The sequence below is a fragment of the Pogoniulus pusillus genome, chromosome 28 (genome assembly GCF_015220805.1).
Source record: "Pogoniulus pusillus isolate bPogPus1 chromosome 28, bPogPus1.pri, whole genome shotgun sequence".
Classification (NCBI taxonomy): Eukaryota; Metazoa; Chordata; class Aves; order Piciformes; family Lybiidae; genus Pogoniulus; species Pogoniulus pusillus.
Genome location: NC_087291.1, coordinates 6,553,599 through 7,025,080, shown reverse-complemented (window position 1 = coordinate 7,025,080; position 471,482 = coordinate 6,553,599). Strand labels below are relative to the sequence as shown.

The window sequence follows — 471,482 nt, the reverse complement described above, 5'->3', positions numbered from 1 at the left end:
AAATACGGGGCTGCCCCGGGAAGGCGCCCGGCGCGGCGCGCAGCGCACCCCGTGCTCCCTGCACGGCAAGGCGCGGAGCGGCAAGCGGAGCGGGGCAGCAGCGTCGGGGCGAGGGGCTGGGGAAGGGGCAGCTGCGGCCGCGAGGACTCTTCTCTCCGCCACCGCATCTGCTCCGGAGGCGGGAGCGCCAGTTCCTGCTGCGCCGCTGCCGGGCGCGGGGATCCCGCTGCCCCTCGACCCCGGCCCCGCAGTGTCCCGGAGAGAGGGCGTGAGCGACCCCCGCGTCCCGCAGAGGGTCGGGCAGGGCAGGGAGGCGGGGGACCGGGGCGTATGGTCACCGAGCCGCGGGGCAGCCGAGCTCCCCGCCCGCTCCTCGGGGAGTTTGCGAAGTCTCTGCGCGCCTCTTCCCGTGATGGGATGAGATGGGATGTCTGGCTCGGGGAGCAGGCAGCACCCCGCTGCCCCGAGCGGGGCGAACAGCTGCCGGCGGAGGGGCTGCACGGTTCCTCGCCGCTGCCTGCCCCAGCAACAGCCGGCACTGACAGCTCTGCGCGCTGTTCCGCAGTCCCTTCTCCCCGCCTTCCCTAAAACTTCTGGATAAGTTTCGCGGCGTCGCCTGGGTTCCGAGCCGGGACTCGCCGGCGGTGGCCACAGAACTGGTGGCGGGGCGCTGCGGGATCGCCTTTCCCCCGTCAGACACCCCGGGTGCCGGGCTGCACCCGGCCCTTACGTCACGCTGCGGGTCGGTGCGGGGCTGATGCTCCGTCTCTGATGCCGTCGGGTCCAGGGACTGGGGGAGGAGCGCTGACAGGGTCCCCTCTCTGCAGCTCCGCTCTCCTTTTTCAACCCCGCTGCTTCGCTCCGCGCGCCCTTCCCAGCTCCGTATCCCCCCTTCTGCTACTGTCCTCTTTTACAGGGGTCTCTCTCTCCCCAGCGAAGTTTACAGGACGATAAGAGCTTCGGGAGTGTAAAGGGAATACTTGCTAAGCTCTGCCTCCTCTATTATTTATGTCCAGGCATGGTGAGTGATCCTTCATCTCCAGGGCTTAATATTCGCTTTACAATTGGAAGAGAGAGGTTGTTCAAAGATGGGGGTAGGAATAAAGGAAAATGAAATGTTTGTTCTTTTGTGGTTTTTTAAAATCCAGAATGATATTAGGAGCATCTTAAGCAGCAAGATTAGAAGATTTCTATGTATTGCCAGTAAGAAACAGTGCCTAGCTAGATGAAGTTAAAGCTTGAGCAGAAGCATTATAATTACCGTGAAGCATCTTGCCTGGACTTTCCTTGAGACCACGCAGTTTTCAGAGAGATAGTCACTCGCTGGCTTGCACCAGACTTTCCTTGTCTGGCCATTTGGACAAGCAGCAGTGCGTCAAGCAACAGTGGTGGAGGAAAACTTTCTTGTAAGACACTGTCATGCAGAAATGATCCAGAAACCAGACTGAAAGATAATTGAGAGGTGGAAGGTGAGAGCAGAATGCAAAGATGTAGCATAACTTGTGGGGATTGTGCTGAAGGAGGTACACTTTCATTAGGGTATGGTATATTTTCAGTGAAAAAGTGTGCAGTGTTGAAAGTTCTCGCTTGGTATTTTGTACCTTTCATGTGGTGAATGAGGTTGTCGGTATCCAAAAACGGAAATTCTTTATAAAAAATGGCTAAAATCCTTATTTATGACTCCTTAATCCTAAAGGGAGCTGTACAGGTCGCAAAGCACTAGGGAAAAGTGTGATTAATGATCAGTGATTAGTGATAAGTGATTAGCGGTTTTATTCAAACTGTTACCTCTGACCAGAAGCACACATCAGAGGATTAACAGGCTCTTTAGATAAACGCTCATTAGTGGAAGGGGGAAAGCAAAGATAATAGGCGTGCACGCAGGGACAACTTTCTAGGAAAATCATTCCTGTCTCTGGCATAATAAGCTCTATTAGCAGAAAGGTTCTTTAATATAAAAGTTGCTTTTATCTTGTAAATCAAAGATAGATGCAGAAGTTCGCTGTGCTATTATAGCCTAAATTTTCCCATATCCACTAGATGTGGATTATCTCAGTGGTGATATTTTATTTGAAAAAAAACAAACCAACCCTCACAATTGAATCTTTAAGAACTTGAACGTTCGCAAGTGCTAAAGCCCTGCATCCTGAGACATCTGCTCCCCAAGGCAGAGCCGAGCCTGCTGGCAGCTGAACTAGATGGCGCAGTCCTGTGCTTTGCAAGTTCTGGGTTATGAACTTAGCAAGTAGCAGCTTGCTAGGTGTTCTTCAGCGCTTAGAACAAAGTTGATTCTGTGCTGGGTTGGAGGCTAAGACAGTGCTACGAGTTTGTAGTCACATTTTCCATGTCAGTTAATCTAGTGAGGCTACTGGAAAAACGTAGTCTCATTTACTGAAAGAAACACGGAGAAAAAGGACGAGAGAGGGGCAAACGGCTACAACCTGGGACGTGACTCTTGATTGAACTGTTTTATACTGCTTTAGTGTCTTTAATTATTGAAGCCTAGAAGTGCTTGGGAGTTTTTCCCCAGCTGTCACTGGTAAAGCAAGGTGTTTTCTTTATAACAAAAAGTCACTAAAAAGAAAGAGCAGTTACTGAGGTTGTTGAACAAACAACTTGGACTGAACTGTACTCTACAGATAATGGTAAGGAGTCTCTTTTTATGATAACTAAACAGGGATTTCTCATTAGTGTTTATCATGCATAGGTTGCGAAGAACTGGTGTCTGCTGCTGCCCATAGACTTGGGGATGTTTCTGTTGTCCTGTTGGTTTACATGGGGTTTATGTTTGTTTGCATCTGTGGAGATCATAGAAGTTTCAAAACGTTACAAGAGACACTTGTGTGAAACAGGAAATAGAAAGAATGAATTTATAGCATGAAAAGAAAGTGCTGTAGTCTCTTGTTACATATTTAATTGGAGATTATTGGGCTAATCAGAAAGCTTTGTAATAGCATACAAAAAGGGCAGTAAGTTCTGTCTACCACTCTTGAATACTGAATGGCAATAGCAATATTGCAAAAACTCTACACATTTAGAACAAGCAGAACTCTTTCCCCCTCACCAAAATACCAATTTATAGTTCATCTTCAATTTGCTGCACTCTACCTCTGCTAATTTAACCCAGGGAATGTAAAAGGGAAGCAAGCCATGGATATAGATTAAAAGTTAGAAGCGAGATTGTACATTGTATTCATATTGCCATTTAGCAGAACAGCTTTCACAGATAAAGAAAGAGTAAAAGGTGCTTTCTTAATGTGATGCTCACTTCCTCACTCTGAGAATCTAAAATGTGCTGCAATCTCTTACGTTTATCCTGTGCACTGCAGAGGAGCCTTTTGTAAAATATAGTTTCAGTCAGAGCTGGAGTTCATTCAAGGGTTGATAAGAGAGAGGCAATCTTACAGTACCTTTAGAAGGCAACTTTTAGTACTAAGCCTTTCAGCTTTGTGTGGGCAGAGTCTCCGTGAGCTCAATAAGCCTTGCAGAATGATTTGAAACTTGGTTATTAACTTCTCTGCTCTTCCCCCCCTTTAAAAACCTGTCTCCACATCCCTAATCAAGGCACGAGCATCTTAAATATTAGAAGAGTTCTTGCAAGGTTGTTGTTGCTTTTAAAACAATTTGTGTAGTCAAAGACTTTCCCTCTCATCTTTGTCATCCTGTGTTTCTAATTTCTTCTGCTAGTTAACTTTCTGTATTTTCTACAAACCTGTTGCTTTGAGGCCTTATACCTTTGTTTATGCATTATTAGCTGTCTTTCTAGCTTGATTTTAATTCCAGTGACCATCTTTCATGTAAACCTTTTATTATGAGAAGATTGTTCCTGGACAAAATATTGCAATAAAAGAAGAGCAAAACAGTTTTTACTTAAAATATTTATTTCATAAAAAAAACCCTAATAATAATAGAATCATAGAATGGTTTAGGATGGAAGGGACCTCCAGGATCATCCAGCTCCAACCCCCTGCCATAGGCAGGGACACCCCCCACTAGAGCAGGATAATTAAGGACCATATGATCTAGTAGCCAAATAACTCAGTAATTTTTCTTAAGGCTTGCAAATACTGATTTTTCTTGTAACTCTTTACAAGCAAACTCAGTAGATGGAGTTGCTGGAAACGCAGATACATATATATAAAGCAACAGGTCTTTCATTTCTGCTTCATAGATCCAGGTGATCGTTTCTGTTTTCAATTGCGCTTGGTTATGTTGTGCTAACCAAATTAATTAGGTAGAGAAATATAATTAAGATAGCTTATTTGGCTTACTGTTTTGTGTATAAACTGGCATTGCAACAAACGTATAAGGGTCCTAGTGGAAATACTGAAAATGCTTTGAGATTCTGTCAGTTGTTAAGTACTAATGCCAGGGCCAAGCAGACAGCTTGGTAGGTTGTTGCCAATCTCCAATATCTCAAAATAATTTCTGTTGATTTGTCCTCTCCCTCTCTCCATGCTTCATGCTATCTAACACCTAAAAAAACCATCAGCCTGATTTATAAATAACTAATATATTCTGCTCTGGAAGTTATAATGCTCTGGGGTTCATGAGGCCCTGGCCCTAAAAAAGTACTTCTAGGGCTTTTGCATTTTTCTACCTTGAGCATTTGCTTAATCACAGATATAAAGCAACAGTATGGAATAAGAAATTCTTCTCATCAAAACCTATCTTACTATGGTAATTTGCAGTTCTTGATGTGTAGCATTTTCTGGTACAAACAAAGCGGTGGTCCCAGTGTCTTACCATACTGTGTTTGGACATTAGCCACATTACAGCAGGTAATACAGAACTTAGCTTTTGTAGACTTAACATGTAAAACCAAAGTGCTGCTATAAACCCACTTTTGTTGTTGTTATACATATAATCAAAGACATTATTTAAACTGTCTCAGGTTTAACAAGCACAACATAAAATAATCATTTTGATGATGAGATGAAATGACTTGTGAAAGGAGATAAGCTGTTGTGATATCCAAGGGGCTGTTCTGTTGGTTAGTGCACTGATCATTTGCCCCTTTTACGGCTCAGGCTGAAGGGGCAAGCCTGGCACTTTAAATTAATAGTATGTCTACTATTTTTCACTAAGGTGTTATTTCACTCTGTAATTAAAAACACTGAGAGTCAGCAATTTTTCTGCTGGCCGTCACTTGGGAAATGCAGCTGTTATTTGCCCTTAGAGACTTTAGAAAGGGTTGCTTGCACTGGTTTGTAGGTTTCTACATGTGATATCGAATGCTATTTCATAAACACAAAGAGATTTTACAAGGATTTTGCTGAAGGCTGTAGGATTTTCAAAGTAAAACATTGAAAGCTTATGACAATTTCCTTAGCTTAAACTATGTTTTGCTTTTGGTTCTTGTTTCCACCTTCTATTTTTTTTTTTTTTTTTTTTTGGAGAATTTGTTCAAGCAGTCAGTCTTGCACACAGCTTCAGAATAATTGTCTTGAAACACTCTTACCAGCAGTATCAGCCTAGGTGTGCAGTTCCAATTGTCTCATCCTCTGAGACACTTCATGGTACTGTTGTGACACTCAGCCACGTAAGGTGCTCTGAAGGCGTGAAGTCCAGTGTGGGCAGAACTCCACTCAGCAGGTGATTAAAAAGGGCAACATCTTTAGGAGAAGCCAGGAGGACTGAGATCTGAATTGAACTGAGGAGAATTACTACAGATCCTCGATCATCGTTGCCAGCCTCAGCATCTGACTGCTTTTCTTTGAATGTTTTAATTACTCTTACTAGGGTACCAAGACCTCTGTTAACTCAGGAGCTGGTCATGGTTCGATCTTGCCCTCAGCTTTCTACATCCTGTAAACTCTAAAAATAATTTCTATTGCCTTTTTGTCCTTTGTGGTATTTCCTCAAATAGCTTTCTCTGCTCTCATCTAAGTTTCTTTCTTTCTTGAGGACCTTGTCTTTGGGTGTCACCATGCAGTGAACATTTCAGTGCAATTGAAATGCTTAGTCTCAGTCTTAGCATATTTTGTGTGTTTTTCTGTCCAGGGATGTACTGGTCATCCTTGAACACACTGGCTAAATGCAATACAGAGAAATGTATTTAATTAGGCTGATGTTTTTCTCATTTAGAACAAGAAGCTGCCTTTTTACTTATTTACTTTGTGGGTTTGTGCCTTCGGTTGCTCTTTTATTGCATGTAAGGCAGCCGTTGTTCAGAGCCGTTTTTTTTCTGAGCTCTTTGCAAGTACTCAGAAATTAATTTGGCTCATGTGGGAAATTAACCCGGACCAGTGCTTCCTAGATTTAATATCTGGGGTTCTCTTTCTCCTGGCCAAATGTAAGTAATGCTGGTTAATGTGTGATGCTCAACACAGGGGGCTCTGTAGCACAATAAACGGAATCTGAGATTGGGTTTAGTATGTGGTGTAGGGAGCAGCCACAATAGTAAGCAGTAAACTGAGATGTTACCATATTATTCCCTCTTTGTTTTTTTTTTTTTTCCTTTATAGTGCTTTAAATCTTTCAGTTCTGGAGTGCTGAGTTGGTATGGTAATTGTAGTGAAGCATTCTAAGTAAGCAACGAAGTGCTTCAAGATATGGATGATATTAGTAGGTCACTTGTTTGTGCAAGCCATTGCCATTAATTCAGTCCCATGTGAATTAGTTTATTGTTGTTCCCAGTCCAAACATGTTTCTCACTTAACTTTCTTTAAGAACTTAAATTCAACAGCAACAGTCAGTTGCTAGGTGAGGAGCTTTCAATTGTGAGTAGTAACTCATACCTCTGTGATTTTAGCCAATTGGTTAAATCTGGGCCTGCTTTTGGTTCTGGCCAGGTCAATGAATGAGTTTGTTACTAAATATTTTTAAGATCCCAGCAGGAACTCCAAAGGTGACCCAAGTGTGTGATGGCAAAGAGCCTGGAATTGTGCTTGTCCAGAAATGAGCACTGTCTGCATTAGTAATTTGGACGTGCCAATACCTCGCTTATAGGAAACTTCTTTTCTTGGAATGGCAGTGAAATACAACCTGAAGAAACTAAAAGTTGAGCAATGGAGTAGGAAAAAGATAATCAGCTGCTTCAGGAATATCTTTTCCTACCTACTGTTTATTACTGAGTGAATGTTTTAGGAACAAGAAATGTAATTGTTAAGGGTTTATGAAACTTTCAGCCACCACAACAACTTGGGGTTTTTTTGTGACAAAAGAGAATAAAAAGGCAAGCTCCTTTTGCTGGTGATGAGGAGAGGAGGGGATCATTTCAGCATTTCCAAATTTTCACTTTTTTTCTTAGTGCCGAAGAGATCAGGATCAACACTCTTAAAGACTTTTGTCACTTCATAGAAAGTGCATAAAAAGAGGGAAGAGATTCTGTAGTTACAAACAAATTAAGAATTTTTCCTTCTTTTCTCACTTCCATATCCTGAAGTGTTTATGTGTAGCCCTTCAAAGTTATCTTACACCTCTTATTTAATAAGGTCCATATAAGTTTCTTTTACTGGCTGTGCATGGAAAAGTATTTTAAAAAGACAGTAGGGAAAACATGAATGATGTAAAACCTAAACCACTTTCTACAATTCCTCTACCGCTCTTTCATTCTTGAGTGCTAATAAAGCAGCAGACAGACCCAGGCATGAAAATAGGTTAAATTTGAGTAATTGCTGATTTATTACAAAAAGTGAGAGAAATCAGTAATTAGCCTATTTTGATGTGAATTTCTAAAAGACCAGTTTCTCTAAATAACTTGCTCTGGATGTAGAAAGGATCAAAAGAGCCATGGGCTTTATGACTGGGTAAGGAGAATTACATTCTTGTGGGTTTAAAAATTTCCACTAATTCTCCACTCAACCCAATACAAATCTGGAGCAACTCTATTGAAATCCGTGGAGTTAGTGACTGCAATAATGCTCATTGAGAAGAAAATTAGATTCACAGGGTCTATTCTGAACGCAGCCTATCAGTTGTATGCTGTGCAAATCCCATTATTAAAGTAATAGCCTGACATGTCATGGTAAGGACGGCTGTTTCCCCAAGATGAACATGTTTGTAGCTCTCCTCATCTTGTGACTACTTTTTAAGGGGGCAGAGGGATATTGAGAATAGTTATTTTGTGCTCAATTAATATTCCTTCCGTGCACTCTCCTTCCTCTCACGCGCTTTATGTGTGGGTGCGCAGTCTGCACTCTCCATCATCTATCTGTCTGTGTCTCTTTGGCTGTGACAGTCACAGCTCTGGCCTCAGGCTTGCACAGCGCAGACGAAAAGCCCACCAAGATTTTCAGCCGAACACAGGGGGATGGATTTCTGCTTCTACCTATGATGTAGTTTTTCAATCCTAACGATGCTGTTTTGAATTGGGAATAACACTTTCGGCTTCAGTTATGGTTTAGTTGTGGAGTTTTGCAGGTTGTTGGTTTTTTAAAGAGAATTTTGGGGTAAAAAAAGAAAGAAAGGAAAAAAAAGAAAGAGATGAAATGGGAAGGCAGTGTAGCTGTGCACTTTTAATAACCTGAAGTAATTGTTTGCAGCACTGGAAAGCGAGGCCCAGGCTAGTCAAACATCTTGCACAGCTCCCAGGCTCACCTGTGAGTGATAGCAGACAAAGCTTCTTAGAAATTGGGAAAAATCTCATGACTGCCTGAGCTGCTTTGATTATCTTAAAGAGCAATCAGCAGGAAACTTGGAATAATAAAAGAAAGCATTGTAAAGAGTGATAAACAGTGTACAACCTCCACCTCCCCCAGCCCTAATCGTGTACATTTGCCTCCAGCTTACTTCATTTAACCCAGGATATGTGGGGTCAGCTTCATAACTTTTGAAGTGGGTATAAATCCATTGTCTTAACCTGCAATGATGTGGAGTGAGGGTATGGTTGTTTATTAATGGCACCCAATGGGAACTTCTGCATATAATCTTTTGTGGGAGGATGTAATGATGGTTTAGGCCTTATAACCTCTCTGGCATGGATAAGTTCTCCAGACCCTTAACAATCCAGAGCTTAATTAGTGAAAAAAAAAAAAAAAAAAAAAGAAACAAACCCACAACTATTATTTCACTGCCAAACACTTTTAAAAAGCACTATTTATGTAGGCCCTATATAAGCACACATTGTTTTATGTTCCTTCTGCTGGCTTTGCATTTGACTAAACCATTATTCTCGCAGCGCTGCTGTGCTGAGATCATCAGTGATGATAGTGTGAAAACAAACAAGTTTTAGCATGAGAAGTCACTGTATGATTTGACAGGGAGGTTGTCAGCATCAAAACATTCACTCCAATTTCATCTCTTGTCAAAGCAAAATAAAAATCAGGTGGCTAGTGGGAAGAAGAAATTTTTAGGAGGAGAGGAAGGGAACTGCATCTGGTTCTGCAAGGTGCTGTGCCAGCTAAAAGGAAGCCCCATCTCAATCCCCATTGAAGTCAATGGGCATTGAGGGCACTCGGGAACTACTGACATTGTCTCCTTTTTCTCCAAGGTTTAGTAAAACTGCTGAGATGAAACTTAACTCCTCATTAATTCAAACTCCTAGCAAGTTCTTGGGAGAAAAGCTGTCTTTGTTAGAGATGGAGATACCCTCCATCTTTTCAATAGAGAGCAAAAAAAAAGTACGTGCTCTAATCCTGTAGCCTTCAAGAAGTCCTTCAACATGAAGAGTAACAATAAGAGCTGATATTTTGCACATACCTTAATGGTACAAAACCCTGCTTTGGAGAAAAGCATTTCTGGCCTTTATTACATTACACAAAATAAGGAGACAGCTTAGTAGGTTATTCTGTTGAAAGTGATCTTTAATCTTATCAAGAATGATTTTGTATTCCCCTGTGCTAAAGAAATTAAGAAGCTTTGGGATTAACGAATGCAGCTCTGTGTAGTCAGATAAGTGCTGTGAAAAATAAGCTATCAAATGATGTGCATGCCCCCCACCTTTTTTTCCTGTTGTTTTTCAGTGAAAAGTTACAATGGGCTGTTTTTAACATAAACAGTTAAAGTCAATGAATCCCAGATGAGTCAATCAGCTTAATAATACCCTAAAATTTAAGGCTCCCAGATAGTTTATTTTACTGCCTTACTGTAGCCTTGCACTTGAACCTCTTACTGGGTTATCTAAAGTGAGTGGAGCTTGCAGGATACACAAGGAAACACTTTGAGAAACGTTGCTCCCTCTGTAGCAGTTAGGATGCTATGTCTTGCATTTTCTCTTTTGTGGTATCTGATTCTATACAGTTTTTTCTTGCCAAAAAGCTAGTATTCCAAAATATTAAGACAGCCTATTTCTAGCCTGTCAGTCTTCCAGTTTTCATTTCAGAGGTTTTTTTAAGTCAGTGTGCTGCTAGCCAAATGCTGATCACAGGATATTAGGGGTTGGAAGGGACCCAAGGAGATCATCGAGTCCAACCCCCCTGCATTGTGCAGGGACACCCTACCCTAGATCAGGCTGGCAAGAGCCTCATCCAGCCTGGCCTTAAACACCTCCAGCCATGGGGCCTCAACCACCTCCCTGGGCAACCCATTCCAGCCTCTCACCACTCTCATGGCGAAGAACTTCCTCCTCATGTCCAGTCTGAATCTCTCCACCTCCAGCTTTGCTCCACTCCCTCTAGTCCTGTCACTGATATCCTAAAATTTTCAGCAAACTGAAAAATTTTAAGGGTAGAATAAGCTTAGAAGAAATATTTTGAGCATTGTAATTAATGCTAAATGAATTTGTAATGAGGCAAATAAGAGACATGATGATGACTGCCTTATCAAGCTAGTGATGGAAATGGATTTGGATTTAGAAAACCCTTGCATTTGCTGTGCTGGTTTCAGATAGCTTAATTGTACTGAGGATGCCTTGCAGCAAAATGTTGCTTTGGCATGCTGTGTATGATCAGCTCCTTCTTAATATCTCTTCTTTTGAGGAAGGGGAAGATGTGGCACTGGGAGTACTCCTGAGCCTTGCAGCAAAATGTTGCTTTGGCATGCTGTGTACAATCAGCTCCTTGTTAATATCTCTTTTGAGGAAGGGGAAGATGTGGCACTGGGAGTACTCCTGAGCCTTGTGGCCATGTTGCATGGCATGGGAGCACACACTGCACAGTGGGTGCAAATGTGGCACGGGAAACCATTTGATGCCTTTCCACACTTAATGAAATTGCCAACTACCATGGTTCAGGTGCCTCTGGAAAGTCCAAGAGAGACATCATGCAAATCTCTTAGTTGGCTCCAGTGCTTATATAAGATACTGGCCAGGGAAATGGACATGTCTCCATTTACAGAGGTGGTAGTGCTGTGTACCAGCTGAAATGGGTGGGTACCATGTGTCAAATTTCAGTCATTTTTAGCAGACCTTTATGAGCAAAACCAAGGCTGCAGTCAGGCAACTGATTTATATGAACCAGACACTTGAGTATATAGTCAGTGATACACAGCAATAAACTGTAGCTTATTGCTGGGGAAGAAAAATGTAAAAGCAAGTGCTCAGTGCCATGGAAATAACACATCTTTGATAAAGGCTGGTTATGAAGGAGTTAAATAAAAATGCAAATAGCATAAATAGCATTACATTTTTAGCAGTTTCTACACATATTCAGTGCCCTCCTAATAGCCATCTTCAAAGTAGATGCTAAAAAAGCATAATCCTTTCAGTACCCGAGTTAAAATGTCGGTTATTTTTCCATCCAACAACCAAGTCTGCCTAAAGCCCTCCATACTCAACTGTGGTGCATGTGAGATGGCCTGTGAAGTAGCAAGGTCCTAGCAGAGCCACTTGTCTCTTGCCAAAGCCCATATTTAGCACAGAGGGGATTTCCTTGCCTGTTGTGCAGAGAAGACAGTTGGGCCACAGGGTTTCTCTTCAGCCCCATCCAGTCCTGAGTTAAATCAAGTAGCAGTTGCTAGAGGTAAGGTGGACATCCTGTGAAAGAGCAGCTTTGGAGGGGGAGGGTTGGTGTTTGTTAGTCCCGAGCAGACAGGCTGGTAGCTTTCTTGGAGGAAAAAAAAAAGTATTAACTGAAAACTTTGACACAAAGAAAGTAGCTGAAAACTACAGAGCCCTGAAAGTGTTTGCAGTTACCTATCAAATTTTGTGACTAGTTTCTGCCAAAGTGGCAGGGGAGGAAAATGTGTGACAAAGTCAAAATACTCAATTGCAACAATTCTTCAAAATGAGATTCATCTCCTTTGAGAACTGACTTGCATCAAGGAAGACCCAAGATACTACATGCTTCAAAGATCAGGTTTTATTTTGGTGCTGAATAAAGTCTTTTGGGTTAATGCAAACATTTTTATGTTTATCTGTCTGTGTTTGTCTGCTTTTGGTATAAGGGAGCTTGAGACCCTGTGTTTTCCTTATCTGCACAATATAAAGCTGTGCATGTAAGACAAGGGCAAGCTCCTGGGAAGCTGAGTTGGCTAAGAACTTCAAATGGATGGGTAGAGGCCTTTTGCTGGCCAGATCTCTTGAATATTTCCTAAGACTTGGTCTGACCTGGTTGGATCAGAGAAGAGAACTGCTTTTCCTAGAGAGCAGGGCAAAATTGGCTTAATCAGCTGATGGGAACAGTAAAAATTGGCTGAAGGTGAAACCAAGTCTTTGTACAGCAACTTCACTGAGAACTGATTTAGTAGAGGCTGTCAGAAATACCTTGGATTTTCCCTTCCTCCCCCCCCAGTTTAATCATTGTATGATTGTTAAATTCAGAAAGTGGAGTAATGAAGGAATAGTCTTGAAGGAATGAAGGAATTGGTTATGCTACTGGCTTAGGATTTTAGGGTCCTTTGTATTTATTTCTTTAGGGGAAGTGTGGAGGTCTTAAACGGAGATGACTTATTGGCAATTATCTGGTGAAAAGTTCTGCTTAAAGGTTAGGTTCATTTGAATATTTGACGATGAATTAAAAAGGAGCTGAAGGAACAATAAATGTTTTATAGGTACACATTTTTTTGTTTGCCTTTGAGCAAAGAATTTTCTCAATTTTTGTCGTGAGACATACTGGATTTGTGGGAGGAAGAATTTCTTGCTTATTCTAGTTAAGTGTGTAATTGCATTTCTTGCACCTTTTACTAAATCATGTGGAGTATTTAAGCTCCATGTGATGGCTCTCTAACTTGTCTTTTCAAGTGTGCTTTTTTGGTGGCTTGATGGTATGTGGAACATTTCCTTCCTGTACTGCAGCATTTCTAACCAAAATCTGAGTGTGTTTGAAACCTTAGCTTATTCACACTTCCTAATCATAATCCCTTTGGTTTTCTTGTCAGCACCTTTTTGTGGTATTTCTCTGGACACCTCTATCTAATATCTCCAGAGGTTATTCTACAGAGTAGCCTTTGACAAGATCTATTACTTACTACTTACTGGTTTTAACAAGGTGAAAAGAGGTCAGGCTCTTTAAAAAGCAGACATTATTAGAAGACTGCTGTAGAGTCTCTTGGTGGTTTGTCCATCTCTTCTGGCAGCACCCCCTCGGAATCCATGCAGAGGCCTCCTCTACAGTGCAAAGAAAATTACATTTGTGACTGAATAGGATCACATGTAGGTAACATATGCCCTTGGGAATGTGATTACTACACGTGTTACAAAGCTCCAGGTTGTTTCTTTGTGCACGTTGTAGCCTTCTGATAAACCCACTGGAATCTGTGAGATTTTTGCTGTCATCTCCAAGAGTAACAGGATGTCAAGCTTAGTTTTTTACTGTGAGCTATTTAACTGACTTTCATCTTTTGTCATGGTGTTAGGTTATAGGCTGGACTTGATGATCTCAGAGGTCTTTTCCAGCCTCAGTAATTCTGTGATGACCAATGCTAAGGACTTCTGTTGCTGCAAGAATCGAACTGGTAATTTAGTTACCTCTCCTGTCACAGTTCAAGATCTTCTAAGTGAAAGTTCGTGGTGTGTGATGGTTTGGGTGTTACCTGCCCCCCACCCCCCTATCCCCCTCCTCCCTTAAGAAAATCACCCAGATTAGACTCAGTAGCTGGAAATTAAAGAATGAAGCTTTATATTTACAGCTTAGCACAATATACAAGCAGATATTTACAGTATATACAGCTACAGACAGAAACATACAAGTTAAAAAGTAATACAGAAACACAACAGCCCTCCCAGAAACCTGAGTCCCCAGGAAGGGCTCCCAACTACCCTTCCACTTCCTTTCCACCCCTCTACCTTATCCCAGACTTTGCCTTCAAGGTGAGTTTGGAGGTGGCTGAGGGGTTAGGAAGCAGACATGAGGTTAGAGAGAGAAGGGAGGCAGCCAGAGCCAGAGAGCAACTCTGTTATCTATATTTATGTTCTTATTTTTATACATCTCAGCAAGCCTATGAGTGCAGTAGCCATCACCATTGTTTCCTTTTCACAGCCTGTAATCTAATTCCTGTCACTAAAATATCCCAGTTAGGCTCAAACTAGCACATGGTGTGTGTTTCTTTAACCAAAATTGAGATCCAAAAGCTACTTCTTTCCCATTAAAAAAAAAACCAAACCACACCAACAGAACAAACTACCCAACAGCTTGCAAAGTCTCGCTTTGTGAAGAGACTTAACTATAAGATCCTTTTTGGTTGACATACAAAACTCTTGAAATGAGACAAAATATGTTTTCTCCCAAATAAGCTGAGAAATTTTACAGGAGAGTTTAGACAGATCCCAGAGATATCTAAAATGTAATTAAAAAAAAAAGAAAAGAAAAGAGGGCTAATCAATTTATCTGCATGCATCCTCTAAAAATGAAAGACGGGTTTTTTTCTCCTAGGGAGCTTTGAAATCTTAGTCTGGGTTTTGTCAATGAGGGAAGATGATTTTATTCTTTCAGTCTGGTTCTATTGGTTATTTACCACAGCATGTTCCTTTGTGATTTCTATGCGTGGGGAACCTACAACAACTTCTGGCATACTTTCAGATTCAAATAGATATAGTACAGGGTAAAAAAAATAATTAAATATATATACATACACACACACACACACACACACACATATATATATATATTTGAAGCTTAATAAGAAATCAAGAGGAATTTGCCTCTTATCCCACAATGCTGAACACCAGACTAACTTGTTGCTTACACAGCTTTCCCTTTCTGTCCAGAGGCTTATCAATTAACCACATGCAGCCAGTGATTGAAGTGCTGTGTCTTGGGATAGAATTTAAATTTCATTTACCTAATGGGAACCAATTGCCACATGACTACCACAGACATATGGCATGGGCAGCTGGGGCTGAGCCCTTCACAGAACTTAGGCATGATAGCTGTCTTGAGAATATCTGAAGTTAGAGAGGGAAGACAGTGTAAATATGAAATGTCTATTACCTTTTTTTTTTTTGCTTCAAACAAACAAAAGAAGTAATGGTTCCCTCCCCCAGTATGGTCACACAGAGGTTAAAATATATACTGCTAAGGCAAAACAACTTTCTGCAAGATGAAAAAGATGTTTCCTTGGTGTATTATGAATCCTGACGTTCTGCCTGTTTCTCATGTCAACAACTTCCCAAAGAGTCATTCACTAAGAATTTACTTCCAGGAGTGTCATGGCAATTCTTTTTGCCAAACTCTTTATTTTTCAGCATGTAGACAAGTGCTCTTTTGATTTTACTTCTGTTAATCTGTATCTCATTGATTCATACTCTTTGTAGCTGGGCATTTAGTCATTTACCAGACGCGCTGGCCTTCAGCTTAAGTGTTAAAATAGCCAGATGTATCCTGTGGGTCAGGTGAGGGCTCTATCCTTGATCAGATGAGCAAGCAGAATATTTCTTTAGACTAAACCATGGAGCATCAGACCAAGAAGTTGTAAGGTGACTGGATGCATCAGCATATCAGAGCAGGAGAGGGATAAACAAATCCTTACTAATAGAGAGGTAGAAATCCTGGGATCCAGTTTTCTGATCCATTTTTTTTGAGTAAGAAACATGAATACTATCTAGTAGGTACTTCAGAAGCAGGAGGTGGGGTAGAGCCAGGGTCAGGTTAGCCAACAGTGGAGTGAAATCTGCTTCTTTCTCAAAGCCTCCATGTTTTGTGGAGGCTCTGATAAAAGCCATGAAGTCAGCCTCTGCATGTGGAATCTGTTGCTGCTAGAAACTCGACCTTTTACAGTAAGCCTAAATCTTAATAGAAGTTTAACACAGCAATCCTAGTGTTAGGATTTGTGTGCTTGAAATTCCAGCCACCAAAGTAAGGTGCTACCAGATTAGAAAGGAATTACTATCCTGTCTCTACGCTGTCCTGACTATGATATAACTCGCAGTTGATGAATAACACGTGCTTCAAGTTCTGTCAGAAAAAGTTTGTCTGTGTGCTTTGTTTGGCTGTTTGATTTCTTTTTAACCCCAAACCAGACACAAATCCCCTACTGCTCATCAGTGCAAAACCTTGCACTGATTTAAAGGGGAATTCCACATACAATTTGAAAAAGAGGAAAAAAAATGCAGAGCCTGTAGTGTGGGAGAAAAGAGGGTGAAGAGGGTGATGCTATTTCTTCCTCTCTCTACACATCTGTGTGGTGGGCAAACAATCACTCCAAACTCCTGCCTGGTGGTTCCCTTAACGAAGTTCTATATGGAACCCAACTTTGTGTCCAGTCCCCAGGCTGGTGCCCGGAAACTCTCTCCACTGAACTACCAAACCCCTTATTAAGTGTAGAACTTTGAAGGTGTAAACAGAGAGTACTTGGAGTGGAAGGTAAAGGTCAAAGAAGTTCAGAGGAGTTACCTACCGAAAAAAAGGCAAAGGTGCTATGGATCTTTGTGGGTGTGGTGACTGAGAGGATGAATCCCTTCAACAGTTAACTTCTGTTTGTCCATAGCCTGAGTGGAAGAATTCATTTTCATTTTAGAATTTCTGTAAGGTCACCTGTGTGACAGTCAGCTTTATGCAGGTGAAATCACAGCTACAAATCTCACAGCTCAGTGCCTCCCCTCCACATGTACCTATGATGAAACCAAAAACTAGCAGCTTTCTGTCTAAAATCTTTGCTTTTGTTTGATGTTTTGCTTCAGCCTTGGAAACAAGAGGTCTGCATGGCCTATCTGGGAACTTGCTTGTTGCTTGTTTTTCAAAGTGGCTGTTGACCATATGCGCTGTTTGAATCAGCTGGAGTAGAAACCTGGGACCTGCTGGGAGCTGAGGCTCTTTTTGGGCTGTGTTAGCTCCTGCAGCTTATTTGACTCCGGCTGAAGAGGACGCATCCATTCTCTCATCACTGGTACCTGCTGGAGAGGGGGAAGGCAAATCCCTTGCCCTGCCTGTTCCTGTAACATTCTTGGTAAATGATCTGCCTGGGCTCCTGGCTTGAGCGCAGGCTGTGGCACGTATGTCAGGGAATTCCCCTGAATCTAGGGTCATCAAAATTATGTCCAAACATGGTGTGTTACAGCGTTTGTAAAAGGAAACACCAGTTTACCGGAGCAGAAAGGGTGCTAGCAGCTTTCTGGAGATACTCAGCGGTGGCAGCAGTTGTGGTAGGTAGATGAATATTCCTTCTCTGCGAGCTGAGTCCAGTTTGGAAGATTGAGTTTTCCTTTGCAGCAGGCCACGCTCATGGTTCTATGCTCCTAGAGCTGTGTCTCCTGGTGGCCTCCTGTGCTCTGTCTCTTAAGGCTGCTGGAGAAAAAAAAAAAATCAGAGCAAATAGCCCTAGGTGAATTGGAAGAGAGGTGAAAAGTGCGGAAATGTGATATTTCCCAACCGGTGATGTTCTCAGCCCCTCCCACATCTGCAGGATAAAGCTCATTTGCCCTAAGATAAGCTAGGTTGTCTTATCATGAAAAGAATACTCAAACCTGACGGTTGGCTTTGATTTCAAAGCAAAGGGAAAACGCAAGTTCAGATCAATCAGCAAGTCAGTGAAGGTGTTTTGTGTCAAAAGACAAATTATTTTTTCTGGCTGTAAACATTGTTACACTATTTACACCACAACACTGTTGTTTATATTTGCCTATTAGAACAAATTTACTTTCAAGATGATTAAATGCTTTATTTTATTTATCTTTTTTAACGTTCTGGTTGTGTAGTGGTTGTGATTGCTTATGAATAAATTATTGAGGTTAGGTGTTTCTCCTGTGCCAGCTGGATAAGACCAAAAAGTAAATCTTGGAGTAGATTGGTATGGAATTAGATCAGATTACTGCTGCTGCTGCTGCTGTTGTGCAGGGACTGTGCTCGAAGACGCTTGTCCTTTCTGTGTTTCCAAAGGCTTGGAAAAATACTCTCATGAGAAACTAAACATAGTGGGTAATGAAAGCTAAAATTGTTTATACTAATCACATCAATTGGAAAATTATCTCACTCAGCAACTCTTCTACCAGCAAATTAAGACAGCAAGCGAGTCTGGTGGCATTAGCGACTGGGTTTACTTTCTCTTAACTTCTGGCAGGCTCTGGCGCTGTTTCCTGTCTCAAACCAATATGAGTCCATCTTCTTAGCCTCTGCGTGAGGGTTTAGGTGATTTGTGTAAAACTCTATGTGTTATAATTTGTTTCAGGCTAGCTGATGGTTCTGGGTTTCTTGTACTCGTTGTCAAGGCGTTTTTTGGGTGCCCGTCTGCCTGCACTTCACATTGATAAATGCAGGGTTTGGTTTACCTGGTATAGGGTTCTTTATAGAGGAAAGTTTGAAAACCTAGAGGAACTCCTTGTTCTGTTCTAAATGGTCAGAAGGAAGAAAATGAGCGCACTTGGAAGCAAAGGACTGTGCATGGCCGTGGCGAGTGTGCCTTGCCCAGGCCTCAGCGCTGCCTGCCTGCTTGCCTCCCCCGGGCGCAGGTGCTCGGGTACGGGTGGCGTGGCGCGGCTCTGCCTTAACTGCGGGCTACACGGCCCAAGAGCCGCCGGGCCGGACCGAGCCGAACCTGGCCGTGCCTCTCTGCCCGCACTCGCCAGCAGAGGCTGCTGGCAGCCCGCGACTGGCGGCGGGGCGGGCCCCGGTTGAGGCTGCTGCGGCTCCACCCGCCCGTCCCGTCCCGGGCAGCGGTTCTGCCAGCGGCGGCGCAGCTGGAGCGAGGCTTCGCTCGCCGTCGGGGACCGAGAGCCTGTGAGGTGGCTGGACTCGGCCACGGGGTCTGCGGCAGGCTGAACGCCCGCGCCGAGGTGGATCAGCACCGCTCGGAGGTGAATGCGACCTGCTCCCGTAAAAAACCCACCACAGACGTGTGTCTTGCAGCGAGAGCTGTGCAGTTCGCTCTCGCAACCCGGGCCATTTTTCTCCTGTGTATTTTTTACACCCATTCCGTATATACTTTTAGCAGCAATGTTTGGTCTAAAGCAAAATCTGTCGCCCGTCGGCTTGCTCCATCTCTGCAAGCGCGCAAGAGTACCTGGAGGAGCCCAAAGCCGGAGGGATGTAAACTCTGTGAAGAGCAGGGCGGCTATGCAGAGAACCCAGTGTTAGCAAGATCCAGGTTGAAAGGCGGTGAATGAATGTGTTTCTGCCACGGGACGTTAAGAACATTGCACACAGTAACAGGGATCCCAATATTTTTGTGATCATTTCCTACTCTTTAAAAACGCAGAGCATCGTAGGTGATGGGGATTGCTCTGACTAGACACACAAGAGCCCTGCTTTTTTCCCCAGGAGTGCGTGGAGTTTAATCAGCAAGATTTAGATCTCATGCGTGTTCTCTTACCGTGGTAGTAAATCATTCCTAAATCTTAACGGAGGAGCTCCACTAATTCTGCTGACTATCTGTGTAAGGCTTGACATCCAGCAGCATTGATTTATTTAACTACAGGTCTTGTGCCTTCTGAGAACATAACCGTTTGCCTAAACTGTGTTTACTCTGTGGAAGAAGGCTGCGTTTTGCCGGTGAAATGTAGTAAATTGATAGCCTGATTCGCTCTTTAAGTGACACCTGTTTAGGGATAATTTGTTAATTGCTGCTTTGAGTCTGATTCTTGTGTTCTTCAAATGAATAGGTTTAGTTAATATCACATACTAATCTACTGAATAGCTACTCACGCTAATGCAATAATAATGACGCATAATTACCTGCTGCAGTTACTTCAGTCTGCTTGCAGGGTTCAGCTCTGGAAAAGGAGGGAGAAATAAGTGGGATAGAGAGGAGTTCACGTTCTTCACGTGTGTAAAGTTGCATTATTAATTCACATCAAGAGACTGTAGTTTGTAAATTGGTGTTGGAAGCCTTTCTCTGAAGGAGCTCTGGTGAGGTACAGTCCTGGCTTCCTGCAAAGAGGGCTCACTAGGGTCAGCCCGCAACTGCAGTGTTAGTGTTTGCATAATTGCTGCTCTGAAGCGTGGAACATCTATGTTTTAGTCTTAATTAGTTTCCTAACAGCTGGCCTGTGCTGAAAATGATTGAAAAGTTTTCCTAGTGAGACAAGGGAAGTTTAACTTTTGTAGTAAAGTCATTCTGTATATTTTATTCCTATGGCAAACTTGAACATAAAATATATGTCTGACATTCTAGCAGTCTGCGTGGATGATGTGTGTATGTGCTCCTGGCAATGCTGTTTTTGTGGGAATCTGTTGATTCTGAATCCAGGACTTCAAAGCACGTGACTGAAAATTGAAGGCATTGTGTTGTGTGCATGCCATGCTCACTGTGGTCAGCTGGAGCCGCTCAGCTGCTGAAAGGTGTTTGTTTCAGACTGATGTACTTCTGCTGTAGAACAGATTTCTGTCCATTGAAGACTTTATGCAGTTGTGCTGTGTGCTTCTGTTGGTGAATATTTGCATAATTTTCATATCCTCTACTACCAAATACAGCAGTAACAGGCACTGCATAGTGCTTCCTCCCACTGTGGGATCCTTCAGTTAACAAGTAAGAAGGTTTATATCCTCTCCAACAAAAAAAAATGTAATTAGTCACTTTATGATAGGAAATATATTTGTTTTCCTACACAGATATCTATACCAACAAGTACAATGTGTGATCATGTACATCAAGTGCAGTACACACAGGAGAGTAACGATTGCTGTGTTTGTCATTGATTGCCAGGCTGCTAGTGGGTCTGTGATGGTAACATTTGCCTGCAACAAGGACAACTGTGAAAGGAAACCTTTTGCTTTATAGCTCTCCTAATCTATACAAAACATACAACTGGGAAACAGAAAAGAGTCTCCTGCTGTGGAGGGACAGTGGCCACTACAGAGCATGTGGGTATTTCCTGTACAGTACTATGGGTATTAACATGAGTGCATGCTGTGTTGCTAAAAGAAGCGACTTTTAATGAGAAAAGTATTTAGAGGAGCATGGCAGCTTTGGTTAACAGTAAATCCCAGGTGCATGTAAACTGTATGCATGAGTGGTAGTCATTTGTGTGATCTCACAAATAGGTTTGGTGGTTTGTTTTTTGTTTATCTGGAGGAGGCTGGGTTGTTGCTCATTTGTAACTGATGACCACCAGGTGCCCATTCACGGCTTGGGAATGAGCTGCTGGGATTGCTGTAGTCTGTCTTGCACAGCAGATCCTTCTCAATTGCCATACTTTAGTTATTTGTTTGTTTAGTCTATTGGGCATCACTAACAGAAGCCTGTGGGTGGCTGCCTTTGTTCCTGGGCTTCCATGTACATGTCTTTAGTCTGGCTGCTCGTCATGCTTTTAGTACCTTTTGAGCTGGCATCTTATGGCTGCCCTTTTGTGTTTCACTGTCTGGGCTTTCACTTCCAGGCTCCCAGCCACCCCCACTCCCTGCGCATTGCTGGATATTAACTGAGTACAAGCATCACATTGCTGATGCATAGCAAATCTGGAACGATGGTCAAACAGTCTACCCTCTTGTGTCTGGGTGTTTCTTGGAGGTTTTAAATTTCTTAGGATTTAGCATTGAGTCCCCATGTCCAAAGCAGGAAGTCATATTGCTTTTCCATTTCAGCTTACTGATTTTCAGCCTCCTGCTCCACTTATGCTTAGGAATAACTGAAACCAGTTCTTACAGTCCTGAAGTGTCTCTTCTTTAACATCTACAGTGACAGCAACACTAAGACATGAGTCTCTCCTTGTGTCTGGTCCAGTTTAGAGTATACAAGTCTGTTGCTCTTGGTGCTTGTATCTGGTAGCCAGTAGATGTGGTGATGTGTCAGACTTACTTTTATCACCACTAAAATGCCTTGGATGTATCTTTGTGTTACTGCCTCAGATGGTGCTGATGGGTTTTGATCTCCTTGTTATGACTTTTTTTCCTCAGCATTTTTGAATTGGTGTAAGTCTCAGGGTTCTGTGGTCTAGTCTATAATGGTTTCTGCAGGAATAATGCTTTTTTGTAGGGGTGCTGGGTTCAGCAGGTCTCCTAAAGCATGAAAAACTCTGCCCTTCAACTTGTTTTTGCTTTGCTCTGCTTTGTTTTCTGGGTGTTCTTGTCTTTGAAACTTAACCTATGTGTTCAGCCAGAGCACTGCGTGACCCACAGTGACTGTTCATCCAAAGGGTATTGGATGAAGGAGCTGTGGTGTTGTATTGCATTCAAATCAGTGTCTTGCTCTGCCTCATTGCCCAGTGGTGGGTGGTACTCCTGTGAGTCATCTACTATAAATGCCGAATGATAGCATCTTTTGCTTCATGATGTTCCTATTGGCAGTGTCATGCACCACCAGCACTTGATCACATTTCTCCCATCTAATATTGCTGCCCATCACAACTGCAGTGATCGTGTTCAGCTGGCTCCACAGCCCAGCTGGAATCCAGCTAGTTTGATTCAGTGACACAGTTGCAGATATAGCTGTTAGTTTTTTGTACAGTATTTGCACACAGACAGTATTTACTTAAGTTACATTCCATATTCTCCTCTTATAGGGAATTTTTCTGTCCTCAATCACTGCCTGTACAACTATGTGAACTGCTCACCCTTCTCCTCAGGATTACTGTGGCATTAGTCTATAAAGCAGTTCTGTTTCCCACAGTTGTCCATAGTTTGCGTAGTTTTCTTTTTTTTTTTCCTTTCAGCCTTTTCTGATGCTTTCCAGACCCTGTGCACAGGATCAGGGTGCCAGCAATCTCACTTAGTCTGCCCTTTTAATTCTTCTAACGTGTTTTTGTGTACCTAATCTTCACTAGAATTTATACTTTTGATCCTTTCTCTGTGTAATTCAGCAGCCTGTGTTGCTTGCAGATGTTTACCTCGGGTTAATTTTTTTTTCCCCTACTGATCATTCTGCAAATGCTCTTGCCCTAAAAATATGTTTTTTTGTTTTGATTTTTTTTCTCTCTGGGCTTGAAGTGGATGACTGTGTTCTTAGTATTCTAATGCAAAGGGACACAGTCTCAAGTTGTGCCAGCATAGGTATAGGCTGGATGTTAGGAGGAAGTTCTTCACAGAGCGAGTGATTTCCCATTGGAATGGGCTGCCCAGGGAGGTGGTGGAGGAACTGTCCCTGGAGGTCTTCAAGAAAAGACTGGATGAGGCACTTGGTGCCATGGTCTAGTTGACTGGCTAGGGCTGGGTGCTAGGTTGGACTGGATGAGGTTGGACGTCCCTTCCAACCTGGTTGATTCTATGATTCTCAGTATTGCATAACACCAGCTTGATTATTTTTTTCTTTCTACAGTATAATTTTATTTGAGGTCACAAATTTCACTAAACACAATTTGTATTTTTTCCCCAGTAATTCCAGCCTTTTAAACATGATCTTTTCATTCAGTTTTTGGTCTATTTCTTCCATATACTCTTCACTGTTAGGCTGGGGGAGCAACTGGACAATGCAGGCTTAAGGTTTTTAAACTTCTGTATGAATTGAAGTCCTGCTCCTATGACTGTGCAATGATTTTTGCCTGAAAATCTGACTTTGTTGGTCATCTGAATCCCTTCAGTTGCCAGCGTTTCCTATTTCTAACAGCTACTTGTTGTTAGCTTTCTTCCTTGCAACTATCCCACTAAGCTGATTGCTGCCATGTTTTTAGTATGTCAGGCACTGGTTATTAATACTAGAGGATGTTGTTTCTAAAGTGGGATGTTTGAAAACTAAAAAACAGCCTTCTACTTTTGTCAGTGCAAAATGCTACGTAACACCTCTAACTTTCTGAGCTTGTGGGCACTTTTAGTAAGGTTGGTGGAAATTAACTGCTCTTCATATCATAGAATCAACCAGGTTGGAAGAGACCTCCAAGATCATCCAGTCCAACCTAGCACCCAGCCCTAGCCAGTCAACTAGACCATGGCACTAAGTGCCTCACCCAGGCTCTTGTTGAACACCTCCAGGGACAGTGCCTCCACCACCTCCCTGGCCTACAGGTGCATAGGGGGTTCCTATATACTGGGTGTACCTCACGCAGGAATGCCGTGGTGATTTAGCAGAGGGCCAGGTCTACATGAGCCATGCTGAACCACGCTGATGCAGACATGGCTGTAGCAGAGCTATTCAGTTGTCTTTGGACTGTGCTTCCTGATGCTCTGAGTCCTACAGGGCTACATTCAGTACAGTGCAGACTAGTCTGTGCTGGTCTCATGATAAAAGCTCAAGCAGGAGAGCTGTGTTTGAACCACCAGTCTGACCTCAGAGCCCTGCCAGAGCCTCACAGGCTCCATGTAACACCAGGTACAGTGGCTCTCTGTCTGTAGCATAGTTAATCCAATGAATCTGGTTAAACCACGCATGGATAATTGAGAGTTAAGAGTGTCTGTGTGTCTGAAACTTAACCATGCTATTGAATGCTTTGATGAATTGGGGCACTCACGATTACCTAAAGTGCAAACCAGTGGGGAACTGGAACCAAGATTCCTGGGACTTCAGTGAGGATGTGAAGAAAAAAAAGCAACTAACCAGCTTTGAAGCTGATTTAGAGAAGCAGGTGTGCTAATCCTGCAACCTCCTGTACTCATGAAGTTAGCTTGGGAAGGTCAAAAATACTAATGCTATTTGTGTATTTTCTGCAAACTTTACCCTTCTTAAAGTTTTAGCTTTGGAGCCTGTCTCCTGTTTATCTATTTGTAACACAACACTTCATGGCCCATCATCTCTTGTTTTCATTTGTTCTGATACTGATCCCCCTCTACTCTGCTCTGGTGAGACCCCACCTGGAGTACTGCATCCAGTTCTGGAGCCTCTGTTACAAGGAGGATGTGGAGATGCTGGAGCATGTCCAGAGAAGGGCCATGAGGATGCTCAGAGGGCTGCAGCAGCTCTGCTGTGAGGACAGACTGAAAGAGTTGGGGCTGTTCAGTTTGCAGAAGAGGAGGCTCTGAGGTGACCTTCTTGTGGCCTTCCACTATCTGAAGGGGGCCCACAAAAGAGCTGGACAGGGACTTCTTAGGCTATCAGGTGATAGCCTGACATGACTGGGGGGATGGAGTGAAACTGGAAATGGGTAGGTTCAGGCTGGATGTGAGGAGGAAGTTGTTGAGCATGAGAGTGGTGAGAGGCTGGAATGGGTTGCCCAGGGATGTGGCTGAGACCCCATCCCTGGAGGTGTTTAAGGCCAGGCTGGATGAGGCTGTGGCCTGCCTGCTCTAGGGTAGGGTGTCCCTGTCTGTGGCAAGGGGGTTGGAACTGGATGATCCTTGTGGTCCCTTCCAACCCCGACTGATTCTATGATCCCCTCTCTTCATTGCAGTGACTTTGCTCATGTGCATTGTCAGTAGAACAGAGAAAAATACCACCTCTGTACCTTCTGATTTAGGCTAAGCTCATTTCAACTGAAAATTATTATTGTTACTATAGTTATAATTATTATTCTTTTATTATTTTACTGTAGATCTCCTAAAAGTTCTTAACTTCTCCAGATTATTTCTGAGCTTGCAGTTGTACTGCATTTGCCAGGTCTTGAGACACACTCCACATTTAGAGCCAATAACGTTGCTGTTGGTCAGAACTTGGTTGGAAAGGGTGTTTTTTCCATATTGGCCTATTCTCTGTCATGGCATTGAACACTTGGAAGGTTTTTGACCCCTTTTCTAATCATCATTTTAAACCCATTCATGCTGAAGGAGAAAAAGTATTTGCCTAAAACCAAGCAAATGCAATGTATTTTTAAGAAGTCACGATGCTGATTTTCCTTGAGGGACCTTCTCTTCATATTGTTTTGCAGCTTAATTAGAGGGAAAAAAAGTAATCTTGATTCAAAAGCTGTCACACTGGCTGTACAGAGGTTGGGACTTTGCTTCTAGTGAATTTATCCTGTTTGTTGTTTATTTGGTGATGTTGTGCAGCAGAAGGCAATCAGTGCTTTTGTAAACTAAAGGCAAATGCAGCAAATACAACTATTCCTTTGTGCTGGAGAGCTATATTTCCGGGGAGAAACCAGACCAGGAGTGGCTTTCAAACTTCTAAATCTGTTTTATGTGGTGTATAAGAGATTGCTGTCATCACCCAGATGCAGGAAATACCAGTGCTGGGCTTAAGGGGGACAAAGTAAACTCGACAATGGACTGAAAAGAAAAATAAACAATCCACCAGCCATTTTTATAGCTTGTTTTGTTCTCTTGCTCTAGCAGTAACATTCACTTTCATTTACCAGAGTTCTGTGAAATATCTGTATCAAGCCTTAAACTTGCTTGACCTTAGTTTAGGTTCAAGGTTCAATATATTCCATGTGCATGGATGATTTTACAAATCCACAAAAGCTCTGACTCTATGCAAACCTTTTTCCCTGTCCCAGATTTGGCCTCCTCCTTGCTAAATAAATCCAAGGACAACTTTCTCTCTCTGTCTTTTTTTTTCCTCTGAAGATTGCTGCAGGGGTGCCCTTGGGGCTTTCAGGGTGTTACATGGCTTAGGAATAAAGGAGAAAAGTTGCCTTAGAGGATGAAGTCAACCTACCATAACAACTGCCCCGGATGGAGTCTTTTATAACTTGAAGAATTGAATTTAAAGGCTTCGTTTTGCTGGAACTTCTGAGACAAATGGTTCAGCATTTATATACTTCTTAAATCTGAACTTCTTATCTCATTTGTAAATTCAAGACAGATCTCTAAATGCCTCTGAGCAAGTCTCGGAGCTGAACAATTTCTCTCCCCCAGCTGCCTGGTTATATCTCTTCCCAGGGCTCCTGTGGGCTACTTTTGTACAGGGTACAAAATGAGGGTCTTAAAATAAACCTACTGGAAGGCTGGCAGCAGAAATTAAGTGTTAGAAATTTGCTACAGGTTCCCAACAAAAGTTACACTGATAACACTATAATTTAAACATATTTAGAAGTGCCTTCTGTATGCAGTGGCACAGAAGCTCAATTGATATATAAAGTGATAACTTTTACAGCTGTATGCAGGTGGATTTTGAGGGAAGAAGGCTGAGAAAATGCAGTCTGTTTTCAGTGGCTTAGTCTCTATGCTGCTCCATGCCCCCATAGCATGAGGTACTGAACCCTGCTTGGGCTTTTGTATCATGGTTGTTTTCCACCTACACATGGAAACTTATTCTATGTGACCAGACAGGTCACTGTGTGCAGGATGAAGCACTCCTTTTTTTACTGGGATGGTGTGGGATATTTCCTCTTGCTAATTTCAGCTGTCCCAGGGCAAGAGGTGACAAATAGAGGTGCAGATATTTGATCTAGCCTTTCGCTCGGGTGGCAACAAAGTGTCATCTGATTGCAAAATAAGGGATGCATCTTGGACACTTTGTTAACCTATCACTTTGTCCCTATTTTCTGCTTTAAGAATATGAATAGCAGCAGTGCCATGCATGTTTTTTACGGTGTGCTGCCAGCCATACATTTAAAGGCATTGTACAGACAGGCAGCCAGCATTATCCTAGTTGAGACAGCCATGGTAACTTCAGGTGTGGAGGGCTGGGGTTTTCTGACATGTAGGTATCTGTGTGGTGTCTAAGCTAAACCTCCAGGCTTCTTTTGGAGTCCTCAGAGAGAAACTGACAGTTGTAGCTTATGATTCCTGTCTTACCAATACAGGTGTCTACATCAAATGGACAGGGTTTGTGTGCCTATTCCTCTCTGCTGATTATGGAGGAAGTCTGGAAGGATTGACTGAGATTCTTAAAGTCTGATGATGTGTGTGTCATACAAAACAGAAGCCTCTCAGATTGGTATGGGTGGGCAGATTTCTGTCTGGAGAGGGCACATTGACATCAGCAGAGTTTTGTGTGTAGATTAAATAGCCTCACCAAGACAAATGGCTGATTAGCTCAAGAGCAAAGTTGTGCTGGTATTACTTTCACAGTATCACAGTATCACCAAGGTTGGAAGAGACCTCACAGACCACCAAGTCCAACCCTTTACCACAGAGCTCAAGGCCAGACCATGGCACCAAGTGCCACGTCCAATCCTGCCTTGAACAGCTCCAGGGACGGCGACTCCACCACCTCCCCGGGCAGCCCATTCCAGTGTCCAATGACTCTCTCAGTGAAGAACTTTCTCCTCACCTCCAGCCTAAATTTCCCCTGGCATAGCTTGAGGCTGTGTCCTCTTGTTCTGGTGCTAGCCACCTGAGAGAAGAGAGCAACCTCCTCCTGGCCACAACCTCCCCTCAGGTAGTTGTAGACAGCAATAAGGTCACAATGTGATCTCTGCCAGCTCTGCATCGTTCCAGGTAGACAGGCACGTTTCCTCAGAATGTGTTTTATATGGCATATCAAGTCGTGCCAGGGGAGGTCTAGGCTGGATGTTAAGAGGAAGTTGTTGGCAGAGAGGGTGATTGGCATTGGAATGGGCTGCCCAGGGAGGTGGTGGAGTCGCTGTCCCTGGAGGTGTTCAAGAAAAGCCTGGATGGGGCACTTAGTGCCATGGTCTAGTTGATTGGATAGGGCTGGGTGATAGGTTGGACTGGATGATCTTGGAGGTCTCTTCCAACCTGGTTGATTCTATGATTCTATGATCAGAGTTATACTATTAGTCTAGGCATATTGTTTTGGGCTGCAGACTTGGAAGTTAGTTTGTGATTTTGCATACCTATAGGCACATTGTCAAATTGAAGGCTCCTGAGGGCAGGAGTTTTGCTGAAGAACCCCATAAGGCACTGGAATTTGTTGTTATCCCTGAGTGAAAAATGCTTCCTTGTATGCTGGCAGGAAACAATCTCCTTCAGTAGCGATTTTGCTGTCATGAGATGGAAGCCTTATTTATCAACACACCTCTGTGAAACTACAGATCCCTCTCTTTCATCTCCTCACAATCAGTTCAATTTTTGCCTTGAAGTAAACAAATTTTTAAATCAACTAAGGTTTATGGATGCTGTGATAAAGCACTTCAGGCTGTAACTTACACTTGTTTCTGAGGCTTCACTTTTATTGCTTTAAAAAGTTCTCATATGATCTTGTTTTAGAATTGGGTACTTCAAAGGTTGTTCAATTTGTGTTCCTTCAAGGCTGCTGTGCAGTGCAGCCCTACAATATTTTCCCCAGCTTCTGTTCTCATTTATTTATTTTATTTCACCCTGCTCCTTTTATCCTTGTTAACTGGAAAAGACCAAAGGGAGTTTCACACACCAAAGGGAGTAGTCTTCTAATATTCTAGCCGTGCCTCTTTAAAAGGTACCAACGATGTTGGTGTAGTACCAAAGTGCCTCAGAGAAGGACCTTTTATTTACTTATTTATTTATTTAAATAGCATACCAACAAAAAAATCATTCTGGTTTTTTTTTTTTTTCACTGTCCTGGTAAAAATCTCAGTCATCTTCTGTGCTTGCAAGGAAGGGACAAAGGAATTATCATAGAATCAGCCAGGTTGGAAGAGACCTCCAAGATCATCCAGTCCAACCTGTCACCCAGCCCTAGCCAGTCAACCAGACCATGGCACTAAGTGCCTCATTGAGTCTTTGCTTGAACATCTCCAGGGATCGTGACTCCACCACCTCCCTGGGCAGCCCATTCCAATGCCAATCACTCTCTCTGACAACAACTTCCTCCTAACATCCAGCCTAGACCTCCCCTAGCACAACTTGAGACTGTGTCCCCTCTTTCTGTTGCTGGAGAAGATCCCAGCCCCACCTGGCTACAACCTCCCTTCAGGTAGTTGTAGACAGCAATGAGGTCACCCCTGAACCTCCTCTTCTGCAAGCTGCACGCCCCCAGCTCCCTCAGCCTCCTCACAGGGCTGTGCTCAGGCCCCTCACCAGCTTTGTTGCCCTTCTCTGGACACATTCCTGTATCTCAACATCTCTCTCGGAATTGAGGAGCCCAGAACTGGACACAGGACACAAGATTATGTCTTATGTCTTCATATGCTTGCTAGGCCATCAAAACAACTCCTCTATGAAATCCTCTTTTACAGTGTGGCAATTGTATGTTCAGATAGCTTTCTAGTTCTGGAAAAGTCTATTTTAACTTCTCATGCAAAGAATTTGTTATTCACAACTCCCTACACTCGAGTTCAAAAGGAGATAAATTATATTAATTAAAATTTCAGAAAGTCAGATCAGTCTGTGCAGTCCAGTCCCAAAATAATGATCTTGTAGTTAAGCAGTGTCTTGTAATTAAAATATATATTTATTTCCTGTCTTTCCCACCATGGTCTAGTTGATTGGTTAGGGCTGGGTGATAGGTTGGACTGGATGATCTTGGAGGTCTCTTCCAACCTGGTTGATTCTATGATTCTATGATTCTAACTTGGGATAGATGTGCAAGCTAGGATTTTTCAGATGAAATTGCAGATATCATAGAATGTTTTGAGCTGAAAGAGACCTTCAGAGGTCATGTAGTCTGACCCCCCTGCTGTGAGCAGGAACATCTTCAACTAGACCAGGTTGGTCAGAGCCCCATCTAGCCTAACTGTTTCCAGCGTTGAAGCATCTATGACCTCTCTGGACAACCTATTTCAGTGTTTCACCACCCTTACTGTAAATAATTTCTTCCTCATATCTAGTCATAATCTACCTTCTGTAGTTTAAAATCATCCCCCCTTGTCCAGTTGCAACAAGCCTTGCTAAAAGGATTGTTCCTATTCTTCTTATGAGTGTCCTACTGAATGGAGGATACTCCATAGAATGAGCAATCCTACTGAAGGATTGCTGATCTCCCCAGAGCCTTGTCTTCTCCAGGCTGAAACATGCCAACTCTCTCAGCCTTTCTTCACATGAGAAGTATTCCAACTCTGGTCACTTTGGTGGCCCTTCTCTGGACCCTCTCTAACTTGTCTATCTGTCCTGTGCTGAGAAAGATACTTCATATATTAGATACTTAAATTTCCTTTCAGCTAAGTATAATTTAGGGCATCATACTTAAGACATGCATTTAGGGTATATCTTATGAGGAGAGGCTGAGGGACTTGGGACTTTTTAGTCTGGAGAAGAGAAGACTTAGAGGGGATTTGATATTTGTTTATAAGTATCTGAAGCCTGCCAGGATGGGGGGGACAGGCTCTGCTCACTGCTCCCTGGGATAGGACAAGGAGCAATGGGTGTAAATTGCAGCACAAGAGGTTCTGCCTCAACACAACGGGCAACTTTACTATCAGGGTCACAGAGCACTGGAATAGGCTTCCCAGAGAAGTTGTGGGGTCTCCTTCTCTGAAGACATTCAAGGCCTGTCTGGATGTGTTTCTGTGTGATCTGTGTTAGATAGCATTGTCCTGCTCTGGCAAGGGGGTTGGACTTGATGATCTCCTTGGGTCCTTCCAACCCCTAACATCCTGTGATCATAAAGCACTGATAACCCCCTCCCCCCTTCCCAGTTTTTAAATGTTTGTTGCTTAGCCCTACAGGCACAGTATTATGTCTTCATATCAGGGGGAATATTGAGAGAAGAAGGAACAAAATACTGTGTATGTGTCTGACCTTTCTGTATTTGCTTACTTTCAAAGATAAATATTCCCTGCAGGGATATGATTTGCAGAGGGTGTGTGCAGCATGAGTTGAAAACGAAGCCCTTTAACATATTTCTGATTGGACACCTCAAAACTGGAGGCGCTCAGTATCGCTACTTGCTCTTGGAAAGCTCAGCCAAGATTTTTTCCTTTCTCCCAGAAGAGCTAGGGCCAGGATGGCTGAGCCTTGAAAGCTGTGTATTTACACAAGCACAAGTTACAAAGCTGTGGTTTTCAGAGATGTTTGAATTTCACCGCTTTACACTTGCAGCATGTTTTAAGTTGCTGCGAGTTGTTCACAGATTGTGAATGTATAGCCTGTGGAGAATTACTCCTTGCTTTTCCCCTCCTTCTTTTGAGGAAAAGTAATAATTTTTACATGTGTGTTTTGGTTTTTAATATTCTTGTTTGTAGTTATGGATTGGTCATTGCCAGAAATCTGTGGCTAGTCGCTGCCTGGGAACTGTTTCATTTTGACGTGCTTCCTTCCTTAACAGAGGCAGTAATCTATCAGCCAGAAAGGCTGGTTTGTAAAATGTGATACAGTAATATTCTGAGAACAGTTCTAGAGACCTTTGTGCTGCTGAGCAGCACTTGCAGACCTTTAGCAGGTTCACCTACAGCAGGTTGCACAGGACTGCATCCAGGTGGGTTCTGATGCAGGCTGGGGTCGGAGTGGCTGGAGAGCAGCCAGACAGAGAGGGATCTGGGGGTGCTGATTGATACCCTCCTGAACATGAGCCAGCAGTGTGCCCAGGTGGCCAAGAGAGCCAGTGGCATCCTGGCCTGCATCAGGAATGGTGTGGTCAGCAGGAGCAGGGAGGTCATTCTGCCCCTGTACTCTGCACTGGTTAGACCACACCTTGAGTACTGTGTTCAGTTCTGGGCCCCCCAGTTTAGGAGGGACATTGAGATGCTTGAGCATGTCCAGAGAAGGGCAACGAGGCTGGGGAGAGGCCTTGAGCACAGCCCTATGAGGAGAGGCTGAGGGAGCTGGGATTGGTTAGCCTGGAGAAGAGGAGGCTCAGGGGTGACCTTATTGCTGTCTACAACTACCTGAGGGGTGGTTGTGGCCAGGAGGAGGTTGCTCTCTTCTCTCAGGTGGCCAGCACCAGAACAAGAGGACACAGCCTCAAGCTGTGCTAGGGGAAATTTAGGCTGGAGGTGAGGAGAAAGTTCTTCACTGAGAGAGTCATTGGACACTGGAATGGGCTGCCCGGGGAGGTGGTGGAGTCGCCGTCCCTGGGGCTGTTCAAGGCAGGATTGGACGTGGCACTTGGTGCCATGGTCTGGCCTTGAGCTCTGTGGTAAAGGGTTGGACTTGATGATCTGTGAGGTCTCTTCCAACCTTGGTGGTACTGTGATACTGTGAATCTTTTCCAAGAAGAGGGCTCCACAACTTCTCTGGTCAGCCTGTTTCAGTGCTCTGGCACTCTCAAAGTAAATAATTTCCCCCTCATGTTCAGATGGAACTCTCTGTGTTCCAGTTCATGCCAATCACCCCTTGTTCTATTGCTGGGCTGCATCGAAAAGTCTGGCTCCATCCTCTTGACAACTGTCCTTTAAATACTTATAAGCACTGATAAGATCCCCTCTCAGTCTTTTCTTGAAGGCTAAACAGCACTGTGTCTCAGTCTTTCCTTGTAAGAGAGATTCTCCATCTCCCTAATCGTCTCCATAGTCCTCCAGTGCAGTAAAATAAAACTTAAATAATTGGAGTTAGGGTTGCTAAACTTTCTCCAGTAGTTCACAGAGTCATAGAATGGTTTAGGTTGGAAGTGACCTCAAAAATCATCCAGTTCCACCCCCCCCCACCTTAGGCAGGGACACCTCCCACTAGAATAGGTCACTCAAGGCCTCATCCAGCCTGGCCTTGAACACCTCCAGGGAGGGAGCAGCCACAACCTCCCTGGGCAGCCTGTTCCAGTGTTTCACCACCCTCACTGTAAGGATCCTAACATCCAGTTTGAATCTCCCCTCTGTCAGTTTAAACCCATTACTCCTCATCCTGTCATTACAGGACCTTGTAAATAGTTCCTTCCTAGCCCTCCTGTAGCCCCCCTTCAGATACTGGAAGGTCACTCCAAGGTCTACTCAAAGCCTTCTTTTCTCCAGGCTGAAGAGCCCCAAATTTCATAGCCTGTCCTCATAGCAGAGCTGCTGCAGCCCTCTGAGCATCTTTGTGGCCTCCTCTGGACTCACTCCAACAGTTCCATGTCCTTCTTGTGTTGGGGGCTCCAGAACTGCACACAGAACTCCGGGTGGGGTCTGATGAGAGCTCAGTAAAGGGGGAGAATCCTCTCCCTTGCCCTGCTTCCTTATCTCTCAAACTGCTGAGCACAGAACTGGTGTCAGTATTCCAGATGTGGCCTCACTAGGGCAGCACTGAGGGAGAAGATAGCCCTACACTTGTCTTAGGTTCTTCTACCCAGCTCTCCAGCCTGTCCAAGTGTCTCTTGGATGCATCAAATTTATTTGCAAGGGGCTGGAGAGTGCCTCTGTCCCTCAGGAGTATCTCAAGGGCACTCCTGCTTTCACATGGGTTGTTCAGAAGACAAGGATCACCACTTCTGTGCTCAGAACTGGCATACACTTATACAAAAGTCCTTGAAGACCTGTGTTGGATTCTCATCAAAGCTGGCCTCTCTCTTGGGTTTAGTCCTTTCATGATTGGAAAGGTTGACCCGAGGGTTACGGACACGTTTGGGGCAGAGGGCAGCACCAGAGCCAAGCTGCAGGGACTGTGGGAAGGTAGGAAGAGCAGCACAGAACTGTTTGCGTCTTTTTGTTTTGTTTTGGCTGCCTGCCAAGCAGTTTCCTAGCTGTTCTGTGCAGCTGAACTGCTGGGGCAGACAGTCCTCTCTGTCTTTGCTCTGGTGCTAGCTGGAAGGAGTCCTTTGGTGTTGCAGAGGACATTGTGCTGCTGGCTTCCCTAATCGGGGGAGAGGAGGGGGTTTTAGTGCTGACCCTGCCTGCCCCCAGGGGTTGCTGAACTCTCCTGGCTTTTCTGGCTCCAGGCCCTTAGGTTCCTGATTTCAGAGACCTGAGGTGGGCTCTGCTGGCAACAGGACGATGATACCTATGTTGTGGATGATACCTATGTTGTGGATGATACCTATGTTGTGGATGATACCTATATTGTGGATGATACCTATATTGAATGAGTCCTGTGATTACAGAAGCCACTCTGTAGGTACTCCAGGAGACTGAGACTAAAATACCTGCACAAACACCCACTGCCTCCTCCCCACTCTTTCCTGCCCCAAAGACTTTCATTGGCTTTTGAACCCTTAGCTTTAACTAGTTCAATAAGATGAAAGCCTTCAGTTTGGCAAAGTATCTCCAGAAGGAGCTGGTTGTAGTGTGTAAGTTGGCCACCAAACTACAGAAACCGTTGGTTTAGTATGTGCAGCATCTCTGAAAGTATCTTTTTCCCTGAGTCACTAGTTAGTTCAAACAACTCCCTGCTCACTGCTTTCCTTGTGTACTGCCCCTTTAAATTCCAGCTGTGCTGTGCTATATTCAGTGCGAACAAAAAGGGTAATTTGGAAACAGTTTTTTAACCTGGTTCCAAAACTCAGAACCCCTTATTTTAATAAAGATAATAGGACAACCCTATCTTTTTGATTCCTAAAACCTTGACACGGATAAGACTAAATCCAAATGAAATTCACGTGGAATCGGTTGTTAAGCGGCAGTTAGCAAAACTTGCTGTATGATGATGAGAAACTAAGTGTCTGAGGATGAGCTGTAACTATTGGAGATTTACAGTAGCTTTAAATACACAAAGTCTAAAGTTCTGCAAGTCAGCCTCTCCTTGGTTTGTCAAGACTGAAAAGAACAGTTTTCAGTCTTTAATGTCTAGGACTTTCTAATGCAGAGTACTGAGCGGACATGTGGGCTGACAATGTTCTCAGCAGAGATTTGTTACCCCAGAGGATCGTATCTGATGTTAAGAACAGCAAAGGCTGAAGGTTTGATTCAGGGTTTTTTTTGGGGGGGTTATTTTGAAGAAAAAGAAGTTGCTGATTTAAAAAAAAAAAATCTTTAAAAACTGTAATTAAAAATTGGTGAAAGTTAATAATTAATGGCTTATAGCAGTGTTATTAATGGCCTCATTTTTCTATGTAATGGAAGTCTTAAGCTGTCTTGTATGTTAACTACAAAGGGGAAAAAAAAGGGAAAAATGAGATTTGCCCTCATTTAAATTTAATTTAAATATACAGAATTGCAGAGTTTTATCCATAAAATGTATAAAGTTGTTTTGCAGAGCTGTGGTTTAGAGATTATTTTATATAATAAACCAGAAGGAGATTTTGGGCTGGCACAGTTTTCAAAGCTTGTGTTAAAGCCCCTAACTGCTTCTGGTATGAAAGTCAGCTAAGTAGCCTTATGTTGTTGTTTCCCCCAGGATATCTTTTATGGGTTTTTTTTTTGGGTTTTTTAATTTATTTATTTTCCTTCCTTCCCTTTGGAAATCCAAGTGTTTATTTGCATGTAAGGTAGGTGAATTCTTTTATCTATCTGTGTATTGTAAACCAAAACAATTAGCATGCTGCAATGACAGTACACTTGAAAAACAAAACCAATGAAAAAAACAAAGCCTTCAGAACCTTCTGTCAATATTATTCCTGGAGGGGCAACTCTTAATTAAACTGTATGCTAACTACAGCAACAGGCAAAGTTGTTTAGTGTTTAATAATAACTTTTGGGGGGGTGGGGAGGAACAGTGAAAAACCTAAGTGTTGCAGAGAGCTTTGCATGCTATTAACCCAAGGATAGAAATGAGGTCAGCCTTTGAAAGGATGGACAACACACTTATCTGCCAACATTGGAAAGTCCCAAAAGATTAGCTTATTTGCCAGATGTTACTGGGAGTTCATCACTGACACCCTCTGCTTCATGGCCTTCATCTCTCACCACAGTTGCAGTTGGCTTTTCTGCCCTTTGCAGGCTTCCTGGAGATTATCTCCAATGCATAACACTTGACATTTTTTCCTTGAAGTAGTTGTTGTGTTCTGGATTGTATTTTTCTCTCTGTTTGTTTCACAGCAATAGGCATGGTGAACCAGCTTTACTTGTGAAGATGATCTGAAGACATTTTGTTTTTCTTTCCTACACCCACGGCAATGCTCTTGGCATAGGAACCACTGACTTGAAGCATAGCAACTTCTACAGCTCTGAGAATGGGGCTGTTTGTGTAGGGCTTTGTAGAAGACTGTACCCACCTCATTTAGTGGTATTCACTTTTGGGGGATGAGTGAAAATTGGGTAGGCTGTCTAATGGGTTAAGCATCTTCTTTTTTATCCCTTTACCTGGAAAATAACTAGGTACCATTTAAAGCAGACTGTTCTTATGCTATTAGCAGCTTAGTAGGGCGTTCAGTGTTTCACTGTAGTGCTGTTAAGTGTGCGACCTGTTGAAAATTAGTAGTGAGAGAGAGCAAGTGCTATCAGGTCCATGTTAATAATGACTGAAAGAGTCTGGAATGACATTCTCTGCATGTGTCTTCTCCTTTTAAATTGTTCAGGAGTTTGGTAGTAAATATTGATTTTTGGCTAATGGTGGTTTTGACTTCTTTGTGTGCATTCTGTGCCCTAAGGGACTGTGCCCCAAACAGGGAGAAGCCAAGAGTCGCTCATAAAGAACAGAGCAAATGTTTTCTTCTTTAAAATATTTTTCTCTTTAAAATGCTCTTAGTGATTGCCTCTTGAAGCAAGACTCCTGTCACTTGTGTAGTTGCAGTTGTTTTACAGCTCCTTCATTTCCCTTTGTGCAGAACTATTTGTGAGATGGACAGTGGTTTAAGTAAGGGCAGATACTTTACCATGTACATATATCTGATCAAAGAAGGCTAAGTGGTGGAGCCTGTGAGCTAAGTAGTGGAAGGTCCTTTTGTAGCAGATGGTTTAAAGCATCTGTTTGACTTCTGCTTTAACACAGAATTCCTTCCCTTCCTTTCCCTCTTCTCTCCTTCTTTCCCTGCCTCCCAAGACCCCCAAGTCTAACCTCTTATCCTTTTAACAAAAGCACTTAAGTTGAATGTCTGATGACACAGAGCCAGGACAATGTTCCTTCCCGTTGAGATAAACATGACATTTTCTTACTGTTAACTACCCATAGACACTTGATGCTCTCCTTAACATTTGGCATGTTGAGTCCATAGACTCCCTGGTTTTACTTCAGTAGATCTGGGTTAGCTGTTGAATTTCCAGCAATGAACAGCTAGCAGAAAAACTGCGTGTAGGGCAAAAGGAGAAATGATACAGGTGGTGTTTCTGTCTGCTGGTGTGTGATGTGTTCATTGCTGAATAGTGCCTGGTCCTTGCATTGCTCGACTTTGCGGTTGTATTGCAGCTCCTGTTGGCGCTGCATGTTCTGTCGAACAAACCGCTGTGCTTTCAGCAAGGTTACAGTCTGGTCTCTCCTGTCCTTTCAGACTTGTAACCAGGGAGAACAGGTATTAGGGCTGTTCTGCAAATGCCATCAGTGAGGGACAGTTGCAGAGCTACAAGCCTGGGCTGCTTCCCGGTCAGGCTGGCTGCGTTTGGCCAATTGCAGAGTGCAAAATAACCACATTATTCCTTAAAGTGTTTTTCCAGAGATGAAGTAATAGCCATCTTTCCCTATAAAGATCTAATTTCTCATATAGAATACTTCTTTGCTGAGATAAATTTAATGAACTGTTTTCAAAAGTGCAGGTTGGGTTTTGTGTGTTTGTTTGTTTTTTTTTTTTTTTCCCTTTTTAATTAAATTTCTACCTCATTTCTCCTGTTTGTTTAATTATTTCTTAATTTCTTTTTCTTTTCCTTTGTCTTCTGCTGCCTGTGCTCTATAACCTTGTGGTTTTTTTCTATAAAACAGAACATCCTTTTGCTCCATACCAAGTAAATCCTTGATGGATTTCTTGTACTGAAATGGAGAGCCCAACAGGTGTAGAGTACTCGTTTAGATTGGTGCATTTCCACTGGGCTTGAGATACAGCTCATTCAGTGCAGAGAACCAATTGTGTCCTCTGCCAAGTAGTCTTGCCTTGCATGGATGGCATACAGTGTTGGGCTCTCATGCTGCTGTTACATGGCAAGGCAGTAGATCATCTGCATTCCATTTTGAGGATTTCTGTCAGAGGTATGCTTTTGCTCCCTTCCTCTTCCTCAGCCCAGTCCTCAGTGGTTTGCAGTCCTCACTCACACTTTCTCTTTTCCATTTCCACCAGTGGCTCCGCATCCCCAGCCCCTCTGGGGGTCTTATTTCCCCCTCTCCTTAATCCCAGAGTTTTACAAACATCATTCTTGTTCCCTTTTGAATTTTTTTACCTTTGCCCTCTTTTTTTTTCCAGTTATCCTCAGTTCTGCTCTTTCTCTCTTCAGAAATCAGTTCATAGAATCATAGAATCAACCAGGTTGGAAGAGATCTCCAAGATCATCCAGTCCAACCTACCCCCCAGCCCTATCCAGTCAACCAGACCATGGCACTAAGTGCCTCATCCAGTCTTCTCTTGAAGACCTCCAGGGAGGGTGCCTCCACCACCTCCCTGGGCAGCCCATTCCAATGAGAAATCACTCTCTCTGTGAAGAACTTCCTCCTTGCAAAGGAAGTGCAGGAGGCAGCTATTTGGTTTTGCTCTGTAACAGAAAGTGTTTTTATTCTTAGTGGTCAAATCCTGAGTGGGGGACCTAAAAACTCTTCTCCCTCAGCTGATTTGGAGGTGTATGAATATACCTGGAAAAATAAGATAAAACTTTAGAACTGCTGAGGAGCCTTCCCAGCACTGAGGTTTTTTTTCAGACAGGCAGTAAGCAACCCCAGTGGCTGTTTAAAAAGAACTGACGTGTCTGGCAGCATGAAACAAGCATCCTTTTGGTACTCAATTCACAAATGACTTAAGCATGCTAGTGGCCAAAGACTTCACAAGTGGCATGGGGCTAACTACTATTGAGGCACCCTCCTGTGCCAAACAGAGGGTGCTTGCTGCCGGCGGCATTGCTGCCAGCCACGAGGAAAGGGCCGAAGGCTGCTTGCTGTTGAAGCAATTCACACATCAACCACTTTTTGAGAGCACTCGGCTCTGCCTAAAGATTTACGGGGCTCTCCTTTTAATACAAATGAATAAGGGCCTAAGCTGAGTGTTTTTCCACATATACATGTCATAAATGCAATCACAAAAGCTTCACCAGAGTACCAGTGAGGTCTTGAGCCCCAGCTCCAATGTGCATCATATTAAAATCCTTCTTGGGGACTCCAGACGCAAATTGCTTTCCAGCATCCAGAACCATTTGGAAATGCTTTAATCCTGAACCGAGGGGGTTTCTAATGGAAACGCTGACAGACCCTTCCTTGTAGCAGCCGGAGCAGGCAGGGCGTGATAATGAGCCCTGTATGTGTGCCTGTGGAAAGCGTGATCCCGGTGTCAGAGAGCAGCGCTTCCACCGAGGAGCACATGCTGACAAAACCCACCCTGCGCCGCCTCGGCGCAGCCGCATCTGAAATTGCCTTGGCTCATGCAAAGACCTATCAGGGAAAAAAAACCAGAGGCATCATCTCGGCACGTACTGCACTTCCAAACCCCACGAGTCTGAGTAGCAGTTGTAATAAGGCTGTAATTATCTATAAATAGTGCTGTACTGAGTAGCCACGACTAGCGGTTACCATGCTGCATACGCTGATGGGCTTCTTTAGTATTCTCAAGTGCATCAGAGCCATGTCTCCTTTCACTTCTGTGGCCAGTAGGTCAAGGGAGGTTATTCTGCCCCTGTACTCAGCACTGGTCAGGCCACACCTTAAGTACTGTGTCCAGTTCTGGGCCCCTCAATTCAAGAAGGATGTTGAGGTGCTGGAACATGTCCAGAGAAGGGCAACGAAGCTGGTGAGGGGCCTGGAGCACAAATCCTATGAGGAGAGGTTGAGGGAGCTGGGCCTGTTTAGCCTGGAGAAGAGGAGGCTCAGGGGTGATCTTATTACTGTCTACAACTACCTGAAGGGACATTGTAGCCAGGTGGGGGGTGGCCTCTTCTCCCAGGTAACCAGCAATAGAACAAGGGGACACAGTCTCAAGTTGTGCCAGGGTAGGTCTAGGCTGGATGTTAGGAAGAAGTTCTTCACAGAGAGAGTGATTGGCATTGGAATGGGCTGCCCAGGGAGGTGGTGGAGTCACCGTCCCTGGGGGTCTTCAAGAAAAGCCTGGATGAGGCACTTAGTGCCATGGTCTGGTTGATTGGCTAGGGCTGGGTGATAGGTTGGACTGGATGATCTTGGAGGTCTCTTCCAACCTGGTTGATTCTATAATTCTATCTCATCTATGTTGTGGCCATGACCCTAAAAATTAGGGGATTCTCCATTTATTGCTCACGTCTCAGCATACTGCTGCTAAAGCGAGGGACGGTGTAATTTGTACTTGTATTTGGAAATCTCGGTGACCTTGGTCACACCAGGCTGAAGAAACCTGTCTTGCAAGCATGTGCCCAGGTGATTAATTTAAACAAACAGGTTGCTTATAGGACTGTAATTACTCAACAGTGCCAATGGCAGGATGGGTGCACTGACCTGTATTAGACACATTGTAGCATACACCTCCCCATCGGTTCTTTTTCACTGTTAATCAGAGGACTGAAACCCTTGCAACATTTAGACAGCTTGAGGTTGAAGGCTGAAATGTCACTTTTAAAAGAGGGTTAAAAAGGTCACGCAGCTGCAAATAATAATAGCCCAATGAAAATCAGATTCTTGCTGCAGCCCACCTCAAGAATAACATTGAAACAGGAAACAAGCCTGCTTGATGTTTTTACCAGTAGGGCTGTAATATTAGTGCTGAGTTTAAAAAAGGGGCGAGAGACGCAGAAAGGAGTTTGCTTTCGTGGTGTTAGTCCTCAGAACTGTTTTCCTGATTCTGAAAAGATGATCGTGGGGCTCACAGAGCCTGAGGACATGAGTTGCTTCCCTCTGGAGGCTGCTAAGAGGGGACATAGTTTGCTGCTGCATTCTAAGGGTGATTTTGTTTGCTTTGCTTGGTTTTTATTTCTTTGTGCCGTTCTTGCATTCCTCACTGCGGGCTTCGGTTTTATTAATTATGATAGAAATGTTTAGGAATACTTCATGCAGCAATCAAGAAACAGAACGAAAGCTTGGCTTGCTGCAGAAACAGCTTGTTTCTTTTCCATCTGGCATAGCTTGGAGTAGCCTTGCTGTGTTTCTCCTGCATTTTTGTTTGTTTATTTTGCTAATTAGAATGCCCTAACTTCTCCTAAGCCGAGTGAATATTTCAGTGCCACAGTGTGGCAGATTTCCTCACTTACACATTCTGCCAATAATGCTCTTTACGTGGTCGCAATAGGGCAATAAATGCTGACAGATGTTGTTAACATGTCTATTAAAGTCCAGCTCCCTTTTCTGCTGCATAATGCACTCGTGCCTATTGTTAATAATATCAGAGCTAATGCTGACATATCAATATTAGTGCTCGCTTATATTTATAATCCTTGTTTGTTTCCTCAAAGAGGTCACAAAGTTGCACTAAATTAAGCTGTTGATGGCAGAAGTAAATAATTCAGGTCTGAGCCATTTTCTGACTTTTCTGTCGTCATAGATTTGCCTGATATTCTTCATGAATGTTAATTGTGGCCGTCAGAGGTAGTACTATGAGAGGTGCAGGAGTGTAACTTAAATTTTTAGCATCCCAAAGGTTAATAAGAACCTTAGTTTAGACATAAAGGTGGCTGTGATTCATTTTTATTAGGTGAAGTCGAAATGTTGCCATTGGTTGCGTTATTTCCCTCATGAATGCTGAACCACCTGCACAGACTCTGGAAAAAGGAGACCTGCGTGGTGTGGCCCAGCAATGCACATGAGCTGTGTGGAGTGAACTGTGTACCAGAGGCTGTGTACAAGTGTCTGTCCCCTGAACTGAAGGATGGGAGATGTGTGTCTGCATCTGCAAGGATGCTGTGGAGACCGTGACGTGCGCAAACAGAATACCTCTTTTGCTGAGAGCTCCCATCCTTCTGCAGAGCTGGAGTGAGATCCTGTGTTGCATGTGCATCCACAGCTCTTGAGATGTTCAGTGAGAACAGGGGGTGCAGGAGGCTCACACAGCCCACATTTTCAGCTGTGTGATGGTTTGGGTGTTACCTGCCCCCCACCCCACTTTAGAAATCGCCCAGACTAGACTCAGCCATCTCTGGGAATATAAATGAAGCTATTTATTTACAGCTAGCACAATCTACAAGCAGATATATACAACATATATACAGTTATAGACAGAAATACACAAGGTAAAAGATAATACAGAAACACAACTCCCCTCCCAGAAACCTGAGTCGCCAGGAGGGGCTCTCAACCACCCCTCACCTTCCCCCTGCCCCTATCAACCTTACCCCAGTCCCAAGGAAGAATGGAGGTTCAGCCAAGAGGTTAAGCAGCAAAGGTGAATGGAAGGTGAGGTTAGGGAGATGCAACTCAGTCAGTGCCCAGCCAGAGAGTGAGACAAAAATGGCAAGAGTGTTATCTAATGTTTTCCTTTATTCTTCAGCAAGACTCTGAGGGGAGTAGACATCACCACTGTTTTCCTTTCACAGCCTATGATCTAGTTCTTCTCACCAAAACATTCTAGCTAGCTTCAAACTAGCACAAGCTGCTTGCTTCTGGTCAACGTTAAAGCATAAAGGCTGAATTACCTCTTCTCCCAGGTAACCAGCAATAGAACAAGGGGACACAGTCTCAAGTTGTGCCAGGGTAGGTATAGGCTGGATGTTAGGAAGAAGTTCTTCACAGAGAGAGTGATTTCCCATTGGAATGGGCTGCCCAGGGAGGTGGTGGAGGCACCATCCCTGGGGGTCTTCAAGAAAAGGCTGGAAGAGGCACTTAGTGCCATGGTCTAGTTGATTGGTTAGGGCTGGGTGATAGGTTGGACTGGATGATCTTGGAGGTCTCTTCCAACCTGGTTGATTCTATGATTCTATGATTCTACTGCCATAAAACAGCCAAGTACAAGACACCCTTTCAAAAATAGGTAGCAGGCAACTTCTTTCACTCATTTACTGTAAGAGAGTTAACAGTGCCACAGTCTCAACTGAAGTGATAGCATCACATGTGAATACAAATTCTGCATGGTGCCGTTTGTCTTGAGGGCATTGTACTATCCAGTAACACTGTGTATGGGTCAGGTTATGCTAGGCAGTATCCTGGAGGACACATATGATCAGCTGTTTTGCATGATTACTATTCTTGTTTTAAGTTGATACCAGCAAATAGTCTGCAGAGGGTGATTCTCATAGGAACCATTCTACATCTGTGGTAGATGACTAGACAGTAAATCTGACACCGTTTGCAAGTATTGAGAACAAAACCCAAGTGCATGTTTTCCTCCAGTCACTCCCTGTGTTCAGGGTTCTGGTCCTCATCGACGATGTCGTCTTGGTGCTTAGTCTGTGTTTACCCCTCTAGTAACCTTGAGTATCATTTAATTGTCTCAGAGCACGTGCTGATGGATTTAAGGACTAAAGATCAGACTCAAGGCGGGGTGGGCAGTTTCAGGCTTGAAATGCTTAGTAAGAAAACAAACTCCAAATAATTCCTGGTAATGTTTTGAAATTCACTTGGACACTTGGGACCAGAATTGTTACTATCTTGTTTTCTTTAACTGAGTCCCATCTATTGTTCTCCTCTTTAAAATGCAGTTGTTGCCCTCCCCTGAGGAGGGGAGAAAGGGGTAACAGAAACCTTTGGCAGTGCTTCAGTTGCAGGAGTAATTGAGCTATCAGATGAAGCCTTTCATTATCCACATGTAGGTGTTTTTTAAAATATTTATTCTTGTGAAAAAGTCTTTAGGAAAGACAACATCCTGGGGTCACATCCCATAAACAAAGGAGGATTTAAAAAGGAGACTTAGCTGGAGGTTTTGGTTTTGTTGTTGTTTTTTTTTGCAGGGGTGTATTTAGTCAGTTATTTCTCTGATGCTTGCTTCTTTCAGACAGGGGAGTGTAATTCAGAGCATTTTTATTGCTTCACCTCTGAAGAGCACAGTCTGGAACTGAAATAACTGAAATTAGAAGTAATTTAACACCTTTAGTTATTTTAGTATAAGCCTTTATGTGAACATACTCTTTAATTTCTGAGTATGAGTATCCTATTTCAGTTGAACTTAGCTGTAAGTTAAATCAAAACAGGATATGAATAATCTTAAAGGGATACATTAGGTACAATTTTAGCTATTGTAGTTCTAGCCTTGTGAAGATAGATGGGTTAGTCCTGTGTCAGGATCGTTCTTGATGCTTGGTAAGACCCTGGCTTGAATACTGTGTTCAGTTTTGGGCTCCCCAGTTGAAGAGGGACAGGCATCTGCTGGAGAGGGTCCAGCGGAGGGCTACGAGGATGATTAGGAGACAGGAGGGCATGGCTGATGAGGAGAGGCTAAGAGACTTGGAACTTTTTAGTCTGGAGAAGAGAAGACTTAGAGGGGATTTGATAAATGTTTATAAGTATCTGAGGGCTGCCAGGGGTGGGGGGACAGGCTCTGCTCACTTACTCTCTGGGATAGGACAAGGAGCAATGGGTCTAAATTGCAGCAAGAGGTTCTGCCTCGATGCAAGGAGGAACTACTTTATTGTAAGGATCACAGAGCACTGGTACAGGCTCCCCAGAGAGGCTGTGGAGCCTCCTTCTCTGGAGCCTTTCAAGGCCTGTCTGGATGTGTTCCTGTGTGATCTGTGTTAGATAGCATTGTCCTGCTCTGGCAGGGGGGTTGGACTCGATCTCCTTGGGTCTCTTCCAACTCATAACATCCTGTGATCTTGTGATCACTTGTCTCAGCCCAAGCATTGGTAGAGACATCTACATCAAGAATATCAGCTGGTGCTAATTATTACCTTTACGAGGTAGCATCCTTGTATTAAAGGGCAAATAAAAACAGAAATTCTTAATTTCTGGATGCTACTTCTGGGTTCCAGAGAAGCCAGGTAAAGGCTTCTCTGTCCTATTGAATTTATTTCCCTGTCACAAGTAGGAGAATATCCTGTCAGACTAATGCTGTCCACCAGAATGGACTTAAAAACAAAAAGTTATTATTGTGGGTTGTTGTTTTTTTTTGGGAGGACCTAGGGCACTGAAAATATTTCCTGTAAGTGCAGGTCTAGCTGGTGTTCAGATTAGCAGTGTATTTATTGTTTGCAAGGGATGGTAGTAACTACTCTGAAAGTAAAGCTTTTCTCACAACAAATACATGTGGCAAAGATATTCCTGGTAATAGGAAGCAGTGAATGGTTGTTTTAAAAATGGCATTGCAGTGGAGTAATTTCACAGCTTGTCCTTCTGCAGGGTTTTCTACTGTGGAAATCAGATTTTGCTTTTCCACCAGGATATCTCTTTGCTCTGTGAAACAAAAAATACACAAGTACAGCTTAGGTATTTGTCTAAGCAGGGTTGTGGTGAGGCTGAAGTTTAAGAGGTTTGAGGCATAAAGTAAGCAGAAGTCATATGTTATACTTTAAGATGGGTCAGCTGCTATATTCTGTATGGTGGTGGTGGTTGTACCAATGGGATGCAAACATTGAAAGAAAAGACTTACTTTAGAACACAGAAAGATACAAAACAATTAGTTTTGTTGATACTGGCCAGTTGACACTGCCATAATATAAACCCAAATTCAGCAGCATTACTGCTTTCTGAGGGCCAATGTTTCCTCCTTTGTTTTTATTCAAGACCCAGGAGCTCTCCCCCAGGCTTCAGTTCAAGGTTGCAGGACTAGAAGTGCCATGGGGAAGGTGCTGTTTTAGCCAACACTTCATCTCTTAAGCTCTCGAGGATCTAGTTGACCATTTGGGGGTGGAGGATGTACAATTATCATGCACGTGTAGAGAGCATGTGTGTAACCTATGTAAGGTACTGAATATGGTATGGATAAAGACTTCCAGAAAGTGAGCTCTTTCTCAGAAGTGACCCAGATGTCTGGTTTTGATGTTGTTCAGCAGGAACTGAAGAAGGAAAGGCAAACCCCTTTAATTTGAGATGTTTCTGAGCAGACACAATCTTATCTAATAACAAGGCTGAACATAGGCTTTTTCTGAGGCAGATTTCTGCTGTGGAAGCTTAATGGTTTGGGTTTTGGTTTTTTGTTTGTTTTTCTTTCTTCAAAGTAAATATGTTCTCAGGAAGGAGCATTAAAGAACTTAGACTGTAGGGAGCCTGCTGAATATTAGCAAATTTAGTACTTTGAGGATGAAAATTTTGTTCTGTTCTGGTTTTGGAGTTAAACCAAAAGCACAAACTGTGATGATTGTATGTTGCATGTACGTATGAAGTTTAGAATGTTTATATTCATAGGCTCCTTTCTTTCCCCCCTCCCCCTTTTAACATGTAGATTTATGAGGAATCAAAGATGAACTTGGAGCAGGAGAGGCCTTTTGTCTGCAGTGCCCCAGGCTGCTCACAGGTGAGTGGAGTCAGCAGTGATATTAATTGAGTCCTCAGCACTAGCTCTGGCTTGCATAATGCCTCCCTATACATTAACACATCTAATAATGATGTCTGTTGGTTGCTTTTTTTTCCCCTTCATGTCCTCCTCCATCAATTCCCTCTTTAACCCACAAGATATTATTACAAATTATTTTAAGCAAATGCAACATCCAGTCAAAAATGAGTTGGTAAAATTGTTCCTCAAGCTGCCTCTGTGCCTTTACCCATCCCAAGCCTAACGTTTTGGGTTAGGTATTGCAAATTCCTTTAGTGGATCTTAATAGGCAGTTGCCTTTAGAGGACACTCTAGGCAGGATACATTTGTCTGTCTTCTGCTCAGATATGTAATGGAATATAACACATTTTCTATTTGGTGTGATAACCCTCATGGTTTGTTTCTTTTTGACAATTTTTATATACAGTGATATCTTCTTATTAAAAGCAGTATCTTTGGAGGCTGGATGAGGCAGTGCCATGGTTTGGTTAATTAGAAGGGTTAGGTGATAGGTTGGACTCGATGATCTTAGAGGTCTTTTCCAACCTGGTTAATTCTGTGATTCTGTGACACCATCCTACCAAATATATTCTATGGAAAGTGCAGCCCATAGATAAATTCTGCCCCAGGATGTACATTCGAATTTCCTGTTGCCTGATCATCTGCCTATAACCTGACTTGTAACATAGAAGTTTAATGATTTTTTGAACATGAAGTGACAAGGATTTTGTCTCCTGAAATTTTGAATTTGGATTTGTGGTTTTTCAATGACTTTGCAGTGGTGAGGGGATTTCCAAGTGTGATATTTCCAACCCTAATTCAGTTTAGGGATGTGAATTTGTGAGTAAAATCTTCAGGCAGGGGCATCTTTTGGGCTTTTGCCACAAGTTTCCTGTATGCATCTGTTTACAGTGATTTAGCTTACTCATTTCCTTCTCTCTTAGTGAGGGTAATATTTCCCTTCTCTAACTGTACATTGGAAGTTTTCAGCTGGCCAACATTTTTAACAACCCTTTAGGTTCTGGTGGATCTATAGGTGACTGTTGCCAGAGTGTAGTTGTTGACTTTGCCAAGAGCTGGAATAAAGAAAAGGAGAACTAACAACTGGCCAAGCAGTTTTGCTGGTTCACTAAGTGGGAGCCTCTCTACATGTGTCAGAATATGTTTTTTGGAATGCCCCTCTGAGGATTTGTCACTTCAGATCTCCACATGCAGAGTTAAACTGCAGAATAAAAGTATGAGTTCTGCAGTCAAGTTTTAGTTACCTTTTTATTGAATCTTTAGCTTCCACTCAAATCATGGGCTTGAATCCTTTCATGTCAGCTACTAATTAATTTTGTGTGTGGAGAAGAAACTGATCCAAATGTGCTCATTTAGGTGTTCAGAAGAGCAGGTGTGGTTGCATGCTGTTGCAATTGGAAGTTTCAAAACATGACCTCTGTTTATAGTAAGTGAGGACAGAAGTGCAGAGCACTGTTGTCCAGCACAGCTGTCTGGGCACTGGCTTCTCAATCAGCTAGTGTGAATGTGCACTGAGGGCTGAGGGAGTTGGCCTTCTTCACAAGGAATAAACTAGACTTCCAGAAAAGACAGAGGACTCTGTGCTGGAAGAATAGATTCTCCTCAGTTGTTCCATGCCCTCTTTAAACTGGGTGACTTTACCATGAAGACACTGTGGTGTCCATGAAGGAAAATCCATTTCCAAGAGAACAAAACTTGAGGATTTTTCCCCTCACAATTTTATTGAGTAAGGTCTTCCACATATTCCTTTTGTTCTTAACGTGAATTTCTACTGCTGCATTTCTTCCAGATGAGTAAGCAATGAACCAGAATTTCACAGTGAGGAAAAAAGGTCTTTGGGATTTTTATTTATTTATTCCCTCCCCTCCTCCCCTCAGAGAATTAATTCCTATTATTTATGCTGCTTTGTCTATGAGCTTGGAGAGATTGGCAGAAGGTGTAACATACTGCAGCTGTTTATCCTATAGCCACAAGCAAAGTCACTTAGCCAAGAATATACTGTGTGGAAAAGCATCAAATCACTTTAGTCTGTCACTAACCAGTTTTTTACAGTCTTACAGTCTCCTTTGTACCTGTTGCTTCAAAAAGCTCCATTTATTTATTTATTTAGGTGTATATTTTTCCCTTTCAAGCCCTGGTGATACAGCTTTTGGCCTTTGCTAGTCCTGAAATAACCCTGCTAAAACTATCACAGGGGTTTGTCACTAATGTCTGTGTGTGCTCCTTCTAGTGAAGGAAACTTAACAAGTCTGCTCTTAGAGTGTAAGTGTGCAAGCACTTGAACTTCATTCACACTTGTCTCTTCCTCATCTCCTTCAAAAGAGGTTGTTTTTTGCAGAAGTCTGTTATCAGACTGAAAAGCAGAAAGCACACTGATTAGTTCTTTGCAAAGCACATCTCTTCACCTCTGCTTGGCAAAGGAAAACAATTTCATTTATTACCTCAAAGGGTCATAAATGGTGGTTATACTCTGAGTACCATTGCACCACCGCTTTAAAGCAAGGCACAGTTTGCAAACTAAAGGTGCATTTTTGCCTGAATACTTTCGTGTGGGTAAAGGCTGGTTTATTTGATTATTTTTATTGCTGTACAGCAATAGGGGTTACAGAAACACACAAAAGCAGAGAAACCCAGTAAAAGGATTTCAGATGTGCTGCATTTGCATTTGCCACGGGCTAAGAGCATACACAACAGCAGTTAATTGCAGATCCTCAGGCACGCGGTGACTTGTGAGGAAGCTTTAGTAGCTGAGACCCTTAGAATCCAAAACTTGGTCTGCAACTTTTTCAAGCAAGCTCATGACACCTTGCAGTTTGCAGCCCCAGAGCACACTGCAGCAAATATGTTTCTGGGTACAGCTATGTGTCGCTCAGACTCCCTTGCATTTTCAAATGTGCTATTTCCTGTGCCACTTGGACACTTTTCTAGCTGGATACATTTCTTTCTCTCTCTCGTTTTTGAAATTCTGTCCAGTGCCAAAAGTTTATTAGAGAATTAAATTTTTTTTTCTCTCTTCCTCTCCCTCTCTCTCTCTTTGCCTGACAGCGTTTTCCTACAGAAGATCACCTGATGATTCACAGGCACAAACATGAAATGACTTTGAAGTTTCCTTCAATAAAAACAGATAATATGTTATCAGGTAAGAAGATACAATTTCAAGAGTCAAGATAACTATTCAGATGATGTTGAAAGCATGACTCGTAATGGAAAGCTACTTGCAAAGTACCTCCAAGACTGGTTTTAATCAGCCCCAACTCCAATTAATTAACAAGTAGAGGTGAAATAAGCTCGAATGCATATCTTTGGACAAAAAGGCAGTTGCCATTCTTATCCCTTCCCACAGGTTTGGCATGAGAGGGAGAGAAATTGTTGAACCTTGGCCATGCTGGCAGTTCTATTGCTGACTCCCACGTCAACATGCCAGTGAAATATAGGCACTTCAATGCATGTCACCTGGGAGCCCAGCAGCGAGCATGCTGATGAAGTGCATTTGTACTGTTCCTACAAGACTCACTATTTAAGTTTGACAGGCTCACTTCAGCAGCTGTAACAGGCCACATTGTAGGAACCACTTTTGGTTGCTCAGGACATGCCCACTGTAAATATCCATAGCCAGAAAAACAAGTGGCTGGGTGATATCTAGTACTCCTTTTTGCTCCTAGAAGTAGCCATCTCTGTCTGAGCTTCTTCTGTCATACACAGAGGTTGTTGTTATGTGCTATTACATCTTTTAGTTTCTTAACTACTTTTTTTTTCTTACCTAGTTTTTTCATACTCCTATCTGAGTAACCACACATTAGTGGCTTGCTGGCATTCAGTGAGTGCTGAGTAAGGTCAAGCTAGCTGTAATCTTACCACTTCTATCCTCTTTCCTGTTGTATATTCCTTGGACTATAGTAATGGATTGTTTAGAATAATATCAATAGGATTTTTCAAAGTAATTGTAGAACAAAGCCTTATGATACAAATGTGTGTATGTTAACCAGTGTTATTTATCTTTTTAAATGGGCTTCTTCAAGGTAAATTGTGCCATTTTAAGTGTAAATATGTCATGATTAAAGAATCTTCAGCAGGCTGTGAATGAATTGTTTCCACTTATATGAAAATCGTAGTTGGGTAGTAGTTGCTTGCAAGTATTGGATTTATGCTCTTCTTGGGTTTGTTTTTTATTTTGCTTTGGTTTGTTTTTGATGATGTTGTTTTTGTTGGGATCAGTGAGAAATCAGAGAGATCTTGTCCCAGATAGAACTTAGTTTCTTCTGACATTTGAAAGCACTTACACTGCTTGAGAGAGTCCATCGCAGAGCCACAAAGATGATTAAGGGAATGGAACATCTGTCTTACGAGGAGAGCCTGAGGGAGCTGGGGCTCTGCTGCTTGGAGAAGAGGAGACTGAGAGGTGACCTCAGCAATGTTTATAAACATGTGCAGGGTGAGTGCCAGGAGACTGGAGCCAGGCTCTGCTCGGTGATGCCTGATGGCAGGATGAGGGGCAATGGGTGGAAGCTGAGGCATAGGAAGTTTCATTTAAACATGAGGAGGAATATTTTCCCTGTGAAAGTGACAGAGCACTGGAACAGGCTGCCCAGGGGAGCTGTGGAGTCTCCCTCTCTGGAGATATTTGAAACCCACCTGGATGTGTTCCTAGGTGATCCTGCTCTGGCAGGGGGGGTTGGACTGAACGGTCTTTTGAGGTCCCTTCCAGCCCCTGACATTCCATGATTCTATGAAAGTGCCATAGGGGACTAGGTTTAAACTCAGCAGATTGGACATAGCACGTTGAAGAATGGAACTTGCAAAGTGCCTGCATGCCAGCTATGCCCACAGAATCCTGTACTTGCAAGCATGGGTGAGAAAATGCTGCTCTTGCACTTGGCCATGTCCTCTGGCAGTGAAACTGCTTGAAGACATCTGTGCTGTGGGCACATTCACTCAGTGAAAATGCTGGCTTTTGTTACAGCTTTGTTTGGCAAGTATTTTGCTCGAGGGCAGTTTCTAAGGAGTATATCCTGTGGTCAGGAGTCTCCTGAGTAGAGTAGCTTGGTTTATGTTTAGTATCTTCTATCATGAAGCTGTCCTCTCCTTCCAATGAGTTGCCTTCCCAGACCAAAAGCTTTGTCTGGCTTCCACTGCTATTACCAATAGTGAGGCCCCTACTTAGCCCATAAAGTATACAGAAATTTGTACTTTGGTGGCCAGAAAAGCCTCAAGATTTCTTCTGAGGGATGTATGTTGTGCTTTGTGCAGAATGATCCACTGTAGTAAAGAAAGAGAAAAAGCTGCAGGTGTTCTCACAGGCCACAGCAAACGTGTCTGATTGTAGGAGCCTCACAACCTGGTGCTGCTGTGTATTGATTTTTCTTTTTGTGTTCATTTGGTGGATTTGTTTGGCATTTTGCAGTCTTTAGTTCCAAAGCATCGTAGATCATCCACTCTCTGCAGTGAGACATTGAAAAATAGTTGTTTCATTACCCACCAAAACCCTGGGGAAATCTAAATACCTTAAAGTTTAAAATGTTTTATTCTTAGATTTCATAATGAAAAATTAATGATATATGGGGGGAAGAGACAGACTTTTCTCTTAGACATTTGTCTTCGTGTCTTCCTTCTCATTTTTTGCATTTTTTTGCTTATTTGACTTTTTTTTTTTTTTTTTAGATTAAAAAAGAGAAAGGGTTTCTGTCATCATTAGGTTCAAAGAATTGCAGCAGCAGTTGCTCTGTAATAAGCCAGGTGCAGTAATAGTGTGTGCTGGGATTTTTTCCCCCCTCTTTTTATTAAGCTGCATAGAAGTCAGGCTTTCTCCTTTTTTCCAGTATGTTCTATGCTAACTATCTTCTAATGTGTCACATTTGATCTGTTGATTGGCCATGCAAAGTGATGGGCTCTGTGCTTTCAGGCAGCCACAAGAGGTTTCTGCTGTTTCCAGAGGTATCTAATTCTCCCCATTCAGCGGTCAGTAGGGGTTGGTCTCTTCTCCTGGGCAACCAGCAAGAGAACAAGGGGACACAGTCTCAAATTGTGCCCGAAGAGGTCTAGGCTGGATGTTAGGAGGAAGTTCTTGCCAGAGAGAGTGATTGGCATTGGAATGGGCTGCCCAGGGAGGTGGTGGAGTCACCATCCCTGGTGGTGTTCAAAAAGACTGGACGAGGCACTTAGTGCCATGGTCTAGTTGATTGGCCAGGGCTGGGTGCTAGGTTGGCCTGGATATTCTTGGAGGTCTCTTCCAACCTGGTTGATTCTATGATTCTATTTAACACACACACACACACTAACCATTTCTCCTATAAACTGTTATTTGAGGTAGGCACTAAAACCGAGAGGCTATTGGTCGGGTACCAATCCAACATCTTAGAAATGAAGCAAAATACAACTTGGGAAGTTGGAAATTGTTTCTTGTATGAAATCTGTGTTGAGGTCTGAAATGCCAATTTGTAAGGGAGAGGCAAAGTTATGTTCTATGCTGTTATGTAGGTGGGGGTCAGTGTTTACTAAATAAGGTTCCATGACCTGATTTCCATGACCAGGTATGTCTAGCTAAGAGCTTTCTTGTTGTCAACTAGCTCCACTTTATTTTCTGCCTTTTTAAAAAGAAAAATATTTGTTTTGTGCTGCCTGAAGAACAAGTTTTATTAAGTCCAATGACTTTTGAACTAATTCAGACACTCCAGGTGCATACATACTGTAAATAGCTTTTTGTTCTCTGACTGAAGTCCACTAGAGCCGTTTTAATGAAATGCAACTGATGGTTTTGTTGGATAATTTAACAGTGCAATCTTTTTCCCTTGTCCTTTAAAATGAGACATTGATGGTTTCCATTTCCATCTTTCCTAGCAAAAAAAGAGCTGTCTGAGTTAACACAGAATATCTTGTGTAAGTTTTGCATGGTAGTCATCATTGCAGGAGGCTTTGTACTTAGGTTGACTGAAATAGATGTAATCTCTTGGCTGTTGTGCTAACCGAACACTGTGTTGCTTTGAAATCCTGTAGTTTGTTGTGTGTCAAAGCTTTTTTGCTTTAACACTGAAATATTCATGTCCTTGGGACTGATTATTCCCTTCAGGTAAGTACTAGAAGCTGTGTGGAACTGAACTTTGGGAGCTGCATGCACCAAAGTTGCTGTAGTATCAGATTCTGGTGTCTAACTCTTGTTGGAAGTGGGAGGAGTACTTCAAAAGTACTCGTGGTAGATGCAGGAGAGACCAGGATTGCCTATATAGATTTCTGTCTTGATTTCTTCCTGGATTTCTAAAATCCAGTCCTCTAGATTTTTAGTGGTAAAGCCCATTGTTGAGATGGAAATAGTATTTCTCTAGATGCAAAAGTGTATGTGCTGATGCATTGCTTCCCCCAGGTAATGCTTGTGTCAGTGAGACAACTTCCATCATCCTTGGTAGCTTGTTTTTTTTTCTCCTAGTGGTTTACAGAGTGAGGTTTATCTAGGAATGAATTTTGTGGAGTGCAGAATGATTGGATATAAGGACAAATAATCTTGTTGGATTTCTTGTTTGTTTCTGTGTCCTGTGCTTTACCAAATAATGAAATAAGAAGAGTTCTGATCTAGTTAAAGATGTCCCTGCTTACTGCCGAGTGGTTGAACTGGATGACCTTTAAAGGTCCCTTCCAACCCAGTGCATTCTATGATTCAGTCTATGATTCTAAAATGCAACTGTTCAGGTCCTGAGTGTCCAGAGGAGATTATAGGTCTGTTTTCCCTGGTGTGGGCACCCAAGCAGGACGTCCAACTGGTGCTTTTAAACAATGCATCTTTCAGCAGCAAAATTCTTGGAGCCCTCTTCCATGAGCCCCTGCATAAGGGCAGTTCTACCAGGTGTGACACGGTGCACCAATTCTTCCTCTGCATTCCATCAGCTGCTTGAGGTAGCATACCCATGAGCTTCTTGGTGCCTGTGGGAAGTAACTTGCCTAATCAATGATGAAACCTTTAATTTCTCAGCACATTTATTTTTCCATGTGGCTGCTTGATGGGCAGCCCTTCAAATTTCAGTGCTAGCCCCATTACTCTGTTATCATTGTGTGAAAGTATAGCATGGGTGAGTATATAACTTCAACAGAGCCCACAGCTGAATAAGCCAAATGTCTGTTATTACTACACATCAGACTAAACATTTTTTTATTCTCCTGAAAGAAGATGAAGAATTAAGTTACATGCTTTGGAGCTCTGCTGTTAGATATCTCCTATTGAATCTTAATAGTTTAGTTTTCCTTTTTTTTAGGTGAAAGCTTATTTCATGTAGCTGTCCTTTGGTTCTCCACTTTTTTTAATTAACTCCTATCATGTTTTAAAGCTTTTGTTTGTGCTTTGAAGGATGAAAATCCAGGTTCACATGTGATTGTACAAAATACATTTGAATACACCCTCTGCATAGCAACCTAATGTGACATTTCCTGAGCTGTTGTTTTCAAAGCATTATATAGAGACTGAATGTCCTTTGTCAGTCTGTTATTTCAGTAATTAAAATAAAAAGTTAACAAATAAAAAATAAGAACATAATGAATGTATAATGGGATCTCTATTACTGAAGACTTCCAATTTCCCATTGCCTTGTAGCATATACTTTTCAATTAGTCTGGAGAATCAGGCATCACCTCAAACCCAAAGGAAAGGTGTGAGACACTGGAATAGGTTGCACATGGAGGTTGTGGCTGCTCTCTCCCTGGAGGTGTTCAAGGCCAGGCTGGATGAGGCCTTGAGCAACCTGTTCTAATGGGAAGTGTCCCTGCCTATGGTAGGGGGTTGGAACAGGATGATCCTTGAGGTCCCTTCCAACCTAAACTAGTCTATGATTCTGAAATAGTAAGCAGCAAAAATGTGTTCAGTATGTTAGGTTTTGGTCTGAATCTGATTGCTGAGTGCTTCTGAAGGGGCATTGTAGCCAGGTGGGGGGTGGCCTCTTCTCCCAGGCAACCAGCAATAGAACAAGGGGACACAGTCTCAAGTTGTGCCAGGGTAGGTATAGGCTGGATATTAGGAAGAAGTTCTTCACAGAGAGAGTGATTGGCATTGGAATGGGCTGCCCAGGGAGGTGGTGGAGGCACCGTCCCTGGGGGTCTTCAAGAAAAGACTGGATGAGGCACTTAGTGCCATGGTCTGGTTGATTGGCTAGGGCTGGGTGCTAGGTTGGACTGGATGATCTTGGAGGTCTCTTCCAACCTGGTTGATTCTATGATTCTATGATTCCTCTGAGATACCTCGGGTAGAGTTGGAATCTGCACAAGTGAGACCATTTGGCCTTGGTTTGGGGCTTTTATGTTGTCCAATTCCATTTTTGATGTTTATTTGAAATTAATGTTTCTCATGTCCTTTCTGGCCATGACTGTGTCATTAGAGAGGTTGATTAGTCACCTGAGTAATAGGCCCAGTGAAATATCTATTACTTGGATTGAAGCTTGTCAGGTTCTTTGTCCAGCCTGGTGGTGAAGGCAAGGAAGAATTAACTTCCTAAGCAGTTGCCAGATTCACTTGTTAAGCAACAGCTGGCTAGAGGTAGGTGCCTCAAAGTGTAGTAAAATATTTCCAGTAGTAGTTTGGGGTGAAGATATTTTTACATGCTGAACAATGGACCTGGTTTGAGATGGCTGGTGGGTGTAGTAGCCAGATACATAGGGTTAACCCAGACAGACCTCTGCCCAGGCTGCCTGGTTGAAAATGCAGCTTGGGCCATTAAAGCCCTGGGCTGCGTGGCTGACAGCATGCATGCTGACAGCTTCCTACAGTAACGCGTGTCCTCAGCAGGAATGCTGAGAGTGGTAATAGCTCTGTCTGAGTTTTGGTCCAGATGGGTCTGGCACATCCACTTGCTGAAGTACAACAAATCAGAGCCCTGTTCTCAGCCTGCAATAGTTGTGGGTGCTGGTGATAGCAACACAAAGTTTGTTTGTACCAACAGGGAACAGTGAGGTCAGGCACAAGCTGTTGGAACTATTAATGCATTTTTAAGTGCTGAGAATTAGGAATATTTTGTTAGTTCTGGGAGACCTGAATGTGTAACTTATGTTAGGGTCTCCGTTATGATACTGTTCCCAATTAAAACACAAAGGCTTGCCTAATCTAGATAAAAGAATTACTGTGGTATTGAGAGGAATATCTTCTACTGGTTGGCCCACCTCCCGAGGGACAACTGGTCTTTTGCAGAGGCAAAATAGTTGGTTGCCTCTGGAGTAAAGAAGCCACTGAACTTGGTAGCCATAAAGTCCTGAAACCAGTGAGTGCAGTACATGTGCAATGTAACTGCTATACTGTGTACAGCCTCTTTGTTTTGCAGTCTGGATCTTTATCGGTTCTGCTCTCGTACAAACACAGAGGCTTTGTGGACTTCTGGTTTCTGTGAATGTTGAGGGATGAAGCCTTAAAACATAGAAAGGCAGCTCTTGTTTCACATCTGGCTGAGCTGGCTTCCAGAAGGTCTGTGGATGAAGTTTAGGCTGGGTCGTTGGGTGTTGTTCCCTCCCTGATGGGGAGGAGATGGAGGCTGGCTGTATGTCTTAACAAAATCTTGCTGTGGATTCTTGCCAGTGTGATTTCTGGATCATAAAAACTACAGTAACCATATGGGTGGGGGGACAGAGGGCATCGTTTAAGATGACTGTGTCAATATGCAGGTGCTATAAATAATGTAATTATCCATTCTGATGCTTTTAGACAATGAAGTAGTTAATTTGAAAGATCAGCTGTAGGCAGCAGTATCTCAGACTGCTTGTACAGAAAATACATTCAGCATCTGCAGAGAAGCTGATGAGGCATTTGAAGTTATGTTCTTGTTTTGGATTGCTCATTTTCTCCACTAAAATGGATTTACTTTACTGAGATAACTTATTTTTTCTGATCTAACATTCATGGACTAAGTGCTGTACAGGTTAGAAACTTAAGTTGCATGCACCTGATCACTGCCTTGTTGCCTCTGACAATGTCACCTGTTGTAGTAATGCCTGATATCTGGATCAGCTGTGTGCCTTAATGGAAACTAACATGACCCTATCTGTGTTAGTGTATTCTCTTCTGTCCTGACCTCCAGAATTTGGTCTCAAGCAACTCTTAAAAAAGAAAATAAAATTACTGAATAGCTTTTTAGGCTCTCAGGGAGTGACAGGACTGGGGGGAATGGAGTGAAGCTGGAGATGGGTAGGTTCAGAGTGGACATGAGGAGGAAGTTGTTCATCATGAGAGTGGTGAGAGGCTGGAATGGGTTGCCCAGGGAGGTGGTTGAGGCCCCATGCCTGGAGGTGTTTAAGGCCAGGCTGGCTGAGGCTGTGGGAAGGCTGCTCTAGAGTAGGGTGTCCCTGCACATGGCAGGAGGTTTGGAACTAGATGATCCTTGTGGTCCCTTCCAACCCTGACTGATTCTATGATTCTATGTTGTGCACTTGAAGGAATATTTAATCCATTTTGGAAATAGAATCTGTTTCTGCTGCTTTTAAATGTGCTTAATTTCCAATACAAACTCCTGTCCAAGGGCCAAAGACAACCCTGGTGTAAATCTACTGAGCTCAGTGAGGTTACCCTAGAGATTAGTTTGGCACTACTTATTTAGGATATGGACTTGTGAAGTGCTGGGTGTCCTCAGCTTCCATCAACATCAGCACCTCATTGACTCAATTCCATGTGCTGAGTTCCTGCAAGATTCTTGGAAAGTCTTGTTTCTGACTCTGGTAGTACAGGAGTTAGCTGTGAAAACTAACAGATAAATATGTGTGCGTTCCCAAACGCTTGAGCTGTGTTTCCTTTAAGCTTACAAGCAGAGTGCTCAAGCCAAAGGAAATAGAGCAGAATTTTCATATTAAGGACTTGCTTTTTATATTTTATCAGTATGTTCCAGCAGAAACATAAATGCAAGCAAGTATTTTTGCCCTTTGATTACTTGAGGTCAAACCTGTAGGACCACACCTGGTACAGCTGAAAATTGGCTTCAGGTGGCTTTCTAAGGGAGAAGGTTCATTCTTGGTTCATCCTTCCCTTTAGTTTCCAAGTCCAGACTTGTTCCTTTTGTATGCATTGCCTTTTGTGCTGATTTTTTGTTTCTGGGTTGCTCTGTATTTCTGAGCTGCTCATGTGTCTGGTAGCTGTTCCCTGTAATGGGGGAATATCAGAACTTGACCCAGATTAGGTAGGTGCAAGAAACCAAATTTTTCTTCCAGAACTTGTTGAAGTGGGAAGATTTTTTTTTCCCCCTGAGGTCAGAATTGGCCCAGTGTGGGCAACTGGAATTAGTTTTACAGAGTTTTCATTCTTACAAGAATGAATTTCAAACAATAGGGTAGTTGTCAATGACTATGCAGAAGATTGTTTTTGAAGAGGGTGAGTTTAGTCTTCCCATAAAATCAGGTGCAAAGCAGCTTGAGCTGGAGTGGGGTTTTGGGAAGAGGAAACTAGCATGCAAGAGAGGAGTTTTAGGTTGTTTAAAAAAGGTGTGTAAAGCTGGGGTGGAATAGTTAAAAACTCTCAGAATGGATAGAGATGCCTCAGAGCTGAGCTTTGAAGAGTCCTTGGTTCCCAGGTCTGGGCTTGATTTTTCACTTCCTGAAGAAAGACCAGCCAAGGTTGTTACTGAAACTACAGTCCACAGCACAATTCAGCTCATCCATCTTGCAGGCTTTTGAAAAGGTGGCTGAAAACCTTGTACCTCCTTGAGTCCCTTCCACCTGTGGCATTAAAGAGAATCCTGTCCTTCCTTAAATTATTTCTGAGTGGGCAAAAGATTCCTAGAGATGGAGGCATGCATTAAAAATCTTTTGAATCCAAGTCTCATCACTTACTTGTATTGTCAACACTTGTAAGTGTGAATCACAGAAGGCCAGGGGCTGAAAGTGACCTCAAAAGCTCATCTAGTCCAACCCCCTTGCACAGCAGGATCACCTGTACCAGATCACACAGGAACACATCCAGGCAGGTCTTGAATATCTCCAGAGAGGGAGATTCCACAGCCTCCCTGGGCAGCCTGTTCCTGTGTTCCGTCACCTTCACAGGGAAAAAAAGTCTTCACGTCTACATGGAACTTCCTCTGCCCCAGCTTCCACCCATGGCCCCTTGTCCTGTCATCGGGCATCACCCAGCAGAGCCTGGCTCCAGCCTCCTGGCACTCACCCTGCACATGTTTATAACCATTGATGAGGTCACCTCTCAGTCTCCTTCTCTCCAAGCTAAAGAGATCCACCTCCCTCAGGCTCTCCTTGTAAGGAACATGTTCCATTCCTTTGGTCATTTTTGTAGCTCTGTCCTGGACTCTATCAAGCAGTTCCCTGAGGTCCTTCTTGAACTGAGAGGCCCAGAACTGGGCACAATATTCCAGATGCACCCTCAGCAGAGCAGAGCAGAGGGGGAGTAGAACCTCTCTGGACCTGTTAACCACAGCCCTTCTAATACACCCCAGAATGGCACTGGCCGCCTTGAGCACGTTGCTCATGTGTATGAGATACACAAGGATGCTTCTTTGTGGTTAAAGTTTAACATTTCATGGCTCTTCTAATCGTCCTTTTATTGCTCCTTCAAACTGTGTTTGAAGCAGAAGTGTGGCTAACTTCATGTACTTTGCAAAGTGTGTGTGTGTTGGTTTTCAAGGCATTAACCAATGCATATCTGCAGCAGCTACCTGCGTGCTGTGGTGTAAATGTGTGTTGGTTTTCAAGGCATTAACCAATGCATATCTGCAGCAGTTACCTGCGTGCTGTGGTGTAAATGTGTGTTGGTTTTCAAGGCATTAACCAATGCATATCTGCAGCAGTTACCTGCGTGCTGTGGTGTAAATGTGTGTTGGTTTTCAAGGCATTAACCAATGCATACCTGCAGCAGTTACCTGCGTGCTGTGGTGTAAATGTGTGTTGGTTTTCAAGGCATTAACCAATGCATATCTGCAGCAGTTACCTGCGTGCTGTGGTGTAAATGTGTGTTGGTTTTCAAGGCGTTAACCAATGCATATCTGCAGCAGTTACCTGCGTGCTGTGGTGTAAATGTGTGTTGGTTTTCAAGGCGTTAACCAATGCACATCTGCAGCAGTTACCTGTGTGCTGTGGTGTAAATGTGTGTTGGTTTTCAAGGCATTAACCAATGCATATCTGCAGCAGCTACCTGCGTGCTGTGGTGTAAGTGTGTGTTGGTTTTCAAGGCATTAACCAATGCACATCTGCAGCAGTTACCCTGCATGCTGTGGTGTAAATGTGTGTTGGTTTTCAAGGCATTAACCAATGCACATCTGCAGCAGCTACCTGCGTGCTGTGGTGTAAATGTGTGTTGGTTTTCAAGGCATTAACCAATGCATATCTGCAGCAGCTACCTGCGTGCTGTGGTGTAAGTGTGTGTGGGTTTTGCACGCAGCTGTTGTTGGAGCTAATTGGCCATTATTAGAACCATTTGCACCTGTGAGGGACAGGCACTTGCGCCGGGTGCCCTGTGCCACCTGGCCTGCTGTCTTTCTGGTTGGACGCTGCCTGCTGCCTGCTGTCAGAGGCCACTGGCCAGCACTGCCTGCCCTCAGTGCCTGGTGCAGGCAGGTCCGGTCTGGTTTGCTTTTCACAGCGGTGTGGCAGGGGTGGCAAGGCATGGAGAGGTTTGGTGGAAGCTCTCTTTTCCTGCAGGGCTGTTTTTCTCCCTCTGCTGTTACTGTTAAATACCAACGGTGATCTCTTGTGGTGTTCTCAGACCAGACTCCCACCCCGACCCGCTTTCTGAAGAACTGTGAGGAGGTTGGCCTCTTCAACGACATCGACTGCTCCCTGGAGCACGAGTTCAGGAAGGCACAAGAAGAAGAGAACAACAAAAGGGTGAGTGTCAGCATCCTGAACCCCTCCTCCCTCTTTGGGCGCTGTGAGTAAGCAGGTAGCAGCTGATTTTGCAAGGCCAGATGCAGGGTTCTACGCTTTGGCCACAACAACCCCAAGCAGCGCCACAGGCTGGGGACAGAGTGGCTGAGAGCTGCCAGGAAGAAAGGGACCTGGGGGTGCTGGATGCTAGGATGAAGTTGTTGGCATTGTGTCATTTGCTTTGCCTGTTGGTGATGGCTATCCATCTCAAAATTCATGCATGTGAGGCATGTGCTGCTGGGGCTCATCAGATCTGGAGTTAGCAGCATTTAAGGATCTTGAGGTCTGCAAAGTAAAGGCCCAGGAGGGATTTCTTGGAAAAAAAGAGGTAAAGCTGATGGATGAGGTGCAAAATGGGAGACAAGGCGTGTGGAAAGAATACAGAGAGGGAGTCTAGGAGTGGTTTGGTTTTGGCATACAAGGAAGGGAGCCTAAGGATGGCTTATTTGTGTCTCATAAGGAATAGGAGTGGTTTGGTTTTGGCATACAAGGAAGGGAGCCTAAGGATGGCTTATTTGTGTCTCATAAGGAAGGAGATTGGAGCTGACGCAGAGGAGAAGGACATGGTATGCTGAGCAAGGAAAGTGTCCCCAAGTGTGAGAGTCCCAAGTTTCAGCCAAGGATTGGGAAAATAGCCCAAACTGACTCTCATGGCTTGGTGTGCAGGACAAATGCTAGGAAACCACCATGTAATGAGATAAATGTGTTTAATTTATCTTGTTAATGCTTCATTGCTTACATGCTGCAGAGGGGAGACTTAGCCAAGATCGAGGAGAACATTTCTACATGTTCTTAATTCTCAGTGAATTAGAGGGTTCCTAAGTGTTTTTTTCTGTGTAGTGTTTATTTTGCAGGAGATGAGGAGAAATCTACTGATGTGGACTTCGGTGCAGTTAGCCATAGACTGCAGTGCTTAATGTTGCAGAAGTCTGTTTCAGCTTACAAGGGTAGTTGCACAATCTGATTAAAACTTAGACAAGAGCATCAAGTTACCTGATAATTCCAGTTGTTTAATGACCTCTGGAAGTTTTGTTCTACCTCCTGCCAACCCTCACAGCAGGCATTGGAGATCTCCAGGGCAAGTGATGGGCAGGGGAGAAGGGAATCATTTTTAAAAAGCCAAAACAAAAACAAAGCCTAAACCAAACCACAAAACATCCCCCCAGACAACAGTAACAACGAAACCCAAACGAAAAAAAACAGTCAAGCATCAAGAAAGAAAGAAAGAGTGAGTCAGACTAGCTAGCTAACCTGTAACGTTTTGTCCTGTGTTTCCAATTAGTCTGCTGTATGCTTATTCTTACATTATGGCCTGACTGTCAAACAGGAATCTGAACCCCCAGCAGGGCTTTATGCAAAGGCAAGAGGCAAAGGCCACAGCAGAAAGGGACTCCTCTGGCTGCAGCTATCACTAACAAAATGCTTCTAACAGCCTGTCAGTGAAATCTAGTGTTCTTCTAATAGACCTGCTAACACTTGGAGACAAAGCCTAGCTACATGGAAGTTGTAATTGTGTCTCAGAGAAGTCTTCCAAAAATATTTTTGTCTGTGTTAATTTTTCTGGACTCTGAAAGAAATAGTTTTGCTTGTTTTAGTATATCACTATGGTGCAGCACACAGCTTGACGCTGAAATCTTGTAAGAGAAATCACTTTGGGGTTGTTTATTTTTTTCCTTCCTTGAGAGTCATAATTTGAAAACTTAAAGAATAAAGTCTGGTCTCCCCCTCCCCCTCCCCCTCCCCCTCCCCCTCCCCCTCCCCCTCCCCCTCCCCCTCCCCCTCCCCCTCCCCCTCCCCAATTGGCAGCTCTGCCCCAGACATGATTTGCAACCCAAAACACTGTTGCTGGTCATGCTGGGAGATCTAATGACCATCTTAGCCTACTAGCTGCAGGTTTTAGGTTTGCATTGCTCAGAGCATTAAGTATCCAAGCATCTCTAATAGGTTATACTTGCAAACACATGGAATAGTGTGGCTAGTAGGATGAGGAAGGTTATTCTTCCCCTGTGTCCAGTTCTGGGCCTCTCAATTCAAGAGAGATGTTGAGGTGATTGAATGTGTCCAGAGAAGGGTGACAAAGCTGGTGAAAGGCTTGGAACACAAACCCTGTGAGGAGAGGCTGAGGGTGTCTATCCTGGAGAAGAGGAGGCTTGGGGGACCTCACTGCTGTCTACAACTACCTGGAGGGAGGCTGTAGCAACCAGCAACAGAACAAGGGGACACAGTCTCAAGTTGTGCCAGGGCAGGTTCAGGCTGGGTGTTAGGAGGAAGTTGTTGGCAGAGAGAGTGATTGGCATTGGAATGGGCTGCCCAGGGAGGTGGTGGAGTTGTCATTCCTGGAGGTGTTGAAGAAAAGCCTGGCTGAGGCACTTAGTGCCATGGTCTACTTGATTGTCTAGGGCTGGGTGCTAGGTTGGCCTGGATGATGTTGGAGGTCTTTTCCAACATGATTTTATGAAAACAAGAAACCAAGCAAACATATACAGGGCATTTGGTGGTTGAACAGGCGCAGCGTACAGAATGATTGAAAGGTCTGAGTATTTGGTTTAGTTGGGCTGCTGTTACAGTCCATTGCATATATGAAAGGCATAAATCTGCTTTGTGCCTCATATATTCTCCTTCTACTTTGTATACCAGAGTAGATTTCTATCAGCATAAGAAGGTAGATAAAATGAACTTGTGTAATTTATACCGTCCTCCATTTCCTGCTGAACTCAGTGACTCTCTGATCTCTAGAAGATCTAGAAGGTAATGGCTTTAAAATAGGGTAAATGTAGAGTAGATCTAAGGAAGATTTTCTTTACTGTGAGGGTGGTGAGGCAACTGCCAGAGAAGTTGTGGATGCTTCATCTCTGGAAGTGTTCAAGGCCAGGTTGGATTGGGCTTTTGAGCAACTTGGTCTAGTGAGAAAGAGTTTGGAACTAGATGATATGTAAGGTCCCTTCCAAGCCAGCTCAGTCTGTGATTCTGTGAAGAGAATTTTTGCAAATGTTTCTGAATGTCATAGCTAAGCTGCAGCCTATGAGTGTGTGTGGGTTAATCTAATTCAAGGCAAAATGGAAATGATAGAATGTGTCTTTTGAACAGGTGTTTGGTGGAAAGTACCACTGAATTTCCATACTTTGTTTACATTCTATGCAATGTGTACCAGCCCCACAGACCTTCCCCTCTGTCTTCTGAAAAGCATGCAGGCAGTATGCTTGATTTAAATGTTTTGGGTTTGTTTTTTTTCCTGAATAGGAGAAGTTGCTGTGTTGGTATGCTATCAGAAAAAAAAAATGCTTATCGTGTCTTTATCTGATTCATCATTCCATTAAAGCAGAAAGTTCACTGCTACACTTAATGATTGGCAATACAGTGTAGTAAATGGGACCCTTAGACAGGAAAGCATGGTATTCATACATGAAACCAAAAATAATCTGTGTGTCCATAAAGCATGTTGTGCAAGTGTTCAGGTTTTAGAAGGCTGTATTGTAGAATCATATAATCATAGAATCAACCAGGTTGGAAGAGACCTTCAAGATCATCCAGTCCAACCAACTAGACCATGGCACTAAGTGCCTCATCCAGGCTTTGCTTGAACACCTCCAGAGACGGTGACTCCAACTCCTCCCTGGGCAGCTCATTCCAATGGCAGACCACTCTTTGTGAAGAACTTCCTCATTGTAGTAATGATGGGCTAGATAGTAATGTGTGCAATGCACTTTGGTGAAAGAGAGCATGGTTGAAGGGTTCATTATGGTAGTTGGCTGGGATGGGGGATGACAAATTAAGTGCTGCCCATTTATGAAAAACAGCTACCCTCTCAAGGAGTGCTGTCTACAACTACCTGAGGGGTGGTTGTGGCCAGGAGGAGGTTGCTCTCTTCTCTCAGGTGGCCAGCACCAGAACAAGAGGACACAGCCTCAGGCTGTGCCAGGGGAGATTTAGGCTGGAGGTGAGGAGAAAGTTCTTCCCTGAGAGAGTCATTGGACACTGGAATGGGCTGCCCGGGGAGGTGGTGGAGTCGCCGTCCCTGGGGCTGCTCAAGGCAGGATTGGACGTGGCACTTGGTGCCATGGTCTGGCCTTGAGCCCTGTGGTAAAGGGTTGGACTTGATGATCTGTGAGGTCTCTTCCAACCCTGATAATACTGTGATACTGTGAGTGCACTCACCTGACTCTCTCCTTCTCACTTGATTAATTTTCAGCATAGAGCCTTGTTTGAAAGATACTTTTTTTTTTTTGGGGGGGGGGGAGGGGATAAATTTTCTAGTAATGCAGGACAGGAATGCTGCAGATTAGTTTCTTTTTAAGCATGATCTTGCGGGAGGAGCTGTCAGTGCTGCAGTGCACTGGCATAGAACAGCAGGACTTCTGAGTGCGTGCCCTGCCTTTACAGCAATCACATTAGTTCCAGTTTTTCCTTACAGATACTCAGACATCCCAGTGGGGCCACTGAGGAGAATAGTGTGCTGGTAGACATTTCAGAGCCAGGTTCTGTGAAACAACTGAATTTCACTTGTGGAGTAATGCAAACTACCAATATGCCTGTTCCTGGAGCACTTTTGGCTGTCTGACAGTCTGTGAAGTAGAAGAAAGCAAAGGTCTACTTATACATGGTTGCTATTTTGATTTTACTTTTGTTGTTCCTTTTTAATTATGCAACATAAATACACATATGTATGTTCTCCTTGCATTTGTTTAAAAATTATGTAAGAATATCTGCATTTTTTCAAATCAAAGGTTCTTCTGACTTCTCATTCTGCCACTGAGATTATTTATAGGCTGGATGTTAGGAGGAAGTTCTTCACAGAGAGAGTGATGGGCATTGGAATGGGCTGTCCAGGGAGGTGGTGGAGTTGCTGTCCCTGGTGGTGTTAGAAAAAAGACAGGATGAGGCACTTAGTGCCATGGTCTGGTTGATTGGCTAGGGCTGGGTGCTAGGTTGGAGTGGATGATCTTGGAGTTCTCTTCCAATCTGGTTGATTCTATGATTATGTGATCTTGTATGTTGAGTATGTTATAGCAGACATAAAATAAGTCTAGGTATGATTTATGTTAATAAATTGCTAGAAGGTCAGGATACTATTGTTGTAGATATGTAATAACTCCAAGCTGTTACTTTATCAGTCAGTTAATCTGTTGTTGTGATGATAGGGCAAAACTCTGAAATTCGGGGCCCAACACATCATTGTACATTCAGAGATTTTGGTATAATAGTTCCTCCATAACATCTTCACAGGATATCATGACTTTTGGGTGATGCATTGAAGTATTGTAAAAGTAATAAGATCAGGGGTGATCTTATTACTGTCTACAACTACCTGAAGGGACGTTGTAGCCAGGTGGGGGGTGGCCTTTTCTCCCAGGTAACCAGCAATAGAACAAGGGGACACAGTCTCAAGTTGTGCCAGGGTAGGTATAGGCTGGATATTAGGAAGAAGTTCTTCACAGAGAGAGTGATTTCCCATTGGAATGGGCTGCCCAGGGAGGTGGTGGAGGCACCGTCCCTGAGGGTCTTCAAGAAAAGCCTGGATGAGGCACTTAGTGCCATGGTCTAGTTGATTGGATAGGGCTGGGTGCTAGGTTGGACTGGATGATCTTGGAGGTCTCTTCCAACCTGGTTGATTCTATGATTCTATACCTTATAACTCTGTATCAGAGTTTTCCTAATGGATTATTCTGAGTTTTCATATGCATTTGTTGCATCACATTGCTCTGCTTTATGGGCTCATTGCTGGTTTATAAAAATCCCCTTAACAGTTAACTTTTGCCTCATTCCTGTGAAGAAGGGAAATGCTTTCTCTTTTTCTTTTCTAAGGAAAAACAGTTTTCAGATGATGTTGTTTTCGAAACTCCTTCATAGTGACACATCAAGCAGGAATCACAGACTTGGAGGGAGAACTGCAGGGGAGCTAGGTCCTCTCCACTCTTCTGCCAAGCAAGTGGTTTTCTGTCTCCTTTGGTTCCTAAATATCTTTATCAGTGTGGCCTCAAAAGATTGATAGGCACCTTCAAAGCCATTTTGGTGCCTTGCCTTTGCAGGAGGGAATCAGTGAGCTACCATAAAGGATCTGAGCCCAAGTGATGTGCTGAAAATTGCACAGGAAGTCTGTGGCAGTGCCTTGAATTGATTCCATATCTCCTCAGTCTCAGCATAGGGCATCCCACAAACCATGTGTGTTAAAGATTTATCAGCTGTTGCATAGTGTTGCTAAAGACAGGAAGAATGCTCTCCTCCTCTTTCCAGATGGGTAGACTTGCTGCTTTTCTGAACTTGAGAAGCTTTCATGGTAGACATGTGGTGGTATGTCGTATTTTTTATGGCCATTCTGCAGCTGGCACTGTAGTCCCATGACTTTGTGAGTCCTCTTTCGATCATGTATCTATGCTTAGGCTCATGTTCCAGGCATGTAGTTGCTACACTGAAGGCAAAAAGGACACTTTCTGCATGGTGGTGCAGAAAAGCTGTCAAGACAACACAGAGTTCATATTGTGAGCTTGCAGAAAAAATGAGAGGAATGGGCTTTAACTTAGGCTCTTTGGTTGTAGTACAGTATGTTTTTCTGGCAGGCAGGTATGTCTTACCTTTTTTGTGAGGCAGTGGACTATTTGATTAAATTTGTGGGTTTAGATCCCTGTCCTCTGGGAAGACCTGTGTGTTTTTCCAGCAGTAAGTGCCTGTGTCATGCAAAAAAACCCCAACCCAGTTCTTAAGGGTGTACATTTATGATTGAGCTAAACCTCCCTAACCATAATCCTTCTACGTTCTTCTGAATTCCAGTTGATGAATCATCCTGCACAGCTCGGTCAGGACAGTCCACTTTCCTTCTGCTTCTTATTGTCTCTGTCCTAAAGAAGTTGAGTCACTCTCTTGTAATGTTTGGGTTTTTGTTGTGTTTTGTATATTTTGGCTACCCCTAAAATAGGAGGCCTGCCTGATTTTTTTTCCCTAACACTTCTTTCACAGCAGAATGACATAGTTATGCATTTTGCCTCTGTCTTCCTGTGAATGTTTTTAATGGCACAGCTTTCTTGTTACCAGTTCAGACTTCAGCAGCATGGACTGGATGGCACATGATAAAGGGATAAACCTTCCCTGTAGTGGCATTTTTACAAGTCTATCTCTTAGGTAAAGCCCCTAAATCTTGGCAATCTCTTTAGAGCATTCACTCTGCTATTAAACATGATCTCTTTGCTCCCTAGAGTTAACTGCAGTCTATATGGTTGGGTAGGTAACAAGATATTGCTGAGCTATTTCAGAGCAAGGTGCACTTTTACTTTATTTATGAAGATAGACATGCTGGTCGAGGGCTTAATCACAGCTGATAAATCATTTTAAGGAAACCTATTAGAACCATATGCCGATTCTTTGTATTAATGTGCTGTGTCTGTTTCTAGTCTAATAAGGCAGCGACTCTTCCCCTTCTCCCTTCCCCCTGCCTGCTTGTGAACTATTTATCTGTTTAAGTGATATCGCTTGCCCTGGGGGCATTTCCCTCTCTACGAGGCATTGTTAGTGGAGCAAGGTGAACAGAGGAGTGAGATTCTTGCTCTCCAGCATGAAGCTGCAGGTCTTCGGTCACCTTCGCTGAGATGAAATTACAGAGCACAGGTCTGAAAGCTGAGATGAGAAAACCTATCGGTTAAAAACTGGAGAACCATGGCACAGCCTTCATGGCAGCATAAGGTTGTCATTTTGGCCCAGGTGGTTACAATCCCAGGGCCCAAGAGCCGCAAGGGGGTGGGTGTGCTGACATTTCAGTTACCTCACCTTTCCCTCACTAGGAGAGGGCTGCTGCAGGAACAGGTTCCACGGCCATCTAATGAGATCCACATTGGTGAAGTTGCTCCATGCCAAGTCCTATTTATCATTAATTGGTGGGTTCACTTGCAGATCTTTCCTATTATTTGCTGATTATACCCCTGCACATTTGATTATCTTGCCAAAATTCAAATGCTAATAATTTCTTGATTTAGTATTTATAACTTTGTCTACTGGCTCAATGGATGTAGTTAGAAAACTTCAAAACAGCAACAGCTCTTGTGCTGACTGGATTTCTTTCACATTTTGCACATGGCAGTCATCTATTTATAAACCTCCATAGAGACTCCTAAACCTTAACAGTTGGGTTCCTCCCACCACTCCAGCCGTTTTTTTTCTCCCTTGCTCCCCCAAGGCAAGTTGTTTTTTTGGCATAAAGACAATGATGGTGATTGTTATGTGGAGAAAATGTCCACAAGCTCTGAACTGTGGGTAAGGGGTTTTTAATTTGTACCTCAGGCAAAATAAATTGGAAATTAAAGACATTCAGAAGAGTAAGGGTGTTTTCACCATAAGGTAGGAAATCCTGGTCTGAGTTGCTGGTGTTCTTTAGTCTTACAAAATGTGAAACTGAAAGAATGAAAACTCCCTTTACATCAGTTGTAGCATCACCTGTTTCCAGTACTACATGAAATTACTGTATTTCTAAAAGCCCCCAAATTGACTGTTAAAGAGGAAGAACTTCAGAGTAACAACAGCAATAGTGGAGAAAAAGAACTGAGTACACATGGCATGGCAGTTCACCAAAGGTACAGTTGGATGTATGGCCTCATACATGTCTGGCATCGTTCCACTGACTTAGGAATTTACATTTTTCAGCCTATTGCAACTAGGCAAAGATCTGAAGGGAGAAAAGTCTTTGCTCAGAGACCAGAATGAAATAGTGTGGTCATAAAGTGATGTGAAGTATCTGAGTACTCATTGATGTCCTGATAACATGTGAAAATAGGACCTTCTAAAAATCATACTTGGGAGCAAAAAAAAACCCAAGCACCAAAAAAAAAAAAGAGGTACATTTTAATTGTTTCCTTATTCCATTTTCTCTCTCACATGCTTCTCTACAGAAGTGACCAAGCCCACCCTTATTAAATAAATATCAACTTGCTTTCTTCCCTGAAATGTGAGTAAACCGTGTGTGGCTCAGACACTGAGAAGGGAACAGACATCAGCTTGCCATGTGAATGTACATGTCAAAGTGCAGCTCTGCCAGCCAGTCTGGGGCTGGGCGGGGAGAGACACAGGGAGAATGAACTCAGTGTTACAAACTGTCTCTTTTGAATTTCTACAACCTATTAGTCACAGCAAGCTGCCCTTATTGATTTTGGTAAGAGAGGTCACTTTTAATCCTCTAAAGTGGAGAGAGCAGCATGCACTCTCCATAGCATGACATTAAAATTGACACAGCTCTGCATCAGTTCTACAAAAATGCCTTAAACCTGTATGGATTATTGCCTTGCCTTTCAGTGGGTACAAGCTGCTAAGCACAGCGTGCTAACCTAAATAAGGTGTAAAAGCTTTAAAACGCTTGAGAAGGAAAGCACGGCCAAAAGAAGGTACAAAATATGTGAGCGTGCTAAAACAGCTGCCCCTGCAGAAACAGAGCATTAGTCTTAACAAACTTTGTTTTCTCCTCTTCTCAAAAATTAAAAAGTCAACACAGTGGACCTGAGATTATCATATAAAATAAGAAACAAAAGCTGACCTTCCTCTATGATTATGAGGAAAGCTTTATTCTGGCTCATGGCCCTTGCTAGCTTTGTTTATGTTCTTTAGAGAACTAAACCTTTGAATACAATTAGAGTAGTCCGACTTGAATCTTAAGTGTGCCTCAAAATAAACAGCAGAGGTGAACTCTCAGCAGTTTTCTTTTCATCTTTGTTATCCTTGCCCTGACCCATTTTTCCTGCCTAACGATCGTTTGTGGCATACTATTATTAAGAGAAATCTTCTTGATGGAAAAAATGTGCTTAACAGGGATAGGAAAATTGTTGTGAGCCTGGAGAAGCATTTTTCTTTGGGGTTTCAGAAAGTGACTACTGCCTTTTTGGATTTTTTTATGCTAGTTTTCATTTGAAAATCTTTGGAGGTTGTTGTTGAGTTTTTGTAGTGTAGTTTTTTGTTTGTTTGAGGTTTCTTTGTTTGTTTGCTTGTTTTCTTCAGTAAAAATGTACAGTGTGATCTTTAGGCAAAGGCACTGACTTGTCCTGTTCTCCTTTTTCATTAGATGTAGCTGACTGAAGTATTTCTCATTAAAGGTTAGAAATACCCTTTTTAAATAGACATCTGCAAAAGGATCTGCAGTAAAAAAAACATCAAGGTACAGTGTTAAACTCTAGGCTGGGTAGCCTTTTAAGTGTACTGCATGTGATGATAGAGATGCTTGGCTTCTATGCCACAGCACCTTTCAGTGAGCTAAAAGCACACTACTGTTGTTAGCTGCATAGGTTTCTGAGCTCCTTCTCAATGGAGATGAAACTATGTGTGAGTCTGTGTGAGCAGTGTGGCTTTCTCTTCTGATTAAGAGATATTTGCTCTGCCTTCCCTTTGCCCCTTACTTGAGCTGAGGAGTGGCATTTTCTTCCTATTTGTGGGCTTATCAAGGCACAGGGAAATTTGAAGTAGGCTCAGAAAGGGAACTAATTTTTGGCTCCATCAGTGTCACTAAGAAATGGCACCATGGTAAAAGCAGCCCCATCTGCAGATGGGCTGGAACTCTATCTGGCAGCGTATTTTTGCCTCAGACCTACCTTTTCTTTTCCTATCAAGAGAGAAAGAAAAATACATTGCTAGTACCTTTTCCTTTTATGTTGGAAGAATCCTCACTGATGTTCCAAGTCTGGAACATAGAGAAGAGATAAAGAAGGAAGACAGGAAAGTATGGGTTGATGAAGAGGAGAAAGGAAGTAAAGGAAGAAAAGTAGCTTTCATTTTTACTTATATAAAGGAGTTAAAATATTCCTGTGATGTACTTATTGATAGGATTGGAAGAGCAGAGATAGAGAAATGTGAAAAGTATAACTTCTCCACACACCTCCAACCCAAGGAAACTGACTATGATCTCATACAAGAGAAGACACAAAGATGCTCAGGCCATGTTTGATATTAGTTTTCCCCTGAAAACGAGGAAGGGAGGGGCAGCCTGCATGCTGTTGTTTCTGCTTTCAGTAGTCTTCATAAAATACTCTTTCTCTCATCACACTCCTGTTTTATTTCAGAGATCTGTGTGTTTGCCCCTTGGGATGCATACAGCTATGTAAGGCCTGTTTCTCTGATGACAAAGTTACTGTGTTCCTCTCCCATGTATGCTGTTCATAAAATACTCTCTCATCACACTCCTGTTTTATTTCAGAGATCTGTGTGTTTGCCCCTTGGGATGTATACAGCTATGTAAGGCCTGTTTCTCTGATGACAAAATTACCATGTTCCTCTGCCATGTATGCTGGGGTTTTTTTTTGTTCCAATACAATAAACTCAAGCAAGTATAAATGCCAACATCTATGTTTCAGGAAAACCAGGAAAGCTATTAAGTGCATTACACCTCTGCACATAAGTTATTGTTTGGCTGGAATCTTTTCCAGGTACAGTTCTCTTGTCCCAATTTCTTTTCTTTGCTTCATCCATCTCAGCCAGTTAAATGTGCATAAAACTGATTTTCTGAACTGGAGCCAAAGTCTGTGTATTTCAATAGCTCTTAAACATGTGGTTAACTTCAAGCATCTGTGGAGGGGTTTGCTGACTAGAGATAGTTTGCTGAATCAGTACTTCCCAATCCTAAGATATTAAATTGCAAACAACCCTCTGTTTTAATGTATTATAGCCACTGCCTCCCATGGACTATAGGTAACTATTTTCAGTTGAGCCCTTCAAGTGAAGAAATTGTAGCTGGTTGAGTGAAAAGAACCTTTCTGATACATTGCTGTGACCACTATTTTACTTTTTATTTTTATTAGGAGAAAGTAAAATAAACTTAATTATGATACATGAAAGGGAATAATGATTGAAAATTCATGTTGTAATTAAAACCTTATTTTTCTGGAGGGATAAAAGATACCTGCTCCTTAAAGAGAAGGTAATTTCTTAACAGCTTTTTGTTTCTTTCTGTGAGATTTCTGTATTTTCTAACAAAATGTGGTGCTAAGATGGTAGTATGTGTATACCATTATTGACAAAACAAACAGGAGACACTTATCCAGTCTTTTAGATACATAGATTTGCTTGATTTCTTGAGAAACCACTTCTGAAGAATGATTTTGTGTGTATATATATATATATATAAGTAAAAAATCCCAACAAACAACTCACAATGAAACACCCCCCGAAAAAACAACCAAAACCCACCAAAAAAAGAGGAAAAAAGCCACACTGAAAATCTAGTTGCCTTCCTCATTTGCTTGCTTCCTTCCATGCGCAGGGATAAATGATGTAGGGCTGCATTCCCTGTGTCGTTTTGGTTTTCTCCCTTGTGGGTCACAGGTAAGGTGAGGTGGAAAGTAGATTCTACAGGAAAAAAAAAAAAGCATCTGTCAGAAGATGCAGGCAAAGGGAAAGAGTCTGGAGGAAATGTGCCTTTCAGAGTACTTGTTAATATGCTATTAGTGATGGAATGCCCAAATTGCCTTCTTGATGAAGTCAAGGAAGGAAAAAAAAACCCCATATTTTACTGTTGTAATTGATACACTTAATACAGTGTTTTAAAACACAGTGCTCTTGCCCTGTTTTTATGTGAAATGGTAAGACTTAAAAACATAATTGAGCTTTCCTCTTTTCTTACTACTTTTCCAAATTCATTTCCTCACATTCCATTTTCAAACCAGCTAATCTGTATCCCCTTCTTCTTGAATAGCATTATCCTGACAACAGAGCAGTGAAAAGAGCTGAGACTACAGGACTTCTAACAATGCCAGAGGGCCCCAGGAATAGGAATGCCCTGAAAAAAATGTGCTCCCATCCAGCTGCCCTTCATATTGTTGTCTCTCTATCCAATTTACCAGAGAATTTCCCACTGGCTCTTGGCTCATTCCCAAATGAGAATGTAATCTTTTAAAGATTACACTGCATAATGGAGGGACAAGGAGCTCTTTATTAACTGGAATGGGGAGTCACTTGCTATTAGGCAAGGGAGAGGGACAAGTTGTAGTAGTGTTTTGTGAACTCTGCTTTCTGCCCCTTCTTGTCTCCTTAGTGTTAGGACAGCAGGTTGGGAGTGGGAAGCCACTGCAGCTGCAGTGTAGCAAAGCAAATAATTGAATGTAGGTTATGATTATGGCAATTACTTTGATAGCATGAGGGATTATACCATAACTGTTGTATTGCCAACAAGATTAAAATGTTAACCTAATACCACAACGTGTATTCCAAGAAAATAAAAGATATGCTTGCTCCAGAGTTGATGCTTTCAAAGACTTTTAATACAGTGTGAAAGAGCTGAGCAGCTAAGGAACATAATGTGTTGTCTGTACAGATATTGTATGGATCAGTTCCCTGTCACTTTGGCTTCCATGAACTATGCCAGCTAGACACCCTTGCCCCTTTTAGGATGTAAAGCAGTGTGGTCCTCTGGTAGTTTTAAATGCTCATTCTTTGTCCTGTCAAGTAGATAGTTTCTGCCAGTAATGGTTAATAAAGAAGTAAGCTGAAGTTATACTTGCAACGGGGAAATTAAACCAACTTCACAAAGGGACCAGATTTACTCATGTAAACCCACAGCACTGATTGGATGGCTTTAGCTTCAAAACACTTTCATACTGTGCTCTCCTTTTGCTAAATCTTTTGAAAAGGTTGCTTAACATACAGGATATATGTATGAAAATGAGGTAATCTTAGGTCACTATTAGTGTAGGTGAGCTCTGTTGAAGCCGTTAGGAATCTGCAGCATGGGGGTTTGGTTTGGTTTTGTTTTCCTCGCATGGTTTGTGAAGTCATAGATGAGACTTTGTCATATAGATAGTACAGATATAGTCTTACACAGATTGGTAGGAGTATAAGACAAGTTAATCATGCAGGAAGAGCAGTTTCTGTTTGTTCATCAGCTGAAAAATGAAGCAAATTAAACTTTGGAGGTTTCAGAAATGTATCATGTGTTGATCATCACCAACAAATTAACTGGCTTCATGGAAGTGCCAATGTTCTGGTTCTGAGGAGAAATGGAGGTGAAACATATAATTCCATAGATTATTTTTATTTATGTTTTATATGCTATGTGCTGTGTGATATCTTAAACAGTTATTTTGTCTTTGTTATATGTACTTCTAACTCTGCTCAAACTGGTCTCAAACTCTTCTCCAGCTGTGTGCAGCAGTGTGGCCTGGAGAGCTGCCTGGCAGAAAGGGATGTGGGGATTCTAATTGACAAGCAACTGAACATGAGCAAGCAATGTGCCCAGGTGGCAAAGAAAGTCAATGGCATCCTGGCTTGTATTAGTAATGCTGTGGCCAGCAGGAGTAGAGAGGTGATTGTCTCCTTGTACTTGGCTCTAGTGAGGCCACACCTTGAGTGTTGTGTTCAGTTTTGGGTATCTCAGTACAAGAGAGATGTGGAGGTGCTGGAGTGAGTGCAGAAGAGGACAGCGAAGCTGGAGAAGGGCCTGGAGAATAAATCTCATGAGGAGTGACTGAGGGAGGTGGGGCTGCTTAGTCTGTAAAAGAGAAGGCTGAGAGGAGCCCTCATTGCTGTCTACAGATACCTGAAAGGAGGTCGTGGAGAGACTGGTGCTGGTCTCTTCTCACAGGTAGTGATAGAACAAGAGGGAATGGCCTCAAGCTGCCACTGGGTAGGTTTAGACTGGACATTAGGGAAAATTGCTTCACAGAAAGAGTGGTCAGGCATTGGAATGGGCTTGGCAGGGAAGTGGTGGAGTCACCACCCCTCGATGCTTTTAAAGGTCGTTTGGATGTAGTGCTTGAGGATATGCTTAAGAGGTGAACCTTGTAGAGTAGTGTTATCAGTTGGACTTGGTAATCCTGAGAGTCTTTTCCAAGCTGAATGTTTGTGTGATTCTGTGGTATGTCCTGTGAAAATACCTGTTACCACACCAAGTCCCAAGGAAGAATGGAGGTTTGGCCGGGGGTTAGGAAGTAAAGTGGATTAATCAGAGAGACAGCAGAGAGGCTAGAGACAGAGAAAAAATGCATCTCTGAGCTCCCCAGCAGAAGAAGCAGTGCCTTATCTATGTTTGGATTCTTGTTGTTATACCTCTCAGCAAGCCTATGAGTGAAGCAGACATCATCATGTTTCCCTCTCACAGCCTACGACCTAATCCTTCTCACCAAAACATCCTAGCTAGCTTCAAACTAACACAACCACCTCAATGTATTGGTACATTCAGAAGAGCTTGCAGAAGCATTTGGTGGTTTCTCAATGATGTTGGTACCAGAGTATAAACTGGGTTTTTTCTTTCTTTTCCACAAACATCCCAGAGGAATTACTTTTAGAGCCAATGGGAAATTTCTTTAAGACCTCCTCATAAACAATTTTTGGGGGTGTTTTTTGTGCTTTCCTGATAGCTTATAAGTTCTCTAACTGCCTTTTTAACCATTCAAAAACTTGTTGCATTTCTGTGTCAGCTGATCTGGAAATTAGTTTCAGAAGCATAGCTGGAACTCTGTTTACCAAAATGTTTAGCTTTGTGTTTAGCCTTGCCCTAGACTGAACACATCTGAGTTAAAGTAGCCCAGCAAATTACCTTCTGTCTCCTATGACATGCAGCTGGCCATGCAAATACTCTTAGCTTGCCCTAAATGTTATGGAAAGAGAGAAACATGTAAAGGTCATTACCATGGTTTACTAGATGGACAGTAGTTTATTATAAACCGCTGTGACCCAGTTGGTTTTGGTGATCTGTTTATCATTTGTCAACTGAAAGATGGTAAGGAAGCTTCTGATCTTTCCAGCAGTGAGAGCCACATCTCATGGATTTATTTTTTTCATGATACAATATAGACTGTAAAGTGCCTGCATGAAGCTTGCTGTGTGTAGAAGACCAATGCCTTGATCTCATCTTTAAGCAATACCGTAGTGCATAGAACTCCTAAATTGAGCCTTGGTTTTACACTGAATTTTCTTTTCAGCTGGATGATTTTTTGTTGCTTTAAAGCAATAGGTATTTTTGTTATGCATGAGGAAAATGTATTGCAGTTCCTCTCAGTGATTTTGTTGCTTGATATAGTGCCATGGCACTAGTGTCTAGCAAGCAGATACGTTCCTGTGGTGTTTTCAAAAGCATACGAGAAACCATATGTTTTCATAGGAAACCAGCTGTTAGCAAGCATATGCTTTCTTACATAGAGTGACAGTTATTAAAAGGGCAAGGTAGGACCACAGCTTGTCTTTTAAGTTGAATAAAGCTGGCAATAACTTGCTTTGAATGTGCAGTGGCACTGCATGTGGATATTGCCATGTAGAGCTGTAACTGGAATGAGGGAAAGAGATTAACGTCCGTAGTCCACAGCTTGGAAGAGACAATATAAATCTCTGTCTTGCTTTGAGCTGTGAATGCCTCTGTAGGAGTTATAGTAACAGACAAATTAGCATAATGTAATTGCCTGGCAAGGTCAGCCCCTCTCCAGGAGCATTAGCAGTGTTTACTGTAAGAAAAGACAGACCAAATATTGTAGAGTAGTAGTTGTCTGTCCTTTTTGAAGGAAGAATAATCATTTTGGACTCCCTGCATCACAGACTCTTTACCATATCTTATTAAAATTCAGAATATCATGTTTCTGCCTAAAAGCAAATAGTCCAAAAGAACAACAAATAATACTCTCTGCTATCATACAAATATTTGTTCTTTTTTGCTTTGAACCTCCTAGACTTTACTTTTTTTTTTCCACCCCTGAATAGCTTTTCTCTGAATGCAGAATTTCTGTAGGCATCCCTGCCAATACCTAGTAAATCTTACTGAAAGGATTAAAATTTCTGGTCTTCTTGCATGGGACACAATTAGCAAATCCAGATAAACTTATCAGCACTCTTATCTGGGTCTTTTGAAGGTGTGAAGGTTCTGGGCCAGCTCTAGAAATCCGGACACCCTGGATTCAGCTTTGCAAACCCTTTCACGAGTGCGTGTCAGAAGTACGAGATGGTCCTTCACGTTTTGCAGAAGACCTTACACTGAGTCAGAAACAGCATTGGCTTTTTAGCCTTTGATCTCAGATCTGACAATTTGTGCCAAGTATTTGAAATGAGATCAGGCACTCAGTTTTGAGATGTTTGGGAAATGGCTTTCAGAACATCACGTGGGGCTTGCAGTGCCTTTTCTTATTTACTAAGCAGCAAGAATGATGAAGGTTATGCTGTTTAACAACTGTCTTCAGCTTAAGTCTCTAAAATACTATCTTTGACCAGGAGTTGCCACTGTAATTTTCCTAGAGAACAGGCAGACAGGCTAAAACATGCACAGAATCACATCAGAGCACTATCTTACAGGAAAACCTATTTCCTTGTGCTTAGACTGTGATCCAATAAACTTCCAAAGCACAGTCCTTTCCCTGGTTTTCTGATGCTCATTTAAAATCAGATGGCAATTCATGAGCTGCACATCAGCTGTACTTTGAATCTAGTCTAGTAGTCATTTCCAAGCTAGCTGTAAGTTAGGTATGTTTAAAATGAGCAGTGATGTTAGTTTGTTCAAGCATAGCATATGTCTCTTTGATGCTGCTACCCTGTTAGCTGGCTGGTTTTGAGAAGGGGATCACAGTGCTGCTCATGCCAGGCTGATATTTCCAACCCTCTTTTCTGTCCCTCAGCTTTCAGGTATCAAGTTGGTTTGGTTGTAAACATTCCACTTTTCTAGGCAAAAACTACTGTGTGGAGTAGAGCACTCAGAATAATAATTCTCTGTACGCAGCTAGCTTGCTCCTGAAGGATGTCTGCCTGCCCCATTTAATTCATGGCTCAGCTAAGCCTCCTTTACTTGCCACTGCCTGATGTTTTGCATCCTTATATGAAATTGTCTGGCTCACACCATTAAAAGAGGACCAATTGTTTATTACTTTGGAAATGAGCAGTATGGCTACCCAGGTGGAGTGAGACTTCACCAAGGCATTTCAGAAGTGAGTGATACTCTAAAGGAACAGTATGTAATTTCCCCAGGATGGCTCCACACCACATTTAATTAGCGTGACTGGAAGCGTGTACATCTGGATGATGTCTGGTAGCATTATCAAATAGAGTGTAGCTTGTTTGTTGTTCTCTCCATTTACTCCTGTCAGAAAAGAAGCTGAACCAAAAGTGTCTTTTTACAATTGAGAATTCACCCCCTCCACCCTCAACACCATATAGGCTCAATAAGTTTTTCAGCCTGACTCTCCTAAATTGCCTTGGGACAGTTTTAGTGCCCAAATTTGGATGTGCTGTTAGGAGTGCTTTAACTGGATCCGGTTTGTTGCAGAAAATGAGCTCTCCTTCCCCAAAAAACAGATCCTGCAAAGCTGTCTTGACATGAGCATGCAGTCATTCTTTGTGTTCACTAATTCATTCCCATGTCTTTCCCTGCTGTCCTGTTTCTAGTCACCAAAAACTTGTTCTTTATATCCTTCTAATAGTATTCATCATATAACTCTTTTCTGTATTGGTTATCTTGGCTGTCATTTCTCGGAGGTTGAAATTCAAATGCATTCTACTTTAAACTCCTGTGAAGCTGTTCTCTCAGCAAAAAAAGAACTACTCTGTCATTGCTAGATGTCTTCCTAGATGTACTGTGTTGTCTCTAACAGCTGTGTACTCTGTAGTTGTTGGAGAAATTAGTCCTGTTTTAGATATAAGGCAGAAGACTGTGAATCAATTTACTGCACAACTCTGAGGAAATCTCTAGCAGAGTGAGGTTAAGGACAGCTATGGTGTACCTGACCTGCAGAGCACTTCTGGAGTCAATGGAGTGGCTTCTGATCTCTTCTACTGACCCAGTCCTGGGAAGCCATGTGTCCCAACTCCACACCAACTTGCTTACTTGCTTTATTACCTACTAGCAGTAGCTGTTCTTTCCGTTGTGCTTTAAAACCAAAGTTGCATGCCTTCCTCAGTGGATGATCAACTCTGTTTTTTTGCAGGACTGCTACTGGTTTCTCTTTCTTCTGAGCATGTCTGTCCTCTCTGTCTCGTTATTTTCCACTCCCCTCTCCTGTCTGTTTCTGCAGAAGGTATCTGATGAAAACAAGGGAGAGGGAGATGGGTAAAGGCAGGACATTTCTCCTTAACTAGAGTGTAGAATGTCAGAAACAGCTTTGAGGATTCAGAAGATACTTCCTTGTAATATCTATTTGTCTGCAGTTGTTGCTGTACTCACTGGAAGTGAACTTTTGTTAGCTAGAAGAGCATTCAACTCTCTTGCTTTCTACCTAGACAGTCTGATTGCCATCCTAAACACTACTGTTTTGAACTCTTAGGGCTGCAAAGATTATTGATTCAGTCTGAATGCCTCCAACTGATTCACTTAATTCTCTAAGTTCTTTCAGTCCAAGATCTAGGTTGAACTAGCTCTCCTCTCCAAAAGCATCAACCTAAAATTGACTGAAATGATTGTGGATGTTGCAAAATTGCATGCTTGCCTTTGTGATTACTTCACAGGAGATCTGATGAATCTGTTTAATCCCATCTTGATGCTTCTTTGTTCTTTGCATGATTTTTCACTGTTTAAAACTATTTTCTTACCAATTCACTTGTCAACCCACTCCACTGGTTAGACCTATGATCCCTTGTATGTAGCAAATGGTCTGTCTGGGTGCTTTTGGAGGCCACTATTGGCCGGGATTCCTGGATCTTTCCCAGCATTTTGTTTTAGTTTCCATGTAGTACTAGGCAGCCTGGCTCAACATTGCTGCTGCAGCGGGTTGGGGTTGAAAGAATATTTAGGAGACGTATTTTATTACCAGGGTAGCAGCATTTCCACTTGACTTCTTAGCAGAAAAGTTAAGCCTGCTGGTTTTCTGCTTGAAACTACCTGAATGGAATTTTACTGGCTGTTTTGTTGCCACCATCCTTGCTCTCCTTTACCAACTGCTCTCTCTAAAAAACGTTCTGGTCATTGAATGCAGTCAGGCAGCCATTGCCGTAACTCATGCACGATGCCAACAACTTATGCCAGCGAAAGCAATGATGAGAATTTCAAAGAAGCTTTAAATAAAATATAACAAATTTAAATGCCAAAGTGCTGTCTCTGCAAATTTTCTATTAACAGATTATAAATGGTTTGCATAATGTTGAAAAGCCCAGTGCCTTCAGTTAGTGGTATCAAAGGCTTGTTTAAAGCATTTCCTGGAGGACTGCCGCCCTCCCCCGCCCCCTCCCCAGCTTTCTCTTTTGCAATGGATAAAAACAAAACTCCTTACAATAAAGAAAGGAAAGCCAGGTTTTCAACTACCCTCTGACTGGCCTCCAGATCTGGCAGCTGCTTTTGGGTGTCTAATTGCTTGTCCTGCAGAAGTTGACATGCACCTACTTTGAGAAGGCTCTTTGACTACACACTTTGTATGTGCATTCTGTCCAATTTACAGAAATTAAATGTTAGTGCTGGAAAAAAAAATCAGAGTAGAGCTTGTAGCACTGGCTTGGGTTGGTTGGTTTTTGTTAAACATTTGTTTAAAGATTCCTGATTTTTCTGGATTCATAGCTAAGTATTAGGTGCAGAGAAACAGGGTAAAATAGTGGGTAAGACACTGGACCTGGAAAAAAAAGACTCCTTCCATTGAGATCCTGATCATTGGCTACACAAATGCCTCACTCTCTCTCTTTCTTCCATCCTCTTTCCTTGCTTTGTCTCTGGACTCTTTAGGCTTGTGGGCAAGCATAGCCCACCAGTGTGTCTATACAGGTCTTAGCACAATAAGGCCTTGATTTCAACTGAAGTCTCTAGGAATTACACCTAGTAAGTATGCTGACAGCTCTTCTTTCTTCAAGGTTATTACTAGCTCTTCTCCATTTGAAATTCATGGCAAGCTCCCTCATTTACACAAATCTAATGGGACCATAATTGGGTCCCCAAGATAACATTACAGATATAAGCCAGCTTTTCCTTAGAGTTTATGGAGAATGTATTTTCTTATAAACATGCTTTTTATAAAGGGGTTGTTGTTTTGTGTTTATTGGTGTTCCTTCTGCTCTAGAGAATACATTGGAGGAAAAACTAGCTCCAGCATGGCATCTAATGTTTCATTAGCAGGCATAACCTTGTTTATTTGCTTTTTAAAATTGTATTTAGAAAAGGAAATCAGTTTGCACCATTGACATACTGCCAGGTTCCTGTTTATAAATGTCACAATAGGCATCTTGGAAGAAATTAAATAGTCAGTTTATGGCTTTTGCATAAAGTGTGACAGAACTGAGTGGAGCCAGGCAGCCAGTTGTGCTCCCCCTATTTTGCAGCCTCCCAATTAACAGGATGTAGTGTGGAGTTAGCAGTGCAAAACCCCGAGTGACCCCAACTGTGCTATGCACACTTAGTGTTACTGACGCTTATTTGAACAGAAGAAGCTCTTTGTGCTGTGTTGCTCAAATGGCTTTCTTGGGCAAGTTATTGTGTATGAAACAAGCAACCCTGAGGAAAATGGAAGATATCTGTAGGAAACTTCAAGACGAGCATGCAATCTGATGTCATCTTTTCCCATAGAGAAGCTATTTCCTTTCAGACTCTGGTGAGACCAGTCTTCCAAAATGTCTTTCTACTTTCAAATATGTTCATTGCATTTCCTTTATATCACTTTTTTTCCCTTTCCCCCTAGTAAACGGTGGGTGCATCTGGTATGCACCATAAATGAAAGACTGTGTACGTAAAGAAAGCCTCATATGTCAAAAGCATAGCCTGGACAGACATGCTGAAAAGGGCATGAAGAGGGTACTGGGGGGAGAGGGGAGGGAATAGTGGAAGACAAGGGTTATCTTTCAGTATTCATTTCTTCTGGTAATTAGAGGGCACCACTGAATGTCTGTAATTAGATCATGTCACAAAAATTAAGATAAAATACCAAAAATGCTAGCTCTCCTGCATTTTGTTCCTAATATCAGAGGAGTCAAAGCATTTGCTTAAACCAGCAGCCAAAGTGGAGGACAGGCAGGAGGTTGTAACTTGCTTTTGGATGAAGTTCATTTGTGTTTTCCTGAGAAGGTGTGAGGAAGAGACCGGAGGAGGTGACGGTGCACTCCACGTACCCAAAGGGCAGAGGCCAAGTGGAAGCACATAAGAGGTTGGCCCAAAGTACAAGGTGTACTGCAGAGGTTTTGTGCAGGACTGTCACGCTTCAGGCAGCAGCCTTAAGAAGGGCTGAAATGGGCCCTTAGAACTTCGACTTGTGGCGGTGACTGCTTGTGCTGGTTCTACAACATAGAAGTGAGGGGAAGTAGCATACAAAAAAACCTCTGTGTTGAGATAAGAGTTTACTGAGTATGTGAGATAATGATAATACAATACACAATTACCTTAGCCTGTCTGCAGAGAAAGCACAGCAAAAAGCAGCAGCAAGCAGAAGCATGTGAGCTAAAAACCTAAGTCAGAGAGTTACTCCCACACCCCTCCCTGTCTGCTGCCATCTCAGCAGAAGAGAGCCAACACCCAAAAACCCCAGAACCCAAAAGCAGCAACCAGAACAGAAAACCTCTCATATTAGAATCTGAACTTCAAGCCCCATAATACTTTGCTCCAGCCAGCACTTTAATTTTGAAGCTGGCAGGAGGCAGGATGGTTTTGAATGACAGCAGCAAATATTCAACCCATGACACTGCTGCAGCCTTGAGATGGCTTATACCTGGCTTAGCACTTCATACGTCTGTCCTGTGTGTTGTGCCATGCTTCTTAGTTGGCTTCAACTTAGCAGACTCATCACTCAGTGCATCTCAGGAAGTCTTTCTGGCAGCAGAGTAAATAGTAGCTATCAAAAGAAAACAGGATCAAAAGGATTGAGTGTGTTTGTTGTTGTTTGCATCTGTTCAGGAGCAGCCAGCATGTCGATGTTTGAGAATAATTTATCCTAACACACAAAAAAAGGAAGTTTCCCTGGGTGTTCTCTGGGGGGTATTAGAAGGGCTGTGGCTAGCAGGTCAAGAGAGGTTCTCCTGCCCCTCTACTCTGCCCTGGTGAGGCCACATCTGGAGTACTGTGTCCAGTTCTGGGCCCCTCAGTTCAAGAGGGACATAGAACTGCTTGAGACAGTCCAGAGCCACAAAGATGATTAAGGGAATGGAACATCTCTTTTACAAGTAGAGCCTGAGGGAGCTGGGGCTCTGCTGTGTGGGGGAGACTGAGAGATGACCTCATCAATGCTTATAAATATGTGCAGGGTTAGTGCCAAGGTGACAGAGCCAGGCTCTGCTCGGTGATGTCCAGTGACAGGACAAGGGGCAATGGGGGGAAGCTGAGGCATAGGAAGTTTCATCTAAACATGAGGAGGAATTTTTTCACTGTGAAGGTGACAGAACACTGGAAGAGGCTGCCCAGGGGACCTGTGGAGTCTTCCTCTCTGGAGATACTCAAAACCCACCTGGGTGTGTTCCTGTGTGATTTGGTCTAGGTGATCTTGCTCTGGCAGGGGCATTGGACTGGATGAGCTTTTGAGGTCCCTTCCAGCCTTTGACATTCTGTGATTTTAGCCTGGAAAAGAGGAGGCTCAGGGAGGACCTCATTGCTGTCTACAACGACCTGAAGGGAGGTTGTAGCCTGCTGGGGGTTGGTCTCTTCTCCCAGGCAGCCAGCAATAGAACAAGGGGACACAGTCTCAAGTTGTGCCAGTGGAGGTCTAGATTGGATGTTAGGAGGAAGTTGTTGGCAGAGAGAGTGATTGGTATTGGAATGGGCTGCCCAGGGAGGTGGTGGAGTCACCATCCCTGAAGGTGTTCAAGCAAAGACTGGATGGGGCACTTAGTGCCATGGTCTGGTTGACTGGCTAGGGCTGGGTGCTAGGTTGGACTGGATGATCTTGGAGGTCTCTTCCAACCTGGTTGATTCTGTGTTCCAGCAGAAATATTTAGGATAAAATTTTGCAGAGCTCCTGCCTGCCCCAGTACACAGGTCTGAGCTATTAATTAACAGTAATTGTCCACTGAGGTTCCAGAATCCTGAAGACATTTTGAAAGAAAGGACATGGGCTAATGAAATCCTTAGAAACATTTAGAAACTTTTTTCTTTTAATGTTGGGCAATTCTAGTCACTGTGCTCTGAAGCAGTATTTGGGCAGCATTTAACTCTGGTCTGTGAACTGCTGGTGGTCGAAAAGCTGTGCTAAGTCATCTGCAGCTGATCTGTGGAACCATCTTGCCTGAATTACACAATTTGTGATAAGAGCACAGAGAGCTCTCAGAGAAATTCAGAGGGTTGACAGAGGTCTGTGATCCAAAAAATTGGAAACCAGTGGCCGAGACTGATAAGTAGAGACTCAAAGCTCTATGGTTTTTCTGTGAGAGCAGTGTTTCCCTTCTTCTCCCATCTGCCTATCATTACCTGTCATTACATTTCTGAGTAAGGAGTTTAATTTTTCTTTACATTTTTACCCCTAGGAAAATTGATAACGTTTGAGCAGTCATGCCTAGGGTTCAAGAAGTCAGACATGTTCTGCTCCTCGTGTACAACACGCTTCGTTATTGTGAGGATAGCTATGCCCAGTTCAGGAGTGGAAATTAGATGGGGTTTGGGGGCAAGGAAGAGTCCTTCTGCATTCTGGGATTATTGTGCCTGCTGGTTTTTTAATGTGCCATTTTAATGACTTATCTTTTAAGTGAGCATTTGATTTTCTTTGAACTGTTTTAAGAAATAGATCCCTCGTCATTGATTCTGTATTTTTATGTGTCAGCTTCATTCAGAGACTTCAAACCTTCATTTTAGCAGTCTGCAAGAAAATCTTGGTGCTTTCCTGCAGCTCTTTTCCATGTCCATTTTCCTGCTGCAGTTCTTTTTCTCAATCCAGCTGTACAGACATTACAATTTTAAAAAAGAGAAGGTATTGCATTTCAGTCTCCAGCAGTTTATGCTCTTCCATCTCTTCCACAATGTACCTTTCCCCCTTTCCCCCTTTCCCCCTTTCCCCCTTTCCCCCTTTCCCCCTTTCCCCCTTTCCCCCTTTCCCCCTTTCCCCCTTTCCCCCTTTCCCCCTTTCCCCCTTTCCCCCTTTCCCCCTTTCCCCCTTTCCCCCTTTCCCCCTTTCCCCCTTTCCCCCTTTCCCCCTTTCCCCCTTTCCCCCTTTCCCCCTTTCCCCCTTTCCCCCTTTCCCCCCTTTCCCCCTTTCCCCCTTTCCCCCTTTCCCCCTTTCCCCCTTTCCCCCTTTCCCCCTTTCCCCCTTTCCCCCTTTCCCCCTTTCCCCCTTTCCCCCTTTCCCCCCTTTCCCCCTTTCCCCCTTTCCCCCATTGTTTTTCTCATATTTTCCATGACAAATACCTTCTGACTTCAGAATTTGTTTACATGAAATTGATAGTAGGTGACAGCTCTGTTGATCTCAGTGCTCACTCAGAACAATCCTGAATGAGTCTTCAGTTTGCATACAAGTGGCATTAGCAATTTTCATTAAACATCACAATTAAAAGAGAATAGCAGGAAAATAAAAGCTCACTTTGGTTCAGAAACTAGTTCTCTTACAGTTTGAAACCACAAACAAACTCTGTTTGAAAATCAGCATATTGCAATGGCTCATAAAGCATGGATCCATCTTCTTCCTTGGCCTTCAGCAGATGGAGGTGTGTGATACAGGTGGTGCCATGGCACACAGATGGTATTTCTCTGCAGAAGCAGGGTTTAGTGGAAACGGTGACTGCCTGGAGTCATGGGGTGTATTTTGCCTGTGACTGTGGAGCTGTTTTCTCTGCTGTGCTTGCCAACAGGGTGTGTGTTCTTGTGATGTGTAATCCTCTCCACCAGAACATGGAAGCATGACTTCAAGAAGTTTTTAGCCTTTAGAAAAAAAGAAGTGTGTTGCCTGTCCAAAGTTAAATGATTGCATGTGGGAGAAAAATGATCAAATGTTTTCTTCAAAGTCTGAAGCTAAAATGGGGAATACAGAATAACTGAGGAGAAGTCTGATGATGATCTATTCCCCTTCCTGTTGCAGCTGGAAAGGTTGAGAATGAGCACGTTGATTTAAAAGCAGTTTGTGGATATGGCTTGCTGGGGTTTGTTTTATTTATTTGAATGTTAAATACTGCTGGAGAGTACAGCATGAAGAATGGGTAAGGAGCTCATATATAAACTACAAGAGCTCTTCAGTGTTATAATCTTAATTTCTGCTTCAGTGGAGTGGCTGGGAGCTTTGGTGAAAGCTCATTTCATCCTACAGGAAACAAATTTCTCTTAATTGATTGGATCTTGAATAAGATCCAGTAAATGAATCTTAAGGGCATGGGATGACTTTCGTGTCACTACAGCTCCTGGCATGCTGGCGGCCTGTTCCCTGTATGAACATAAAATACAGATCAATAAAATGGATAATAATAATACTATGATAATCTCTCCTTTAATGCTGAAAGGCAATTGTGAAGATGCCTGAGAAAACTCTGAGTGTGTGTCATACTTTCTTAGGGTTTGGACAGTTCTTGGGATTTTTAAAAGCAGAGGGAGAACTCTGTCTCTGTCATCACTCCTGTTGACTTCTCTGAGTGGAATTGCTGGGAGCTCTCTTAGTGTCAGTTAATCTTAACCATTGGCTTAAGTGTTGGAGAATAAAAGGGGGAATCAAAATGAGATGTTCTCTGTGGAACCCTCATGGAAGAACACGCTGAACTCCTTAGAAGTAGAGCTGGAAACAGGAACAGAATGGCTGGAGGGCAGCCAGGAAGAAAGGGACCGGGGGGGGGGGGGGGGGGGGGGGGGGGGGGGGGGGATACTGGTAGATAGTTGCTGGACATGAGCCAGCAGGTCTAGGCTGGATGTTAGGAGGAAGTTGTTGGCAGAGAGAGTGATTGGCATTGGAATGGGCTGCCCAGGGAGGTGGTGGAGTTGCTGTCCTGGAGGTGTTGAAGAAAAGCCCAGATGAGGCGCTTAGTGCCATGATCTACTTGATTAGACAGGACCAGGTGATAGGTTGGACTGGATGATCTTGGAGGTCTCTTCCAACCTGATTGATTCTATGGTTCTGTGATTCCATTCTATGATCTCAGTTTTTACCAACATTGATGAATTTGTCCTCTTTCTATAAGGGCTCAAAGTGAAATCTGCAGTGAGCCTATTAATATCCTGTCCAGAATTGGGCGCAGAGCTCAATACAGCAAGGCCATTTTGGGAGTTCTAAAGACCATCTGCATCACACATGTGACGAACCTAGACTTGCTGCTCTGATGATGAAGAGTCATTCAGCCTGTGGCTCGACCAGACAGGCTTAGTGTTGGGTCTATTATCCATCACCTTCCTTTTGTCTTTCAGTGTGTAGGCATTGTCATTTAAGTATGAAAGTGCTCGAACTTCTCTGTAAATTCACAAGCATCTCACTGATGTAAATTATTCTGAGATTGCCAAATCCTTTTCTTATGAATGTGAGAGTCATGCTGAGTTTGATGTTTCGTTGAGAAATCTTAGGCTTTCTCTTGGCAGTGTAGTATTAAGGTACAGCTCCTGGCCAACAGTTCTGCTTGCATTGCTGAGAACGTATCTTCATATTTGGATGCATTGACAGGTTTTTATTCTGGGTTTGCTTTCCATGCATCACATTTAGCCTATTTCTCAAAAGATACAATTTATTGGAAATAAACTTTGAATTTGTCCTTTGAAAAGGTGTTTACAAGTTCATCCTTGTAGGATAACAATTACAATGTCTTAGAGAATGGTTTTGGTTGGAAAGGGTCTTAAAAGTCATCTAGTTCCAACAGCCCTGCCATGGGCAAGGACACCTCTCCAGTAGACTTAGCTGCTCAAGGCCTCATTCAGTCTGGCCTCAAAAACTTCAGGGATGGGGCATCTACAACTTCTTTGGGCAAGCTGTGTGGAAAGAAGATTTTTTCATACCCATTACAGTTCATACCCAAGAGAAGTCCAGAATTGTAACAAAAAAGGGAAATAGGAGGAGAACAAAAAGGACATCCTGAATATAGGAGCCACAGGAATCTGAGATTAAATCTGTAAGTTCTGCCCCACCATGCTGCAACAAGATCCAGTCAAAATCTGTTCACTCACTGGGCTACCAGCTAAGGCCTTTAATGTGGATTCTGTAATTATTGGCTTCTTTTCTGCAGTGGTCAGGAAGGTGCTTTACATGAGTGTCAGTGATAGAGGGTGCTTGTAAAGGGGGTTTCTTTCCCCCTTTTCCGCAGAGCACCAAGAGGTGGCAATGGAAGGTTTCTTTTCATCTCACCACTAATGATGCACACATTGATGCCTGATAGGAAAAGTAATGCTCTCAAGATTTCTGTATTTATCATATGTATACATAGTGGGTTCCCTCTGGCTTGAGGGTTTTCTTTGGTTTTGAGCATGGGCCAAGTCAAACCCTGCAGTTTTGTGTGTAGTGTGTAGGGCAGACATAACAGGGGCGAAGTTTTATTCCATGGTTCCTTCTTTAGTAGTATCCTGATCTCTCGTGGCATGTTTGCTCTGTGGATTTGAGGTATTTGTGAACTATTTGTTAAAATAACTTTTTAAGGGCTCCAAGTTACCTGAAGCAAAGGTTATATATGTGCAAATACAGTGCTGCTATTCTAGGCCTTTGGGGTATTAGTGCTGTGCAGAATATATGGAGGCTAATAGAAATGACTGTTTTGTGATGTACCATGCACTGTTTGTTACTTTGGGACTATAAAACTTGATTTGCTTGTCAGTCTAAGCAGACCTAGTACACAGTAAACAACCCCTGTAGTAAATCAAGGTGCTGTGCACTCACCACAAAAGCAATTTTAAAACAAAATATAGATTGTGTTCAGTTAGGAGAATATGTGCTAACTATCCCTGTTGTAAATCATGAGTCAGAATCACAGAGGAGTGATTAGTCAGCTTGTGAGGGTTTTTCCATTTCTATTACCCTGTAAAAGTAAATAATTATTTTTCATTTCTTTATTGTCATTGGTTTCCACAAAGATCTATTGAGTCGGGATTTACAAGAAGCCAGTAACTCTTCCTGTTGTTGGTAGGAGAGCCCTGCAGAGGGACCTGGACAGGCAGGATGGGTGGGCAGAGGCCAGTGGGATGAGATTTAACAAGGCCAAGTGCAGGGTTCTGTACTTTGGCCACAACAACCCAAAGCAGCGCTACAGGCTGGGGACTGAGTGGCTGAGAGCAGCCAGGAGGAAAGGAACCTGGGGGTACTGATAGATAGTAAGCTGAAGATGAGCCAGCAGTGTGCCCAGGTGGCCAAGAGAGCCAATGGCATCCTGGCCTGCATCAGGAAGTGTGGCCAGTAGGACAAGGGAGGTTATTCTGCCCCTGTACTCAACACTGGTCAGGCCACACCTTGAGTACTGTCTCCAGTTCTGGGCCCCTCAATTCAAGAAAGATGTTGAGGTGCTGGAACATGTCCAGAGAAGGGCAACAAAGCTGGTGAGGGGCCTGGAGCACAAATCCTATGAGGAGAGGTTGAGGGAGCTGGGCCTGTTTAGCCTGGAGAAGAGGAGGCTCAGGGGTGATCTTATTGCTGTCTACAACTAACTGAAGGGACATTGTAGCCAGGTGGGGGGTGGCCTCTTCTCCCAGGCAACCAGCAACAGAACAAGGGGACACAGTCTCAAGTTGTGCCAGGGTAGGTATAGGCTGGATGTTAGGAAGAAGTTCTTCACAGAGAGAGTGATTGGCATTGGAATGGGCTGCCCAGGGAGGTGGTGGAGGCACCATCCCTGGAGGTCTTCAAGAAAAGCCTGGATGAGGCACTTAGTGCCATGGTCTGGTTGATTGTCTAGGGCTGGGTGCTAGGTTGGACTGGATGATCTTGGAGGTCTCTTCCAACCTGGTTGATTCTATGATTCTACTCTCAGATTGCTAATTGTATTCCTGTAGAACAGGAACTCAAGATAAGCCATTTCTTTCTCTTGCCTTGCCCTCCACCATTGCCCCTTTCGCTTGTTTTCACAGAATATCTCCATGCATAACACAGTCGGAGGAGCAATGGCAGGACCTGGTTCTCACCAACTGACAAATACAAGGATGCCAAACCACGACACCAGCGTTGTGATTCAACAAGCCATGCCATCTCCACAGTCCAGTTCAGTCATTACACAAGCACCTTCCACAAATCGACAGATTGGGTGAGTCTATTGCCACTTTCTCCTTTCTCCAGTTCTCTGGCTCCAGCAGCTGCATGTAGGACCAGATGTTCCACATCTGATTCCACCTGATCTTCTCCTTGTGGTTCTTGAGGTTATGGAGTTTATACTCAGTTCTGTCAGCTTGTGGCAATGACCCTTGTAACATGCGTTGCAGGCTGAGAGGCAGGGACCAGGTTACTACATTTACTCCAGGCACAAGATTCAATTCAAAAGGAGCAGAGTGCTGTACTCACAGGGAAATCTTGCTGTTTTCTATCCAGTTTTCTATTTTTATCTGCTTCCATTCAAAGTTCGTGCTGTTTCTGCCACTGCTCTGAAGCTGATCCTTTCACTTCCTTCAACAGGAATTCTGGGTGCTCAGTGGGATTGGGCTGTTTCCTATATAGGAAATGTAGGAATGCTAGAAGACAAAATATAAAAAGACCATTGAGATAAATGAATTTTGGCACAGAGACCTCTGTGAACAGTTGCTCAATTCGTGATGATGGATCCATAGTTATTCCCATAACTTGACAGTGTGGATGCTTATTGTATTGGTTTGAATGCCAATTGTGTGCTCACGTTTGGAGAAGCGTGTGAATGGAAACATCCATGGTTTGTACACCCGGTTACTTGCAGCACACACGAGACCCTCAGTAGTCACAATGACCTTTTTCAGTTTTACAGGAGCTGCCTAGATGGTTTCAGGGTACAGTTTTTCACCACACAACTCTTTGAGGTTTCATAAATGGAAATAAACGGATAAGAAAATATGTCAGTGGGCTAAGAAAGAAGCAGCAGAGTGGATTCGTTATCTGTCATTTGTAGTTTGGTCACATGCATTTAATGATAAGTGCAAAAAGAGTCTTTATCTCCAGTCATTGTCTAAAGAATTGATGAGCAACTTGCAGTCTCTTCAGAGTGAAACCAAAATGGTAAATCCTGGCCCTGAAAACTCAAAATCTAGTTAGTCTTGGGTTTTCTTTTAAGGTTCTTGGTGTGTGGGGAAGGATGTAGATCACAAGCTCTCTATCTCCCAATGCTGTAGTGGCAGGGATGGCCTGTGGATTCAATGACCCCAGGAGGGTTGGTTATCCAGCCACACACAGGACACATGTTCCATCTGCTGCTCTGGTTTATTGCTTTTAGCAAAGCTCCTCTACTTTCATTTTTTATTGCTACTTCAAGATTTAATTCTTAATATAGAAATCTGACACTATGGTCAAGTAAATGTGTTTGATAGATGTGCCTTTGTGGATGTTATGTGTTGCCAAAACACAACATTTGAGATTTCATGTGCAATGCCATTCACCTGTGAATCCAAGAAGGTTGTTGTCTCATTCTGTTGGAAAACAGGGAAGAGGTAAAAAACAGGAGGGAAAACAGAGAAAACAGGAGAGAATGAAGAGTTTCTTTTTCAGTTTTAGAAAGAAAAACAGCTAATGCTGGTACTTAGGTTAAGAATGATTAAGCTCCTGTTCAAATTCTGACTTAACAGGTCTAATGGTGGTTATGATCCTAATTAAAACCAAAATAAACCTAAACAGCTTTTAATACTCAGTGGTGAGGTGTTTTATACGGGACTGTACTTGGCTTCCAAACAATTGTTTCTATATAGTGAGAATAAAACTGCCTGTGGTTTTTGCAAGACTCCATCAGTCAAGTTTTAGGTTTGCTTTGGTTCAAGACCACAGTGATTACAATCTCCAGTGTTGGAGAGGCTGAGGACAAAAAGGCATATTTCCTAGTTTGTGGTGAGCATCTCCTTTGGGAAGCTTTGTCATGATATATCTTAATTCTTCTCTGTGACTGAATCACACAAATGTTTCCTAACTCTCGGTCTAAAGCTGCTCTATTGGGAGGCAATTGTCAGCATTTTAGTCTCTGTGTGAATTGGTGTGTGAATGAGACTTATGGTGTGACCTCTAGCATATTCAGTTCCCCATTATTCCCTCTTCCTAGGAGGTTTTGTTTTTTGTCCATGGTGTGTCCTAGGAGATAATTGCTGCATTTTCAACTTCATCTACTTGCCAAAACGTTGAGCATCCTCGTTGTTAGTCTTCTTTTTCTTCTGTCTTTTCCCCATGGTGCCTATTTTATTTACTCAAAGAACATATTTTATTGCTTCCATTTATATTTATCTTATCCTCCTAAACGTGCTAAGAATTATATCCAAAGCTCATTCATGAGCAATACAGACTGGACAGTGATTTTTGATATTAGGCAACTGAAGCAAAATACAGAGGGATTCAGAAAATATTTGAGTTCAGCAAACTTTGATTTTAGTTTGGCCTTACAGAGTTGAGATGGTTCAGCTTTTTAACAAGCACAAATTCTGAGGTGCTCAAATCAGTGGTTTTGGGTTGGATTCCCCATTTTTAAAAGAAGGCATCTGAAGCTGCCCCAAGGGATAGATGAATCCTTATTTGAAGAATTGTGCCAGGAAATATTCCTTTTAATGAGCAATAAAACCAGCAGAAAGCAACTGGGTAAAAGTCTCACTGAGTTCTGTAAGAGCAGGATCAAGCCCTAAAGGTTATACAGAACCATCTTGTAGCAATATTCTGATTTTTATCACAACCACAAATATTTTAGTGTCAGAATATGGCCAAGCCACCTGCAAATGTTTGTGATGGCCTTACTCCAATGAAAACATGGAGCAGCAATGAAAGTCTTCATTTAGACCCTGCTTGTAGGCTGTGCTCTGGTAACAGAGAATGGGACCCACCTGTGCCCGCACACAGCTTGCTCCGTGATGAGGAGTGGGTGAGTTCACAGCATCTGGCATTCCCGAGGGATGTAATTTTTCCCTACTTTCTTCTCTCATTCTCTTTTTCCTACCTCTCCCTCCCTCCACACCTCTTTTTTTCCTGTCTCTTACTCTTGCTCTGGGGGCTTGCATAGAAAGATGAGATACTGACAGAGAGCATGGGAAGACATGACAGAGTGAGCACTGTGGGACAAGTCTTATTGGCACAGTATATATACACATATTGTTTCAGGTATTAAGCATCAGCTACTACTGAATAGGCATCCAGCCAGATTAATCAGAAAAAAGGAAGAGCATGAAGTTTAGTACCCTTGAAAACAAGACAGAGTGCAGACCTGCTTTCCTCCCACCTTCTATCTTGGTCGAGAACAAACAGCAACATTATCATTACAGCAAACTAGCAGGTTGGTATAAAGGTCCCAGATAGTATTTATGTGGTGAGGCAGTCTCTAACCTTGCCATCCCTCCTCCTTCCTCACCAAGGCTTTAGCATGTGGGAGGAATGCTGTAACTAGTAACTACTTGTGCTGATGAAAAATCACTTGAGGAACACTTAGCAGTGAAGGGTGTCTTTGGTTGATTAATAGCACATCGCTTCTAGATAAGATACTTGGAGGAAAAGCAGTAAAGCATATGATATAAGACATACATTTGTCAAAGGTATAGAAAGGCAGATAAGCTGAATCAGCTTAAGATATGGGAATCTGAACTAGGCTGTACAATAACAGAGTTTGTCTTCTTTTAAAGAACAGCTTGGTGTTTTCAGTGACAGTATTCAGCAATGTGTGTGAAAATTATGGTCAGACAAATCAGTGACAACACAGTGCACTGGCTGCATTATCTGGGTATGATTTTTGCTGGGTAAATAGGTCTTTTTCAGACCAGCAAATACTGTAGGTAGCCACTGCCTGACAGCTCAGTGTTCCAGGAGAAAGGAGCCTGCTGCTGTTTTTCAATCTAGCAGCAGACATAACTAGTAATTATTTGAGCTTGGAACTCACTGGTGCGACTCTGCAGCTGAAAGACTACCCAAGATGATGGAAGGTGGTCAGGTCCAGCAAGTTGATGATGGAAGGTGGTCAGGTCCAGCAAGTTGTTGATGTTGGTTACCATGTTAACGTTGTCCTAAGTGGAGAAGGAGACGCGAGTCCAGTTTTGGTGAGCTCGGGCTCTGAAGTGGCCATAGAACACTAACCATGTGATGTAAATTACCTGTTTTCAAAGTGGTGTAGAGCATTTTAATCAAGATAAGATGGTCTTCTGGCACAGCATCAGAAGGGAAAAATTACAACCACATTTGGTGAAACGCAAGCAGGTAGGAAAAGGCAACAAAGGGCTTTGGAGGATGCCTCTGGTGCCTTTATGTGTCGAAGGATCATGGTATAGGGGGAGGACAGCCTTCCAGCACTCATTTTAACACCTATGTGTTTCCTTCCTGTTCCTCCTTCTTCACTCTCACAATGCCACACATTGCTCTCTGTTTCCAGTTTATCATCTTTTCACAGGGTTGAATGGTTTCCAAACAGAGTGGCATGGGAAAAGGAATGGTCATGAAAACTGCATGTAATGGGCCTAGCAGAGGATCAGTGACACAATGAAGAGTCAAACTCATTATGACTGGCCTGGGGATTTGAAAAATGAAAAAAACTCACCTGCAGTCTTAATCTGAAGGGCCTGAGATGGTAGGAGAGGACTCTGTAGCAAGCACAAGAGTTTTACTACAGCACCAAGCTGTCTGGGACTGCAGGTGCTGGGTGAGTTCTGAGGGTATCCTGCTAGCATCCTTTATAGCTTGAGGCAATAGAAAAGATTCCTGTAAGAGATATTACAGGGCAGCTAGTTCTGAAAGTGACTTGGAATAAGCTGGTAACTCAGACAAGTCTTTGTACATGGTAGAGGAAGTCTTTCTTTAAGCTCCTAGTGAGTTGGAGGATTGTGTGGTGTCAAAGAGGCCATGAAATGATGTGCTTCTATTAAATTCAAAGATCAGTTCCCTTTCCAGGAAACCTGAGATATAAGCCTGCTCCAACTTGTGTATTTGAACTGAATCACCACAGCATGTTGTGAGATGAGAAGAAATATGCACTGAGAGATGAAGTATCAAATGACCCCTCAGGTATTTGATTGGGTCCATTCCATATCCCTGCTTGTGCAGAATATAAGAACAGCTACATCACTGGAAGAGGAGGAAAAAGAAAAGGTGGAAAGAGAGCATCTGGCAGTGCCATTCTGTCCAAGAGTTTGGCTTTTTTTCCTGTTTTTATACCCAAAGTTGGGCTTATTCTATGATTAATACTCCTGCTTCTTTCTATTCTGTTTATGCTGAGATGGTTTTTGTAGTCCCTTCTAATACACTGGCTTTGGCCAGCCTTAAAATGTAATCCCATCAAGCCACATGTGCACAGCAGCCACAAGTCTGTGGGAAGCTCAGGTGAATTAGTACAAGTGAGCCATTCACAGAAACAAGTTGTCTCATGGCTTACAGCGAGTAGACTGGGTGATGTGGCATCTGCTTGATGGATCCTCTCAAGCTATTTCATCCCTTCTAGACTGGCTGAAGCACTTAGTGCCATGGTCTAGTTGACTGGCTAGGGCTGGGGGATAGGTTGGACTGGATGATCTTGGAGGTCTCTTCCAACCTGGTTGATTCTATTCTATTCTATGTTTATCACTGAGTGATAGTTGCTGCCTAGGTCCATGCACTGATCTGCAAACCAAACCTTGTCACTCTGTGATATTTGGAAACTCTGTATGCTTCCCAGCCTCCCCTGTTGTCTGCAGTGGCATGTTCAGGAGCTGCTGACTCAATCTCTCCTGACACTGCTGAGTCAGGAAGAAAAAGAGCAAACAGCACCCGCCTGTGTGTCAGACACAGCACAAAGGGCTGATTGTTCTCAACAGATCTCCTCTTTCCCCAACCACACACTCCCGTGCCTTCCCAAAAAATCTGTCTTGCTGTAAGGCCTAGAGAAGGGTTGGAAAGTACTGACATATATCAAGATGACTTTCAGGGGACTGAAAGGAGGATCATTAGCCAGGTAATAAATAGCCTGTCAACCAGGAATGGAGGGAGTTCAGTGCTTTTCTTATCTGACTTGAAGTCAGCTGTTGTCCTGAAAGTTATGTGCTTGATATACATGTTGGTTAAATTTATTAATTAAAACAGTGTTTTCTACTTGACAAACCCCCCAAGCTTGTTAGACATGTTGCTTGTTCACAGCAGAAGCACCCAAAAGTAAGTATTGGGGATGTGGTGTGACTCGCTGGCCACTGACTCTTGTTAGAATTGGCAGAGGAAGCTCTTGTGCTCTCTCTCTCTCCCCCTCCCCTCTTCTGATGGCTGTTTTAGATAGTCAGTGAAACCACACTTGAGCCAATTCTTATTTGGATGGTTTCTAGGAAATAGTCATGACATTTCCATTCTGGAAAGCTTGTTCTGCCTGAGAACCATAGAAAAAGGAGATCAGAATTAGCATACTACACCCATAACTGTACCTGAACAGAACTATCAAGCTTTCACAGGCATAGGCTGGCTTTCATATCAGAGTAGGTCATAAATAGGACTTAAACATGATATACAGAACTTGGAGAATACAGTGTTGATTGCTTTATTTTAGTGGTTGGTATCTCTTATGTACCCCCCCATGTACACATAAAATAGGCAATATATATAAATCTTCTTTAAAGGTGTCATCCAAATTTATAGTCAGTGCTTCTGATTTATAGAACTCTTTGAACTAAAACAGATGTAATATAATTTTTGGATGAGAGAGGATATCAGGGGTTCAGTGGGTTTGATGATCAAGCTGTCCTAGACGTGAAATGATCATGAGAGCTCAGAACAGCCAAATGGCATAGCTCTGCTCTTCATCACAGGTTTGCACTTAACATGCCCTGATGTAGGATTCCAGTATGTGTTTTATCCAAGTGTCAGCCTGTTTGACAGGTAACTAAGCCACAGTAAAACACTAACTCAAACAATATAGACTTTGTTTGGTGTAAGGCTTGAAAAAATACTTATTTTCTTTTTTCTTTAAGAGAGTAATGTACAGGTTGCAGAGAAATGACAAGCTTTGTGATGCTGCCTCACACCATATTAGACCAGAGGAGGACTTAAAGAGGTGCTAGGGTTGGCCCAATGACTATAATGAATGAGTAAAAAGTGAAGAATTTTGTGCAAAGGACTGTGATAAAAATATAGCTGCTTAGTGAATAGTTATGTTTACATCAGTCTCAAGAAGGGAGTTGGTGTGGATGTACTGAACAGAAACCACCTTGATTTTACAAGTCTGTCTTGTCAAGGTATTTTTAAATGCTTTCAAAGGGATATAAACCCGTGCTAAGTTAGTGAAGTGTTTAGGATGGATTGTTTTTTAAGCTTGTACCTGGCTGAAAAGCAATCACAATAGTTCAGACAAAAAATGTCTGGAGAAAAATACAGAAATTATAGACTATATGTAGAGTGGATTGATCCAATTTTACCACCTGTAAAAGTAGACCTTCCTATTAATGGATGAGTTGAGATTTAGAAATCAATGGTATACGACATACATAAGCTTGGACTTCTGGCCAAGCCAAATAGAGGCTTGAAAAAGGGATCCAGAACAAAATGCAATTTAAATCAAACACATAGTGAAATCTAAGATGACAACATCATTAAGTTTTGACTTCTTTTGAACAAATTAAATCATGCTGGATTTCGAGGAAAAAATATAACTGAAATAATTCTGGCACTTTGGAGACCTTCTAGCAAAATTCTGTGTAGTAAATAATTACTTTAAATTCTCTCAGCAATGCTTAGTAAAAAGATTGCTGAAGTAAAAAAGAAAGTGCTGTCTAGAGAGGTAGACTGAGAAGCGTTCAGGTTGATGAGTGCAGGAAGAGTGTTCCTTGGTAGAAAGAATGAACTATAGAGTGTGTTTTAGAAACATTTACTGTTATGAGCATCTGTATTCTGCCAACAGAGACCTTTATTCTGAGCTCATATAAATGAAGTGGAATTTTGCCAGTGAAAGAAGGGGTTATGTTACTTCAGTTGTAGGATCCAGGTCCTAATTGGTTTATGAAATGAAGGGGGCAATCTTTGAGCAATTACCAGCTTCCTCTGATGCAAGTGAAGTGAATCACAGCTGTTCTGATAGGGTCCATAAAAACCTGGCAAGTAATAAAATTATTTCAGTGGACAATTCTCCAAATGAGTGGAATCCAAATCCCTGTCTCATTTGACAGATTTTAGAGAACTGTATATGCTTCCTAGGGAATTCTGATTTATATTATGTTACTTTTATCTCATTCTTTAACCATAGCATCCAGGCTGACCAGTGCTGTAAATGTAAGGCCTCAAAGTAACATTCTTACTCTTTTCTTTCCCCTAAAAATTGAAATACAAAGTCTACTTGTCAAACATTAATATAAGAAAAAAAAAGTCATGCCTGTTTTTTGTTTTGTACCTTTTCTTCCTTATGCCTTTATACTTTTCTGTCTATTCCTCACCTCCTGTCTCTTCCTTCCCCCCCCTTTTTTTTTCTTTTTAAGATAAAAAAAAAAAAATGTATGGTTAGTGTCAAATTCTCCCAGACATAAATTCTTCTACTGCTTCTAGTCCTATGATTCCTTTAATGAAAACAGGAATTTTTAGCCTTCTGCATTTTCTTCAAGCAACTTGACATTTTCTAGACCTGGTTAAAAGTCAGATATGTTAATTTTGATGTCTTAGCAGAGCAGTTATTCTGAACCATTTGTTCAGGTCTTGGTAGTCTACATCTAATAGTCCCTAAAGAGCAGCCAAACAGAGAGGGATCTGGGGGTGCTGATTGATACCTGCTTGAACATGGGCCAGCAGTGTGCCCAGGTGGCCAAGAGAGCCAGTAGCTGTCTGTAATTTCCCAGGCAAAGACAGGATGACCTCACCTCTGGAAGTAAGATGACTTTAAAAAGAAGGCAATTAGGGAACATAATGAAAATTTCTTAATGAGTAATGAACTGAGTTTACAGGCTGGTTAAATATCAGCTGATTAGTCTTGAAGCTCACACTGTGTAAGCGTCCACTTTAACACCTATATCAGGACTACATAACCGTGGAGCTTCTCCCTTGTATTGCTCTACATATGGTGAGTGTTGCTTGTCGTGTCTTATGTTGCTACCTCTGGTTTCTAGCAGGAGTCCAAGCTGCTGCAGTTTAGCTGCAAGGTGCTGTCTGGAGGTGCACTTTAGAAGGAAATTTGTTATCTGGCTTCCTTTCCTGACAGGTGGTTTCTTATACCACACGTCCCTGGCTTGTAACATGCAATAGGGATGTTGCAGGTATTGCATAGGAAGCTGCTTGAGAGGTGCAGAGATCTGACTGATGATTCTCTCATGGTGCATCTAGGCAGAGCTACATCCAGGCTTCCCTGAAGTATTCTCGTGCTCTCTGCAAGTGTCTTTGCGCTACTTCTTTTGCTGCAGTCTGTTCCAGGCCCACAGAGGAAAGGGACCTATAGTGTCTCTGAGTTTGCTGACCTGTGGGGAAATAAAACAGGAAGCAGAATAATATTTCTACTGTGAAGCAGCAAAGAAGGCTTGAAGAAAGCAGTCAGTGAGTTCCCTTTTAGCCATACTAAGTGGATGTGGAGAGAAATGTGGATTCTGAGCCCTGCAACAGGGAAGAAAATCCATACTTGCTTCCAGATTTTCCCTTGGCCTCTATGTAGCTCCATTGTTCCAATAAGAGATTTGTGACTTGGAGGATTTATTCAGAATCTATATAAAACATAATAGGCAAAGTTCACTCCAGAAGCCATCAAGTGCAACTATATTTTTCTGTGGGGAAGCTGGGGTCCCTTCCAGTCTGCTCTTTTCCTGTACACAGGAGAAGTGCCTCCTAGTAGCATGGAGCTTTGTGTTGCACGTTAATGCAACATCAAGGGTTGTGGGGCCCTAACTCCTATAAAGAGAATACTGGAAACAATATTGGGCCTGAACAGAACTCATAAATGGGGAGGGAAGCAAAAACTCTTATATAAAAGAAAACAGGGACTGAGAACAAAAGTTAAAAAAAAAAGGCACTTGAGACCTCAATGGGAAAATCAATTTTTATTTTGGAGGAAATATCCCTGGAAATGTTCAATTATTCTGACAAGCAAGTTGGGAAGATACAAGATGTGTCCTTGAAGACATTGTAAATGGCTCTAAGACAAAAAAAAGCTATTCCATGTTAACAATAAAACCCCACCAGTGAGGTACACATTTCCTTCTTACTCCTTCTGCTTGCTCATTATATGAACAGGAAAATAGAGATACCCCTGCCATGTTTACAGGCCCTGCCTTGTTATTTGTGTGATGGACAGAGAGCTAAAAGCTGTATTGCCAACACTGCTGATTGGAAAAACCTGGAACTAATCAAGAGACCTCATTTGTTAGTGCTCATATGTTCACTGTGGAAATTACTCGGGAGAACAGTTCTACCGGTGCAGAACAGTGCTCTGTAGCAGAACTGCAGAGGAATGACAGAGGCTTTTGGGGAATAGGATGAAGAATGTCAATGTTAAAAAAAACCAACAACCAACCCCAAAAAAACTACATTTGCTTTGAAAGCTTTTTTTTTTTTTTTAATATTATTTAAAAAAAATAAATATTTTCCACTGGGGGAAAGAGAAGGGTGACAAAGCTGGTGAAAGGTCTGGAACACAAACTCTATGAGGAGAGGCTGAGGGAGCTGGGGGTGTTTAGCCTGGAGAAGAGGAAGCTCAGGGGGAACCTCATTGCTGTCTACAACTACCTGAAAGGAGGTTGTAGCTTGCTGGGAGTTGGTCTCTTCTCCTAGGCAGCCATCAACAGAACAAGGGGACACAGTCTCAAGCTGTGCCAGGGCAGGTTCAGGCTGGATGTTAGGAGGAAGTTGTTGGCAGAGAGAGTGATTGGCATTGGAATGGGCTGCCCAGGGAGGTGGTGGAGTTGCCATCCCTGGAGGTGCTCAAGAAAAGCCTGGATGAGGCACTTAGTGCCATGGTCTAGTTGACTGGCTAGGGCTGGGTGCTAGGTTGTACTAGATGATCTTAGAGGTCTCTTCCAACCTGGTTGATTCTATGATTCTATGACTCATAAAGTTTTTACTTGTTATTGTTTACTTACTTTCTGGTTTAGTTTGCTTACTGGTTTACTTACTTTCTTTAGTCAAGAATTTCAGTGGAAGTTTCAGCTGAGTTATTGTCAATATTGGGTTATGTTGTTTTATTACTGGGTCTGCAGAGTATTCCTTTCTGTGGTGTTGCCTTCGCAAACTCTGCACTGTGAAACTTTGTCACAACTGAGAACACAAGCTGCCCAGGCTAAGGGGCTCTTTGCAGGTAAACATGCTGCTCCCTTTCTCCTGACCTGTCTGCTTAATTCCAGCTCTTCTCCCACCGGCTGACACGGTTCTTTCTTTCCAAGTCGAGTCACAAGACAGGAGATGGGTTGCCTTGGTGGTTGCTGAGATACAATGTGCTTTCTTGGATGGTTAGTGGCAGTACTGTTGTTTCACTCCAGTAAGGTGTATGGCACAACCTGGTGTAACAGAGAAGAGACCTGATGAGTAAAGGATGAGTAATTGTCATTAAGGGCACAGAGTGCATTGTCTAAAGGGAAAAAAAAAAGAGACAATCAGTTGAAGGTCAGACTGTGAAGAATTCAGGCTTTGCTGTGATTAGTGTTTGCAGTCACTTCTGTATCATGCAGTGTGTGTTGGATGTGTTTGCTGTTTTGACATTTGCTGTGACAGTGTGACACATGTGCACGTGTTCTTGCTGGGTTTTTAGAATATGTGATCACTTATGGCTGCACCTAGATGCTCTCCTCCCCTCCAGTTCTCTGCTTTTGCTGTTTCAAGGAAACGTGATCTTTCACTACAACTTGTGACATTTGCACTCCCAGTGCAGTGGTGGCTCCAGGGTTCAAACTTACAGCCTAAAAAAAGAACTAGGCTAAAGGGCTGTTACTGTCAAGAATAAAGCCATGTACTGTAACTGAGAGTAATCAGTTTGGATCATATTCACAGATTCTTTGTATTAGCTTTATCAAGTCAGGCCATCAGAGAGCAGATAGACAGGTAAGACCGAAAGACCTCTGAACCCAATTAAAGTTGTACCACAAAGAAATCAAGTTCATGTGGTTTACATTTCAGAAAGTTACATTTGGTGGGCTGTACTTACTTTTATTCTGTAACCTAATGCAGACCATGTGAACATTTGAAACGCTTTTAACAGTTAAACCAGCTCAAATAACACAGAACCAGAGCAGCAATAAAGAATGAATTAAGACTGATTGCAACTACAGCCATTTATTTTTTTCCTCTTAAAGGAATATAAATGAGTTGTATATTAGAAAGAACTACCACATATATAGTAATTTCATCTTCAGCTTTTAGTGTGACAGTAGCCATTCTCTTATCTTTTAAAATGAATGTTTGGTTTGAAAAGCAGTTCTAAACCCACCGATTTTATTTGCAGTGTTTCAGGGTGAGTTTGGATATTCCCATTGATACACATAGTTTGGGAACTGGTCATACAGCTCTGAAATAAACCCGAGGAGCTGACATTTAAAATACTTGGCACAACAAGAGCATGAGTCTGTCAGGATAAGAAAGTAGGTGTTTTGTTTGCAGTCCCTTTTCATTCACAAAAAACTCCTTGCCCGCTGGCATTGGGTAAGCTTTATGTCTGGAGCAGGTAGATGTTCAGCTGGCGCAGGCTGGTATGTGTACAGTTTCTCTATTTGCTGAACAAAGAGCCTGAATGAAAGTCTTGAGGCTCCAGAAAACCTGGCTGGAGGTGGACAGTGCCAAATGTGCCTGTCCTGCTTCTGACTTGAGGAAAGTGATGCAGTTTACATCCGAACAGAACAAAATGACTGTGTTGCTTAGCACCAGGATCATTCAGTTGGATCAAATTTACCCAATTTTGCTTTGCAACAAAGATTTTTCCAGGACTCTGGGAGGTCTTCCTGGCACTGGGGAAGGAGATTAGGCCCACATCTTTTGCCATTGTTATAGTCTCTCCTGAAGGAAGAACTTCCTATGGCCCCAACTCGTTCCTAGTATCTCCAAGACACTGAAATGCAAGCCTCGTGCCATTCTGCTGTTTGGCACAGAGCCACCTGCCTATCAGCAACTGAGTCCTGCTTCCTGGCTCCAGAGCACGGCTGCTATCCTGAGTGGATATAGCTGCTTTCCCTCAACAGCTGTCCTGATGTGTGTATAACAGCCTTCCCCACTGCTCCTTGTGTAGAGCTGACTGCTCTGTTAGCTTTATCCCCAGCTTCCCCATGTGGTGCCTTTTGGGGCTGATGTGGCAGAGATGATGTTCAGGCATGGGTCTTAATTTTGGCGTGCTTGAAACCTAAGCCTGTGTATCACCAAGGCATTTTTGTGACTGTGTGTCTTCCTATAAAGGTAATTTCCTTTACCTTTTCAAAATTAAGATGAAACAAGAGCAAATAAACATTAAGATTTGTTTTGAAGGAGTTCATCATACTCAAGTGTAGGAACACTTTAATTTTCTCTTTTTTTTCCTTCCATTAAAATAAATATGTGAGTGTCCTGCTGAATTAGACATTCACTAATCCTTCAAACACTGATTTTTGTTTTGAAGAAGTATTATGCATCTTTTTTATCATTCCAGTTAATCAATTCTATTATAGTTGCTCCTAAAGGCTCTAAACCAGACTTCATTCTTTGCAAAATACCTCAGAGTTCTATGTCAAGAGAAGAGCAAGCCTACAATCCTCTCCCTTGTCCTCAATCTCTCTGTTTCATTTTTGCTTCTGTGAGTGTAGAAGGTATCCATTCATGCATCATCTTCTGTGTGTGTGTATTTTCCTTGCTTTCCCTAGACTGGTCAATGAAAACTTAGTGGCAGACAGACTCTCAGGAAGTTTTCCATCCTAGTTTCTTTCAGTAATGAAAGCTATGAATCACTGCCAGTGTGCATACTGCCTGTAAAGCAAAAGTACAATGAAAGCCTTGCACTTCCCTAACCCTTCTCCTTCCATGGAGTGACTCAGATATACAGCAGATAGAAGTGACACTATGGCAGCAAATGTTAGAGGCAGGTCCATGCAGACTATCAAAGTGCTTTAGAGAGGAAGGGAATGAAGTTTCCCTGTGCACCCGAATGATCTCTTTTTCCTTCCCCCTACTGGAAAGAAACTTCCATTATGGTCTTCAATGGGCAGTCTTCAATGGCTCCACAGAGCAGCTGGGAAGGTGATGAGAGAAAAGTGCTGCTTGTGTTCTTACACCAACAGAACAAGTGGGAGCTTCTCATAAAGGTGTGAGAATATCAAGCTAAAGGTATAGGAAAGGAAATCCATTGTGCCATAGCCTGCAAAGTCCCAGTTTCTATGAAGAGGGACACAAACTCTACAAGCACTAGATGATCAGCAACCCTTCAAAGTAAAAAGCTTTCTGAAATATCTTACACCTGGTGCAATTTCTAGGCGCTTAGAACAGATTGCTCCAAGGACACTTCATGTCTTCTGGGTTTTCTAAACAAGCTATTAACACCAGATGAAGAATAACACTCTCCAAACAATTAAAGCAGCCTGGGGCCTAACCATTAAAAAAAATTCATTATTTCCAAAAAAGCCCTATTGGCAGAACTGCTGCAGCAACCTTTCAAAGCTGCACCCACATCTGACGACAACAACAATAAAAGGCTGTGCTATTTTTCTTGCCTCATAAAGTTGTCATCTCAGCATAGCTAAACATCTTAGTTGCCACCCAGCCTGTAAACATCCTTATGTGGGGAAGGTTATCAAATAGGTCAGTGAGAAGCAGCTCTCACATTATCTAGAGTGTTATCTAGAGCCCTCAGATTTCCTGGAGCCCTTTCAATCTGGTTTAAGACATGGTTATGTTACAAAGGCACAGCTATTTCTTGGCGATTGCTAGTCTCCCTGATTTATTAGCTTCTGCTAATGGATAAAGACTAAGTGCTCAATCTAATCTGACCTTTCAGACATGCTGGCTGTCAGAGTGCCTTTGCTGGTCACCTCCTCTATTTTACTGGTGTCCCTCTAGGAAAATGTAGTGATCTAAGAAAGAGAGTACATTCCCTTTGGGTTACCACTTTAATTGTGTGCCCTTCGTGACGTCTAGTATGAAATGTGGAATATCAGGTCGTTGTTTCTGGGAACAGGACCAAGCACTCCACTGTCCTAATCCCCTTTTAGCAGGCACCCTTTCAAATATGTCACCAATCACAGAGGTAAGAGTCTGTACAGCATTAAACCAGTTTGAGAATCTTCTTCAGCAGCTATTTGTCATGCCAGCTTCCAGCCTGCTGGCTGCCAGTAACTTCGTCCCCTGCTTTCTTCCAGGCTTAAGGAACAGGGAGACTGCAATGCCTGCATTTTTAGATGTTCTGTAATCAAGTTTTGCTGACGTTAAAACTGAGATTACATAAAATACGGATGCCCTGAATTATTAAAAATGAAGTGACAAGGGACACTGTCCCTAAAGATCAGCTTTCCCCGTTTAAAAGCAGTGTATGCCCAGATTCTGAGTGCCCTTAAAGACTTCTCTCCACAGCCAATCCCCTGCACCTCATCAGCAAACAACAGAAGAATCAGGTAGCAGAATCCTGTCCGGTTCACATCAGTTTAACCCTTTGTTGCCACTATATTCTTTTCAACACTCATCCTGTCTAAAACAGATGCTGGAACTGCTGGTGTTAGAGAGTTAATCTTGTTAATAATGTCTGTGTTTATTGTCAGAGGGATTTGGCTGTACTCTTCTCTCTAGGTCAGTAGGTCAAGGGGTTCAAGTTCCCCACCGAGGCTTGGAGCAAACCTCAGAGCTGACTGTGCACATAGGCCTGGGAGAGGGAGAGTTTTTTTGTACCATGGAATATAGATGTGGTTGACTTCTCATATTTACCTGTTTCTGAGTGCTTCATAGTAGATCATCGAATGATGGAATGTTGCTGTTGAGCACCTTGCTTTGTTAAGTACAATTTTTATTTAAAGCTGGGAGAAAGGAAAATGCAAAACAAAAAAGAAAGAAACTCAAGGAATTAAAGAGAGAGGTTCAAGTGAATATGTTACGTGACAGCTTTGTTTGAACTCTCTGAACTCATAACCTCTGTAGTAAACTGAATGTGTTTGCTACAGAAGACAAATGTTGGCAGCTGCACTTCACTCTTTCAAACAACAGAAATATGTGACTTTATATACCCCCTACCAAACACCAGCTCTGGAGAAGAGGAGACTGAGAGGCTAACTCACCACACTGCCACCCAGTAGAGAGGTGTCCTATTCCCTTTCATCCCTTTGGAGGGGTGATGGGGGGATAGAATTTTAAGTATCAGGAAGCAGAGCCTGTGCACTTGAGATATAGAGGGCTGACACACTGATTTCAGGCTAGTAGTAAGTAGATTTATGATGGAGTTTAAAATTAAGAGTCCAAACCCAATTTCATAGGATGGAGTCATGTCTGAATTCTAAAAAGGGGAAAGAAATGGAAGGGGAAAAAGCTGAAAAAGATGTTTTCTTTGGTCTTTCCCTGGACAGCCTCAAGCTACGCCAGGGGAAATTGAGGCTGGAGGTGAGGAGAAAGTTCTTCACTGAGAGAGTCATTGGACACTGGAATGGGCTGCCCGGGGAGGTGGTGGAGTCGCTGTCCCTGGAGCTGTTCAAGGCAAGATTGGACGTGGCACTTGGTGCCATGGTCTAGCCTTGAGCTCTGTGGTAAAGGGTTGGACTTGATGATCTGTGAGGTCTCTTCCAACCTTGGTGATACTGTGATACTGATACTGCCACTTGGTCTTCGCTAAGTAGAAACTTCAGGCGTTCGTCTCAGCCTTTTACCCATCACTCCTCTGCACTGGAATAAAGCAGCAGAGGGGATAAGAATGGAAAAGTGCTCATGCTTGAATATTTCCAAATGTTCCACAGCCATATGCATTTATCAGTTCTCACCCTCCACCCTATCACCACTCCCTTCACATAAAATCAGAGACTGAGCCCAAGCGTCCAGGCAAGAAGGAAGCTTGCCTCTGCCTTCCTAGAAAACTCTGTCCCAGCACAGTGTTTATAATGCACCAGCACTCGGCTAGGACAGCTTGCCAAAAGACAACGTCAGAAAGATGCTGAAAGAAATGCAGTTCAAAGACTTCCTGGAGAGTCAGGTCATTCAGTGGGGGAAGCAGGCAATAGTCCTTTCTGGGCTCATGGGTATAGGGAGCTTCAGCTAGATTGAAATGAAGGATTAGCAAAACTATTCTCCCACTCTACCCCCTGCCTCTGATACGAAAACAGCAGTTACTTTCCACTCCACTGTGTGCAAAACAAGGCTGAAATATGACAGTTAAATTATTCCCAAGGATGCATCTGCTGGAAAGGAAGGCAGGAGCCAGATTCTTGCTTGTGCTTGTTCTTTGCCACGATTTTGGATTTTGGATCATTGCAAGAAGGAGGAGAATACCCTAGTTTCTGGTGCTGCTGGTGCAACGAGCACTGCTATCAATCATTTAGGTTCTCTTTCTTGTTATATTTGGATATGTAAAATTGCCAATAACAAAATCAGCCAAAGTCATCCCACAGAAAAAAAACCCAAACAATAAAATTGAATGTGGTCCATTGTCTATTTCTGTAGAGTACAGAAACAGTAAATCAGCATGAGTGTATGAGAAGAACTTGTGTTTGGATGGAGCTGTGGCACAGTGGATGCAGAGCTTATATGTGCTGCAGTTCTGCAGGACCACCTTGCTGTTGGCTCCTGGTTGTGTCACCTGGAAGTTTAAATGCTCTCTGCCTGAATTCAGCCTCACTGCTGCTGTTCTGTCTGCTTTAGGTGGACACTGCCAAGAGCCATTTGTTTACATGTCAATACAAGCATGAAGCAGAGTTTAGAGACTTTCACTTATCATTATTTTCAGAGAGAAAATAACTGCTACAGACTCCTTTCCAAGACTCCTTTCAGAGTAAATCAGTTGCTGTTCCTTGTATTACCAACAAAGGCACAATACTGTAATAGTCATTACATTTTCATATGCAAATCCTCAAGAAAAAGACAAAATTGAGAAGGGAAGGGCTCTAGAAAGACACCAGAGCTGAGTGCCCAAACCAAGGTACTCCTTGTCACAGCATTTCCCATCTTCAAATTTGGAATTTATTTAGTGAAGCCCCAGCTTGCACATTTCTGCACCAGCTGGAGCTGCTTATCTCGCATTTCCAAGACATCTAAAACCCTTACAATGGGAGGATAAACTTGAAAACATGATATAACAAATTGCCTAAGAAGCACAAAAGAATATATTTGCTTGGTTTTAATCTTTCTGTCTCTAATCAAGAATAAGATACAAACAGCAATAAAATTGATAATAAAGTAGGTGTGCCTTTTGTTTGACATCTGGATATTCACCCCGAGGGGATATGTTGAGACGTGCTTTCAAGTCATGCTTTCAAGGTTTTCTCTGTGTCTGTGAGGGCTAGCAAAGTAAGTTTTCTTTTTCAAATGGAGCACTAAACTCTTCCAGAGCCAGTACTTGAAGAAAAGAGAGACACAGCGAGTCTCACAGTAATGATGCTAACATTCGAGCTGAAGAGAGAATAATGGGAGGCCAGAAAGGGTCTTTTATCATCTTGACAGTACCCAGTTACCTGTTTTCTCAAGCTCTCTCTCACTACTGTGGTTACTTTCTAGTTCTGTTTACGTAGCTTTTCACATCTTTTTTGCAAGTGGCAGAACCAAATGAACTGTTGTAGATAAGAAGTAGAGAAATAGAAATTGAACAGCTGGACCTAACTGAGATTTCACTTTGCCAACTCTGCAGTTTTGGTGTGGACCTTCCAGTGAAGTTTCCAGATTCACATTCTCAGTGGTGGCAGTCATCTCCACTAAGCGAGCTGTGGCTGGCTGAAGGGCTGCTGCCTGGATGTCTCTTTTCACCAGCTGCTGCTTACATACGCTTGTGTTATGAATGCTGGTGTCTCTTAACTCTTGATACTTCTTATAAGTGCAGGATGTATATATATTTTCTTTCTATTAAGCAGTGGCAAATTGCAGCTGTGGGGAGGGGCAAGTGTAAATTATGTTAAGGGCTTTGGCACATTCTTGGAAACCTATCTGCTGTCCTCATCAGCATGGAAGGTATATTGCATTGAAACTGGGGTGCTTGCCTTTTTTTGTTGCTGTTGCCTAACCCCAGGGGCTGACAGAATGGAAAAGATGGTGACCCTGCCTTAATATGTGCTCTTTCAGAGGAGTTGCCAGAAAGAAAAAAAGCTGCTAAAGAATCCTTGCCCTGGTGAAGGGATGGCTGGAGGGCTGCAGTTGAGCACAGCCTGTCCCTTTGGGCAGGGAGGGAGGCAGTCTGGCTAATACTCTGGCACTGTCAGGCTGCTGAGGGACATGTGTCCAGCCTCCCTTGGCTGGAGGGCAACTGACTTGGAAGAGTCATCAAGCCTTTGGGAATGGGTGGGAGGGAAGGAGGAAGGAAGGAAAAGCCTGCTAGCAAACACATGGTAAAAGGCTTCCACCTCTTGGATTTGGGAAAGTCTTCAAAAGTGAAGCCACATGTGTGTGGTGTTCATGTAGCAATGCACTAGAAAAAGTCCAACAAAATCGGCTGAGACATAAATTAATACTTCTTTTAATGAACATATGTGTTAAAAGCCATATGGAGAGCTTGGAGGATAACTAATATAGAGCTAATAAATATCACAGTGTTCTATTGCAGAGATGATTTGGAAGTCAACTTCTTCAGCTGATTCTTAGTCCTAGTGAAGCCATGGGCAAAACTCCTGTTGGTTTTTGTGTAGCTAAGACTTCTCTGCTTTGTGGAGTGAGTTGCCATAATTATACTCACCAGGACTATCCATTTTTGTGACAGCTGAGCACTGGCATCTGCATTTTAAAAGGAGGCACACCTAAAAAGAACATTTTGTGATGAATAAATTAATTTTTCCTTGTCAGTTTGCTTTTGTAGAATTACCAGGTTTTATTTTTACCTTTCCCAAACCATCTTCTTTCTGATTTTTTTCTTCAGAATTGCTCTGTGACAAACAACAGAGAACAGGACACAGGATTTGCTGGCCTGTGTCACTGGTCAAGAAAATTGTTTATCACTTCTGACATAGCAGCATAGATATTTTCTGATACTTCTTCAGCTTGTCCTCGACAGATCTCCATGGACCCTGCCTGCTTTATTTCCTCATCCATATCTGGCCTTCCTCTATAGCTGCAATCAGGATGTGAAATTCTTCCAACTGCATTTAATCTTCCTTCCTCCCTCCTTTCTTTCCTCCCTTCCCTTTCCTTCCCCTTCCCTTTCCTTCTCCTTCCTTTTCCTTCCTTCCTTCCCTCCTTCCCTTCTTCCCTCCTTCCTCCCTCCCTTCCTCCTTTCCTCCCTCCCTTCCTCCTTTCCTCCCTCCCTTCCCCTCCCTCCCCCTCCCTCCCTTTCCCTCCCTCCCCCTCCCTCCCTTCCCCTCCCTCCCTTCCCCTTCCTCCCTTCCCCTTCCTCCCATCCCCCTCCTCCCATCCCCTTCCTCCCATCCCCTTCCTCCCTTCCCTCTCCCTCCCTTCCCTCTCCCTCCCTTCCCTCTCCCTCCCTTCCCTCTCCCTCCCTTCCCTCTCCCTCCCTTTCCTCTCCCTCTGTCTCCTCTCCCTTCCCCTCCTCTTCTTCCTTTTTTCTTCCTTTGTTTTTTCCCCCTTGGTTTTATTTTATCAATTTAGCAAGAAATAGATGAGAACTAAACCTTGCTCTCCTGAGCAGAATGAAATTAAATTACTGCTTTAAATTTTGGAAACCAGAAGATGAATTCTAGAAAATAAATGAAATAATGTTTTTGATAGATGCTGACAGGTTTTGTAACGAGATGAAAAATATCTTTTAAAGAACTAAAGTTCCTCTAAAGAATTACTTTTGAATTGAGATTGAGTTTGCCACAGCTGACTTCTTCCTCTCAAATCATATTTCACACCTGCTCCTTCCTCAAAGCCCAGGTTAAGGCCTGGAATGTCCAGTGCATACTGCAGCATCAGAGCATCAGCCTGAAGCCAGTATAGCACTTCATTCTCCCCTGTTCATCACCACTGCCCATTAAACATGATTTCTCTAACCTTAACAATGTCCTACTCCTTTGCCTTGAAATCCCTAATTGGATTTGTTCTTTCTGGTTTATGTCTTGCTTGTCAAAAGCTTGGTGAAGAGCTCAAAATAATTTTATCATGGGCTGAAACTTCTCAGAAGAAAGGGAGTGAGTGTGAAATGGTGCAAGATTTAAGTCAAAACTGTTTTTGAGGTGGTAGCAAATTTGCTTCACAGGAGCTTTTTCTCTGCTGACTTCCCCAGAGCCAGGTCCTTGTCCAGGTCAGGTGCAGCTGAAATTGGCTGTTTTCAGTTTCAGTACAACCCATCAGGACACTCTAAATACTTTGGGATGTGCAGGATTCACACATTCTGCTGACTTCACAGTGCTACTTACCTGATTGCAGTGAAACCCAAGCTGAAATAACTTACTGCCTCAGGGCTGTCATCTGCTGTTTTGCAAGAACTTAGCAAACTTACTTGTCAGGAGTCTCACTGCCTGAGGTCTTTTGAAGCATTGGATTGAAGGTAATTGTTGAGATGTTCGACTAAGCTTGAAACAAGGTTTTTAATGTAACTGGAAATTAATATATTGTATTCCTAAGCCACTTCTGAAAATGAATTTACTTATGTCTACTGAGTATTTACCTAGTTTGATGTTCATATTGTCACATTTACTTCCACACGAACAAACTTAATGCTGTTAAAGTCACTGCAGCTAGAGAACAGAATTTAAACCGGGCAGTTACTTAACTACAGTCCTTAGCAGGGTATCTGCAAAGGTGAAGAGAGAAAAGTTTGCCTCCTGTTGCAAGGGAACTCACTTTGCCATGGCAGTGGGGTTGGTACCTAAGCATCCATGATGACAGCCAGCTGCTGCAGAGCACGTTGCCTTGTTCTGGCAGTGCTTTCCTCCCTCTCTGCTGTCCTTGCTTTTGTGATAGCTAAGGCAGGCTGTCACTCTGCAGCATACCTTACCTCACTCTATCAGTGCCAGCCCCACAATCCTCTCTGACCTTTTCCAGTCCCAGTGTTTCTAAGCTGACAGCAGCTTAGGTCTAGCTTGTGCCAAGCTGAATTTTTCATTCTGTGGTGATGGACAAAACATGATGTAGCTCAGTCTCTCACTGTGCTCCTGTGATTTGCAGTGAATGACACTGAGCCTACCAGAGGTCTGAGGGTGTTGAATTGATTCATAAACAGAGGGAACAGTTATTAATAAAAGTTAAATCCTTTCTTTCCTGCATTTCTGACATCTTTTTTTCCCCTTTTCTATTCTTTTCTTCTCTGCTGAAAGCCAAATACTAATAAAGAATTAAAGCTGCAGGTTTCCTCACCATCGCTTTGGTCAGATTAAAATCCAGAACTTGAATTTAATTATGGTTCTTGGTTGTCATAGAAGATATTTCTTTTTATAGGATCTGCTGAGTTTCTTTAAATGGAACTTGACTTTCGTTTACTTGTCCTGCCCAACTGTGGACTGTCAGCAGTGGTTTAATCTCCTGCAAGGAGCTATTACTGTTGCACCCTACCCTACATATCAGCCCCAGCCTGCTGCTGAGGAGATAAAACTGGTGGGGGTAGGACAGGGGTGCCAGGCTGGGTGCTGGTGGATGGTGGCTGCAGGCAGAGGGGCAGAGCAGGAGGACGCCAGTGCCAGTTGCAGAAGAGCTCCGTCATACAGCAGGAATCTCTGCCTTGGGTGACGGACAACGCTGATTAGAAAAAGGCTAAATGTCAGCGTTGTTCTGAACTGGGAATTGGATATTTTCCAAGAGCATTTTAGACACGAGACTTTGGAGACTTTCTCCTCCCAAGCTGGTCTCCCTTCTCCTCCTCCTCCCCTTTCCCCCGCTAACCGCTGTAACTCATTCTGCCAAGCACTGAGTGCTGTCCCTTCAGACCTTCAGATAAATCCTCCACAACAATTTTAAAAGCTGCCGTAGTGTCTCTTTCTGTCTGTCTGTCTTTCTGTCTTGCCTTCCTCCTCACTAATTTATACGATGGCGAGGGGAAGGTGAGCATGCACTGAAGGTGGGGGTGGTGCGGAGCAGAGAGGTGAAAGCTGCGTTTTGGCTCATAGAATCATAGAATCATAGAATCAACCAGGTTGGAAGAGACCTCCAAGATCATCCAGTCCAACCTAGCACCCAGCCCTAACCAATACATGTGGCTTTCCATTTCTGCAGGGGTTGTTAGCACTCTGCTTAGTGAGCACAAGTTGATCACTAGCAGCGTTGCTTTGCCAAAATGCTCGGAGAGGAGACCTGTAGTTTTGCTCCCCTTCTCCAATTCATTTTAAAACATATTATTACCATTAAAAAAAAAAAAAAAAGAAAGATTTAAAGAAAAATTTATTGCTTGCAAAGAGGGATTCAAATCCCCAGGGCAGAATAAATAAAATAAAAACATGAGAAGTGCATTTGTAGTCCTCCTGAAAATAAGAGTGCAGTCTTAAAAAGGTTTCCTTAAAATGAAAAATGGATGACTGAGTCTCAAGCTACTACTAATCTGAAAGTTAGTGCTTTTGATAGTGATGGCTGTGCTGCTAACTCTTTGTTAGCAAAGGGCATTTAGTTGCAGGATAAAAGGGCTTTACAGAACATTTGCTCCCCTGTGGTTTAGAAATTAGCCTGTATGTGGAATAAGTTAGCAAAGAGGGGGTGTATTTTCCACTCCCTTATGCATGTGTGTGTGGTGGTGTGCTTTTGCATGTGTGTATGCACGCACTAATAGCTTTGTGGTGATGACGGAGATGATCAAGATGATAGAGAATGGAAATAGTGTGTGATTTTTCTGGAGTCAGCCTTTTAGGACTCCCTTTAAATAGGAAAGGCAATGATTTCTGGAAAGCAGGTTTTCCAGCAGGCTGCAGTTAAGATCCTCAGATGGTATTTACTGCATAAATGCATGTTCCTGTGATGTGTTTGAATCTGGAAATATTTTTTCCCTCAAGGGAGAAAGCACCTTGTGTTTTCCTTGTTTATTCAGTGTTACGTCTCATAAATTGTGGATCTGGCCTTCTTTACATTTATGTTAGTGGAAGTGAGTTGATCAGTCTAGTGAGATCCACTCTATCTAGCTCTGATGCCCACTGTGAGATTCGTCTAACAGTATCACAGAATCACCAAGGTTGGAAGAGACCTCACAGATCAAGTCCAACCCTTTACCACAGAGCTCAAGGCCAGACCATGGCACCAAGTGCCACGTCCAATCCTGCCTTGAACAGCTCCAGGGACGGCGACTCCACCACCTCCCTGGGCAGCCCATTCCAGTGTCCAATGACTCTCTCAGTGAAGAACTTTCTCCTCACTTCAAGCCTAAATTTCCCCTGGTGTAGCTTGAGGCTGTGTCCTCTTGTTCTGGTGCTGGCCACCTGAGAGAAGAGAGCAACCTCCTCCTGGCTACAACCACCCTTCAGGTAGTTGTAGACAGCAGCAATTCTTGTAACAGCCTTTCTTCAAAGTCAGGGGCTGCAGCTGTTCCTCAGGCCATCGGCAGCAGTGTGAGTCCCAGCAGCAGCAAACCTGTAAAAGTCTTTCTCCTACGTTAAGTTGCTATTTTCAGCCTGTATCTTACTTTATAACCTGAGGACTATATCCTCCATTCTCCTCTGGTCTGCAGGCAACAGGAGCAGAGACACAGAGGTAGGATTAAGTGAGATGTTTTTTCTCTAAGTCTTCAAGAGAAGCCATGCACACTGGTGAGGGTGAGAGGTGGGAGGACTACACAGGCAGGATTTTCAGGTCAGCTGCCAGATCTGTGTTTTAAGAGTTTCTGGCAATAGGAAAACTAAATGATCAAACTGATGAGGGTCTTGCCTGTATTCTGGAAAATGGCACTATTTTCTTCTGATTTTGCTCTACTGAAAGGAGTATCATTTTCTGCTATTTCATGAGAGAAGATCTAGGAAAAATCCCATTTTCCTGTATTGGTTATTGGTCTGTCCTCTCTGCAGATAAAGTCCACCTCTGTGCCACTGTAGACTTACCTCAGTCAGTTGGTTACACATCGTTGAACCAATGAATGGCTTGTGCCCTGGGGCACTTTCTGGTTGCTGTTAATAATAACCCTTTAAGCAAAAGATATATTTTTAAAATGGAAAGTGCTGATAGCAATTAAGCAAACCTCTTATTTGGAACTGCAGTGGCATAAAGCCTTGGGAACAAGAGAAGGAGATCACTTATAGAGACTGTACATACAGTATCAGGCTGGGACCACTTACTAATTTCATTCATTTCATCTCAGAAATAATGCTGGGCATCTCTGGCAGAGTGACAGCACAAGCCTTGATCGTTGAAACCCTTCCCAGCACTGCAGCCACAAGAACACCCCAAGTATTTCAAGTTAGCTACGTAGGTCCTATTCTTAACTTTTCATCTCATCAGATACTTTTCTTATTAGAACTTGAGAGCCTTCCCTCTAAGGTAATGATGATGTATGTTAAACCTCCATGATCAAGTCGTAGCTTGTGCATTTCTAATGTGTTATGACTGTGATCTGTGCAATAGCTGTGCTCTAGCCTTGCTGGGCCATGTGACATAATGGCATCTTTAATTTCCTCCTTCCAGTCCCATCATCTGTTTGCATGTAGGAAATTACTCTGTTTTTCATGTTAATTGATAGCACGACCTGTTTCAGCAATTCACCCTCTCAAAGGTATGTCTGAGATCTCCAAATGACTCACTGACATAAATGCAGATGAGCTAAAGCCGCTTGTGTTACAGAAGGGCTGAAAGCCAAAGCAGACTATCTTGATATCTGAGATAGCCTTTTAGCCTGTAGGACTGTGAGCCCGTGGCCTGCTTTGTTAATGACCACATCGAAGTCTAGTGGCAAGTGGTAGGTTGCATGAGGCAGCCTGCAGAAATAGACATGTTAAATTCATGGCCTCTAGCTCACTTGATCAATTGCAAGCTGGTAGACATTTATCTAAAATTTATACCACATGAATGTCTGAGGTAATAGGTGAATACTGTAAAGGGTTTATTTAAAAGAATATTTGACCAGTAGGGTCTTTGGAGATCAAATATTTCATTTTCAAGGGTGTCCTGAGTATTCGAAGAGGAGGAGAGAGAAGTAAAGAGGGATTTGGATAATGAAAAATACCACAGAAAGCAAGATTTTCCAAGGAAAACACCAGGAAGCTTGGTATGAGCATTTAATGTATGCTGGAGTTTTTAAAAGGAAACATTAATGGTGAAACATGCCCTCAAAGGACAAGCCAGCAATAAATTTTGTGTCACAAAATTACCTGTCAGTGAGATTATGTTTAAATAACGTAGAATTGTTCCTGCTTCTTGAGGGGTTGGGAGAAACTTCAGGGGAGAGTGTTCAAAGTATTCAGAATTATGTGCACAAATCCCATTAACAATAATAGGATTTGTGTGTTCAGCCCTGCTCAAATGGCATTGAAAAATGTAGCTGCTGGTTGTTCTTCCCCAAAGCATAGATATAGCAAGGGAGCACTGAAACCCAAGATATTTTCTCTCCATTTTTCCTTTTATTACCTTCCAGAGACAGAGTATCACACTAGCAGCCTGTGTGCGCTACATCATGATTAAAGTCTACAGGCCATCCTCCTTTTCCCTTTGTCAGGAGTCGTGTGGGAAACAACAGCAACAACAAAAACTGCCCCCAAGCAGCTCTGGCGTGTCAGTGTTCCCATTCTCTGTGGCAGAAAAATTCAGCAGGGCAGTGAGTGTCTGGAATGAGTAGACTCCAGTAAAAGTGTTTTGCTGGGGTGCTGTTTTGTTTTGTTTTTTTCTTAGTGCCCCTGATGATAAAAACCTTGAGGTCTCTGTTTTGCTGTATTACAGTTCCTGTAAATGGGAGAATGGGATAGGGCAGAGGCCTCCAAAGGTGGAAGGCAGAGGAAGAAATGGAAAAATATACAATTAAGACTTAAATATGACTGAACATGTTGCCATGGGATTTGATCTTATCCTATTTACAAGAGAAAACTTATGACTCATGGGTGCTAAATGATTGAGGCATTACTCATTTATGGAGTTAAAAAAAAAAAAAAGAGAAGGATACCTTTTATGGGATTTTTATAAATAATGATTACTTCCTCATATTTGTGAATACTGAGCAAAGACATGATGCAGCCATAAAGCTCTCTTCATGCTCAGCTTTTGAGAAGTACTTAGTCTTAACTAACTGTTTCTCCTTCAGAATTCCACCCTCCGTGGTGTTCTACTCATTGTCCATGCTGAGTTGTAACCCTTATTTCACAGACTTGTGGAGTGAAAGCAGGATTAGATTTTGTCCCATCCAGGTAAATGGCACCTGAAGACTCTGTAGTGCAGTTCAGGATGGACATTTAAAAGCTTTTTATTTTAAACTGTTCTTTTCTAAGCCTGGGAAGCCTCTGCAAGATGCCAGCACTGCTGGTTGTCAGTGATCTGTTGTGGTCTGGATGCTACTTCTGATGTACTTTCCCTTAGTGAATACCTCTCAGTTGTGCCTGAGGAGATTAAAAGATGCTTTCCTGGCCATGCACGCTTTCATAACACTCTTGACTTGCCCGTGGCTATCACTTTGTGGCTATCTGGTCCAGCTGTAGTGCCCTTTTCTTCTGATGGTCACTTTTAGGTGCTTTCTTATACCAGCACTGCCTTCACTCAGAGGATTATGAAAGGGTAAACAGTATAACCCGGGTTTTAACTTTGTATTTTTGCCCTAGGAGGCATCCATGCTTTTATCATGGTGTATATAAAAGTGTTAACTTTTTGTGCTGCTAATCTTAATGTATGGGTTGGAAGAACTGCATGTAAGCATTAACAGGAAAGAAGTACCTACATATAAGATTAGAAGCTGATTTGGTGAAAGAAAAATCCATTTAAAAGCCTGGATAAATGTATACAGTCTCAGAAAAAACAAATCTTTTAAAGAGTTTTGTTGTGTGACAGCTGGGCAGACACACTAGGAAGAGGAACATTTAATTTTAGAATTGGGTGCACAGCCTGTGCAGTAACATTCCTCCTTGGGTGGGTAGTAATTTTATGATAACCTACAACTGGCTTCCAACTGAGTTCAAGATCGAGAGCGTTCAGGATTCTGGAGGTCAAGCCAGATGATAAACTCTTCATTTGAAGTGATGCATGTTTTTGTGGGGGAGCATGTGTGAAGAGGAGAGGATGCGGGAACAGGGAATGCTACATTCAAAGCATGGGTCACAGTCTGCCTGTGATATCTTTCCAGTTGTGTCTGCATAGCCATTTTCTTCACATCCATGAAAGTATCTCTCTGAATATCAGACAGACATTCTACAAAGGATTCACAGAATCACAGAATTAATCAGGTTGGAAAAGATGTTCCAGATCATCGAGTCCAATCCATCCCCTAACACCTTCTAATTAACGAAACCATGGCAATAAGTGACTCATCCAATCTCTTTTTAAACACCTCCAGAGATGGTGACTCCACTACCTCTGAGGGCAGCCCCTTCCAATGGCAAATCAAACTTTCTGTGAAGAATTCCCATGTGAATTCTTAAAGCAGCTGGCCATAGCATGGTGATATCTTTCCAAGGCTTAACTTCATCATCTGGAGAGAAGAACAGTTGGAGGAGATGTATAAAATCACCCTATTTCCCACTGCCCACCTTGCTGTACAGAGATGCACAGGGTGTATTTTTAAAGTAAACTGACATCAAATGACAGATACTGCCTCTCTTGTTAATTCAGTTTCTGTGCCAAGCTGTGGAAGTGTTTGTGGCTTTTAATATATACTGGGCAATAAAACTTAGTACTTGACTTGGTATGATTCTAGCTGGCCTATGACACCCTAGGTGCTACAGTAACAAACACACATTGTAATAGTTCCTCCAAATCCTCCAACCAGACCAGAAGAACTACATGGTACCATTGACAGTGCAGGTGTCCAATCTGAAAATGAGAATTGGACATTTCTGTTTTCCCCTCTTTGCTGATACAAATGATATACCTATCTCATTTAATTGCAAGCTGTAGAGATTTCTTTGGAGTAAATGGAAATTGCTACTTATGGGAAACAGTGTGCAAAATATCATAGAGTCAGAGAATCAGCCAGGTTGGATGAGACCTCCAAGATCATCCAGTCCAATCTACCACCCAGCCCTGTCCAATGAGAGGATGCTTGCAGCCTGTTTTAAATAGAATCTGTACAAAACATTCATACAGACTTTGTTGTGATTTTACTCTCAGAAGTCTGTCAACATCACGTCCTCTTCCATGGAATGTACCTATTACCAGCTCTGAGGGTTTTGCTGTGCTAGGTCAGCAAATGGCCACTGCTCCACTAGAGCTTGTCACACTTTATCACTTTGTGATGGTTTGGGTGTTAGCCACCCCCACGCACTCTGCAAATCACCCAGACTAGACTCAGACAGCTCTGGAAATTTGAATGAAGCTTATATTTACAGCTTATCTCAATACACAAGCAGATATTTACAGTATATACAGTTATAGACAGAAACAGACAAGGTAAAAGGTAATACAGAAACACAGCAGCCCTCCCAGAAACCTGAGTCCCCGGGAGGGGCTCTCAACCACCCTTCCACCTTCTCCCACCCCTCTCAACCTTACCTCAGTCCCAAGGAAGAATGGAGGTTTGGCCAGGAGGTTAGGAAACAAAGTGGATTAATCAGAGGGATGGCAGAGAGGCTAGAGAGAGGGAAAAAAAATGCAGCTCAGAGCTCCCTAGCAGAAGTGCCTTATCTGTGTTTGGATTCTTGTTCTTATACCTCTCAGCAAGCCTATGAGTGAAGTAGACATCACCCTTTCACAGCCTGTAATCTAGTTCTTCTCACCAAAACATTCTAGCTAGCTTCAAACTAGCACACACTTGCAGCACTTACAAGGTGTGCTGTCCTTATACATGTCGATACAGCTGATAGTTCCTTTTTAGAGGTGTCATCCTGTTCTGTGACCAGGGCAGGTCTGACCCATTTATCCTATGTACACCAGAGTGGTGCACATTGCCTCTCTGAACACAGGAGTCTCAGGGAGTTGCAGACTCTGGGTTAGCAGTTAGGTGACAGGAGCTTGTGGGTTGATTTTTAGGAAGCAATATGGGAATCAGTTGCAATGTGGGAGCTGAGGGAGCCCAGGCTTTGCATGGAGGCGCTTCATATTGTGTGAGCTGTTGGATGTCCACATTAATATGACTTAGAGACAACATTCAAAATCCATTTGATCTCAAGGAGAACCTTTTTTGTTGTTGTCAGAACATCCCTACATCCATGTTATCTGTAGATCAGAGGTTCCTTAGTAATTAGTTTTAAGATTCTTTTATTTGCACTACCCAGTTGTTGCTCAGAGAGCCTTGTTATAAGTAAAAGAAGCATTAAAATTTCACACATGCTTTAACTTGAGGATAAGGAGAGAGTTCTAGGCAGACACATTGTTCCTCTGAGTCAATAGTAGGCTGAAGATGAGCCAGCAGTGTGCCCAGGTGGCCAAGAGAGCCAATGGCATCCTGGCCTGCATCAGGAAGTGTGGCCAGCAGGACAAGGGAGGTTATTCTGCCCCTGTTCTCAGCACTGGTCAGACCACACCTTGAGTGCTGTGTCCAGTTCTGGGCCCCTCAATTCAAGAGAGATGTTGAGGTGCTGGAAGGTGTCCAGAGAAGGGCAAGAAGGCTGGCGAGGGGCTTGGAGCACAGCCCTGTGAGGAGAGGCTGAGGGAGCTGGGGGTGTGCAGCCTGGAGAAGAGGAGTCTCAGGGGTGACCTCATTGCTGTCTACAACTACCTGAAAGGAGCTTGTAGCTTGCTGGCGGTTGGTCTCTTCTCCTTGGCAGCCATCAACAGAGCAGGGGGACACAGTCTCAAGCTGTGCCAGGGCAGGTTCAGGCTGGATGTTAGGAGGAAGCTGTTGCCAGAGAGAGTGATTTCCCATTGGAATGGGCTGCCCAGGGAGGTGGTGGAGGCACCGTCCCTGGGGGTCTTCAAGAAAAGCCTGGATGAGGCACTTAGTGCCATGGTCTAGTTGACTGGATAGGGCTGGGTGCTAGGTTGGACTGGATGAGGTTGGAGGTCTCTTCCAACCTGGTTGATTCTATGATTCTAAATCCTTCAGCTTTGATATCATACAAGGGAACCAGCCAAACTGCTGGACTTATCTGTCGTGTATTGGGTGTCAGATATTAACAAAATCTTAATGCCAGCTACCAGACCCGTGTCTCTTATCTACTTTCAACAAGTTAGATCAAGAAAGCTGGTTGGGGTTTTTGGTGTGGGTTTTTCTGTTGGTGTTACTGTTTTTTTTTTTAATCAGTCACTCCTGTGCAAGTGAACGAATGTTAATTGCATTCTGGATGGCTGTTCAACGTCACAGCTGTAACAACACAAATTTTTCTTTTCAACATCATACTTCAAGAGTTAAATTAAAAATTCTCTTGCAAAAATAAGTCTGTAATAAATAGAGCATGCACCAATAAATGTACCAAGGAAGGGCAAACTGCACCTGATATAACAGAAGTATTTCTCACAAAACTTCTGGTCAAAGAAGTGTAGCATTTAATTGTGATTAGTGACTACTCCCCAGAATTTCAATATTCAGCTGTGGGATGAAATTTCTAATCTATTTCTGTACCATTTACACCATTTTGGGCTTAATAAAAGGTGTATGTGTTGCGGAGGGCAGTAATAATTCGTGGCCGAGAAGAAAATTTATCAAAAATAGATATTTTTTATTTTTACAAAACCCGCCCCCACAACTATATATACAAAGATTAATTTCGTTTGATAAACAGGTTAAGTTGCATGAGAATTCTACGAGGATACCATTAATAATCTGACTATATATATTTGGAAGTCAATTTTTGGAAAAGGCTTTAGCTATTAATTAATAGCGGTTTCTTACTAAATTAAGCTAAGCCAAATAACTCACTCAGGCTGGCTCGTGCAGTCGGTCTTCCTCCTCCAGCGGCTACAGGAGTCGTTAAGAGTCGTTAAGGGTCGTTAGGCAGACAAAGGTGTGCCTAACACCAAGGCAAGTCCTTTGGTCTCTCTGCAGTGCAGGCACAGGAGAGTGAGCGAACTCGTCCAGGCACAGGCAAAATCCAAAGCGGGAACCCCAAAGGCGGGAAGACCCCCTATATTTATAGCCTTCGCTAGACAAAGGGCAGAGTTACCACACTTTAGGCGCGAAAGCGCACGGCCAATCCCAGCCTGGCTCCAGCGCGGGAACTCACGGGGCAGTCGCCGCCCCCTTCACGGCTGCAGGGCAGGCGAGGGGGGGGGAAACCAGGCGGCTTTTCCCCTTCCCCCCCGAAGTCCGGGCAGGAGAGGAATTTAGGGGTACAGGACTCCAGGACATCCCACCCCGGTGGTAATGAGCATCTTTGTCTAGAACTTGAGTGAGAGGTGATCCCCCTTCAATTTAGGAACCTATTAATATATATATATGGCTTAGCCTTTTCCAACATTAACAATACATTAATCGCCCCAACAATATTTAACAATACTTAACAAGGCTTAACAATAGCCCAAACAGTATTAAATAAAGCTACACAGTCAATTTGAAGATTGCTCTGTTCCTGGTAGAGCAACCAAGTTCATGGCAGAGCCTTAGATGCTCTGAGTCCATGGCTGGAGGTCACAGTCCGTGGGTCCGGATGCCATCATCCACTGGCCACCCCGGTGATATGACTCCGTCTCTCGTGTAGCTGGTTCTCCTTTTCCCAGGTGCTGGTCAGGTGGTCAGGAACTGGTCCTCTGCCTCGACCTTAACCTGTAAGGAGACAAAATCTGCCTCGGCCTATAAAGGCCAGGCTTGACAATTAATAATTGGGGACGATCCACCGTGCACTGATCCGGTGGCCTTTTGTACTTGGGCAGGTGGTCAGTGACCACGTGGCTCACCTAGACAGCAGGTCTTTATTCTGGGGGCTTCTGTAGCTCTCCCCGTGACTGCTGACCATTAAAAGCTGCCGAGCCACTATTACGGTAATTCAGTGTTTTGTCTCCCGTGTGGGAGACGAGAAAGGGTTAACCTTTCTGTCTGGGGACGAGCTGCAGTTCCCAGCGGGGGGGCTGCCGCTTCTGGGCGAGCCGCTCTGGGAGCCACCGCTGGGTGTGCCGCTGCTGCTGGCCCTAGGCTTCTGGCGGCTGCCTCTGGATTTTGCAGCCGATTGCTGAAGGCACCGCACTAGATCCTTCAGTTGCCAGTCTGCCAGCTGCCTTAAAACAGTTTTTGGTACCCCTAAAGTCAGGGCTTGTCTATACCAGCTGTTCTTTTCTCTGGGTCTCCAGTCACTCTGTTGGTCTCTGCCCCTTCCCCTCGGGGAGAAGCCTGCAAGACCCGTCCCCCTGGGGGGGCAGTCCTGCACTGGCCGGACCTGCCTGCGCAGAGTCCTGGGATTTTCTGGGGGAGAAGCACGAGACTGTCTCTCCCCAGCCCCTTTTCCTTCAGGAGACCCAAACCCAAACTGCAGCCCGTGGGCATTCAAGTCAGTTAACAGTTCAGCCCAAGTCATTACGTGCTCTTTAGCACCATCGTTCTCTGCATTTTCTCCAAGCACACGTTCAATTTTCTCAACGTTCTTCATTACTTGGATTTGCAGAGTTGCTGGCAAACCCTTCATAATAGGGTGCAGTCTCTCCGGGTCCACAGGGGCATAAAACGGGCAATCGTAATGTCCCTTATCATAGATAGCCTGGACACAGGCAAGTCTGCGGAGAGCAGTGATGAGCTCAGAGGAGCTGGTGACCTTTAGTTCCGTCGGCTCCCCCCGGTAGGCTGGACGGACACTGCTTGCCCAGTAGGCTATCCGAGCGGTGAGGCTGTGTGTCCCCTCGGGTTCACGTGTCAGGAACACATCGTCCCCCCAGTCTCCAGCAGCTTCCTGCGAGTCTAGAAGGACCCGGTCCCCACCGGCTCGGGACACTCGATACACATAGTCAGCGACTGAGTCCCCAGGATCTCTCGCATATTTGACTTGTAAGTCACTGAGCTGTGCATCTGTAAACTGTTTTTTGATCACGGTGGTCCCTGCACCGCCTTTTCTGCCCTTCACGGACTCAGTCCTGATCACAGGCAACACGTGCTTGTGCACCGCGGCGCCCTCCTCACCGGAGCTCTCTTCTCCGCTAGCTACGGGAGAGTCCGGTCGGGACCTGCGCTTTCTGCGTGGCTTTGAGGCTTTCTGCCGCGCAGAGGCATGTGCAGAGGAATTCTCTGCGTCTCTGGCAGAGTCTTTTGTGCCTGGTTTCGGGGAACTTCTCTCCCCCGAAGAGCCCCTCGGGGCATTCTCTGCCTTTCTCCCCGATTCCCGCGAATCACTCCATTCAAATTCAGACACGGAGACCGAAGAGGTAGTGTCTGCAGGCGTTACAAGCCTTTCTTTCATCCGGGCAGTCAGTGCCGCGGTCAGGCTCTTTGTCTGCGCCAGCATGCTTTCCCAGATACTTTGGCATTTAGCTTTTTCGGCTAATAAATCCTTTTCCAAGGCCTGAATTCTTTTTTCATAATTTTCAAATTCGGCCAGAGTCTGGGTCACGACTGACCCCAGAACAACAGAGAAATGCTCCGTTGGAGACTCAGAAATCACAGGGTCTGAGCGCTCAGCTAATTTCTCCAGGATTTTCTCCGGATTTTTACAATTTTTCTGAGCCCAAATTAAATCAAGCCCTGTGATTAGGCATCCCTTTTCTTGTAGAAATTCTATGATTGAACTACCCTGCATACACTGCGCCATAATGTTGCGGAGGGCAGTAATAATTCGTGGCCGAGAAGAAAATTTATCAAAAATAGATATTTTTTATTTTTACAAAACCCGCCCCCACAACTATATATACAAAGATTAATTTCGTTTGATAAACAGGTTAAGTTGCATGAGAATTCTACGAGGATACCATTAATAATCTGACTATATATATTTGGAAGTCAGTTTTTGGAAAAGGCTTTAGCTATTAATTAATAGCGGTTTCTTACTAAATTAAGCTAAGCCAAATAACTCACTCAGGCTGGCTCGTGCAGTCGGTCTTCCTCCTCCAGCGGCTACAGGAGTCGTTAAGAGTCGTTAAGGGTCGTTAGGCAGACAAAGGTGTGCCTAACACCAAGGCAAGTCCTTTGGTCTCTCTGCAGTGCAGGCACAGGAGAGTGAGCGAACTCGTCCAGGCACAGGCAAAATCCAAAGCGGGAACCCCAAAGGCGGGAAGACCCCCTATATTTATAGCCTTCGCTAGACAAAGGGCAGAGTTACCACACTTTAGGCGCGAAAGCGCACGGCCAATCCCAGCCTGGCTCCAGCGCGGGAACTCACGGGGCAGTCGCCGCCCCCTTCACGGCTGCAGGGCAGGCGAGGGGGGGGGAAACCAGGCGGCTTTTCCCCTTCCCCCCCGAAGTCCGGGCAGGAGAGGAATTTAGGGGTACAGGACTCCAGGACAGTATGTATGAAAAGGTGCTGATGCTGGAGCAGGCGCAGAGAAGGGCGATGAGGCTGGGGAGAGGTCTGGCAAACATGACCTATGTGGGGTGGCTGAGGGAGCTGGGGGTGTTTAGTCTGGAAAAGAGGAGGCTGAGAGGGGACCTTATTGCCCTCTGCAACTACCTAAAAGGAGGTTGTAGTGAGGCTGGAGCTGGTCTCTTCTCCCAAATTACTGATGGTAGGACAAGAGGAAATGTGCTCAAGTTGTGTCGGGGGAGGTTTAGGTTGGATGTTGGGAGGAAGTGGTCAGGCATTGGCACAGGCTGCCCAGGGAGGTGGTGTAGTCACCATCCTTGGAGGTGTTTAAAAAGCATTTGAGGCTATGGTCTAGCGATGGAGGCTGCTGGGATGAAGGCTGGACTGGATGCTCCTGGTGGTCCTTTCCAACCATAGCTATTCGTAGAGATTAGACGTTGTACTGGGGGATTTGGTTTAGTGAAGGACTTGTCAGTGTGAAACTAATGATTGGACTCAGTGAGCTTGAAAGGCTTTTCCAATCTAAGAAATTCTGTGATTCTGTGAAAATCTGGCCTACACAACATTGATTTTGTTGTTTTGAGAATATTTTTAAAAGTTAATTTATCATTATACTTAATTTTACTTTAATAGTTTATTATTTTTAGTTTTATTTCTATAATCAATGTTTATATTTATTATTATATTTTATTCATTATTATATGTATTTATATTTATTCTATTTTTCAGGTTGCTACAGTTTTCAGGTCATTGTCTGTAGAAGTTAGAAGTTTTAGTAATTATTAGTATAAATTTGGTAGACACCTGTTGCTTTAATTCACAATGAAGCACTGAATGCTTCCTGTTGTATAATATATGCTTCATTTATGCTTACGTCAGTACAGAAAGATGCTGAATTACCCTGCAAAATCTTGGCAGCATTCAAACTATATTAAGCCAAAATCCTCTTGGCCTCTCTGGCAGAGGTGATTCTTCTGCAAACCTCTTTAGCATTATAAATACTTAACATTTGGTAACATCACTCTCTGATTGAGAACTGCACTTGAGACAAACCTATCTGACCTTGCATCAAGTTGGTGTTTTAAGCCAGCTTTTGTTTTCTCTCTCTCTTTTGGTCCCTTCTTGTGGTTTTTCAAACACTTTTATACCTATCTTCAATTACAGACAATAATGCTCCAGTTTCTAGTGTGAAAAACACTCTGGATGTGAACTTGCAGGCTCTATAAATGTACAGCTGGATATGTTGTGTGAAGTTCCCAATACTTATTGAGAAATGATGTTTTTCTCAATTATACATTAAGTTATATTATTTTGAAGATAACTCTTGTCCATAGCCTACTGCAAACAAACTACAGGTACTTACAAAGTCTTGTAATGATGGGACGAGGAGTAATGGGTTTGAACTGGCCTAGGGTGGATTTAAACTAGATGTTAGGAAGAAGTTCTTTACAGTGAGGGTGGTGAGACACTGGAACAGGTTACTCAGGGAGGTGGTGGAGGCACTGTCCCTGGGGGTCTTCAAGCAAAGCCTGGATGAGGCACTTAGTGCCATGGTCTGGTTGACTGGCTAGGGCTGGGGGACAGGTTGGACTGGATGATCTTGGAGGTCTCTTCCAACCTGGTTGATTCTATGATTCTATGATTCTATGGCTCATACATGCACTTCTATGCTTGTTAGGTCACAACTCCTGCCAGAGTACCACTTCTGTTTATTGCTGTGTCTTCAGCTCTAACTAAATGTACAGAACTTTAGATGTAGTAGTTATTCTTGTTTATCATTATTGTTATTTTGTTTCCTCCACTGCTGAATTTTAATCACAGAAGAGCCAGACATTGTTCAAGGGTGATTTTTCCTCCCCCCCCCCATTACTTCAAGATTTCCCTGTCCTTCCTCCTTCTCCTCCATGTCCCTAAATTACCACAGTGAGAAAACTTGTCTCTTTTGTCTGCAGATAGCCTTTAGTTTGGGATAAGGTTTACTTCATAGCCTAAAAATGGCTCTTACTCCTTGATCTGACTCACTGTGCTACAGTACAGTCACATATAGATCAATCTATTTTTAGAATCCAAATGAAACAGATTGTATGGGGAGCATTTGTTTCTGATCAAGAGATGGCTCCAAAGTGAAATATGCTGCTGGAAGGAATATCCTTTCAACTTGACCCTTAATATAAAGATCCTCTGATAGCTGTTTCATGCCTTTTGAATGTCACTTGCACCCTTCTGCAAACTGTTTATGATCAGCTTAAGGATTAAAACTGTCAAATGTAGACAGTCCCATGTTCTGTGAGGCATGTGAATTTTGTTTGCTGCTTTTTTTTCCCCCCTAAATAAAGGTCATTTCTGTGGGTGTGGAAGGCTTTGCTCCTATCTACTCTTTGATTTTTCTTTTTCTAAGAAGTGAGATAGGTGTGTGGGGGGAAACAATTTGAAGCAAACCCCACATTTTCATAGAGTCATCACTCAGCCTTTAGGAGTTTTGAAGATTTTTTTTTGTTTATTTCCCCATTCAAAATTGGATGTCTTGGGAGCACCATAGTGCACTCTGTACTTAGTCCTACCTGGTGGAAGTGCTTAATTAAGGCTTTCTCTGCACATTCCCTGACATTTCTTAGTTTTCAGATGGACAGAGAGTTTGGTGCACTTCCCTTAATGTTCTAATTTTTTCCCCCTTATTTTTTGTTGGTGGGTTTGTTTTGTTTTTTCATTTTTTCACAATGAGAAGATGTTAGCCTGGATGATAAAGGAACAGGATGCTGGATGCTGTCACTGCCATAGAGGAGGGAATCGCTGGACCTACCTTCTGCAGACCTCTAATCATAGAATCAACCAGGTTGGAAGAGACCTCCAAGACCATCCAGTCCAACCTATCCCCCAGCCCTACCCAGTCAACCAGACCTTGGCACTAAGTGCCTCATCCAGGCTTTGCTTGAACACCTCCAGGGACGGTGCCTCCACCACCTCTCCGGGCAGCCCATTCCAATGCCAATCACTCTCTCTGGGAAGAACTTCCTCCTAACATCCAGCCTATACCTACCGTGGCACAACTTGAGACTGTGTCCCCTTGTTCTATTGCTGGTTGCCTGGGAGAAGAGGCCACCCCCTACTTGGCTGCAATGTCCCTTCAGGTAGTTGTAGACAGCAGTGAGTTCAGCCAAGCTGCATCTGGATATTGATATGTGCTTGGATATTTCTGTCTGCTGCATCCCGTGCAGAGAATGAAGCAAACATGCTGTGCAGTAGATACACTAGGAAGACAAAAAAGCATGTATGCATGTAGTTAAGAAAACCCCCTAACCATGAATACAGCCCTGTGATGCTTACTCCTTTTTAGCTCAGGCTGTTGTGCTGTTGAAGGGTGCACAGAATCACAGAAACATGCAGGTTGGAAAAGCCCCTCAGGATCACCAAGTCCAACCTGTAACCCTGCTCTACAGGATTCACCTTAAACCATATCCCTAAGCACCACATCCAAAGGACCCTTAAACACATCCAGAGTTGGTGACTCAACCATCTCCCTGGGCAGCTCATTCCAGTCCCTGACCACTCTCTCTATGAAATACTTTTTCCTAATATCTAAGCCTCCTCAGTCTTAGCTTGAGGTCATTTCCCCTTGTTCTGTCTCCAACTACCTGTGAGAAGGGACCAGCACCAGCTTCAGTAGTATTGTTCTTCTGGAAGGGCACCTGCTCATTGCAGGTTGAAGTTAACATTATCCCAGGCTGTGTTACTTACAAGAGTTACTGCTAGAAGTGAAATGTAAGGTTTACTTCTTGTACCCTGGTGGCATATCTACTTATTATTCTTCATATGATAGGAGGGTAACAGCAAAATGATCTATTTTTACCTCTTCTTGTTGAAACTATTGTTTCAGCCTTGACCTGTTAACACTTTTTTAATGCCAGGGAGACACTCAAGGATCAACAGCCTGAGTTTGCTGTAACTGGTAATGATTTTTTTAAAGCACACAAAACCAAAGCAGATTATCTGTTTTTCTTTTTTGAAGATGGAAAGAGGAAGAGTAGAAGAAAACAAACCCAGCTATGCCTTTTCCTCATGAACAAAACAGCAGAGACACCTTTATCTGATAAACATGACTTGTGAAAGCAATTGTTTGCTTCAGAAAAGAAAGGGAACAAAACACCTACAAAAAAGTTTGCTTATAGATTTTGTTTTAACCATGTGAGAGGGAGCATGTGTGGCTTTGCATTCTTGATAGGTTGGACTTGAAGATCTTCGAGGTCTTTTCCAACCTGGTTAATTCTGTGATTCTGTGTGATTGTATAGTAGCCTCCTGCAGTCACTCTAGCTCTTACAGAAACTATTCACTTCTACTTGTTCTAGTATGAAGTACCTGAATGCTTGGACTGAGGACTATGCTGGGGTCTGCCGCATGCTGACAAGCAGTCAGTAAGGTTAGAATGAAGCACTTGGACATCACAGATAACTGAGGAGGAATTTTGGCTGAGTTTGGATTGTCCTTAGGCTATCCCTGTAGCTTACTCCCTATGCTCTTTTCAGCTAATTGGAAGAGATCATGATCTCCTCATGCTTTTAGTCTCTTTGTGTATCCCCACAAGAGAATCTATTTAATGCCTATGTGACAAATCATTTAAAGAGGCTACCTGCTGTCCAACTGTTACTGATCCAAGCTGAATTTGAACTGGCAGGGGAGCCAGAGAGGAGCTGTTTATCTCTTTACCAGTTTTGAATGCTTCACTTTAAAAGTGTAGGTAGTGATACATTTGGATCCCAAATCTATGTTTATGGACTTGACTTCCAAAGGAGGTGAACACCTGCAGTTTTCATGGAGTTGTGCTGAAACTGGCAATGATGCCACTGCAGATCAGGCGTTCTGGAATTACTGAAAATTCAAATGTATTCTCCATGGGCAACTGCATCCAGGGATCCTTCTTGATCATCATTGCCATCAGGCCTACCACAACCACCTCCTTTCATCCACACAATCCCCTAACAAGCAATTAATCTTCCCCTTCAGGTGATTAAATGTTCTTTGATGAAGTAGTTGCCACTAGAGCAGTGTGACCACCTTCCTTCCTGCCCACGTGTCAGTAAGGTCATCTGTCACATACTATGCTTATTGTTGAGTTACAAGGAAAATCAAGTTCAAGGAAGTCAGAGCTATAAGCTAGCAACTGTAGTATATTTAACTCTAAATAAGGGAATGAGAAATAACTGATCAAGAGAAAGCTCTTTGAAGTTTAAAACAAGTTAGCAAAGTTGCCTGTATTTTGGATGGTAGGCAGCCAGAGATGGGAATGGAGGAGTGGGAAGGGTAGGAAGCTTGTGAAGCTTTCTAAAGAACTTTTTGTTGTGTTTTTCAATGGTCAGCATTCAGTTACCACCCATGCAGTAGTGCTTCAAGCATATGGCATCTATCCTTATCTTTTTCAGTCGACCCTTTGATAATATTTGTGATCTTTTTCTGTCTCTGATGTATTCCTTGAGTATAGCTAATAAGCTTTGGGTCTTGCTTAGAAAAAAGGTCCTTTAACATCTGTGCTGCACTTTGGCCACAACAACCCCATGCAGAGATACAGGCTGGGGTCGGAGTGGCTGGAGAGCAGCCAAACAGAGAGGGATCTGGGGGTGCTGATTGATACCTGCCTGAACATGAGCCAGCAGTGTGCCCAGGTGGCCAAGAGAGCCAGTGGCATCCTGGCCTGCATCAGCAATAGTGTGGTCAGCAGGAGCAGGGAGGTCATTCTGCCCCTGTACTCTGCACTGGTTACACCACACCTTGAGTCCTGTGTTCAGTTCTGGGCCCCCCAGTTTAGGAGGGACATTGAGATGCTTGAGCGTGTCCAGAGAAGGGCAACGAGGCTGGGGAGAGGCCTTGAGCACAGCCCTACGAGGAGAGGCTGAGGGAGCTGGGATTGGTTAGCCTGGAGAAGAGGAGGCTCAGGGGTGACCTTATTGCTGTCTACAACTACCTGAGGGGTGGTTGTGGCCAGGAGGAGGTTGCTCTCTTCTCTCAGGTGGCCAGCACCAGAACAAGAGGACACAGCCTCAGGCTGTGCCAGGGGAAATTTAGGCTGGAGGTGAGGAGAAAGTTCTTCCCTGAGAGAGTCATTGGACACTGGAATGGGCTGCCCGGGGAGGTGGTGGAGTCGCCGTCCCTGGAGCTGTTCAAGGCAGGATTGGACGTGGCACTTGGTGCCATGGTCTAGCCTTGAGCTCTGTGGTGAAGGATTGGACCTGATGATCTATGAGGTCTCTTCCAACCCTGATGATACTGTGTGATACTGTGTGATCTTCAAACTGTGAGTGGCTTTTGAGGTGGTGGTAGTGGTTGAGTCTTGTTACTCTGACTGTGATCTAAAGCCTGTTGAAGTGAATGGGACTCTTTCAACTTCAATAGACTTCAGATCTGTATCTCCCTCTGTAAGTGTTGCTAAGTCTAAAACATTGACTATTTAGAAGAAGACAGCAGCACTGCTTAAATTCCCTGGCTCTGGAGTTCCTTTTTGTTTTCTTCAGGTCAAAACTAGCCTTAAAATTCTATCTCTGCAATGTTTATTCCCACAAAAGGAGATGAAAGCCTTTGTTCTTCTAGAAGTCCCTAGATGACTAGATTGAGCAAACAGAACAGTAATGTTCTCACTGTTTTCCATCACCTACTAAAGTGCAGAACCTTCTCCCTCCCTCAGCGTTTCCATTTCCTCCACTTCCTGTCCTTGCAGATTGGGTAACAAATGCTGAATATTTCCTGAAGTTGACTAATGACAGGACATGGATGTCTGCAGCTGAGCAGCCTGGCGAGGGCTGTGTTGGGTCTCTGACTGAAAGGAGGTGCTACAGCTGTGTTTGTGGAGGCCCCCTGGTATAATTCTGTCATTTGAGTACCTTTAGGGTATTGTGTCAGCCTAACCTAAGCACTCTGAGGCAAGCATACTTCAAATGATGTTTAATTTATTGCAAATTGCCTTAACAAAAGTACTGTCACAGGCCAAAGTGAGATACAACACTGTGGTTGTATGTCCTTATTCACATGTTCTGGTCAGCAAAGACCATTAATTATTGGGAGGATACATTATTTGAAATGGCTGTATTGGGTTTGCTGCACAGGAGTGGCTTCTGTGAGAAGCTGCTAGAACCTTCCCTGTTGTCCCATGGAGCAAATGCCAACTGGCTCCAAGATGGACCTGTCATGGGCCCTTCAGTGATGGTGGTAGCAGCTCTGTGATAACATATTTAAGGGGAACAAAGCCCTGTGCAGCATCAGTTGCAGACAGAGAAAGGAGTAAGAATGTGTGAGGGGGACAGCTCTGCAAATCTGAAGGTCAGTGAAGAAGGAGGCGGAGGAGGTGCTCCAGGTGCCTGAGCAGATCTCCACCTGCAGCACATGGTGACCCTGTGGGACACCTGTTCTGGAGCAGGGTCCTGGCAGGACCTGTGGTCTCACGGTGAAGCTTATATTGGAGCAGGTTTGCTGGCTGGACTTGTGACTCTGTGGACAGAGAGCCACACCGCAGCCTGTTCCTGGGGGACTGCATGGCTTGGAATGGAACCACACTGGAACAGTTCATGAGTAACAGTTACTTTTAGAATGGACTCACAGTGGAGAAGTTCATGGAGTGTCTCCTGTGGGAAGGACCTCACACTGGAGCAGGGGAAGATTATGAGGAGACCTTCTGCTGAGGTGAAAGGAGTGACAGAAACAATGAGTGATGAACTGACCACAGCCCCCATACACTGCCCTCCTTTGACACTGATGGGGTTGAGGTAGAGAAAACTGGTCATGAAGGTGACCCCAGGAAAAGGGGAGGGGTGGGGAAAAGGTGTTTTAAGATTTGATTTTTATGCTCTGATTTCACTGTTAATGAATCAAATTATTTTTTCCCCAGGTTGAGTCTGCTCTGCCTGTAAGGGTAACGTCAAGTGATCAGTTCTTATCTCAACCCATAAGCCTTCAGTACATTCTCTTTCTCCTATCCAGTTGAGGAGGAGAATGATGCAGAATCTTTTTTTGGGGGGGGGGGGTTGGTGTGGGTGCAATCTGGCATTTAGTCAGGGTCAACCCACCACAATGGCCTTTAAAATTAAAAAGAAAACAAGATAAGTTCTTCCACAGGTGGAAATAAGTTTGAGTTTGATTTACACAAAGATTATGGACACACACACACATCCAAATCAGTGATGTTTAGAACTGAATTTCTTGGCCTTCTAGGTTTTTTTTTTTTACATTGAGATTATAATTGGGAAAGGAATTTAATGATTTTTTTTTTTTTATAGCTTAGGCTTTTCCCTCTCTCTCCTCTTGACTGGAGGATTTCTTTCTCATTATGTCATTAAAATGTCAATTATTCCATTTCTTTTCTTCACTGAGATGTGTAGATCTATGTTTCTGAATGTATCAGATTATAACAATGTTCTGTGACAGAAAAAAAACCCCAGTCAAATAGCCATGTATCCCTTGCCCTGATTAGTAGTGGTATTGATGTGAGCAGAGAGAGTCTGGTAGCAAAGAAAACCAGACATACAGATGTTTCCTTAGCTAACATGTGATGGCTATTGATTCCAGCATCCTAAAGTGCTACCATATATGCTGGCTTTGGAGTTAGAAGCACCTCTTCAAAGCTGGACAAATATTAGCAGCCAGAACAGTGGGTGACAGAAAAAAACTAAGCTTCTCCACAAGGAAGGTGGGGAGATGGGATAGAAATGAGTTGTGTAGTGATACGAGGGTTAACAAGGAATCACTCCCACGTGGCTGCAATGCTCATGGATTGTTGATCTAGAATCAGATTGTCCCTTGTGTGTGAAGCTAAGGGATGTAATCCACAACTAAATACCTGCTGGGAGATACACCTGTGAAAAAATACTATAACAAATGGGCCCAATTCCTGGCATACTGCAAAAATCTGATTCTTTAACACATATGCATACTTCAGTGGCATTGGCTTATTTATTTTTTACTTTAATAGGGTTTTAACCTTGTTTGGTAAAAGAAAATAGAAGACCTATTTGTTTTTTTTACATAAGCAATGAGAGATTGAAGTTCTCTAAATTTGGCACACAGATAGGCCATTGGAATGGGCTGCCCAGGGAGGTGGTGGAGTCGCCATCCCTGGAGGTGTTCAAGAAAAGCCTGGCTGAGGCACTTAGTGCCATGGGCTGGTTGATTGGACAGGACTGGGTGCTAGGTTGGACTGGATGATCTTGGAGATCTCTTCCAACCTGGTTGATTCTATGATTCTATGACCCTTTTGACTACTGCTCAAGCATATTTTACTTGCTGCAATAGAATCACAAAATGTCAGGAGCTGGAAGGGACCTCAAAAGCTCATCCAGTCCAACCCCTCTGCCAGAGCAGGATCTCCTATACCAAATCACACAGGAATGTGTCCTGGTGGATTCTGAATATTGTCAGAGAGGAATAGTCAACAACTCCCCTGGGCATCCTGCTTCAGTGTTCTGTTACCCTCACAGTGAAAAATTTCCCCTATGTTTAAATGAAACTTTGTATGCCTCAGCTTCCACCCATTGCCCCTTGTCCTGTCATCGGGCATCACTGAGCAGAGCCTGGCTCCAGCCTCCTGGTGCTCACCCTGCACATATTTATGAACATCAGCCATCATCTTTCAATCTTTGATTTCAAATATGTTTTGTATGTTGAGTATTGCACACCCAAGGAAAAATGAGAAATTCAGTAAAAAAAAAGCTATACCCCATAAAATCCACAATCCCTGAGTTCCTTTTCTCCATCTCTTCCATGACTGTTAGTATGATTTTTCTTTGCTGTGTTCTGATTCTCTGGTGTGGAGACTTTCAATTGAAAATTAACAGATGCTATTCCACACAATCTGACTGCTCCTGAGGGGAGCTTGTTCCAGCCAGACGTTTTACAACATCTGTTTGAAGCTGACTCGTGTTCCTTCTGTTCCATCTCAAATTGGAAGCCCCGATGAGAAGAGATGAGAAGGTGCATGTACCGAGGTAGGGCTTTGATCCACGATGCCACACACTGACTGACATTTCCACTTACACTGAAACATGCTGCTTCTCAGATATGTGGTAATAAACAGGACTGTTCAGCTGGTTAACAGAGATGCTGTTGAGACAGCAGGGAGGGGGTGGAAATCACCTTTGTTAGTAGTAAAGTCTTTGTTTTACATCTAAAACTCAGAAACATGTTGTAGAGCCTGTTGAATCTTGTATTTCATTCACCTACAGCATGAGATTATTGAGATGCTCCTACTCTTTCCCTGTTTGCATTACTGAAACCCCTAAGCAGAACTTCAGGATTTTTCCCTCTATCCAATTCTTTCACTTCAAATTTGTGCTACTGGTGTGCAAATAACTAATTTTTATTCATACAAAGCTTTCTGCTCACATTAAAACTTTTGTCATCCAACAGTTCTGTCTTTCTGTCCCTATTTAAAATCTCTTGCCTTTGAAATGATGCCATTGAATGCTGTCTCTTTAAAAAAATAGGGAAACAAAGATATGGTTTCTTTTGTAGAGGAGGAGGATATTGCAAAATTGTTTTCACAATTGTTCAGTACCTCTAAAAATACAACACCACAGAAACAGAAATTCTTACATGTCAGTGACATAGTGGCAGATCTGAAGCTATCTTGCAGGTTTCTCTACTAATACTGGTGCACAGAGGTCTCTAGAGCTCTCTTTTTAACCATATTATATTTTGAATGCTGTTCTGAGAGAATGAAGGCACTTTCTGCAGCATTTGAAAAGCTTTGAGAAGAAGTAGCTTGTTTTCCTTTGTTTCAGAACTGCATATTTTGTGATTTTAGTGCTGAAAGTCTTAATTTACACTGGGCATTTTAAGTAAAAGAGTTGAAAATACATAAAGGCTCACATACTTTCCAAATCAACAGGAATTGTGCTTCAGATTCCCCCAGCCCAGTGATCCTCTCATCTCTCCTTCTGTTCTGGCTCCTCAGGGTTTCAGAACCTGTTGAATCTCTAATCCTCCGAGATAGGAGAGTGCTGTTTTGTCAGAGCCCAGGACTCAATTAAGTGTCAGAATCAGCTCAAACATCTTTCTAAAACACTTTCAAAGGCAAACAACCAGAAGTTTTTTCCTTCCTTGCTGAACTTGAAATATTTCTTTGGGGTAAAATTTGGGCTTTTCAGTAAACAGAAAGGAAACACTACTTTGATGTGTTCTAGTCCTTCTATTTTTCTAAGAGCAGTTATCTTCTTGACATTATCTGCTTCATTGTGGTGTGTTAATCTCTGCTGGAAACAGAGATTAATCAAGGAAAGAGCAATCCAGACATTCCCTTAAGAATCACACTCAGCTTCTAGCTGAAAGCTTTATATTGCCTCTCAAAGGGTTTGAATTCATCCTCTAGGCTTCCCAGTTGCTTATATAGCTATATGACATTGTTATGTAACAGTGATTGACTATCTATCTATCTGAAGATCATCACTTGGTATCACTATGATGGGCACTGAGAGTCCTGTGAACTCTTTCTTTCTTTGTCCACAAACACATAAGATGAGCAGTGCCAAATCAGTGACCCAGGCAGGGAAGCTTGCTCTCAGATGTGAGAATGTGGTACAAGAGTTTCTAATATTTTAGGCATTTGCTTTTCATTTCTTGGGAAAGAGTCTGAAATTGGCTTTTGAAAGCTCCAAATACCTTAGTGGAAGTATCTGACAGACTAAGGCCCAGGTCAGTTTCCCTTCTTCTTATCATAGAATAATAGAATCGTAGAATCAACCAGGTTGGAAGAGACCTCCAAGATCATCCAGTCCAACCTATCCATCCAGTCCAACTTATCCAAGCAAGATCATCCAGTCCAGCCCTTTCCAATCAGCTAGACCATGGCACTAAATGCCTCATCCAGTCTTTTCCTGAACAGCTCCACCACCTTTAAGAGAATTACTACATCATGGCAGAGGGAAAATGTGGTATTCTCTTCCTCCTTGAGATTCAGCCTCCAGATTCACATCTCCTTCCCCTTCTAGGTGGTAGACTCCAAGAAAGATTGAAGGATTGTACAGTCTGGTCACATCACTTGGGATTCATAGTGGTAGGTCTAGCATCAGTGACGTGGTTGAATGACTTCAATAAAAAAGTACAGTGGAATAGTATCTTCCACAAACCTATTTGTACCATATGTTATGCCCCCAAATGCTGCTTTAGTACAACCCCCAACCTTAGGGCCTTCTGTTTGTTATTAGTAGCATTTGCTTTCAGTTCCTCACCAATTTTGTGGGGGGTTGGGGGGCAGAGAACACAGAATATCTGAAAACAATAACTCTTGTTCATTGACATAAACCGGCTGTCAGTTCCTTGTGGGACCCAGGCTGATAAAAAACAGGGGAAAACTATTTTATTTGCAATGTAAGGAATTTTAGCCTGTGGAGATTTTTAGTTCAACAGCAGTAAAGGTAGGGACAGCAACCAGTGAGGCTGTTAAAGGTCACATTCTCTCCCACCCTCTCTTTTTCCCAGTCCCTTGAGTCATAATTAAAACTCCAGAAAGTGAGAAGCTGTTACTAATTCTAACATGCAGTTTGGCACAACAGAATAATGCATCTACTGACTTGTGGGTTTTTATTTAATTTCATTTTTTATGGGTCAAGCTGAAATTTTACTTTACTGTTGGGTTGACAATGGCCTTTTTCTGAATCTGAAACTTTGATTTGAAAGTTTCCCAGGTATAACATTTATGGAAACAAACACCTTGTTCAGAAGCCTGACAATAATTATCTCCTAATGGAACAATTAAGCACTTTAATCAGACATGACTTTAATGCTCTCAAGTTGAAAATGCTGGATATGATCTCTTGTGCTTTGTACTCTATCCTGAGAGATTAGCTAGACATGGAGATGAACTAATTACCCTTTGCATATTTTTGAGAGCTGTCCAGATTAGAAGGAGCAGTTACATAATAATGATGTTTACATACCATCTTTCCCAGGGGTGAAACACTATATGGGGTTACTTGGAAAGACCCCTACTCAGACAAAATTTAGTGAACTTGGTACATACAAACTGAGAAGGAGTTTAGGATTTTGTTGTACTGCTCTCAGCCATTTCCTTAATGCTCTGAAAGAGTTTTTTGAGTCATTTGTAAGAGAGACTCTGTCAACACAGCACCCCTTTGAATACCTGTTGAGGAGGTTTATTTACAAGTCTTTATGTCCAGTCATGTCTTCACTACTCACAGGTCTTAGGAAGCCATTCCTCAGCAGGTGATTATTTTTCTAAGACAAACTGAGGTGGAAGTCTCAGCCCTGAGACTCTAGAGTATGAGTTTATACTTCCCACATACAAGTGCTAGCAAGGCAATTTAAACTGGTCAGAGAGATCCTTGGAAAATCTCTCAGTGAAGGAGAAAGAATTATTGGCACCTGTAGGATGGCTAGTGCCATTTCTTTAAGTACATAGCCCCTGTTGAACTCCTGGCAACCTCTGACCTTGCAGTCTGCTGTGATTTCAGCCCATGGTAATACCAACTGGTAGATGTAAAAAAAGTCTCCCTTCTGCTGCAGATACAATTCAGTGTTGAGTAGCCATTGCTGTTGTTTTTAACCCACTACCTTTCTTGTCCAGGGACTAAACTGCATTTGGTCTTAGAAAGCATGGATAGCCTTGGACTTCAGTTCATCTGAGGGCATACTGTTTACGATGGATCCCATTTTTTCTTGCACATTGAAACCACAAAGTTTAGCTCATCCATTCTCTGTTCCCTGGGTTGATGTTACTGTGCAAGAAATGGCTTACTGTGAGGCAAGTTTTCTTGGGCTTGGAATCATAGAATAATTTAGGTTGGAAGACACCTCAAGGATCATCCAGTTCCAACCCCCTGCCATAGGCAGGGACACCTCCCACTAGAACAGGTTGCTCAAGGCCTCATCCAAGCTGTCCTTGAACACCTCGAGGGAGGGAGCAGCCACAGCCTCCCTGGGCATCCTGTTCCAGTGTCTCACCACCCTCACTGCAAAGAACTTCTTCCTAACATCTAGTTAGAATGTCCTCTCTTCCAGTTTAAACCCATCAGTTTTCATCCCAACATTAAAAGACCATGTAAATATTTCCTCCTTAGCCTTCCTGTAGGCCTTCTTCAGATACTGGAATGCTACTTCAAGGTCTTCTCAAAGCCTTCTCCTCTCCAGGCTGAAGAACCCCAAGTCTTGTAGCCTGTCCTCACAGCAGAGCTGCTGCAGCCCTCTGAGCATCTTCGTAGCCCTCCTCTGGACTCACTCCAACAGTTCCATGTCCTTCTTGTGTTGGGGGCTCCAGAACTGCACACAGGACTCCAGGCGGGGTCTGAGGAGAGCAGAGTAAAAGGGCAGCATCCCCTCCCTTGCCCTGCTGCCCACACTGCTCTTGCTGCAGCCCAGCACACAGTTGCTGTCTGGGCTGCACTCACACTGCCAACTCCTTGTCTGTGCAAGAGCTCAGAAGTGCAGATCTGTTGAAATGCACCTATGGTCCTTGAACACTACCTCTTCAGCTGCCTTCCTTACTGTATTTCTTGATGCTGCTGTGTGAGCAGCAGAAGTGTGAGTTGTGGAGCACACTTGCCATGTTCTCTTCAAAGGGTGGCTCATGAGGGCTAAGTTTTCTCCATAAACTGCAAGTAACCAAAGTCTATTACGTCAACACTGCTTGTGTGGAACATGTTGCAAATAGTGAAATCAAAGAGCACTTCCTCTCCAGTTGTCTAGGTAACATACCAATGTGTATTTATAGCCAGATGGAGTGAAGTAGAACTGAAGTTGCAAGACTGATCCTCAGGGATCAGTCCTGAGACCGTCTTGTTCAACATCTTTGTTGGTGCCGTGGGCAGAGGCAGTGAGTGCAGCCTCAGCAAGTTTGCTGTCAACACTAAGCTGTGTGGTGCAGCAGACAGGCTGGAGGGAAGAGATCCATCCAGAGGGACCTGGACAGGCTGCAGAGGGGGGCACAAGCCAACCTCATGAGACTCAACAAGACCAAGTGCAAGGTCCTGCAGCTGGGTTGAGGTAATCCCAAGCACAACTCCAGGCTGGGCAGTGAGTGGCTGGAGAGCAGCCATGGGGAGAGGAACTTGGGGGTGCTGCTGGACGAGAAGCTCAACATGAGCCAGCAGTGTGCACTTGCAGCCCAGAAAGCCAAGCAGAGCCTGGGCTGCAGCAGGAGAAGTGTGGCCAGCAGGTGGAGGGAGGTGATTCTTCTCCTCTACTCTGCTCTGCTGAGACCCCACCTGGAGTACTGCATCCAGTTCTGGAGCCCCCATTACAAAAGGGATGTGGACATGTTGGAGTGTGTCCAGAGAAGGGCCGCAAGGATGCTCAGAGGGCTGCAGCAGCTCTCCTATGAGGACAGACTGAAAGAGTTGAGGCTGTTGAGTCTGCAGAAGAGGAGGCTCCCAGGGCACCTTCTTGTGGCCTTCCAGGATCTGCAGGGGACCTACAAAAAAGCTGGGGAGGGACTTTTCAGGCTCTCAGGGAGTGACAGGACTGGGGGGAATGGAGCAAAGTTGGAGGTGAGGAGATTCAAACTGGACATGAGGAGGAAGTTGTTGAGCATGAGAGTGGTGAGAGGCTGGAATGGGTTGCCCAGGGAGGTGGTTGAGGCCCCATGGCTAGAGGTGTTTAAGGCCAGGCTGGATGAGCCTGCGGCCAGCCTGATCTAGGGTAGGGTGTCCCTGGGCATGGCAGGGAGTTTGGAACTAGATGATCCTTGTGGTCCCTTCCAACCCTGACTGATTCTATGATTCTATGACTATATATATGATTTTTATTAGCTTTGTTACCCAAACTGAAAAAAAGAAAATAGAATTACTTGAGAAAGTTGCCTGTGCTTTTACTTCTTGGAGTATTGATTTCTCATACTAATTTTCTTTACTTCTTGGAGTGCTGATTTCTCATGCTAATTTTCTATAAATATCCATTCATCTATGTTTAATAAAAGCAAAGCTCATACCAGGATGCCAACTTCCAGATGCAGTTTTGCTCTCTTGGTGACTGTTTATTTTGATTTTCAAATGAAGTGAGCTTTGCTATCACAGAATATTTTAAATTTAAACAAAAAAGTCTCATCTTGTGTATTGACACAGTGCACTTGTTTCTAAAACCTCATAAGAAGCCAAAGAAGTATCTTTGCTGAATAAATGGATTCTTTACTTTTAATGTATTTCTAGCTTCTGCTACTGCTCCTAGTTTGATCTTTGGCTTCTTGATTATTGAATCCTGAGGGTAGGGTCAGAGAGCCAGATGTTCTCTGTCTTGCTTTAGGTCAGGAGCTGGGAATACTTCTTTCATGTCTTCGTGGTTTGTGATCTGTAGACACCACTATGAGTAATAATAAACACACTGATGTGTGTCTAGTGGAACTCCTCTGAAGCCAGTGGGCTTGTGTTAGTATAAGATAAAATTTACATTGATTGTTTGGTTTAGAGGCATCCTACACATTTGTATATCTTTAATTAACAATTAGTATCTGGGTGGTATTGACAGCTGTGGTGGAGCTACAATCCTATGGTGCAGCTGCATGATTTTTTTTGTCTTTGAGTCAGAGATGACACAGGATGCACTAATAGAGGGTTATTAGTGCATCCCTAATATTGCTGAACACCTTCTTATTCTTTAACACAACATTCTTAGACATGGCAGCCTGTAGTACCATTTACAGTAGTGCATCCCAGCACTTTGTCTACAGGCCATGATGGGAGATGTTGCTTGGAGTGACATTTCAGCACCTTTCTTGCCCATACAGCAAAGCTTCATCATTGCCAGCTGACACTTTCTTTTCATACTGGAATTTACTAGTAATAACTCAGTCTGTTTGCACATCTCAGCTTCTATTTTTAAGCACCACTAATCCTCAGCTAAGGGCCAGCCTCCATCTGGCCTTACAAGGGTGTGTAGTGGCAAGGGAGATGTAAGGAGCCTTCCTAGACCTTGTGCAGTCTTCCTGAGAGCCAGGCACAAGCACTGCCTTAAATGTGGGGCCAGACAAGGTGCTTTTGCATTGTATCTCACTCGAACACAGAGCTGGCACCAGCTGGAGGAGCTATGCCTCAGCATGTCCCACATGCACCAGAGCGTGAATGCTCCCTCTATGAAGGGCACTTCTCAAGTGGCAGCATTAATCTGGTGCTCAGTTGTACCACAAGCATTGTCTGAAGCATGCAGCTGGACTTTGAGGTGGTTGGGAAAGTATTTTTCAAACTGTGAAGTTCCTCACTTTGTGTGCTCAGGTTAGGAGTTGTCAGTTCACTCAAGGAACTGCAGTCTACACAGCCCTCGCCTTGCATTTGTTGTGTATTTCCCTAAGCAACAGGAAGGTAGAGATAATGGAGTGGAAGTCATGGTGCAAGCTGAGCAAGCAGCCTGCATGCTGCTGAAATGGGTAAGGAAACCGTGTTCTGCTTGTCAGAGAGAGACTGCTTCTGCTGGCAAACTCTGTCAGGAAGGACTCAGGGCACCAAGATGGGGGTACTTAAAGAATTGTTCATTTGAGGAGACCCTACTCGTGTTTTGCTTTTCTGTGATTTTGCAATCCATCTCCTCCATGGACTCAGTGAGGACATGGAATGAGACTTTCTTGTCACAGACTACTCTGGTTGCCCAGCTGCTGTTGCAACCAAATAGACTGTGGAAAGGAGAGGGCTGATCTTACAGTCTTTTGAAATAGCTGTCTTACCAAGCAAGGCAGGAACAAGCCTGCTCTCTGGCTGCTCCTGGGAATGTTGAAGACCCCATAGGAAGTTATGTTACATTTTCCAAAGAAATAAAGGTTAGTATGTGCTATCATTTCCTAGTGAAGGCTCTTGCTTATTAAGTAGTTGGCAGAAATCTAAGCTTGAGGTGGGCATAATTTTTTGTGTGCTTTCCCAGTTACAGGAGCTGAGAACGACTTGGTCTTTTGGAGTTTTTATTCACCTGTTTACTGTTGGTATGTTAGGTGTTGAAATCTGTTGCCCATTACACCTGAAGCAGTCTATCTAGGTCCAGAGCAGCGTTGCTTTAGCAGGGCAAGGCCTTTGGCTAACAGCAGTTAGAAGAAGGATGGTGGTTTGGAGGACATACGTAGATATCTAATCAGTAGTGCTACCAAAGGATGTCAGCCAAGCCAGTAATACAGGAGGCATAGTGCCTATCACACTTACTCTGCTTAAGAGACTCAGACATTTGTTGGACCCCTAGGTTATAAGTGTCTCTCCATTAACATTATTCTTTAGTGCCAAAGTGAAACATACTCAATTAGCAGCTTCTTTTAAGTCAAGATCTGCAATGAAATGAATTTTCTCTTCTCTTTCTATCTTGTGCCTGGATCCCTGACATCTGTTACGGCCAGCTGGGGAAGTCTGCCACAATGCAAACTCATCTGCCATGTGTTGTGTGCACAGCCTAGGAAAGAGAGACAGGACATCCTGTGCAAGCTAAAAAAGTTTATTTTTCAATAAATATCTTTACATAAGTACCAAGCAAATATCTAGAAAGACTCCAGATTTTCCATTACTCACTTTTACAGATATTTAGTGGGATGCTTGATTCTGTGATTCTATGGTAAAGCTTGTGGTACTGGTTGAGCACTTGTATTGGTATTGTTTTGCCTTATTCACTAACTTCAGTTATGACAGTTCTTTGAATCATGTTATTAAACTTGTATGAAGTTGTCCAAGTTTGGACTGACTGAAACATGCTCATTACTATCAGCATCAAATCACATTGCAGTGAGCAGCACACAGAGTTCTGAAAGCCACAAGTACTTTTTCATTGCTTGGAACAGAAATGAGAAAACAAAATAATTGGCACTCTGTGTATGAAGAAGTTGTTAACAAATTTTTATTGTTTGTTATTTTAATTTATTGTTAAAGAAACAAAATATACTATACTCTTTGTTTTGCATGGAATTACATCGCCAGTAAAAGTCTGTGAAAGAACAAACACGTTTTGCATTAGGGCCACAGCATTTTATGTATTCTTAATTTCACTTCTGAGAGTACTTCTACTGAACTCAGGGAACAGTAGGAAAACCTGTAAAAATAGTCTTTCTGCAGTTGAAAAGGGAAAAAAAAGAAAAGGAAAGAAGAAAGAAAAGTAGCCTGCTAACTGTTTTCTGCATTTTGTTTCTATGGTCAAGATTATTCATTCATAGAATGCTGGACTTTGGTTTTATTTTGTTGGGTTTTTTCCCCCTCCATTCGTTTAGTAATGTATTTCTGCAACTGCTCTAAACTAGGAAATAAAGAGCAGAATTCTTTGTTTGCTTTTGACTTTGCCAAAACCAAGGAAAAAGATGAGCTATACCTACAGATGTGGAATATGTCAAACTAAAATAGGAAAAAGGCCAGCTCTTTAAATGGCCAAATGAAATAAGACAAAGCCAGACTGGGGCTGGGATTCTATAAACCAAAGCATTATAAAATAAAGGCATGCAAGCATTTAACTTTATTCTTTGTATGGTTGATCTTGATTCTTATGTCAGCTGTTACTGACAGGTCTGCTTATCTATGAAAGACATCTCCATGTGGCTTAATTGCCCATTTATCAGTTGTCTTTTTGATCTTCTCTTAGAATTCTGTTGATGCTTACCTGAAAGCATTTCTTCTTCTAAAGCATTTCTTCTTCTCAGCTGGAAAGTCCAGTTGGAAAGTGACTGCAATCTTTTAGTTCACAACGGTTATACTCAAATATTGGGTTCCTTCTTCGGAGCAGAGTTTTCCTATATCTGTTTTCTCCAGTCACTGTAGATGTTGCTATTCAGGTAATCACAGCTGTGGAGTTACTGAGTGAAAGGATATTTTCTTTTAATCCAGAAGAGAATAAGCATCTGAGTTTTTCACTTAGCTGATGTCTTTACACATCCCTTTTCTATTACTGTGCTTTAGTCCGTTATTCCCATTAATATAATTCATCATAAGAAAACAGATTCTTCCTTGTCCTGCTCCTCTTACAGTCACATGCATTTATAAGGCTTTGAGCCCTCGTGTCTCTTCACATTATTTATGACCTGAAGAAGACATGCTTATTTAGAAAGTTATGCAACTTAGGCAGCAAGTGCTGTTCAGTATCCAAAAAACAGCCTGTGGAAAGCAAAGCATATTTATTTAAGAAATGACCTCTTTAATTTTACTAAATGCCTGAAAATTTCTCACTGGTGAGTCAAAAACATTTGCAACTGCATCCTGAAGAGATGTATGTGAAAATGCACGAGTGATTTACATATGTGGTTACCTGAGCCTGCTTACTGGGCTTTAGCTGTGCTTGCATTGAAATGGGGAGTTAGTGAGGCTGTTGGTATTAGTGCAGTAGGTGGAGGTTTGATCCCATCAATTACACATGTGATATTAATACACTTCTGACAAAGACGTATTTCAGAGTGAATTATGGAATGATTCCTGCCTAGGTTTTAGTCTTTGCTTTTATTGTATGCTAGACTTGTTCCTTTTGCACTCTGGCACAGCTGTGTAGCTGGCCCTGCTACTTTGCCTGATCCCTTTTTCGAATGCACAGATGAAAGTTGATGTTCAACTCTCAGAGCACAAGGCTGAAATGAAGGATGGTTCTCCTTTTTCCTGCCCTGGGTGTGGGTCATCTTAAGCTTAGCTTAAAAGAAAAGGAAACTTGCAGGAAAGTAGTCTACCACTCTCATATTCAAGCACTGTAGAGCAGTTGGAGGTTTCATGTGTAAATTTTAGCTGTCCACTCCATCTTATATGCAAAACTTACTCTGTTCCCCACCCTCACCTTCAGTCCTTTCAAATATTTAGTATTATATAGAGTAAGCTTTGTGTGACTACTCTGTGACACAACAGATAAGTAGGCCAGTCAACATCAACAGTTTAAATTCTGGGATTAAGGTGGGAATTGTACCTAATCTATCTACAGAAAGATTCTGTGAGGAGTAGCTGCCTGAGCTGGTACTTAATATTGAGAATAAAGTGCTAATAGGTAGTCTCATGAAAAATGATGGTGGAAAAACAAAACTACCACTCTCACTGATGTGGACTTCAAATGTAATCTTGCAGAGTCCTGCCAAACAGCTCGTAACACCAATACAAGGATTTGACTTGTAGTCAGTTGACATTCATCCAGTTTTGACTCAGAGGGTAGAGTGCTACTGAATGAATTGTTAACACTGAGCAGCTGGGTTCTCCTAGGAGGCCACTAAGCCAAAAAATGTGATCTTGTGCAGCAATGCAATGAAACATGATGAAATCATAATTTCATATGCTGTGATTTCCTTGAGGGTGATAACTGTTAGGATATAGTTGGCCATCAGATCTGGGCTAATTAACCAGACTTCCTAGACTACGAGTTGTGATGACTGCAAGATTTACTTTTCTACTGTTTGCAGCTGCTTTCTAACTATGAATGTCAACTGCGGGCAAGGTACATCCCTTTTGTGGTTCATGTTACTTCCCACAGCCTGGCTGGGCTACTGTCATCTCTGCAGGTTATGCCACATGAAGGCTGGTCAAGGAGTCCATACTAACCTCTCTGCTATCATGACTGTGTGGCTTACAGAGCCTCACCTATATAGCATCAAACTGTCTTGACATACTCTGCAAGCTACAATCAGTACCATAGAGACTTGAAGCCTATCATGAGAACTACTTGGATCAAGCACAATCCCAAAAGAATTCCATCCTGGCATCAGTGTAACTTTTTATCTTGAAATATTTCTTTAAGATCAAGTTCTTTGCCATATGTAAGCTATTTCTTTACTGTCATTTTATGACATGGCTTTTCAGTGCACATGAAGCTCATGTTTGTGTAATGACATCTATCCAGTATCTTTTTTATAAGGATTACCCATTATGGCAGTGCAACCTGTTTGGAAGCTTAAGCTTTTTTCCATGCTCTGCAGGATGAATGACAAGCATGGGGGATGAGCTGAACACTGATCTTCAAATACAGCAATTTCCTAAAACATAGCCTCAGTATCACAGTATCACCAAGGTTGGAAGAGACCTCATAGATCATCAAGTCCAACTCTTTACCACAGAGCTCAAGGCCAGACCATGGCACCAAGTGCCACGTCCAATCCTGCCTTGAACAGCTCCAGGGACGGCGACTCCACCACCTCCCCGGGCAGCCCATTCCAGTGTCCAATGACTCTCAGTGAAGAACTTTCTCCTCACCTCCAGCCTACATTTCCCCTGGCACAGCTTGAGGCTGTGTCCTCTTGTTCTGGTGCTGGCCACCTGAGAGAAGAGAGAAACCTCCTCCTGGCCACAACCACCCCTCAGGTAGCTGTAGACAGCAATAAGGTCTCCCCTGAGCCTCCTCTTCTCCAGGCTAACCAATCCCAGCTCCCTCAGCCTCTCCTCGTAGGGCTGTGCTCAAGGCCTCTCCCCAGCCTCGTCGCCCTTCTCTGGACACGCTCAAGCATCTCAATGTCTTTCCTAAACTGGGGGGCCCAGAACTGAACACAGTACTCAAGGTGTGGTCTAACCAGTGCAGAGTACAGGGGCAGAATGACCTCCCTGCTCCTGCTGACCACACCATTCCTGATACAGTGTGTACCCCCTACTATTTTACCCTTCGCATCTGCACTTCTGGTTTGGACTCTGTGTCTCTGGTTATAGTGATGTTGGGATAGTTTGTTGTCATTTTTACTCAAATGATTCATTTTGCAAAATTCTAGCTGGCTAGTTTCCTGTGCAATACAGTGAAACCAATCAGCTGTCTTAAACCAGCTGGTTGGATGCATGCTGGCATTGCTGTTCATGCAGTCCCATGCTCATTCACTGAAGTATTCTGGGAGATGTTTTTATTACATTATTATGTTTGTAAATCTCTTTGCACACACTGAACATTGGTTGAGCATAACGATCAACTGCTAGTTGTAATTTCTGGGTCGTTTACTGAGTAGGTATAACAGCCTGGCCTATGACTCTTTCATGCTCTTAAATCAGCTGCTGCTGACATCGTTCACTCTGCACCTATCACCTGGTTAATGAATAGGCCACAAAGTAAGGTAGCTGGATAGGACTGTGTCATGTACAGCTTGAGTGCTGCTGGTAGTTACTGCTAATGAATTAATAGAACACGATGCCAGTCTTCTGTCTCACTGTCATCTCTGTAGGCAGTTGTCCAATTGCCTGATTCCCTGTACTGACATATATTGATTATGTTATGTATGAGGAGTCCAAAAGCAAACCCAGTCTCAAAGACTGCGTTAGAACATTTTGCAGCCGTGGATAAGAGTGTCTGCCAAGTTCTGTGCTTAATGCCTTGGGAAATACTTCTGCAATGTGCCCTTCTGCCATGCCTGGCCCCTGACTGCTTTATGCTCTGCACCTAGTGCCTCTGCATGCCTGTGTATCTTTTCATGTAGCGTTTCTTGTTTGCCCACTCTGTATCTTCTTTGTAAAAGCTTGTTCAGAGGTCGCAGCTGCGCTGGAGGGCTGTGGCATGCACCAAAGAGAGCACGTCTGCACTCATTCACACAGAAATGGAGAAGACCGTATCAGATAGACAGCTAGATGAGGTCTGCCCCACTGGCCCACAAGCAGCTCTTAGTGCTCCCAGGAGGACTCAGGCTGGGTTTCTCAGGCTCCAAGCTGATTAGAACAAGAGGTAATGTTAAGGCCATATCAAGTCTCAATTCTGAGGTTAGGGGAAGAAGCTGACAGCTGTCTTGCAACTGGAGCTAAAAGGGGCACAGACAGCAGCCACAAGTATGGGAAAATCAACTTTAGGGAGAGATAGTAAAGAATAAATTAAATTATACTATGCCTATGTTTTTCTTCAGGGTATGCACATATTCACTAAACAGTCATTACATTTCTGAGTAGATTCAGAAGGTCAAAATGAGGCATCATGGTGCTGGGCTGTCCCTTAAAACAAGGCAACTGCAGTATGGACATTTTAGTGAAGAACCCCAACGTCCTGAACACCACGAGCCCCTAGTGCTGTAGGAGGTGCTTGATACAGACAGCCCAAAGGTCCCAAAGACTCTGTGACATAAGCAGTGCCTGACACAAACCAGACAGAACTCACTGGGAATAGCTGGGTTCCATGCCTACATGTGGCAAGGTTTCTGTACTTTATAGCTATGATTGGGATCGCCATAGAGCCTTCTGAATGTAGTCTGTCACTGGGCATCATGTAGAGGTATGACTTTTTTCTCAGGGGTATGGATGAAAACAGACAGGGAGTGATGGGGAGTGGAAAGAAGGTACTGGATTGGGGGTCTACAGACATGCTTGTAGGGAAAGCAGGCTTGGATATTGGTGCTTTCAGCTTATCATGGAAACAGAGCTAACTGGCACTGTAGAAACACAGGCACCAAAAAAATCCAGGCCCTATCTCTTCAGTTTGCAAACTTCATATCTGAGATTTGTTGAGGTCTTTTTGCCTTAAAAATGGAAATCAAAGAAACTCAGGTTTGAAAATTTACTAGGACATTGCCATTTCTTCCCTAAAGCCTTTCATCTGAAATGCCATTGTTAGAATCCAGAGTGCCTGACAGCAGTTACCAAGGCTCTGGGCAGAATTCTGAAGCAGGCACCGAGGCCTGTTGAAAAACATAGGAATGAGATTTTCTGCTCAGTTTAGTTCAGGTTAAATCCAGTAAGGTGAGAATGTTTCTGAACATGAGCCAGCAGTGTGCCCAGGTGGCCAAGAGAGCCAGTGGCATCCTGGCCTGCATCAGGAATGGTGTGGTCAGCAGGAGCAGGGAGGTCATTCTGCCCCTGTACTCTGCACTGGTTAGACCACACCTTGAGTACTGTGTTCAGTTCTGGGCCCCCCAGTTTAGGAGGGACATTGAGATGCTTGAGAGTGTCCAGAGAAGGGCGACGAGGCTGGGGAGAGGCCTTGAGCACAGCCCTACGAGGAGAGGCTGAGGGAGCTGGGATTGGTTAGCCTGGAGAAGAGGAGGCTCAGGGGTGACCTTATTGCTGTCTACAACTACCTGAGGGGTGGTTGTGGCCAGGAGGAGGTTGCTGTCTTCTCTCAGGTGGCCAGCACCAGAACAAGAGGACACAGCCTCAAGCTGTGCCAGGGGAAATTTAGGCTGGAGGTGAGGAGAAAGTTCTTCACTGAGAGAGTCACTGGACACTGGAATGGGCTGCCCGGGGAGGTGGTGGAGTTGCCATCCCTGGAGCTGTTCAAGGCAGGATTGGATGTGGCACTTGGTGCCATGGTCTAGCCTTGAGCTCTGTGGTAAAGGATTGGACTTGAGCTGTGAGGTCTCTTCCAACCTTGGTGATACTGTGATACTGGGTGACACTGTGAATGTATCAAGTTCAGAGGACTTCTAGAAAGCATTTTGGTTCTGCAAAGCTAGGATGTAAAGCTACTAAATCCTGGTGTTGTGCAGTGATTGTGTGGCTTTGGTGGTGGTGTGCAGTGATTGTGTGGTTTTGGTGGTGGTGTGCAGTGATTGTGTGGCTTCAGTGGGATTGTGCAGTGATTGTGTGGCTGCAGTGTTGTTGTGCAGTGATTGTGTGGCTGCGGTGGTGTTGTGCAGTGATTGTGTGGCTTTGGTGGTGGTGTGCAGTGATTGTGTGGCTTCGGTGGTGGTGTGCAGTGATTGTGTGACTGCGGTGGTGTTGTGCAGTGATTGTGTGGCTTTGGTGGTGGTGTGCAGTGATTGTGTGGCTTTGGTGGTGGTGTGCAGTGATTGTGTGGCTTCGGTGGTGGTGTGCAGTGATTGTGTGGCTGTGGTGGTGTTGTGCAGTGATTGTGTGGCTTCGGTGGTGTTGTGCAGTGATTGTGTGGCTGCGGTGGTGTTGTGCAGTGATTGTGTGGCTGCGGTGGTGGTGTGCAGTGATTGTGTGGCTGCGGTGGTGGTGTGCAGTGATTGTGTGGCTGCGGTGGTGTTGTGCAGTGATTGTGTGGCTGCGGTGGTGGTGTGCAGTGATTGTGTGGCTGCGGTGGTGGTGTGCAGTGATTGTGTGGCTGCGGTGGTGTTGTGCAGTGATTGTGTGGCTGCGGTGGTGGTGTGCAGTGATTGTGTGGCTTCGGTGGTATTGTGCAGTGATTGTGTGGCTGCGGTGGTGTTGTGCAGTGATTGTGTGGCTTTGGTGGTGTTGTGCAGTTTGTGATTAAACGTAGACTGAATCAGTCTGCTCTGAACTCATTCCCCGTACAGTCCAGGTTTAACTGCCAGAAGATTAAGCAACATGTTGCAGAGCATATCATCATTACCTTGAGTCTTGAGTCCAGTTTTGGGCTCCTCAATTCAAGAGAGATGTTGAAATGCTGGAAATGTGCCCAGAGAAGGGTGACAAAGCTGGTGAGAGGCCTGAAACACAGCCCTGTGAGGAGAGGCTGAGAGAGCTGGGGGTATTTAGCTTGGAGAAGAGAAGGCTCAGGGGTGAACTCATTGCTGTGTACAATTACCTGAAGGGAGGCTGTAGCCAGGTGGGGTTGGGCTCTTCTGCCAGGCAACCAGCAAGAGAATGAGGCGACACAGTCTCAAGTTGTGCCAGGAGAGGTCTAGGCTGGATGTTAGGAGGAAGTTGTTGGCAGAGAAAGTGATTGGCATTGGAATGGGCTGCCCAGGGAGGTGGCGGAGTTGCTGTCCAGGGAGGTCTTCAAGAAAGGACTGGATGAGGCACTTAGTGCCATGGTCTAGTTGACTGGCTAGGGCTGGGTGCTAGTTTGGACTGGATGATCTTGGAGGTCTCTTCCAACCTGGTTGATTCTATAATTCTGTTCTGTGATTCTATGATCTCCTTAATTATCTCACCTGGTATTTTTGCTGACTACATAATGGAAAAGATGAAGAATATTGACTGCCTCTTTCCACTAACCTCTTGCTTCTTGGCTACTTATTCTTTACAAAATGAAGTGCTTTGATCTGTTGAAAATGAGCACAACAACTTGAGTATCTTTCATAGCAGGCAGATCAGTGGTTGTGCTGCCAGGTTACAGGAACTTAGAAAGGTCCATAAAACACTTCTTTCTCCATTCTGTGGTTCACTAAATCACAGTGAACTTGAGAACCATTGCACCAGCAATTAAGCAAGCTTCAAGTCAGCTCTTTTCAAAAAGAAATGTTTGGGTTTAAAGAAAAATCCATAATCAAACCATTGCATCTCAATATTAGTCACTAGTGGAATGGTTTGTGGATATTAAGAAAAAAGACAATTATTTTGGATGATTTGAGTACAGATTTCTACTTCTACTTATTAACATTCTTCAGGTTCTTCAGGTTGAGCTTTGCATGCTTAATTTAAGATCCCTTTAACACTGGAATATGAGTAATTTGGTGCTGCAAACCCTTTCACAGGACCACTGTTAGCATCACTAATACTCCCAAGCAGCATACACAACAGATAATAGGTATTCAAGTAATAACTATTAGAACATTTAAGAGGAGTTATGCCAGAGAGTAGTGTGGTTTCTTGAGTTTGATCTGAGCTGTGGTATCAGCCAGGCTATTTCAGCAGAGTGATGTAACCATGGAGTCAATTTCTATGAAAAAAAAATCTTTTTGTCAGAAATAAAATAAAGCCAAAAATGTCAGTGGGAAATACCTGACTTCTTGGTGGACAACCAACAGTACTGCAGTGTCAGTTTTCTGCTGGCCTGGGGAAATACATCAGGGTGTTATGGTGGAAAGCAATTTTTTTTTCTATGAAAATGAGAAACTGTAAAAGTTCTAGCTTTTCAAAGGTTCCTCTCACTCTCAAAATTTAGTAGATTGTTTTTTATCATCCTTTATCCACACTGTTACTAATGTTGATTTGTGTTCTTCAGAGATGAGAGATAGACTCCACAGTGTCTAGTGGACAATGTGGGTGAAATGCTTTTTTTTCCCTAGCTTCCTATCTTCTCTGATAATGTATTATCTTTCCTGATACTGTGCCCTGAAAGCACAACAAATGTTTTTGCCTAGTCTATGCATGTATGAGGCTGATTGATGTGGCTGGGATTTCTCGCAGAAGCAGATGTGAGCAATGGGAAACACTGCTGATGAGAACTGTTCCCCGCAGGGATGCGATGTACATATTATGGGGATAAAGGAGTGGCTAAGCTACTTCCTTATAAGGCAAAATATACCCTCAAGTGATTTTCACAAGCTGTCATCCTGAAAGGAGTTATGCCTCATTTAGGAAATGGATCTTTAAAAGCAAGTAACACAGTGGAAAGTATACAGCTTGGACTTTCCAGAGTATTAAAGAAGCTGAAACAGGGCTAGGGACTGAATGTTGCTTTGAAGAGCCTGGGAGTTTTTGTCATCGGTGGAACTTTTCTGGAGGCTGAAATAAATCTTTTTTTCCTATGAAAATGTGGTGTTACAAATGTGGTGTTCTTGAGTTAGCAAATCTTTGAGAATAAGGAAGACCTTTCTCTTTTCCAAGTGGCACACTGACATGGTGTATGTTTGGGAGAAAGTAATTACAGTCAGTCACGTCATGCTCTGGGTGTAACTTTACTGCACAGTGCCATGGGAAAGGGTGGTACCTATTTCTTGAAAACCCAGCCAGTATAAGAACATTTGAGTTTTAAAAGAAGTGTGTTTTAACTGTGACATCATACACTGAAGTGAGGGAGCACAGCCATTTGCCAGTATATAACTGGCCTTGTACAGCTGTGTTGGCCATTCCATAGAATCATAGAACCGCTTAGGTGGGAAAAGACCTTTCAGAACATCGAGGCCAACTGTTCACCTAGCCCTGCCAAGTCCACCACTAAACCATGTCACTAAGCACCACATCTACATGTCTTTTAAATACCTCCAGGACTGGTGACTCAACTACTTCCCTGGGCAGGCTGCTCCAGTGCTTAGACTTCATACATGTGCAAGCAATTTGGGCGTGCTCCCTGTTTGCTTCTGCAGAAGGAACAGGCAGTGGCGTTCCCAAAGTGCATGTTCTGGTATTCTTTCTGATTGTTTTGAGCATTTTTCCTCCCCCCCACTAGAAGCTATTCTGCAGGACAAATCACACACATGTTCAGAGGGAGGAAATTAGTTCAAGAGCTCATAAATAACAGAATATTACTGAAGTGAGTTTGAGTTTAAAATGATAATCAAGAATTGCACCTTTCTGGTTATTTTGTTTAGATAAATAAGAAACTAATTGATTGCGGTTTCTGATCACATTTTATCCAGACCAGACTCTATTTTCCTCTCTACCATAGCAGCACAGCTCATATTTTTCTGCTGTTATTTTTTAATTGCTACTCATTTTAGGTTATGAGCTTTCCAAAGCACACTGTAAGATAAGCCATTGATATAAAAACTGAAGCAAGAATTCCACGTGCCTGAACGTGCATATAAAATACATTGACAAAAAGGAAAGTTATGACCAAAATGATAGTTGCCCCTGAAACAACAGGCAAACCAGCCAGCTGTGAAGGAAACTAACATGATGTACTAAAGCAGAAACACAATATAATGGGGAAATGCATTTCTTTGTTCAGATCCGTTTCCTATTAACACTTATAATGTTATGCTTGTGCATGCCATCCCCTGAGGACCACTTGGTCAGCCTTAAATGAATAACAGTGGAATATGTAAAAACTGCTAGATGTGTAAAACTTCTGTGCACCCTTAGTCTGTTGTGTGTATGTGTTCCTTTTAAAGGAAATCTGAGCTATTTATTGCATGGAAGTTTGAGTTAAAATGCTGTTGTGTTGCCAGGGGCCAACTACTAACAGTGATTTTAAAAGGTGAGAGCAGAGTAAGATTAGGGCAATTTGAGCATGATACTTAAGGTCTCTCTGTTAGTGAAAGAGAAAACTTTTCAGTGTTGAAGAAGGAGAAACAGGCTTTGTAATAGCACCTGGCTGAGCTAGTAGCAGTGAGAGGGTCTTCTGCAAGGGGCTGCAGATTTGATGCCCTGTTGAAATAATCTGCTGCCTTGCTCTGTAGGGAACTGAAGCAGATGCTAGTCAGGTTCCTAGGGAAGGTTGCTGTGAAGCACTCTTCCCTGCTGATTCGAAGCTGAGGTAGAAGATTTAAAATAACAGTCCATATGTCAGATCTTATAGCCTTTGCCTAATTTGGGGATAGTTGTTGAAGCCAGAGGAGCAAACGTTTCTGGTTTACAAAAATGTGTTCAGTTGAGGGCATGTGTGCATGCACACAAAAAGAAGATCCTGTGGATAAATGTAGGAAGAGCTGTTCTATTGCCTCTAGTTGCAGAACTTCCCCCAGGTATAAAGAGATTATCATTTCAGGTATTTAAGCATCTAGCATATGTGAGAAAAAAGTCAGATAAAGTCTCATTTTGCTGTTCACTCTTATCCTAACAAGGGAAAGAGATATGAGAGGAAGGGAGGTATTAAAAAGAAAACAACAACCTCTTTTAAGTGTTAGAAAATTGGAATCTCAGAGTCTGTAAGGCCAAAAGAAGTGCATTTAGTGTCTCAGCTTGCTTACTACCATATTTATGTCCACCAATTCAGTATGGCTGTAATTAAGCAGTACTACTCCCCTAAAACTCTCTTAGCACAAGACATTCTCTCAGTGTCTTCCCGTGCAATACTTCTGAGCACTTATCATGTCCATTTCTCCACCCTGAGGTCTGACTAGTTGAGACTGATGAAGTCTGAACACAGACTTTGAGGGATTTCTAATGGGATAATCAGGAGGTGGCTCTTGAGCTTCAGAACATAAGTCATTTTCAAGCTTCAGTGTTTGTTTGAAATCCTAAAGGACACCTTAGGATTCCTAGAGGATTAGTGAACAAGGCCTCCCAAAACAGCACTAATGCTCTTTTTTGGACAAAACTGACAGCACAGCTGAGAACTTGTCAGGTAAGGGAGATAAATACAATGGAAGAGCAAGTAGAGAGAGAGAGGAGAGAACTTGTGTGATAACATATTCTTCCTGGATGTCATAGACCATGTGCAAATAATGAGCACACTGAAAGAAAGGCAGAACCTGGTTAAGTATTGTGTCAGGAGAGCCTGTGATCTCAGGCTATTAAATACTACAGTGCTCTTTCAGAGCATCATAATTCAAAAGGAAGGTGACAGTGTGGTAACTGTGAGCTGCTGCCTAGCATTAGTCTAGCAGAGAGGGGGAAGCGAGATCAGAGCAGGCTTTGGTATGAAAGGAGGTTATCTCATTTTCATAAGGAAGATCTCTCAAATACCTGCTTTGACCTCTTGTGTCAGAGCATGAATTTCAATGAAGGGATAAATGGTGACATCTCACCCCTTAGCCAGTTTTTGAGGATTGGGTTGTGTTATATTAAATCTTGGTTGGAAATCTCTGGTTAATACATTTAGAGGAACAGCTCTCAGGAACATATACCTCCCTCCCTTCCTCCTTAAAACAGTAATGAATCCAAATTGCTAATAAAACATAAGAGCTCAAAGATGTTGTACGCAGACCGTGTTTCTGGGCTGGGTATTATTTTAATGTCAGTTTTCCCACAGCTGTTAAAATGTTACAGTCATTAAGGTATCAAAACTGTCTAGCCAAGAAGAGGAGAGACTTTTCTTTCTTCAGGCTCTTGAATTGTTTGAATATTTGGTTTAGAAGGGCTCCATTCTTTGTTTCTTTCTGTGGAGAACCTAAAGCTTGTAATCGGTCTGTACCGTAAATCTCAGTTAAGAGCCATTCATTGAAGAATAAACTTTGCCTTCTCCTGTGAGGCTGTTTTTCTAACAAATCTGATTATATGCCTGCAAACTAACAAAGGCAATTATCAGATCCATGTCATCCTATCTACGTTTTGAAACTGTTTTCCCGTGTCATAGGAAAAATGCACGTTAAGGATTATTTGGAATTTAAACTACTGGCATTCAGGGTGGTTTTTTTTCCTGCTTTGACACAGGCTTCCAAACAAAACCTGAGAGGTCTGAATTTGAAAAGGAATTGTCGAAGAAATCAGGAATGTTTTAAAATACATACATTTACTGCAGGAAATGAGGGCCTTTTCTCATAAGCATGGGGAGCAAGGATGGTTTCTCCTCTGCAGCCCCCAGACCCCTGTACTCAGCATCCTGACCCAAAAGCATGGGGTTTTTCCCAGGGCCTCATGCCAGTACTGCTCAGGCTGTGTTAAACCTTTCTTATATTTATATGCTTCCTCTTCTCATTGCTCCAGTGGTTTATCCATCCACATGGCCTTCCCTAAAAAACAACTTGGCAAAATTTTTTTCCCCCAGATCACCTGAGTTACTGAGTAGCTTTGTACTGCTTTGCCTGTGTTCAAAAGAGAAACCAAATCAAAACAGGGAAAGAAAGGGAAATTTCAAAGGTGTTTAAGCTGGACATCAGCAATATATTCTCCAGGTCTGTGTTCATCCTTAGCTTTTTTCAAGAGGCCTCATCAGCTAAAAGGGTCACCAGTTAATACCAGCACCATAACTTATGGTCCAGTGGGGAGACCCACACTGCCCTGAACTCAGCAGCTAAATAGGTACCTGAGTGATGAGAAAGCCTTCAGGAAAAGTTGGTGTGCTTGTTGAGGTTGTACTTATGCTTCAAGGAAAGTCTTTCTTTTTCTCCTTCCCCCTGTTTCCCCCTATTTCTTCTTTTAATAAAAAATGATCTGACACTTCCCCAAGCTTTAGTGCATTCTTAGTCATTCATGGCATTGCTTATTGAGTCAGATGTGAAACTCAGCTCTTCTCTGTGACTTTTCACAGAATCACAGAGTCATGGAATCAGTCAGGGTTGGAAGGGACCACAAGGATCATCTAGTTCCAAACCCCCTGCCATAAGCAGGGGAACCCTACCCTAGATCAGGCTGGCCACAGCTCATCCAGCCTGGCCTTAAACACCTCCAGCAATGGGGCCTCAACCACCTCCCTGGGCAACCCATTCCAGCCTCTCACCACTCTCATGCTCAACAACTTCCTCCTCATGTCCAGTTTGAATCTCCCCATCTCCAGCTTTGCTCCATTCCCCCCAGTCCTGTCACTCCCTGAAAGCCTGCAAAGTCCCTCCCCAGCTTTTTTGTAGGCCCCCTTCAGATCTTGGAAGGCCACAATAAGGTCACCTGGGAGCCTCCTCTTCTGCAGACTCAACAGCCCCAACTCTTTCAGTCTGTCCTCATAGCAGAGCTGCTGCAGCCCTCTGAGCATCCTTGTGGCCCTTCTCTGGACACACTCCAGCATCTCTACATCCCTCTTGTAATGGGGGCTCCAGAACTGGATGCAGTACTCCAAGTGGGGTCTCAGCAGAGCAGAGGAGAGAAGAATAATCTCCCTTGACCTGCTGGCCACACTTCTCCTGCTGCAGCCCAGGCTCTGCTTGGCTTTCTGGGCTGCAAGTGCACACTGCTGGCTCCTGCTGAACTTCTCATCCACCAGATTTTTCAATGAAAGAATTGAGGAAAGCTGTGGTTATGGCTCTGTAAAAGAAGAGCAGGATCACAAGATTGGTTTTGCACAAACATTTTAAGAACATGTAGTTTTTGCTGTTGATCTCCTGAAATCATGCACAGGTTTTTCAGGCTATCAAATGAGACGTGGGTTGTTGTTTGGGGTTTTTTCTGTTGGTTTTGAGTTTGGGTTGTTTTTTTTTTTTTGAAGGGTGATTATTATAATTTTAAACTTAATATAAATAGTAAGAAAACTGTAATACCAAAGCTGTAAATATTTTGATTTCATAAAAATTATGGAACCATTGAGCTGTATGGCTGGAGGGGACTTCTAGTGCTCGTCGATTCTTTTTCCCACAGTAAGGATTAAGTAACATCTACATCATTTCTGACAGAAACCTCTCTAATGTGTTTTTGACAGCCTCCAAAAATGTTTCTTTTAGTCTCACCTGAGCCCTCCTTGATGCAAAAAGAAGTCTTTTAGTTTTGGTTTACCCAATCTAGATAAAGATAAGATTTCTTCTTTCTGTTTCCATCAATCTCTTGTGCATTTGAAAATGTATTATGTTCACCCTCTGACTTGTCTTCTGCATCCCAGTCTATCCTTAGTGTTCTTCTAGACATCATAGTGTTTCTCTAGCTGTCCAAAGAATTGTCTCTAGCTGACCCACCTTTAGCTAGGAACAGTACCAAAAAGTGGCTGTGGTATTTCAGATGATACAAAGAAAAGGATTCCTGCACCTTTGTTTGCAAGTGTGGGTAGGAAGTAAAAAGTTATCTTGATGTTGGTGAGGGTCAAAAAATCCATCATCACTTATAGTTGCTTCCCATTTGGAACAAAATGTTTGCAGCTTGAAAAAGCTAGAAATAAATGCCTTCAACTTCTCCAAACTAAAGGAGCTCTGCAGAGAAAGGACTTCTCAGCAGCAGCAAGTCCTTTGGTTTTAATTGCAGAATCCATGGCATCAAGTGTGACAGCTGAGGGGGCCTGTCTGAGATCCTATTTGGTTAGTCCTGTTACACCTACCAAAGTTTTCCTTGGAGTGGTTGGTTCAGTGCTGTCTCCAGGGGAAGTATGCCACCTACTGAATCACCAGCTCTGCTTCCTGAAGCACCCTGGGATTTCCTTGGATGGCTCCCAAATGTATTTGGCCAAGACCAACCCTGTTTAGCTTATGAGAGCAGACCAGATCACAGCCTGAGGCTGTTATGGCTGCTAGCCATATTACTCATTGGGGATGTTTAGTCATGTATCTGTATGGAGGGAGACCATATTGCATTAAATGTGTGAGTTAGTTCTATGTATATTGTCTGTAAGCTCCTTTCTGTCCCTTTCTGAGTAGAAACAGTTGCATATATATAAGATGCTAAGATTGAATCGAGTGTATATAACATGTATGGGTACTTGCAGGTTATTTTTATAACAAGTTATAGCTATATGGTTGAAAAGGTAATAAAACAGACTGAGAAGGCAGCCTCTTAAGTTCTGCTGGTTTAGTAATGAATTATTCTGACTTTGCTGTTGAAAGTCTGCCTTTGATACTTAAATATTTGTAAAGCTTCACCAATGTGGCTGTTTAAATCTTACAGTAGTGACTGCTAGGATCAGTGCTATCCAGCTAATGTTAACTGGAACACAATTCCACTTGAATGCAGTGAGTCCTTTTTTGTAGATGGCTTTGCACAACACACCTTATATTCTCACTGTGGGTAGGACAGCCCACTCCAGTAGGTAGCTTGCAGTAGTATTGCATAAGTCTCCCAATACTAAGAAGGAATCATAGAATCAACCAGGTTGGAATAGGCCTCCAAGATCATCCAGTACAGCCTAGCACCCAGCCCTAGCCTGTCAATTAGACCATGGCACTAAATGCCCCATCCAGCCTTTTTTTTTAACACCTCCAGGGACAGTGACTCCACCACCTCCCTGGGCAGCCCATTCCAATGCCAGTCACTCTCTCTGCCAACAACTAACATCCAGCCTAGACCTCCCCTAGCACAACTTGAGACTGTGTCCCCTTGTTCTGTTGCTGGTTGCCTGTGAGAAGAGACCAATCCCACCTGGCTACAGCCTCCCTTCAGGTAGTTGTAGACAGCAATGAGGTCTGCCCTGAGCCTCCTCTTCTGCAGGCTGCACACCCCCAGCTCCCTCAGCCTCTCCTCACAGGGCTGTGCTCCAGGCCCCTCACCAGCCTTCTTGCCCTTTTCTGGACATGTTCCAGCACCTCAACATCTCTCTTGAAATGAGGAGCCCAGAACTGGACTCAGGACTTAAGGTGTGGCCTGAGCAGTGCTGAGCACAGGGGCAGAATAACCTCCCTTGTCCTACTGGCCACACTGTTCCTGATACAGGCCAGGATGCCTGTATCAACCTGAAGAGACTTTTTGCTGCTATAAAGTATTTGCTTCCTCTCTTGTGATTTTTGTTGGGGATAGGATCCAGGTAAAACATATATTGGGAGCTGGGTACCCTCACTATAGGCTGCACTAGTACAGCTGATCTGGTTTCATAAGTAAGGAATGAACTCCCAATCCCCTGACATACTTTATAACTGTGCAAATTAGTACACCTGACTTTGACATTTTTATTTTCTAGTGTGTGCCTGGGATCTTGTTCTATATGAATGGTCTCTGATCCTGGCATTGACACCACTTATGACTTCCCTGTCTTAAGTCTTTGCTTCATTGTACCTCTGCTGTGAGTGTATGTAACAGGAATTGAAAATAAAAAAGCATTAAAGAGCTGCTGGCACCTTGTGGTAACTGTTTGAAAAACATTTTTAGCAACAGTTTACGCTGTAAAATATGTGAATGCTCAATTAGCTCAGTCATTAAGAGTATTCTGATGGGGGAAAAAGGATCTTTATTATTATTTTATACTGTCTATATAATTTCTCTGACTCTGTGGTCCATTTTCTGTCTTCTGCCAACAATGTTACCTGGCATATACCAAACCCATGTTATTTAAAGCTGTTTGCAAAGGCCTGCCTGTTTCCAAATGAGATAATTTTGTTTGCAAGACTATTGAGTGGGAGGCAAAACTATCAAGCAAGAGCAGATTTATATGCAGCAAAGAAAGCTTAGCTCAATGGAAATAATGTTTAGGCAGAGGAGGTAATTCAGGTGGTTGCTTGTGCTGATTTTGCTGCTTTTATCCCAGTGCAAGTATGTAATACAGAATCACAGAGTTTCTTAGATCACAGAAGACCTTAAAGATTGTGCTAGTTTGAAGCTAGCTAGAATGTTTTGGTGAGAAGAATTAGATCACAGGCTGTGAAAGGGAAACAGTGGTGATGTCTACTTCACTCATAGGCTTGCTGAGATGTATAAGAACAAGAGTAAGAACATAGATAAGGCAGTTCAAGCACAGCCTGAGCTCTGAGCTGCATTTCTCTCTAACCTCACCCTCCGTCTCTCTGATTAATGCACCTGCTTCCTACCCCCCCTGGCCGAACCTCTATTCTCCCTTGGGGCACAAGGCAATGTCTGGGGTAAGGTAGAGGGGTGAGAGGAGGTGGAAGGGTGGTTGGGAGCCCCTCCTGGGGACTCAGGTATCTGGGAGAGCTGTTGTGTTTCTGTATTACCTTTTAACTTGTCTCTTTCTGTCTATAGCTGTATATACTGTAAATATCTGTTTGTATATTCTGCTAAGATGTGAATATAAGCTTCATTCAAATTTCCAGCTCAGCTGAGTCTAGTCTGGGTGATTTCCAAAGTGTAGGGGGCTGGGAACACACAAACCACTACAAATACCATTGAGTCCAATCATTAGTTTCACACTGACAAGTCCTTGACTAAACCAAATCCCTCAGCACAACATCTCATCACTATGAATCGCTATGGTTGGAAAGGACCACCAGGAGCATCCAGTCCTACCTTCATCCCAGTATATGATGAAGGACATGGATTGGGTGGGATTTGCAAAAAAGAACAGTGGTTTGGTGAGTTGGGAGGTTTTCCTTAGGAAAAAAGAGAATAAGACTTCAAGAGGCTGATATTTTTATTGGAGGGGAAGAGATGGGGTGGAAGAGAGCAGAAGGACAAGGGAGGTCACAGATGTAGCCTGAAGTAGGCTGAGTAAGTGAGAACAGGAAGAATAAAATTGGTATCATAGGCTAGGAGAGCCAACAGATTAGCTCAAATATATGTGTGAAGAAGACAAAACAGAAAGCTCTTATGTGAAAACAGTTCTTGTGAACAAGCTTTGCTGAGCTCCAGACGGTATATCAGCCTGTCTCTCATCTGTGATTCTTTCTAAATTCACTTGCACCCTGCACTTCACAGACCTCTTTCATAGTCCCAATAATATCTTTTATGGAAGCCAGGTTACCCTAAATGAAAAATAAGACTTGTTTTCCTTAGGTGCATGATTTAAAGCTTAGCAAGAAAACTTGTGGAAAACATAACTGGCCTAAGCAAAACAAAACTTGCAAGGGCTTCACCAAGTAAAATCTAATTTTTATCAATGCACTTTGAAACTTTTTTTGTTGTTTTGTTTTTCTGTAGTGGTCTGTTTTCATGGCAAAGGTCAACTCTCAGTTCCCAGGGTTTCTGACTGCATGACACTTTTCCCTGTCCTTATAAAAGACAGACAAAGTGCTTTAGGGAAATATTTTTTCAAATATTCATTATTTGGCAAAGAGCAGGCCTGCAGGATTTCAGCCTAAAAAGGGAAAGGTTTGGAAAATTTTAAAAGTATCTAAAAAAGGGAGATAGAATGAAAATGAAGATGCCACTGTAAATGTAAGTTCTAATGGCATCCACCCTGCAGTACTCCTTTAAGTCAGCTTTACCTTTTTATATAGTCACGTTTGTAATATATTGTGGTGGTTTGGCTATTATCCCACCCCCCCCACACATTTAGAAATGCCCCAGCTAACTCAGACAGGCTCTGGGAATATAAATGAAGCTATTTATTTACAGCAGCACAATATACAAGCAGATATGTACAGTATATACAGTTATATACAGAAATATGCAAGCTAAAAGTAATACAGAAACACAACTCCCCTCCCAGAAACCTGAGTCCCCAGGAGGGGCTCTCAACCACCCCTGCACCTCCCCCTACCCCTCTCAACCTTACCCCAATCCTGAGAAAGAATAGAGGTGCAGCCAAGAGGTTAAGGAGCAAGGTTAGTGGCAGTGAGGTTAAGGAGATGTGGCTCAGTCTGAAGGCAAAAGCAGAGTGAAGACAAAATGGAGAATATTATCTAATGTTTACTTCTTGTTCCCATACTTCTCAGTGGGACTGTGAGAGAAGAGACACAACCATGTTTTCCTTTCATAGCCAATTATCTACTTTCTCTCACCAAAACATTCTAGCCTGCTTCAAACTAGCACATATATCCATATTGCTTTCTATGTCATAGTATCATTTATCTAGATGTTTGTGAGATGCATTCCCCTACATATGCATATTGTGAGCACAGCAGCAAGACAGGTGAAGTCACATCAGTCACATGCTAGAGTTAATTCTAGTTTTGCTTTGCTTACATGATTGGCTCCCGTTTGACTGTATCTCCTTACGAGTAGTTACAAATATTTAACACATTTTTATCTAAGCACTCTGAAAATTGCAACCAACTAAGGAATCAGATGCAGGTGAATACAGATTTCATGATTTAATCTCCAAACTATAGTGCAACAAAGCTAGTTGAGAGGCCTGGAACACAGACCCTATGAGGAGAGGATGAGGGAGTTGGGGGTGTGCAGCCTGGAGAAGAGGAGGCTCAGGGCTGACCTCATTGCTGTCTACAATTACCTGAAGGGACATTGTAGCCAGGTGGGGTTGGTCTCTTCTGCCAGGCAGCCAGCAACAGAACAAGGGGACACAGTCTCAAGTTGTGCCAGGGGAGGTCTAGGCTGGATGTTATGAGGAAGTTGTTGGCAGAGTGATTGGCATTGGAATGGGCTGCCCAGGGAGGTGGTGGAGTCACCATCCCTGGAGGTGTTGAAGAAAAGCCTGGATGAGGCACTTAGTGCCATGGTCTGGTTGACTGGATAGGGCTGGGTGCTAGGTTGGGCTGGATGATCTTGGAGGCCTCTTCCAACCTGGTTGATTCTGTGATTGTATGAAACAAGAGTTGTATGAGCTGTTCTGGGTAAGAGTTAGATGGTGACCATGATGGCCACCCATCCTTATCTCTTTTTAGGCTGGAAGTACTGAACAGCCAGCATGGACAACCAAAGCAACATTAAAATGCATCAAAGTGAAAACTTACTAACCGACCAATCAACATAACATGCAAGATAATAAAGCAACTATAGTTTGTGCTCTCAACCTTGCCACATTTGAGGCTGGTGGCAGGCCACCAAGAATAGCAAATAAAACAGACAAGGCCCCCTGATCTGAGAAAGCCGTGCTGCAGTCCCTGGCGAGCTTTGCCCTACAAACCTAAAGCAAGAGCATCCCACTCTGTCTTAACAGACAGTGTGGAATTTCAGCACGAGCCTGTTGTGAGGAGAGATTAAGCTAAACTCACATTTGGTGTGACTTGAGATTAAATGAAAGGAGTCAGTTGTTATTTAGTAAAAACAGTTTCCTAGGTTACCTTGGAGTAATTTTTACTGTGTTAGTATGATGTAATTGGCTGGTTTAACATGTACAGCTAGTAAAACATGTGCCTATCCTTTTTTTTTAAAAGAATATGCCTAATCACTTTCATTTTGCTCTCACTTAGCTCAGTATTAATAGTTTGTTTGGCTGAGCATTTACAAACAGGCTTAGGAGCGTAATGGTCTTGATGTTTACATCTGATGGCCTCAAACTTAGAGAGTTTTGTCAGACTCTTAGATGTTTCCTCCCACACATGCTGGCCACTAGATAAATCATGTGTATAAGTTTATAGTGGAGTTGGTGCTGGATGTTAAGCAACACCCAGAAGTGAAGTTCTTGAAATAATTTCCTCTGAAAGCAGCAGCAGGCAGATTTGCAATTCTAGATCACGACATCAATCAAATAAACAAACCATCCATTTTGTACTGTGTCATTCCTGAAATCCCTTTTAGGAATACTGAGAATTCCATATAATGATACTGCCTGAAAGCAAGCATAACTGGAGTAGAACAGCACACTGTGACACAGTGGGGTTCTCAGGTCTGCAGGGCACCAATGCAAAATTCCTCTGCTAAAAGTGCTGAGAGTCAGCAGACATCGGAAATGTTGCTTAAATAGTTTAGTACTATTAACATCATTTATCTCAAATGTAATTAAAACATCTTTTTCTCTTCAAAAGTTTCCAAAAGTTTGGTTATCTCACTCTGTTAGCTAAAAGAAATTTCAGGCAGGGCTGGGAATGAAGTGTTAAATAAGGGTAAACTTTCTCCTGCACTCTTATTCGTGCTGGCAAATTCCTACTCAGCATAAGCTGCTGACAGCTGCGGACTACAGCCAATGCAGGGGAATCTGTGCTAGGAAATAAGGCAGGTAGATTTCACACAGCATGCCAAAAAAAGGGGTTTGCTGAAGAGGAAAGAACAAGGTAGGCTTGAAAAGTGTTGTACTGGAGGAGGCTGCTTGATTTGCTATACACTGTTCAGTACAGCCTTCATTTTCTTTGGCATTTTCATTAATGATGGTAATGCTTAAGTTTGGAGATACTGGCAAAACAGAGAAGGACCTGGTTATCATATAAAAACCCCCAAAAACCAACAAAATGCCCCCACTAAGACCTAAAAAACACTGGATGAGCTTTGAGTACTGAAGTAATGGCAATGGAATGAAATTCAATATTAAAAAATGCAAGGCTATGCCTGGGGGGACTAATAAAAACTTCTAGAAGAAAAAGCTAGGATCTCATAATCCAGAAATGGCTACGTAGGAGGAGGACTCATGGATAGTGCTAAGTGGTCATGGAGGGGCAGCAAGCTTCTCACTGAATCACAGAATGTTTGGGCCTGGAAGAGACCTCAAAAGATCATCTAGACCGAACCCCTGCCAGAGCAGGATCACCTATACTAGACCACACTGGAATGCATCCAGGCAGGTCTTAATTTCTTAGGTAATGACACATCAGGAAGATGATTTTCTAGGAGAATTAGGAAGTATTAGACCTGACTGATCTGCAGCTAACTTAATACTGATGAAGACATGCTAGGGAAGGTGGAGGAAGGCTGATTACCAAATACCTTGAAACTGGAAGTAACTTCAGGAGGAATGACTGAGCTGATTAAGTGGTACACAGAAGGAGCTGGCATATTCAAAACAAAGGGCTAAAAAAAAAAACAAAAGATTTTTGCAGCAAGAATCTGGACAGATATGAAAGAGGTGAAATTGCGTTGGTAGAAGCCAGAGAAAACGATGTTGCAACCATTGACGTGCAGGGTGGTGAGACATATGTTCCAGTTATGAAGCAATTACAAGAATATATAAGCCCTGAAGTGGTTTCAAGATGAATTCAGATTGGCATCTCCCATGCAGAATAATTAATGTGCAAAAGCTTGAAAATGAGGGATGAAGACAGTAGAAAATGTCTAAATCCTAAGAAATTAAAATCCCACCACTTGTGAGGAAGGAAAGAAGAAAGATTTTGGGGAGACAAGAGAGAAAAAGTAAAGGCTCAGATTTTGGAATACTAAGAACTGAAGGGAGATATCTCAGTTAAATGGGGAACTTGATCTAAGCACTGCTTCTTCTGTATCAAAACTACTCAGCCACATTCACAGAACTCTCCACCTTCTGTTAGAGGGAATCTTGTGATGTAAGTAAGTTTTGTAGGCTCTCAGATGAGTTAGTCATCATTGTTTTAATCTGTTTATCCTGTTTCCATAATATTGTTTTTGCATTTAAACAATTAAGAAGTCTAGGTTTTGTTTTTTTTTTTTTGGGGGGGGGGGGAAGTTTGAGTTCTGCTTAATTTTTCAACAGAAAATGAATCTTCTGTCCCTATGAGAAAAGTCCCTGTGGATGCCATTGTCCTTTTCCAATACAGAGGTTAGAGAAGTGCCTCACTGGCATGCTCTGCAGTTACTAAGGACAAGCACAATGTTTGCTTTTGCACAGTGGTAAGAATAGGCCAGCATTAGGGCATCCAAGCAGGCTACTGCTCCATTGGTAAACATAGTAGGCTTAGTTTGTATGAAGTATGTACTTACCCACAGTGTGTTTCAGTGTGCATGCATGTTTTGTAGCTGTATTTTATTTATTCTGGAATTTATTTGGGCTTTTCATGCAAGAGTAGAGAAGATGTATGTGTTGATTCATAGAAACTGGTGTTAAAAGTCAAGCAGCATCCTGCAGCACAGACAGTGGAAGTGAAGTTAGAAATCATTTCTCTTTCATTTATCATTATGGTGAAACTGGTACTCAAAGTGATGTCAGTGAAATCATAGAATCATATCATAGAATTATCAGGGCTGGAGGGGAACTCCAGGATCATCTAGTTCCAACTCCCCTACCATAGGCAGGGACACCTCACACTAGATCAGATTGCTCAGAGCCCCATCCAGCCTGACCTTAAACACCTCTAGGGATGGGGCATCTACTACCTCCCTGGGTATGTTCCAAGGTCTCACCACCCACATGGTGAAGAATTTCTTCCTAACTTCCAGTCTGAATCTACCCACTTCTAGTTTTGCACCATTCTTGCCAGTCCTGTTAATACCTGACATCCTAAAAAGTCCTTCCCCAGCTTTCCTGTAGGCCACCTTCAGAAACTGGAAGGCCAGAATAAGGTCTCCTCAGAACCTTCTCTTCTCCAGACTGAACAACCCCAACTCTCTCAGTGTGTCTTCATAGGAGAGGAGCTCCAGTCCCAGCATGCCCATACCTTTCTTGTAATAGGGGCTCCAGATTTGTTGAAAGGATTTGTACAAGTGTCTTTGAGAAAGCTGTTTGTATTTAATATGTTTAGAGACAGAAGAAAAGCATTGGATGACTAAACATACTATGTAAATCCTAAGTGGGTACAGATGGACCTCATTTGATTTCAGAAATGATCTCTCAGATAATGAATCTGTGACTGGAGAAGGTACTATGAAGGAAGCAGAAGCAGGATTTGATGTTTACCTCCTATTATTAGAAAAAAGAAAAGGGAAAAGACAATAGTTTTACCCTTTTAAAATCAAAGATCTGATTATGTAGTAACTTTATGTTATCAACCATAGATTTTTAATTCTTATGACTCACTTGTTAGTGCTGGAAACCTCACATTACATCATGTTTCAGTGGAAATCACTGCAGAGAATAGCAGGCTGGCCCTTGGTTGTGGATGCATCTCAGACTGTGCTTCAGGCTTCTTTGGGTTTTGAGAAACATTGACTCATAGAATCATAGAATCAAGCAGGTTGGAAGAGACCTCCAGGATCATTCAGTCCAACCTAGCACCCAGCCCTATCCAATCATTTAGACCGTGGCATTAAATGCCTCATTCAGGCTTTTCTTGAACACCTCCAGGGACGGTGCCTCCACCACCTCCCTGGGCAGGAGTTTAGATGTCAGGATGCTGGGTTTAAATGACATTGAGATCTTTGAGCCAAGGTAAAAATGGTACCACTTGGATCATGAGTTTTCATTATCCTGATAGTGACTGAATGAAGTACACAGTGCCTGAGGAGGAGCCAAGATTGGCAGAATTACTTAGCTACCAGTAATTCATGGAACTTCAAAGCTTAGTTAGTTTGTCCAGTGAACATTTCCTAATGGTCAGCTATAGCTGAGCATTATCATGGAAAAAATACTGTACTGTCAGCTGGATTATTAGCAAGAGAGGATGTACTTGTAAAAGCAGGTTATCTTGTGTGTGTTTTTATCAGATAGCACTCTAAGTCTGTGCTGCTGTAATCAGGGTGATCTGAGTCCTAACACCCTCCTTTTTCAATTGGATCTGATTTCCAGGTCTTTGTCTGGGTTGCTGGTTTGGGTTTTTTTCAAAGAAGTTTCATTAGAATATTCAGTATTGTTATCATGTTGAAAAATAAAGATGAAGGCTAATAAAAATTCATGAGGAAGACATTTCAGGGGAAGACTAAATCTGTGCCACTACTCAGTGCTTACTATACTGTGCTTCACAGCACATATTTAATTACAGCATATGAGTTTGCTCTTTTGAGCTAGATTTTGCAAGTTCAGCTTACTTTTCTGTCTGTTAGAAGCACAAAGGGGAATGACCACCAAACCCAGATCTTTTTCCCTGTTATAAATATTTGAGATGTGGCTATATGTGACACAAGTTTAAACTGGGTCTGAGATAATACCTATAGAGTTTCACATTGAAGACTGAGATATTTGAGATCTCAAGTGAAAATATTTAGGGTACCTGGATGTCAAAACTTCTTCAAACAACTCTAAAAATAGCAAGAGCTTCACTTTTCAACCAGCATGTTCTAATTACCCATTAGAGTAATTAGAATCACACTGGAGGAAGAGAACCTCCTGTTCATTATGCATGAATGTTAAAGATTACACAGCATTTTAAAAGTAACTGTGACTGTTTACTTCTGTCCTTAGTCACCATCTCCCCTCTGCACTCCTGTACTGTTTGCTGGCTGGATGCTGTCTGCCATGGGAAGGCCAATTGCATTGCCTGACTTTTTATGACTGGCCTGCTTTGGGTTCTTTTCAGAAGAAAAAAAAAATCCTCTAAAATGTAAAGCACTGTTTATTATTTTGTGTAAATTGCTACATTATTTGTCTTGGGTATTTGTGGTTTGCAGCTGTAAAAAAATAGCTGGCTACTTGCACTGGATGACTCAGTGATATGTAATTGGAGAGCTCTTCACTTCCAGGTCGGCCACTCAGCACTGGCCCTCGGCTATTGGGCGAGTATATAATAAGTAGATAGTTCCATTTCCTAGGGGTTGAGTGTCCTGAGCATGATCCCAAGTATCATTAAGATGCTTAGTACTGTCACTAGGGAAAGGTTTCTTCTCTTGAGATAATTCTTGCAGATTAGGGTTAAGAAATGTTGTGGGGAGGTCTCTTAGCCATCATGCCTGTTGCACAGCTGTGTGGATTTTCACAGAACACCTGTCTCCAAGGGCTGTTGGACCCAAACTCCTGCTAGTACTTCTCCCTTAATATTTTCATTAATGTGTTTTGAATTTAGCAGCATGTTAGTGCATCTGAGTGAGAAAGGAAGATTGTTGGTCCAGAATTAATTTATACTTAGTCCAGTCTAGTTTTTTACAGCGCTTATGCACAAGAAATCTGAGGTAGTTCTCACAGAGGATATTTACAGGTATTCTATTTCATAAGAATTTGGAGTGTTCATAGAGAAGCCTCTTCTACCTCTGAGACGGCTCAATGCTGTCAATACTTTGATCTGAGTCTCCTTCAAGGAGGACTTTTCCCAAAGCATCTGAATAATTTGGGACCATGCATCCTGTTATCTTATGAGCCGTTAAAAAAATCCACTCTTAACCCTTCCTTACTTTTGTTCTGCTGAAATTGGTAGACCTACATATTCTTATGTCCTTGCTATGACAGCTAGTCAGCTCAGACCCTGCAGTCTCCCTGTGCACACGCTGATGCAGACAGCCCCACTGTCCACTAGGAAAACAAGGGACACCCAAGTTGAATCGAACACTGAATAACACCACATGGGTTTGCAGTGGTCTGTAACTGAAAAGGTTCACTGGAAGCAATTTGCAAAGAAATCCTTAAGAAACCACCTGGATGGTTATTTTAAATTAAAAGAGGAAGAGATGCCACTTAAAAAAAATAATTTTTAATACTAGGTTTAAGGTTCCATACATATGATAGTCATTAAAGCTTATTTAACCCTGAAATTATCTGGCCTCTTTTAATTCCACAGGGACTGTAAGGCTCTTGGGTTAGAGATGAAAAATAATGTCAGAATGAAAATGAGACTTTCCTGAGTGTAGGACCATTATTACAGAATATTTTCTTAATCAAGCCTCTTTAAGAGCCAAGTAGTAGAGAAAAAAAACCAATCAGGCTATACTGCTTCCATCCACAGGGTCTTCACTGATGCTTTGGGCCACTGATTGAAACAGGCACAAGTCAGTCCCAAAGGCTGTATGTGATACACTCACCTAAAATGCACGTAGAACTGATGATTTGTCCATCCACCATCACAACTGTGGTACACCCAGTTCCTTGTTACAATATGCTTTTCAGATAATCCCAGTGCGCTCTGACATTTGGGCTCTCGAAAGTCAGAGCTTTCTCCTTGTTCAGACTGGAAATTTTCAGCAGAAGTAGTGATTTTTGTCAAGTTTCTGTTACACCAAACATCTGTGATGTGCCCCACCACCCTTTCCCCAAGGATGAAACATGCTGCAGGGAGGGTGTTGCAAGCATTCCTGAAGTAGACAGCCAAGCTGGAGTCATAAGTGTGCTGGCCAGGGAGCTACTTTGAAGAAGGCTCCCATTAGAATTAAAACATCCCACAACCCTCATCACAACAGCCCTATTCTTGAGCGTGGCTGAACATGGAAATTCAAGGATGGGGGTGGAGTGGAGGGAGAAAGAAAAGACAGACAAGTAAACAGATAAAGAGGGAGCTCTTGCATGCAAGTGGAATTTCCTTTGAGCACAGGACATTCTTTATCATTAACTGGTCTGTCACAGGAAGGAAAATGGGAAAACAGTGTTTCCTGTTAGGGGGAAGAAAAAAATCAATAGGCCTTGGAAATACCTGCCTGGAAAGAATCTTTTGTATTCCCACCAGCAAGTACAAATGAGTTTTTTAACTCCTTTGGAGCATGAGCTCTGTTTTAATGCAGTTCTTGAAACCAGACTTCAGCTAAACATGTCATTTAAAAATAGTTGGCAGTTCAGACTGCTTGGATCTTTCTTGTTCATTTCAGAAAATGCTCTGGCTCCTGGAAATACTTTCTCTAAGACAAGACAAGGCAGTTTTCAAGGCAGTTTAATTCTGAATGTATATCTATGAAGGTTATAATAATGAAAAGGGCCATTTGCCATGCAAACACAGTCACTTGTGTGATATGTCGATTAAGATGCTCACAGATGGGCAGTGGGTCTGCTCTTGCTTCTGGTAAACAAGTTTTTCTTTTGGAAAGAGCACAGTTGCCAGACAAGCATTTGAAGCCTCAGGAGGACAATGGACTACCCTGCAACTCCTGCATCATCTTTTTAGTTGCAGTTTGCTCTGCATACAGCAGGATGGTGGAATTGTGGGTCTTTCAGAAGAGTGAGAAGAGGCTGGTCCACTGACAAAGTCTGCAGGAGTGAATACATCTGCACAAGCAACCCTAGGATAACCTAGGTTCCTCAGGGTAATCATTTTCCTTTGGTGGCATCTTCCTTCTTGTAAAGGTGGCCCTGGGGAATTTAAGTTTGTGCCTTGGCTGTAGCCACATTCTCCATCAGCTGAAAGTTGTTCCCAGCTGAGTCTATGACAAAATTTATAGCAGTGCCAGTAGCATAACTGGGTCATGAGAAGCTGTGTCATCCAGCAGTGTACATATAAGAGGACAAAATAAAAAAGGGAGGGAGGGAAGATGACCTCTTAGACATGCATGGAAAAAGGGTTGGAAGTCATATTTTTTAAAATGGAGAGGGAGAAGTAGACTGAGCTTTAAAATTAAACTATCAGCAAGGCTGGATTAAAAGAAAGCTTTAGGAATTATCTAACTTTAATTTTATTACATTACAGAAGACAAAAAATCAATAGCTAGTAATTCAGACATAAATGAGTTATACAGGCCATTGACACAATGGACCAAACTTTATAACAACCACATCTGATGCTGTCAAGCCACAGGCTTCTGTGGCGCCAGTAATAATTATGGCTGATCACCTCTAATTCAGAGCTGCCTTGCTTGATAAAGGTGTCACTCTGAGTGGCTGCAGCATCAATATCAATTGAGGATGTCATCCAGCAGGTCAGCCTGCTGTGGAGAACTGTGGGGTTTTAATTGAATAGGATAAACTCTTGATTTTCTCCTCTCGTTCTGTCTGCAAAACTCAAACATACCTTAAACAAAAATAGTTTGAATTCATGGCTGGAACTACTCGAGTTCAAGACTAAACCATGACTGAGGCTAACAGTGTTGGTCCATAGGAGTATGTTCTAAAGTTAATTTATAACCCTAACAGTTTTCTCGGGAAGAGACTTTGCTACTTTACAGTAATCTCTGTTGCATCACTGTGATGATGAATGAATGAATCTGCCACCCCAAAAAATCTGCTTGGTAAAATGCTGCCAGGTGATAGAAAATTGCTTTTCCATAACCTTGCATCATTATAAGGAAGAAAACACATTGGCTTTGATGTTTTCCTATTGTTTTCTGAATTTGGGGGGATAGGAGTGTCTGCTGACTGCTGGAAAACTGAATTTCACTCTGAGGCATGAGGTGAAGTGACTTTGTAAAATAGTTCTTGATCTATAGGGGTTAACTATAGAGAAAGGGTTAACTTCTGAACAACTCTCCAGTGTTTCAGGTGCCATTAATGCTTACATTTCTGCAGTTTGATGTTGGACTGTTAGTCTTTGAATTGCTGAGGCATGCTACGTGTGCTTAAACATATTCATGTATTAGTGTTGTTGTTTAGGCTTTGCGTTCTATTGTGGAACAGCTGTTTTTTCACTGTCTTGACTACCATCGGTAGTAAGCACTGAACAGTAAAAAGACCCTCTGTGGAGGAGGACACAGGAGGTATTTCAGCTACTTTAGCATTTAACATCAGGAGGACTTAGAAGCTGCAGTATGTTGCAGCAGAGCTCTTCATACCATCCTAGCTCATGGTTGTGCACATGAGAAATCATTACAGATTCCACTTAGAAGCATTCTTTACCCTTAGGAAAATCACTGAGACCTGGGAGATGAACACCAGAAGGGCATTAGCATCACCGAAGCGAGTTAGGTCATGAGCTCTAGAGCTTGAGGTTTTTCTGGCACTTCTCAAGTAGCGGAGAAAGTCCTTCGCACCTGTCGGTTTGCAAGCACACCACCGAAGAGCCCCGCAGGTATCTTTCAAGAGCGCGGCACTCGGTCGCAGCCCTGCGAGGCTGAGGCGGAGAAACGCCAGTCTGACACACAGCCTGTAGAAGCAGCGCTGCTCATCCCCCCCAGACCCGCACAAACGCGCTGCGACTGCGTCGCCACCCCCCCGCTTCCCTGCTTGGCCCGAGCTGCGTCGCCTCTGCTCCCAGGGCTGGGTGTCCCTGCAGCCCTGGCCGTGCGGGCAGCGGCGCGGAGCGATGGTGCGCAGTGCCTCCTGCTCGGCTGCCGCCAGCCTGGTCAGCCCCGGCCCTGGGCTTCCCTGGGATCCGGCAGGCAGCTGCGCAGGCCTTCAGAGGCGGCTCTGTTTCTTTCTCTGTTTACTCGTTTCCAATGGCAATTGCACCACCGAGTCTCAGGACGTCTGGAACTTGGCCTGGGGCTGTTTTGGTTACATTGAAGTTTTTGCTTCAGCTCTGCCAGATTTAAATGGTGACTTCACCAGCACTGAGCTAAAAAGGCGAAAAGGGGAGGAGGGAGGTAGTGTAGCGAGCGGGAGCTAGCGAAGGGAGAGGGCCAGAGCATTACATCATCATTTGGACGGGAATCAAATGGGAAGGATATGACTCACTCGGGCTAGTTAAGCTTTGGCTCAAGTTCTACGTACACTCATTCCAGGGCTCTCATGTTCTGCACCTCAGCAGGGAATTCAGGCTCAGTGATGTCCATGAGGTTTGTTTTAATTTTCTTTTCCTTTTCTGATTTCTATATACTTTTCCCCCCTCCTTGCCTTCCTCCTCCTCTCTTCCTCCCCTCCCTAGTCCCCCTTTCCCACTCTTTCCCACTTCGACAGAGTTTGTTTTCTGGTGTGTGTAACTTCAGCTCTTAGCAGCAGAAGCTGGTTGTTTTTCTCGACCAAACCAAACCCAAACAAGGAGCGCAGCAAACTTGAGAGAAGTTTCGTGGTTTGTTGTGTTGGGTTTTTTTTTCGGTCCCATCATTGTGTCGCTCCTAATCGGAGGAGACAGGGAGAGAGTTAAACTGCAGGAACCAATCGCTTGGACGGTGATGTAATGCTGGAACTGCAGGGTTGTTAAGTAATGTGAGAGGAAGGGGGTCAGGGTTGCAGAGCATTTACCTGCTGTCAAGGGGCTTTAAGTTTATTATCAATTGCAATGACTGTAACTGGCTTCAGACTGCACCCTCTAATTATTCACAGACTCCTCTTTTTTATCTTTTATTATTAAAAGTAAAACTGTATTATGTTGTTTTTTTTTTTTTTTTTTTTTTTTTTAATGTGATATTATCACAGCTGCAAATTATTTTCCACCAGGGCTTTTTGATATTTTGAAATGGCTTCAAACTAGGTGTCTGATTCACAAAAAGCCCGGAGAGAGCGAAAAGAAAAGGGAAAGGCAAAAGCAAAAAGGGGTGGTTCTTCGAGTGTAGCTGACGAGTTTGAAACTGCATGGAGAGAGCGTTTCAGCCTCTGCCTACAAGAGTGAGTAAAAGCTCCTGCTGCTGGAAATCTGATGTGGAAAATAAAGCCTCTAAGGAAGTCAGTTCACAGAGCTCATCCCTCAGTGTTTCATCTCTGACACTTGTCAGTAGTGTTCCGATCCTTGGCACGCTCCAGGCTTGTTGCTTGTTTGATGAGCTGCTTTAGCTGTTGTGAGACCACTGAGATCCCGATCCTGCATGGCAGATTCCTGTCCTGTCATAGGTCTGCTCTCCAAAACTGCCTGGGATTTGAAGCATCTGCTTCTGTGGCTTTCCTGTGTGGGACAGAGCACTGTGATTATCTTATTAAGTCTGGCGGTCTCTCTACAGACCCTTTAGTCTTTTTTTTCTGGGTAGCTAACAGCCTCTAGGTGTGTGTGGGAGGGAGAAAAGGTACCTGCTCCCCAAGTTCACTAAGAGTACATTACCCTTAGGGTGGGCCACACAGAGTTTAATAGTGAGTAAGCCCCTGGTTGGGCATCGCTTGGGTTTAGATGTAGGATTTCTGTGAGATACCAGGTGTGTGCTGGTGACCTCAGAATACCCGTTCTGCTCAGAGGAGCTCTGCATCAGGTTTCTGTGTCAAGGACTGTCTGCTTCTGAGATACGGCTCTCAGAAGTGCCCTCTTCAGGGAATTTCTCTCTTGGAAGGAAGTACTGCATTGGTGTCCATTGGATCAGCAGTGGACCACAGATTCACTTGGCTAACTAAAGATAACTTTAAACACACTCTTGAGGATTCAGTTATTTATTTATTTATTTATTTATTTTTAACAACCTGTATTGGAGCCCAGCTGAGCTAAATGCCAAATAGAACACTATTTTGTGGTGATGGCAAAACCTTCTCAGCAGGTCCTGCATTCCTTTCTTTCAGGCAGCCCTCTGCAAAGCCATCTTGTGTTCTGAACTTTACTCAAAGTTCTTCCTAAATGACCTGATTTCTGAGTTTCTCAGTCAACTGTTTAAGCACAAACAATTGCTGATATGCCAAACTTTGAGAGCCTAATGTAAGGCTGCACCCAGCTCTGGCCCCCAAGTTGCGGTGCAGATATACCATATGGATTAGATTGCACAGTGCTCTGGTGAGGATGTGTGGGTTGTGGAAGGAGCAGTACTGCTGCAGGAGTTCTCGTAGGATTTCTGACTCATATTTTCTCCTAGAAAGGTTGGGAAGTGCAGCTCCACAGACCATCAGAGTAAAGCAGAGTAGATTCTTCCCTTTGCTCTCTTCAGATGCTGGGGTGGACTTATCTTCACTCTTTCCCTTCCTGCTTTTTCTGGCTGCAGACTTTATGCAGGAAAAGTCTGTCAGTGTTGTCTTAGGATAGTGTCTAGCCATGTTGGCAAGATGCTGGAGAGAAGATAACAGACTGTCATGTTCCATCGTTGCTTACACAGGCATGCATCCTCTATGAAAATGTGGCCTGGAAGTCTTTGGGCATCGAGTTGCATTCTATGGGGGATCAGAGTCTCATTTGTCTGGTACTAGCTATTAACATTTCACCTTTCTGGTGAAGGGCAGCAAGGGAGAACATCTTGGTGCTTTAGTCAGTGTGGACTGACTGATAAACCTGCTTTGTGCTCGTGACTTTCACAAAGAAACTTTGTCTTCATCACCCTGTTGATTTGTGCGTGGTGAAGTTAGGTAGGGGATGTAAAGATGCAAATACTTCCTTTCCAGAAGTTAAAATTTACTTCTGCTACTTAACTGATTTCAGCACAGCATCACAGAAAAGAAATGTTAAAGGCTCTTTTAAAAAATGGCATTTATCAATTCCATATGCATATGCACATTCACATTTGCATATGTGTGTGTGTGTATATTGCCTACTGAAGCAACAAAGCATATTTAATTAATGAGGTATAACTGTCCTTACAAAAGCTGGGCAACTCTGATTGTGCTTGACAGGTGCTTTTGCACCTTCATCTTGATGCACATTTATCTTGGAGCTGCCTTTTGGATTCCTCCAGTGCTAACTGCTCATATTGCACTACCTTGGAGTCAGCGTGCAGGTATGCTTGAGGATTTCCAGCTCCATTGCCAGAGGTCAGCAGCTTTGATAGTCAGCCTCAACGTGTCTGAAGCCAGCCCTTCTGGCAGGAGGATTTTCTTATTGCAGGATGATATCTTTAGGGACCTAATTTTTAAACAGCAGCCAAGAGAAATGTTAACAGCACTCTGAAAATGAGCATCAGAAGACATATTCAGAAGCACATGTAACCTGTCAAACAAACCAGAGGCCAAACACACCAGAGCTGGGAAGTGATGTTTGCACTGGAGAGCCAACTGTGCTCAGTTGTCCTGTGAAGAAAGGCAATCTGCTCAGAGCAGAGCCTGTCTGGAAGAGTCCCAGCATATTTTCCCCACCAAGATCCCAAATAACATTTCCTCCTGCATCGTTGAATGTGTGCATTGGCAGGAATCTGCTCTATACACTGTCTGATTTTAAGCCATAATTTGGTGTTCTTTAGCTGGTCTCTGCATGCACAGAAGAATTGGCTCTGCAGTTGCAGTACAAAAGCAACAGGTAAAAATCAGAGAGCTTATTTTTATTTCACTGAATGTGATCCCTCTGCTTCTGTATTCCTCAGTTTTTGTAGCCCTACAGTGAGACTATGTGCCTTAAATGTGTTTAGAAGACTTGGCTGATACTTGGGAAGGCCAGTGAAACTTTCAGAGTTGGTGTGGTCAGTGCTGAGGCCATAGCAGGCCAGAGGCAGAGGTGGTGGCAGGGCTGGCCTCACCTTACATTAAGGATACGGGAATCATGACCACCAAGTTGTCTCCTACAGCTGGGTGAGGGTGCTGGGGCAGGAACGGGCCTCCTCCACACTTCCCTGTCTCTCTGCTCACCTTCCCACCCTTCTTTTGTTCCTCCTGCACATGCCTGGGCCACGTTCAGCCCAAACTGTTGAGATCAGCTTTGCTGAAAATTACCCTTCAGATCAAGATGTGAGTTAGGTTCCTCCAGTGTGAAGAGAATGTTGAGTCTTTCTCTGCAGCTATAGATAAACCAGATATGAATGTAATTACATCTCATTCCTATCTGACTCTCTTATTTGCCATAATCTCTTTTAATCCCTTTGGTGCTCATCGCAATAATGTTAATCTTAATGAACTCATTTGGTATTAATGCGGATGTGATTTGTAATTTCAGAGCAGGCTTGCCATTCTTGTTTAGGATTCATTAATATCCACTTAACTGTGTTTATGTTCTCCTTCTCCTACAAATGGACGTCTTCCACCTAACTGATGTGTCAATAACCCTAGTGGAACTATCTTTCCACACTCATGTTTGTATTTCCTTTCTATTCCTCTCCTGCCTTACATGATTCCAGAGAGAAGACCTGGTGGAAACACTGCGTTTATCTGCTAATGACTTTTGTAACCTCATTGCTTACTCATTTCTTCCACTTTCAACATGAGAATTGAAGGAACCCTGATCCTCTTGCTTCTCATTCATGTGGCATTCCTCCTCAGATTGCGTCAGAGATAATACCTTACTAGAGCCCTTGTTACATTGTCTCAGAGGGTGAACGAGTAGGAGACACAACCCCTACTCTTGGCAAAGGAACAAATTATTAGTTGCTTACTACCATACTCTCTCTGAGCTCTTTGTTTATGGGTGGGGTGCCTTGCCCAAACAGTTTCCAGCGTGACCAGCCAATTCCAGGGAGGGCTGCGTTTTAACGTTGAACCTGATCCAAGGCTTATTGCAGTGAATGAACGTGCTGCCTTGATGGGCTCTGGATAAAATCCATGAAACTATCCTCTTTTCATTCCTTTAAGTACCCACTTACTTTTCAACATCTCTAGCTTTGGGATGTGCCTTCCTGAAAAACTCCCTTGTTCAGCCAGAGTGATCCCAGAGACTGGTGAACCTTGGTTCTCTATTAATGGGTGATTTCCTCTCTGTGTGGGTGCTCCTGTTTGTTTTTAAACGTGGCAGGGACTTTCTGTGTTGTGGTGCTTTTTGTTTTCCTTCTCCTCTTCCTCCAGACACGTTTTTAAGGCCTTGGTTATCAAATGGAATGCATTCTTTTTCAGTCCTACTGACACATATTTTACTTTTTAGGGCTTTTGGATCCTTACAGAGCCAGGAAAGTATCATTTACATAGAAGAGCAGTGTTTGTTCCATCCCCACTTCCACTCTTTATTTTATAGCCTGAGATTTCTTTGTCACATCGGCTTCCTACGTTAGAATGAGAAACTGTGCCAAAACCATCTAGCTTTTAATTTACTGAAATATCTCTGCACATTCTAATAAAGCTGGGCTTTTTCCTGGGAAAAACTGCTAGTTGAGAGTGGAAATTGTCATCTCTCAGGTCACTATAAACTGCATTTGTGTGGTGGTCTGTTTTGTAACATAACATCTTTCGTTCAAGAGCATCACCTAATGTTTTGCAAATTGCAACCATTGGTCAAACATATTAAAGCTCTTTATTAGTGTGAATACAAAGATGTATTCATACAAATAAGAAGATGGAGGGGTTTGCTGCAGGTAAAACATTTCTGTTGCACCACGACCATAAAGAACATGGGCAGTGTGGTTTAAATCGGTGGTGTTTCTGGAGACCAGTAATCTGAGCCCGTTAGCAGCAGCAAAGTAACAGCAATAAAGGTTTGTTCAGTTTTCTCTAAATGTCAGCGAGGTATCACAAGCCCTGTCAAAAATAATACCAGTAGAATATTTCACCACACTGGAAAAGGCCACTAGCACCAGTAATTTTATATGTCAGTTTTAACATGAGCTACTTTTTTCCAAACTGAAGCTTAAAAGCCAGAGCAGAAAAAACTAGACCAGATCCTCCCTTAACCTCATCTTAAAGGCACTCAGTATCTTGTAAAAAAAAAAGTTCCAGTGCTGTGTCTTTTGTCATTTGATTTCCAGTTCAAAGTGAAGTTTCACTGCAACTGAGTATGTGAGCTGTATTCCACTTGGCACTTTCAGTCACAGGACTGCTGAAATTCTCATTGCTTTAAATGTGTTTTAGTTTTCTGCTGTGCTTTGAAAAGTGAGTTTGTTTTGTAAATTCATATTGAAATAAGATGGGCTGAAAAAGCAAAATAAACACTAAAGTTAGGTGTTGACAAATACCTCCTGTGGCCATCCATATTATACAGGACACAGTGCAGAATAGTGCAAAGATCTATCTGCATGTCTATGTCTATATGGAGTGTCTCCCTCTCACACACACACACACACCCACCCCAGTATATTTGAGGCTGCAAAGAAAATTTAGCTTCAGTTATTCCAAAGCAATCCTAGCAGGAAGAGTTAATCATGGGAATAAGATTCCAAGTTGTGTGACTTAGGGCAGTGGTGTACCTGTGTATGTTTGAATGACAGTTTCTTTCCTTTTGAAATTGAAACTGTATGAGCACCCTTCAGCTCTGTCTCTCATTTCAGTTTTGTTCATAAGGAGAAAGCAAATCTTGGGCAAAAATTGAAGTGACAGTTAAAGAGGGACATAGCTGTGCATCAGTAAGTGTTTTGTTTGGCTTTCAACTGCTAAACTTGTGCAGTGTGGAACTTTTTCCATTCAAAGCAAACCCTACCGTTACTGCAAGTCAGTAGATAGTGGAATATGTTGAGTGAACAAACAGTATGTAGCTAATTCTCTTTTAATTAACTAATTTAGCCAGTTTTATTTAGTTTGAACTATGTTGACAAGACTTAGAATTATCACAGTATCATCAAGGTTGGAAGAGACCTCATAGGTCATCATGTCCAACCCTTTACCACAGAGCTCAAGGCCAGACCATGGCACCAAGTGCCACGTCCAATCCTGCCTTGAACAGCTCCAGGGACGGCGACTCCACCACCTCCCCGGGCAGCCCATTCCAGTGTCCAATCAATACAGCAGGAAAGAGCCACAGTATACTTCAAGAAAAGTACAAACCTTTACCAGCAGTGTTAATAAAAATGTAGTGAGAAAACAAATCAATATTACGTGGAAAAAAACCAAACCAACACAAAACCAAACACAAGCATAAAATTAGCTGGAAAAATTTGGATTTATGAAGATCTGTTTAGAAAAATGAAATGTGGCTGTCTGAAAAATTGCCAGTGAAGTTCAATAATTGTGAACTTTTGATAAAGAATGATTGTTTCAAGGGAAACTGGGAATGGTTTCAAGAGAAAAATGCTTTCCCTTCCAGACTGGTAATTATTTTTTCCTGAAAAATATTAATTGCTGTTAATAAAAGTTCTTCAAAAAGGGTTAAGAGTTTCTAACTTGCTGTATACTGAAAGGTGATTCAGGTTTGTGAATTCTCTATTCTGTTTGATGGACAATGTCCCTTCTCAATGTTTTTGTTAGTTCTGTTTTTGTGGAATAGTGACCAGAAAGTGTGAAGAGTAACAAATGCTAGAGCAGGCAACAATACTCTGACAGCCATATGTGTTATGTTCCAGAGTTTTAAACTTCAGTCTTAACTTGTTCTAGGCACCAAGTAAGATAGCACAGCCAGCAGCAACTCAATCTAATGTCCCCTATCCCTTCCTCCCCTCCCCCTTAAAAGATAGCTCCTTATCTGAGGGAGGCTTGTTCTGAAGGAGCAATGCTCCACTAAGAGAACTTTCTGGAGTGTAAATCAGAGTGAACTGGCTGGAGGAAAGGTGTGAGCCTGCTGCTTCCCTGTGCAGAACTGAGCACAGAAGCGCACTGGATTTCAGCAGCACATCTGCATTGGCATGTGTCTTTTGTGCACAGTAATTATCAAATAGGACAAACTTTAGATATAATAATTAACTGATTGGCTCAGAGTCAGATATTTGGGTTCGCCCACACAATCCCCAGAGGACTTAGAAAGATCTTCTCTGTTGTGGGGAGAATTAAAAAAAAAATAAGCCTCTGCATCCAGCCAAAGTCTTAGGCAGTTTAGAGTGAAATTTGTTTGGACTCTTGAGTGACTTCAAGCAAATGGAAAACCCAAACCTGTGTGCCTGTTCCTGGGGGAGGCTGCAAAGATACAGCACTGCAGCAAAGGAAGATGAGTGAGTTGCAGATGCAGAGGACAGATGCCATTTTCCCTAGTATGAAGGGAGAGAGTGTGAGGAGAAGCAGAGGGCAGGGGAACTTGGTTTATTTAGCCTGGGAAGAGACAGCTAATGGGGATCTAATTGCAGCCTTTAGATACTTATAGGGTAGTACAGAGGAGAGAGTCTGTCCCACCTTGGAGAGTGAAGACAAAAGACAGCAGTCACAAGTTTCAGCAAGAGAAATTCCCGTGGGATTTAAAGAAAGAAAGGCTCCCACAGGAAGCACATGGCAAGACACAGCACCAGGCTGCAGAGAGGTGCTGCAGTCTCTGTTGCTGGAGATTTTCACACTGTCTAAAACCGGCAGCCCCCAGCAGCCTGCTCTGATAATGCGTTTAGCCCAGCTTGGAGCAGCAGGTTAGACAAGGTGACTTCAGAGGTGGGTTACCCGGTTCTGTGCTGGGCAGTGGTGGCAGCACTGTCCTGGTGAGTAACAGAGTGGGGAGGCAGGAAGAATTTGGATGAGGAAAAAGCAATACAAAAAGTAAAGGGCAAGATAAGAAAGTAGTGTCACTGTGAGTATATCCTGTGCCTGCTTGTGTCTGTCTTGTTTGGGGAAATAAAGAACCTGTGCACCTTGTGTAAGAAGAGGTGGACTGAACCACAGGCTCACAGGAAGGTAGGAGCTGGAAGGGACCCAAGATCATTGAGTCCAACCCCCTTGCCAGAGCAGGACAACACTATCTAACAGAGATCACAGAGGAACACATCACACAGCATCACAGGATGTTAGGGGCTGGAAGGGACTCAAAGAGATCATCGAGTCCACCCCCCTCACCAGAGCAGGACCACACAATCTATCTTAGGCCACAGAGGAGCACATCCAGACAGGCCTTGAAAGGCTCCAGAGAAGGAGACTCCACAACCTCTCTGGGGAGCCTGTTCCAGTGCTCTGGGACCCTCACAGTAAAGTTCCCCCTTGTGTTGAGGCAGAAGCTCTTGTGCTGCAACTTACACCCATTGCTCCTTGTCCTATCCCAGGGAGCAAGTGAGCAGAGCCTGTCCCCCTCCTCCTGGCAGCCCTCAGATACTTATAAACATTTATCAAATCCCCCTAAGTCTTCTCTTCTCCAGACTAAGCAGCCCCAGGTCCCTCAGCCTCTCCTCATCAGCCATGCCCTCCAGTCCCCTAATCATCCTCTTGGCCCTCTGATGGACCCTCTCCAGCAGATCCCTGTCCCTCTTCAACTGGGGAGCCCAAAACTGAACACAGTATTCAAGATGAGGTCTCAGCAGGGCAGAGTAGAGGGGGAGGAGAACCTCCCTTGATCTGCTGGACACACTCCTCCTAATACACCCCAGGATCCCATTGGCCTTCTTGGCCACAAGGGCACAAGGGCAATTGCTGCTTACTGAGGAGAGGAAGCACTTAACTTCCTAACTTTCACACTGTAAATGCTAGTCACCTATGTTTTAGGAGATGCCTGATAAACAGGCAATGACAAAATAGGGTTCTTGACTTTTGGCTAAAAAAGCAAGTCAAAATGAAGCCTGATAGCTTTTCAGTTTATAGACAGTTAAGTCTCATTGCCTGCTCTTCTAGGCCTCTGTATTCTCTGCTTTTAGTTAAGAATTGCAAGATAATTCTCAAATGCTATGAGAAAATCAATTTCTGAGGTATTTCCAAACCAGGGTGGTTTTTGTTGTTGTTGTTAGTTTTGTGTTTGGGCTTTATTTTCCTGTTCTTATTAGAAAAAAAGAGGGGATTAAACTGTAACAAGCAAAACTTGATGGTAATTGTTATCATGGTTTTCAAAATCAGGAGACAAGCTTTGTCCATCGCTGTGCGAGGAATCCATTTGCTAACATCCCTGTAAGATGTGAGGGATCCATTTGCTAACATCCCTGTAAGCTCAAAATTATGTTTTACAGGAACTTAGCTAGCAAAAGCTGCTCCTACTATACAAGGGACATAATGGCACATTAATGCCTTTTTGCTATAAACTCCCTCTATACCTTATCCTGTGTTCGTATTTATCCATTAACTAATGACCATCCAATATGTTGTCACTAGTATCACATGTAAAATTGTGCCTTGCCCTTCTGCACACTCAGTTATTTTCTTATTGCAAAATGAATAATTTATTGTGGAGTGTAAAGACTGAGCAACAATCACTGAACACGAGTTTTTACAGACAAAAGCCTGTGCAGTGGTGCTGACTCAGTCTTATATTCATCTTGAGCTAAAAGGCTTAGGGAAGGATATTGTTCATATTTATGAAGTTTCACAAAGTGCAGTCCTAGAGCACACAGCTTGGCTCTCGCTGCACTGCTGGCACATCTTTGTTGCAATGCATTCCTCTTGTTTGCATGCTCTTTTCTTGTAATGAAGACGAGGTTTGTCCTTTCAAAGTGCTGTGCCTGACACTTTGGTAAATGTCAAAGATGGTTTTATACTGCTGTCAGACCAGGAGCACATCACCAAATCTAGACGAGTGATAAAAACTTCTTGGCTGGAAGAGCTAATCCCTTTAGGATATACAAGTTTCCCTTTGCCTTGACAACAGCATTCCTACCTGGTTAATCTATTAGTGAATCTAAACAGTCTTTAAGGAAGGTAGTTCTGAAAATACCAGTGTTAGTTCTGTTTTGCATTAAAACATCGATGCTGACGTTCAGGTTTCTAACTCTCTGTTAAACATCAGATTGGAAAAATCTAGGAGAGAAGATATAAAAGAGAGGAATAGGTAGGAATAGGCTGGATATTAGGAAGAAGTTCTTCACAGAGAGAGTGATTTCCCATTGGAATGGGCTGCCTAGGGAGGTGGTGGAGGCACCGTCCCTGGGGGTCTTCAAGAAAAGACTGGATGAGGCACTTAGTGCCATGGTCTGGTTGATTGGTTAGGACTGGGTGATAGGTTGGACTGGATGATCTTGGAGGTCTCTTCCAACCTGGTTGATTCTATGATTCTATGATTCTATTAGATTATTTGTTTTAAAAGCACAGGGAATGAAGAGAAACTGACAAATCTAAGGTTTCTTTTGTGTTACTGATCTGCTTGTGGCTGGTGAGCTACCACTACTCTGTGAAGACCAAATTGGTTGACTTAGTGACTGAAATGAAAAATAACAACTCAATATGACTTAATTTCTTCATTATTTTGTGCAACTGAAAAAGAGCCCATATATTTTCAGGTTTACAGGAACTGGTCAAAATGATTGAGGTGAATTTTCAAACTAATATAGCACTTTAAAATATTTATTCTTCCAAATATCTACTCTCCAGTTTTAAGATGGGTTAAATATTAGTGCATGTACCAATCTTGATACTTTTTAAATTTAACTATGAAGAAAAATTCCGGGTCTACCTTTTGAGCTTGGCTGCAATTTTCTGCATCAGTCACTATGCAAGTAACTTTCACTGTAATGGAAAGAGTATATTTAATTTGCCTGTAGTCTGTAGGTAGCTGAAGTTTCTATCCTCATAAAGCTCAAGAGTTTGAGCTGGTATCAAGAGCCTCTATAAAACACTTTTTGTCAAATCTATGACAAGCATGGCACCATTCATGCTATGAAAAGTAAGGTGGTAGGTGCAGGAAAGGCTTTTGGAGCTTGATTTTTTTCCAGGGTATCTTTGTCCTCACTCAGCATTGGCTGCAGGGCCAGCAGTGCACTGTACATCTCTGCCGTCAGTCGGTAGAACTAGCTGCAAGTTGCAGTGGCTGAAGAAATCTTGCAAGGTTTGTAGAACTGGAGTGTATTAAAGGAGGGCATGTAAATTCATGTAGCTAGATTCTTGCAGAATTGGAGACTAGGTGTCCATAGGAGATGATTGAAAAAACTTGTTTTCTTGCCAGTGACAGGTTAAAAACTAATTCTTAAGTTGCCTGTAATACAATTTCCCATCTTGAAAGGCTTCTGGGAGAGAGCTTCTTTTTGCTTCGTCAGGAACCTTGGTCTAAAGAGTTAAATCTTCTGTTTGGTGCCTGTATTCCCTGGAGTTTCAGTGGCTTATTGTTTTGTCTGTTTTGATGATTTGAAATAGCAAAGGGAGCTGGAAGGGTTTTCATTTTCCTGTATTCCTGAGGACTGGTGATGAGCGGGTGTGACTGGGTGCCCAAAGAGATAATTGCATTTGAAAATCATGTTTCTGTAGTTACTCAATTACTTTTTCTTCTGTTTTGTTCAGGGACACGAGTCAGAAGTTAATGGGGAAGCTCATAGCACTCCATTTTAAAGTTGTATTCTTTAAGTCTTAAAATGAAGGTCCGTTGGGTCAGACAACAACGCATTAAACTGCTGCATTCAGGTTGTCTGTTTTTTAAGGAAATGTTCCTCTGAAAAGAACACAAATGAGAAATACTCAATCCTTCCAACCTAAGCCATTCTATATGATTCTGTGGTTAAAAGGAAGTCTGTCAAATTTGCAAGGGATTTAGTGTTTGGTGAGTAGCAAGGTTCTGGTTGTGATACACTTTCAGGCGGTATTATTTTTATCCAGTAACGTGGAGTTCTATTTCAGTTGTTTCTCTTTGTAGTGATCCTTGATATATTGCATAAAAAAAAAAAAAAGAAAGAAGAGAGATTTTTGAGCAGCTGAACCATATGTTTATATCATAGCTCCTAATGTCAAAATTTTAATTGATTTCCCCATATTTGGGGTTAGGAGGGGGCTGTATCATGTTCCACAACGTCATAACAACAAAAATATTTAAAATATGTTTCAAATAAAGTGAGAGGGGAGAAGAAAAAATGCTTAACTTAGAAAAGATGTGGGATTCATTAACAAAGGAAAATACTGGCCACGGACCAACGGCAGGCCAAATGTTTTGCCAGCAGTTTGCAGTTTGCAGTCATCATTGCATGTCACTCTGCCTCCTGCACCAGCTTCTCCGACCATATATGCCTTTCTTTTAAAGAGAAACTTGTCTGGTTTGAGTTGAATAAATTAATTTTAGTTTACTTAGTCTAAAAACAAAAATATAGGAGGCCCAATTTTATTTCATTATGCCCGTGGGTAAAGCAGTCCAAGGTAATTACAACCGCAGCGCTGGTTGCGCTATCTTAATTAAAGAGAGTTTTTTTGCACATAGCTTTTTGCACAACATAATAAAATACTTTGTGGTCTGGCTAGCTTCAGTGTCACAAGGGTGTACTCACTTGAGAAATTGTCCAGCTTTTCCAAAAGCTGAGGCCCTCCCATGCAAAAGGAAGTGTGGAGCTGCTCAGCAGAGCACAGGTAGTTTACAGCCCTTCCTCTTTAGTGTAAGTGCACCATCGTAAATCACGCCGCAAACAACGTTGCGTACACTCTTGTACATTAAGTGGCACCTTGTCAGCAGCAATGAATATGGGCTTCAGTAAGTTTCTGAGCAATAACATGCTTTAGAAACGTGCAACACTGATTACACACCTGTGACCAAACCTCTTATTTTTTCAAACTTTCCTAGTAATGTTTCGGGTTGTTCGGGGTTGTTTCGTCTCCTTTGCAAATAAATATGATTTATTGCTTTGCAGATTATTTTAAAGGAAAGGCATCAAAGACATTTAAATAATGCACATGGGATAATGATTAAAAAACCCCTCAACTCAAATCCCAACAAGCGTGGCTAAGATGGCCTGTTACTAGTAAAGTCAAAGGAGGCATGTTTGATAGTTGAATAAATCAAGCAGCGTTGTAAAAACACTGTCTGAGGGATGATTAAGGGTAAGTGATTTTCATTACTGTATTAAGTTCTCCTTTCTGTTGTGGTGCTTTTTATATCACATCAAGCTTAGCTATTTACTTATGCTGCTTTAAAAAGCCCCACTGCCTCAATTACTTAAGTCATGACTTGGGCGCATTGATTCAGAAAGACAGCCTCATAAGCTAGCTTTCCTCAATGCTCAGGGGTCTGAGACAGGTCCTTTCTCTGAGTGCTCTCTCTCATGCCGTTGGTAAAACTGATTGAATTCAGGTTTGAAATTACCAGCGAACTGGATCCCTGGGTGACAGTAAAACTTCACTTCTTAGAGCCTTGTACTTGAGCCAGGTTATATTTGTGCTACCTTGCTCATTTGCAAGGGCAAGGTTTCATGAATGTTTCTGAACCTTGCAAGAAGAGTCTTAAAGTTGAAATAAGGAACACCCAAAGGGCCCCAGATGCTTTGCTTAGTGACCAGCAGTGGATGTTGTTTCTTTCTGCTGGGAACGTGGATTCTCTTGTGGAGAGGCAAGCAAGTGTAGCTTGAGCTGCTTAAACAGCTCACAGTTTCACCTGAGCTTGCGTTTATGAGGGAGAAAATGCCAACAGGCTGTGCATTGTACCCTAAGCCAAGACTCCAACCAAGGGGAGGGCAGCTCTGGGCTGCATTTGGGCTGCTCTGAAGCACTGCTAGCAGTGGCTGCCTGCGGGATGTGGGGAGCTGGAACATGTGGTGTTTGACAAAGCTGAAGTCTCTTCCAGCCTCCCTAGGCATGGCCTAGGTCCTTGGCAGTGCTAGCTGCATAGAGCTGGAAGTGTGATTATAGACATCTGGGCTTCTAGAGGTCTTCATGCCTAGAAATAGTCATGTCTAAATGGGGAGACTTAGCCTAGAGGAGAGCCAGAAAGACTTTCACCCCCTACACTTAATTTCAAAACACGAAAATACTGATTTACTTCCCACTCTGTGTGGTGATACTGAAACAACATTCAAATATGCTTCTAGGATGCAGCTGCCAAAAAAACATTTCACAATGAACACAGAGGGGCATCCCTGTGGCAGCCTCAGCTGAGGTGCTAATGATTTCATAACCTGCTCTTTTATTATGCAAACTATAAAACCTGCTGAGACTGTTCAGCACGGGGGTGGTTGCTACCAGCACAGGATCCAGGGCACAATGGTAGATCAATGATGGGTTTGCATGTGGAACAGATCTGCAGAGTGTGTTTTACATACATGGCTTTGAAACTACAAGAAAACAGCCACTTTCTATTTCCATTTACATTAGAGACGTCTCATGAATATCTGAAATAGACATTTATTGTGACCATAACCCTACCACAAATTAAAATCAGATCCTAAGTCCCCTGTGAAAAAGAAGCTCATTTTAATGCATGGAGATGTCAGAAATGATACTAAATGACACTTAAGCTTTAATCCCCAAACACCATACTTATCGATGGCTTAGGGTTAAATCTGCAGTGTGGAAATAAGACCAGGAGCTAAACAAGGTTTGCAGAGGTGTGGGATGTCCCAGTAGATGTGTAGCCACAAACTAAAGAATAAACAGCTGGTTGTATGTGTCTGCCAAATGCAAAGTGTCTTGCATATATATTTACCTTTGTTACTTCTAGGCCTGGCCAGATTTCTATGAGGTGTAATGTTTTTTATTCAGATGGCATGTTGCTGTACGGAAAGAGATACAGGCAGATTTCCATGCTGCTCCAAAAGCATCTGAATCATTATTCCTAAACACTCTGTTTCTCCTCAAGCTTTATCAAAATAGAGAGACCAGGGGGGGAAAATCCCCAAAACATGCTGAACTGTAGACAGACTTAGCCACAATTCTTCACATTCATCAGATTTGCCTTTCCTATTAAAGAAAAAGAAACAGAACGACAACAGAAAAAGCAGAGCAGAGTGAGTAAGCCATGGCTTCCGACCCCTGGAAATCAGCCATACTCACTGCTGTGCAAATTCCTGCTGCTCTGTGAGCTGAGATCATACTGTTGGAGATGGCAAGTGTATAGAGCACAGATCTGTATCATTCTTCCATTGCTAAATATTAACAGTAAAAAATAAACGCAGGTGATGCAACAGACTTTGACCGAGCCTATTTATGTGACTGTTGAGATACTTTAACCAGATCAGTCCAATGTCTGGCTGCCTGTGGGCCAAATCAAATAGATGGGACTGTAAACTGAGTGGTGCAGCCACCTCCTTGTTTAGGCAAAGTTAAACATTTTTTTCATCTTCACCTGCGTTGTGGCAGGGTGTCTCAGGGTATGTGCATGACAAACATTTGGCTTGTTTTATAGGAGACATCTAGAAAAGGGCACATAGAATCATAGAATCATAGAATCAGCCAGGTTGGAAGAGACCTCCAAGATCATCCAGTCCAACCTAGCACCCAGCCCTAGCCAGTCAACCAGACCATGGCACTAAGTGCCTCATCCAGGCTTTTCTTGAAGACCTCCAGGGACGGTGCCTCCACCACCTCCCTGGGCAGCCCATTCCAATGCCAATCACTCTCTCTGTGAAGAACTTCTTCCTAACATCCAGCCTATACCTACCCTGGCACAACTTGAGACTGTGTCCCCTTGTTCTATTGCTGGTTGCCTGGCAGAAGAGGCCAACCCCCACCTGGCTACAATGCCCCTTCAGGTAGCTGTAGACAGTAATAAGATCACCCCTGAGCCTCCTCTTCTCCAGGCTAAACAGGCCCAGCTCCCTCAACCTCTCCTCATAGGATTTGTGCTCCAGGCCCCTCACCAGCTTTGTTGCCCTTCTCTGGACATGTTCCAGCACCTCAACATCTTTCTTGAATTGAGGGGCCCAGAACATCTTCTTTCCATTCTCCCTCTTCTGCCTCTTCCCTTTCCTAAGCTGGCAGTCTTTTTCCTCCATCCTACCGACAGCTCCAAGCAAACATTTTGAAACAAAAAAAAAAAAAAAAGAAAAAGAAAGAAAACCACAAACCCAACTAATGTTTCTTGAACGCCAGCTTGCTCTGACTTTGTCAGGCCAGCAGCAGAAACAAATCACATTGTCACAGGCCTTCCACTGACAACTTCAGGGTACCTGTTCCCACAGTTTCAATCTGGAAATTGTTAATGCAAATGCTGCAGTTGATTCATAGAATCATAGACTCAACCAGGTTGGAAGAGACCTCCAAGATCATCCAGGCCAACCTAGCTCCCAGCCCAATCCTGTCAACATGACCATGGCACTAAGTGCCTCATCCAGTCTTTTCTTGAACACCTCCAGGGATGGTGCCTCCACCACCTCCCTGGGCAGCCCATTCCAATGCCAATCACTCTCTCTGCTAACAACTTCCTCCCCACATCCAGCCTAGACCTCCCCCAGCACAACTTGAGACTGTGTCCCCTTGTTCTGTTGCTGCTTGCCCGGCAGAAGAGACCAATCCCATCTGGCTACAGCCTCCCTCCAGGTAGTTGTAGACAGCAATGAGGTCTGCCCTGAGCCTCCTTTTTTTTCAGATTGCACACCCCCAGCTCCCTCAGCCTCTCTTCATATGATTTGTGTTCCAGGCCCCTCACCAGCTTTGTTGCCCTTCTCGGGACATGTTCCAGTATCTCAAACTCTCTCTTGAATTGAGGATCCCAGAACTGAACACAGGATTCCAGATGTGGCCTGACCAGTGCTGAGTACAGGGGAAGAATAACCTCCCTTGTCCTGCTGGCCACTCTGTTCCTGATGCAGGCCAGGATGCCATTGGCTGTCTTGGCCACCTGTGCACACTGCTGGCTCATCTTCAGCTACTATCTACCAGTACCCCCAATTCCAATGGCTACAGTGGTACTTCTCTGTAAAGTGGTACTTTGGAATTCTGTTTTGCAACATGGGGCAGGCAGTACAAGTTGAAATGACACTTGTGTTCCTGGAAGGGCTGTTTTCAGCCCTACATGTCTACAGGAGACTCAGGTCATGTTTAGACGAGTGGCATTGCTTCATCTGCGCAAGTGCAGCTAGAGAAGTTCTTCTAGCCTGGTCAACCTGGGTTTCTTAAACTAAGTGGTGCAAAGATGATTCCTCATTGCTGAATTGTAATACTGAAACTGTGAGATGCAAACTTGAAGTTGTCCAGTACCTTCAGAGTTTCAAAATTCACCCAATTCAGCTTTTGACTCTGCTGATCATAGTGCTGCTGTGTGATTTCCCTGCAAACCAAAGTTATTTGTGGAGCATGGATGAACTGCCTCTGTACTCTGCACTGGTTGGACCACACCTTGAGTACTGTGTTCAGTTCTGGGCCCCCCAGTTTAGGAGGGACATTGAGATGCTTGAGCGTGTCCAGAGAAGGGCAACGAGGCTGGGGAGAGGCCTTGAGCACAGCCCTACGAGGAGAGGCTGAGGGAGCTGGGATTGGTTAGCCTGGAGAAGAGGAGGCTCAGGGGAGACCTTATTGCTGTCTACAACTACCTGAGGGGTGGTTGTGGCCAGGAGGAGGTTGCTCTCTTCTCTCAGGTGGCCAGCACCAGAACAAGAGGACACAGCCTCAGGCTGTGCCAGGGGAGATTTAGGCTGGAGGTGAGGAGAAAGTTCTTCACTGAGAGAGTCATTGGACACTGGAATGGGCTGCCCGGGGAGGTGGTGGAGTCGCCGTCCCTGGAGCTGTTCAAGGCAGGATTGGACGTGGCACTTGGTGCCATGGTCTGGCCTTGAGCTCTGTGGTAAAGGGTTGGACTTGATGATCTATGAGGTCTCTTCCAACCTTGGTGATACTGTGATACTGTAACTAAATACTCAACAGTGTATTAGTTTATACTGCAGACTCTTTCAAGGTGACAGGGTGACCTTCAGCTTTTGCATGACTGCCTACTGACCAGTAAACTCTTTACTCTAAAACCAGTGCAGTGGATGCTGCCATAATCTTCCAGACAGAGTTCTAGTTTGAGATAAGGTTCCTTCCTTTAAGACAAAGTGTCTCTCAAGACAAAAATTGCATTTTTAAAGCCCACATAGCTGTGAAGCAGTAAGCCAGAAGCACTGGTACAAATGGGAAGGTAAATATGTAAAAATAAGCTTGCTTTTTGTCTTAATGTGCTGTAGCATATCATTAACATGCATGAGTCAGCATTCTGGGGCTTACTTTAGGGCCATGAAGATGCTCAGAGGGCTGCAGCAGCTCTGCTGTGAGGACAGGCTACGAGAGTTGGGGCTCTACAGCCTGGAGAAGAGAAGGCTTCAAGGAGACCTTATAGTGGCCTTCCAGTATCTGAAGGGAGCCTACAGGAAGGCTGGGGAGAGACTATTGACAAGGTCTTGTAATGACAGGATGAGGAGTAACAGGTTTAAACTGGCAAAGGGGAGTTTGTGATCACATTTTGTGATTCTGTGATCCACAGTTTCCCTGGAGGTGTTCAAGGCCAGGTTGGATGAAGCCTTGAGCAACCTGTTCTAGTTAGAGGTATCCTTGACTATGGCGGGAGGTTGGAGTTGGATGATCCTTGAGGTCCCTTCCAACCTAAACCATTCTATGATTGCATGAAAATATGGTCATAGGTGGTGTACATTTTTATGGGTCTGAATCTGTTCCAAATGACTGTATTAGCAGCACTCCTGTGAACGTCAATGGCAAAAGCTTCACATCCAAAAGAACATTTGCCACAGCAGAATAAACCCTCTCCTTACCTTTCTCAGCTGTACAGGCTGCACAAGGCAAATGCGATGATGCAAAGAGTAGTGGAAAGTTGGATTTGCAGATGAGCAGATTGGCTTCAGGGACAGTATCAAGAGGAGCAGCAAGGCTAGAATTTGGCCAGTGCTTTCAGGAGAAAAGCTGTGCATATTATAGTGATCCTCCCTGCTTCACTTCTTAAAGTCAGTCACCACCAGGGGTCAGGAGAAATTCCTCTGTAGTAGTCCACAGATGCCAAGGTGTAAAGTGGAGATTTTTGTTTGCTTTTGAAGCATAAGACATAGATCACTGTCAAAGCTTGTTTTACAGCCAGATGTAATGCATGTTATTTACTGTGTGTTTATGGAGTGTGTGTGCACATGTGTGCATGAATGAGATTCCCAGTTGGTTTAAATCCATTGTCTTTGGCAGAGCTGCGTGCTGTGCACCATTGGGAATTATCTCTATTGCTGTTGATATGTTCATGCTTTTCTTATTGTTTTCTCCAGCTATTGTGTTAACTGGGTTACAGCCTGTGAGGTCTCTAGTTTTCAGGTTTATGTTTCCTCAGTGATATTTTGCTCATAAACAAACATGCTTTGGAAGTCACCAGGTAGACTAATGTGCAAAGCTTTTCAGAAGAACAGTTTTGGAAATGCTTCTGACTATAGAAGCATAGAATAATTTTGGTGGGAAGAGACCTTTAGTATCATCAAGTCCAACTGTTAACCTAGCACTGACAAGACACCACTAAATGATGTCACTAGGCACCACAGTTCCACTTCTTTTACATATCTCCAGGGTCAGAGAACTGTAGAGTCATAGAATCAACCAGGTTGGAAGAGAGCTCCAAAATCATCCAGTCCAACCTAGCACCCAGCCCTGGCCAATCACTCCACCACTTCCCTGGGCAGCCTATCCCAGTACTTGACAACACTTTTGGTGAAGAAAATTTTTCTTCTAGCCAGTGGAAACCTCACCTGGCAAAACTAGAGGTTGTTTTCTCTTGTCCTATCTCTTATCACTCGGAAGAAGAGACCAACCAGCACTTCACTGCATCTACTTTTCAGATAGTTGTAGAGAGTGATAAGGTCTCCCTTTGGCCTCCTTTTCTCTATGCTAGGCAACCTTGGTTTCCTCAGCTGCCTCTCATAAGACTTGTGCTCTAGACCCTTCACTAGCTTCATTGCTCTTAGGATGTACTCCAGCACCTCAGTGTTGCTCACGTGATGAGGGACTCAAAAATGAGCATATTATTAAAGGTGTGGCCTCACCAGGGCTGAGTACAGAGGCAGGATCACTTCTTTAGTCCTGCTGGCCACACTGCTCCTGATGCAGGCCAGGATGCTGTTGGCCTTCTTAGCCACCTGAGCACACTGCTGGCTTATGTTCAGCTGGCTGCCAGCCAACACTCCCAGATCCTTTTCTGCTAGGCAGCTTTCCAGCCACCTTCCCCCAGGCATTGCACAGGGTTTCTGTGACTCAGGCTCAGGACCCAGCACTTGACCTTGCTGAATCTCATACAGCTGGCCATGGCCCACCAATACAGCCTGTCCAGATCACTTTGCAGAGCCTTCCTAACTTTGAGCAAATCAGGACTTCTGCCTAGCTTGCCACTGCCTGCAGACTTGCTGAGGATGTACCCTTGCCTGCATCACTGATAGATATTAAGCAGAACAGGCCCCAGCCCCGAGCCCTGGGAACACCACTTGTGACTGGCTGCCAACTGGACTTAACTCCAGTCACCACAGCTCTTTGGTCCCAGCCAGCCAGTCAGCTTTTTGATCCTGCAAAGCATCCACCCATCCAAGCCAGGAGCAAACAGCTTCTCCAGGGGAATGCTGTGGGAAACAGTGTCAAAAGCTTCACTCAATTCCACGTAAACAGCATCACAGCCTTTCCCTCATCTACTGAGTCTGGAGCCTTCCAAGGCCTGTCTGGATGTGTTCCTCTGTGATCTGTGTTAGATAGCATTGTCCTGCTCTGGCAGGGCGGTTGGACTCGATGATCTCCTTGGGTCCTTTCCAACTCCTAATATCCTGTGAGCCTGTGAGTGAGTTGCCTTGTAGTAAGGTGAGATAAGGTTAGTCAAGTAGGACCTGCCTTGCCTAAGCTCATGCTGGCTAGGCCTGATTGCATGATCGTCCATGTATGTGCTGCATGATGCCACTCAAGATGGTCTGCTTCATAACCTTCCCTAGCACTGAGGTCAGACTGACAGGCCTGCAGTCCCCCAGATCTTCCTCCTAGCCCTTCTTGCAGATGGGTGTCACATTTGCTATCTGGGACCTCCTCAGTTGGCCAGGACTGCTGAAAAATGATGGAGAGCAACTTAGTGAGCACTTTCACCAGCTCCCTCAGTTCATAGAATCATAGAATCATAGAATCAGCCAGGCTGGAAGAGACCTCCAAGATCATCCAGTCCAACCTATCCCCCAGCCCTATCCAATCAACCAGACCATGGCACTAAGTGCCTCATCCAGGCATTTCTTGAAGACCCCCAGGGATGGTGCCTCCACCACCTCCCTGGGCAGCCCATTCCAATGGGAAATCACTCTCTCTGTGAAGAACTTCCTCCTAATATCCAGCCTATACTTTCCCTGGCACAACTTGAGACTGTCCCCCAAGGTGCCTTTCATCCAGCCCCCATAGACTTCTCTCATTCCATAGAACGATTCAAAAGAGAAAACAAATTCCTGGTGGAAAAAAAACTAGAGATATTTGCCTTTCCATGCTTCATCTGATTTCCACTTGCCTCTATTTTAAACATTTTGTGATACCCTTTCTGCTTTAAAATAGAGAGTCTAAAAAAAATGTGGTTGGTATCTGCAGTTTCTGACCGCTCAGACTCGCTGCTTTTGATTGTAAGTATTGGTTTGTATGCATACTTCTTAAACTAAGATATAAGATTTACATGTTATCTGGAATTTGATCTATAACTTGAAAGGCTACTGTAGCCAGAGTAAGAATGAAATTAACCCTGAAACTGTTGAAAATTCAACTCGGAGCACCCAAAGTGGTAATGACCACAAGAGTAGTTTTGTCGATATTTATAAATCAATGCAAACCAGAAACTGAGTGTTTTAATCTACTACAGTTTCAGTGTAACTGATACCCTCAAGTTCAGAGATTTAAGCTTTCTGAAGTGCAATGTTATTGCAGGGCATGCATCCAATTTTTAAAACATTACATAGATTGGAGACAGATGAGCATTTCAGCATTATTTTAGGCCTATTTTGATTGAATGCCTGAGATGCATTTTTCAGTGGAAATTAATTGCATTGATGTGAAAACAAATGAACTCCAACCTCAAAATTAGCTGCAGGTTCATGCTCAAACCAGTACTTAAAAGGGAGGGAATGGGCACAAATAGTGGCTGGAAATGACAATGACAATATACACTTTCTTGCAAGAATAAAATAAGCTTTTTCCAATGCCTGCTTTTTTTTTTCAGCTGTCTCTTAGTGTTCATGCATGCATAGGGAGAGAAATTTTCCCATCTATGTGTGGCTGCACATGAGTGGACAATGGAGAAGAGGAGGCTCAGGGGTGACCTTATTGCTGTCTACAACTACCTGAGGGGTGGTTGTGGCCAGGGGGAGGTTGCTCTCTTCTCTCAGGTGGCCAGCACCAGAACAAGAGGACACAGCCTCAAGCTGTGCCAGGGGAAATTTAGGCTGGAGGTGAGGAGAAAGTTCTTCCCTGAGAGAGTCACTGGACACTGGAATGGGCTGCCCGGGGAGGTGGTGGAGTCGCCGTCCCTGGAGCTGTTCAAGGCAGGATTGGACGTGGCACTTGGTGCCATGGTCTGGCCTTGAGCTCTGTGGTAAAGGGTTGGACTTGATGATCTGTGAGGTCTCTTCCAACCTTGATGATACTGTGATACTGTGATGGCTTTTAGCTGCGATCACATCTTCCCTTTCTATGCTGCTGGAAACCTGTGCTGGCCTGTGTCAGCATCGAACTGTTGATATGATTTCCAGCAGTCCCTACCTGTACTGGTTTTGACACTGCCATGGGGCAGTTCTGGAGCACTGGGAGTTTCCATCACTCAGGACAATAGTTCTGGGGAGCTTTGTTAGCAAATAGCAGCTAAATTGATTTCCACCCTTCAGTGAAATCTGCCGTAGCTATGTGAAAAATGCTGTAAATGAGTTTGGGATCCCTGTTTGCTTGACTGATGCTCTCAGTCAGTTGTAACTCCCCTGGAGATGTAGGCAGAGGAGGCAACATGAGCTCTTTAAGTAATGAGAGCAGACAAGGCTGGCTCAGAGCTGAAGCTGAAGTACAGCTGCGGCAGTTCTCCGTGACTGTTCTTTCTGCCTTGAGATGCACCTTTTCCTTGTGCTTCTCATGATCTGTGCTAATACAGCTCTCAGTTGAGATTTTTAGCATGTTTAAGAGATGAAGCATATGCAAAGGTTCCTCCCAGGAAATGACATGCATGCATTTGTGATCTTTATGAGAATTTGAAAGGGAACAGTGAAGTGGGGTGAGAGTGGAAAGAGAGTCACTAAAGATAGAGCTTCTTGGCAGCTCTAAGGCATTTTTACATCTCAAGGTGACTTGCTAAGAAGATAACTGAGATTTCCTCCTCCAGTGTGTATTCCTCTCCCTCCTCCCCTGTTGCCACTCACTGAGACTGCCAGCAGCTTTGGGACACTGAGCACATTTGTGGTCGGCCATGCACAAGTGCTAACTTTTCTCTGGTCTGTAAAGAGCTGTTGGCCATCAGCATGTGCTGATGGCAGAAGTGCTGTGGAAGTGATGAGCATTCAAAGCATAGAGTATCTCTAAGATGATTTTGTTGAAGGATGGTATTTAGAGTTGGATTTTGATCTGCTGCTGATGCCACATCATCTGAGACTTTTCCAACCTTTGAATTTTCTATTTGACTTTTTTGCTCTTTTGTTTAAGAAATCATGTTTGTGTTTTCTTATATAATGCCTTTTGTAAATACTTCTATGATATGCATTGCTTTTCCAGTGTTGTTGAGGGTAGCATTTAACCACAGTAAGTAAATCATGACATGTGTATATACCTGCTTGTTTTCCTCACTAGTGACTGTGGGCAAATTCTGCTTTCCAGAGTGCACACAGGACGTTGTGCCTTGTCAGTGCTAGACAGACTGAATCTGCCAGTGGCAGATGCTGGAGTGTTTTTTCTCCCACTAGGACTTCTTTCATTAGTCAGTCTTTTTTTTCTAGCAAAATTGAGACCAAATCAATGTTCCAGGTCTATCCATAGTATTATTGGCTACATGTACTATGAGTTGTATTGCCACCTCAAGACCCAGCAATATTTGGAGCTACTCTCTTTAGCATTGTACAAGCTCTAGACAGAAGAAAATTAATAACAAGCTGATAGGTAAAGTATTACTCACTTTCATGGATATGGATCTTAGGAAATATAAACAGTCAGATTAATCCCTTTAAAAAGATGCTGGAAGTGCCTTTTGAGGTGCACTGTGTCTTTCTTTTGACTACCCACAGCCATTTCTGTGGAACCCTAAGTTAGATGCCATGAAAAGAAACCAGCCTCAGATTTAAGGCCTGTCATAGAATCACAGTATCACAGAAACATGCAGGTTGGAAAAGCCCCTCAGGATCACCAAGTCCAACCTATAACCCTACTCTACAAGATTCGCCTTAAACCATCCTTAAACACATCCAGGCTGAGTGACTCAACCGCCTCCCTGGGCAGCTAATTCCAGTCCCTGACCACTCTCTCCATGAAAAACTTTTTCCTAATGTCCAATCTAAGCCTACTCAGCCTCATCTTGAGGCCATTCCCCCTTGTTCTGTCTCCAGTTACCTGTGAGCAGAGACCAGCAGCAGCCTCTCCACAATGTCCCTTCATGTAGGTATAGACAGCAATGAGGTCTCCCCTCAGCCTCCTCTTCCTCAAACTAACCATCCCCAGCTTCCTCAGTCACTCCTCATAAGATTTATTCTCTAGGCACTTCCCCAGCTTTATTGCCCTCCTCTGGACCTGCTCCAGCACCTCCACGTCTCTTTTGTATTGTAGGGCCCAAAACTGAACACAGTACTCAAGGTGTGGCCTCACCAAAGCCGAGTACAAGAGGACAATCACCTCCCTACTGCTGCTGGCCACAGCATTTTTAATACACTGTCACTCAAGTAGTAATCTGATGTTATAATTCAGGACCCTTTTTGCAGCCCCTTTTGGCATAGCAACGTTGCCACTGTAGCTTTTTAGAGATTGTATGTGGGGGTGCATGAGGAGACAGGGAGGCAGAAAAAGTCAAGTGATGTTAAACCATCCAGGGCATCACAGTATCACAGTATCATCAGGGTTGGAAGAGACCTCACAGATCATCAAGTCCAACCCTTCACCACAGAGCTCAAGGCCAGACCATGGCACCAAGTGCCACGTCCAGTCCTGCCTTGAACAGCTCCAGGGACGGCGACTCCACCACCTCCCCAGGCAGCCCATTCCAGTGTCCAATGACTCTCTCAGGGAAGAACTTTCTCCTCACCTCCAGCCTAAATCTCCCCTGGCACAGCTTGAGGCTGTGTCCTCTTGTTCTGGTGCTGGCCACCTGAGAGAAGAGAGCAACCTCCTCCTGGCCACAACCACCCCCCAGGTAATTGCAGACAGCAATAAGGTCTCCCCTGAGCCTCCTCTTCTCCAGGCTAACCAATCCCAGCTCCCTCAGCCTCTCCTCGTAGGGCTGTGCTCAAGGCCTCTCCCCAGCCTTGTCGCCCTTCTCTGGACACGCTCAAGCATCTCAATGTCCCTCCTAAACTGGGGGGCCCAGAACTGAACACAGTACTCAAGGTGTGGTCTAACCAGTGCAGAGTATAAGGTCTCCATATCAGCCCTGTCTGCCTGCAGGCATACGGAAAGCTCAGCAAGTACATCTCTCTTAAACACCCAGGCAGGCAAATGTCTCTGAAACACAGGGGCATGAAACTGCTGCCACAGCATCCATCATCCTGCAAAGGACAGTGAAAACATGTGCTGTCATCTTTGACATTTTAATTGAAAAGAAAGCTTACCCAGATTTCAACCCTGAGCAGTGTGTTTATACAAGTGTATACAGAGAAGCAATCTGTCAGTTCAGAGCCGGCTCATTGCTATAGGAGTTGGTTTAGTGACTGAACAATCCAACATTAGCTCACACACCTTGCCTTGTTCCATGCCTCAATAATTTTTAGTAGAAATACTTTGCCTAGAGGCATGCAGTTATTAAAAAAGAGGCTCAGCTTGCTTAAAGTCTGGAATTATTAGCTCATGGTAACAAGCCTGTACTGGAGAAACTGTTGGTTCTTTGTTTTCATGACTTTGCTCTAATTCACCATCTTATTTTCAGAGACAAACTTCTGCTTTGTTTGGGAAGTTAAAAAAAAAAAGGAACAAAAAGAAAAAAAAAAAGGGGGGGGGGGGGAATAAGTTACTTCAAAGATTTTTCCCTCCACACACTTTTATTATAAAGCAGAGTTGGCAAAGATCTTTTATCTTAGTGTTCCTATTCAGTTGCACTGGTCCAAACACGAAGGGTTAATAGAGAATTTGGAGAAATATATTTTACCATACCCTCAGTATAGAGATCTCTTGCTAGTGAGTACTCATGGAGAGCTCTCCAAATAGTCTCTCAGTTCTTTGAAGTGTAAAAGGAGCTTTTTCTCCTCCCTTCATGCAACCTCCTATTCTTTTCAGAGGCAAAGTTTTAAAAGAAAAACATTAAATATAGTCATTTGATCAAATGAAGGCTCCAGCACCTCTGAGTAGCACATACCTGGCAGAAGCCTTACCTGGTGCTTACCTGGTCCAGATGCTGGTGTTGGGTTCTTTCCATCTGCTTAACCTGCTTTTTCTTCAGTGAGCCTTGCATTTTCTTGAATTTGCTTGCTAGTCTGGAGTCTTAAGTGCAACCCTGTGAAAGAATGGACATGTTGGGAAGTTTTTGTCTGAGCTTTCCTGCTGTTGTTATTCCTGGTTTTCAGTCAGCCGCCACTTGGTATGTTTGTGTATTATTGCTACCTTTTTTCTTCAATGAAAACTTTACCTTTATTCATATACCCTTGTTAATGGTGATGCAGCATCATTTGTTTTCCTAAGGAATTAAGCTCAGTCCTGTCTGAATTGGGAGGCTATGACAAGAATGTAATCAGTTTGGCATCATTGCTTGCTTTTATGATTGAATCATATTTATGCTGCCTTTTTTCTGGTTGTTTTTATCCCACATTTTAGTTTTGTTTTTATATGAGCTAATTCTTTGTAATCCCTTGAACCTGCTTTTTTGCAGTGTTTCCTTGTTTTGCTTTAACTATGCCATTATCCTCATGTATCATTTGTGAGTTCCAGCTGTGTGCATAATACTGTGCAGAACATAAACTTTTCTGAAGAGGTTAAAGTCTAAGAAACCATTCTGGCTTCTCTTATTTTTCTTGTAATGGGTCAGGCAATAAGACCCAGTCAAATATTTAGAGGGAAGGAAAGATTGAAACCAGCAGTTTCTAAGACCTATAAGAGCCAAAAGGCAAATGTTAATGGGTTCTGTGAGGCTTCCAAGGACCTGCTGGTCCTTATGCTTGTGCTGAATTTGCAGAGGTTCCTTAAACACGTGTTCAGGAAATATGGGTGGCATTAGCACAACTGGAGTTTCTAAAGGCAAGATGTATCACTGACTAAATCTTTAAATCATGTTTGGCCCACTAAATACATTACAGCAGTGGAGCTGCTGATCTGTGGGGCTTTTCTCTTACAAGCTCATTTGAAAAGTACAGAATTCTTAACACATTTTGGAGACATTTTTCAAGAGGTTTCTAGTGTTTTACTGTACATATATCCATCCCCTGTCCTTTTTGTTGTTAATTCTTTCCCTTCAGTCCCTGTGAATTAAAATGAGCAAGAATGTATTTCTGATGGAGTTGCTTTGTTCCCAGTGAAAAGATTCTCACATGACATTAAGGGAGATGTGAATTGAGAAGTAACATCTCTTCGCTTGTCTTTGACTTCATTCCATTTCCTATCCATGTGCTACTTCTTGCTTTTGTGCTGCTTGTTGCTGAATCCCTTCTACCTCTGTGTCAATGTATAGCTTATCTTAATTGTGCCAGCTCTCCTCAGACACTTACATGGGCTTTCCCTTCACTCCTGAATCAAGCTTCTTGTCTTTGAGATTTTTTTTGCAGCTTAGCCTTATCTTATCTGAGCCCTCTGGTTTCTCTTTACAGTGTCAAGCATCACTTTCACTTTGCTAGCGTCTATACCATCAGCTAGTTTCTCTTTCCCAGGTCGAGATCTCTTTTTGTCCGGCACTGAAAATACCTTAATGTACCACATCTATTAAAAAAAATATGTGCACTCTGTTTTAAAATCTCTGCAGAAATCATACCTTTGTCTAATCCAATTTAGGAGCCACAGTTATCCCTCTCTAGAGTACTGTGTCACAATCTTAGCTACTCCCTTCCTCTTGCAGACTTCCTCGGTCCTTTCTGAGCATACAAGTTAAATGAAAAACATGCAAACAAAAAAGCAACCAGAGGAGTGCCACCAAACTGTCTCCATTTCTTGTAGTGTATTTGTTTGCTTGTGTGTTCTGTCTTCTTTTCATCTGTGTCTCTAGATTGTAAACACACTGTGTAAGAATTGTCTCTTATCTGTGTTTGTACAGTGCCAGGCTCAATGGGGTCCCGGTCCTGACTGGGACCTTTGGGCACCACCACAGTGTAAATGTCTGCTACTGATAATTATAATCTACCCACATCATGCAGATGTCTGAATTGTCTGAGAAATACAAACAGGGATCTTTACTAGCTTGGCAGAGAGCCATGAATTTTGGGTGCCAGTTTTCTTTGCCCCTGAATATATTATTTGGTTCTCTGCAAAACCTGGCGACACAAACCTCCTGCTCCTTGGAGAGCTTGGCTCTGTGGTGATGCTGTGATTAAAACATCATTAAACATGGGATACAGCAGGTCAGGTGAGGTCTCTGCAACTATGTGAGGTATTCTAAGTACTTGTCTGATGCTTTGTTGTTGCCTTCCTTTGTGTTTGTTTTTTCTTTCCTCCTCTGATTGACAAATGAATAAATTGAAACTAGGCAGGAACTGCCCTACTTTTAGAGGGGAGGAAACATCTCAGTAAATGGGCTGTAAATGAGGAAAGCTATAGTTGGATTGATAGGCTTAAATAGCGGCACCCTTGGTCAAGCAACAGCACCGGCAGACCAGCGAGAGGTGATGCAGCCTCTCCAGTCAGCAGGCTTTTCTCAGGTTAAATCATCCTCTCCACATCTTTGCCCTCTGACTGAATTTTTCAAATATTGGAGGCCAAACCCAACAGTTGGGTCAGATGCTCTGGCCTCAGTAGCTGCTTTGGAAGCAGTTTGCAGCTGGTCTGCAGAACCACATGCTCCAGTGGAATTACTTATTAGCAATGAAGAGTTTAGTTGCAACAATACCTGCTTGGCCATTTAGACATTCAGAGGGTAAAGCATAGCCAGTTGTACTCATTCTCAGCATGGTAGGCTACTTGGATGCTTCAGCCTGAAAACCACATGCATGTACTGACATACTTGAAAGGTTCCAGGCTGCTGGTATGCAGTGGTTGCTTCTCATTACATTGATCTTAATGGTGTCATTGCTATTTCATTCACTTGTGTCTTAATATTGCTTCAGCCCATCATCCCTCATTTTATCCTTGGTCTGTAAGATTTTTGGGGCATGAACTCAGCACTGGTCAGACCACACCTTGAGTACTGTGCCCAGTTCTGGGCCACTCAATTCAAGAAGGATGTTGAGGTGCTGGAACATGTCCAGAGAAGGGCAACAAAGCTGGTGAGGGGCCTGGAGCACAAATCCTATGAGGAGAGATTGAGGGAGCTGGGCCTGTTTAGCCTGGAGAAGAGGAGGCTCAGGGCTGATCTTATTACTGTCTACAACTACCTGAAGGGGCATTGTAGCCAGGTGGGGAGTGGCCTCTTCTCCCAGGCAACCAGCAATAGAACAAGGGGACACAGTCTCAAGTTGTGTCAGGGTAGGTATAGGCTGGATATTAGGAAGAAGTTCTTCACAGAGAGAGTGATTTCCCATTGGAATGGGCTGCCCAGGGAGGTGGTGGAGGCACCGTCCCTGGAGGTGTTCAAGGAAAGACTGGATGAGGCACTCAGTGCCATGGTCTGGTTGATTGGATAGGGCTGGGTGATAGGTTGGACTGGCTGATCTTGGAGGTCTCTTCCAACCTGGTTGATTCTATGATAACTATGATAAGACCTACTGACCTGGAGTGCTTTACCATGACAGAAAGCATACTACAGTGGTACTTTAAATAGCATCAGTCCTTCTGCACGTAGCTCTGAATGGTCTAGGTCAGCATGAACTTCATCTCATGAGACCTCAGCAACAAATTGTTGTCTGCATAATCTGTCCTTGAAGACTACAAGTTAAGGAAAACCTAATCGTCTAGTAGAGGAATGTAGCATTTAGTCATCAGACAACCTAGAAAACCGGGTCAGTTAGGTGTTGCATCATAGCAGACAGAATATGGTATTAATCAAGAAGGCACAGAGCGAAGTATGTTTCACAGACATTTGATTACATCCGTGGAGTTATCGTTAATCACTGGGTGCAGTCATGTGATGGAACATGATGGAGTCACCGGGGCTGAGCAGGGTACCGCCCAGCTGTGCAAATGTTAGCAGGGATGAGTCACGGTGTTAGCACCACCAGCCGTGCTGAGGGAGGGCAGCCAGCCTGGTCACTCGCAGCAGCTTGGCTAACACGTGGTGTTTTACTGAGCCACTGTGATGCTATCCGTCCAGGCCACGTACTCCCGGAGGGGTGGTATACAAATGCTAGCTGAGACCTCGTTATGGCCAGCAGCAGGCTCCTGCTGGAGCACAATGAAGATTCATAGAATCATAGAATCATAGAATCAACCAGGTTGGAAGAGACCTCCAAGATCATCCAGTCCAACCTAGCACCCAGCCCTAACCAATCAACTAGACCATGGCACTAAGTGCCTCAGCCAGGCTTTGCTTGAAGACCCCCAGGGACGGTGCCTCCACCACCTCCCTGGGCAGCCCATTCCAATGCCAATCACTCTCTCTGTGAAGAACTTCTTCCTAACATCCAGCCTATACCTACCCTGGCACAACTTGAGACTGTGTCCCCTTGTTCTATTGCTGGTTGCCTGGGAGAAGAGGCCACCCCCCACCTGGCTACAATGCCCCTTCAGGTAGTTGTAGACAGTAATAAGATCACCCCTGAGCCTCCTCTTCTCCAGGCTAAACAGGCCCAGCTCCCTCAGCCTCTACTCATAGGATTTGTGCTCCAGGCCCCTCACCAGCTTTGTTGCCCTTCTCTGGACATGTTCCAGCACCTCTTACATTTGGGGAAAACACTGCAGATAAAACATTTGCTAGTTCTCTGCCTTATTTGTCCTTTATTAGTGGGGTGTTTGCCCAGCAAGCCTAGACAGTTAGCAACACAGGTGCCAAGGAAGTAAAATCCCACCGTCAGCAGTGTTACCTGACAGGCTGCAAGCAGAAGAGTGACAAAGCTGGTGAGAGGCTTGGAACACAAGGCTGTGAGGAGAGGCTGAGGGAGCTGGGGGTGTGCAGCCTGCAGAAGAGGAGGTTCAGGGGAGACCTCCTTGCTGTCTACAACTACCTGAAGGGAGGCTGTAGCCAGGTGGGGTTGGTCTCTTCTGCCAGGCAACCAGCAACAGAACAAGGGGACACAGTCTCAAGTTGTGCCAAAGGAGGTCTAGGCTGGATGTGGGGAGGAAGTTGTTGCCAGAGAGAGTGATTGGCATTGGAATGGGCTGCCCAGGGAGGTGGTGGAGTTGCCATCCCTGGAGGTGTTGAAGCAAAGCCTGGATGGGGCTAGTTGATTGTCTAGGGCCAGGTGCTAGGTTGGCCTGGATAATCTTGGAGGTCTCTTCCAACCTGGTTGATTCTACGAATCCTCAGCACTTACAAAGAGAGAAGTGGAGTCAATGTGTCCAACATTAAAAACAACATTTATAAACTCTCAGTGACTTTCTTTGCTGCAGGATAGAAAGCAACAACAAAAGAGATCGTGTTATCCTTGGAAGGAGATGAAATATCTTAGACAAATAGAGTATCTCAGCCTGTATAGTTCTGTGCCACACACAATCCCTGAACTCTGTGCAAATAAGTGTGCATGAGGACACGGCAATTGGTGACCTGTATTCAGTGTGGAAGCAGTAGAAGTGTCCGTGGGTACTGCTCAATGTCAGCTTCCCCGATGGGAAGAGAAACCTGCTGTACTTTATGTAGCACTTCTGTTGGTGGCAGGAGCAGTGCAGACTTCTCAACACGGAAGGTGAACTTTGAAGCACAAGATTTCTCTGACTGCTCTGCTCCTCTTTGCAAAAACATAGTTGGGGACAGACTAACAGGAGAGTAACAAGGAAGAAAAACTGAAGTACTGAGGATTATTTTCCCTTTGGCTAAGTGTAACGCATATGCAGCCCCTCAAAACAACCCTGCATTAAAGGTGAAACTGGGGACAGCAAGGAAGCTTCCTTGCCATTTTAATACATACCAGTAATTCCCTTTTGCCCAAGTCCCATATTCCCAAACTCATTAAAGCAATTTTCAAAACTTTTTTGGCTCTGGAACACATAAGTTAAACTCAAACCTTGCAGTCTTTTGAGGATTGCTTGCACAAATTGCATAGGTCAGGCCAAAATAAGTTTCTGTCAAGTAGCCTAACACCTAAGCTTATTATGAAACTGGTGAGTTGTTCAAAGGGTCTGCATGTGGGACAGTCTTAGAATGAGTAAAGAGCAGGGGAGGCTCTTGTCCTGATACTTGTTTTGGTTTGTTCCCACTGAAAAACTCAAGTGGTATTTTTATTGAGTGCATGGCTCCTGTTAGCTAGTGCAGATCCCAAAGGATTTCTGCAAGCCAGTGCTTCCTGAGCCCTTCAGAGCTGCAGCAGGTGGGTAGATGCACACCTCAGTCTCATCTGAGGACAGACATGAGAGTGCACCAGCCCTTTCTCCTTCCTGGCTCTCTCCTCCCTGCCCGCTCTACTAGAAGGAAACCTAGGGTGCACCTCTGGCAGAGATTGAGGCACACTGTTCTGCTTCTTAGCTATCCCCAATGTGGGGATAGCTCAGTCCTTCCAGCTGGTCTTTGTTGTAAGAACTTTAAAGTATGAGATAGACAAGATCCATTTTATCTGCTTGTCTGCTGCTCTGCAGGGCTGAAGTTGCAATGAGCATGGGCCAGTAGGATTCTGCGTGGCTCACTCACAGCTTCTGGCAAACAACCTGATCGTTCTCTTCCTCACATTCAGCCTGGTATCTCCTCCAATTTTTTTTCCTTTTCAAAGGATCACTGAATCTGATTTTTGTGCCATTTTGATCCTGTCCTAATGATTGTCCTGTCCACACTCTCGATTGTCCTGGTTGTCCTGCCCACGCTCTTCTTGTGTGAATGAGAGTTACTACACGGAGCAGCTATGTTTTAAGTGGAGAGTAAGATAGGTCAGGGACTGTGCAATAAAAGTATGCTTTCTGTTCTCATTTTCCCTGCACCACATCTACTGCATTTACACCACCTCCACAGCTCCCCAGCCTTATCTTTGCACTGAGATGACCATAGGGTCTTCTCTTGCAGAAGCTGATTCATGCTCCCTCACAGCACTTCTTGCACCCTCTCAGAGGGTTACACCACATATTTGGGAGACACTGCCCTGAGTTTTTCTAGAGGAGTATGAAGATGTGAAGTACATCATATGATTCCATCAGCAGATAACAAGACAAGCATAGGAAGAGCTTCTTGCCTGTATCTGAGATATATTTATTGTTGGTTTGGGGTGTTGGGTTTTATGATTTTTCCTTTCAAGTAACTACTGTATGTGTCTAGGAGGATTTTAAAAACAACCTACAAAATACAGCCTTTTCCTCTCCATGGAGAACAGAGACAAAAGGATAGGTTCAGTCATGTGCAGCTGCTAAAGGGAAGCTGAGGGCAGAGGGATGAGAGAACAGGGGTGTCGAGGTACAAGGGATTGGGCAGGACAAGGACTTTGAGATGACATTTATTGGGACAGAAACGTTTCTGGGGGGGAGAGACTTGAAAAGTGAAGTGTTAAAGGACTGAGAGTCCAAGGATAGGAAACAGTGAGGAGTTTTAGGGAAGGGAATTATGTGGTTTGAGCTGTCAATGCAAGAGTATGAGACTTGTAGGTCAGATATAGGCACCTCTGCTTTGAGAGCCTGGATGTGGTGTCATCCATGTGGGATGTTTGTGAACATCATTGTTCACAACCTTTGTCTTGTTTGCTTTTTGTTAGTTAGATTGAAATGAAAGCTACAATGAAAGGAGAGATGTCTGCATTCCTAGTTGCCAGTATTGCGTTGGGGGATCAAGATGTAGAGCCTCATCATTTGCTGTGGCACAGTTTGGAACAAGTGGGAGAAATTACTATCTTCCCCCTCAGACAGCTCTGAGGTTATGATTCTGCTTCCCTAACCAGCCCAGCCCAGATTTGAGGCTTTGTGGATTTGTCACTGAATCAAAGGATACTTCTGCCAAGTCATCTTCAAGTGCCTTTCCATGCTCTCCCCTGCAGTCTCTTCAAGCTCCTGGACTATAATTCCTTCGCTCTGGTTCTTCTCATAACTTTAGGGGCATCTATTCTGCCATGTAAGCCATGAACTATCATCCAGAGCATCCTGTCTGTGAGAATCCAGTGTATTACCTTCTATTAGCATTGCTTGTTAAGGCCCTGGATATAAAAACTTAGATTGTTGCTTTTAGAAAAGACTATTTGTGTTTCCTCAAACTTGAAGCAATTTGTGCCTTCTTCAAAACTGAGGTGGGGGGGGGGGGGGAAGAGAATTAATTTAGCTAACTCCCAAGACCACATTCTTAAAGATTCTTTTCAAAGAGAAGTCTTAGCTTAGTTTAATCCACTAATTTCATGATTATTCTTCTTTGTGAGTGGACCTGCTTTCTCACATGCACTCTGTTCCCTGTGCTGCACTTAAGAGAAATCCTTTTAAGTCTTTTGAACTCCCTTTGCCAAAGTAACTCGCTCTGCTATTTCATAGTCCATACTTTTTGCCTTTACAGCTACTTAATCTGAGTCCAGTGTGGCTAATTTTCTTTCCTTTTTGCTGTTTTCTGTGCCCTGGTGACATGTTAGCTGATTAAATCAGGAATTTCACCTTGGAATTGTGGTCCTTTCCAACCATAGTGATTCATAGTGATTAGATGTTGTGCTGAGGGATTTGGTTTAGTCAAGGACTTGTCAGTGTGAAACTAATGATTGGACTCAATGATCCTGAAGGGCTTTTCCAATCTAAGAAATCCTGTGATTCTGGAATAAGTGCTTGGTAGGGTTTCACAGGAGAGAATATCAAGAGTGAGATGAACTACTCAGAGCAGTTTATTTACAGGTGATAAAATTACAAAATTAAGAGTGTTAAATTTTCTGTCATAGTCTTCTGTACTATCATCCAGATACTTTTGTTCCCAAGAGCCACATTGATAGCAACACACTTACATGGCATGCCAGGAGACATTCCTGCTTTGTTTGTAGAGATCTTTTGGTAGCCACTGTAAGATGCAGAGGTGCACAGACTGAGACTGGTCGTGGTGCTTGCATTTACATCCTGACAGATGAGCCACACTGTTGCTTTAACTGATAAATGCTAAGGGCAAGGCAAGGTCTTGAAAACTGCCTCTGCTCCTGATTTCTGCAGGAGAGGACAAATGCTGGATTGGCCTAGCTGTGCCTGCTTGTTTAGCAAAGGCTGGCATGGTAAGGCTTGTTTTGGTCTCCACAGCCCATGACAGCTTTCTCTCCTTTTCTCCTAGGCCTGTCCCAGGTTCTCTATCTTCACTACTGCACCTACACAACCGACAAAGACAGCCTATGCCCGCCTCTATGCCTGGCACCCTGCCCAACCCTACCATGCCTGGATCTTCTGCTGTACTCATGCCTGTAAGTTTTTTTGGGGTTTGGTGTGGTGTTTTTTTTTCAGGGGAAGGAGCTTGTCTTCTTTTTTTGATTCAGCCTATGTGAAGTGAAAGTCTGTTGGCTTGTCTAAAACGTCAAAGTGTAATGAGTTAAGGAAGCTGAACTTTTTTCACTGCTTCTTCTTGCACAAGAGTACTTCTGGTACAGTTAATGGCATGCTAATTAGTGTGAGTGATTAGAAATGGTTTACATGAGATTTCTGGTTCTCACACTTGGTCATGGAGATGAGATCAGTATATCTTGATGAAACAAAAAAGATTTTTCTGAAGTCAGACAAAACTGGAGATGTATGTAAGTTGTGCCAGTGAACTCTAAGTAGTCCTCTTGTTTGTGGGAGATAACCAGCTAACAAGAAAGCAATGTGACTTACCTTAACCTGCCTGGTGACTTGCATTTAGTTAGAATTTGTTCATGATTACTGTTCATCTGCCACTTATTTCTGCAGAGAATGAGAATATTTCCCATCTTCTGGGAGACAATGTGTACTTTGCAATTGTAGCTTCAAATTCTTAAGTGATTTTAACAAACCTTTCAGTATAAGACACTTGGGAAGCTTAGGGATGGAGTTGAGTAAGGATGGCATAGGGGAGACAGAGCTGAGAAAAGAGAAATTTCTGCTTCATTTCACAAGGTTCAGTTTGGAAGACAATCTGAGATCGGTTGACCACTGGAAGGAGGAAAGCACTGCTATTGTGGCTTTGCTGGATGGGGCAAGGGGGCCATTCCACAGGGCTGCAAAGATTCAAGTTTGCCTGCTATTTGAGCAGTCACTAATAAGTTATTCATTAGTAAGTTGTCAGTAAAGGTCTCCTGAAGTATTGACTAGAAAGTTCAACCAAAAAAACCCCACCAGACATGCTACTGTGGGCATATTTCTTTGGGCATGATTCTTAAGGAACCTGAAATGGAAAAAACATCCTGATTCACTGTAAGCTCAGGGGCTTCAGATGGCTGCCAGGGACCCCTTTGGGCAGCTCTGCTTGCAGACAAGCAGATGTGCTTTTGCTGAGAGCTCTGGAGATCTGAGCGTGGAGGCGAGACCAACCCTGTCAGCGCTGGCTGCCCCAGCTGCGTCTCCCATACTACAGCCCTCCCTGAAAGGGCTGCACAACAGATGCCACTGGGAACTCCTCCTGCCCCACAGAGAGTGGAAAGGGCCTTGGTAGAGGCAGCTTCTTCTGACCAGCAGGCAGTCCTCTCCCCTGGGCCCAGCAAGCTGTTCTTGATGGGTTCCTGAATAGTGGGAGTCAATACCTCACCACAGGGCTCAAAAAATAGCTCCCCTGCTTGGAAGAGCTCAGGAGGATCCAAGAGCTTCTTTCTTGTATGAGTCAAAGATTCAGGCAAAACCAAAGCAAGATACTCTGCTCTGCTTGAAAGAAGCACCTTACCCTACTTACCACCCTTGCCAGTCACTAGTGGTATAACAGGGCTTGTCTCATTTTAGGGAGTGCACTCCGGGAAGTTGTTTTATCCAGGCCTTGCTGCCATGAGGTTCTGTTTGCAAATGTTATCCTTCCCTCTCAGAGCAGTGAGTTGAGCTTGCAGAAGCGGCTTTGAGTAGCCAGGAGTAGTTCTGCTTTTTTTTCTCTCTTGCTATCTCAGCAGTACATGAAAGCTTTCCTTACAAACCATGGAAAACTCTCCTTGTTTGAGCAGTCTGAGAGAAGGCAAAAGAGCCAACTCATTTTCCCTCATACTCTAGATTGTAGATTTGTATTTATGTTTTTAACAAGCTAAGCAGGGCTACACTGACAGGGGAAGCCACAACTTTATACAGTGATGCTTTTAAAACCACTTAGCTCCGAGTGTTGTTATACTGAAAGGGAGAAAATCATGATGAAAAAGCACAAGCCTGGGTGGCTGCTACATTTGTTTAGTACAGGACCCTTTTCTTTGTGATGGGCTGTGGATTTTCAGGGCCGATGCTGATGAAGCACACACACACACACACATGCAATTCACTACACAGATTGTTATGTTTCCAGTCATGACTTGAAGAAATAAAGCTGAGTCCATTTAAATAGAAACCAAGCATAAACTGCAAATGTCTCTAGCTGTTTCCAAACACTTTTTTTTCTTTCTCTTTGAAAAGATGGAGCGACAAATGTCAATGAACTCCAACATCATGGGGATGCAGGGGCCGAACCTCAGTAATCCGTGTGCTTCACCTCAAGTCCCCCCAATGCATTCAGAAGCCAAAATGGTAAAAAAAAAAAAGAGAGAAAATAAAAATATTTGCTTTTCTTATATTGCTCTTGCACACTGGTTACCCAGACAGTGGGGGATGTAGCCAGACACTGCTTACTTCATTCTTAGTCATATGTTATGCTCTTTTTTAATACGCTGCGGTAAATTGCCTTTGTGTCTATGAACTTTCAAGATGTTCCTAGTCCTAACTGAACTCTTGGTGATAGGAAATTGAAGTGAAGTGTGGTCTGTACTGTGTTAAATAGGATTTTGGTGCAGATTAGTGGAATTGAAGTAAATGGTCTGTCTGGTTCTCTGATAGGGTTTGTGCTCCACAACTTGGCTTGAAGCAAATAGTTAATAAGGAGTGAAATATCAAGTGTCTGATGTGGAGGAAGTCTGTGTAGGGTTGGTTTTTTTCCAGATAGGTGCATGGTGTTTCAGGATAATGGCAGCAGCAAGAAAGCAAACTGAGCAATGTGTATAAACCTGGGCTATTTTATTTTGCTAGAGTGGAAGAAAGGTGTTGCTGTCAAAAAGTCAGAGTTCAGACAAAAGTAATTTAGTTATATGAGCCAAATGTCATAGTGCTTTTTGAAGTTGTTGTATGCATTACAAGATCAAGGCTTCTCATGCATATATGCTGGTGTAAGATGAATGTAGATAAACTAAACTACAGATGGGCATTGGTACATTTCCCCCAGCTTTACATGCGGTCTCATGGAGGTATTCAGCACTAATATCCCTGGAACCAAGTTCAGCAATGCAGAAGGAGTTAGGCTTTTTCAGTTTCAGAGCTGCCATTTGCTGACTAGTGGAAATAGGAGGACAGAAGCTTGCAGTTTAGCTCCGAGGGGTTTTATCCTCTGAAGATGCTTCATCATAGTGGAAACTAGGAGTAACTTCACTGAACTTCTTTCGGTGGCATTTCGCCAAGGTGAAATTGTCATGAGTGAGAGAATGAAATCAAGCAGACAAAGATTAAGCAACCACATGTTTTTATATATTTCTACTTTGCATGACTGGTACAGCGTTAAAGTTGTTGTCATCTATCCTGAGGCAAAGAAAAATATCTTCTTGTCTGTAGGTACGGTGCATGCAAGAGCCTGGGTTAAGAGCAGCAATATAGTCAAGCTTATTCTATCTCTGCTTTCTTCGATTTGATAGGTCATGCCTTCTCCTCACTGTCGGTCTGGGTTAGGCTGTTAACCCAACCTCTGTTAACACCCCGTCTAAAACCACACTCTGTAAACATGCAGCCAGTTGGCCAGAAGAAGAGGGATAGCCAAAAACCCTGGCTCCCCCAGCCAAGGAAAACCTGTGGTCAAGAGTTCTCTCTCTGCTGTACCACACAGTGACGGTGACATGCCAAATGGCAACAGCGTCTGCAGCAGACCTTGTTAAAAACTTTTTGGACTAGGCAAGTGTTTTTTAAACACAAGCATAGCTGAGCCAAGCTAAATACTCCTTGGCTGAATAAATCTGAAACTGGCATCTACTTTAGGGACTAAAGGTTCTGTAGTTTACTCTCCCCCCACACTGCCTGACTTCTTTTTTTTTTTTAACTGGAAATGTGGAGCTACTTAAGAACAAGATTAAATTATTGGTGCTTGTGGTGATAATTGTGTGCATTAATAGCTGAAACTGTACATTAATACAAATTACAAATGGCATTCAATAGCTCCAAGTGCAGGGTGCTGCACTTTGGCCACAACAACTCCATGCAGAGATACAGGCTGGGGTTGGAGTGGCTGGAGAGCAGCCAGACAGAGAGGGATCTGGGGGTGCTGATTGATACCCGCCTGAACATGAGCCAGCAGTGTGCCCAGGTGGCCAAGAGAGCCAGTGGCATCCTGGCCTGCATCAGCAATGGTGTGGTCAGCAGGAGCAGGGAGGTCATTCTGCCCCTGTACTCTGCACTGGTTAGACCACACCTTGAGTACTGTGTTCAGTTCTGGGCCCCCCAGTTTAGGAGGGACATTGAGATGCTTGAGTGTGTCTAGAGAAGGGCGACGAGGCTGGGGAGAGGCCTTGAGCACAGCCCTACGAGGAGAGGCTGAGGGAGCTGGGATTGGTTAGCCTGGAGAAGAGGAGGCTCAGGGGAGACCTTATTGCTGTCTACAACTACCTGAGGGGTGGTTGTGGCCAGGAGGAGGTTGCTCTCTTCTCTCAGGTGGCCAGCACCAGAACGAGAGGACACAGCCTCAGGCTATGCCAGGGGAAATTTAGGCTGGAGGTGAGGAGAAAGTTCTTCACTGAGAGAGTCATTGGACACTGGAATGGGCTGCCCGGGGAGGTGGTGGAGTCGCCGTCCCTGGAGCTGTTCAAGGCAGGATTGGACGTGGCACTTGGTGCCATGGTCTGGCCTTGAGCTCTGTGGTAAAGGGTTGGACTTAATGATCTGTGAGGTCTCTTCCAACCCTGATGATACTGTGATACTGTGATACTTCTTTGTAAAGTTTTGTCCCTCAACCTAATGTATTAAGGCACAGTTTTTCCAGACAGAAATTGCTATCAATTCCCAAACATAGTACAGGGAACAAGCAGTGTCTTTGCTTCTCAGGGGCTTTCTGCCACTCTTCCAGAGACGGAAAAAATATCTATATGCATTCACTTTGAAGAGTAAGAGATATAATTCAGATCTTCAAGAACGTTCTTCTTTTCAGACGCAGGGCATTTTTTGTGCTCTGTGTTCTAGTTTTATACTTCATTTCTCTATGAGCACACATCTAATGTAAAACCCTCTTTGCTTAGCCACTGCTTTGAGGAATACAAATCTATTACCAATGCTCTGCCTGAACATGAAGTGGAAAAAAAAATGTAGGAAACATTCAGAGCAAAATTATTTCTAACAGGTAAATTAATGAATTTTAAATCTCAATCAGTTGCATTACAGGCATGACTGGCCTTATTATTTATTGTTTCACTTTGCTTTGTGCTCCAAACCTGAGACTTTGCATACTCTGACAACTTCTTTTTAAGAAGACAAAAGTGAGAGTGCTTAGTACCTTACAGGATAGCATGCTGCAGTAGGAAGGTGTTTCAGATTTCCCCAGTCCCTGCTAATGGTGTTACTGCTGGTGCACTCAGTATGGTTTATGTTCTCTTTGTCTGGTCTCAGTAGGTAGGTCACAGAAGAATGTAGGTGTTGAAGTCTAGGCAGATTCATCTATGCTACTTGCAGCTGTAGTATCTGAACAAGTTTGGAGGACCACTGGCCAGATGGTCAGCCAACCAAATTTGTGGCAGATGGATCAGCATTTTCTTTGGGCCTACAAAAGACAATGTGTCCCCTAGATGTGAAACCCAGAAGCGAGACCAACTCCTTTGGCCTCATGAAAGTATGTACCTGAACAACGCAAGCATGCTTTGGTATGCAGGAGTCATAACACTATTTGGTGATGTGTGACAGCTTGTTCTTTAAAACAACTATGAACAAGTAGTATCAGTGTGGATGCTGTGATGTCAGTTTTTTTAGAGAAAGCAGGTTGATGGCAAAGGGTTCACACTCTTGGTTGGGTCATAGAATCATAGAATCAACCAAGCTGGAAGAGACCTCCAAGATAGTCAGTTTGGGAAATGGAAGCTGAGCATGTGATAAATGCACACAGTGTCTGATAGACAAGCACATCTAAAAACACAGGTAGAATATGTGTTGCCTTAATATTATGTTTCTATAATGAGCAATGTATTTATCTAGAAATATTTTTATCAGCTTCTATTACCTGACAGTCAGGTCACACTCTGCCACCCAAGATGCTCATTTCATCATTTGATTTTTTTTCAGGAGAATGCTCCTTCAAATACCAAAGTATTGTAAATGACATCCAAGGACTGTTTGAATTTGTCACAATGATCTGTTTCCCTCACAGCATCCCTCAATTAGGTTATCACCTAATGCTTTAAAACCAGCATAGTAAATGAATGAGAGAACTTCTAAATCAATGCTGCATTCTTCGTAGATTCAGAGCTGAGTGGATAAAACCTTTATGCAGCCCACCAAAAGCACACATTGATTTTGTCTTACAACATATTGCATTGGGAAGTGGATGAAGCATATAGCTCTAAGTGTAGATGGTACAAGTGTGCAGAACAGCACATGTAGCATATTAACATGTGGTTCAGTAGGCTGGCAATATCATGAACTTGCAGTTGTTGACTATCTCTTTGCCTTAATATGCTACTTACATACGATCTGATTTTGCATGTTCAGAGTATTCAAGGACTTATGACATAGAAGTACAACACTATGTGGATTACCAGAGTGTAAGATAAATTGTGTGAACCCAAATGCTGGAAGGCTGAGTGACAGCAGATCCTTTCAGTGGAGCTGATGCGTCTCTGTCTGATTTTTTGGGCATTGGTCTTTACCTATAGGGATTTATGACCTCTAAAAGGAGGTACAAAATTGGGCTGGCAATGAAAATATCTGAACTTAGAGATTGCAATTTTACTTGTAGCTTTTTTTCTTTTACCCTCTCCTTCTACCTCTTGCTGGATATGTAGCTTTATAACTACTTGGGCACAAGCCAACCTCATGAAGATCAACAAGACCAAGTGCAAAGTCTTGCATCTGGGTTGAAGCAATCCCAAGCACAAATCCAGGCTGGGCTGTGAGTTGCTGGAGTGCAGCCCTGAGGAGAGGGACTTGGGGGTGCTGCTGGAGGAGAAGCTCAACATGAGCCAGCAGTGTGCACTTGCAGCCCAGAGGGCCAACCAGAGTGAATAAATTGCTCAGGGAGGTGTTTGAGGCCCCATCCCTGGAGGTGTTTAAGGCCAGGGTGGATGAGGCAGTGGCCAGCCTGATCCAGGGTAGGGTGTTCCTGCCCATGGCAGGGAGTTTGGAACTACATGATCCTTGTGGTCCCTTCCAACCCTGACTGATTCTACGATTCTGTAACACTTAAATAAAATGTAGTATGTGTGACTTGGCCATGGCTGCCTTCTGGCAGAATCCATATAGTTCTTTAAAAAGAAAACAGATTATTTTCATATCAGAAGTACGTAGGATTGTGGACTAGTTTTATTTTGCCTTGTACTCATTACCAGGTTGAACAATAATAATGAGAAAGTTAATTTGAAAGTGTCTATCAGATGCAAGAGGGAGAAAATAACCAGAAAAGTAATAAACCAGTAATGAGGATGTTTCTAATTATAATGGTAAAATATCCATATTAACTGAACCTCATAATTTACCTAAGAATGCTGTGCAGCTTTGGCTGAGGAGAAGAGGTGAAAGAAAATGCAGGTAGTCAGTTGTCATCAGCACCAGTTTTTATTTGACTTAATGAGGGCCAAGGGTCCAGATGCTACTGGCGACTGTGAGGATCCAAGCATCGCTCAGCTCTGCATCCCAGTGGAAAGGCAGAACTGGCCATGGGGGTGCAGGTGCATTTTGTGTGGCTGTCAGACAGGCACTGCTTGCTTTCCCCAGAAACAAAGCCTATCAGCCAAGCAGGAGAGATGGAAGGCTTTCCTCAGGTGCAGACTTAGGTTTAGTTTGGATGGGGTCTTCTGCTGCTGCTTCTTGTTTCACAAATATGGCAATTTCTGTGCCTGAGACGTGTGATGGTGCAGCTGTTGCAAAGAGAGAAAGGACTCAAGCTGTTCAGATCCAGACTTCAGACCCAGTTTGATGCTTGGCTCCACCAGCCCTCAGATGCAGAAATAATAGCATTGCCCTAACAGCAGTGGCATTCTGGTGACCTTGGGAAGGACATCTGGATGAGTACCATCTCTGGGGCCCAGGTCTGTAAGGCTTCCATACTTGTTTCAAGCAGGAGACTGGCATAGTCAGTCCAGGCAGGATCAGAGCCACTCAAGCTCTGTGTTTAGCTATTTAACATTTAGATAATTTGATAAATATAATAGATGGTTTGAAGTCTGTGTTTTCCTGTTATCAAATCACTGAACAGAATTAGTTCTGTTCTGACTAAAACCAGGACACATATCAAGGTGACTGGGGAAGGAGTCACTTTAGTGAAGCTGCACACATTGCTTCAGAGCCAGCAGGCTTTTTCTTCACACGGGTTCTAAACAACTTGAGCAGAAAGAAAGAAATATGCCACGTCTCTGCAGAGCTTTCAACAGCAATTGCTCATCTCGTCCTTCACAATAAAGTAGTGAAAGCAGCGTTTAAAAGAAAACGAAAGTGCAAAGTGAAGCCTTCCAACAGAGAAAAGACCAAAAAAAAGGAGTTGTGAGATTTTTTTTCTGTATTGGTAACTAAGAAATGTTTCCAAGGAAAAGGACTGCTAAAGAGTTAAAACACATGGTGCTTCTGCAACCACGGACAGAACGCACTGTTCTGAAATTGTATCTCCTGTTGTCTTTGTGCTTATGTTTTAAAGACCCCAACCTTTCAGTGTGCTCCTGATCTGTGCTTTAAAATCCTCCCCAGGCAGCAGCTTTGCCTGCAGACAGCATGCCTTGGCGTGGGTTAAGCTGTTGTCATGATGGGTGAAGCTTTGTTTTTGTTTGTGGAAACAGGACCTGGTACCCATCGTACCTAAATGCTGGAGTGTGAACTAGACTGGGTAGGGACTGGTCCTGCCTAAGCTGTGGCTGGCTGGGTAGCTGCACTGGGGAAGCAGCCCTATTCACTTACTCATAGCTGCTGCAAGGACGTGTTGAATATTTGATCCCGCTCCTCCCGAGTGCATACAGACTGCGCTGCAGACACAAGTTGTGTCAATTCCTTGCATTTTTCACTCTTGGTGTCACTTTATCCTGTGGTGATCTTATCACCACTATTTCCCTAGAAGAACTTGGACTTTGTGTTATTTTGCTTGCCTTGGTTCAGCTCTGCGTTAAAATGACCTCTCTTTCTCCTCCACCCACCGGCCCTCACCCTTTCTTGTTCCCTCTGTTTCTCCACCACCCTCTCTCTCCTCAGAGGATTTACCATCTCTAGATTTGTTTCTCTTTCTCCTTTTCTCTCCAGTGTCCACCCTGATTTTGTAACCATAGCAATAATTGAAATACAATCCTAACATTTGCTTGCTGTAGCTATCTAGGCCGACACGTGAACTTCTGGCTTGTGTGTGTTGCAACGTTTTGAAACCGAAATGAGATGCATCTGCACACATGGAGGTGACTTGTTTGCTGCTGAGCCCTCTCTTCCAGAAAGAAACGGTTTTGTTCGTGCCATGCTGTGTGTGTGTCACTTCGAGCTGCTGCAAGTAAAAGCAAGTCCTTGTGGCAACAGCCAGGGAAAAGGGAAACTATGAAAACAAACCCGAGGTTGCGTTACAGGGAAGTTCTGCTTTGCATAGATAGGGTTCAGTCTTTTCCTTGGAATATGTGCAGCTTTCACTTTCCAAGACGTTTGCAGAAGCCATGGATAATGGCAGTTGTTTTGCACTTCACGCCGCTGCACATGAAGCCTTGGGATGTATGAAAGTGTCTCATGACAGGTGACAGGGCTTTAGGGCAGAGGGGATGGTGTTACACACTTTACCCAGCTCCATATTTTAACCACCAAGGACACAAGAGCTGGAAGCAGAAGTCTTACAGCAGTAAATCTCTTCTTTATGGACAGGCTTAAAAAGCAGCGTCTTCCAAAACCTGTGCAGTGGCTAATGAAGCAGTTTATTAATTATGATAGAGTTCCTGTGAGATAAATAATTGCAGGCTGTTGAACTGTGAGAAAAGTGAAGTGACTCACTAGAGGCCACACAGTTTGTCAGTGGAAAAGCTGAAACAAGCACAGAAGAATTTCTGGTTGCCACTTCCAGAAAGCACAAATTCTGTCTGAGTAGAATTTATGTCTATGGGTTTTTTTAAAGTTTATATTCATTCTTAATTCTTATTTTACCAACACGATTCTTGAAAGAGAGTGGATTTTTAGGACTAGTGAAAGAATGGATAAACCTCCTGAATAATAACAGAGGGTGCAGGCTCCAATTCAGGCTTCAAATCCAAACGAAGGTGACGGTTTGTGTTTGGATTTAGTGCCCCTGAAATTCACTGAACTTTACTGATGAGAATGACAAAAATGAACTGATCTTCTGAGACTTCTGTCAGCCGAGATGATGGAAGCCTTGTGACATCAGCTTCCCTGGCACTGTGGCTTTCACTGAAATCTCAGGAGAGCACTTACTTTCACACAATGTCAACCGTATCCAAACTAGGGCTAACAAGTACCCCTGTAGAGCTCCCTCTAAGATCACAGGCATACTTGAAATACTGCTGCAAGCTGTGTTCACTCTGAGGAAATGCTCGCAGCATTTCTTGTTTCTTCTGTCAGATATAGCCAGTGACACTTTTTAGCTGTGGGAGAGTTAAATACTGTCTTCCAGATGTTCATTAGTGCAATTTCTTTTATTTATGGTCAGGGAATTATCAAGGAGGCAATTTAAAAACTGGGACAGGCTGGATCTCCCACTCTGGAAACACTCAGGCAGCAAACTTTGCTCTGCTTGTGGTTTTTGTTAGCAAATTGCTGGCCAATAATGTTTATCTGAGATTTCAGAGCACAAAACATTATGAACAGTCTTCCCAAGCGTGCTCTCTAGGCAGACTGCATGGGATGCAAAGTAGCTGGTTACGTCCTCTGTGCTTTGTGTCCTCCCTTTACTAGTATTATTGCCCACCAGACCTGACTCCCCAGGGCACATGAGCAGTCTTTGCTTGCTCACGTGTGGAGGACTGATTGCAATTTCTCTGGAAATGTAGGCACTCTGAGTTACTCTGCTTTAGATAGTTTACCACACCTAAAGTGACTTACATTAGAGAAGCGACAGAATAATACTTAATATAACTGTAGTAAGTTCCCATTAGTATTAGACGTAGAGAGAGTGTGGACTTGGAACAGCTAAAGATGAACTTTAAATATTGGACTAAAATACTGTCAGGCTTTTAGGAATATAATTTAATTTGTGCAAATCCTCCCTCTTCTAGTCATGGATGTGCTGTTTCTTCTTCCTTTTTTTTATATATACTGAATATATACTGAATTTTATATATATATATATATATATGTATATATATATGCTCTGAAACCAACTCGTTACCATATTGCAAACGTTCCTAAAATCTTATTTCAAGATAGCATCACGTTTTTTATTTAGCAACAGTAGTAATGTCAAACTGCTTTGGTTTAGGATTGTTACCTTCATTATATTACATTTTCATTCACAAAAGCTTGGTGTTGCAAAAATAAAATAAAACCAAGAGAAAAGAAAGCTTTTGTAAAATAGAAAAATAGCAGCCAGGATTCCTGGAACTTTGTCTTCCAGTTTACTGGAAATGATTTAAAGCAAAATAGCCTCCTTCTCCCTCACTCTCACTCTCCTCCTCCCCTTCATGCTCACCTTCCCTCTTCCCCTTCCCTTCCCTCTCCCCCTTCCCTCCCTTCCCTCTCCCCCTTCCCTTCCCCCTCCCTCTCCCCCTCACCCTCTCCCTCCTCCTCTCCCTCTCCCTCTCTCTGTCTCTCTCCCCTTCTCTCTCCCTGTCTCTCTCCCCCTCCCTCTCCCTCTCCATCTCCGTCTTCCACCTACCCCCCTCTCTCCCCTCCCTCCCCCTCTTCTTCCCCGTCTCCCTCCCCCTCCCTTTCCCCGTCCCTCTCCTCTCCCTCCTCCCCCTCCTGCTCTCCCTCCCCCTCCCTTTCTCCCTTCTTTCCCCCTTCCTTCCTTTCTCCTTTCTTTCCCCCTCCCTTTCTCCTTTCTTTCCCCCTTCCTTCCTTTCTCCTTTCTTTCCCCCTTCCTTCCTTTCTCCTTTCTTTCCCCCTCCCTTTCTCCTTTCTTTCCCCCTCCCTTTCCCCTTCCTTTCACCCTCCCTTTCCCTCTCCATTCCCCCCTCATCTCCCTCTCCCCTCCCTCCCATCTCCCTCTCCCTCTATCTCTACCTCTACCGCTCTCTCTCCTCCAGTTTTCCAAAGTAAGTATTCAAAACCCAATCAAGACTCATGAGCAGCTTAAAATAGAATTTCACACTCCTATGGCTTGAAAGAAACAGAGGCAACATTTCCAATCTAGTCTGCTCTATATCTGGGTAAAGTCATTGACTTCAAAGGAATTGTATGGGTTCTACATCAAGTGAGGACTTAATTTATACTTCTGAATCTCAGACTTTTCCTTTAAGCAAACTCTGGCCCTTTCCCAGTTTGATACAGCCAGATAAGCATTTTGTTGGCTTTGCTTTTTGGTTTAAATGTTATGCTTTTATTTAGAATGCAGTACACATTTGCCTCTTCTTATACATATATATATATATATATCTTATATGAGATTTTCTGACTTGATATTTCAGCCCTGCCTTCTACAGGCGTTCCTTACATAACATTTCAAGTTAAATTATTTTCCCTAAGACCCAAAATAATATGAATTGATTCATCACACCAAGCAATCACCAGGAATGTTTTGATTCTCCTGTATCAGTCAGTGACAGGTAGTGGTACCTGTCCCTAATGATTCGTAATGAAAAATTGCCTGCTGTTCCTTTGAAACTGATGGAAAATTCATGATGTTATATTTAGACTACATTGTTCTGGAATGTTTAAATTAGACTGAAAGCCACCTCTCTGCTGTGATGGTTTGGGTGTTCCCCGCCCCCCCACACACTTTGGAAATCACCCAGACTAGACTCAGCCAGCTCTGGAAATTGAATGAAGCTTATATTTACAGCTCAGCACAATATACAAGCAGATAGTTACAGTAGATACAGTAACAGACAGAAATATACAAAGTAAAAGGCAATACAGAAACACAACAGCCCTCCCAGAAACCTGAGTCCCCAGGAGTGGCTCCCAAACACCCCTTCACCTTCCCCCTACCCCTCTCAACCTTACCCCAGTGCCAAGGAAGAATGGAGGTTCGGCCAGGGGGTTAGGAAGCAAAGTGGATTAATCAGAGAAACAGAGGTTAGAGAGAGAGATGCAGCTCAGAGCTCCCCAGCAGGAGTAGTGCCTTATCTATGTTTTGATTATTCTTCTTGTATCTCTCAGTAAGCCTCTGAGTGAAGTAGACATCACCCTTGTTTCCCTTTCACAGCCTGTAATCTAGTTCTTCTCACCAAAACGTTCTAGCCAGCTTCAAACTAGCACATCTGCAAGCATAGAATACATTTTTAGTTTCCCATCTGGAAACACATATAAAGTCCAGGGCTGTTTTCAAGTCACAAGAAATATTGTTATGTTTTTATGATGGTATTTCAGTTCACACCCCTACTAATACGAAAAGTTTACTAGTGGCATATCCTCAATACTGCCCTCCAATGCCAAGGTTACACATGAAGTGCAAGGGGACCTTGCAAATGTTTAAACTGTTATTAAAGCCCAAAGCCCAAAATAGACTTTACTAGACCTGTACAAATTATTTTAAATTATGTAAATATTTTTAATATGTCTGGCTTCTGACAGAACACCACTATACACCAAAGTATGACATTTGCCTTACTCTGCCAACTTTTTGCCCTTTTTTTTCCTTTCCCTTCCCCAAATACCTAGCATCATTACTGGATCTGACTAAAGTCTGCTTTATGTGCTGCTGGTGGTTCAGGAGAAATAGATGTAAAGACTGTGATCCCTGACTGTTAACAGAGGCTCTTTAGCATGAGTTTAAGCATGAACTTTATTTTATATAGCAGCCAGGAGATAGCCAGGATGAGGGTGGGGAAAGAGCTGAGCTCCTCTCCATCTGATGGACATGTGCAGCTGCTCTGAAGCTGGTGTTGGTGCGCAGCGTGTGTGTGTCTGTGTCAGAGCGAAAACTATGCATGTGGGGTTTTGTAACAGATATTGCTCTAACTTCATCTTCTAGGAATCCTCTTAAATTAAAAAATGCTGCCAAAACATTAATATCTGGATGTGTACAAAAGCTGGACTCTCGGAGTACTCCACTTAAACAAGAGGCAGTGGTAGGCAATAGTAACAGCTAACAACCTGAAGAGTTCCAGCTTCCTTGGTCAGATGTCTGCAAGTGCACTTTTATGCATGTGGGCTTTTTGTTCTGTTTTGCTGTGATTCTGGTGGGCTTCTTTCCTCCTTTATTCCTTGCACTTTTACTGTGCAAGAAATAATCTTACCTATGCCTATTTGGCTAACTTTGTCCACCTATTTATTTGAGCGTTGCTTTGTCTTTTGTTAAGAAACCACTTCTGAAATACTTTAGAATGTTGAAAAACACTGAAAAAATGCTATCCAAAAATCCACTTCCTTCCATTGAGGTTGACTACCATTAGCACAAAGGACTGAAAATTTGTTCTGCTCTATCAATTTGCAGAGACATGTCAGTCTTATAAATTACATTAGTGGTGGATTAGTTTGATTGGTAACTTGATCCAAGAAATGTTTGGGTTAGTTGCATAAAGAGATCCCAGAGTTGATCTAGGGCTGATGGAAAAACTGGTACCTAACTGGATAACTACTGAGAATTAAAATAGGAATTAATTGCTCTTTGGGATTGCCCAAGGATACCCAAATCCTTCATTTCAGAAAACATGGTAGCTTGATCCCATTTAAAGCATTCTAGAAAGTAAACTTTCGCTTTCTACTACACTTCAAATCCAAGATGTGCTTCTGCTAGGACTTAGTAAAACTGGTATATATGACACTAGTTTAATACTGCCCACAAAAACTTAAATGCCAGAGCTGTGACTTGTAGTACCCATCCACCAGGTGCTTTCCTCCTAGAGGAGGAGCTGTGCTAACTCTAGGGCTCCTGACCACCATGACCTGGGCAATGACCAAGTTGGATGAAGTAGCTCTAAAATTCCTCACTTTGCTGTTTCCCATCTCTGGCTTGTCCCCTCCACAGAGAAAACAGCAGATGATGAATATGCATTTCTTTGGAGCATCTAAGATCTCTCTGCAGAGATTTTTAAGGCCCTGAGCAGAAGTGAAGCTCTTTTGAGTTACATATGTGAAGGGAATAATAAGCAACTAGGATTAAGAGCTGGATATCTTTAACCAGAGCTGCTGTAGATCGTGCTGAGGACTATGTTTTCTAGAGTGACTTTCTTCCAGAAACACACTGCTAGCCTCCTGCCTGTTACAGGACAGGAGAAATAGTGCTGTGCACATGGCTGGGAAATGGCATCTGCCTGAAGCTGTGGGCTTCCTGCAGTTTGGTCTCTGTCCCTTGTTCCCCGGTGAGATGTTCTATCGCAAGTGACGGACTGAGATCCGTGCACAAATAATGGTCACAGCACCTATGCTAGGAGCTGTCCTGCAGGAGCCTGGGCAGAAAGCAATGAAAGGAGCCCACCAGGCTCCATCCAGGCCCCAGCTGCTTCCAGTGTCAATAGCATTATGCCGTGTCCTGTGAGGAGAAGTCTGCAGTCCTGGTGCTCAGAAGGTAGCAGCTTGTGTACTGTCTCTGTGAGGCATAAAGCAGGACCCTTTCCTCCCCAGCCCAGTGTTTGTAGAATCATAGAATCATAGAATCATAGAATCAACCAGGTTGGAAGAGACCTCCAGGATCATCCAGTCCAACCTATCACCCATCCCTAATCAATCAACTAGACCATGGCACTAAGTAAAATACTAGGAGAGCCCAGTTCTCTCCAGAAGACATCTCTAAGTGTTGGCAGAGTTTAGGCATGTTGCTTTCTGTGGAAGCAGATGCAGGAAAGACAGCAGTGCATCTGTGTGTCTGTGACTGCTCTGCTTCTTTGAAGGAGAAAACCACCCAAGACACACCCCCAGATCCCTCACTTCTGTTTACCCATTACTAACATTACACCCAGTAGGTAATGCTAGCATGGTGTCAGTGAACACTATACCTGCCCACTTGAATCTCTATGTAGCATTTGATGTATCTCACATAGTAAATTATGTACTTGAAGGAGCACTAACAATAGCTGAGATTTTTGAGGCAAGAGGAGTCACATTACCAGAAGCATCAAAAAGGCTGATTAAAATTAAATCGTAGCAGACAGCAGTTGTGTTACAAAAGAAGGCTCAATTACAGCCAAGTCACTTTCTTTGCTAACCTCTGACTTATTTATTTCTCCTGTATGCTGCAGTCTGCATACTCCTTCTGGTTGTAATGAGCATTAATTGATTAGCTGAATCTATGAAGAGCTTGAGCACTCGTAAGTACTATCCCAGTGGGTACACAACTAAATAGTTTATGAGGTAATTAGTATTTTAATGCCTTTTCTAATGAGCCTTTTCAGTAATGAAATCTCATGAGAACATTATTGGTTCATATGTATTTCTTCAGACACAACAGAAGGTAAGCTAATGCTATTAAGAGATTTTAAAGCTGGTTTATAAAATGGGTTTTAGTAACTCATTTTTGAAGACTTGCCTTGGTTCATTTTTGTTTAAAAAAAGGCAGCTTATTTTTTCTCCCTCATTGCTCTGCCTCTTGCACTCCTCTCTCCTGACAGAATTCTTACACTATACTGCAATTTCAAGTAATTGGGCTAATTTCTGAGCCTGCTACCTGATCTCCTAAGCTCAGCTGTAAGTAAATAATACCATAGTGTCTGAGAGTGTTGTTTCAGATGTGTTCTCATCCTGGGGAAAAGGAAAAGAACAACAACTCAGTGCCTGGCTGCACAGTGCCTTGGATTTATGACTCTGTCAAGTTTGAGAGAATGACCAACCTCTGCAAAGAGTTTCAATGTCAAATTGAGCTCCATTCTGGTGGCATGAGAGTAGTACAGAGCTTGCAACTGTACTTCCTCCTGCAGATTCATTAGATGTACCCTGTTCTACCTAGGTTTAATACATAGTGGGAAGGACAAGTCCTGTGCCTTGCCCTTTATTTCTCTCAGCTTTAAATGACTTTGCTGCAAAGCGTTTTTCAGTGTGTGAATGGTTTGTTTTATTGTTGGCCTTGGGGATGGAACCTGGGGGTTGTTTAGTCTGGAGAAGAGGAGGCTGATAGGGGACCTTATTGCCCTCTACAACTACCTAAAAGGAGGTTGTAGTAAGGTTGGAGCTGATCTCTCCTCCTGAATTACTAATGATAGGACAAGAGGAAATGGCCTCAAGTTGTGGCAGAGGAAGTTTAGATTGGATGTTGGGAGGAAGTTCTTTACTGAGTGCCTGGTCAGGCACTGGAACAGGCTGCCCAGGGAGGTGGTGGAGTTGCCATCCCTGAAGGTGTTTAAAAGGAGAGTGGATGTGGTGCTTGAGGCTATGGTCTAGTGATAAGGATGCTGGGATGAAGGTTGGACTGGATGATGCTGGTGCTCCTTTCCAACCACAGTGATTTATAGTGATTAGATGTTGTGCTGAGGGATTTGGTTTAGTCAAGGACTTGTCAGTGTGAAACTAATGATTGGACTCGATGAGCTTGAAGGGCTTTTCCAATCTAAGAAATACTGTGGTCATACTTTTGTTTTGCTCTTTGTGTGTTGCAAGTTAGCAGCATCTTTTATGTTCTCATCTCTTAGGGCTCACTTCTTCCAGCTGGGAAACGTAGGCTTGCCCTGGGTGGGACTTTGACAGCAATTTAAGAGCAGATAGCAATGCTGTGAAACAGCCTGGGCCAAAGACCAAAGCATGTATGTTTTGGAAACCTCTTTTGTAAATTGGTTTTCCGTAGCCTAGGTGATGTATGGCTCAAAGGACTTTGGAAACTTCGTTTAAGGTAGGGATGTACAAATCCTATTTAACAGTAGAAGCTGTAGCAGTAAAACTGTAAGACTTTCCCCTATACAGATCTCATTCTGTAATGTAAAATGTAATGAGTCTAATTCATCCTTGAGGTGTCTTTAATGGTGTCTGAACAACTTTGAAAAGGATGGATATAGCCTAGGGCTACCCCCACCATGAAGCCTGACTGTCTTCCACTGGTATTTCTGTCCTCTGAGCTTTAGTGAGACTTGGCACCATGATGTATTAATATCCCAGTACTTTTGATGACTGTAAGTTATTAGTAGTATGTGTGTTGTTTTCTTCAAATTAATATGACTGTAAAAAGCCACATTTTCAGCTGAGGTAACTGTACAAGCCCCCTCCAGAACATACGTAAGTGGTGTCCTTTGACTTCACGTGTTTGACCTTGCTTTCAATACCATGCACTAGCAGCACTTAGGAGATGAAGAACCCCCAAGGCTGACCGCTGCTTGCCACATTGCCTGCATTTTGCAACCACACCCTTTTGCAACGTGACACCCAACAGCAGAGGAGAAGCCAGTGCCTCCTGTGTCTGCTCCTAACGGCACCCTCAGAACCTTGGGTTTCCAGTGCTCACTTACATGGCACAGAGGGGCCCCCTTGTTAAGGAGGCACAGTCAGACACAGTCCTACGACGGACAGCCTAATTTGTTCCCTTGCTTGAGGTGTGATAGCTTCTTTCACCCATGCTCGTGGTCTGTTTGAAATGCAAAATAAATCAGCTCTGCCTGCCTTGCCCTCAGCAGCAAAGCAGCTAGCCTGCATGTTTCGAGCCCCTCTGCATGGTCAGCAACCCAACAGGCTGCACCCACGCCAGCGCCTGGAGAAGAAAGTTCAAGAGAGAAGGTGCACATCAGGTTACCAGCTGAAGAGTAGAGGAAAAATATTCTCAGAGAAATATTTTGGTTTCCATTCTGGAAACTTCGTAGAGGGTGTTTCTGCTCTATATTCAGAGGCTTCCTTAGAGGCAGAATGATCCCTGAGCTGTCCGAGAGTCGCAGCCTCAAATGGTCTGTCTTTGATGGCCTTTGGACTTTGCTAAAGCCATCTCTGAAAACTAATTAAGCACAACCAGAATTAAATCGGGGTGATGGGCAGACTTGTTGCCAAGTAGTGCTTTTGTTGGTTTTGATAATATTTCTCTTAAACTTGAAAGGGGATGGAGTTGTTTTGCTTACTTTTTTGGAGACTCTGTTTGTGCTTCCTGAGTCATCACCTGTCTTTGCCAAGACCTTTTTAACATTTAACAAAAGGTATATTATTGAGGCACTGTGGCATGCACAAAGCCTTTCTATGAACTTCACTGGATGTGTGGTCCTCCCAGATTCATTTTGCTCTCCGTCACTACTCCTGAGTGAGCCCATGCACCAAACTCTGCTCTGGCAGTGTGTAAATGCTGAGCAGGCTTTGACACCTCATTCTCTTAAAGGTTTAACTTTCTCGACTTCTGATGCATTTAAAACACTCCTCATACCTTTCATTCTACAATAATGTGTGTGCATACACATATATATACATATACACACATATATATACACACACATACATTGATACATACATGTATCTGTACATATAGCCTCCTGATACAGGCTGGGGTAGGAGAGGCTGGAGAGCAGCCAAACAGAGAGGGATCTGGGGGTGCTGATTGATTCCTGCCTGAACATGAGCCAGCAGTGTGCCCAGGTGGCCAAGAGAGCCAGTGGCATCCTGGCCTGCATCAGGCATGGTGTGGTCAGCAGGAGCAGGGAGGTCATTCTGCCCCTGGACTCTGCACTGGTTAGACCACACCTTGAGTCCTGTGTTCAGTTCTGGGCCCCCCAGTTTAGGAGGGACATTGAGATGCTTGAGCGTGTCCAGAGAAGGGCGACGAGGCTGGGGAGAGGCCTTGAGCACAGCCCTACGAGGAGAGGCTGAGGGAGCTGGGATTGGTTAGCCTGGAGAAGAGGAGGCTCAGGGGTGACCTTATTGCTGTCTACAACTACCTGAGGGGTGGTTGTGGCCAGGAGGAGGTTGCTCTCTTCTCTCAGGTGGCCAGCACCAGAACAAGAGGACACAGCCTCAGGCTGTGCCAGGGGAGATTTAGGCTTGAGGTGAGGAGAAAGTTCTTCACTGAGAGAGTCATTGGACACTGGAATGGGCTGCCTGGGGAGGTGGTGGAGTCGCCATCCCTGGAGCTGTTCAAGGCAGGATTGGACGTGGCACTTGGTGCCATGGTCTGGCCTTGAGCTCTGTGGTAAAGGGTTGGACTTGATGATCTGTGAGGTCTCTTCCAACCTTGGTGATACTGTGATACTGTGATACTTGGTGATTGCTAACAGAACAGTGGAGAAGTAGACACTGAAGAAATGTCTTGCTTCTATTAGAAAAAAAATGGAAAGAGCAAGAAGCACTTAAAAGATAAGTTTGGCACTTTCTATTTCTTTCTCCTCATTGTGAGTACCATGAGATCATGATTTATGCCTTTGGTGAAGTTTGGAGGGCAGAAATCACTTGTATGTTCAATTGGCAGTGCCCAGGGGAACCAGCAGCACTGGGTCTAGAAGGACCTGTGATGTCATCTCATGTGGCCACAAGGGATGCAGCTATTATTTCTGTAGGCTTTATTATTGGATCACACTAAGGTGTGTGGGCTTTTTTAGCCTCCCAAAGACATTAATGCTGCCCTGAGCGATGGAAAGGTTCCCCATCATTAGAGGAGGCTGTTTAGAATGGAAGGAGCCTTAATGTGCAGATACAAGGGGCTGGTGGGGGTGTGCATGCAGTGGGATAATCAGAAATGACTCCAGTCTTTATAGATAAACTTCTAGTGATGCAATCTGAGTTCAAATGCATAGGAGCCTGTAAATGAAGCTTACTTGAAATAAAGCTACTGTGAAACAGAGAAACATAGACAGTAGAGAAATAGGATATTTTGACATTTATCCATGGCTTTCCTGGGGTGTCTTGGACTGTATAAACTCGCTGCTATTGTCTTAGTGAAACCCTAGATTCCCTGTGGCCATAATTGTGACTGGAATTTAACTTCACTTGCTTTGAAGAAAGAGGATAAAAAGTAAATTTATTGCCCTAGTTTAACTCCTGTCAGTTCCATGCACAAAGGAATTATGAACAAACACATAATTTAAGAGATCATGGTCAGACTCAGAATTTCCTGACAATTTCCTTCCAAATTGTCTTCATTTTGAGAATATATATATATTTTCTGTTTGGAAGGAAAAATGGAGCCCAATGCCTTCTTCAGTCCTTTTGTTTCAGTTAAAGATGCTGGTGAAGATGTGTTGAGTAGACTGTCTGGTGTCACTGATGAGCTCTGCAAGAGATATGCTATCTCTGGTTTGCTTTTAAGCATGGCATGGATATTTTAAGCATTATAGTCTCATGATATCTTATTTTTTTTTTCAATCTACTAAACTTTAATTCAGAATAATTGTGTGTAGTATTTGCAGTTACATTTAGATAATGTTTATTATATTCAAATATTGTGCCTGGCTGATGGATGGCAGATACAGAGTGAAATTGAAGTGCAGAGGACCCAGACAATAAACATCCTAGCTCACAGTTAGACTTCTTCAAAGTGTGATTCCAGCAAGTAATAACCAGATATTCAAGTAGTTTGGGGAATCAAGCCTTAAATTGCTTGATTGAATGACTTTTCCCTGTCAGCATGAGCTTCAGTGACAAAAGGTAAATTTACAATATGAAACAAATATTTAGGATTAAATGTATGACATAGATTAAACCACCTGAAAGAGCCAGAAACAAACTGTTAGCTAACAACACAAAGCACAAACTAGAAACATAGGAAAGTTCAGAATGGTTTACTCCAGGGTTGTGTATTTCAAAGAAGACAGAGCAAAATATATTAATCACAGAATCAACCAGGTTGGAAGAGACCTCCAAGATCATCCAGTCCAACCTAGCACCCAGCCCTAGACAATCAACCAGACCATGGCACTAAGTGCCTCATCCAGGCTTTTCTTGAACACCTCCAGGGACGGTGACTCCACCACCTCCCTGGGCAGCCCATTCCAATGCCAATCACTCTCTCTGCCAACAACTTCCTTCTAACATCCAGCCTAGACTTGCCCTGGCACAACTTGAGACTGTGTCCCCTCTTTCTGTTGCTGGTTGCCTGGCAGAAGAAACCAACCCCACCTGGCTACAACCTCCCTTCAGGTAGTTGTAGACAGCAATGAGGTCTGCCCTGAGCCTCCTCTTCTGCAGGCTGCACACCCCCAGCTCCCTCAGCCTCTCCTCACAGGGTTTGTGTTCCACGCCCTTCACCAGCTTTGTTGCCCTTCTCTGGACAAGTTCCAGCACCTCAACATCTCTCTTGAATTGAGGAGCCCAGAACTGGACACAGCACTCAAGGTGTGGCCTGACCAGTGCTGAGTACAGGGGCAGAATAACCTCCCTTGTCCTACTGGCCACACTGCTCCTGATCCAGTACTGAGGAATATGCCTAAACTTCCCCAGTTCCATACTGTTTTCTGGGACTAAGCTACTACCTCATATTAGGCATTACTGTCATTACTAAGTGGAAACATTTACTTTCCCACTCAGCAGTCACATTCCACTCAAAAATCTTTTCCAGTGCATTTTTAGGGATGAGCAACAGCTAGTGGCATATAATTTAACATGGGCTGACTATCCTGCTTTATCTGTAAATAATGAAGAATCCAGGGATGTCTTCCATGAATTTCAGTCCTTTAATTCACTAACAGTGTTACTCCTGAGCAAAGCAAAAAAAAAAGAGTTCTGGATTCATAAATGAAGCTGAAACCGTGAGGTTTGCAGTATGAGGGCCACCCTGAGTACAATGTCCACATTAATCTTTGCTCCTTGCACAGAAGGCTGGAGCTGTCTGCCAGAGCTAATGAATGGATTCTGACTCTGCCACGTTAGGCTATTACCAAGTACAAAGGCTGGTCACAAATTATAGTTCGTCTGATGGTTTCAGATATAGGCATTAGAAAAACATTTGCTTAACAGCAATAATTAGTCAGCAGTAGAGGCAAGTTTTACAGATTGCTTTGGAGCACTGAGGCAAATGTAGCTTTCTACGAGAAGATGCCTGTTGCCTGTCTAGTAATTCATAAAAAGGAAAAATCAGATGCTTTAATTACATCTCTTCTAAAGATGAGACCAAACCACAGTGTGTCCACAAAACCCAAATAACCACAGTCCTTACTGCAGACATTGTAGTGTTTTAGGAGCGCTGCTTTTCCTCAGTTAAACAACAACAACAGGAAAATCTTACTGGAGAGTTGTTCCTGGCTTGGATTAGAATCATGCTTGCATACAAACAGAGTGCCTCACTGAGTGGATTCTTTTTAGCTTAAACCTTAACAGTTAAATCAGAAGAAAACTCAGAACTGGCGCAGAGGAGCTCAGCAAATCACCAGGCAGCCTGGGCTGCTGAGATGCTTTCGTTCTTTAGCTATGAACTCATACCTTGGGCTTTTGTATTCTCAGGGAGAAGAATCCATAGTTCAGAGAACCACTAGAAACAGGATGGTTAAATGAAGCCCAACAGTAAGCAATTCGTGCTAGTGAGGCATGTCATTGAGACTTGGCACAAGCGCTAGCTCTGAGTTTGTGCTGTGGAATGGTTTTAAGTGCTTGTCATCCCGTAGATACCGCTGCAAATGTTCTGTACTGTCTCTCCTTTCCTGCGCTGTCTGGGAGAGTGAGTACCAGAATAAGTCTATGTGTTTTCATTTGTTTGACTGAGTTTTCTGTGCTTTGGTTTCAGTAGCGTGGCTATCAGATGAATGAGGTTGTATCAATGCCAGGAGAGATGCAAACCAGCCCATTACTTCATTGTGTGGTTGATTTGCTTGTTTGTTTTAAACGTTTGCATGTACTAGTGAATGCAGGGGGATGATAGCATCTAATAATTGTAGTGCTGGCAGGAGCGATGCAAGCTCACCCACGCAGCTTGCCAAGGTACCTCTAGTCTGGCTTGCAACAGCTTCTTTTTTTTTGCCTATCAGTTGTCCTGCTGCCGTAGCACGGAACCAGAGAGCAGTGCTCACAATTGGCATATGCAGTCAGACCATGAAATTAATTTTTCTTTTAGATAGGATCAATTTTTGACTGCTACGTTGGCATCTCTTGTACTTAACAGGGGCTTTCTGCTGTGAAAGTCCTTGCTTCCCTCTTGCACTGATGCAAGTAAAGGGCTATTACTCCCCTTCTCTAGCTGATCATTCTGCAAAAGGTTTTGAGAGGGATCTGCCAAGACAGAAAGTATGAGTAGGTTAACAAATGCTGCTAATCCCTGCATTGCAGAGAGATGGACTCGATGGCTTTATATTTTCAGGCTGTGTCAATAGTACGGAGAGCTAGGAGAGCCTTCTGAAATCTGGTCACAGTTTCAGTGTCTATGGCTTGCATCAGTAACTGTGGTTTTACAGTTTCAAGGATTAATTAAACGTATCGTGATGAGGGCTTCCTCTGATGCCTGCATCCTTTTGGCATGGATGCAGGCATGGTAAGGACTCAGTCAGACAGCATTGTCACTGTGGCTTCTGTGATCTGAAGCAACAGAGGGTGGTTTGTTATTAAACAGTTTGGTTTTAACAGAATGTCATTGCCAATGCTAATTAAAAATACCTGTAATTACTGAACTATCTCAGTTAAAATAGCCTTGTTTTTCTGTTGACTGAGTTACTAAGGGTACCTGATACATCAATATGTGTAGAAGTGTTCAATGAGATTGCCAGATTTTTTGAAAGATAAATAGTTTTACATGCTTCAGAAGTAGGCTCCAACTGGCTAAGGAATTGGCCAAAGACTTGAAACGTGACATCATTCTTGGCAAGTGATAAAGATATATTTTTGTTCACAGACACTATATAAAAAGTGCACTATGCTGCTTCTAAGCAAAAAATCTGGGTCTAAGAATAATGAAAAGTCTTTTAGTCAAGAATCATTTTTAAAAGAAATGCAATTTGCTGACCAGTCCTGGGTGTGAGTCTGCTTGATATTTAAATGCATATTACACATATGATATATATGAAAGCTTTTAAAGCAATACTACTATTTAGCAGATACGTATAATCATTGCGTATTTATTCTTCCATCAAATCCAGGTTTGTGTAACAGACATACTGCAATTGTCTTCTTAAGCCCAATCACATCAACTTTCAGCAATTATGACTGATTAAAACCATGTGTATTCAGGTTGAGATAGATACACTTACTATGAGATTGTTAAACCTGCAGAAAATATGTTTTTAATAATCCATTAGTTTTTAATTAGCATGCAATAACTGTCTTATTAAATCTAAATTAAAACCTTATTTGAGGCATGTAATTGAAAGTGCCACTGGGTAAAATTTAATCTGTCAGGGATGGATTTACATGGAATAACAATGCCAATTTTTTTTCCTCTCCTGCAGTTTTCAGGGTCTTCCCAAACATTCCCTTAATCATCACAGTGCAATCTTGCAACAATCAGTTTTCTGCAAGTGCAGCATTTGAAATCCTTTCTGGGTCAGAGTTGTCATCTTTTGAGAGTTCATCTCAAATTGAAAGACGATTCTCTGGGTGGAAGATGAGGAATTCTTAAACCTTTACCAGATGCCAAAATGTGTGTAGGGACCCAGTGAACGTTTCCCGCTAGCCAGCGAAGGAGAACTGCTTTACAACACACGCCACATGGTTAGGTGTCCCCCTGCGCCTCAGCATATGCTGACAAACATGAAAGGAAGAGGGGTTTTTGTGACTCTCTCTTTATAATAGCCCAGTTACTATCACACGTTGCTGTGTATGAGCAGTCACACAGCACAGCTGGTAGGAGCAGCTTCGAATAAAATGGGACTTCTTACAGACTTTGGCACACTTTTCACTGCTCCAAATTAGGAGTGATCCAGAATCCACCCCTAAAGTGAATTCCACTGATGGTGGATTTGCTTCAGCCGAGGCAGTCTGTGTGAATTATCACAACAAATTGCTTGTAAAATTCTAAACATTGTTGTTTTGAGACTAATAGCTACACAGATCCCTTGTAAAGATGTGTTCAATTAACTGGCTAGCAAATCTGTAGCAGAAATCTCCTTTCAAATCTGCTTTGCAAAGTCCCAGTCTTCTGGTCTGTTTTCTCATCATAGCTCTACCCCTCCTTGACAGTAAGTGTGAAAACTGCACATGCAAGAAACAGGAGATGAAAGAGCTGTAATTTAGCAGGTGCTTCACAGGTGACACTTCCCCAAGAATATTTTATATTGGTGTTACCCATTTGTCAGCCTGAAACAGCTTTGGGTGCCAGTCTCCACAGACATCAAGGTCCCATTTGGGAGCTATCCATTGTCTTGGTCGTACATTGTTGCTATCTCGACACACACAATGTTCTCGTGAACCTGAGGTGGTTCAGCAGATTGGGATTTGGCTGCAAAGGATGAGATACATTCCAGATGTTGATGGGACTGTCTAGGGATGCAAGACTGTGGTTAGGAAGGGAGTAGAAGATTACCATGGTTGGAGAGCAGGGAGGAGCGGCAAAATATTTTGCTGATTCCCTAGCCAGTGTTGGCCAGCAACGCCTGAAGTGTTGACAGACCTCGGTTCATGAGTTGTGGTGGACAGTTCTGTCCCTTTCTGAACTGCTCACAGGACAGAAATTCAGATCACTCCTCTGTTGTGCCTTTTTTTTTTTTAACAAGCTGGAGAGGGTGAAGGTAAAAGACCATAAAAGATGAATGTAAGCTGAGGAAACTTTAAAAAAGGGAAGGAAGAAACTTGAAAGCAATCTCAGCTATGGGCAGAAATGTGACCTTGGAAGGTGCATGGGAATTTGCAGAGATGTGCAGCACAGCACAGGAAGGCATCAGGGATCACTTGAAGAGGGCCAAAGAAAATCATGTATCAGTGACAGGAACAACCCCTAGGACTACACCAGTCAAATTAAATGGTTCCTTCTACTTGTAATATGTTTATGATTAGGCCACACATGAATAGCTGTCAGAGTGAATGCACTATGTGTATAAATTGTGATGTGTTTATTTGAACTTGAGACTCTTAAGTGTTACTGGACACCCATGCAAAACTGGAATGCTCTTTCTCTGGAGCAGTGAAAAGGGTTGCAATTTATGTAATTAATGTCACTATTTTTGCTGCAATTTGCTCCCACCAGCTGTGTTGTGTGGTTGTTTATACAAAGCAGCATGGGATAGAAACTCTTTTATTATAAAGAGATTCAGCAGAACCCACTGGCAGCAGAATTCAGTAAGACTACCTAGGCTCCATAGTAGTAACCACCCAAGTGCATGAGATACAGTCAACTCAAACTACTCCATCCCATGGATTTGTTGACATGGCAGGTAGGTAACTGTGGCTGAGAACTGTCAAGCAGAAGAAACAGGGTGCAAACTTATTTAATTGCTCATCTTCTTCATCTGAAACTGATGGAATGTCAGCTCTAGCTATGGAAACTATAAGGGGTTTATTTACATAGGCCAGTTTGAGACACCTGTCTAAATCAGGAGCCAAAAGTTGTAACTGAGTTAATAGAGCACTTGGGTTAAAGGCTAACTGCAGCCTAACATTATGTTCTCTGGATGGCTCTCCAGTGGCACCTCGGGACAGGGGACAGTCAAGGCTCTGCAGTCAGTGGTATAAGAAAGAGCTCATCTGAGCTTCTGAAAGTTCAGTGCTGGAATATTCAATGTTCATTGCTATGCTTGTGCACAGTTAAAAGCTCTGCATGTCACAGAGAGAGGCACAGTAACTGCTTAATGAAACAGCATATGTACTACTCACAGCTTCATCAAGGAATAGATCTAATGCCAATGGTGGAGCTGTGCTTACTCCAGCAAGACCAGTTTACACTTGCTGGGAGTCAGACTCAAGGTTGGTGCTTATCAGGTTTTCTGTCTGCTCTTAGTGTGTGTTTGCACAGAGTTCCCTTTCCCTTTCTTGCTAATATTTATCAGCAGAAGAAGCTGCTGTGAGATCACTGAGGACAGAGATATTAACATGGTTACCAGAGAAGTTGTTACATGTGGTTCATTATATTGTGATTCAGTGCTGGGCTGTAAAATCAGGATTGCTGAAAAAGAAGTCTCTTACAGATTGCAAAAAGTAGAAGTATTTGGCTTTCGTTTATAATCAAACAGGCTAAATATTCATGTTTATGGGCCTAAATGAAACTTTTGTATGCGGTCTTCCACCCCATCTGCATGAATAGTAGCATTGTAACAGGATGAGGTCACTGCAGAAGGGAAAGTGAGGTAAGAACACAGCTGAATCTACAGCCTCTCTGCTACATGGTGCACCAGCTTATGCTTAAAGGAATACAGCGCTTTTGCCTGAGCCAGTGGCTGCGGGCACTGCCTGCTGCGCTGAATGCCTCTTGCAGGGCTCTAGATGTGTTCCTGGCTCTCATCTATGGTCTGATGCACAGTACACAGTTTCCTCTGCATTTACAAACTGCTCTTCAGAGACCTCTTTACACATCTAATATAAGTGAAAATCCATATGGTTTATTTTACAGCCTTCATTTGAAAAAACCTAAACAGTTATCAGGCCTCATTCTGCTCTGACTTGGGCGGCGTAAATCCCGAGCAGTCCCTTTGTGATGCTGCCTGATGGCCAGGATTTATGCCAGCATTCAGGGAGAGCAGCGTTTGGCCCATCAAAGGGCTTGTGTCCCCTCATTCTTTTGGAAAGGAATGACTCAACTTTATGGAGACCGATGGCTTCCTACTGGCATCGCCTCTGCGCCCAGAGGGAATGATTATGGAGGTGCAGTCTGGCATAGCCTGGTGCACGCCTCTGAGAGCTGGGCAGTGGTAGGGGACGTAAGGAGTGTGAGAGTTGCTAAATCCGTATGGCAGTTCATATATTACCTATTCCTTCTATTAACTTGAAAGGCCATAGAAACAGGTTGCCAAGGGTACACTGGCAAACTGCCTCTCCTCACCCACCATCATAATTAGAGCTCTGAGAACTTGGAAAATCCTGCCTAGTGAGCAAGCCATTCTCGCCCTTTTTCCACAAGGCTCTCCAAGCTCACAAACCTGGGTAGCCCTGAAGCAGCTGCTGCTTCAAACAAGACTGTCCATCCCAGCCTCACCACCCAGCGTGGGAGCCAAAGGGGCTCTGTTTTCATCCCATGCCACCTCTTGCTGCTTTGGCTTCCCAATGGCTCCGTGAATTCCCAAGCCATTGATCTGAAATAGAAATACTCTCCTGCTCACGATTGCCTCTGCCACGTTGTGCGGTACTGAACCCACTGCTCTTCTCCACCCAGATGTATCAAAGGAGCCTGTTTCCATCACCCCTATCAAACTCTTCCTCTTAGGCAGCTGCTGATAACCTCGAGGTCAGATCAATGCATTGTCTGATGTTTCTGGAAGCAAGACACTCAGTGGTGTGTCTCTGCTGCTGAAAGCTTCTGATCCAGCAAATATCAGGCTTTATTCGCCCATTTTGCCTTTTTTTTTCCCTCGAAGAGTGTTCCCCCCCCCCCCCCCCACCCCCACCTCATAGGAATTGATTTGAACCCTAAGTTTTTTTAAAGTAAAGTGGTAGAAGTTTTAGAAAGACTTTGTGGCTTAGTCAGTACCCTTATCTTTGCCCAGCACAGTAAAACTAGGTAGGATATGGTGAGACAGAGAAATTTTGAGAGCTTTTTCCCAGAGAAAATGAATTTTTTTGGGTTACTTTTTCCATCCTAGATTGCCAGGCAGGACAGTGCATTTGTGTCCTCTCTGTAGCAAAAGGAACACAGGCCCTTTTTTCCCTGCTTCACTCACTCTTCAGACACCAAAATAATGCCTGTTTTACCTGTCCCCATAATAGACTTCTTACTGATAAGTATTGGAGCAAATGGAAAGCTGAGACCTGTCACCAGCCTGCCCTGGTCTGGCCATGCTAACATCTGTGCTTCTCCTCAGGCTCTCTGCCCCAGCCAAAGGTTGTGACTGTGGCAGATGAGGAGAGAGGGAGGAATTTCTGTGAGTCTGTGTGATAGAACAACAGTGGGATGAGAAACAACATAGAAACAGGAGAATAAATCAATCTGAAACTAGGAAAGAAAAACAAGCATGCCTGTATCCAGACCCTGCAAAAGGAAAAGGATGTCTGTAGAGATGTGGGCGAAGAACAAGTATCCGGGTAGTGCCTCAAATAGCCACATTCAGCCTCTGGAAGCTGGATGTGCAGCACAAGCTGCTTTTATTGGGAGAGCACAGTAAGTGTGACACAAAAGACTGAATGCTTGTGCTTCTTCCCAGTTCTGTCCTTTGGTGTAACTTGCATCTGACTCTGTTCTAGGAACGGAGAGGTTATGGGGCAGAAGCAAGAGAAAACTTGCAAGGCTGCCAGAAGGAGTGGGTGCTTTGCTTCCCCTCCTTCTCCTTCCTCCTCCTCTTGCCCTTGGCCACCTGTCAGTATCCTCTACCCTCCCCCATCGTCTGCCAAAACCTCTCTTTGTCTTAATGTGCATTTTAATGCCTGATGTTTTTATGCTTTAATTATGTTTTCTGGTGGATGTTACTTCTTCCCCAAATGTCTGTGTCCTGGTTTTGTCTGACTTCAGAAAGACTGGAAGTCAGAAAGTAGAGGGGGAGGGAATTCAGGCTCCTGCAGCACAAGCATAAATGAACCTTATGCTTCCAGGTCAGTAGTTCAAAGCCAGCCCACAGTTGTTGAGCTGTAAAGTGCTAGCTGCTTTGGAGCCCTCATGTAAAGCATTAGTTGGTGGTCTCATCTGGGTTTGGAGCAGACAGGTGTCCAAATCGCTGCCGGCCCTAATTGCCATCTTCGCTGGCAGCTTTAGAAGCAAGACCAAAGCCTGCGTGGGCACCAAGCCCATGATACTCTAGTGTGGGTGGTCTGCCTAAGTTGGCATTAAAGCAAGCTGGCAAGATAACCAGGGAGGACTCAGGCTGCTGTTGTCTGTGTTGTACCCACTCTGTAAATAAACAAGGATATTGAGCTTTGAGTGCTGTTTCTGCAGCTTTGATTACACTTCACACATATCCCACCCCCCTTCCCCCGAGGTAATTAAACTTTAAGGTAATTAATGGTTTAGGAATATAAAACTAAATTTACAATGAGGCAGTTTAGGTTCAGGGAGAGACCCCTTTCTGAGGGGCTGGTGGAGATGGATGAGCTGATGTTAATGGGAACAGCCTCTGTCCAGGGCAATTTTTGTCTTCCAGACAGTCCCAGACAAGCTACCTGCCTGTCCTCAGTGTGCTAGGACAGGTTCAGTGAACGTACTTTAGAGCAGGATTACGTCTTGGTCCGTGATGTTCCTGCACCATCTCTCTGTCTCTGCCAGCATGATGTCATCTTCCAAAAAATGAAATCTCTGATGGATTTTTACTTGCATCTCTAGAAACCTCATGGAATTTTATTTGAAATATGTGTACCTACATCTGCTGGCCTCCCCCTCTTCATTTGCTTTTGTATTTATGCAGACCTCTCAAGTCGCTGGGAATCAAGAACATGAGGCTGCATTCTGCTGTCTGTGACAAGAGCAGGCATGAGAGTGCAGAGTTGTGTGATGGCATGCTCCAAACACACTGGTCTGCTAGGCTGCTGCTGCTGCTGCTGAGGAGTAGTCTTTTAGTGGTGCCTGGTTGCTGCATAGCCTTTTTGTTCCTCTCCTGCTCCAACATCCTGCATGCCCAGCAGGTCAGGTAGCTGCCGCAGGTGAAATTTCAGTGTGCGAGGAATGCAGCAGGGCCCAGATTAAATTGACTGAGATCCTGGTGCCCCCAGGCAGTGGAGCAAGAGATGAGACTAAAAGATCTGAAACACATGGGAACAGGAGAGTCCCTGTGCTTGCAGAACAGAGTTGATTCCTGTGGCCCTGGTGCTCATGTCTCCGTTGCCTCGCCCACCTCCAGGCAATCATAATGAGTTGTACATGAATCCCAGCGAACTCCTTGTCCCCAGCTCATCTTGGGAGTGCTTGGAGAACTCTCACTTTGTTCTGCTCATATGTTTTGCAGCTTTGGCAGCTGCGGGTTAGGGTTCTCCCAGAGATATGGTTGATCAGCCTACAGTTCAGGAAGACTCATGTGCAAGCATTACAGAAATGGGGAGCACTTGGAAACCTTGTGCCTGATACATAGAATCATAGAATCAACCAGGTTGGAAAAGACCTCCAACCATCCAGTCCAACCTATCACCCAGCTCTGTCCAACTAACTAGACCAGTTAATATCTTCAGTTGCTCTTGCACATCACACTTGACTTTACATTCCTAAGGCAAATGTGAATTGCCACTGCTGACCTGACTTCAGCATGTCTTTGTACACTTACTCTGGGTAACATTTCTGCCCCATAATCTGTCAAACACTAAAAGCAAAATGTTCCCCACCTTTGTGTAGCTGTTAATACAAATTCTGCCTGTGCCTCACTGGGGATGACTGCTGCTGGTGGATTATTTAACTCTTCCAGTGGTGCTGTTATTGCAGGATACTGTAAAATTTGCTTTTTGCCTTAGTCCAGGTTATTGTTGCTAATTGTACATTTTCATATACAAGTGCCAAGTGCCTGCTTTAAGAAAATAAAAACATAATCCCCGACCATATGCTAAATTCCAAGCTGTGTAGTAAAGATTGATTACATGTGTTTATGTGTCATTTAAAAATGGTTTGTTCAGGAAGTGTATGGCCTCTTAAAGGCAACTTAAAAAACCTTCAATTTTACATAAGTTTATTTATATTAGCCAAAAGAGCCTGGAGTACTAAGCAAAACTCCCATGATATATAGGGTTCAGCCTGAGAATTCTCAGAGCCTTTTCATATATTTTTTTATTCTATCAATATGCTCTTTCACAGCTACTAATTAGTTTTGTTAGTTGACTTACAGAAAAAAAGTGTGTATAAAATGAGGAGTAAGTAATTCCATAGCTCTAATAGGATTAAGGACAAGCACGAAGTCTGGAGGCGATTGTAAAAGCACTGGTTGAACGAAAAAGTGATTCTCATTTGAATTAGTGTGATTAATTACAGAGCTCTTCCTTGCCACAGTCTGCTGAAATTGAAACAGTCAACAATGGCCTAAAAAAGTGTATGTTTCTATTATATGTTAAAAAATATGCAGTAGACTCTGTGCACACACCCATATGGTGTGGTCAGCAGGAGCAGGGAGGTCATTCTGCCCCTGTACTCTGCACTGGTTAGACCACACCTTGAGTACTGTGTTCAGTTCTGGGCCCCCCAGTTTAGGAGGGACATTGAGATGCTTGAGCGTGTCCAGAGAAGGGCGACGAGGCTGGGGAGAGGCCTTGAGCACAGCCCTACGAGGAGAGGCTGAGGGAGCTGGGATTGGTTAGCCTGGAGAAGAGGAGGCTCAGGGGAGACCTTATTGCTGTCTACAACTACCTGAGTGGAGGTTGTGGCCAGGAGGAGGTTGCTCTCTTCTCTCTGGTGGCCAGCACCAGAACAAGAGGACACAGCCTCAAGCTGTGCCAGGGGAAATTTAGGCTGGAGGTGGGGAGAAAGTTCTTCCCTGAGAGAGTCATTGGACACTGGAATGGGCTGCCCGGGGAGGTGGTGGAGTCGCCGTCCCTGGAGCTGTTCAAGGCAGGATTGGACGTGGCACTTGGTGCCATGGTCTGGCCTTGAGCTCTGTGGTAAAGGGTTGGACTTGATGATCCGTGAGGTCTCTTCCAACCCTGATGATACTGTGATAAAAGAAAGCCATAAATAAAAAGAAACAGGCTAAATGTCAATTCTGCTTTTAGCTGATTCTTTTTCACTTAAAAACCAGTTTCATTTAATGGCATAGGAAAGCAAATGTGACTGCAAAACGGTGTTGCTTGCTCCTGTCAGGCAGAGAGATACAGAGATACCACAGCAGCTTTCACACTAGGTGCCTAATTGGTTTACATGCTGTATGCACTCATGCAGCTTGAGCTGTTTTGCCTGGAAAGGGGAAAGTGGAATCTCCCTCTTTGTTTCTCTTGCATCCTAACTGTCGTATCTGTTAGCTAAACATGTTGGCTCTATAAACGTTGCACTGCTTGCTGTTGCTGAAGGTGGACTTGAAGGAGTGCTTGCTGGTGCGTTCAGAGGATGGCAGCAGGTGTCATCGCTCTGCCTGTGCATGTGCAGCCCCGAAGTGTGAATTGTGCTGCTCTCAAATACCTCACATCCTTGCAGTGTTCCTGACGTGCCCAGGTTATGCCATGGGTGTTTACCATGTGGGAAAAGAAGGAAACCCTGCCAATCCACATCACTAAGGCAAGTTTGTCAAATGACATCAGCAGCAGAGGAGAATTTAGTTCGCAACCACATGCAAATAGGTCCCAGACTGTTGGTTATGCCATGATGTCAGCTGTGATTCCTCATCCCTTGCTTGATTGGCTTCAATGCGCAAATGCCAGATATGTTCCCCCTCCCTTTTCCTCCCCTCCCACGCAGAACTTCTGGGTTTGTTTTGATTTTATTTGTGGAGAATGTGTTTTGAACAACAAACATACCTCCCCAGAAGTTTATTACATGGGTGATTTCCTAGGCAAGCTTCCCTAGTCTGTGTTAATCATTTTGCATTATGGTGAGCCATTAATTACTAAACCAGTTCACGTTTTCCCAAGGGATCCAACTAACTAGGGCTAATAGTTCCAAAGGTCTTTGTCATGAATTGGCAGTAACTTTGTTAATAAAACCTACTCTATCGTTTTAGCCATGTGAAACATTAAAGCATGTTAGCCTGCAGGTATACTGAGAAACAGCAGCAAATCAGGTCATGTTCTGCAGGCTAACATCAGGTTGAATTTTATGGCAAGTGTGTCTGCTGAAAGTGGCACGGGCCTCCAGGCTGGGTAATTTGGGGTGTTGGGATGTGGATCTTGTCATTGCCAGGTCTAGAGGCTGAAGTCAGCTGAGCTGTGAAAGAATCATAGAATCATAGAATAGAATCATAGAATGGTTTAGGTTGGAAGGGACCTCAAGGATCATCCAGCTCCAGCCCTCCACCATAGGCAGGGACACCTCCCACTAGAGCAGGTTGCTCAAGGTCTCATCCAACCTGGCCTTGAACACACAACCTCCCTGGGCAACCTGTGTCAGTGTCTCACCACCCTCACTGTAAAGAACTTCCTCCTAACATCTAGTCTAAATCTCCCCTCTGCCAGTTTAAACCCATTACTCCTTGTCCTGTTATTACAAGACCTCAATAGTCCCTCCCCAGCCTTCCTGTAGTCCCCTTCAGATACTGGAAGGCCACTGTAAGGTCTCCTCAAAGCCTTCTCTTCTCCAGACTGAAGAGCCTCAACTCTCATAGCCTGTCCTCATAGCAGAGCTGCTCCAGCCTGCTGATCATCTTCGTGGCCTTCTTCTGGACTCACTCCAAAAGGTGTGCCTTTTGTTGCCTAGCTTTAGCTGTCTTGTCCAGCCTAGCTTTAGCTGCCTTATTCAGCTTGGAATAAACTCCTCCTGTAAGCTGCAGTTACTTCCAGGGGGTAATTCATCCCCAAAACACACGAGGCAGAATAATCTAGATACGTAATTGAGACTACCAACCCTAATTTTAGCTTAATTCTGACCTCTAATGAGCTGTAGATCTTACCCCCTAACTGGTGCTCACTGCTGTTTAAAAAAACATTTCAGTCCAGATACCTTTTTACTGGAATCATTCCCAGAGGCATGAGGAGGCCATTGGCATCCTCTGAGTGTAGTCTGCATCCCTCTGCCTGCATTTGTGTGGGTGTCTGCCCACAGAGGACACAGGACACAGAGGCCACTGCATTAGTTGCTCTTTTGGTGAAGAGATTGAGAACAGGATTTAGGAGTTCTTAATGACTTGGACTTAGACTGAGTCGTGTTTTTATCAGTGGAAAGCTTAGACAAGGTGGGAAACAAGAAGCTTATGCAGCTATTACCAGCAGTTGAATTTGATTTTCAGCCAGAGGTCTCTGGGTCTCTTAACTTCACACAGTTCTGTATACATTAGATCAAACCCTTCCCTTATAAGGCATTCTGTAAATAGTATTTCCAACACAAAGGAGCTTAAGTCTGCTTGCAAAGCTACTGAATAAATACACAGCACCAGCACAGAAATCAAATTACAGAGGCTAATGTCTTTCTAACAGTGCTTAGTTCAAGAGACAGAGGTATTACAAGCGAGAGATTCCCCCAAACCACACAGATGCAATTAATTAATATCTACATTGCCAAAAAAAGGAAAGTATTTTGACAACAATTATTTGGAACAATTGTGAGTTATTCTTTCTTACAGCCCCAAAAGGCAAAAGTGGGAATGTAACAACAATACATTGCCCTTTTCCCCCCTCTTTTTTCCCTTTCTGATCAAGTCATGGAGCTCATGTATTGAGTGACTGGGACAAAAGCCAAAATCCTTCACTTTACAAGTGACTTTAAACTGTGCATGAGGGGTGGGTTTTCTCTTTTGTTTCATGGAAACATCTCTGTTGTTGGCAAAAGGTTTAAGTTAGGAAAGTTGGTCTATAATGCTGTGTTGCCAAGGATTCAAGACCAGGCCTAGATGGTCCATAAAATGATTTCCTCTTAAGCAAGAATTCTGCCTTATTGAAAACAGAGACTGTGGTCATCTCTTGCCTTTCCCTGATTGCTAACTCTCCCTTCGGGGGATGCACAGATGGTGGGAGGTTTGGCGGCCCCGTGTCTATCCATTCCCTTCACCGGAGCTCCAGGACCTCTCTGAGGTTAGTGCTGGGTACTAATTTAGGGGAAATGGTGGGGCAGAGAGGGATATTCCTGACCCTGGCATCCTGTGGGTGTTCTGGGGGATCCTTAGGGAGGTCTCGAAGCAGCAGGCGTCTCCTGTATCTGCTGTCATGTGTTCATGATGGGGACTGTGCCAAGGGCAGTGTGCTTTTGGGGAGGGAGCTGCTAAAAGAGCTGACACAGAACAAATCTGTCGCAGCCCTTCCCTTCAAGTCTACTCAGGCGTGAGCGTTCATACCTAAGGCCTCCCCCGGGGGTAGAGATTTGAGGGAGAATAAAAGGAGGGAGGCAAAAATCTTCAAGTGATGGGGCGTCAACCAAGCAGGACTTGGCCTCCAGCGCCACTTGGCAGGTCCTTGAAACCATATTCTGAGAGCCGCCTGCAAGCCCTGGCTGGAGCATCGCTTACTGCTCACCGCCTGACAGACAGTAGTGCCCTGACTCACAGCCAGCTCACCCACCAGCAGCCAGCACCCACCTCACTGCCTGCGTGCAGACCCATGGAGGTGCAGCTTTATGAAATCAGGGTAAAGCTGCTTGGGTTGAACTCTCCCCCACTGGGGCAGTTGGTGCAGCACAACCCAAGTACCTAGTGGGGGGCTGCACCCTCTGCTCTCCTTTGCAATCCCCAATTGCCCTTGGAACTGGGAGAAGAGTCCCAGTATCTGTCCACATACCCAGCCTGCCTTTCTTTGCAAATGGGGAAGTAATTGCCAGAGCTGAATCAACCCCTGCAGATTATTGGTTTCACTAATTCAGCCTAAACAATCTGTGTGATTAAATGAAGAGGGCTTTGTTTATGTAAGAGCCAGAATGGCAAAGGGGGAGTTTGGATGTCTCTTTTGCAGATTTTGTGTGGTATAGATACAGATAGCCAGAGGCTAATCCAGGAGAATGCAATTAACCCAGGGAAGGAATTCAATTTAGTAATTACTCTTGTGTCTGTTTCAAAACTACCTGGAAGAGCTTGTTGGGCACTTTAATTGAAAGGAACTTTCTCATGGGTATTTATCCTGATCTTGACAGATGGACTCAGTGACACATGGCTGAGGCTGCTGAGTGCATCTGTGAGACAGCTGTGTCTTGGGTTTGAACTTCTCAGGTATATGGAAGTTGATTACAGCCCAACTTGAATACTTGGAGACAAATTTGGACTCGCTTTGGTTTTACATGCTTGCAGTCTTGCTGCAATTCTTCTGAGTGTTTTCTGCTGTACATAAAATTTAGATCATATTTGTGATATGAACTGAAATGAAAATCCATTGCTTGATTTATTTTCAGCAAGAGGAGGGGAGGGGCTGATATATATATATTGGACTCACTACAGACTGAAACCCAGTGGTGTTGTTCCTCTCTAATTTACACAAAAGAAATACAAACCCCACATCTGTTTCCCTCTGTTTATATAAAAAAAGACATTTCCCTTATCATTTGTCAACTTCAGGAGAAATTCTGGTGCTTGAAAAAAGCAGACAAAATGAATCAGGCTGCACAACAATCCAGAAGGGTTGTAGAAGCTTGTGTGCTTGTGGACACGGGCTATTTGTAAATGAGGAAAGTAGTTGGCAGGTCCTCCTCCTTCATCCTCTCTCTGCTGTAGAGCTGGGCACAGCTTCTGGCTTGCTGCATTTCAAGTGCAGATGTCCCAGGCATGAAAGAATTGTCAAAAATTAGGCAGGATTAATTAGTCTCTGAAAATGCTTTCTCTTGTTTTGGCTGTGAAGGATGCTTAGGTGACAGGGTTAGAGCAATGTTCTTGTTGTGGAAGGGAACTAAGATAAATCTTGTTTTATGGGACCGTTGCTAATAAAACAGGCCAAAAGTGGTACATGTTACATCTGTGCAGTCTGACTCTTTAACATGCAAGATTTCCATGGAGGACATGATTCCTGCTGGAGTCTGCTTTAGGAGTATGGTGTGATTCCACACTCGTTTTTACTGCAGTTTTTATCTGTCTCTGAGTTTCAAAGGGAGTGAATCTTGTACATTTATGTTCGCTTTTGTGCATGTCTTTGTGTTTGTGTGTGTAGGTGTATGCAGGAAAACATACATCCTTAAGAGTCACTGTCACTGTTATGAGTCATAGCAATATTTCTATGACTTCTCAGCACCTCAGAAAGGACAACTGGTAAATACATATTTAGAGTAATTTGTTTCATGTGTTATTTCACTTAGTCTGTTCCTGTGAAGGTTGGAAGCAAAACTGGAGCTGATGTCAGTGGAAACGAAGTCAAGTTTAATATGTGGAGTTCAGACCCAGATTTCACTTCCTGCTAACATGAAAGGAAGTTCAAAGCAGTAGATGATAAAGTCTTCACCTACTGTATTACTTGCTATTTTCCCCCATGCTTTTGTTGTTTACTAATAAACTATTTCATACTTTGCCTAGAGTAACTGGAGGCTGGAGGTCCATAATGCTTCTGCTACTCATAGAATCATAGAATCATAGAATCATAGAATCAGTCAGGGTTGGAAGGGACCACAAGGATCATTTAGTTCCACCCCCACTGCTGTTCTCAGGGACACCCTACCCTAGAGCAGGCTGCACACAGCCTCATCCAGCCTGGCCTTAAACACCTCCAGGTGCTTACTGAGCAACCCATTCCAGCCTCTCACCACTCTCATGCTGAACAACTTCCTTCTCATGTCCAGTCTGAATCTCCCCACCTCCAGCTTTGCTCCATTCCCCCTAATCCTGTCACTCCCTGATATCCTAAAAAGTCCCTCCCCAGCTCTTTTGCAGGCTCCCTTCAGATACTGAAAGGTCACATTTCAGTGCTACATTTCAGTTGTCACCTAGGAATTAATAACTATACTTAGGATAATGAGATTTAGTGGGGTCATGTACACTCACTGAGTGTTCTATAAATCACCATTATCACATGTGCCTTCTACCTTTTCTAGAATAGATAAATATTTTATAGGGTCTTTTACTATTCATATTCTATTTATAAACTTCAGCATCTAGTATTCTTTTAGACAGTGGCAACAGCATGAGATAATGTCCAATTTGGCCTATCCTAGTATTACTTATTGAAGTGCTGTTTTGGGGTTCAGTCAAAAAGAGCTGAAAGCACAGGCTGCCTTTCAGTGCTCTGTTGTTTTCAGATGGTGAAAGGACTCTTGCTGTACTACAAGCACTAGAGGCAGTTATAAGAGACAGAATTGCCAAAACTATGTTTTGAAAGTATCACAGTATCACCAAGGTTGGAAGAGACCTCACAGATCATCAAGTCCAACCCTTTACCACAGAGCTCAAGGCTAGACCATGGCACCAAGTGCCACGTCCAATCCTGCCTTGAACAGCCCTCACCTCCACTCTGACTCTCCCCACCTCCAGCTTTGCTCCATTTCCCCCAGTCCTGTCATTCCCTGATAGCCTAAAAAGTCCCTCCCCAGATTTTTTGTAGCCCCCTTCAGATACCACAAGGAGGTCACCTGGGAGCCTCCTCTGCTCCAGACTGCACAGCCCCAACTCTCTCACTCTGTGCTCACAGCAGAGCTGCTGCTGCCCTCTCAGCATCCTCGGGGCCCTGCTCTGGACACACTCCAGCATCTCCACATCCCTCTTGTCATAGTGGCTCCAGCACTGGATGCAGGACTCCAGGTGGGGTCTCAGCAGAGCACAGCAGAGGAGGAGAATGTCTTTGCTAAATATCCATTGTAATGCACTTGAATATGTTCTTCCTTCCAGATTTGGTTTGGGTTTTTTTTTTTCACTTCAAATGTAAATGGTAAAAATCTTTTATTTTCCTACATAAATGAATTCAGAAAGTCCCTTTGAAGCTCTTTACCATCTCTTTTATAACTGTTCCTAGTAATGCAAGTGGGTAAATGAACTGATTCTTACACCAGTTCTATTTTATACATTTGCTCTTCTTGGCCTAAGATTTAATTTCTAACTGAGCTTGTTTAATTGCCATTTGCCCAGACATTGTGGCACATGCAGCATTGTGGAGCATTAATTTTGATGGGGGTGATGTAGATTCAGACAGGCAAACACATTTGCTAGCAGATGAGATGAAAAACTCCTTCTCCAGACAGGTGCTGCATTCATCCCTGATTTGAGCAAAAAATCACTGCCTGCATGTTTCCAACCCTAGACTAAAGGAGTTCCTTTTCCTTAGGAAGACCAGACTGTGTCAGAGTCAGTGGGAGCAGCTTATGTGCAAAGTATTGTACAGAACATCTGAGCATAGCGCCTAGGTCTGAACTTGTGTCCTGGTCCTGTTCATAGAATCATAGAATCATAGAATCAACCAGGTTGGAAGAGACCTCCAAGATCATCCAGTCCAACCTAGCACCCAGCCCTAGCCAATCAACTAGACCACGCCCTTGCGCTCTCCTTACCCTACCCCATCCACCCTTGAACTGCAAAACCCAGCTTAGACTTCCAGCACAAGCATCACCCTTAACTCTGTGTTTGGTTTTGTTGGTGGTCAGCTGTGGTTTGAGCCAGGTTCTTGCTCTTACTTTGCCCTCTGGTTTCCAATAAGGAATAAAGAGAATCAGGTGAAAAGGTCAAAGGAGGTGATTCTACCTCTTTGTTCTTGGGAGAACCCACCTGGAGTACTGGAGCCCCCAGCAGAAGAAAAATATGAACCTGGTCATGCAAGTCCAGAGGAGGGCCAGGAATATGATCAGTGGGCAAGAGTGCCTCCCCCATGAGGACAAGCAGAGAGCAGGGAGACCTTATATCAACCTTCCACTGCTTAGAGGAAGCCCATAGGAAAGATGAGGTGGAATTCTTTATTAGAGACTGATAGGGTGAGGGAAATGGTTTTAAACTGAGAGAGGACAGATGTAGATTAGATATTAGGAAGAAACAGGTTGTCCATAGAAGCTGTGGATGCCCACTCCATGGAAGTGTTCAGGGCCAAGTTGGATGGGTCTTTGTGGAAGGGGCCCCTGCACATGGCAAGGGTGTTGGCACTAAATGATCTTGATGGTCCCTTCCAACGCAAACCATACTGTGAAAAGACATGCACTGACAGACATTCAAGGGATCTAAAACTGCTGCTTGCACTGTGCTTTTGACAATAGTCCTATTAAATGTGAATCATCCTGTGTGCTATTCTTGTTACTCATTCACCTTACATAACAAGCTTGGTCCAGGAACTGCTGAAGTCTTCCTATTGTCTTTACTGGGAGTGGGATAAGGTGCTCAGTGCTGCATTAGCTGTACCTTTGCATGGCCAGTTGTAAAGCCCTTGTTCCACAAAGGCTGGGCAAAAGTACTGAAAACTCACCCCAGTATCAACTAGGTCCTTCTCACCTTCTTCAGCTTGACTCTTCTGACCAATGTAGGTAGATTAATATTAGTAATAACAAAGAAATGTGTCCTTATGGAGATTGAATTGTTTGACTGAAAGAGTTGGGGCTGTTCAGTCTGGAGAAGAGGAGGCTCCCAGGTGACCTTCTTGTGGCCTTCCAGTATCTGAAGGGGGCTTACAAAAAAGCTGGGAAAGGACTTTACAGGGTATCAGGGAGTGACAGAACTAGGGGGAAATGGAGCAAAGCTGGAGGTGGGTAGGTTCAGACTGACCATGAGGAGGAAGTTGTTGAGCATGAGAGTGGTGAGAGCCTGGAATGGGTTGCTCAGGGAGGTGGTTGAGGCTCCATCCCTGGAGGTATCATATCATAGTATCATCAGGGTTGGAAGAGACCTCACAGATCATCGAGTCCAACCCTTTACCACAGAGCTCAAGGCTAGACCACGGCACCAAGTGCCACGGTTGTTCAGCGTCAGGCTGGATGAGACTGTGGCCAGCCTGTTCTAGGGTGGAGTGTCCCTGCCCATGGCAGAGGGGTTGGAACTAGATGATCCTTGTGGTCCCTTCCAACCCTGACTGATTCTATGATTCTATAAGTATTATAAAGTGCAAAAATCCTCTAATGGCATTCAGCAGGGAAATGGATACTTTTGGTCTTTGTCATGTCCTACTTTGACTTCTGTAGGCAAAACTCAAAAAGGCTTTGGGTGAACTCTCTCAGATGAGACTTTGAAAACACAGTAGTGAAATAAGTCTGTGTAAATCATCCATTTGTAAGTATTCAAAAGCAATTGTTGTTAGGTTGTAATGGTGTGAGTCTCTACACAATAAAGACAGCACATCCAAGAACTAAACCATATAAATGAAAATTGATGGATGCCTCAGCAAAATCCTCTGAGACATCTCTGCATGCAATATCCTTCCCTGAATAAGTATCTTTCTTTTATACAAAATTGGGCCAACAAATTGTGCCCATTAAATGCTAAATTTACTAGCTGGTGTTTGCTGAATCTGGCCCTTATTAAATGTCCAGACACGCTTGTTGTAGTTTATTTTGTAGGATGTCTGGGTAGAACATTAAATACAACAAGGAAAAATAAACTTTAAAGTAAAATGGTTCAACCCTTGCCCTACTGGGATTTTTTTTCCTTGATTGGATGGAAGCAGAAACAGGTCACTGTTTCCAAATGAATTAGGCCAAATTTAAATATTGGATCAAAACATTTTCTGGAGGGTAAATGTTACAAAGAAATGCTCTGATTTTTGTTGTTGGTGGTGTTGGTTCTGGTACCTATGGAGTAATGGGATTGACATGTTAGCTCTCATTTTATTCTTAGTTGCCACAAAAGGGAAGAGTTTGCTCTAACCAACAGCATTTGTCAGATTTTTTAAATGAACTTGGAGTATTGCTCAGTGAAAGTTCTGATTCTGCAATTTTTTGTGTGCTGTGGTCAATGTTTCTACCCCTGCTACAAGTATATTTAAAAGGTCAAGTGAAAATTGTTGCTTCACTGGTCAGGCCACACCTTGAGTGCTGTGTCCAGTTCTGGGCTCCTCAATTCAAGAGAGATGTTGAGGTGCTGGAAGGTGTCCAGAGAAGGGTGACAAAGCTGGTGAGGGGCCTGGAACACAAACGCTATGAGGAGAGGCTGAGGGAGCTGGGGGTGTGCAGCCTGCAGAAGAGGAGGCTCAGGGCAGAGCTCATTGCTGTCTGCAACTACCTGAAGGGAGGCTGCAGCCAGGTGGGGTTGGTCTCTTCTGCCAGGCAACCACCAACAGAACAAGGGGACACAGTGTGAAGTTGTGCCAGGGGAGGTCTAGGCTGGATGTTAGGAGGAAGTTGTTGTTAGAGAGAGTGATTGGCATTGGAATGGGCTGCCCAGGGAGGTGGTGGAGTCACCGTCCCTGGAGGTGTTCAAGCAAAGCCTGGATGAGGCACTTAGTGCCATGGTCTAGTTGACTGGCTAGGGCTGGGTGCTAGGTTGGCCTGGATGATCTTGGAGGTCTCTTCCAACCTGGTTGATTCTATGATACTCAAAGACAATATTGCATACAAGAGTGTGCTAGCCCATGTCAGGCTGAAAAAAACCCTCCCTGTTTCTCTAAATTTTTTTTCTGTTTTTCTCATGGTCTGATGTCCTCAGCAAAATGTTAATTTATCATCAGTCAGCAGTGTTAGCAAGGAGCTTCTTTATTTCTTAAGCAGTCTAGCAGAAATTTCCACATTAATTTTAATTACACACAGCTTTTTAACAATCTGAGATCACTGAAAGTCAGTATTTTCTCCTGTTACTACACAACAACAGTGATATTATCACTGTAATTCCCAAGCTTAGCATTCCTCTGTGTTAGACTGAAAGGGATCGAGCTGGTTTAGGTGCCTTGGCTTATAACATAGGTCGTTTATTGACGGGAGGTGTGTAGTACAAGAGGCCTGGAACACAGACCCTATGAAGAAAGGCTGAGGGAGCTGGGGGTGTGCAGCCTGCAGAAGAGGAAGCTCAAGAGTGACTTCATTGCTGTCTACAGCTACCTGTAGGGAGGTTGTAGCCAGGTGGGGGTTGGTCTCTTCTGCCAGGCAACCAGCAACAGAACAAGGGGAGAGTCTGAAGTTGTGCCAGAGAAGGTCTAGGCTGGATGTTAGGAGGAAGTTTTTTGCAGAGAGAGTGATTGGCATTGGAATGGGCTGCCCAGGGAGGTGGTGGAGTTGCCGTCCCTGGAGGTGTTCAAGCAAAGCCTGGGTGAGGCACTTAGTGCTATGGTCTAGTTGACTGGGTCGGGCAGGGAGGTAGGTTGGGCTGGATGATCTTGGAGATCTCTTCCAACCTGGTTGATTCTGTGATTCTATGTAGTCCATCTTTTGGAGAACTGCTCAGGAATACAGAGTTACTCTAAACTTCTTACGTACTGTTATGTTCAGCAAGCTGTGATGTTTTCAATAACAAGGCTGTAGTACATTGTGTGCTAAGATCTTCCATATCCCAAAGCAAAAGCTGTCAGAGCAGTTGCAGAAAGGGGTTGTCTGCTCTGTCACCCCCTCTCTTTCCCAGTTTGGATCCTGATCCTCAGGGCATGTTTGGTTTTGGTTGTTTTGAAGTGGCAGGTTTTGTTAGCTTACTGCTCGATCCAGTCCTAATAAACATCAGCTGTCAGCCACCATCTTGCCAGGCTGTTCCCATCTTTCCTTAGCTGGTTTATGGTATTTTTTTAATGCTTTGCTTACAGTTGCAAACACTTTCACATGGCGTTGAGCAAACTGGGTGAAATGTGGCTATTTCATGGTTTTGATCAGACAAAACCAAAAAGACTCCTTCCCATCAAGAACTGGGCATCTCAGTCGTGCTTTGCTGAAAATGAAATGTTTCCTGCTTTGATGGCAGTGTGAATGTATGTGGTGATAACAGTGCTGGAACTTTCTGTACATGTGTCCCCTGTGCACCACCAGGGCCTAAGTAGCTTCCTCACTTGGTGGGCAGTGTGACTCCCTTCATAAAGATCAAATCTGTTGCTGTCTCAGCTCAGGAGTTGCTGGAGAAGGCAGAGTGGCTATGCAAGTGCACAGTAATGTAATTGTTATGTATCAATATTGTCATAGTGTCTGAAGAGCCAAATATATTGTTAGGAGGACCTGTGGGTGGATGCTGAAGTAATAGGAAATTGCAGTGCTTGTGGGTGGCAGAGAACAGAAACCCAGAGGTGCAAATCCCACAGAATGGACGTTCTTAGTGGCAGGAGGAGCAAGGAACACAAGCTTCTACTAAAGCATCCCCTGAATGTTCTCTGGTGCAGTTGCTCCTATTTTTGAACTGCAAGGGCATCTCACTGTTGCAATCAAACTCTGTAGATAATGCTGCATTTCACTGTTGTTTAGCTGTTGGGCAAGGATGGCAGTGGTGGCAGTGGTGTGATAGATAAGATTCGCAACACTTACTGCTAACTACATGTTGTTTGATGACATTGTAATTTTCCTGCTCTAATTACACACATGTTAATTAGACATTAATGTGAATTGGGCACTGACTCCCAGCTAGAGCTCAGCCTGTAGGTACTGACCTCTCAGCTGCAAAGGAAGATGTGGATGTGTTTGCACGCATTTCAAGGACCACCTCTGATGTTTTGTAGAGCACCAGTTGGGTAACACTGCTCCAGGATATACCAGGTCTCTCTCCCTGTGGGCATCTGACATTGAATCTTTACATAAAATAAAATCTTCATTACTCAGAAGGTGCAATGTTGAATTTTACATGTGCTCAAATGACTGCACAAGATGCAGAGAGAGTTAGATGTGTTGTATTTAATGCTGAAGCCTTCAGCGAGCTTGAATGATTTTTTACCCTAAAAGTCTTTGAGGTGAAATGCTGTAGCTTCTTAGAGAGAGAATCATAGAATCAGTCAGGGTTGGAAGGGACCACAAGGATCATCTAGTTCTAACCACCCTGCCATGGGTAGGGATACCCTACCCTACATCAGGCTGGCCAGAGCCTCATCCAGCCTGGCCTTAAACACCTCCAGGGATGGGGCCTGCCTGGGCAACCCATTCCAGCCTCTCACCACTCTCAATGCTGAAGAGCTTCCTCCTCACATCCAGTCTGAATCAAATCCACTCAATATCTTAAAAGAGGGACATGTATTTTGGACTTGCAGGTGTCATTGTAAGGAGGGGAAATACAAATCAGGTTAGATTTTTCACCCTGAGATTTCTTTTCATGTGACTGTTCCAGGTAAATTCTTAGGGTCACTCAGTGATTATAAGTGACCCAGGCTCCACTTTGAAAGAAGAAGGGGAAAAAAAAGGCTTTCCACCACATAATTCCTGCCCCCTTACCCACTGTGCAAGGCTGGGTGACTGCTTTTTTGCTGAAAGAGAAAGCAGTGTGCCAGCTGGATATCTTCCTGCGGTAGCTCGGTTTTCCTTGGAGGTTTCCCATCTCTATACTAACTAGACTTGACTATGCTTGGCTTCTGAGCTTTTGCAAACACCCTTGCCAAGGTGGGATGACTGTAGGCAAAATGAGCGTAGCAGGGAGACAGAGGCAAATAAGCAGGAGTGATCAAAGTCTTGAGATTTGCTGGCAGACTCACCTCCTTCCTACGCTCTGCAGCCAGTGGGTCCAGTGCTTTCCCCTTCTCCTACGTATGAATCAACACATCCAAGCAAGCGGTGCCAAAGCAGGGGGTGGGTAGAAGACAGTCTTAGCACTGTACAACAGCTGTTGTTTTGCCAATATATTCAGTAGGAAATTCAGAACAAAACTTGCCTTTTGGACCATGAATCTCATTAAAGTTCACAAATGACATTGGAAAGAACTGAAAAGGTTTGCTGTTTTGGTGCTTTTCTTCTTTTTTTTAAGTGCTGTTACAATGGAAGACACTATGTAGATGTTATAAAAGGCAGCCTTTAAGGTTTAGTGAAGCTGTCTGCCACCAGTCCTAGGGAGACACTGGAGGTGATCAAAAAAGTGAATTTGCCATCAAAAGTGCTTCCTGTTGAAGTGACAGATTGGCAGAGATGCTGAACCCAGTTGCCTTTACTTTGTTTCTCCAGGCTTTTACAGGAAGGTAATGGTGGGAACTGATAGTTGATAGGGTAGATTTGCTGCAGTCATAGAAGTTCTTTATTCTTGTTCTCTGCTCTTCAATTCAGCTACACGTACACATATTTTTAAGGCTTTTATTCTGTGTCAAAGACCTTTAAAAACAAAATTAACCCCAAACATATAAGGAAGCCCTTAGCTGGCACTGGATGTAACATTATAGTGCCAGCTGCCAATTTGCTGGGCGGTTAGTGTTTAATTTACAGTTTCACATATGTGAGTGGGTGGGTCACAGCTTTTTGGTCCCTTATTTTCCTTATTTTGTAACTGTAGTTAATCATTTCACTGGCTGCAATCACTATGTCCAATTGCAGAGTCCTACCCTTGATGGGTGGCATGTTTGTAACTCTTCTAGTGCTGAGCTCCTCCGCAGTGGTGAATCCTCACCTTCTCCCCCTTGCTCCTATAATGTCTTTTCCTTGCTAGGCTGGAGGAGGAGGAGAACCTGTGCCAACTCTTTGAGCTCTCACTCAGCTGCTGCCTTCACAACAACTATAAACGTTACCAAGCGCCCCCGTTGTTTTCATACTCCATCAGTATACTCTATACTCACTTGGAAGTGAACCTTATGGAAATTTTGGGCTTGTGAAGAACCTCGCAGATATTTCCACTTGAACTGCCATGGCAGCAATAACACACTGTGCTTGCAGCCTGCTGTCCACCTAGTGACCTCGAATTGCTTTGCAGCGGCTGCAGAGTGAGATGCTGAGGTGGCTGCAATCCTGCTCAGGGCTGTGTGAGGGACAGAACAGGGGTGCAGAGGAGGGGTTTAGAAGCAGGAAGGTCAGAGAGGGTACAGTGAATAAGGTGCACACACAGGTGCGTGCACAAACCTACCACCTTGAGTTCAGCCTGAAAAGGCATAAGAAAGAAGATAGAGACAGCTCTCAGACACCTATGTAGCAATTCACCTCTGTAATCCTCTGTGCATAATCACTGACAACACAAATCCCCCATTCTCCTTCACTGCCCTAAATGCTGCAATCTCACTTTGCAATCCGATGCTGTGTCTCACTGCCCTTCCAATGCTAACTCAAGCCCCACCACAGCGCCATGCAAGGTGACCTGCCCAATGGGTGTAAAGTCTGTATCACACCATTGCTGCATTTCTGGGGTGTTTGCTGGCACGTCGGGCTGAGCTTGGGAGTGCATGGAGCACCTGTATTTGGGAACCAAGGAAGTGGGGTTTAGTGGGAACGGTACCCACAGAGGCAGTTTGCCACACCTCTTGCATACAGTCTGTACAATCCAGAGTGCAGTGTACACTGACATAGTTTTTTGGTGAAATAAGCACAATCCTTCTTGAGCCCTGTGGAATACGTAAAGCCTATTACCCAGATTGCTCATGTTATCTAGTTCATTCCTGTTTTTTTGGTCCAGGATACTGCTTTAGTGCAGTATTTTGAGGAAGTTGAAATAGAGGAAGATAAAAGGTGCTCTGTGGTTTCTTTTTAATTGGAGACTGGAGGCAAAGTGCCTGCAGATAATTTCTCAAAGAAAAGTCATTGTCTTCTCCCACTCTTGTCATTAATCTCTAAAATTATTGCACAATTTCTGTTTAATGTGTTAAGATTTCTTAATATGTTAAGACAATGTGGAAAGACAAATTTGAACAGGAGAGAGCATGTTTCTTTGAATGCATAATTTTAAAGTCTTTGTCTGAAGTCTTCATTCATCTTGCCAGGCTTTTTGCAGTTAAGAACTTAATCAAACTCAGTACAATTAAGAATACATATTTTTCTTTTAAGGACAATCCTTCAAAAGAAATGGAAACTACTACAAATACTGAGAGTGATGGCCATTCCAGTTTTGCTGAAAAGTAGATTCCTTGTGTTGCAGCTGTGCTAACTAGTGCTGAAATGAGAGTTTTCCAACATATGGCTTGTGTGATACTCTCAGTTCCTCATTATTTCACGTGTTATAAAGGGCTGGATAGACTCACAGCAGTGAATATCCATGTGTTGCAGTGTGATGTGCTTACATGTAATACTGTGCCTACAGGTACTGTAGTGCATTTATGTTTTGCTGTATTTCATGATAGCCATCATACTGTTTCCACAAACAAACATTTGAGTACCCTTGGCCCACCTTTCTGATTCTGTAATTTAGTGTTGTATTGCATGAGTGAAGCTTTTGTTCATCAAGCAGAGTCAATAAGCCCAAGTTTGAAGCATGATGTGAGGCCGTGGAGTACAAGTTTTTTTGCTTGATTTGACAGATGAAGCTTAAAAGGAAGAAGAGAAATTAAACTGATGTATAAAAACCTACCAATCCATCACTTTAATTTGGATCACTCTTTGATTCCCAGGTACTTCTGTTGTATTTATCCCTGCACCAGATTATTTCCATTGGAAGACTGATGTGTGTAATGAGGTTTCCTTCTTTACTAGTGAAGGATTTGTCCAGCACTTTCTGTGCTTGGCGTGTTACGGTCACCAAGCAGAAATGCTGATAGTGATTGCTGGCCATTTTTGGACCCTTGTGTTGGTGTGGAATGAACTCACATGAGTAGTCTCAATGCTGGACTCTCAAATTCCCAGTATGCAGTCACTGACAACCTACTGCTGGATGGAGTTGCCATCCCTGGGGTTGTTCAAGCAAAGCCTGGCTGAGGCACGTAGTGCCATGGTCTAGTTGACAGGCTAGGGCTGGGTGCTAGGTTGGACTGGATGATGTTGGAGGTCTCTTCCAACCTGGTTGATTCTATGATTCTATTATTTTCCATTCCAGTTCTGGTGTCATAGCTCAAGCAGTCTTCTGTTTTTTGTCAGCATATCACTTTGAAGTTTAGTAAGCCTGTGCAGGTATCGCTGTTGGTGATCTGGTGTTGAGAACTGCAGCAGAAATCCTGGCTATTTGAACATGACCATGGCATTATTTGCAGCAAAGCAGTTACTCTGGATTTCCTTTCCCCCAAGAGCACTCTGTCATTCCCCAGATTGTTCTATATCCAGCTCAGAAGGACATATTCGTAAGACTTGTTATTCTGACTCACTGAGTCGAACAGTATTACACAACTATTTTTCTGTCAGTCATGGGATAATACTGCCAAAACCGATCTCTATCTTTTCCTGTGCATTTTCTGGGTTTGATGGATATTTGACTAATCAGCAAGGTAGGAAGTATTGAATGGGTATCAAAACACAGCCCCTGCTGTGGCAAAGGGTTACTCAAGCAACACTCTATAATTTAGATGCTCGGTAATCAACTCAGAGCATTGCGACAGTTTGAGTTGTTTTTGTTAATAGAGATGAAATTATGGGTGTAACTAGCTGGCACTCTTCAAAGAGACTTTTGCAAGCTGTTTACTCAGCTGTCCCAGGGCAACAACTGCATATGTGAAGTGAATTCTTCCAGTATCTCTGCTGTGATATATTTAATTCATCCTATTTTGCTGCAGCGTGAGAGAAGCAAATGGTGAAGAAAGTAGGATTCATGTCAGATGCAGATAGTCTGCGACGTTAGCCGCAGAGTTTGACACCATGGGTGAAAATGTTGTTAGTTTAAAGTATGCTCTTACTCATTTTCCAGTCATTTAAACCTCCAGAATAAAAAAAAAAAAAAAAAGAGGAAAAGACCAAAGAAAAATAAATCACAGTATGGCTGGTATATGGATAAAGATGATTTTCCTTTTTAAATCAACATGGTTAATAATAATAGCTCTGAAGCAGCCAGTGAGGCTTGTCTCATTTAAAGCAGAATAAGCCTAGTTTAATTGGATATAATTAGGTCCACCCAAACATGTACCAGTTGACAAAACACTTTTAAAAGTGTTTGTGGGCAAATCCTCTCAGGTGCATGTTGCTCTCCATAACATTACTTCTTCATCAAGACAGAGTGACTTTTAGGCAAAAAAAGACATGTGATTTTCAGTCAGGAGAGGAAAAGGGTTAAAATGGCCTCTTGGAATAAAGAGCTTTCAGGAGTGGTGAAATTATATTGAACCTTCCTCTTAAAAAACAAAGATGCTAAATGTGTGAAGTTGTCTTTGAATCTTACTAAAATATTTCTCAGTCCTGTTATCACAGGAAAGAGATGATAAAAAGGACAGGAAAGAAGTAAGGGAAATATTAAGCAACTTGCAGGCAGTTTTAGCTGCCACTAAATCCTGTTACATTTCCCCCTTCCCCTCAAACTTAACGTGAAATAAAATAGCAATGCATTTCTTTAAGCAACTGAACAGAAAAAGGAGATGGGAAACAACATTAGGGTCTGATTCAGAGCTGTGCAGGGCAAAACTGTCTGTGATACCTAAATACAGAGTAAACATGAAGCCCTGCTTGCTGTCCTGTGAAGCTCTTCTCTAAAATTCCATATGACTTGATGGATGTTGTGATCTGAGCTGTTTCTGGGGCAGAGAGGGAAGAAAGGAGAGGGAGAAGGTGAGGCAGTTGTAAGGAGTGAGCCCAATCGATCACTGCTATCAGCTGCACAGAAAATTAACTACTTTACAATTCACTGGTGTATATAATATGTCATATTCCTCAGCTCTGGAATAAAGAGGTGTAGCACCGAAGCAGTTAGGGCCGAGAGTCGCTTACTGTCTTTGGCTCATGATCAAGTTAATTTGAGCATGTGGAGCTGTTTCTGAATTTTTTAAAAAGCTATTTCAGAAAAGTTTTAGTGGGCTGCTTTCAACATTGTTTTTTAGAAGTTGGTAATGTCTAGACTGATTTCTTACATTGCAAAACACACCGAGTGTCCTTGCCGCTGAAAACGGTCATTGTGATTCATAGCTCCTGCACACCCCCCTAAGGAACTGGAGCGCTTGAGCTATAGATTTTCACTGTCTTAAAGGTGATAAAATGTATTAACCTAAACAAAAATGTCTCTGGTAGGCTTCTGAGAACTCAAACACAACCAGATGTGGTGCTAGCCAGCACCTCTGGCATGGGCTCAGATGGATGGGTCCAGGTTCTCAGCTGACATAGATCAGCGTGGCTCCCCCATAGCTGCTGGTCCAGTCACCATCCAGCTGGCAGGAGAGAGAAGAGGAGGGAGCTGCCTGCCTGCCTGCCTGCCATGCTTCATCATCTGCAGCACTGGATCTAGAGAACAAACCCAAACAAACAGCAAAAGATAGGGGCTCCTTCCTTAGCTTTGCTTTTCTTTGTGAACAATTTTTGGACTGCTTTTTGATTACTGGACAGTTATTTATAAGCCAGAGAGATGAGAGGCAAACAAAATGGAAACAAAATATTAAATAGGCAGCCACTCAAATTCAGAATCACTTTGCCCTGCCAGACTTGCTTCAGACTTTCTTTTTGAAGATGTGTAGCTTGGTTTACTGGCCAGTGAAGGAGTGAGTTAATTAGCCACTGAGAAAGCACAAGTGGTCATTTAGAAGAGAGAAACCGGCAGTAAAAGGGAGGAGTTGCAAGGGAGGTATTTTCTGTCACCAAAAGGAAGCACCTTATCAAGTTAGTCTTTGTAAGAGCTTTGGGACGGCACAAACACAGAGCTAAGAAGGAAAAAAAGAGAGGAGAGGAATTCTTGAACTGTAGAGCAAAGTACATACCAACATACACCCCTGTAGTCCCATCTGTATCCCTGCACATGTGGTCTACTTATCTGAGTAATTTGTTCAGGTCTGTAGCACATTGTATGAGAAGCATTGTACATTCACTGGCTAGATGAACTCCATCATTAGAGTGTTGTTTGCATGACATTAACTGCCTAAAGGAACCACGCAGTTAAACTCTCTCTCGATATGTATAAAGTATATGTCTGCTTTTCCTGTTGCCCATTTATTGATGTAAATTGAGTTACTGCCTCTGTTAATGCACAAGGAGGTAGACCCTTATTGCATCGTGGGGATTCACACCAGCACCAGCAGGAAAGAGTTAGAAGGAGAAGGACTGTTCCCTATTTGTAAGCAACTCGGCTCTTGCGTTATGCTTCTGGCTCTGCCACTAGGGGTTTCTGTAGCACTGGTGCAATCTCAGAGTTTCAGTTCACAGTATCACACAGTATCATCAGGGTTGGAAGAGACCTCACAGATCATCAAGTCCAACCCTTTACCACAGAGCTCAAGGCTAGACCATGGCACCAAGTGCCATGTCCAACCTTGCCTTGAAGTACCCCAGGGATGGCGACTCCACCACCTCCCCGGGCAGCCCATTCCAGTGTCCAAGTTCACTGATGCGTAGACTGAATCTCCCAATACATTTAGTGACGGTGGTTTCATCTGCAAAGCAGAGCGAGGTGCAGCAGCATAGATGCATGTAAAGGGGCCAGGCAACATCCCCAGCTGGGTGCAATGTTTACAAAATGCTTTGGGGTTCCTGGGAAGCGTGAAGGCTTGTTCTCCGCAGCGGATTGTGTCACTGACTCCCAGATCAGAATTCACCAACCAAATGCTCCAGATAGACAAGATTTTAAGTAGCATGAAATTGGCCTGCTCTAGAGGAAAGCTGATAAACCTTCCAGCAGACCCAGGCTCTGCAGCTGCTGGCAGGTTCCCTTCTGCTTGCTCTTGTCTGAAGATTACTGCTGCCACCTTCCTCACCTAAGTCATGTCTTTGCTAGGTGGGTCTCCATATTTTTTCTTCACTGGCAGCCTGATACTTGAGTGAACAATGTGATTACACTTGAATTTTTTGAAAAGTCCAGGCTGCTGCTGAACTAAATAAAATCAATGCAGGCCCATAATTATATAGGACAGCTTTGTATTTACATGGAATAGTTTGATTTTGCATCATAGTGCCATGCATTCCAGCCTTTCTGCAGCGTGACAGTAAATGCTTGTTTCTCCTCTCTTTCTTCTGCTGACAGTGCAATACCTGTAAACTTACAGCTTCTTCTTTGGGGCAGTGGCTTATATTTATGATGCAGGCAGTAAAACATATTGAAACTGTCATGGTTGCAATATTTATAGATACTGAATGCATATTAAATTAGAAGCAAAGGAGAAGAAGAATTACATTTGTTTTGCAACGCTGTACCGTTAAGGGCAGAACCGTTCCTGCCAAAGCATCTGCAAATGGTTTAGCTTGTAGCTGAGAATCAGAGCAACACTGCTAAACAAGGGTGAATGCTATAGCACAGCCCAAGTGTCACCCATTGAACGAAGAACCCCACAGAGAATCTGGCTGGGGTAATTAATGAGTCCATTTGGAAAAGTCAGTGCCCTTCAATTAGCCTAAATGTAGCAAAGCAGATGGGATCCCATCCTCCAGGGAGAAAACTGAGAAAGATCCTAAGAAATACTGCATTGGATTGATTTATCTGGGTAATTATAAGTCTCATTTGCACAAAACTGTTCAATATGGCTGCAGCAAGAAAATTAAGAATTTATAAAATGTGAATATGTGGCCTAAACTATTGGTGGTAGTGGAATCATCTGTCAAGCATTGGTTCAGAAGATGAAACTAATCATCAGCCAGGAGAGGCTGAAAGGCAAACTTGGCCCTGGAGCTGAGAGGTTGAGGAGGTGTATTTCTAGCAAACCTTTTGTTAAAAGCTCCAGTGAGCTCATCTGCAGTGGAAACATTTCCTGCCATCCTAATTTGATACCATGTCCTGCTGTGAAACATCCTGAGAGTTTTCAGAAAGTGGAAAGATTGCCTCCAAAGAAACAAAGGAAAAAAACATTTAAGTGCACATTTCCTTTAGACATCTGGTGGTGGAGCCATACAACGAGAAGAGTAACGAGAGGGTAGCATTTGAGAGCATGTGCACCCTAAGCCCTATCCCAAGGGGTCCCCTCCATCCTTGTGGTCAGGCTCTTTTTTAAGTCAGACCATCACAGGACTAATTTCACAGTATCACAGTATCATCAGGGTTGGAAGAGACCTCACAGATCATCAAGTCCAACCCATTTGTGTGAATGGAAAGTTGCACAGTGTCTTCTAAGGGCTAAACTGGAAGGCAGTACCACTATACTGTAAGTGTGTTTAGGTGTGATAGAAAAGGAAGCTGGATGGTTTATAGAAGCAGCGATAGCAAAACAAACCATTCTAAACAGAATTGGCATCACATAGAAATTATAGGCTGCAGTTTCTAGGGCTAAGGGGGCTTTTGACTATAGGGACATTGTTCTCCATCATGATAGATTTTTTTCACATACTTTGTGCTGTTTGAAACAGCTCTGCTCAGCTTCAAACAGTATTTTGCATTGGGGGAATTGGGAGCATCAGGAGTTCAGAAGTCTTAAGACTCTTTAGTGAATGGGAAAGAAACCTGCTAGTCCTAGATAGGCAGGATCATAAAATCATAGAATCAGCCAGGGTGGAAGAGACCTCCAAGATCATCCAGTCCAACCTAGCACCCAGCCCTGTCCGATCAACCAGACCATGGCACTAAGTGCCCCATCCAGGCTTTGCTTCAACACCTCCAGGGACGGCGACTCCACCACCTCCCTGGGCAGCCCATTCCAATGCCAGTCACTCTTTCTGAAGAATGGCAACCCCATAGAGCACAGAAATGGGCCATGGATGGAGGAGGGCAGACTGAAAAAGAGTCAGAGGAAGGTTGTGTCAGTACTGGCACTGGCCAAAACTAAAATGGTACCCTGCCTGCATTTAGAGAAGAGGGAGACCTTGTTGTAGTCTCACTGCCTGCTATCCCAGCCTTCTGAAAGGCTTTCGGGCCTCAGGTCATTCCTCTGGCAAAGACCAGCCCTTTTTTCCCCTCTTGTCTTCTTCCTCCCTCTGAAATGTACCCTTCTCACAGATGGCAAATGTTGGCAGGTATCTGGGCAGCACTGTCCTTGCCCTCTCCTACAGTCTCCATCTCCCAGTGCTGTATTGCTGTGTTGATTTGAACACTATCCCAAGTGAACTTGAAATTCAAAGTGTGCTTGTCCACTGTAATGATTTTTCAAAGACAGATGTGGGCAAAATGTCAGACACAGCAAATGTGTGTAGGGCACTGAATGGGTGTTAGCAAAGCCTCATGGCTCCAGTTGTAAGCCTGCCTTGCTCATTGATTGAAGTGTATCACTTATGCTGTTAGACTTTGCTGGGTTTTTGGTTTGATTTGGAGTTGGCTGCTTTGTTTTCAACCTTAGGTGGGCTCAGATAATGTGCTGATGAGTACACTGGCCAGAGCAGCTGGGATGGGGTGTTTCCGTTCCTGGTTGTCCTCTCAGCCCAATATCAGGTGGTCTGTCTGATGCTGGCACAGTTTGGCCTGTGGCTGCACCTTCTCACACTCTCTGCTGATAAATAAGTAGGCTAATTGAATTAATAATCAGATAGCTCTTTTCCCTGCCAGCTGGAGCACCATCAAAATGTGTGATAAATTATCTGTCAGTGCTTTAACCACAAGGAAAAAATGAAGAAAGTAGCTGCCTCAACCTTTCCTCTCTTACTTTTCTCCCCATTCTCCCCTTTTTCTGTCCAGCAAAGCTCCCAGTTTGGTTTGCCTCCATCCTACTCACCCATTGTCTTTTCCTCCTTTGGCAGATCTCCAAGGAGAAGTAGCTGTGAGGGAGTAACTCATTTGGCCAGGACTCTAATGGGTTATTAAGGCTGTAGCTGGTGGTGGATGCTGATGTTCCTGTGGCTGGCTGGGAAAGAGAGACAGAGACAGGGGGAGAAGAGGGTGTGTGTTTGGGGCACAACTACCTGTGCCTCACCTGGCAGTGCAGAGTTGTCTCTTAATTGTCCTTAATTGTGAACTCTTGTGGCCGAGACAGAAGCTGCACACAAGAGGCTGTGAGGGGTTCAGCGAAACAGGAGACACTTTCATGTCTTCCTCATTGACACAGACAGTGGAATCAAGTGCACCTTCAGCAACTTTGCAGGCAGCACCAAGTAGTGGGGTTGACATGCCTGAGGGATGGGATGCCATCCAGAGGGACCTAGACAAGGGTGAGAAGTGAGCCTTCGTGAACCTCATGAGGTGCAACAAGGCCAAGTGCAAGGTCCTGCACATGGTTCAGGGCAACTCACCGTGTATCAATAGAGGCTGGGGGATGAAGGGATTTGAGAGCAGCCCTGTGAAGGACTTGGAGGCACTGGTAAATGGAAAGCAGGGCATCGCTGGCAGTGTGTGCTCACATCCCAGAATCTTAGAATCATAGAATCAACCAGGTTTGAAGAGACCTCCAAGATCATCCAGTCCAACCTATCACCCTGCCCTATCCAATCAACTAGACCATGGCACTAAGTGCCTCATCCAGGCTTTTCTTGAAGACCCCCAGGGACGGTGCCTCCACCACCTCCCTGGGCAGCCCATTCCAATGGGAAATCACTCTCTCTGTGAAGAACTTCTTCCTAACATCCAGCCTATACCTACCCTGGCACAACTTGAGACTGTGTCCCCTTGTTCTATTGCTGGTTGCCTGGGAGAAGAGAAAACCAGTTCTTTCCTGTGCTGCATAAAAACCAGTGTGGCCAGCAGGTCAAGAGGGCAAATTCTGTCCCTCTATTCTACTCTGATACGACCCCACCTGGAGTAGTGTCCAGCTCTGGAGTCCTCAGCACAGTGAAAACATGCACTTGAAGCAGGCCCAGAGGAGGGCCACAAAAATGCTCAGGAGGCTGGAACACCTCACACGTGAGGACAGTCTAGGAGAGTAGTGGCTGTTCAGCCTGGAGAAGAGAAGGCTCTGGAGACATCTTATTGGGACCTTGCAGTACCTAAAGGGGGACTGTGAGAAAGATAGGGACAATCTTTGTAGCAGGGCCTGTTGTGACAGGATGAAGGGCTAATGGTTTTGAACTAAAAGAGGGAAGATTTAAACTACATATACAGAAATAGATTTTTTTTTTACAATGAGGCTGGTGGAGAACTGGAACAGGCTGCCCAGAGAGGTGATAGACACCTCATCTCTAGAAACCATTCCGGCTCAGGTTGGGTGGGGCTCTGAGCAGCCTGATCTAATTCAAGATACCCCTGCTTATTGCAGGGAGATTAGACTAAGATGGCATTTGAAGATCCCTTGCAATTCAAACTGTTCTGTGATTGTAAGAGACAAGGCATCACAAAAAACATGCACTGGCTTGCTGCTGTGCCAGCCAAAAGGGGGAACTTCATCCTAACCCTTCGTTCTCAGTGCCACAGAGGTGGGTAGTGCACAAGCCTTTTGTTTCAGAAGAGAGGAAAATGATGAGAGAGAAGAGCTCAGTGATTTCCATGGTACCATCAGAAACAGGAAAATGCTGGTTCATTTCAATAACACATATCTATATAGAGTTCCTCAACAGCCTGAGTAGCAGGAGACAAGGAAGATTTTGCTGTTTCACACTTTAGGTAGGAGGTAAATAGCTGAAGTTTCTATGGTAGCACCTTGATTTTTGTGTGCCTTTGCTGGGCTGGTATCCCACTCCACAGCTCCTTTATAAGCCTCCCAGTGAGCAAGCTGGAAAAACTTCTCAGTCCTCCTCTTGCTAGGGAGGTGTGGTGGAGTCACTGAGGAGTCTAGATGGGAATGAGATCACAACATTATGATCTTGTTCAGAACATGACTTTTTTTTTCTGGTGCATGTGTCAAGTGAATCAGACAATGGTGGTGTCATGAAGATGGATAATGCTGTTGGCAGGGCTGGGAGAGGAGACAGGGAGATGTGTTAAACACCAAAACAAGAGAGTACTTAGGCATTTCCTCCACACTGAGTAGAAGAACCAAAGAAATCTAAACCCCAGTGTAGGCAGGGCAGATGCTGGGGCAGCTGGATCCCTGATGTGCTTCTCAGAAGACTTGTCCATGCTGTGAAGGACAGTGAGTGTGGATGGGTAACAGGTGTGCAGGAATTGACTGCTCCTGTGATCCTGGTAGCTGCTTCTGGTGTGTGACAAAGTGTCTGAGTCTAGCATCGCCCTGTCCCCATGGCAGATGCTCACCTAACACATGACCTGTTTTGCCTCTATCAGGATGCAGGATGCTGTGGGACACCCTACCTGCCACTCCACAGGCAGGGCACCTCTGCCAGGAATGTGCTCTTAAGTGGTTATTTCTGCCCTCTTTCCCTTGGGTAGGAAGGACAGTGAAGAGTCCACAACCAGATGTGGCAGGATACTCTGTACCTGTTACTACTTGGTCCCAGAAAGGAAGTCCTGCTTGTGTGGCATCTGCTGCAACTGTGAATCTAGCCAGGCCCCTGACCCATGAAATCTGTTCTGTATCCTGTAGTATGTGCCATAGGAAAGCCAGATCCAGCTGTCCAGAAGTGACAGGGTGAGTCAGTGACTTACCAAGCAGACAGCATCCTTCCCTTCCCTGGGGAAGGCTGCTTTTTTGGTTTGCTGGGACATGTTGCCCTGAAAAGCAGCATTGCCAAAGAGCCAGCACACGATGTGCCAGTGAGTGAGCAGCTGGCATGTTGCGTTTTACTAAGTCACTGCTTGTCCTCTGAGCCATGGGAAGTGTCTGGGCATGCATTCCCTGCCCCTTCAAACACAAACTAAAGTCTGTTGGTGTAAATCACTAATTCCAGTATGAAATAGTTGGAGGGTTGATCCTTCTTATCTCTTGTTTCACACTGTAGCTGTCGTGGATTTAAAAACCCTCATGGCACTGATAGAGTAGTAGGCTGGTATCTGGTAGAGGGTTGAGATGTTGCTGTTCCTGGAGCCTCAAGTGGCTTTGAAATTCAATGCATCTGACCCAAGATACTGCTGTTTAAAAGCAGCTGATACATGCGAGGTGGTGAAAAACACGGCGGCAACTTGAGCCGTGCACAAACGGAGGGGGTGGCATTGCAGGTGGAGAGCATAGGGGCACGCTGGAGGGCAGCAGCCTGAGGGATGAAGTCAGGAGGAGAATATAAGTCAGGGGGAAAGGTGGGAGGGCATATGACACATTGCATAGAGGTGTAAAAGGGCAGTCCCTATCAACACTATTACGTTGAATGCTGAATATTCATGATAGCCATGCAGAAAACTCACAGCATAGATGACACTGATTTGGTAACAGTGAAAGCTGACACTAAATGAACCTGTTCACACACTTCACACTTTGTGGCTACCTACTACATGCCATGCATGGATTTAAAAAGTCACTAGCATTAGGTTTTCATAGGTGGATAATTGAGAGCTGTCTGATAGAGGCAAAATGTTATTTTCACTTTCTGCATCACCTGCTGGAATTTGTTGTGTTCGGGTTTGGTTGTGGTTTTGGGTTTTTTTTAAGTGAAACAACCCATAGGAACATTCTGGTTTCAGATCTCCTTGCACTGTACTTTAAAATCTATGGACACTTTAAAAACGTTTTCAGGAATCAATTACCTTTAGAAACAAAGGGAAAAATAACTTCACGTGAAACTACGCGGTCATGAGCAACGTCTAATGACCTGCATTGAATTCCCCAGTCAGGCCAATGGGCTAAGGAACATCAATACTCTTTCACAAAGAGCTCTGGGATCCCTAATGGCTGTAAGCGGTCAGGGCTTTGGTTTTACCTTTCACAGTCTGCTTGGTATCATCCTGAAACGGAATCGACAGAGCAGATCGTATCCACTGTGCAGTCAGCGTGCCTCTGTGTCTGTGTGCGTGTGTGCACATGTATGCGTGTGTGCATGTGTATGTGCATGTGTGCATGTGTGTGTGCATGTGTGTGCATGTGTATGTGCATGTGTGCATGTGTATGTGCATGTGTGCATGTGTGTGTGCATGTGTATGTGCATGTGTGCATGTGTGTGTGCATGTGTGTGCATGTGTACGTGCATGTGTGCATACATGTGTGTGCGTGCATGTGTGCACGTGTGTGTGTGCATGTGTGTGTGTGCATGTGTATGTGCACGTGTGCATACATGTATGTGTGTGTGTGTGCGCGCACGTGTGCATGTGTGTATGTATGCATGTGTGTGTCTTCAGGTATGTATCTGTATGTGTGTGCATGTATGCATGTGTGTGTCTTCAGGCATGCATGTGTGTGCACATGTGTGTGCATGTATGTGTGCACGCATGTGCGTGTGTGTTTGTATGTGTGTGTACGTGTGTGCATGTATGTGTGTGTTTGTATGCACGTGTGTGCATGCATGTGTGTGTGTATGTGTGCGCATGTGTGTGCCTGCATGTCTGTGCGTGTGTGCGCATGCATGTGTGTGCATATGTGTGCACATGTGTGTGCATGTGTTCATGTATGTGTACACGTGTGTGCCTGTATGTGTGTGCATGTGTGTTCATGTGTGTGAATGTATGCAGGTGTGTGTGTGTATGTGTGTGGGCATGTGTGTTCATATGTGTGCATGTATGTGTGTGCATGTGTGTTCATGTGTGTGAATGTATGCAGGTGTGTGTATGTGTGTGGGCATGTGTGTTCATGTGTGTGCATGTATGCATGCATGCCCATGTGTGTGTGTTCATGCATCTGCACACGCATACATGTGCGAGCCCTTCAGCACTGCAAGACATCTGGGATGGAATCAAAGCACTTTGTAATGCACAAGTGCCCCACTTCTGGCTTGCTATTGGCCAGGAAAAACGAGTACTCAAAAATCACATCAGTGAAGGAAAAAAACCGCCAAACATCCAAGTTTTGGATACTTGGATGGCATTTTCCTTTGAATATGAATGACTTAATCATAATCAGCCTTAGTGAGAGGGTGGTGATGAGAGTTCAGAAATCTGACAGAGAAAGACTGAACCTGCCTTTCTCATATCCGTATGCTCATGAGAGGGAAAAGAAGAGCAAGCAACTTGCATCCTTGGCTTTAAACTGAACTCACTCCTTAAGGCATCTCGAGGATCCAGAGCAGTGTTCTGCAGAGAGAGATCTTTGTGGTGCTAATCTCATCTGATCTCTGAGTACAGATAAAAATATCCAACATCAGAGTGTTCCTTCCAGTGTTAGAGTGCTCTGGCTGATTTCTCTAAATCAGTTCCCACTTCTCTCATGTAATACATTCATAAACGTTCATTGTATGCTCAGGTAAGACATACATATATGTCTTGCTTGCATATACATACATATATATATAGCAATGCAAGCACTGTACCAGCCCTTCCCACTTACATTGTACTCAGAGATGGGAACATGATTTTGGAGACCCAGTTACAGAGTTTGCTTGTGGGAGTGAGGAAGAGCTGAGCTCTAGTCGCTTTGCCAGAGGCTATGCCAAAGTGTTTGATGCCCAATGTGATAAAAGACTCCATGGTGTTTTGCTTGGGAACCAGCTGTAATACAGGCATTAGAGAATGGGCAGTACAGACTCACTGGATACTGGAATGGGCTGCCCGGGGAGGTGGTGGAGTCGCCGTCCCTGGAGCTGTTCAAGGCAGGGTTGGACGTGGCACTTGGTGCCATGGTCTGGCCTTGAGCTCTGTGGTAAAGGGTTGGACTTGATGATCTATGAGGTCTCTTCCAACCTTGGTGATACTGTGATACTGTGACTCAAGTGCTCTCCAACCATGTTTTCTCATTTCCTTGCAGGGTGCTGTTACCCCTCTAAGTGATTTTATTGCCACCTCCCTTTTCTGTGTTTTCCAAACTAGCATGTATAAGAATATCCCACGTAGCATCTAAGATGGTAACCGAGCAAAAGACTGTCTGTTTGGAGAGTCAGGGCAGAGATTAGGTATGTGCCTGTCTACAGATAGCAGGCACAGGCAATTAATCCCCAACGTGTCAGGCATTTTGCTGTCAGAAACCTGCCTCTCCAGGGGTAGGTAGCAGCTCAGTAGCAGCTTTCCTTTTGGACTTTGGCACACCAGAGGGGAAATCAGGCAGAAGTTGGTTGTATTTTTTGGATCCCTCCATTGGTATTGTATGTTGAAATTAAATGACACCATTTGCCAGTAATAAATCACTCTGCTGTCTGTTGTGTGATTACATAATTAAATATCCCTTGTCATGGATACACAATGCAGGGATTGACTTGGACTTGGTGGGAATTAGGGGTTTGGTTTTTTGAACTTTACATTTCCTGACTCCTGTGCAAATCAAATCCAGTTGTTTCACACTGCATCGACACATGATTCATGCACGACAGAGTACAGAGCGAGAAGCACAAAGTGTGCTTTCACCGTGTCTTCTGTCTTATCATTTGGTTGCTCACTGAAAATGTGTGTAGCATAGGAATGGAGGGTTTGTCTGGGTCTAATCCTTAAAGAGGTCGTGCATTACAGAAGGATAATGATGCTTATCTCCTCCGCAAGGTGCTTTAGGATGAACGGCAGGAAATTGCTGTGTGCAGATGGGGTGTACACTTCCTTGTGTTTTCTGCTCTCCCTGGAACCTTGGCCATACTCAACACAATGTCGTCACCAGAAGATGGCAGTTCTGGTAGAGCGTCCTTGAGCCGTCCTGCCTGTGACCTGCATTTGATTACTTAAAACTGGCAGTTGTCCGGAGAGGTGTCACTGGGACTGATGTCACCAGGCAGCGTGGCTGCCTGAAGCTCCTCTGTGCCCCGGGTTCAGAGGCACTGGAGCAGCTCTTGCAGCTGACCCGTCCTTGAGCAGCATGGTGTCTATTAGTTTTATTGCCACTTTCATTGTTTGCAGTTGATTCTCACTGTTTTCTGCTGAAGTTTAATTCAGTTTGCATTTGGAAGGACAAGGGAGCAAATTTGTTGCTTTTACTAGAGCTAAGCTGCACTGAAGGCTGGATGATGATCCATTGTTTGTGTTGTTACAGAATCCAACTAAGTAGGGAAGAAAGCACAAAGGAAGGGAAAAGTATAATTCAGATTTGCCAAGCAGCCTGAGAATAATTAAAAGATTAGCAGTTTGGCACTCTTTATTGGCAAGCTGTGAATTAAATGCATCCCCCTTTTCTCTTTACATTAGTGTAACCTGTCACTTCAATTCTGGATCTCATGTCCTTCCCACACCTCTAACTCCTCCTTCAGTCAATATGCAGGACTGTATTTTACTGCACAAGAAAAGCATTTAATGTGACATCAGAGACTTTCCAATTACCAGTCTCTGAAATGTGCTCATAAGTATCTGCAGTTCACTTATTGGGTGGAGATGAATTGCCTGCAATTTGCTTTTATGAATCTGAGTGGAACATTTGCAAAGTGGTTTCTGTTATTTACACTGTGAAATGCTTGTAAGCAGCCAGCTATAAAAAAAAATAGAGTAGGGTTTATGCTTAAGTTCTCTCACTGCAGTCATAATTGGAGGAAAGAACAACATTCAGTGGAATGCTCTGAAATATTTTGTGTCAGGTTCTGTTTGTGCCACTGGTTGAAGTCCACGCATTCATCTCGGGTACAATACTTAGAGGAGCACGAGTGAGAAAGAAAACTTGACCATGGCTGATGAGAAAACAGTATTAGTGCCACTGAAGTCAGTGTCGTGCTTGCCATGAAATTTGACTAACCAAGGTTTTTACTCTGAGGATGCTACCTAATGGCTGATGTGGGGGGATGCTTGATGTCTGTTTTTTCTTATTCCCACCCCTCTTTGGTCTCCTGCAGGGAACTCATTACACCCTTGCATAACAGGGACAAGATTCACAGTCACTAGTGCAAGAAAATGTCTTTGAATCATAGAACCACAGAATGTCAGGGGCTGGAAGGGACCTCGAAAGATCATCTGGTACAGGCCCCTGCCAGAGCAGGATCACCTAGAGCAGAACATATTCCATCTGCCTACCAGGGTCCGATATAATCTCCTGATAAGAACATACAAGACATTAGACTGATATTAGAGCTGATCTTGCCTCTTCTCTAATCTAGTGGGATTTGGGCATGTAGACCAGAGGAGGAAGAGATTTTTTTCTGAGTGCAGCAATGCATACCTCTTCAGGCCTATTCAAAACCAGCACTCTCTGCCTGGCCCAGCCTAAAATTCAGCTGGCTGATATAACAGCCTATTGTTTGGTGCAAGTGCACACCACTGGGGCAATAACAGCTGTAAAACTGGAGGAGACTTTTGTCATTTCTCCACTGAGGAATTCATGGGAGAAAATGGTAGTTTATTGTCATATACAGATGATGGCATATAGTAAAATATGCTTTAAATATTTAGATACACATGAAAAACCCTAAATTATTTGAGGTTTTCAGTTGTGGAAAAAGCAGCATCCAAATGTACAGTTTTAGTTTGATTTTTTTTTTTTCCCTTTTACTGCTAAGAAACTGACAAAAATAGTATCTATTTTTCACTAGCAATTTTAGAATCATACAATCAGTCAGGGTTGGAAGGGACCACAAGGATCATCTAGTTCCAAGCCCCCTGCCATGCCCAGGGACACTCTACCCTAGAGCAGGCTGCACACAGCCTCATCCAGCCTGCCCTTAAACACCTCCAGCCATGGGGCCTCAACCACCTCCCTGGGCAACCCATTCCAGCCTCTCACCACTCTCATGCTCAATAACTTCCTCCTCACATCCAGTCTGAATCTCCCCACCTCCAGCTTTGCTCCATTCCCCCCAGTCCTGGCACTTCCTGAGAGTCTGAAAAGTCCCTCCCCAGCATTTTTGTAGGCCCCCTTCAGATCCTGGAATGCCACAAAAAGGTCACCTGGGAGCCTCCTCTGCTCCAGCCTGCGCAGCCCCAACTCTTTCAGTCTGTCCTCACAGCAGAGCTGCTGCAGTCCTCTGAGCATCCTCGTGGCCCTGCTCTGGACACACTCCAGCATCTCCACATCCCTCTTGTCATAGTGGCTCCAGAACTGGATGTAGTACTCCAGGTGGGGTCTCACCAGAGCAGAGTAGAAGGGGAGAATCACCTCCCTGCACCTGCTGGCCACACTTCTCCTGCTGCAGCCCAGGCTCTGGTTTGCTTTCTGGGCTGCAAGTGCACACTGCTGGCTCATGATGAGCTTCTCATGCAGCAGCACCCCCAAGTCCCTCTCCCCAGGGCTGCTCTCCAGCCACTCACTGCCCAGCCTGTATTTGTGCTTGGGATTGCCTTGACCTAGATGCAGGACCTTGCACTTGGTCTTGTTGAACCTCATGAGCTTGGCTTGTGCCCACCTCTCCAGCCTGTCCAAGCCCCTCTGAATGGCATCCCTTTGTCCAGGTCTCTCTGGATGGCATCTCCATTTCGGAGAAAGGAAGGTGGGGCAAAACCCAAGGCAACCTTTAAATACATGTTATGATAGAGAAGTTAGAGATCAGCAAGATCCTGAACTGCAGAAGTGTTAGGGAAGTTGATACTACTTTTCTTTCATGATTTCAAATGTTTGTAGCTCATTTTTGGCAGACTTTTGCCCAGAGATGTTCAAAGAATAAATTAGGCTCTGTGTCGATGAAAGGAAACATCAAGCAATGCAGTTCATCATGATGTCAGTCTCCGTGTGGAGGAAGCACTGTGAGAATTATCTGCTTTCAGAAGGAGCCCTGAACTCCAGCTATAATGATGGCTTCTTTGAGACTTTCAGTGAGGTGGCTTCATAGTAAATGTGTCAGTTAGAGGCACTGCTGTGAGCAACAGTACAAGGAACACAACACTCCTACCCACAGAGCACTAATTGTCACCTTTTCTGTTTCCTCCTAGCATCAAAGATGAGAGTTTATGTGCTTCTGGTGTCCTGGAGGATCAAAAGGGACTTTTTATTCCCTCGATCAGAGGCAAAGCAGGCTGTTCTCTGTGACAGATTGCTGCTGTTTCTGTGCCACTGTCAGCCAGCAATGCACATGGCATGACTGAGTGGGATTCGAGTTGGTCACTATGTTTCTTTGATGCAATAGTATAAACAAGAAGTAAGGGCCCAAAGGCAGGTAGGCTGAGCACCTGCATTTCCTCTTGCTATGAGGGGTGGTGCAGGTTTGTTTTGAACTGTGCTATAAAAGAGAGAGATGGAGAATTTGCCCTAAAAACCACTGCCAGGTCAGCTAGCAGAGATTTCAGGTTTTGGTGAGAGCAGGTCTGAGTCCTCTGTTTCAGCCCCAATTTGTGAGCTGCCAGGGTCCCACAGGCTTTGGGGAAGTCAGTCACACAGCTGCTGAAAAAGCGGGTGGCCACAGGATTGAGTCCTGCCTTATCATTTCATTCTAGAGAGGATTTGCTAATGTGGGCAGTCCAGTAAGATCAGGTTTGATGCCATCTCATTTTGCTTGAGACTAAGCTAAAGCAGCTGTTTGCAATTAGCACACATAAAAAGAACAAAAACAAAAGAGGCAGCCTGCCCTTCCAGCTCTACACATGCTGGAAGCAGAGAGTTCACCAGGTTCTGGTGACTTTCCCTCCCTGTGCTCTAACTAAAACATCCAGAGCAATTGATCTTGCTGCAGACCAAGTGAAAAAAAAAATGTTTGTCATTCCCCAAATGGTTCTGATGGGCAGCAGTGACTGCCTAGTGGAAGATGAACATTGCTTTGGGCGTGTGTGCAGACAGGGCTCTCACTGCTGCGGAGCTGATCTAAGCACGAATTTAAGGGGAGGTGAGGGCCAGGCGATGGCTGTTGGTGCACTGGGACAGGATGAGGTAGAGAGCTGGTCTCGCACCAGGACTGGGATCCAGGGCAGCTGACCCACCCTCCCATTGGGAACAGTCAGCAAGGAGCTTCTAAAATACACAGACCAAATGGCAATGACCCCTGTTGACTGAAACCAGCTGCATGTCAGACCTCTCACTGTCTGTCTTGATTTGCTATCTCAAATAAATGGATGTGGTAGAAGGGGCTACAGAAAGAAAACAAAGTAATTTATACTCCTTGAAGTCACATAACACTAATAAGCCAGAGTTTTTACAGCTGAAAATCAAAAATGGCTTTGTGTAGATGAAGGGTTTCCCTCTTTTTTGTTTTTGGCTTTGAAAATCTGTAGTTCAGAATAAGAGGTGCTGCAGGGCAGTTTCACAGGATTGACAAATGCAGCATTGGAAGGCTTTGTTAGATATTTATCACATAAAAGCTGCTGGCTACTGAGGGCTTGGCTATTTTGTGTTGTGATTCAGCATACAAAGTTAGGACAGCTTCTGTTGGTGCTTTGGCTTAGATCTGCGTGGTGGCTCAGCCCCATGAAAAAAAGCTCTTAGCAAGTTTTGAAGGAGAATAATAGGCAGCAGGGCTTGACCTATTTATGTGTTGTTACCCATAGTTTCTCCTAATGCACTCCTGGCTGACACCAGTTATTCTGAAGAGCTTCTTACACTAACTAGGCTAGCACTTAAATTCAGAAATGGTAAGGGCTACTCAACTGCTCCATTTTATACCTGGGATGGGCCACTGCTGTTGATACTCTGTTTTGACTTTAGGGATCATGAAGGAGATATTTAACCTGACTGCCATAGTTCCCTCAATCACTCTTTGAGAATATTCAGGTTGTGATAGATGGTGCAGTGTGGTCATGGTTTGGCAGGCTTTCACAGAATCACACAGCCAGGCTGGAAGAGACCTCTAGGATCATCGAGTCCAACCTATCACCTAATCCATGGCACTAAAACATAGGATCATAGAATCAACCAGGTTGGAAGAGACCTCCAAGATCATCCAGTCCAACCTAGCACCCATCCCTAGCCAGTCAACCAGACCATGGCACTAAGTGCCTCATCCAGGCTTTTTTTCAACACCTCTAGGGACAGTGACTCCACTACCTCCCTGGGCAGCCCATTCCAATGCCAATCACTCTCTCTGACAACAACTTCCTCCTAACATCCAGCCTAGACCTCCCCCAGCACAACTTGAGACTGTGTCCCCTTGTTCTCTTGCTGGTTGCCTGGGAGACCAACCCCACCTGGCTACAGCCTCCATTCAGGTAGTTGTAGACAGCAATGAGGTCTGCCTTGAGCCTTCTCCAGGCTGCACACCCCCAGCTCCCTCAGTCTCTCCTCACAGGGCTGTGCTCCAGGCCCCTCACCAGCTTTGTTGCCCTTCTCTGGACATGTTCCAGTATCTCAACATCTCTCTTGAATTGAGGGGCTCAGAACTGGACACAGCACTCAAGGTGTGGCCTGGCCAGGGTTGAGTATAGGGGCAGAATAACCTCCCTTGTCCTACTGGCCACACTGCTCCTGATCCAGTACCCCTGATCCAGTTCCTGACACAATCAGTACCCCATGCAGAGCAGTGGCTTTGCTGAAGCCTCATCCCAGCAGGGGTGATGCATGCTCATCCACACATTTTCCACTAGCACATGTTTGAGGACAGCCATTAAACAGCACGTCTCTACACTCGGTCTCTTGAAGTATGCAATATGCAATTTCTTATCCTAATTTCACCAGACTACTGGTCGTATAAGAAAACATAAATGTTTCCCTGAAAGGCTTGTGCCAGCTACCAGGAATGCCCAGACACTGGAGAGTTAGCAGCGCTTTCACAACACAGTCAGTGCTAGAATACTTTGTACAAGCTTCCCCCCAGTGTTTTATTTCTGTGAATTTTACATGGCAGTGTTTTAACAATTCCACACCACAGCTGTTTCTTAAGGAGACTTCTTAAAAGTCATCAGTCTCGGCCTCCTTCACATCAGCTGAGGCATTGATGTGTTTTGCAAATGCAGCTTTTCTTATTGTCTTTAATATTTCTGTAATCCAATTGATAATGCCCTGAGCCACCAAATTGGGATTAATGGATCTATTAGAGTATCTCAGTGAATGACCTTCATGAAGTTTGCAAAAACATATGGGATGCAAAAGGTTGAAGGTGATACTTTAAATTGAACCTCTTACTTTTTGCCTTCTGTAACATTTTTTTCCCTCTCTTTTTTTTTCTCCCTCAGAATTTGTTTCTTCCTCACTCCTACATGGAAAAATGCAGTAGGGTAGAAGCTTTGAACATAGGATCATTTATCTGTGGTCTTGCAGCAGAGCTGCACAGACAGATGTTATTTCAAGATAAAGTAGACTGAAACTCCCATCTATAGGTTCTGAGTGTCCAGACAGTCACTCTCTTTGCTTTAAAGACAAAACCAAAGTGTCATTCAGTCTGGTCACTGCTTTTTCAGTGGCAGATTTTAGCCTTGTTTGCTTGTGACTGTCACCTGTGACCCAGGGAAAGGTGGACCTCTGTTCCTTCTGTCACTGCTGTTCCTTGACACCTGTAGGTGGTGTCTCTTACCAGAGAGCTGTCTGGCATCCATCATGTCTGCTGCCTGGGTGGTGTATTATGAGCTAGTTGATGTGTTATTCACAGCATGCTAGTCTGGCATCAAGTGACATCGTGGCAGTTTAGCCTTGAGAAGAGGAGGCTCAGGGCAAACCTCACTGCTGGCTACAACTACCTGAATGGAGGCAGTAGCCAGGTGGGGGTTGGTCTCTTCTGCCAGGCAACCAGCAACAGAACAAGGGGACACAGTCTCAAGTCATGCAATCAGGGGAGGTGTAGGCTGGATGTTAGGAGGAAGTTGTTGCCAGAGAGAATGACTGGCATTGGTATGGGCTGCCCAGGGAGGTGGCGGAGTCACCATCTCTGGTGGTGTTCAAGAAAAGCCTGGCTGAGGCACTTAGTGCCATGGTCTAGTTGATTGTCTAGGGCTGTGTGCTAGGTTGGACTGGATGATGTTGGAGGTCTCTTCCAGCCTGGTTGATTCTATGATTCTGTGTTCTTCCTTCCATTTCTATCTTACCAATTTTTGCTAGCTATTTGCATTTAGTGATAGTAAATGAAGCTCACACTGACTTCTTCCAAAATGTAAAGAGAGAAGAGGTCTCAGGTGGATGCCTCTAAAGAGTCTTCTGTGATGAGCAAGATGCAGGACTATGGATGCAAATAAGGGCTTAAAGGTGCCCTTCTAGCTGACATCTAGGCCCTGCTCTTTGTGATTTCAGCAGTCCACAGGTAGAATGACACTCACTCTGGAATATATTTGAGCCTGAAGAACAACCTTGATGCAATGTATTTATCAATTAGTCTTTTCTATGATATCTGTATTAAAAACAAGAGGACTTTGCTTCACTGTTATTTTAATCAGTTTTTCCTTTTTCAAAGTTGCAACAATACAAGTTCAGTGAAGCCAATGCTACTGAGCTGGCCAAGGAGAAAAGAATGAGAGCCAGTTATTTTTCCTCAGCAGCACAGTAGGAAATGTGTAACTGTTAAATTTCAGTTTGAATGTTTATATCTTTATGTATTTATAGTGGAAAACTAGATTAAATCCCAGGAATACATTCCCTCTCAAGCTGAAATAAGATGCCTTCTATCAAAGGAACAGGAAGAAAAAAGCAAAATTCAACTCAAAACGCAGGACAAAGCACTAGTTCTGCAACAGCAGAAATCTGATTCTGGTTGCTCAGTTTGTCTTGTGTGAGTGTTGAATTTTCTGCCTTGTTCTGTTGCAGAGACTGAAGGCAGCACTGACTCACCATCCTGCCGCCATGTCCAACGGGAATATGAACACCATGGGACACATGATGGAAATGATGAGCTCGCGACAGGACCAGATGCCACACCACCATATGCACTCACATCCTCATCAGCACCAGACACTGCCACCTCATCACTCATACCCACATCAGCACCAGCACCCGGCACACCATCCTCATCCTCAGCCTCATCACCAGCAGAATCATCCCCACCACCACTCTCATTCGCACCTGCACACACACCCGGCACATCACCAGACCTCGCCGCACCCCCCGCTGCACTCAGGCGGACAAGCACAGGTAGACCTTCACACAATGCTGCATAGCTGAATTCTGCTGTTACGTGGAGTTAAAGCCCTTTGTCGTTTCTTCTCCATGCATGTCTTGTTAGATACGAGCCCCTCAGGCTACTCGTAATTGTCTGCTGCTGGTGGCGGGGAAGTGCAAGCTTTTTTCTGAACATGGAGTGATGCAAGAACTCGCTTTGCTGCTTAGTGTGCTAGACATTGGTAATATTGGACTTTATGAGGAGCTCCAAGGTTTTTAAGTTCTCTGAGCTCTGTAGCTTGGCACACATGCTTTTGTGGATGATGTTTATTATGGGGATTGGCACATTATATATTTTGCTTCATGTCCTCAAACCTGAACTTCTCAGGCCGACATTTAAAGAGCTGTTATGTGTTCTACTGGTGGAAATGCACAGCAGTTTTAGTGAAGTAAAAGGGCACTGGTGTGTGTGTGTCTGTGTGTCCAAGACATAACAGGGGTAGTCCTAAGGAAAGACAGATGGTTTACAAGAGAAGAAGAAAGGATCCAGCCCTCACCTGCAAAAGCATGAAAGGAAGTCAAGATTAGCTGAGAGTTCAGGAAATAGTTGGTAGATGCTGTGCAGGAGAAAAAGTTTAAGCCATTCCAAGTATAGAGATTTAAACCAGGAAAGCAATTTGGAATTGGATTCAGATGATGAGAACTCAGTGCAGGTCTCCACTGAATGAGATGGAGGTCTCAAGTTCTGGACCAGATGTATTGGCCTCAGCAGTTTGGATAATTCTATCTGAATTGAATGTTTCTTGTACTAATGAACTAGTGGGCATGGACTTCAGCAGAATCATTTTCAAAAGGAATTCTCTTCATGTCTTAAGGTAACAGTCTTCTGTATCAGGACCACAACAGAAAACAAAACTCTGGGGACAGTGACTGCAATATGTCAGGTCTGGGGAGCAAATTTAGGAAGGATAAGCAGGCAGTGTCTAGAATAAGAACAAAGAGAAGTACCAGCCATAAGAAGTTCAATCTGTAAAGTATTGTGTTGCCTGCAAATACCTTTCAGACAAGCTCTTAAAAAACATTAAAGAAAATGAGAGAATTTGGCTGACATCCCAGTGTCCCACAACATTAACTATTTACTAACATCTAGCTTTATTATTGCAGAGGCTGCAAGCACATGGGATTTCCCTAAAGCATTTGCTAATGTAAAATGAATTGTCAGCTTTAGAGAAACAGTCTAAATAAGAAAGCAGCAGACTCCCCAGTGAGAAGATGTCCAGAGCTTCCCTAAGTTTAGTTCAGTTTTAACCTCATGAATTCAATTATTTTCCCATGTGTTAATGAGTTATTTTTCATTGGAGTTGTTTAAAAACGCCCATAAAGAGACGTTATTTCATAACAGAGGAGCCAAAAGAAACCTCATGTCTGTTTTGGAGATCCATGAGATAGTAAGGATAAAGTTATGCTTATCAGACTGAGGACTCTATCCATAGCTGAGGTGAAGGAAGTCACTTAACCTTTCTGGGGCTTTTAAAACAAAGGTAATAGTACTGACACCTCAGTGAGGGGCTGGGAAGGAGTCAGATAGCACGGTATGGGGCACTACTGCAGAACATCCCTGTTGCCTTTTCTAACAGGTGAGGAGAAAGCAACCACCAGAGAAAACAAACCTCCCAGGTTTAAGTATGAGATCAATAAGCCAGTGGCTCTCCTCCAGACTCACTTGGGCAGGTCATGTCTTTCTTACACTCCTTGCAGTTAGGACAGCCTAGACTTCTGGTGCTTTGCATTCCCTGTTAGCTAGGCATGCCAAAAGACCTGTGAGAGGGCAAGAGGAGATACAGATTAGGTGGGCTGAGTGGCAGCCACAAAGTTGTTGGATTCACCCTGTGTCCCAGCACCACACAGTCTCAGGAGCTGAGCTTGTGCTGTTAGATGAGCTTTGCTATGCACAGCATGTCACCAGAGGCAACAGGCCCCATCAGGGATCAGGGAAGTCTTCACCAGGACCATACCATAGGTGTAAGCATCATAAAGAGGATGGGAATAGAGAGTGATGGAGTAGGAATTCTGGGGTCAGTGACTTTCTGGGCTGCAGAGCACTTGCTGTATGTCTATCCACATGGTTGCAAGGCAATGGTGATTTCTGAACAGATGCTCTAGTGGGGAGAAAAGAAGGATTTGCTGAGTAATAGCCATGTGGTTATTAGTTTTTAAGCTCATCCATCGTGCCCATGATAATGGTCTCTTTTAGGAGTCAGATTGTTCCAGCAGACATTAATTTTATGGTGCATTTTACTGATTATTAACCTCCTTATGCTTCTGAGCCAGAGTCTTCCATTGCAAAGCACCTGACAAATGACAGCGTGGTCCACACTGCTGTAAAGTGTGTGATCCCATGCTGAGGTGGTTGTTATTCTACACCACACCCTTCGGTAATGGCACAATTCATTTCATGCTTTTCACCTGCCATTCTGACATGCAGAAACCCAATGAGATACACCTTCATAGAACAAGTGAATGGGCATTAGTTTTGTGATAAGTTGCAAGGAGCACAGAGAAATATTAGACCAAGCTTGAAAGTAGAAGTCACCTTCTGGTAGGTATCTTCCTGAGAAAGAGAGGTATTTTATCAAGTTGTAGCTATGTTGCCTCAACTACTATAAAAATGATAGTATTATTTTTGTGTGGGTGCTAGGAAGGTTTCTTCCTTTCAGACTTGACAGAGTGCTAGTTTAGGCAGAGTAGAGGTTTGTATGTTTTTAAATTCTTAGTGTCCTTTGTTTTCATTATTAGCATCCTCTAAAAATATACTAACCTTAATTTTAACATATGTTTATTTTCATTCTTATGTCCCTAGGCAGGGCAACAAAATCCTGCTAGAGAATGTTGCCGGGACAGTTACTAAGACATAGCCTAACAGGTTTCAGGGCTCAGAGCTATCTAGTAAGCCTCAGTTAATTATCCTCTGACATTATTAGTGTTGTAATGGCAACCTTTGTAATTAATATCTGCCAGAGATGGAGAGAAGATTTTGCTGTTCCAAAAATGGGCTCTGGCTGCACAAAGACTCAGGAGAAAATGACCATAAGAGAGGAGAGAAAAAGGAATTGTATCAGTTATCTTTTTCCACCTGTGTAGCAGATCCCACTGAGAAAGCTAAGAAACAAGAGGTTTTAAAACTGAGTGAAAAAGGAGAGAAATGGGCTAAGGAAAGCTTTTGGTGTCCAGAAACATAAATAGCAGCTCTGGAAAGGTGTTACGTGTGAGAAGATAGAAGGCCTTTAATGACATTAAAAGGGATATCTGAGGCCTCTGCACTCAGATATATTGATGAAGAAGTAGCGTGCCCAGCCATGGTGGATGGGGAGCAGAATGCATTCCTCAGCAGTGATCTCCTGGCAGCAGCAGGAGGATGCTGTCAGGGACAAGGACCACAGCTGGTGGCCCTGTGTGGTGGCCAGTGGTTCTGTATGGTGCTAGCCAATGATGCTATGTGATGCTGGCCAGTAGTTCCATGTGGTGCTGGCCAGTGGTCCTACGTAGTGCTGGCCAGTAGTTCTGTGTGGTGCTGGCCAGTGGTGCTATGTAGTGCTGGCCAGTGGTGCTATGTAGTGCTGGCCAGTAGTTCTGTGTGGTGCTGGCCAGTGGTGCTATGTAGTGCTGGCCAGTAGTTCTATGTGGTGCTGGCCAGTGGTGCTATGTAGTGCTGGCCAGTAGTTCTGTGTGGTGTTGGCCAGTGGTGCTATGTAGTGCTGGCCAGTAGTTCTGTGTGGTGCTGGCCAGTGGTGCTATGTAGTGCTGGCCAGTGGTGCTATGTAGTGCTGGCCAGTAGTTCTGTGTGGTGCTGGCCAGTGGTGCTATGTAGTGCTGGCCAGTAGTTCTATGTGGTGCTGGCCAGTGGTGCTATGTAGTGCTGGCCAGTAGTTCTGTGTGGTGTTGGCCAGTGGTGCTATGTAGTGCTGGCCAGTAGTTCTGTGTGGTGCTGGCCAGTGGTGCTATGTAGTGCTGGCCAGTGGTGCTATGTAGTGCTGGCCAGTAGTTCTGTGTGGTGCTGGCCAGTGGTGCTATGTAGTGCTGGCCAGTAGTTCTATGTGGTGCTGGCCAGTGGTGCTATGTAGTGCTGGCCAGTAGTTCTGTGTGGTGTTGGCCAGTGGTGCTATGTAGTGCTGGCCAGTAGTTCTGTGTGGTGCTGGCCAGTGGTCGTATGTAGTGCTGGCCAGTAGTTCTGTGTGGTGCTGGCAGCCGCAGGTCTGGGACTCCAACACCTGGAATGGACAGAGGGTTGGAGATTTTGCCAGCAAACATGGAGTTCACACAAAGTGGAATCACAAGGATCAGTCAGAAGGTGGGGGGTAGCTTATTTTGCACAAGGTTATTGTTTTATAAGCATCTTGCTGCTCCTGTGAGAGACATTCCCTGACTGCACAACCTGAAGCTGGGAGTAAATTCAGCTTTATGCAAAATCTTTATCAGATGCACAGAATAATTGCACACAAAATTGCCACTTTAATTGACCCAAGTCAGCTAGGGGAGGGAACAAACTCTTCTTCACAGTTTGTGGTGAGATTCTAGACAGAAAAGCGACCTTGCAAGACGATAGTATCGTTTTAATTGAGACAGACAGAGGTGTTAGGCAAACACATGTTAATTGCCACAATTGAAATTCAGGGCTCAGTCTGACAAAACGCTGAGTACGTCCACTCCCTGGAGTCAAAAGGAAGCACCTCGGAGGTTTGGGTCTTTGCCAGAACAAGAGGGTTAATTATGAGTCAACAATTCAGGTTTCCAGACTGTTCCAGCCTGTGCCACGGCTGCGGCAGCAATGTGAGCAGCAGCAGCAGCTCCAGCTGGGCAAAGGGACCCATGGGGTGGGGTATTAAGTCCCAAACACAGTCTAGAGCCCTGCGGCCTGGATACCACAGTGAGGTGGTAAAGCAGTCCAAAAGTTGGTTATTCCCAGACAGTTGGATTTTCCCATCCTGAAGGAGATATGGGCACGTATTTCATCTGCCCAGGAGCTGGAGCACAGACTATGTGGGGCTCCCCACTACCATGTTCCTTTTCTGTAACAGCATGGGCCAGTGACTGTTAGAAGCAGGATCATTACTAGAAAATACACAAATACCTCTTTTTCTGTAGTTTCATGGCATGGGGGCTGAACACTTTGTGCCTGTAATGTTAAAGAAAGAACTGCAGCATCCACAGGGGGAGAATGAAAACATCTGGTAAGAGGAATATCCCTTATCCATGCATTGCAGGGATACCAGAATGCAAGGCTGAGTTCAGGTACCTAAATCCTTTCTTCTGCCCTTAGCTAAGGGGCACAACGGTCTTCCCAGCTCCACTCAAGTGCAAAGAGCACTCCCATTCCTGTCTCCAGAGGTGGTAAAGGCCAAGACAGAGATGAGGGAGCCTGTGATATAGGAATGTCCTCAAATTTTGGAGGCAATTTGGAAAAAAAAAAAAAAGAGAGTGTCAGAGACAGAAATAAGTCCACTACTGTCCTCTGCTCTGATTAACCTAGTTTCTGAGAGAAACCTGACATTTCAGCTTTGAAATAGATGGTGGCAGATAAAGCACCTAAGTGAATATTTTTAATAGCCACCTGCAAGGGGAAAAATATTTTCCCTACTAATATCCAGAGGCTTGTTTCACAAGTCTCCCCTTTGACCACAGTAAGGAATTGCCAGCAGCTAAGTTCAGTGGCAGCTAGTGTGGCCTTTCAGCTAGAGCCTGTTGCAGACGTCTCCCCGCAGCACGATGAGCATGTGAGCTTTCAGCATCCCCCCCTGTAAGGCTCCCTCCTCATCACCCCTGCCAAACCTCTCCTTCCCCACCAGGTTTCGCCGGCAGCAGCGCAGCAGATGCAGCCCACGCAGACGATACAGCCGCCACAGCCAACTGGAGGTCGCCGGCGGAGAGTGGTGGATGAAGACCCGGATGAGAGGAGGCGGAAGTTTCTGGAAAGGAACCGAGCGGCTGCCACGCGCTGCAGACAGAAGAGGAAGGTCTGGGTGATGTCACTGGAAAAGAAAGCAGAAGAGCTCACCCAGACAAACATGCAGCTTCAGGTGCGAGCCACTGTCTGCGCCCCCGAGGACACAGAGAGGCTTTGTGCTCGGAGGGGCTGGCGGTGCCTGCAGGCCTTTGCCTCCTTCGGGGCTGCCCCCGCACAGCCAACTCCAAGCAGGCGCACAGGCATAATCAAAGTTGATTAATCAAGATGTGTGTGCTTCAATTAAAGGAATAATTACATTTTAGTGGGAGAAGCCAGGAAGAAGCTGTCTTGGGGTTTAGAAACCTATGCTAGATGGAGTTGTATTTATTTTCTTTTCTTGTCACTGCTTTTGGTGGGGATTTGTTTTTTGGACGTGCCATTAACTTGGCTGTAAAAGACCTACTTCTTCAGAGCAGGGCACGTAACCAAATCCTTACTGAAAGCCAGTGAGATAGGAGCATAAATAGATTGGTCTACCAGCAAGGAAAGTCAAGCAGAGGGATGAAAAGATCCCAAATAAGATAATAAAAGCTTTTCTTACACAGTATGGTGGGCACAGTACTTTCTCCCCAGGCAGAGGTGTTCCTGTGTGCTGCCATGAGCAGAAAGACCATGTGCATAATGACACTGGCCTAAAACACAGGCCCTCAAAACACAGAGGTGGGAGCAGCAACCAGGCACTGGATGTAGCAGAACTATAAGTGACATAGTGTAAGTAACTGCAGCCCTGCCACGGTGTCCCAGCGCACAGCAGGGTCTGGCCCACCCTGTCCTGATGCAGAGAGCCAGAGCATTTCCTGAGTACATTAAAGTACTGCCTCAAATATCTCTGGTGCTGTGAAGTTAGTTCTTCTGTCAGTTTATGTCACCAAATCTGGAAGCCAAATTGCCTTCAAAAGAAGTTAGAATGTCATGGAAAAATATTAACATAAACCCATCAAACGAGCACTCAGTGCCATTTTTGCTAAGTTCTTCCAAAGTTGTGGAGTGGTTTCTGTGTTCCTGGGTTTAAACTTTGTAGAAGACCCTGGTTTAAGCACTGTGAGCAAACCAAACTCTCTCTTTCTTTTCCAGAATGAAGTTTCCATGCTGAAAAATGAGGTAGCACAGCTGAAACAGTTATTGTTAACACATAAAGACTGTCCGATAACAGCTATGCAGAAAGAATCGCAAGGATATCTAAGTAAGTAGCTGGTATGTTTGCAGTGTCTCCACACTCCTCACAGGAAAGCAAAGTTTCCAATTCCTCCCTCCAGAACCCCTTGTCGGTCACATTACCACTTGAACCTGTCTTCTTAAACATCATCTGAGCCATCCAGTCTCCTGCCCTTATTTTCTGAGCCCTGCTCAAAGGCAAGCAAAAGCCCTGGTTTGCGTGCCACACAGCAGCGCTAGACTTCCCCACCCCTCCCTTCTGCAAGGAGATGCACACGGATGGACACTCGCTCCCCTGTGGAGGATCCCGCTTGAACTCAGAGCTCCAAACCTGCAAGAGTCCTCCTGGGCGCAGCGCTGCCAGCACCTTAAAATAACTCTTGAAAGGGAAGTTAAAAAGAAAACATTACAGTCCCCTCCAGCGAAAATGGTACTGTGCTCTGACAGTGGCGCAGACCAGGCGTGGCACAGGTTTCCAAGGTTTGTTAACTCTTTCTTAACTCTTTTCTTTTTTCTTTTTTTTCCCCTTTTTCTAAAATTCTCTTGTAATAGAGACTCTGAATAGATTCCACCTCGTGGATGCATTTTACAAGTGTGGTAATTTAGGGTCAGATTGGCTGCAGAACAGCTAGAAGAGCCTCGGGGTTAACATTTGCTAGATTGCAGCATTCTCTTAAAATAGAGCCCATTTCTGTCTCCTCTGCATCACTATGCATCTGGCTCTTCAGCAGCACTCAATGAAAAAAACACATAATTGCATTACATGCCTATCAACTGTTGCTTGAATTAGATTTTCTGTGCTGCAGTGCACTGCACTCTATTTTTGATTCATGCTGGAGCAAATAAAGCATTTTAGCATCTCAACTGATTTTACAGACCTTAAGATGTCGGACATTGCTTTTATAATCTTTAAGGTCTTGGACTTTTTTCAAGGTTCCAACTCCTGAGGTCAGGTTGATATCTGAAAAGCTGGCTTAAAAAAATAAAATAAGGAAACCAGAAAAACGAACAGAAGAAAGAGAGCATTGGATAGCTGTGCATTTGGAAATCCTGGGACTTATGCAGGCCTCAGGTTGTTAACATTGTTGCTGTAGTAGTACATCCTTTTTCCAGGAGTGTCACTCGGCCTGGGCTTGTTACTCTGATGGAGAAATGAATGTGTTGTCTCTGTGCCCTCACTTCCTTCTCAGGTCCCGAGAGCAGCCCTCCTGCAAGCCCGGTCCCAGCTTGCTCCCAGCAGCAAGTCATCCAGCACAACACCATCACAACCTCCTCCTCCGTTAGCGACGTCGTGGGAAGCTCCACTCTCACCCAGCTCGCCAGCCACAGAACAGACATCAACCCCATCCTTTAAAAGTGGTTGATCAGAAACTGCTAGGGGAGTGTGGTAGCATATCAAAGCACCCTCTGTGCTAAGGACTTTTGCAACCGTAACTCAAGCCTGGAAGATTCCTCAGTTCTTGAAAGACTCTGGCTTTCATTTTTATAGTTATTAAAATGTCTTTTATACTTAGTTACATAAAGGGAGTTATGCAATTAATATGCTATCAGCTTGAGAAATGCTTTGGTGCTTTCTCCAGTTTTTTTGGTACCAGTTACTTGTTTATAAACCTAACTGTTTCTGTACATAGTCATGTTTCCTTCCCACCAATCTAGCCTGAAGCCTCAGAAATATGGAGTTGTGTTAAACTGCAGCTTGTTAACCAACGTGAGGCATGAAAAGTATTAAACAGAGTAATACATAGGTAGCTAGGAGTAATTAGGCTATAAATATAGAAAGAGGGCATCTGCTGACAGCATAATAAAAAATGAGTTAGCATTGTGCTATCAGCAGACTCCATCTTGCATGCAGAGCCTCTTTCAAAGCGGTTATATAGGATATGGCTATCAGGACAAAATCAAGCCCAAATAACGTGCTCTTTTGTCTAGCTCTCCCCCTTCTTCTCTCTCCCCTGCCCTGGCCTTTTTCTCCTCCAGTTATTCTTACACCTTCCTTTTCCCTTTCCAAACCCTTTTCATCCCCAAGCTTTTTTTTTTTCTTTCCTGCTCTTTTTTGCCCCCCTCCCCCCACCCCCCATTCTAAGGCTTTCTTGCTTCCCTCTCATTTTCTCAAAGAATGGTGATGAACAAGCAAAAACTTCAAGCCCACCTAAAAACTGTCAGCACGGCTGCTGCTTTCACTAACTCTTCACCCGCAGCTGGGCTGCAAGGAGCGTTTGGCTTTTAAAAACCAGAAATACTCCTGATTTAGTGTTTTTAATAAACAGCAAAAGGCAAAAGCAGTGCAGCCCCAGGTGAAGCAGGATCGAGAGGCAGCTGTGTTGATGCTAGCAGTCCTGTAAGCTTTGGTGGCACGGTACAGGCATAGCAAGCAACACCTGAGAATCACAGGAGTTCCTTTGCACTGCTAGTCATTAACATAGCAAAATCCATCTAGCATGTAATGATTCGGAAAAGTTCTGTTCCCTAACGCGGCTGCACTGCTCTAGCAATGAAAGCTAACAGTCTCAGGTTTCACGGGCTATAAATGAGAAATAAATCAGGATAACAGTTCTGACCAGTTGGAAAAATGCAATTATTAATTCCCGTGGAAAGATCTGGTCTCTGCAGCCATTCCTTTAAGGGTCCACGACCGATCCCAAGCTGGTAGAAAGCAGTGTAGCTTCACCGGCTTAATGGCACTTAATGCCCACTTAGCACAGATAAGGAATTGTCTCGTTAGGATGCGGCAGAGTTTTCAGAAGGGAGGCAGCCGGTAGAAAGCCCTGCAAGAATGGCAAATCCCACTGCACTAGCTACAGCATTCAGCCCTCTAAAGAGGGTCTGCAAAAGAGCCTTTCGCCACAATTAAGGGTTTTGTTTGAACTCTGGGCCTGCCCCATGGCTGATTTGCAACCCAAGGTGGTACCACTGATTGATAAGAAAATCAGATGGAGATGATGCCACTTCCTTACACTGTCTTGCTGTTTACTGGGACCCGATTTTTCACTCACATCTGTTTGTAGCAAAACCTCCTGCCGCTTACCTGGGGAGCAGGCTCTGAGCCGGTGATAAATGTTGAAGCGTTTTGAACTGTATCTTTAATAACAGAAGCTAATTGACGTTTTTCTCAGCAAACCCCCTGCCTTTGAACACGCTTTGTTCTGAAGCAAAATTCTCCTCCTCAAAGACTGTCTTTAGAGGAACGACGAGTTTTAAAAGGGTGGCTCCTCTGTGCGGCAAGGAGAGTGAACCAGCTGAAGCGTGAGGTGCTGCACAGAGCAGGGCTCGCCTGGAAGGGAAAGCAAAATTCTCAGAATCATTCATTGCCAAATTAGTTCTTATCTTGGTAATTTTTAATCAGCATTCTTTTCTTTAACAGCTTGCTTTCCACTTATGCAAATACATTCAAAAGAAGAAGATTTTTTCATGTACAGTGCAAATCTTGACTTGATTCTATAGTCTAAGAACCAAAAAAACCTTACGAGAACTACAAATGTAAAGGATTTTCTATTCTATTTTAGACAGACATATACTTTAAAAGTGTTTAAATACTGAAGCTATCATTTTTTTTTAACCTCCAGTTGTAATAGCTCAATGGTTTTACTTCATCACAGCTCCCAAGGGAACTTTTTTCAAAGCAAAATGTTCCATCTGAGTACCCACCATGAAAAAAAAACAACAACAACCCAAATAAGCACTTCCCCTGTCTCTGAATTTCATCATTCACCATGAAAAAGAAAATGCCATTGCAGGGCTAATTTCCCTCTCTATGGGTAGCACTTGAATACATTAAAAACTTAAAATCAAAGTTGTTGGTAATATTAGAATACCCAGTTGAGCTACACTGCACTAGAATTACGGTTTAGCTTCATTTCATTCAGTCTCCTCAATTAAAATATTTAGCTGTTAAACTGAAAGCGTCTACATGAAAAAGAAAAAAAAGAAGAAAAAGAAAAAAAAGAAAGAAAAAAAATATAAAAACCTTGCCTAAGTTTTGTTAAATTCAGCAACTTGACAGTTTGACTGATGTGTATTATATATAGCTCAATTATTCCTTTTTTTAATGCTAACTAGGCAAGCCAACCACACGTTGGCCTAAATGTGTAATTACAATGAAATGTCTCCTCTCTATACTATTGGCCTTTAGGTATAATCCTTGCTAGTGATGTGGAAATAAGTAAGGGATGAAAAGCTATTTGCTCTTGCTTCTTGTAACTCTGTCGCAGGTTCACAGGCCGAGACAACACGCAGCATATTTATAGCAGCTTTATCATCGGTAAAAGGACCAACTGTACCAGGCACCTTATATTATTCATCAGATTTGCTTCCACATTAAAAATACTCTTATTTTCCAAGGGAGCGATCCTGCAGCCTTTCCCTAAACTGCTGGTCCAGCCTGGCACTGAAGGCTGCCTGAGCAAGGGCTGCAGGAGAGATTCCTGCCCCTCTGTCTTTGGGATGTCCCTATGCCGTGTGGTTGGTGGCAGCAGCCTCTTCCCAAGCACGTCACTCTAAATGCACTTCCTGGGCTCTTTCTGTCAAAGAGAAATCCCACTTGTCCACAAGCTGCAACTGGAGCCTCCTCTGCTCTCCTACTGCCCCACCAACCCAGCCGGTGACTGGGCCTGCTGAGCTCTCTACCCTGCCCCATCACCAGTGGACGATTCAGCCTTCTTCTCTTGCCCAATCTCCTGGGCGCTGGTAGGGCAGCAGGCCTTGGCCGGTGCGACGCTCAGGAGGAGATATTTCTGCGGACAGCATCTCTTGCCACATGACCTTGGAAGCATGTTGGAAATCTCAGCCACGGACAACTGCAATACTTTGATCAAAAAGAAATGATGCTGTGATCCAGTTCCTTCACCCCTGGCCCCTCCTTCCCCAAGTCAATTTATGCAAGCCATATTCATAACGCTGCCTGTGGGAGACAAGTAGTCTGTGTGCTATCATGGTGTGTTTTATAAGGATGATGGGGATGATGATGATTTATGGAGGATTTCGTGCAGCTGGAGAGTTAATTCCTGCTTCGAAGCTCAATGTCTGCTGCCCACCTTCTGAATAGTGGAAAGTCAATGGTTCAGTGCCTCAGTGCGTGTGAATTAGTGTTAACTAACAAGCCAGCTATAACTGTCGTTAAATGCCCAACTTTTGAGGATTCATATTTTTTTAAGCAACAATATTTAGTGTTGAAAAGTAGCCTTTTAGTTTAGGCAAAAATGTGCTTTTTAGCAGCTAATACCTTTTTTAAAAACAAACAAACAAACAAAAAAAAAGCATATAGAATGAATTTATGAAAATTCACGAGGACCAAAGCAATTTTAAACAGGAATCTATTAATTTAGTATTCACATAGAATTTTATAAAGTATTTATTAATAAATGTTATTTTAACACATTCCATTTGAACAGTGTTCTTGTACAGAATCTGTTTGTTTGTTTTGGTTTTTTTTTTAAGTTACCATATTAGTTTTGCAATAAACTACTCTAGGTGTGTGTTGCATCTTAATCCTTCAGGGTCTCAAGCAGAAGTCACCCATCTAAGATGGAAGAACTTGCTGAGGTCAGTTGTACAGAAGTTCCTAGAATTAAGTGTTTTCCTTAAAGCAGCATCTGCTTCTTTTTTTTTTCTCCCCCAATTATTTTTTATTGTAACAGCAAAGCAGATTATGAACCTTCAGTTCTTTGTATCAGAAAATGTGCTTTCTTGTCTTTGAAAGCATGAGTCAACACATAACTGGAAAGCCTCTTTAACCCCCCCCCCTTTTTTTTAAAGGCTGATTTTGTACATCACCATGGAAGATCTAACCCAATTTTGTTTCTTTTCTAATATCACATAGTGAGTTGCACTATACTGCCTTACCATTGCCTCTTCTGTCCTCTTCCTAAGCAGTGTTCCTTAGATTTAGGCCATTGAAACTCCATTATACATCAGAGAAAATTACTGGAGAGGGAAGAAGAGAAAAAGATTGATCTGTAGACATAAAAACTAAACTGTGCCTATAAAAGAAAACCAGTTACAACTAATTAGTATCTTATTTCTACATTTCAATTATTTATATTATTTTTAAATTGCACTTTAGCTCTCTCTTTCTTGCTCTCCCTTGTTGAATCATTTATAAATACTCTTGTAAAACATTTGCACCAAGTACATTTATATGCTTTCACTGGTGGTATATCTACAACTTGTCTCTCACACCTGCCCGAACAAAGAGGCTGAAAACAGCCAGTCTGCAGTGTGACTTAGACTTTACACCCTCGTCATGACAGCATATAAATGTTGTGTTATGCAAAGTGTGTGAGGCAGCGTCTAAGCTACGTTTCTAATCTCTCATCCCAAGAACCAAAGTGTCCTGTATATCCTACGGTCAGGAGACTGGCTCTGTTGTGCATTGTTGTGCACTTTGACTGTTGTCCAACTCACGGTAGCTGCGAAGCTGCAGTGATAACAGTGGCCATATTATGTATTAGAGTTCTGAATCAATTAAATATCTTGTTGCCTTATAACTTGACTAGGGACAGCACCTTTGAAGAAAAAAAAAGGAAAAAGAGACTAAAAACTTCTAAGGACAAATATAAGCAATAAAATCTCAAGTGATTTGAACAGAAGGGAAAAAAAAGGTTCAATTTTTCATCATCTTACTGCAAAGACAAAAGAGACTGTTTACAGCTGTAACCTCTTTCTTTCTCAGTTTTATCAGTGGCTTTACACTTAAGAGCTATAATGCTTACCGTTATTGGTTTCTAGAGCTTTCAGAATGACTTTATAGCAAATATTAAGCTGCATGAGGCCAAAAATGTCAGTGTTTGCACACACTCACATAACGAGATTGATGTTTTAAGTCAAAATCTCATCCTTTCCCAGGCTCTCCTAGGACTGGAAACAATAATTGCAACTTGTTATATTTAGACCGATGCGTAATACCTGGGATCCAGGATCTCCATTTTGACATGTATGCAACTTAAACGTTAGTTGAGTTTCACCTGGTTCCCCAAGTTCATGGTAAGAGCATGCAGTCTGATGCCATGAGACTCTTAGAACTGAATCTCCCTCTTGAATTAAAATCTGTGCAACAGCCTTCGCAATGAAGGCTGAAAGCTCCTTCTGGCTTTGCAGAAACCGCATCAGTGTCCGGAAGTGGTGGGGTGGGGAAGGCTGTTAGGGCATTTCAAGGGAAATATTTTCCTTGCTGGGATTTAGGAAATTCCAGAGAAAATCTTTCCCCACCCCTCAGAGCTGAGGTTGCAGAGAGATCCCTGTCGAAGACACCCTTGCTTCCACAAGATAAACTATTTTGCATGCAATGTGTATTTGCTCTTCTGAATAACTGCCACTGAGAGTTTTGCCAAGGACTTTATCACTGGGACCCAAGTGTTTCCCAGCCCATGGCCACGAGCTCCGTACCTGTCTCAGTAACGGCTCTGTTCAAACACTGGGTAGAACTCATCGGTGACCATTGCATCTCTGGACTATTGCCATTGTCCTGGTTTTAAGGAACTTTTAGCACTGCTTGGAGTAAGCCTAAACTATCGAAGTTTATATATAAATATATAGAGATATGTTATATTAAAAAAAAAAAAGAAAAAAAAAGGTGCTGTCACAGTAAGTTTTGGGCTTGAGGTTGTTTGTATTGTATGCAAAGGTTTTGTGTTTGTTTGTCTTCTTCTGTAAAGCAACCACCTTCCATACTGGAGGGAGATAATTTTGTTGTGGTTTTGTTTTGGGTTTTGGTTTTTTTTTTGTTAGGGTGGGTTTTTTGTTGTTGTTGGTTTTTTTTGGGGGGGAGTTGGGGTTTTTTTTTGGTACATAAGTGTAAATACTTGCTGCAGCATTTAATATGTTTAATTTTATGTTAAGCTTTTTGTTGCATTGTGAACCCATTATTGTTACAAATGGACAATAAGTTCATTGAGACTGTTCAACTAGGTCAGATTTTTACATCTCTTTCTAGCTAGAAGAGACAGGAATTTTGTGCATTTGTACAAATGTTAATAATATCACTGCAATTCCAATATAATAAAGCACTCAAATACAAATAGTTCCAGTAGTTTGGCTCTGTCTATAACCTGGATATTTTATGGTGTGGACAATGCCCTCAAGTAAACCAAGCTACTGTTCAGTGATTTGTATTCTGAGCCGCAAGCCTGCATCTCCCCTGCTGTCAGAGGAAAATGGTACTGGGCATCCTCCGCCTGGTGGTAAGAGCAAGGGGCTGTGCAGACCTCAGAGCCCACCGTTGCCCTCTAGCAGTCAAAGTGACTCCGCAAGAACAAGTTCTCTGAAGCTCTTCCAAGCAGGGAGGCTGCAAAGCCTCAAACAATAAGACTTAGGTAGTGGAGCCTGACGTGAGGCCTCCGCATAAGGATGAGACAAGCTGTTATTTAACTTCTCCTTGCAGCTGGAGTGTGCTTATATCAAAATACACTCTACGCTTGTTATCCCGCCAACCTCGCCTCTTGCCAAAAGCTGCCTGGAAATGGATTTCCTGCTGGGCTAATTAGCTCTAATTGTGATGCCCCTGTTATCTCGCCAACTTCATTTCTCACTATAAATTGGTCCAATGCAGATCTTGGCACAATAATGTGTAAACTATAATTTAAAGTTAGTCAGAATGGACCCGGACCCACCTTACCAGTGGGAAAGCCAGCTTTAGATTACTACAACTTGGTGACCTTGCCAGCAATCCTGGAGCAATGGCCAGACCTGGTGGGGTCCAAGACATGAGAGATGCAATTATGGCTACAAGGAGCAGCCCACCCACAAGCACTCGGTCCCAGTGTCTCGCTGCAGGAGATCACTTCCCATGCAACATGCTCATGCTGCTCCCTTGGAGGCACTGGCACAGGCACAGCTTCTGCTGCTTTGCCCCTGGTTTTCAAATCTAGCCAAGAATAGTCCCCCTTCTAAAACAGGTAGGAAAAAGGCAGAGCCCTACTCCTGTTCCCATTCCCCCTTTGCAATAGAAAATGGGGTAGTGGGCACATAGGGCTTCTTCTTTAAGCGGGTATGGTAGATGTTTTCCCCCAGTATCAAAGCATGGCATTAGCTGGAACTCTTTTTGAGGACATACATTCTGCATCACCTTTAAACAAGGTGTCCCATGCCACAGCTTATTTATACAGCAGAGCTCTTGGTCTAAGACCAAATACTGAAAGAGGAACGTCTATCTTTAAAAACAGATGCCTGTCATGAAGGCCTCTCACAGGACTATTTCATTGTCCACACCATTATATTTACACCTGACAGTATGAGCTAAGCAAGATGTATTCAGGCTGAGGTAACACTCCCCTTTACAGCTGATTCATGGTTTCCCAAACCTGATCAAAATATCTGTTGCTCTTCCAAGCAGTCCACTGTTACTATTGCTCTCTCTGGGCTGCTCTGCACATAACAGAGTTAATAGTAGAGAAAAATGACCCAGAGTGATTGCGCACTCCTGCCCCTCTCTTTTGCAGGGATGCAGAAGCAACTAGACTGAGCTGAGGATGCTCTCCATCAGCAGGAGGGTTGCCCCACCTTATATCAATCAGAGCAGTGGTGCGGAGAGACTCTTTCCCCCTGATACACCAGCCCCTTGTGCCTTCGTTGGGCCAGCTTTGCCTCTCGACCTGACCCCAGCTTAAGCCCTAACACCAGATGCAGCCTGAGGGATAGTAAACTAGCACAGAGGGCAGTGCAGCACAGGACGGTAGGGATGGTAAGCTAGCACAGAGGGCAGTGCAGCACAGGACGGTAGGGATGGTAAGCTAGCACAGAGGGCAGTGCAGCACAGGACGGTAGGGATGGTAAGCTAGCACAGAGGGCAGTGTAGCACAGGACGGTAAGGATGGTAAGCTAGCACAGAGGGCAGTGTAGCACAGGACGGTAGGGATGGTAAGCTAGCACAGAGGGCAGTGTAGCACAGGACGGTAGGGATGGTAAGCTAGCACAGAGGGCAGTGCAGCACAGGACGGTAGGGATGGTAAGCTAGCACAGAGGGCAGTGTAACACAGGACGGTAGGGATGGTAAGCTAGCACAGAGGGCAGTGTAGCACAGGACGGTAAGGATGGTAAGCTAGCACAGAGGGCAGTGTAGCACAGGACGGTAGGGATGGTAAGCTAGCACAGAGGGCAGTGTGCACCCAAGCGCATTGCCAGAAAGTAGGGAGCATAACAGATCAGGCACAACCATCTGGAGAAAGGAGACATCTCCTGAAAAAGGGACTGTGGGTCTATAGGAGGAGGTAAAACACAAAGGAGTTCAGACATAAAGGGAGGCAAAAGGTGAGAAACTGGAAGCAATCTTGTGCTAAAGAAACTTCTCTGTGGGGAGATGGAGAACCAGGGAGATGTAAGTGCTTTCTCTTTTTTTAATTTTAGGGTGAGTTTTAAAAAGTACTGAGGGAACACTGAACATGCAAAGAAGCAAAGCAATCTGATATCACACTGACTCTTGGGATAAAAGAGCCCAAATGAGTCTGACACCTTCCTGGGTAATCTCCTAGCATGCAGCACTTGGACACAGCCTCAGAAATGGTGAGGTTGTTTTTCCTCCCTCCAAAAGCAACCCTTGCTACCTTTAGTTATAGCAAAGACCTCTCGACTCTCCCTACCCATCCTGGAGCCAGCACTGCCTGGATGAAAGCAAGCATGGGTCGGTAACTACTGGCTGCTGAGGCCCCATTCTGGGAGACTCCAGCTCTGGGACTATCCCCAAAATTACCCTCTTTCACCCACTTTCCTTACAGAAGGGTTTTAATCACAGTCACAGATTTGGCCAACAAGGAATAACCACAGAATTAAACTCACAACTTCCTGAGAAACAGCTTCAAGGGAGTAAAAAAATTAATCAGGTATGAATGGGAAAGGAAGGATTAAATTTAAACCAGGCTTGCCACCACCCTTCAGATCAGAGCTAGTAAGGATTTGGGGCTATTTCCTCAATTCTTTGGTCTGCTTTGTTATTGCAACTGCCCTAACTTCTTTCTGCCTCGCATCTGCCCTGCTGCGACAGGGACCTTTGTTTTAGCTGCTTTAAGCAGGGAATTAGTGCTTGCTATTTTCTTAAAACTCTCTTTCTGCAGCACTCGAGTACCGTTTTTCCTCCAGCCTGCCCTATTCTCCAGTGCAACACAATGCCATGGTATGAGAATGACCCTGCAGAGCTGATAAAATATTTAAGACTCGTGTTCTGATTGTGTTAGGTAAGCAAATACCATGAGAGCCTGATCATTAGTGAACCAGATCAGCCCATTCCCCCAGGACTTGCCTGCAGAGCAAGAGCAGCCTGAACAAGGAGCAACAGGGCAGCTGCTTTTCCCAAAACAGAGAGGAGCTTGAAGGTGTATTTTCCAGGGACCTGAGGAATTTGCAAGATGTGTTTCCAACTCTGAAAGCAAAGGATACAGATTAATATTTAAGCATAGAGATATATAGGTAGACATAGATTACACTAGATATGTATAAATTATATAAGTAGATATACAGATGCAGAGGGTCTAAATGTGTGCATGTGTGTGCCTCTGTGTATACAGCAGGTCAGCAGGTGTTTTCACAGGACATTGCATTCAGCTGACAGCAAGTCAAGTTAAAAGAAAGAAAAATACTTGACATAACTGGCCAGTTCATGTAGGAAATAGAGTCAAGAAAAAATAAATAAAGGCAGAAACAGATTAGTTTAAATCTGGGGCCCTCTGGATTATAATGGATCACACAGAAAGGCAGGAGGTTTTGTACCGAAGGACTTTATATCCTCCTCACACTTTCTCTTTTGTTTCACTAATCATTTTCATTCTCTGCTATAGAACGTCTGAGCAATTCCAGCTTAGTAAAAGTTTTTCTTTGCCTCAAGAAGCTGAGCTGCAAAGACAACACATAGCTGTGGATGGGAAAAAGGAACCGTCCGCAGCAGGAGGCAACCATGGACTCCAGATACACATGATTGTGTTTTGTATCACAACACTGGCTCTTGTTTTGGTTTGGGTTTTCTGTTGTTGGCACTTTGCTGTAGCTATTCCCTGCACTTTGATCTAGAAGTTAAACTGCCAAAACTGAAGTTTAAGCCAGGTGGTTTTCACCAGCTGAACAGGGAGGGTGAGGAACAGGTAGGTGTTCTTGTGTCCCGCTGCAATGGCAGCTTGCCTTTAGAGGAGATTTTTAAATGAGGCAGTTAGGGTGGGTGCAGTCTACCGACTGACGACCCTTTGACTGACAACTCCTTTGCACCTAATTCCCATGATCCTAAAATCATCACCTAAAATAGCTGAAGGACTTAGGAGCCTGCCATGAAGATGTTCCTGCTACCTCTTTGTGCTAGTACCTTATGGGATGAGGTGGAGGGCGTGCAGGGACACCCAGAGCAATACAATGTGGTAGTACTCTGGCCCACATTGGGAAACGAGGTTTGCACTGTACTGGCCTGCTTGGCTCTGGCACTACAGGTGACTCCTGCCACCACATTGCCAGAGCTGAGTGAAACCAAGGTCTCATCATTCACCTGACTGTACCCAAGGCCAATCTGACTGACTAAACCCAGGGGAATACACATCAAAAAGGTGCCTACTACGTTGCCAGTAAAGTAAAATGCTGTGCCACAGGAGAATGGACAGAGAGCAAGCAGAGCGCAGGGAAGGCAGTGGAGTGGAGACGGCCAAGATGTTGTGAGTTGCTGCACGGTGAAACCGTCCCCCTACAATGTTCCCAGGGCACCATACACAAACTCAAGTGAGGTAGAGTCCATAGTTTGTGCCATTGCTGGCAGTGGTGCTGTCCTGTTGCCCCTGTGAGCTTTACCCACGTGACAGTACTTCTGGCTCTGACCCCTCAAAATGGCTTCACACAGAGCTCTTCCTTTCCAAAGCCCACAAAACCAAAGGTAGTTTTAAAACATGACCTCCTCTCTGGCTTGCAAGAGTCAGCAACTCTCATTCTCTAGATAGAGGGAAACCCAAGCTGCTGATTAAAACAATTCTCTTGGTTTTGCCTTTCACATTTGCTTTCCAGAAGAGAACTCTCATTTTTAATTGCTTAGGATGAACTCCAGGTGTATCTTCCTGAGTGCAATCTCCTCTGCCATATTATGCTCCATGCCACCCCAAGAGAATTGTAGAAACACCTGTTTGCTTTCACAAAAGTCCTTTCTCCTCTCACAAAACCATTCCCTTCTTTACGAGCCCCAGCTAAGAGCAGGGCAGGCATGAGTCTGAGCCCTGCTGAGGGACAGTGCCACAGGAGGAAGCACACCACCTAATGAGATGCTGGCACTCACACCTCTTTTTTGGGACGCGATGAAAAAGGTCCACTTTTCTCAGTCAGAAAGTAAGCCTTCTCAGCTTGCCAAAGCCATGGAAGACATCAAAAGCAAAGCAGTCCCTTTTCCAGGAAAGCTCTGCTTCTTACATGGTATGAGAACTGTAGGAGCTCATTGGTGCTGCAGAGCAGAGCTCCATCAGCCACTGCCGGGCTAATCAGAGCCAGCAGCTGGGAGGGGAAGCCAAGGACAGCTTTTAAACACTTGCAGTAGAGAGTGGAATGAAAAATATTAATTTTAAATGGGTCAACGCTGGCCTTGGAACTAGGCAGGCAAACATCCAAGCCTGTCAGAAGGGAGTAATGAGGGCTTTTAAATTAGATGTGATCACCTGGCTGCGGCTGTACAGTGTTTGCTGTGTATCCCCGTACCCTGGGGAGAACCCAGACATACAAGGTTACAAGTGCACTGTCCATGTATGGGCTCTTTCATCAGAGAGTTTCAAGTGCTTCTCCGGCTTTAATTTAGTGCCTTAATTACCCATGGATTTAGGTAAATAGAATTCTCTTTTTTTATGTTTTTCCCAGCAGCATGCAGAGAGGAATAGACTGACAGAGAAACCGGCCTGAGCACACACCCCACTTTCCTACCCACCTCTTCCTGCTCTTCCCAGCAGCCTGTACATCAGGCAGGAGATTTTGGGCAGGTGAAGCTTTACCTACTGAAGGCATATCCATGCAGTCCTCACTAGAAATTGTAATCCTTGCCCTCAAGGAGAAATGAGCTGTTTTGCTTTCCATTTGTCTTCTTCAAAGCTCTGGCCAAGCACATCCTCATTAGGAGGCCATTAAAACACTGATGTTCTTCACATTATGATTTCCTCTTGGATCAGACAGGAAGGGTTTTATGTGCTGTAAAAAGATTCTCTGGTTCTGACATCTCTTTTTTCTGTTTGCCCAGACCAAAAGTTCATGAACAACAGGAATGGGAAACCGTATCGGCATTCAAATAAAATGCCACAATAATCCACGGAGACGAGGGGAAAGCCCTGCAGTCTCATTAGCCAAACTTGCACATGGTTCTAATCAAATGAGTAGGAGGGAGACATTCCCTTGGCCACGGATACCACCAATTTTTTCCTCAGGTTCCAATTCTGTAACTCTTATTCATCCGAAGATAAACGGGCTTTTCAGGCAGGGAAAGAGGGCTTTGGGACCGGGCTCTAAGGCTTTTCATGCATTCAGTTGTCACTTGCCTTTTACATTCAAATTCTGATGGGTCAGACTTCCTAGACGGTGTCTTTCAACACCTAATAACTCACCCAGCAAGCTCCAGTGCTAATACAGATGTCTTCTTATCAAGCTTGAAACAGGGGAGGAGGGGCGTTGGGATTATTTTAAAGACACTTTTTGGTGCTTTCTCCCTCAAAGTTTATACAGAGTCCTTCACAAAGATTATTTATGTGGCATTTCTTTCCCATTACAGAGAGGGAAAAGTTGAAAACATCACCTGTTTTAGCAGGAGATTTCTGGGGTGAGTGCAGAAACATTCTGAGGACTTTGGTCATTGCCATTTGCTAATGGAAACTTTAGTAACCAAAGTGGGTTATTTTAAAACCACAATAAATTTTATATTTGTTACTGCTGGATTCCCATTAAATACATTAATTACAGGAACGTTTAATGAAGCAAATGAAAAAAAAAAACATTATGTATAGAGCACTGTGAAAAACAAGGTATTCAGCAGCGTGTGTTCTTATATACTCTTAATAAAAGGCCTTACCTTAAGGTAAAACCCCAATAAAATATGCCATAATGTCCTATGGGACCCACCATTGATTTACAATGCACTACTCCTTGAGCAGTAAGCAACTTTGGCACAATACACAGCAAGTTCTTATATATTTATATACAAGATCTTGTTTTCTTCTAACGAGGTTTCACTGAATTTCCCCAGAGCATTTTCATTTTCTAAGAAGTCCTTTGTTTTGCTCTGCTATATTAGTTGTAATAAAGGCAACAATCCCCTTCCTGACTGACACTTGTGATATTAACATTACTAATACTCTGAGAGTCAACACCACAATACCTTATGCAGAAATACTACTCTATACACTCCACCAGACCAAATGCAGAGTTCTGCCTAATAGCTGGCATTTTACAAAGCCATAGCACACTGGGCGAGGCCTAGAAATACATGGTGGAATTGTTGTAAAGTCCCAGCTTCTAATGCCTCTGAGGAGCAATAAATGAGTAACTTTTAAAACGAGCCCATACACCTTCTTTTCCCACAAATCTAAATGATGGATGTGTGAAACCCCACGCCAGCAGGTTCAAGCCGAGAGAGTTAACTCAGGAACAACGCGGCGAACGCGGGTCAAACCCTTGAAGAAACGAAGGAGGATTCCCCGAAATGCACTTGTCAGTCCTTTGCATGTCATCAAAGGCTGTTTTTTCAAGCACGATGTAATGTCTCATGATATAATGGAACAGCTCTCAGTGTTCCCTATTAGTCACACTGATTATTATGGTTGGCACAAGGGCCTCGCTGTTTTTGCTCCTCAGAGGTGTGCTTGCTCTCCAGTGCCCACTCATTCCACTATAAAACCCCTTGTTTAAAAAGGGTCCACTTTTGCTTCAGCTGCACCTGTAATAACGGCAGGGGAACACGCAAGACCCTCATCCTTCAAATGCCCACACAGAGGCAGAGCGACTGTCCCCCTGAAGTCCACCTGCGGCAGTTCTCCCCTCCCCCCTCCCGCCCCATGCACACGCACAGTACTCTGCCCTCCAAGCAGAACAATTTTAAGATATTTTTAAGAAAGAAAGGAGAAAAAATGTAAAGAAAGGCTCTTTGCTTGCCTTGGTCACCTAGGAAAGGTCTGTGGGGTCACAGCAGAGCGGGACGACGCTTCTCTGCCTTTCACGCTTCCTCACCCTTACCCAAGGCCCTTGGCCGCTCACTCCCAAACCGCCAGCGCACGTTACTAGGCCCTCCTCGTCTGCTCCCTCACCTGCCGCCAGCTCCAGCCGCAGTGGACACTCCACTCCCCGCACTCACCCAGGCCAAGGAGGCAGGTGGCCTGGGACAAACCCGGAGAGGCCCCAGGTTTTGCAGGGTCTCCGCGTTTGCTCGGTGTAGGCAGCCCAGGCGCTGCCGCACAAGCCGAGCCGCAGGCCACAGCGTGGCCGCCACACACGCGGCACCTCCGACGGCACGGCCGGCGCTGCAGTGCCCGCGGCCGCTGACGGGGCCAAACCGGCGCTAAGGAACAGCCGAGGCCGGCCGCGGGGCGTACAGCTGAGCACAAGGGGTCGCGGCGGTGGCGCGGCTCGGCTCGGCCCAAGGCGCCCCGTCTCAGCTTGGCCCGGCTCGGCTCGGCTCCTCACAGCTGGGTATGCGCAGCTCGCCTCTGCGCCGCTCGTTGCCGGTCCGGCGGCGCCCCCCTGTGGCACGCCCGGGAAGCTCAGGCCGCCGCCGTTTGGCCCCAGGTAGCCCGGCGGCGGGGCCGGCGCAGGGCCCGGGGAGCGGCTCGGCCGGCTCGGCAATTGAGGACCAGCACGGGTTGGTAGCAGGTGCCATCGTTAGCCTTGGGTACGGGTCGCGATCAAAAGCGGTGGTGCTGGTTTTCCCAGCTGCCGTAAGAGAGGTGGCTACGGAACAAACTGCCCGGTGGAAATTCGCTCAGGAAACGCCAGCAAAGACAAAATCACCACCAAAATGGAGTTGTTCGGAATTGTTTCCTGCCCACACCAGCCAAGGGCATGTCTGCACAAATGCTAGGTCTCACACGGGGGGAGAGGCCAGTGTGATCCTTTCTCTTGCAGGAGCAGGGCACAGTGGTAATGACTCTGCTGGCAGCCCCACGGTACACCAGGTTACTGCTGCCCCGATCCACCCACTGCTGCTCTGTCACCTTGAGGAGGGCACTGAAAAGCACCATGGCTTCAACAGGCTGGCATCTCACTCTTCCTGCAGTGCTGCTTGACCTGAAGGGGAGAGCGCAGTTGTTCTCTTGCCTTTCCTGTTTTGGAGCTGACAGTTATCCCTGTTCTCTCCCTTACCTTAACGCACACCTGAGATTGCCATCTACTTGTGGTTTTCAGCATGATACCAACTATGAAGATGCAGTTGTAGGAATTAAAATGAAGAATTCCAGAATAAGAATGAAAACAACAAGGGAACTGAAAGAGCTGCTGCCATAAGTGATATCCTTACTCTTTATATATCCATTATATATATATATATATATATATATATATATATATATATATATATACACACAGACATGCATGTATATATACACACACATGTACCTGTGCACTGTGCTATTTCTGTTATTGATTTCAACTATTGCAGCAATGACAAACTGAATGTTTGACAAGAAATGCTCAGCTGGAGCAAAGTTCCAGAGCTTATACAGAGCACACACAGCCATGTGCTGTGAATGATGCTGCTCTCTTTTCTGTACAGCAAGAGCAGTCTTCAGGTTTCTGAAGCTTTTCCTTTCAAAATGCTAGTCCTGAAAGAAATTAAATGAGTGGAACGGAGATCTGTCTAGAGGAAAGAGCACAACCTGCAGAGAGACCTTGTGTGTTTGGCATTAATGGCAGGGATTTGGTATCAGGGTGGAAGGAGGCCATGAAGAGTCAAGTGCCAATCTCTGAAACACAGGAAAATACCCCATTACCTGCTAAAACTTCTGCTCATCTGAGGACAACATGGTACTCTGGTTCAGATGTGTTTAAGAAGGCAAATAGTAGCCTTCAGGGACAAGTAAAGCTCTTGGAGATACTGTGGAGGGAGTGGATGGAGTGAGAGGGCTCTTAGATGGAGGAACTCTCTGCCACAGAGAGGGATGTCTCTGAAGGGCCCACACTGGGACAGGCACAAGGCTGAGTGACTACAGCCAGGAGTCACTCAAGTAAGAAGGGATATCAGCAAAAATCATGCAGAAGCCTGAAGGAAGCAATATTCCCAACATGGCAGATAGAAACCAGTTGCCTCGGGAAATGGGTTGGGTCAGATCCAGCGTAAATTGTGTGGGAAATGAGAGAATCTGTGATAAGGCAGAGCTAGGAGAGGTGTCTGACCAAAGCTAAACATTGGGAAGGGGGAAGAAAGCCACATACTTTACTAGTTAGTGCTTTGTTTTTCTGAGTACTCTAATCAGTAATCAGAAATTGATGTTAATTGGCAATAAATAATGGAGTGAAAATTCCATGACTTGAGACTTTTTTGCCTGTGACACCCTGAGCATATTATGCTGGCTGACATGAATAAGGAGGCCATGACCCCTTATTCACACCATAAATCCACCCTAGTACAATATGCTCTATGCTCACCATCTTGTAAGAAGTTACTCACACATCTCCCATGATATAATTCATCTTTGGACCTCTATCTTATGGGAATCTGGCAAATTATCATTTAGGCTACTGACTTACCCTCGACGCTCTCTCTAGGCATATCAAGGATAAGAAGGTCATTTGGAACAGGCAGCATGGTTTTACCAAAGGGAAGTCATGTTTAACCAAGTTGATAGCCTTTTGTGAGGGCATAACTAGGTGGATAGATGATGGTAGAGCAGTGGACGTGGTTTATCTTGATCTCAGGAAAGCATTTGGCACCATCTCCCACGGCATCCTTGCAGCGAAATTGAGGGAATATGGTCTGGATGATCAGGTAGTGAGGTGGATGTGAACTGGTTGAAAGGAAGGAGTGAGAGAGTTGTGGTCAGTGGGGCAGCCTAGTTGGAGGCCTATATCTAGTAGACTCCCTCAAGGGTCAGTACTGGACCAGTACTGTTCTATGTATTCATCAACAACCTGGGTGAGAGAATAGAGTGCACTGTCAGCAAGTTTGCTGGTGACACACAACTGGGTGGAGTGGCTGATGCACCAAAGTCTTGTGCTGCCATTCAGCAAGACCTGGACAGGCTGTAGAGTTGGATGGGGAGAAATTTAATGAAATACAACAAGGACAAGTGTAGAGTCTTGCACCTGGGAAAGAACAACCCCATGGATCAGTATAGGTTGAGGGCTGATCTGTTGGAGAGCAGCTCCTGGGGAAAGGACCTGGGAGTCCTGGTGGACAACAGGATGACCATGAGGTAGCAATATGCCCTTGTGGCCAAGAAGGCCAATGGCATCCTGGAATGTTCATAGGTCAAGGGAGGTTCTCCTGCCCCTCTACTCTGCCCTGATGAGGCAGCATCTGAAATATTGTGTCTAGGTCTGGGACCCTGACTTCAAGAAAAACAGGGAACTACTTGAGAGAGTCCAGTGCAGAGCCACAAAGATGATGAAGGGAGTGGGACACCTCCACTGTGAGGAAAGGCTGGATGAGCTGGGTCTCTTTTGCCTGGGGGAGACTGAGGGGTGGCCTCATTAATGTTTATGAATATGTGAAGGGCAACTATCAGGAGGATGGAGCCAGGCATCCAATGATAGGACAAAGGGCAACAGGTGCAAGCTGGAGCACAGGAGGTTCCAGATAAACATAAGGAAAAGCTTTTTTCACTGGGAAGGTGGCAGAACACTGGAACAGGCTGCCCAGAGAGATTGTGGAGTCTCCTTCTCTGCAGATGTTGAAAACTTGCCTGGATGTGTTCCTGATCTTTCAAGGCACCTCTAACATGCTGTGAGTCTACGATTCTGTGTGACACTTTGGGCATCAATGGGAAGAGCAGGAACTGAGAAGAAATCCAAATCTTTTGGTCACATGGAGCTCCTCAAAAGAAGCCAGAAACTTTTGTGTACGAATATTTAGAAGTTTTCAGGCCATGTCCAAAGTTTTCAACCCAAAGAAGTGCTAATCTATTTTAGATAAAACCTCTAAAACAAAGGATTTAGAAAGTAAGAGAAATCTTAACTATCTGAATGAAATTTTGAGTTGCACACCTCTTACAGTTTCAAAGTAGTAAGTAAATAGGAGATTAAAATATGGTTATTGTTCACCAGTAAATTGTTTTTCCCCCACTTCGCTCTGTGTTCCAGCAACTGTGATTTATTGAAGGGATCTTTAACAACTCAGCACAGCTATCCTGCTTAATGCTGGTGTTTAGAATGAAAGTCTGAAGCAGACAACTCAAACAAACAAAGCAGCCCTTTGAATCATCCTATCTAAAGTGGGCTTTGCTGGAAGCTGCTTCTAAAAAATAGTCATTAGGTTAAAACCAAGGCTGAAACCTTCTTTCTTCATCCTGATACTCCATCACAATACAAAAGCTACCTGTGTAATTGCTGATTTTTATGCCTGTGCTAACTTTTAGTACTGTGGGACTCTTTGTGCTAGTGAGATAAGCACAAGCATGAGTGTTTGCAGAAAGGGAGCTTATCCCCAGCCTGTGTTAGCAGGACTCAAGGTACTCAAGTGGACACACACAGCTTTCTCCCAGGAGCCACAGGGTGAATAGTCTCCAAGTTTCAGATCTCCTTTTCCACTTTAAAGTTAGAACTTCAAAAGTCTGCAGTAAGAACCTTCAGGGATTAATGTAATTCGTTCTTTCCTGTCCAGGTTTTACATTGTGGGGTTATTACACTGCTCACCACAACTGCAAGCTCTTGGCCAGAGACAACTGTTTCAGTTTATTTTAACAGGGTGTTTACCTTATTAAAGTAATAACAAAGAAGGATGATTGCATTAATTACTACATCAATCTAGCTGCCACAGCACTTCTCCACCAACTCTCAAATCAATTAGTTGCATCTGTTAGTAGAGTGATTGAAGGGGTTTTTAATTATTATTCCTCTTTTTTCTTCTTCTTTTTTTTTTTTAAGTCCATTTTGCCATTAATAGTGGCTCTGTGTCTCTTCAAGTGAAAGCTATTGTTCTTCACTGAGAGGATGGGAAGATTTAGATGGCCTCCTAATATGTGGTAAGAGGTTCAAGGCTTGATTCATGGCTACTCAGAACCTTCTAAAGTGATACATACCCAGCAAATTGATTTTAAAATGCTGCTATTTTCATCTAAGTTTAAATACACCTTCCTCTGGTGTAACTGGTTGCAGGGGTGCCAAAAAAGCAGGAAGCCTTTGGGATTACCATGTCTCTGTGAATGAATAGAATTACTGGTGTCACACTAATGTAAATCCAGTACTGAGAACATGGCCATAGTTACAGTACTTGTTTTTATGTTAGATCTGGCTTCCTAAGGAAAAAAAAATATGTGCTGCATGCAGGGGAGCAAGTGTACATCTTTATCTGCCTTTCAAGAAGTGAGATGGGCAGCAGTGGCAAAGCTCCAACCAGATTCACAAAGGAAAGGGCTGGATAAAGGAAGAGAGAGTGCTCGCCTCATTATCAAGGGAGAGGTGAGGACAGTCCTTGCCATCCTCATATAAGGCACAAAGACATGGTTCCATCGCTCCTGAGCAGTGTGGGCTGAGCATGTATTCTGGTGGGTTTGGTGGGGCCCACTCTCCTTCTTCACACACAGGCCATTGCAGATGAGCACCCAGGGTGTTCCTTTAGCCCTGAGACTCCAAAGGGACATGTGCCATCGGGATTTTTTAGGAGAAGAGTTCCTTTGTCATCAGAGAGTGAGGGAATGCCTCTTTATGGGAAGCTGCCTGCAACAAGCACAGCGCAGCCTCCTGTGTGTCTGAAGGGGAGCCCCTCAGCATCCTTAGCAGTACTCTCCTGCTGCCAGTCACAGCTATAAGGTACAATGATGACAATGGAGCTGGCTGCTGCTTCTCAGCTCTAATTTTATCTAAACTAGATCATGAGCAGTTTAAAAAAAAAAAAAAGTCTTGGGGATGCTTTAAGCTAAACCAGCTGTTTATCAAGAGCTCACAAAGGGGAGGGAACAGCAGTACTGTTCCTGTCATCTCCTGTCTTCAGCGTTCTGTCTGCCACCAGCTGCAGAAGCCACTGGGGCTAAAGATTTCCCAACAATGGAATAAATTGCACAGTGGGAAGATCCATCTCGTTCTGGTCCCATTGTTTTAACAGTACAAAATGTCTCAGTGCAGCAGAGAATCTGGCTCTTCACATCTCTCCCAGCTTCTAATAGGTTTCAGCAAGAAAATGTGTTGCTTATCCCATTTCACTGAGAAGACATAGTCACAGTAAGAAACATTTAAACAGATTTTTCTGGGAGAAAAATGGTTGCACATTAGATATGTCAACTTGGGTTGCTTGAGATGGGAATAGGGGAAGAGGCCTCTGCCTGTGCCATGGGGGAGATCTTCACAGGAAAATGGTCAAGGTGGAGGACATCACATTTCCACGTAACAGCTTCAGTTGTCACCACTGCAGTCAGTTAGCAGAACTAGGAATTTCTCAGGTACCTCTGGGTCAAATTCTGCTAGACGATGCTCCATTTGGCTTCTGTTTCCTTCAGCTAGACCTCATGTATGCATCTAAGAGTAGATTTGGCCCCAGAAGAGGAATTGGCACTTCTGTTATAAGCAGAAGCATTTGGTACACCTCATGTGGGATTTCATTGCTGGGCGGGAAAGTCTGGGGCGATCAACAGGGTTCCTTTGTTGCCCAGTGATTTAAGGTGTGTTGATTTGCATGACTTCATCTTTCATCCTCCAACACTCATGAGGCTTTACTGAATTAACTGAAAGAAAGAGAGGCAGCAGAGGAGTGGGAGAATGGGACCATCTCACAGGAATCGTTTCTGTGTGCTGGTACTTGGAACATGAAGAGAATTCCTGTGCTCAGCAAGAAAAAGAGCCCACCCACCATCGCTGCACCCTGGTGCTTACGGTGTTACGCCATGCAAGGAGGAGAGGGGATGTTTGTATTCAAAAGAGTGTTTCAAAGCCAAGTGTGGTAAAGAAAATACCTAGCGAGATAATAAATCACTGCAGATGCTTGCAATCTTACAAAACAGGGGTTGTTGAGAATTTTCACGTTTCACTCCATATTTGCCTTCAAAGGGATGGGAGGAGAGAAAATTCTCCGTTTGTCTCCCAGACGTGGCATTTTCATGTTTGTGCTATGCATTTCATTGTCAGTGAGGAATTCTCAGCAGAATTTGCTTCCATTGCAGTACCTTCGGAAATGCAGAGTTAGATTCTTTGCTAGGTAGGAGAATTTTCATCTTCATAACACCAAAAAAAACCCCACAGTCGTGGCATTTCACAGTGGCTCAGGGCACATCAAGAATAATTCAAGTGTCAAAGCACAGGCATTTAATTCAATAGGTGTAAAGTAGCCTTTGATGCCCTACAGCTTCAAGACTCCTGCTTAAGACTGGCAGATGTGACATGGGACTCTGCAGAACATCTGCAACCTCTGGAAAGGCATGTAAAGGGTAGGCAGGGTGTCTAAAATGATACACTCTTGTCATTAGAATCAGTCAGAGTTGGAAAGGACCACAGGGATCACCTAGTTCCAACAGCCCTGCCATCAGCAGGGACACCTCACACTAGATCAAGCTGTCTAGAGCCTCATCCAGCCTGGCCTTAAACACCTCCAGGGATGGGGCTTTCACCACCACCCTGGGCAATTCGTTCCAGGATCTCACCACCCTCACGGTGAAGAATCTATCAGCTGTAGACACTGCACCCACTGTCACAGCTCTGGGCCTGCTCTGACTTCCAGGCCCTTGGAAAAGTGCAACCACCCAATGAGCTAGCAGGAGCATCACAGCCACTGACAGTCACTACAACTACAAGGGAAGATTCCAGGTAATTTTCTCTCAGACCAATGTCACTATAAGGCAACTGAGAGAAGTATGGATTGCACCTGTCAGTCCTGCTTACACAGCAGATAACAAGTACTTATTTTAAGGTATTTTATGTCTCACATTTTTCCCTACAGAAGTACCAACTGGTACACCCTGGAGTCAGCTTTCCAGGTGTACAGCCATGAACACATGGCTGATTCAGCCAGGAACTCAGACTGCTGCTCTATACAGTGTTACACAGACAGCAGTCAGAACTTCAGCACCTCACAGGACCATGTTCTCTATTTGCAGTACAATTAACTGACATGAAGAAAGTTCTTTGGATCACATGAAAAAGCAGAGACTGTATCCAGATCACTTTTCTATTTATTGCTGCATAGGTCTGAAATTCTTATTCTGGCTTTGATGGGAAACATACACTTTTGTCTCACTTATTATGATATCCTAGTCTGTCTCTCACCATGAAGTAATTCTGGAATAGACTTACTAGAATTTTTCTGTGCTGTTCTAGTACCATACTAAGAAGTAATTATTGTAGCAACATTCTCAGTAATTCACTACAAATCCAACGATTACAACTTCTATTGCAGGCAGGTATTCTTATGCAGTATCCTATAATATTCACATACTGTGATGGTTTTCTTCCCCCCAGTACTGCATGATACATAACACTGATGATTAAGTGGCCAGTGGGTCCTCATTTAAAGGCTGCAAGAGCGTAAGCTTTTGACAGTGTGGATGAACAGCAGATTGACCAAAGCAAAGGCTGAAATTGAGTTGGGATGCAGATCATGCCATTAAGGTGCACTCTGAGGAGATGAATGTGCTAAAGAACTTATGATAGAATATTGAAACATGGAGAGACAGAGACAACAGAAGCTGGTGGCAGAGCAGGCATTGAAGTCTCAAGTTGTGCCGGGTAAGGTCTAGGCTGGATGTTAGGAGGATGTTCTTCACAGAGAGAGTGATTTCCCATTGGAATGGGCTGCCCAGGGAGGTGGTGGAGGCACCGTCCCTGGAGGTGTTCAACAAAAGCCTGGATGAGGCACTTAGTGCCATGGTCTGGTTGATTGGACAGGGCTGGGTGCTAGGTTGGACTGGATCAGCTTGGAGCTCTCTTCCAACCTGGTTGATTCTATGATTCCATGAATCTAAGTGGTGGTGGCTGAAGAGAATACAAGTTGATGTAAACCAGAAGAAAAAAGAGCATCTCTGTGAAGAAGTAGATAGCAAGTAGATTGGACAGAGTATGTTTATGTAGAGGTGATTTTAGAGTAGACATATGTGAGCAAGAAATACATCAAAATGATGTCATGATGTTTATTGGATCTCTCCTTCCATCTTACTGGCAAGATGAAGATCCATCAGAAGTTAACTGCAGAGAAAAAAGTGAAAAGTGAAGTTTGCTTAAAGACATGAAGATAAATTCAGGAGCATTGGCTTCATCTGTTATCTTATGAAACCAGTATGTTCTAACTGACAACAGCCATTCACCTTCACTGTGACTTCTCTGGACTTTTCTACAGTTGAGCATGTAATGAAATAGCTACTCCAGAATAAGTGTCCTTGCCAGAAGTTACACAAAGTGAACTGAGTTGAAATCAGAATTGTATAGAGTCAGAGTGGTTATGTATGGAATAAAGGAAAACAATAATTCTGGAAGAGTTATCCTCGAGAAATTCAAGATTAATCACACCCATGGCCTTGCAAAGGAAATAAAAAACAACTTTAAACAAAGTCTGTCAGAGTTGTGCTTCAAAGGTTTACCTCAGCTTCTTTATTTGTTGCCTAGGAGTTATATTTTGACTAGAGCTTCATTGCTTTTGAAAGGTTCACAGGCTCACAGGATGTTAGGGGTTGGAAGGGACCCAAGGAGATCATCCAGTCCAACCCCCCTGCCAGAGCAGGACAATGCTATCTAACACAGATCACAGAGGAACACATCCAGACAGGCCTTGAGAGGCTCCAGAGAAGGAGACCTCACAACTTCTCTGGGGAGCCTGTGCCAATGCTCTGGGACCCTTACAGTAAAGAAGTTCCTCCTTGTGTTGAGGTGGAACCTCTTTTGCTGCAATTTATACCCATTGGGCCTTGTCCTATCCCAGGGAGCAAGTGAGTGAGCAAGCAAGGTTGCAAATAAGAGTACCCAATTGTACAGAATCATGGAAACGAGGGCTTTGACAGCCCAGGGTGGTACTGCTCCCCACAGTCTCATTTGGAGGAGGACTGCTCAAAGGGCAGACTGTACCTGTGACTAGGAGCACACACACTCCTCACTAGTGTCAATAGAAATTCCACAGGCAGACCTAGGTAGTAGTGCTGCACATTTACTGTAAAAATTGGTGGTAAGAAGAAACACAGGAGATTTCTCCAGAGCTTGTGCTGTGTGAGAATGACTGATACCATCATGCATAAAGTATTGAATAGTTAAATGGGCCGACAAATCTCATTTGCTGATAACTTTGTGGCAAGAGATGTCATTTTAGAACTCAGAATACCCTTTAAAGAAGAATTCTAACTTTCTCACTCTCTCTAGAGTCATTAATTATACGGTTTTGAGGAGCAGTCAAGAGACATAATAATTTTCTCCCCCCCTCCCCCTCTAATATGCAGAGAAATCCAGTTTAAAGTATTCTACCTAGTCTCTCAGCAAATTAATAGACTGCCATATATGCTTCCTTGGCTAACACTTTTCACCTGTGACAACTGCAGGTAATTATTTTGCACAAGTGAAACTGATTCTGGGCATTCTCAATGAGAAAACCTCTCTTTTCAGGTTCAGCAAAATTTGGTATGCATTTCACCCTTGGAACTTAGATCTTTCATTAAAAAGCTGCATGGCAGTAAGAGCTGACTTTTTGCATTTGAATATTGGTCTCCAAAGAGACAGAGATAGTGGGAGCGAGAGTGCCATTGATATCCCTTAAAAATGAGGCAAGTCACATCTCACCCAAACTTAAGGGAGAAATGAGCTTGTGGCAGTTATTTTATTATGACAGGACTGCTTGTAATGGTTGAGGAGAAAAAAAGCAGCTGGTGAAAAGTTTTCTAATTCTGATGTTTCATAGAATCAGCCAGGTTGGAAGAGACCTCCAAGATCATCCAGGCCAACCTAGCACCCAGCCCTAGCCAGTCAACCAGACCATGGCACCAAGTGCCTCATCCAGTCTTTTCTTGAAGACCCCCAGGGACGGTGCCTCCACCACCTCCCTGGGCAGCCCATTCCAATGCCAATCACTCTCTCTGACAACAACTTCCTCCTAACATCCAGCCTATACTTCCCCTGGCACAACTTGAGACTGTGTCCCCTTGTTCTCTTGCTGCTTGCCTGGCAGATAGATCTGGCTACAAACTGACCCAGAAATCTAAAGACCAACAGGGCTTGGGCCAAAACCACTATTTAAAAACTATTCATTGTTGCCAGATAGAAATCCCCTCAGAGCAACATCAAATGAAAGGCCATTTTTTCCAGGTGTGTTCTCCTCTGTAAACATCATCCAAAAAAAAAAAGGGGGGGCAAAAAAAGAACAGAAAAATACAAAGAGAAAGCCACAGGTTCAAAACTGAAAGCAAAGCAAGATCTCTTTGGTCATAGTGGTCATAATTATAGAGTGATAGAATCAACCAGGTTGGAAGAGACCTCCAAGATCATCCAGGCCAACCTAGCACCCAGCCCTAGCCAATCAACTTGACCATGGCACTAAGTGCCTCATTCAGTCCTTTCTTCAACACCTCCAGGGCCACCCAGAAGTCTGTCAGTATTGCCTCCCTGCTACTGTCATATTGTTCAGACTGAACCATCATGTGTGTTGCTGTACCTGATGCTGATCTCACGTCCCAGTGAGTGTTGCTGTTTGAGTTCAGCTTTCTGAGCTGTATGGCCATTTTCAGCATCCCAATGTAGACTACTTTGTGGACACTCAAAGAAACTTTAGGGCTGGTGCAAAGAAGGAAGGAAATGATGGTTCCACTCAACTTTTGCTATATCTCAAGCCTTTAACCTTCATGTGGTTGAAGGGTCCCAGGTTCCCTTAAGAAAGCTACAGAGACCAAATCTCACCCCAGGAGATGGACGTGGTTGTCCCAGGATGTTGTAGCTCAATTTCTATTACTTGCCCGAGTGCAATGGCTCTTTTGGCCACAGAGATTCACCCATCAAAATGGCATTTGCCAAGCTGACCATATGAGGTGAAACCAGGGCTTGCTCATCCTTATTTAGGCCAGACACCAACAAGTACCTAAACCCCTGTGGTCACCTGTTTATCACTTTGGGAAGGGACATATGGCCCAAGCCTATTTTCCCTCCATCCTTGCTTCCCCCACCAGCAGAAGGGTGGCCAGGGAAGCCAGAATATCTAATAGGCCTATTAGCCTTCCCTTCGTATCTCATGGTGTGTGTGGGGAGATGGCTTCTAGCTGGCAAGGAATTTTGAACTGCATCATACAGCCTGAAGAGGCCTTGTAAGTCTAAGCTGGGGGGGGGGAGAGGGGCAGTTTTGGCCTACTCTTAGGCCTGCTGAGAGTGGAAGGGGTGGAGGATGCTAGAAGGTGTTAGTGTGATAGACTTGTCTTAGCTTGTGGATGTATTCATTCTACCTGATTGCCTTTTGCATATATGCACTAGTGAATAGAATCACTCTTTAACCTTCCAGTCAGTGTGCAGTATCTTTGTTCTCACTCTGCAAAAGGTGTAAGAGTCACTTCTGTCCTCCAGCAGCCTCAAACTGGGACATTTGTCTCTTCATTTGAGCGATCTAAGAAGAAATAAGCAATGGAATAAGGAGAGAGCACAGAAACATTAGCGCAGCCACGGTATTCTGAGACTTGTAAAACGCTTTCAAACACTCAAATGAAAGATGGGAGAGGTTGGGTTATTGCTAGAAAAATCAAAGTCACTGACTGAAGAATTCATGAGGTGAATGGACAAGTTATATCATTAAGCCTTCTTAAAGCTTTTCACAATTGAATCCTACAAATCAGCAAACAGTGAAATTACTCCGCTTGGTTATTTGGTGCGGTAATATTTTCTTCACCACTACAAGTTGCTTTTATTGGGCATTGTTACATCAGCTAATCATTAGCAGGCCTGCCCTTAGGAAATTTTGTTTAGCAAACCAAAAATATATCTCTTTTTAATATGAAACAGTTGACATGAAGGATTATGGATATTAAATGAGGGTTTGGATTTCGAAAGGGGGGGAGCTGGAATGTGAGAGGCCCCAAAGCACATATATTGCTGAGCCATCTGTTGTGCCAGTTATACACAAGCCAAAGAGAGCCAGGAACTGCTTAAGCCTGTGATTGGTGTCATGAATACCAAGGGAAGAAGGACCCACAAATAGGGCCCTAACAGCCAGACTTCAGAGCTAAGGGGAAAGAGGAGCATCTCAAGCAAACGCAGGATCCAAACTGCATTCCCTTTCCTTTCCAGACTCCAGCACTCCCATCATACACATGCTAGAAACAACTGCAGTCATTAGAGCAATGAGGGCTTCAGAAACCTTTCAGGGCAATGCTAGAATTTGGATGCTGATAAGTACCCAGTAAATTCATTTGCCTTATTTCATGTTGAGAGCCTCTGCTATTATTTTTTTCCCCTTGAAAACCCAGCCTCTCTCTTTGCCCTGGAAAAATTCTACTACTACTGCAGACTGATAAACAATTAAAGAAAAAGCCCCCAAAAATAGAAAAAAGCCTCAGCCCTTCATCCCAAGGAGAGAGGAAATCAACCTACTTCCCACCACTTTATCAGAAACACCAGAGTTATTTCTTTTCCTTTGTTTTTTGCCACAACCACTGGACTTTTTGCTCAGTTATCTTACAGTTCTGTAGAAGTTGAATTCTACATACAGTTTTGAAAAGCATGTGTTAGCTTCCTGAAAGGCCAAAAGACATTATAGGATCAGTGAAACATTAAGATGTAGTAAAACAGCTATGCAAAACAAGTTCAAAAGCTTAAAGTCACTTGAATGAACATTTTGCTCCAGCAGAAACATACAGTAAGTGGAAACACACAGGAAGTGCTTACTCCAAAGCTCACATTTTCTCTCACAGAACCCAAACACTTTTGAATGCCAGTGTGATTGCTTACAGGAGGAAGCAGAATGGGACCCCCTGACATGGACTGAGCCCTTTAGCACATGCTAAAAGACAGCACACAGCCCTACATAAAAAGTTGTGCAAACTTGGAAAGAAACCCTAGGAACTTATGGGGTTTGAAATCTGGAGTTTGAAATCCCCATGAAAATTTCTGTCTAGAAAAGAACAGGAAAAGTGTGACCCACTGAATTGCCTTGAGTGATGCTGATGGCTCTGTCCACTTCTTCTCTGAGCTATGCCTACCAGCACCAGGTGAAGAGTTCACATTAAAACAGGCTGCAAGCAAAAAAGAGTGCAGTATGTCTCACCTGCATTCATTTCACATGGATAGAGAAAACCATCCAGAGTAAATGTATATCTTTCAGTCCTGGAAGGAAAAAGAGTTGTTTGGGCTTTCTGTCCACCACATAAAGCTTCTCTACAAGTCCATGGAAAGATACCTTTTGAGATAGGAGTATTCTGGGAACTAAACACGTTGTTCAGAACAGAAGAAAGATCCCATAGTTGTTTAAACTGCTTGAAAGAGATGATAATGTTTAACCAAGATGTAGTCTTGAATCCTGTTTGTGGGGGAAAATAAACCCCTTCCTCAGTTGTTCTGTGACTGATTTGCAACTTCTGGATTTCCAGGCTGGCAGGTATAGCTTTGAAGAGGAGATCCTGATTTCTCTTGTCCCTTTTAAGTGACCCAAAAGCCAAGAAAATTCAGTGTACAATGCCAGGGAGCCATGGGCTGTCAACCTGGAAGATTCTTACCCATTTTTTTCCATTTGGTGCGGAGAGGCATAAAGAAAGAGGTGATGAAGAGTTTATTTCTGACTTGAACAGAGTCATTAGTAATTTACCAATAACCCACTTGTTTGTTTTGGTGTGCATTTGCTGTCATGTCAGTGCTTGCCTTCCTTTCACACACGCAATATAGCTTACCTCTATTCCTAGCCCCTAGCATTTACTCCTCAGAACAGCATGTGGTTGTGGCTCACCTGGGAACCCCGAACTTCCAGGGTTGTTGCAAACTGCTTACAATACCTTGAAGATGGACAAGGTGATTGAAAAGCAAGATCTTTCCTTCCCTGTACAGTTAAGGAGGCAGTTGTTCATCTACTCCCACGGAAATCAGTAGATAAATCTGGAAAGAGAAACAGTTTGGCTCTCATGGTGTCCACTGCAGCACTGCCACTGACTTCAGGATGGCTGTGAAGTCACCTCATACCTTTAGTATGAGCTAAGTGTGTTGAATGATACCTCTGCTCCCTATGGGCAATTTGTTGATTATATTTTAAACTGTTGAAAAAGGACTGATTTTTTTCTTTAATTTGGCAAGCCAAAGAGGTAAAATTTTCAATGAAATTCCCTATCCTCATGTTGGGGTTTGGGTGGCTCTGGGTGACTTGAAATAAGAGAGCAAGAGGGGTAGCATTAGGACACAGAGAAGGATTTGAGATAAGGAGCACAGCTTCAGGGAAAACAACCTTGAAAAGCTGGCAGAGAAGCTGCAAAGTTAGCTGTGTGAGGGGGCTAAGGGGGGGTGGTCAGTCAGATTTGCTCCTAGGGTGTGTGGGCAGCCCATACTCTGCTGTGCAGCCCACCAGAATTATACACAGTGTATTGGTGCTCTATACAGGCACTGCTTTTAGCTGCAATAAATGCATCACATTGGTGTCTCAGCATCGTTCCGGTCCCTGCACGATCTAAGTGACCCCAGCATCTCCATTAAATAACCAAGGTCAAAAAAGGAAAGAAAGGACTAGATCAGACTTCTATTGGAAGAGTGAGAGGAGTAAGATCTGAAGGGTTATTTATCATTAACTCAGTGTTTAGACAAATTAGATAAGGTGTCCAGATATAACAGTGCTCCATATGGCATCACAGAGGTTGCACTGTAAATGTCTTCTCTTTTTTTGAACCACACATTATTTAACCTCATTTGTGTATATAACACAGAATCATAGAATCATAGAATCATAGAATCAGCCAGGTTGGAAGAGACCTCCAAGATCATCCAGTCCAAACTAGCACCCAGCCCCAGCCAGTCAACCAGACCATGGCACTAAGTGCCTCATCCAGTCTTTTCTTGAAGACCCCCAGGGACGGTGCCTCCACCACCTCCCTGGGCAGCCCATTCCAATGCCAATCACTCTCTCTGTGAAGAACTTCTTCCTAATATCCAGCCTAGACCTACCCTGGCACAACTTGAGACTGTGTCCCCTTGTTCTATTGCTGGCTGCCTGCAAGATGAGACCAATCCCCACCTGGCTACAATGCCCCTTCAGGTAGTTGTAGACAGTAATAAGATCACCCCTGAGCCTCCTCTTCTCCAGGCTAAACAGGCCCAGCTCCCTCAACTTCTCCTCATAGGATTTGTGCTCCAGGCCCCTCACCAGCTTTGTTGGCCTTCTCTGGCCACGTTCCAGTATCTCAACATCTCTCTTGAATTGAGGGGCCCAGAACTGGACACAGCACTCAAGGTGTGGCCTGACCAGTGCTGAGTACAGAGGCAGAATAACCTCCCTTGTCCTACTGGCCACACTGCTCCTGATGCAGGCCAGGATGCCATTGGCTCTCTTGCCCACCTGGGCACACTGCTGGCTCATCTTCAGCTTACTATCTATCAGTACATGAATTATTTAATTGCTTTTCATTAAGCAAAATATAAACAAGTAGCACTGAAACACAACCTGACTTTTGGAGCTTTTATTTACACTGCCTTGACAGCAATGCACTCTCATAAACCAGTGTTCTTCAGCGCAGAGGCTTGATGGCTGAAGAAGTGTTTGATCATGAAGCTTCAAAGGTGCCACAGGGAACAAAGACTCTGGAATATCTTTCACATTTAAAGAAACCAGTGAATATAGTTCAGGTTGCACAGGCCTTATCTGTGGCTTAGGATTTAGAGGCTGGCTGCAATTTTACTGTAATAAATGTAAGAAAACCCAAAGGTCTGAAGATAATGCAGCAATTATTCCAGTGGTGCAGTTATAAAGTGCCATGGAAGCACTGAAACATAAGGATATAATGCATCTGAAGGGAAGGCTTGAATATACCAAATGTCTAACAGGATGCATAGATATAAAGTGTTCCGTGGAGCTTTTTTCATACAATCATAGAATCAACCATGTTGGAAGAGACCTCCAAGATCATCCAGTCCAACCTAGCACCCAGCCCTAGCCAGTCAACTAGACCATGATCTCATATAGGTGTGATCTCATATAGGTGATCCTGCTCTAGCAGGGGGGTTGGACTAAATGATCTTTCAGGGTCCCTTCCAGCCCCTGACATTCTGTGATTTATGATTCTATGAAATCCAGTTTGTTGAACTGAAACAGTCAATTGCAGAAATTTAAAACAAAAGCCTCTGATTTGGTGGCCCAAGCTTTGGTGGTGTTGCTGTGAATAGCTTCCCAAACACACACAAGTCATGCTCCACTGACATTTTGGAGACTTTGCTAAAGAATGTAAATGTGTTTATCAGAAAGGACAAAATGACATTTTTGTGGTGCTCTAATAGATACCTATGCTATTCCTCACCTCACTGTCGCTCAGTAAGGGGTTCAACTCCTAAGAACCTTCTATTTGCCTCTCTCAGTTGTGAGTAAAGCCCAAGGGTAAATTTATTGAGAGCCCATGATTAAAATAAGAGCTTTGTTTAGTAAATAGAAGCAGGCATTTCAAAGAGCCTTTTGCTTCTGGATACAGCACACTGGCCTACTTTTCAGAAATGCTCAGCACCTGCAGTCCTCCCTGCAAAGAAGACTGGAGAATGAGGCATTTCACACCTCAATTAGTGCAGTGAAGGCACAAAAACTTCCATTAACATAAAACCCAATGCAGGGATTTATGCAGATTAGCCTTACTTACAACAGTTGAGCTTTAACAGGTGTTTTGCTGTCCTCCCTCCAAATTTAACAGTTTTCATTTTCACTTAAGCAATCAAGCTCTAACAGAAACTAAGTTAAAAAAAGGTAGGACTGCTTTTGCCGTTCTCACTTCACAAAGATCATTAAATCACAGAAGACTGGATGCCATCTTAACAAGATGTGATGGTTTGGGTGTTCCCTGCCCCCCCACTTTGGATAATCACCCAGACTACACTCAGTGGCTCTGGAAATTGAATGAAGCTTTATCTTTACAGCTTAGCACAATGTACAAGCAGATAGTTACAATAGGTACAGCTATGGACAGAAATACACAAGTTAAAAGGTAGTACAGAGACACAACAGCCCTCCCAGAAACCTAAGTCCCCAGGAGGAGCTCTCAGCCACCTTTCTTCCTACTCCTCAACCTTACCCTAGATCTTGCCTTATGTTTAAGGTAGTTTTGAGGGTCGGCCAGGGGAGTTAGGAAGCAGGTGGATTAGACACACAGACAGCAGGTTAGGTTAGAGAGAGAGAGAAGTTCAGCCCACAAAGCCCAGGCAGCAACTGTGTTGTCTATGTTTGGGTTCTTGTTCTTATACATCTCAGCAAGCCTATGAGTGCAGTAGCCATCACCACTGTTCCTTATCACAGCCTATAATCTAATTCTTCTCACCAAAACATTCCAGCTAGGCTCAAACTAGCACACAAGAAAGAATGCCTAATAACAAAGAAGAAAAGAATAATGAACAACCCTGTGTATGTAAAAATGCCTTCCAAGAGAGACTGATCACTGATCAAATTCTTCCTGGCTTTGCAGTAAAACTTTCTGTGCTGCACTTTCACTCTTGTACTGCCAGTGGTTTGCCTTGCCAATTCATAATGAACATATGCTGGAGCTAAAGAACCCAGTGTCAGATGTGAACTGCGAAGGATGTTTGAAATGGTCGCACCACAAGTGCACTTCTCTAGTAAGGGGGAGTAGGGTTCAGGATATGCTCTACAGAATGATTCACTGTAAAAAGTCATCCATGGTGTTCCTTAGCAGGGTTCTTTCTGTAGTTGCCTGAAAAGTAGGGATAGAGACTCAGCTGGTGAGAAAATGCCAGAGCATCAAGCCTGTCAAGGCCTGTCTGGATGTGTTCCTCTGTGATCTGTGTTAGATAGTACTGCCAGAGCAGGGGGGTTGTTAGATAGTACTGCCAGGGCAGGGGGTTGTTAGATAGTACTGCCAGGGCAGGGGGGTTGTTAGATAGTACTGCCAGGGCAGGGGGTTGTTAGATAGTACTGCCAGAGCAGGGGAGTTGTTAGATAGTACTGCCAGAGCAGGGGGGTTGTTAGATAGTACTGCCAGAGCAGGGGGTTGTTAGATAGTACTGCCAGAGCAGGGGGGTTGTTAGATAGTACTACCAGGGCAAGGGGGTTGTTAGATAGTACTGCCAGAGCAGGGGGTTGTTAGATAGTATTGCCAGAGCAGGGGGGTTGTTAGATAGTACTGCCAGGGCAGGGGGTTGTTAGATAGTACTGCCAGGGCAAGGGGGTTGTTAGATAGTACTGCCAGAGCAGGGGGTTGTTAGATAGTATTGCCAGAGCAGGGGGGTTGTTAGATAGTACTGCCAGGGCAGGGGGGTTGTTAGATAGTACTGCCAGGGCAGGGGGTTGTTAGATAGTACTGCCAGAGCAGGGGGTTGTTAGATAGTACTGCCAGGGCAGGGGGTTGTTAGATAGTATTGCCAGAGCAGGGGGGTTGTTAGATAGTACTGCCAGGGCAGGGGGTTGTTAGATAGTATTGCCAGAGCAGGGGGGTTGTTAGATAGTACTGCCAGAGCAGGGGGTTGTTAGATAGTACTGCCAGAGCAGGGGGGTTGTTAGATAGTACTGCCAGGGCAGGGGGTTGTTAGATAGTATTGCCAGAGCAGGGGGGTTGTTAGATAGTACTGCCAGGGCAGGGGGTTGTTAGATAGTACTGCCAGAGCAGGGGGGTTGTTAGATAGTACTGCCAGGGCAGGGGGTTGTTAGATAGTATTGCCAGAGCAGGGGGTTGTTAGATAGTACTGCCAGAGCAGGGGGGTTGTTAGGTAGTACTGCCAGAGCAGGGGGATTGGACTCAAAGATCTCCTTGGGTCCTTTCCAAACCCTAACATCCTGTGGTCCTGTGATCATGCTGTATCACGGTAACCTCAGTAGTCTGCCTTTGAGACTTCACCTGGCACCTCAGATCAGAGAGGTCTTTTGCCTGTGTCTCACCCAGAGAAAAGACTTCAACTCCATTTGACCTCTTTGGCTGTTCAGGAAGGATTCTGTTAGGACCACCTTCCAATCTTTGCAGATGATGGCATATAAGCGTACAAAAGTAGGCTTATATGAGTACTGTGTCCAGTTCTGGGCCCCTCAATTCAAGAAAGATGTTGAGGTGCTGGAAAGTGTCCAGAGAAGGGCAACAAAGCTGGTGAGGGGCCTGGAACACAAACCCTATGAGGAGAGGGTGAGAGAGCTGGGGCTGTTTAGCCTGGAGAAGAGGAGGCTCAGGGGTGATCTTATTACTGTCTACAGCTACCTGAAGGGGCATTGTAGCCAGGTGGGGGTTGGCCTCTTCTCCCAGGCAACCAGCAATAGAACAAGGGGACACAGTCTCAAGTTGTGCCAGGGTAGGTATAGGCTGGATGTTAGGAAGAAGTTCTTCACAGAGAGTGATTGGCATTGGAATGGGCTGCCCAGGGAGGTGGTGGAGGCACCGTCCCTGGAGGTCTTCAAGCAAAGCCTGGATGAGGCACTTGGTGCCATGGTCTGGTTGACTGGCTAGGGCTGGGTGCTAGGTTGGACTGGATGATCTTGGAGGTCTCTTCCAACCTGGTTGATTCTATGATTCTAAGATAAAACAGATACAAGGAAATAACCTGGAGATCTCCAGTCATAAACATCTGCATATGTAGTAAACAGGGAGGTGAATTTAAGGGTGACAAGAACCAGAGCCTCCTCCAAAATTAAAATTCACTGTGGTATCAGCAAGCACAGCTCTGTGTGTGCATACAAAATTAACACTGTCTGTGAAAATAAATAGCCTTGGCAACAACACTCCAGAGCTAGAGCGTAATTGGCCTGCATTTTACTCCCTTCTTTTCCCTTGTAATTTCTTTGTGCTGTGTTTCTTTGTGTAAAGAAACCCTCATTCAAGGGATTTATAGCCTTTCAGGGAGGAAATTAAAGATTCAGTGTCTCTTAATCACTCACAAAGAGGGAGGTTTGATTTTTAAACCAAATTATTGTTATTATTTGTGAATGCAGTTTCTCTGCATATCTTCGGACAACTCCAGCTGTTCTTGCATGAGAACCTGAAATATAGCAACTAGTGAGTGTGACTAGATGGAGGTTAAAATGGGAAGCCTTTGTCTTTACCCCCCAAGGGATACTCAGAACACGGGGTTCATCTGAACAATGAGGAGACAGCCCATATTTGTACCCTTCCTCTCCAAGAGAGCCAGTGCCATCCTGGCCTGCATCAGCAATGGTGTGGTCAGCAGGAGCAAGGAGGGCATTCTGCCCCTGTACTCTGCACTGGTTAGACCACACCTTGAGTCCTGTGTTCAGTTCTGGGCCCCCCAGTTTAGGAGGGACATTGAGATGCTTGAGCGTGTCCAGAGAAGGGCGACGAGGCTGGGGAGAGGCCTTGAGCACAGCCCTACGAGGAGAGGCTGAGGGAGCTGGGATTGGTTAGCCTGGAGAAGAGGAGGCTCAGGGCAGACCTTATTGCTGTCTGCAACTACCTGAGGGGTGGTTGTGGCCAGGAGGAGGTTGCTCTCTTCTCTCAGGTGGCCAGCGCCAGAATGAGAGGACACAGCCTCAGGCTATGCCAGGGGAGATTTAGGCTGGAGGTGAGGAGAAAGTTCTTCACTGAGAGAGTCATTGGACACTGGAATGGGCTGCCTGGGGAGGTGGTGGAGTCGCCGTCCCTGGAGCTGTTCAAGGCAGGATTGGACGTGGCACTTGGTGCCATGGTCTGGCCTTGAGCTCTGTGGTAAAGGGTTGGACTTGATGATCTGTGAGGTCTCTTCCAACCTTGGTGATACTGTGATACTGTGATGTAGGGATCAAATTTAGGTTCATAGCATTCCTTCCCTTGCTCCTCCTAACACCTGATAAAACTAAAACCCAGACAACTGATTATGGATATTTCCCAGCCCCCCTGCTCCAGACATTACATTGAAACTTCAGAAACAATGGATTCTAAAGGGAGCCTTAAAGAGCAGGATGAGAGGTTATTCATTACCTCCTGCAAACTGGAGTGTGTTAAGTGCCTGGTCCTCAAATAGATCTGATCCTGGAGAGAGGGAAGCCCTGAGTCCCACAATGGGCTCAGTGTGGCAGCTCCCCTTGCCCGCACAGAATCCCATTGACGACACTCAAACAATCTCACCCACTGATGGGACATTTAGAGATCTACACTGGGCACACCACAAGGTTTTTTCCAGGAACACTCACAGTTATTCATCCTAAATGGCCCAGAAAGTCTGGAGACAGCACACATATTTTTCACTGGCCGTTACGCACGCAAATCGACTCGCAGGAGCTAGGTGCAGACGTGAGGAGAGGGAGACATGAAGCACCCAGGTTGGTTCTACCCCTTTAAGTCAATTAAAAAACCCCAAACCCTGTGAGAATTAGTCTGGTGATATATAACTGTAGTCTCTCTGAAGATTGCAGCAAATGGAAACAATGAGAAGTGCTGAAGCTAAATCCGACCCCTGGGTAAATGACATAATCCTCCCCCCAGCCAAAACGTTGTCTGAGGAATTCCTTGGTTTACACTAACCTGCTGTAATTCTTTTAGATGTCCCTTAGCTCTCATACATCTCCCACAGGCACATGAAACGTGGCCATTTTACTGTGCTCAAATGCTGGGATTATGCAAACAGCAAAAAAGAATTCCACAGGGAACAGAAACAGGTATGTTATGAAATTAAGCCAGGACAATTTTCCCAATACAAATAACTTAAAGCATGTCACTGCCTCTTTGTACTATAAGCCTCATGCAGAATGAAAATAGCTCTTCAGTTGGCCAGACTGCACTAATGGTTCATTCTGCCTCATTATTTTGCCAGTCCTGTTCAATATCTTTATTGATGATACGGATGAGGGGATTGAGTCCAGCATCACTAAGTTTGGAGATGACACCAAGCTAAGGAGCAGGTCTTGATCTGTTGGAGGGTAGGAAAGCCCTGCAGAGGGACCTGACAGGCTTCATGGGTGGACAGAGGCCAATGGGATGAGATTGAACAAGGTCAAGTGCAGGGTTCTACACTTTGACCATAACAACCCCAAGCAGTGCTACTGGCTGGGGACAGAGTGGCTGAGAGCAGCCAGGCAGAGAGGGACCTGGGGGTGCTGGTAGGTAGTAGCTGAACATGAGCCAGCAGTGTGCCCAGGTGGGCAGGAGAGCCAATGGGATCCTGGCCTGGATCAGGAACAGTGTGGGCAGCAGGACAAGGGAGGTTATTCTGCCCCTGTACTCAGCACTGGTCAGGCCACACCTTGAGTGCTGTGTCCAGGTCTGGGATCCTCAATTCAAGAGAGATGTTGAGGTGCTGGAAGGTGTCCAGAGAAGGGCAACAAAGCTGGTGAGGGGCCTGGAGCACAGCCCTGTGAGGAGAGGCTGAGGGAGCTGGGGGTGTGCAGCCTGCAGAAGAGGAGGCCCAGGGCAAACCTCATTGCTGTCTACAGCTACCTGAAGGGAGGCTGCAGCCAGGTGGGGTTGGTCTCTTCTGCCAGGCAACCAGCAACAGAAGGAGGGGACACAGTCTCATGTTGTGCTGGGGTAGGTCTAGGCTGGATGTTAGGAGGAAGTTGTTGCCAGAGAGAGTGATTGGCATTGGAATGGGCTGCCCAGGGAGGTGGTGGAGTCACCATCCCTGGAGGTGTTGAAGAAAAGCCTGGATGAGGCACTGAGTGCCATGGTCTGGTTGACTGGCTAGGGCTGGGTGCTAGGTTGGCCTGGATGATCTTGGAGGTCTCTTCCAACCTGGTTGATTCTATGATTCTATGATTCTATGAAATATGATGAGATACTAAGTGAATGGAGAAAATGTCAAGATAAAAGTCCCAGGGAACACAGTCAGGAAAACCAGCAATCACATGCATATTAGGCACAAGGGGGAGGCTTCTCAGCAACTCACAACTATTCAGAAAAGAGCTTTTGAAGTTGAAATAGCTGTATGAAGATGTATCAGATAAGAATCAGATAAGAGGAAGACTAAAATGCCAAGTGCTCCAGTGCTGCACCTACAAAATGTGTATCATCATGCAGTTCTGATTCTGCCTCAGCTGAGAAGTTACAGAAGACCTAGAAAAGGTGTGGAAAAGACAACAGTGGTGACTGATGAAACGTACAGCTGTCATTTCAGGGATGATTAGGGAGGCAAATTCCCTAGACCTGCCTGTAAGGTGGTATACTGCAGGCCAATTAAATTATTAATGACAAGAATAAGGTAAATAAGGAAAGCGAGATTGTTCGTTGTCCTTCGGTTCAAGAACTAAAAGCCTCCTAAAGATACAAGCAAGAAGCAGGTTCAGATAATCAAGAAGTATTTTTGATCTCAGTGCACTCTTAAGCCATAGGACTGTGCAGATTTATGAAGACTTCATAGAATCATAGAATCAACCAGGTTGGAAGAGACCTCCAAGATCATCCAGTCCAACCTGTCCCCCAGCCCTATCCAGTCATTTGCACCTTCTTGTCAGGCAGGATGCAGAGCCCCTCAGATCAAACCACAGATGCTACAATGGGAATGGGTTTGCATGTTTTTCTATTTTTTTTGTGCTACCAATTGTAGTTTCAAAGCTGATTTATTATGTGTTTCTTCCTCTTTTTAACAAGAATTACTAAGGGTATTTATAATGGCTTTTTGTTTTGGGGAAACTAAGTGTAGGAGAGGCATGGAGGCTCCAAATGTATTGTCTGTGACCATTTGCTTTGGCCAGGAACTTGATTTATTTGCCATGCTGTGCTAGTTTGAAGCTAGCTAGGATGTTTTGGTGAGAAGAACTAGATTACAGGCTGTGAAAGGAAAACAAGGGTGATGTCTACTTCACTTATAGGCTTGCTGAGAAGTATAAGAACAAGAATCCAAACATAGATAAGGCACTTCTGCTGGGGAGCTCTGAGCTGCATTTCTTTCTCTAGCCCTTCTGCCATCTCTCTGATTAATCCAGTTTGCTTCCTAACCCCCTGGCTGAACCTCCACTCTTCCTTGGGACTGGGGTAAGGTGGAGAGGGGTGGGGAGAAGGTGGAAGGGTGGTTGGGAGCCTCTCATGGGGACTCAGGTTTCTGGGAGGGCTGTTGTGTTTCTGTATTACCTTTTCCCTTGTCTATTTCTGCCTATAACTGTATCTACTGTAAATATCTGCTTGTATATTTTGCTGAGCTGTAAATAATAAGCCTCATTTAAATTTCCAGAGCTGGCTGAGTCTAGTCTGGGTGATTTCCAAAGTGGGGGGGGAGGGGTAACACCCAAACAATCACCTCTTTCACCACATAGAATCATAGAATCTTAGAATCATAGAATCAACCAGGTTGGGAGAGACCTCCAAGATTATCTAGTCCAACCTATCACCCAGCCCTATCCAATCAACTAGACCATGGCACTAAGTGCCTCATCCAGTCTTTTCTTGAAGACCCCTAGGGACGGTGCCTCCACCACCTCCCTGGGCAGCCCATTCCAATGGGAAATCACTCTCTCTGTGAAGAACTTCTTCCTAATATCCTTGGTAATAAACATAATAACAAACCTGTGAGAAGCAGATAGAAATGTTCAGCCACATCAAAAGTTAAAACACAGAAAAAAACCAGGTCAGAGTGATAAAGCATAGAGCTGTTAGCCAGAGCCTACAAAGCAAAGACTGTAGTGGTAATAGAAAATAGCACCAAACGAATTCACCCAATTAACAAATGTCACAGGAAAACAAAAAACTAAAAAAGACAACATAATTAACTTATTGAGTCTGTCACATATAAGCATAAGCCTGGATTATGTTTCCTGTGAAATCAGTATACAGCCCCCAAAAAATTCCACCAGCCTGGGAATGGTGAAAATTGTTTTAAAACAAAGCCAGGAGGTTGCATTTATCCACAAACCATTTATTTTCATAAAATTGGGGCCAGTCTAGAGCCATACTTCAGAAATGTTCCCAAGTTAGAAATTAAACCAAAATCCATCTCTTCAGAAAGCAGAGCACGGAAAGTTTTTTGTCTCCCATCCGCACTGTGTCACTCTGAGAAATTAACTGAAAGAGTTCTGGGCCCCCCAGTTTAGGAGGGACATTGAGATGCTTGAGCGTGTCCAGAGAAGGGCGACGAGGCTGGGGAGAGGCCTTGAGCACAGCCCTACGAGGAGAGGCTGAGGGAGCTGGGATTGGTTAGCCTGGAGAAGAGGAGGCTCAGGGGTGACCTTATTGCTGTCTACAACTACTTGAGGGGTGGTTGTGGCCAGGGAGAGGTTGCTCTCTTCTCTCAGGTGGCCAGCGCCAGAACGAGAGGACACAGCCTCAGGCTGTGCCAGGGGAAATTTAGGCTTGAGGTGAGGAGAAAGTTCTTCACTGAGAGAGTCATTGGACACTGGAATGGGCTGCCCGGGGAGGTGGTGGAGTCGCCGTCCCTGAAGCTGTTCAAGGCAGGACTGGATGTGGCACTTGGTGCCATGGTCTAGCCTTGAGCTCTGTGGCAAAGGGTTGGGCTTGATGATCTGTGAGGTCTCTTCCAATTTTGGTGATACTGTGATACTGTGATACTGTGAAATCAATACATTTTCCTGTGTGGCTGTTTGAGCTAGCTTTCCAGCTCAGACATAAAAAACTGGGGACACAGAAACTTAGGAGTGGAAGAGTACTGGAGTCTCTGAGTGGAGAGGTGAACATTCCAGGGATAGGGCATAAAACGGCAACAATGGATAAGTTAATGTTATTCCATTGGAGCATCAAAAACTTTATGTCTGGAAGCACAGCTTGTACCTTCCCCTTGCTGCTTCTGCTGCTATCTTCCCCTCCCACTGTTTTGGCTGCTGCTTCACCACTTTGCCGCCACTTTGCCACCACTTAGAATCATAGAATCAACCAGGTTAGAAGAGACCTCATAGATCATCCAGGCCAACCTAGTACCCAGCCCTAGCCAATCAACCAGACCATGGCACTAAGTGCCTCATGCACTCTTTGCTTGAACACCTCCAGGGACAGTGACTCCACCACCTCCCTGGGCAGCCCATTCCAATGCCAATCACTCTCTCTGTGAAGAACTTCCTCCCAGTACCCAGCCTAGACCTCCCCTGGCACAACTTGAGACTGTGTCCCCTTGTTCTGTTGCTGGCTGCCTGCAAGATGAGACCAACCCCCACCTGGCTGCAGCCTCCCTTCAGGTAGCTGTAGACAGCAATGAGGTCACCCCTGAGCCTCCTCTTCTGCAGGCTGCACACCCCCAGCTCCCTCAGCCTCTCCTCACAGGGCTGTGCTCCAGGCCCCTCACCAGCTTCATCATCCTTCTCTGAACACATTCCAGTATGTGAACATCTCTCTTGAATTGAGGGGCCCAGAACTGGACACAGTATTCAAGATGCAGCCCGACCAGTGCTGAGCACACTTGACCCCATCCTCATCTTCTTTAAGGTTATTATACTCTGTAGTAGTTTATTCTCTTTATACTGTTATATTTAGTTTAAACTCTAAAAAAAATACTATTTCCTTTTTTTCTTTCTACTTTCCAAATTCTGAGTTGTAGTGAATTTACTCTACTAGGGCAGGGATGTGCTCTAACCCATCACAACATGTGTAAGCAATGGCAATACAGAACAGAGTGCAGCCAAGTGATGAAAAATGCTTTCATATTTTCAGGTGTTTCAACAACCACTGTTTCTTATAACTACAGGTATAATTCACTTTTTTTCCCCCCATATATGAGAAACTTACAAGTAGCAATTTACTCAGTGGCGTGACCTGTTGTCCCATAAGTCTTTGTCTACAAATTGGAGATAGTTTGACTCTGTGGCAGGACTGGGAGAGTGAGCAAGCAGATATGGGAGGTGAAAGAAGAGGGACATGGGTAACCTGGACAGGGACATGGCAAAAGCAGGGAGGTGGCTTCCTGGACAAGGCTATGGAAAGACACTTCTGGAGTAATAAATTTCAGTCTTCATCCTTGTTTCCCACCCTTTCCCAAGTTATCACACCCATTAACTTCATAAAGGTGGCAGGAGGCTTCGCTAACATCTGGGAAGTGCCTTAAAATTATGTCATGTTATTAAATGTGTGTTGTACGTGCCAAAAGGGCTCAAATCCTGCAGCTCTGGCTTGCCCATATGATTCAGCTAAAACCAATGGGAATAATAGTATCTGGGTGAGCAGGAAAAAAATCCTCTTAAGGAATACCATGGATCAAACCCCGGTACATTTATTGTGAGAAGAAGGGAAAATGTGTATTGCAGTCCTTTTAAAGCAAGCATTGCACAAAGCTGCTCTCACTTGCTTACCCCCAAGGGGTTACGCTCTTGCCAGGGGGAGTGGACTGTGCCATTTGCATCAGCCATCTTAGTCCCAAGCTCTGTTCTCATTGAAGTTAAAAGAGATTTCACAAGGGCCTCCTGTGGCAGACTCCCTCGCCTTGCCCTCCTTGTTGGCATTTCAGGGCAATCAATCTTATTTCTGTCACTGAAGTGAGGAACTGTGTCATCTTCTCTGCACAGAGCCACTGGAATAAGCATTCATAAATGAATGTACAAAGGGCTTACTGAAAAGCTACACCAAGAAGACTTGAGAGGGTACTAGACCTTATGACCCCAGTACACAGAGTGGTGGATGGACAAAGGGACAAGGGGGGAGATATGAAAGAGTTAGAGATTTGTAAAGATGGAGTTTTAAGAAGTTTTTCTGGCATGGAAATTGATGTGAAAAGGAGATCCAGAATATGTTTCTATGGATGAAAACCTGTTCTGTGCATATTTGAAGTCAGGATGGATTGAGTCCATCTTGCTGCAGACAGAGATGTTTCCCTCCCTCGCCCCAGTTCACGCTGCTTGCCCTTGCGCTCTTGTGCCAAGGTAACTCTGTGCAATTGATCCAGCTCAGCTGAAAGCTTCTCATTTTTCCTTGGTTTACTCATCAATCAGCTCAGTTCCCAGAACTGCCTTCCTCTGCAGATATTGGTGCCACAAGGTAGTGCAAGTGAGAAAGGAGCTAAACTACAAATAACCAGCAAAGGGAGAGAAAGGAGGAAGGACTTATCTACAGTAACAGGTGAACTGATTCACCAGGAACTGCAAGGGAGATCCTTTCCCACTCGAATAAAATAAACCTAGCTGTGGATTATTGTGAACCAGCAAAGGGGAAAAAATAATCCCCAGACCATAAAATAATGACATTTCACAACCTTTCTAACTTTCTAGGCTTGATAGCAATTTGTTACACAGCTTTCAAATCACAGGATGCACTGGGTTGGAAGGGACCTTTAAAGCTCATTTAGGTCAACCTCCTCGCAGTAAGCAGGGGCATCCCCAGGCAAAACAATGTTTAGTTTCAAATGTACATATTGCTCCAAAAAGATCATCAGAAAAAGTGCATAGAGATTCCCATGCTCCAATATTCTTATTTCCCATCTGTTTAAAAGCTGCACAGGATAACTCCACCTGGATTTATTGTACTATGTGATAAAAAACCCTACCAGAGTAACACGAAAGTAGATTTTAAGCAAGTCTCTTGCTGTCTAACTTAGTTCTGGTGGGAATATGCTGCATGAAGCATTTCTGAAACGCACTCTTCAGCACTCGAAGTCCTCCACAAAGCTTCACACTCCCCAGTTGTCAGCTGCTTAAATATCAGCCCAAGCTCTGAAATGAGCATCTCTTAATTATAGCATGAAGTGATGGCAGGAACACATCAGGAAAAGCAAAGGAAAATACTGCCATTCACAGGGGAGTCAACAGGTTTTGGTATGTTGAAAGGAAGAGGCCAATATTAATCTCACACACATAAAGTGCTATCTCCAGCATATCACAATTCCAGTGCAACAGTTGCATATACAAACAAGTGGTTTAGTGGTTTACAAGTACCTTCACCTTAGCTTTTTCCCCCTCCTTTTTTAATCTGCCTACCCAGGGAGTTAAAGTGTATTAACATATTTCAGGACCATGTCTGGTACCAAAACGTGGGCTAAAAGCCTAATAAAATACACAGTGCCTTCCAGACCCCTGGCATGTCTGCACATATCCCTACTGACAAGCATGAATAAAAACTGCTAGTTAAAAAATATGATTAAAAACAAATCATAAAGCTGCTGGAAGTTATAGATGGAAAAACATTATTTGACCATCTATATCTCCTTCTCAGGGATGCCCAAAAACCTCAAGTGCATCACCCAGCACCTTTCAGACTTTGCATCTTTAGTTCAAGATTGAGATTACTGAGATTGTAATGAAGACCTTACCAAAAGAAAATAATTTAATTGACTGGGTTTGTAGGTGACCTGGAAGACATTAGACTCTGTAAAATTAAGATAGAATCATACACTCAACCAGGCTGGAAGAGACTTCCAAGATCATCCAGTCCAACCTAGCACCCAGCCCTAGCCAGTCAACCAGACCATGGCACTAAGTGCCTCAGCCAGGCTTTTCTTGAAAACCTCCAGGGACGGTGACTCCACCACCTCCCTGGGCAGCCCATTCCAATGCCAATCACTCTCTCTGTGAAGAACTTCCTCCTAACATCCAGCCTAGACCTCCTCTGGCACAACTTGAGACTGTGTCCCCTCCTTCTGTTGCTGGTTGCCTGGCAGAAGAGCCCAACCCCACCTGGCTACAGCCTCCCTTCAGGTAGTTGTAGACAGCAATGAGTTCCCCCCCTGAGCCTCCTCTTCTGCAGGCTGCACACCCCCAGCTCCCTCAGCCTCTCCTCACAGGGCTGTGCTCCAGGCCCCTCACCAACTTTGTTGCCTTTCTCTGGATACATTCCAGCACCTCAACATCTCTCTTGAATTGAGGATCCCAGAACTGGACACAGCACTCAAGCAGTTATACTTTTTAAACAAGGTTTTTTACTCTGGAACACTCAAAATAAGTAAAAAATAGATTCAGACTCGAAGCCTTCCTGTACAACATAACACAGAAGTAAGCTCTGTGAATCTGTCATCAACAGAATCATGCAGTTAATAACATGACAACTACAACATAGGATCAGTTCCATCCTTTCCTATTCTTGCAGTTTCCTGTTTCCAAGGAAGCTGTGATCACTGATGACATTCAAACCTTTTGAAGCTAACATTTTTGAGTACCCAAACATCTGTAGTTTTCAAGTGAGTTATCACCTTTTGTTTTGCAGAAATATTGGCATAACTGCATAACTCCAAACACCTCAAACACAAGCAACCCAGATGCAGCCAAAGGAGGTAGCACCTTCTATCTTTCTGACCCTCTACTGCTTTCCTGGCTCCAGGCATGGGAAAGTATCACAGTATCACCAAGGTTGGAAGAGACCTCACACATCATCAAGTCCAACCCTTTACCACAGAGCTCAAGGCCAGACCATGGCACCAAGTGCCACGTCCAATCCTGCCTTGAACAGCTCCAGGGACGGCAACTCCACCACCTCCCCGGGCAGCCCATTCCAGTGTCCAATGACTCTCTCAGTGAAGAACTTTCTCCTCACCTCCAGCCTAAATTTCCCCTGGTATAGCCTGAGGCTGTGTCCTCTTGTTCTGGTGCTGGCCACCTGAGAGAAGAGAGCAACCTTCTCCTGGCCACAACCACCCCTCAGGTAGTTGTAGACAGCAATAAGGTCTGCCCTGAGCCTCCTCTTCTCCAGGCTAACCAATCCCAGCTCCCTCAGCCTCTCCTCGTAGGGCTGTGCTCAAGGCCTCTCCCCAGCCTCGTTGCCCTTCTCTGGACACGCTCAAGCATCTCAATGTCCCTCCTAAACTGGGGGGCCCAGAACTGAACACAGTACTCAAGGTGTGGTCTAACCAGAATGAAACTGATGTTCAGCAAACTCAAACTACTTTTTATAGATAGATCACACAGGCTCACAGGATGTCAGGGGTCGGTGGGACCCAAGGATATCATCGAGTCCAACCCCCCTGCCAGAGCAGGACAATGCTATCTAACACAGATCACAGAGGAACACATCCAGACAGGCCTTGGAAGGCTCCAGAGAAGGAGACCCTACAACCTCTCTGGGGAGCCTACTGGCCTAGTTTCTCACTGCTTCTTCCACTACCAAGCAAAACATGGCTCTTCTAGGAAGCAGAAGGCAACCCAGAGGAAAAGCTGTAATAATCCCCAGCACCACTGGATGGTAGCAGCTGTCTTCGTATGTGAAGCAGAGGGAGCTGCGGCCAGCAGTACTTCACATCAGAAAAGCACAGAATTAACCAGCTTGGAAAAGACCTCTAGGATCATCGAGTCCAACCTGTCACCTAACCCTTCTAATTAACTAAACCATGGCACCAAGTGCCTCATCCAGCCTCCTCTTAAACACCTCCAGGGATGGTGACTTCACCCCCTCCCCGGGCAGCCCGTTCCAATGGGCACTCACTCTTTCCATGAAGAATTTCTTTCCAGCATCCAGCCTGAAGCTGCTTTGGTGCAGTTTGTGACTGTGCCCTCTTGTTCTGTCACTGGGTGCCTGGGAGAAGAGACCAACCCCTGCCTAGCTACAACCTCCTTTTCCATACTAACCACAGGGGGTTCACGGAAGCCTCCATTTACTGCAGTCACAGCTCCTGTGGATATCGAGGGCTGTGGATGTCCTGCAGATGCTCTCTCACCATCCACATAAGCTCTTGCTCCTCTTGAGAAGGCAGAGCACAGCAATGCTTGGGCACCGCTGTTGCCATGAGTGCTTGGTGTTTCCAGTACAGCTGAAAGAATCCTCTCCCAAGGTGAAAAAGAAACCTTTTCTAGATAAAAATAGATTTTTTTTTTCTTCACTTTGCTCAAATGTTTTGCTCTCACAGAATCACAGAGGCTGGAACAGACCTCTGAGGTCATCGAGTCCAGACTATGACCTAACACCAGCACATCGACCAGATCATAGCACTAAGTGCCACATCCAAGCTTTCCTTAAACACCTCCAGGGACAGCAACTCCACCACCTCCCTGTGCAGCCCATTACAGTGTCTAATTCTCCTTTCCATGAGGAAGTGCTTCCTAACATCCATTCTAAACCTCCCCTGGTGCAGCTTCAGGCTGTGCCTCCTCATCTTGGCACAAGTTGCCTTGGAGCAGAGCCTGACCTCCACCTCACTACAGCTTCCCTTCAGGTAGTTGTAGAGCCTGATAATGTGTCCCCCCCCAAGTCTCCTCTTCTCCAGGCTAAACAACCTCAGCTCCCTCATAAGCAACTGATCTGACAGGAGAGAGAAAAATGTTTCTTCTCTGCTCTCTTCCCACTGCTGCCATCACAGGCCCATGCAGGGCCTCCATCCCTGCCAGCAGCATCCTCCCACACCCAGGGAAATCTGTGTAATCCAGTTTAGGGAATAAATGCCTTGTGAAATAGGGTTTTTTCTCACCTGGATTCCCATTAACAAAGTTGTTCTTACATGGTAGTCCCAGTGAAATATACAGCAATGCTTGTATTGACATCTTTGTGATCTGCACATATATAATTGGCATTGCTCGCTAATCCTAAAGGAACTCTCTTTAAGGAAGCACATGTCTTACCAAGACATATAGCAACACCTTAAAATGTTTTCTCCATTGATGAGTCTGGGCAGACAGCTCACTGGCACTTGTAAGCAGCTGGTGTCAATGTTATATTCACAAGCAGAAATGCTGAGCAAGCTGTGCATGGCTCCAGTAGGGTAAATAGGACACCACAGGCATCTTTTTCAGCTTGCAGAAATCTTATTACTAGTAATAGATGAGCTGGAAAAACACAGCTTCTACCTCAAACACAGCTGGAGCCTGGGATCAGAAGTTACCAAAGGCATGTTCTAAACTGAAGAAATATCTTACAGAATCACACACACACAGGCTCACAGGATGTCAGGGGTTGGAAGGGACCCAAGGAGATCAGCGAGTCCAACCCCCCTGCCAGAGCAGGACAATGCTATCTAACATAGATCACAGAGGAACACATCCAGACAGGCCTTGAAAGGCTCCAGAGAAGGAGACTCCACAACCTCCCTGGGGAGCCTGTGCCAGTGCTCTGTGACCTTCACAGTAAAGTTCCCCCTTCTGTTGAGGAGAAAACTAAACATAAAAGGTTTCAGGCCCTCTAAAACAAGCCAATGAGTTTACAACGATGCTCTGACGTTCATTCTTACTGAGGTGACTTTAAAACCTTGACAGACTGAGGGCATTTGTCTCAAAATGATACATAATTCTTTCACACTGCTGGAGTGGTAAGCAATTTCTATATGCTTGACCACACTGTGGCTCAAGTGAGAGGCATTTCTTTTTCTGCCTGAAGCAACATATGGTGAAAGAAAAAAGAAGTGAACTTTGTAAGGAGTGATTTGTTTAGCAAAAGCAAGATGCTGGGTTAGCAGCCAGTGAACTGCTGTAATGATCTGTCACAGCAGCTCTGTGGCCTTGCTATCTTGATCCAACTGCACTGAAGTTTCAGCATCCCCTGCAGCGCAGGTCAGTTAGCTGATGCTTAAAGCACCATCTCATTATGTCGTGCAGGCTTCAGCTTCAAGGACTGAAATTCAGCATTACAGCTGAAGATAACCTGTTCAGGCTTTGGAATTCTATGTGGTTTTGTTTGACTGCAAGCCAAGTCAGGAGAAGCACAGAAACCCTGTGACCATCTGACCACGCCTGGTTTCCAGTTCATCTCTGGGCAATCAGATGCTGCACTTAAGGGAAGCTAAGTATCTGAAAGTCAAGTTGTCTCCTACAAGCCCTGCCTGCAGTTTTAGGTTGAGCCAAAGGATTATATTCTTCAGCTCAGTCAACAGCAGGACTTTCCTCTTGAGCTGTTATTAGAGGTGGAATTGGTGGAGTTTCAGCCCATGCACTTAAAACACATTAATGGGATTCGTCTTTGGTGTGACTCTCTTCCCTACACATGCACTCTGCAAAAAAGGCTGTAATTAATGCTACCCAGTGCACCGTGGGTATCTTTATTTAATTAGAGTTGCTTAATTACACAGCAAAATGCAAGTCCTCCTCTCCCTTCATGTGCATGAAGGGTCCCACAGACAGCAGAACCAATACCTTCCTGGGGAGCAACCTTTTATGACACGAGACAGGAATTGTACATTCCTCAACACACTACAGACAGTCTCCACTGAGCCTGTGTGTGACTGGAAACAGAAACGAGAGTCTGAAGAGCATTAAATTGCAGTTCCTCTTAGAGCAAGCTCTAGAATTCTAGCCCTGTTGCTGGGTCACTACTGCCTTGATCAAGAATTACTTTTTGCCCTATTTCTTTCCTCACTATATTTATTTCCAAGTCATAAGTTTAGTCAACGTACAGAGAAGTCACTGTCCAATGTCCAGTTAGCATGACAGGAGGACACCTATGGTTCAAAATGGTTGGGAAAAAGCTTGTGGGCACATTTTAATATTCTGTGAACTTAAAACATGATCTCACTGGCATATCCAACTTCCCAGGAGCACAGATTACAGTGCTGTATCAATGGTATTGGCTCGCTTGGTATCTGAATAAAATAACTTCCCTGCAAGCCTTTACCTACTGAAGTCAGATGGTTTATTACCTTTGTCTCCTTTACATCAAACTGATCTGTGCCCTTGTGGCCAAGAAGGCCAATGGGATCCTGGGGTTTATTAGGAGGAGTGTGTCCAGCAGATCAAGGGAGGTTCTCCCCCCCCTCTACTCTGCCCTGCTGAGACCTCATCTTGAATACTGTGTTCAGTTTTGGGCTCCCCAGTTGAAGAGGGACAGGGATCTGCTGGAGAGGGTCCAGCAGAGAGCTACGAGGATGATTAGGGGACAGGAGGGCATGGCTTATGTGGAGAGGCTGAGGGACCTGGGGCTTTTTAGTCTGGAGAAGAGAAGATTTAGAGGGGATTTGATAAATGTTTATAAGTATCTGAGGGCTGCCAGGGGAAGGGGGACAGGCTCTGCTCACTGCTCCCTGGGACAGGACAAGGAGCAATGGGTGTAAGTTGCACCAAAAGAGGTTCTGCCTCAACACAAGGGAGAACTTCTTTACTGTAGGGGTCGCAGAGCACTGGCACAGGCTCCCCAGAGAGGTTGTGGAGTCTCCTTCTCTGGAGCCTTTCAAGGCCTGTCTGGATGTGTTCCTCTGTGATCTGTGTTAGATAGCATTGTCCTGCTCTGGCAGGGGGGGTAGACTGGATGATCTCCTTGGGTGCCTTCCAACCCCTAACATCCTGTGAGCCTGTGAGCCTGTGATCTTTTCTAAGAGCTATATATCTTTTTCTGGTTTGAAAGTACCAGTTCTGCTCCATCACATCAAGTAATGTTATTCTGTAACACAATTGTAGAGTGCAAGGAAATGAGAGGGGGGTAGCTTCTCCATCTGGCAGATGATCCTCAGAAGTGGAAAAGAAGATGTGCAGGCTTATGCTATTAAACTTTTTTTTGAGTTCAAATGGAATCCAGCTGTTTGGGATCCACAACATTCTTGCAGTTTAACTGCTCACAGTATGTATACTTTGAATCCTTTTCTTTTTGTTTTCTTTGATTGCTGGGGCCTGAGATCATAAACGCCTCAGTCTTTCAAATGTGAAGTGCAGCTCTTGGTAATTTGTCCTAATCAACTGCAGTAAGAAATGTCTGCTCCATAACCTTGAATGTTTTTTCTCTCCCCTGACAACAGAATGGGCTTCTTGCAAAAAAAAAAATAAACATCTGGTTTGAATTGAACATCAAATTGCAGTTACTTTAAGTGCCAACTATTAAATTACTTCAAATGTTTTATGTTTGAACATGATTTTTCTAGACAGCTAAATTTTTTAACTGTGGCACAAATGTACATGTAAAATGACTTTGGAAGGTTAATTCCCTTGAATAAACTTTTTTTTTTTCCCTTAATCATTTGTAGCTCACTCTTTTGGCTTTCCATTTACAGAAATTATTATCCATAAAGTTTTTTTTTATACAATCAAATATGCCTCAGCACACAGCAAGAGGTAGAAAACATCTATGTAGAACTCAGGGACTTAATTCTGAACTCTGTGACATATGAAAGGATTTTCAAGACTGTCCTGAACTCATTACATCAAGCCAGAAAATCACATGGACTGAAATTACAGTCTGCACTTTGATCAGAAAGCTCAGCATTAAAATTCCTGTCTAAGATTTTCCCCACCTGAAAAGCCAACCCCATTTGTTTATCTATTTATCTGTTTTCTGGAGATTTCTATTTATCTGTTATCTATTTCTCAGTTTTCTTCACTTACATCAAGCCAGAATATCATGTGGACTAAAATTATAGTCTGCACTTTAATCAGAAAGCTCAGCATGAAAATTCCTAAGACTTCCCCATTTGAAAATCCAACCCCATTTGTGTATCTATTTATCTGTTCTCTGGAGATTTCTATTTATTTGTTATCTATTTCTCAGTTTTCTGCATTTACATCAAGCCAGAATCACAGAATCAACCAGGTTGGAAGAGACCTCCAAGATCATCCAGTCCAAACTAGCACCCAGCCCTAGCCAGTCAACTAGACCATGGCACTAAGTGCCACATCCAGGCTTTTCTTCAACACACCCAGGCACAGTTGACTCCACCACCTCCCTGGGCAGCCCATTCCAATGCCAATCACTCTCTCTGCCAACAGCTTCCTCCTAACATCCAGTGTAGACCTCCCCTGGCACAACTTGAGACTGTGTCCCTTCGTTCTGTTGCTGATTGCCTGGTGTTTGGTGTATAGACTTACTGCACAATAATCCAAACCATCTTAATAGTAAATATTTGCAGTTATTATCCTTTCCCTGATGACTGCTTTATCTGTTCACTTTTTAGTGTGGTCACAGATCTGTCATTTGCTTAGCACAGCTGACTATTCCTGTTATTTGTGCGTTGTCATTTATGGATGCAAATAAATAACCTAGTGATCCTATCAAAGAGCAGCATGGAGAGGCAATATATCCTAGGAAGCAATCCTATTAGCCAGAATGTCCTGGTTGAGCAGATGGAAGGGATGAACATCCACCAGCCATCAGGACGTTTATTTAAACAGCATTCTGGCTTGTCCTAACTTCACCTCTCTGGGAATCACAGAATCATAGAATGGTTTAGGTTGGAAGGGACCTCAAAGATCACCAAGCCTCTGCCATAGGCAGGGACACCTCCCACTAGAACAGGTTGCTCAAGGCCTCATCCAGCCTGGCCTTGAACACCTCCAGGGAGGGAGCAGCCACAACCTGCCTGGGCAACCTGTGCCAGTGTCTCACCACCCTCACTGTAAAGAACTTCTTCCTAACATCCAGTTTGAATCTCCCCTCTGCCAGATTAAACCCATTACTTTCCGTCCTGTCATTACAGGACCTTATAAATAGTTTCTCCCCAGCCTTCCTGTAGGTCCCCTTCAGATACTGGGAGGCCAATCCAAGGTCTCCTGGAAGCTTTCTCTTCTCCAGGATGCTGAGCCCCAACTCTCATAGCCTGTCCTCATAGCAGAGCTGCTGCAGTTCTCTGAGCATCTGCATGGCCTCCTCTGGACTGGCTTCAACAGTTCCATGTCCTTCTTGTGTTGGGGGCTCCAGAACTGCACACAGGACTCCAGGCGGGGTCTGAAGAGAGCAGAGCCAAGGGGCAGAATCCCCTCCCTTGCCCTGCTGCCCACACTGCTCTTGCTGCAGCCCAGGACACAGTTGCTGTCTGGGCTGCACTCACAGTGCAGGCTCATGTTGAGCTTTTCACCACCCCAGACCCCCAGGTCCTTTTCCTCAGGGCTGCTCTCAGCCACTCGCCGCCCAGCCTGGAGTTGTGCCTGGGATTGGTGAAACTACAGCTCGTTTTCCTTTCCCAGTTGTGCTCAGTGCCAGGGGAGATTTAGGCTGGAGGTGAGGAGAAAGTTCTTCACTGAGAGAGTCATTGGATACTGGAATGGGCTGCCCGGGGAGGTGGTGGAGTCGCCGTCCCTGGAGCTGTTCAAGGCAGGATTGGACATGGCACTTGGTGCTATGGTCTAGCCTTGAGCTCTGTGGTAAAGGGTTGGACTTGATGATCTGTGAGGTCTCTTCCAACCCTGATGATACTGTGGTACTGTGATAACAATCAAGGGAGTCACAGATTTACACAAGCACAGGGAAGCTTGAAATCTACACAGTACTTTAAAGTAAGATGTGAAAAGAATATCCTAAGCCAGTGCACGTTAACATGCAACAAGGACACTGACACCAAGCTGCATTCCACTGGGGATGGCTTCTTCCTAAGAAACAGCTTTTGAAAGAAAACCATTTCCCATGTAACATTTTCTAGTAGTTTGTTTTTCTTCATCCTCTCCAATTTTCCTGCTGCATGAGATAGCTCTTGTCGGGAGAATCCTGCCAGACTTCGGGAGCTGCCAAATTAGAGAGACCTCAGGTTTTTCACAGTGAGTTGTTCTTTTCTCTGCTGGACCCTTCTAAAGCAAACGTGATTGAATTGATATGTTTTTACTGTATTTGTTCCTCTGCTCTGCTGTTTCCCATGGCCTAGAAGAGGAAGTCTGACTGCCAAGTGTTTTCTCATTTTGTTTAATCTGATACAAAAGGTCAACTCAAGTATCCTTTTGGTATTTGCTCCAGAGCTGAGTATAATAGGTGGCAACCCCAAGAAGAATGCATGTTGCTAAACTTCAGCAATGTTTGGGTTTTAGATACAAACAGATGTTTCCTTTTGGTAGCTTCATTTTTCCATGTGATATTCCAAGAAGTATAATGGGTACAGTCAAATCTCAGATGGTTTGGGTGTTAACTACCCCCCCCACACACACTATGATGAAAATCACCCAGACTAGACTCAGCCAATTGGAAATTGAATGAAGCTTTATACTTACAGCTTAGCACAACGTACAAGCAGATAGTTACAATATCTACAGAAATATACAAGTTAAAAAGTAATACAGAAACACAACAGCCCTCCCAGAAAACAGCTGCCAACCACCCTTCCACCTTCTCCTGACCCCTCTACCTTACCCCAGACTTTGCCTTACACCCAAGGCAGTTTGGAGAGTCAACCAAAGGAGGGTTAGGAAGCAGAAGGATTAGTCACACAGATGGCAGGTTAGGTGAGATAGAAGTGCAGCCCCAAAGATAGAGAGCAAACAACTGTCTTATCTATGTTTATGTTCTTGTTCTTATCCATCTCAGCAAGCCTATGAGTGCAGTAGACATCACCACTGTTTCCTTTTCCCAGCCTGTAATCCAATTCTTCTCACCAAAACATTCTAGCTAGCTTCAAACTAGCAAAAAATGAATTAGCTTTAGACACTGCATCTCAAACCATGAGAATAAAACTTCCCAGGCAAGTGAAACAGATCAATAACTGATTTGTTTCCTCATGCTCCTGGTTAGACTTTCAATTCTTCTTGATATTCACAGATAATTTTTGCAGCAGAAGCAGGAAAACAGAAAAATTGGCTCACATTCAGGTCTGATGTAGATCCACTAAAATTAGCAACTACTGCTAGGCTCCCCAGGTGACCTTCTTGTGGCCTTCCAGTATCTGCAGGGGGCCTATAAAAAAGCTGGGGAAAGATTTTTCAGGCTCTCAGGGAGTGACAGGACTGGGGGGAATGGAGCAAAGCTGGAGGTGGGGAGATTCAGACTGGCCATGAGGAGGAAGTTGTTGAGCATGAGAGTGGTGAGAGGCTGGAATGGGTTGCCCAGGGAGGTGGTTGAGGCCCCATGCCTGGAGGTGTTTAAGGCCAGGCTGGATGAGGCTGTGGCCAGCCTGATCTAGGGAAAGGTGTCCCTGGGCATGGCAGGGGGGTTGGAACTAGATGATCCTTGTGGTCCCTTCCAAACCTGACTGATTCTATGATTCTACTGGGCTGTGCATTTACACTGAAGAAACTATTTTAGGAGTAAAAATTAAAGTAGGACTAAACAAAAATAACAAACAAATGACTGTGAGTTTGTGCTGTATTCCTGTGGTCGAAATCTGTTATTCATAGATAATAAACACAGCTTTAATTACATCCCTGCTGTTCTCCTAAACAATCCCTCTTGCAAAGTGATGATTACCTTTATGCAGTTTTAAATGGATAGTTAATAAAGTTTTCCTGGGCTGCAGTCCTTGTGGGAAAATAAAGGCAATTCCAAGATTTTCAGATGCAAATTATTGGCTTTTTTGGAAGTTTGGTATTAATGGGTTGGGTTTACTGACTTTACATGAAAAAGATGAGTCATAAAGACTCCACTTCCTTCTTTAGATAAGTAAAATGAGAAACTGAGGACATAAAAAAGGCAGAGAAAATATGGATTAAAGACTGCCTGAAATGTTTCAGCATTACAGTGAAGCAGACAAAGCATCAGTTCTAACTCCTGATTTCAGAACACATAATAGCTTCAGCAGCTCTGCTGCAATGAGCCAGTTGCTGTAACCCTGATGTTTAAAATGCTAATCAGGTAAAGAAAGAGGGGATATGGATGAGGCCTGCTATACAGCAGGAGACAAACAAAAGGAGAAGCACCAAATCTTGCCAATGGTATCCTGGCCTGGATCAGGAGCAGTGTGGCCAGTAGGACAAGGGAGGTTATTCTGCCCCTGCACTCAGCACTGGTCAGGCCACACCTTGAGTGCTGTGTCCAGTTCTGGGCCCCTCAATTCAAGAAAGATGTTGAGGTGCTGGAATGTGTCCAGAAAAGGGCAACAAGGCTGGTGAAAGGCCTGGAACACACAAACCCTATGAGGAGAGGCTGAGGGAGCTGGGGTGCCCTCATTGCTGTCTACAACTATCTGAAGGGAGGCTGTAGCCAGGTGGGGTTGGTCTCTTCTCCCAGGCAACCAGCAATAGAACAAGGGGACACAGTCTCAAGTTGTGCTGGGGGAAGTATAGGCTGGAGGTTAGGAGGAAGTTCTTCACAGAGAGAGTGATTGGCATTGGAATGGGCTGCCCAGGGAGGTGGTGGAGTCCCCATCCCTGGGGGTGTTCAAGAAAAGAGTGGATGAGGCACTTAGTGCCATGGTCTGGTTGACTGGCTAGGGCTGGGTGCTAGTTTGGACTGGATGATGTTGGAGGTCTCTTCCAACCTGGTTGATTCTATGATTCTGAGAAATGCAGGCTGATGCCAACAGTGCACAGATGGGTGGCCTGCTCTGCAGAGCAGCTCCCGTTGGCACCACAAAGGGTATGCTGCCTAAAATGAGATTAGTGCATTTGAGAAGTATGCCAGATTCCCAACTCCTCTGTACACTGTATGAATCACTCTTGGGTCGAATATTCAAATTCCTGAATAAAAATTCAGTTTTTGACTGTTCCCATCAGATTCTGACCACTGCAGATCCAAAGGGCAGTGTCTGAGAAGAAAGCAGCTACTCAAGGTTGTTGATGTGAAAACATACACAGGTAATAAAAGCTCTACCACTGGCCCATACATCAGGATTTTGCCTCCTTCTGTAAAGAAACTTAGGAAACTAGTTTCAAAAGTCTGACAGCTTCTATTCTCTCAGGAGCCTTTCTGAAGAACCAGACCAAACTATAGATCACCGGGACTGTCTGCTTGGATTACGTTCAGTATGTTCTGCTAGTTTGAAGCTAGCTTGAATGTTTTGGTGAGAAGGATTAGATCACAGGCTGTGGAAAGGAAACAGTGGTGATGTCTGCTGCACTCATGGACTTGTTGAGATGTATAAGAACATGAGCATAAACATAGGTAAGGCAGTTTGGGCACAGCCTGGGCTTTGAGCTGCATTTCTCTCTAACCTCACCCTCCATCTCTCTGATTAATCTCCACCTGCTTCCTAACTCCCCTGGCCAACCCTCCATTCTTCCTTGGGGCACAAGGCAATGTCTGGGGTAAGGTTGAGGGGTGGGAGAAGGTGGAAGGGTGGTTGGGAGCCCCTCCTGGGGACTCAGGTTTCTGGGAGGGCTGTTGTGTTTCTGTATTACCTTTTCCCTTGTCTATTTCTGTCTATAACTGTATCTATTCTGTAACTATCTGCTTGTATATTGTGCTGAGCTGTAAATATAAGCTTCATTCAATTTCCAGAGCTGGATGAGTCTAGTCTGGGTGATTTCCAAAGTGTGTGTGTGGGAGGCAGGTAACACCCAAACCACTACACATGTACTGGCAGCTCTGGAAAGAAATGCAATCTGAGTGGCTACTGTTAGTCAGGACCAGGTCAAAACACAACGTAAGAGGGACAAAACTTGACACTTCATTACGGATCACAAAGGAAAATGGAAGGCAGGAAATCATGATCTGGGGATAAAGAGAGATGATAACAAATGTATTTGGACAGCTATCTGTGTAATATCCACTATGTTGAACCTGAATGCCTCTCAAATTCTCTGTCTTCCAAATTTTTATTAGCCATCATATTTTCTAAGCACCTTCAGCTTCTCAGACACATTGGATGCTCAGCTTCCTTAAATGCACATTCCAGTCACTCTTGCTGTATTAACCCAAGAGCCTGTAGCCAAATGGAGAAGGAAAATAGAACATTTGGGGAGAAAACAAACAAACAATCAAACAACCAAACCACACAACACAATAAAATAACTTGTAAGTCCTAAGGGTATAAAATCAAGTCTAGTGGTACTTTACATGTGTTCAAATTGTGCAGAGTTCCCAATCCCAAGCAGCCAAATGATTATTCCAGTGCACAGATGATTTGGTTCTGCCACTGCAGTCCCCACTGACAGACTTTAGCAACTAGTCTGTTTGCAAAGCTCTAATCCATCAGTTATTTACCAGAGAAAAACCTCAACCAAAATTGACTAAACAATGACAGCAAAACTCCAAACAACAAACAGGTAAAGAAACCCAACAAACCAAACAAAAATACCCACCCCCCCCAAAAAAAAACACCCTAATCTATTCTAGTTATTAGAGTTTGTCTGTGCTTGAAAGGCTGGGAAAATTAGTTCTGTTTTGTAAGCAATTTTGTCCATCTAAAGGTCTAGGAGCTTGTAGATGATTTTCTCTCACAGTGTAAGTGAAAAGGTGAAATGCAAAAAGCTGTACATGACAGCAGCAGCAGTTTTACAGTTACAGTTGTGCTGTTCACAAGTGTAGGTGGTTTTAATAGGTTGGAAAAAAACATATGATCAGACTGAAGTTCAGGAAGTCCTTAGGTGCATTTGCAAGTGCAAATATAAATAACAAACTAACCCAAAATCTAAGTAGGTCAGTGTCACTGCAAGCCAGCAGCTTGGAACTCATTAGTGGTTTTCATGTGGGACATATTATTAATACCTCTAAATAAAATATATGAGAGAGTATTTTAACAGAATGAAGTGTATCCAGTTGCATATTACAGACACCTCAAAGAGCTGTTAACACCTTCATCAAACTAACAGTTAGTTCAATCTGTGTTGACTTCAGTTTTACAGAGGAAGAGTAAGGCGGTTTTGTCTCTGAAACTGATATTTTTCAATGCTGCCTTTAGTGAGAAACCTATTTATAACTTTCCAGTTACAAAAGTAGCTTAGGTCAAATAAATGTTATAGAATAAATAAAGTTCTTAGCCATTCCAGTGGAAAAGATGCTGCCTCTTGTGCTAGTTTGAAGCAGGCTAGAATGTTTTGGTGAGAAGAATTAGATTACAGGCTGTGGAAAGAAAACAATGGTGATGTCTACTTCACTCATAGGCTTGCTGAGATGTATAGGAACAAGAAAGAAAACATTAGATAACCACTCTCACTTGAGCTGCATCTCTCTAACCTCACCCTCCTTTTTGGATTAATCCACTTTGCTTCCTAACCCCCTGGCCGAACTTCCATTCTTTCTTGGGACTGGGGTAAGGTTGAGAGGGGTAGGGGGAAGGTGAAGGGGTGGCTGAGAGCCCCTCCTGGGGACTCAGGTTTCTGGGAGGTCTGTTGTGTTTCTGTATTGCCTTTTACCTTGTATATTTCTGTCTATAACTGTCTATACTGTAAATATCTGCTTGTATATTGTGCCAGCAGTAAATATAAGCTCCATTCATATTTCCAGAGCAGGCTGAGTCTAGTCTGGGTGATTTCTAAAGTGTGGGGGAGTGGGGAACACCCAAACCATCACACCTCTGGACCTCCATTCCAATTTGAGCCACAGAAATGGAAGGAAAGGGATGTCTTTTGTTCCTGGTGGACCACTGCAGTCTCAGATTCTTAGAGATACATTCTGATAGGAAAACCAGAAGCATCTGCACCTTCCTTTGAGCCAGCAGAATAGTATTAGTGGGGTTCCACTGAATGATTACCACAAATCATAAAATACTTTCAGTTGAAGCAGTATTTATTTAAATTCATGTACCACTTCCTTCTCTAAGAGCAGACTCTATTTCCAATGGCTGTTACATCTTCTTTCTAACCAGTTAAAATGAGCCCACCCAAAACTCCCATCACACAGAATGTTTTAAAACGAGGTAAGAAAAGTCAAATAACTGAGCAGATACCAGGCTGAACAGAACATCCCTAATCTGTTCAAGAAAATGCAGGGCCAATGTGCAAGATGCTAGAAGGAGACAGTGCTGTACCAGTCAGAGCAGCCAGCGAGAAGGTGCGAGCAGCGTGGCAGAACTGTACAGCAAGAATCCCAGCACCTGCACTAGGTTTACAGGAACCACTGGCAAGTTTAAGATTTGTTGACACATTTACTACTTCCTTAATTTTCACACTGAACTCAGCGAGTACAGTAAGCTCTGAGTTCTGCCACTCTTACATTATGAAGTGGCTACAAGTTGCAGAATTTTATGTCAATACTTAATTCAGGAGTGCTGCTGGGATAAAGAAAAGTGAAGGTTTTGACAAAGCATTTTAAACAAGTAGATGCATTTGAGTTTGTTTTGCTTTGTTTTTGCAAGAAGAGGGAGTGGGGAAGCTTAGTTTGGGGGAAAATAAATTAACTGAGTCCTTGTGGTAATGTCATTAACAATAAAGCATTTAGCATTTGGTTCGGTACCTTTAGGTTTCAGAGTTAAAAACTTACTACCCCACTTCTGGGGGTGAATGTCCCAAGAAGGACATCTTCGTGTCAGCACTCAAGTTCATCTCTCTGAGCTGGTCAGATCTAAGAAATACTTGTTTTTAATGTCTTTTCCTTCTTTTCTAAAATTAATACTACACCTTAGAGCACAGACCTACAATATAATTCATTTCTTTGCTACAGGCCTATTCATAGGTACCTACATTAGAATCATAGAATCAACCAGGTTGGAAGAGACCTCCAAGATCATTCAGTCCAACCTAACACCCACCCCTAGCCAACCAACCAGACCGTGTGCCCCATCCAGGCTTTTCTTCAACACCTCCAGGGATGGCAACTCCACCACCTCCCTGGGCAGCCCATTCCAATGCCAATCACTCTCTCTGCCAACAACTTCCTCCTAACATCCAGCCTAGACCTCCACCAGCACAACTTGAGACTGTGTCCCCTTGTTCTGTTGCTGGTTGCCTGGCAGAAGAGCCTTGAAATCACTCTCTCAGAGTGAAAACAGAAGAAGGATCAAGCTGTAGTGGCACAAAAACTGGCATGTTAAAGCATCTGCTGTATGTACTGAACAACACTCCAAACTGTCTCAGAAGTGAAACATATGATCCTGGTCTTGAAGTGCACTTGTTCAAGATTTAGATCATGACATAAGTAAAGGCAAACAAACTGTGCTATACTTCAGTTATAAATAAAATACTTTTTTAAAAGCATGCTTGTTCTAAGTATGTTCCCCTAGAGTAATACTATTCATCACCTTTCATCTGATAGGTAGCACCACTGAATTCTCTCCCTTAAGTCAAATTGTTTACAGTATGAGGGTCGTGACTGTACTATGCAACTCAATATTTAAACTGAATTTTAACTTTAGTACTTAAATAATAATCAAGATGGGAGGAAAACATCACTGCTGTAAGAGTGCAATAAGAGAGTAAGTTAGGATTGTACTAAAACATGGACTTGGAAATATCAAAAGAGGTCTTTCTCAATGTCAAGATGAACTACAGCAGTGTAACAGTGAATAACTCAGTTTAAAAATGACAGAACAGATATACTTCCATGTGCTTTTCTGGATCCAGATAAGACATATGCATATCCCCATGCAATATAATTTACCAAAAATGCTAATTGCTGCTCTTATTGTCAAGGAATTAAGTAAAAGAGTCATGCAATTGTTTACAGCCTTTCAAGCTTCTTCATGTTTCAAGGAAAAAGAATTCCTTTCTTGACTTAAAACTGTCATTCACGTTCAATTTAAAGGCAACATTGATGAAATATTTGTCCCTTATCAGATGAAATAGACTCACAGTGAAAAATAGCTTGGTTTTGTGCTAGTTTGAGGCTATATAGAATGTTTTGGTGAGAATTAGATTACAGGCTGTGAAAAGGAAACAATGGTGATGTCTACTGCACTCAAAGGCTTGCTGAGATGGATAAGAACAAGAACATAAATATAGAATCATAGAATCAACCAGGTTGGAAGAGACGTCCAAGATCATCCAGGCCAATCTAGCACCCAGCCCTATCCAGTCAACCAGACCATGGCACTAAGTCCCTCATCCAGGCTTTGCTTCAACACCTCCAGGGACGGTGACTCCACCACCTCCCTGGGAAGCCCATTCCAATGCCAATCATAGAATCATAGAATCAACCAGGTTGGAAGAGACCTCCAAGATCATCCAGGCCAACCTAGCACCCAGCCCTAGCCAGTCAACTAGACCATGGCACTAAGTGCCTCAGCCAGGCTTTTCTTGAAGACCTCCATAGTGCCTCCATCACTTCCCTGGGCAGCCCATTCCAATGCCAATCACTCTCTCTGCCAACAACTTCCTCCTAACATCCATCCTATACTTGCCCTGACACAACTTGAGACTGTGTCCCCTTGTTCTATTGCTGGTTGCCTGGCAGAAGAGACCAACACCACCTGCCTACAGTCTCCCTTCAGGTAGTTGTAGACAGCAATGAGGTCACCCCTGAGCCTCCTCTTCTCTTAACTGCATTTGACCAGACATGCACAAGGTGCTAGTTCATAGTAATACATTTGCCATAGCAAGAAGGCACAGCTGTGGCCCTGCATGAATGTTTTGTTAGTCATCCATCCTCACAAGACTATAAAAAATAAAACCCTCAATTCATGACCTCTGAGCACTTGCTACATTACAAAGTGGTGTACATGCTGACTGGCAGATTGCTTTAATGTTTGTTCAGATTCTCTCCTGGTACAGCTTCCACATGGACTGATCTTCACAGAACAGAATTTTGAAATACTGAATATACAAAACCCCTGAAATCTGTATTTTGAAAATATTTTTGCCTGAACATGGAAAAACTTTGGTAAACTAAGAAATAGCATTACACCATAGAATCATAGAATCAACCAGGTTGGAAGAGACCTGAAAGATCACCCAGTCCAATCTAGCACCCAGCCCTGTCCAATCAACTAGCCCATGGCACTAAGTGCCTCATCCAGGCTTTTCTTCAACACCTCCAGGGATGGTGACTCCACCACCTCCCTGGGCAGCCCATTCCAATGGCAAATCACTCTCTCAAGACACCTATTTATCTGAAGTCAAGAGACACCATTTAAAGAATTAGCTAAACTCTGCAACTTTCAACAGTACTCCAATTTTCTCTGTTGCACTCAATAGCTTTTAAGAATTTTCTATGTGGGGACCTCCTCATCCCTGGACAAATATGTCTATGATATAAAATTATTACACACAGATTATCAAATTAAACCTGCCTTTTAAAAACCAGCAATGAATGAGATCACAGGCTCACAGGATGTTAGGGGTTGGAAGGGACCCAAGGAGATCAGCGAGTCCAACCCCCCTGCCAGAGCAGGACAATGCTATCTAATACAGATCACAGAGGAACACACCCAGGCAGGCCTTGAAAGGCTCCAGAGAAGGAGACTCCACAACCTCTCTGGGGAGCCTGTGCCAGTGCTCTGTGACCCTTACAGTAAAGAAGTTCCCCCTTGTGTTGAGGTGGAACCTCCTGTGCTGCAACTTACACCCGTTGCTCCTTGTCCTAATAAACATCACACTGCACACTCATAGATTCTCTTTAAAGTATCATGATTCTTCTTCATTAGTAAATTACTCTTACGGTTTTAGTAAGTTTACTTCCAGCTATTTGTCCATACTCTGTTATTCATTTTAATTTTTACAGCCTTATTTGTAAAAACAAATGAGGTATAGACCTCTTAAAAAAACATATCAAGCAGCATCTATATAAACAAATTATTGTACAACGATATTAAGATAAATATTTGTGTCTAAGGACAATTGACTCTTTTTTTTCTACAGGAATTTAATTTCTATGGGAACTAAAGCATGCTCTTGAGGAAACTCAACTTTTTATGGAGAAAAACACAACAGCAGTATTTTGGACAGGCTGCCAAAACTATGCTATATTTAGCAAGGAGCAAACCCAACAAATACAGCATCCAGCACTCATGTGGTTTCCTTACATTTATTCCTCACTCCCACTTTGACAAAAAATCAGATCAAAAAATCAATTCAAGAAAGATGTTGAGATATTGGAATGTGTCCAGAGAAGGGCAACAAAGATGGTGAGGGGCCTGGAACACAGCACTGTGAGGAGAGGCTGAGGGAGCTGGGGGTGTGCAGCTTGCAGAAGAGGAGGCTCAGGGCAGACTCCATTGCTGTCTACAACTACCTGAAGGGAGGTTGTAGCCAGGTGGGGTTTGTCTCTTCTGCCAGGCAAGCAGCAATAGAACAAGGGGACACAGTCTCAAGTTGTGCTGGGGGAGGTCTAGGCTGGATGTTAGGAGGAAGTTGTTGGCAGAGAGAGTGATTGGCATTGGAATGGGAGTCGCTGAGCCTGGGTGTGTTGAAGAAAAGCCTGGATGAGGCACTCAGTGCTATGGTCTGGTTGATTGGCTAGGGCTGGATAGGTTGGACTGGATGATCTTGGAGGTCTCTTCCAACCTGTTTGATTCCATGATTTTCTGATTCTATGAATATTTATGTAGCAACTGATCTCAAAAGAGTTGCACAGATGAAAAATCAAGTACATCATTGTGGACACATTGTGTCCACACTTGTGGACATTGTACAACATATGCAAAGCCTTGGTGGGCAGAGAAACGTGAATTAGTGCAAGTGCCCAGGTTTTGCAAATGAAGTAGTATTTCTCTTGCTCACTGAAGTAGTTTCCTGCAAATATATACACTGTCATGAAAACAAATTATGTTTTGTGGACTTCACCCACTCCAATCTAAATGTAAGTTTACTAGCTAAATAAATATCCTGATGGAACTGGAGTAGAGTGGGTTTTTTTCCTCCCAACCTCTCATTTTCCAAACCTCTCTCAGGGAAGAGCAGAAAGGGAAGTGCACAAGAGATATGTATAATTTACCAGGTCTCTTCCAGTGTAATAACATGGTTCAGATGATGATGGTACTTTAAAATGTGGCACCTGCAGTGCAGTGTGAAAACTTACAATGGCACTGCAAAAAAAAGAATATGTGTTTGCATAAATCCAACTGTGTTAACACAGGCTCTGACAGTCAAATGGTGCTTTTCAGCAAGGGTTTTTCATGCACATGCAGACCTTTGCTCACACCATTACAGCCCTGTTCTCTGCAGACTAGCTCTCTTTAGCTCTGTGCTGTAATGCCAATGTTTCTAGGTTCTCATACAGAAGTTTTGAGTGTTTTCAGTTTCGCAGGTTAATGATTTTCCCTACGTGTATCTTCAACATAGAATTTCCATATAATGTAGCCAAGATTTTCTTGTGCTACAGACAAGTGTGCCAAGACCACTTGAGATTGTTTAAGCAGCTTCCTATGTTTGACTGATATTTGTTTTTTCCTGTCTCTCAACTGCCCCCCAGATTTTGCCACTTCCGACACTTGTGCAAGCTGAACAGAATCAAAGAAACTGAGCTCAATGAAGAACAAGGGAGAATGGAGATGCTAAGATTATTTTCCAGGAGGGTCAATTTTGCAGCTCAGCTTCCAGCTGCACAAACAACACTGCCAGCTGACTGCAGTGAAGGGTTAGGGACTGGAGGGGAGAAGGAACTGGGAAGAGGCTGCAGAACCAAGGAGCGTGGTCACTAGGGAAGTCCTGGTGCCTCTTGCAGACCTCCTCAGCAGCAGTCTAGGACAATATGATGGAACAATATTTTGGTGATTTTCAATCTTTCAGTGCTCAGTAATTGCTTGCAGGAGAACAATACTCAGCTCACTTCCCCAGGCTGCATGGATTCCAGGAGGGGACAGGGCAATAAAACCCTATTTCTGCCAGAAGGACAAACATTCTGAGCACAAAACAACGGTGGATTCATCCATTGGGAAAGGGTTGTTTTTACAAGCATTCTTTATGCAGAAGTTTATTTTCTAAAATGATCCCCAAAATATACATAAATCCTACTAGCAAAAATAGTAATATTTGCATCATTTAGTCACTGAACATCACTGATGTTTCCTCAACCACCTGCTACACAGCTCCTCTCCTGCAAAAGAGCTGCAAGTAATATCTGCACATAAAGTATTCCTAGGGTTACAGACTGCATGACTTTCAAGAAACCACCAATGTTCATTAACCATCTTTGTTGTTGTGTAGATCCATACAACCACCTCTCCTAGACTGGAACAAAGAGCTATTTTCATTGCATGCTACAAATCTCCAGGTGTTTCTATACATTCAGTTACTTCTTCGGTAGAACAACACCTATGTGCTCAACATGACATGTTGGTATCATTACCCTGACACTACTGCAACTCTCTCATAATGGTAACTTCCAATAAGCATGAACTATCTATGCTATTCCAAACTATCACTATTTTTGTCTTTAAAAGTATCATTGTTTTACTGACACAATGGCATCTTATTGGTCTGTGGAGGGACAGTGGTCTACTTGTTGCAGAAGTCACCACATTTTAAATGTTTGCACTAAGCAAACATAGCACAACCAAAGAAGAAAACATCATGTATGCTGAGAAGACATGAGAATGCATGATGAGGCACTCTCAGCAGTCCTATGAAACATCAGTGCTAGTGACAGGAAGAACTGACAGTCAGTCAGTGAGGAGGCACTCTCAGCAGTCCTATGAAACATCAGTGCTAGTGACAGGGAGAACTGTCAGTCAGTCAGTGAGGAGGCACTCTCAGCAGTCCTATGAAACATCAGTGCTAGTGACAGGGAGAACTGCCAGTCAGTCAGTGAGGAGGCACTCTCGGCAGTCCTATGAAACATCAGTGCTAGTGACAGGGAGAACTGCCAGTCAGTGAGTGAGGAGGCACTCTCGGCAGTCCTATGAAACATCAGTGCTAGCGACAGGAAGAACTGACAGTCAGTGAGGAGGCACTCTCAGCAGTCCTATGAAACATCAGTGCTAGTGACAGGGAGAACTGACAGTCAGTGAAGAGACACTCTCAGCAGTCCTATGAAACATCAGTGCTAGCGACAGGAAGAACTGACAGTCAGTGATGAGACACTCTCAGCAGTCCTATGAAACATCAGTGCTAGAGACAGGGAGAACTGACAGTCAGTCAGTGATGAGACACTCTCGGCAGTCCTATGAAACATCAGTGCTAGTGACAGGGAGAACTGACAGTCAGTCAGTGATGAGACACTCTCGGCAGCCCTATGAAACATCAGTGCTAGTGACAGGGAGAACTGACAGTCAGTCAGTGATGAGACACTCTCGGCAGTCCTATGAAACATCAGTGCTAGTGACAGGGAGAACTGACAGTCAGTCAGTGATGAGACACTCTCGGCAGTCCTATGAAACATCAGTGCTAGTGACAGGGAGAACTGACAGTCAGTCAGTGATGAGACACTCTCAGCAGCCCTATGAAACATCAGTGCTAGTGACAGGGAGAACTGACAGTCAGTCAGTGATGAGACACTCTCGGCAGTCCTATGAAACATCAGTGCTAGTGACAGGGAGAACTGACAGTCAGTCAGTGATGAGACACTCTCAGCGGTCCTATGAAACATCAGTGCTAGAGACAGGAAGAACTGACAGTCAGTCAGTGATTGAACAGTGCTGCATTCTGAGATAGAATCTAAAGCATTAATTTTCTTTCAGCAAATTGATTTATTGACATAACTGATTATAACCATGTACAGCATCTATGCATCTCCCATTGGAAGAATATCCAGTGATAGAGCTATCGTTAGTGTGATACACAGCTTTGCTCAGTACCCCCCGTTGCATTTCTAACAACAATGGTGTATCCCACACTCAGTCACAAATGGCCAAAAGCATCAAGGTGTCCAAAAGAATGGAAATTTAACATTTTTAACAAAAAAGAAAACCTGATCCTGGACTCCATCAGTTTTAACTGCATTCAACATTGTGCCTTTAAGAATTATGAATTTTAACACTGACAGCTGACTTTGGCCTCTGATACTCATGAAAACTACTGCCTGTCAAAATGAAATCCCAAAGAACTTTTTGCTACTGATGCAACAATCAAGACTTCTTTTCTGCACTTAAAAGGTAGAGATTAAGACAAACAATCTCCACATGCTCTTTCCTCTCCTCCCATTTGAAGACTGAACAAAATTTCTCCAGAACATGTGTTTTCTCTCCATTCAGTCCCTCAATGACAATTGAAGGTAAGGGTTACCATGGTGTCTTTTGTAAACACAAAGTAACATAAGTATCTAGGGAAAAAAAGAGGAAAGGAGAAGAAAAGAAAACTGCCCAAATTGCTTACACACAATTATGGTAACAAAAAAACTTGTCATGAACACCTCAGGTCAGCAGTGAATGCAGGACACGGAGACAAATGTCTCCATACTCCAATAGCACTTCCTTCAAAGCCATTTGGTTTCACAAGAGTTCATCTGAGGTTCCACATTAAATTCAGAGGAGCAGAAGTAGCATCAACGGCCCCAACAATTTAACAAACTCCATCTAAAACATTTGCATTTGAAGTGTAACCTCTGTTCAGACCCTTTACATTAGCTTATTTCTAGACTACACAGAGAGAATTATTAATGTAAACCAAACCACCAGATTTTGTAGCAACAGAACCACATTCTGTAAATATTTAGGGAAATCAGAAAGTCCAAGAAAGTAGAGAGCAACTGACCACAAAATGATTAGCACAGCTCTAAAATCAACACTAAAAACTAAATTAAAAAGCTCAACCCAACCAAAGCCAACTCAAACATCATATCCAACCGCATAAGGCTTTCAGTTTAGCGTTACTCACTCAGCTACACAAAACACAGAATCTAGATTAATACAGAAAAACGTTTTATTTCACAGTGAGGTACATAAAGCTTCTAACTTTAGCAGGCTAAGGCTAAGAGAGAATTGCCTGTTAGGATAAAGACTGTTTCACATTCCTGAAATATTCTCACCTATTATTGTTTCTGAAGAAAGGCACTAACATTATTAACCCATCAACAGTTCACCTCTGCATCCACCCATCTAGAAATGAAGATGGATTATGCGAGGGTCAGTGCTCTACTGACCATCACGGACCCAGACAACTCCAGCACACATTAATGTGTACAAGTACCAAGCAGTGTTTATTCAGAAACAATTAAGAAATACCTCGTTTGTAAACATTACAGAACTGTTAGTTTTTTCCTAGTGGTGTTAGCAACATATTCCTGTAAAACTAACCAGCTGCATTATTGTTTCCCGTTGACAAAAATATTATGAAAACATACTTGCCCTCATGAAGTTGCCTCACATTCTGTTTGAGTTACAATGACAAAGCCTTCAAACTGTCCAGCACAGCACATGCACTTCCAGCCCTTCAGAAGACTCATCGGTTCCATGCAATTCACCAGTAAAATTAAAAGCTGACCAATTTCTCCCTTTGGAAGGGCTGGCGCCTTGGAAAGGTTTAAGTATCCTCACATGGAGCCAAGACTCACTGTAACTCGTTCCCAACTACGATCTGAGAAAGAACACCTGTAAAATACTACACTGAAATTCACGGCTCCGAGTTTGTGTAAGGGAGCACCAGCGGCTACTCTACAGTAGCTCCCTCGGTTGGTTCCTCATGGTATGGCTACCAACAGGGCTGGGGCATTTGCTTGAACTCTGTTAGTGACGACTGAGAAAATGCTGACCTCTCAGCAGAGGTGACTGGGTAAGCCCATCTCGAAGATGGCATCAGGCCCAAGCTGCAGCAGGGGTGGCTGAAGGCAACGACTGCACCACACCTCTCCTCCTTGGAAGCAGCAACGCCCTGGGGCCACGCCGCCCCTTCATAGCCGTGCTGAGAACAGATCGCAGCGGGCCTCATCGCACGGCAACGCGGAGCACCCACCGAGCGCAGAGGGCCCGCTAGGAGCTGCAGCTTAGCGGGCTCAGTCGGCGAACCGCTGCAGCAGATGCTCATCGCCGTGGCGGGTGCTGCCGCCGCTGTCGATGAAGCGCTCACAGGGAAACTCGATGAGGTCGGCCTCGCTGAGGGCGCAGGCGGCACCACGAGGAGGCCGGTGGGACTGGAAGCCTGAGAAGTCATTGGAGACACCGGTACCCATGGAGCGGAGGGGCCGGCGAGTGGAGTAGAGCTGTCGGACGTGGACGGGGGCCGCCTTCCGCCGTCGCCGCCCTAGCACCTTCTTCCGCAGGAGGCGGGAGCCCCAGGCGGCCAGCGCTGCAAAAAGCAGCAGGGCGTTCACCGCCAGCAGCACTAGGGTGAGAAGCTGCTGATCGGGCCCGCGGGGTCCTCCTGCCGTCGCCGCGGCCGAGCCGCTGTCGGGCAGGGTGACCAACCCGGCGCAGTGATCCCGTGGCGCCACCGGGCACACGCGGCCGCCGAGGACGCCCTCGATGCAAACGAGGTAAGGGGTGTCCGAGCGGAGCTCCCGCAGGGTGGCGACCAGCTCCCCGCGCTCCGGCAGGTAGACGAAGCGCTGGAACTTGACAGCTGCGCCAAAGCGGTCGAAGAGGAGGCGGAACCGTGCCGGCCCTAGCAGGCGGGGGATGCGGTGCGGCCGCACGGCCCAGCGTACTGTCACCGAACTGGAGCCCACCGACTCCACCGACAGGTTGCAGAGGAACAATTTGTTGAAATCGCACGGGTCGGACACCAGCGGCAGGACCCCGGCGGCCGGCGCCGAGCGAGCCTTGCCTGCCCGCCGAGGCCACGCCGCGCTGGGCGGCGCGGGCCTGGAGGCAGCTGGGCGGGCGGTCCCCGACGGCGTGGGACTGGACACCTCCGCCGCAGCCCTTGGCGCCGTCGCCGCGCCCTTGGGCGCCCCCAGCAGGTGGGCGGTGGAAGCAGCCGCCGGCGGCCCGCGGGGCAGGCTTGCACCACTGCCGCTGCTGTTGCTGCCGAGCCCGGCGGCGGCCGGCGACGGTCGTCGCTGTACCTCAGCCGTCGGCGGCGGGGACGCGGAGGATGGGAAGGCACTGTCGTGGCAGGGACCACCGTCTTCCGGCGCTGGCAGCTGGGCGTCCTGCAGGTAGTCGAGGTACTTACCGGCCAGGGTGGACGGCAGGCGGCACTGCACGAAGACAGTGAGCAAGCGGCCCTGGGAGTGCCAGGACCCCAGCCAGTGCTTGAGTCCGCGGAGGCGGCAGTCGCAGCTCCAGGCGTTCCCTTCCAGCTCCAGGCGGTAGAGAGCCGGGCTGGAGGCAAAGAGCTCTCCGGGGAGGGTGGCCAGCGCGTTCTCCCGCAGACTGAGCTCTCGCAAGCAGCTGAGGCGGCTGAAGGTGGTGGGGTGCAAGGCAGTCAGCACATTGCGGCTCAGATCCAGCACTTCTAGGTTGCTGAGTGGTTCCAGCAGGGCAGCAGGCAGGTGGCTCAGCAGGTTTCCCTCCAGGCGTAGCTCCTTCAGTGAACTCAGCCCCATGAAGGCATCTGGGGCCAGGTGAGCCAGTCTGTTGCCACTGAGTGAGAGCTTCGCCAAGCTAGGCAGGTGCTGGAAGAGCCCTCCGGTCAGCTGCTGCAGGCTGTTGCTTGCCAGCAAGAGAGTGTGGAGGGAGCGCAGTGGCCCAAAGATGTCTGCATGGCGAAGGGAGCTCTGCTTGTTCCCTGAGAGGTCGAGGAAGCGCAGCTTAGCCAGGCCATTGAAGGCGCCACGGCTCAGCCAACGGATGCGGTTGGATTCCAGGTGCAGGTAGAGTAAGTTTGGCAGATCTGAGAAAGTAGAGTCACCCAGTGAGCCCAGCTCGTTGCCGTCCAGCCGCAGCTTGACAAGGCTGCTGAGGCCAGAAAAAGAGGAAGCGCTGAGGCGGGCAATCTCGTTGGCATTCACGTAGAGGATGCGCAGCTTGGCTAGGGCACTGAGGGTGCCAGGAGCCAGTGCTGGCAGGAGGTTGTTGCCCAGGTAGAGCTCCTCTAACCGACCCAGGCGCTCAAAGGCCTTGGGATGCAGTGAGCGGATCCGGTTGTACTGCAGGTCCAGGCGCTGGAGTCCTGCCAGGCGATGGAAGTCGAAGGCAGAGATGTTGGCAATGAAGTTGCCCCCGAGGCTGTAGGTAAGGATATCCTGGGGCTCGGCAGCCTTGGGTACGGAGCGCAGGCCTCGGTTGGTGCAGAGAAGGTGCTGGTGCTGTTGGCAGTCGCAGGGCTCGGGGCAGATGGGCTCGGCCGGGGGCAGAAGCAGCAGGAAGAGCGGAACAGAGCCCCAGAGCATCCGCGGCAGCACCATCAGTCGGACCCGGCGCGGCGCCCCCATCCCGGGACAAGCCGTAGGCTGTATCCCCCGCTGGCTTTGTGTCTCTCCGGCATCCCCTCTTCTCTGCAGCTGCTAATCGGCCCCTCCTCTCCTGCGCTTTGGGCTGAGCTCCGCGCCGGGCAGGCAGGCGCGGCGGCTGAAGGTGGCCGTGTCCAGCACCATGGGCTCGCCCGGGGCGCGGAGCGGCCGGGAGGGCTGCAGGCTGCTGCCTCCCGGGTTCTGTCGCCCCTCGCGGCCTGCAGTCTGGGGCGGCGGGGCCGGTGCTGCTGCCGCTGCTGCTGCCGCTGCCGCGGGGGGCGGGCGGGGATGCGTCCGGCCGGCGGGCTGCAGAGCGGCTGCCCGCTGCTCCGCCGGCTCTCCCAGGGGCGGAGAGGGGCGGGGGGAGAGCGGCGGGCGGAGCGGGGAGCAGGAGAAAGACGAGCTCCGAAAGTTGCCGAAAAAACTGAGCGGAAATTCGTACTTCCCACACTGTGCCCTGGGGGACCGGAGGATCGGATGGAGCGGGGGAGAGGGAGGACGACGCGGCGGGGGGGAAGGAAGCCCGCGGCCGGTCCTGGCTCGGCTCAGCCCCGGCGGCGAGCAGGGGCGCAAAGTGGGAAAGTAGGAATTGGAACCGGCTGTGGCTGCCTCTCAGCCACATGGGCTGCAGATAGAGCTGCGCATCGGGGAGGGGGAAGGGAACAAAAGTAAACTGGTCGTCGTCTGCCCCTTCTCTCTTAGTAGATTCGAGGAGGGTTGTTTTGTTCTGTTTTTCGCTTGTATATAGAAAAGCGCCAAAACCCCAATAGTTACGGTTTACTGCGATTTAAGGACTTCGTTTTGTTTTAAGCAGACGGTGACCACCTATAATACATGATGAATACAAATGAATTTTCATTCTTTCTCTGCACTATTCTACCCAAACAGAGCTGTCAGTGAAGATCCAGCTGAGCGTTGCTCCAGCTCCGTGGTTTTGTCAGCGTGATTGAGATGCTCTTCAAGAATAATTCTCATCCTAAGTAACCCTCTCAGCAGCATGCAAATTCAGAGTGAAAGGGAAGCATACGGAAAACAAAATAAACTTGTTCATTAAAATCCTTTGTTTTAAGTTTATTTTTTGTTTTTCTGAGCTGTTGCCAGTGGGTTAAATAAATGTCTATAGGCGGGAGTATTGAAATACCTAGATGTGAAGAGTGTATGAAGGCGGTCGAGGGTGATGCAAGAAAAAAGATAATACCCAAAATACTGTGTTGCAAATGTAATTAGTACATTGGAAGCTGTTGTGACATGAAGTTTTATTCAACAGCACACACTTTATATGTACTCTGGACTAAGGCAGCTTACCAGCCATGTTCTTTCTCTCACCAGAAGGCAGAATTTAGGTAGCTTTTATGGAAGCTTTGGTTTTAGTGGCTGTGTCAACGTGAGCAGGTAGCATGGCATCGCAGTTTGTGCTAGGTCTCTGTTCACTTTCATGGAGAGATGTTACTTTGAACTAACTCTAATGTAGTTCTGCTTCTTAGCTGTCGGAGAATATGAAGTGTGCTCCAGACCTGCTTTGGAGAATGAAGCAGTGTTCTACGTGGAAGTGATCAACAGATCTGCTTCAAAATCACACCATCAGTCTCAAGAAATCTTGGAGAGAAGGGATAAGACTTTGCTCAGTCAAAGGAACATCACTATGAGCATCTGGATTCTCAGGTCTTGTAGCTAGCTGAGGCTGGACCTTAAAGAACGTTTCTGTGGTAGTGACTGTATTGTGCTGGTGTGGGTAGCAGTATTTAGGGCAGGAGAGTGGCATTTTAGATAGTCATTATAACTTGCTCATTGGGAAAACCGAGCATGAACTATAATGTGCCGGGATATGGTTATGGCAAGAGGAGCTGGTTAAAGTGCATAAGAAAGTTTTAATGCTTGAGATTTTTTTTCTGGTGAGAAACAGCAGTTGCATAGGCACTGTTGATATGCTACAAAGTGACTGAAAGATTGAGTACTACAATCAAAAGAACTACTTATAGGAGAAGGGATCATAATATATTGCATCAAAACTTTGGATACAAAAATGGTGAAAACCAGGTTTGTTGCATTCTAGAATTTCCTGGCTGCTGCAGCTGTGCACTGCCTTGTCATCAAACAAACATGGGTTTACATTTTGAAATGTGTCCTAAATTGTCACTGCCTTGTTTTCTGCGCAAGGACAGAAGTTTGTCTGCTTCTCGAATGAAGTGGAAAGTTTCTGTTCTGGTTGTTTGTAACTGCTTTATTTTGAGCAGTGCATGGTCGATTGGTAAGGTTTTTTTTTCTCCTGAAATAAATCCGAGGAAGCTGCACAGAAGGAACTTTTTGCTAGCCATTTTTTTCAGGTTATGAAAGAAACCCATCCAGCACTCATTCACGATTGTAATGTCTATGGGCTAAGGACCTTTTAGCTCAGGCTTTTCCTTCTTGCATATGCTTAATTTGCCAGCTTTTTGTTTTCAGGACTAAGTAGACAAATATTTTTTGCCTTGCAAAGACTGTGTGTTCCTTTCCTCCTTCTCAAAGGCACTACAGTTCAAAGGAAGACATGATGGCTCTCGAAGTTTTCTTTAATTCTGAGCAAACCCTAATTGATTAGAGGCTTTTCCCCTCGACAGATTTGCTCCACTCTGGTGTATTTTGAATACTGAAATCTTCAAAAAGAGTTCTGTATAATCATATGCTTATTTTCTGTTCCTTTGAGTTTTTCTTTTGAAACATATTTAAGCTTTTAAGGTCAATTAATGAACTGTCCTTCCTGTAAATCTTCTTCTGGTCAAGTGCCATTGCAGATATTAAAGATTTAAGTCAAATTGCTTTTATGTATTAATCTTGATTTATGATTTCTGACAATTAGCCAGCATTATTATTATTTTCACTGGGTTTGGGCAATTGTAAGTGATGGGAATTTAGTAACAATTTTTTACTAGCGGTTCTTAAGAAGACAGTTCATCATACACTTGTTTTGACACTGGAAATATTTTATACCAAAATAAACAAATACAGTGGGGGATTTGCTGTTTTGTTTTTTTTTTAATGATTTTAATTCAAATAGGATGTTATTATTTGTAATACATTAGGAAAACATCTGTTCAGATGAAAGGTGCCACATTTGTTTTCCTGTTTTGGAATAGGAACTTTCCAGCTGTAGTAGTTGTTGTTTTTTTGTCCAAGCATGCAGTAAAATGTTTAATGTGTGATTGAGAAATAATTATTTTACCTCAACCTTATAAAACATATAAATCCAACTATGAAAAACTAAGGGGAGGATTTAAAAGCTGGTTATTTTTTAAAGCTTTGAAGGTGTACTTCTTTAAAGTACACCTTCATGATTAAGATTTGAAGTATGAGGACTTTCAAGGGCCAAGAACAAAGAACAAACCCAGAAATACTTCCTTTCCACTGATACTTATCTATTCCTGTGAAGATTATGAGAGAAATTACCTTCAAGAAGGTTTTGTTTCATGGCTAAATAGTATCCATATGTTTATTATACCCAAGACCAAATACCTCTGTGATTTTCTCGGTTTTGTTGTTACTGTTTCAAAAGATGTTATCTAGACACTGATGGTGCACACACGTTTGTAGGCAGAATGCAAAATGGCAGTAAAGAAATGTCATGCTCAGCAGCCTCTCCCTTTGTATCCTGGGACTATGGCAGTATCCCTGTGAAAAACTTCCATTAAACAAAATTACTCTTTCTTGGTTCCAGAATAAGAGAATTCACGCTGAAACAGTAAGTTTAAGGGCTGATATCTCATAGATTTTTGTAGTTAACCAGGAATGGAAACTAGTTGTGTGGAACTGGAGCTTCATTTCATAAGAAGTTTTCTTTGCTCTGTACAATTCTTCATCTGACTGCATATCACAGGTGTCTTCATCAGAATCTGTACAAAATGTTTCTAGAAGTGTTGGCTTTAAGCTTTTATTTCTCACTGAGCCAGCAAGCTTCACAGAAGCTTTATCACAGTATCACCAAGGTTGGAAGAGACCTCATAGATCATCAAGTCCAACACTTTACCACAGAGCTCAAGGCTAGACCATGGCACCAAGTGCCACGTCCAATCCTGCCTTGAACAGCTCCAGGGACGGCGACTCCACCACCTCCCTGGGCAGCCCATTCCAGTGTCCAATGACTCTCTCAGTGAAGAACTTTCTCCTCACCTCCAGCCTAAATTTCCCCTGGTGCAGCCTGAGGCTGTGTCCTCTTGTTCTGGTGCTGGCCACCTGAGAGAAGAGAGCAACCTCCTCCTGGCCACAACCTCCCCTCAGGTAGTTGTAGACAGCAATAAGGTCTGCCCTGAGCCTCAACACTGTGTCAGAATTCCCATTTAAAACAAGGCAAAAAGCATCTCTAAGTTGATATATGAAGCTGTTCAGTTGGTTACAATATAAAAAACAATGTGGGTCTTTTTTTGGCTTACACTGTCATTGGAAGTGATGGTATACATCTTACTCCATGAGTAAGTTCCTCTTTGGTAAACATAAAGAGAAGCAAAAAGCTACTGCACCATTCCTGGGTTTTAGCTGATAAAGTACACTGTAAGAACTTACACTTTTGTAGCTATCTTTGGTTTTGAAGAGAGAAAAATGCTGTGGAACATTGCAAAGCACTAACAAAACAGTTCTTACACCATCAGTGCCTTTGGTAGCAGCTCCTTCAGCTCATGGATTAAAGCATCTTTCAAGTGGTCACAATTTTCAGTGCTATTCTTTATGTCACTGCCAGCTGTGCAAACACTATTGGAAAATAGGAAGATTCTACTGCCAAACATACTAATGTTTTTCCCCTTTGAAACGGCACAGACAGTTCACCTGTGTTGTGTAGTTTATGCTGGTTGCACTTACTGTAGTAATAAACATTCAAAATAAAACTTTTTTCTTGATATGATGGTTCATGTTCACTTGTAATGAAATGCCACATTCAGTTCATCATAAAACAGGAGTCCAGGGCCAGCAGTTAATGTTACATTCCTGTTCTGCTCCACAGAAGGAAAGCTAACAGATGTTTGTTAGATATCTGGTCTCATCATCCATAGAGGTCTGAGGCCAACAAGGCTCTGCTGATTGCACATATCTTTAAATCTTTTAGCAATTACACATCTGAGTAAAGTATTCATGGTTTTTTGGCATAGGATGCTGGTCTAGACATGATTTTACCATCGTGTGCATGCGCTGTCAAACAATCAAAACACTGAATTTCACATAGTGTAGGTTGTGCCTCTTAGACTTCCTCTGGGCAGGCAGTTCCAGGACTGCCAGGATTACAGCAATTGGTTCCTTTGTGCGTATTAGTTTACTGCATAAGCAATTTCAGATCTGCTCTTTGGATTTTCCTGTCTAGGCTGCATGAAGCAAATTGTAGCTGTATCCACAGGTTAACAATGTATTCTCATGTTCTGTCTGCAAGTGAAAAGTCAGCTAGCTCAATCTGGACAGTTAAATGCAAATTAAGTAATGATGATGTTGCTTTAATAGCAACATATATATATATATATATATATATATATATATGAATGGGCTGCCCAGGGAGGTGGTGGAGTCACCATCCCTGGAGGTGTTGAAGAAAAGCCTGGCTGAGGCACTTAGTGCCATGGTTTAGTTGACTGGATAGGGCTGGGTGCTAGGTTGGACTGGATGATCTTGGAGGTCTCTTCCAACCTGGTTGATTCTATGATTCTATATATCATAGCAATAAACAGAGAATTTGGTTTCATAGATTTCATAGAATCAACCAGGTTGGAAGAGACCTCCAAGATCATCCAGTCCAACCTAACACCCAGCCCTAACCAATCAACCAGACCATGGCACTAAGTGCCTCATCCAGTCTTTTCTTGAAGACCCCCAGGGACAGTGCCTCCACCACCTCCCTGGGCAGCCCATTCCAATGCCAATCACTCTCTCTGTGAAGAACTTCTTCCTAATATCCAGCCTAGACCTCCCCTGGCACAACTTGAGACTGTGTCCCCTTGTTCTATTGCTGGTATCTGCTTTCATCTGTGTAGTGATGTCTGCCAGTATGGATCACTAGCAGATTAGCTTTCATCAGTTAGAATCATACTTGCAGAAGTCTAACTGATGATCCAACACTTACATCCTGAGGAGGAAACTCCTGAATGGAAGGACATGCTCTTTGGTGTAGTTTAGCATCTGTGACAGTAAGAAAGGACAGAACTCTACTTGTGTCAGAGTGGTGTAATTTATGTGAAACAAAGGCTTGTGTAGCTTATGCAGGGGCAGTTAGCTGTTGCAGGGTCTGCAGTCCTTTGCATGATCATCTGTTTATATACTAGATCTTTGCAGGATTGTTAGACCACTATTTCCATAATGGGCTAACAAACTGGGCAAGTGTTCTTGCAAACGTTTTCTACTTTTCTTTCTCCATAAAAGGATATGTGTACTTAGAACAATCTCTTTCATAATGAGTAATACTCTCTCGCCCTGTTTTTAGTGTGATAGATGCTCTTTTTTGTTCCTCTCATCCCATAATTGGGAGAGTCTGTGGCAGAAAACCCCTAAACCAAAATAATCACTTGGACCAGGACGTCTGTTGCTAATTGGTAAAATGTGTTCTGATAGATATGTAGAAAAATAGAAAACACTCCCTGTGTGATGCAGTTAACCTATGTCAGATTAGAAGGGATCACTCAATGTCATTTTATCCAGTCTCCCAATTAGGTCTGGTTGCTCAGGGCTCTGTCAGGTCTCTGGGGATGGAAGTACCACAGTGCCTCCCATTAGGAAGCTGAAGACAGAAAAGCTGTCTTACAGCTAAACAAATCCTTTTATTTCAGTCACTCCTCATACATTGATAGGCTTCAGCTTTGTGATATCTGTGTCCCTCCACTGAACTTGCTTCAGTATCTCAATGCTATTCTTGGACAGCCAAAACCCAACAATTAAAACCCCAGGACCACTCCTGAGTTGATTAAGGGACTGACTGTTCTATGAGGGAAGACTGAGAAAGCTATAACAATTTCACCTGGCGATGAGAAGGCTCAGGGGGGAATCTTATCAATGTATACCTGAAGAGAGGGTGCAAAGATGAGAGAGCTGGGCTCCTTTTGATAGTGCCCAGGGACGAGACTGGAGGCAGCAGCCACAAACACAGGAGGCTTGGCTCGGGTGATCTTATTACTGTCTACAACTGCCTGAAGGGGCATTGTAGCCAGATGGGGGGTGGCCTCTTCTCCCAGGTAACCAGCAATAGAACAAGGGGACACAGTCTCAAGTTGTGCCAGGGTAGGTATAGGCTGGATGTTAGGAAGAAGTTCTTCACAGAGAGAGTGATTGGCATTGGAATGGGCTGCCCAGGGAGGTGGTGGAGGCACCGTCCCTGGGGGTCTTCAAGAAAAGCCTGGATGAGGCACTTAGTGCCATGGTCTAGTTGATTGGATAGGGCTGGGTGCTAGGTTGGACTGGATGATCTTGGAGGTCTCTTCCAACCTGGTTGATTCTATGATTCTATGATTCAGCTCTGTCAGAACGTAGAGTAATACTTTCTCTCTGTTGAGGGTGACTGAGCACTGACAAAGGTTTTCTGAGGAGGTTGTGGGGTCCTCATGCTTTGAGATATTCAAAAGCTGTCTGGACATGGTCTTGAGTAGCTTGCTTTAGGTGACGTTGCTTGAGCAGGGATTGTTGGACAAGATGAGTGCCAGAAGTACTTTCCAATCTCATCAATTCTGGGATTTTAAAGATGGGCACAGTACTTCCATGTGCTCTCAAGTTCCTAATAAAAGACAGTAATCACTTTGATTGACTGGCTATGCCCTTGGTAATCCAGCACAGTATGCAGTTGGCCCTATTTGCTGGAAGGGTACACTGCTAACTTGTGTTCTTTTTGCTGTCTGTGAGGTCTTCTATGAGCTGCTTCTTCGCCATCTTCGATTGTGATGCAGCATGGTGGTTGTACTGTCCCATGTGCAGAACTTTGCTTTTGCCTTTGTTCAATCTCAGGAAGTTTCATTTGTCTCTTTTCCAGCCAGTTGAGGTCCTGCTGAAGATTGATCTTGCACTGCAGCAGATCAGGTGCTTCCCATTGTGTCATCATTCAGGAAGCTGCAGAGCGTGCACTCCATCCTATTGTGCTGCTTGTTAATAAGTGTGTTAAAGAGTATTAAACAACATTAAAGAGTGGCTAAAGACCCAGTTTTGATACTTGGGGGATGACTATAGTAATTGGCCAACAGTTGAATTTGTTATTACTGGTCAGATCCTAAGATATCTGAGAGGCCAACTGATTTTCTGTCCACTGTATCCACCTGTTTAGCCTGTGTCTTACCTGTTTTCCTGCAGTGATGTTACAAGACACTGTGTTAAGGCTTTGCAAAAATCAAAGTAAAGGTCATGTTTTGCTCTCCCTTTGTCCACTGAGCCAGTCACTTCATTACCAAATGAATTTTGATTGGTTAGGCACAGTTTATCCTTAATGCATCCACACTATGTGTTTTCAGTCACGTTTGTCCCTTTATGTCCTCAGAAATTGTGTCCTGGAGGACTTACTACATAACTCTGCTGGGTATAGAGGCAAGGCTGAGTGGCCTGTAGTCATCTGGATCCTCATTGCTGTCCTTGAAAATGTTTGGGGTTTTTTTCCAGTCATTGAGGACCTCACAGAATTTGCCTGATCCCTTAAAGATAGAGAACAGACTTGTAATGAAATTAACCCACTCAAATGTAGCATATCTGGGCTCATGGACTTGTATATATCCAAATAGCTTTAGTGGTTCCTCTTTTCATCATCATTTGTTGTGTGTAATGCTTCACTCCCACTGACTCTGCTATTATGGTGAAGGAGCTGCAACACTTGAGAAAAAAGGCCTTACCAGTAAAAGCAGAAGCTCAATGATATTTAATACCTCAGATTTTTCCATTCCCTTTTTCACTAGGTCCCTTGTGCTGTTAAGCAGTAACTCCACCTCTTCTTTAATCTTTGTTTTGCTGCTTATATCGAAGTCTTTCTCATTTTTGCATTTCAGATTTCTAGCTAGTTCCGGCTTCAGCTGAGCTTTGGCTCTCGTGTCTGCATCCCTGCATACTCAGGCAATCTCTCTGCAAATAGGCTGTTTCTGTGTCCATCTTCTATGATTTTCTGCTACACTTGTTTTCCTGAGTGTCAGAAAGGACCATTCCTGTGCTTTGATATGGTTGCCTTTGGGAATCAGCCAGCTCTTCTGAGCCCTGTTGCCTTTCCTCACCCTATCTCATGGGTCCTGCCGAGCTGATCCATGAATAAAGCAACTTTCCTGAAGGCCACTACTGTAATTTTTCTAATTACTTTGTTCACTTGAGTCAGGATTTTAAACTCCACAGTGTTATGGTCATTGCAGCTAAGCTTCCCCTATACTTCCACAATCCCAACTGACTCTTGATTGTTCATGAGAGCAGGTCCAACAGAGCGCCTACTTAGCTTGTCAGTCACTTGTATCAGTTGTCATCAACACACATCATCAAATTGTGCTCCCAACTCCTCTTTCCTAATTAGTATAAATGAATCTTAAATGACTGAAAACTCCATGCTAGACCCTGAAGGAGTGACTCAGCATACCTCTGATGTATGCTCATGTGTTTCCACCTGAAGAGCTGACCTCAGGTGTTCTAGGTGTTCTTCAAGAAATCATTTAAGCACACAACTAAGTTTTGATTGAAAAGACTGAGTGGATCATCAGATTTAGTCATCTGCTATCAATGTATGTCATATATGAGGCTGTCCAGGGTATTTTGCTCCTTTTGTTGCTACAAGGATGAGATACTGTTAAATCTTGGAGAACATTCTGGCTGTAATAAGCAGCCTTCCCATTTCTGATGTAACTTCTTCCTCTTTAGCATTTGAATTATCCTTTAATGTAAAATACTCTACCTATATTGGCTATTTAGTGGTCAGATACTTCCAAAGACCTCAGTCCTATCTCTTCAGTCTGTTTTGCTGTAATAAACAATCCAAGGTGGTTTAAGCTGCCAGAGTCATATGGACTCTTGATTCCACTGTAGGTGCCAGTGTGTCTCATCTTTGTTTTAATTACTCTTTCTTGGATATGAGAGAAATCTACACCCAACTCCAGCCAGGGTCTTTTTAGTGCCTGAAGAGAATTTCAGGTGCTTAAAATTACTCCTGTTTTTAAATCCCTTCAGGCCATTTAATTTGACCCTTTTCACTAACTTGTACATTTGTGCTCTGTGTCAACAGTGACATTTCTAAATGCAATTTAACATTAAATGTCACTGCTTCTTAATAGCACATTTTTGCCATATATGGTGATAACATGTTATTAAGAATCATAGTTTTTAGTGAAAGTGGGCAGTAAAGCAGCATTAGGCAATCCTTCATAGAATCAACCAGGTTGGAAGAGACCTCCAAGATCATCCAGTCCAACCTAGCACCCAGCCCTATCCAGTCAACTAGACCATGGCACTAAGTGCCTCATCCAGGCTTTTTTTATCCACCTCCAGTATTAAGCACTGTATAAATTGACCTGTGGATATATGTGTATGGAGGACAGACATAAACATATTTTCTTTCTCTTAATGCTGCAGGCACTGAGCCTTTGAAGCAGAGTAGTACATGGCTTTAGTCTTGTATTGGGAATCACTCTGTACAGCCACTTCATTTGTACCAGTACCTTGCTAAAGTGTTTGTAGAGTTTTTCAAAACATTACTGATTAAAATGAGAGGACATAGAAAAGTGAAGCAGAAACAAAGCCATTGTAGCCCTTGCATTCTTTTGTTTTTATAAATATTTGCATTTTGATTAAGCTATACTTAATACCACATGATGAAATGTGGTATTGGATCAAAGCTGTTGAATATGCTGTAGCTGTGACTTGTTTGAAAAGGCTGATTTATTGGTAGTGTTCCATTATACTTCACAGTATTGAGTTACTGATTACTTCAGCGGAATATCTTCCAGTCAGCCCCAAAGAAGAGTATATAGAATCAGTCAGGTTGGAAGGGACCACAAGCATCATCGAGTTCCAACCCCCCTGCCATGGGCAGGGACACCCTACCCTAGATCAGGCTGCCCACAGCATCATCCAGCCTGGCCTTAAACCCCTCCAGGGATGGGGCCTCAACTGCCTCCCATTCCAGCCTCTCACCACTCTCATGCTGAACAACTTCCTCCTCACGTCCAGCCTGAACCTGCCCAACTCCAGCTTTGCTCCATTCCCCCTAGTCCTGTCACTCCCTGATATCCTGAAATGTCCCTCCCCAGCTTTTTTATAGCCCCCCTTCAGATACTGGAAGGCCACAAGAAGGTCACCTGGGAGCCTCCTCAGTCTGTTCTCATAGCAGAGCTGCTCCAGCCCTCTGATCATGATATTGTCCAGCATTGTGGACAGCAGAGAGGTTTGCTATGACATGTGGCTTAAGGTATAGGGCTGGTGAAGGAAGTGTTAGGAGAACACAGAATAAAATTAAGAAGTTACTCTGATATTCTCAGAGTCTAAGAACATGTAGACTGTGTGATAACAGTCCAAGGCAGGGCTAAAAGTGCCTGCAAAACTCAGCCCTCGTCTGTGTTGGTTAAGTATTCTAAACTTTGTCAGGTTTATCAGCTTTGTTTCTGCAAGGATTTATCCTTTGTCTGCTGTGGATTGTTATCTGTCATTAGAAACTCTGGATGATGGACTAGAGCATGTTCATTTCATTTGCTGGCAGTGCTACACAGAGGAGAAGCTGCAGATACTGGAGAGTAGGGTCAGAGTTCAAAATCAACTTGACAGTTAAATGGTCAGGAAAAAAGTAATTCATAACCCCCAAAAGGATATGGTAAAGAGGAGAATGTAGGCATGGAGGGCAGGAAGGATAAGTGTAACAGCAGTTTCAGATGTGGGAGAGGATACACAGGCTGGTGTGTTCTGCATGTCAGTTGTTTTCACCACTGTGAGTAACAAGTCTTGTCTTACAAACATGCTGGTGAGACAAGGAAGTATTGCTTTTATTTTAGGAGTGGTTAACTGAGGAAGAGAGCTCAATAACTTCTGAGTGTCTAATTTGAAAGGCTCATCGACTTTTATAGTTATCAAAAATTCATGCAGTGTTTACATATTAAATATATAGCTTCTGCTGGCCCAATTTGCATTTTTAATTTAGAGGTCACTTCCCAGATGTCTCAAATTACACAGCCATGAAATGAAGGACTCCAAAATTGTGGGGCTTGTGGGTTGATCTGTGATAGAGACAATTATAGATTCTGCTTCTCCATGGCAGCATTTAAGCATTTGCACTAAAGAAATGCTTTTTTAATGTTTCCTTAACCCTTCCAATTCTTGTCTTCTGTACAATGTCACTCTCATGTTCTGCTGAAAACAACCTCCTCAAGCCTTTTGAGTTTCCATGCCACTATCCTGAGATCCCTGCCCATTGGTAAGGAGCTGTGCAGTACTTAGTACCAGAATGTATACTCACATATGTGTACATAAGTGTTGACAAGGTTTGAAGGCAACTTAAGGTCTGGAATTTATTAATAGCTAAGCCTTTACAAGCATAGTGCATTTTAAAGTGTTTACTCTGCTATTGGACTTGACAACTCTGAAACTGGAGACAAAAATGAGTTTTCACTGAGATGGAGATGTGTGAATGCTCCCCTCATAGTTATGTTCATGTATCAGAGCATCGGAATTCTTCCATTCCTTCTGCTATGCCAGGGGAGATTTAGGCTGGAGGTGAGGAGAAAGTTCTTCACTGAGAGAGTCATTGGACACTGGAATGGGCTGCCCAGGGAGGTGGTAGAGTCGCCGTCCCTGGAGCTGTTCAAGGCAGGATTGGACGTGGCACTTGGTGCCATGGTCTGGCCTTGAGCTCTGTGGTAAAGGGTTGGACTTGATGATCTGTGAGGTCTCTTCCAACCTTTGTGATACTGTGAAGTTCTTATAATTTGGAGTACTCTAACACTTCTGTGAGTTATGGTGGTCCTGTATTTTTTCTTACTACATTATAAAAGTAAATATCTAAGTATTAACTGTTTTTTCTTTCCATATCAGGTTGTGAAGAGCAATCCTTGCCTGCTCCCAGATGTCACCGTGGTAACTGATGGTCCTGCTTGAAAGTCACAATCTTCTGGGAAGTTTGAAATGTCTTGGCCACTGGGTGCTGACTCATGTTCTAAACTGAGAGCTTTCTTTGGTGGAAAACTCATATATTCCTGGTGTAGCACACTGCTTGTAGAAAATTTATGCAATCATACAATATAGTTCTTGGCACTTGTGGTGGAGGGGCTGCAGCCCCAAAACAGAGGCCTCTCTATGCCTCTACATGCCTGGACATGCTTTTCTGCCAGGACCCATGGCAGTAAACAGGTTGTGTAACGCACACACACACAGCCCGTATATCCCTGGGGTCTGCCCAGGTGATCCCCATATTTGGAAAGGTCCAGGCAAACAGCTCCTGCCTATTAGGGTAAGGTTTGGCTTACTGCCAACCTGATTGGTCACTTTAGATGGCCAAAAGAGCCATGAATCTCAGCCCAGAATCTATAAAGAGGGGTGTAAAGGTGCACCACGTGTTCAGAGTGTTCAGAGGTTCCGACATAGCTGTTCAAGCTCAGCTCTCTGACCCTGCCTGCAGCGCAGCTCAGCTCTCTCATCCATATAGCAGCATCCTGCTGCCCTGACTTGCTTGCAAGGCCTAGACACAGAATCAGACCCTCACTTGCAAACTCACTGAGGCTCAGACCTCTTGCATTGATCTCAAGGTGCAGTCATCCTGTCTGCGAATCATTGGAAGCAGAGCACATTCACCCCTGCACCTGATACATAGATGGGGAGCCAATAGCCCCCAAGCCTAAGCCTAGAGCAGCCGTTTATACTGGCCTGCTATCTTGCATTACAGCAGCCTGGCACACACTGCATGCCCGCTGCTTTAGCCTGGAGAATCCAGATCAGCAGACCTTCCAGATTGTCTGCAAACCCACAAACACAGCCTGCTAGCTGTACAGAAGACCGTGCCAGAGACTGCACGGACAAATCCTGCTCCTGTTCCTGGAAATCCTGCCAGCTGAACATCCCTGAGCACGCAGCATCCAGAAGACCAGCAGCATCGAGGCAGAGACCACCTCACACCAGGAGAAAAGGTTAGAGAAAACCTGTTTACCCCAGAGACTGGGAAGATTCATCATTTGCCCTCACAAGCTGGGAAAGATTCCAGCTTCACAAAGACCCGAATACTGGGCTCCTGCTGTGACACAATCCCGGGAGGGTGACTAGTGATTAATACTTAAGGGCAACACATTTAAGTAAGCTTTGATTCCTTTGTAAAATAAGTTACCTCTGTCTTAGAGCAGACACAGTTTCAGCCCCTGCTGGGGGGACAGTATAGTTGTTAAGAGGCATTAAGCCTAAGGGAATCTTTCTCTCTGTCTATAGTTGTTGATAATTTGATAATTAATAATCCAATCCCTGTAAATATGTTATATCCTAATTGTTTTCATAAATTTGCAATAGAACTTACTTACACAGTGGTTGGGGGTGGCAGGAGTTTGCAAATATTCATTTTAATAAATAATTTTTATAACAAATTAACACTGTCTCAAATTAATTTCTCACCTCCCCCTAATAAGGGAGGAATAGAGAAATCCCCCTCTGCAACAGCACTACATGATCCTTGTGGTCCCTTCCAACCCTGACTGATTCTATGATTCTAAATACAATGAGTGTGTTGAAGAACTGCTACACCTTTGGTCCATGATCATTCTCTTTTCCTGCTAGTTGCAAACAATGCAATTTTATCTTATGCCATAATGAATTGTGAACACAATAGACTTAGACATTTGCAAGTTAAAGATAGCAAACTGATATACCAGTTCTCAAAAGAATAATTGCATTAGTACACGAGGAAATAAATATCTGAAGCAGTAGGAATGGAAGAATTCCAGTGCTCTGATACATGGACATAACTATGTGGGAAGCATTCAAACGTCTCCATCTCAGTGAAAACTCATTTTTGTTTCCAGTTTCAGACTTGTCAAGTCCAATAGCAGAGTAAACACAAAATGGACTGCTCGGGAGGAAGCTTAGAATACCCTTGGGACTCTCTTTGTTCAGCTTTAGGGATCTCAAATAGAAAGTGCCAGTGGCAGTGGGGTTAGTCCACTTTCTGGCTTAATAGAAGTGAGAGGCTCTGAACTTGCTCCTATTGTAAATTAAGGCATGCTCCTGGCAGCAAAATACCAGTGGCCTTGGTAGGGTCAAGAACAGAATACACATCAATCCCACTGCTCTGTTTATGTTTAAAATAGATGCAGATGGAATGAAAATAGGCAGCCTTTATTCAATTGACAAACATGACAGTAATGGCCACATTTCTGAAGGAAAATTGCAAGGAATAACATTTTACTTGTGCACAGACGTTGTTAGGTGATGATTTCAATTGAAATAGATTATTACAATTATGGTGTTTTTACAGCTGTACCAAAGGCTTCTGCTGTGGACTATTCTGCTCTAAATTTGCCTTATGTGTGACAGTGATGCTTGTGTATGAGAAGAGAATGGTGTCTGAGGTTAATCCATGGCTGTAAGTGCAGTGTTGTGGAGTTGGAGACAGAAGGGAATGCATTGTGTCAGAATACTGAGAGAATCATAGAATCATCATAGCATCATCATAGAATCAACCAGGTTAGAAGAGACCTCCAAGATCATCCAGTCCAATCTATCACCCAGTCAACTAGACCATGGCACTAAGTGCCTCATCCAGGCTTTGCTTCAACACCTCCAGGGACGGCAACTCCACCACCTCCCTGGGCAGCCCATTCCAAAGCCAATCACTCTCTCTGGCAACAACTTCCTCCTGACATCCAGCATAGACCTCCCCTGGCACAACTTGGGACTGTGTCTCCTTGTTCTGTTGCTGATTGTCTGGGAGAAGAGACCAACGCCCACCTGGCTACAGCCTCCCTTCAGGTAGTTGTAAACAGCAATCAGGTCCCCCCTGAGCCTCCTCTTCTGCAGGCTGCACACCCCCAGCTCCCTCAGCCTCTCTTCATTGTGTTCCAGCCCCCTCACCAGCCTTGTTGCCCTTCTCTGGATACCTTCCAGCACCTCAACATCTCTCTTGAATTGAGGGGCCCAGAACTGGACACAGTACTCAAGGTGTGGCCTGACCAGTGCAGAGTACAGGCAAAGAATAACCTCCCTTGTCCTACTGGCCACACTGTTCCTGATAACAAACTAAAAACATTGCAGAGGAAGATATAGAATGGACCTATACTACCATATGCATTAATCATAGAATCATAGAATCAACCAGGTTGGAAGAGACCTCCAAGCTCATCCAGTCCAACCTAACACCCAACCCTGTCCAGTCAACCAGACCATGGCACTAAGTGACCCATCCAGGCTTTTCTTCAACACCTCCAGGGACGGTGACTCTACCACCTCCCTGTCTCCTCTTAGTCACAATCCTACCCCTTTATTATGTTTTCTTTGTTTTTCTTTTTTATTCATTTTTACTTCTTTACCTGATTTAGAGTTACCCATAAAGTGTCAGCTCTTCTAATCTTTACACTCTTCTTAATGCTTTCCATTTAAATACTTATTTTCTAAAAAATGAAACTCTCTTCACCAGTAAAGGAAGATTAAAAAGCTTTTTATGCATCACTACTTGCAGTTCACTGTGAAAGTGCTCTTGTGCAGCTTGATCAGCTATTTCTGTTGGCACACAACAGAGCTGGAGTTTTGCCTAGAGTAGCACAATCTTTTTACTCAATGGAGAAACAGCCAGTCACCACCTCAGCTATGTGATACTCTGCCTACTGCTATGCAGGGACAGTTTCTGGCTGCTTGTGCTAGTGCCCACACCTCTAAAGCTCTGTAATGTCCACACTTTATAATTTCTTTTCCTAGCACTTCTCTCTATTTTATATGTTTTTGCTGGTTCCTTTCAGCTTCTTACTCTGAGTTGGTGCCTGACTTGGCTACTTGCTTACAGTTGTCATGCCAACTCCCAAGCTTGGAACCTCAAGCAGAGAGTTTCTTGCTTCACAGTTAGCAAGCTGCATGAGCAGAATGTAGAAGTGTGACAAACAGCTCTTTGACTTTCATCTGACACTTACATTTCTAAGTATCCTTTTTGGCTTCATGAAGCTTTTTTTCAGCCCTTCCTTAATCCTCACTGTTTGTCTGCATGCTGAAAATCAGGAAAATTAGAGCTTGATGGAGTGGGGAAGGGATTCTACACTTTTCTTAGTTAAAAAGAACTCCAAACAGAAAGAGTTGGGGCTGTTCAGTCTGGAGAAGAGGAGGCTCCAAGGTGACCTTTTTGTGGCTTTCCAGTATCTGAAGGGGGCCTACAAAAAAGCTGGGGAGGGACTTTTCAGGATATCAGGGAGTGACAGGACTGGGGGAAATGGAGCAAAGCTGGAGGTGGGGAGATTGAGACTGGATGTGAGGAGGAAGTTGTTCAGCATGAGAGTGGTGAGAGGCTGGAATGGGTTGCTCAGGGAGGCAGTTGAGGCCCCCTCCCTGGAGGGGTTTAAGGCCAGGCTGGATGATGCTGTGGCCAGCCTGCTCTAGGGTAGGTTGTCCCTGCCTATGGCTGGGGGGTTGGAACTCGATGGTCCTTGTGGTCCCTTCCAACCCTGACTGATTCTACAATTCTCTATTTCAAATACCCTACATAGAAGTAATTTTTTCCAAACTTTTCAAAAGTCTGTTGCATCTTTCTGAAAGTTAGATGCTGCTGAACTTGATTGACTTTCCATGCCAAGTCAGTCATTATTTATGTCTATCAGCTTTCCAAACAACCAAGTGAAAAATATGAGAAAAAAGCAGACTCTTAACTCTGTATACCAGGGTTATGTGCAGTCATTATGCCTTGTTAGTAATGTGTGTAACAAAGATGGAACTCTGTGAAATAACTTCTGTCCAAAATAGTTATTTTAAGAGGTTTGTAGTAATTGACAGCTACATGCACAGGTGAATCACAATGTGCTTAAGAGAGGAAGAAACATGGAAAATTCATCTCAGACATTCTTGCTCTTTGGAGATTCCTGTAGGCGGTGGTGGAGTCACCATCCCTGGGATGTTGAAGAAAAGCCTGGATGAGGCACTTAGTGCCATGGTCTAGTTGACTGGCTAGGGCTGGGTGCTAGGTTGGATTGGATGATCTTGGAGGTCTCTTCCAACCTGGTTGATTCTATGATTCTATGAAATTTGTTCTAGGTTTCACAGGAACCACCTGTGTGATTTGCATAATACTACATCCAACACATATCTTGATTTCTCAAGTTGAACAATGTGTGGTTTATCATTAGAATTATTTTGGCTATAAATATTTAAGGACAATGCAGTTCTTATTTGAAAATCAACTTTCCTGGCTGCAAACTTCTATTGAGAACATGCATTTATATTGTATGAAGGACTTTAGAGAATGAATTAGACTGGCTCAGGCTCTTCACAGCTGGTTGACAGTAATTTCCTTTTCTTCTGCTGCATCAGATAGGTATATCTGACTTAACTGAAACCATTCAGAAGTGGAAGGCTTCTTGATCTTATTGAAAGAGACAAGGAACTTACCTACATAAAGGAGCAGCTGTTGGGAATCAGGGTTCCAGTGCTGTATCAAACTTCACACTCAGGCCACCTTGTAATAGTCTCAGGCAATTTCACTCCAAATACTGGAGACTCTTCAATTTATCTGAAGCATTGACTTTTTCTTCTAGCTGCAGCCCTTATAAAGACAGAAAACAATTGCTTTGGTCAACAGCTCCAGGTTTTAGTGATTGTAGATGAGTGTGCAGTAGATGTTTAGTCTAGAAGGTACCTAGAGTCTGTCTGTATGTCTTACTATCTCACACTCTACAAAAGCCTGCAGAAAAGGCCAAGTGTTATAAACTGCTATGAAGAAGGACGATGGAACATTGCAAATGGCTTGGTACCCTGTGATAACACAATCTTTGGTCAAGAGTTTCTACATGAACTTTAACAAATAATATATATAGAAGTATATATATATACACACATTATATATATACTATATATAGAAGCATATATATACACGCACACTGTATGTATAGACACTATATATATATAGTGTATATATATATATATATATATGTATACATGCTACAGGAAAAAAGAATCCTTGACAAGATTTGTCTTTCTGATCCTAAAACAGGTGACTTGTTTAAGTGGGCATGTAGACAAGGCAAAACAGACTGTCCTTGAGAGGTTTTAATAACGTGAGGAGCACCAGCACAGTCCAACTTGTTTATTTCTTCTTGTGCTTTCCATCCTAATACTTGCTAATGATGGGACAGGATATAAACCCCATAAAAACAGATGATCAAGCTGCCAAATGACAAGAGAGATTGTTTACATTCTACATCTGCCAAGAGGAAATAAACTCTTGGTCTTCTATGCTAGGAATGTAGCTTGAAGAGCAATGATACTTTCACATCATCTCCCTGGTACTTCCTTGATGCTGCATTTTATGCAACTTTTCATGGCTTGATTTACTGTAAGAAGATCCAGGGATAGGGAGACATAGAGCCAATTAGGAATGCTAATCAGCTGGAATGTTGAGAACCATTGCTTGGGAGGCCTCCCATCCACGCGGCACCATCAAATGCACTTTGCTGAGGAAAGGACAACTTGTTTGTTTTGGCCATGGCTCATGTGAGCAGAGATAGCAAGAAGGCAGTGAATCCAAGTGGATAAAGAACATCTGCAAATGATGTCCTGTTAATGCATATTCTATCCAGAGAAGCTTTGCTGCTTGGTCTCAGCACCGCTCTTGACCACACATGTGGCTTTGTCAGGTTCATTCAGAATCAGCTTTTGTGTCCTGTAAATAAAGGGGGTGCAGAGTCTGTTCCATGCTATTTGACAATAACAGTGGAAACTGTAAAAACTCTAAAAGGAAGAAGAAGAAAGAAAAAAATGTTTGGTATATGAAAACCTTGGATTTAGAAGCTTAGTCAAGTCCTCTGATGTTTGAATCTTGCCTCTATTTCTCTTTATTTTCTTTTGCTTTAGTAACTAAATAAGATGGATTTGGCAGTCCATCAATAGAGTGTGAGAAATAAGTTCCCTGATGCTCCATGTAATACAGAGGCCAAAAAGTTAAATGTAAAATATTGAAGAGTAGGCTGGGTGACTTTAGAGAGGAAATTGGGTCATATTGCTGCAGGGGAGGCTATTTAGTGTTCTTTGTATCCTGTGATTTTGATCTAGACAGTTAGCAAGACTGATGTAAGTTAGATTTTTCTCCAATCCTGTTTCTATCACAGTATCACAGTATCACCAAGGTTGGAAGAGACCTCATAGATCATCAAGTCCAACCCTTTAGCACAGAGCTCAAGGCCAGACCATGGCACCAAGTGCCACGTCCAACAATGCCTTGAACAGCCCCAGGGACGGCGACTCCACCACCTCCCCGGGCAGCCCATTCCAGTGTCCAATGACTCTCTCAGTGAAGAACTTTCTCCTCACCTCAAGCCTAAATTTCCCCTGGCACAGCTTGAGGCTGTGTCCTCTTGTTCTGGTGCTGGCCACCTGAGAGAAGAGAGCAACCTCCTCCTGGCCACAACCACCCCTCAGGTAGTTGTAGACAGCAATAAGGTCTCCCCTGAGCCTCCTCTTCTCCAGGCTAACCAATCCCAGCTCCCTCAGCCTCTCCTCGTAGGGCTGTGCTCAAGGCCTCTCCCCAGCCTCGTTGCCCTTCTCTGGACACACTCAAGCATCTCAATGTCCCTCCTAAACTGGGGGGGCCCAGAACTGAACACAGTACTCAAGGTGTGGTCTGACCAGTGCAGAGTCCAGGGGCAGAATGACCTCCCTGCTCCTGCTGGCCACACCATTGGTGATGCAGGCTAGGATGCCACTGGCTCTCTTGGACACTTGCAAGGTAAAAGCCACCTGATACAGTGTTTGTTACCAGTTGTGTGAGCTAAGTTACCTTCTAAGGACAAAGTGTTTTGAGTAGGCCACCATGGGTTGTTCTAGACACCTCCCAGAAAAAGAGAACTAAGCCCAGTGAAGCTGGAGCCAACAACAGGTTAGGCACTCCTGCCAGGCAATGCTTCAGTATCTGCCTTCCCACCCTGTGCCTCGTAACACGAGTGCAGTTAGCTATGTATTGGATTGCTCAGCTAGAAACATGCAGTACTGAGTGACATCTGAGCAATCCTTCCAACTGTGTATAAACAAGAACAAGGAGATCCATTAGCTAACCATTGCTTAGAAACAAACAACCAAAGTAGAACTCACCAAAGCAAAATAAGGAAAAGTCTGATTTACATTGCAGAATGACAACTTTTCTTTAAGCTCTTAGATTTGCTCTTGTCCAGCAACGTGTGTGTTTAATTCTGTATCATTTGGGTGGGTTTGCTGTATTTTGGCATAGTATTTTAATTTAGGGTTTTACTTTCAACTCATAAAGTTCACCTTTTAAAGAAACCAATTACTTCCATCCAACTCATTCTACCTGTTTAATTAAGGGTCTAGATGACTGGCTAGGGCTGGGTGCTTGGTTGGACTGGATGGTCTTGGAGGTCTCTTCCAACCTGGTTGATTCTATGGTTCTGAGGTATGAGATTCTCTTTTCTGAAGATGTGTTTGAAATGTGTCATTATTCCTATGAGAGGATTAGTAGATTGATTTTTAAATGTCTAAGTTCTGGGATTTCTGACATGCACATGAAGCAAGAAGAAAATGCAGGAAGAGAAACTTTACTTCATTACTACTCTCTTCACCTAGACAGAGTGAGAAAACTTGGACTTCAAAGGGTGAGAGAAAGTTCAGGCTTCACACTAAATCAGTTTTGGGCCTTGCTCCCAGGGTTTGCCAGCTATACCATTTTTTTAGGACATAAATTGTAAGATAATGTTGATGGAAATAAAACCACAGCCACCACACTCATTTTACTTTGGCTGGGGGATCAGTTTAAATCCCCAGAGTGGCCAGTGCTGTATCCTTCCAGACAGCCCTCTCTCCCCTAATCCAATCACCACCATGACCAGAAGCTGCTAACTGCACTGTGGATTTCCAGATTTCTGCTTTAATTACCAGCCTGCAGGAACTTGAACTTGAGGCAAGAGACAATAGCTGGCTCAGTCAGTCGGGTAAACATCTGCAGCCCTCCTGCTCCAGGCTGTGCTGCAAAGGACTGCTGCAAGAGGGTCCCCCAAACAGAGCCCTACGTGCTTTGGCTGCACTGGGCACCCTCATAAAAATCGTGGGCATGTAGTGTCCCTGTTTACATTGTCTGTGACCCAAGCTTGCTCCTTGACCTTTGTGTTGCTGCTAAGAAGTGCACTGGCTATAGGATGCAGCTACCCTGTGTGATTATATTAGAAAGAGCACAACCAGCAGGAGTGGTGAAATGGTCTTCCCCCTGTACTCAGCACTGGTGTGAGACAGTGCCTTAAATGATGTGCTGCTTTGGGGCCCTCACTATAAGAAAGACATTGAAGTGTCCAGAAACAAGCAAAAAAGCTAGGGGAGGGTCCAGAGCACAAGTCTTAAGCAGCTGAGGAAACTGGGGTGATTTAACCCAGAGAAAAAGAGGGTGAGGAGATGTCTATCGCCCTGCAGAGGGACCTGGACAGGCTGGATGGGTGGGCAGAGGCCAATGGGATGAGATTTAACAAGGCCAAGTGCAGGGTTCTGCACTTCGGCCACAATAACCCCAAGCAGCGCTATAGGCTGGGGACTGAGTGGCTGGAGAGCAGCCAGGAGGAAAGGGACCTGGGGGTACTGATAGATAGTAAGCTGAAGATGAGCCAGCAGTGTGCCCAGGTGGCCAAGAGAGCCAATGGCATCCTGGCCTGCATCAGGAACAGTGTGGCCAGTAGGACAAGGGAGGTTATTCTTCCCCTGTACTCAGCACTGGTCAGGCCACACCTTGAGTACTGTGTCCAGTTCTGGGCCCCTCAATTCAAGAAAGATGTTGAGGTGCTGGAACATGTCCAGAGAAGGGCAACAAAGCTGGTGAGGGGCCTGGAACACAAATCCTATGAGGAGAGGTTGAGGGAACTGGGCCTGTTTAGCCTGGAGAAGAGGAGGCTCAGGGGTGATCTTATTACTGTCTACAACTACCTGAAGGGACATTGTAGCCAGGTGGGGGTTGGCCTCTTCTCCCAGGTAACCAGCAATAGAACAAGGGGACACAGTCTCAAGTTGTGCCAGGGTAGGTATAGGCTGGATGTTAGGAAGAAGTTTTTCACAGAGAGAGTGATTTCCCATTGGAATGGGCTGCCCAGGGAGGTGGTGGAGGCACCGTCCCTGGGGGTCTTCAAGAAAAGACTGGATGAGGCACTCAGTGCCATGGTCTAGTTGACTGGCTAGGGCTGGGTGATAGGTTGGACTCGATGATCTTGGAGGTCTCTTCCAACCTGGTTGATTCTATGATTCTATGATTCTATGATTCTATGATTCTCTACAACTACCTCAAAGGAGGTTGTTGCAAGGTGAGTGTCAGTCTTTTCTTCCAAGCAGCAAGGGACAGGATGAGAGGAGGTGGCCTTGAACTGTGCCAGGGGAAGTTTAGATAGGATATTAGGAAAAATGTCTTCACTGGAAGCAATGTCAAGCATTCAAACAGGCTGCCCAGGGAAGTAGTACTAAGAAAGCATGTAGATGTGGTGCTTAGGGACATGGTTTAGTGGTGGACTTGGCAGTGTTGGGTTAATTGTTGCACTTGATGTGCCTGGATGCATTCCTGTGTGATCTGGTAGGGGTGATCCTGCTCTGGCAGAGGGTATGGACTAGGTGACCTTTTGAGGTTCCTTCCAGCCCCTAACATTCTGTGATTCATGTTGTGATCTTTTCCAGCCTAAAGGATTCCACAATTCTACGACTGGGGACAGTCAGGAATTTAAATAAGATCAGCATCCTGATTTAGGGTAGGGTGTCCCTGCCCCTGGCAGGGGGGGTTGGAACTAGATGATCCTTGTGGTCCCTTCCAACCCTGACTGATTCTATGATTCTAAGAAATGTCAAGCTGCTTGAATGACATCATGGTAGTGTGTCTCAGTGGCCATACTCATGTTACATGCAGGTACAACTAAAGTAATGCTCACTAAACCACTCTGGTCTTTGTTTTGATCTGAGCTGACTTGCAGGAGAGGTTGCATGTTCTCTTGCATGTAGCATACCATGTATATGTCTGGCAGAGGGAACTGCAGAGAGAATTTTTTGCTTTCACCACTTGTCCAGCTTACCACATACGAGGACAGACAATAGGTTTAGTATCATTGGCTTCTCTATGAAGGAAGCTATAGCAGTTGTTGATGCCATGACAGATCCCACATGCCAGTGACATACAGAGTACAGCAATGTTTATTTCTGGCTGTATCTATTCCAAACCACCAAGGAAACCGAGGGGGGTTTATAGTTCTATCCTGCCCTCTCCAGCAGCTGAATTAAAGTGTCTCCAGCTATCTTCTTCATATACATTTCTCTATCCTTTCCTTCTCCTCTATACTTGTGGCAACTGTTACCTCCTGGGTGAACCTCTCTGATAGCTGTAATCAGTGCTGCTCTACTGAAGAGTGATCAGGTCTCCACAACATAAGTCCTGCAGGGAAACCGAGATCATGATGGACATAAATGCTGCTGCTATTTACTGTGCTCAGCAGTGGACTGACTCCTAACACTGACTCTGGTGGCTGAAAGGAAGGCCTTGGGAAGTCCTCAGGGCACTTCTGCAGCACTGCACATGAAAGAGCTGGAGGAAAGGTATTTTTCTGCACTGAACCTTCCCAGCACAGAGCAAGCATTGTCCCACATCTTAAATGAGCAACAGTCAATGTGCTGAAAGCGATGACTTCTAAGTTTAACCTAATTTGCTAAATGGGTAAGTCTATTGTTTAGAATAAATACTAAAACAATCAGTGGAAGTAGCCAATCTCCCTGAAGGATATTATTAGAGAATGAAAGATTAAAGGGGCCGTAGGTTTGTCTGGATCCCACTGAAAATAAGCTCTCACTGACATCCTTCCTTTTCTCAAAAGAACAAAAAGGAGATTGCTAAGAGCAAGTTAGAGATTTAGAGTGAAGGCTGTAGATTTTTGAGTAAAAAAATTATTAAACTGGTGTGTGTGATTAGTGAGATCTGCAAAGAGAGGATTTATGCTCTATCTATTTCTCTGATGCAGAAATAAAGATGAGTTTGCGTTTAGTTTTGTTCAAGTGCTGGTATTTCTTTGTATTCTCTTCATTAGCTGGCTTTACACAAGTGGTTGCCTGTGGTTTGTCTAGCCTATCAGTAAGCATGTACAATTAAGCCAGTGAGAGGAGTGCTGCAAAGCAGATGTGGACAGACCCCAGCAAAATTAGGAGGGTGAGCTGCAAGAAGCACTGAGTGGAGAAGGCCAAGTGTGTTCTTGTTTTCTGATCTCTGCCCGGGGAATGGAGTTGGCTGAGAGTGGGTGTTTTGAGCAGCTCTGTGGCTTTGTGGTAACACACTACAGTGTCATTTGGGAGAGCAGCTGGTTTCCTGATGTGGAATTACTGTTCCCTGGCTGGGATGTGCTGTGGAAGCAGTGAGCTCTGCTCCAAAACTCAAAGGGGAATCTGCCCTTCACAGAGAATGCTGGAGAACAAACTCTTTCAAGAGACAGCTTCACTCTTCATGCAGATGGCTAGCAACTGCAGGAAACTGAGAAATTCAGTGTGAAGTGAAAGATGATCAAGGGCTGTGAGGTGGGTGAAGATCTAAGAGCCTGAGATTGATTTTGGAATAGCTCTGAATAAGGAGGATGGGCGTTTTGGCTTATGGACTCATCTGTGGTTCCCAGTAGCTATAGAGAACCAGAGCAGATTAATAAATATCAGCATCACCTAATTCAAATGTTAAGGTTTTTCAACCAGGTTTTGTGCAGAACTTAAACATTATTTGCTATACAGAAACTAGGAAAACTTCTTTTTAGATAAAACTGTATGAAAGATTCCAGAGATCTGTTCATGATTTCTTCAATTTAAACTTTAAATTAAATGTGGCTATAGCAATTACTTTTGTCTGAAGAGTATACCCTGAACCTGCATCCAGTTCTGGAGCTACTGCATCCAGTTCTGGAGCACCCATTACAAGAAGGATGTGGAGATGCTGGAGCGTTTCCAGAAAAGGGCCACTGGGATGCTCAGAGGGCTGCAGCAGCTCTGCTGTGAGGACAGACTGAAAGAGTTGGGGCTGTGCAGTCTGCAGAAGAGGAGGCTCCAAGGTGACCTTCTTGTGGTCTTTCAGTATTTGAAAGGGGCCTACAAAAAAGCTGGGGAAGGACTTTTCAGGATATCAGGGAGTGACAGGACTAGGGGGAATGGAGCAAAGCTGGAGATGGGTAGGAGCAGACTGAACATGAGGAGGAAGTTGTTGAGCATGAGAGTGGTGAGAGCCTGGAATGGGCTGCCCAGGGAGGTGGTTGAGGCCCAATCCCTAGAGGTGTTTAAGGCCATGCTGGATGAGGCTGTGGCCAGCCTGATGTAGGGTAGGGTGTTCCTTCCCATGGCAGGGGAGTTGAAACTTTGGAACTGGATGATCCTTGTGGTCCCTTCCAACCTGACTGATTCTACCTTCTATAATGGCTTCACAGTAACAAAGTGAGAATTTAATGTGAACCAACTCATGTGCTCAGCATGAAAAGATGAAACAACATCCTGAGCGGTCAGACATCACTGTAAAATCTCAACCAATTGTACCGTTTAACATGCCAATTTTTGATGAATAAAACAACTGTGTTTCCTTTGTTGGCTCCCTGCATCAGCCCTGGAAAAGGATCATTTATTGTCCTTTGCTCCTTTACTTTCTGCAAGAGTTACTGCAAGGGAAAAGGATCCTGCTCTCCCTAAGGAAGAGCGTGCAGTACAGATGCACTCCTCTCTCCACAGCATGCCTCAGAGAAGTGACCACTGACTCGTAATCAATGCTGGCAATATCTACTTTGTGTCAGCTGTGAACACTAGGCAATATAAAGAGCCTTTTTATTAGCTGCTACATATTTCTATGAAAAGGAAAATCGTGCTATTAAGAGCTCCTTTTTTTTCTACACAAGCACCAATGAAAATGTCTGCTCAGCTATTTTCTCTGCACCAGTGGTTTGTGCCTGTCCAGTTTGACCCTCACCAGCTGAAATGAATGCAGCTGTTCTTCATTCTGCACATGCCAATGGCAGGGCATGCTGGGTTTTGAACACACTTCATAGACTGTCCATTGTAGCTATCCTTGTGTTGTATGTGGCAATGGTATCACAGTATCAGAGTATCACAGTATCACCAAGGTTGGAAGAGACCGCATAGATCATCAAGTCCAACCCTTTACCACAGAGCTCAAGGCCAGACCATGGCACCAAGTGCCACGTCCAATCCTGCCTTGAACAGCTCCAGGGACGGCGACTCCACCACCTCCCTGGGCAGCCCATTCCAGTGTCCAATGACTCTCTCAGGGAAGAACTTTCTCCTCACCTCCAGCCTAAATCTCCCCTGGCACAGCCTGAGGCTGTGTCCTCTCATTCTGGTGCTGGCCACCTGAGAGAAGAGAGCAACCTCCTCCTGGCCACAACCACCAGCTGGTGTCAGCTGTATCACAGTCTTGGTCAAAGACAGAGGAGTCTCTGGTGATTCAGCAATTAACTGGGGGATTTTGAAGCTTCAAAACTAAACTGAGGTCATCCAGAACTTGTTTGAAGTTAGTTAAAGGCATCAAGTTTAAATAAACATGATAACAATCTTAGAGGGGGAGTTGAGAAGAGGATTTGCTTGATTGCTCTGTGAAGAAAGCCCCCATCAGTGAACTAGGCTGGGGTGAATCCTGCTTTTTTTTTGGTGTGCATGTGATTCAGAACTGGATCATGTATTCATTAACTATTGTTTTACAGTCATGCCTAGGAAACACCTATTTCATACTGCAGGGTTTTGGGCACTTTTGGCCTACAGCTCTAGAGACATAGCTGTTGATTTGGAGCACAAGGAAGATCCTTGGACTTAATTTGCATTTCAGTTTAAATGACACAGCAGGTAACTTCCACAGAGTTTGACAGTATGGTGAGAGGATAATTAGTTCTGTCTCTTTCAGGATTATTTTTTTTTGCTGCCTATTTGCTTGCATGTTTGCCTCAACCAGAGACTGCAAAGTAAGGACTGGGCTATTTTTTCTTGGTATATGTGAGTAATCTAATTGATTAATCTGTGTAGGTAGTTGAAATGAGAAGGTCACATCCACTTCACAGGGTGAAAGAAAGAGAAGGAAATATAAAGGTAAAAATTACACTATTAAATTGCACTTTAGTGCACTTTAGGCTTTTTTGCTACTTGGGCTACTCTTGGAAGCTACAGCTGCTGCTGTAGATGTCCTGGAACCACAGTAGGCAATCCAAGAAAAGACTGGGTACCATGCATGGGTCTGCAAGCATGTAAGCTCAATTTCACAAGCAAGAATTCAGGTGGAAAGCTACAAATCACTTGCCATGTTAGTTTTTTCAGTGGCTGGACAAGTGTTTATTTAACACATTAGGATTACAAAGGCTGTGAAAATAAGCAGGGCTATAATAAAACATAAAGCACAGATTTTGACTAAATGGGTAACCACGACAGATATTTTAAAATCTCAGTTTGAAAGATTATATCATTGGTGACAATAAACAACTCTTCTGCCACCTCCTAATTTGCAGAATTGTTTCCTATTTAAAATCAGTTCTATCTTGAGAATTCAGAAGATGAGTTAATTTCTATTGTATTTGCCTACCCAAACAAAATCCTACTGCAGTTAAGCTTCTCTGAACTCAGCCTGTGGTACATATCGTTGCTTGGTAGTGGAACTGCAGAATGAGCATACACTGAGGTTTATGTTTTGAGGGGGAAAAAGAGAGAGAAAGAAAATCTAAGGGTGACAAAATGCATACCCATCCACATACATGTTTGCACATACATGTATCTAGCAAGAACTGGCATCAGATATTCAGAGGCCCTATGCTGCCTATGTGCTATACACAGACAGTTTACCAAGTTTTCTTTTCACAGACTTGTGTCTAAGCAGCAAGCATGAATACAGTTCTATGCTTTCCAGAGCAGGCATCTGCATTTTTAATTTAACAATGACCACAATAAAATCAAGATTTTCTTCCTGAGAAAGAGCTACTCCAGCAACAATTATCCTAAATCTATTTAGCAGTTTGCAGATTGAGCGATATGATGTAATGCAGAGGGGGAAAGCAGAGATATTGGATTAGGACTTGTTGCTTTGCTACCTTTTTATTTTGTGTTTAAAAGATATGACTTGGAAAGTTACTAAGCATTTGCTTTTATTTATTTAGCTGTTTTGGTTAAAATCCCAGACTGCCTCCTCTGAGGCCATCTCATGCAGTAACATTTAGGCTTTAAGAATTATGTTGCGAGTATTAAGGTCTGATGAACATCACATCTGCTTCACTGAAGTTAAACTTAATCATCAAGGCAAAGTGATTTGGATTTGTTTGGGGAATTTTTACTTTTGGTTTACTGCAAGACCAGTCTGTGTGTAAGAACTACCTGTTCTAGATTGGTTTAGTAAACTGAAGCTTGGAAAGTTAATCAAAATTCTGTTTTCAGTGTGCAGGTAGAGCAGTCTATTACTAAAATATGTTTTAATGTGAAGTTGTCTCAAATGCTTTCACATTGCAGTCTATTCATTTCTTCAATGTGCAATCATTCCAGGCAGTTTTTTTTTCTTATCAAGACATCAGCATGTGACTATTTTGCAATTATTTTCCCTTTCTGCCATGTATTTTTCTGCAGGAACTAAGGACTAGGCTTGACAGCAGAGAATCATAGAATCAACCAGGTTGGAAGAGACTTCCAAGATCATCCAGTCCAACCAAGCACCCAGCCCTATCCAGTCAACCAGACCATGGCACTAAGTGCCCCATCCAGGCTTTTCTTCAACACCTCCAGGCACGACAACTCCACCACCTCCCTGGGCAGCCCATTCCAATGCCAATCACTCTCTCTGCCAACAACTTCCTCCTAACATCCAGCCTAGACCTACCCCTGGCACAACTTGAGACTCTGTCCCCTTGTTCTGTTGCTCCTACTTTTGAGCTGAATATTGGCTAGGGCTGGGTGCTAGGTTGGACTGGATGATCTTGGAGGTCTCTTCCAACCTGGTTGATTCTATGACTAAGGCAGTAAGCAATGGCAGCAGGCAACAGCAGGCACGAATAAAATGGCAGAGCATGGCAGAGCATGGCAGAGCATGGCAGAGAATGATGTTTACCTGTGTAATTCTTCTATCAATGTAGGCTGAGACTAATGGGCCTTTGTATACAGAATAGCCAGTCAGAATGCCAGTTACCCAAGCTTGACCATATTAGGTGAAGCCATAGGCTTGCTTTACCCAAAGTGAGTACCCCACTGAAGGGGGCCAACTAAAAAGCTGGGGAGGGATTTTTTAGGCTCTCAGGGAGTGACAGGACTGGGGGGAATGGAGCAAAGCTGGAAGTGGGGAGGTTCAGACTGGACATGAGGAGGAAGTTGTTCATCTTGAGAGTGGTGAGAGCCTGGAATGGGTTGCCCAGGGAGGCATTTGAGGCCCTGTACCTGGAATTGTTTAAGGCCAGGCTGGATGGAGCTCTGGCCAGCCTGATGTAGGGTAGGGTGTCCCTGGGCATGGCAGGGGGGTTGGAACTGGCTGATCCTTGTGGTCCCTTCCAACTCTGACCAATTCTATGGTTCTATGGAATGTGGCAAAAGCATAGGCCTTGCACAAGGCAGGCAGGAGCTAAACATGTGTACCTTGTTTGCCGCAGGAGAAAAGCATGCCTGGGCAAGCCAGTACATGTAGAAGCCTGTTTCTGGCCCATCAGGCCTACCACATCACCTGGGAAACTGCTTTTGGTCATCGTTGGAGGCAGAACTTTTGGCTAGCTTGACCTTTAGCTTTACCCAGTTGCTATAATGCCAGCCAATGGATGAACTCATCACAGAATCACAGATTACATCTGCTTGGAAGAGACTTCAGAGATCACCCAGGCGAAACTCTCACAGTATCACAGTATCATCAGGGTTGGAAAAGACCTCACAGATCATCAAGTCCAACCCTTTACCACAGAGCTCAAGGCTAGACCATGGCACCAAGTGCCACGTCCAATCCTGCCTTGAACAGCTCCAGGGATGGCGACTCCACCACCTCCCCGGGCAGCCCATTCCAGTGTCCAATGACTCTCTCAGGGAAGAACTTTCTCCTCACATCAAGCCTGAATTTCCCCTGGTGCAGCCTGAGGCTGTGTCCTCTTGTTCTGGTGCTGGCCACCTGAGAGAAGAGAGCAACCTCCTCCTGGCCACAACCACCCCTCAGGTAGTTGTAGACAGCAATAAGGTCACCCCTGAGCCTCCTCTTCTCCAGGCTAACCAATCCCAGCTCCCTCAGCCTCTCCTCGTAGGGCTGTGCTCAAGGCCTCTCCCCAGCCTCGTCGCCCTGCTCTGGACACGCTCAAGCATCTCAATGTCCATTTTAAACTCTCAACCCAGCACTGAAGGGTCAACACTAAAAAGTGTCCCTAAGTGCCCAGTCCACACACCGCTTAAAAACCTCCAGGGATGGTGAGTCCACCACTGCCCTGGGCAGATCATTCCAGCGTTTGATAACTCTTTCTGTGAAGGAATATTTCCTAGCATCCATCCTGAACCTCCTCTGTTGCAGCTTGAAATAATTTCCTGTCACTTGACAACAAAGAGAAGAGGCTGACCCCACCTCTTTCCAAACTCCCTTCAGGTAGTTGTAGACAGCAATGAGGTCTCTCCTCTGTCTCCTCTTGTCCAGACTGAACAAGCCCAGATCCCTCAGATGCTCCTCACTGGTTATGAGTTCTAGGCCCTTCACTGTGCCAAGAATCTTATCATTGTCAGTACTAGTGACATAGGACATGTAGCACATCCTTAGGTCTTGATGTTCTTTGGCCTCATCTGTTATGAAATTAATCAGCCATTAGTGCACGCTCCAAAAGCCTTCCTACACTTCATGTGTTGAACTTGACATCTTTAAGTCTAGCTTAAGTTGGCAGGGCACTGCATTTGGTTCATTCATATAATAAGCTTGTGCTGCACTGAAGATCAAAACTGAGCTGCAGTCAGTTACTTCAGCCCATGTCTCTTTACTCTTGATTTTCTGGCTTGTTAAAAAAGAAGGCATTTTCTCCCTTCTCCTTAGCACACAGCACAGACAGCAAGCATCTATCATACTGCAGTTTGTTTTAACCTTAAGGGACAAAGGGTTGGGCAGAAAGAAATTTCATTGTGGTCCACAGAAGCATACCCTTCTGGTTTAGGTCACTAATGCTGAAATGAAAGTCTGCTGCAATTACAGCCCATTTTTCCATTACCACATGCCTGTCATTTGAAAACTCTCTGCAGATCCAGGTTTCATGGGGAATGCCTTTTTTTTGGTGGCTGCTCAACAATCATGATTGACTTTTGAGCAGTGAAAAGGCAGGTTCTCTGCCAAGATTTTTCAGTCACCTCTGTGAAAATGCAAAGGCCTGGATACAGAATGAAACACTTATTGCAAACACATATAAGTCTCTTTCCCCTCCCCCTTTCTGCATGTTAGGAATGGTTAGAATCTCTTCTCAACATATGTGTAGTGGCATTGTGGTCTATTAGACAAATCACTAGGCTTAGACTTCTGAAGTTTATACATTCTACCCTTGACTTCATTATAGGGAAAAGCCTATCACAGTCTTTCTGGACAAGGTTTTCACCAGAAAAATGTCATGATGATTGTGCAAGTTTGAGCCTAGCTGGGATATTTTGGTGAGAAGAATTAGATTACAGGCTGTGAAAAGGAAACAGTGGTGATGGCTACTGCACTCATAGGCTTGCTGAGTTGTATAAGAACAAGAACATAAAGGTAGATAAGGCAGTTGTTTGCTTTATGTCTTTGGGGCTGCACTTCTCTCTCTAACCTAACCTGCCAAATATGTGATTAATCCATCTGCTTCCTAACCCCCCTGGCTGACCCTCCAAACTCACCCTGAACAGGAGGTGAAGTCTGAGGTAAGGTAGAGGGGTGGGGAGAAGGTGGAAGGGTGGTTGGGAGCCCCTCCTGGGGACTCTGCTTTCTGGGAGGGCTGTTGTGTTTCTGTATTACTTTTTAACTGGTGTATTTCTGTCTATGGCTGTAAATACTGTAAATCTCTGCTTGTGTATTGTGCTAAGCTGTAAATATAAAACTTCATTCTTCCAATTGCCAGCTTGACTGGACACCCAGTCTAGTCTGGGTGATTTTCTTAAGTGTGTGTGGGGGTGGGTAACACCCAAACCATCACAATGACTGAGCCAGACAGAGGGTATTTGTTTATGGGTATGTGCTTTATTTATGGAGACAATTAACTGTACCCTGTAACTTGTCAGTAGTTTCTGATAAGACTTTCAATAAACCAATTTTGCTTGCCTTTTCACATACCTGCAACTGGCTTATTCTAGTTTAAATCTGATCCAACTTCCACACTGCTAAGTACTCTGAAAGTACCAATTGTCATAAAACCAAACAGAAATGCTGTAGAGTGTATACACAGAAAGAAAAGAAAGGAGGAAACCTGGAAGCTCTTAAGATCTTGTTTTTGGAAGAAAAGCTGGCTGTGTCATTTTAGTTCTACTTACTGTGTATCTCCAGACACAAAACAGGGAAGAAACCAACACAAAACAAACACAAAGCCAACTGGAAAATATATAGTTTACACTCTCTGAAGTAGATTAAACTCTAGAAAGGCTTAGTTATGTTTCACTATAAAGTAGACAGCAACAGTGGACACTTGTCAGGCTACATAGTTCAATTAATCCTCCAGCTGCTGACCTGCAGGAGATCCACAGCCCCTCAAAGAATCACTGATGTGACTGAGACCTTTGGCAACAGCTGTAACAGCTATAGTGCAGCCTTACAGGCTGTCTTGAGGCAATTCAGCACAGTGAGGATGGGGATGCATGAACCACAGCAGAACATGGTGGTTTCCGTGTGCTGCAGTGTGAAGTTCTCCCAGGACAGGACTAGGGCAGGAGTAAGGAGAGACATCATGCAGCCGGGCAGATGCTCAAAAGGCTCTGTGCAATGTGCTGCTTACAAAAGTTTTCCTGTTTGAAAGACTTTGTTACAGAATGAAATATTCAGAAGGCATTTCTGTGACTTCTCAGAGGCAAGGAACTGAATGGCCTTCAGGCAAGAGCTGCCCTGTCTCTAGGTGGCAAATTGAATAGATGACTGTGTGGGTGGAGGGCAAAGGGGGCATAAGGAGAAAGAGAGATGTGGGTAGTCAGCAGTAACAGGGCAGCACAGAAAGTTAAGAACCTATTCTCAAAAGAGATTGCTTCAGTTTGCACAGTAAAAAATGTAGGTGCAGACTAAGTTCAATATGAAGCATTTGCAAATCTGTAGGATGTCTGTGATCTCCAGGGGCAGCATTTTTATGCCTTTCTGAATTGGATCCTGAAGGTCACAGACAAAATTATTCTTGGCTTTAACTATAGGATCAGTGTGGGCTCTGGCTCTTTTCTCCTTAACCATTTCATGTGTCAGTGACCTGGACACAAATCAAGTTTCTTTTTTAACACGTTTTGATTTTCTCATTATAACCAAGAAGCAACTACAGACAATTAAAAGCATATTGTAGCAAGGCAGAGTTCTGGAAGAACATTCAGAAGAAAAAGAACCAGTCTGAAGTACTATTTAAGCAAAGAGTTTCATTTTCTTCCAACTGACAAACTTCAACTACCACACTGCTGTGTATATTTTGATACCTTTAGAAGACATCACTGAAGATCTCACAGAAGCTATCAGTAGTGATATGAGTCTCCCTCTGTTGCTAGCCTCCTTCAAGAACTTGTCTTTCATATTTAAAGACATTTAGTGGAGCATTTTGCCAGCTTTTTAGTACAAGAGGCCTCAGATTCTCAGCTTTCATAAGTATTTTCCAAAATTAGAGTGTTCTCATTAACTGGCAACTTTCCAGATTCTGAAACAAAGTACATGCTGGTAAAAATCTCACTGTGAGCTATCAGCACTTGTCTGCAACACCAATGTCTAAGCACCTCTACTGGTGTTCTCCAGCTGCCCACAAGTTACCTGGATCATGGCAAAGAAATTGCTTGCAGTTAGAACTGGAACTCACTTAATGGGAAATTTAACAAGGGTCACAAAGAGGTCCTATTTAAGGTGAAAAACATAGCAGAACCTTATGAATATGATTCAAACTAGAGGAGAATCAGGATTGTCTTGGTACTTGTCTTCCCATCACTAATTCTGTAATCATTTGCCTGGAGTTTAAAGCAACTACTGTTGATCTCAGTATTAAATACTTTTTCAACTGGGGACCAACTTTTTGCTTTAATTTTGAAAAAAAGAACAGTGCTGGTGAGGAAAAACCTTGACCCTTCAAGTTTCTGACCACATACAGGGAGAGGAGACATTTGGATTGTATCCACAGTTGTAGGCTGTCTTCTGCCAGAGTTGTGCTAGTTAATAGCTCTCAGCAATGATTTCTCTGCCAGTTAAAGGAAACTGCACATCACTTTGTCCTAAATAAAGAAGATACTGCTCTTGGCAAACACAGGCCCAGTACTAACCATCCCTGTTTGCCTCCATTTACAAGGAGAGGGCTTCTAAAGCTCTGTGACTTCATTGAATGCATTTCATTTCCAAGTGAAGTGCTCTGTGTTTGTCAGTTTTTGAGAAGCCACTTGTCAGAAAACTACCCTGAAGAAGAACACAGAGCAGCAATAGATTAAACTCTTGATCCCAAAACACAGCTATGAAAGAACATAAAAACAAGATGCAAAGCTGGACTGCTATCAGTCACCTATCCTAGTTCTCATTTAGTGGTAGCAGCTTGAATTCTAATGGATTTCTTGTCTGTAACTCTTTCCAGTTTGTACTTGTCTCCATTTTATATCATTAGAGATCTTGTGTGCAGGGTTAACCGGGCTAACCCTGTACATCTTGCTTAGGGTGCACTCTGCCCCATCATCCAGGTGAACATGGAGATGTTGAATGGTATTGGACCCAGTAGGAATCCTGGGAATTATATTGCCAGTTCCTGCTTGATTACTTTGTTAGGTTTATCACATTTTGAATTGGCCTTAAATTTCAGAAGTGAAAATTACTTCAAGCCATCTTTGTCTGTACAATTTGCTTTTCTCTTTCTTCACCAGGACTGTTGTAAGCTGTTCTTAGTCCTGGTCTTTTTTGAGAATGAAAATTCGAGGTGATGATCACTAGCACATTCACAGACAGTATGCTAGGCCTAAATTGCCACCAGAAAGATCTAAAACTCCAGAAATAATGTTATATGTTTGTCTTGAGCATTCTCCATAGACAACTAACGATTTGCAGAGACTGAACAAAACAAACCCCATAGCTTTTTGTGAAATTTCAGTGGCAGCATCTTGCTATTTTGGCAAATTCAGCATCTGGCTGTATAGTGCACACATATTTCATATTTCAATGACAAAGGAGAAATTGACAAAGGCTCACTTCAATGGTGGTGTGTCAACAACAGGGGGATTTTGGAGGGTGATTTAGAGCAGGAGCTTTACTTCAGACACTCTAAATTGTACCTCTGAAGGAGCTCCTTTCTTTCCAATGTCTGCAAAGGAAGTGCAGAGAGATTAGTCTCCATCAACACTTCTCTAGATGTCAATGCAAAGAATTGCATATGACAGCAGTTAGGAAATCAGATAGTTTAATGCAGCCATTAATTAAATAAAAGCATTAAGGCAGTCTCACCAACTGTAATCAAACTAGAATTTCAGTGTTTGAAAACATTTCTGTAATTAATCACATCTGCAGAAGCAGCAAAATACCAAGAGTCTGAAAAATTACTCCTTGATGCCCCTGACACATTTAAAGTGAGCAAAAATGGCATCATCTTTACATAAGTGCACTTACAGTACAAAAAGAAATGATTTGGAGAATTGTTGTTGAAATCATGGTATAGAATTGGTGCAGAATATAAATAAAGCAGAGTGAAATCTTCATTAAAATGTTTATGCACGCTGTAAGATTAAATGTTTCTACAAAAAAACACCACTTACAAAACTGGATGATATAGTAAAAAGTGCACTTAACCCTCAGGCTGTGTGTCTGAACATTTCTTGGTGTAGGTTCATGGTGGCAGCAGGAGGAATCATAAATCTGTGGAAGACACTGGGATAAATGTGCCAAACAGATGTTCTTGAACTCTGATGTGGGGTGGACTTCATCAAGTTGTGAGGATGAAGACTGCACCAGGGCAGGTTTAGGCTGGATGTTAGGTAGAAGTTCTTCACAGTGGAATGGACTGCCCTGGGAGGTGGTGGAGACACCGTCTCTCGAGGTGTTTAAAAGGAGACTGAATGAGGTACTTAGTGCCATGGCTTAGTTAATTAGGTGTTAGATGATAGGTTGGACTGGATGATCTCAAGGGTCTTTTCCAACCAGCTTAATTCTGTGATTCTGTGATTGCTTTACATTGGCCAGGGGGTAGGGGCATTGGGAGTAGATGAACTTCAAGCTCCCTTTCAACCCAAACCAGTCTATGGATCTATGAACCTCTAAAAATTGTACCCAAATGATGAAAGCAGATGCTGCCTTAAAGGAAATATGTTACCAAAAAACCCCAATGCATTGGGTGATATTCCTTTTTAAATTCCAGACTGAAGTAGTATCAGTTAAGAGCCAGCAGCAATTTTGTAGATTTTAAACGAAGATGAAGATCTTTTCCTATGTGGAATGTGAAGATGAACTACTAAAAATTCCAAGGCAGAAACAGAGAGGTTTTTTTCCCAAAGGTCCATCCCAGCCAGATGAATATTTGAGATGTTTATGTACATAAGTAATGTTGACAGAACTGGATTCCTCATGACTTTAAGGGACTTTTCTGCAGTTGCTGTGTTTACCAGCATAGACATAGTGTCATAGACTCATAGATGTGATGGTTTGGGTGTTCCCCGCCCCTCCACACTTTGGAAAATCACCCAGACTAGACTCAGCAGCTCTGGAAATGAAATGAAGCTTGTATTTACAGCTTAGCACAATGTACAAGTAGATATTTACAGTATATACAGAAATACACAAATTAAAAAGGTAATACAGAAACACAACAGCCCTCCCAGAAACCAGAGTCCCCAGGAGGGGCTCCCAACCACCCTTCCACCTTCCACCCACCCCTCTGCCTTACCCAAGACTTTGCCTTATGCTCAAGGTAAGTTCAGAAGGTTGGCCAAGGGAGTTAGGAAGCAGATGGATTAGTCATACAGATGGCAGGTTAGGTTAGAGAGAGAGAGAAGTTCAGCCCATAGACCAGACATCAGCTGTGTCATCTATGTTTGTGTTCTTGTATGTCTCAGCAAGCCTATGAGTGCAGTAGACATCACCACTGTTTCCTTTTCACAGCCTGTAATCTAATTTTTCTCAACAAAACATTCTAGCTAGCTTCAAACTAGCACAATAGAATGATTAGGGTTGGAAGGGACTTCTAAAGGTTATCTAGTCCAACCCTCCCCCCACAGTATGGAGGGACATCCTGATCAGGTTGCCCTGTTGAGCTTGACCTTGAATATCTTCAGCAATGGGACCTCAACCACCTCCCTGGGCAATCCATTCCAGTGCTCAAACACCCTCATGGTAAAGAACTTGTTCCTAATATGAAATCTTAATCTGCTCTTCTCTAGTTTAAAACCATTGCCTCTCATCCTATCACTGCAGGCCTTTGTAAACAGTCTGTCTCTGTTATATCTCTCATACACCACCTTATGGCTCAGAACACCAAACTATTGCTATGTGGCCAAGATTATGCATCTTGACTGCGTTATTCTTCTGCAAGGTATTAGTTCTAAAGTGTTAACAAGCACTTTGGTTACATTCACTGTTAGCATTGGGGTTTTTTTTCCCTAATGCTTACAATTAATACATGTTTTTATAATATAAAACAAAGCATGTTTTTATTAACTTTAAAATAATTGGGTTTATTACATAGCTTTGTCTATATAGAAAAAGCAGTAAGATGCATTCTGGTGTAATGCAAATGTGGGACTACAATACAGTTTGGATGGAAAACTCAGTCTTTCTTCTTCATTTTCTCCATCAATAATTGTTACAATATGATCTTGACACACAAGAATGAATTGCTGCTTTAATGATTTTTACTCTAAAGTACAAGAAAACTCGACAGATCTGTGGGTGTTTATCTGTTTATCTTTGTTAAAAGATAAACTGATCCAGTGCATATTAAACATTTTCTCATTAATTTATTTATTAAGTGCATTACTATTATGCTATCTTGTAGTAGCCTTCCAGTATCTGAAGGGGGCCTACAGGAAGGCTGGGGAGGGACTACTGACAAGGTCTTGTAATGACAGGACAAGGGGTAATGGGTTTAAACTGGAAAAGGGGAGATCTAAAGTAGATGTTAGGAAGAAGTTCTTTACAATGAGGGTGGTGAGACACAGGCACAGGTTGCCCAGGGAGGTTGTGGCTGCTCCCTCCCTGGAGGTGTTCAAGGTCAGGTTGGATGAGGCCTTGAGCAACCTGTTCTAGTGGGAGGTGTCCCTGCCTATGGCAGGAGATTTGAACTGGATGATCCTTGAGGTCACTTCCAACCTAAAGCATTCTATGATTCTAAGATCAGTTTAGCAGAATTTCCTTTTATTTTCAGTTGATGCTATTTCTCTTTTTCTCTCTCTTTTCTCCTCCTACGGCTCTAGGGTTGCTCAGTGGTAATTACTCATACGATATCAGTATTTTGGCCCCTAGTATATAAATGTGTATTAGACATGCAGGTACTGAGCCATGCAAACAGCATTAATTTTCAGATGAGGAATGCAGAGGGATGTATTCATGGCAGCTGAGTTATGGATATTCGGTATTACGGCTGGGCTTCTAGCCAGCCTTACAATCCTTCCTGTATTACCAGCCATTGAGGGCACACAGGCATTGGGAAGATGTCAGCTTGAGGCTGTATAAGAAAGCTGAGATCCCAGGAAAGCCAGCCATATGGAAGTCAGGTCTGAGGCAGCCTGGCAGCAAGTCAGCTTCTAAGTAGTAACGCTTGTATTAAAGCTATTCTGCCTTCCACACTTAATAGTAATAAAGTTTGATTGAAGACATGTTCAAATTGCACTCTGTCTGATGCCAGGTATTTAATATTAAGCAGTTTGGGGAGTTTTGCTATCTGAAGCAAAAGAGATTTAGATTTATTCCAGACTTTCACAGTAGAAGCTTGCTCTATAGCCTGGAGTCACTGAGTCAGGAGAGAGAGGGAAAAAAATAGCTACTGGAGGTCTGATTATCTGCCTCTTGGCAAGAATACTCATGGCTCTTTGCATGCTTTTCTAAATCTTTCCACTGTAGGAGGAGTTACCTTTTGCTGCAGCACCAGGAAATCCCCACTTTGCCTTGAAACTGATGCAAGGTTCAATATAATGATACCTTTTTTTTTTTTTTCCAGAAAGTATAGAACTCAAAACTCCAGTGATGATGATCTCCCCACCTCCCTCTCTCCTCTCACAGAGGCAGTTGTGTTTTCCAGAGCCTTTCTGTTCGCAAAGTTAAGCTTGCAGCAAACGGGCAGCTCAAAACCACAGAAGCAAATCAAAAGAGCTACAAGTTCTGCATTGGCTGTGCTATTTGTTACTTAGAAAACCTCCTGATTCTGTGGTAATCTAACTATATTTGAAGCCCAGCTCACAATTTCTGAATGCCTGATGGCACATCAGATATCCATGGGGATCCACAACCGGCTTAGGATATTCCATAAAACCTCTATTAGGTTAATACACAATTCACCATTTAGAAGACAGATAGAGGGACAGCTTTGCCTGTATGAACTCTTCCTTTATTTTCACAGTATCACAGTATCATCAGGGTTGGAAGAGACCTCATAGATCATCAAGTCCAACCCTTTACCACAGAGCTCAAGGCTAGACCATGGCACCAAGTGCCACGTCCAATCCTGCCTTGAACAGCTCCAGGGACGGCGACTCCACCACCTCCCCGGGCAGCCCATTCCAGTGTCCAATGACTCTCTCAGGGAAGAACTTTCTCCTCACCTCAAGCCTAAATCTCCCCTGGCGCAGCCTGAGGCTGTGTCCTCTTGTTCTGGTGCTGGCCACCTGAGAGAAGAGAGCAACCTCCTCCTGGCCACAACCTCCCCTCAGGTAGTTGTAGACAGCAATAAGGTCACCCCTGAGCCTCCTCTTCTCCAGGCTAACCAATCCCAGCTCCCTCAGCCTCTCCTCGTAGGGCTGTGCTCAAGGCCTCTCCCCAGCCTCGTCGCCCTTCTCTGGACACGCTCAAGCATCTTAATGTCCCTCCTAAACTGGGGGGCCCAGAACTGAACCCAGTACTCAAGGTGTGGTCTAACCAGAGCAGAGTACAGGGGCAGAATGACCTCCCTGCTCCTGCTGACCACACCATTCCTGATGCAGGCCAGGATGCCACTGGCTCTCTTGGCCACCTGGGCACACTGCTGGCCCATGTTCATTTTGAGGTGACAGAAATTACAGTGCCTTTATTTGAAGCTCTGATTCAAGAGTCTATTAGCTCAGTATTTCATATCACTACCAAGCAGCACACACACATGAATTTTAATTTGCATTTGCATGGATGGTGTTACCTATAGTGCAGCTGTAGACATTTAGAGGATATGAATTTTCAATAATCTCTATACTGAAGGAGATAAAGCCCTACCTGAGGCATAAACAAAGAATGTAAAATTCAGAACCACTAGTGTAAAGGCTTTTGAAATGTGCTTACAGGGTAAGTGTCCTTTAGAACCTAAGTGCAGGTAGCAAGAGAAAAGTTTGAAGTTCCACACCAAGTCATGGCTTTGGAAAGCAGGTCATAGAATCATAGAATCAGTCAGGGTTGGAAGGGACCACAAGGATCAGCCAGTTCCAATCCCCCTGCCATGGGTAGGGACACTCTACCCCAAATCAGGCTGGCCAGAGCCTCGTCCAGCCTGGCCTTAAACACCTCCAGGGATGGGGCCTCAATCACCTCCCTGGGCAATCCATTCTAGGCGCTCACCACTTTCATGCTGAAGAACTTCCTCCTCACAAGGCCAAAGCATGCAAACAAGCCACATCTTTCTGAACATTCTCAGACACATCCTTACAGGAACAGGTGGAGGTTCCAGACCCTCTGCTTGATGCAGAGGAAGTTTTACCTTTCCAACTTCATCAATAACATTGATGAGGGGACAGAGCATCTGCTCAGTAAGATTGCTGATGACACCAAGCTGGGAGGAGGCTTGGCTGATACAGCTGAAGGCTGCATGGCCATCTAGTGAGACCTGGACAGACTGACAGCTGGGCACAGAGGAACCAGATGAGGTTCAACAAGGACAAGTGCAGAGTCCTGCATCTGGGGAGGAATAACAAACTGCACCAGTACAGACTGGGAGGTGATCTGCTGGAGAGCAGCCCTGTGGAGAGGGACCTGGGGGTCTTGATGGATAACATCCATGGCACAGCAATGTGCCCTTGTGGCCAAGAAGGCCAATGGGATCCTGAGGTGCATTAGGAAGAGTGTGTCAGCAGATCAAGGGAGGTTCTCCTCCCCCTCTACTCTGCCCTGGTGAGACCTCATCTTGAGTACTGCCTTCAGGTTTGGGCTCCTGTCTTTAAGAGGGACAGGGATGTGCTTGAGAGAGTCCAATGGAGGGCTGGAAGAGGCACTTAGTGCCATGGTCTAGTTGACTGGCTAGGGCTGGGGATAGTTTGGACTGGATGATCTTGGAGGTCTCTTCCAACCTGGTTGATTCTATGATTCCCCACCTCAGACCTACAAGGCCTCAGCAGGCCTCATGATGCAGCTCTCAAAACTCCCTGCCAGCTAGAGGCCATCTCCCCCTCACAAACCGTGAGACCAGTATGGACACACAGCCTTCCCCCAGAGAGAAGTGAGGGCAGGAGGGGCAGGGGAACTGAGCGGTGTCAGCCAGGCCCTGCTGTGTAAGCTGGCACCAGAAAGCAGAACAGAGTAACAATGCTACCATACGCCAGGGTGACCAGGGCTGTCCCTTGGGATGCTCTGTCTCTGTTTGGAGGACTGCATCTCTCTGCTCATCTCAAGAGCACCTGGGCCCTAACCCACCACATAGCTTATAGAGTCATAGAGTCAACCAGGTTGGAAGAGACCTCCAAGAGCATCCAGTCCAACCTAGCACCCAGCTCTATCCAATCAACTAGATCATGGCACTAAGTGCCTCATTAGTGCCTCTTTTATTGAACACCTCCAGGGACAGCATGATAAGGTCCCCCATGAATATCCTCCTCTCCAGGCTGAACAACCCCAGCTCCCTCAGCCTCTCCTCATAAGACTTTCCCTCCAGTCCCTTCAGCATTCTCATCTCTAGACCATCTCAACTAGACCATGGCACTAGGTGCCTCATCCAATCTTTTCTTTAACACCTCCAGGAATTTCATAGAATCATAGAATTGATCAGTTGGAAGAGACCTTCAAGATCATCCAGTCCAACCTGGCACCCAGCCTTAGCCAATCAACCAGACCATGGCACTAAGTGCCTCATCCAGGCTTTTCTTTAACACCTCCAGGGATGGTGACTCCACCACCTCCCTGGGCAGCCCATTCCAATGTCAATCACTCTCTCTGCCAACAGCTTCCTCCTAACATCCAGCCTAGACCTCCCCCAGCACAACTTGAGATTGTGTCCCCCTGTTCTGTTGCTGGTTACCTGGCAGAAGAGACTGACCCCCACCTGACTACAACCTCCCCTCAGGTAGTTCAATGTATTTTGTGTGTTAAAACCATTTGATTGTCATATCCTGGCCTATTTCTAGGAGATTATATCTTGCAGCCAAATCTGTGGCCCTTTCCTAATGTCCCAGTGATGTAAAGCTTAATATGTTACCGATTCCTGAGTTAAGAATCAATGCAGCAGTTGGCTTCAATGCATCTACATTTTGCCTGATCTTCCATTCACTGACCAAAACAAGCCAACAGCAGGGAGAGCAGTGAAACATCTGCAGAGAAGAGCATGTTTCTTCCATGTACTGCTGGAGGTTCCTGGCTGACTTGGGAATGCTTTCGGCTACAGCAGTCTAATAGCTTCAGGTTTATGCTGTTTTGTATATCCTGTGCTTTTCCCTTGCTGCAGGGTAGGAAGGAGAAGAGAAGAAGGAGTTTCCCTGGTGCAATTGTCTGTGTCAGATAAAATTTCCATAAATCTCTTCCTGAGGAATTCAGTTCATTAAAGCCCAATTAGACATCAACGGCTCAATTTACCTCATTAAGGCTATTTTAACGTAGCAAAGAGCAAACTGCTGTTAGGGATTTATAGCTAGAGTTTTAGCAGACCATGACCAGACAATTACCAAGGCCAAGACAGTTGCTTTTACCGTACTCTTCACTCCTATTTTCATCATAAATGCATATTAAAAGGCATTTACTGAACCTAGAGTAAAACTTTGAGCACATAACAAGGAAGACATTACCCAAAACAGTAATTTACCTACAATTCTCTTACTGTTGGTTTGTTTAAAGAATAACTATGTTTTTCTTTGAGCTGTGTGGCCAGTAGGACAAGGGAGGTTATTCTGCCTCTGTTCTCAGCACTGGTCAGGCCACACCTTGAGTTCTGTGTCCAGTTCTGGGCTCCTCAAGTCAAGAGAGATGTTGAGGTGCTGAAACGTGTCCAGAGAAGGGCAACAAAGCTGGTGAGGGGCCTGGAACACAAATCCTATGAGGAGAGGCTGAGGGAGCTGGGGGTGTGCAGCCTGAAGAAGAGGAGGCTCAGGGCAGACCTCATTGATGTCTGCAACTCCCTGAAGGGAGGCTGTAGCCAGGTGGGGTTGGTCTCTTCTGCCAGACAACCAGCAACAGAACAAAGGGGACACAGTATCAAGTTGTGGCAAGGGAGGTCTAGGCTGAATGTTAGGAGGAAGTTGTTGTCAGAGAGTGATTGGCATTGGAATGGGCTGCCCAGGGAGTGATGGAGTTGCTGTCCCTAGAGGTGTTAAAGAAAAGCCTGGATGAGGCACTTAGTGCCATGGTCTAGTTGATTGGCTAGGGCTGGGGGATAGGTTGGACTGGATGATCTTGGAGGCCTCTTCCAAGCTGGTTGATTCAGTGATTCTTTCTATGATTCTATATTAGGTGAAAAGAAAAGAGAAAATAGTCTGGAGATGACTCTGAGGAGACCTGGTTGTGGTCTTCTAGTATCTGAAAGGAACCTACAGGAAAACTGAAGAGGGGCTTTTTAAGATGTCAGGTAGTGATAGGACTAGGAGGAATGGAGTAAAACCAGAAGTGAGTAGATTCAGATTGGATGTTAGGAAGAAGTTTTTCACCATGAGGGTGGTGAGATGCTGGAACAGGTTGCCCAGGAAGGTGGTGGAAGCCTCAGCTTTGGAGGTCTGTAAGGCCAGGATGAATGGGGCTCTGAGTGTGAGGTGTCCTTGCCTGTGCAGGGGGGGGGTTGGAACTAGATGATCCTTGAGGTGCCTTGCAGCCTTTACAGTCCTGTGGTTCTATGTCTGACTAATTAAAAAAGACAGGCATGCATTCAGCAGTCACAAACAAATGCAAACATCATAACAAAAATATGTGTCCATCTCAAAGAGAAAGTTATTTCTGAAAAGAAGCTCAAACATTAATAGCAAGAGAAGATGACATGTACTTTCAGCCTTAAGGTCACCAAAAGTTCTGTAGAAGCCTGATAGTCATGTCTCTTAGTAACAAAGAGATAAAACCTGACCTTCGACTTTCAGAAATTCATCTTCAAAATATCTACAGCTGCCCTAGCTTGCTGTTCCCATCACTCTCTCTGACCCCTCTCAGAGCTCTCGACTAGAAATGAGATGCTGAGTTAAGACAGTGTCCCAGATCTGGAAGCTTCTTTGTGGTTTGGGTTTGTTTTTTTTTTTTTTTATCTTTCTTCTCTGCTTTTCTTTACAGTCACTGCTAAAAAATCTTTTCTGTGCTGAAGATCACTAATTTCTGACAGCAATGTTAAAATCTAGTGGCTAAGATGTGCTTTGTCTGAAGAAGTTTGTTTTCTGGTGAGATTCATGGAAGAAATTTAGAGGTGATTTGACATGGAAAGTTGTGGATGGATTTCTTGCTGACAGAGAACATGACTTGATAAAACATGAGCAACCTGTGCTGCAAAGAGTGTCCTTGAGCCCATCTTGGAGGCAGGAACTAAGGCGATGTTCAGCCTGGAGAAGAGGAGGCTCAGGGGTGACCTCACTGCTGTCTACAACTACCTGAAGGGACATTGTAGCCGGGTGGGGGGGTGGCCTCTCCTCCCAGGCAACCAGCAATAGAACAAGGGGACACAGTCTCAAGTTGTGCTGGGGATGTTAGGAGGAAGTTCTTCACAGAGAGAGTGATTGGCATTGGAATGGGCTGCCCAGGGAGGTGGTGGAGGCACCGTCCCTGGAGGTCTTCAAGAAGAGACTGGATGAGGCACTTGGTGCCATGGTCTAGTTGACTGGCTAGGGCTGGGTGCTAGGTTGGACTGGATGATCTTGGAGGTCTCTTCCAACCTGGTTGATTCTATGATTCTATGAAACCCCCACATCCAGCTGCAAGGGGCAGGATCTGCTGGCCACAGGAGGCTGACCCTACAAATGTTTGTTTAAGCTTTAACCTATCTGTGCCTTACACACAGCCTTAGCCTATCTGTGCCTTCCACATGTACCAAACTTAAAGTAAGTTAGCTGTACACACCTCTTCCAAGTTAGCATATAAGATGCTGTATCACTGCAATAAAGGGAGCATGACTTTAACCACATTGGTATGGCATCGTGCCTCTGGCTGCCTTCCCACCAACAGAAAGCCTGAAACCTGCCACAGTAATTTAGGTCACATAGAATTAATTCTCTCACTTAAACTGAACTCTCACTTTTCCCGTGGAAATTTTACTATCTGAAAACTTGCACAAGCCAGCTAAGGGGAATTTTTAACAGCAGTTGTGCAGAACAACCTTCCTCCAGCTCCGCCTGGAGTGTGAGTGAGTTTATATTTACCCTAAAGTTAAAATCAACAGTTCAACTCTTAAACACTCTTAATGGTGTGTTCTGGTGAGCAGCTGAACTGATCTAAGAGTCTGCCATTGCCAGAAGGCAACACCTTCGCCCCACTCCTCCTTCCTCTCAATCCCCAGCATGTCACCCATGGGCTCACCTCTTCTGTGTAGACAGACCTCCACATGCAAAGGAGCCTCAGTATGAACAAGAAGGGAAAACAGGAGCTGAGAAATGAAGTGTCTGCCTTGAGATCACACAGTAAGCCAGCAGAAAAGAGTAGACCAAAATTCTGATTTTTCAGATGGCTGCCCTAGCCGTGGCTCTGCACTATGCCTTACATTCAATAGCTCCAAGTGCAGGGTGCTGCACTTGGGCCACAACAACCCCATGCAGAGATACAAGCTGGGGTCGGAGTGGCTGGAGAGCAGCCAGACAGAGAGGGATCTGGGGGTGCTGATTGATACCCGCCTGAACATGAGCCAGCAGTGTGCCCAGGTGGCCAAGAGAGCCAGTGGCATCCTGGCCTGCATCAGGAATGGTGTGGTCAGCAGGAGCAGGGAGGTCATTCTGCCCCTGTACTCTGCACTGGTTGGACCACACCTTGAGTACTGTGTTCAGTTCTGGGCCCCCCAGTTTAGGAAGGACATTGAGATGCTTGAGCATGTCCAGAGAAGGGCAACGAGGCTGGGGAGAGGCCTTGAGCACAGCCCTACGAGGAGAGGCTGAGGGAGCTGGGATTGGTTAGCCTGGAGAAAAGGAGGCTCAGGGGAGACCTCATTGCTGTCTACAACTACCTGAGGGGAGGTTGTGGCCAGGAGGAGGTTGCTGTCTTCTCTCAGGTGGCCAGCACCAGAACAAGAGGACACAGCCTCAAGCTGTGCCAGGGGAAATTTAGGCTGGAGGTGAGGAGAAAGTTCTTCACTGAGAGAGTCATTGGACACTGGAATGGGCTGCCCGGGGAGGTGGTGGAGTCGCCGTCCCTGGAGCTGTTCAAGGCAGGATTGGACGTGGCACTTGGTGCCATGGTCTGGCCTTGAGCTCTGTGGTAAAGGGTTGGACTTGATGATCTGTGAGGTCTCTTCCAACCCTGATGATACTGTGATACTGTGTGATACCTAAACAACCACTGATAGGCCAGTGGGGGAAAACAGGAATAGATAAAATAAGCAGAGAGCTTTTTTCTCCCTCCTTTTAGGAAAAATAAAACTGGTCAAATCAAAGGAGTTGATTTTCTATTTATGTTTAGAGGAAGGCATTGGTGTAGAGATCATGTTGCAGTTTGACAAGTAATACCAAATAATCCCCACTTTGTGTAAGTCACAGAGGAGTGAAGCAGTTGGATTTTCTGCCTGATTTCTGAAGGATGAGAGTCTCCTGCAGCTGTGGAATCCATTTGGCTTCCCCTACCTTACCCAACCACTTTAGAACCACCTGGCTGACTTCAGCGCAGTGTTCATGAAAAGCCATGTGTAAGCAGGGGAGAAAGAAACCTGAAGTAACATCTAACAAAACCAAGATTGCAGTCTATGGCAATTCAGGAGGCAGAGAAGAGAGACTGCAGTACTGCAGGAGGATTTAGGAGACACAGAGGTAATTTATTGATAGCACAGCAAGGAGTAATGGAAAGGACCTGAGGATGGAAGGTAATAGGAACCAATACCGTAGAAATCAAGGCTTGTTGATGCTACTGTTTTCTAGGATGAAAACCTATCTTTGTGAGGTTTTTAAAACAACACCAGGTGTTTGAATCTTTTAATTCAAAATCCTTTCTTCAGGGTCATCATCTGCATTCAAAGAGGCAGGATAAGCTTACACGTTTGAGTCTGTTGTGCTGGGAGGTCCCACAGAGACAATAAATGGTCATTTGGTATCATTTGTATCATTGAGAATCTTACACATGCCCATGCATAAACCTGCCACAGCATCTCTATTTATTCTGCTCTTTGCAAAGTGAAGTTCTAAGAATTTTTGTGGCTGTGTGTTCCTAACTGCTAAAGCAAATGTAAAATTAGATCAAAAATTTGAAATACAATACTGTAGTGCCTGGTCTAATTGAGAAAAGAGATGTTCCTGTTAATTGTTTTGCAGTGAGTTAGAGACAATCATAGAATCACTGAATCAACCAGCTTGGAAGAGGCCTCCAAGATCATCCAGGCCAACCTAGCACCCAGCCCTAGCCAATCAACTAGACCATGGCACTAAGAGCCTCATCCAGGCTTTTCTTTAACACCTCTAGGGACAGCAACTCCACCACTCCCTGGGCAGCCCATTCCAATGCCAATCACTCTCTCTGCCAACAACTTCCTCCTAACATCCAGCCTAGACCTCCCCCAGCACAACTTGAGACTGTGTCCCCTTTGTTCTGTTGCTGGTTGCCTGGCAGAAGAGACCAACCCCCACCTGGCTACAGCCTCCCTTCAGGGAGTTGCAGACAGCAATGAGGTCTGCCCTGAGCCTCCTCTTCTGCAGGCTGCACACCCCCAGCTCCCTCAGCCTCTCCTCACAGTGCTGTGTTCCAGGCCCCTCACCAGCTTTGTTGCCCTCCTCTGGACACATTCCAGTATCTCAAATTTTCTCTTGACTTGAGGAGCCCAGAACTGGACACAGCACTCAAGGTGTAACCTGACCAGTGCTGAGTACAGGGGTAGAATAACCTCCCTTGTCCTACTGGCCACACTGTTCCTGATCCAGGCCAGGATGCCACTGGATCTCCTGCCCACCTGGGCACACTGCTAGCTCATCTTCAGCCACTACCTACCAGCACCCCCAGGTCCCTTTCTGCCTTGTTGTTCTCCAGCCACTCTGTCCTCAGCCTGTAGTGCTGCTTGGGGTTGTTGTGGCCAAAGTGTAGAACCATGCACTTAGCCTTGTTAAATGTCATTCCAGTGGCCAATGCAATAATGCTTCTGAGCAGCAGTATGAGTATCAAGTATACAGTCACAGGCCGTTGCTCTTTATGGATTTTGGAAGTTAACATGCAAGGTAATAATGAAACAGACTTAAGAATTTCAAGTTCATTCAGAAACAATGCTGACTGACATTCCTGCCTGATCCAAGCCCATAAAAGTTTCAGCAAAGGACGCCCAACATGTGAGTAAATGTTATTGTGCTCCAGAACTGTCACTTTGGTTATAATTACTGGATGTTGCAAAGGGCATGTTCAGCCCTGGGAGTCTAACACAGGCATGGGCAAGGGATTTCCAAGGAGGACCAGCATGTTGAGCAGTGCTGCTTTCATCTCCAGAGGTTTTCACAACACAGTGTGATGCCTGAAAGAGCACAGGAATCCAAGTTTGCCATCAGGCTGCTATTCTGACTAGCGGAACTTCAGGAGTTAAACAAACTTGTCTACAGGAGAGCCACCACCTCTGTGACAAACAGGGTATTTCAGCAAGATGAAGCAGAATTAACTTTGAAAACAGTAACAGCATGGGCATGCCTTAGTACAGAAAACCAGCTGCATGGAGAATATCCCATCCAGAGTGTTCAGCTGTCCTGTCCCCTTCATACTATACTAAACAACAACAGAAAGGGTTTGAGGGGAGATTTTTGTCCTGCAGCACTTGATAAATGAAAGCAAATTAATAACTGATCTGTGATGAACTGTAAAATCAAGGCTGAACATCTGTATTCCTGCACAGGGATATACAGGGGCAGAATGCCTCCACATCAATAAGGACAGGAAGGGGGAAAGACTCCAAGAAGTCTATCAACCAAACAGCCATGTGAAGCCCTTGGAGGCTTTGCTGAGGGGCTTGGGACACTGCCTCATTTATTCCAGATGTAACCCATGCATGTATTGCTAGATAGCAATATTTCATATATGGCTTTCAAGTGGTAAATGAGTAGCGATTAAAAATAGCAGTCACACAAGCACTGCTCACATCAGCAAGCAGGAGATCTGGAATCACACTTAACAAGACCATTGTTTGTTCTGGGTCCATAAAGACTGAGAACATGACACCAAGAGTGGCATGAGTTGACTCTGCTTAGTCATAATGTGAGCTTTAGCATCAAGTCCTTGACATTTTGCTCTGTAATTTGCCCATTGCTAACTTCTCAGGCTCTTAGTTCTTTTCATCTACAAAACTAAGAGATTCCATACATTGCTCAAGGTCTGCAAGACCTGACCCATTAGTGTTGATAAACTTGCTCATGAGACAGATAAATGTTCCAGAATTTCTGAATAGAAACAACTCTTCCAAGATCCTAGTGGAAAAAGTAATAATTATTATTCAGGCATCATTATTTAGCATCAGAAGATTCGTGGGCAGTCTTGCAGAACAGCATTACCACTTTCTGCACACAAAAGGGTAGCTTTATAAATATTAAATGCCTGCTGCATAACAGCCTAGAAAAATCTTCTTGTGTTTGGTAGATTTTTAGATTAACTGCAGCTTTATTTTAGCTTCTGTTAACTTTATGAGTTTTGCGCCTTCAGGATCGATCTTTATCTCTTACAAAACTGTAGAGTGTCTGAAAAGATGGCCCACAGGTAAGCACAATGTAATTAACAGCACTCATCTCGATTTACAAACATAGTAAAACCTACTGAAACCAGCAGCAGCAGGGAATGTGTTAGCATGCTTACTCACAACTTCAGCTCCTTGTAGAAAATCACTGTAAGAACCTATCTCAGACAGGAGGTTTAACTACAAATGAATTAGTTTACTAAGGTCATTCATTTGGAAAGACACTTTAAATATTTCTTATTGAGAAGGAGTAATGATAAAGTATTTTGGTGATCTAAATGCACATTGTCATAGAATCATAGAATGTCAGGGGCTGGAAGGGACCTCGAAAGCTCATCCAGTCCAACCCTCCTGCCAGAGCAAGATCTCCCATACCAGATCACACAGGAACACTTTCAGGCAGGTTTTGAATATCTCCAGAGAGGGAGACTTCACAACTCCCCCAGGCAGCCTGTTCCAGTGCTCTGTCACCCTTACAGGGAAAAAATTCCTCCTCATGTTTACATGAAACTTCCTTTGCCTCAGGTTCCACTCATTGCCCCTTGTGCTGTCACTGGGCATCACCCAGCAGAGCCTGGCTCCAGCCTGCTGACACTCACCCTGCACATATTTATAAACACTGATGGAGTCACCTCTTCAGTCTCCTCTTCAAGCTAAAGAGCCCCAGCTCCCTCAGGCTCTCCTTGTAAGAGATGTTCCATTCTCTATTGCTACTAATAAACATGTATTTTACAACAACGAAAGACTTCTGTTAACTGAGATGGGCAGGTTTGGGAGCATAAGGAAAAAAGCAACATTTGCCCTATCATATGTGCACAACTGAAAGCAATCAGTTTCCATAACTTCAAAATAAAAGCCAATTGTTCAATGAGGGATAATCCTAAGCTTAGTGCATGTTACCTCCAGCTTCAAAAGCCCATTCTGGAGAACAAAGACCTCTGTCACAACTGACTCATGAATTGCTCCTGAAGTAGAATCATAGAATCATAGAATCAATCAGGTTGGAAGAGACCTCCAAGATCATCCAGTCCAACCTAGCACCCAGCCTTAGCCAGCCAACTAGATCATGGCACTAAGTGCCTCATCCAGGCTTTTCTTTAACACCTCCAGGGACAGTGATTCCACCACCTCCCTGGGCAGCCCATAAAGTAAACTCATGTGAAATTATGAGTAATTTTTAAACTATAACTTTTGCTTTAATTTATCATAATCAACCTGATGCAATCTGTGAATGAAAGAAAACACACAGTTTTGGTAAAAGCCTCTAAGAATTAGGTTCCATTTATATTTAAAATAGAAGATGAAATCTATTCCAGCACACTCTTTTAAGTTGGACATTGGCAACAGACATTTTTGGATGTGAAAGTGTACTTTTAATCATAGAATCATAGTGTCAAGCAGTTTGGAAGAGACCTCCAAGATCATCCAGTCCACCTTATCACCCAGCCCTATCCAGTCAGCTAGACCATGGCACTAAGTTCCCCATCCAGTCTCTTCTTGAGTACCTCCAGAGATGGTGACTCCACCACCTCCCTGGGCAGCCCATTCCAATGGGAAATCACTCTCTGTTTGAAGAACTTCATCCTATGTAAGGATGTGTTATGTGTAGCAAATAACCTCTGGAATACTTTCTCTTGTGATGTGGCTTACAAAAGAGATACGACTCATCCCAGCAAATCATATGATGACAAACATGTGACAGATAATTTATAGATAAAGTTGCTAATGGGGAGGAACAGAAGGAGTGAGAGAAATATGAGAGACAATAAGTGAAAAAGAAACAACTTTCATGCACAAACTGGAGTATCTTGGACTTATAAATACAATTTGCTCTGCATTTTCAGCCACTTCTGGGCATAAGCAGTTATCTCTAGAAAATCTCAGCTGCAGGATTGACTAACCAAAGTCTAATCTTCACTTTTCTGAGCAAGTTTAACCCTGGCACATTACATTGTTTTCTATACAAGAACTGACTAATATGAAGAAAATAATTTGGATCTTAGGATTTCAGTGTGCTAATTAGGCACAGAAACATTAGGACCTGGAAACGAGGGCAAAGTTGCAATTAGTTGAGATTTAATGAGCTGTGTAATGATAAGTGACAGGGCTATATAACTTTACAGCCATAATTTCCTGACTAGATGAACTCTTAAGCACTGCAATCCTGCAGCCTACCCCAAGGCTTGTTGACCTTTCTATCTGTCCAGAGGAGAAATGACTGCCTGCAGAACTTTTAGGACCAACACAATATTGCAGCAACAGGAAATTCCTATAATTTAAAGCCAAATTCTCACTCTGATCAGAGCAAACATAATTTTCCATGCTAGTCTAAATATTTTTTCTGCTCCTTATAATCTGCTCTTAGTGTCTGGAAGAACTTGTCTGATGACAAGAGGATCTTCTGAAGCAGGCAGATTTGAACAGGCTATCAAGGATGTCCAATATCTGCAGCCACATCAAATACGCTCTGGGTGATGAAAAGGATGCACAAAGGAAGTCTATAATAAAACACTTCATAAAAGAGGACCAGAAATGCAACCCCAGAAAGAAGGCAAAATCCAGCATCAGAAAAACCCTATTTGTAATATCTATGAACATCAAGGTGAAGGTCCTCTAGATGAATCATGAGTCCAAGAATCAAGTGACTTGTAAGTATTAATGGCTTCTGACTGTCCATGACTAGGTAGCAATCTTAACATGGGGAATGCTACAGACAAAAAAAAAAATTACTTGAAACACATAAAAGAAGTTATTTGAAGGTGATTTAGTCCTCAGATTTCCTGTGGAAGGCACTAACATACTGCTAATTATTTCAAAGTCCAGTAAAGAGAATATTTTCTTTTAAATCATAATCTGTCTAGGGTAGATAAACTGGGATGTGTGCCATACCTGTGTGACCACTTACATTTTATTTTTCTTCCACTCCTTTGCTTCTTCTAGCACACAGCACACATTTGCTCTGACTGATAAGCACCCCATAAAGCAGGGTATGAATTTTGCCCCTATTCTGCTTTTCAACCACTAAAATCGTGTTCTGCGTTTCCATTTTAACAGGATTTGTAGTGAACAAGACTGAGGGATAATGTAAAGAAAGACCATTTGAAAGATCAAAAATACCTAGATTCTGCCTATCTTGAGATTTTGGCAGCATTTAAGTCAATGAGAATTATAAAAATTCCATTCTTCTGCAAAAAAAAAATATGCTTGGAGGCAGCCAAGACCTCACTAGACCCTGTGAGGTCTTGGTTGCCTGCCTGTATATATGGCAAGAGGCTAGGCTGAGCAGTGAGTTCCTTCTCACACTCAAGCTTGGTCCAGGATTTCTGCACAGGTCCTGGAGGCATCGAACACCCAGGATCTGGCAGAAAACCCAGCAGCATGGTCACATTCACAGAAAACATGCACAAACTGTGTATCTACATGGTGCATGACGCAGCTTGGGGCTTCCAAACCAAAAAGATCTTATGAACATGAGCAACAAGGGAGGAAGTGATGAGAAACCAGATTCAAGACAGTGCTCCCCAAATATCTTGTCTACCTCTACTTCTGTATGTGTGCTACAGAATGAGTATTCTTCTGTGACACGTGATGCACCACCAGTCCTCAGGAGACAAGCAGAAGAGTCACACAGTTCACACTGCCAGGCACACAGACCACCAAATCATTGCTTGTTCCTCACAGTACCTGGATTTTGTACCTTCCTCAAACACCTGTGGCACAGCAAAATCATGGGTGCACAGATAACAAAAGCTTGGCATGTTAACTTTGTTCCCTGAACCCTCTTTCTTATCCAGTGAGAGGGATTTGAAGAATAGAGTGTAACATTCAGCATTTCCTTCAATTAAAATAATAGCAGTCAAGCATTTCATGTGAGAAGATTAAATGTATGGGAATTAACTCCTGAGGTCTTTTTTTCTGATTGCACTATGAACAATACAGCCACAGTTGTGAGAGAGTCTTGAAAGACAGCCAGTTTGCTCATGTGCCATGTTTTTATCACTGCCTAAACCTGTTGGTGTAATATTTCCTTGAGAGTGGCAGCATAAAACATCTTCTAGAAACACCTGATAAAAATCTGTAAACAACACGATGGAATTCTTAAAAAGCTGCAAGAGAGAAAGTTACCAAATCCTTTCTACCTAAAAGGCAGCTTGACAGAATATGTTCAAATAACAGAGGAAAAAAACACATCTTAACAATCAAAGCATAACCAGAAAATAGCCCAAGGGGAGCAAAAAATCCTTGTCCTATGTCCAAGCAGTGAGAATGTTTTAATAAGATTTTTCACACTTAATCTTCAGTAAAATAATACAAATTAATTAAAACCCCCTTTTGAAACAGGGTGGAACCTAACAAGATTTGAGAATATGAAGCAGCGAGGAGTTCACCAGGTTTTTGATCCCTCCAGAGGGCTGACTCTGATTTAGCCATTGCAAGGTTTTCCAGCCAGAAGTCTCCCTAATGCGACAGCACCTTCAGAACTGTAATTGATCAGATAGATAAACTGATGGAAATCATCCATCTCCTGGTGCAGCACGATGGAGAGTGATCAGTTGGAAACAATCACCTTACCTCTGTTCCCTCCAGTTTCAGAGAATCACAGAATCAGTCAGGGTTGGAAGGAACCACAAGGATCAGTCAGTTCCAACTGCCCTGCCATGGGCAAGGACACTCTACCCTAGAGCAGGCTGCCCACAGCCTCATCCAGCCTGGCCTTAAACACCTCCAGGGATGGGGCCTCAACCACCTCCCTGGGCAACCCATTCCAGCCTCTCACCACTCTCATGCTGAAGAGCTTCGTCCTCACATCCAGTCAGAACGTAACCACCTCCAGCTTTGCTCCATTCCCCCTAGTCCTGTCGCTCCCTGACAGCCTAAAAAGTCCCTCCCCAGCTTTTTTGTAGGCCCCCTTCAGATACTTCAGTAATTCCAGCAGCCTTCTTACAACAAGATCTGTAGCCAAAAAAATGGCTTCCCAGAAACTCTAGCCTGGTCATGCTATTGCAGTCTTGTAAGGAGTTCCATATATTGATAATCCTTCGCCAACAAGACCTCTTGCATCTTATTTTCAAACCCAGCTTGTTGCTGCTAGCCACAAAAGCAGCTTTCATGTTAATTCCACCTGGATTTGCTGGCCCACTGCGATTGCTCTGCTCTAATCAGGGTGATGCAGAGCTTCAATCCCAATTAGTGCATTGAATTGTAAGTATTTTACACCACTGTGCTCCAAGGCAATGCAAAAGTTGCTCAACTGTGTACTTTTGTATCTGTTTTGCTTTCCTTGAAATGTGATCTTAGCCTGGACTTCCTGAGGATGTAGTGCTTATTCCTGTGACAACTATCTGAAATGGCTGACATATGCACAATCTCAAGTACAGTTTAATGCTGCTTTCAAATGAAACTACTTCCTTTTGTTTTGAAAATGAAATGTTTAGCACATGTCATCTGAATTTTAAAAGTCAAAGAGAAAAATGTAGGTAGGATGCTTGGTTGAAGACACATACCAGGAGAAAATATTTGCTCCTGCAAAGCAGTGGGGTGGATTTTCTAGCTCTGGCTGCTCTTTGGTGCTTTAGAACAGATTGAAGCAGGGAGTACCCAGCCATGGTGGTTTCTAGCACCATTCAGACAAGCAGAGGAAAGGCATGAGTCCTTGGAAATGGTGAACTTAAGAAACCCCAGGCAGGACTTTAAACTATGGTGAGCAGCAGACTCAAGCACCAGGACTAGCCCTGCTATTTCCTTCTCAGTGTTGCCTAAGATGATACTTGTGGAGCAGCCACTCATTTTTCTTCATGATATTAGGTATAGCGATGAGCCAGGACACTTTGCTGCAGGGATTGCTCTGGCATCCCTAATTTTATCATGCCAATCCTAGCTACTGAGTCTAGGAAGCACATAGAGGTAATTCCACATGAGATTAAGAAATGCAATCTGCTGCATGGGAAGAAAAATGTTTGAAAGGGTAGCTTCATCTCATTGAGAAGTGAAAAAACACAACCATTCCACATTTCCTACAGGCAGCCAATGTAGGGAAGTTCACTAATTTTTACCTCCTTGTAAGGATTTCAAATGCCACTAATTACAACCACTTACTTGAAACATCTATATTGCTATTCAGATCAAAGACATGTTTAGTAAATAAGATTGCATTTCACCCAATAAATTCATTTCTTCTCATTTGATTTTGCCCCAAATAACTGCTAGTCTAGCCACATTGTAAAGTTTTCTCTAGAAGCTGGGGGCCCATATGCAGTGTCATTTGTGCTTAATGAGATGCTTGTAAACAGAATCTGGTACATAGATGAGGAAAAGCAGAAGTGGCTGAATTATTTCTCAGCAAATCATTTGCTTGCAGAGAAAGAAGCACACTCTGGACCAGAAAAGCATGATGATGGCTCAAAAATTAGTTCAGGCACATGGAAAAAATAAAGTGTATTGCACAGGGCTTAAGCTAATTGCAATCACTAAATTAAAACCCTTCTGGCTTTTGGACGAGCCTGGACCAGTTACTTCACTTTGAATTTGCATTCTGCACAGGTAAGCTGTGAGATACTTGCCTCAGCAAGCATTTAGACAGAATTTGTGTGTTAGATTCAGCCCCCTGCATCAAGCTTGCAGCATGCAAGATACACTCTGTGACAAGGATTATACTTCATTTTAGAGGACAAAACATCTATCACTCATCAGCACAAAAACTGTGCTTTATAATTAAAAACCCTCACAATTGCCTTCCATAATTTATTCATAGTATCAATTACAGAATTCCTGGTAGAGGAAGTCAAACTAATTATATATTTCTTAAAAATTAAAATTAGTTTCTTCTGTTCAATTAAGGGAAGCCAGAAAATCTTCAGGGTACCCACACTGCCAATGGCAAAGTGTAATAGCTTTGCAGCAAGACCACCATCTGGAGCAGCTGCTGAAAGAACCCTCTGCAAAACAAAATCACATTAGCCAGTTTATTCTTGGAGGGAGAGTGGCTGCTGGTATTACATGTGGCTGTAATTCTGTAACTTTCATACACAGAAACAGTGGCCAATATATTAAAGAGCTACTGTCTGCCTTACAGGACGAGGAATAACCTCTCTTGGCCCAGATGCATAAATACAGACAACTGTTTGTGAGGTGTGTGTTAGGGACACACTTATCCTAGACTCAAAGCACCTTCTTGGGAGAGCCTTGTCCTCCACACCTCTGAATGAAGAGCAGAGAACAACTACTGTATTAGGGCAGATGCCTCAGACGTCTGAGTTTAGGGGATGGGATTGGTGTCTTTATGGCACCCTAATGTGATGTGAGTCCTGCTGCACCCTCCACACTGATAGTTCAGGGTGCTGTACTCAACAGAGACACTCCCTTACACCTTCCTTGCATTGCTGCTCTTATTTCACTGGGCCAAAGATATCACTGCAGCTTTTCTGGTGGCTCAGACACCTCTGAAGTCATAAGGTTTCACCTAAAAAACAAAGCTACTTTATTTATATTAGATCCTCCAAACAAAACATCATTGTTTGCAAGCAGAGCCGTGCAACAAGCAATGCTTGTGTCAGAAAATGTTGTGGGCATTTTCTGATGTAATTTCAAATACCAAAGGAAAAAAAAAAACACTGGGCATATACTTCACTCACAACTGCTTATGCCCTGATAAAAGAGCAGAGGGCCCCAGGAGCCATCACAGCAGTTATTATAGGACATTCCTTCACATATCCCACACAGTGAATTACAGTGAGTTGTATTATAAATCCAGCTGTAGTTTTAGGTACGTTAGTGGTTGCTCGACTACAACTGAGCCTGGTCAGAGTTCAGATGTTTGGTGGAGGTTTTAATTTATTCTCCCCTTTCTTCCTAAGAGCTGTAAACTCATTTTCCAGATATTTCCCTCAAAATCCTCAGGGCTGCAACTTCCATTTATTGATTTGCTGGGGGTTTATTTCTTTCAGGACAAAAAATCCAGAAATATTAATACAACACCAAGGAGTTTATTGTGTTTCCTAATTACAAAGAGAGCAGGTTACCAGATCAAGCAAAACCAACACCTTATCTTTGATCCATTCCTTTGTAACCTTTTGTAGGAACTTCCTGATGTCTGAATAAATGATTTGTGGATGGCCAGGAAATGGGATATAGGCAGCATATAAGTAGCAGGGAAAGTCAGCTCTGCACAGAAGCAAGACCAGAGATTGGTGGTTAAAAGGTCTTGTCTGCACTAATGCAGCTAACAAGGCCTTATTGTTTTCATCATATTTTGAGTTAAAAAGCCATACAACTACAGTCCCAATTGTGGAAAGTGTGGTTTCTCACATGGGTAGATTTATTCAGTTCTGGGAGCAATGAAGTTTGCAGTCTTGAGGCTCCTGTTGTTGTGAGGAGAAATCGCTGGCATATTTGTTGTAAGCAGAATGAAAAACACCCTACAGAACCCAGACAGAACCCATTCCAAACACTGTGAGGCAGAGATTTGTGTTATGGAAATTAAAGCATAAATAATGTCTCTCCTGATTTTTGAGACCTCTACTAAGCACTTCAAAGTTCCTTGTCACATTTCATCACATCGTAGTCAGAAGAGTCAAAAACAACAGCAGCAAAGTAACACAAACACCTCCCATGCTCTGGAGGACGACACAATTCCTAACAGAAGAGAAGGTGGAAGAGGATTTTCTTTGCAAAACTGTCATGCTTCAAATGCCACAGCTGCAATCCCACTTTCTCCCAGGATAGAATACCACAGGGAAGCAAAACTGTCATACACAGCCTGCCTTTGCTCCTGCTCTGTGAGAAAGGGAGCGAGCAACCAGTTAAATGCACATTTTATGCGTGCCAGGCTAATTGTATCAAACTTAATCCCAGGAGTATTTTAGCATATTCCTGGTCATTTGTACTCCAAGCTCACAAGGCTTTGCTTTTGGACTGTATGACAGGATGTAAAAATGTATTTTATACAAAACAGGTGAGCCATTTGAGCCGTAAATTGAAACTTTAGTCTTTTAGATATCTCTTTGTGGCAAAGCATGCCAAGTTTGAGATGCATTTCTATTTCAAATCAATCATTTCTATAAGATACTGCAATCAGTTATAGCAAGTGTCTGTTCTCCCAGATGCAGGATGTGCAACTAAGACACCTTTAAGAATCAGTTTGCTCTTCTTTAGGTAATTCCAGAGAGTTTACAAACATCTTCTGACAGACTTAGAGACACCAGTATCAACCAATGATATCTCTAACACCAGAGTCAAGCAAAGAAGTCCTTTTTTACCCACCAGTGATCAACAAATGATATCTCTAACACCAGAGTCAAGCAAAGAAATCCTTTTTTACCCACCAGTGATCAACAAATATCTCTAACACCAGAGTCAAGCAAAGAAGTCCTTTTCTACCCACCAGTGATCAACAAATGATATCTCTAACACCAGAATCAAGCAAAGAAGTCCTTTTTTAACCACCAGTGATCAACCAATGATATCTCTAACACCAGAGTCAAGCAAAGAAGTCCTTTTTTAACCACCAGTGATCAACCAATGATATCTCTAACACCAGAGTCAAGCAAAGAAGTCCTTTTTTAACCACCAGTAATCAACCAATGATATCTCTAACACCAGAGTCAAGCAAAGAAGTCCTTTTTTAACCACCAGTAATCAACCAATGATATCTCTAACACCAGAGTCAAGCAAAGAAGTCCTTTTTTAACCACCAGTAATCAACCAATGATATCTCTAACACCAGAGCCAAGCAAAGAAGTCCTTTTTTAACCACCAGTGATCAACCAATGATATCTCTAACACCAGAGTCAAGCAAAGAAGTCCTTTTTTAACCACCAGTGATCAACCAATGATATCTCTAACACCAGAGTCAAGCAAAGAAGTCCTTTTTTAACCACCAGTAATCAACCAATGATATCTCTAACACCAGAGTCAAGCAAAGAAGTCCTTTTTTAACCACCAGTAATCAACCAATGATATCTCTAACACCAGAGCCAAGCAAAGAAGTCCTTTTTTAACCACCAGTAACCAACAAATAGTGCCTCTAACATCAGACTCAAGCAAGTCTTTTTTTTTACAGGAGTGTTTACATGGAGCAAAAACACTTATCAAATATACTATAATCAAATATTTTGGCTTGTTATAGTGAAGATTCCGAAGTATCCTGGCTCTAGAAGGGGTTACACCAGTTATGGGGAGTACAATCAGATACCACATTGCAGTTTCTAGTTTCACATCCAAATGCCTAAAAGCACTGAGAAGCAATTTTCAACAGTTTGACTTCAGGCACCAAGAGCAGGCCATAATCCTTATCATTTAAGCTTGTTCATAGAATTTGTGAGTCCACTGCAATCCTCAAATAACCCCTACTCTAATGGGAAGAGTCTTGACAGAAAACTAAAGCAGAGGAGAGGTGAAGGTGTAGCCCTGCAGTTAAACTGCTCTGTTTCTCACTGCTGTGGAAAGGAACCCCTCTCCAGCTAGAGACAAAGCTCTAGCATGAAACATGTTCGGGCTTGAACACAAGAGCTACCAAAAAGCTCATTACTGTTTCAAAGTCTCCTTACTAAAGGTCTAATCTTTAACCTAAATGAGTACATAAGCCAAAAGTTACATGTATGAGTATAGTCTTTGAAACAATTTCAGCTGCTTCTACACTTGAATCAACATACAGTGAAATGCATGAATAGATGGCAAGTATAAACTGAATTTTACACTAGCTACATTTAGGCTATTTCCTAGTCCTGGTGTGAGAACAAGGTTGCTGTTTGGTTTTATTTTCTGTGTATATCAACTGAATGGTGTAGCAAGGTCATTTGAACCATACTGTGAGCTTGCCTGTCAACAAAGTGATAGAAGTAACTATATTCTATAATATTCTTAGAGAGGGAAGGAAGACAGCCTGACAATCAACCTAATAATATCTGGACAAAGTAATGCTTCAAAAGAAGGTGGATGTCTGGCTTTAAAGTACAAACTCTATAATTAAGATTTTCTTCTGCTTGAATTTGTTTTCTACTGAATCTTCTGATGAAGATCAAATTTGATTCTTATTCCAGGTATATATATGTTAAATGACTTTTCATTTCTTGTATCAAACCACAGTGAAAGGACAGAATGCTTTCATACTATAGTACAGAATGCTTTCATACTATAGTACAATCTGCTTCCTCACACTGAGAAGGAATCGTATCACTTTTTAATTTAAGCAGTTTCAAAGTCACAGACTAGCTACAGGATAGAGAAGAGTCAAAGGTTATCTATCCTCTACAGAAGCTAATTGAAGATTAGTTGTACAATGTGGAACAGGTGTGTTAATGTTTGTAACTATTTGCATTTGCTTATGTCATTGAACACTGCTCTTTGTCTTTAGTTTTCTGCAGGAACTGAGGACTAGGTTTGACAGCAGAGAATCACAGAATCAACCAGGTTGGAAGAGACCTCCAAGATCATCCAGGCCAACCTAGCACCCAGCCCTAACCAGTCAACTAGACCATAGCACTAAGTGCCTCAGCCAGGCTTTTCCTGAACACCTCCAGGGACAGCGACTCCACCACCTCCCTGGGCAGCCCATTCCAATGCCAATCACTCTCTCTGCCAACAACTTCCTCCTAACATCCAGCCTATACTTTCCCCAGCACAACTTGAGACTGTGTCCCCTTGTTCTCTTGCTGCTGGTTGTCTGGGAGAAGAGACCAACCCCACCTGGCTACAGCCTCCCTTCAGGTAGTTGCAGACAGCAATGAGGTCTGCCCTGAGCCTCCTCTTCTGCAGGCTGCACACCCCCAGCTCCCTCAGCCTCTCCTCACAGGGCTGTGCTCCAGGCCCCTCACAGCTTTGTTGCCCTTCTCTGGACACCTTCCAGCACCTCAACATCTCTCTTGAATTGAGGAGCCCAGAACTGGACACAGCACTCAAGGGGTGGCCTGAGCAGTGCTGAGTACAGGGACAGAATAACCTCCCTTGTCCTACTAAGCTATAAACACAACATTCCCACTATTAATAAGGCTGAGGCAGAAGTCACTCACAGGTGAGCCAGGCTGTGTGAGAGAAAGGGCTCCAGAGGCTTCTCCGCTGCTCTCTTCCAAAGCCATCCCAGGCTCTGAGGCCTATGGAGCTGCAGGGCTCATGGTGGGAGCCATCCAAAGCAGGAGGGTCCTGTCCCTCAGAGCCTGCCCTGCGCAGCGCCAGGGGACTCTGTCTGCAGGAACTACCCAGGCGGGGGAGAGCTCTGAGGCAGGAACCCCAGGGTGGGAAGCACCCCAATATTTATACCCTTCCTAGACAGAGAGCTGAGTCAGCACTGCCTGGGCACGGAGCACAGAGCCAAGCACAGCCTGACTGCAGCACAGGCATCTGCAGGGGCAGCCCTGGTGCTGGAAGGGCTCTTTGCTGCCCCTGTGGGCACTGCACAGGCACCCCTGGTGCTGCAAGGGCTCTTTGCTGCCCCTGTGGGCACTGCACAGGCACCCCTGGTGCTGGAAGGGCTCTTTGCTGCCCCTGTGGGCACTGCACAGGCACCCCTGGTGCTGCAAGGGCTCTTTGCTGCCCCTGTGGGCACTGCACAGGCACCCCTGGTGCTGGAAGGGCTCTTTGCCGCCCTCCCTTCACGCCTGCAAGGCAGTGTGTGTGTGGGGGGGGGGAACAAGTTTTTTGCACCATTTTCCTCTCCCTTTCAAACCACAGAGGGAGAAGGATCTGGGGGTACACCAGACTCCAGGACACTCCAGAACTGTACACAGTACTCCATGTGGGGTCTGACAAGAGCATTATTTGTCCCATAAGGTTCTACCATTAAAAAACTGAAGTGATCCTTAAGTTTGAACCTGTCTTATAAAAATGGCCTGGCAGATGTTTCTCTCAAGCCTTTCACTTTGTTTAAATCCAGTCTTTATCTAAAGTTTAAGCTGAGTAATAGCAGAATTTATTCCTTTGCTTTAACAGAAGTCGTATCAGGTCGATTAAACCTCTCCTAAAATTACTTAGCTGTTCACCTTGGCTCCCACAGATGGCCTTTCCTTCCTAAACACCCAAGTTTGTGGTTGTATTAGAAAGCTCCACACTGGGTTTAGAACTGCTCTGAAACATCTTGTAGAGCTCTGTGACATTGCTGTCACAAGTTACATCTCTTAAGAAGATATCCAGCAAGGGTAGGCTCAGGACAAAAATAGGTTTAATGATACCTTCATAGCCTGAACAAATACTCTCTAATGCCTTGTGATAGCTTTTACTATGGACACTGAGGTAAGGTGTGAAGATACTAAATCAGACACAAAAATTCTTTAACTCCTGTTACTGTCCTGGAATGCATCCAGAAGTGGAAAACAAAGCTTGAAAGTGATGTTCTGTGAGGAGAAACTAGGGAATTCAGGTTCATCTAGCTTGGAGAAAAGGGAAGCTGAGGAGCAATCTAATTGCATTCTTCACTTCCCTGAGGAGGGGATGTGGACAGGAGGAGCTGACCCTGGCACATGGGGTCCTGTGGCCTCATTGTAAGCCTTAAAAGGCATTGATGTAACTGGAAACAGCCAGAACTGGAACCAAAAAGCAGTTTAGCTCAGGTGAAGTTTGTCTAACTGAGAGATGTCACAGGTTTTGAAAGACGAGGCCATCACAGCAGGGGAGCACAGGCGCAGCTGTAACTGCAGAACCTGTGTGCCTTATGCCAACGAACCCTCCAAAGCCAAACCATGCATGGTCATTGTGATGGTTTGGGTGTTCCCTGCCCCCCCACACTTTAGAAATCACCCAGACTAGTCTCAGCCAGCTCTGGGAATATAAATGAAGCTATTAATTTACAGCTAGCACAATACACAAGCAGATATTTGCAGTAGATACAGTTATAGACAGAAATAGACAAAGTAAAAGTAATACAGAAGCACAACAGCCCTCCCAGAAACCTGAGTCCCCAGGAGGGGCTCTCAACCACCCTGCACCTTCCCCCTGCCCCTCTCAAGCTTACCCCAGTCCCAAGGAAGAATGGAGGTTCAGCCAAGAGGTTAAGAAGCAAAGGTGAGTGGAAGGTGAGGTTAGGGAGATGCAGCTCAGTCAGAAGCCCAAGGCAGAAAGTGAGACAAAATGGCAAGAGTGTTATCTAATGTTTTCCTTTCTTCTTCAGCAAGACTCTAAGGGGAGTAGACATCACCACTGTTTTCCTTTCACAGCCTATGGTCCAGTTCTTCTCACCAAAACATTCTACCCTGCTTCAAACTAGCACAGTAATAAAGGCAGGCAGCAGCCTCTGGCCTTTTGTGCAATTTTGCTAGGCTCTTCTCTTCAACCACTGTTAAGCAGCTCCAAACTCACCTTGAGCATAAGGCAAAGTCTGGGGTAAGGTAGAGGGGTGGGGAGAAGGTGGAAGGGTGGTTGGGAGCCCCTCCTGGGGACTCAGGTTTCTGGGAGGGCTGCTGTGTTTCTGCATTACTTTTTAACTTGTATTTTTCTGTCTATAGCTGTATATACTGCAAATACCTGCTTGCATATTGTGCTAAGCTGTAAATACAGCTTCATTCTTCAATTTCCAGCTCAGCTGAGTCTAGTTTGGGTGATTTCTAAAGTGTGGGGGGGCAGGGAACACCCAAACCATCACACAGCTGGCTGAGCAGTCCCTACTCAGCTGTGCCTTACAGCAGCCCTGCTGCTTCTGAATGTGAAGCCTCTGAAGCATGTGGCTGACTCTGCACCAGCCCTCTAGGCTGTGTTTTTTCTGATTTCCATGGGATAAGTCAAACCTTCAGGGCTTGCAGCCCTTTAGTTAAAGAAATTAAAACAGCCCATGAAAGACAGGATTGTATAAACAGAGTCTGAAGGAGCTCTGTTTGAAATTAGGCCAAAGCAAACGCTGCAGCCAGCTCTTCCTTTCCCTTCAGTTGCCTCTCCTGCCTTGGCGCCGCTTTGAAGGACACCTTTGCAGATGGCTCCTGACCCACCATGTACCCCTTTCTGATTCCTGGCCACTCAGCTGGTTTTAATTGCAGAAGGCTAAAGTAAGGCCTGACAGCATGTGCTTCAGTGGCATCTCTCTGTTTCTGCTGCTGGATATGTTTAAGGGCCTGCTCAGCCAGCTGCTGGATGTGTCCCTCCACCTCTCTTCCTGTGAGCCTGCTGGGGAGGGGACTCTGCAGCCATCATCTTTCAGATGGACATTCTACATCTGAAGCTGTTTCCTGGTGAAAGGACCTTTTGCTTCTCAAAGATAATTTTTGTTTGCTTTTGATAACTACCAAAAAGTTGTGCATGTTAGACAGACTTCATATTGGACAACGAAACAGATCATAGAATCAAGCAGGTTGGAAGATACTTCCAAGATCATCCAGTCCAACCTAGCACCCAGCCCTGTCCAGTCAACCAGACCATGGCACTAAGTGCCTCAGCCAGGCTTTGCTTCAACACCTCCAGGGACAGCAACTCCACCACCTCCCTGGGCAGCCCATTCCAATGCAAATCACTCTCTCTGACAACAACTTCCTCCTAACATTCAACCTAGACCTACCCTGGCACAGCTTGAGACTGTGTCCTCTTGTTCTGTTGCTGCTTGCTTGGCAGAAGAGACCAACCCCACCTGGCTACAGCCTCCCTTCAGGTAGTTGTAGACAGCAATGAGGTCTGCCCTGAGCCTCCTCTTCTGCAGACTGCACACCCCCAGCTCCCTCAGCCTCTCCTCACAGGGCTGTGCTCCAGGCCCCTCACCAGCTTCATCATCCTTCTCTGGACACATTCCAGTACCTCAACATCTCTCTTCAGTTGAGGAGTCCAGAACTGGACACATCCTAATCAACTCCTAATGCACAAAATTTATGCTTAATGTCATGACCAAAGGGATTCTAGATTCTGTGGGCAAAGCTGTCAAAGTATCTGTAGGGTTATCTCACTGCTTACAAATGGAAGCTGAGCAGCCTAACCACATAGAAATGTGATCCTTCCAAAGTATTTTCTAATGAATGATTTTTATGTCATTATCCAGGAACACAGAGGCCTGACATACCAGCTTGGTTCCGAGCTCCTTGTTCACTGCACACAATATTAGGGCTATTTAACTAGTGTCTGCAATGGTGATGGTTATAAGAAAAAGGTCAATGTCTGAGCAGAATAACAGGTGCAGAGCACCTGGAACAGTAGTACCAGGACCAGTGAACAGCTCTATTCATCCCAGGTAGCCCATGGTGTAGTTTTGTGATACAGGTGAGCCACTTCATGCTTGGACTTCTCACCAATGGTCTTACTGGGGATGGAGTTTTTAGTGATAGGACTAGGATGAATGAAACAAAGCTAGGAATGTGTAGATTCAGACTCGATGTTAGGAAGAAGTCCTTCACCCTGAGGGTGGTTAGACCCTGGAATGGGTTGCCAGGGAAGTGGTGGAAGGCCCATCTCTGGAGGTGTGTAAGGCCAGGCTGGATGAGGCCGTGGCCAGCCTGATCTAGGGTAGGGTGTCCCTGCCCATGGAAGGGGAGCTGGAACTAGATGATTCTTGTGGTCCCTTCCAACCTTGACTGATTCTATGATTCTATGATCATTTCCATTGTCTGATTCTATGATCATTTCAGTGTCTGCTTGAACAGAGACAGATCAGAGAAAGGGTATAAAAGAAAGCTTTACTTCCAACCCTTCTCTACCCTCTAAAAAAGAGGAGGAAATAAGAAAAGGCACTTTTCCATGAACTGAGCGGTTGAGAAGAAATGGCTTTGAAATCTGTGGCCTTCAAATGTAAGAACGTGTCAAGTTAGGTCCCTCCTTAGGTAGAGCTCAGTGTATAATTTAAAATCTACTCACTAAAGTTAGTTACCTCATTAAAGATGCCTGAGTAAACCCTGATGATGCTAACATACCTGTGCTGCACTAGAACAGGTCTCAGGAACACATTAGCCACAGCAGCATTTCGCCGCTTCCAGCCTCAAGAGCCTGCCCTCAGTGAGCAGCCTTAGATGGGCTTGAGCCCAGGAGGAAAGTCAAGTGTGCACAGGTACATGTTTATGGTACAGCTATGCCATCAATACTTTATAGACTGGGCTGGCCTGTTCACTGGCAACCACCTTCCAGTGTGGTGCCTTGTGTTGCTGACATTTAGGTTATTGACTGACCTTGTTTTATTACGACCAAAGGGCAATGACCCAACAACATCCCTGGAGCCTTATGAAAGTAGGGTGTGCTTATCTTCCACACATCTAATTTCAGTCCTACATTGGCAAGGTGCATAAGTCCACCATTTCTCCCTTATCTCACACTTTGGGATATCTGAGAAGACAGTTTTGCTTTTAATCTGACCTGTAATTGGAGTCTATGACACACCAAATAAGAGAGGGAGACTTACTCTGGAATGTCTTACAGAATAGAGAGTAAGCTTCTAATTTGAATTTCACATTTCATCTAGTGACTACCACAGCATCTTCAGGAAGTCAAATGCAGAATGAGAAGCAGCTGGCACAAACTGAATCTGGCAGGAATGCAGTGATTCTGGTCAAGAAATGCTTCAAAAGTGTTCTGTACATAAGCATTTTCTTCCCTTGACTCTGTCTCTGCTCATGTCAGCACACAGGTCCTAGGTCATGCTAATCAGGTTTAGAAAATTATTAGAGTGTCAGCTATGACAAGCAAGAATCTAATCTCATTGTTCTTGATGCTAGAAAAATGAGGGCAGTAGTGAATCATAGAATCAACCAGGTTGGAAGAGACCTCCAAGATCATCCAGTCCAACCTAGCACCCAGCCCTGTCTAATCAGTTAGACCATGGCACTAAGTGCCTCATCCAGGCTTTTGCTGAACACCTCTGAAGAGTCTCATTCCAGTAGAAAGCCATAAGCTGTCTGTGCTGGCAGCTGCAGATGTTCCTGCTGTTCAGCCATCTCTGCTACAAGGACAGGCTGAGGGAGCTGGGGTTGTTCAGCCTGGAGAAGAGGAGGTGCTGGGGAGACCTAATCGCAGCCTTCCAGTACTGAAAGGGGGCCTATAAGAAGGATGGAGAGAGACTGTTTACAAAGGCCTGCTGTGACAGAATGAAGGGAAATGGCTTCAAACTAGAGAAGAGCAGATTTAGATTGGATATTAGGAACAAGTTCTTTACTATGAGGGTGCTGGAACACTGGAATAGGTTGTCTAGGGAGGTGGTTGAGGCCCCTTCCCTGGAGATATTCAAGGTGAGGCTCAGTGGGGCTCTGGACAACCTGGGCTAGTTGAGGCTAGTTGTGGGCAGGGGGTTGGCCTAGATGACCTGTGGAGGTCCCTTCTTCCCAGAACCTTTCTAGGATTTTGTGAAACTATGATCTCTTTGTGTTTCAAATGCTGTTGGTCAAATGTCAGAATTTAACCTACACATTCCACAATCATCTCAAAATCCATCTAATTTCCCAAAACAATTACACAAGACTCAAAGAAGACACTTTTGTTATCAAAAGGAGTGTAGTTCTCAGAAGCAGAGACTGTGGAGTAAACCTTTAGTAGTAAAAATGGAATGAATCTACCCTTAAAGCATTCCTTATCATTTCCCTTTGGACAGAGATTTTCCCCTTTAGCATTATGTGCATTTTTTCATTACCATAACTCCACTTCATTACTTAAGGCAGGAAGAGAAGATACTTCCCAAAGCACAAAGAAAGAATAAGTTCAAGCATGATTTGCTTAAGGCAAAAGCAAAGAACTGTGAACTGGGTCTTATTCACTCTGGTAAATCTGAAGAGAGACAAAGAATTTCAAGGCTATAAAACCCCAAGTGTCTGATATTTCCTGTGACAAAAAAAATGGAGGAAAGTATCACATTTAGATCAGGAGGTGAACAGTGCTTCACAGGAGCATGAGATCAGGTTTCTGCTTCAGGAAATAAAAATGACACTGATGAGGGCACAGAATGTCTGCTCAGCAAGTTTGTGATGACACCAAGCTGGGAGGCTTGGCTGATACAGCTGAAGGCTGCATGGCCATCTAGTGAGACTTGGACAGACTGAGAGCTGGGCACAGAGGAACCAGATGAGGTTCAACAAGGACAAGTGCAGAGTCCTGCATCTGGGGAGGAATCATAAACTGCACCAGTACAGGCTGGGAGGTGATCTGCTGGAGAGCAGTCCTGTGGAGAGGGACCTGGGAGTGCTGGTGGCTAACAAGTTATCCATGACACAGCAATGTGCCCTTGTGGCCAAGAAGGCCAATGGGATCCTGGGGTGTATTAGGAGAAGTGTGTCCAGCAGATCAAGGGAGGTTCTCCTCCCCCTCTACTCTGCCCTGATGAGACCTCAGATTGAATACCATGCTCAGTTTTGGGCTCCCCAGTTGAAGAGGGACAGGAATCTGCTGGAGAGGGTCCAGTGGAGGGCTATGAGGATGATTAGGGGTCTCTAGTCTCCAGTTATGAGGACAGGCTGAGGGACCTGGGACTTTTTAGTCTGGAAATGAGAAGACTTAGAGGAGATTTGATAAATGCTTCTATCTGAGGGCTGGCCAGGATGGGGGGGACAGGCTCTGCTCACTTGCTCCCTATGATAGGAGAAAGAGCAATGGGTGTAAGTTGCAGCACATGAGGTTCTGCCTCAACACAAGAGGGAACTTCCTTACTGTGAGGGTCACAGAACACTGGCACAGGCTCCCCAGAGAGGTTGTGGAGTCTCCTTGCCTGGAGCCTTCCAAGGCCTGTCTGGCTGTGTTCCTCTGTGATCTGTGTTAGATAGCATTGTCCTGCTCTGGCAGAGGGGTTGGACTCGATGATCTCCTTGGGCCCCTTCCAACCCCTGACATCCTGTGAGCCTGTGAAATAGAGGCTCAATTCTACACTAAGTCAGTGTAAAAGGGTAGGCTGTGGCTCCAGCAGAACGACAGCCTCCTTCAGCTTCTTTTCAGAGTAGCCTGCATTTCAGTTCTCAAAAAGAGGGAGCATTATTAGTTGCAGTATCTTTTCTGGCCTGTGTTGTCTGACTTTCCCAATTTCTGTGAAACCAGGCTCGTGCATTTTCCATAAATGCAAAGCATAATGAAAGAATTCATCCCAGGCATTCATGTTAGACATTAGCCCACACTAACACTTTTAAACAAAACCAACCATTGTCAGGGGTTTTGGTGCTTTTTCTGTTGTGTGTTTCTACTGAAGCAGTGGCTTTCCTAATGAAGAAATCAAACTGCAATCTGACACTTTATATAGAGTCAGAGTGGCTGCAGAGAACAAAGCTATAATGAAAACAATATCCTTTGACCAGTTGCACATATGTTAGTGGTTACTATTGCTGCTTTTCTCAGTACTGTCTATCTACATAATCATGGTCTGCGAAGCAAGTTCAAAGGGCTTCTCTTCATAGGCATCTCCACTGCTTCAGTTACAGCACAACACAACCTTGTGTGGATTCTTTGCAGTTTAAAGCTGAAGAGAAGACCTTGGCCTGCTTCTGCCCTACAGAAAAGCAGATCTTGGCTGGTGCACACACAGAGATGGACCAGCACTCTCCTGTTGGCTCAGTCACTTCATTATTTTGTCAAATCAGTGTTAAATACTCAAACTAATTAATGAAACTTCTGAGCCCCAGATTGCTTGTCCTGCTGTTACTTTCTTGTGCAGTTGTTACTAATACCTGACTGCCACAAGCAGGGTTGTAGACTGAGCAGGGTCGGTCTGATATGATACAACTAGGCTTATATCCATGTGGTGATACAGCTCTATTTATACCAGGGATGAACATTTGGCTCTAGTCTCATCAATTATATTTTGCCATTAACCTCAAGGTGGCCCAGGATTTCACCTCAGACCTTTAAAATGAAACAGTGCTAGAGGAGAATAAGTTTCAATTAAAAAAAAAAAAAGCAAAAAGAAAGGAAAGCAGTCTCTATTCTAGACAAGAATGTTAAACAAATGAGATCAGCCTGAATCCTTTAAAAATCACCACTTTCATATCAATGCTGACTCAAACTACTCCACATGAAAGCAAAAAGAAAGGAAAGCAGTCTCTATTCTAGACAAGAATGTTAAACAAATGAGATCATCCTGAATCCTTTAAAAATCACCACTTTCATATCAATGCTGACCCAAACTACTCCACATGAAAGCAAAAAGAAAGGAAAGCAGTCTCTATTCTAGACAAGAATGTTAAACAAATGAGATCAGCCTGAATCCTTTAAAAATCACTTTAAAAATCACACTTTTGTATCAGTGCTGACCCAAACTACTCCACATGAGAAAAAGAATCCCTCAGATGTTTCACTGGAAAGCTAAGTGGTGTGGGCATAATAACTACCATGCTGTTTCTTCTGGAAGTCAACTAAAATCCATTGTGTCATTAGTGAAATGCTGATCATAGAATCATATAATAATAGAATCACCCAGGTTGGAAGAGACCTCCAAGATCATCCAGTCCAAACTATCACCCAGCTCTGCCCTGTGCATCTAGAATCCTTCACTGTGGCTTGTCATCACTACCATTTAAGGCAACTTTTGTTGTGAAAAATTCCCCCCCCAAGCTCATCCAGTCCAACCTAGCACCCAGCCCTATCCCATCAACTAGACCATGGCACTAAGTGCCTCATCCAGGATTTGCTTCAACACCTCCAGGGACAGCAACTCCACCACCTCCCTGGGTAGCCCATTCTCTCTCTGGCAAGAACTTTCTCCTAACATCCAGCCTAGACCTCCCCTGGCACAACTTGGGGCTGTGTCCCTTTGTTCTGTTGCTGGTTGCCTGGCAGAAGAGACCAAGCCCCACCTGGCTACAGCCTCCCTTCGGGTAGTTGTAGAGAGCATGGTTTGTGCTCCCTCCTGATCATTCCCCAGAGCTGGGCTATTACTGATGGCTCAGTTTCCTACAACTTGCTGACATATTTACTCTTGTTTCTAAAATAATAATTAAATAAATAAAGCTCACAATAGTGATAAAAGTATGGTGCAGAGGAGCAAAAAGAATGACTCTTGGTCCCTGAGTATTATCTTCAGTTGTCTGACAGTAACATTGAAAGATAACAAATGACAGCAAACATTGACTTTCCTTCTCATCTCCACACACTTAATTAGAGTTTACCCTGACAAATAAATAGCATGAACCTATACTTCTATGCTCTTAGGTAGCACTGAGACTGTAACTACAGGAGACTGTAATTTATTCAGGAAAATAGTGCTTTCTACTGTGGAATTCCATAAAGCATTTTGTTGGGGTTTGAGCAGAACTGAAGTGAAAAGAACAGGCAGAGTAACTGAACAGACTTAGGTCATTCTGATAAGGAGGCACAGCTGCAGAAAAGTGGCCTTGGGAGGCTGGCAGAGAAGCTGATATCTGTAGCTGAGCTGCGAAGAGGGCAGGCTGGTCAGCCCTGGGAACAAGCAGTGTTGTGACTAAGTTGCTGCAAAGGGGAATTAAGGGGGGTAGTTGGTCAGGTCTGCCTCTATGCATGTGGACAGCCCATACACTGCTATGTAAGTCTATCAAAGTACAGGCCCCTCTACCAAACTCCACTATATAGGTATCACTCTTAGCTGCAGTAAATTATGCATCACATTAGTGTAAACCCAGTCTCTCTCCCTCTCCCATGCAGCCTAGAAGAGAGGCCAACTCAAAAGCATTTAGTCATTTTTTTAGTGGGTTTTTAATATTTTTAAGCACTTTCCTCTCAGGAAAAACAAACAGGACTGACCATACACTCTCAAACATGCAGCCTGTGGAATCCATCTGCTCTAACAACCCAACATAGGCTTAAACAGACAAGGAAAGAGCTTTGCATCCATGCAGCTGTGGTTTGTTTGAGGTTTTACTTGGATTACCAGGAAATTCAGTTTTGTCTCTGTACTAGTTTTCCTTAAGAAGGGAAATTATTTGCCATTATCATTGATTCAGTCCTTTCTTATACTCATTGCTCTCTTTTCTTTGCCTTCCTTTTTAGGCAAACCTAAGTGAAATGTGGTAGGCTTGCTTTCCCTTAAGTCACTGTAAAATATAATGTTGCTTCCATATGTTTAGTGAAGTTTTATTATTCTTTTTAATTTACACCTTTTGGGTAAAGTGCTGCATGCTTTTATTGCAAGTGTAGGTTCCCTTTAGGTGCAAAGAAGAAAGGAAGAAAAATGAGGTTTCTAGGAACTAAATTGTTCCAGTGAACAATTTTTCCATTATTTATCACAGAATCACAGAACATTAGAGGCTGGAAGGGACCTCCAGAGATCATGGAGTCCAACCTCCCTGCTAAGGCAAGATCCCCTAGGGTAGTTTGCACAGGGATGCATCCATGCGAGTCTTGAACGTCTCCAGAGAAGGAGACCCCACAACCTCCCTGGGCAGCCTATTCCAGTGCTCTGTCACCCTCAGTGTGAATCATAGAATCAACCAGGTTGGAAGAGACCTCCAAGATCATCCAGTCCAACTTAGCACCCAGCCCTAGCCAATCAACCAGACCATGGCACTAAGTGCCTCATCCAGTCTTTTCTTGAAGACTCCCAGGGACGGTGCCTCCACCACCTCCCTGGGCAGCCCATTCCAATGGGAAATCACTCTCTCTGTGAAGAACTTCTTCCTAATATCCAGCCTATACCTACCCTGGCACAACTTGAGACTGTGTCCCCTTGTTCTGTTGCTCCTCATGTTGAGGGGAAAACTTCTGTGTTCCAGTTTCCAGCTGTTGTTCTTTGTCTTATTGCTGCTGACCACTGAAAAGAAATTGGCCCCAGCCACTTGACACACAACCCCTCAGGTATTTGTATACATTGATAAGATTTCCTCTCAGTCATCTCTTCTCCAGGTTTCTCAGTCTCTCATCATAGGAGAGATGCTCAAGTCCCCCAGTCATCTTTGTGGCTCTCCAATGAACTCTCTCCAGCAGGTCCCTGTCTCTCTTGAACTGGGGAGCCTAAAATTGGACACAGTATTTCAAGTGTGGTCTCACAAGGGCAGAGCAGATGGGGAGAAGAACATTCACAGACCTGCTGGCCACACTTTTCTTGATGGCTCTCCTGGCCACAAGGGCACATTGCTGGCTCATGCAGAGCTTTCTGTCCACCAGGACTCTAAGGTCTTTCTCCAGGGAGCTGCTCTCCAGTAGGGGAGCCCTCAACCCGTACCAATGCCTGCTGTTATTCCTCCCCAGGTGCAGGACCCTGCTCTTATTGAACTTCACGTGGTTAGCCTTCACCCAGCACTCCATCCTGTCCAGATTCCATTGGATGGCAGCACAACCTGACAGTCTGTCCATTACCCCCCCAGTTTTGTATCATCAGTGAACTTGGTGAGGGTGCACTCAATGTCCTCATCTAGGTCGTTGATAAAGATATTGAACAAAAGTGCCTTATAAAAAGGCAGATGTATTACAAGTATCTTTCACAGAGAGCTGTGTTGGATTGTTTGGTCCTTAATTTAGTAGGGAACTGATATTTGCCTGTAATAGAGAAGTAAGCTGAAACAAAGCTATAGAAATCTAATTATTCCATTCACCCACACGACATTGCTCATATGACACCAAACTGAACAAAGCAGTTATCTCTTAGCTATTTTTCCTATCTAAGATAGAGGTAATATTCTGCAGAAATAACAGAGCATTTTGCTTGTAAGTGATTTGGGGCAGGACTTAGAAATCAAATTAGAGAAACTTTGCAGGTGCAATTGAGTTCAGAGGAATGTAACCATCTGCCAGAGAGACCTATAGGGATAGATTTCTGATTCTACTTAATTTGAAAGTTGCTGTTAAATAAAGGATTGAAACATTCTTCAAAAAGGATTCAGATTCTTTTCAGAGTTTCCTGCAATGCCTTGAATCAAGGATAAGACCAGCGTGGTACAGGAGAGTAATACAAAGTCAAAGTTGTGATGGTTTGGGTGTTACCTGCCTCTCCACTCTTATGAAATCACCCAGACTAGACTCAGCCGAGCTGGAAATTAAGAATGAAGCTTTATATTTACAGCTTAGCACAACATACAAGCAGATATTTACAATAGATACAGAAATAGACAAGTTAAACACAGAAACACAACAGCCCTCCCAGAAAACAGAGTCCCCAGGAGGTCCTCCCAACCACCCTTCCAACTCCTTTCCACCCCTCTACCTTACCCCAGACTTTGCCTTCAAAGACATTCAAGGTGAGATTGGAGGACTTGCATAAGGGGTTAGAAAGCAGAAGGATTAGTTGCACAGACAGCAGGTGAGGGAGAAAAGTGCAGGCAGCCAGAGACACACAGCAACTCTGTTATCTATGTTTGTGTTCTTGTTTTTATACATCTCAGGAAGCCTATAAGTGAAGTAGACATCACCATTGTTTTCCTTTTCACAGCCTATAATCTAATTTCTCTCACTAAAATATCCTAGTTAGCCTCAAACTATCTCTAAAGTGAATTGAATGCAAGTTGTTAATGGAGACAAAGTAGCAGCCCTGGCAGATGAAGAATTTATTTTTCCCTGGGTCTGTTGAGGGAACAATACCAGCCCATGATCAGATGTGTCAACTTTTGCCTGAATCTTGTCATGGAGCTTTATCAGAAGCTACTAACTTCCAGCCAGCCATGTAATGTGAGCCAAAATGAAGCTCAGGGTGCAAAATGTGGGGTGGGGGTCATGGGGTGTATCATAATAATAGAATCAACCAGGTTGGAAGAGACCTCAAACATCATCCAGTCCAACCGGCCACCAGCCCTATCCACTCAACCAGACCATGGCACTAAGTGCTTGATGCAGTCTTTTCTTCAACACCTCCAGGAATGGCAACTCCACCACCTCCCTGGGCAGCCCATTCCAATGCCAATCACTCTCTCTGGCAACAACTTCCTCCTAACATCCAGCCTAGACCTCCCCTGGCACAACTTGAGACTGTGTCCCCTTGTACTATTGCTGGCTACAAAAAGCCTAGCCTTTAGTTTTCCACCTAGACTTCTGTCAGCATTTTTAGGGCCAAACTGTTAGGTCAGACCTGTATACCTTTAGACCACCCTTGCATATAACCTCTTTGTAGAGTTTCTCTAATCAGAGAAAGAAGACCAGCAGAAATCTTAAAGAATGTACCTTACCAGGGGAGTGAATGGTGGTAAATGAAAATCTTTCAACTAGTAGCAAAAAAACCCAAAAAACAACCCAAACCCAAACATTTAAATGAAACTATTTCCAAATATAATATCTAGCAACACATTGCAAGTTTCCAAATGGAATCCAGGACCTGGTTACAGGGCAATTCACATATTTCTGAATCAACTGGGAGCCTAGCTTTAGAAGTCCCAGTTTCAGGGGGCAAACCTGTCTAACAGCAGGAACTGTTGCTTGTTCTACCAAAATGGGAACCTGATGAAATTCTGAAAATACTGAGAATTTTCCAATGAGACTTCCATGAACTTACTGTGATAACACATCCTATGAAGGAACAAAAATGAAACAAAACTCCATCTGCTCCAGTCAGGTCTCTAATCTTAATGTATAAACCCAGTGTGTAATGGAAGGCAAAGCAAAGCTTCTTCTAAAATGTTTCTATAACAAGTTTGGGGGAATTGGTTAACAATTTATCTCATATGCTTTCACAGTAATGGTAGCATCCAATGACAGACTGCTTCTCTCCAGTGATTTTCTGCTGGAACTGGGGAGGAATGTGTATAAATTAGAAGGATGCATCTGTCTGCTCTCCCTGTGTGGTGCACAGAGAACTACAGAATCACAGAATTTCTTAGATTGGAAAAGCCCTTCAAGCTCATCGAGTCCAATCATTAGTTTCACACTGACAAGGCCCTGACTAAACCAAATCCCTCAGCACAACATCTAGTCACTGTGAATGGCTATGGTTGGAAAGGAACACCAGCATCACCCTTATGAATTGCTATGGTTGGAAAAGATCACCAGGATCATCTTTATGAATCACTATAGTTGGAAAGGACCACCAGGATCATCCTGTCCAACCTTCATCCCATCATCCTTCATCACTAGACCATAGCCTCAAGTAACTCTGGTAACAAAAGTAGAATATGCCAAGAAAAACTTCTAAGAAGTCCACTCCCAATGTTTCATATTCACCTAAGAGAAGGAATATAGGACCTACAACAACAAAAAAGTTTCTTACTCCTCTCTCCCATAGGACACTCCTAAATCTTCCCTATCATCATTCTGCTCACTGATCTCTGTCACTGAGTGTAAGGCAATGAAGATTTATTTCTTTAGCTCCCAAGTAATTATAAAGTGAGATAGTTTCCAGGGACTGAGGGCAGTGTTACCCAAAGTAATTTCTTCAGTAGCATAGAAATCATTTTTTCTGGTAGCACAGAAGGGTAAATGTACTGGATTATAAATAAAAAAATAAATCAGACTTAGATGGGAAATCATCACCCAATTTATCAACACAGTCTAAAGCACATTGGCTTGAAATACACAGCAGGGTTTCATATAGCCTTTACAGGACACAATTGCTTGAGTTGGTATTCTTATGATAAGGAAACTCATTTTGATGGGTTTATGGCACGTTAAAAGACACAACTGTCTCTTTACTTGGTGTTGGATATATAACTTCACCCTGAGCAGCCATCTCACCCAGAATTCACATGGTTTCTGGAAAATGCTGCCAATGCTAAAGGACATCACAGGTCACAGCATTTCTAGGCTGACCTTTGGAGACTGCAGGTTTTTTGCCATGAGATGATATTTAGAATTTCCTGGCTCATTTGAAGGAAATCTGCATGGTGTTTATGCAGGCATTAAAGTTCAGCTAAGTCCTGTTTTCTTAATTCTGTAGCTAGCCAACAGATATCACTCAGTCTCAGTGGAAATGGGATATGACAGTTTTCATCTGGTGAAGCTCTGAGCAGTACCACAGAAGGAAAGACTTCTCTCCTTTCAAGAAGAAATAAAGAGGGAAGTGTAGCTGACTTTGGCTTAAGCCCTGGCCAAAAAAGAAGGCTGTTTTCTTTCTGAAGTGCTATGTTTGCCTCCCTGGTTACAAGTAAGCAATAAACATATTAAAGGTTGGAGAGAACAGTCCTGAGGTTATGGATTCAAAAAGTTTGTTAGCCCAGGAGGCAACCATCAGCAACGATTGAGTGAAGGAACATCTAAGTGGAGGAACAGGGGGTGGGGGGCAGGCTACAGCTAAAAATTACCCCCCAGCCCTTAATTTCCTTGAGCTAGACACACCTTTCTAGACATTTTAAACTTGCCTTTTCTTTCCTATCACTTCTGTGGAAGGGGACTGTATTAGAAATGGGGGGTGGGGGGAAAGATGCCTGGAAAAAAAAATGTGAAACCTATAAAGAGACAGCTGAAATCAGTTTTCTGCACTAGCCTTTGATTAGCTGTTCTCTAGCTCTAAATGCCTGAAGCTAAAAGAACTGAAAAAAAACCCAGCCATAAACAATGAATGCTTTGAATTAGCTTCTCTTCATATGTCATGCAAGAGGAGAGGAGTGACGTGCCCACAGTGAATAGCCACACAGAAGGTCAGCTGGAATCTGCAACAAAATCCAAGCGTGGAAACTAATAGCTAAAAGCATCTTTAGGACCTTAAGAATAGGTGCATTAAAATCAAGACATCTGTTAATTAAAGAAGCAAGTAAAACATTTGCTAATGGAGGAGGAGAGTCACATTGTAAACCTACCTGGACATATGGTAGTGCAGGGGCTCCAAATCCTGTCCCTGTGCAGACCAATACTTCTGACCCATTTCCTCCAGTGTTCAGCCTCCCCTTGGATCGCATCTCACTGCTCAGAGGTGCAAGGAGACAACGGATCTAGAGGAACATAAATACATCTAATACAGGAAATTCAATCCATCCACTTGGAGATTTTGTTCCTCAAAACCTGGTAAAGTCTCAAAAGAGCAGGTGACTATCTTCTTCAACTTGGAATGAAGGAAACCAAACAGATCTTAGTTGATACAAGCTATCCCTTCTGATGAAAAGAAACACTCTGAAATCATAGCCTTGCTCTGAAAGCCCCTCAAACAGGCCTGCGAAGATCCAGCCTCCAGGTCCACAAGTGGACTTTTTACACAGTGTCTTTGTTTAAAGGAAAAGACCAAGGCAAATGCTTGCAGGTGAAATAGTGGATAGGGCTGTTGTCTTTATTTTCTTTTCTGCAAAGAGAAGGCATTTTTACCAAGGTGGTAGGAGAAGAGCTTCAAGACATAAACCAGACAACCAGACAAATGTTATTAAGATAGATCTATCTATCTATCAGAGTATCACAGTATCATCAGGGTTGGAAAAGACCTCACAGATCATCAAGTCCAACCCTTTACCACAGAGCTCAAGGCTAGACCATGGCACCAAGTGCCACATCCAGTCCTGCCTTGAACAGCTCCAGGGACGGCGACTCCACCACCTCCCCGGGCAGCCCATTCCAGTGTCCAATGACTCTCTCAGTGAAGAACTTTCTCCTCACCTCCAGCCTAAATTTCCCCTGGCATAGCTTGAGGCTGTGTCCTCTTGTTCTGGTGCTGGCCACCTGAGAGAAGAGGGCTCAAAAGCTGGAAAGCTTCATATTAAAGCTGCCTGTGTAACCATACCTCAGTCCTCTTTGGGGTATTTTCACCACAGCTCTCATTCCAGTTAGCAACTCTTTGCTTTCATTGCACCTAACCACTACAAGGAATCAAAAAGAGGCTGAACAAGTCGTAATTTATGTTGCTAGAGGAACAATCAGACAAAATCAGATGTCTAAATTACCTTCACCTTTAGTTAGTCTCTTGCAAAACACAACCAATATCATCTGTATCAGGAGACAGAGGCTAATTTTCAAAAGACTTCATCGAGGGACATGAAACCTTGTGATTACTCATGCACAGCAAAGAAAACACGAGGAGGAGGTAACGTTGGTGTGTTGAAGTAACAAAGAAACAGGCATCAGAGAGTTTGTTTCAGAGGAAATGCTGCAGGATGCTGTGAGTAAATCACCGACTGCATCATCCTTTCCTGAAAATTAATCACAAGGCAACGACCTCTATCAAACAGCAAATAAGCAAGCAGCACACTGGAAGGCAGGCAGAAGCATAATGCAGGTACAGCTATGTGAAGGCAAAACATAAATGTGATTTATATTGGAGGCAGGCAAAACAAAACTAAAATATTGCCAAACTAAGAAAGAGAAGAGGCCATGGAAAAGTACAGAGGAAATATTTAAAGGTCCAGTTCTGGAGCCCCCATTACAAGAAGGATGTGGATGTGCTGGAGTGTGTCCAGAGAAGGGCCACTGGGTGATCAGAGGGCTGCAGAAGCTCTGCTGTGAGGACAGACTGAAAGAGTTGGGGCTGCTCAGCCTGGAGAAGAGGAGGCTCCCAAGTGACCTTCTTGTGGCCTTCCACTATCTGAAGTGGGCTACAAAAAAGCTGGGGAGGGACTTTTCAGGCTCTCAGGGAGTGACAGGACTGGGGGGAATGGAGCAAAGCTGGAGGTGGGTAAGTTCAGACTGAAGGTGAGGAGGAAGTTGTTGAGCATGAGAGTGGTGAGAGGCTGGAATGGGTTGCCCAGGGAGGTGGTTGAGGCCCCAAGGCTGGAGGTGTTTAAGGCCAGGCTGGATGAGGCTGTGGCCAGCCTGATGTAGGGTAGGGTGTCCCTGCCCATGGCAGGGGGGTTGGAACTAGATGATCCTTGTGGTCCCTTCAACCTGATTGATTCTATGATTCTATCTAGGATTTGTACCAATAGCCTAATGATTGAGGCTGTCAGGATTTGGAGCCACTTGACAATATAATCAGAAGAAATAGTCAGGAAATCTGAATATAAAGCAGTAAGACCAGAAGCTATAGGGGTTGTGTGGTAGTACTAATAGTGAAGATTAAGGAGAAAAAAAGTTTAGGCTAAATTTTCTTCAATTGTTCTTAGTCAAATTCACTCCTCTTGCACTCACCATGCAGCAAAGAAAAGTGAATGCTACCAACAGTGCTGTTTTCTCCTTTATAAATGCCACAACCAGGACTCCACTCAGATGACAACACTCTTTAGTACTCGAAGGCAGTCTATTTAAATACAAAGAAAACACAGGAATTTCTGAAGCAGCCTGCCTTATTACCCATAAGCTTTTAAAACCTTCTGAATCCTGTTATCAATGGTGACTGAAATATGTAGAAGTTCCCTTTCCCACAGCCTTCTATGAAAGCCTCTTCCAACAGCAAGTCTTTGGAGGATGAATGCACTTCGAAACCCACTTTTCTTTAGCAAGTAGACAGGGAAGATGCAGCGAATTGTCATCCCCTCTTTTGAGAACATTTTGTTTCATGGTGAAAATACTTCATTTAATGGGCGCTATGGATAGCGAGTTACAGTCAGAAAAGGATGCTCGGTGTCCACCGAATTCTTTTGATGCCCCCTGCAGGCCAGGCTGGATAGGAAAACGCCATCGATGGCATGGCATTGTCTATTAAGACACAGAGCTGCGTCCCTATCAGCTTGCCTCAATACGCACTCCTTCCCTCCTTTGACACGGCACGCACACGTGAAATGCAAAACAACTCTAGATTCCTTCTCACTCTCAGAGTACCAAAGGCTGAAGGAGCAATGCAGCACGGAGGTTTGTAATGCTGAAATTGGAGGAGGTCTCAGAGGAGTCTGTTCTACCCCTGACATGCAGCTTTGCTGTTTTCTAACCTAAAGATACTGATTTGTTGCCAAACACTTTCATCTTCGTGCAGTAGGGACTGCAGTGGTTCTAGGCATCACCCATGCTCCTCCCCTTCCCACCAATGAATTCACCCAGAGTAGACTCAGCCAGCTGGAAGTTAAAGAATGCAACTTTATGTTCATAACTTAGCACAATATACAAGCAGAGATTTACAATATGTTACAAATACTGACACCTATATACAGAAATATACAAGTTAAAGGAATACAGAAACACAACACCCCTCGCAGCAGTCAGAGTGTCCAGGAAGAGCTCCCAACCACCCTTCCACCTTCTTTTCCACCCCCTTCCTTTATCCCAGTGTCTGTCTTGCATGCAAGATGAGTTGTAAGAATTAGCAAGAGGGGTTAGAAGCAAAATGATTAGTTGGGTTATGTGCAGGGTCAGGCAGAAGCAGTTAATAGGGCAGAAGCCAGGGAGAGACTCTCTTACCTATGTTTGTATTCCTGTTTTTATGCATCTCATCAAACCTATGAGTGAAATAGACATCATATAGTTTTCTTTTCACAGCCAATAATCTTCTCCCAGGCAACCACCAATAGAACAAGGGGACACAGTCTCAAGTTGTGCCAGGGGAAGTATAGGCTGGATGTTAGGAGGAAGTTCTTCACAGAGAGAGTGATTGGCATTGGAATGGGCTGCCCAGGGAGGTGGTGGAGTCACCATCCCTGGAGGTGCTCAAGCAAAGCCTGGCTGAGGCACTTAGTGCCATGGTCTGGTTGACTGGCTAAGGCTGGGTGCTAGGTTGGCCTGGATGATCTTGGAGGTCTCTTCCAACCTGGTTGATTCTATTCTATGATTTCTCTCATTAAAATATTCCAGTTAGCTCAAACCAGCACAGTGACCCATACAGATGAACAAACCATACAGATGAACAAACCTCTTAAATTAGGCTATGTCAGAGGGCCAATGCAGCCAGTTCCCTTCAGGAAGCCGATAGCTTCTCTTTGTGGTGGCTTCTCTCCACTAAACTCCCTCTAAGACTTCACAGTCCCTGCCTGAGAGCCAGCCATTGTGAGGCTCTGTTCTCTGACTTGGTGCAGGGTGTCAGGGTGCTTGGGGACAGAAGTGATAAAACTGCACTGTCTGCTTATTTTTCACTGCTTTCCTGTTTAACCTTGGAGACTGCACACATGATACACTCCTCATAAGGGATCTATTTTGCTAGCGGTTTGGAAAAGGTCGGCTTTCTGAGATGAAATATTCTACATGGGTACTCAGGAGGAGGGAAAAACTGCAATCACACATCATTAAATGAATCACTCCTCTACCCTAGCAGGATGTAACAGGATACAGTGTGCTGCAAAAACCTGCCTTAGAAAGTTAAAATGACTCTTTCTTTCAAAACCAGGATCAGCCAGCCATCGTTCTTCAGAGAAAAGATGCACAAGACCTGGAAGGCATGAGGCAAATAGAGTGGGATAATTCCCAACTAATGAAAATTTAGGGGATTGATTAACAAAGAAGCAGAAGATTTCTCAAAGATGCTTCTGAGATGAATCACAGGGGAGAGAGAAGCACTGGGAGTAGATAATTAGTAGGAAATTAATACAAAGTCATGTAAGGTTCCCATAACCTTTTTGTTCCTGCTGTCATCTGGGGTTTAAAAAAACACAAAAAGCCCTCTAAGACATGTCATCAAAGCTTGATAGATGCACACAACCTGCTGTGAGATCATCCTGGACTTCTTAAATCAACCTGCAGCAGTTTGGAGCCAACACGCAGTCGCTGAGAATATGATGCATAGGAGAGAAAAGATCCGAGGTGCTTGGAAGCCTCTCCAGAGGAATTGCTGCTATTATCTGGTCTCCATTACACAGATGTTAACTCTGAGCTATTCTGTGTGCTTCTTTGATAGCAAGTGTCTAAGGTATCGTGCTTTTCTTCTGAAATATCATCTTCCTATTGTGAGCAGTGAAGGACAACTAACACGCTGAGGTTTGGGGGTAGGTTGTTTTGTTTGGGAGGCTTTATCTCTGACAGCCCTTTGCATGATAACTCTGCCTTGCCAGAGAGCACTCAGAAGAGGCTGCTGTTTCAAGTCTTGCTCAGTTTAGGGAAAACAGAACGACTTCTCACATTTATTCCTCGGAGGGAGCCAACCCAACTTAATTTCCTTCCCAAAGAGCAAGAGGAAATTAAAACAAATGTTTGAAAGGAGTGGAGTATATGCTCTAAACGTTGGTGAGAAAGACAGCCTCAGTTAATGTGCACACAGGCTGCTGTGATAAAGCTCTCAAGGCATGGTTTATTTTATGCATACACTGAAAATTCAATCTATTTACACTTCAGAGCACTTCTTTGTACACAATGCTGCTCACCTTGAGACTTGTTATGATTTATTCTGCTAACTGAGGTGATAGTGCGGGACCAGACTTCTTTACATCACAACAACAGTTGCTGGGTGAGGGAAAACTCTGGTTCCAACAGATAGTAATGGGCAGCTGTTCAGCTGCAGAGGGCAGATAGAGGCCATTCAGTTTAGTGAGTCTGTCACTGCAAGGCATAAAGTGATGGGTGGAGATATCCTACCGTGATGGTTTGGGTGTTCCCTGCCCCCCCATGCTTTAGAAATCACCCAGACTAGGCTCAGCCAGCTGTGGGAATATGAATGAAGCTTATATTTACAGCTAGCACAATATACAAGCAGATATATACAGCAGATACAGAAATACACAAGGTAAAAGGTAATACAGAAACACAACTCCCCTCCCAGAAACCTGAGTCCCCAGGAGGGGCTCCCAACCACCCCTTCACCTTCCCCCTACCCCTCTCAACCTTACCCCAGTCCCAGGGAAGAATGGAGGTTTGGCCAGGGGGTTGGGAAGCAACGAGGATTAGTCCAAAACAGAGGGTGAGGTTAGAGAGATGCAGCTCAGCCAGCAGCCCCAGTGAGAGTGATTATCTAATGTTTTTATTTCTTATTTCTATACATCTCAGCAAGCCTATGAGTGAAGTAGACATCACCCTTGTTTTCCTTCCACGGCCTGTAACCTAGTTCTTCTCACCAAAACATTCTAGCTAGCTTCAGACTAGCACACCTACCCATGCTGAATGGAATGAGAAAATTCGGAAGGGGATAGGCCAACACTGTGCATGCTGTTCCTCAAGCAAATATTAACATGTGGGCATCCACACTTGAAAAAGATGATCCTTTCTTTACAGACTCTAAAGAACTGCAGAACATGGGAAACTCAACACAGCCAGCATTTTGAATTAGGGCAAGTACCATGAAGATGTTAATTCCTGCTCCAGGTTTTGGGAAGCCTAGCCCAGTGTGCAGCACAGGAGTTGCACAGTGAGCCATTGCAATCCAGAAAAAGGCTCCTGTCCCTCAAGCACAGTAGTGGACCACAGTAATTACCATTCTAGGAATCATAGAATCAACCAGGTTGGAAGAGACCTCCAAGCTCAGCCAGTCCAACCTAGCACCCAGCCCTAGCCAGTCAACCAGACCATGGCACTAAGTGCCTCAGCCAGGCTTTGCTTGAATATGTCCAGGGACAGCAACTCCACCACCTCCCTGGGCAGCCCATTCCAATGCCAATCACTCTCTCTGACAACAACTTCCTCCTAACAGCCAGCCTAGACCTCCCCTGGCACAACTTGAGACTGTGTCCCCTTGTTCTGTTGCTGGTTGCCTGGGAAAAGAGACCAACCCCATCTGGCTACAGCCTCCCTTCAGGTAGTTGTAGACAGCAATGAGGTCACCCCTGAGCCTCCTCTTCTGCAGGCTGCACACCCCCAGCTCCCTCAGCCTCTCTTTTACCCAGCCTAGTTCCAATTCAGTGCATGAATTGAAATCTAAAAGAGAATTAAAGGTGATGCTCCCATGGAGGTGAAAGGCAGATAGGAACAGTGGGCGAGAGAGGGCAGGGCAAGAGGGCAGCAAACAGGACTGCTAATTTAGCTTACTAATGATCTTATTTGTCCTGGTATGAAGTATTACACTTGAGCTGTTTTATAGAGTCCCAGGTTTTGCTAGGCATTTGGTAGTAATTAGGAAAACATAAGCACTTTTACACTTGAGAGATAATGAAAACATAAACCTCATTGCTTGGCTAATGAAAATTGTAACTCTCATGACTCTGTTTTCCAAATGATCAGAACATTTTCAGAGCAGAAATCTCATGTTTCCAAGAATTCATTTTTAAATGAATTGCTTAACAGTGTGTTCAGCAATGCTTCAAGCACCAGCACAGTTACTGAACTCTGCCATTGCCATATGAGCAGCATATTAGGCTTTAGCATTTCAGTCTCATTTAATCTTGTGCTTTGATTCTTGATTCTTATGGTTTCAGAAGCTGACAGTGACAGGGGCCACCAGATCTCTAGTGAAGGCTAGGCAAGGAGTCTATAAAGTTGTTTTCACTGTGTTGCTACTTTCAAAGGAAAGAGTACTGAAGAGCAGCTGCCCTGGATCTCCTCTTGATGGTTTGCAATCCTTGTTGCAATCTTTGATCTCTCTGAGAACAGACCACTGCTGACTTCCAAGGTCTCATGCTAGCCTGGCAAAGCCAGCAGAGGTGTTGCTTTAGGCACAGCTATTTAACCAACCAAGGTAGGAAAATGTATCACAGACCTGAAACAAGAAAGAAATTTGCTGCTGTGCTTACTTTGCTTTGCTTTATGGTCTTTCATGTCATTCTATTTCAGTTCCATCTTAACATGGTATGAAGAATCCTCTAGGCACCCTTTATTTAATATCTCCTGCAGAACAAATTGCTTTCACTTCTTTAACTCATTCTCACTTTCACAGCTATACAGAAGAGGAAAAGAAAGGTTCGGATGATTTATGGCAGGAAGCAGATAATATGCCCTCCTGGCATCACTGAAGGAGTAGTAGAAAGCTTTCATAAACACATTTCTGAAGGCAAGATCAGAAAGTAGCACATTGCAACTTCAGAAAGGCCCTGGTTATGGAATTTGCATTTATGTTGTGAACATCTTGCAGTTTGGGATTGATCAGTTCCCTGATAGCAAGCTAGGGCTGCTTTTTCATGATATTACTAGCTAATTCTGCATTTTTTAAGTAGTGCTCCTGAAAGTTTTATGTGTTACTTTCAGAATTCTTTCCCAAGCAATGGGAAGTGAAAAAGGAAAGGAAAGGAAAGGAAAGGAAAGGAAAGGAAAGGAAAGGAAAGGAAAGGAAAGGAAAGGAAAGGAAAGGAAAGGAAAGGAAAGGAAAGGAAAGGAAAGGAAAGGAAAGGAAAGGAAAGGAAAGGAAAGGAAAGGAAAGGAAAGGAAAGGAAAGGAAAGGAAAGGAAAGGAAAGGAGAAGAGAAGAGAAGAGAAGAGAAGAGAAGAGAAGAGAAGAGAAGAGAAGAGAAGAGAAGAGAAGAGAAGAGAAGAGAAGGGAAGAGAAGAGAAGGGAAGAGAAGGGAAGAGAAGGAAAGAAAATGAAAGAAAATGAAAGGAAAGAGAAGGAAAGAGAAGGGAAGGAATGAGAAGAGAAGAAAAGAAAAGGAAAGAGAAGAGAAGGAAAGAAAATAGAAGAAAATAGAGGAAAAGAAAGGAAAAGAAAGGAAAAGAAAAGAAAAGAAAGGAAAAGAAGAGGGAAGGGAAGGGAAGGGAAGGGAAGGGAAGGGAAGGGAAGGGAAGGGAAGGGAAGGGAAGGGAAGGGAAGGGAAGGGAAGGGAAGGGAAGGGAAGGGAAGGGAAGGGAAGGGAAGGGAAGGGAAGGGAAGGGAAGGGAAGGGAAGGGAAGGGAAGGGAAGGGAAGGGAAGGGAAGGGAAGGGAAGGGAAGGGAAGGGAAGGGAAGGGAAGGGAAGGGGAGGGGAGGGGAGGGGAGGGGAGGGGAGGGGAGGGGAGGGGAGGGGAGGGGAGGGGAGGGGAGGGGAGGGGAGGGGAGGGGAGGGGAGGGGAGGGGAGGGGAGGGGAGGGGAGGGGAGGGGAGGGGAGGGGAGGGGAGGGGAGGGGAGGGGAGGGGAGGGGAGGGGAGGGGAGGGGAGGGGAGGGGAGGGGAGGGGAGGGGAGAGGAGAGGAGAGGAGAGGAGAGGAGAGGAGAGGAGAGGAGAGGAGAGGAGAGGAGAGGAGAGGAGAGGAGAGGAGAGGAGAGGAGAGGAGAGGAGAGGAGAGGAGAGGAGAGGAGAGGAGAGGAGAGGAGAGGAGAGGAGAGGAGAGGAGAGGAGAGGAGAGGAGAGGAGAGGAGAGGAGAGGAGAGGAGAGGAGAGGAGAGGAGAGGAGAGGAGAGGAGAGGAGAGGAGAGGAGAGGAGAGGAGAGGAGAGGAGAGGAGAGGAGAGGAGAGGAGAGGAGAAGAGAGGAGAAGAGAAGAGAAGAGAAGAGAAGAGAAGAGAAGAGAAGAGAAGAGAAGAGAAGAGAAGAGAAGAGAAGAGAAGAGAAGAGAAGAGAAGAGAAGAGAAGAGAAGAGAAGAGAAGAGAAGAGAAGAGAAGAGAAGAGAAGAGAAGAGAAGAGAAGAGAAGAGAAGAGAAGAGAAGAGAAGAGAAGAGAAGAGAAGAGAAGAGGAGAAGGATGAAGACTGGGAAGATTAAGAGCAGCTGGAACATTGCCTGGAGAACCTGGGGGTGCTGGTCAACAGATGGATGAATATGAGCCAGCAGTGTGCTCAGGTGGCCAAGAAGCCCAACAGCATCATTACTTGTATTGGAAATAGTGTGGCCAACCCAACTGTGGAAGTTATTGTCCCCCTGTACTCCTCACTGATGAGGCCACATCCTGAATGATGTGTTCAGTTTTGGACCCTTCACTACAAGAAGGACATTGAGATGCTGGAGCATGTCCAGAGAAGGGTAACAAAACTGGTGGAGGGTCTAGAGAAAGTCTGAGAAGGAGCTGAGGAAACTGGGATTGTTTAGTCTGGAGAAAAGCAGGATCAGAGGAGACCTTATCACTCTCTACTGCCACCTGAAAGCAGCTTGCAGCAAGATGGGTGTTGGTCTCCTTCAAAGGAAAAAACTATAGGATGAGAGAGAAATGACACAAATCAGAGGTTTTTTAATTCTGTGCATGCAATGCTCTAAAAACTTCAGATCAAGACCTGGGTCTGTGGGAAGAATACTGAGAGAATATTTTAGCATGAAAGAATTTCCTAGAAAAAGCCCCAAGGACTCAGTAACACCAAAACATTTTTCAAATATATGTTGGTTTCAAATAAATATTCACCTAGTTCAGCAAAATAAACTCCATCATTTTGACACTATCAAAGTAAAGGGGGAAAAAAAGTCTAAACACAGTGTCATTGAAAGCTGAAACAGTTTTTTTTCTGACTCCTCAAGAGTTTCTAGCAAAACAAAGAAAGCAGATTTTGTGGAGCTCAGTTTCAGATATTATGCCAACAAGTAAAATCATAGAATCATAGAATCAGTCAGGGTTGGAAGGGACCACAAGAATCATCCAGTTCCAAACCCCCTGCCATGGGCAGGGACACCCTACCCTATGTCAGGCTGGCCACAGCCTCATCCAGCCTGGCCTTAAACACCTCCAGGGATGGGGCCTCAACTGCCTCCCTGGGCAACCCATTTCAGGCTCTCACCACTCTCATGCTCAACAACTTCCTTCTCACCTCCAGTCTGAATCTCCCCACCTCCAGCTTTGCTCCATTCCCCCCAGTCCTGTCACTCCCTGAGAGCCTGAAAAGTCCCTCCCCAGCTTTTTTGTAGCCCACTTCAGATGCTGGAAGGCCACAAGAAGGTCTCCTGGGAGCCTCCTCTTCTCCAGACTGAACAGCCCCAACTCCTTCAGTCTGTCCTCACAGCAGAGCTGCTGCAGCACTCTGAGCATCCTTGTGGCCCTTCTCTGGACACACTCCAGCATCTCCACATCCTTCTTGTCATAGGGGCTCCAGAACTGGATGCAGTACTCCAGGTGGGGTCTCACCAGAGTGGAGTAGAGGGGGAGAATCACCTGCCTTGACCTGCTGGCCACAGTTCTGACACAGCCCAGGCTCTGGTTGGCTTTCTGGGGCTGCAAGTGCACACTGCTGGCTCATGTTGAGCTTCTCTTCCACCAGCACCCCCAAGTCCCTCTCCTTAGGGCTGCTCTCCAGCCACTCACTGCTCAGCCTGAATTTGTGCTTGGGATTCCCTCGACCCAGATGCAGCACCTTGCACTTGGTCTTGTTGAACTTCATGATGTTGGCTTGTGCCCACCTCTCCAACCTGTCCGGGTGGACAGGAAATAATAAATATAATTCATCCTTGAGGCTTTCTGATATTAGTTATTGCAGAAGAAAGGAAGGAAGGATTTCTTTCCAGGTTAATTTTTGTTTTTATAAGGATTGAACAAGTACAGAACAGCAATAGGACACCAGGCCCTTCAGAAGATCCAACATTTTCATAGCTCAGTGTTTGGGAAAAGGTATCCACAGATGGAAGTATTTCCATAACACCACATGCACACTGCTGGCAATAAAAACTGAAACCTGCTGTTCATTTGAAGACAGGATCTGTGGCAAGGTACAGTTGTTTGTTTGAGTTAAGCTAGCTAAATAAACCAGCTAACCAACATCATAAGTTTGCTCCCACACCCTAACATATCTGTTCAAAGCTTTAATTGCATTTATAACAGAGACCAAAAAATATGCTACGGAAGGGCTGAAACCCACAGCAGCTTCTGTGTCTAAGAGAAAACAGACATATGTGTGCTAATTCAGAGGGCCAAGTTTGGAGATGTTGGGAGGGAAGGTTGCAACAGCCTGAAAGCAATACTAATATGGCTGTGTACTTACTGGTAGTCTTCTGGAAACTGTCTGAGACCTGGGGCGGGGGGGGGGGGAAGATATTTATTATAGCTGAAACAAAAATGCAAAGAGAACTGTTTGGTGAGCAAGGTCATTTAGTGGTTTTGAGCATAGGATAGTCCATTGAGCCTCAGCCTTTTTGGATCTCAATCAAATCAAACAATCTAAAGAAAGGATTGGAGTCACACAGTTGCTGGTGCTGTTTAAATGACTCATTAGTTCAAACTCAAAGCCAGCAGAAGTGTCAGATGTTATTGATTCTCTCATTTTCAGAGGCTGAAGCCAGTATCACTTGTTCCCCAGGTGAGATCTTGTGTTTTTCCTGTCCATAGGAAAGAGTTGGAACAGGCAACACAGAACACTGAGTTTTTGAGTGGAAACAACCAAAAGCCAAGGTTTCCTTTCTTAGCTCTGTGGAGCAAAGAAACATCCCAAGGAAAACAAAGAAACAGAAGAACTTTATCACCCATCTAGAACTCTGTTTTACTGAAAACCTTCACAAATCTGCAAAATCTTGTAGAAGGAGCCTGTTCATACAAACGCTAAGCTGTACTACCATCAGATCTCTTTCTCTCTGTATTTGGTTTGGCTCAGCTCCCCAGAGCATCTCTCTAGTGCTGTCTTTTGCAGATGCTGTAGCTAGGTGTTGATAACACAGCTGAATTTTGGCCTTCTGCTGAAGGAACACCCAGGCTCTGCTTTTGCAACATTTCCCCACCCCAAGAGTACACTGAGGAGTGGGCAAGGTCTTGGAAAGGGATACAGCTGGAGCAGGTGACCCAAACTGACCAAAGGCTGTACGATGTCAGCTCTGATATATAAGCTAAGTAGCAGAAGGAAGTGTGTGGATGTTTGCTGTGCTAGTTTGAAGCAAGCTGGAATGTTTTGGTAGAAGAAGTAGATAATGGGCAGTGAAATGAAAAACAATTGTGTCTCTTCGCTCACAGTCATGCTGAGAACTCTGGGAAGAAGAAGTAAAAACATTCTCCATTTTGTCTTTCTTTCTGCCTTTGCCTTCAGACCTAGTCACATCTCATTAACCTTGCTCCCACTAACCTTGCTCCCTAACCTCTTGGCTGCACCTCTCTTCTTCCTGAGAACTGGGGTAAGGTTGAGAGGGCCGGGGGAGGTGTTGGGGTGGTTTGAGAGCTCCTCCTGGGGACTCAGGTTTCTGGGAGGGGAGTTGTGCTTCTGTATTGTTTATCCTTTGTATATTTTCTGTATATTTCTGTATATATTGTAAATAGCTGCTTGTATATTTGCTGCTGTAAAATAAATAGCTTCATTTGTATTCCCAGAGGCCATCTGAGTTAGCTGGGGCAATTCCAAAAGTGGGGGGGGGGGGGGGGGGGTAAGAGCCCAAACCATCACATTTGTCCATAGTGTCTGTCCTCCAGAGCAACCACTATGAATGTGTCCTGGTAGGGCATAAATCCTGCCAGACAGGTTTAACTCTGGCTCTCCTCCTGTTAAGCTGGGGTCTAGGAGTGAGTCAGATACACAATAAGGGTTTGGCCCCAGCAAAGCCTTGAGGGCGAGGGGCCTTAGTGCCACGTGTCAGGTGTCTTGTGCTGCCCTTGCCGTGCCTGCGTGGGCAGAGGAGGCACGAAGCTTTGAATCCATCGGCCAGAACAATGGTGCTAGTGCCTACTGGCCAGTTGGGTTTTCAAACTCAAGTATACAAAAGGGGATGATGTAGAAACCACAACTTTCTGCATCCTGCCTTTCTGCACCCTGCCTACCTTTGCCTGCATGGAGCCTTCCTGCCCCTCCTTGGTTGCGGCTCGTTAAAGGTGGCCAGGTGTACACAGCTCACACCTGCCACCTTAGCAGCATCTCTTCCCTTTGCCTGAAATACCTTGTGTTTAACCCTCTGTCTCAGGTTTAAAATCTTCTGAGGACTAGAAGATTATTCAACCCCATAATTCTGCTATCTTGTTATAAGCTCCCAACAAGGTCAGCTCTTTCTCCTTTCCTCCTCCTCCTGCCCTGTGTGTGCGGCGGGAGCCAATTTACCAAGAAGAACATGTAAGCAGTAGGCCTCTTTGGCAGAGGCATTGGGGGTGTTGGGGAAGGACTGGAGCACTGGGGAGTGTAGATCTAGTTTTTTTTGGGATGGGGAAAAATTCAGTGAGGTTTGCCATGGATGGGGTAATTGCTTTGTAATGTCTGTCGCTGTATTTTCTCTCTAAACATAATTCTGTATTTTTTTTCTCCAGTTTGATTTGAGAGTTTAATTTCTGTCACTATCCTTTCAAAAACCATGGCACCCAGGCAACCAGCAATTGAACAAGGGAACACAGTCTCAAGTTGTGCCAGGGGGAGGTCTAGGCTGGATGTTAGGAGGAAGTTCTTCACAGAGAGAGTGATTGGCATTGGAATGGGCTGCCCAGGGAGGTGGTGGAGTCACCGTCCCTGGAGGTGTTGAAGAAAAGCCTGGCTGAGGCACTTAGTGCCATGGTCTGGTTGACTGGATAGGGCTGGGTGCTAGGTTGGACTGGATGATGTTTGAGGTCTCTTCCAACCTGGTTGATTCTATGATTCTATGATCCACGAGGGTCAACAACGTGGCTTTGCTACACATATTTGGGACCACCGAGACTGTGACTCCAGCCAGTGAGAACAATCTCTCTTTAAGCAGCATAGACTTTCAGTGACTTTACCAGGGGCACTTTCATGCCACAAGACTCTCTACCCAAAACCTTTCCAAACCTCTGCCAAATTCCTGATTCCTGCTGTAAATAGACATTCTGTAAAGTAATTTCACAACCGCATATGAAGAACTTCTGTAGATTAACTGTATGTAAGTTTGGGGGGGGGGGGGGGGGGGAGGGTTGTTGCAGAGAGCAGGAATTAATATGTGGCCAAGTTGGGAATTTATCCAAAATAGTTATTTTTTATTTTTCCCAAAAACCCACCCCCACAACTATATATACAAAGATTAATTTAGTTTAATAAGCAGATTCAGTCACATGAGAATTAAACTACTGGGGTACTATCAATAATCTGACTCTTTTGGAAGTCAGAAGTTGGAAAAGGCCTCAGCTATTAATTAATAGTGGTTTCTTACTAAATTAAGCTAAGCCAAATAACTCACCCAGGCTGACTCCTGCGGTCTGTGTTCCTCTTCCTTTCAGCGGCTGCAGGAGTCGTTAAGGGTCGTTAAGGGTCGTTAGGCACACAAAGGTGTCAACAGGAAAGCGAATCCCTTTGAAGGTCTCTGCAGTCCAGGCGAGGAGAGTGTGTGAGCTCCGGCAGACACATACGTCCAGGCACAGGCAAACTCCAAAGCGGGAACCCCAAAGGCGGGAAGACCTCCAATATTTATAACCTTGGCTAGACAAAGGGCAGAGTTACCACACCTTAGGCGTGAAAGCGCACGGCCAGTCCCGGCCTGGCTCCAGTGCGGGAACTCACGGGACAGTCCTCCCCCCTTTCACGGGGCAGTCGCCCCCTTCACAGGGCAATCCTCCCCCCCTTCACGGGGCAGCCCTCCCCCCTTCACGGGGCAGTCCTCCCCCCTTCACGGGGCAGTCCTCCCCCCCTTCACGGCTGCAGGGCAGGCGAGGGAGGAGGGAAACCAGGCAGCTTTTCCCCTTTCCCCCCAAATTCCAGGCAGGAGAGGAATTTAGGGGTACAGGACTCCAGGACAGGGGCGGATTCCTTTTGTATATAATATTAAATTATTTATATCCCTTTTAAATTCGGCCTCGTATTTAATCCCCTAAAACCCAAACAAAACCCCTTCGCAACAGGCATTTGGTGCCCAGCCAGGGCCAAACCACCACACTCCAAAGCTGTTCTTTACAGATGATGCTATAGGCCTAGGCAGGTTAGGCAGAGGCCTTTGCTGAACAGCAGATTACTTTGGGTTCAGCACTTTTGTGCAGTAGGCTTGTTTTGTGCTTCAGAACTTATCACAGTATTCTGGACTGCAGAGTCTGTAGCAGAAGTAAATTGGTGGTTACACCTACAGATATTTCTCAGCTGTAAGGAGAGAAGGAGTTTATATTGATGCTCCTTTCCCTTAAAAGCCTGAAAGAAAAACTCTGCAGGGAAAAGCAGCTGAATTGCAACATCACTGGGTGGGGAATGGCTGAGAGCAGCCCTGAGGAAAAGGACGTGGGGGTCTGGGGTGGTGAAAAGCTCAACATGAGCCTGCAGTGTGAGTGCAGCCCAGACAGCAACTGTGTCCTGGGCTGCAGCAAGAGCAGTGTGGGCACAGGGCAAGGGAGGGGATTCTGCCCCTTGGCTCTGCCCTCATCAGACCCCACCTGCAGTCCTGGGTGCAGTTCTGGAGCCCCCAACAAAAGAAGGACATGGAACTGTTTGAGCCAGTCCAGAGGAGGCCACGAAGGTGCTCAGAGGGCTGCAGCAGCTCTGCTGTGAGGACAGGCTACAAGAGTTGGGGCTCTGCAGCCTGGAGAAGAGAAGGCTTTGAGGAGATCTTGCAGTGGCCTTCCAGTATCTGAAGGGGCCTACAGGAAAGCTGGGAAGGGGCTATTGACAGGGTCTTGTAATGACAGGACAAGGGGGAATGGGTTTAAACTGGCAGAGAGGAGATTCAAACTAGATGTTAGGAAGGAGTTCTTCACAGTGAGGATGGTGAGACACTGGCACAGGTTGCCCAGGGAGGTTGTGGCTGCTCCCTCCCTGGAAGATGTTCAAGGCCAGGTTGGATGAGGCCTTGAGCGACCTGTTCTAGTGGGAGGTGTCCCTGCCTATGGCAGGGGGTTGGAGCTGGATGAGTCTTGAGGTCCCTTCCAGCCTAAACCATTCTATGATTTTATGATCACTAAACTCTGAGGAAAAGCTGCAGCTGGATTCACAGGATGTGGATTACAGGATGTGACTCATTTGAGGATGATACCAACTGCTCACCCCCTGACTTCTTTACAAGGCAGAGCTCAATGCAGAGCACACCACTGACCAAGTAAATATCACTGTAATTTAACTTGGAAGTGTATTCTGATTTCCCAACATGACCACTGCACAGGCTGCTCTGAAAAGATGCTCCTTGAAAGTCACCCATGTCTGTGCTATTGGCTTAATGATAATTGCACTGCACAGACCATGGGAAGAAGATGCTTAAGAATAATTCCTTGTACTCTGTCTTCTTGCAGCACAGTGGCAAGAAATTGAGGCTGGGGATCAGTCTCCTGGAATTTCAGTCACAGAGGAAAGCTTAAAGAAACATCCACTTTCTGATCAAACTCATAGTACTCAGACTGAGTTTGCTGACCCACTGTTTTCACAGCATGCTTTTAAAAATTAATGCCCATTGGATAATTAACTGATATTAAAGAAATTCGACAGCAAAAGCAACCTGCTGTGTCCCTCTTGACCATATTCTGAAGGCACACAACTCTGGGTAGTGTGATTAGTAAGACATCATTAACCTACAGCTGTACCATTAGTTTGTATCGTTACCTCTCTCTTGGAGCAGATGCATGCTGGTGGTACAGATCAATGCTATCAGTTAACATCAGTTATTATGCTCTCATAACAAAACCACACAGCAGGGTGTTTTTTAAACCAAAGCATCCCCATATAATCACAGAAAGCAATGTTATGTGAGAATCATAGAATCACAGAATCGACCAGGTTGGAAGAGACCTCCAAGACCATCCAGTCTGGGAAGGTTAAAGTCACACTTTCTATTTTGGAAAAATGCTACTATAATTTCTAGTAAATGAACATTTTTTTTTTTCAAGTGCTCAAGAATGCTTGAGCGTGCAGTAAAAAAAAGACATTCTTTCTTCTGATAAATCTATTTAAAAGCATACTGAGTTTGATGGAGTTTACAGTGCTAAGCTAGATTCTTCAGATCTGAGCAGCTACTTGCTAGTTTGGGGTTAGTGTAAGCTATGAAATACAACAGTATTTAGTTATGCTCTTCCTATTCACTTATGAAGCCTGTAAAGAGGCTCTGAGGAATGGTGTTCTCATCACACCCCAAAGACAGCCATACCTCTCTCTTAGAATGGTAGAATCAATCAGGTAGGAAGAGACCTCCAAGATCATCCAGGCCAACCTAGCACCCAGCCCGATCCAATCAACTAGACCATGGCACTAAGTGCCTCATCCAGGCCACTTCCAATATAAAATACCTGCGAGTCACTTCAGTATTTTCAGCTCCTCAGTGTACAGCAGAAATACAGTCACCTCATGGTGCTTCAGTTATCACTTTAGGAACAACACTCAAAGGCTTCTTCAGTATTTGCAGCTCCTCAGTGTACAGCAGTAATACAGTCACCTCGTGGTGCTTCAGTTATCACTTTAGGAACAACACTCAAAGGCTTCTTCAGTATTTGCAGCTCCTCAGTGTACAGCAGAAATACAGTCACCTCGTGGTGCTTCAGTTATCACTTTAGGAACAACACTCTCAAAGGCTTCTTCAGTATTTGCAGCTCCCCAGTGTACAGCAGAAATACGGTCACCTCGTGGTGCTTCAGTTATCACTTTAGGAACAACACTCTCAAAGGCTTCTTCAGTATTTGCAGCTCCTCAGTGTACAGCAGAAATACAGTCACCTCGTGGTGCTTCAGTTATCACTTTAGGAACAACACTCTCAAAGGCTTCTTCAGTATTTGCAGCTCCCCAGTGTACAGCAGAAATACAGTCACCTCGTGGTGCTTCAGTTATCACTTTAGGAACAACACTCTCAAAGGCTTCTTCAGTATTTGCAGCTCCTCAGTGTACAGCAGAAATACAGTCACCTCATGGTGCTTCAGTTATCACTTTAGGAACAACACTCTCAAAGGCTTCTTCAGTATTTTCAGCTCCTCAGTGTACAGCAGAAATACAGTCACCTCATGGTGCTTCAGTTATCACTTTAGGAACAACACTTTCAAAGGCTTCTTCAGTATTTGCAGCTCCTCAGTGTACAGCAGTAATACAGTCACCTCGTTGTGCTTTAGTCATCAGTCTGGGAACAAGACTCTCAAAAGCCTTGGATGGCTTTGTTTCATGATCTTTGCTTTTTTTAAGGCTGGGGACTTTCACACCCACGGCTGTTAAAGGACTTGCTGAAAACAAAGGCGCACACTGAGGGCTGAACGAATGCACTAAACCAGAAATCAGGTGCAGTACCTTGTTGGATCAATGCCAGTTAGAGAGCTCCTTCTTTTCTATTTGAGACTGCTGCAGCCTTTTGGCTTATGAACAAAAGGATGCAGCAAGATGTTTCAGCTGAAGATGTTAGTTTCTTATAAAGTTAAGTCCCTCATGCAATCTTAGAGAAACAAATGGAATTCCCATCAACATGAGAGCTCTCAGTTCTGCAGTCTGCCTAAAGATAAACTTTCTGACATGGGTAAAATGTGGCTCATGTATCAGCTAGGTATTTTGCCAGCATGGTGCTCACATGTAGCTTGTGCTTTAACCATCTGGCAAGTGCATTGCTTTCTCCAGAGAAAGAAGAGATAGCAACAAGCACGGTAGAGGTTTATGCAGTTTACATTGCAGCTTTACACCCGACTGTGAGGCTGCAGCCCCACACCCCTGGAGCAGAGTTTGGCAGCGAACACCACCATGTCAAAGGACCTTTGCAGTTTCAGGGACCACATTTCTTCCTTTCTGGGTGTCTGACATAGATTTCTGAGAAACACAAACATGACAAAAATAACTTGGAGAAGCTCATCTATGGGAGGTGCCACCATGGCTTTGGGAACATCACAGTCTGCTTTAATCAGCGCTTCACAACATAGAAGGGGCAAGTCACAGCAAATGGTATGAAAGAAGTAACAGTGGAGAGGATACCAAAACCAACTCTAATTATAGTTAGGGGAAACCATCATAAATAAAAGCTGGCAGGCAGCAAGCAGCAGGGTGGAAGGCAGGCCTTCAGAAAGCAGGCAGGAAAGGTGTGAGGGGAACATACTTCCTTTCGTAATTGTTGTTTCTCCTACCTTGGCACAAACAGAAAGCACACGGATTTTATATTCTGACTGACTCCAGGTCACTGCAACAGACTACTTCCTTCAATTTCAAACACCACTGCTGAACAAAATTCTCCTAGAGGAGTTGCTTATAGGCAATCTTTTCTCTTGTCAGCTCTGAGATGATCACAGAGGAATGCATCAGTTAGCATAGCTGGGGGTGACAGAATCTCAACCTCTTTTTGGCAATTAATAATTGTCTTCTCCCCTGTTAACCTCATTTAACGTTTTGTGTGTGCCTCATTGGTTAGTCTTTCAATGTCATCCTTGTCTCTCCATTCTATTCCACTACTGCAACCCAGAGTTGTTTATAAAAGGCAAAGCAGGTTCAGCTATAAAAGAAGGTGCATCTAAAATCCTTCACTCTGGCTTGTCATGTCTTCCAGTTAAGGCAACTTTTGTTGTGAGAAATTTCACCCCATTTCAGCAAAAACAATCAAGGTTTTTGATAAAATGCACCACGATGACTGAACTGTTGATCATAGAATCAACCAGGTAGAAAGAGACCTCCATCATCCTATCGCTCAGTCCTAGCCAATCAACTAGACCATGGCTTCTAACATTACCACAGAATCATAGAATCAACCAGGTTGGAAGAGAGCTCCGAGATCATCCAGACCATCCTATCACCCATCCCTAGCCAATCAACTAGACCATGGCTTCTAACATTACCACAGAATCATAGAATCAACCAGGTTGGAAGAGAGCTGCAAGGTCATCCAGACCATCCTATCACCCAGTCCTAGCCAATCAACTAGACCATGGCTTCTAACATTACCACAGAATCACAGAATCAACCAGGTTGGAAGAGAGCTCCAAGATCATCCAGTCCAACCAGATCTAGCAACATCCTTAAACTCTTAACCAAATCCACCTCTCACTATTTCTGGGACAGGCAGCAGACATTATTAACACACTATTCCTCTTCCATTTGCCAGTGCAAGCTGCACTACAGTTATGTCCTAGGAACCTATAATACTTAATCATTCCTTGCTACTGAGCAATCCATAGTTTCTAAAATGGTAGTCCAATGGTCCAATCTGTTTCATGCCATCATTCCTCAGGGAATTGTATTTATGGCTGAATTGAATGTTAATGTTCAACATTCCATATCCTAAAAATGTCAGGAGGTCTATGGAATAATTTCTGTAACTATTTCTTGCATGCAATGAAAAGAATAAATATTCATAGGTCTGCTGCAAATATAAGCATTTGCCCTACAAAAAGCACTTTAAAGAGTATGAAACCCCAGCACCTTACACATACCAAATCATGCACAATAATGACTCCCTGCATAACAATGGTATTAAATTGTAACTCAAATTCATGGCAGCGAAAATTCATTTAGCATTTTTTGACTTACAGGCATTGGAGGAAAATGAATTAAGATAATTCTGACACAAGCTGTGACAAAAGCATTTGTCTTTCAGTGGTTGCAAATAAGAAAAAAATCAAAAAAAGAAGGAAATAAGGATTTATAAAATTTTGACTGGTTAAGGGTTCAGACATTCATATGAGGCAACTGCTACACACAGTCTGCACCATACTGAGAAAAAAGGTTTTCCATCCAGCCTGAGGATGAAATCAATAGCCACAAAACCATACCAAAACTGATGCTCAGCTGTCTACTCAAGTCCTGAGTAGGCTTTCAACAACCAGTTTCTGATTCTAGAAGAAGCAAGGTAATGTCTGGTATTAAGAAGCCAAATAATTTAAGATTCATTTAGTGACTAATGCTCTCTATTTCCAATACCATGAGGACAACAGTATGTGAGCTAATTTTAACATGTGCTAAGAACATTTAATTTTATCAGAAGGAAACAATGAAGAATCTAATTTATTCTCCACATGCATGCATAACCCCCATTGATATTAATAAGAGTTAAGCAGCCTATGGAGAGGAAAATAGGACTCCAGATGTGGCAAAATACTTTAAGAAAATTATCTGCAGCTTTCTAATGGTCATAAAAATTATTTCCTTTCTATACCAGAGAAGAAAGAAAAACAACTTCATGTCCAGCCAGTCATGAAATGTTTCTGGCTTCCCCAGGGCTACATGCAATGGTACACCTGTGCTGTCAGATATGCATAAGGGTGGTGCCTCACATACTCAGACAGGCACATCCTTCTCACCTGTTGTCACTTTCCAGGATGTTCTTCCCAGCTAGGGATAAAACAAGGTAACTTTTTGCTTACTTCATGATCAGAGGATGCTCAGAGGGCTGGAGCACCTCTCCTATGAGGACAGACTGAAAGTTTGGGGCTGTTCAATCTGCAGAAGAGGAGGCTCCCAGGTGACCTTCTTGTGGCCTTCCAGGATCTGAAGGGGGCCTACAGAAAAGCTGGATAGGAACTTTTCAGGCTCTCAGGGAGTGACAGGACAAGGGGGAATGGAGCAAAGCTGGAGGTGGGTAGATTCAGCCTGGACATGAGGAGGAAGTTGTTGAGCATGAGAGTGGTGAGAGCCTGGAATGGGTTGCCCAGGGAGGTGGCTGAAGCCCCATCCCTGGAGGTGTTTAAGGCCAGGCTGGATGAGGCTGTGTGCAGCCTGATCGAGGGTAGGGTGTCCTTGCCCATGGCTGGGGGTTTGGAACTGGATGATCCTTGTGGTCCCTTCCAACCCTGATTGATTCTATGATTCTATGAAGAGGTAGATGACAAGACCAAGACTGATGAACAACCTTATTTGCCTTGTGCCACATTGTGCACATTAATTGCACTGATTTTGGTGAATGTGGAGAGTTAATCTTGGTTAGTCATCCGCCAATTCCCTGAGCTGGCCAGTGGCACTCCCAAAGAATTCATCTTTAACATTTGTATCAGTCATTTCCAGTTTCTTTTCACAATGAACTTTGATATAAGTTGTTGGTCATTAGGAAGTCTTTCCACCTCTTTTTCATTCTTCTGAGGTACTTCCTTCTGAAGACATACAAACACTTTGCTGTTTCTGTGCTGGAGCTCTTTCCCTCCCTTTTCTGAAGGTTTTAAGAGCACAATGCTCCTAATGCTCTTGGGCAAAACGACCCTTGCTAAATGGGACCTCTTCAGAGCCTGAAAAGGTCATCTCTTTATTGGTGTTCACAGCAGGATCTTAACTGAATGACATCCAACTTTCTTTTCACAGAATCCCCCGGGGAATGGCCCAGGCTTTGAAATCCTGTGCTGTATATTATCGGTAACCAAGAACTTCAAATCATGTGCCAAATTATGCTCAACACATTTACAGCCCCCATTCTGTCCAGTTAAGCTCATAATGTGTTAATGCTATTTACATGTAGATTCTTCTTTATGGCTCTTTCACATAACTGTTAGCCAATACTACCTTAAATGTGCAATTTTAGAATCATATCACTTGAGGAACCTGCTTCTGATAAATTCACTGGAATTTGCATTTCACTCCATGTTCTTCCATGCTTCCAAATGTCAGCATGATAATGAGAGCAGGAGTTCTGAGGTTTTGTTTTCCTTTTATACGTGTGGAATGAAAGGTATGTTGGACATGGGCACCTCTGTTTATGTTCCTTTTGAGCCACAGACAATAGGATCTTCAGTCCCTGATGAAAGGTCATTTGTACTCTGAATGTCTTCCTGCCCACTTAAGTTGTTTTTCTCTAACATGCAAAATGAGTATTCAGTTTTCACTTAATTGTGCACCAAATGGAGTAAGCCAAAGAATTAATCAAGCATCCCTTTTTCCTTAAAAAAAGTCAGCAAACCAACCCAACCAGAAACAAATCAGGGAAGAGCTATGACAGGTGTTGTAAATAGGCTCCCAGATTAAATATCAGGAGAGGTTCGTTCCCTTTCTGGTATGGTTGTTTACCTCTTATGCTGATTTTAAACTGCAGACTTCACCTTGGTTTACTTTATCAGCTTTTCCTATTGTCTGTCTTAGACAGTTACTTAAAGAAGTTCTACTTATGGTACAAAGTGTATGTATATATGTAATTATGTGATATATATATACAGACACAGATCGTAGAATCAACCAGGTTGGAGGAGACCTCCAAGATCATCCAGGCCAACCTAGCACCCAGCCCTATCCAGTCATCTAGACCATGGCACCAAGTGCCTCATCCAGTCTTTTCTTCAACACCTCCAGGGACAGTGACTCCACCACCTCTCTGGGCAGCCCTATCCAGTCAACCAGACCATGGCACTAAGTGCCTCATCCAGTATTTTCTTGAACACCTCCAGGGACATAGATATATCTCAAGCCAGTTATTGTCTATTCTTTGTTACCTTCTGATTGAAATTCTGCTACTTTCTGATTGGAATTGGCCCTCATTTGTGTTTTTATCTCTGCAGGCCAAATACGCCCTGCAAAATCATAAATAAGACATTCAAATGTAGTGATTTCATTAAGTATTACAAGGACAGGTTTTGGTGACAGTGAATTTGATGAAGGTTTGGTTTCAACAGCACTGGGAACAAAACCTGGCCTTCTCTTCAGGGTCAGGGCTGTCATGTACTTAAGATGGATGTCTTTTGTTAAATGAAAACAGGCCAACAGCCCAAATTGTGACAGTTATTGTCTCTATTACTCAGTGTCTCTGCAGACCTGCACTCTTTACTATTTGCATGTAAGATCATAGAATCGTAGACTGGTTTGGGTTGGAAGGGATCTTTGAAGGTCATCTAGTTCATCCCCTCTGCAGTGAACAGGGTCATCTCGCTCAGATCCCCATCTAACTTGACCTTGAGTGCTTCCAGAGATGGGGCTTGTAACACCTGTTCCAGTTCATTGTATAAAATTTCAGTTCTGAATGTAAGACACATTTTATCCATTTCATTTGTCTTTTCCTGAGAATGTAGACAATTTGTTGTAGAACAAGAGGCATTTTTATTATTAACTTCTGGGTAGAACTTCATCATATCATCACTTGCATATTTTGGACTTGATATTTGGGGGTTGGACTCGATGATCTCCTTGGTTCCCTTCCAACTCCTAATATCCTGTGACTTGATGCTTAAAACTACAGCAAACAATCTCCAGCAGAAGACAAGTGCTCGGAAAAACTGAACTAAATAAGCAAAGTAATCTACGATGCTGGGTTTTAGAATGAAGTCAAACTTAGACTACCCAGGAGCGTGCTTCAACAACTAAGATATGCAGAACATCTTTCATACTGACCCCATCTCACAAACCCAGTAGCACTCAAAATCCCATTTCTAACCTTCTTTGTGACTGAGATACACTAAGAACAGGTTTGTTGGTTGCACCTGTGTTTACCTGACAGCTGCACTTGGTGGTATGGTACTATGTAGGTGCATGGGTGTTTTATTGCTTGAAAAGAGGTATTTTTATTTATAAAGACAACAAAACCTACAAGCTTTGTGAGTAGGAACATTTGTCTCTCCTGGTTTATTTCCTCCTCCCACTATTACATAAAAACATATATTGACATTGCCTTGTGGCATTACAATTTTCACTGTGGTGCATTATGGTTTCCAGAGCACATCACTTTTTGTGACATATGGTAGCTTAGAGGGGAAAAGCAGTATCCAGCAGGGAAATGAAGGGTGAAACACTGGTCGCTTTGAAGTCAGTAGGACAAATGTGGAACTATATATTGACTTTATCTTTTAGGTAAAACCTTAGAGAAGAGAAATGCCTTCATCTGGAATCCAGGATGCTTAATATCAGTAGGCCTTTAGGAAATTGCAGTACACAGCTGAATGGTATGTTGGTTCTGTGAAACATCCATTTGACCTCTGAGTCTATAAATGAAGAAAAAAGAACCCAGCTGCAAAACCATTATAGTCTGCCTGCAAGATTTTTGTTTCCATATATAATGCAGAACATCCATATCTAAGATTTAAGACAGCCAATCCTAAGGCTACTCCAGTCTATATTAGTAAATTGCTAAGTACACAAAACTGCATTTGGACCCAATTTTATAGAGGGGCAGGGAACATTTGCAAATATAAAAGACATTAAGATGGGAATTCTCCTCTAGTATTTGGCCCTTTATCATTAAAATATTTGCAGCTAATGAAGAGAATCTGGTATCCCCATATACAGGGAAAATATTGAGATAAATAATTCATGAACATCTGAAGTAAATACCTTCTAAGTAGATATTTTGGCTAATTGACTTTTCACAAATAAATGAGCAAAGCTTTGTTTTTGCAAGAATCTGACATATGCAATCTTCAGTTCTGTAGCTGAAATAAAATTCACTTTGGACAACTGATGATTCCTAAAGGCTCCTAACACTTGATTTAGATAACAGATCATACAGTTCCATCACTATTTGTGGATTTTGAGTATCTGAGTATGTTTTTGCATTGAACAGTTGTCAAAGAAATCTATTAGCCACAATTTGACAGTACCAGGAAATGCAGCAAGGATGCTGGAATAACAAATAAACTCATTAATAAATCTCTGTAGGTTTGTGCACAATTCACAAGCAAGGAAAAAAAATGCAGAAGAGTTAAAGAAGCTCTGCTCTGAGTCTGCTCTTTCTTCCATCTTAATGAAAGAATAAAGCTGAGGCTTTGATATCACTGCATTGTCATGGTAATTGGGAAGCTATGAATTCAACACGATGACTTTACCGTAGGTTCAAGAAAGAAGAGATGTTCAACTATGAGAAAAAGTACTTATTTAAATGTCAGTCTAGATAAAAGGCCAAAGGTTAATAAAAAGTTATGCATTGTATGTCACCGAGCTTTTCTTAAAGCATGATCTACTTAGAAAAAATCTACAAGGAAATCTCAGTTTAGCAGCAGTGTACCTATAATTCACAGAATATCACAGAATCAGTCAGGTTGGAAAAGACCTCTGGGATCATC

The 471,482-nt window shown here is 44.0% G+C and overlaps 2 protein-coding genes and 1 long non-coding RNA gene across 7 annotated transcripts; 1 reads left to right on the top strand and 2 right to left on the bottom strand.

Annotated features, from left to right (window-relative positions):
• The first annotated feature begins 923 nt into the window (after positions 1 to 923).
• On the top strand, positions 924 to 299,689 carry CREB5 (cAMP responsive element binding protein 5). Of its 5 annotated transcripts, none has more exons than XM_064167110.1 (11): positions 924 to 1,021; positions 46,933 to 47,004; positions 50,089 to 50,182; positions 61,697 to 61,818; positions 91,616 to 91,788; positions 212,698 to 212,824; positions 214,956 to 215,066; positions 284,229 to 284,552; positions 290,363 to 290,593; positions 291,595 to 291,703; positions 292,866 to 299,689. In XM_064167110.1, the coding sequence occupies exons 1-11, from the start codon at positions 1,019 to 1,021 to the stop codon at positions 293,027 to 293,029; spliced, it is 1,530 nt and encodes a 509-aa protein (XP_064023180.1). In that variant the 5' UTR covers positions 924 to 1,018; the 3' UTR covers positions 293,030 to 299,689. The 5 variants fall into 5 exon arrangements, with proteins under 5 accessions (XP_064023180.1, XP_064023182.1, XP_064023181.1 ...); XM_064167111.1 differs by lacking the exon at positions 924 to 1,021 and adding an exon at positions 2,627 to 2,645; XM_064167112.1 differs by lacking the exon at positions 214,956 to 215,066.
• LOC135187997 (uncharacterized) lies at positions 289,009 to 308,383 on the bottom strand. Its single transcript, XR_010307529.1, has 6 exons — positions 307,893 to 308,383; positions 302,900 to 303,019; positions 297,514 to 297,594; positions 294,701 to 296,476; positions 290,360 to 290,545; positions 289,009 to 289,935 (listed from the first exon to the last, which is right to left on the bottom strand). It is a non-coding gene; the product is annotated as an uncharacterized LOC135187997 (long non-coding RNA).
• A 52,188-nt stretch (positions 308,384 to 360,571) lies between these two features.
• Positions 360,572 to 365,767, bottom strand: TRIL (TLR4 interactor with leucine rich repeats). The gene has a single exon (XM_064166922.1). The coding sequence runs from the start codon at positions 365,151 to 365,153 to the stop codon at positions 362,832 to 362,834; it is 2,322 nt and encodes a 773-aa protein (XP_064022992.1). The 5' UTR covers positions 365,154 to 365,767; the 3' UTR covers positions 360,572 to 362,831.
• Between the last annotated feature and the right edge of the window lie 105,715 nt (positions 365,768 to 471,482).

Excerpts from the sequence above, each read along its gene's own strand:
- TRIL (XM_064166922.1), bottom strand. The coding sequence starts at position 365,153 with ATGGGGGCGCCGCGCCGGGTCCGACTGATGGTGCTGCCGCGGATGCTC.
- CREB5 (XM_064167110.1), top strand. Across the intron at positions 290,594-291,594 it reads AGACAAACATGCAGCTTCAG|AATGAAGTTTCCATGCTGAA; the intron begins GTGCGAGCCACT and ends TTTCTTTTCCAG. Across the intron at positions 291,704-292,865 it reads AGAATCGCAAGGATATCTAA|GTCCCGAGAGCAGCCCTCCT; the intron begins GTAAGTAGCTGG and ends CTTCCTTCTCAG.